This window comes from Pristiophorus japonicus, chromosome 2 (genome assembly GCF_044704955.1).
Source record: "Pristiophorus japonicus isolate sPriJap1 chromosome 2, sPriJap1.hap1, whole genome shotgun sequence".
Taxonomy (NCBI): domain Eukaryota; kingdom Metazoa; phylum Chordata; class Chondrichthyes; family Pristiophoridae; genus Pristiophorus; species Pristiophorus japonicus.
The window spans coordinates 19,536,968-20,041,563 of NC_091978.1; the positions used below are offsets into that span (position 1 = coordinate 19,536,968).

At 51.3% G+C, this 504,596-nt stretch overlaps 1 long non-coding RNA gene across 2 annotated transcripts; it reads right to left on the reverse strand.

Moving 5' to 3' along the window:
- Positions 1-129,360: 129,360 nt before the first annotated feature.
- Positions 129,361-465,782, reverse strand: LOC139229631 (uncharacterized). Of its 2 annotated transcripts, none has more exons than XR_011587765.1 (3): positions 465,590-465,782; positions 353,506-353,575; positions 129,361-129,799 (listed from the first exon to the last, which is right to left on the reverse strand). It is a non-coding gene; the product is annotated as an uncharacterized lncRNA (long non-coding RNA). The 2 variants fall into 2 exon arrangements; XR_011587766.1 differs by having other exon boundaries at positions 465,445-465,782.
- Positions 465,783-504,596: the final 38,814 nt, after the last annotated feature.

A 504,596-nucleotide genomic window follows, 5' to 3' on the forward strand; every position in this document is an offset into this window, starting at 1 on the left:
TCTTTTGCTCTCAGTAGAGAGGGACTGGTACAGTTTGCTGTCTAGAGATAGGAGAAGCATCTTTGCCATTTCTGCATCATCGCACCCATTAATATCCCCTGCCTGTTCCACTTCCACAAAGTGAACCGAGGGGTCTCCCTTTGGAGATAGCTTTTGCAGGTGGCTTATCATAGCCCTAAGCTGGTGGGAGTGTGGGGGACCACAAACTGACTTTCCAGGGGCCCTGGACCCCGGCAAGGGTGGGCGGGCCAAATTTCTGTTGCCGGACCGGGCACATCGGCCCTGGTTCTGGCTCTCCTTGTTCTGGCTCACCTCCCTCTCTTCCCTGCGGCCAGGCCGAGCTGAAACTCGGTGCTACAGGTGGTGGTGGTTCACTATCCCTGTCCGCCCCGCAACTGATTTGCCCTCCTGCTGCTGTACCGGTGTAGTCACCGGTGCCACAGGTAGTGGCCGGGTAGTTTCTTCCTTCTCTTCCAGCTTTACCTGGGGCATACCCGGGCTTATTAGGCATACCATGCCTTTTGCCTTGGACAGAGCAACTCTTAATTTGTTGCTGGCAGGGACCGTGGTCTCCCGATTCAAACCCATTAGTGCTAGCTACTTTATACACTGCCTGCTCATCTTTTAATCTTTCCTGGAGCTCTTTTATTTGTAGGGTGAGGCGAGTGCTTTCCTCCCTCAGTGACTTTTCATTACTTTTGGCCTCGGTAACCTGACACTGAAAATAGTCCTGACTGTTTTTAAACCTTTCATTATTTGGGTCCTTTCCTGCTTTAGTTACGGAGTTCTCCTGATAATCTTCCTTCTGCCATAACCCTTTCCTGGTAGTCCTCTGCGCATTCCCATAACTCTTGCCTGTAATGTTTCATTCATTCTGTCTAGGAGTTGGACCTGAAGCTGCAGACAGACCAACCAAATTGCTTTCTCTGCTGCTTCCTTGTGATCTTTGCTTGCTGTCCACTGGGCTGCAGCGTCAGCTGGATGCTCCGCGCACAATAGACTGAGCACCCATTCTTTAGTTACGTTGACTTTCTTATACACATAGGAGGAAATCCTCTCTTCCATTTTGGTTCTTTGACCCAAACCAGCACTCTCCACATCACACCCCTTGTACCAGAGTCCTGCCGTGGTCGCCATTTTGTAAAGGGGAGTGGTCTTTATGAGGGGGTCATGTTCCCTTCTGACTAACTTGAGCGGTTCAAATCGCTTCCACTCCCTTTGGTTCTGTACTCTGGATTTATTTGGGGGGTGTGACAAAAGTGCAGAGGATACTGGTCTGATGCAAAGAACTTTGTTTTTATTACTCTCAAGTAAATACAGGCTTATTACTCCAGTAAGAAAATACAAGGCCAAACTTACAATCACTCTAATAAGGAACAATACAAGGAAAGGTACAAAGTCAGACTTATAATCACTTTAATAAAGGACAGTACAAGGAAAGGTACAAGGTCAAACTAAAAATCACAAATCACTCTAATAAAGAACCATGCACTACACATTCAAAGGGTGTTACAGTAAAATTATACCTCCCACCTCCCAATACCTAATTCTAGCTAGGTTAGACTCTAGGGCAGGCAGCGATTTATGCTTACCAACCCTTTTGATAGTTAACGGTAGATCGTGGTTGTTTTTCCCTTGATACCACATTGACTGTGGTCGATCGCTCCTGCGATGGTGATGTTCTTCCTTCCTTCAGGACTTCAGGACTTCGATGCTGGAGAAGTTAGTTTACAACTGTCACATTGGTTTCTCTCCTTGTCTTGATGACACAGCGTTGTGTGATACTAGTCTGTCAGTCAAAGTGTCTTCTGGGGTGGTAGCAGCCTTGTAGCTCCCCAGCAACCACCCAACCTCTGTTGAAAACAGGGGTCAGTTACACAATTTCAGTGTTCTAATCTGAGCGCTAAATCGCTCCAAAATCCTTTGTATAATTTTGGCAGGCTTGGTTCTTCTTTGTAATATTTTGTCAGGCTCGTTAAAAGTTGATATGTCTTGCGTGGGTTGATGTTCGAAAACTGTTTCCTGATGGAAATATTAGTTTGGTAATTGCAATGTCCCTTTGTGCATAGTCTTTTGCATACAGGCTGGATTGGGCCTCTTTGTGATCTATATGCTGAACTGGTTGTCCAGACCCATATTGATGGGTAGCTACCTCTCGGTGATTTTATGATGTTAATGTCTCTTGTGGGGGAAGGATTTTTGAATACTCATTCTTCTAGACAGGTTAACTCAGTCCTCATACCCAGGTAGCTTTACACAATTACACTGTCTCTTGCTAGTTCCGTAGGTCCACCCACAGCCTTGAGTTTGTCTTTTAAAATCAAAAATTCTATTGAAGTTTGTAGTTTCTTCCATAAGCACTTAAGAGTTCCAAACTTTTCGGTAATAGTCCCAAACTAAATTTCCTTTCGAATGAGCCCAGACACAGTAAGGGGGGTTTCTTGTGAATGTTGCATTCCTTCCATGTACAACGACCCCGGTATCGTCCCGATCTCAACATTTGTTTTGCGCTGACCCCGTAGCGCCCCGTAGACAATCCGCCTGAGAAAGCGGACGGTCTGAGCTGACCCACCAGCGGTGAGGGAAGGAATGACTGCCTGAGGTAAGCGTGATCGTTTTTTTTTGTTTTCTTTTTGCGATTTGTCTTTATTTGGAGTGAGCGATATATTGGGAATGTTTTTTGTGCCGATTTCTTTTTTTCCAGGGGGGCCTCTCTTAGGGCGCTACAAATCTGGATCCTTAGCAACCGATATTCAGTTGCTCACCCGGCCTAGCGCCCTAAGATAAGTGTGGAACGCCTCCCTTCGCGCTCCGCTCCACCGTCAGGGCCCAGATGCTGAATTTTGTGGCTACCGGCGCAAATCATCTCCCAACGCTAAACTTATCCACCGCGCGACATTAACGCCTCTAAAAACCCTCAACTGAAAATCCAGCCCATGGTGCTCACTTATCCACCTCAGAAGGATAAAAGGCTGAGATAATTCTGCTGGGATTCAAATCCAGTGTTTATTAGGCCTCAATCCAGCATTCAGTCACCTAAGCTACGTGCTGATTATGAAGAAATAGAGTTGAAAAACCGATGGTTTTAATTGTATCAACTTTAATTGTTCATTCAGACTATACTGATTTCAGTCTTAAGATGTACCAGCAGCTCTATGTTGACTATATTTAGCGTTCAGCAGGAACACACATATTAATTCACATGGATAAACCTGAGTATCACCCAAGCGTGATACTCAGGAAGTCTAATCATTATAATCATTGTATCATTTGGCAGAACTGACTGGGAGGAGTCACCAAACCCAACAATGTGAGGGGGCTGAATTAATAGGTACAGCTGAAATGTCACAGTCTCTGAAGCCCTATTGGGTTAATGACTATTTCTGCTTATGTTAATTCAGCTCCATAACATTCACAGGCTCAGTAACTCTGCTCAGCCACTTCATAGAATCACAGAACGACGCAGTGCAGAAGGAAGCCATTCGGCCCATCTTGCCTGTGCCGGCTCTTTGAAAGAGCTGTCTGATTGGTCCCACTTCTCCAGCTCTTTCCCCATAGCCCTGCAAATATTTCCTTCGTTACTTTCCCAGCCAGAGAGAGAGAAATGCTGGTATACAAAACACTCTTTCTCCCCCACCCCCTGAAAACTCTCCTCCTCCCCCACAATAGACTCTTCCTCTCCCCCCGCCATACATTCTTTCTCTCCCCCCCCACTCAAAACTCTCCTCTTTCCGCCCCCCCCCCGCCGCAAAACTCTCCTCCTCCCCCCCGCTGTCCCAATCAAAACTCTCAAGCACACGCAACCACTAAATAAAAAATAAAACGGAAGTCCTTCCTCGCCCGGGAACTCAGCGGGCCGGCCAGCCGGTGCGGGAGGCCATTTGGCCAGGAATAGGGGTTGCGAGCACCGGATCCTGCTCGCAGCTCACAGGACATGCTGGGAGGGCAGGAGCATGTGCGCAGCTCTCACTGAGCATGCATGCAGGTGCCGTCAGTGCTTTCTGCGCTGGCCTGTTGGTCCGCACCCCCCTTCAGACTGCACACCCGCCACGACTATGGAGACTCCGAAGAGCGGTCAGGATGGGGCTCCTTTATTCCGGCGCCCTTTCCAGCGCACAAAGTTGGCGTGCTTCTGGTCAGTGCACCGAAAAAACGGCTTGGGCAATGTTGGGCCCACTGTTTCCAATGGCTGAAGGGTCGATAACCAGAGGTCACAGATCTAAGGTGATTGGCAAAAGAACCAGAGGTGACATGAGTGGTTAGTATTTGGATTCCACTGCCTGATAGGGTGGTGGAGGCAGATTCAATAGTGGCCTTCAAAGGGGCAAAGGATGTTAAAGAGACAAGTCTGAAGGCTCTGTGCCTCAATGCGAGGAGTATTCGGAATAAGGTGGACGAATTAACTGCGCAGATAGCAGTTAATGGTTATGATGTAATTGGCATCATGGAGACATGGCTCCAGGGTGACCAAGGCTGGGAACTCAACATCCAGGGGTATTCAACATTTAGGAAGGATAGACAGAAAGGAAAAGGAGGGGGCATTGCTGGTTAAAGAGGAAATTAATGCAATAGCAAGGAAGGACATTAGCTTGGTTAATGTGGAATCGGTATGGGTGGTGCTACGGAATACCAAAGGGCAGAAAACGCTAGTGGAAGTTGTGTATAGACCACCAAACAGTAGTAGTGAGGTTGGGGACAGCATCAAACAAGAAATTAGGGATGCGTGCAATGAAGGTACAGCAGTTATCATGGACGACTTTAATCTATATATTGATTGGGCTAACCAAACTGGTAGCAATAAGGTGGAGGAGGATTTCCTAGAGTCTATTAGGGATGGCTTTCTAGACCAATATGTCGAGGAGCCAACTAGAGGGCTGGCCATCCTAGACTGGGTGATGTGTAATGAGAAAGGACTAATTAGCAATCTTGTTGTGCGAGGCCCCTTGGGGAAAAGTGACCATAATATGATAGAATTCTTTATTAAGATGGAGAGTGACACAGTTAATTCAGAGACTAGCGTCCTGAACTTAAGGAAAGGTAACTTCGATGGTATGAGACGTGAATTGGCTAGAATAGACTGGCAAGTGATACTTAAAAGGGTTGACGGTGGATAGGCACTGGCAAACATTTAAAGATCACATGGATGAACTTCAGCAATTGTACATCCCTGTCTGGAGTAAAAATAAAATGGGGAAGGTGGCTCAACCGTGGCTAAGAAGAGAAATTAAGGATAGTGTTAAATCCAAGGAAGAGGCAAAAAATTGACCAGAAAAAGCAGCAAACCTGAGGGCTGGGAGCATTTTATAATACAGCAGAGGAGGACAAAGGGTTTAATTTGGAGGAGGAAAATAGAGTATGAGAGGAAGCTTGCTGGGAACATAAAAACTGACTGCAAAAGCTTCTATAGATTTGTGAAGAGAAAAAGATTAGTGAAGACAAACATAGGTCCCTTGCAGACAAACATAGGTCCCTTGCAGTCAGATTCAGGTGCATTTATAATGGGGAACAAAGAAATGGTGGACCAGTTAAACAAATACTTTGGTTCTGTCTTCACGAAAGAAGACACAAATAACCTTCCGGAAATACTAAGGGTATACCGTGGGTCTAGTGAGAAGGAGGAACTGAAGGAAATCCTTATTAGGCGGAAAATTGTGTTGGGAAAATTGATGGGATTGAAGGCCGATAAATCCCCAGGGCCTGATAGTCTGCATCCCAGAGTACTTAAGGAAGTAGCCCTAGAAATAGTGGATGCATTGGTGATCATTTTCCAACAGTTTATCGACTCTGGATCGCTTCCTATGGACTGGAGCGTAGCTAATGTAACAGCACTTTTTAAGAAGGGAGGGAGAGAGAAGGTGGCTAATTATGGACCGGTTAGCCTGATATCAGTAGTGGGGAAAATGTTGGAATCAATCATTAAAGATGAAATAGCCACATATTTGGACAGGATCGGTCCAAGTCAGCATGGATTTATGAAAGGGAAATCCTGCTTGACAAATTTTCTGGAATTCTTTGAGGATGTAACTGGTAGAGTGGACAAGGGAGCACTGGTGGATGTGGTGTATTTGGATTTTCAAAAGGCTTTTGTCAAGGTCCCACACAAGAGATTGGTGTGCAAAATTAAAGCACATGGTATTGGGGGTAATGTACTGACGTGGACAGAGAACTGGTTGGCAGACAGGAAGTAGAGAGTCGGGATAAACGGGTCCTTTTGAGAATGGCAGGCAGTGACTGGTGGGGTGCCGCAGGGCGCAGTGCTGGGACCCCAGCTATTTACAATAAAGATTAATGTTTTGGATGAGGGAATTGAGTGTAATATCTCCAAGTTTGTAGATGACACTAAGCTGGGTGGCGGTGTGAGCTGTGAGGAGGACGCCAGGAAAAGGGGAGGTGCAACGAGACCTGGGTGTCGTGGTACATCAGTCATTGAAAGTTGGCATGTAGGTACAGCAGGCGGTGAAGAAGGCAATTGGTATGTTGATCTTCATAGCTAGGGGATTTGAGTATAGGAGCAGGGAGGTCTTACTGCAGTTGTACAGGGCAAGTGAGGCCTCACCTGGAATATTGTGTTCAGTTTTGGTCTCCTAATCTGAGGAAGGACATTCTTGCTATTGAGGGAGTGCAGCGAAGGTTCACCAGACTGATTTCCAGGAAGGCAGGTCTGACATATGAGGAGAGACTGGATCGACTGGGCCTGTATTCACTGGCGTTTAGAAGGATGAGAGGGGATCTCATAGAAACATATAAAATTCTGACGGGACTGGATAGGTTAGATGCAGGAAGAATTTTTCCGATGTTGGGGAAGTCCAGAACCAGGGGCATAGTCTAAGGATAAGGGGTAAGCCATTTAGGATTGAGATGAGGAGAAACTTCTTCACTCAGAGAGTTGTTGACCTGTGGAATTCCCTACCGCAGTGAGTTGTTGATGCTAGTTCATTGGATGTATTCAAGAGGGAGTTAGATATAGCCCTTACAGCTAAAGGGATCAAGGAGTATGGAGAGAAAGCAGGAAAGGGCTGAATGGCCTAATCCTGCACCTATTTTCTATGTCTATGTTTCAAAAGAGAATTGGATAAGTACTTGAACGAGAACAAATTATAGGGATACGGGGAAAGAGCACCGGAGTGGAACTAACTGGACTACTCTTCCAAAGAGTCGGTGTTGGCTCGATGGGCCAAATGGTCTCCTTCTGTGCTTTTCTAATCTATGATCCTTTAATTACTTCAAACTATCAGAAGGAAAGATCTTACACTGATCACAACTCTCAAGATGTCCCAAAGTCCGAAAATGCAACAAATTACTTCTGAAGGGAAGTGCCTGTTGTTATGTAGGCAAATAAGGCAGGCAATTTTCAGATCCGATACATGTAGCAGGTGTAGCCTTGATAATGTTGGTTGAGGGGAATTGTTGGCCAGGACACAGGTAGAATTGCTTGCTTTTCAGCAAAGAAAAAACCCACAGAAATTCTTACAGTTTAATCAGCCTGTGTAACCTCACATAACGGCTGGACAGTTACTCTTGCTGCTGTAGAATATTTTTCAATTTAAATCTGTGTCCATGGGTATTCACCCAGTAATAATGAAGGAATGGAGATATATTTCCCAGTGAGGACAGAGTGTGACTTGGAGCTGATGGTGTCCCCACAACATTGTTTCTGTTGTTCGTCTCAGAGGTGGAGGCCACAGGGGAAGGAGTAATCTTGGTGAGTTGCTGCAGTGCATCCTGTGGATTGTACATGCTGTAGGCTCAGTGCACAACCGATGAAGGGATGAATTTCAAGGCAAGTGGCAGAGGCACTGATCAAGTGAATTTCTCTGTCCTAGATGGCATCGAGCTTAATGTATGTTGCTGTGGTTATACCTACCCTGGTGATTGAAAACACATTGTATATCACACTTCACGACCCCAGGACTAATTTCTATGGTCTGGAAGAGTCCGTGTTCCATATATATATTGAATGTGCGAGGTTGCAGCCCCTATTCCATTATTTGAAGGGGCTGCTCCTCAAATTCTGGTTGCACTTCAGTCCCATGCTCCTGATCTTTGGGCATCCTGTGCAGAGGGGAGCGGGCAGGTCGGAAGGCCTCCTCGTAGGACTGCTCCTGGGCATGGCCAAGGAGGCCATTAACTGGTCCAGGCAGCAGGCGGTCGAGGGGTCGTTCAGTTCGACTACCTGCCTCTCTTCAGCGGTTATATTCGAGTCAGGGTGTCCCTGGAGATGGAGCACGCGGTGTCCACCGGTACGCTCACGGCCTTCCGTGAGAGATGGCCGTCGGAGGGACTGGAGTGCATCATCACCCCTGGCAACCAAATTCTAATTTGATTAAAGGTTTTTGCTAAAGTTTTAAATTGTTCATTTTTGGGTTCTCGTGCCCTTGCGAAAAGGGGGCATTTGATTTAAGTTTCAGCTAAAATAGTTGTAGAGCTGTTGCATTGTGAGTGGCTTAGCCAGTCACGTGATGTTCACAAGAATCATCCTAAGCCTCTTTACAGCCAATAAAGTACTTTTGAAGTGTGGTCACTGTTGTAATGTAGTGAAACATGGTAGTCAATTTTCATACAACAAACTCCCACAAACAGCAATAAGATGCAATAACAGATAATCTTGTTTAGCGATGTTGCTTGAGGAATAAATATTACCAGGACACTGGCAAGAACTTCCCTATTTTTGTTTGAATAGTGCCATGGTATCTTTTATTCCACCTAAGAGATCAGACGGGGCCTCGGTTTAACGTCTCATCCGAAAGACGGCACCTCCGACAGGGCAGTAATTATTCCATCACGCTTTTGGGGTAGAGGCTTTTAAAGGTCAGAAATGAGCCATTCATCACAGGGAACCCAGACGTAGCCCCCTACTTGTAGCCAGTGTTGATATTTCTGATCCAGTTTAATTTCTGGTCAACTTCCGGCCAGTGGTGACCCTCCCAAGATATTGACATCCAGCTGACCAATGAAGAACAATTGAGCCAAGCTGACGGCTCTGTTATATGAAGAAAAGTGAGTAGATTCTAATTATACTGTGCAGCTGAGAGAATAATATATAAGCCTAGCATTAGAAAAAAGACTTCTATGATGAAGTCACACTATAAGAGTAAAGACGTCTTACTGCAATTACACAGGGACTTGGTGAGACCACACCTGGAGTATTGTGCACAGTTTTGGTCTCCTTACCTAAGGAAGGATTACACTTGCCGTACAGGGAGTGCAACAAAGGTTCACCAGACTAATTCCTGGGATGGGCCGATTGTCTTATGAGGAGAGAATGAGTAGACTGGGCCTCGAGTTTAGAAGAATCAGAGGTGACCGCATTGAAACATACAACATTCTTACAGGGCTTGACAGGGAGAATGCTTCCTCTGGCTGGGGATTCTAGAACCAGGGGTCACAGTCCCAGAATAAGGGGTCGGCCATTTAGGACTGAGATGAGGAGAAACTTCTTCACTCAGAATGTGGTGACTCTTTGGAATTCTCTACCCCAGAGGGCTGTGGAGGCTCAGTCTTTGAGCATATTCAAGGCAGAGATCGATAGACTTTTAGATATTAAGGAAATCAAGGGATATGAGGATAGTGCAGGAAAGTGGAGCTGAGGTAGAAGATCAGCCATGATTGTGTTAAATGGCGGAGAAGGCTCAAGGGGGCGAATGGCCTACTCCTGCTCCTAATTCTTATGATCTTATATTCTTATGTTCACAAGTTTAGCATCGATACTTCTGAGGCTTAACCAGCAAAAACTACCTTGCACCAATGCTAAACTTGGAGTGTAAAGCCAAGGCTTGAACTGACTGTGGAGCAAAGTGGAGAGAGATTATTTCCTCCTTTCTCAAAGGAGTCTCGCTCTGCTTCAGCCTGTTGTCAGGTTGCATTAGCAACATACTCTGCAGTGAAGGGAAAGCATTTCACAATACAGTAATATGTTCATTTACTGACCACAGTTACCTTTTAAAAAAAATTTGTTCATGGGATGGTGGCCGTCACTGGCAAGGTGACCCCAAGGCATATGGGGATCGGGCGGGAAAGTAGAGCTGAGGTCGAAGGTTAGCCATGATCTTATTGAATGGCAGAGTAGATTCAAAGGGCCATATGGCTTACTCCTTCTCAGAATTCTTATGTTCTTGTTGCCCATCCCGAATTGCCCTTGAGAAGATGGTGGGGAGCCGCCTTCTTGAACCACTGCAGTACTTCTTTGTAGTGGTTTGGTATAACTGTGTGGCTTGCTGGGCCGTTTCAGATGGCAGTTAAGAATCAACCACATTGCTGTGGGTCTGGAGCCACATATAGGCCAGACCAGGTAAGGATGGCAAATTTCCTTCCCTAAAGGACATTAGTGAACCAGATGGGTTTTTCCGACAATCCTGTAGTTTCATGGACACCATTGCTGATCATAAGAACATAAGAAATAGGAGCAGGAATAGGCCATTTGGCCCCTTGAGCCTGCTCTGCCATTCAATACGATCATGACTGATCTGATCATGGACTCAGCTCAACTTCCCTGCCCGCTCCCCATAACCCTTTACTCCTTTGTCGCTCAAAAATCTGTCTATCTCCGCCTTAAATATATTCAATGACCCAGCCTCCACAGCTCTCTGGAGCATAGAATTCCACAGATTTACAACCCTCTGAAAGAAGAAATTCCTCCTCATCTCAGTTTTAAAAAATGAGCGGCCCCTTATTCTAAGACTATGTCCCCTAGTTTTAGTTTCCCCTATGAGTGAAAATATCCTCTTTGTTGAACCCTCTCATTATCATACACTTTTCGATAAGATCACCTCTCATTCTTTGAACTCCAATGTGTATAGGCACAATCTATCTTCATAAGTTAACCCCCTCATCTCTGGAATCAATCAAGTGAAACTTCTCTGAACAGCCTCCAATGCAAGTATATCCTTCCTTATATCATGGGCTGCCCCGACCTGTGTGAGAACACCACCGCAGGTCGAGGCTATAAATAGAGCTGGAGCGCCGGGCCCTGGAACATCGTGGGCGAAGGTGCGGCCAATGAGGGTACGGGGCCCAGAAGAGCCGAGGGCCCAGGGGCAGTACGGGCCAGCCCACACTGCGATATGTGTGCGCACTAGGTCCGTGCAGCAGAGCAGGTCTCCAGTCGTCCTGGTTAACCCTTGCTACTGGATAAAGGCCTAGCTCTGTCATGTGGTGGCTGATGTGCAACGGTCACCACACGTTAAAAAAATCCACGCACAGGCATCTTCCACCCTTTCAACTGGAGTTCAGGACTGGAACATCGGGTCCTTCTTTGAAACATCTGTGAACTCTCATCGAAGCAAGTCATCCTCACCTATGATGATGATGATGATGATCCTTCCTTAAATTCGGAGACTAAAATTGTATGCAGTACTCAAGGTATGGCCTCACCAATAACCTGTACAGCTGTAGCAGGACTTCTCTGCTTTTATACTAGTGTTTTTTTAATTCTAGATTTATTTACTTAACGGAATTTAGATTCCAGAGCTGCCGTGGTGGGATTTGAACTCACGTCTCTGGATCATTCGTCCAGGCCTCTGGATTTACTAGTCCAGTAACATAACCACTTTGCTACTATTCCCATAATATTGTAACTCTCTGAGGTGTCGAGTATTGCAGCCACGATGTCCCGTTCAATACAGACACAACATAGCAAAACCAAATCCCTGAGATTGGGAGTGAATTAATTTATCAGCGTAGAATTAAATACTGCGACTCAGTGGGTCCACAGCAAAGATATGATTTTCTTTCATAATATTGCTCCTTTGCCAAATGGCACTCGATGGTGTGCATGAGCATGAAATATGCATTATTAAAGTAAATGGAACTCCTAGATCTCAATGAGGCATTGGTAAACGTCTCACCCTATTGTATAGAAACGTAGAAACATAGAAAATAGATGCAGGAGTAGGCCATTCGGCCCTTCGAGCCTGCACCACCATTCACTATGATCATGGCTGATCATGCAACTTCAGTACCCCATTCCTGCTTTCTCTCCATACCCCTTGATCCCTTTAGCCGTAAGGGCCACATCTAACTCCCTTTTGAATATATCTAACAAACTGGCCTCAACAACTTTCTGTGGGAGAGAATTCCACAGGTTCATTTACATTAATGAGTGGTTAATATACATTTATTGCAACAGATTTTATTTAAGAAAATCAAACATGTCAAAATTAATTTATTTTTGAACTCTGTAGATATTTCTAACACTGTCTATAATAAATCAGATTTCTACTTCCCTTTAAAAACTGGAGCAATATATTCTATTTGAGATAACTCTTTTGAGCAGCAATCAGAGGAAATAAGCATCAAACAGCAAGAAGAATCACTGTAACTCTATCCCCCACAGAACTAGTGAAATCCTCTATAAATATTGCAGCGATGAGGGACTGGCTGGTGCAGTGGGCTAGAAAGTGCCTTTACATCAAGCTTGGATTCCAATCGAGTTGCATCCGATCCAATGACAGCTTCCTCTCTCTGTTGTCCAGGCGTCCGAGTGTGAATTGAATTTGGGCACCCTTGGCCCGGCTCCCAGTGGACATCGGGTTCACAGCATTAAATTGGCTCTAATTTGGTGCTAATGTTACTAAATTGGAATTAATTGGTAACCGCATTCACAGCCAGCTGCAGGGTGACTGGTGCAGGAAACGGAAGTGTCTTACAATGTGTCATTGGGACTGAAGGAGGGGGTAGGATAGAGGGAGCTTTGCTTTACATTAAACACAACCTGTGATTATTTGATGCTGACACATCAGTGCCTGAAATGAATAGTGGGCCATTCTGTAACTCTAACATCCCTCACCATTATGAGGGCAAAAACCTCATAAAAATGGGTAAATAAAAAATATATATACAGACTCACTGGAGAAAGTTATTCAACCAGCCAGCCCCAATTACACAGCACATTATTGTCCATAGTGTAGCACAGAGTGGAACGACACTGAGACACAACTTTAATCCATGACTTGAGGATCAGGGTGAGATTGTGGAACTGTGAGAATGGATTAATATTTTGGACTTTGCTTCCGTAGCCCACGAGACAGCGGATTGCAAACGATCTGTGGAAGGAGCGGGTTTGATGGGCAGAATGGCCTTTACACTTTGCATGCTGCTTTACATCTCCATGCCCAATGTGGCGAGCTCTTGATCTTGGATGTGCGCTGAGGAGCTACAACAACAACTTGCATTTATATAGCGTCTTTCACGTAGCGAACTGTCCCAAGGCTACATATCGGAGGACAAGTGGCACCTCACAGAGAAGGGAGACGTCCACATTTTATTTTACATGCTGTCAGCTCCTCAGAGGAAATTTGAGTTTAAAATGGTTTCAGCCAGCTGTGTGCCTGGGAGGGTGATGACTGCATGCAACTGGCCATACAACCGTGTATTCAATGGGAAATATCTGTTCAAAATGGAATGTCTTTGCTTGTTTCACTTACTTTGGTCAGGAGCTACTTAGATCAAAAAAGTTGCTTGGTAGCTGGGACAGCCTAATTGAAATGTTAACATATACAGATTGACAAACTATGGAACAGACAAATGTAATCTCTTTCATTGCTGACCCATTCAGGGAAATAGCTGGAGAAAGCATTGAGTATATAAGAACATAAGAATTAGGAGCAGGAGTAGACCATACGGTCCCTCGAGCCTACTCCACCATTCAATAAGATCATGGCTGATCATCGACCTCAACTCCACTTTCCCGCCCGATCCCCATATCCCTAGAGTCTAAAAATCTATCGATCTCAGAATTGAATATACTCAAAGACTCACCATTCACAGCCCTCTGGGGCAGAGAGTTCGAAAGATTCATAACACTCTGAGTGAAGAAATTCCTCCTCATCTCAGTCTTAAATGCCCTACCCCTTATCTTGAAATTGTGCCCACTAGTTCTGGACACTCCAGCCAGAGGAAACAACCTCTCATCATCTACCCTGTCAATCCCCTTCAGGGTCTTGTATGTTTCAATTAGGTCACTTTTCATTCTTCTAAACTCCAGAGAGTATAGGCCCATTCTACACAATCTCTCATCATAGGACAGCCCTCTCATCCCAGGAATCTGTCTGGTGAACCTCCGTTGCACCGCCTCTAAGACAAGTATATCTTTCCTTAGATAAGACCAAACTGTGCACAGTACTCCAGGTGTGGTCCTACCAAGGCCCTGTATCATGTTTCTGTTTCATGTTCAGCCATGAACTCATTGAATGGTGGTGCAGGCTAGAAGGGCTGAACGGCCTGCTCCTGCACCTATTTTCTATGTTTCTATAATTGCAGCAAGTCTTCCTTACTTATACTCCAATCTCCTTGCAATAAAGGACAACATGCCATTTGCCTTTGTTATTGCTTGCTGTGCCTGCAGGCTAGCTTTCTGTGTTTCTTGCACAAGGACACCCAAATCTCTCTCAACATCAGCACTTAAAAGTTTCTGAAAGGGAAAGGTTTTATGAAAGGGAAATTGTGTTTGACAAATTTATCATAGTTTTTTGAGGGTGTAACTAGGAGGGTAGATAAAGGGGAACAAGTGGACGTCGTATATTTGGATTTCTAAAAAGCATTCGATAAGATGCCTGCTGGGGTAAAAAGAAGACTTCTCTTCTTCAAGGTTTATCCCCTGAAATAAGGAATCAACACCAGCCCTTATAACGACCAAGGAATCAATCAGACAAAACTTTGGATTCACTTCTCCAATCTTTATTCAAGCATATGCTGGGGAAGCGTTCCAGACCTTTCAGAACAATTTAAAATATATTCTGTTTTTCTATTCTTCCTTCCAAAGTGAATAACCTCACATTTACCTACATTATACTCCAGCTGCCACTTTACTGCCCACTCACTTAGTCTATCTATATCACTTTGCAGCAGCTTTGTGTTCTCCTCACAGCTTACTGTCCCACCTAGACTTATATCATCAGCAAACTTTGATACATTACATTCAGTCCCTTCATCTAGGTCATTAGTATAGATTGTAAAAAGCTGAAGCACAAGCACTGATCCTTGCGGCAATCTACTTGCCTGCCTGCCTGAAAAAGACCCGTTTATCCCTACTTTGTTTTTTGTCCGTTAACCAATCCTCTATCCATGGCAATACATTACCTCCAGTCCCATGAGCCCTTATCTTGTGTAATAACCTTTTATGTGGCTGTAAGGGGGTAAAAGTACACTTGAGTAAGAATCAGCTTAAAGGGAATTAGGTTAAAGGGAATAGCTTTGCTTGTGTGTTTATCTTTAAAAACTGCAGACCAAGCTGGAAAAGCCAGAGCAAGGTTGAGACTGGAAGAACACATTCCAATCGACTGAGATCGGCTCCACATGCTATGTGAGATGGAGAGGTTGCAAAACCACTCAGCAGCCAGTCTGACAAGGGTTGACGAATCAATGTAATCCGTTGATAAGCTGTATGCCAACCGATGGTCATAGAAGGTTTTGCAGGAGGGCCACATACCTCGGAAACTGTATAACTGTGTGTGAAATCATTGTTCGTTGAAGATTCAGTCCTAGACGGCTAGGTCTGGAACGCTTCCCCAGCATATACTTGAATAAAGATTGGAGAAGTGAATCCAAGGTTTTGTCTGATTGATTCCGTGGTCGTTATAAGGGCTGGTGTCAATTCCTTATTTCAGGGAATACACCTTGAAGAAGAGAAGTCTTTTTACCCCAACAGGCACTTTATCGAATGCTTTTTGGAAATCCAAATATACTACATCCACTGGTTCCCTTTTATCTACCCTGCTAGTTACACCCTCAAAAAACTATGATAACTTTGTCAAACACAATTTCCCTTTCATAAAACCATGTTGACTCTGCTATGTAATCATGTCATGGTCTTCTAAGTGCCTTGATACCACTTCCTTAACAATGGATTCCAGCATTTTCCCGATGACTGATTTTAGGCTAACTGGCCTGTAGTTCCATATTTTCTCTCTCCCTCCTTTCTTGATTACATTTGCTACCTTCCAATCCACTGAGACCGTTCCAGAATCGAAGGAATTTTGGAAGATCAAAACCAATGCATCTACTATCTCTGCAGCCCAAGGATGTAGGGCATCAGGTCCAGGAGATTTGTCAGTTTTTAGTTTCTGAAGTACTTTTTCTCAACATATTAATTACGTTAAGTTCCTCACCCTCATGAGATCTTTGGCTTCCCTTTAGTTAGCCACGGACAGATCACTTTTCCCATGGAGTTTTTGTTTCTCAATGGAATGTATTTTTGTTGAGAATGAAGAAATATTTCTTTAAATGCTTATCTCCCATCGCCATACCTTTTAATCTATTTATCCAATCTCCTTTAGCCAACTCACCCCTCATACCTATATAATTGGCTTTAAGTTCGAGGGGCTGAAAATGCCCTGTGCTGGATTTGTAGCGCGTAATTTGAATTAGTGATTTATTTTGTGCTGGCGCGGTAAACATCGGAGCCGCCGTGGATTTTGCCTCTTTTAGGAAAACAAATGGTGGGGGCAGTAATCGTGTGTTCTTGTGGTGCTCCTGGGGCACTCGTGGTACGCGAAGTTCAGCACAGTGCTACTCTCATCAGTTCATCGCTGACGCACCGCGCTCTGCTGCCGCGTCCCAACGTCCCTCCCCTTCTCTTATAATGTCGCCTACTGGCCACCAGGGAGGGTGTCGGCCGAGCCTGTGGCCCATAAGAACATAAGAACATAAGAAATAGGAGCAGGAGTAGGCCATTTAGCCCCTCGAGCCTGCTCCACCATTCAATAAGATCATGGCTGATCTGATCATGAGCTCAGCTTCACTTCCCTGCCCACTCCCCATAATCCTTTATTCCCTTATTGCTCAAAAATCTGTCTATCTCCGACTTAAATATATTCAATGACCCAGCCTCCACAGCTCTCTGGGGCAGAGAATTCCATAGATTTACAACCCTCTGAGAGAAGAAATTTCTCCTCATTTCAGTTTTAAATGGGCGGCCACTTATTCTGAGACTATGCCCCCTAGTTTTAGTTTCTCCCACGAGGGGAAACATCCTCTCTGCATCTACCCTGTCAAACCCCCTCGTTATCTTACATATTTCAATAAGATCACCTCTCATTCTTCTGAACTCCAATGAGTATAGACTCAACCTACCCTCATAAGTCAACCCCCTCAGCTCTGGAATCAACCTAGTGAACCTTCTCTGATCAGCGTCCAATGCAAGTATATCCTTTCTTAAATATGGAGACCAAAACTGTACGCAGTACTCCAGGTGTGGCCTCACCAATACCCTGTACAGTTGTAGCAGGACTTCTCTGCTTTTATACTCTATCCCCCCTTGCAATAAAGGCCAACATTCCATTTGCCTTCCTGATTACTTGCTGTACCTGTATGCTAACTTTTTGTGTTTCATGCACAAGGACCCCCAGGTCCCTGTGTACTGCAAAACTTTGCAATCTTTCCCCATTCAAATTATAATTTTCTTTTTTATTATTTCTGCCTTTAGGGAAGAGAATCTGTCGCCCTTACCTGGTCTGTCCTTTTTGTGACTCCACAGCACTGTGATTGACTTTTAACTGCCCTCGGTTCAAGAAGGCAGCTCATCATCACATTCTCAAGGGCAATCATGGTCAGAAGGGCTAGATAGAATGGTAGGTTAGGCTGAGAGGGGGCAACTGAAATTAAATATTGACAAGTGCAAAGTGATGAGACCAGGAAAGGAGAATAAATATTCATCCTCATCATCATAGGCAGTTCTTTGAAACAAGGATGACTTGCTTCCACGGCAAAAAAAAAGGATGAGTTCACAGGTGTTTCGAATGAAGATCCCGAACTACATCCTGAAGGATGGAAGATGCCTGTGCGTGGATTTTTTTAATGTGTGGTGACCGTTGCACACCAGCCACCACACGGGCTTGACAGAGCTGGGTCTTGGTCCAGTGGCAAGGATTACCCAAGACGACTGGAGACCTGCTCTGCTGCACGGACCTAGTGCACACACATATCACAGTGTGGGCTGATCCGTGCTGCCCCTGGACTCCTGGCCCTGAACTCACGCCTCCCCAAGACTCTCGCTGCTCCTTCGCCCCTCTCCCTGCTCCTGCTGCATTTGCTCATGCTCCAATCACCGACTTGGACCTTGATGACGTCACTCTCCGCTGCCATTGCCCTCCGGCACCAGCTCACGCTGCTCCCTGAAGTGGTATGCCTCCATGCTGCTCCCTGGGCTGCATGCTGCTCCTTTTATGGCCCCGAACTGCTGCTGATGGTTTCTCGCAGGTCAGGGCCTCCACGCTGCTCCCTGGGCCACATATTGGAACTATGTACTCAATCGTGTACAGGATACAGCGCCTTAAAAGGATTTGAGGCTATTGGTGAACAGATCATCGAAACCATTAGGAGAGTGTGTGCCAGCTGTAAATAAGACTCAATAGGATCTTGGGTTGTGTAGAGCATGGAATGGAACACAAATCACAGGGTGTGATACTGGAACCATACAGGGCATTGGTTCATCCCCACCTGCAGTTCTGTGTGTGGTTCTGGTCACCATATTACAGCAAGGTGCATCGCGGCATAGGAAAAGGTGCAACGATAAAATGTATTTGCTTCATGGGTTCTTTGCTTAAAAATACACATTACTATTAAGAACTAGTTGATTTATTAGCAAAGGTTCAACAATCACATAACACATTACCAGATCAGCCACCAGGCTCACAACCACCCGCCTCATCATGGATGCTCTGAACCCAACTGGCTGGGGTTTTATTGAGTCTTGTGACATCACGTGACTGGCTAAGCCACTTCCAACTCAACAGCTCTATAAATCTGTGAGCATACTCACGGGTGCATACATTACAAGCACCTCTAACAAATCTCCTCTCAACCTTCTCTGCTCTAAGGAGAACAACCCCAGCTTCTCCAGTCTATCCACGTAACTGAAGTCCCTCATCCCTGAAACCATTCTTGTAAATCTTTTCTGTACCCTCTCCAAGGCCTTCACATCCTTCCTAAAGTGCGGCGCCCAGAATGGGACACAATACTCTAGTTGAGGTGGAACCAGTGTTTTATACAGGTTCATCATAATTTCCTTGCTTTTGTACTCTATGCCTCTGTTTATAAAGCCAACGATCCCTGTATACTTATTTAATCACTTTCTCAACCTGCCCTGCCACCTTCAATGATTTGTGCACATATACCCCCAGGTCTCTCTGTTCATGCTCCCCCTTTAGAATTATACCCTTTAGTTTATATTGCTTCTCCTCTTTCTTCCGACCAAAATGTATCACCGCACTTTTCTGCGTTACATTTCATCTGCCACTTGTCTGCCCACTTCTCCAGCCTGTCTATGTCCTCTTGAATTCTAGCTCTATCCTCCTCACTGTTCACTCTACTTCCAAGTTTTGTGTCATCTGCAAATTTTGAAATTATGCCCTGTACACCCAAGTCTAAGTCATTAATATGTATCAAGAAAAGCAGTGGTCCCAGTACCGACCTCTGGGGAACACTGCTGTATACCTTCCGCCAGTCCGGAAAATAACCGTTCACCACTACTCTCAGTTTCCTGTCACTGAGCCAGTTTTGTATCCCTGCTGCCACTGTTCCTTTTCAACTTTGCTGGTAAGCCTATTATGTGGCTCACCATGTACACCACATCAACCGCATTGCCCTTATCAACTTACAGGATTGCTGTCAAATTTGCCTGCCTAACCACATCAGTGTACGTCAAAAGCAGTTCATTATGAAAAGTGTTTTCAGAATTTCAATTTGATAAGTGGCTTTTAATGCAAATATCATTATTCAAAGTTACTTATTTCATTGTTCAGAATTCTTGTTCTTACAAAAGCATTTTGAAATATCCTAGTTATCCATTAATTTTCTCTCTGCCATCTACTAAATATTCTAATCCTTGTCTTGACCAGAAAACACATTCTGTTTTTTTTATCTCTAAGGCAATCACTCACAGAGTTCAGCCTTGAAATAGAAGCAAATAACACAATCCACCCATGTCTAAAGAGCTCTCTGAGCCTGCTAAAGGGTAGGGTACAGGACTAGCAATCCTGAGGCGTGAACTAATGATCTGGAGATGTGAGTTCAAATCCCGCCATGGCAGCTGGGGAATTTAATTCAGTTTATTAAATAAATCTGGAAAGAAAGGCTAGTTTCATTGATGGTGATCCTGAAACTACTGGAAAATTGTTAAAAACCCCAGCTGGTTCACTCATGTCCTTTAGGGGAAAGAAACCTGCCATCCTTATTCGGACTGGCCTATATGTGACTCCAGATCCACAGCAATGTGGTTGATTCTTAACGGCCCCTCTGAAATGGCTGAGCAAGCCACTCAAGGACAATCAGGGATGGGTAATAAATGCTGGCCTTGCTAGCGATGCCTACATTCCGTGAACTCACTTTTTTTTAAAGTTAAAGAGATTTGCTAATTTCCCAAAATGGTTTGTACTTCAGCTGTTTTATAAACTACTGTGTCATCAAGAAATCTACGTAAAAAATGGCTTGCTCGATGTGGTACTGAGGCAATCAGCTCAGTCTGACCCAGGCTCACCCAGCCCAAGCTCAATCAACCCAGTCTGACCCAGGTTCACCCAGCCCAGGCTCACCCAGCACAGTCTGACTCAGGCTCAACCAGCCCAAGCTCAACCAGCCCACTCTGACCCAGGCTCAACCAGCCCACTCTGACCCAAGCTCAACCAGCCCAGTCTGACTCAGGCTCAACCAGCCCAAGCTCAACCAGCCCACTCTGACCCAAGCTCAACCAGCCCAGTCTGACTCAGGCTCAACCAGCCCAAGCTCAACCAGCCCAGTCTGACACAGGCTCAACCAGCCCAGGCTCAACCAGCCTACTCTGACCCAGGCTCACCCAGCCCAGTCTGACACAGGCTCAACCAGCCCAGTCTGACACAAGGTCAACCAGCCCAGGCTCAACCAGCCCAGTCTGACACAGGCTCAACCAGCCCAGGCTCAACCAGCCTACTCTGACCCAGGCTCACCCAGCCCAGTCTGACACAGGCTCAACCAGCCCAGTCTGACACAATGTCAACCAGCCCAGGCTCAACCAGCCCAGTTTGACCCAGGCTCAACCAGCCCAGTCTGACCCAAGCTCAACCAGCCCACTCTGACCCAAGCTCAACCAGCCCAGTCTGACACAGGCTCAACCAGCCCAGGCTCAACCAGCCCACTCTGACCCAGGCTCACCCAGCCCAGACTGACACAGGGTTAACCAGCCCAGGCTCATCCAGCCCACTCTGACCCAGGATCAACCAGCCCAGTCTGACACAGGGTCAACCAGGCCAGGCTCAACCAGCCCACTCTGACCCAGGCTCAACCAGCCCAGCCTGACACATAGAAACATAGAAAATAGGTGCAGGAGTAGGCCATTCGGCCCTTCGAGCCTGCACCACCATTCAATAAGATCATGGCTGATCATTCATCTCAGTACCTCTTTCCTGCTTTCTCTTCATGCCCCTTGATCCCAATTATATCATATTTGTTAATAGCTGCCTGCACAGTTGATTCGGCCACCTTATTACGAATACTCCTCGCGTTGAGGCACCTCAGGCTTGTCTTAGAAACATAGAAAGATAGAAAATAGGTGCAGGAGTAGGCCATTCAGCTCTTCGAGCCTGCACCAACATTCAATTTTTAAGATCATAGCTGATCATTCACCTCAGAACTCCTTTCCTGCTTACTCTCCATACCCCTTGATCCCTTTAGTCGTAATGGCCATATCTAACTCCCTCTTGAATATATCCAATGAACTGGCATCAACAACTCTCTGCGGTAAAGAATTCCACTGGTTAACAACTCTCTTAGTGAAGAAGTTTCTCCTCATCTCAGTCCTAAATGGCTTTAGACTATGTCCCCTGGTTCTGGACTTCCCCAACATCGGGAACATTCTTCCTGCATCTAACCTGTCCAGTACCGTGAGAATTTTATATGTTTCTATGAGATCCCCTCTCATCCTTCTAAACTCCAGTGAATACAGGCCCAGTCGATCCAGTCTCTCCTCATATATCAGTCCTGCCATCCCGGGGATCAGTCTGATGAATCTTCGCTGCACTCCCTCAATAGCAAGAACGTTCTTCCTCAGATTAGGAGACTAAAACTCAACACAATATTCCAGGTGAGGCCTCACCAAGGCCCTGTACAACTGCAGTAAGACCTGCCTGTTCCTATACTCAAATCCCCTAGCTATGAAGACCAACATACCATTTGCCTTCTTCACCGCCTGCTGTACCTGCATGCCAACTTTCAATGACTGATGTACCATGACACCCAGGTCTTGTTGCACCTCCCCATTTCCTAATCTGCCGCCATTCAGATAATATTCTGCCTTACTGTTTTTGCCACCAAAGTGGATAACCTCACATTTATTCACATTATACTGCATCTGCTATGCATTTGCCCACTCACCTAACTTGTCCAAGTCACCCTGCAGCCTCTTAGCATCCTTCTGACAGCTCACACTGCCACCCAGTTTAGTGTCATCTGCAAAGTTGGAGCTATTACACTCAATTCCTTCATCCAAATCATTAATATACACACTTTGTGTTGTGTATGGAGAAAGAGTCAGACTGAACACTGTGAGCTCAAAGTAAAGTGTGACCTTAGTCTTTTATTGCAGGTCTCCAGAGTGCCTCTCCAACCTGTGAAGCCTTCTTAAATACCTGTGCTCCCAAGGGATTATGGGATCCCTTGGGACCCCGGGGAATGAGCCCTCTGGTGGCTGTACAGAGTAAATACAAGTCCACCGATATAACAGCATTCCCCCCCGACAAACGTCAATAGTGTAACTATTTACAATGTTAGTCGATCTGGGGCCCTTCTTGCCCTGGTTGATTGTCTCGGTGTGACAGCTTGTGTTGTTGAATCATTTGTTGGGCCCTTGCTGGGCTGCTGTGCAGTTGGCCTTGCTGGGCTGCCTGGTGTGTTGGGCCCTGCAGGGCTGCTGTGAATGATGGGTTCTGCTTCATGGTCAACCGTGGTGCCGGTTGCCACTGGTGTGTGTGTTGGGGGATCAAAAAAGGTAGGATCCAATGTGGGTTGCTCAGAGTAGTCCATGAATCTGAATTTGATTTGGTCCAAGTGTTTCCAGTTCATTTGAAAGTTTGACCTGAAAAACCCTGCTCTCCTCTTTGGCCACGACAGTGCCAGGAAGCCATTGGGACCTTGTCCATAATTTAATACAAATACAGGATCATTGACTTCAATCTCGCGTGACACATTTGCGCTGTCATGGTATGCACTTTGTTGAAGTCGCCTGCTCTCTACCTGCTCATGTAGATCAGGGTGAACTAACGAGAGCCTTGTCTTAAGTGCTCTTTTCATGAGCAGTTCAGCAAGTGGGATTCCAGTGAGTGAGTGTGGTCTCGTGAGGTAACTAAGCAGGACTCGGGATAAGCGAGTCTGCAGTGAGCCTTCAGTCACCCTCTTCAAGCCTTGCTTTATGGTTTGCACTGCTCTATCTGCCTGACCATTGGACGCTGGTTTAAACGGGGCAGATGTGACATGTTTGATCCCGTTATGGGTCATGAATTCTTTGAACTCAGCACTGGTAAAACATGGCTCATTGTCGCTCACCAGGACAATGGGTAAGCCGTGTGTGGCAAACATGGCCCGCAGGCTTTCAGTGGTGGCAGCGGATGTGCTAGCCGACATTATGTTACATTCAATCCACTTGGAGTACGCGTCTACAACCACAAGGAACATTTTACCCAAGAACGGGCCTGCATCGTCGACGTGTACCCTAGACCACGGTTTGGAGGGCCAAGACCATAAACTTAGCGGTGCCTCCCTGGTTACATTGCTTAACTGCGAGCATGTGTTACATCTGTGAACGCAGGACTCTAAGTCTGCATCGATACCGGGCCACCACACGTGGGATCTGGCTATCGCTTTCATCATTACGATGCCTGGGTGGGTACTGTGGAGGTCATTGATGAAGGTGTCTCTGCCCTTCTTGGGTACCACTACTCGATTACCCCACAGAAGGCAGTCTGCCTGTTTAAACATTTCATCTTTGCACCACTGGAACGGCTTTATCTCTTCCTGCATTTCCACTGGGACACTGGACCAGCTCCCGTGAAGCACACCGCTTTTGATTAGAGATAATAAGGGGTTCTGGCTTGTTCAGGTTTTGATCTGTCGGGTGATTGCTCACTCTCAAATGCTTCCATAACATAACCGTGGCTAGTACTGTGGGCTGCGCCATTTCCACCCCAGTGGTGGGCAATGGCAGCCTGCTATGAGCATCGGCACAGTTTTCTGTGCCTGGTCTGTGGCGGATGGCGTCGTTCTATGTGGACAACATGAGCGCCCATCTCTGGGTGTGGGTCGATGTGTTGGTATTTATCCCTTTACTCTCAGAAAACAGGGATATAAGTGGCTTATGGTCAGTTTCCAATTCGAATTTTAGTCCAACAGTTATTGATACATTTTCTTTACTCCATAGGCACACGCTAATGCTTCTTTTTCAATTATGCTGTAGGCTCTTTCGGCCTTAGACAGATTCCTGGATGCATAAGCAACCAGTTGCAGTTTCCCAAAATCATTAGCTTGTTGCAATACACACCCGACGCCGTATGACGACACATCACATGCTAGTACCAAACGCTTACATGGATCATACAACACAAGCAATTGTTTTGAGCATAACAATTTTCTCACTTTTACAAAGGCATTTTCTTGGCTTTTGCCCCAAACCCATTCACCCTCTTTCATAGTAAGACATGTAGTGGTTCTAGCAGTGTGCTGAGACCCGGTAAGAAGTTACCAAAGTAGATCAAGAGTCCCAGAAACGACCGCAGCTCCGTCACGTTCTGTGGCCACAGTGCGTTCTCGATTGCCTCCGTCTTCGCGTTGGTGGGCCTGATGCAGTCCGCTGCAATCCTCCTTCCCAGGAACTCCACTTCAGGCACCAGGAAAACATATTTAGAGCGTTTAAACCTGAGCCTCACGTGGTTAAGTCGACTAAGAATCTCCTCCAGGTTCTGCAGGTGCTCGACTGTGTTCCGACCTGTGACCAAGATGTCGTCCTGGAAGACCACAGTGTGCGGGACCGACTTCAGTCAACTTTCCATGTTTCTCTGGAATATCGCTGCCGCTTATCGGATTCCAAACGGGCATTTGTTATAAACAAAAAGACCTTTGTGCGTGTTGATGCAGGTGAGGGTCTTCGATGATTCCTCCAGTTCCTGCCTCATGTAGGCTGACGTCAGATCCAGGTTCGTGAATGTCTTTCCTCTCGCTAGCATTGCAAAGAGGTTGTCGGCTTTTGGTAGTGGGTATTGGTCCTGCAGGGAGAAACGATTGATAGTTACTTTGTAATCGCCACAGAATCTAACGGTGCCGTCTCCCTTGAGGACTGGGACAATAGAACTGGCCCACTCGCTGGACTCGATCGGTGAAATGCTGCCCTCTCTTTGCAGTCGGTCTAGCTCGATCTCTACCCTTTCTCTCATCATATACGGTACTGCTCTCGCCTTGTGATGGATGGGGCGCACCCCCGAAATTAGGTGGATCTGCAATTTTTCTCCTTGGAATTTCCCGATGCCTGGTTTGAACAGCGAAGGAAATTTGTTTAAGACCTGGGCACATGAAGTGTCGTCAGCGAGTGATAGCGCTTGGACGTCGTCCCAGTTCCAGCGTATCTTTCCCAGCCGGCTCCTGCCGAGCAGCGTGGGACCATTGCTCGGTACCACCCAGAGAGGTAGCTTGTGCACTGCTCCATCGTAGGAGACCTTTACGGTAGCACTGCCGACTACAGAAATCAGTTCTTTTGTGTAAGTTCTTCGTCTCATGTGAACTGGAGTTAAGACTGGCCTTGAGGCCTTGTTGTACCACAACCTTTTGAAAGTCTTTTTGCCCATGATGGACTGGCTCACGCCCGTGTCCAGCTCCATTGACACCGGGAGTCCATTTAGTTCAACATTCAGCATTATCGGGGGACAATTCATGGTGAATGTGTGCACCCCATGTACCTCTGCCTCCTCTATCTGAGGCTCTGGTTTGTAGTGATCCTCCGTGGCTCTGTCCTCCTCTGCAACATGGTGGTTTGCAGGTTTAACAGGCTTAGCAGCTCGCCGGCACACTCGTTGGAGGTGTACCATTGTTCCACAGCCCTTGCAAACGTATCCTTTGAATTGACATGAATGGAAACGATGATCACCCCCGCAGCACCAACAAGCTGTTAATGGCCTTGCATTCATCATCCTTGATGATGGACTCTGAGACATCTGCGGAAGTGTAGCTGCAGGTATGTGTGACCTACCCTGTACGTTACAACTCGAAAACAATATCACTTTGTTCACAGTACTTGTAGCAGCACTTGTGTGCTGAGAGATTTGTTTCGTATTATCACTGGTAGTAATGAACACCTGGGCTATCACTATGGCCTTACTCAAGGTTGGGGTCTCTACAGTCAAAAGTTTGCGAAGTATGGTTTCGTGGCCAATGCCAAGTACGAAAAAGTCTCTGAGTATGTGCTCCAAAGGTCCTTCAAATTCGCAACGTCCTGCAAGGCATCTCAGCTCAGCGACATAACTTGCCACTTCCTGGCCTTCAGAACTTTTGTAGGTGTAGAACCGGTACCTCGCCATCAGAACGCTTTCCTTCGGGTTCAAATGCTCTCGGACCAGTGTGCACAAATCGTCGGACGATTTCTCCGTGGGTTCCGCTGGAGTGAGCAGATTCTTCATGAGGCCATTTATTGGTGCCCCACAGACGGTGAGGAGGATCGCTCTACATTTGGCAGCGCTCTCTTCCCCATATAGCTCGTTGGCCACGAAGTATTGGTCGAGTCGCTCCACAAAAGTTTCCCAATCATCTCCCTCCATAAATTTCTCCAGGATTCCCACTGTTCTCTACATCTTTGGATTCGCTATCTGTATCTCGTCGCCAGTTGTCGCATATGGAGAAAGAGTCAGACTGAACACTGTGAGCTCAAAGTACAGTGTGATCTTAGTCTTTTATTGCAGGTCTCCAGAGTGCTTCTCCAACCTGTGAAGCCTTCTTAAATACCTGTGCTCCCAAGGGATTATGGGATCCCTTGGGACTCTGGGGAATGAGCCCTCTGGTGGATTTACAGAGTAAATACAAGTCTGCATATATAACAACCAGATAGTCTGTTTGTTTGTTATGTTGATTGAGGGATAAATATTGGCCAGGACACCTTAGAAATAGTGCCATAGGATCTTTTACATCCACTTGAGAGAGCAGACAGGACCTTAGTTTAACATCTCATCCGAAAGACAGCACCTCTGACAGTGCAGCACAGCACTGGAGTCTCAGCTTCAATCTTTTTGTGCTCATGTCCCTGGAGTGAGATTTGAACCCACAATCTTTTGACTCAGAGGCAAAAGTGCTACCGACTGAGTCACAGCTGACATTGGCCAGTGATAGAAACATAGGGCTAGACTATCCACTTCACATCGCCCATCTATGGCCCATCTATGGCCCAAACCGGACCCCTATCACCCATTTTGAGCAAAAAGTGGAAACTAGGCCCAAAATATGGCCGGAAAAATAGGTTCCAAAGTTTACACTTTGATCGCCGAGATGATCGCCCAAATGATCGCCCACACAAGGCCCATCCCAAGTTTCAGCTGGGCCGATGCAAGGCCCAAAAGAATGCTCTTAGAGGAGCATTCCTTAGGGCCTTAGAGAGGGAAATGGGCACTACGGACGCCATTTTTAGCCTCTGAGGAAGGGTGGAGAATTGTTCTGAGTTATTTAGAGAGTAAAATTGATGCAAATTGTACTCAGAAATTTGGGACATGGAATATAAATAGGTATTATCACCTTATTTCTGCTAAATAGATCTCATATATTGGAATTATGTATCAAATAGCTTTTACGTAGTGAAGTTATTTAATGATATTCCGTGGGGAAACAGAATAAACAAACAAATCTGCATGAAGAACTACAACGTTGTAAAACTTATGTAAATAAGAGAGAAGGTACAAAAGTTGTCAAAAAAATTTTTTTTATTAACCAACAAAGAACTAATGAACAACACTCTCCCTCCAACCCCCCAACCCCCCGTACCAACCCACCGTTCCCTCAAAATCCCCAAAATGTTAGAAGAAGAAGAAATTGAACATTTTAAAGAACAAGTAGCCATTTAAGTAATGATAACAAGTGACCATTTCAGTCATGATAACAAATGATCATTTCAGAAAGAATGGAAAGTGAACAGTTAAGTAATGATAACAAGTGAACAAGTGAACATTTAACTTTTAAATACAATTGGCCAATTTATAACAATAACAATAACAAGAGTATAATAAATTGGTAATAACAAGTGAACATTTTAAAACAAGTGAACTATAGAGAAGCACTCCCCCCTCCCTACCTGCGGCCAAGTTTCCCTCCAGATCCTGTCCCACCCCGTGTTCGCACCCTGCCCACCCGTTTTGGTCTACGCAGATCGACACCAAGACATCGTGCAGAGTGGGATGTCAAGACTTCCTGCCGTGGTGGAGGTGACGGAGAGGAAGCGGATGCCTGAGGCTCCACTTCCGAGTCCGGAGGAACTGTGTCCTCCGTACTCGCTTGCGTGCTAGGGGTCTCGCTGTGAGCAGACATGACACCTTGACGCCATAGGGCATTGGTTGCGGCTGTCTGCTGCCGAATTGCCTCCAATATCTCCCGAGCAGTCTGTGACTGCTCAGAAGACCAGTTCGAGAAGTTCTGGCAGAACTTGCTCCAGGACGCTGGAAACTGACTCCAATTCGCAGAGAATCCCGCGAACCCCTGGATAAGGTCGTGACCAATCACGACCATCTCCCTGCACAGGGAAATCAAGCTCTCTGTCTGGCCCTTCAAGGCAGGCGATTGCTCGCCACGCTGACTGGACCTCCGTGGGGTCGGTGTTTGCAAGATGTCGCCACCTGCACACCGTTTGGTCCCGGTGCTTCTTCCATCTCAACTGAGATGGCTGCAGGTTGTTCCCCCCCGCCCACAAAAATCTCTTCTTCTTCTTCCGTCTCCTTGTCAATCTCCTCCTCCTCCTGCTGATATACAGCAGCAGGAGTCTGCAGTGGCTCCTCTTCCTCTTCAGCCTCCTGCGATCTTGGAGAAGTTCCAGTGGTCGTGGTGGTGGATTCCACCGACTCAATGATCACTTGACCTTTAATTTGATAAACAAATGATAAACAACATTTAACAATTCAAATCATTACATTACAATTTTTCTCGAACTGAAAACATTGCATTACCCCATATGCACAAGTGATCACAAGGTTTAACATGACCTAACATGATGTCATTCGAAGATCTATAGTACATCACAATTATATATCAGATTATATTATAATTGCATAACATTACACGCGTAACTGCGATATTTTCAGTATTTACTAATGATTCACACATTGCACAATGCACATTTCTCATTACTCACATGTCTCAAGGGTGGGTTCGGCCACACCACGGGATGTGACCGAACGGCTTTCTGGCCCCACCAAGGACACCGCGAGCTCCTCGCAAGCACTTAATGTGTGCATCATGACAGCACCTCAACCCATCCTCCGTTGCTCCCGATTATTGATTTAGATCTTCTTCTGTAAATGATACGATAACATCGCACGGCATAAGCAAATGGATCAGGCAATTTAAAACATTGAAGACATTTAAGACTGACAGATTTAAATGTTCTATTACAAATTAGCATTATGTTGCATATTTTACACGACAACATTTAACTTTATGCTGGGTTGCATAAATGTATTCATAATTTAGTTATGTTTAAATGTAACCCAATAACATTGCAGATTCTAGTTACTATTTAGATCATTAAATAATACATAAATATAAATTTCAACTTACTCTCGCAGCTGCCAGTAGGCTGTTCCATCGTTTGCGGCACTGGTCCGGTGTTCGTGTTTCATTGGAGGCCGACGTGACTACATCGGCAATTTCGGACCAAATCCTGCGATATGAACGGGGTGGAGGTTTCCCATGCCAACCCCGTGTCAGATCCTCCCACCTGGAGCTTACTGCATTCACGAGGGCCTCATTGGTCTCCTCGCTGAAGGGCTTCGCCCTACGCCTCTCAATAGATCCCTCCATGTCGATCAACATCTGATAATCTGATAACTAAGAACAAGTAAAGCTTTCTCCTCTCTCTCTCTCTCTCTCTCCCCGACCCTCACAGAGCTTCTGAGCATTTGTGAAGACCCTTGACCTCTCAAAACGCGGGAAGGAGCATCAACCTGAAAAAAAATCAACCTGCACATGCGCAGTATTGCGTTGCTCGGGAAGCTTTTTTTTTCCATTCACTTCCGTTTTCTTTGAGCGATCGTGAGAACGCCGAGAAATGACATCGTCCATTTGACATCACTGGGCTAAGGCCGAGTGGAAAATCGCAAAAAAAAAAATGGGCCTTGAGCCGGGCGATAGGTCCCGCATCGCTGGAACAAGGCCCATTTTTTTCGGCCTTAGCCAGAAAGAAACATAGAAATTTACAGCGCAGAAGGAGGCCATTTCGGCCCATCGTGTCCGCGCCGGCCGACAAGAGCCACACGGCCCTTCGGCAGCAGCCCTAAAGGTTACATATAAACCTATGAATAATGATGGAAAGGCAAAGAGCACCCAGCCCAACCAGGCCACTTCACACAACTGCGACACCCCTTATACTGAAACATTCTACACTCTATCCCAACCAGAGCCATGTGATCTCCCGGGAGAGACAAAAAACAGATAAAAACCCAGGCCAATTTAGAGAGAAAAAATCTGGGAAAATTCCTCTCCGACCCATCCAGGCGATCAAAACTAGTCCAGAAGATCACCCTAGCCATATTCTATTCCCTGCAGTAGTTACCATTATATCTGCACCTGCCAACAAAAGGTCATCCAGTCTAATCCCAATTACCAGCTAGCTCTAGGTCAGTAACCCTGCAGGTGCCCATCCAACCATCTCTTGAAAGTGGTGAGGGTTTCTGCATCCACCACTCTTCCAAGCAGCGAGTTCCAGATCCCCACAACCCTCTGCACAAAGAAGCCCCACCTCAAATCCCATTTAAAACTTCCACCAACCACCTTAAAACTATGCCTCCTCATAATAGACTCCTCCACCAATGGAAATAGACCCTTACTATCCACTATGTCCAGGCCCCTCAATATTTTGTACACCTCAATTAGGTCTCCTCTCAACTTCCTCTGTTCCAATGAGAACAAACCCAGCCTATCTAATCTGTCCTCATAACTAAGATTCTCCATTCCAGGCAGCATCCTAGTAAATCTCCTCTGCACCCTCTCTAGTGCAATCAAGTCCAGAACTGCATGCAGTACTCCAGCTGTGGCCTAACCAAAGTATTATACAATTTAAGCATAACCTCCCTGCTCTTATATTCTATGCCTCGACCAATAAAGGCAAGCATTCCATATGCCTTCTTAACCACCTTATCCATCTGGCCTGCTACTTTCAGGAATCTGTGGACAAGCACTCCAAGGTCCCTTTGTTCATCTACACTATTAAGTGACCTACTGCTTAATGTGTATACCCTTTCCTTATTAGCCCTCCCAAAGCGCATCACCTCACACTTCTCTGAATTAAATTCCATTTGCCACTGCCCTGCCCACCTGACCAGTAGATTGATATCCTCCTGCAGCCCGTGACTTTCCTCTTCATTATCAACAACACAGCCAATTTTAGTGTCGTCTGCAAACTTCTTATTGGGGGTAATGTATATTGGGGGTAATGTATTGGCATGGATAGAGAACTGGTTGGCAGACAGGAAGCAAAGAGAGGGAATAAACGGGTCCTTTTCAGAATGACAGGCAGTGACTAGTGGGGTGCCACAGAGTTCAGTGCTGGGACCCCAACTATTTACAATATACATTAATGAATTAGATGAAGGAATTGAATTTAATATCTCCAAGTTTTCAGATGACACGAAGCTGGGTGGCAGTGCGAGCTGCGAGAAGGATGCTAAGAGGCTGCAGGGGGACTTGGACAGGTTAGGTGAATGGGCAAATGTATGGCAGATGCAGTATAATGTGGATTTCTATGTTTCTTAATCATACTCTTTATATTCAAATCTAAATCATTGATATATACCACAAAAAGTAAGGGATCCAGTACTGAGTCTTGTGGAACCCCACTGGAAACATCCTTCCAGTCACAAAGACATCCATCAATCATTACCCTTTGCTTCCTACCTCCAAGTTAATTTTGGATCCAACTTGCCACTTTGCCCTGTATGCCATGGGCTTTAACCTTCATAACCAGTTTACCATGTGGAACCTGATCAAAAGCCTTGCAAAAGTCCATGTATACTACATCGTACACACTATCCTCATCGACCCTCTTGGTTACCTCCTCAAAAAATTCCATCAGGTTAGTCAAACACGATCTTCCCTTAACAAATCCGTTTGATAGAGTGGAAGGCAGGAGTGATTAAACAACAAAAGATATGATTGTACAAAGCAAAAGGAGATGGTAATTGAACAAGTAAAGAAACAGATGGATCTGGCAGAGGTGTAAATGGGATTAGCTGAATCATCAACAGGTGCAAAGTTGGAGGAGATCGGACAGCTGGAAGCTGGGAGAGGACAGGCCAAGGCCGAGGGAGTCAGGATTTTGGAACATTTTCCAGTTTCCGGACGACCCTGTCACGGATCGGCCCAGTATCCGGATTCCGTAACTCCGGATTTTATACATCATACTTGTATACTAAATTGAAAGAAGTACAAATAAATCGCTGTTTCACTTATAAGGTGTGTTTGGGGCCCTGGACATTGGGAAGGGAGGGTGTAAAAGGGCAGGTGTTGATATTAAACAAGCTATATTTCTGAAGAAAAGAATTAACTCCTTTTGCTGAGAGTCTTTTCCACATAATCTACTTTGCAGAGGAGAAATGATCCCAAACTGTCATTTCACTTGAGGCTGTTTAATTATTTGCTAATGTATTCTAATCTTGTTCTCTTGTCAAGTAAACAGCTAACGGCCACATCTTTTAAGCTTCTCACTGTTTCAAAATATTAAATGTTCCTTCCCCAATCTTTATTTGTCTAATGAAAGAAAATCTTGCATTTCTATAGCACCTTTCAAGATATCAGCACGCCCCAAAGCGTTTCACAGCCAATGAGGTATATTTCCAATGCGGCAGCCAATTTGATCACAGCAAGCTCCCACAAACAGCAATGTGATAATGGCCAGATAATCTTTTTTTTAGTGAGATTGATTGAGAGATAGATATTGACCAGCCACCGGGAAATGTTCTTTCCGTTGGCAGAGGGGTCAACAACCAGGGGGCATAGATTTAATGGGGCCTCAATTTTAACATCTTGTTGCATATGCAATAACTGTTAGACTGAGTACTGTTTAACTCCAAGAGGTATAACCTTGGCTCTGCTTTATTAAAGCCCAAAGTGACTAATATACAAAATGACTGACTTTTATTCTTGAGCTGCACACACGTGCGTGTAGCCCAATGGCCTCCAACAGTGATACCATCTAATGGCTAGTGATCCCTAAAGTACATACATGACACGTCTCATCCAAAAAAGGCCAGTTCCGACAATCCAGCACTCCCTCAGTACTGCATTGGAGTGTCAGCCTGGATTTTGTGTTAAAGTCCCTGGAGGGGGGCATTGAACTCACAACCTCTGACTCAGAGGCGAGAGTGCTACCCACTGAGCCAGGGCTGACACAAACCTCTGTAACTCTATGCCTGTCACAACATACATTGGGTCCTGAATCCCAGAATTACTCCTGTTGCTTCTTTCTGAGTTATCTGTTCGGATTCAAGCTCACCAGATGCATTTTATTCATGCTCAAAAGAAAGGATGATCTTCAAACACTTACTACATCTGCAAACCACTTTGTAACCAAAAGATTCGTTTTTATATGCAAACAGCAAGATCCCACAAACAGCCAAGGAGACGATTGAACAGCTAATCTGTTTTATATACATGATTGCCTCAGGGAGGCCAGCGCAAGACCATCTTCTTCAAACAGTGCTGCGGAACTTTTCTTACATGCATCTGAATGTCTCATCTGAAAGACAGCGCTTTTGACAATGCAGAATTCCCTGGGGCTGGAATGGCTAGCTACTGGCAATGGGGCACACGCACCCCGTTTTTTGTGGTTTCACTGCCGCGGTGGATGAGGTGGCCTCTTGAGCGAAATTCCGCTCTTTGGCTTTTTTTTCCCGGCGGACCGGAAGTCGCTCATAATGGGGGCGGATATGCGGCGGTGAGCACACTAGAGGGGCGGCAGCTGGGGACGGGGTGTCGTGTCCGCCACTGTCAGTCATCAGCATAGCGCCGTGTCACCACGGCTCGCCCCTTCACTTAAAGGGGAGAGCCTGCGCGGTATTTAAAGTTCGGCCCACTGGGCCACCAGGGAGGGTTTCGGCCGGGCCGGTGGCCTGGCACTCAGGAGGGGGGGGTGCCAGGCTGCCTGTAGGCGACCCGGCCGAAACTGGGAGCGTAACTGTTGGCCTGACATGGCAGTCGGACGACAAAAAAAAAACATGGCGGCAGCGGCAGTGCGTCCTCCCCTTTAATGGGAGCCGCACCGCCGTTTTAGAAGGCCGCAGCCTCGCTGTACCGCCTCAAAAAAGCAGATTTGGGCACTGCCCGGTGGGAGGAAGATTTTCTCGGCGGAATTTCTCGGTCGGGGGGGGGGGGGGGAACATCGGCGGGGTGCACTCTGATGACGTACTGAGCACGGATCAGCAGCAGCAGAGCGGTGGGGAGGTGGGGGTTGTGGGTCACCGCCGGGATAGCGCAGGAGCGGAATTTTGATAATGGCGGCCATTACACGAAAAGTTGGTGGCCATTGCACTCTGCAGCATGGCCGCCGATTTTCGGTTTTAACAGGCCTTAAGAGAAAGGGCAATTTCGACCACCCCTCAATGCACCGAAGTGTCAGCCTAGATAGTGTGGTCAACTGTGCGGTGGTCCTCGAACCTACTCAGCTGTGAGAGTGTTAACGAGCAAAGATGATACAAGAGAGGTGGACATTTCCTATGAACATCAATTTAGCCTTTGTGCTAAGTAGAGTATCTGGTATCGTGGGCCTTGGGCAAAAAGTGAACCTTTTTACCATTAAGGTACACGCTAGAAATAGTGTTGAAACCCCTTGGACTCTGGGGCTAGTCTTGCCTGTGCTTTTATAGTGCAGAAGTTGCATGATGTGGTGGTGGGAGGGGGAGGAGTGTGCGGTGGTGGGGCGGTGGCTAGGGGTGATTTGGGGAAGAACCTGGTTCTTCTGGGTCTCAGGCCTATTTCTGTCCCTAACTCAATAACTCAGGGGAGGAGGTTGGAGCATCTATTTTTTTGCCCGTTCTATTGGCAGTGACACCGAAAGGGACAGGCGGGATGACATCAGAGATCCTAAATCCCATTAGGTTCCCTCATTTCCCAACACCTCTCCCCGCCACCGATGCATACCATGTCGACATGAAGCAGGCCTGGATGTTTGGGGCAGCGTTAAACCCTTGTGGACGTGGGACTCAGAATTTGTTTTAGAGGCGGTTCTGCATCTGGAAATTGAGCACAGAGCAATCAGTTGACGTAATTTGAAATTTGAGGTTGGGGGTGCAAGGAAAGATCCTAAGGGCACTCCAGAAGTGACCACAAGGAGGCAAGAGAGAAGGTCGTTATCATAGGCAGTCCCTCGCATCATAGAAACATAGAAACATAGAAAATAGGTGCAGGAGAAGGCCATTCAGCCCTTCGAGCCTGCACCGCCATTCAATGAGTTCATGGCTGAACATGCAACCTCAGTACCCCATTCCTGCTTTCTCGCCATACCCCTTGATTCCCCCTAGTAGTAAGGACTACATCTAACTCCTTTTTGAATATATTTAGTGAATTGGCCTCAACAACTTTCTGCGGTAGAGAATTCCACAGGTTAACCACTCTCTGGATGAAGAAGTTTCTCCTCATCTCAGTCCTAAATGGCTTACCCCTTATCCTTAGACTGTGACCCCTGGTTCTGGACTTCCCCAACATTGGGAACATTCTTCCTGCATCTAACCTGTCTAATGCTGTGAACAAAGTGATGTTGTTTTCAAATCGTAACGTACAGGGCAGGTCACACATACCTGCAGCTACACATCCACAGATGTCTCAGAGTCCACCATCAAGGGTGATGAATGCAAGGTCATTAACAGCTTGTTGGCGCTGCGGGGGTGATCATCGCTTCCATTCATGCCGATTCAAAGGATACGTTTGCAAGGGCTGTGGAACAATGGGACACCTCCAACGCGTGTGCAGGCTAGCTGGAAAGCCTGTTAAACCTGCAAACCACCATGTTGCAGAAGAGGACAGATCCACGGAAGGTCACTACAAACCAGAGCCTCAGATAGAGGAGGCAGAGGTACATGGGGTGCACACATTCACCACAAATTGTCTCCCGATAATGCTGAATGTTGAACTAAATGGACTCCCGGTGTCAATAGAACTGGACACGGGCGTGAGCCAGTCCATCATGGGGAAAAAGACTTTCGAAAGGTTGAGGTGCAACAAGACTTTAAGGCCAATCTTAACTCCAGTTCGCACTAGACTAAGAATTTACACAAAAGAACTGATTCCTGTAATCGGCAGTGCTACCGTAAATGTCTCGTACAATGGAGCGGTGCACAAGCTACCACTCTGAGTGGTACCGGGCGATGGTCCCACGTTGCTCGGCAGGAGCTGGCTGAGAAAGATACGCTGGAACTGGGACGACGTCCGAGCACTATCACCCGCTGACGACACTTCGTGTGCCCAGATCTTAAACAAATTTCCTTCGCTGTTCGAACCAGGCTTCGGGAAATTCCAAGGAGCAAAAGTGCAGATACATCTAATTCCGGGGGCGCGACCCATCCATCACAAGGCGCGAGCAGTACCGTGCATGATGAGAGAAAGGGTAGAGATCGAGCTAGACCAGCTGCAACGATAGGGCATCATTTCATCGATCGAGTTCAGCGAGTGGGCCAGTCCTATTGTCCCAGTCCTCAAGGGAGACGGCACTGTCAGAATCTGTGGCGATTACAAAGTAACTATCAATTGTTTTTCCCTGCAGGACCAATACCCACTACCAAAGGCCGACGACCTCTTTGCAACGCTGGCGGGAGGAAAGACGTTCACGAAGCTGGATCTGACTTCAGCCTACAGGACGCAGGATGTGGAGGAATCATCGAAGGCCCTCATTTGCATCAACACGCACAAAGATCTTTTTCTTAAGAACAGATGCCCGTTTGAAATCCGATCGGCAGCGGCGACATTCCAGAGAAACATGGAAAGTTTACTGAAGTTGGCCCCTCACACCGTGGTCTTCCAGGATGACATCTTGGTCACAGGTCGGAACACAGTTGAGCACCTGCAGAACCTGGAGGAGGTTCTTCGTCGACTCAACTGCGTGGGGCTCAGGTTAAAACGCTCGAAGTGTGTTTTCCTGGCACCTGAAGTGGAGTTCTTGGGAAGGAGGATTGCTGCGGACGGCATCAGGCGAAGACGGAGGCAATTGAGAACTCACCGAGGCCACAGAACGTGACGGAGCTGCGGTCGTTTCTGGGACTCTTGAACTACTTTGGTAACTTCTTACCAGGTCTCAGCATCCTGCTAGAACCACTACAGGTCTTACTATGAAAAGGCAAGAAAATGCCTTTGTAAAAGCGAGAAAATTGATATGCTCAAACAAATTGCTGGTGTTGTATGATCCATGTAAGCGTTTGGTACTAGCATGTGATGCGTCGTCATATGGCGTCGGTGTGTGTATTTCGGGAAACTGCAACCGGTTGCTTATGCATCCAGGAGTCTGTCTAAGGCCGAGAGAGTACAGCATGATTGAAAAAGAAGTGTCTATGGGGTAAAGAAAATGCATCAATACCTGTTGGGCTAAAATTTGAATTGGAAACTGACCACTTATATCCCTGTTTTCCGAGAGTAAAGGGATAAACAGCAACGCATCCGCCCGCATCCGGAGATCGGCGCTCACGTTGTCCACATACATCTATGCCATCCGTCATTGGCCAGGCACAGAAAACTGCACCGATGCTCTCAGTAGGCTGCCATTGCCCACCACGGGGGTGGAAATGGTGCTGCCTGCAGATCTAGCCATGGTTATAGAAGCATTTGAGAGTGATCAATCACCCATCACTGCCCGGCAGATCAAAACCTGGACAAGCCAGGACCACTTATCATCTCTCGTCAAAAGCTGTGTGCTTCACGGGAGCTGGTCCAGTGTCACAGTGGAAATGCAGGAAGAGATAAAGCCATTCCAGCGGCGCAAAGGTGAAATGTCGATACAGGCAGACTGCCTTCTGTGGAGCAATCGAGTAGTGGTCCCCAAGAAGGGCAGAGACACCTTCATCAATGACCTCCACAGTACCCACCCAGGCATGATAATGATGAAAGCGATAGCCAGATCCCACTTATGGTGGCCCGGTATCGATGCGGACTTCAAGTCCTGCGTTCACAGATCTAATACATGCTCGCAGTTAAGCAATGTACCCTCGTCGACTATGCAGGCCTGTTCTTGGGTAAAATGTTCCTTGTGGTTGTAGATGCATACTCCAAGTGGATTGAATGTGAGATAATATCGACTAGCATGTCTGCTGACACTACTGAAAGCCTGCGGGCCATATTTGCCACTCACGGCTTACCCAATGTCCTGGTGAGCGACAACGGGCCATGTTTTACCAGTGCTGAGTTCAAAGAATTCATGACCCGTAACGGGATCAAACATGTCACATCTGCCTCATTTAAACCAGCGTCCAATGGTCAGGCAGAGAGAGCAGTGCAAACCATCAAGGCTTGAATAGGGTAACTGAAAGCACACTGCAGACTCGCCTATCCCGAGTCCTGCTTAGCTACCGCACGAGACCCCACTCACTCACTGGGATCCCACTTGCTGAACTGCTCATGAAAAGAGCACTTAAGACAAAGCTCTCGTTAGTTTACCCTGATCTACATGAACAGGTAGTAAGCAGGCGGCTTCAACAAAGTGCATACCATGATAGCGCAAATGTGTCACGCGAGATTGAAATCAATGATCCTGTATTTGTATTAAATTATGGACAAGGTCCCAAGTGGCTTCCTGGCACTGTCGTGGCCAAAGAGGGGAGCAGGGTGTTTCGGGTCAAACTTTCAAATGGACTCATTCACCAGAAACACTTGGACCAAATCAAACTCAGATTCACGGACTACCCTGAGCAACCCACCTTGGACCCTACCTTTTTTGATCCCCCAACATACACACTAATGGCAACCGGCACCACAGTTGACCACGAAGCAGAACCCAGCATCCACAGCAACCCTGCAGGGCCCAACACACCAGGCAGCCCAGCAAGGCCAGCTGCACAGCAGCCCAGCGAGGGCCCAACAATTTATTCGACAACAGCAACTTTCACACCGAGACGATCAACCAGGGCAAGAAGGACCCCAGATCGACTCACATTGTAAATAGTTACACTTTGACTTTAGCGGGGAATGTTGTTATATATGTGGACTTGTATTTACTCTGTACAGCCACCAGAGGGCTCATTCCTCGGAGTCCCAAGGGATCCCATAATCCATTGGGAGCACAGGTATTTAAGAAGCCTTCACAGGTTGGAGAAGCACTCTGGAGACCTGCAATAAAAGACTAAAGTCACACTTTACTTTGAGCTCACAGTGTTCAGTCTGACTCTTTCTCCATACACAACACTGTGTGTGTCAGTGTAATATCACTCCCCCTGGTGTGTGTGTGTGTGTGTGTCAGTGTAATATCTCCCCCCTGGTATGTGTGTGTGTGTTTGTGTGTGTCTGTCAGTGTAATAGCTCCCCCCTGGGCTATTGTGTGTCAGTGTAATATCTCCCCCTGGGATGTGTGTGTGTGTGTGTATCAGTGCAATATCTCCCCGCTGGGATGTGTGTGTGTGTGTCAGTGTGATATCACTCCCTCTGGTGTGTGTGTGTGTGTTTTTGTGTGTGTCAGTGTAATATCACTCCTCTGGGGTGTGTGTGTGTGTGTGTGTGTGTGTCAGTGTAATATCACTCCCCCTGGGGTGTGTGTGTGTGTGTGTGTGTGTGTGTCAGTGTAATATCACTCCCCCTGGGGTGTGTGCGTGTGTGTCAGTATAATATCACCCCCCCGCCCCTGGTTTGTGTGTGTCAGTGTAATATTAGCCCCTGCCCCTGGTGTGTGTGTGTGTCAATGCAATATCACCCCTCCCTCCCGGTGTGTGTGTGTGTGTGTGTGTGTGTGTATGGCAGTGTAATATCACTCCCGATGTGATCAGGGCCCAGGAGAGACGAGAGCCCAGGGGCAGCAAGGGCCAGCCCACACTGCGTTATTTGTGCGCATTAGGTCCGTGCGGCAGAGCTGGTCTTCAGTCGTCTTGGTTAACCCTTGCCACTGGACCAAGACATGGCTCTGTCAAGCCTGTGGCTGGTGTGCAACGGCCACCACATGTTAAAAAATCCACGCACAGGCATCTTCCACCCTTCAACATGTAGTTCAGGACCTGGAATATTAGGTCCTTCATTGAAATACCTGTGAACTTATCCCTTTTTGGCATGGAAGCAAGTCATCCTCGATGCTACTGAGGGCGTGAAGTGAAGGCTCACCAGACTGATTCCCGGGATGGTGGGACTGACATATCAAGAAAGACTGGATCAACTGGGCTTGTATTCACTGGAGTTCAGAAGAATGAGAGGGGATCTCATAGAAACATTTAAAATTCTGACGGGTGTAGCAGCACTTGTTTGCTGAGAGATTTACTTCGTATTGTCACTGGTGGCAATGAACGCCTGAGCTATCACTATGGCCTTACTCAAGGTTGGGGTCTCTACAGTCAAAAGCTTGCGAAGTATGGTTTCGTGGCCAATGCCAAGTACGAAAAAATCTCCAAATGTCCTTCAAATTCGCAATGTCCTGCAAGGCGTCTCAGCTCAGCGACATAACTCGCCACTTCCTGGCCTTCAGACCTTTTGTAGGTGTAGAACCGGTACCTCGCCATCAGAACGCTTTCCTCCGGGTTCAAATGCTCTCGGACCAGTGTGCACAAATCGTCATACGATTTCTCCGTGGGTTTCGCTGGAGTGAGCAGATTCTTCATGAGGTCATACGTTGGTGGCCCACAGACGGTGAGGAGGATCGCTCTATGTTTGGCAGCACTCTCTTCCCCATCTAGCTCGTTGGCCACAAAGTATTGGTAGAGTCGCTCCACAAAAGTTTCCCAATCATCTCCCTCCGCAAATTTCTCCAGGATGCCCACCGTTCTCTTCATCTTTGGGTTCGCTATCTGTATCTCATCGCCAGTTGTTGTGTATGGAGAAAGAGTCAGACTGAACACTGTGAGCTCAAAGTAAAGTGTGACCTTAGTCTTTTATTGCAGGTCTCCAGAGTCCCTCTCCAACCTGTGAAGCCTTCTTAAATACCTGTGCTCCCAAGGGATTATGGGATCCCTTGGGACTCTGGGGAATGAGCCCTCTGGTGGCTGTACAGAGTGAATACAATTCCACATATATAACACACACACACCAGGGGAGTGATATTACACCGACACACAACATCCCAGGGAGGAGATATTACACTGACACATATACACACCCCCCAGGGGAGTGATATTACACTGACAAACACACACATACACACATACACCAGAGGGAGTGATATTACACTGACACACATACACATACCAGGGGGGAGATATTACACTGCCACACATACACACACACCGGGGGCGGTGCAGGAGGTGGGGCTGATATTGCACTGACACAAACACACACACACATCAGGGGAGTGATATTACACTGGCACACACTCCAGGGGGACATATAATATCAGAAAGAAGGTATGAATATATTGGCCATGTAAAGATATACAGGAACAGCCACTGTATCATCTTTGTCATTAACACTCTCACAACTGAATCAGTCTGAGGAGCACTGCACGGTTGTGCACACTATATCTTCACACAGAGGGATGTGAAGCTGTGGAATTCTCCACCCCAGAGGGCTGTGGATGCTCAGTCGTTGAGTATATTCAACAGTGACATTGATAGTTTTTTTAGACTAAGGGGAACAAGGGATTATGAGGATAGAAGGGGATGAAAGTTGAATTGAGGTAGAAGATCAGCCATGATCTAACTGAATAGCAGAGCAGGCTCGAGGGGCGAAAGGCCTACTCCTGCTCCTCATAGCATCGTAGAACATTACAGCACAGAAGGAGGCCATTCGGCCATCTCGTCTGTGCCAGCTCTTTCGAAGAGCGATCCATTAGTCACAATTCCCTTTTGAAAGCTGCTATTGAATCTGTATCCACCACCCTATCAGGCAGTGCATTCTGAATCCTAACCACTCGTTGCATAAAAACATTTTTCGTCATGTTACCTCTTGTTCTTTTGTCAATCACCTTAAATCTGTGCCCTCTCGTTACCGACCCTTCAGCCATTGGAAACAATTGCTCCTATTTATTATGTTCTTATATTCTCCTCCACCACCACCTGTGCAACCTCATAGACAAAAGCTTTGACACACCTAAGCTGCAACCTGTGAGAAAAGTGAATCATTCTCCCTCTGGTGAACACGTTCATTTGAGGTGGGAATCTTGTTTATTATTCAATCCTGGGCTGTGGGAGTTGCTGGCAAAGCCAGCATTTATTAAATTAAAACAAATCAGTATATGCAGAATCGATTAAAAACCTCTGCAGAAATATTCATTCATAAAACCGCCCTTGACAGTCTCACATCGTAAATTCAAAGGCAAAATGCTGCGGATGCTGGAATCTGAAATAAAAACAGAAAATGCTGGAAATCTCAGCAGGTCAGGCGACATCTGTGGAGAGAGAAACAGAGTTAACGTTTCGGGTCGATGACTCACCGTCAGAACTGGAAAAGTTCGAGATGTAATAGATTCTTAAGGAAGTGAAGGGTAATGCACCATTACCATCCCATTTTTCCCCCTCATCCCTTTTGTCTCTTAAATCTCTCCTTTCACCCTAACACAGACCTTCCCTTTTGTTCTTTCCTCCCCTCCCCCTTTCAGTGGCCCTACAGTTAGAATCATAGAATCATAGACATTTACAGCACGGAAGGAGGCCATTTAGCCATTCGACCTATCGTGTCCGCGCCGGTCGACCAAGAGCTATCCAAAAGCTTCTAGAATTTTTTGAGGATGTAACTGGTAGAGTGGACAAGGGAGTGGATGTGGTGTATTTGGACTTTCAAAAGGCTTTTGACAAGGTCCCACACAAGAGATTGGTATGCAAAATTAAGGCACATGGTATTGGGGATAATGTACTGACGTGGATAGAGAACTGGTTGGTAGACAGAAAGCAGAGAGTCGGGATAAAAGGGTCTTTTTCAGAATGGCAGGCAGTGACTAGTAGGGTGCCGCAGGGCTCAGTGCTGGGACCCCAGCTATTTACAATATACATCAATGATTTAGCTGAAGGAATTGAGTGTAATATCTCCAAGTTTGCAGATGACACAAAGCTGGGTGGCGGTGTGAGCTGTGAGGAGTATGCTAAGAAGCTGCAGGGTGACTTGGACAAGTTAGGTGAGTGGGCAAATGCATGGCAGATGCAGTATAATGTGGATAAATGTGAGGTTATCCACTTTGGTGGCAAAAACATGAAGGCAGAATATTATCTGAATGGCAACAGATTAGGAAAATGGGAGGTGCAATGAGACCTGGGTGTCATGGTTCATCAGTCATTGAAAGTTGGCATGCAGGTACAGCAGGCGGTGAAGAAGGCACATGGTATGTTGGCCTTCATAGCTCGGGGATTTGAGTATAGGTGCAGGGAGGTCTTACTGCAGTTGTACAGGGCCTTGGTGAGGCCTCATCTGGAATATTGTGTTGAGTTTTAGTCTCCTAATCTGAGGAAGGACGTTCTTGCTATTGAGGGAGTGCAGCAAAGGTTCACCTGACTGATTCCCAGGATGGCGGGACTGACATATGAGGAGAGACTGGATCGACTGGGCCTGTATTCACTGGAGTTTATAAGGATGAGAGGGGATCTCATAGAAACATATAAAATTCTCACGGGACTGGGCAGGTTAGATGCAGGAAGAATGTTCCCGATGTTGGGGAAGTCCAGAACCAGGGGACACAGTCTAAGGATAAGGGGTAAACCATTTAGGACTGAGATGAGGAGAAACTTCTTCACTCAGAGAGTTGTTAACCAGTGGAATTCTCTACCGCAGAGAGTTGTTGATGCCAGTTCGTTAGATATATTCAAGAGGGAGTTAGATATGGCCCTTACGGCTAAAGGGATCAAGCGGTATGGAGAGAGAGCATGGAGGTGATGATCAGCCATGATCTTATTGAATGGTGGTGTAGGCTTGAAGGGCCGAATGGCCTACTCCTGCACCTATTTTCTATGTTTCTATGTTTCTATCCAGCCTAAATGCACGTTCCAGCTCTTGGTCCATAGCCCTGTATGTTACGGCACTTCAAGTGCACATCCAAGTATTCTTTAAGAAGCTGTTACATCTCAAACTTTTCCAGTTTCCAGAGGTGCTGCCGAAGAAGCCTTGACAAGTTGCTGCAGTGCATCTTGTAGATGGTATACACTGCAGACACAGTGCATCGGTGGTGGAGGGAGTGAATGTTTAAGGTGATGGATGGAGTTCCCATCAAGCGGGTTGCTTTGTCCTGGATGCTGTTGAGCTTCTTGAGTGTTGTTGGAGCTGCACTCATCCAGGCATCCTGGGAGAGCATTTTGTTTTTGATCGCACATTGGATAGCCAGGCATCTTCTGGAAGTGGAAGCTGTTGTCAGGAGCACAACACTATGATTTAGAAATAAAGATTACGCCATAGAATAAAAGGCACTATTACCATTGCTTTGTATATAGCTAAGCATTGTGTTATATTTTTTAGTAGGTGGAGGGATATAATGACCTACCCTCACTGACAGATAACTCTCCAATTAGTAAGTTATAATTTTATTCTTCCTTTTAACTCAATTTCATTTCAGTCACATAGAGGTCAATAGATATCTTTTGGGGCATTTATACTGCTTTGTTCACTGAATGCCTATTTTGGGGTACATTAGCAAATTATACTGCCTTGAAGTCGAAGTGAAAATAGATATGATTAATTTTTACGCTTGAAATACAAAGCCGTCTTGACGAGTGGACCTGAAATCAAGCTCTTTAATGAAGCGTAAAATATTTTTTGATGGTTCTGTATTTTTACCCAGACTGACAGCTGCTAACTAAATATATAGCTGCATGTTCTTGCGGCTTGTCACTTTGACGACTATAGGGAGCCCTCATAAATAATTGTGATGAAATGTTGCCTTACTTCCTCTGTGTCTCTAATTAAGTTGATGTGTATACATGAATGATAAATGAATAATGATTTAAACAGGAATGAGTTAGCCTAACATCTGTGGTTTGGAAGATGTTGGAGTCCATTATTAAAGAAGCAGTAGCAGGACTTTGGAAAAGCAAAATTCGGTCAGGCAGAGTCAGCATGGATTTATGAAGGGGAAGTCATGTTTGACAATTTTGCTAAAATTCTTTGAGGATATAATGAACAGGGTGGATAAAGGGGAACCAGTGGATGTGGTGTATTTGGGCTTCCAGAAGGCATTTGACAAGGTGCCACATAAAAGGTTACTGCAGAAAATAAAAGTTCACACGGTTGGGGTTAATAGAAACATAGAAAATAGGTGCAGGAGCAGGCCATTCGGCCTTTCTAGCCTGCACCGCCTTTCAATATGATCATGGCTGGTCATGCAACCTCAGTACCCCACCCCTGGCTTCTCTACATACCCTCTGATCCCTTTAGCCGTAAGGGCCGCATCTAACTCCCTCTTGAATATGTCCAACGAACTGGACTCAACAACCCTCTGTGGCAGACAATTCCACAGGTTCACAACCCTCTGGGTGAAAAAGTTTCTCCTCATCTCAGTCCTATATGGCTTACCCCTTATCTTTAGACTGCGACCCCTGAAATCAAGCTCTTCAATGAAGCGTAAAATATTTTTTGATGGTTCTATATTTTTACCCAGACTGACAGCTTCTTCATTCTTCCTGCGTCTAACCTGTCAGTCCCGTCAGAATGTTATAAGTTTCTATGAGTTCTCCTCTTATTCTTCTAAATTCCAGTCAGTATAAGTCTAGCCGATCCAGTCTTTCCTCATATGTCAGTCCTGCCATCCCAGGAATCAGTCTGGTGAACCTTCGCTGCACTCCCTCAATAGCAAGCGCGTCCTTCCTCAGATTAGGAGACCAAAACTGCACACTATACTCAAGGTGTGGTCTCACCAAAGCCCTGTACACCTGCAGTAAGACCTCCCTGCACCTATACTCAAATCCTCTCGCTATGAAGGCCAACATGCCATTTGCTTTCTTCACCACCTGCTGTACCTGCATGCCTACCTTCAATGACTGATGTACCATGACACCCAGGTCTCGTTGAACCTCCCCTTTTTCTATTCTGTCACCATTCAGATAATAATTTGCCTTCCTGTTTTTGCCACCAAAATGGATAATCTCACATTTATCCAATTTATACTGCATCTGTCATGCATTTGCCCATTCACCAAACCTGTCCAAATTCCCCTGCAGCCTCTTAGCATCCTCCTCACAGCTCGCACTGCCACCCAGCTTAGTGTCATCTGAAAACTTGGGGATATTACATTCAATTCCTTTGTCTAAATCATTAATGTATATTGTAAATGGCTGGAGTCCCAGCACTGAACCCTGTGGCACCCCACTAGTCACTGCCTGCCATTCTGAAAAGGACCCGTTTATTCCTGGTCAGGGGACACTGGTCGGGGAGACTAGAACTAGGGAGCACAGCCTCAAAATACGGGGGTGTCAATTTAAAACCGAGTTGAGAAGGAATTTCTTCTCCCAGAGGGTTGTGAATCTATGGAATTCTCTGCCCAAGGAAGCAGTTGAGGCTAGCTCATTGAATGTATTCAAATCACAGATAGATAGATTTTTAACCAATAAGGGAATTAAAGGTTATGGGGAGCGGGCGGGTAAGTGGAGCTGAGTCCACGGCCAGATCAGCCATAATCTTTTTGAATGGCGGAGCAGGCTCGAGGGGCTAGATGGCCTACTCCTGTTCCTAATTCTTATGTTCTTATGTTCTTATGTTCGTATGTTCCCACTCTTTGCTTCCTGTCTGCCAACCAGTTCTCGATCCACGTCAATACTTTACCCCCAATACCATGTGCTTTAACTTTTTCACACTAATCTGTTGTGTGGGACCTTGTCAAAAGCCTTTTGAAAGTCCAAATACACCATATTCACTGGGTCTCCCTTATCCACTCTACTAGTTACATCCTCAAAAAACTCTAGAAGAATGTCAAGCATGATTTCCCTTTCATAAATCCATGCTGACTTGGACCGATCCTGTCACTGCTTTCCAAATGCGCTGCTATTACATCTTTAATAATTGATTCCAACATTTTTCCCACTACTGATGTCAGGCTAACCGGACTATAATTCCCTGTTTTCTCTCTCCCTCCTTTTTTAAAAAGTGGGGTTACATTGGCTACCCTCCAATCCATAGGAACTGAACCAGAGTCCATGGAATGTTGAAAAATGACCACCAATGCATCCACTATTCCTAGGTCCACTTCGTTAAGTACTCTGGGATGCAGACTATCAGGCCCTAGAGATTTATCAGCCTTCAATTTCAACACACCATTTCTTGACTAATAAGGATTTCCTTCAGTTCTCCCTTCTCGCTAGACCCTCGGTCCCCTAGTATTTTCGGGAGGTTGTTCGTGTCTTCCTTAGTGAAGATAGAACCAAAGTATTTGTTCAATTGGTCTGCCATTTCCTTGTTCCGCATTATGAATTCCCCTGATTTTGCCTGCAAGGGACCTACATTAGTCTTCACTATTCTTTTTCTCTTCACATATCCATAGAAGCTTTTGCAGTCAGTTTTTATGTTCCCTGCAAGCTTACTCTTATACTCTATTTTTCCCCTCCTAATTAAAACCTTAGTCCTCCTCTGCTGAATTCTAAATTTCTCCCAGTCCTCAGGTTTGCTGCTTTTTCTGGCCAATTTATATGCCTCTTCCTTGGATTTAACACTTTCCCTAATTTTCCTTGTTAGCCACGGTTGATACTTTTTTATTCTTACGCCACACAGGGATGTACAATTGTTATAGTTCATCCATGTGAAATTTAAATGTCTGCCATTGTCTATCCACCATCAACCCTTTAAGTATCATTCTCCAGTCTATCCTAGCCAATTCATGTCTCATACCGTCGAAGTTACCGTTCTTTAAGTTCAGGACCCTAGTCTCTGACTGTGTTACTCCCCATCTTAATGAAGAATTCTACCATATTATGGTCACTCTTCCCCGCATGACCAGACTGCTAATTAATCCTCTCTCATTGCACAAGACCCAGCCTAGGATGGCCTGCTCTCTAGCTGGTTCCTCGACATATTGGTCTAGAAAACCAACCCTTATACACGCCAGGAAATCCTCTTCCACAGTGTTGCTACCAGTCTGTTTGGCTCAATCAACATATTAGCATGGATAGAGGATTGGCTAACGTGCAGAAAACAAAGAGTAGGGATAAATGGTTCATTCTCGGGTTGGCAATCAGTAACCAGTGGGGTGCCGCAGGGATCAGTGCTGGGACCCCAACTATTTACAATCTATATTAATGACTTGGAGGAAGGGACTGAGTGTAACGTAGCCAAGTTTGCCGACGATACAAAAATGGGAGGAAAAGCAACGTGTGAGGAGAACACAAAAAATCTGCAAAAGGACATAGACAGGATAAGTGAGTGGGCAAAAATTTGGCAGATGGAGTACAATGTTGTAAAGTGTGAGGTCATGCACTTTGGCAGGAAAAATCAAAGAGCAATTTATTATTTAAATGGAGAAAGATTGCAAAGTGCTGCAGTACAGCAGGACCTGGGGGTACTTGTACATGAAACATAAAAGGTTTGTATGCAGGTACAGCAAGTGATCAAGAAAGCCAATGGAATCTTGGCCTTTATTGCGAAGGGATGGAGTATAAAAGCAGGGAAGTCTTGCTACAGTTGTACAGGGTATTGGTGAGGCTACACCTGGAATACTGCGTGCAGTTTTGCTTACCATATTTACGAAAAGATATACTTGCATTGGAGGCAGTTCAGAGAAGGTTCACTAGGTTGATTCCAGAGATGAGGGGGTTGACTTATGAGGAAAGGTTGAGTAGGTTGGGCCTCTACTCATTGGAGTTCAGAAGAATGAGAGGTGATCTTATCGAAACGTATAAGATTATGAGGGGGCTTGACAAGGTGGATGCAGAGAGGATGTTTCCACTGATAGGGGAGACTAGAACTAGGGGGCATAATCTTAGAATAAGGGGCCGCCCATTTAAAACTGAGATGAGGAGAAATGTCTTCTCTCAGAGGGTTGTGGATCTGTGGAATTCACTGCCTCAGAGAGCTGTGGAAGCTGGGACATTGAATAAATTTAAGACAGAAATAGACAGTTTCTTAAACGGTAAGGGAATAAGAGGTTATGGAGAGCGGGCAGGGAAGTGGACCTGAGTCTATGATCGGATCAGCCATGATCGTATTAAATGGCGGAGCAGGCTCGAGGGGCCGTATGGCCTACTCCTGCTCCTATTTCTTATGTTCTTATGAGTTGCAAAGAAATGTTCAATTTGATGCCAGGATGTAGGTTGACACTGGCAGTTTAGCATCTATTGCCCATCCCTAGTCGCCTTGGCAACTCAGTGGCTTAAATGTCAACCACACAGTTTGAATCTAGTCATCGTAGGCCAGACTTAGGTAAGGGTGGCAGGTTCCTTTCCCTGAAGGTCATCACTGAACCTGTTTTTTAAAAATAATAAAACAGATTTCATTGCTGTTATTTCTGGCTTTGCCCCACAAATGATCACTTCTCATGGTGGGATTTGAACCCATGACCTCAAGGTTGTTTGTCAAGGATCATAACTGTAGAGAAAAGGGTAAATCAGACTTACTTGAGCATGTGCCCAGTATAATACTGCTATTAATATAAGAACATAACATAAGAACTAGGAGCAGGAGTAGGCCATTTGGCCCCTCGAGCCTGCTCTGCCATTCAATAAGATCATGGCTGTATCTTCTACCTCAACTCCACTTTCCTGCACTATCCCCATATCCCTTGATTCGCTTAATATCCAAAAATCTATCGATCTCTGTCTTGAATATACTCAAAGACTGAGCTTCCACAGACATCTGGGATAGAGAATTCCAAAGATTCACCACCCTCTGAGTGAATAAATTTCTCGTCATCTCAGTCCTAAATGGCCGACCTTTTATTTTGAGACTGTGACCCCTGGTTCTAGACTCCTCCCTGACCTATGTCTTTCTACTGTAGTGATGTTAGCCTTTGTTTGTTAAGTAGGGATGTGATTCAGTTCTTTCTAAAGTAGATTGATTGCTGAACTTTCAACTAGATATTAACCCCACAGCACCAGCCGGTGTCGATGTGAAGTTTTAAAAAATGTATTCATTTATTCACAGGATGTGGACTTCACTGGCAAGGCCAGCATTTATTGATCCCTAATTTTTCTTGAGAAGGTGGTGGTCAGCCGCTTTCCTGACAACTGACTGACTTTCTATGCCATTTCAAATGGGCAGTTAAGAGTTGACCACATTGCTGTGGGTCTGGAGTCATAAGAACATAAGAAATAGGAGTAGGAGCAGGCCATTTGGCCTCTCGAGCCTGCTCCGCCATTCAATAAGATCATGGCTGATTTGATCATGGACTCAGCTCCATCATCATCATAGGTAGTCCCTCGAAATCGAGGAAGACTTGCTTCCACTCTAAAAGAGAGTTCTCAGGTGACTGTACAATCCAATATGGGAATTACAGTCTCTGTCACAGGTAGGACAGACAGTGGTTGAAGGAAAGGGTGGGTGGGGAGTCTGGTTTGCCGCACCCTCCTTCCGCTGCCTGCGCTTGATTTCTGCATGCTCTCGGCGACGAGACTCGAGGTGTTCAGCGCCCTCCCTCCACTTAGGGCGATCTTTGGCCAGAGACTCCCATGTGTCGGTGGGGATGTTGCACTTTATCAAGGAGGCTTTGAGGGTGTCCTTGAAATATATCCTCTTCCCACCTTGGGGTGGCTTGCCGTGTAGGAGTTCCGAGTAGAGTGCTTGCATTGTGTCAGGCATGCAAACAATGTGGCCCGCCCAACGGAGCTGGTCGAGTGTGGTCAGTGCTTCGATCGAGGACACTAACGTTGGTGCGGCTGTCCTCTTAGGGGATTTGCAGGATCTTGCAGAGACATCGTTGGTGCCACTTCCCTACCTGCTCCCCATAAGTCTTTAGTCCCTTATCGCTCAAAAATCTGTCCAGCTATGCCTTAAATATATTCAATGACCCAGCCTCCACGCAGAGAATTCCACAGATTTACATCCCTCTGAGATTTGTTTCCCCAAGTGGAAATATCCTCTCTGCATCCACCTTGTCAAAACCCCTCATTATCAATTAAGATCACCTTTCATTCTTCTGAACTCTAATGTGTATAGGCACAATCTACTCAACCTTTCCTCAAAAGTCAATCCCCTCATCTCCGGAATCAACCAAGTGAACCTTCTCTGAACTGCCTCCAATGCAAGTATATCCTTCTTATATACGAAGACCAAAACAGGTTGAGCATCCGAAATCCAGAAACCTCGGGACTGAGACCGTTCCGGATTCTGGCAATTTCAGGATTTTGGAACGTCTTTGCCTGGGCCGTGGTCAGTGGGGTCTGGCAGCCACGATAAGGGGGAGAGGGGGGAGAAGGGGGGGGGAGCCGGGTCCGGGGCGAGGTCGGGCTGCTGAGGTTCAAAGTGAGGTAGGGCCGGGGCGAGGTGGGGCTGCTGAGGTTCAAAGTGAGGTAGGGCCGGGGCGAGGTCGGGCTGCTGAGGTTCAAAGTGAGGTAGGGCCGGGGCGAGGTGGGGCTGGGGCGAGGTAGGGCCGGGGCGAGGTGGGGCTGGGGCGAAGTCGGGCTAGGGCGAGGTGGGGCCGGGGCGAGGTGGGGCCGGGGAGAGGTGGGGCCGCTGAGAGCCGGGGCGAGGTGGAGCCGCTGAGGGCCGGGGCGAGGTGGGGGCCGCTGAGGGCCGGGGCGAGGTGGAGCCGCTGAGGGCCGGGGCGGGGTGGGGCCGCTGAGGGCCGGGGCGAGGTGGGGCCGGGGCGAAGTGGGGCCGCTGAGGGCCGGGGCGAGGTGGAGCCGCTGAGGGCCGGGGCGAGGTGGAGCCGCTGAGGGCCGGGGCGAGGTGGAGCCGCTGAGGGCCGGGGCGGGGTGGGGCCGCTGAGGGCCGGGGCGAGGTGGAGCCGCTGAGGGCCGGGGCGGGGTGGGGCCGCTGAGGGCCGGGGCGAGGTGGGGCCGGGGCGAGGTAGGGCCGCTGAGGGCCGGGGCGAGGTGGGGCCGGGGCGAGGTGGGGCCGGGGCGAGGTAGGGCCGGGGCGAGGTGGGGCCGGGGCGAGGTGGGGCCGGGGCGAGGTGGGGCCGGGGCGAGGTAGGGCCGCTGAGGGCCGGGGCGAGGTGGGGCCGGGGCGAGGTGGGGCCGGGGCGAGGTAGGGCCGGGGCGAGGTGGGGCCGGGGCGAGGTGGGGCCGGGGCGAGGTGGGGCCGGGGCGAGGTAGGGCCGCTGAGGGCCGGGGCGAGGTGGGGCCGGGGCGAGGTGGGGCCGGGGCGAGGTAGGGCCGGGGCGAGGTAGGGCCGCTGAGGGCCGGGGCGAGGTGGGGCCGGGGCGAGGTGGGGCCGGGGCGAGGTAGGGCCGCTGAGGGCCGGGGCAAGGTGGGGCCGGGGCGAGGTGGGGCCGGGGCGAGGTGGGGCCGGGGCGAGGTAGGGCCGCTGAGGGCCGGGGCGAGGTAGGGCCGCTGAGGGCCGGGGCGAGGTGGGGCCGGGGCGAGGTGGGGCCGGGGCGAGGTAGGGCCGCTGAGGGCCGGGGCGAGGTGGGGCCGGGGCGAGGTAGGGCCGCTGAGGGCCGGGGCGAGGTAGGGCTGGGGCGAGGTGGGGCCGGGGCGAGGTAGGGCCGCTGAGGGCCGGGGCAAGGTGGGGCCGGGGCGAGGTGGGGCTGGGGCGAAGTCGGGCTAGGGCGAGGTGGGGCCGGGGCGAGGTAGGGCCGCTGAGGGCCGGGGCAAGGTGGGGCCGGGGCGAGGTGGGGCTGGGGCGAAGTCGGGCTAGGGCGAGGTGGGGCCGGGGCGAGGTGGGGCCGGGGAGAGGTGGGGCCGCTGAGAGCCGGGGCGAGGTGGAGCCGCTGAGGGCCGGGGCGAGGTAGGGCTGGGGCGAGGTGGGGCCGGGGCGAGGTGGGGCCGCTGAGGGCCGGGGCGAGGTAGGGCTGGGGCGAGGTGGGGCCGGGGCGAGGTAGGGCTGGGGCGAGGTGGGGCCGGGGCGAGGTAGGGCCGCTGAGGGCCGGGGCGAGGTGGGGCCGGGGCGAGGTGGGGCCGGGGCGAAGTGGGGCCGCTGAGGGCCGGGGCGAGGTGGGGGCCGCTGAGGGCCGGGGCGAGGTGGGGGCCGCTGAGGGCCGGGGCGAGGTGGAGCCGCTGAGGGCCGGGGCGAGGTAGGGCTGGGGCGAGGTGGGGCCGGGGCGAGGTGGGGCCGCTGAGGGCCGGGGCGAGGTAGGGCTGGGGCGAGGTGGGGCCGGGGCGAGGTAGGGCTGGGGCGAGGTGGGGCCGGGGCGAGGTAGGGCCGCTGAGGGCCGGGGCGAGGTGGGGCCGGGGCGAGGTGGGGCCGGGGCGAAGTGGGGCCGCTGAGGGCCGGGGCGAGGTGGGGGCCGCTGAGGGCCGGGGCGAGGTGGGGGCCGCTGAGGGCCAGGGCGAGGTGGAGCCGCTGAGGGCCGGGGCGGGGTGGGGCCGCTGAGGGCCGGGGCGAGGTCAGACCGCCGAGGGCTGGGGCGAAGTCAGGGTGGGCAAAGTCGGGCCGCCAAGGCGCGGAGAGTACGGGTTTCGGAACATTTTCCGGTTTCCGGATGACCCCGCCACGGATCGGCCCGGTGTCCGTATTCCGGAACATTCCGAATTTTGGAACTCCAGATTTCAGATGCTCAACCTGTACTCCACGTGTGGCCTTACCAATACCCTGTACAGTCGAAGCAGGACTTCTCTGCTTTTATACTCTATCCCCCTTGCAATAAAGGCCAGTATTCCATTTGCCTTCGTGATTACTTGCTGTACTTGCATACTAACATTTTGTATTTCATGCACAAGGACCACCAGGTCCCTTTGTACGGCAGCACTTTGCAATTTTACTACATTTAAATTAGAATTTTCTTTTCTATTTTTTCTGCCAAAGTGGATAACCTCACATTTTCCCACATCTGCCAACTTTTTGCCCACTCACTTAGCCTGTCTGTATCCCTTTGCAGATTTTTTGTGTCCTCCTCACAAATTGCTTTCCCACTCATCTTTGTATCATCAGAAAACTTGGCTACATTACACTCGTTCCCTTCATCCAAGTCATTAACATGGATTGTAAATAGTTGAGGGCCCAGCACCAATCCCTTAGGCACCCCACTAGACACTGTTTGCCAACTGGAAAATGACCCATTTATCCCGACTCTTTGTTTTCTGTTAGTTAGCCAATCCTCTATCTTTGCTAATATATTACCCCCAACACCGTGAGCTTTTATTTTGTGCAGTAACCTATAGGCCAGACCTGGTAAGGATGGCAGATTTCCTTCCCTAAAGGCTGTTAGTGAACCAGCTGGCTATTTACGACGGATGGACACCATTACTGACACTAGCATTAAATTCCAGATTTATTTAATTAATTGAATTTAAATTCCCCAGCTGCCGTGGTGGGATTTAAATGCATGACTCCAGACCATTAGTCCACGTTCTTGATTACTAGTCCAGTAACTATGCTACCATAGCCCTAACCATCTGCTTAATAAGAGAAGTTAATTGACCATTGCTTACTGTTTCCTAAGTATCAGCGAGCTGTAATTAATGATATTCCAACACTCTTTTGGCTGGCCTCCCATCTTCCACCCTCAATACACTTGAGCTAATCCAAAACCCTGCTGTCCGTATCCTAACTCGCACCAAGTCCCGTTCACCGATCCCCCCTGCGCTCGCTGACCTACATTCGCTCTTGGTCCAGCAACGTCTCAGTATTAAAATTCTCATCCTTGTTTTCAAATCCCTCCATGGGCTCACTCCTCCCTATCTCTGTAACCTCCTCCAGCCCTACAACCCTCCAAGATCTCTGCGCTCCTCCAATTCTGGTCTCATGCATATCCGAGATTATAATCACTCCACCAGTAGTGGCCGTGCCTTCAGCTGCCAAGGCGCTAAGCTCTGGCATTCCTTCTCTAAACCTCTCCGCCTCTCTACCTCTCATTCCTCCTTTAAGCCACTCCTTACAACCACCTCTTTGACCAACCTGTCCTAATATGGGGCTCGGTGTCAAATTCTGTTGATTCAACTCCTGTGAAGAGCCTTGAGACGTTTTACTTGTGCAATAGCAATTATTTGTAACAAAAGAGAAATTTGTAAGATAATGAAAAGCTTTTTAGCAAGGTAAGCAGCTTATTAATTGAAGAATTTGACAAGGCCTCATGTTCAATTAGATTCTCCTTCTATGGGGTTGTATTAATGAGAAAGTGGAAAGCAAAATGTTTACATCTTCATCAATAAGGGTATGGTAAAATGACCCATTAGTCCCTAGGAAAAAGTGAGAGAGAGAAACCAGGAAATTATAGACCTGTTAGGCCAGCATCTGTTGTGGGGAAGTTATTGGAACCTATAATTAAGGACAGAGTGTCTGAGCACGTAGAGAAAGTTGAGCTGATTAGAGAGCCAACATGAATTTCCAAAGGGTAGCTCATGTCCAATGAGCCTAACTGAATGGTTTGAGGAAGTAACTAAAGTAGTAGACAGGAGAATGTCTATAGATATTGTATATATGGACTTCCAGAAGGCATTCAATAAGGAGCCATGTAAGAGACGGTGAGCTAAAGTGAAACCTCATGGAATGTAAGGAAAATTATTGACCCGGTTAGGAGATTAGTTTGGCAATAGTAGACAGAGAGTCGGGATAATGGGTCTGTACTCGAATTGGAAGGAAGTGACTAGTGGTGTCCCTCAAGGACCTGTGCTGGGGTCTCAACCAACGATATAGATAACGCAATAGAGAGCCAAGTTTGATGATGACACGATGATTGGTGGTATAGTGAGTAACATAAATGGGAGCATAACAATACAAACAGACATTGATAGATTAAGTGATTGGGCAAAACTGTTGAGATGGATTTCAATGTCGGTAATTGTAAGATCATGTTTGGATTTAAAAGGATAGATCTGAGAATGTTTTAAATGGTGAAAAGCTAGGTATAGTGGCGGCTCAAAGAGATTTAGGAGTTCAAGTCCATGATCACTGAAATGTAAAAGTCAGGTACAAAAACAAATCAAACAGAATGTTAGTCTTTATAACTAGAGGGCAATTATAAAGAGGAGGAAGTTTTGCTATAGCAATACCAAGCCCTAGTTAGACCACATCTGGAGTACTGTGTACAGTTCTGGGCATGTTAGAAAGGATATATTGGCCTTGGAAGGAGTGCAGAGCAGATTCACCAGAATATTACAAGGGTTAGATTATGAGGAGGATTTCATAAATGAGGCCTGCATTCCCTGGCATATAGAGGGTTAATGGGTGATTTGATTGAAGTTTTTAGGATTTTGACTGGAATTGATAGGATATAGGCAATAGTAAGGAAGGACATTAGCTTGGATGATGAGGAATAGCGATGGGTGGAGCTACGGAATACCAAAGGGCAGAAAACGCTAGTGGGAGTTGTGTACAAACCACCAAACAATAGTAGTGAGGTATGGGGACAGCATCAAACAAGAAATTAGAGATGCGTGCAATAAAGGTACAGCAGTTATCATGGGCGATTTAATCTACATATTGATTGGACTAACCAAACTGGTAGCAATGCGTTGGAGGAGGATTTCCTGGAGTGTATTAGGGATGGTTTTCTCGACCAATATGTCAAGGAGCCAACTAGAGGGCTGGCCATCCTAAACTGGGTGATGTGTAATGAGAAAGAACTAATTAGCAATCTTGTGCAAGACCCCATGGGAAAGAGTGACCATAACATGGTAGAATTCTTTATTAACATGGAGAGTGACACAGTTAATTTAGAGACTAGGGTCCTGAACTTAAGGAAAGGTAATTTCGATGGTATGAGAAGTGAATTGGCTAGAATAGACTGGCAAGTGATACTTAAAGCGTTGACGGTGGATAGGCAATGGCAAACATTTAAAGATCACATGGAAGAACTTAAACAATTGTACATCCCTGTCTGGAGTAAAAATAAAATGGGGAAGGTGGCTCAACAAGGGAAATTAAGGACAGCGTTAAATCCAAGGAAGAGGCATATAAATTGGCCAGAAAAAGCAGCAAACCTGAGGACTGGGAGAATTTTATCATACAGCAGAGGAGGGCAAAGGGTTTAATTAGGAGGGGGGGAAATAGAGTATGAGAGGAAGCTTGCTGGGAACATAAAAACTGACTGCAAAAGCATCTATAGATATGTGAAGAGAAAAAGATTAGTGAAGACAAACGTAGGTCCCTTACAGTCAGATTCAGGTGAATTTATAATGGAGAACAAAGAAATGGTGGACCAGTTAAACAATTACTTTGGTTCTGTCTTCACGAAGGAAGACACAAATAATCTTCCGGAAATACTAAGGGACCGAGGGTCTAGTGAGAAGGAGGAACTGAAGGAAATCCTTATTAGGTGGGAAATAGTGTTTGGGAAATTGATGGGATTGAAGGCCGATAAATCCCCGGGGCCTGATAGTCTGCATCTCAGAGTACTTAAGGAAGTAGCCCTAGAAATAATGGATGCATTGGTGATCATTTTCCAACAGTCTATCGACTCTGGATTGGTTCCTATGGACTGGAGGCTTGCTAATGTAACACCACTTTTTAAGAAGGTAGGGAGAGAGAAGGTGTTTAATTATGGACCGGTTAGCCTGACATCAGTAGTGGGGAAAATGTTGGAATCAATTATTAAAGATGAAATAGCAGCACATTTGGAAAGCAGTGACGGGATCGGTCCAAGTTAGCATGGATTTATGAAAGGGAAATCATGCTTGACAAATCTTCTGGAATTTTTTGAGGCTGTAACTGGTAGAGTGGACAAGGGAGAACCAGTGGATCTGGTGTATTTGGACTTTCAAAAGGCTTTTGACAAGGTCTCACACAAGAGATTGGTGTGCAAAATTAAAACACATGGTATTGGGGGTAATGTACTGATGTGAATAGAGAACTGGTTGGCAGACAGGAAGCAGAGAGTTGGGATAAACGGGTCCTTTTCAGAATGGCAGGCAGTGACTAGTGGGGTGCCGCAGGGCTCAATGCTGCGACCCCAGCTATTTACAATTTACATTAATGATTTGGATGAGGGAATTGAGTGTAATATCGCCAAGTTTTCAGATGACACTAAGCTGGGTGGCAGTGTGAGATGTGAGGAGGATGCTAAAAGGCTGCAGGGTGACTTGGACAGGTTCGGTGAGTGGGCAAACGAGTGGCAGATGAAGTATAATGTGGATAAATGTGAGGTTATTCACTTTGGGGGCAAAAACACAAAGGCAGAATATTATCTGAATGGCGGCAGATTAGGAAAAGAGGAGGTGCAACAAGACCTGGGTGTCATGGTACATCAGTCATTGAAAGTTGGCATGCAGGTACAGCAGGCGGTGAAGAAGGCAAATAGTATGTTGGCCTTCATAGCTAGGGGATTTGAGTATCGAAGCATGGAGGTCTTACTGCAGTTGTACAGGGCCTTAGTGAGGCCTCACCTGGAATATTGTGTTCAGTTTTGGTCTCCTAATCTGAGGAAGGACGTTCTTGCTATTGAGGGAGTGCAGCAAAGGTTCACCAGACTGATTCCCGGGATGGCAGGACTGACATATGAGGAGAGACTGGATCGACTGGGCCTGTATTCACTGGAGTTTAGAAGGATGAGAGGGGATCTCATAAAAACATATAAAATTCTGACGGGACTGGACAGGTTAGATGCAGGAAGAGTGTTCCCGATGTTGGGGAAGTCCAGAACCAGGGATATAGTCTAACAATAAGGGGTAAGGCATTTAGGACCGAGATGAGGAGAAACATCTTCACTCAGTTGTTAACCTGTGGAATTCCCTACCGCAGAGAGTTGTTGATGCCAGTTCATTGGATATATTCAAGAGGAAGTTAGATATGGCCCTTGCGGCTAAAGGGATCAAGGGGTATGGAGAGAAAGCAGAAAAGGGGTACTGAGGTGAATGGTCAGCCATGATCTTATTGAATGGTGGTGCAGGCTCGAAGAGCCGAATGGCCTACTCCTAACCTATTTTCTATGTTTCTATGTTTCTCGATAGAGAGAAACTCTTTCCGCTGGTGAGGGGAGTCTAGGACAAGGTGATGTAGCCTTAAAATCAGAGTCGGGAGAAAAGTTCGGAAACCCTTCTTCATGCAAAGGGTGGTAGAAGTGTGGAACTCTCTCCCACAAAAAGCAATAGATGCTTGGTCAATGAATCATTTTAAATCTGGGGTTGATAGAGTCTTTGCTAGCCAAGGGTACAAAAGGATATGTGGAGCCAAAGGAGGTTGACGGTGGCAGCCATGATCTCACTGAATGGCGGTACAGGCTCGAGGGACTGAATGGCTGACTCCTGTTCCTAAATTGCTTCTCTGCAGGTTAAAGACGTAGGATAAGATTTTCCACATTTTTTGCATGCTTAACGCCCACTTAATATCCATTTTGCCGCTGAAATGACAAACAAAGCCCAGATATCGCCTGTTTAGCCACAAAATGGAAACTGACGCCCATTTTACAGACACTTATCACCGAGCGTTACTTTCCCCATGTGCGTAACGCCGGGAAAAAATAATACCGCCTCCCGCTTTTTTGGGGCGGAATCATCAGAATGGGCGAAATCAACGCCCATAATATCGGCTAGCGTTAATTTCCGTACAGAATTAAGGCCGAGATTCAATACCAACCGCCCACTTTTTTTTGTCGTAAAGATCACATTTGCCGAAACCAATGCCCAGGAGATTGCCCAGTGTCACTTTCACCACCTCGCACACATATCGGCCACAATATCGCTCGCCCAAAAAAACGCACGGAAAAAGTGGACCTGTTCTGAACGAATCACAGCGGTGTGGCTGCCATTTTTAAAATCGCAGGTCGCTTTATTCAAAAAACTGCTTCAACTTCAGGGGAGTTTGCATTGACTCTGGAATTCTTCTCAGGTGAAGTGACCATCTCAACAGACATATTTTCAGACTCTGGACTATTGGGGATTTACTGTAGGTGTATTTTAGTGAGGACATTATTGCTTCTGATCAATCGCTATTGCACTTTCATTGCAATGGGGCCAACCATTTCTCAGCCTGCGTCGATTAATACGCAAATGCTGTAGAGTGCAGATGGCTCAATGTGTGATGCACATTATTTTGTGCCCAATGTAAGACATGCAAGAAGAGGAGGAGGGCCAGACCATACACACCCCGCACGTACAGGGAAAAGAGGTCTTACCTTGACGTGTCCGAGCACACCTGGCTTCGGAGACTGCGCTTCCATAAGGTGGTGTACAATGAAATATGTGAGCTCATCAGGCCACATATGCAGCCTGCCATCAGGACATCAGTGTCGGTTGAGGTCAAGCTCACCACGGCACTGTCTTTCTACACGTCCGGTTCCTTTCGGGCCTCCGCAGTCGAGATTTGCCCTCTGTCTCACCATGCCACCCATTCCTGCATTAGACAGGTCACGGAGGCCCTGTACGCGAGAAAGATGGACTTTATCAGTTTCCCCATGACCACGGAGGCTCAGACTGACAGGGCTGGAGCATTCTACTGCATTGCTCAGTTCCCCAGGGTGCAGGGAGCTATACAGTGCACTCACATCACCATGTGGGCACCTTCTCAGGACCCGGAGCGTTTTCGTAACAGAAAAGGATTTCACTCCCTGAAGGTCCAACAATTGTCGACCACAACCAGATCATAATGGCAGTGAATGCCAAATGTCCGGGCAGCTTCCATGAGAGCGCTGTCTGTGACATCTTTAAGAATCAGCCACAAGGACAATGCTGGATGCTTGATAATAACCGATATGGCCTAGCCACCTAGCTGATGACCCCCCTGTGTGACACCCACACCGAGGCCGAGAAGCGATATGACCAGAGCCACAGAGACACACGCAATGTGGTCCAGAAAACAATAACTGCTTAAGCAGCACTTCAGATGTGTGGACCACTCAGGAGGGGAGCTACAATACAACCCTGAGCAAGTAGGTAAATTCATGGTCGTGTGCTCTATGCTGCACAATCTGGCTATCATGAGGGGCCAAGAATTGCCAGAAGGGACTGATACTCCACCTCAGGAGAGAGAGGAAGAGGAGGACGATGAGGGGCTGGATGCTGACCTCGGGACAGACAATCAGGCTGGCTATGCAACCATGCCCAGGACCCCCACCAGACAGCAGGAAAGGACCCGTGGTGGCTACATAGCTGCAAGACTCTTACGTGAGGAATTGATATCTGAACAATTTGCCTAAAAGAACGTTGCTGTGAGTGACAACACTGACACACTGCTGTGTGTGTGCAGCTCAGCCATCACCTTGGTGCCAGTTAACGTTTACGTTGATTGAACTTAAGTTCTATTTAACCCTTTCATGTTAAGGGATCACCAGTGTGTAACGGTCCAGCTATCTGAGACAATGCACAACAAGGTTATGTTCAATAAAAAATGTTTTATACCAACATTGGTCTGAAATCATAAGTATCACAGGCAAAAACACCCAACACCCGCCCACACTCCACTTTTTCCACCATTGACATCAATCAAATGTTCAACATGTCCAGCAACACACAATACAAATGCAAACCATGAGAGTGGTCCCCAGCCCCCATACATTACAACAAATTGCATGCACCCAGATGGAGATATAACACAGCCATCACTTGCGGACATGCACCTCACTCTCTTTCCCCACTCTCCTTCTTCTCCCCACCTCTACCCCTTCCCCATCTTGCTCTACGCCGCCTGGCCGAAGAGCTTCTCAGGCGGTGTCTCATTGTGGGGGATGAAGGCAGAGGCGGTGGTTGGACGGGTACGGATCTTGGTCCTGCCTCTCATCTATCGTTTGCAGTGGTGGTGTGTAGGGGAGGATGAAAACCCCCTCATTTTACCCAGAAGGAAAAGGGCTGTGGGATCAGTCTGTGCTGTGAATTGAAACCGATACGGTTTGACCTTGGCAGAGCAGTGACTGAACGGGGGAGGACACCGGAGGACCAATGGTGGGACAGAGTCAGCCCGAAGCATGGGGCTTTCAAGCCAATGGGAGAGCACTTGCTTGAAAACTGTGGGACTGACTCACAGTCATTATCGGACTATTGTCTTCCCCATGTTTACACTATGGAAGGAAATTATGCAGACCTTCAGAAAACTAGGGAACCCAAAACAAACCAAGGGCCTACACAAAGGCTACAGGAGGCCAGCCCAATTAACACCTACTCAAACCTTGAGTAGGTTAGAAAAACTGAATTGGAGGGAAATTATGCAGACCTTCAGAAACCAGGGAACCCAAAACAACCCAAGGGTCTACACAATGGCTACAGGAGGCCAACACAATCAACACCCATTCAAACCTTGAGTAGGTTAACATCAGTGGAAAAAAACCCGCAATAATTTAAAACTGCTGCATTTTTCAAAATCACAAAGCCCACCAATGGGAAGAATCAATTTCAGCGAGAGGCGGACTGGATAATCTGGCTATAAAAAGGGGTTTCTGACGTAGTGTGTGTAGTTCTCTGCCCTCGTGATTCAACAACCAGCAAGCCTCTTGACACTGAAGGAAAACCAGTGTCCGAAGACACCGAAGATAGAAGAAACAAACCACCAAACTGCAGAAGGCGCAGTAGTGAGTATAACCTCTGGTCCCCGGAACTCCCAACTCAGTTAGGCCAGGAAAGGTGGGAGGTTGGGCATTGTACTGCTAAACTTGTGTAAAGATTTTCATTGTGTCCGTTTAGTGGGATTTAGGGGGATTGTTTCGTTGGTGTATTGCTGTTTGTTGAGATACACCTTGTCAAATAAATTGGAAGCCTAAAGTTCCTCTTGGAATCACCTTGTCTCAGTTCTATTGTATTACATCTCCTGATCGTGAGCCTTATGTCAGAACAGTGTAAGGGAAGCTAGGAGCGCCTCGAAAATGCTCAACTGTGTGTCACAGGCTAGGGAAGAAGGGGTTAGGAGTGTTTGACACTCACAGGTGCCTCACAGGCTAGGCATAAGCTGTGGGGACGCACGAGTCTCAAAACCCCCTTCATAAGCTGTGGACACAATCTCTCCAGGGGTGCTCTTGCAGCACTCAGGGTACCTCACAGGCCAGGCATAAGCTGTGAGGGCAGAAGCCCAGAGAGAGACACCCAAGGCACAACAACACTCCCTGAGAAACCCTTACAGGTGCGGAAGCTAGGGGTGGAATGCTCCGCTCCGGGACCACTGGGAGGCCTGTGCCAGCAGTGTTCCTGGCTATTTCCTCCAGGGCCTCAGCCATCCACAGAACATACTCAGTCATGTAGCCAGCTGTCGGGATATGCCCTCCAATGTTTCAAGGAGCTGGTCACCAATGTCTACAGTCCTCCTGGACAACTGTACCATCTCTCCGCTCTCAATGTCACGCTCGTGGACCAGACCTGCCACGACAAAAGCACCACCTCTATCAAGATCATCACAGACATCACATTTCATGACCATCAACACATGGTGCATTGCAATGATTTTCATTAGTCCAGCATTATTTCTAGGACAATTTTAGAAATCATTTATCATCTATGATTGTTCGGATATGAGTGGGTGTGGCATCTAATGACTTTACATCATGCAATGGTGTAAGCTTTACTCACGTGGCATCACTTCAGGGTCTGCTGATGCGTCCGTGGCTGTCCGGGGGTGCTTCCCCACGAGTGCGAGCACCCGCTCCTCCATCTCAGTGATGTCGCTGGGGACTGGTGGCCCCCCACCCGTTCGCCTCTGCACGGACCTCATCGTCGATAGCTTCTTCTGTAAAAGGTGACAGGATGACATGGCATGAGATCATTGCATGATATCATTGCTAGGTACTGTCACAGAGACTGATAACACGTAACTGACAGATGTAATCGTGATTATTGTGATAATTATCATTCTTTACCTAAAGACGTGCACCATGACCGTAGGCTTTGAGTACAACATTCCCGGTAAAAGTGAAAGACCTCACATCTGCTGATAGTCATTCATGACTGTTAAAAATCAAATTATATAAATACATAAGTACATGTAAATAAATGTAATACTTACTCTTGCAGATGCCATAAGGCTGTTCCATCGTTTGCGGCATTGGTTGCCCTCATGCACCTTGTTGGTCGCCGACGAGACCACCTCTGCTATCTCAGCCCATATCTTCTAGTAGGCCTTTGGGGTGGGCTCCCACGCCCTCCCTGAGTCAAATCACCCCACCGTAACTCGACCTCCTGCAGGAGGGAGGCATTTGCCTCGTCCGAGAACCTCCTTGGCTCTTTTGCGCCCTCCAATGTGCTCCTCTCCCATCTCACTGCTCTCTCCAGCGTCAGTCTCCACAGTGTGTTGTGTCGCCTCCTCCTCTCCCTCCATTATAGGCTAAATTCGGTCAAATACGTGGCTGGTAACAGCTAATTTTTGTTTTGCTATTTGCTCTAAAGCTCTAAACTCTCCCTTCCTCCTCCCAAAGCAGCCACACCACACCCAAACACGCCTTCAGTCCCTCTCAGCTCCCTCTCTCTCTGTCTCCTCTTCTGCACATGTCATGATGACCCTTGACCTCCTGAAACGCGGGAATCGAGCATTGCCATGCCATTGCTAAGGACGGCGACACATTTTCAGCAGAAGGTCAGAGAGATCTAACATGACTGCCCATTTCATATCGCTCGCGGTAACGCCCAATTTAAAAAATGGAGACGAGGTGCTTTGAGAATGGGCGAGAAGCCGGCGATCTGAAAACCCATTTTTACCGCCCATGCTGGAATTAACGCCCATTTTTGGGTGATCTGCAAAAAGTGTAAAATCTAGTCCGTAAAGCTATGCATATGAACAAGATGTGATCAGGTAAGTGTTGCTTGCCATATGGTTATTTTGATAAGAAATTTGTATCTTAGAAAGGTATGAAAAAAGGCAGGCTGTAATGAGCATGTAGATTCACAGGGTTTGATTAAGCTGAATAGTTAGCTCAGAAATGTAATGATTTGAGTCCTCACCCATCAGATATGGTTGTTGTCATGTATGTAACCTTTATGTAACAACACTGCAACACTGTATATACGTAAGAACTGCACACGTTGACTACAGGGGGTGAACTTGTGGGAGACACTCCTCACCTGGTCATCCAGGTATATAACGGGATGTCCCACGCAAGGTCAGGTGCTGTTTTGTCTTGTTTTTCCTACCAGTGCTGACACTAGAGCAGCTGATAAGGAGTGCGAGAGTAGGAGACGGAGGCCCAGAGACCAGCCCGACCAGCTGCAGACAAAGATAGAGGGGTGAGAAATCCAGAGGTGATGTCACAGCCAAGCTGGTAATTGGTTGGCTGTTCGACTGGTAAGTATAACTCTCTTTTAGACTGACTTTTAGATTGGTTTAATTGGCAGCGAAATACTAAGTAGCTGTTTGGTGTTTAAGTAAATTTTAGTAAGTAAATTAATTTAAGAGTTAAGTGATGGCAGGAGAGCTCGGACCCGTGTCATGCTCCTCGTGTGCTATGTGGGAAGTCAGGGACGCTTCCAGTGTCCCTGACTACTATGTGTGTGGGAAGTGTGTCCAGTGCACCACAAAGCCAGAGCTGTGCCATATGTGATGCAGGAGAAAATTGAGAGCGAGTTGGACCGTTTGCTGAGAGAGGGCATCATCTCACCCGTTGAATTCAGTGACTGGGCGAGCCCCATCGTTCCCGTCCTAAAAGCGGATGGCTCGGTCAGGATCTGTGGCGACTACAAGTCCACTATCAACCGGGTGTCCCTACAAGACCAATACCCGCTCCCGAGAGCAGAGGACCTTTTTGCCATGCTGTTCACCAAGTTGGACCTCACTTCAGCCTATATGACCCAGGAACTGGCCGAAGAATCCAAACTACTGACCACCATCACCACACACAAGGGACTGTTTGTTTATGTTAGCGTTAGTGTTTTCTCTGAAGAATCACTCAACACTCAGAGTCGGTTCCAACGCCTGGCGGCATTTAATAACGCTCAGCGGGAAGGAAAAACTCAGGACCGTATCCAGGTTTCTCTCCACAGAACAAAGGGTTACATGTACCTTTATATGTTTCACAACAGTTACAAAACAGTTTACTACAGTTACACAGCCCATCACGGCTGGACACAAGCCAATCACAACGATTATAGATTACATATAGGTTCTTTTAACCCAATAGAATTCTCCTAGTATCCAGGGAACCATATGTTCGGTTATTGTCAGCTTGGGCTGATCGATGACTTTATAGGTTCTCTCCCTAGTTCTTTCATCTGGGAGAAATAATTGGTTTATAGCCTTGTTTACAGCAAATGGTTTCCCTTTTATCTTTCTTCCTGGGGAATTAATTGGTTTATGACCTTGTTCACAGGAGATGGTTTCCTTCTTATCTCTGTCTTCCCGCATCCCAGGCATTCCTACAGTGGGCCTCACAGGGTTATTGCTTGGTCATTGAACGTTCAACAGTTCACAGCTTGACTACCTGATTTCCCATCATGCCTGGGCAGCCATTTTATGTGTGTGTCCATTTTAAGCTTATGTGAGTTTTGATATATCTAGCAGGTGCCTAATGCCTAGTATTCTGGTATATTCTAAAGGTGCCTACCTCCTACAACAGTTTACAACAGGTGTCTGTTTGGCATTCGATCAGCGGCCGCGATTTTTCAACGAAACATGGAAAGCCTGCTCAAATCCATTCCCGGAACAATCGCATTTCAGGACGACATCCTCATCACCAGTCGTGACACCGAGGAACACCTCCACAACCTGGAGGAGGTGCTACGCCGACTGGACCGGGTAGGCCTGCGACTCAAGAAGTCTAAGTGTGTGTTTTTGGCTCCCGAGGTCGAGTTTCTGGGCAGGAGGATTGCTGCAGATGGGATTCGGTCCACTGAATCCAAAACAGACGTGATTCGACGAGCGCCCAGGCCCTGCAACACATCGGAGTTGTGTTCATTTCTGGAACTCTTGAACTATTTCGGGAACTTTCTGCCGAACTTAAGCACATTGTTGGAGCCGCTACACGTATAAGGGTTGCGATTGGTTTTGGGGGGACTGTCAGGAACGGGCTTTCAATCAGGTGTGGAATCTACTTTGTTCAAATAAGTTGTTGACCCTGTACGACCCCGTAAGAAATTGATTCTGACATGTGATGCATCGTCCTATGGGGTTGGGTGCGTGTTGCAGCAGGGTAACGCTGAGGGCCAACTCCAACCTGTGGCTTATGCCTCCAGGTCGCTCTCTCAAGCTGAACGGGGATATGGGATGGTTGAGAAGGAAGCACTCGCATGTGAAACAGATGCACCAGTACCTTTTTGGCAGGAGGTTCGAATTAGAAACGGACCACAAGCTGTTAACATCCCTGCTGTCAGACAGCAAGGCTGTCAATGCCAATGCGTCAGCTCATATACAGCGATGGGCTCTCACGCTCGCTTCGTATGACTACACCATCCGGCACCGGCCGGGCACTGAAAATTGCACTGACGCGCTCAGCAGGCTTCCACTGGCCACCACTGAGGGGGCAGCGGAGCAAAGTGCTGAGATGGTCATGGCTGTTGATGCCTTTGACAGCGCAGGGTCCCCCATCACAGCCCACCAGATCAAAATCTGGACCAACAGAGATCCCCTCCTATCCTTGATTAAGAAATGCGTCCTGACTGGGGATTGGGCGCCTACACACGGAGCATGCCCTGAGGAGGTCAGACCGTTTCACAGACAATTGGGTGAGCTCTCCATCCAAGCCGACTGCCTACTTTGGGGCAGCCGGGTAGTCATGCCCCAGAGGGGCAGGGAAGCATTCATCAGGGAACTCCACAGAGAGCACCCAGGCAACGTACTGATGAAGGCCATTGCCTGGTCACATGTGTGGTGGCCGGGAATTGATTCAGACCTGGAACACTGTGTTCACAGGTGCATGATGTGTGCCCAGCTAGGTAATGCCCCCAAGGAGGCCCCGCTCAGCCCGTGGCCCTGGCCCACCAGGCCATGGTCATTATTCCTCGAGTCTCATCGTCGAGAGCATGCAGAAATCAAGCGCAGGCAGCGGAAAGAGCGTGCAGCAAACCTGTCCCACCTACCCCTTCCCTCAATGATTATCTGTCCCACCTGTGGTTCTCGTATTGGACACCTAAGGACTCATTTTTAAGAGTGGAAGCAAGACTTCCTCGATTCTGAGGGACTGCCTATGATGATGACATTGCCAACACTTCTATTTTAAAATGCTCATCAATGTTTTCAAATCCCAACCCCTCCCTATCTCTGTAATCTTTTCCAGCCCTATAATTCCTCCTAGACCTCGGGGGCTCCACCTATTCTGGCCTTGTAAACACTCCCCTGATTTTAAATGCTCCACCATTGGCAATCGTGCCTTCAGCTGCCTTGGTCCTAGCTCTGGAATTCCCGCCCTAAATCACTCCGCCTCTCTAACTCTCTTTCCTCCTTTAAGACACTCCTTAAAACTTACCTCTTTAACCAATCGTTTGATCATCTGCCCTGACAACTTCTCATTTGGCTCGGTGTCAAATGTTGTTATTTTTTAATAATGCTCCGGTGAAGAACCTTGGGAGGTGTTATTATGTTAAAGACGCTATACCTGTATAAAGCTAAGTTGTTGTTGCGGCTAGCACCCAGACAAAACTCTGGCTCAACACGGTGGTGTGTGCAACCAGGTCGGAGGTATATGTAGAAGCAGTTGCTTTTAAGAACACTGCCGGAAAGGGTGAACATAAGAACATAAGAAAAAGGAGCAGGAGTAGACCATCTGGCCCCTCGAGCCTGCTCCGCCATTCAATAAGAGCATGGCTGATCTGATCTTGGCCTCAGCTCCACTTCCCTGCCCGCTCCGCATAAACCTTGACTCCCTTATCGTTCAGAAGTCTATCTATCTCTACCATAAATATATTCAATGACCCAGCCTCCACAGCTCTCTGGGGTAGAGAATTCCAAAGATTCACGACCCTTTGAGAGAAGAAATTCTTCCTCACTTCATTTTAAATGGGCGACCCCTTATTCTGAAACTATGCCCCCTAGTTCTAGATTCCCCCACGAGGGGAAACATCCTCTCTGCATCTACCTTGTCGAGCCCCCTCAGCAGCTTATATGTTTCGATAAGATCACCTTTGTTAAATAGGAGGAAGAATTAGAATGTAACGCATCATAAAAACAGGAGGAACTCTGTGAACAGAAACATGAAACTCAAAAGGTTAGAATGCAGGTACAGCAAGTGATCAGGAAGGCCAATGGTATCTTGGCCTTTATTGCAAAGGGGATGGAGTATAAAAGCAGGGAAGTCTTCCTACAGCTATATAGGGTATTGGTGAGGACACACCTGGAATACTGCGTGCAGTTTTGGTTTCCATATTTATGAAAGGACATACTTGCTTTGGAGGCAGTTCAGAGAAGGTTCACTAGGTTGATTCCGGGGATGAGGGAGTTGACTTATGAAGAAAGGTTGAGTAGGTTGGGCCTCTACTCATTGGAATTCAGAAGAATGAGAGGTGATCTTATCAAAATGTATAAGATTATGAGGGGGCTTGACAAGGTGGATGCAGAGAGGATGTTTCTACTGATGGAGGAGACTAGAACTAGGGGGCATAATCTTAGAATAAGGGGCCGCCCATTTAAAACAGAAATGAGGAGAAATATCTTCTCTCAGAAGGTTGTAAATCTGTGGAATTCGCTGCGTCAGAAAGCTGTGGAAGCTGGGACATTGAATAAATTTAAGACAGAAATAGACAGTTTCTTAAATGATAAGGGGATAAGGGGTTATGGGGAGTGGGCGGGGAAGTGGAGCTGAGTCCATGATCAGATCAGCCATGATCTTATTGAATGGCGGAGCAGGCTCAAGGGGCCGTGTGGCCTGCTCCTGTTCCTATTTCTTATGTTCTTATGAAAGAGAAAGAGGGACGCATGGAGGATTTGGTATCAATTCGCATTTATTATGATTTTCTAAATTTGGAATGTGGCACCAAGCCATATTATGATAAACATTCTCAAACAGTCAACAAAGGCAGCAGACAAGCAAAATTATTCCATTGTCCACACAGCACAGTTTCCAGGGGAGATATGCACACGTATGTAGAGATTTCTTCATTTTACTGACTACTGTGGACACAGTGCCACAACGTAAGCTCTTTAGAAGCCTTTAAAAAGTAATGCTAAACTAATGTATTTTGAATGAGAAGTGCTTCACTCTCACTAGCTGATGCAGTGGAAGCTATTTGTAAAGCGACTGAGGTCTTGTAAAGAGTCTTGTGTCCGTTGTCACTAAAAGGGGGTGGGGGTTGTACCAGTCCCAACCAACATAAATAAATTGCAGCAATGAATCTGGTGTCCACTGAGGAGAGGCATTGCCAGGCTAGAGAACTAGCAAAAGCTGACACAGGCACAAGATAGACTCAAAAGCAGCTCTGAGCCTATGACAAGAGGGCTTATGCTACACACTCTGCTCACAGGAGCGCATGCCAAGAAATTCCTGACATGAACTCCACAATTTTACCTCAACTAAAATGAACAGATGGATAATTGTGGGCTGTGCTCCTGCTATTTCCTAACAGGCACTCCCAGACGGCCAGGTTCCATACCAGGAGTGCACATTCATAAAATCAACCTGAGAGAGTGTGTCTGAACAATGACTTGCATTTATATATAGCCCCTTTAATGTAGTAACACATCCAAAGGCACTTCACAAGAGCATTATCAGCCAAATTTGATCCCGAGCCTCAAAAGGAGATGTTAGGACACGACCAAAAGTTTGGTCAAAGCTTGGTTTAAAGGAGCATCTTAAAGGAGAGAGAGGTGGAGAGGTTTAGGGAGAGTATTGCAAAGCTTAGGGCCTAGCCAACTGCAGTGTGTACCAAATACAAGATGCGCTGCAGCAACTCGCCAAGGCCCCTTCGGCAACATCTCTCAAACCCGCAACCTCTACGACCTAGAAGGACAAGGGCAGTAGGCACATGGGGACACCACCATCTCCAAGTTCCCCTCCAAGTCACACACCAACCTGACTGGGAAGTATATCGCCGTTCCTTCATCGTCGCTGGGTCAAAATCCTGGAACTTGCTCCCGAACAGCACTGTCCTCATAAGTCAACTCCCTCATCTCCAGAATCAACCTAGTGAACCTTCTCTGAACAGCCTCCAATGCAAGTATATCCATCCTTAAATACAGAGACCAAAACTGCATGAAGTACTCCAGGTGTGGCCTCACCAATACCCTGTACAGTTGTAGCAGGACTTCTCTGCTTTTATACTACATCCTCCTTGCAATAAAGGCCAACATTCCATTTGCCTTCCTGAATAGTTGCTGTGCCTGCATACTAACTTTTTGTGTTTCATGCACAAGGACCCCCAGGTCCCTCTGTACTGCAGCACTTTGCAATCTTTCTCCATTTAAATTATAATTTGCTTTTCTATTATTTCTGCCAAAGTGGACAACCTCACATTTTCCCACATTATACTTCATCTGCCAAATGTTTGCCCACTCACTTAGCCTTTGTAGATTTTTTGTGTCCACCTCACAATTTGCTTTCCCACCCTTCTTTGTGTCTTCAGAAACTTGGCTACATTACACTCGGTCCCTTCATCCAATTCATTAATATAGATTGTAAATAGTTGAGGTCCCAGCACCGATCCCTGCAGCACCCCACCAGTTACGGTTTGCCAACCGGAAAATGACCCATTTATCCCAACTGTCTGTTTTCTGTTCGTTAGCCAATCCTCTATCCATGCTAATATATTACCCCAAGCTCTGTCAGCTCTTATCTTGTGCAGTAACCTTTTATGTGGCATGTTATCGAATGCCTTCTGGAAATCCAAATACACCACAGCCACAGGTTGCCCCTTATCCACCCTGCTCGTTATATCCTCGAAGAACTCCAGCAAATTAAGTTGCAAATGATCAACAATAAGTCTTCTTCCAGCTTGAAGCCGTATGGAAATATTTAGCAGGAATACTGGATCCGACCAAGCATGGCCCCCATCTTTTAAAATGTCCTTAAATGTCCTTTATAAAACAGACTCGAAACTCACATAAACTTCACAATTAAAAGTATACAGTAATGCAGAGTTCTTCTCCCAAACCTTTTGATCACTCACAACTGTGGCTTTCTCCTCCGCTTTCAACATGGAGCTGTTGGTGCCTGGTGCGCCCTGGGTCCCTCTGTTTTTTCTGGGCGGGTTCTCGGGCTGACAGTAAATTGGGCAAAATGCTTGAATGTTCCGCCCGGGTCGCTAGCGCAACGTTATCCAAACAGTTAAACCAGCGGTGGGGGCGGTAAGTTTTAGCGGCATCGCAAAACCATTGGCGAAAGTTCCGCCTGGGCGCAAAATGTTGTGCGTCTCATTTTATGCCCCCCAAAAAATCGTTTTTGCACCCCATTGAGGCGCTAAATGGGGTGCAAATCAGCCGAAAATCCAGTCCTTTATGTTTAATATTTTCTTGAGTTTTGGGTTATTGATTGTTAGTTTAACAACACACCATCAAGCATATTGGATCATTCTGTTGATTCAGTTCTGATTGGTTAAGGACCAGCTTGTTGACTCTCTCTTAATTTATATCAATTTTATTTCGAACATTGGCCCCGAACGTCAATTCACCCTTGGCTGCCCATGTCCTAACTCGCACCAAGTCCGTCTCATCCATCACCTCTGTGCTCACTGACCTACATTGGCTTCCTGTTAAGCAATGCCTTGATTTCAAAATTCTCATTTTCAAATCCCTCCATGGCCTCACCCTTTCCTATCTCTGTAATCTCCTCCAGCCCCACAACCCCCCGAGATGTCTGCGCTTCTCTAATTCTGCCCTCTTGAGCATCGCTGATTATAATAGCTCAACCATTGGTGGCCGTGCTTTCTTTTGCCTGGGCCCCAAGCTCTGGAACTCCCTGCCTTATCCTCTCTGCCTCTCCACCTCTCTCTCCTCCTTCAAGAAGCTCCTTAAAACATACCTCTCTGACCAAGCTTTTGGTCACCTGCGCTAATTTCTATTTATGTGGCTTGGTGTCAAATTATTTATCTCATAATACTCCTGTGAAGCGCCTTGGAATGTTTCACTACTTTAAAGGCGCTATATAAATACAAGTTGTTGTTGTTGTTAAGTGCCAAAATCGCCCACCAGTTGCCTCCAGTGATGACCCTGCTGGAAGATGTAGGATCGGGGGAAGGCCACCAGGAGTTAGAGAAGGGAGACCAGTGGGGTACCAGCTCTGAACCTTTCGAGCCCTCTCGCCCCAGAAAGATGATCCTAGTGTGTCCACCAAAAATATATATTTTTAAGTATCTTTGGCCATGACCCAGGCCTGGACCTCTCGGGTAGGTCTTGAATATGTCGATTGGCAGGTTAGTATGCCTTCTTTCACCATGGTACCAGCCTATCAGTGGATTCCCAAGCTGCAGACCTGGAAATTATACAAACCCTTTGTAAATAATTGGTCAGGCCTCACCCAAGATTCTGGGCACCACATTTTAGGAAGGATGTCAAGGCCTTGGAAAGGGTGCAGAAGAAATTTAACAGAATGGTGCCAGGGACGAGGGACTTCAGTTATGTGAAGAGACTGGAGAAGCTAGGGTTGTTCTCCTTTGAGCAGAGATGGTTAAGGGAAGATTTAATAGAAGTGTTTCAAATTAGGAGGGGTTTTGATAGAGTACATAGGGAGAAACTATTTTTACTGGCAGGGGGTCCGGCAACCAAGAGGACACAGATTTAAGCTAATCAGCAAAAGAAGGGAGATGAGGAGAAACGTATTTACACAGCGAGTTGTTATGATCTGGAATTTACTGCCTGAAAGGATGATGGAAGCAGATTCAATAATCGGATTTGGATATATAATTGAAAAGGAAAATTTGCAGGGCTATGGGGAAAGAGCATGGGGGAGTGGGACTAATTGGATCACTCTTTCAAAGAGCCAGCACAGGCACAATTGGCCTAATGACCTCCTTCTGTGCTGTATGAGCTGTGATAGTTATTTCCAGCCTGGGAATTCACTTCTCTGTCCATGTCCCCTCGAGCGTAGCAGACCAGGGTTGGGGCGGATGGAGGCCCGGTAGAAATTGCCAGGGAAGGTGAGGACCCAATGTATCTGGGTCCTGGCTAATTTATGGCCCTTCCACAATACCCCTGCTGAACTTCTGGTCGGACTGCACCAACAGGGCCGGAGGTTGTTCGTTTCAATATATTTTGTACCACTAAATTTATAGGAAGCATGAAAATGATTTCAAGGCAGATCATTTCATATCTCTGCCTATTTTCAATTCATCTGTTTGATGTTTATAGTGTGATCAACTCAATGACTTAAGTTGGCAATCAAAGCTGATTTAAACACATTTACTTCACTGTGCAGAAAGATAAAGAGAGACAGAGAGGAACAGAGCTATTCATAGAGAACGGAAGATAATATATCACAACACAGAAAATCTATTAGAACTAGCATGACTGGTAATTGAAAGCCCAAGTGCCTAAACTCCCTGTGACACTTGCTACAACCTACTAGAATGTAAGTTAATTACCCGGTTAGGTGCGAAAAGGGGAGCACACTATGTTTAGTCCGGTCCTGAGCTTAATAATTAGTCAGGGGAGGATGAAATGAAGTTGTGAGGAGGACGCAAAGAATCTGCAAAGGGATATAGATCGACTAAGTGAGTGGGCAAAAATTTGGCAGCTGGAGTATAATGTGAGAAAATGTGAGGTTATCCACTTTGGTAGGAAAAATTAAAAAGCAAATTATTCTTTAAATGGGGAGAGATTTCAAAATGCTGAGGTCCAGATGAATCTGGGGATCATTGTACAGGAAACACTAAAAGTTAGCATATAGGTGCAGCAAGTAATTAGGAAGCTAATGGAATGTTGGCCTTTATTGCAAGGGGGATGGAGTCTAAAGTAGAGTATTGGTGAGACCACACCTGGAGTACTACATAAAGTTTGGTCTCTTTATTTAAGGAGGGATACTACTACCACTAGGCAGTTCCTCGTAGCAAGGATAACGGTCTTCACAGCAAAAAAAAGATGGGCTCACAGGTGTTACATTGAGTTGCATCTTAAAGCGTGGAAGATGCCTGTGCGTGGATTTTTTTTTAACGTGTGGTGACTGTTGCATGTCAGCCACCATACGGGCTTGACAGAGTTAGGTCTTGGTCCAGAGGATTGACCAAGACGACTGGAGACCAGCTCTGTTGCACCTCCTCTGGGCCCCGACCCAGCTGTTGTTAAATGCTGTGCTGCCCCTCGCTGGGCTCAACCTCCGCCCCTCGCTGGGCTCAACCTCCGCCCCTCGCTGGGCTCAACCTCCGCCCCTCGCTGGGCTCAACCTCTGCCCCTCGCTGGGCTCAACCTCTGCCCCTCGCTGGGCTCGAACACCGTCCCTCGCTGGGCTGAACCTCTGCCCCTCGCTGGGCTCAACCTCCGCCCCTCGCTGGGCTCAAACCCCGCCCCTCGCTGGGCTCAACCTCTGCCCCTCGCTGGGCTCGAACACCGTCCCTCGCTGGGCTGAACCTCTGCCCCTCGCTGGGCTGAACCTCTGCCCCTCGCTGGGCTCAAACGCTGCCCCTCGCTGGGCTCAACCTCCGCCCCTCGCTGGGCTCAACCTCCGCCCCTCGCTGGGCTCAACCTCCGCCCCTCGCTGGGCTCAACCTCTGCCCCTCGCTGGGCTCAACCTCTGCCCCTCGCTGGGCTCGAACACCGTCCCTCGCTGGGCTGAACCTCTGCCCCTCGCTGGGCTCAACCTCCGCCCCTCGCTGGGCTCAAACGCCGCCCCTCGCTGGGCTCAACCTCTGCCCCTCGCTGGGCTCGAACACCGTCCCTCGCTGGGCTGAACCTCTGCCCCTCGCTGGGCTGAACCTCTGCCCCTCGCTGGGCTCAAACGCTGCCCCTCGCTGGGCGCAACCTCCGCCCCTCGCTGGGCTCAACCTCTGCCCCTCGCTGGGCTCAACCTCTGCCCCTCGCTGGGCTCAAACGCCGCCCCTCGCTGGGCTCAACCTCCACCCCTCACTGGGCTCGAACACCGCCCCTCGCTGGGCGCAACCTCCGCCCCTCGCTGGGCTCAACCTCCGCCCCTCGCTGGGCTCAACCTCCGCCCCTCCCTGGGCTCAACCTCCGCCCCTCCCTGGGCTCAAACACCGCCCCTCGCTGGGCTCAACCTTTTCCCCTCACTGGGCTCGAACACCACCCCTCGCTGGGCTCAACCTCCGCCCCTCGCTGGGCTCAACCTCCGCCCCTCCCTGGGCTCGAACACCGCCCCTCGCTGGGCTCAACCTCCGCCCCTCGCTGGGCTCAACCTCCGCCCCTCACTGGGCTAAACCTCCGCCCCTCGCTGGGCTCAACCTCCGCCCCTCCCTGGGCTCAACCTCCGCCCCTCGCTGGGCTCAACCTCCGCCCCTCCCTGGGCTCGAACACCGCCCCTCACTGGGCTCAACCTCCGCCCCTCGCTGGGCTCAACCTCCGCCCCTCGCTGGGCTCAACCTCTGCCCTCGCTGGGCTCGACTTCGACCCCTCGCTGGGCTCAACCTCCGCCCCTCGCTGGGCTCAACCTCCGCCCCTCGCTGGGCTCAACCTCTGCCCCTCGCTGGGCTCAACTTCCACCCCTCGCTGGGCTCAACCTCCGCCCCTCGCTGGGCTCAACCTCTGCCCCTCGCTGGGCTCAACCTCTGCCCTCGCTGGGCTCGACTTCGACCCCTCGCTGGGCTCAACCTCTGCCCCTTGCTGGGCTCAAACGCTGCCCCTCGCTGGGCGCAACCTCCGCCCCTCGCTGGGCTCAACCTCTGCCCCTCGCTGGGCTCAACCTCTGCCCCTCGCTGGGCTCAAACGCCGCCCCTCGCTGGGCTCAACCTCCACCCCTCACTGGGCTCGAACACCGCCCCTCGCTGGGCGCAACCTCCGCCCCTCGCTGGGCTCAACCTCCGCCCCTCGCTGGGCTCAACCTCTGCCCCTCCCTGGGCTCAACCTCCGCCCCTCCCTGGGCTCAAACACCGCCCCTCGCTGGGCTCAACCTTTTCCCCTCACTGGGCTCGAACACCACCCCTCGCTGGGCTCAACCTCCGCCCCTCGCTGGGTTCTACCTCCGACCCTCCCTGGGCTCGAACACCGCCCCTCACTGGGCTCAACCTCCGCCCCTCGCTGGGCTCAACCTCCGCCCCTCGCTGGGCTCAACCTCCGCCCCTCCCTGGGCTCAACCTCTGCCCCTCGCTGGGCTCAACCTCCGCCCCTCCCTGGGCTCGAACACCGCCCCTCACTGGGCTCAACCTCCGCCCCTCGCTGGGCTCAACCTCCGCCCCTCGCTGGGCTCAACCTCCGCCCCTCCTTGGGCTCGAACACCGCCCCTCACTGGGCTCAACCTCCGCCCCTCGCTGGGCTCAACCTCCGCCCCTCGCTGGGCTCAACCTCCGCCCCTCGCTGGGCTCAACCTCTGCCCTCGCTGGGCTCGACTTCGACCCCTCGCTGGGCTCAACCTCCGCCCCTCGCTGGGCTCAACCTCTGCCCCTCGCTGGGCTCAACCTCTGCCCTCGCTGGGCTCGACTTCGACCCCTCGCTGGGCTCAACCTCCGCCCCTCGCTGGGCTCAACCTCTGCCCCTCGCTGGGCTCAACCTCTGCCCTCGCTGGGCTCGACTTCGACCCCTCGCTGGGCTCAACCTCCGCCCCTCGCTGGGCTCAACCTCTGCCCCTCGCTGGGCTCAACCTCTGCCCTCGCTGGGCTCGACTTCGACCCCTCGCTGGGCTCAACCTCCGCCCCTCGCTGGGCTCAACCTCTGCCCCTCGCTGGGCTCAACCTCTGCCCCTCGCTGGGCTCAAACGCCGCCCCTCGCTGGGCTCAACCTCCACCCCTCACTGGGCTCGAACACCGCCCCTCGCTGGGCGCAACCTCCGCCCCTCGCTGGGCTCAACCTCCGCCCCTCGCTGGGCTCAACCTCTGCCCCTCCCTGGGCTCAACCTCCGCCCCTCCCTGGGCTCAAACACCGCCCCTCGCTGGGCTCAACCTTTTCCCCTCACTGGGCTCGAACACCACCCCTCGCTGGGCTCAACCTCCGCCCCTCGCTGGGTTCTACCTCCGACCCTCCCTGGGCTCGAACACCGCCCCTCACTGGGCTCAACCTCCGCCCCTCGCTGGGCTCAACCTCCGCCCCTCGCTGGGCTCAACCTCCGCCCCTCCCTGGGCTCAACCTCCGCCCCTCGCTGGGCTCAACCTCCGCCCCTCCCTGGGCTCGAACACCGCCCCTCACTGGGCTCAACCTCCGCCCCTCGCTGGGCTCAACCTCCGCCCCTCGCTGGGCTCAACCTCCGCCCCTCCTTGGGCTCGAACACCGCCCCTCACTGGGCTCAACCTCCGCCCCTCGCTGGGCTCAACCTCCGCCCCTCGCTGGGCTCAACCTCCGCCCCTCGCTGGGCTCAACCTCTGCCCTCGCTGGGCTCGACTTCGACCCCTCGCTGGGCTCAACCTCCGCCCCTCGCTGGGCTCAACCTCTGCCCCTCGCTGGGCTCAACCTCTGCCCTCGCTGGGCTCGACTTCGACCCCTCGCTGGGCTCAACCTCCGCCCCTCGCTGGGCTCAACCTCTGCCCCTCGCTGGGCTCAACCTCTGCCCCTCGCTGGGCTCGAACACCGCCCCTCGCTGGGCTCAACCTCTGCCCCTCGCTGGGCTCAACCTCTGCCCCTCGCTGGGCTCAACCTCTGCCCCTCGCTGGGCTCAACTTCCGCCCCTCGCTGGGCTCAACCTCTGCCCCTCGCTGGGCTCGACCTCCACCCCTCGCTGGGTTCAACCTCTGCCCCTCGCTGGGCTCAACTTCCGCCCCTCGCTGGGCTCAACCTCTGCCCCTCGCTGGGCTCGAACACCGCCCCTCGCTGGGCTCAACCTCCGCCCCTCGCTGGGCTCAACCTCCGCCCCTCACTGGGCTCGACCTCCGCCCCTCGCTGGGCTCAATCTCTGCCCCTCGCTGGGCTCGACCTCCGCCCCTCGCTGGGCTCAACCTCTGCCCCTTGCTGGGCTCAACTTCCGCCCCTCGCTGGGCTCACCCTCCGCCCCTCGCTGGGCTCAACTTCCGCCCCTCGCTGGGCTCAACTTCCGCCCCTCGCTGGGCTCAACCTCCGCCCCTCGCTGGGCTCAACCTCCGCCCCTCGCTGGGCTCAATCTCTGCCCCTCGCTGGGCTCGACCTCCGCCCCTCGCTGAGCTCAACCTCTGCCCCTCGCTGGGCTCAACCTCCGCCCCTCGCTGGGCTCAACCTCCGCCCCTCGCTGGGCTCAATCTCTGCCCCTCGCTGGGCTCGACCTCCGCCCCTCGCTGGGCTCAACCTCTGCCCTCGCTGGGCTCGACTTCGACCCCTCGCTGGGCTCAACCTCCGCCCCTCGCTGGGCTCAACCTCTGCCCCTCGCTGGGCTCAACCTCTGCCCTCGCTGGGCTCGACTTCGACCCCTCGCTGGGCTCAACCTCCGCCCCTCGCTGGGCTCAACCTCTGCCCCTCGCTGGGCTCAACCTCTGCCCTCGCTGGGCTCGACTTCGACCCCTCGCTGGGCTCAACCTCTGCCCCTCGCTGGGCTCAACCTCCGCCCCTCGCTGGGCTCAACCTCTGCCCCTCGCTGGGCTCGAACACCGCCCCTCGCTGGGCTCAACCTCTGCCCCTCGCTGGGCTCAACCTCTGCCCCTCGCTGGGCTCAACCTCTGCCCCTCGCTGGGCTCAACTTCCGCCCCTCGCTGGGCTCAACCTCTGCCCCTCGCTGGGCTCGACCTCCACCCCTCGCTGGGTTCAACCTCTGCCCCTCGCTGGGCTCAACTTCCGCCCCTCGCTGGGCTCAACCTCTGCCCCTCGCTGGGCTCGAACACCGCCCCTCGCTGGGCTCGACCTCCGCCCCTCGCTGGGCTCAACCTCTGCCCCTCGCTGGGCTCAACTTCCGCCCCTCGCTGGGCTCACCCTCCGCCCCTCGCTGGGCTCAACTTCCGCCCCTCGCTGGGCTCAACTTCCGCCCCTCGCTGGGCTCAACCTCCGCCCCTCGCTGGGCTCAACCTCCGCCCCTCGCTGGGCTCAATCTCCGCCCCTCGCTGGGCTCGACCTCCGCCCCTCGCTGGGCTCAACCTCTGCCCCTCGCTGGGCTCAACCTCCGCCCCTCGCTGGGCTCAACCTCCGCCCCTCGCTGGGCTCAATCTCTGCCCCTCGCTGGGCTCGACCTCCGCCCCTCGCTGGGCTCAACCTCTGCCCCTTGCTGGGCTCAACTTCCGCCCCTCGCTGGGCTCAACCTCTGCCCCTCGCTGGATTCGACCTCCACCCTTCGCTGGGCTCAACCTCTGCCCCTCGCTGGGCTCGAACACCGCCCCTCGCTGGGCTCAACCTCCGCCCCTCGCTGGGCTCAACCTCCGCCCCTCACTGGGCTCGAACACCACCCCTCGCTGGGCTCAACCTCCACCCCTCACTGGGCTCGAACACCGCCCTCACTGGGCTCAACCTCCGCCCCTCGCTGGGCTCAACCTCCGCCCCTCACTGGGCTCGAACACCGCCCTTCGCTGGGCTCAACCTCCACCCCTCACTGGGCTCGAACACCGCCCCTCGCTGGGCTCAACCTCCGCCCCTCGCTGGGCTCAACCTCCACCCCTCACTTGGCTCAAACGCTGCCCCTCACTGGGATCGAACGCCAACCCTCACTGGGCCTGACTCTCAGGCCCCCGCTGGGCCCGACTCTCAGACCCTCACTGGGCCCGCCTCTCAGGCTCTCGCTGGGCCCGACTCTCAGGCTCCCGATGGGCCCGACTCTCAGCACCCCGCTAGGCCCGATCCTCAGCCCCCCGCTGGGCTCGGACACTGCTCCAATGAGCTGCCTGGACTCCAATGACGTTAGTCCAATCGCCCTTCAAGAAGTGGTCGCACTCCTGGGTCAGTTCGCGCTGCTCGCTGCAGTGGCTAGCTCTTCTACTTATACCCCTGCCTGCCATGCTGTTCTCTTGCAGGTTGTTCAGAGAAGGTTCACGAGGTTGATTCCTGAGATGAAGTGGTTATCTCATGGAGAAAGGTTGAGCAGGTTTGGCCTATACTCATTGGAGTTTAGAAGAATGAGAGGTGATGTTGAAACGTATACGATTCTGAGCGGGCTTGACAGGTTAGATGCAGAGAGGATGTTTCCCCTCGTGGGGGAATCTAGAACTAAGGGCATAGTCTTAGGATAAGAGGTCGGCCTTTTAAGCCTGATTTAAAATGGAACTGAGGAGGAATTTCTTTTCTTGTGAATCTTTGGCATTCTCTACCCCAGAGAGCTGTGGAGGTTGGGTCATGAAATATATTTAAGGTGGAGAGGGACAGATTTTTGAATGATAAGGGAGTAAAGGGTTATGGGGAACGGGCAGGGAAGTGGAGCTGAGTCCATGATCAGATCAGCCATGATCTTATTGAATGGCGGAGCAGGCTCGAGGGGTAAATGGTCTACTCCTGCTCCTATTTCTTATGTTCTTATATTGTTATCCTGAAACTGTGACCCCTGGTTCTAGATTCCCCAGCCAGAAGAAACATCCTCCCTTCATCTATCCTGTCAAGCCCTGTAAGAATTTTGTATGTTTCAATGAGATCACCTCTCATTCTTCTAAACTCTAGAGAATATAGGCCTAGTCTGCTCAATCACTCCTCATTGGACAATCCCCCCCATCCCAGGAATCAGTCTGGTGAACCTTCATTGAACACCCTCTATGTCAAGTATCTCCTCCCTTCGGTAAGGAGACCAAAACTGTACACAATACTCCAGGTGCGGTCTCACCAGGGCCCTATACAATTACAGTAAGATGTCTTTACTCTTACTCAAATACAATCTGAGGTCCAGCAGAATGGTGGTGCAAGCTCGAGGGACCAGGTGGCCTACTCCTGATCCTATTTCTTATGTTCTTATGTTCTTATGGGATATGGGCGTCGCTGGCAAGATAACATTTATTGCCCAACCCTAATTGCCCCTTGAGAAGGTGGTGATGAGCCGCCTTCTTGAACCGCTGCAGTCCGTGTGGTGAAGGTACTCCCACAGTGCTGTTAGGAAGGGAGTTCCAGGATTTTGACCCAGTGACGATGAAGGAACGGCGATATATTTCCAAGTCAGGATGGTGTGTGACTTGGAGAGGAACGTGAAGGTGATGGTGTTCCCATGCGCCTGCTGCCCTTGCAGGTGGTAGAAGTCACGGGTTTGGGAGGCGCTGCCGAAGAAGCCTTGGTGAGTTGCTGCAGTGCATCTTGTAGATGGTACACACTGCAGCCACGGTGCGCCGGTGGTGGAGGGAGTGAATGTTTAAGGTGGATGGGGTGTTAATCAAGCGGGCTGCTTTGTCCTGGATGGTGTTGAGCTTCTTGAGTTACACTCATCCGGGCAAGTGGAGAGTATTCCATCACACTCCTGACTTGTGCCTTGTAGATGGTGGAAAGGCTTTGGGGAGTCAGGAGGTGAGACACTGGCCGCAGAATACCCAGCCTCTGACCTGCTCTTGTAGCGACATTTATGTGGCTGGTCCAGTTAAGTTTCTGGTGGGGGATTCAGCGATGGTAATGCCGTTGATTATCAAGGGAAGGTGGCTTGACTCTCTCTTGTTGGAAATGGTCATTGCCTGGCACTTGTGTGACACAAATGTAACTTGCCACTTATCAGCCCAAGCCTGAATGTTGTTCAGGTCTTGCATGCGGACACGGACTGCTCCAATATCTGAGGAGTTGCGAATGGAACTGAACACTGTTCAATCATCAGCGAACATCCCACATCTGCTCTTATGATAGAGGGAAGCCCATTGATAAAGGAGTTAAAATTGGTTGGGTGTCCTGACACTGTCCTGAGGAAATCATGCAGCGATGTCCTGGGGCTGAGATGATTGGCTTCCAACAAACACAACCATCTTCCTTTGTGCTCGGTATGATTCCAGCTAGTGGAGACTTTTCCCCCTAATTCCCATTGCCTTCAATTTTACTAGGGCTCCTTGATACCACACTTCGTCAAATGCTGTCTTGATGTCAAGAGCAGTCACTCTCACCTCATCTCTGGAATTCAGCTCTTTTGTCCACGTTTGGACCAAGATGAGGTCTGGAGTCGAGTGGTCCTGGCGGAACCCAAACTGGGCATCGGTGAGCAGGTTATTGCCGAGTAAGTGTCGTTTGATAGCACTATCGACGCCACCTTCCATCACTTTGCTGATGGTTGAGAGTAGACTGATGGGGCGGTAATTGGCCGGATTTGATTTGTCCTGCTTTTGTGGACAGGCCATACCTGGACAGTTTTACACATTGACAGGTCGATGCCAGTGTTTTAGCTGTACTGGAACAGTTTGGCTAGAGATGTGGCTAGTTCTGGAGCACAATTCTTCAGCACGACAGCCAGGATGTTGTCAGGGCCCATAGCCTTTGGTGTATCCATGTGACTGAATATCGAGATCACATGCCCTATTGTGGTGTCTATTACATATTTTTTATTCACATCAGAATTGCAATTAGCCACTATGGATTCCCAGACATGTGGTTAAAGTATTGAACAACACTGTCCTGGACAGGGAGTGCTGGCAGGCTCTTTCATTGTCGGCAGCCAAGCCTATGCCCAGCTGCACTCTCCAGCAGAGATTACTGTCAGTCAATGAGAAGAAGGAGGTATGTTTTCCACTTTAGTCTGCAGACAAGGACGCCATCCACAGTGCCTCTGCAGCTGTTTTCGAAAACTCAGCACTGATGAGGGATTAAACCTGGGAGGTTCCTACTCTCCATGTCTCATCATAATGCTATTTACCCTTTGGTCATTCTCAGGATGTGGCCGTCGCTGGCAAGGTCGGTATTAATCGGCCATCCCTAGTTGTCTTGAGCAGGTGGTGGTGTCTCCTCTTCCTGAACTGCGGAGTGGCTCGCTGGACCACTTCAGAGAGCAGTTAACAGTTGTTGTGGCCACGTAGGCCACAACGGTTTCCTTCCCCGAAGGACATTAAAGGTCACTTAGTTTTTAAAAAGAACAGAAAGACTTGCGTTTATACAACGCCTTTCATGACCATGGGACATCCCAAAGTGCTTTGCAGCCATGGACGTTATTTTGGAGTGTAGTCACTGTTATAAAGTAGGAAACACAGCAGCCAATTTATGCACAGCAAGCTGATGATGACCAGATAACCTGTTTTACTGATGTTGATTGAAGGATAAATATTGGCCAGGATACCAGGGAGGACGCCCCTATTCTTCTTCAAAATAGTGCCATAGAATCCTTTACATCCACCCGAGAGAGCAGCCAGGGCCTCGGTTTAATGTGCTATCTGAAAGACAGCATCTCCGACAGTGCAGTGCTCCCTCAACACTACACTGGAGTGTCAGCCTAGAATTCTGTGCTCAAGTTTCATGGAGTGGGACTTGAACCCACAACCTTCTGACTCACTGGTGAGAATGCTACCCACTAAGCCACAGCTGACACACAATTTTAAGATAATTTGACACCTTTATGATCACTTTTACTCATACCAGTTTTTTATTTTCAGCCATTTAAAAAAAAAAATTAAATTCTCAAACAGCTTTGGTGGGATTTGAACTCATGAGCTCTAGGATTATTAGTCCAGTAAGATAACCACTACGCTAACATAAGAACATAAGAAATAGGAGGAGGAGTAGGCCATTTGGCCCACAAAGCCTGCTCCGCCATTTAATAAGCTCGTGGCTGATCTAATCATGGACTCAGCTCCACTTCCCTGCCCGTTCCCCAGAACCCTTTATTCCCTTATCGCTCAAACATCTGTCTATCTCCACATTAAATATGTTCAATGACCCAGCCTCCACAGCTCTCTGGGGCAGAGAGTTCCATAGATTTACAACCCACTGAGAAGAAATTTCTCCTCATCTCAGTTTTAAATGGGCGGCCCTTTATTCTAAGACTATGTCCCATATAGCTATGCATTTATCTGTTTAGGCACCTCTTAGATTGCTCTTCCGTATCGCTTGAGTGGGTGAGTGCATTGCTGGGAGGAGATCCTGTGGTCCAGCCCGCCCCCCCATGGGAAGCAACATCGGCAGGGAGCGTGACCACGAAAACAGCACTCCAACTGAATCACTCCATGTACTAAGCATTTCATAATTGTACTTCTTACAGCTGTGCCCTGCACTCCATTTGAACCTGAGTGAAGGAAAGCATCTCATCAGCGACCCTTCTTCCAGAGGCAGTTTATATTAGTTTAATTTAGCATGCCAAAACAAAGACACAAAAAAATCTCATTAAGATTCCTTTCTTTTCATCTGAATATTTACTAAAAGAACTAAAAATAGAATATATCATTACAAGCAGCTGTATGATAATGATGAGAATCTCTACCCATGAGGCCAACCCGTGACTCACTGGAGTCTTGTTGCTCCTGAGGCGCCATTTACCATATCGTGCTCCTGACCTTGAGCTGTCCTCCATAAAGTTTGCATGAGCAGTTTACACTAACAGGGGTAGTAATTGTTGTGTATCTGGAAAGCATGTACTCCCATGTTCCGCCACCGGGGAGCTCATCCCCTGAAGTCCAAAGGGAACCCAGCATCCCTTGGGAGCACTGTATATAAGCCGGCCCCTAAGGCCTGTTCCTCACTCTGGAGTGTCTTATTAAAGACTGAGGTCTTTAGCAGAGAATCGGGATAAATGGGATCTTTTCGGGTTGGAAATCGGTGGTTAGTGGTGTGTCACAGAGATCTGTGCTAAGACCACAACTGTTTACAATATACATAGATGGCCTGGAAGAGGGGACAGAGTGTAGTGTAACAAAATTTGCAGATGACACAAAGATTAGTGGGAAAGCGGGTTGTGTAGAGGACACAGAAAGGCTGCAAAGAGATTTACATAGGTTAAGCGTATGGGCAGATGGAATACAATGTCGGAAAGTGTGAGGTCATCCACCTTAGAAAAAAAAACAGTAAAAGGGAATATTATTTGAATGGGGAGAAATTACAACATGCTGAGGTGCAGAGGGTCCTTGTGCATGAAACTCCAAAAAGTTAGTTTGCAGGTGCATCAGGTAATCAGGAAGGCGAATGGAATGTTGGCCTTCATTGCGAGAGGGATGGAGTACAAAAGCAGGGAGGTCCTGCTGCAATTGTATAGGGTATTGGTAAGGCCGCACCTGGAGTACTGCGTGCAGTTTTGGTCACCTTGCTTAAGGAAGGATATACTGGCTTTGGAGGGGGTACAGAGATGATTCGCTGGGCTGATTCCGGAGATAAGGGGGTTACCTTATGATGATAGATTGAGTACACTGGGTCTTTACTCGTTGGAGTTCAGAAGGATGAGGGGTGATCTTATAGAAATATTTAAAATAATGAAAGGGATAGACAAGATAGAGGCAGAGAAGTTGTTTCCACTGGTCGGGGAGACTAGAACTAGGGGGCACAGCCTCAAAATACGGGGGAGCCAATTTAAAACCAAGTTGAGAAGGAATTTCTTCTCCCAGAGGGTTGTGAATCTGTGGAATTCTCTGCCCAAGGAAGCAGTTGAGGCTAGCTCATTGAATGTATTCAAGTCACAGATAGATAGATTTTTAACCAATAAGGGAATTAAGAGTTACAGGGAGCGGGCGGGTAAGTGGAGCTGAGTCCACGGCCAGATCAGCCATGATCTTGTTGAATGGTGGAGCAGGCTCGAGGGGCTAGATGGCCTACTCCTGTTCCTAATTCTTATGTTCTTATGTTCTTATGTTCTTATGAGATCACTGTTACTTTAACCTTCCTGTGTGCAGCCTCATCTGTGTTAGGAACACAATAACTGGTGGCGAGAATACGAATCCAACGCAAAGATGCAGCAAACTGTGGGCATCCTGGAGAAGTTCTCGGCGGGAACTGGGAAGCCTATGCCGAATGACTAGACCAAATCTTTGTAGCCAACAAGCTGGACGGAGAAGAAAGCGCTGCAAAAAGGAGAGCGGTCCTCCTCACAGTCTGCGGGGCACCGACTTACAGCCTCATGAAGAATCTTCTGGCTCCAGTGAAACCCACAGATAAGTCATATGAGGAGCTGTGTACACTGGTTCAGGAGCATCTTAAGCCGAAGGAGGTATCGGTTCTATACGTGCCAGCGATCTGAAGGCCAAGATGTGGTGAGCTACATCGCCGAGCTAAGGCGACTTGCAGGACAATGTGAGTTTGATGGCTACCTGGAGCAAATGCTCAGAGACTTTTTTGTACTGGGCATTGGCCACGAGACCATCCTACGAAAACTTTTGACTGTAGAGACACCGACCCTCAGTAAGGCCATTGCGATAGCACAGGCGTTTATGTCCACCAGTGATAACACCAAACAAATCTCTCAGCACACAAGTGCTAGCAATGTTCATAAATTGTGTTTGTGAGCAGAAATGTATGGGGCAGAACCAGCTGACTCAGAATCCGCAACAAAGGATGAATGCAAGGCAATTCACACCTTGTTGGCGTTGTGGAGGCTTCCATTCAGCCTATTCATGCCGCTTCAAAGGGTATGTTTGCAAGAGCTGTGGACCAATGGGGCACCTCCAACAAGCTTGCAAGCTCTGCAAAACCTGCTAACCACCACGTGGCAGAGGACGATCAGTCCAAAGCAATTTTGAGCCTCAGAGAGAGGAGGCAGATGCTGAAGTACACGGGGTGCACACATTTTCGACGAAATGTCCACCTATAATGCTAAACATAAAATTGAATGGCTTACCCGTAGCCATGGAACTGGACACTGGCGCTAGCCAATCCATCATGAGTAAAAAGATGTTTGAGAGACTGTGGTGCAACAAAGCATTCAGACCAGCCCTGAGCCCCATCCACATGAAACTGAGAATGTACACCAAAGAGCTTATCACTGTCCTGGGCAGCGCCATGGTCAAGGTCACCTACGAGGGCACGGTGCACGAACTGCCACTCTGGATTGTCCCGGGCGATGGCCCCACACTGCTTGGAAGGAGCTGGCTGGGCAAAATCCGCTGGAACTGGGATGACATCCGAGCACTATCACATGTCGATGAGGCCTCATGTAGCCAGGTTCTCAACAAATTTCCTTCCCTTTTTGAGCCAGGCATTGGAAACTTTTCCGGGGCAAAAGTGCGGATCCACTTGGTCCCAGAGGCACGACCTTTTCACCACAAGTCGCGAGCGGTATCTCACATGATGATGGAGAGATCGAGCTGGACAGGCTGCAATGCGAGGGCATCATCTCCCCAGTGGAATTCAGCGGGTGGTCAGCCCGATTGTTCCAGTACTCAAAAGTGATGGCACGGTCAGGATTTGTGGCGATTATAAAGTAACTATTAATCGTTTCTCGCTACCAAAGGCAGACGACCTATTTGCGACGCTGGCAGGAGGCAAGACGTTCACCAAGCTCGACCTGACTTCGGCCTACATGATGCAGGAGCTGGAGGAGTCTTCGAAGGGCCTCGCCTGCATCAACACGCACAAGGGACTGTTCATCTACAACAGATGCCCGTTTGGAATTCGGTCGGCTGCAGCGATCTTCCAGAGAAACATGGAGAGCCTACTCAAGTTGGTACCACACATGGTGGTCTTTCAGGACGACATATTGGTCACGGGTCGGGACATGGCCGAGCACCTACAAAACCTGGAGAGGTCCTCCAGCGACTGGATCACGTAGGGCTGCGGCTGAAGAGGTCAAAATACGTCTTCATGGCAACAGAAGTGGAGTTTTTGGGGCGAAAGATCGTGGCGGACGGCATTCGGCCCACAGACACCAAGACAGAGGCTATCAGGAACAAGCCCAGGCCACAGAATATCACGGAGCTGTGGTCGTTCCTGTGACTCCTCAACTATTTTGGTGACTTCCTACCGGAGTTAAGCACCCTTTTAGAGCCCCTACATGTGTTATTGCGTAAAGGTGAGAATTGGGTATGGGGAAAAAAACAAGTAATTGCTTTTGTGAAAGCCAGAAACATTTTATGCTCCAACAAGCTGCTTGTATTGTATAACCCGTGTGAAAGACTTGTGCTAGCATGTGACGCATCGTCGTATGGAGTCGGGTGTGTATTACAAAAAGCTAACGTTGCGGGGAAGTTGCAACCTGTCGCCTATGCTTCCAGGAGCTTGTCTAAGGACGAGAGGGCCTACAGCATTATTGAGAAAGAGGCATCAGCGTGTGTGTTCAGGGTAAAGAAAATGCATCAGTACCTGTTTGGCCTCAAATTTGAGCTGGAAACCGATCACAAGCCCCTCACATCCCTGTTCACTGAAAACAAGGGGACAAATACTAATGCCTCAGCCTGCATACAAAGGTGGGCACTCTCGCTATCAGCGTATAACTATACCATCTGCCACAGGCCAAGCACCGAGAACTGTGCGGATGCTCTCAATTGGCTACCATTGCCCACCACGGGGGTGGAAATGGCGCAACCTGCAAACTTGTTGATGGTGGCGCAGCCCGCAAACTTGTTGATGGTCATGGAAGCATTTGAAAATGATAAATCACCTGTCACAGCCCATCAGATTAGGACCAGCCAAGATCCTAGTAAAAAACTGTGTACTGCATGGGAGCTGGGCCAGCATCCCCGTTGAAATGCAAGAGCCAATCAAGCCGTTCCAGCGGCAAAAGGACGAGCTGTCCATTCAGGCAGACTGCCTGTTGTGGGGTAACCACGTAGTGTTACCAAAAAAGGGCAGGGAGACGTTCATCTCGGATCTCCACAGCACACACCCGGGTATAGTAATGATGAAAGCGATAGCCAGATCCCACGGTGTGGTGGCCCGGTATCGACTCTGACTTAGAGTCCTGTGTACGGCAATGCAGCGTATGTGCTCAGTTGAGCAACACGCCCAGAGAGGCACCACTAAGTTTGTGGTCCTGGCCCTCCAGACCATGGTCGAGGATCCATGTCGGCTATGCGGGCCCGTTTCTCGGTAAAATGTTCCTGGTGGTGGTGGATGCTTTTTCAAAATGGATTGAATGTGAAATAATGTCGGGAAGCACCACCACTGTCACCACTGAAAGCCTGAGGGCCATGTTTGCCACCCACGGCCTGCCTGACATACCGGTCAGTGACAACGGGCCATGTTTCACCAGTGCCGAAGTTAAAGAATTCATGTCCTGCAATGGGATCAAACATGTCACCTCGGCCCCGGTTAAACCAGCCTCCAATGGGCAGGCAGAGCGGGCAGTACAAACCATCAAACAGAGCTTTAAACGAGTCACAGAAGGCTCACTCCAAACCCGCCTGTCCTGAGTACTGCTCAACTACCGCACGAGACCCCACTCGCTCACAGGTGTGTTCCCGGCTGAGCTACTCATGAAAAGGACACTTAAAACCAGACTCTCGCTGGTTCACCCCAACCTGCATGATCAGGTAGAGAGCAGGCGGCAGCAACAAAATGTAAACGATGGTCGCGCCACTGTGTCACGGGAAATTGATCTGAATGACCCTGTGTATGTGCTAAACTATGGACATGGTCCCAAGTGGATCGCGGGCACGGTGATAGCTAAAGAAGGGAATAGAGTGTTTGTAGTCAAACTAGACAATGGACAAATTTGCAGAAAAGACCTGGACCAAACGAGGCTGCGGTTCACAGACTGCCCTGAACAACCCACAGCAGACACCACCTTTTTCGAGCCCACAACACACACCCAAAGAATCAACGACACCACGCCGGACCAGGAAATCGAACCCATCACGCCCAACAGCCCAGCAAGGCCAGGCTCACCTAGCAACCCTGCAGGGCCAACAACACGCCAGCCCAGCGAGGGCACAGCCAACACACCAGAACAGACATTTGTACCGAGGCGGTCCACCAGGGAAAGAAAGGCTCCCGACCGCCTCACCTTGTCAATAGTTTTCACTTTGACTTTGGGGGTGGGGAGTGATGTTGTGTATTTGTAAAGCATGCACTCCCATGTTCCGCCACCAGGGAGCTCATCCTCTGAAGTTCCAAGGGATCCCAGCATCCCTTGGGAGCATTGTATATAAGCCAACCCCGAAGGCCTGTTCCTCACTCTGGAGTGTCTTATTAAAGACTGAGGTCACTATTACTTTAACCTCCCTGTGTGCAGCCTCATCTGTGTTCGGAACACAATAGTAATGACCTCTATAAAATGGCAGGGGAAATGACTCGGGAATCAAGAGAGGTTCTGGAATGGGGAGAAGCTCTGGAATAGGGAGGGTCTCCAAATGGGAGGGGCTCTGGAATGGGAGAGACTCCGGAATGTGGTGGGGCTCTGGCCTGGGATGAGGCTGCGGAACGGGGAGGAGCTCTGAAATTGGGAGAGGCTGTGGAATTGGAGGGACTCTGGGATCGGGGGCCCCGGAATTGGAGTGGGAGCTCAGGAATTGGGGCTCAGGAATCCGCCGGGGGAGCTCGGGAATTGAGGGGCTCGGGAATTGAGCTCAGGAATCTGGGGGCTCGAGAATCTGGGGGCTCGGGAATTGAGGCGTATCGGGAATTGAGGCTCAGGAATTGAGGGCTTGGGAATTGAGGCTCGGGAATCGAGGGCTCGTGAATCTGGGGGCTCGGGAATCGAGGCTTGGGAATTGTGAGGCTCGGGAATTGATGCTCGGGAATCGTGGGGCTCGGGAATCGAGGCTCGGGAATTGAGGCTTGGGAATCTGGGGGCTTCGGAATCGTGGGGCGCAGGAATCGGTGGGGCTCGGGAATCGGCGGGCTCGGGAATCGTGGCTCGGGATTCGAGGCTCGGGAATGTAGGGGCTCGGGAATTGAGGGGTTTGGGAATCGAGGCTCAGGAATTGGGGGGCCTCGGGAATCGAGGCTTGGGAATCGAGGCTCGAGAATCGAGGGGCTTGGGAATCGAGGCTCGGGAATTGCAGCGCTCGGGAATCAAGGCTCGGGAAAAAGGGGCTTGAGAATCGAGGCTCGGGAATTGAGGCTCAGGAATCGAGGCTCGGGAATCGTGGGCCTCGGGCATCGAGGATCGGGAATCAGCAGGCTCGGGCAGCAAGGGTCTCGTGAATCGGGGGGCTCAGGAATTGAGGAGCTCGGAATCTGGGGGCTTGGGAATCAAGGGGCTCGGGAATCGTGGGGCTCGGGAATTGAGGACTCGGAAATGGGGGGCTCAGGAATCGAGGCTCGGGAATTGGGGGCCTCGAGAATCTGGGGACTCAGGAATCGAGGCTCGGGAATCTGGGGGCTCGGGAATCGAGGGGCGCGGGAATCGGGAGAATCGGGAATCAAGGGGCTCTGGAATCGGGGGGCTCGGGAATCGGAGGCTGAGGAATCGGTGAGGACAAGTGCCTACACTGCTATGAAACTCCTAGTCGGCACCTCTAATTGTTCAAAAAAGGATTAGCCTGCGAGAGAGCAGAAAACCCTGTTGGTGTAAGCTAGCTATTTGGATAACAGCAACAATACAGTGACTTGCATATAACGCCTTTAATGTAGTGAAACATCTCAGGGCGCTTCACAAAAGTTGACACCAAGCCATATAAGGAGATATTAGGGGAAGCTTGGTTGTACAGGTATGTATTAAGAAGCGTCTTAAAGGAGGAGAGGTTGAGAGATTAGGGAGGAATTCCAGAGCTTACGACCTAGACAGCGGAAAGCACGGCTGCCAATGATGGAGCAATTAAAATAGGAAAGGGGCCAGAATTGGAGGAGCGCAGATATCTTGGATGCTAGTAGGGCTGGAGGAGGTTACAGAGATAGGGAGGCTCAAGGCAGTGGAGGGATATGGAAACAAGGATGAGTATTTTAAAATGGAGTCTTTGCGGGACTGGGAGCCGATATAGGTCAGTGAGTACAGGGGTGATGGGTGAATTGGGCTTGTTGCAAGTTAGGACACAGGATTAGGATTGCCTGTACTTCATAACTGGGACCAGAGCCGGTCAAGAAAGAGTTCATGATTGTCCACCTGGAAGCCAGCAGTGCATGAAGTAACACCCCTGAGAGGCTTTTGGTTAGCAGAAGTTGTTAGGCACTCAAGCTGCAATAGACAGTTCTCATGCAAAGATTTGTACAACTCCATTGGAAAGTCACAGTTCTGAGTTGGATCTGTACTCTAGAGTTGTGATGTATGCACCTGTTAGTATGCTCACAGCTTTGTAGAGCTGTTAAACCTGGAAAGTCTCCACCAAGCACAGCTCTCCACCGGCTGGAGTGGCGGCTGTGCAGGAGCCGCTGCTCGGGAATCCGTACCTCCACGACCGAGGTTTTAGGTGGCAGTCGGATGAGAGGGCTGTGGCTCGTGAGGTGACCAGGGTCAGGGACCTGCTCGATGGCGGCGGAGCGGGCTGGATGGCGCCAGACATGCTGGCACGGCGCCTAAATTCGGCCGACGTCCGCCGCGCGGCCGAAGCCATCGAGTCGCTAAAAACAGCTCTGGGCCCTGACTCCGTTAGGTGTGTTGAGGAGGCTCAAGCACGTGAGGAGATCCCGTCCGAACTGACCCCCGTCCGGACGGAATTCCTCATCGGCGCCAAACCCCGGAACCTCCCTCGGGAGCCGGCGCCTCACAACTTGAGCCGCCTCGGGGAAATCCCCTCCGTGCCTTTCAGTTCTGCGCGGAAGGGTTTCCTGTACGGGCTGCTCCTGCACACTTTCAACCTTGCCATCCTCGTCTGCCGTCCGGACACGCCATGGCGTACCATCTTGCCGTCCGGAGGAGGTGGGGGTCCCCGATGGAGTGCACTCTACGCGGGAGTCCTCCCACTATTTATCGGGGACTTGACCTGGAGGGTGGTGCACGGATCGGTGCCATGCAATAAATTTTTAAGCCGGTTCACGGGCTCCCAGGACACCTGCAATTTCTGCGGTCTGGAAGAGTCCGTGTTCCATGTTTTTATTGAATGCACGAGGTTGCAGCCCCTGTTTTGTTATTTAAAGGGGCTGCTCCTCAATCTCTGGCTGCACTTCAGTCCCACACTCCTGATCTTTGGGCACCCTGTGTGGAGGGGAGCGGGTAGGTCCGAAGGCCTCCTCGTAGGACTGCTCCTGGGCACGGCCAAGGGTGCCATCAGCCGGTCCAGGCAGCGGGCGGTCGAGGGGGTCGTTCAGCCCGACTGCCTGCCTCTCTTCCGCGCCTACATCCGGTCCAGGGTGTCCCTGGAGATGGAGCACGCGGTGTCCACCGGTACGCTCGCGGCCTTCCGCGAGAGGTTCGCACCGGAGGGACTGGAGTGCATCATCACCCCCGGCAACCAAATTTTTATTTGATTTTACATGTTTTAAAGTTTAATTTGATTTAATTGCTGGGTTCAAGTATCCCCCTCCCTTTTTATAGGGGGCACTTGTAAAATTTATGGTTTTACTGCAAAAAAAAGGCAAAAAAACACAAAAAAAAACAAAACGAAAAAAGGGCAGTTGGAAAGTGTCTGGAGTGTCCCCCAGACCGGGGGGTGGGGGGCACTTGATTTAATGTTTATTTTTGGTTTCCCCAAAAAGAGTTGTAGAGCTGTTAAACCTGGGGGGCGTCAGGACCGCCGTCCAGGAGCTACCTGTCTTTTACCAGGAACTCACCAGGGTCTGGAACAAAGTCTCCACCAAGCGCAGCTCTCCACCGGCTGGAGTGGCGGCTGTCCTGCAGGAGCCGCTGCTCGGGAATCCATACCTCCACGACCGAGGTTTTAGGTGGCGGTCGGACGAGAGGGCTGTGGCTGGTGAGGTGACCAGGGTCAGGGACTTGCTCGATGGCGGAGGAGCGGGCTGGATGACGCCAGACACGCTGGCACGGCGCCTAAATTCGGCCGACGTCCGCCACGCGGCCGATGCCATCGAGTCGCTAAAAACAGCTCTGGGCCCTGACTCCGTTAGGTGTGTCGAGGAGGCTCAAGCACGTGGGGAGATCCCGTCCGAACTGACCCCCGTCCGGATGGAATTCCTCATCGGCGCCAAACCCCGGAACCTCCCTCGGGAGCCGACACCTCACAACTTGAGCCGCCTCGGGGAAATCCCCTCCGTGCCTTTCAGTTCTGCGCGGAGGGGTTTCCTGTACGGGCTGCTCCTGCACACTCTCCACATTGCCATCCTCGCCTGCCATCCGGACACGCCATGGCGTAACATCTTGCCGTCCGGAGGAGGCGGGGGTCCCCGATGGAGTGCACTCTATGCCGGAGTCCTCCCACTGTTTATCGAGGACTTGGCCTGGAGGGTGGTGCACGGAGCAGTCCCATGCAATACATTTTTAAGTCGGTTCACGGGCTCCCAGGCCGCCTGCAATTTCTGCGGTCTGGAGGAGTCCATGTTCCATGTTTTTATGGAATGTGCGAGGTTGCAGCCCCTGTTCCATTATTTAAAGGGGCTGCTCCTCAATTTCTGCTTGCATTTCAGTCCCACACTCCTGATCTTTGGGCACCTTGTGCGGAGGGGAGCAGGTAGGTCCGAGGGCCTCCTCGTAGGACTGCTCCTGGGCATGGCCAAGGGGGCCATCAGCCGGTCCAGGCAACGGGCGGTCGAGGGGGTCGTTCAGCCCGACTGCCTGCCTCTCTTCCGCGCCTACATCCGGGCCAGGGTGTCCCTGGAGATGGAGCACGCGGTGCCCACCAGTACGCTCGCGGCCTTCCGTGAGAGGTGGGTGCCGGAGGGACTGGAGTGTATCCTCACCCCCGGCAACCAAATTTTAATCTGATTTTATATGTTTTAAAGTTTAATTTGTTTTATTGCCGGGTTTTAATGTCCCCTTCCTCTTTTAGCCAGGGGGCACTTGTATAATTTATGGTTTTAGTGCCCCAAAATAAACACTAAAAAACACAAAACCCTCCCCCCAAAAACAAAAAAAAAACAAAAAAGGACACTTGAAAACTGTTTGGAGTGACCCCCTCTTTAATCAGGAGGAATTTGATTTAATTGATTTATTGTTTTGCAGCCAAGAAGAGTTGTAGAGCTGTTGAACCTGGGGGGTGTCAGGCCCGCTATGCGGGGGCTGCCTGTCTTTTACCAGGAACTCACCAGGGTCTGGAATAAGGTCGCCTGCAAGTGCAGCTCTCCACCGGCTGGAGTGGCGGCTGTCCTTCGGGAGCCACTGCTCGGGAATCCTTACCACCACGACCGAGGTTTTAGGTGGCAGGCGGACGAGAGGGCTGTGTCTGGCAAGGTGACCAGGGTCAGGGACCTGCTCGATGGCGGAGGAGCGGGCTGGATGGCGACAGACTTTGCTGGCACAGTGCCTATCCTGGGCCGACATCCGGTGCACGGCCAATGCCATCGAGTCACTAAAAACAGCACTCGGCCCTGACTCCGCTCGATGTGTCGAGGAGCTTCAAGCACGTGGGGCAATCCCGTCCGAACTGACCTCTGTCTGGCCGGAATTCCAAATCGGCGCCAAGCCCCGGAACCTCCCTCGGGAGCCGGTGACTCACAACTTGAGCCTCCTCCAGGAAATCCCCTCCGTGCCTTTCAGTTCTGCGCGGAGGGGTTTCCAGTACAGGCTGCTCTTGCACACGCTCCACCTTGCCATCCTCGTCTGCCATCCGGACCAAGCCATGGCGTACCATCTTTCCGTCCGGAGGAGATGGGGGTCCCCAATGGAGGGCTCGCTACGCGGGAGTCCTCCCACTATTTATCGGGGACTTGGCCTGGAGGGTGGTGCACAGAGCAGTCCCGTGCAATAAATTTATAAGTCGGTTCACAGGCTCCCAGGCCGCCTGCAATTTCTGCGGTCTGGAAGAGTCCGTGTTCCATGTTTTTATGGAATGTGCGAGGTTGCAGCCTCTGTTTTATTATTTAAAGGGGCTGCTCCTCAATTTCTGGTTGCATTTCAGTCCCACACTCCTGATCTTTGAGCACCCTGTGCGGAGGGGAGCGGGCAGGTCGGAAGGTCTCCTCATAGGACAACCCAATGAGGCCATCAGCCGGTCCAGGCAGCGGGCGGTCGAGGGGGTTGTTCAGCCCGACTGCCTGCCTCTCTTCCGCGGTTACATTCGAGCCAGGGTGTCCCTGGAGTGAGCACGCGGTGTCAACCGGTACGCTCGCGGCCTTCCGCGAGAGGTGAGCGCTGGAGGGACTGGAGTGCATCATCACCCCCGGCAACCAAATTTTAATTTGAACCACATGTCTAATGTTTAATTTGTTTAAGTTTGTCGGTTTTGGAACCCCCCTCCCGCCACCCCTTTTAGCCAGGGAGCACTTGTATAATGTGTGTTTTTGGTGCCCTCAAAGAAAAAAACAAGGGGGCACTTGATTGAAAGTTTATGGCGTGTGACCCCCCCCCCCCTTTAACCAGGGCGCACTTGATTATTGTTTGCAACAAAATAGTTGTAGAGCTGTTGAACCTGGGAGGCGTCCGGGCTGCTATGCTGGTGCTGCCTGTCTTTTACCAGGAGCTCATCAGGGTCTGGAACAGAGTCGCCACCAAGCGCAGCTCTCCCCCGTCTGGAGTGGCGGCTGTCCTTCAGGAGCTGCTGCTCAGGAATCCGTACCTCCACGATCGCCATTTTAGGTGGCAGGCGGATGAGAGGGCTGTGGCTGGCGAGGTGACCAGGGTCAGGGACCTGCTCGATGGCGGAGGAGTGGGCTGGATGGCGCCAGACATGCTGGCATGGTGCCTAGCCTGGGCCAACGTCTGGCGCACGGCCAATGCCATCGAGTCTCTAAAAACAGCGCTGGGTCCTGCCTCAGATAGGTGTGTCAATGAGGCTCAAGCACGTTGGGTGATCCTGTCCGAACTGACCCCTGTCCGAATGGAATTCCTCATCAGCGCCAAGCCCCGAAACCTCCCTCAGGAGCTGGCGCCTCATAACTCGAGCCTCCTCCGGGAAATCCCCTCCATGCCTTTCAGTTTTGTGCAGAGGGGTTTCCTGTACGGGCTGCTCCTACACACTCTCCATGTTGCCATCCTCGTCTGCCGTACGGAGGAGGTGGGGGTCCCCAATGGAGTGCACTCCAGCGGGAGTCTTCCCTCTATTTAATGGGGACTTGGCCTGGAGGATGTTGCATGGAGTATTCCCGTGCAATAAATTTTTAAGTCGTTTCACCAGCTCTCAGGCCGCCTGCTATTACTGCGGTCCAGAGAAGTCCGTGTTCCATGTGTAACATAGAAACACAGAAAATAGATGCAGGAGCAGGCCATTCAGCCCTTCAAGCCTGCATCACCATTCAATATGATCATGCAACTTCAGTACCCCACTCCAGCCTTCTCTCCATACCCACTGATCCCTTTAGCCGTAAAGGCCACATCGAACTCCCTTTTGAATATATCCAATGAACTGTACTCAACGACTTTTTGTGGTAGAGAATTCCACAGGTTCACAATTATCTGGGTGAAAAAGTTTCTCCTCATCTCGGTCCGAGATGGCTTACCCCTTATCCTTAGACTGTGATGTTCCAGGGCACGGCTCTCCAGCTCTATTTATAGTCCCGACCTGCGGTGGTGTTCTCACACAGGTCGGGGCAGCCTACGATGTTCCAGAACCCACCGCAGGTCGGGGCTATAAATAGAGCTGGAGCGCCAGGCCCTGGAACATCGTGGGCGAAGGTGCGGCGAATGAGGGTACAAGGCCCAGAAGAGGCGAGGGCCCAGGGGCAGCACGGGCCAGCCCACACTGCAATATGTGCACGCACTAGGCCCGTGCAGCAGAGCTGGTCTCCAGTCGTCCTGGTTAACCCTTGCCACTGGACCAAGACCTAGCTCTGTCAAGCCCGTGTGGTGGTTGGTGTGCAACGGCCACCACACATTAAAAATTTCCAGGCACAGGCATCTTCCACCCTCTCAACTGGAGTTCAGGACTGGAACATCGTGTCCTTCATTGAAACATCAGTGAACTCACGTGGTAGCAAATTATCCTCATTTGAGGGACCGCCTATGATGATGAGACTGTGATCCCTGGTTCTGGACTTTCCCAACATCAGGAACATTCTTCCTCCATCTAACCTGTCCAATCCCGTCAGAATTTTATATGCTTTTATGAGATCCCCTCTCATTCTTCTAAATTCCAGTGAATATAAACCTAGTCGATCCAATCTTTCTTCGTATCTCAGTCCTGCCATCCCGGGAATCAGTCTGGTAAACCTTCGCTGCACTCCCTCAATAGCAAGAACTGCACACAATACTCAAGTTGTGGTCTCACCAAGGTCCTGTACAACTACAGTAAGACCTCCCTGCTCCGATACCCAAATCCTCTTGCTATGGAGGCCAACATGCCATTTGCTTTATTTACTGCCTGCTGTACCTGCATGCCTAATTTCAATGACTGATGTACCATTATACCCAGTTTTCGTTGCACCTCCCCTTTTCCTAATCTGTCACCATTCAGATGATAATCTACCTTCCTCTTTTTGCCACCAAAGTGGTAACCTCTCATTTGTCCACATTATACTGCATCGACCATGTATTTGCCCACGCACTTAACTGTCCAAGTCACTCTGCAGTCTCTTAGCATCCTCCTCACAACTCACATTGCCACCCAGCTTAGTGTCATCTGCAAACTTGGAGATATTACATTCAAATCCCTTGTCTAAATCATTAATATATATTGTAAATAGCTGGGGACCAACACTGAACCTTGCGGTACCCCACTAGTCACTGCCTGCCATTCTGAAAAGGACCCATTTATTCCCACTCTTTACTTCCTGTCTGCCAACCAGTTCTCTATCCACATCAATACATTATCCCCAATACCATGTGCTTTAAGGTTGCACACTAATATCTTTTGAAAGTCCAAATACACCGCATCCACTGGTTCTCACTCATCCACTCTACTAGTTATATCCTCAAAAAATTCTAGAAGATTTGTCAAGCATGATTTCCCTATGGGAACCTATGCAGGGAGACAGGAGGAAGTAGAATGGGGGCAGAAGCAAAAGATAGAAAGAAGAAAGGTAAAAGTGGAGGCCAGAGAAACAAAAGGCAAAAAGCAAAAAGGGCCGCATTACAGCAAAATTCTAAAGGGGCAAAGGTTGTTAAAAAGACAAGCCTGAAGGCTCTATGCCTCAATGCGAGGAGTATTCGGAATAAGGTGGACGAATTAACTGCGTAGATAGCAGTTAACGGATATGATGTAATTGGCATCACGGAAACATGGCTCCAGGGTGACCAAGGCTGGGAACTCAACATCCAGGGGTATTCAACATTTAGGAAGGATAGACAGAAAGGAGAAGGAGGTGGGGTGGCATTGCTGGTTAAAGAGGAAATTAATGCAATAGTAAGAAAGGAGATTAGCTTGGATGATGCGGAATCGATATGGGTGGAGCTACGGAATACCAAAGGGTAGAAAACGCTAGTGGGAGTTGTGTACAGACCACCGAACAGTAGTAGTGAGGTTGGGGACAGCATCAATCAAGAAATTAGGGATACGTGCAATAAAGGTATCATGGGCGACTTTAATCTAAGTATTGATTGGGCTAACCAAACTGGTAGCAATGCGGTGGAGGAGGATTTCCTGGAATGTAATAGGGATAGTTTTCTAGACCAATATGTCGAGGAACTAACGAGAGGGCTGGCCATCCTAGACTGGGTGATGTGTAATGAGAAAGGACTAATTAGCAATCTTGTTGTGCGAGGCTCCTTGGGGAAGAGTGACCATAATATGGTAGAATTCTTTATTAAGATGGAGAGTGACACAGTTAATTCAGAGACTAGGGTCCTGAACTTAAGGAAAGATAACTTCGATGGTATGAGACATGAATTGGCTAGAATAGACTGGCAAGTGATACTTAAAGGGTTGACGGTGGATAGGCAATGGCAAACATTTAAAGATCACATGGATGAACTTCAATAATTGTACATCCCTGTCTGGTGTGAAAATAAAACAGGGAAGGTGGCTCAAGCGTGGCTAACAAGGGAAATTAAGGATAGTGTTAAATCCAAGGAAGGGGCATATAAATTGGCCAGAAAAAGCAGCAAAACTGAGGACTGGGAGAATTTTATAATACAGCAGAGGAGGACAAAGGGTTTAATTAGGAGGGGGGAAATTGAGTATGAGAGGAAGCTTGCTGGGATCATAAAAACTGACTGCAAAAGCTTCTATAGATATGTGAAGAGAAAAAGATTAGTGAAGACAAATGTAGGTCTCTTGCAGTCAGATTCAGGAGAATTTATGATGGGGAACAAAGAAATGGAGGACCAGTTAAACAAATACTGTAGTTCTGTCTTCACAAAGGACGACACAAATAACCTTCTGGAAATACTAACGCACCGAGGGTCTAGTGAGAAGTAGGTCTAGCAAGAAGGAGGAACTGAAGGAAATCCTTATTAGGCAGGAACTTGTGTTGGGGAAATTGATGGGATCGAAGGCCGATAAATCCCCGGGGCCTGATAGTCTGCATCCCAGAGTAATTAAGGAAGTGGAGCTAGAAATATTGGATGCATCGGTGGTCATTTTCCAACATTCCATGGATTCTGGATCAGTTCCTATGGATTGGAGCGTAGCTAATGTAATACCACTTTTTAAGAAAGGAGGGAGAGAAAAGGCAGGTAAACGAGACCTGGGTGTCATGGTACATCAATCATTGAAAGTTGGCATGGAGGTACAGCAGGCCCTGGGGAATTATTGGACTTCAATCCCATCAATTTCCCTAACACCATTTCCTGACTAATAAGGATTTCTCTCATTTCCCTCAGTTCCTCCTTGTGCATGTTGAGTGTGTGAGGTTGCAGCCCTTCTTCCAATATTCTGGTTGCACTTCAGTCCCACACTCCTGATCCTTGGGCACCCTGTGCGGAGGGGAGCGGGCAGGTCGGAAGGCCTCCTCGTAGGGCTGCTCCTGGGCTTGGCCAAGGGGGCCATCAGCCAGTCCAGGCAGCGGGCAGTCAAGGGGGTCGTTGAGCTCGACTGCCTGCCTCTCTTCTGCGGTTACATCCGAACCAGGGTGCCTCTGGAGATGGAGCACACGGTGTCCAACTGTACGCCCGCGGCCTTATTACAAATTCAAGGAGCATTCGTAACAAGGTGGATGAATTAACTGTGCAGATAGCTATTAACGGATATGATGTAATTGGGATTATGGAGACATGGTTCCAAGGTGACCAAAATCCAAGGGTATTCAATATTCAGGAAAGATAGACTGAAAGGAAAAGGAGGTGGGATAGCATTGCTGGTTAAAGAGGAGATTAACAAAATACTAAGGAAGGACATTAGCGTGGATAAGGTGGAATCTGTATGGGTAGAGCTGCGGAACACCAAAGGGCAGAAAACGCTAGTGGGAGCTGTGTACAGACCACCAAACAGTCATAGTGAGGTTGGAGATGGCATCAAACACAAATTTAGCGATGTGTGCAATAAAGGTACAGCAGTCATCATGGGTGACTTTAGTCTACATATAGATTGGGCTCAACAAACTGCTAACAATATGGTGAAGGAGGATTTCCTGGCGTGTATAAGGGACGGTTTTATAGACCAATATGTCGAGGAACCAACTAGACTGGGTGTTGTGTAATGAGAGAGGATTAATTAGCAATCTTGTTGTGCGAGGCCCCTTGGGGAAGAGTGACCATAATATGGTAGAATTCTGCATTAAGATGGAGAGTGACACAGTTAATTCAGAGTTCAGAGTCCTGGACTTAAAGAAAGGTATTTTCGATAGTATGAGACGTGATTTGGCTCGTATAGACTATCGAATGATACTTAAAGGGTTGACGGTGGATAGGCAATAGCAGACATTTAAAGATCACATGGATGAACTTCAACAATTGTACATCCCTGTCTGGTGTAAAAATAAAACAGAGAAGTTGGCTCAACCGTGGCTAACAAGGGAAATTAAGGATCGTATTAAATTCAAGGAAGAAGCATATAAATTGATCAAAAAAAAATAGCAAACCTGAGGACTGGGAGAAATTTAGAATTCAGCAGAGGAGACCAAAGGGTTTAATTAGGAGGGGGAAAATAGAGTATGAGAGTAAGCTTGTAGGGAACATAAAAACTGACTGCAAAAGCTTCTACAGATACATGAAGAGAAAAAGATTAGTGAAGACAAATGTAGGTCCCTTACAGTCATAATCAGGTGAATTTATAATGGGGAACGAAGGAAGACACAAATAACCTTTTGAAAATACTAGGGGACCGAGCGTCTAGTGAGAAGGAGAAACGAAAGGAAATCCTTATTAGTCAGCAAATTGTGTTAGGAAAATTGATAGGATTGAAGACGAAAAATCCCCGGAGCCTCATAGTCTGCATCCCAGAGCACTTAAGGAAGTGGCCCTAGAAAAGTGGATGCATTGGTGGTCATTTTCCAATATTCTATAGACTCTGGATCAGTTCCTATGGACTGGAGTGTAGCTAATGTAACCTCACTCTTTAAAAAAGGAGGGAGAGAGGAAGCAGAGAATTATAGACCGGTCAGCCTGACATCGGTGGTGGGGAATGTTATGTATGCAACACCTTGTAACCAGCATTCCACCGCCACCAGAGGATGCATCTGTTAGAGTCCCAAGGGATCCCAGCATCCTTTGGGAGCACTGCATATAAGCAGGTCTCCCATGCTGTGCCAGCACTCTAGAGTTAGAATAAAGAGACTAAGGTCACACTTACTCAAGTCTACAGTGCTCAGTCACATTGCTTCATTTGAGTCATAACACTGGCGATGAGTAATGGATATCCTTCCTTAAGTAAGGTGACCAAAACTGTACGCAGTACTCCAGGTGCGGCCTCACCAATACCCTATACAGTTGCAGCAGGACCTCCCTGCTTTTGTACTCCATCCCTCTCACAATGAAGGCCAACATTCCATTCGCCTTCCTGATTACCTGCTGCACCTGCAAACTAACTTTTTGGGATTCATGCACAAGGACCCCCAGGACCCTCTGCACCTCAGCATGTTGTAATTTCTCCCCATTCAAATATTCCCTTTTACTGTTTTTTTTCCCAAGGTGGATGACCTCACACTTTCCAACATTGTATTCCATCTGCCAAACATTCGCCCATTCGCTTAACCTATCCAAATCTATTTGCAGCCTCTCTGTGTCCTCTACACAACCCGCTTTCCCACTAATCTTATTGTCATCTGCAAATTTTGTTACACTACACTCTGTCCCCTCTTCCAGGTCATCTATGTATATTGTAAACATTTGTGGTCCCAGCACTGATCCCTGTGGCACACCACTAACCACCGATTTCCAACTGAAAAAAGGACCCATTTATCCCGACTCTCTGCTTTCTGTTCGCCAACCAATTCTCTATCCATGCTAATACATTTCCTCTGACTCCGCGTACCTCTATCTTCTGCAGTAACCTTTTGTGTGGCACCTTATCAAATGCCTTTTGGAAATCTAAATACACCATATCCATCGGTACACCTCTATCCACCATGCTCGTTATATCCTCAAAGAATTCTAGTAAATTAGTTAAACATGATTTCCCCTTCATGAATCCATGCTTGAAACTATCATTAAGGAAGAAATAGCAGGACATCTAGATAGGAATAGCTTGATTGAACTATTCCTATCGAGATGTCCCGCTACTTCTTCCTTAATGATAGTTTCAAGCATTTTCCCCACTATAGATGTTAAACTAACTGGCCTATTGTTACCTGCCTTTTGTCTGCCCCCTTTTTTTAAACAGAGGCGTTACATTAGCTGCTTTCCAATCCGCTGGTACCTCCCCAGAGTCCAGAGAATTTTGGTCGATTATAACGAATGCATCTGCTATAACTTCCGCCATCTCTTTTAATACCCTGGGATGCATTTCATCAGGACTAGGGGACTTGTCTACCTTGAGTCCCATTAGCCTATCCAGCACTACCCCGCTAGTGATAGTAATTGTCTCAAGGTCCTCCCTTCCCACATTCCCGTGACCTGCAATTTTTGGCATGGTTTTTGTGTCTTCCACTGTGAAGACCGAAGCAAAATAATTGTTTAAGGTCTCAGCCATTTCCACATTTCCCATTATTAAATCCCCCTTCTCATCTTCTAAGGGACCAACATTTACTTTAGTCACTCTTTTCCATTTTATATTTCTGTAAAAGCTTTTACTATCTGTTTTTATGTTTTGCGCAAGTTTACCTTCGTAATCTATCTTTCCTTTCTTTATTGCTTTTTTAGTCATTCTTTGCTGTTGTTTAAAATTTTCCCAATCCTCTAGTTTCCCACTAACCTTGGCCACCTTATACGCATTGGTCTTTGATTTGATACTCTCCTTTATTTCCTTGGTTATCCACGGCTGATTATCCCTTCTCTTACCGCCCTTCTTTTTCACTGGAATATATTTTAGTTGCGCACTTTGAAAGAGCTCCTTAAAAGTCCTCCACTGTTCCTCAATTGTGCCACCATTTAGTCTGTGTTTCCAGTCTACTTTAGCCAACTCTGCCCTCATCCCACTGTAGCCCCCTTTGTTTAAGCATAGTATGCTTGTTTCTGACACAACTTCCTTACCCTCAATCTGTATTACAATTTCAACCATACTGTGATCACTCATTCCGAGAGGCTCTTTTACTAGGAGATCGTTTATTTTTCCTGTCTCATTACACAGGTCCAGATCTAAGATAGCTTGCTCCCTTGTAGGTTCTGTTACATACTGTTCTAAGAAACAATCCCGTATGCATTCTATGAATTCCTCCTCCAGGCTACCCCATGCAATTTGAGTTGACCAATCGATATGTAGGTTAAAATCCCCCATGACTACTGCCGTTTCTTTTTCACATGCTTCCATTATTCCCTTGATTATTGCCCACCCCACCGTGAAGTTATTATTTGGGGGCCTATAAACTACGCCCACCAGTGACTTTTTCCCCTTACTATCTCTAATCTCCACCCACAATGATTCAACATTTTGTTCAATAGAGCCAATATCGTCTCTCACAACTGCCCTGATATCATCCTTTATTAACAGAGCTACCCCACCTCCTTTTCCTTCTGTCTATCTTTCCGAATTGTCAGATACCCTTGTATATTTAATTCCCATTCTTGGCCACCCTCCAACCATGTTTCTGTAATGGCCACCAAATCATACCCATTTGTAATGATTTGTGCCGTCAACTCATTTACTTTATTTCGAATGCTGCGTGCATTTAGGTAGAGTGTTTTAATCCAAGTTTTTAAACCATGATTTTTAGTTTTGACCCCTCCTGCAGCCCCTTTATATTCAGTGGCCCTTTTTGTTTTTTGCCTTGGGTTTCTCTGCCCTCCACTTTTACTCATCTCCTTTCTGTCTTTTGCTTTTGTCTCCATTTTGTTTCCCTCTGTCTCCCTGCATTGGTTCCCATCCCCCTGCCATATTAGTTTAACTCCTCCCCAACAGCACTTGCAAACACTCCCCCTCGGACATTGGTTCTGGTCCTGCCCGGGTGCAGACCGTCCGGTTTGTATTGGTTCCACCTCCCCCAGAACCTGTTCCAATGCCCCAGGAATTTGAATCCCTCCCTGCTGCACCACTGCTCAAGCCACGTATTCATCTGCGCTATCCTGCAATTTCTACTCTGACTAGCACATGGCACTGGTAGCAATCCCGAGATTACTACTTTTGAGGTCCTACTTTTTAATTTAGCTCCTAGCTCCTTAAATTTGTCTCGTAGGACCTCATCCCTTTTTTTACCTATGTCATTGGTACCAATGTGCACTACAACAACTGGCTGTTCTCCCTCCCTTTTTAGAATGTCCTGCACCCGCTCCGAGACATCCTTGACCCTTGCACCAGGGAGGCAACATACCATCCTGGAGTCTCGGTTGCGGCCGGAGAAACGCCTATCTATTCCCCTTACAATTGAATCCCCTATCACTATCGCTCTCCCACTCTTTTTCCTGCCCTCCTGTGCAACAGAGCCAGCCACGGTGCTATGAACTTGGCTGCTGCAGCCCTCCCCTGATGAGTCATCCCCCTCAACAGTACTCAAAGCAGTGTATTTGTTTTGCAGGGGGATGACCACAGGGGACCGCTGCACTACCTTCCTTGCACTACTCATCCTGCTGGTCTTCCATTCACTAGCTGGCTGTGGACCCTTCACCTGCGGTAAGACCAACTCGCTACACGTGCTATTCACGTCATTCTCAGCATTGTGGATGCTCCAGAGTGAATCCACCCTCAGCTCCAATTTCGCAACGCGGTCCGTCAGGAGCTGGAGGCGGATACACTTCCCGCACGCGTATTCGTCAGGGACACCGGAAGTGTCCCTGAGTTCCCACATAGTACAGGAGGAGCATATCACGTGATCGAGCTCTCCTGCCATGACTTAACCCTTAGATTCCCTTAAATTGGCAACAACAATGTTAACAGGTTACTTACTGATACAAAAAATAAAAAGAAAAGCTACTCACCAATCACCAGCCAATCACTTACCCCCTTGGCTGTAACGTCACCTTTTGATTTCTTTCTACATCTTTTTTGCCTTCTCTCCCCGCTGCAGCTGCACCGGCTGGGCCTTTATAGGCCGCTCCGACACCAAGCACTCCCGCCTCTCGGACTGCCGCCGCCTCTCCTCTGCCGCTGGGCCTTTACAGGCCTCACCAACGCAACGCACTCCCGCCTCTCGGACTTCCCCGTCCCATCCATCACCTTACCATAAGTGTAGTGTATGTAGGCACCTTTAGTAATGACTCCACGAGGCAGGGTGTGATACTTAAACTGTGTAGACCTGTCGTCCTTTATTTGCAGCTCCTGAGTGAGGACAACAAGTGAGTTCCTTTTTATACTGGGTTACCTGCAGTGTGCAGGTAACCCTTAGGTCTCCAGCCGCAGCACCCCCTGGTGTACAGTATAAGGGTACATTCAGTGTGGCATAACAGTATTACAGACATCACACAGTAAACAGGCATGCATACACAACAATAAGAACATAAGAACATAAGAAATAGGAGCAGGAGTAGGTCATACAGCCCCTCGAGCTTGCTCCACCATTTAATGTAATCATGGCTGATCTGATCATGGACTCAGGTCCACTTCCCTGCCTGCTCCCCATAACCCATTATTCCCTTATCGGTTAAGAAACTGTCTATCTCTGTCTGAAATTTATTCAATGTCCCAGCTTCCACAGCTCTCTGGGGCAGCGAATTCCACAGATTTACAACCCTCTGAGAGAAGAAATTTTCTCCTCATCTCAGTTTTAAGTGAGTGGCCCCTTATTCTAAGATTACGCCCCCTAGTTCTAGTCTCCCCTATCAGTGGAAACATCCTCTCTGCATCCACCTTGTCAAGCTCGCTCATTATCTTATATATTTCGATAAGATCACCTCTCATTCTTCTGAATTCCAATGAGTGGAGGCCCAACCTACTCAACCTTTCCTCATAAGTCAACTCTCTCATCCCCGGAATCAACCGAGTGAATCTTCTCTGAACTGCCTCCAAAGCAAGTATATACTTTCTTAAATATGGAAACCAAAACTATACACAGTATTCCAGGTGTGGCCTCACCAATACCCTGTATAACTTAAAACATTCACTCCCTCTACTGTGTCTGCAGTGTGTACCATCTACAAGATGCACTGCAGCAGCTCGCCAAGGCTTCTTCGGCAGCACCTCCCAAACCCGCGACCTCTACCACTTAGGAGGACAAGGGCAGCAGGCGCATGTGAACACCATCACCTCCACCTTCCCCTCCAAGTCACACACCATCCTGACTTGGAAATATATCGCCGTTCCTTCATCGTAGCTGGGTCAAAATCTTGGAACTCCCTCCCCAACAGCACTGTGGGAGCACCTTCACAACACGGACTGCAGTGGTTCAAGAAGGCGGCTCACCACCACCTTCTCAAGGGCAATTAGGGATGGGCAATAAATGCTGGCCTTGCCAGCGACGCCCAAATCCCATGAATGAAAAAAAACCTACATAAAAACAGTAGCTGCACTTCAAAGTACTAGTTGTGAACTGTTTTGGCTGTCGTGAGGACATCATATCGTGCTATATAAATGCTCCAGCTTGGTAATTCTGCACGGGGTCCTCCCAGTCTCCCGCTGTCTCTCTGGGGGTGAGGGGTTGGGGAGGGTGCGCTGATTTGCTGAAGCAACAGCAAGACATTGGGAGAAACCTCACAGAATTTCAGGACCTTGCTATTTATCCCATTAAGTGTTCATCTACCTCTTATTAAGTCTGTAATGCACTTATGAATGACTCCGCGTGGCAATGTATTGTACTCAAACTGTATTGACCTTGGTCCTTTATTCGAAACTCCAAAGTGAGGCACAAGCCTAGTGTGCAGCCTTTTATACTGGGCCCTGCAAACCTATGCAGGTGACCCTCAGATCTCCCATCGCAGTGCCCTCTGGTGGACAGCCTCCTGTCACAGGGGCAGGAAACCCCGGTCCTCACCAGTTGCACCCTCTAATGGTGCCAGCATAGTATATACACAGTGTAAACCTTAGTGATAGTACATCAGGTAACATGTCTCCATCTTATGCAACTATATAGTGACTACACAGAGAGTATATCTATAGTTTGCACATATAATATCACTCTCCCCCAAGTCCTTTGTGCCAATTACCTTTGCAACCTTTGCACTATGTGCTCTGACTTAGCTCTCCCCAGACTTAAGTGGCAATAGCTCTTGCACCTTGGCTGTGCTTTGGCTTGGCTCTCTCCCTATTAACCCCCAAGTCCTTTTGCCACAACGTTGGATAGTGGTTATCAGTTTGGATGGTTCGATGATGCAGTGGAGGTTCCAATAGGTTCTGGGTGTGATCCATGTGTCTGTCCATGGCTACATACATACATTTTCTCCCCCCACCCCCCCGCCCCCCACAACGAGATCATGCAGCAGGCCCTTTACATTAACATACCGGATCAGACACAGTGCAAGTACAAAGAAAGGAAGTTACAGTTTGAATCGTGACACCGTGGTTCAGTGACTTACATTTGTTACGTTTTGCGGTCGTGCGCCAGGATTGGGTAGATTGCATTCATGGTTCATTCATGGTAAGCAGTACAGGTATGCAAGGACGTAGGTTCCAGAGCAATCGGATGGGGTCCTAGTCGTCTGATAGCGGCGCTGTGCCCCCTGCTAGTGGGGTGGGCTTGGTTTGCTCACCGAGTAAGGACTCAGGGCCTTTGCCGTTGCCTAGTGATGGGCAGAGCCACAGATGTGTGTGGCCTCCCTGTCCTTCTTTGAGGGCTGCAGAATCTTCTGCCTACTGCCTAATGGTGTTGGGAACCTGGCAGTTCCAAGTCCCGTTTGGGGAACTCGTTGGTTCTGACCTTGCGCTCCCAGACATGGCCGAGTTAGCGACTGAGTCTGGGGGCTGCGCTGTCTCCACCCGGGTGGTAGGTAACGACGGCCAATTGCGCGTATTGGTGCCGTTTTTGTTTCCAGGTCCATGGCAAATAGTGTCATCGGGTGCCTGCAGCGTGGGATAGACCTGGGGCAGGGTATCAGGATCAGTGTCTTCACCCTCCTGAGGTTGCTCGCCTATAACTTGTGGGGACACCTGGGGCAGGGTATCAGGATCAGTGTCTTCACCCTCCTGAGGTCGCTGGCCTATAACTTGTGGGGACACCTGGGGCAGGGCATCAGGATCAGTGTCTTCACCCTCCTGAGGTCGCTGGCCTATAACTTGTGGGGACACCTGGGGCAGGGTATCAGGATCAGTGTCTTCACCCTCCTGAGGTCGCTGGCCTATAACTTGTGGGGACACCTGGGGCAGGGCATCAGGATCAGCGCCTTTACCCTCCCGAATTCGCTCGCTTGCTACTTTTGGGGAAACTCTACTCCCGACATCTTGCAACAACATTTTGTTCTTTACATTAGGACTTGTACCAACATCTCGCAACAATATTTTTTTCACCACCTTAATCGGTTCGTTACATTGATTGCCATGCATACAATGTCTCTTTAAGTTCAGTTGGTTGCAGGTCTCCTTTAAGAGAACCATGCTGGCTTTACCCCAATCAAATCCATTGTTAGACACCATGTGTTGGTCCCTCAGCGTTGCACCTCGTGATATGGCCGCAGCCATCTTTTTTTTCAGCCACGCTGCACCTCCCTGTAGCAGGGACTCCATCTTGCCTCTATTCTCGAGGTCAACTGCCTTGATCCTTCTCTTCCACGATTCTATCACAAAAGCTGGAAGAGTGTCTGTGAATTCGATCTTCCTCCCCAGGAGTCCTGCCACTGGAGCTGGGAAGGTACTTTTAGGTCGTTCCGGTTGTATCATTGCCACGCAGTTGTGATGGACGGCCTGTGCCTCAGGTGCTGCGCTGGTCTGTTCTCTGGTGCCTGGCCCAAGTGATGATGAGGTTTTGCTCTGCCTCTGAGCACGGGGGACATCGATTGCTGGAGTGGAGAGGTCTTCCCATTTCCACTGGATCTTCCCCATCCACCTTCTTCTGAGTAGCGTTGGACCATCACCTGCAACAATCCACTTGTGCACCACGCCATTATGGATTACACTTACATCCGCACTACCAAGGACTGGGATCAGCTCCTTGGTGTAGGTGCGCAACTTTTCCTGTACTGGAACCAGCTCAGGTCGTTTTCGTTCCATAGCCTCTCAAAGGCATCCTGGCTCATCACTGACTGGCTCGCTCCCGTGTCCACTTCCATGAAGACTAGAACGCCATTTATCTCGACTTCCATCTTCACTGGAGGACAATCGGTGGTGCAGGTATACACTCCATACACTTCTTCTTGGGGCTGAGCTACCACTCTGGCCAAATCATCATACTCCCCGCTGGATTCAAAGTCATCCAGTGACTACTCTACTAGAAGGTGAGTCATATTTCTTTTACACATACACTGGAGGTGGCCCTTCGTGTTACAGGCTTTGCATATGTACTCAGCAAATCGACACTGGTGAGCCCTATGATTTCCTCTGCAATGCCATCATGGTGCTACTCGGTTAGCACCCCTCGGCAGACTCTGAGTTCTGGAACTCTGAGGTCTGTGCTCTCTGCACTGGGCAGAACCACGTTCTATAGTCTTGCCTGTGAAAGGCACCATTCTGTGTACAGTATTTGCCGGGTTTGAGTCCACAGGATGAATAATTTGCTTGGTGCTGCAGGTCGAGGTCATGAACGCCTGACTGATGCTGATGGCCTTCTGCAGGTTGACTGTGGTGTCGGCAGATAATAGCTTGTGAAGGAGGCCCTGGTGGCCAATTCCCATAATGAAGATGTCTCGCAATGCTTCATTGAGGTGCGTGCCGAAATCACACGGTGCTGCATGTCTCCTGAGGTCAGCAGCATATTTTGCAATCTCCTGGCAAGTGAGTGTAGAATCTGTGCCTGGCCGTGAGGATGCTCTGTTTTGGTTTTAGTTGGTCGCGAATTAGTTCAGTCAGCTCATCGTATGTCTTATTCTTGGCCTTCGTGGGTGCTAGAAAGTCTCTGACGAGGCGGTAGACCTTGGGCCCACAACTGGTCAGCAGCATAGCCTTGTGCTTCTCCGCCAATGTGTACATCTTCCCTGCCAGGCGTTTGCCACGAAATATTGCTCGAGCCTTTCTGTGAAGGCATCCCAATCATGATCCTCTGCGAAGTCTTTTAGTGTGCCAAAGCTAGCCATAATTGCGTGAAAGTCCTATTCTCGTCGCCAGTTGTTATGTCTGTAATGCACTTATGAATGATTCCACAAGGCAATGTGTTGTACTCAAACTGTAGTGACCTTGGTCCTTTATTTGTAATTCCAGAGTGAGGCACAAGCATGGTGAGCAGCCTTTAATACTGGGCCCTGCACACCTATGCAGGTGACCCTCAGGTCTCCCACCGCAGTGCCCTCTGGTGAACAGCCTCTGCCACAGGTCTCCACCAGTTGCACCCTCGAGTGGTGCCAGCATAGTATATACACAGTGTAAACCTTATTGAAAGTATATCAGGGAACATGTCTCCTTCTTATGCAACTATATAGTGACTAGACAGAAAGTATTATCTATAGTCTACATATATAACACCTCTATAAGCTCTGAGATCTTGTTCTTCAAGCTGAGCAGCTTTATCTTATCTATTGTCTCCTCTTAGCCCATCCTGGTAGCCTCAGGATCTACCTCGTGGTGACCAGAACTATAGGCAATACTGCAGAGGCGGCCTGTCAAAGGCACAGCCCGGCACCAGAATTTCACCCTCTTTAGTGAGAACAGCTGAACCACAGGTAGTGGTATTATTGAGTGGTTTGAGCTACATTGACACCTTGCTGAATTTCACCGCCTCATACAGTGGAATCAAACCTTCTATTTATTATAACATCCCACAGTCACACCACTCAAAAAAGTAAGGTGTGTGAAGCGCTTTGACGTGTTCCTGACAGACATGATAAGGTGCTCAGTAATTTCAAGCTATTATTTCTTTCATTAACAAAGTTGCTGAGGTGTAGAAGTCATCTTGCTTATTGCAGAAAACCAGTGCAATTGACAGTAATGCTTGCCACAAAACTATTCATTTGTAGGAGAAAATACTTATGAAAGGAACTTCTTGTTCCCAGCGATGTCATTCAAGTGAGGGCACTTTGGAGCAGGTTTAGCACGCACACAGACTATTCATAATGACTGATCTTTAGCTACTCATGGACATGCTGAGTCAGGCCCCATAATGTTATCTGCCTCATTTTAAATGGACCTTAAATTTTAATTTGGTTTTCAATTTTGACTGGCAAATATAAATATTAATATAACAATACATTTTTAAAATGTGTTTTTATGCAGGCTGCACTGCTTGTATGTGAGCTGTATCTAGCTGTCAGGACTCTGTGGAATTTACACTGACAGAGGACCTGAAATTTGTATGCTGTAACAGCCTGTAAGTTACATAGGATTACAAAGGCACAGAAACAGGCCGTTCGGCCCAACCAGTCCATCCTGGCGTGTGTGCTCCACTCGAGCCTCCCGCTGTCTTTCCTTATCTAACTCTCTCAGTGTAACCCTCTATTCCCTGCTCCCTCATATGCCCGTCCAGCCTCCACTTAAATGCATCTATACTATTCGCTTCAACCACTCTCTGTGGTAGCGAGTTGCACATTCTCACCAGGCTTTGGGTAAAAACGTTTCTTCTGAATTCTCTATTGGAGTTCTTGGTGACTGTCTTTTATTAATGGCCTCTAGTTATGCTCTTCCCCACAAGTGGAAACATTCTCTCTGTATCCACTCTATCAAAATCTTCATTAGGTCATCCTTCAGCCTTTTTTCAAGAGAACAGAGACCCGGCCTTTTCATCCTTTCCTGATATGTATACCATCACATTTCTGGTATCCTTGTAAATCTTCTCTGCACCCTCTTCAGTGCCTCCATTTCCTTTTATAATATGGCGACCAGAACTGCATGCATTGCTCTAAGTGTGGTCTAACCAAGGTTCGATACAAGTTTAGCATAACTTCCCTATTTTTCAATTCCATTCCTCTAGAAATAAACCCCAGTGTTTGGTTTGCTTTTTTTATGGCCTTGATAACCTGTGTCGTTACTTTTAGCAATTTGTGTATTTGTGCTCCGAGATCCCTTTGTTCCTCTCTCTCACCTAGATTTTCACCCTCCAAGAAATAAGTGACCTCCCTATTCTTCCTACCAAAGTAAAACACAATAAAGTTGGTCCAGATTTTTTTGGAGCAGGGGCCTTTGTGGCGTGCCCCACTGATCAACCATGATCATATTGAATGGTGGTGCAGGCTCGAAGGGCCAAACGGCCGACTTCTGCACCTATTTTCTATGTCTCTTTGTTTCTATGTTAGTTAGACTTGTTTATGCAGGTTTAGGTTTTAAAGGTTTTTGCCCACAAAGTTGCTCGAATTGCGAGTTGGTAACTGCGCAGCGAGGGCACCTGGGTGAATGACTGGTGAATTCAAAGTCAAATCAGGTACAGAAAGAGAAATAAAGAGAGAGAGACAAACAAAAGAGACAGAAAGGAAAAGTAAGAAAGAAAAATTAAAAGTTTAATTTTGACATTTTTAAAATCTCCTGAAACAATTCATAACCTGAAGGACTGAGATGCCACGCTTATAATTGTTTACTTTCTGGGCAAGAGAGATTGTTTGGAGTCATTAACAATTGTCGATTTGTTAAAAGGGTATTACACTATTAATTACTTGACTTAACTTTCTCTGGTGAGTTTAATTGGCAATTAATTTGCAAGCGCAGCAACTTCGTGAAACTCACGGGGAGGTTAAGGGTGAGATGCTGTTTTCACGAAGTTACAAATGTGATATATTCACAGAGCACAGCACACACAGCCTCCTAACATGGCAGGCAGCTCTCTTGGAAGTCTCCGGAATTACCTGGTTCTGTTTATTATTAACTATGCAATTGCAGTACACAATACGTCCACATCCACAGTGTGGAGCTACAAACATTACAAGCTTACAGACATTACACTTCTCCCTCCTTAATGAAGAAGCCATCATAACAAACATCATACATAACTTTCATGTTTATACATAACACAGGATATAAACTTATATTTTTTTCCATATTTACAAATTTAACTTTACCACTTGTTTTCTGTTTCGAAGAGGATAACTTTGCTCTCGAACAGAACCTTCCAAACATGGTGTCGATTTCACATTCATTCGAGGCTCATCCTGAGGAATGTTTTCCTCCACGGAATTTCCTTGATTTTCATTTGAACTCACTCTAACTTCAGGCTCTTTCTTTTCCTGACTCGAACTCAGACTTTCATTCTGATTCTCTCCTGGATTTGTTTCCAGGACATTGGATTTACTGCTACTGGTCTATCAAAACTATCTGATGAGTCAGAAATAATTGAATCATTCCCACCTTCAACTCCTTCCATGTCTGTAGGTAAAATATGATCAATATGAACAAACCTAACCTGTCCATTATCAAACATCTTTACCAAATATGTGCAAGGACCACTCTTCCTGGTAACCGCTTTAACCATTTATGGTGATGGTTCTTCACTCTCACCTTCTGATTTAATTTCACTCTTCTCTCTTTTACTTTACCTCTATCAAGATTCTCTTTCTGTCTTAATTGTGTCTCTTCTATGGACTGTGCCAAATTTGGTTTTAACAACGAGAATCTGGTTCGTGGCTGTCGTTTGAGAAACAACTCTGCTGATGTTCTACCAGTAGTTGTATGAGGAGTATTTCGATATGTAATCAAAAAATTAGCCAATTTGTGATCCAATGACAACTGTTGTTCCTTGGATTTGGATCTAACATTTGTTTTATGAGGGCACGTTTTTCAATTTGTACAGTGCGCTCTGCTGCACCATTCGAAGCAGGGTGGTATGGTGGAACCTTGGTATGTTTCACACCATTTTTGCTCGTGAATTGTGCAAATTCTTCTGAACGAAATTGTGGTCCATTATCCGAAACAATCTCTTCAGGGAGGTCAAATGAAGAAAATAATTTTCGTAAAATGTCCAATGTTTTACTTCTTGTTATTTTCCACATTGGAAACACCTCAGCCCACTTCGAATGGCTATCAATCACAATGAACAATTGTTGTCCTTCTAACTCAGCAAAATCAATATGTAGCCTTTGCCACAGCCTGGGAGGCCATTTCCATGGCTGTAATGGTACTGGTGGTGGTTGCTTGCTTACCGATTGACATGTCGTACACTGACTCACGATGTACTCAAGACCTGGCCACCATAAATAACTGCGTGCAAAATTCTTGGTCAAGCACATTCCCAGGTGCTGGTCATGGAGGTCTCCTAATAATTTGGACCTGAATTTATTTGGTATAACCACTCTTGCACCCCACATGATACAATCTTTATCGACTGATAATTCATTCCTATGAATGAGGAATGGGTGTGTATCTTTGTCTGTTACCTGGTTTGGCCATCCATTTGCAATATAATCATACACCTTTGACATCACTGGGTCACGTTTGGTTGCTCTACCAATCTCTTCAGCTGTGACTGGCAGTTCATCAATGTATGAAAAATAAAACACTTCTTTCCTATCGGGTGTAACTTGTGATGGGGAAGGCAATCTAGACATTGCATCAGCATTACTGTGATCATCTATAATCAATATCATACGTATATGCTGACAAAATCAAAGCCCATTTGGGCTGCAGCTAATGTTGGAACTGGGGACTTTGGATGGAGGATTGCTGTTAGGGGCTTATGGTCCGCAACAATGGTAAACTTACGACCATACAAGTATTTGTGAAACTTCTTGACCCCAAAAATTAATGCCAAGCTTCCCTTTCAATTTGCGCATAATTACTCTCACTGGCACTGAGAGAGCGTGAAGCAAAAGCAATTGGTCTCTCCTCCCCACTACTTAATACATGAGAGGTTACTGTCCCAACTCCATATGGAGAGGCATCACATGCTAGCTTAATCTCCTTAGATATATCATAGTGAACTATTAATTTGCTTTTACATTCCTTGAATGCTGTATCGCATTCTTTTGACCACTTCCAATGGACCTGTTTTTTCAAAAGTTCATTCAGTGGATGTAATACTGTAGCCAAGTTTGGTAGTAACTTCCCATAATAGTTCAAAAGACCCAAGAATGAACGAAATTCAGTGACATTCCTAGGAGTGGGTGCATTTCTAATTGCATCCAATTTTTCCATGGTTGGATGTAAACCATCTTTGTCTACTCTGTACCCTAAGTACTCCACTGAGTTTTTAAATAACTCACACTTACGAGCAGACACTCATACTCTATGCTTCTCTAGCTGTTTGAGGACTTCATTCAAAGCGTTATTATGAATTTGCCTATTTGGTGCTGAAATTAGTATGTCATCCAAATAACATACTACCCCTTCAATACCTTGCAAAATCTGGTTCATCACCCCTTGGAATATGGCAGGGGCAGAAGACACTCCAAACGATAGCCTATTAAATTGATATAGGCCGAGATGAGTATTTATAGTCAAACATGACTTGGACTCCTCATCTAGTTTAAGCTGTGAGTAGGCATTCGTAAGATTCAGTTTTGAGAAGATCTGACCACCTGCCAGTGTTGTGAACAAATCTTCTATATTCGACAATGTATTGGGGACATTACCCTCGAGAACCTGGTTTACGGTTACCTTATAATCACTACACAATCTTACTTTACCATCAGACTTAGGTACAACAACAATGGGTGTAGCCCAATTACATCGATCTATCTTATAAATAATGTTCTCAGTCTCTAGTCTTTTGAGTTCTTGCTCAATTTTCTCCTTGAGTGCATATGGTACGGAACATGGCTTGTAGTAAACCCATCTCGCGTCGTTCTGTACCCTGACACTCGCCTTGAAGCCTTGGATCGGACTTCCCGTTTCGCAGAACACCGTCGGCTACTGCTTGATAACATCATCCGTTGATGAAAATCTCGCTTCCACACAGAAAATCTTACTCCAATCCAGCTTCAGTGAGCTCAACCAATTTCTCCCTAGTAAGTCAGGCTTGTCTCCTTTCACTACTATTAGAGGCAAGTTCTGAAATTGATCTTTATATTTCACCGGTACGGTGATGTGACCTCCCACAGGAATTTTCTCTCCCGAGTAGCCTCGCAGCTCTATCTTGGATTTCTCCAGTTGGAAATCATGCAATTTGTCGCGGTATAGTGACTCCGGTACTACACTCACGGATGCACCCGTGTCAATTTCCATTGGTATCTTGAATCCCACAACATCTATGTGGATTTTGATGCTTTCCGAATCTCTGTCCGTTAACCTCATGCTCCTGATGACGTGTAACTCTAACATCTCCTCGTCCTGTTGTTGTTCTTCCATTCTATGTAGTCTCTTTGGATTTCTATTCATAGCTTTGAACGCTGGACTCATAGCTTTAAAAGCTGGTTTACCCTTCAGTCGGCATGCCTTCGCAAGATGCCCAGTCTTCCTGCAGAAGAAACACTCTGCCTTCACATATGGCCAACTTTGAGCAATGTGTTGTCCCAGGCACCTATAGCACGACTTCGATGCTCTGTTAGATTTTCTAGTTTCTGAGATTTTCGGCCATGCCCGTCTTTTACTTTGAACCTGCAGGTGATTTACCTCGGTTGACTGATGACCGTAATTATTATTTAATTCTCGGGAATATTGTTCTGCCATGTCCATCGACCTCGCTGTCTGACAAGCAATCTCAAAAGTCAAGTCATCCGTCGTCAATAACTTCCTTCTGATCGCATCATTTTTCACCCCACAAACAAAATGATCCTGTAATGCTCGGTTTTGAAAGTTTCCAAAATTACAGAGCATCGATAGCTTTTTTAATACTATGATGTAATCACTGATACTTTCATCAGCCTTTTGATTCCGAATCCAGAAACAATAGCTTTCAGCAATTTCTAATGGTTTGGGGTTATAGTGCAACTCCAGCTTCGTTAAAATCTCTGTGAGCATTGTGTCCTTTGGCTCGCTACAAGTTTCTGGTCGATTTGAGCATTAATAACACCGACGCCGTTATTTTTACAGCAAATTCTGGTCTAATAAGCCTTCAGGTAAAATGTATTGTTTCACTCAGTAATTCTATCTCTATTACTAATTTTATGCAGCTTTGGCCATTGGTGTCAATGGGCCTATTCTCAGCAGCCTTAGTCTGCTTTCCCGAGCTGTCTCTCTCATGTGCAGTTCCATTCTTGATTTCAAGCACTTTCATTGAGACATGGGAAAGTGTACCAGAAAAGGTCATTTGGCCCATCAAGCCCATTCCATCTGCACCGTGCCAATGGTTTGCTCTTTCATGAATTTCATGCAGCATTTTTTTTTTGTTGGCAGAATGGTTTGCAACATCTTTCCCTTAAAATGCTTGCTTTTACACAGCACCTTATCATGCTGTCAAAATGTCTCACAATTACGGCAGGCCATGAAATAATTTCTTCAGAAATGCAGTGACTGCTGTGTCAGAAAGTTTTCAATTTTTTCTTGGTGGCATTAAAGGAGGCAAGTGAGACTCCGGGAGAACAGTTCTGCTCTTTGAGTACTGCCATGGGATTTTTAATATCCCCAAAAGGAAGAGGTGACCTCGGTTCAATGTCTCATTTTAAGGATGTTAGAATCATAGAATGATGCCGCACAGAAGGAGGCCATTTGGCCCATCGTGCCTGTGCAGACTCTTCGAAAAAACTATCCAATTAGTCCCACTTTCCTGCTCTTTCACCACAGTCCAGCAAATATTACCTTTTCAAAGTATTGAAACATTCTTTTTGAGAGTTATTATTGAATCTGCTTCCACCATCCTTTCGGGCAGTGCATTCCCTATGTTGTTGACCATCTCCATTACGGCAGCACTCCCTCAGTACTGTAATAGTGACCCAGAATTTGCTGATGTTCAGTGGACCCAATTGGTGGTGGGCCAGCTGTGCAATTTAAAATGATTGACAGTGGGTCGGAAACCGTTGTCAAAGCGCGCAGACCTGCATTTCCCGATGTCGGATCTGCCAGCGCTGAGCAGACCCAACAGGCAGCGGCGGGGGACTCAATTTAAATCATTACTGGCTTGTTGACAGCCACTTAACAATGCTTTTTTCCCCAGATTTTTAACTTTCACAGGTCTCCCACCTGTTTCCTGCTGTGCCTAGAAACTTCGGCAGGAGGTCAGTGGCCATTGAATCAGCTGATGAGTTGACAGCTTCAAATGTCAACTCAACATCTCCCAGCTGATTCAGAAATCTTCCCCTAAGCACTTTACACAAGTCTCCATGCAGTTGACCTCATTACCTCTCGCACCATTTATGGATTGCTTCTGTCACCTCTACTTTACCTGCCATCTATTCCATCAGCATGGCTACACTTTATACTCTCTCACCATGGTCCTCAGAATCTGACCACGATCAGCCCCAACACCAGCATCACCAGGCACACCAGCAGCACCATCAAGCACGTCAACTTTCTCTGCAATTACCTGATGCTGCACAGGACAGAGGGCATCAGCACCCAACCACATTGCTGCCCGGGACGCCAGGGATGGCCTCACCATGGTCACATTTAGTTCATAAGAACATAACAACATAAGAAATAGGAGCCAGAGTAGGCCATTTGAACCCTTGAGCCTGCTCCGCCATTTAATAAGATCATGGCTGACCTGATCCTGGACTCAGCTCCACTTCCCTGCCTGCTCCCCATAACCCTTTATTCCCTTATCGCTCAAAATTCTGTCTATCTCCACCTTAAATATATTCAATAACCCAACCTCCACAACTCACTGTGGCAGAGAATTCCATAGATTTACATCCTCAGAGAGAAGAAATTCCTCCTCATCTCAGTTTTAAAAGGGAAGCCCCTTAATCTGAGACTATGCACCCTGGTTTTAGTTTTCCTATGAGTGGAAATATCTTCTCTGCATCCACCTCGTCGAGCCCCCTCATTATCTCATATGTTTCGATACGATCACCTCTCATTCTTCTGAACTTCAGTGAATATAGGCCCAAGCTATTCAACCTATCTTCATACGTCAACCCCCTCATCTCCAGAATCAACCTCGTGAACCTTCTCTGAACTGCCTCCAATGCAAATATATCCTTCCTTAAATGCGGAGACCAAAACTATATGCAGAACTCCAGGTGTGGCCTCACCAATACCCTGTACATTTGTAGCAGGACTTCTCTGCTTTTATACTCTATCCCCCTTGCAATAAAGGCCAACGCTCCATTTGCTTTCCTGATTAGTTGCTGTACCTGCATACTAACTTTTTGTGTTTCATGCAATAGGACTCCCAGGTCTCTCTGAACTGCAGCACTTTGCAATTTTTCTCCATTTAAATTATAATTTTCTTTTCTATTTTTTCTGCCAAAGTGGATAACCTCATATTTTCCCACATTGTACTCCATCTGCCAAATTTTTGCCCACTCACTTAGCCTGTCTATACCCCTTTGCAGAGTTTTTGTGTCTTCCTCACAATTTGCTTTCCCACCCATCTTTGTTTCATCAGCAAACTTGGCTACATTACACTCGGGCCCTTCTTCCAAGTCATTAATATAGATTGCAAATAGTTGAGGGCCCAGCACCAATCCCGCGGCACCCCACTAGTTACTGTTTGCCAACCTGAAAATGATCCGTTTATCCCGACTCTCTGTTTTGTGTTAGTTAGCCAATCCTGGTCCATGCTAATATAGTACCCCCAACCCTGTGAACTTTTGTCTTGTGCAGTAACCTTTTATGTGGCACCTTATCGAAAGCCTTCTGGAAATCCAAATATACCACATCCATTGGTTCACTTAATGCAGCATACCATGGCTGCCACATGATGCACCATGTTGGCACCAACCCACACCAATAACAGAAAGCATCCTTAGAATGTTCATACCATTCCTTTCTCACTCATCACCATTGCAGGGGGTACCATTATATTTCAGCAACTCACTACATCACTTCCAAAGGTGCATGCAAGTCTGTCCAAGAAAGCAAAGTGTTGAAAATAAAGATTTCAATGTTTGACAACACATTAACAGAAATATTACTTGAACATTGGCTAAAACACACAAGTGTCTACCCTTGTGTGTTGTTAGTTGGTATGATTGCACCAGGAAGAGGGTTAGTATGAGGGGTGGCTCATGAGATGGGGAAATGATAATGTAGATAGAGAGGGATGGGTGGAGGTGCAAGGTAAGTTGGTGTGGTGGGATGTACAGGAGTAGGGTAGGGAATGCGGAGTGATGGGGATGTGATGAATGGCACAGCAGGATGAGGTTGAGTGTGGCTTTGCAGTAATGTTTCATGATCAACTGAGATCATTGAAAGATTTGTGTCACTGCAGCCTGGACTTCCAAATGACATCTCTACTTGTGCCTTCCTGTGCTATGTACAACTAGACTGCGTTGGTGTCCTGGGAATTTCTCTTCCACCCATTGGAAGGGAATAGAACCTCCCTCTGTGCTGTGACTCTCTCCATAAGCTTATGGAGGGAGTCATGGGAGAGCCTGGGTTCAACTGTGCACCTTTGTGCAGTGTTTGTCAGTGTTTGCAGCATCTCAGTGCTGTAGAGCACTGACAGCACAACTGTCAAAATTAATTTGCCCCTGGTCCCTTTAAGGAAATCGGTTGATGACTCGTCATAAATTACGTCATCAGACCCACTTCTTTCAACTGGCCGGGAAACTCGCTGGGCGGGCATAACAAGCCCAATCTGGGGAAAGTCATGTCGAAGGCCGAGATGGAGCCAGCAAGGATTTTAAAAATAAGATGTGTTTTTATAATTTAATTTAATTATATTTTTGTATGTTTTCAAACTCTTAGGCCTGTAAAAGTAGGCTATACGCCTGCTTTTATCAGCCGCAAGAACTTTGAGGACATTTGCTTGGCAAGATATGGGTAAATCCCGTAATCTTGCCCATGCAAATGTCCTCGCACCCGATATGCGTTGGATCTGTTAAACTCCAGCTTGACAGATCGGAAAAGCCGGTTTTCACCGTATGCACATTGTGCGCTGAAAATTGGCTTTTGCGATGCCTTCCTGGGTCTGTCGACACGGGGAGGCCGGGATTTCCACGCCGATACTTCCAATGGAACACCACAGGTTATTCCTAATAGTCCCATTCAGTTGGAGCATGTCCTACATAACTTAGCCTGGAGAACTTGGATACGGGTTGGCAAGAGCCAAATAATGAACTGCAAGTATATCTATGAGTTCTGTTGGAGCTTAACCAGATGCAGCTTATCAGCATAGGGTGAGTTTCCTGCTGCTTGTCCAGCTAAGACTATCTTGTTTGTTAGGGTTAGCTGGGACTGAGAGGAAAGAATCGTAACTTCCCCCAGTTGCAAGTCTAATAGACAGACTGATCAAACCTCAATACTGCCCAGGAGTAATGCACAACACAAGGGGGGAGAAATCGGTTGGATAGCGCCCCTCGCGAGGTGCGCTACAGGGAAGCTAAAGCGGGGTTTGCAGCCGCGAATAGCGGCTTTAGCGCCACTCGACAAATTCAGTCTGCCGGTACCGACGGTGCTGAGGGGTATCAATCGGGAGTGTAGCGCCGGTGTGCAATGCCCCCGGTATCAACACAGATGCAAAATTTGGTTTGCACTGCACCCGTAGCGCCCTGTAGTGACACCGCCAGTGAAAGCTGCTGTGCAGACCTGTCCCGGGGTGCTAAGGGAAGGAATGATTGCATGAGGGAAGTGTGATTGATACATTTTTTTTTCGATTCAACTTTACTTGGCGTGAGTAATGCACAGGGAATGTTTTTGTGTTTTTGGTTCCAATTCTTGTAGGGAGGCCTCTCTTAGGGGGCTACGAAGCCAGCTCTTTAGCTCGGATATTCAGTTGCTCACCCGGCCTAGAGCCCTAAGAGAAGTGTGAAAGGCTTCCCTTAGTGCCCCACTTCGCTGTCAGGGCGCAACCACTGAATTTTGTGGCTCCTGTCGCAAACCATTTTCCAGCGCTAAATTTAGCGCCCGCCTGACATTAGCGCCTTAAGGACCCTCTAACCGAATTTCCAGTCCAAGCGGTTCGACTTCTTTCCATTTAACTATTATCAGGAGCTAAATGAATTCCAAGGAAAGCTCTCTGCATCACCCCTACCCCTACTTCAAGGAGGATGGTCCAGCCTGAATTTGTCCTGAAGCAAAACAGATTTGGTAACTAATATGTCAAATCACTGTGGAGTAGCAATAAACAAAGCAAATGGAATACTTAATAATATTGCCACATTGGTTGAGTTTAAATTGGAAAATCAACTCTACAATGCACCAGTCAGAGTGGACCTTGAGTACAGTGATCAGGTTTGGTTTCCAAGAAATAAGGGACCCAGTTTAGATGGGCTAAATTTGGGCACAGTAGTGTAATGGCTCTGTTGCTGGACTGGGCCGGATTAATAATCCAAAGAACGTGAGTTTTGAGAATGGCAGTTTGAGAATTTGAATTCAGTTTTTTTTTAAATCAAAAGTGTCCGTGAGGCTGTCGGATTGTTGTAAAAACCAAGTGGTTCACTAATGCCCCTTGGGGAAGGAAATCTGCCACTCTACCTGCTCTGGCCTATATGTGATTCCAGGCCCACATCAACACGGTTGACTCTTAATTACAACAGTGACTACATTCCAAAAAGTATTTCATTAGCTGTAAAGTGCTATGAGATGTCAGGTAATCGTGAAAGGCGTTATATAAATGCAAGTCTTTCTTTCTTTCTTTTAATTGCCCTCTGAAGTGGCCTAGCAAACCACTGAGTTGTATCAAACCACTATAGGGAGTGGTTCAAGAAGACCACCACTCAGGGATGGCCGATAAATACAGCCTTGCTTGCTCGTGATGGCCCCATGGGTTCCCCCTCGCCCGTATCTATCTTGTGAACTTATAAAGCTCGGTTTGCCATAGTGTTCAAATGTTTGGGAGCAACACTGCTCAGATGGATTAACAACATTTACAGAAATGTTAAGTGACTTTTTAAGCCCAGTGATGATAAAATTGTATCTTCAACTGCCCGCCTTTATTGAGGTGTTACCAGTTCTGGCTTCTGTTAGCTTAGAGTTTGCAGTTTTCCAGTTGGACTGACAGTGACATTTTAAGTTGTTTCATTAAACTTTGAGCTGCCAACATAGGCACATCACAAACTCAGGATGGGTACAGCCATAGGCACAATGGGCTGAACGGCTTCCTTCTGTGCTGTTCAAAATCCAGAATCACTCAACGTGACACAAAATCCTAAAGGCCAATATGTTTGTCAAAATTTCAATCTTTATCCCTTGCTGACATTCACAGGGATTGAGTATGTGCTAAGTATAGCACTTTATTGGAGATTCATAAAAAATTGAAGATTATAGATGTCAGGAATTGCTCAGGCGGATTTAGACCATCGATTTCATTTTTAAAAGAGAAGGGGGACAAAATTAACGCAGAACCTAGATCTGAGTGGGGTGAGGGGGTGTGGTGAAAAACAAGATTTTTCACTAGATTGATTCCTATGAGAAGAGATTGAGTAGATTGTGCCTCTAGAAGAATGAGAGGTGATCTCATTGAAACATATAAGATTCTGAGAGGGATTGACAGGGTAGATGCTGAGAGGCTATTTCCCCTGACTGGAGAGTCTAGAATTGGGGGCATAGTCTCAGGATAAGGGGAAGGCCATTTAAGACTGAGATGAGGAGGAAATTCTTCACTCAAAGGGTTGTGAATCTCTGGAATTTTCTACTCCAGAGGGTTGTGGGTGCTGAATCGTTGAGTATATTCAAGGTGGGGATAGATAAGATTTTTGGACTCTGGGAGAATCAAGGGATATGGGGATCGGGTGGAAAAGTGAAGCTGAGATCGAAGATCAGCCATAATCTTATTGGTTGGTGGAGCAGGCTCGAGGGTCCTTATGGCCTGCTCCTGCTCCTAATTCTTATGTTGTTACTAAAAAGTAGAGGATCATGGGATACTTTGGAATGCCCAATTTCAACTGGAATGCTCCAGTATAATTTTACTTCCAGGTTTTGGGTTTCCATGTGAGGGGGCGCACCTCAGCTATTTAAAGGCCTATTGCCCAATGGAATTTAAAGAAGTTGGGTGAATTGTACGTGGCACTTAGAAGTCAAAGTGGAATCAATGAGGGCAAAGGATGAACTCGATTTCATGCGACGTTCCTTGACATACTGCGGGCGAGGAGGGGGATTCTATTTTCCAATAATGGGAAAAGAAAAGCGGCTGCCATAATGAAGAAGGCATGGCTGGAGATGGCAGAAGAGGTGAACAGCAGGAATGTTGTGATGAGGACATGGATCCAGTGCAAGAAATGTTTTAATAGCCTCTTCTTATGTGCTGTCGCAAACTTCCTCTGTATTAACTATGCTCCCCAATTTGGTGTCTTCGAAATTCTACTCCCGATTTACGAATCCAAATCATTAATGTAACGACTACTGTGGGCTGCCTGTTGCCGCAAGGGTGGCAATGGCGGCGGTGAGCTCTTCCGGGCGGGTGGTCAGCTACCAGCGTTCCGCCAGGGTTTTCGGGACCGGTTTCGGCGGGGCGCGGAGCATACCGCCCGGAAGAGGCGAGCTGGTGTGCAACGCCCCTGGTTGCGACACCAGCTCGATGTTTGGCTCCCGCCCGCTCCATAGCGCTCCATAGAGCGCCGTGCTGGGACCGCCTGTGAAAGCTGGCGGCCCCAGCCGTAGCGGCTACAGTGAAGGAAGTAATGTCCAGCTCAGGTAAATGTGATTGGTTTTTATTTTAATTTTTTTGCGATTTATGTTGCAGTGGCGTGAGTTATTTATTGGGAATGTTTTTGGTGGGTTTTTTTCATGTTTTTTATTTCTCCCCAGGCCTCTCTTACAGCGCACCGAGGCCGGCTGTTTAGCTCGGGATTTTCGCATGCTCAGCTGGCCTAGTGCCCGAAGAGATGTGTGCAACGCCTCCTTTAGCGCTCTGCCTCACACTCAGAGCCAAGCTACTGAATTTTGCTGACTGAGATGCAAACTGTTCCCAGGCGCAAATCTTACCGCCCCGCCGATATTACCGCCCCGAAATGAGCAGAACCGAAAATCCAGCTCAAGATGTTTTAATAACTAAACAGCAAGGCAAGGAATGTTAAGTGATTCTCAAAATGTTGCAGTCAACGGTGAATGAAATTTTTTATTGAATTTTGTTTTCTCACAGCAATTCTCACATTTCTTGCCAATTCTTTATTCTTCAATTGAAATAGTGACTTTTGACTTCAGCTTCATAAATCTCAAGTTGCCTCCTGTTCAAGTAGTTGCAAGCAAGCAAGCAAAGTCCAGTTTATTTTGTGGGAAATAGCAATGATGCTGCAGCACTAGAAGAGACGTCACTGGAATTAAAGGAGCAGAAACGGTTGGAAGACTGATGGGCTGATGGCCTTGGCAGAGACTGAATCCGACACAGGTAAGTCATTGGGGGCCAGGCAATGTCCTACTGCCATCTTCCCCATGGAAGTCCCAGGGAGCAGTGGGAACACAAGCAGACAGGAGGGAAATCCACTGACAACGTGCACCACTCTGCTGCTACTTGCATGGGATAAGTGGGAAAAGAGCACCAGCAGCAGTCCTAGCAGGGGTGAGGGAGGCAAATTGATGCTGAGGTGGTGAGACGGGAGTAGACCTCACTGTCCGAATTTTCCAACATTCTCCATTCCAGACAATCCATCCTTAGTTTTCCAATGGCCTTCTTGCCGATCTCCCATCATCCACTGTACAGAAACTTCAATACCACAGAAAAGTTCCGATGAAAGGTCATTGGCCTGAAACGTTAACTCTGTTTCTCTTTCCACAGATGCTGGCTGACCCACTGAGTATTTCCAGCTTTTTCTGTTTTTATTACATAAACTCCAACTTGTTCAAAAGGGGTAGATAGAGAGAAACTGTTCCCATTGGCGGAAAGGTCGAGAACCAGTGCTTTTAAGATGATTGACAGAAGATCTAAAAGCGACATGAGGAAAAACCTTTTTTACGCAGCGAGTGCTTATGATCTAGAATGCAGTGCCTGAGAGGGTGCTGGAGACAATTTCAACCTTGGCTTTCAAAAGGGAATTAGGTAAGTACCTGAAGGAAAACATTTGCAGTACTACGGGGAAAGGGCGGGGGATTGGGACCTAGTTGAAGTGCTCTTGCAGAGAGCCGGCACGGACTCGACAGACCGGATGGCCTCCTGCTGGTCTGTGATAATTCTATGGTTCTAACACATCAAATTTAAAATCCTCATTCTCAAGTCTCTCCGTAGTCTCACTCCATCCTATCACTGCCGCTTCCTCCAGCCTTCCATCCCCTTCTGCAACCTTGCGTCCTCTGAATCTGGTCCTTTTGTCTCACCATCAGAGGCGGTGCCTTTAACTGCCTCAGCCTCAATTGCCATTTTACTGGCTATTTTAAAGGTTAAATCATGGCAGGAGAGCCCAGACTCGTATTATGCTCCTCCTGTGTCATGTGGGAAATCAGGGACGCTTCTAGTGTCCCTGACGACTATGTGTGCAGGAAGTGTATCCAGCTGCAGCTCCTGTTAGACAGTATGACGGCACTGGAGCTGTGAATGGATTCACTCTGGAGCATGCGCGATGCTGAGGATGTCGTGAATAGCATGTTCAGTGAGTTGGTCACACCGCAGGTAAAGGTTAAAAAGGCAGATAGGGAAAGGGTGACCATCAGGCAGAGCAGGAGTAGGAAAGTAGTGCAGGACTCCCCTGCAGTCATCTCCCTCCAAAACAGATATACCGCTTTGGATATTGTTGGGGGAGATGGCTCACCAGAGGAAGTCAGCAGCAGCCAAGTTCATGGCACCATGGGTGGCTCTGCTGCACAGGAGAGCAGGAAAAAGAGTGGGAAAGCTATAGTGGCAGGGGATTCTATTTTAAGGGGGATAGATAGGTGTTTCTGTGGTCAAAACCGAGACTCCAGGATGGTACGTTGCCTCCCTGGTGCAAGGGTCAAGGATGGCTCGGAGCAGCTGCAGGACATTCTGGAGGGGAGGGTGAACAGCCAATTGTCGTGGTGCATATAGGTACCAACGATATAGGAAAAAAGCGGGATGAGGTCCTACAAGCTCAATTTAGGGAGCTAGGAGTTAAATTAAAAAGTAGGACCTCAAAAGTAGTAATCTCAAGATTGCCACCAGTGCCACATGCTAGTCATAGTACAAATAGCAGCAGAGCTAAGATGAATATGTGGCTTGAGGAGTGGTGCAAGAGGGAGAGATTCAAATTCCTGGGACATTGGAACCGGTTCTGGGGGAGGTGGGACCAGTACAAACCGGTCTGATCTGGGCAGGACCGGAACCAATGTCCTCGGGGGAGTGTTGGCTAGTGCTGTTGGGAAGTGTTAGTGCGAATGTTTTCCTGGAAGAATCACTCGACACTCTGGGTCGGTTCCAACGCCAAAACGGCCTTTATTACGTCGGCGGGTAGAGAGCCTCTGGTCCAACTCCAGGCACTTCACTCCACCGAACAAAGAAATTCATCGATATTTATATGTTTTACAATAGTTCATTACAATTACTCAGCCCATGTCGGCTGGACACAATCCAATCATAACGATTACAAATCGATTCCACTGGGCCAATGGAATTGGCCCCCAGGCACCAGGGGACTGCGTGATCATCTCATATTTTAGCTGGGGCTTATTCATGGCCTCGTGATATTCTCCAGACCCCCTTATCTCTACTGTCCTTGGGTTCTGCTTGCGCCTAACCTCCTTATCCTTACACAGTCACAGGAATTTCTTTGTTCAGTATTCTGCTAGGACATCTTGTCTGTGGTTTGTTGATTAAGGACGTTCTGCTGAGCTCACCCTTTCCAGTGTTCCTGTACACAGAATTGCAGTGTCATCAGCTACCCAAAAATGTAGTCAAGTTAACTGTTAGCTGAATTCCCCTAGTGCTTTGCGGAATCCCTGGCAGCCATTTTATATTTGGCTACCATTTTACACATACATACATGCATACATATATTCAGCAGGTGCCTTTGCCTTTGAAAGTGCCCTACAACAGGAAGGGTTTAAACTAATATGGTAGGGGAATGAGAACCTATGCAGGGAGACGGAGGAAAATAAAATGGAGGCAGAAGCAAAAGATAGAAAGGAGAATAATAACAGTGAAACAGAGAAACCCAAGACAAAAATCAAAAATGGCCACATTACAGCAAAATTCTAAAGGGACAAAGAGTGTTAAAAAGACAAGCCTGAAGGCTCTGTGCCTCAATGGGAGGAGTATTCGCAATAAGGTGGATGAATTAACAGCACAGGCAGCTATTAATGAGTATGATATAATTGGGATTATGGAGACATGGCTCCAGGGTGACCACGGCTGGGAACTCAACATCCAGGGTTATTCAACATTCAGGAAGGATAGACAGAAAGGAAAAGGAGGTGGGGCAGCATTGCTGGTTAAAGAGAAAATTAACGCAATCGTAAGAAAGGACATTAGCTTGGATGATATAGAATCTGTATGGGTAGAGCTGCGGAATACCAAAGGACAGAAAACGCTAGTGGGAGTTGTGCACAGACCACAAAACAGTAGTAGTGAGGTTGGGGATGGCATCAAACAAGAAATTAGGGATGCATGCTATTGTGTTCCTCACACAGATGAGATTGCACACAGAGAGGTTAAAGTAACGGTGACCTCAGTCTTTATTAAGACACTCCAGAGTGAGGAACAGGCCTTAGGAGCCGGCTTACATACAGTGCTCCCACGGGATGCTGGGATCCCTTCGGACATCAGGAGATATGCTCCATGGTGGCGGAACATGGGAGTGCATGCTTTACAGAAACACAACATCACTCCCCGCCAAAGTCAAAGTGAAAACGATTTACAAGGTGAGGCGGTCGGGAGCCTTTCTTTCCCTGGTGGACCGCCTTGGTACAAATATCTGTTCTGGTGTGTTGGCAGTGCCCTCGCTGGGCTGGCGTGTTGTTGGCCCTGCAGGGCTGCTGGGTGAGCGTGGCCTTGCTGGGCTGTTTGGCGGGACGGGTTCAATTTCCTGGTCCGGCGTGGTGTCGTTGATCCTTTGGGTATGTGTTGTCAGCTCGAAAAAGGTGCTTTCTGCTGTGGGTTCTTCAGGGTAATCTGTGAACTGCAGCCTCGTTTGGTCCAGGTGCTTTCTGCAAATTTGTCCATTGTCTAGTTTGACTACAAACACCCTACTCCCTTCTTTAGCTATCACCGTGCCCACGATCCACTTGGGACCATGTCCATAGTTTAGCACATACACAGGGTCATTCAGATCAATTTCCCATGACACAGTGGTGCGATCATCGTTTACATTTTGTTGCTGCCGCCTGCTCTCTATCTGATCATGCAGGTTGGGGTGAACCAGCGAGAGTCTGGTTTTAAGTGTCCTTTTCATGAGTAGCTCAGCCGGGGACACCCTTGTGAGCGAGTGGGGTCTCGTGCGGTAACTGAGCAGTACTATGGACAGGCGGGTTTGGAGTGAACCTTCTGTGACTCGTTTAAGGCACTGTTTGATTGTTTGTACTGCCCGCTCTGCCTGCCCATTGGAGGCTGGTTTAAACGGGGCCGAGGTGACATGTTTGATCCCATTGCGGGTCATGAATTCTTTAACTTCGGCACTGGTGAAACATGGCCCGTTGTCACTGACCAGTATGTCAGGCAGGCTGTGGGTGGCAAACATGGCCCTCAGGCTTTCAATGGTGGCAGTGGCGGTGCTTCCTGACATTATTTCACATTCAATCCATTTTGAAAAAGCATCCACCACCACCAGGAACATTTTACCGAGAAACGGGCCCGCATAGTCGACATGGATCCTCAACCATGGTCTGGAGGGCCAGGACCACAAACTTAGTGGTGCCTCTCTGGGCGCGTTGCTCAACTGAGCACACACACTGCATTGCCGTACACAGGACTCTAAGTCAGAGTCGATACCGGGCCACCACATGTGGGATCTAGCTATCGCTTTCATCATTACTATACCCGGGTGTATGCTGTGGAGATCCGAGATGAATGTCTCCCTGCCCTTTTTGGGTAGCACTACACGGTTACCCCACAACAGGCAGTCTGCCTGAATGTACAGCTCATACTTTCGTCGCTGGAATGGCTTGATTAGCTCTTGCATTTCAACGGGGATGCTGGCCCAGCTCCCATGCAGTACACAGTTTTTTACTAGGGACAGCAGAGGATCTTGGTTGGTCCAAGTCCTAATCTGGCGGGCCGTGACAGGTGATTTATCATTTTCAAATGCTTCCATGACCATCAACAAGTCTGCGGGCTGCGCCACCATCAACAAGTTTGCAGGCTATGCCATTTCCACCCCCATAGTGGGAAATGGTAGCCAACTGAGAGCATCCGCACAGTTCTTGGTGTCTGGCCTGTGGCGGATGGTATAGTTATACGCTGATAGCGCAAGTGCCCACCTTTGTATCCGGGCTGAGGCATGAGTATTTATCCCCTTGTTTTCAGCGAGGGGCTTGTGATTGGTTTCCAGCTCAAATTTGAGGCCAAACATGTACTGATGCATTTTCTTTACCCCGAACACACATGCTAATGCCTCTTTCTCAATCATGCTGTAGGCCCTCTCGGCCTTAGACAAGCTCCTGGAGGCATAGGCGACAGGTTGCAACAGTCTTTTACACGGGTTATACAATACAAGCAGCTTGTTGGAGCATAAAATGTTTCTGGCTTTCTCAAAAGCAACTACTTGTTTTTTACCCCATATCCAGTTCTCACCTTTACGCAATAACACATGTAGGGGTTCTAAGAGGGTGCATAACCCCGGTAGGTAGTTACCAAAATAGTTGAGGAGTCCCAGGAACGACCGCAGCTCCGTGACGTTCTGTGGCCTGGGCACATTCCTGATAGCCTCTGTCTTGTCATCTGTGGGCCGAATGCTATCCGCCACGATTCTTCTCCCCAAAAACTCCACTTCTGTTGTCATGAAAACGCATTTCGACCTCTACTGCCACAGCCCTACGCGATCCGTCGCTGGAGGACCTCCTCCAGGTATTGTAGGTGCTCAACGGTGTCCAGACCCGTGACCAATATGTCGTCCTGAAAAACCATCACGCGAGGTACCGACTTGAGTAGGCTGCAGCCGACCGAATTCCAAACGGGCATCTGTTGTAGATGAACAGTCCCTTGTGCGTATTGATGCAGGTGAGGCCCTTCGAAGACTCCTCCAGCTCCTGCGCCATGTAGGCCGAAGTCAGGTCAAGCTTGGTGAACGTCTTGCCTCCTGCCAGCGTCGCAAATAGGTCGTCTGCCTTTGGTTACGGGTTTTGGTCCTGCAGCGAGAAACGATTAATAGTTACTTTATAATCGCCGCAAATCCTGACCGTGCCATCACTTTTGAGTACTGAAAAAATTGGGCTGGTCCACTCGCTGAATTCCACTGGAGAGATGATGTCCTCGCGTTGCAACCTGTCCAGCTCGATTTCCACTCTCTCCCTCATCATGTGAGGTACCGCTCGTGCCTTTTGGTGAATGGGTCGTGCCTCTGGGACCAAGTGGATCTGCACCTTTGCTCCGGAAAAGTTTCCAATGCCTGGCTCAAAAAGGGAAGGTAATTTGTTAAGAACCTGGGTACATGAGGCCTCATCGACATGTGATAGCGCTCGGGTGTCATCCCAGTTCCAGCGGATTTTGCCCAGCCAGCTCCTTCCAAGCAGTGTGGGGCCATCGCCCGGGACAATCCTGAGAGACTTGTTTGCTGTTATCACTGGTAGACATAAACGCCTGTGCTATTGCAATGGCCTTACTGAGGGTCGGTGTCTCTACAGTCAAAAGTTTTCGTAGGATGGTCTCATGGCCAATGCCCAGTACAAAAGTCTCTGAGCATTTGCTCCAGGTAGCCATCAAAGTCACATTGTCCTGCAAGTCGCTTTAGCTCGGCGACATAGCTCGCCACTTCCTTACCTTCAGATCGCTGGCACGTGTAGAACTGATACCTCGCCATCAGCACGCTCTCCCTCAGGTTAAGATGATCCCAAACCAGTATACACAGCTCCTCATATGACATCTGTGGGTTTCACCGGAGCCAGAAGATTCTTCATGAGGCTGTAGGTCGGTGCTCCGCAGACCGTGAGGAGGACCGCTTTCTTTTTTGCAGCGCTTCCTTCTCCGTCCAGCTCGTTGGCTACAAAGTACTGGTCTAGCCGTTCGACATAGGCTTCCCAGTCCTCACCCTCCGAGAACTTCTCCAGGAGGCCCACAGTTTGCTGCATCTTTGCGTTGGATTCGTATACTTGTTGCCAGTTATTGTGTTCCGAACACAGATGAGACTGCACACAAAGTAATGGTGACCTCAGTCTTTATTAAGACACTCCAGAGTGAGGAACAGGCCTTAGGGCCAGCTTATATACAGTGCTCCCACTGGATGCGGGGAAACCTTGGGACTTCAGGGGATGCGCTCCCTGGTGGCGGAACATGGGAGTGCATGCTTTACAGATACACAACACATGCAATAAAGGTACAGCAGTTATCATGGACGACTTTAATCTACATATAGATTGGGCTTACCAAGCTGATAGCAATGCGGTAGAGGAGGATTTCCTGGAGTGAAGTAGGGATCGCTTTCTAGACCAATATTTTGAGGAACCAACTAGAGAGCTGGCCATCCTGGACTGGGTGATGTGTAATGAGAGAGGACTAATTAGCAATCTTGTTGTGTGAGGCCCCCTGGGGAAGAGTGACCATAATATGGTAGAATTCTTTATTAAGATGGAGAGTGACGGTGTTAATTCAGAGACTAGGGTCCTGAACTTAAGGAAAGGTAACTTCGATGGTTTGAGACGTGAATTGGCTAAGATAGACTGGCAAATGATATTTAAAGGGTTGACAGTGGATAGGCAATGGCAGACATTTATAGATCACATGGATGAACTTCAACAATTGTACATCCCTGTCTGGAGTAAAAATAAAATGGGGAATGTAGCTCAACCGTGGCTAACAAGGGAAATTAGGAATAGTATTAAATCCAAGGAAGAGGCATATAAATTGGCCAGAAAAGGCAGAAAACCTGAGGACTGAGAGAAATTTAGAATTCAGCAGAGGAGGACAAAGGGTCTAATTAGGAGGGGGGAAATAGAGTATGAGAGGAAGCTTGCAGGGAACATAAAAACTAACTGCAAAAGCTTCTATAAATATGTGAAGAGAAAAAGATTAGTGAAGACCAATGTGGGTCCTTTGCAGTCAGAATCAGGTGAATTTATAATGCGGAACAAAAAAATGGCAGACCAATTGAACAAATACTTTGGATATGTCTTCAATAAGGAAGACATAGATAACCTTCCGTAAATACTAGGGGTTCGAGGGTCTAGTGAAAAAGAGGAACTGAAGGAAATCCTTATTAGACAGGAAATTGTGTTCAAAAAACTGATGGGATTGAAGGCCGATAAATTCCCATGGCCTGGTAGTGGCCCTACAAATAGTGGATGCATTGGTCATCATTTTCCAACATTCTTTTGACTCTGGATCAGTTCCTATGGACTGGAGGTTAGCTAATGTAACAGCACTTTTTAAAAAAGGATGGAGAGAGAAAACAGGTAATTATAGACTGGTTAGCCTCACATCGGTGGTGGGGAAAATGTTAGAATCAATTGTTAAAGATGCAATAGCAGCGCATTTGGAAAGCAGTGACAGGATCGGTCCAAGTCGGCATGGATTTATGAAAGGGAAATCATGCTTGACAAATCTTCTAGAATTTTTTGAGGATGTAACTGGTAGAGTGGACAAGGGAGAACCAGTGGATGTGGTGTATTTGGAGTTTCAAAAGGCTTTTGACAAGGTCCCACACAAGAGATTAGTGTGCAGAAATTAAAGCACATGGTATTGGGGGTAATGTATTGATGTGGACAGAAAACTGGTTGGTTGAGAGGAAGCAGAGAGTCGGGATAAATGGGTCCTTTTCACAATGGCAAGCAGTGACCAGTGGGGTGCCGCAGGGTTCAGTGCTGGGACCCCAGCTATTTACAATATACATCAATGAAGGAATTGCATGTAATATCTCCACGTTTACAGATGACACTAAGCTGGGTGGCAGTGTGAGCTGTGAGGAGGACACTAAGAGGCTGCAGGGTGACTTGGACAAGTTAAGTGAGTGGACAAATGCATGGCAGATGCAGTATAATGTGGATAAATGTGAGGTTATCCATTTTGGTGGCAAAAACAGGAAGACAGAATATTATCTGAATGGTGACAGAGTAGCAAAAGGGGCGATGCAACGAGACCTGGGTGTCATGGTACATCAGTCATTGAAAGTTAACATGCAGGTACAGCAGGCGGTGAAGAAGGCAAATGGTATGTTGGCCTTCATAGCTAGAGGATTTAAGTATAGGAGCAGGAAGGTCTTACTGCAGTTGTACGGAGCCTTGGTGAGGCCACACCTAGAATATTGTGTTCAGTTTTGTCTCCTAATCTGAGGAAGGACGTTCTTGCTATTGAGGAAGTACAGCGAAGGTTCATCAGATTGATTCCTGGGATGGCAGGACTGACATATGTGGAGAGACTGGATCAACTGGGCTTGTATCCACTAGAGTTTAGAAGAATGAGACGGGATCTCATAGAAACATATAAAGTTCTGGGATTGGACAGTTTAGAGGCAGGAAGAATGTTCCCGTTGCTGGGGAGTTCCAGAACCAGGGGTCACAGTCTAAGAATAAGGGGTAAGCCATTAAGGACCGAGATGAGGAGAAACTTCTTCACCCAGAGAGTGGTGAACCTGTGGAATTTTCTACCCCAGAAAGTTGTTAAGGCCAGTTCGTTAGATATATTCAAAAGGGAATTAGATATGGCCCTTACAGCCAAAGGGATCAAGGGGTATGGAGAGAAAGCAGGAAGGGGTACTGAGGTTGAATGATCAGCCATGATCTTACTGAATGGCGGTGCGGCTCAAATGGCCTGCTTCTGTACCTAATTTCTATGTTTCTATGTTTCTCGAATTCCCTTCCGAAGCCTCTCCGATTCTTTCTCCACCTTTAGCTACCATTCTGAAAGCTCATCTCTCTGACCAAGCCTCCAGTCCCCTTTCCTAGCCCTCCAACCAAGACTCCTTATCGTTCCTTAATTCCTTGAACGTTCTCCATATTAAAGGCATTATTTCAATGCAAGTTGTCGTAGTAATATTCTCCATATAACACATGTATTATATGTACACCAATGTTTTCACTGGTAGTCTCATCTGCACATCATGAAATCACAGAGGAATCCAATTATGCCAATGAAATAAATTGCTGAGATGGTCGATGCAATATGCCATTGCTATCTCCCCTACTGGAGCAATCTGCTCTGATCCCATCTTCCTCCTGATTCTCTATACCCTTTAATATTTTTAATTTAAAAGTATTCATCGAATTACCCTATTGTGTGGAGGAAAAATTAATCCTTCTAATCTCCAGTCATACTTGACCCTAGTTAATTTTGTAACTGTTTTCCTTAGTTCTCTGCTCGCATCATCATCATCATAGGCAGTCCCTCGAAATGAGGATGACTTGCTTCCACGCCAAAAAGGGATGAGTTCACATGTGTTTCAATGAAGGACTTAATATTCCTGGTCCCGAACTACATGTTGAAGGTTGGAAGATGCCTGTGCATGGATTGTTTTAACGTGAGGTGGCCGTTGCACCAGTCACCACACGGGCTTGACAGAGCTAGGTCTTGGTCCAGTGGCAAGGATTGACCAAGACGACTGGAGACCAGCTCTGCTGCACGCTCACAGTCCAATGTTAACAGCCTGCTTACCTCCATCCTGCAGTAAATGTTACAATGTTGTTGTTCTACCTGCTAGCCCCTCCAATGCTTACCTTCCTTACCATAGTCATATAGCTGTGTCAGCAGTGGGTAGCACACTCGCTTCTGAGTCAGAAGGTTGTGGGTTCAAATCCCAGTCCAGCAACTTGAGCGCATAAATCTAGGCTGACACTTCAGTGCAGTGCTGATGGAGTGCTGCACTGTCGGAGGTGCCGTCTTTCAGATGAGACGTTAAACTGACGCCCTATCTGCTCTCTCAGGTGGATGCAAAAGATCCCATGGCACTATTTTGAAGAGCAGTGGAGTTATCACCGGTGTCCTGGCCAATGTTTATCCCTCAATCAACATAACACAAACAGATGATCTGGTCATTATCACATTTCTGTTTGTGGGAGCTTGCTGTGCGCAAATTGGCTGCCACATTTCCCACATTGCAACAGTGACTACACTCCGGTGGTCGTGAAAGGCGCTATATAAATGTAAGTATTCAATACTTTTCGGACCTCCAAAGCATTGTCATCACTTTGTATGGCACTATTTAAATGGTAGCAGGAGCCAAGAATTAGGAAAAAAATATTGCCCCATGCTTGTCGATACTGGTGTCTCAATTACAAGCCCAAAATCGGGCCTCAGACAATCACTCACACCGTGAATCAGGCGCCTTTTTTTGACTTGTGTCTGCTGTCAGCGAAACCCCTGGCCTTGAGTAGAACCTGGTAAAATGGTTGTAACATTATTTTCAGAAAGTTTAACAATGTCAGGAAATATCGTGTTCAATGAAGCACATGCAGAGATTAAGGAGTGCCGCTGAGCATTTTATTATTCATTCGCCGGATGTGGGCATCGCTGGCAAGGCAGGCATTTATTGCCATCCCTAATTGCCCTTGAGAGGGTGGTGATAGTGGGCTGCCTTCTTGAATCGCGGCAGTCCGTGAGGTAACATAGCGTACACCAACATACCATATACCAACAGTGCTGCACTAATATTGATAACAAACCCGATAAACTCAAAATGTGCCACCTTGCCTATTCACCGCACAACTGAATTCAGTGGAGCTGAGAGGTAAGTTATGGGCTCTGACGTGAAAAATCATACAATAATACAGCACTTCATATATCAGCAGTGAAAAGATAGATAAACCTTCAGTGTTTTCTCAGCCCTCAGGAGGAGCCTTACATCAAAAAGTTCAAACCTCTTTTATTTTCTCATTCTGCTGACGGCCCTCCTATATTTTCTGTTTTTCTTTCAAATTTCCAGTTTATTTCCCCCATTTCAGGGATTAATCAGGAACTGCAACAGCGCATGTAGTTTGCGGTATGAATTTCCACCATTGTTCATAGGCTTATATGTAACCTTCAGGGCTGCTGACCGAGGGCCATGCGGTTCTTTGTCGACCGACGCGGACACAATGGACTGAAATGGCCTCCTTCTGCGCTGTAAATTTCCATGTTTATATGTTTCCATGAATTAGTATAGCAGAAGGCACTTACCCAGCGAGGCATCGCTGAAGGGACCAGGAGCTCATTTTTAATTGAAAAATTGTATCAGTCAGAATTGGTTTAGGATTTAAAAAAAAATCATACAGCACAGAAGGAAATCATTCAACCTATAGTGTCTGTGCCGATTCACTGAAAGACCTATCTAGTTAACTCCAATCCTCTGCTCCTTTCACATCATGCTGAAAATGTTTCCTTTTTCAAGTATATAAAACAAATTCCCTTTTGAAAGTTACTATCGAATCTGTTTCCACCATTCTTTCAGGCAGTGCGTTCCAGGTCACAATAAACTCGCTGCCCAAAAAAATCTCCTCCTCTTCCCCCGCTGGGTTCTTTGATTAATTACCTTAAACCTGTACAAAAGCAAAAAACTGCGGATGCTGAAATCTGAATTAAAAACAGAAAATGCTGGATATAGTCACCGGCTCAGGCAGTATCTGTGGAGAGAGAAACAGTTAATATTTCAGGTCGATGACCACTCGTCAGAACTGGTTAGAGATGCAACAGGGTTTTAAGCAAGTGTTGGAGCAAGGAAAGGGAGGGGTGGAGGAAAGAACAAAAGGGAAGGTCTGTGATAGGGTGGAAAAGAGACAAAAGGGATGATGGTGCAAGGCAGGAGAAGGTAATGGGACAAGTTAACAATAGATGAGTCAAGATAGGCTGTAAATGGAGATGGCAGAATTGCTTAAAATTGCACTTGCTTAAAACCCTGTTACATCTCTAACTTTTTCCAGTTCTGATGAAGGGTCATCAACCTGAAACATTACCTCTGATTCTCACTCCACAGATGCTGCCTGACCTGCTAAGTATTTCCAGCATTTTCTGTTTTTATACCTTAAACCTGTGGCCTTTGGTTACCGACCCTCTTACTGGTAGAAACAATGTCTTCCTATTTATTCTATCAAAACCCTTCATAATTTTGAGCACATCTATGAAATCTCCCCTTTACCTTATCTTCTCTAAGAACAGTCTCAGTTTCTCCAGTCTCTCCACAGAACTGAAGTCCCTCATCCCTGGTTTAATTCGAGTAAATCTCCTCTGCACGCTCTCCAAGGTCTTGACATGCTTCCTAATGTGTGATGCCTCGAATTGGACACAATGGTTCAGCAAAGCCCAAACCAGTGTTTTATAAAGGTTTGCTACAAGTGTCACGTGCTAGTCAGAGTAGGAATCGCAGGATAGCTCAGATCAATACGTGGCTTGAGGAGTGGCGCAGAAGGGAGGGATTCAAATTCCTGGAACATTGGAACCGGTTCTGGGGGAGGTAGGACCAATACAAGCTGGACGGTCTGCACCTGGGCAGGACCGGAACCAATGTCCTAGGGGGAGTGTTTGCTAGTGCTGTTGGGGAGGGGTTAAACTAATATGGCAGGGGGATGGGAACATATGCAGAGAGAAGTACAATGGGGACAGAAGCAAAAGATAGAAAGAAGAAAAGTAAAAGTGGAGAGCAGAGATACTTAAGGCAAAAAGCAAAAAGGGCCACATTATAGCAAAATTCTAAAGGGGCAAAGTGTGTTAAAAAGACAAGCCTGAAGGCTCTGTGCCTCAATGTGAGGAGTATTCGTAATAAAGTGGACAAATTAACTGCGCAGGCAGCAAGTAACGAATTTGATTTAATTGGCATCACGGAGACATGGCTTCAGGGTGACCAAGGCTGGGAACTCAACATTCTGGGGTATTCAACATTCAGGAAGGATAGACAGAAAGAAAAAGGAGGTGGGGTGGCATTGCTGGTTAAAGAGGAAATTAATGCAATCGTAAGGAATGACATTAGCTTGGATGATGTGGAATTGGTATGGGTGGAGCTACGGAATACCAAAGGGCAGAAAATGCTAGTGGGAGTTGTGTACAGACCAGCAAACAGTAGTAGTGAGGTTGGGGACAGCACCAAACAAGAAATTAGGGATGCGTGCAATAAAGGTACAGCAGTTATCATGGGCGACTTTAATCTACATAGAGATTGGGCTAACCAAACTGGAAGCAATACGGTGGAGGAGGATTTCCTGGAGTGTATTAGGGATGGCTTTCTAGACCAATATGTCGAGGAGCCAACTAGAGGGCTGGCCATCCTAGACTGCGTGATGTGTAATGAGAAAGTACTAATTAGAAATCTTGTTGTGCGAGGCTCCTTGGGGAAGAGTAATCATAATATGGTAGGATTCTTTATTAAGGTGGAGAGTGACACAGTTAATTCAGAGACTAGGGTCCTGAACTTAAGGAAAGGTAACTTCGATGGTATGAGACGTGAATTGGCGAGAATAGACTGGTGAATGATACTTAAAGAGTTGACGGTGGGTAGGCAATGGCAAACATTTAAAGATCACATGGATGAACTTCAACAATTATACATCTCTGTCTGGTGTAAAAATAAAACTGGGAAGGTGGCTCAACTGTGGATAACAAGGGAAATTAAGGATAGTGTTAAATCCAAGGAAGAGGCATATAAATTGGCCAGAAAAAGCAGCAAATCTGAGGACTGGGAGAATGTTATAATTCAGCAGAGGAGGACAAAGGGTTTAATTAGGAGAGGGAAAATAGTGTATGAGAGGAAACTTGCTGGGAACATAAAAACTGACTGAAAAAGCTTCTATAGATATGTGAAGAGAAAAAGATTAGTGAAGACAAACGTAGGTTCCTTGCAGTCAGATTCTGGTGAACTTATAAAGGGGAACAAAGAAATGGCAGACCAGTTGAACAAATACGTTGGTTCTGCCTTCACGAAGGAAGACACAAATAACCTTCCGGAAATACTAGGGGACCAAGGGTCTAGTGAGAAGGAGGAACTGAAGAAAATCCTACTTCGGCAGGAAATTGTTTTAGGCATATTGATAGGATTGAAGGCTGATAAATCTCCGGGGCCTGATAGTCTGCATACCAGAGTACTTAAGGAAGTGGCCCTAGAAATAGTAGATGCATTGGTGATCATTTTCCAACAGTCTATCGACTCTGGAGCAGTTCCTATGGACTGGAGGGTAGCTAATGTAACATCACTTTTTAAAAAAGGAGGGAGAGAGAAAACGGGGAATTATAGACCTGACATCAGGAGTGGGGAAAATGTTGAAATTAATTATTAAAATTGAAATAGCAGCACATTTGAAAAGCAGTGACAGGATCAGTCGAAGTCAGCATAGATTTATGAAAGGGAAATCATGCTTGACAAATCTTCTAGAATTTTTTGACGATGTAACTGGTAGAGTGGACAAGGGAGAACCAGTTGCTGTGGTGTATTTGGACTTTCATAAGGCTTTTGACAAGGCCCCACACAAGAGATTGGTGTGCAAAATTAAAGCACATGGTATTGGGGGTAATGTACTGACGTAGATAGAGAACTGGTTGGCAAACAGGAAGCAGAGAGTCGGGATAAATGGGTCCTTTTCAGAATGGCAGGCAGTGACTAGTGGGGTGCCGCAGGGCTCAGTGCGGGACCCCAGCTATTTACAATATACATTATTGATTTAGTTGAAGGAATTGAATGTAATATCTCCAAGTTTGCAGATAACACTAAGCTGGGTGGCAGTGTGAGCTGTGAGGAGGACACTAAGAGGCTGCAGGGTGACTTGGACAGGTCAGGTGAGTGGGCAAACACATGGCAGATGCAGTGTAATGTGGATAAATGTGAGGTTATCCACTTTGGGAGCAAAAACACAAAGGCAGAATATTATGTGAATGGCTGCAGATTAGGAAAGGGAGAGGTGCAATGAGACCTGAATGTCATGGTACATCAGTCATTGAAAGTTGACATGCAGGTTCAGCAGGCGGTGAAGAAGGCAAATGCTTTATTGGCTTTCATAGCTAGGGGATTTGAGTATAGGAGCAGCTAGGTCTTACTGCAGTTGTACAGTGCCTCGGTGAGGCCTCACCTGGAATATTGAGTTCAGTTTTGGTCTCCTAATCTGAGGAAGGCACTCTTGCTATTGAGGGAGTGCAGCGAAGGTTCACGAGGCTGATTCACTGGATGGCAGGACTGACATATGAGGAGAGACTGGATCGACTGGGCCTGTATTCACTGGAGTTTAGAAGGATGAGAGGGGATCTCATAGAAATATATAAAATTCTGACGGGACTGGACAAATATGATGCAGGAAGAATGTTCCCGATGTTGGGGAAGTCCAGAACCAGGGTACAGAGTCTAAGGATAAGGGGTAGGCCAGTTAGGACTGAGATGAGGAGAAACTTCTTCACTCAGAGAGTTGTTAACCTGTGGCATTCCTTACCGCAGAGAATTGTTGATGCCGTTCATTGGATATATTCAAGAGAGAGTTAGATATGGCCCTTACGGCTAAAGGGATCAAGGGGTATGGAGAGAAAGCAGGAAAGGTGTACTGAGGTGAACGTTCAGCCATGATCTTATTGAATGGTGGTGCAGGCTTGAAGAGCCGAATGGCCTCCTCCTGCACCTATTTTCTATGTTTTTATGTTTCTATGTTTAGTATAACATTTTTGCTTTTGTACTCGATGCTTGTATTTATAAAAAGCGAATCCATAAGACAGAGGAAACAGTGCTTAGTATGCAGTAAACAAGGAGGTTTTCCTGTGTTGAATGGTATATACTTTAATGCAAGGAGTATAGCGAATAAGGTGGATGAGCGAAGAGCACAGGTAGACACTTGGGAGTATGACATTATAACTAATACAAAAACATGGCTGAAAGCGGGGCAGGTTTGGCAGATCAATATTCCTGGCTACAGGATTTTTAGACAAGATAGAGAGGGGGGTAAAATGGTGGGGGTGTGGGGGGGGGGGGCGTTGCGGTACTGATTAAAGAAAATATTACAGCGGTGAGGAGGGATGAAATGTTAGAGGGATCATCAAATGAGGCCATATGGGTCGAATTGAAAAATAAAAAAGGGGTGATCACAATGGGCATGTATTATAGACCCCCAAACAGTGGGAGGGAGAGAGAGGAGCAAATATGTAGGCAAATTGCTGTGCAGTCCAAAAACCATAGGGTAGTAATAGTAGGGGATTTAAACTATCCAAATATTGATTGGGACAAATTTAGTGCGAAGGGTAGAGGGCGCAGAATTCTTGAAATGCATTCAAAAGAACTTTTTTAGTCAGTATGTAGCAAGCCCAACACGACAGGATTGGGGATTTAGTTTTGGGGAATGAAGCTGGGCAGGTTGAAGGGTATCAGTGGGAGAGTACTTGGGTCCCAGTGACCATAATTCAGTCAGATTCAAGTTGGTTATGGATAAGGACAAGAATAGGACTGGAATAAAAGTTCCAAATTGAAGAAAAGCTAATTTTGCTAAGTTAAGGATTGATTTGGCCATGGTGGACTGGAAACAACTACTTGTGGGTAAATCAGTGTCGGAACAGCGGGAGGCATATAAGGAGGAGATCCGGAAGGCTCAGGCCAAACATGTGTCCTTAAAGAAAAAGGTTGGGAAAAATAATTCTAGAGTCCCCTGGATGTCTAAGGACTTAGAAGGAAGGATTAAGAAAAAAAGGGACGCTTATGCCATATATCAACGGCTAAATACTATAGAATCTTTAGAGGAATATAGAAGGTTAAAAGGCAAAATTAAAAAAGATATCAGGAATGATAAGAGAGAGCATAAGAAATTCTTGGCCAGTAAAATTAAGGAAAACCCTAAGATGTTCTGTAAATATATTAAGAATAAGCGGGTAACTAAAGAAAGGGTAGGGCCTATTAGAGACCATAAGGGTAATCTTTGTGTGGAGGCAGAAGATGTTGGGAGGGTTCTTAACGAATACTTTGCATCTGTCTTCACAAAGGAAAGGAGCATTGCATATACTGTTATTGAGGAGGAGTGTGATATTCTGGAAGAAATAGATATAGTGAGAGAAGAAGTATTAAGGGGTTTAGCAACTTTGAAAGGAGATAAGTCCCCAGGCCCAGATGAAATGCATCCCAGGCTGTTGAGCGAAGTAAAAGAGGATATAGCAGAGGCCTTGACCATCATTTTCCACTCCTCTTTGGATCTGGGCATGGAGCCAGAGGATTGGAGGACTGCTAATGTAGTGCCCTTGTTTAAGAAGAGAGAAAGGGATAGGCCGAGTAATTACAGTCCTGTCAGCCTAACCTCAGTGGTGGGAAAATCATTGGAAAAAATCCTTACAGACAGAATAAATCTGCATTTGGAAAGGCAAGGATTAATTAGGGACAGTCAGCACGGATTTGTTAAGGTAAGATCATGTCTGACTAACCTGATTGAATTTTTTGAGGAGGTAACCAAGAGGGTTGATGAGGGTAGTGGTATGATGTAGTGTATATGGACTTTAGCAAAACTTTTGATAAGGTCCTACATCGTATATTGGTCATGAAGGTTAAAGCCCATTGGATACAGGGCAAAGTGGCAAGTTGGATCCAAAATTGGCTTGGAGGTAGGAAGCAAAGGGTTAATGATTGATGGATGTTTTTGTGACTGGAAGGATGTTTCCAGTTGGGTTCCGCAGGGCTCAGTACTGGGACCCTTGCTTTTTGTGGTGTATATCAACGATTTAGATTTGAATATAGGGAGTATGATTAAAAAGTTTGCAGACAACACGAAAATTCGCTGTGTGGTTGAGAATGAAGAGGAAGTTCATGGGCTGCAGGAGGATATCAATCTACTGATCTGGTGGGCAGAGCAGTGGCAAATGGAATTTAATTCAGAGAAGTGTGAGGTGATGCACTTTGGGAAGGCTAATAAGGAAAGGGTATACACATTAAGCGGTAGGCCACTTAATAGTGTAGATGAACAAAGGGACCTTACATAAGAACATAAGAACATAAGAATTAGGAACAGGAGCAGGCCATCTAGCCCCTCGAGCCTGATCCGCCATTCAACAAGATCATGGCTGATCTGGGCGTGGACTCAGCTCCACTTACCCGCCCACTCCCCATAACCCTTAATTCCCTTATTGGTTAAAAATCTATCTATCTGTGATTTGAATACATTCAATGAGCTAGCCTCAACTGCTTCCTTGGGCAGAGAATTCCACAGATTCACAACCCTCTGGGAGAAGAAATTCCTTCTCAACTCGGTTTTAAATTGGCTCCCCCGTATTTTGAGGCTGTGCCTACTAGTTCTAGTCTCCCCGACCAGTGGAAACAACCTCTCTGCCTCTATCTTGTCTATCCCTTTCATTATTTTAAATATTTCTATAAGATCACCCCTCATCCTTCTGAACTCCAAGGAGTAAAGACCCAGTCTACTCAATCTATCATCATAAGGTAACCCTCTCATCTCCAGAATCAGCCTAGTGAATCGTCTCTGTACCCCTTCCAAAACTAGTATATCCTTCCTTAAGTAAGGTGACCAAAACTGCATGCAGCACTCCAGGTGCGGCCTCACCAATACCCTATACAGTTGCAGCAGGACCTCCCTGCTTTTGTACTCCATCCCTCTCGCAATGAAGGCCAACATTCCATTCGCCTTCCTGATTACCTGCTGCACCTGCAAACTAACTTTTTGGGATTCATGCACAAGGACCCCCAGGTCCCTCTGCACCGCAGCATATTGTAATTTCTCCCCATTCAAATAATATTCCCTTTTACTGTTTTTTTTCCAAGGTGGATGACCTCACATTTTCCGACATTGTATTCCATCTGCCAAACCTTAGCCCATTCACTTAACCTATCTAAATCTCTTTGCAGCCTCTCTGTGTCCTCTACACAACCCGCTTTCCCACTAATCTTTGTGTCATCTGCAAATTTTGTTATACTACACTCTGTCCCCTCTTCCAGGTCATCTATGTATATTGTAAACAGTTGTGGTCCCAGCACCGATCCCTGTGGCACACCACTAACCACCGATTTCCAACCCAAAAAGGACCCATTTATCCCGACTCTCTGCTTTCTGTTCGTCAGCCAATTCTCGCTCCATGCTAATACATTTCCTCTGACTCCGCGTACCTTTATCTTCTGCAGTAACCTTTTGTGTGGCACCTTATCGAATGCCTTTTGGAAATCTAAATACACCACATCCATCGGTACACCTCTATCCACCATGCTCGTTATATCCTCAAAGAATTCCAGTAAATTAGTTAAACATGATTTCCCCTTCATGAATCCATGTTGCGTCTGCTTGATTGCACTATTCCTATCTAGATGTCCCGCTATTTCTTCCTTAATGATAGCTTCAAGCATTTTCCCCACTACAGATGTGAAACTAACTGGCCTATAGTTACCTGCCTTTTGTCTGCCCACCTTTTTTAAACAGAGGCGTTACATTAGCAGCTTTCCAATCTGCTGGTACCTCCCCTGAGTCCAGAGAATTTTGGTAGATTATAACGAATGCATCTGCTATAACTTCCGTCATCTCTTTTAATACCCTGGGATGCATTTCATCAGGACCAGGGGACTTGACGACCTTGAGTACCATTAGCCTGTCCAGCACTACCCCCCTAGTGATAGTGATTGTGTCAAGGTCCTCCCTTCGCACATTCCTGTGACCAGCAATTTTAGGCATGGTTTGTGTCTTCCACTGTGAAGACCGAAGCAAAATAATTGTTTAAGGTCTCAGCCATTTCAACATTTCCCATTATTAAATTCCCCTTCTCATCTTCTAAGGGACCAACATTTACTTTAGTCACTCTTTTCCGTTTTATATATCGGTAAAAGCTTTTACTATGTTTTGCGCAAGTTTACTTTCGTAATCTATCTTTCCTTTCTTTATTGCTTTCGAAGTCATTCTTTGCTGTCGTTTGAAATTTTCCCCATCTTCTAGTTTCCCACTAACCTTGGCCACCTTATACGCATTGGTTTTTAATTTGATACTCTCCTTTATTTCCTTGGTTATCCACGGCTGGTTATCCCTTCTCTTACCGCCCTTCTTTTTCACTGGAATATATTTTTGTTGAGCACTATGAAAGAGCTCCTTAAAAGTCCTCCACTGTTCCTCAATTGTGTCACTGTTTAGTCTGTGTTTCCAGTCTACTTTCGCCAACTCTGCCCTCATCCCACTGTAGTCCCCTTTGTTTAAGCATAGTATGCTCGTTTGAGACACTACTTCCTCACCCTCAATCTGTATTACAAATTCAACCATACTGTGATCACTCATTCCGAGAGGATCTTTTACTTGGAGATCGTTTATTATTCCTGTCTCATTACACAGGACCAGATCTAAGATAGCTTGCTCCCTTGTAGGTTCTGTAACATACTGTTCTAAGAAACAATCCCGTATGCATTTTATGAATTCCTCTTCAAGGCTACCCCGTGCGATTTGATTTGACCAATCGATATGTAGGTTAAAATCCCCCATGATTACTGCCATTCCTTTTTCACATGCCTCCATTATTCCCTTGATTATTGCCTGCCCCACCGTGAGGTTATTATTTGGGGGCCTATAAACTACGCCCACCAGTGACTTTTTCCCCTTACTATCTCTAATCTCCACCCACAATGATTCAACATTTTGTTCATTCGAGCCAATATCGTCTCTCACAACTGCTCTGATATCATCCTTTATTAACAGAGCTACCCCATCTCCTTTCCATTGTTGTCTATCGTTCCGTATTGTCTGATACCCCTGTATGTTTAATTCCTAGTCTTGGCCCCCCTGCAACCACGTTTCTGTAATGGCCACCAAATCATACCCATTTGTAATGATTTGTGCCGTCAACTCATTTACTTTATTTTGAATGCTGCGTGCGTTTAGGTAGAGTGTTTTAATTCTAGTTTTTAAACCATGATTTTTAGTTTTGACCCCTCCTGCAGCCCCTTTATATTCATACATATTGTCCCTTCCTATCACTTTGTGGTCTATACTTACCCCAGTGCTACTCTGCTCTGTTGCCTCCTGCCTTTTGCATTCTTTCTTGGGGTCCTGTTCATCTGAGCTCTCACCCACTCTAACTAGCTCAGAGCCCTCTCCTGGGTTCCGAATACTCCTCGCATTGAGGCATCGAGCTTTCATGCTTGCCTTTTTATTACACTTTGACCATTTAGAATTTTGCTGTACAGTGGCCCTTTTTGTTTTTTGCCTTGGGTTTCTCTGCCCTCCACTTTTACTCATCTCCTTTCTGTCTTTTGCTTTTGTCTCCATTTTGTTTCCCTTTGTCTCCCTGCATTGGTTCCCATCCTCCTGCCATATTAGTTTAACTCCTCCACAACAGCATGAGCAAACACTCCCCCTAGGACATTGGTTCTGGTCCTGCCCAGGTGCAGACCGTCCGGTTTATACTGGTCCCACCTCCCCCAGAACCGGTTCCAATGCCCCAGGAATTTGAATCCCTCCCTGCTGCACCACTCCTCAAGCCACGTATTCATCTGAGCTATCCTGCGATTCCTACTCTGACTAGCACTGGTAGCAATCCTGAGATTACTACTTTTGAGGTCCTCCATTTTAATTTAGCTCCTAGCTCCTTAAATTCGCCTCGTAGGACATCATCCCTTTTTTACCTATATCGTTGGTACCAATGTGCACCACGACAACTGGCTGTTCACCCTCCCTTTTCAGAAAGTCCTGCACCCGCTCCGAGACATCCTTGACCCTTGCAGCAGGGAGGCAACATACCATCCTGGAGTCTCGGTTGCTGCCGCAGAAATGCCTATCTATTCCCCTTACAATTGAATCCCCTATTACTATCGCTCTCCCACTCTTTTTCCTGCCCTCCTGTGCAGCAGAGCCAGCCATGGTGCCATGAACTTGGCTGCTGCTGCCCTCCCCTGATGAGTCATCCCCCTCAACAGTACTCAAAGCAGTGTATCTGTTTTGCAGGGAGATGACCGCAGGGGACCCCTGCACTACCTTCCTTGCACTGCTCTTCCTGTTGGTCTTCCATTCCCTAGCTGGCTATGGACCCTTCACCTGTGGTAAGACCAACTCGCTACACATGCTACTCACGTCATTCTCAGCATCGTGAATGCTCCAGAGTGAATCCGCCCTCAGCTCCAATTCCGCAATGCGGACCGTCAGGAGCTGGAGGCGGATACACTTTCCGCACACGTAGTCGTCAGGGACACCGGAAGTGTCCCTGAGTTCCCACATGGTACAGGAGGAGCATATCACGTGACCGAGCTCTCCTGCCATGACTTAACCCTTACACTTAATTTGGCAACAATAATGCTGAAGTTTACTCGCTATTATAGAAGAGAAAAAAGAAAAATTACTCACCAATCACCAACCAATCACTTACCCCCTTGGCTGTGACGTCACCTTTCTATTTCTTTCTACTTTTTTTTTGCCTTCTCCCTGTAGCTGCACAAGCTGGGCCTTTATAGGCCTCTCGCCGACCCCGGACTCACGCCTCAGCGACGCACCTTGGAGTGCTTGTCCACAGATCCCTGAAATTAGCAGGCCAGGTGGATAACGTGGTTAAGAAGGCATACGGAATGCTTGCCTTTATTGGCCGAGGGGCAGAATAAAAGAGCAGGAATGTTATGCTTAAATTGTATAATACTTTGGTTCGGCCACACCTGGAGTATTGCACGCAGTTCTGGTCGCCATATTATAGGAAGGACGTGATTGCACTAGAGAGGGTGCAGAGGAGATTTACTAGGATGCTGCCTGGAATGGAGAATCTTAGTTATGAGGATAGATTGGATTGGCTAGGTTTGTTCTCATTGGAACAGAGGAGGTTAAGAGGAGGCCTCATTGAGGTGTACAAAATATTGAGGGTTTGTGGCAGAAAACAATGGCTTCGGTCTTCCCAATATTCAATTGGAGAAAATTTCTGCTCATCCAGAACTGGATGCCTGACAAGCAGTCTGACAATTTAGAGACCATGGAGGGGTCAAGAGAAGTGGTGGTGAGGTAGAGCAGGGTGTCATCAGTGTACATGTGGAAACTGACGCCGTGTTTTTGGATGATCTCGCCAAGGGGCAGTATGTAGATGAGAAATAGGAGGGGGCCAATGATAGATCCTTGCGGGACACCAGAGGTAATGATGCAGGAGCGGGAAGCGAAGCCGTTGCAGGTGACACTCTGGCTATGATTAGACAGATAAGAATGAAACCGGGCAAGTGGTGCCCCGACCAGCTGGACGACGGGGGAGAGACGTTGGAGAAGGATAGAGTGGTCAACCGTGTCAAAGGCTGCAGACAAGTGAAGAAGGACAAGGAGGGATAGTTTGCCTTTGTCAGTCACAAAGGATGTTATTTCTGACTTTGATGAGAGCCGTATCGTTACTGTGGCATGCACGGAAACCGGATTGGAGGGATTCAAACATGGAGTTGCGGGAAAGGTAGGCACGGATTTGGGAGTCGAACCACATTCAAGGACTTTAGCGAGAAAAGGGAAGTTAAGATGGGGCAGTAGTTTGCAATGACAGAGGGATCGAGGGTTGGTTAACAATGTGAGCTAACATGGGAGCTAGAAAAGGAAGGTGGGGAGTCAGCAGTTTGGTGCCAATAGGTTCAAAGGAGCAGGAAGTGGGTCTCATGGACAGAATGAGCTCGGAAAGGTCATAGAAACATAGAAACATAGAAAATAGGTGCAGGAGCAGGCTATTCGGCCCTTCGAGCTTGCACCGCCATTGGCTGATCATGCAACCTCAGTACCCCAACCATGCCTTCATACCTCCTGATCTTTTTAGCCATAAGGGCCACATCTAACTCCCTTTTGAATATGTCCGACGAACTGGACTCAACAACTTTCTGTGACATAGAATTCCAAAGGTTCACAACTCTCTGGGTGAAAAGGTTTCTCCTCATCTCAGTCCTATATTGCTTACCCCTTTTCTTTAGACTGTGACACCTGGTTCTGGACTTTCCGAACATCGAGAACATTCTACCTGCATCTTACCTGTCTAGTCCCATCATAATTTTATGAGTTTCTATGAGATCCCCTCTCATTCTTCTAAATTCAAGTGAGTGTAAGCCTAGCCGATCCAATCTTTCCTCATGTGTCAGTCCTGCCATCCTGGGAATCAGTTTGGTGAACCTTCGCTGCACTCCCTCAATAGCAAGCACATCCTTCCTCAGATTAGGAGACCAAAACTGCACACAATACTCAAGTTGTGGTCTCCACCAAGCCCTGTACAACTGTAGTAAGACCTTTCTGCTCCTATACTCAAATTGCCTCGCTATGAAGGCCAGCATGCCATTTGCTTTCTTTACTGCCTGCTGTACCTGCATGCCTACCTTCAATGACTGATGTACCATGACACCCAGGTCCCTTTCCACCTCCCCTTTTACTAATCTGTCACCATTCAGATAATAATCTGCCTTCCTGTTTTTGCCACCAAAGAGGATAACCTCACATTTATCCACATTATACTGCATCTGCCATGTGTTTGCCCACTCACCTAACCTGTCCAAGTCACCCTGCAGCCTCTTATCATCCTTCTTGCAGCTCGCATTGCCACCCAGCTTAGTGTCATCTGCAAACTTGGAGATATTACATTCAATTCCTTTGTCTAAATCATTGATGTATATTGTAAATAGCTGGATTCCCAGCACTGAGCCCTGCAGCACCACACTAGTCACTGCCTGCCATTCTGAAAAGGACCCGTTTATTCCTACTCTTTGCGTCCTGTCTGCCAATCAGTTCTCTATCCACGTCAATACATTACCCTCAATACCATGTGGCTTAATTTTGCACACCAACCTCTTGTGTGGGATCTTGTCAAAAGCCTTTTGAAAGTCCAAATAAACCACATCCACTGGTTCTCCCTTATCCACTCTACTAGTTACATCCTCAAAAAACTCTAGAAGATTTGTCAAGCATGATTTCCCTTTCATAAATCCATGCTGAGTTGGACCGATCTTGTCACTGCTTTCCAGATGTGCTGCTATTACATCTTTAATCATTGTTTCCAGCATTTTCCCCACCACCGATGTCAGGGTAACTGGTCTATAATTCCCTGTTTTCTCTCTCCCTCCTTTTTTTTTAAAGTGGGGTTACATTAGCTACTCTCCAATCCATAGGAACTGATCCAGAGTCCATGGAATGTTGGAAAATGACCACCAATGCATCCACTATTTCTAGGGCCACTTCCTTAAGTACTCTGGGATGCAGATATCAGGCCCTGGGGATTTAGTGGCCTTCAGTCCCTTCAATTTCCCTAACACCATTTCCTGATTGATAAGGATTTCCCTCAGTTCCCCCATCTCGCTAGACCCTTGATCCCCTAGTATTTTCAGGAGGTTATTCGTGTCTTCCTTTGTGAAGACAGAACCAAAGTATTTGTTAATTTGTCTGCCATTTTCTTGTTCCCCCTTATGAATTCACCTGATTCTGATGACAAGGGACCTACATTAGTCTTCACTAATCTTTTTCTCTTCACATATCTATAGAAGCTTTTGCAGTCAGTTTTTATGTTCCCTGTAAGCTTATAATCTATTTCCCTCTCCTAATTAAACCCTTAGTCCTCCTCTGCTGAATTCTAAATTTCTCCCAGTCCTCCAGTTTGCTTCTTTTTCTGGCAATTTATATGCCTCTTCCTTGGATTTAACACTTTCCCTAATTTCCCTTGTTAGCCATGGTTGAGCCACCTTCCCTTTTTTATTCTTACGCCAGACAGGGATGTACAATTGTTGCATTTCATCCATGTGATCTTTAAATGTCTGCCATTGCCTATCCACCGTCAACCCTTTCATTCTCCAGTCTATCCTAGCCAGTTCACGTCTCATACTGTCGAAGTTTCCTTTCTTTAAGTTCAGGACCATAGTCTCCAAATTAATTGTGTCACTCTCTATCTTAATTGAAGAATTTTGCCATATTATGGTCACTCTTCCCCAAGGGGGACCAGATTCTTTTACACTCCAGGAAATCCTCCTCCACGGTTTTGCTACCAGTTTGGTTAGCCCAATCTATATGTAGATTAAAGTCACCCATGATAACTGCTGTACCCTTATTGCACGCATCCCTAATTTCCTGTTTGATGCCATCCTCAACCTCCCTACTACTGTTTGGTGTCTGTACATGAGGGGAGACCAGAGAGAAACTAGAGAAAGATGTCAAGTCAGGGCTAGGGCGGGAAGATCATTGGAGGAAGTTTGGCCTGGAGGGCTAGGGGAAGGAAGGGAAGATGCAGAGGTGGACGGATGGATGGTCTCAATCTTAGAGACAAAGAAGTCCATGAGTTCCTCACACTTACTGTCGGAAGTGAGGGTGGAGACTGGACAGAGGGGTTTAAAAAGACAGTTAGCAGTGGAGAATCGAAGCCGGGGTTTACCTTTGCATTCCAGAATGGTTCTAGAATAGTGAGCGATTTTGGCAGACAAGAGCAGGAACCCAGATCTGATGGTGCATGGCTAAACCAGTTGTCCACCTTATCCGTTCAAAGTCTACGTCCCTTGAACTTAAGGGAGCGAAGATCAGGGCTGTACCAGGGGCAACGGACAGGGTAAGAGAGAGTAATTATTTTAACAGGGACTAGGGCATCAAAGGTGGTGGTGAAGGTGTGATTGAGCAATATGGTAGCTGCAGAAATGTCATGGTGAATGGAGGGCCAAAGGTGGAGAGTTGGGAATTGTTAAGTGCAGTTGGAAGAGAGTCGGGAGAGAGTCTTTTCCTGGGTGGACACAGAAGGAGGTAGGGTTGAGGGGTGGAGGGAGGGGGGGTTGATGGAAGGGGGATGTGGGTGTAGAGCGATACGAGGAAGTGGTCAGAGATGGCTTTATCTGCGAATGACACGATGGGAATAGTGAGACTCCCAAGAAATATCCTGAGATTTTGCAATTTACAATGTATTTCTGGATTAAAAAGGTGAAAGATGCCCTATTCTGACATGGGAGCAAAAATGTTGCTGTTAATTTTTTTTAGCATGCGTGGCTCCATTGAAAAGTCGGCAAGAATTGGTGAGGGCCTATTTTATGCTATGGGTTGACAAAGACATTAAAAGGACTAACTGCAATCTAGAATCATAGGGCCCAAGTTTCCACATGATTTACGCCTGATTTTTAGGAGCAACTGGTGGAGAACGGACTATTTTAGAAATCGCAATTCTCCACATTTTTTTTTCTGCAGTTCTCGACAGGTAGAACAGTTCTAGTTCAGAACAGAATTTTTTCTTCAAAAGGGGGCGTGTCCGGCCACTGCCGCCTGATTTGAAAGTTTCCACAGTGAAAATGTACTCCAAACTAAAGTAGAATGGCGCCAGTGAAGATTTTTGCAGAACTGAAAAAACCTGTTCTACACATTAAAAAATCAGGCGCAGTTTACAAATTAGGCATCCAGAACGAGGTGGGGGGGAAGGGAACTCATTAAATTCGACAATAAATCCTTATTTATACTTCTACAAATATTATACAAATAAATCCAACCTGAATAAACATTTATAAGCCAAGAAAAGATGAAATAAACCATCTTCCTACCTGTGTGAAAGTGCTTCAGCCAGGAAGTATTCTGCAGCTGTTTGTGCCGCTGAGCGAGAGAGAGGGAGAGAGAGAAGGGGAGAGAGGAGAGGGGAGGGAGGGGAGAGAGGAGAGGGGAGGGAGGGGAGAGAGGAGAGGGGAGGAGAGGGAGGGGAGGGGAGGGAGAAGAGAGAGGGGGGGGAAAGAGGGGGGGAAAGAGGGGGGAAGAGGGGGGGGAAGAGGGGGGGGAAGAGGGGGGGAGGAAAGAGGGGGGGGTCGGGGAGCAGGAGCGGGTGTCGGGTCGGGGGGGGAGCAGGTGTCGGCTCAGGGAGGGTCGGGTGTCGGGTCGGGGGGAGAGCCGGTGTCGGGTCCGGGGGGGGGAGCCGGTGTTGGGTCGGCGGGGGGAAGCGGGTGTCGGGTCGGGGGGGGGAGCGGGTGTCGGGTCGGGTCGGGTCGGGGCGGGGGAGCGGGTGTCGGATCGGGTCGGGTCGGGGGGGAGTGGGCCTCGGGTCGGAGCGGGTGTCGGGTCTCGGTCGGGGCATTGGGGAGCGGGGAGGGGAGCGGGTCTCGGGTGTCGGGTCTCGGTCGGGGTGGGGTGGGGGGGGGGGGAGCGGGAGCGGGTGTCGGGTCGGGTCTGGTCGGTGGGGGGGGAGCAAGTGTCGGGTCTGGTCGGGCGGGGAGCAGGAGCTGGCCGTGGGAAGAGTCTCATTCACGCAGCCCCAGTGAGGCCATTGGGCCAGGGCTAGGGGCTGCGTGCTTCGGGCCCCTCCCACACAGTTTGGCGCCTGGAGCTATTGCACTTGCGTGCCGACTGTGGCGCGCATGTGCAGAGGTCCCGGCACTGTTTTCAGCGGCGGGACCTGGCTCCGCCACCCCACAGCTCGTGCTGGCTGCGCCGAGTGCCACAGGACCTGTAAGTCGGTGGAGAATACCGAGGATTTTTTTAGGCGCCGTTTTAGGCGTTTCTTGTGGAAACTTGGGCCCATAGAATCTTCCAGCAGAGAAATGGGCCATCCCATCCATCAAGACTGTGCTAGTGTTTTTCAGTTCTGACAAAACGTCATCGACTTGAAACTTTAACATTGTTTCTCTCTCCACAGATGCTGCCCGACCTGCTGAATATTTCCAGCATTTTCTGTTTTTATTGCTGTGTTTTTTATTTGTTCTTGAGACCTGGTCAACACCAGCAAGGCAGCACTTATTGCCCATCCCTAGTTGCCCTGAGGACTTTAAGAATCAACCACCTAGTATGGGATTGAAGTCACATGTAAGCTGGTTTTGGTAGGGGTGGCAGGTTCTCTTCCCGAAGGACATTAGAAAACAAATAGTTTTTTTCTAACACTATCTATCAGCTGTTGTGATCATTTGCTGCACTGCCGGAAGAGACGCTAAACAGAGGCCCACTCTCTCCTCGCAGACATGAAAGATCTCATGGCACTGTTTTGAAGAAAAGTAGGGGAGTTCTCTCCAGTGTCTTGGCCAATAATTACTCCTCAACCAACATCCTAAAACAGATTATCTGGTCATTATCTGAGTGATAAGGTTATGCTCCAGAGATTTCAGAACAAAATCTGGGCTGACACTCCAGTGTAATATTGAGGGAGGGACTGCTGCACTGTCAGAGGTGTCCTCATCTTTTGAATGAGATGTTAAACCAAGGCTTTTCTGCCCTCTAGGGTGGGCGTAAAAGATCCCATTGCCACTATTTCGAAGAAGAGCAGAGGAGTTCTGTCTGGTGTCCTGGCAAATAATTAGCCCTCAACCAACATCACTAAAAGAGATTATCTGGTTATTATTATATTATAAGAACATAGAATTAGGAACAGGAGTAGGCCATCTAGCCCCTCGAGCCTGCTCCGCCATTCAACAAGATCATGGCTGATCGGGCCGTTGACTCAGGTCCACTTACCCGCCCGCTCCCCGTAACCCTTAATTCCCTTATTGGTTAAAAATCTATCGATCTGTGATTTGAATACATTCAATGAGCTAGCCTCAACTGCTTCCTTGGGCAGAGAATTCCACAGATTCACAACTCTCTGGGAGAAGAAATTCCTTCTCAACTCGGTTTTAAATTGGCTCCCCCATATTTTGAGGCTGTGCCCCCTAGTTCTAGTCTCCCTGACCAGTGGAAACAACCTCGCTGTCTCTATCTTGTCTATCCCTTTCATTAGTTTAAATGTTTCTATAAGATCACCCCTCATCCTTCTGAACTCCAATGAGTAAAGACCCAGTCTACTCAATCTATCATCATAAGGTAACCCCCTCATCTCCGGAATCAGCCTAGTGAATCGTCTCTGTACCCCCTCCAAAGTTAGTATATCCTTCCTTAAGTAAGGTGACCAAAACTGCATGCAGTACTCCAGGTGCGGCCTCACCAATACCCAAACAGTTGCAGCAGGACCTCCCTGCTTTTGTACTCCAACCCTCTCGCAATGAAGGCCAACATTCAATTCGCCTTCCTGATTGCCTGCTACACCTGCAAACTATCCTTCTGTCATGGAGTGCATCATCACGCCCGGCAACCAAATTTTAATTTGATTTTACGTTTTTTAAGTTTAATTTGTTTTAATTGCCGGTGCTTTTAGTGTCCCCCTTCCCTTTTATAGGGGGCACTGGGGAAAATTGTGAATTTAGTGCCCAAAAAAAAAAACCAAAAAAGAAAAACACAAAAAAAAGGGGGGGAAAAAAGGGCCTTGTAAATGTCTGGAGTGTCACCCAGGTCGGGTGGCACCGTTTAATGTTTTTATGTTTTGCAGGTAAACTTAAAAGAGTTTCATGCACAAGGACCAATGGTAGAGCAGTGGAGGCGTGTCCTGCTCAGTTGGAGCTGTGAGCAGTGAGGGAAGCAGCTAGCAACTTGAGCTCCTGCCTGGGGAGCCCTGAGACCAGCCCAGGAACAGAAGGAAGGAAGGGGCTTCACCACCAACTTTACCCAGAGGGAGAGGAGGAGAACAGAAAACTTTGCAACAACTTCATCATTCTGCAAGGAGTTGGAGAGAGGGGGAAAGGACCAATAACAACCAGTGTGGAAGGAGGGAGACTCTACATTCTACAGGTGGGTGTGGGTGCATTTCCCCAAACAGACTTTGTTGTATCGGTGGGGGGAGGAAAGAAGACCACTGAGGGCCGGAACATCGCGGGGGGTGTGTGTGTGTGTGGTAGTGTGCGTGGGGGCCGTGCTTACAACTAGGCCCCCCCCCACAATTGGAACCCCCCCCACCCCCCACATTTGCCTAGCCTGGGATAGCTGGAGCTACCAGGCTGAAGATTGTTATTAATCACCCAATTAAAGATCGTTAGGAGTGCCTGGTGGCTCCAGCTACCCCAGGTGAAGACATCTTCTCCCCCCACCTGAAGACCACCTCAAAGACTTTTGTGTTTTGCCATCTGGGGAGTGCACCCACCCACAGCTGCGAGGAGAGACCTGCCCTCGCAGCCCCCCCCCCTTCCCACCCCCCTCTCTCTTTTCTCTGCTACTCTGTTTCTCCCCTCTCTCTCTGAGAACCCTTTCCTTCCAAATTTAAAAAAAAAAAAAAAAAAACAATTAAGACAACTGAGCAGAGGGAGCAAGGCCTCTCCCCAATTGTCAACGAGGGGAGAGGTGCCTCGTTAAGGGCTCCTCTGCTCAGTTAACATACGAGGCCATTAAAGACCATTAAGGCCTGTGACTTTGGGGTGGGTGTAGCCCTTAAAGGGACCCCGTGATGGCGACCCCATCCACGCCGGTGGCAGGGCCAGCAAGGACATATGCGCAGGTGGCAACCGCTTCCACAGCACCTCCTGCGCCACCCGCTGCCCTGCCACCATTTACACTTATAACAAAAAAACACGGGGTCAAGAGCTACACTCACCCCACAATGAGCATCGAGGAGTGCGTGCGGGCGATGGCTGGGGTAGTCGGCCCCTCGGCCATTGTCGCAGCCTCCAAGATGTCTGGGAAGGCTGTTTTCTTCCTGGGGTCGGAGCGGGCGGTGTCCCTGGCCCTCGAAAAGGGGCTCACGGTGGGCGGGACGTTCCTGCCGGTGGATCCTCTCGAGGCCACCGCGCAGAGGGTCATCGTGTCGAACGTCCCGCCCTTTGTTCCCGCTGAGCTCCTCCTCCCTCACCTACAACAACTGGGGGAGGTAAGGTCAGGGATCAACCCCATACCGCTCGGCCTCAGGGAGAGCAGCCTGCGCCACGTGTTCTCCTTCCGCCGCCAGCTCTTTGTCCGGCTGGCGCGGGAGGAGACGACGGAAGGCCATTTTAATGTGGTGCACGAGGGGACTGCCTACCGCGTCTTCTGGACGTCGGACGGCGTGCGGTGCCATGCCTGCAGGGAGGTGGGGCATGTTCGCAAGAACTGCCCCGCCTCCAAGGCCGCCAAACCACCGAAGGCGGCCAAGGCTGGCGCCGCCGCCACCCCTCCCCCTAGTTGCGTCCGCGTGCCGGGAGCCATGGGTGCGCGGGCATCGTCGGAGGCCTTTGTTTTCAGGGCCTCCGGCGGGGGGGAGGGAGAGCGTCCGACCGGAAAGAAGGCGCGGAAGAAGACAAAACATCAAGAGGCGGGTCCCCTCAGTGCGCCGGATAATTTGACCACCGCGCTCAGCCCAACCCCGTCACCGGCGAGCGCGGGGTGCCCCGAGCCCGTGCCCGAGCCCTTGAACAACACCACAGAGGGGCCCGGGCGCGGGCAAGAAAAGGAAAAGGGGGGGGCGGAGCGGGAGGCCTCGGCAGACATGGAGGTCTCCCTGACTCCGCGCGCCCCCAGGAACAAAAAGAGGCACCGCCCCAATGACGCGGAGGGGGAACAATATCCCTCCGCGGAGGAGTCGGTGCCCGCCGCGTGTCCCGCGTCCCCCACCAGCGCCCCCAAATTGCGCTGCAGGCGCGAGGAGTCTTTCCCCGGGGAGGGTGAGACAGTTGAGGCTGCCCAGCCTCTGCCTCCCGGGGATGGAGTGGAAGATCTGCCTGTCGTGGGGGGCCTGGGGACCGCGGAGGAATGCGTAGCCGCCGGGCCGGGCGTCCCGGGGACTGAGGCGGGCGAGGCCGAAAAGGCCGAACCTGAGCCCGCCCAGCTATTACCCAACTTCCCCCGGGAGTTGCTCGACCCGGCAGAAACAAAATATATTGATTTTAATGAAACTGTAGACGCTGGGCCGGGGGGTGGCAGCGGGGAGGGGGAGGAACACCCACCCTCGCCCCTTACTTTGGAGCTGGAGCACTTGGAGGGCCTGGGGATTTCCTATGGCCGGGTCTCTCCTTGTTCTCCGGTTCCTGGGGCGGAGGGGGAACCCCTTCCGCTGTCATTTCCCGACCCAGCACCATTTTTAAAAGAGCCCAGTGGGGACTCCTCTGCCGACGATCCTGGGGGTGGGATCGGGGCAGTGCCAGGGCCGGTTGGAGCGGCCGGTTCATTTGCCGTACCTTGTGCGGTCGATGGGCTGGCTGCTGGCGGCCACCTCCCGGAGGAGGACGGGGACTCGGTGGGGGACGCGGGTGAAGACCTAGAGACCACCGCCAGTGAGGCGGTGGATCTGCTCGCGGCCGCCGCTGAGGCCCTCCTCATTCCTGCAAAGGAACTCCGGGACTTTTTGGCCCAGAGCCGGGGTCGCCGCGACCAAGCCCGACTGGCCCTGGAAAAATGGTCCGAGCCAGAGCTGATCAAGGGGTCCGTCCGCGCCGCCGTTAAAACCTTGGCCGCGGGCGGGCCCTTGACAAAGGAGCAGCACCTTGAGCTGCGCGAGCTCGAGGGACTCCTCGCTGGGCTGCGGAGGGAGCGGAGTTCAACAAAAGACTCCGCTCCCTCCCCCACAATAGGTTAAGGTAGAGGTTGCACTATGCTTTTGCCATGAAGATAACCATAGCCAGCCTCAACATCAACGGCGGCAGAGGGGCACGCCGTAGATTTGACAATTTTTCGCTCCTGCGGGAGGGGAAATATGCGGTGTGCTTCCTGCAAGAAACCCACACCGTTCCGGGAGACGAAGCCACGTGGCTCCTGGAATGGCAAGGAGAGGTCCGCATGAGCCACCTCACCGCCATTTCTAGTGGGGTGGCCATCTTGCTGGGCCCGCATTTTCAGCCGGAGATCTTGGGGGTCGAGGAGCCCGTGCCAGGCCGCTTGCTGCACGTAACGGTTCGCCTGGGGGACGTGCCGCTCCATCTCGTGAACGTGTACGCCCCTCATCCCGGCCCGCAGCAGACGCGCTTCTTTGAAGAGGTGTCCGCTCTTCTTGGCTCCGTCGACGTCGGCGACTGCATTGTCCTCGGGGGGGATTTTAACTGCACCCTCGAGGCGAGGGACCGCTCCGGTGCCCCGCAGTGCATGACGGCGATGGAGAAGTTGAGGGACCTGGTCGGGTCCTTCGACTTGGTGGACGTCTGGCGAAATCTCCACCCCGACTCCAGCGCCTTTACTTGGGTGAGGCCTGGAGTTGGATGGTCTAGAGTCGACCGCCTTTACGTGTCTCGGGCGTACGTTTCCTGCGTCCCGGCGGCCTCCATGCGGCCGGTGCCGTGTTCGGACCACCACCTGGTGTGGGCGGAGCTCGCTTCGCTCCGCGCGAGGACGGGGTCCGCGTACTGGCACTTTAACAACCGGCTGCTGGAGGACGTGCGGTTCCAGGACTCGTTCCGTCGATTCTGGTCCGACTGGAGAAGGAAGCAGGGGGGCTTCCCCTCCTTGAGGCTATGGTGGGACGTGGGCAAGGCTCACGTCCGCGTCTTCTGTCAAGAGTACGCGAGGGGGTCGACCAAGAGGCGGGCGGCCAGAGTCGGGCGCCTAGAAAAAGAGGTGCTCGACCTGGAAGCCCGTCTCGGTCAAGTCGTCCAGGACCCGGCCCTGCGGACGGTGTACGAAGCGAAGAAGGCCGCGCTGAAGGACCTGCAGCTCGTCGGGTCCCGAGGCGCGTTCGTGAGGTCGCGGATCCGGTTCCTGCGGGATCTGGACCGCGGCTCCCCCTTCTTCTACTCGCTGGAAAAAAGGCAGAGTGTCCGTAAGCAGCTCTTGACGCTGCTGGCCGACGACGGCTCTCTCGTCTCGGATCCGGAGGGCGTCAACAACAGGGTCCGTGAATATTACGGGGCTCTGTTCTCTCCGGATCCGTCCAGCGAGGAAGCGCGTAGAGTTTTGTGGGAGGACCTGCCGAAGGTCGGCCCGGAGGGCGCCGAAAATCTGGAAGCTCCGCTAAGCCTGGCGGAGCTGACCGGTGCCCTCGCCCGGCTCTCGAGGGGAAAATCCCCGGGGCTGGACGGGCTGACCGTGGAGTTCCACAGGGCGTTCTGGGACGTCCTGGGGAGCGACTACGCGCGGGTCCTGGGGGAAAGTCTGGCGACCGGGGAGATGCCCCTCTCTTGGCGCAGGGCAGTCATCGTCCTGCTGCCTAAGAAGGGCGATCTCCGCCTCCTTAAGAACTGGCGCCCGGTCTCCCTCCTCAGCACGGACTACAAAATCTTCGCCAGGGCGATGTCTGCTCGCCTTGGTGCCGTGCTGGACCACATGATCCACCCCGACCAGTCATACACGGTCCCGGGCCGGACAATCCACGATAACATCCATCTGGTCCGGGACCTCATCCATTGTTCCCAGGAGGCTGGTCTGTCGGTCGCCTTCCTATCCCTCGACCAAGAGAAGGCGTTCGACAGGGTGGATCACGACTATCTGCTCGGAACTCTGCGCGCTTTCGGGTTCGGGACGCATTTCGTCGCCCGGATCCGACTTTTGTACGCCGCCGCGGAGTGTCTGATTAAGGTTAACGGGTCCTTGACGGCGCCCCTTCGCTTTAGGAGAGGGGTGCGCCAGGGATGCCCCATGTCCGGCCAGTTATACGCCGTTTGCGTGGAGCCTTTCCTGCGCCTCTTGCGGACGAGGTTGACGAGCCTGGCTCTGCAAGGGCCGGGCGTGGAGGTCGTCCTCTCGGCTTACGCCGATGACGTGCTCCTCGCGATAGAGGATCCCGCTGACCTGCGGAGGATGCGTGAGTGCCAGGAGATTTACTCGGCCGCGTCCTCCGCCAGGATCAACTGGGAGAAATGTTCCGGACTCCTGGTGGGTCAGTGGCGGGTGGACTCCCTGCCGGAGGAGCTCAGGCCTTTTGCCTGGAGCACAACCCATCTCCTCTATCTGGGAGTCTACCTTAGCCCCGACGAGGGAGCCTGGCCGGCGAACTGGCAGGAGCTGGAGGCCAAGGTCGCCGCTCGCCTAGGGCGCTGGACAGGACTGCTCCGAGTGCTGTCCTACAGGGGTCGAGCGCTAGTCATAAACCAGCTGGTGGCCGCAATGCTGTGGTACCGGCTGGTCACTTTGACCCCTCCCCCTGCGTTTGTCGCCAAGATACAGAAGAAGCTGGTGGACTTCTTCTGGAACAACAGGAAGCACTGGGTCTCTGCCGCGGTCTTGAGTCTCCCGCTTGAGGAGGGCGGTCAGTCGTTGGTGTGCGTCAGCGCCCAGCTCGCGACTTTCCGCCTTCAGACCCTGCAGAGATACCTTTACGTCGAGCCCCCTCCTAGGTGGTGCGCTCTGGCGAGGTATTTCTTCCGCCAGCAGCTCGACCTCAATTATGACACGCAGCTCCTGTTTGTGAACTTGGGGGGTGCCAGGACCGCCCTCCGGGAGCTGCCTGTCTTTTACAGGGAACTCATCAGGGTCTGGAACAAAGTCTCCACCAAGCGCAGCTCTCCGCCGGCTGGAGTGGCGGCCGTCCTGCAGGAGCCGCTGCTCGGGAATCCGTACCTCCACGGCCGAGGCTTTATGTGGCGGTCGGAAGAGAGGGCTGTGGCTGGTGAGGTGACCAGGGTCAGGGACCTGCTCGATGGCGGAGGAGCGGGCTGGATGGCGCCAGACACGCTGGCGCGGCGCCTAAATTCTGCCAACGTCCGCCACGCGGCCGATGCCATCGAGTCGCTAAAAACAGCTCTGGGCTCTGACTCCGTTAGGTGCATCGAGGAGGCTCAAGCACGTGGGGAGATCCCTTCCGAACTGACCCCCGTCCGGACGGAATTCCTCATCGGCGCCAAACCCCGGAACCTCCCTCGGGGGCCGGCGCCTCACAACTTGAGCCGCCTCCGGGAAATCCCCTCCGTGCCTTTCAGTTCCGCGCGGAGGGGTTTCCTGTACGGGCTGCTCCTGCACACCCTCAACTTTGCCATCCTCGCCGGCCGTCCGGACACGCCATGGCGTACCATCTTGCCGTCCGGAGGAGGCGGGGGTCCTCGATGGAGGGCACTCTACGCAGGGGTCCTCCCACTATTCATCGGGGACTTGGCCTGGGGGGTGGTGCACGGAGCAGTGCCGTGCAACAAATTTTTAAGCCGGTTCACGGACTCCCAGGCCGCCTGCAATTTCTGCGGTCTGGAGGAGTCCGTGTTCCATGTTTTTATTGAATGCACGAGGTTGCAGCCCCTGTTCCACTATTTGAAGGGGCTGCTCCTGAAATTCTGGCTGCACTTCAGTCCCACTCTCCTGATCTTTGGGCACCCTGTGCGGAGGGGAGCGGGTAGGTCCGAAGGCCTCCTCGTAGGACTGCTCCTGGGCATGGCCAAGGGTGCCATCAGCCGGTCCAGGCAGCGGGCGGTCGAGGGGGTCGTTCAACCTGACTGCCTGCCTCTCTTCCGCTCTTACATCCGGTCCAGGGTGTCCTTGGAGATGGAGCACGCGGTGTCCACCGGTACGCTCGCGGCCTTCCGCGAGAGGTGGGCACCGGAGGGACTGGAGTGCATCATCACGCCCGGCAACCAAATTTTAATTTGATTTTACGTTTTAAAGTTAATTTGTTTTAATTGCCGGTGCTTTTAGTGTCCCCTTCCCTTTTATAGGGGGCACTGGGGAAAAATTGTGATTTTAGTGCCCAAAAAAAAAAACCAAAAAAAAGAAAAACACAAAAAAAAAAGGGGGGAAAAAAAAAAAAGGGCCTTGTAAATGTCTGGAGTGTCACCCAGGTCGGGTGGCACTCTTTAATGTTTTATGTTTTCGCAGATAAACTCAAAAGAGTTTCATGCACAAGGACCAATGGTAGAGCAGTGGAGGCGTGTCCTGCTCAGTTGGAGCTGTGAGCAGTGAGGGAAGCAGCTAGCAACTTGAGCTCCTGCCTGGGGAGCCCTGAGACCAGCCCAGGAACAGAAGGAAGGAAGGGGCTTCACCACCAACTTTACCCAGAGGGAGAGGAGGAGAACAGAAAACTTTGCAACAACTTCATCATTCTGCAAGGAGTTGGAGAGAGGGGGAAAGGACCAATAACAACCAGTGTGGAAGGAGGGAGACTCTACATTCTACAGGTGGGTGTGGGTGCATTTCCCCAAACAGACTTTGTTGTATCGGTGGGGGGAGGAAAGAAGACCACTGAGGGCCGGAACATCGCGGGGGGTGTGTGTGTGTGTGGTAGTGTGCGTGGGGGCCGTGCTTACAACTAGGCCCCCCCCCACAATTGGAACCCCCCCCACCCCCCACATTTGCCTAGCCTGGGATAGCTGGAGCTACCAGGCTGAAGATTGTTATTAATCACCCAATTAAAGATCGTTAGGAGTGCCTGGTGGCTCCAGCTACCCCAGGTGAAGACATCTTCTCCCCCCACCTGAAGACCACCTCAAAGACTTTTGTGTTTTGCCATCTGGGGAGTGCACCCACCCACAGCTGCGAGGAGAGACCTGCCCTCGCAGCCCCCCCCCCTTCCCACCCCCCTCTCTCTTTTCTCTGCTACTCTGTTTCTCCCCTCTCTCTCTGAGAACCCTTTCCTTCCAAATTTAAAAAAAAAAAAACAATTAAGACAACTGAGCAGAGGGAGCAAGGCCTCTCCCCAATTGTCAACGAGGGGAGAGGTGCCTCGTTAAGGGCTCCTCTGCTCAGTTAAATACACGAGGCCATTAAAGACCATTAAGGCCTGTGACTTTGGGGTGGGTGTAGCCCTTAAAGGGACCCCGTGATGGCGACCCCATCCACGCCGGTGGCAGGGCCAGCAAGGACGTATGCGCAGGTGGCAACCGCTTCCACAGCACCTCCTGCGCCACCCGCTGCCCTGCCACCATTTACACTTATAACAAAAAAACACGGGGTCAAGAGCTACACTCACCCCACAATGAGCATCGAGGAGTGCGTGCGGGCGATGGCTGGGGTAGTCGGCCCCTCGGCCATTGTCGCAGCCTCCAAGATGTCTGGGAAGGCTGTTTTCTTCCTGGGGTCGGAGCGGGCGGTGTCCCTGGCCCTCGAAAAGGGGCTCACGGTGGGCGGGACGTTCCTGCCGGTGGATCCTCTCGAGGCCACCGCGCAGAGGGTCATCGTGTCGAACGTCCCGCCCTTTGTTCCCGCTGGGCTCCTCCTCCCTCACCTACAACAACTGGGGGAGGTAAGGTCAGGGATCAACCCCATACCGCTCGGCCTCAGGGAGAACAGCCTGCGCCACGTGTTCTCCTTCCGCCGCCAGCTCTTTGTCCGGCTGGCGCGGGAGGACATGACAGAAGGGCACTTTAATGTGGTGCACGAGGGGACTGCCTACCGCGTCTTCTGGACGTCGGACGGCGTGCGGTGCCATGCCTGCAGGGAGGTGGGGCATGTTCGCAAGAACTGCCCCGCCTCCAAGGCCGCCAAACCACCGAAGGCGGCCAAGGCTGGCGCTGCCGCCACCCCTCCCCCTAGTTGCGTCCGCGTGCCGGGAGCCATGGGTGCGCGGGCATCGTCGGAGGCCTTTGTTTTCAGGGCCTCCGGCGGGGGGGAGGGAGAGCGTCCGACCGGAAAGAAGGCGCGGAAGAAGACAAAACATCAAGAGGCGGGTCCCCTCGGTGCGCCGGATAATTTGACCACCGCGCTCAGCCCAACCCAGTCACCGGCGAGCGCGGGGTGCCCCGAGCCCGTGCCCGAGCCCTTGAACAACACCACAGAGGGGCCCGGGCGCGGGCAAGAAAAGGAAAAGGGGGGGGCGGAGCGGGAGGCCTCGGCAGACATGGAGGTCTCCCTGACTCCGCGCGCCCCCAGGAACAAAAAGAGGCACCGCCCCAATGACGCGGAGGGGGAACAATATCCCTCCGCGGAGGAGTCGGTGCCCGCCGCGTGTCCCGCGTCCCCCACCAGCGCCCCCAAATTGCGCTGCAGGCGCGAGGAGTCTTTCCCCGGGGAGGGTGAGACAGTTGAGGCTGCCCAGCCTCTGCCTCCCGGGGATGGAGTGGAAGATCTGCCTGTCGTGGGGGGCGTGGGGACCGCGGAGGAATGCGTAGCCGCCGGGCCGGGCGTCCCGGGGACTGAGGCGGGCGAGGCCGAAAAGGCCGAACCTGAGCCCGCCCAGCTATTACCCAACTTCCCCCGGGAGTTGCTCGACCCGGCAGAAACAAAATATATTGATTTTAATGAAACTGTAGATGCTGGGCCGGGGGGTGGCAGCGGGGAGGGGGAGGAACACCCACCCTCGCCCCTTACTTTGGAGCTGGAGCACTTGGAGGGCCTGGGGATTTCCTATGGCCGGGTCTCTCCTTGTTCTCCGGTTCCTGGGGCGGAGGGGGAACCCCTTCCGCTGTCATTTCCCGACCCAGCACCATTTTTAAAAGAGCCCAGTGGGGACTCCTCTGCCGACGATCCTGGGGGTGGGATCGGGGCAGTGCCAGGGCCGGTTGGAGCGGCCGGTTCATTTGCCGTACCTTGTGCGGTCGATGGGCCGGCTGCTGGCGGCCACCTCCCGGAGGAGGACGGGGACTCGGTGGGGGACGCGGGTGAAGACCTAGAGACCACCGCCAGTGAGGCGGTGGATCTGCTCGCGGCCGCCGCTGAGGCCCTCCTCGTTCCTGCAAAGGAACTCCGGGACTTTTTGGCCCAGAGCCGGGGTCGCCGCGACCAAGCCCGACTGGCCCTGGAAAAATGGTCCGAGCCGGAGCTGATCAAGGGGTCCGTCCGCGCCGCCGTTAAAACCTTGGCCGCGGGCGGGCCCTTGACAAAGGAGCAGCACCTTGAGCTGCGCGAGCTCGAGGGACTCCTCGCTGGGCTGCGGAGGGAGCGGAGTTCAACAAAAGACTCCGCTCCCTCCCCCACAATAGGTTAAGGTAGAGGTTGCACTATGCTTTTGCCATGAAGATAACCATAGCCAGCCTCAACATCAACGGCGGCAGAGGGGCACGCCGTAGATTTGACAATTTTTCGCTCCTGCGGGAGGGGAAATATGCGGTGTGCTTCCTGCAAGAAACCCACACCGTTCCGGGAGACGAAGCCACGTGGCTCCTGGAATGGCAAGGAGAGGTCCGCATGAGCCACCTCACCGCCATTTCTAGTGGGGTGGCCATCTTGCTGGGCCCGCATTTTCAGCCGGAGATCTTGGGGGTCGAGGAGCCCGTGCCAGGCCGCTTGCTGCACGTAACGGTTCGCCTGGGGGACGTGCCGCTCCATCTCGTGAACGTGTACGCCCCTCATCCCGGCCCGCAGCAAACGCGCTTCTTTGAAGAGGTGTCCGCTCTTCTTGGCTCCGTCGACGTCGGCGACTGCATTGTCCTCGGGGGGGATTTTAACTGCACCCTCGAGGCGAGGGACCGCTCCGGTGCCCCGCAGTGCATGACGGCGATGGAGAAGTTGAGGGACCTGGTCGGGTCCTTCGACTTGGTGGACGTCTGGCGAAATCTCCACCCCGACTCCAGCGCCTTTACTTGGGTGAGGCCTGGAGTTGGATGGTCCAGAGTCGACCGCCTTTACGTGTCTCGGGCGTACGTTTCCTGCGTCCCGGCGGCCTCCATGCGGCCGGTGCCGTGTTCGGACCACCACCTGGTGTGGGCGGAGCTCGCTTCGCTCCGCGCGAGGACGGGGTCCGCGTACTGGCACTTTAACAACCGGCTGCTGGAGGACGTGCGGTTCCAGGACTCGTTCCGTCGATTCTGGTCCGACTGGAGAAGGAAGCAGGGGGGCTTCCCCTCCTTGAGGCTATGGTGGGACGTGGGCAAGGCTCACGTCCGCGTCTTCTGTCAAGAGTACGCGAGGGGGTCGACCAAGAGGCGGGCGGCCAGAGTCGGGCGCCTAGAAAAAGAGGTGCTCGACCTGGAAGGCCGTCTCGGTCAAGTCGTCCAGGACCCGGCCCTGCGGACGGTGTACGAAGCGAAGAAGGCCGCGCTGAAGGACCTGCAGCTCGTCGGGTCCCGAGGCGCGTTCGTGAGGTCGCGGATCCGGTTCCTGCGGGATCTGGACCGCGGCTCCCCCTTCTTCTACTCGCTGGAAAAAAGGCAGAGTGTCCGTAAGCAGCTCTTGACGCTGCTGGCCGACGACGGCTCTCTCGTCTCGGATCCGGAGGGCGTCAACAACAGGGTCCGTGAATATTACGGGGCTCTGTTCTCTCCGGATCCGTCCAGCGAGGAAGCGCGTAGAGTTTTGTGGGAGGACCTGCCGAAGGTCGGCCCGGAGGGCGCCGAAAATCTGGAAGCTCCGCTAAGCCTGGCGGAGCTGACCGGTGCCCTCGCCCGGCTCTCGAGGGGAAAATCCCCGGGGCTGGACGGGCTGACCGTGGAGTTCCACAGGGCGTTCTGGGACGTCCTGGGGGGCGACTACGCGCGGGTCCTGGGGGAAAGTCTGGCGACCGGGGAGATGCCCCTCTCTTGGCGCAGGGCAGTCATCGTCCTGCTGCCTAAGAAGGGCGATCTCCGCCTCCTTAAGAACTGGCGCCCGGTCTCCCTCCTCAGCACGGACTACAAAATCTTCGCCAGGGCGATGTCTGCTCGCCTTGGTGCCGTGCTGGACCACATGATCCACCCCGACCAGTCATACACGGTCCCGGGCCGGACAATCCACGATAACATCCATCTGGTCCGGGACCTCATCCATTGTTCCCAGGAGGCTGGTCTGTCGGTCGCCTTCCTATCCCTCGACCAAGAGAAGGCGTTCGACAGGGTGGATCACGACTATCTGCTCGGAACTCTGCGCGCTTTCGGGTTCGGGACGCATTTCGTCGCCCGGATCCGACTTTTGTACGCCGCCGCGGAGTGTCTGATTAAGGTTAACGGGTCCTTGATGGCGCCCCTTCGCTTTAGGAGAGGGGTGCGCCAGGGATGCCCCATGTCCGGCCAGTTATACGCCGTTTGCGTGGAGCCTTTCCTGCGCCTCTTGCGGACGAGGTTGACGGGACTGGCTCTGTAAGGGCCGGGCGTGGAGGTCGTCCTCTCGGCTTACGCCGATGACGTGCTCCTCGCGATAGAGGATCCCGCTGACCTGCGGAGGATGCGTGAGTGCCAGGAGATTTACTCGGCCGCGTCCTCCGCCAGGATCAACTGGGAGAAATGTTCCGGACTCCTGGTGGGTCAGTGGCGGGTGGACTCCCTGCCGGAGGAGCTCAGGCCTTTTGCCTGGAGCACGACCCATCTCCTCTATCTGGGAGTCTACCTTAGCCCCGACGAGGGAGCCTGGCCGGCGAACTGGCAGGAGCTGGAGGCCAAGGTCGCCGCTCGCCTAGGGCGCTGGACAGGACTGCTCCGAGTGCTGTCCTACAGGGGTCGAGCGCTAGTCATAAACCAGCTGGTGGCCGCAATGCTGTGGTACCGGCTGGTCACTTTGACCCCTCCCCCTGCGTTTGTCGCCAAGATACAGAAGAAGCTGGTGGACTTCTTCTGGAACAACAGGAAGCACTGGGTCTCTGCCGCGGTCTTGAGTCTCCCGCTTGAGGAGGGCGGTCAGTCGTTGGTGTGCGTCAGCGCCCAGCTCGCGACTTTCCGTCTTCAGACCCTGCAGAGATACCTTTACGTCGAGCCCCCTCCTAGGTGGTGTGCTCTGGCGAGGTATTTCTTCCGCCAGCAGCTCGACCTCAATTATGACACGCAGCTCCTGTTTGTGAACTTGGGGGGTGCCAGGACCGCCCTCCGGGAGCTGCCTGTCTTTTACAGGGAACTCATCAGGGTCTGGAACAAAGTCTCCACCAAGCGCAGCTCTCCACCGGCTGGAGTGGCGGCCGTCCTGCAGGAGCCGCTGCTCGGGAATCCGTACCTCCACGGCCGAGGTTTTATGTGGCGGTCGGAAGAGAGGGCTGTGGCTGGTGAGGTGACCAGGGTCAGGGACCTGCTCGATGGCGGAGGAGCGGGCTGGATGGCGCCAGTCACGCTGGCGCGGCGCCTAAATTCTGCCAACGTCCGCCGCGCGGCCGATGCCATCGAGTCGCTAAAAACAGCTCTGGGCCCTGACTCCGTTAGGTGTATCGAGGAGGCTCAAGCACGTGGGGAGATCCTGTCCGAACTGACCCCCGTCCGGACGGAATTCCTCATCGGCGCCAAACCCCGGAACCTCCCTCGGGGGCCGGCGCCTCACAACTTGAGCCGCCTCGGGGAAATCCCCTCCGTGCCTTTCAGTTCCGCGCGGAGGGGTTTCCTGTACGGGCTGTTCCTGCACACCCTCAACTTTGCCATCCTCGCCGGCCGTCCGGACACGCCATGGCGTACCATCTTGCCGTCCGGAGGAGGCGGGGGTCCCCGATGGAGGGCACTCTACGCAGGGGTCCTCCCACTATTCATCGGGGACTTGGCCTGGAGGGTGGTGCACGGAGCAGTGCCGTGCAATAAATTTTTAAGCCGGTTCACGGACTCCCAGGCCGCCTGCAATTTCTGCGGTCTGGAGGAGTCCGTGTTCCATGTTTTTATTGAATGCACAAGGTTGCAGCCCCTGTTCCACTATTTGAAGGGGCTGCTCCTGAAATTCTGGCTGCACTTCAGTCCCACTCTCCTGATCTTTGGGCACCCTGTGCGGAGGGGAGCGGGTAGGTCCGAAGGCCTCCTCGTAGGACTGCTCCTGGGCACGGCCAAGGGTGCCATCAGCCGGTCCAGGCAGCGGGCGGTCGAGGGGGTCGTTCAACCTGACTGCCTGCCTCTCTTCCGCTCTTACATCCGGTCCAGGGTGTCCTTGGAGATGGAGCACGCGGTGTCCACCGGTACGCTCGCGGCCTTCCGCGAGAGGTGGGCACCGGAGGGACTGGAGTGCATCATCACGCCCGGCAACCAAATTTTAATTTGATTTTACGTTTTAAAGTTAATTTGTTTTAATTGCCGGTGCTTTTAGTGTCCCCTTCCCTTTTATAGGGGGCACTGGGGAAAAATTGTGATTTTAGTGCCCAAAAAAAAACAAAAAAAAAAAAACAAAAAACACAAAAAAAAAACCAAAAAAAGGAAAAAGGGCCTTGTAAATGTCTGGTGTGTCACCCAGGTCGGGTGGCACAGTTTAATGTTTATGTTTTGCAGGTAGACTCTAAAAGAGTTTCATGCACAAGGAACCAATCGTGAAGCAGTAGAGGCGTGTCCTGCTCAGTTGGAGCTGTGAGCAGTGAGTGGAGCAGCTAGCAACTTGAGCTCCTGCCTGGAGAGCCCTGAGACCAGCCCAGGAAGAGGAGGAAGGAAGGGGCTTCAACACCAACTTTTATCCAGAGGGAGAGGAGGAGAAAAGAAAACTTTTAAACAACTTTACCATTCTGCAAGGAGTTGGAGAGAGGGGGAAAAGACAACAACATCCAGTGTGGAAGGAGGGAGACTCTACTATCTCTACAGGTGGGTGTGGGTGCATTTCCCCAAACAGACTTTGTTGTATCGGTGGGGGGAGGAAAGAAGACCACTGAGGGCCGGAACATCGCGGGGGGTGTGTGTGTGTGTGGTAGTGTGCGTGGGGGCCGTGCTTACAACTAGGCCCCCCCCCACAATTGGAACCCCCCCCCACCCCCCACATTTGCCTAGCCTGGGATAGCTGGAGCTACCAGGCTGAAGATTGTTATTAATCACCCAATTAAAGATCGTTAGGAGTGCCTGGTGGCTCCAGCTACCCCAGGTGAAGACATCTTCTCCCCCCACCTGAAGACCACCCCAAAGACTTTTGTGTTTTGCCATCTGGGGAGTGCACCCACCCACAGCTGCGAGGGGAGACCTGCCCTCGCAGCCACCCCCCCTTCCCACCCCCCTCTCTCTTTCTCTGCTACTCTGTTTCTCCCCTCTCTCTCTGAGAACCCTTTCCTTCCAAATTTAAAAAAAAACAATTAAGACAACTGAGCAGAGGGAGCAAGGCCTCTCCCCAATTGTCAACGAGGGGAGAGGTGCCTCGTTAAGGGCTCCTCTGCTCAGTTAAATACACGAGGCCATTAAAGACCATTAAGGCCTGTGACTTTGGGGTGGGTGTAGCCCTTAAAGGGACCCCGTGATGGCGACCCCATCCACGCCGGTGGCAGGGCCAGCAAGGACGTATGCGCAGGTGGCAACCGCTTCCACAGCACCTCCTGCGCCACCCGCTGCCCTGCCACCATTTACACTTATAACAAAAAAACACGGGGTCAAGAGCTACACTCACCCCACAATGAGCATCGAGGAGTGCGTGCGGGCGATGGCTGGGGTAGTCGGCCCCTCGGCCATTGTCGCAGCCTCCAAGATGTCTGGGAAGGCTGTTTTCTTCCTGGGGTCGGAGCGGGCGGTGTCCCTGGCCCTCGAAAAGGGGCTCACGGTGGGCGGGACGTTCCTGCCGGTGGATCCTCTCGAAGCCACCGCGCAGAGGGTCATCGTGTCGAACGTCCCGCCCTTTGTTCCCGCTGGGCTCCTCCTCCCTCACCTACAACAACTGGGGGAGGTAAGGTCAGGGATCAACCCCATACCGCTCGGCCTCAGGGAGAACAGCCTGCGCCACGTGTTCTCCTTCCGCCGCCAGCTCTTTGTCCGGCTGGCGCGAGAGGACATGACAGAAGGGCACTTTAATGTGGTGCACGAGGGGACTGCCTACCGCGTCTTCTGGACGTCGGACGGCGTGCGGTGCCATGCCTGCAGGGAGGTGGGGCATGTTCGCAAGAACTGCCCCGCCTCCAAGGCCGCCAAACCACCGAAGGCGGCCAAGGCTGGCGCTGCCGCCACCCCTCCCCCTAGTTGCGTCCGCGTGCCGGGAGCCATGGGTGCGCGGGCATCGTCGGAGGCCTTTGTTTTCAGGGCCTCCGGCGGGGGGGAGGGAGAGCGTCCGAGCGGAAAGAAGGCGCGGAAGAAGGAGAAACATCTAGAGGCGGGTCCCCTCGGTGCGCCGGAAAGTCTGACCACCGCGCTCAGCCCAACCCAGTCACCGGCGAGCGCGGGGTGCCCCGAGCCCGTGCCCGGGCCCTTGAATACCACCACAGAGGGGCCCAGGCGCGGGCAAGAAAAGGAAAAGGGGGGGGCGGAGCGGGAGGCCTCGGCAGACATGGAGGTCTCCCTGACTCCGCGCGCCCCCAGGAACAAAAAGAGGCACCGCCCCAATGAGGCGGAGGGGGAACAACATCCCTCCGCGGAGGAGGCGGTGCCCGCCGCGTGTCCCGCGTCCCCCACCAGCGCCCCCAAATTGCGCTGCAGGCGCGAGGAGTCTTTCCCCGGGGAGGGTGAGACAGTTGAGGCTGCCCAGCCTCTGCCTCCCGGGGATGGAGTGGAAGATCTGCCTGTCGTGGGGGGCGTGGGGACCGCGGAGGAATGCGTAGCCGCCGGGCCGGGCGTCCCGGGGACTGAGGCGGGCGAGGCCGAAAAGGCCGAACCTGAGCCCGCCCAGCTATTACCCAACTTCCCCCGGGAGTTGCTCGACCCGGCAGAAACAAAATATATTGATTTTAATGAAACTGTAGACGCTGGGCCGGGGGGTGGCAGCGGGGAGGGGGAGGAACACCCACCCTCGCCCCTTACTTTGGAGCTGGAGCACTTGGAGGGCCTGGGGATTTCCTATGGCCGGGTCTCTCCTTGTTCTCCGGTTCCTGGGGCGGAGGGGGAACCCCTTCCGCTGTCATTTCCCGACCCAGCACCATTTTTAAAAGAGCCCAGTGGGGACTCCTCTGCCGACGATCCTGGGGGTGGGATCGGGGCAGTGCCAGGGCCGGTTGGAGCGGCCGGTTCATTTGCCGTACCTTGTGCGGTCGATGGGCCGGCTGCTGGCGGCCACCTCCCGGAGGAGGACGGGGACTCGGTGGGGGACGCGGGTGAAGACCTAGAGACCACCGCCAGTGAGGCGGTGGATCTGCTCGCGGCCGCCGCTGAGGCCCTCCTCGTTCCTGCAAAGGAACTCCGGGACTTTTTGGCCCAGAGCCGGGGTCGCCGCGACCAAGCCCGACTGGCCCTGGATAAATGGTCCGAGCCGGAGCTGATCAAGGGGTCCGTCCGCGCCGCCGTTAAAACCTTGGCCGCGGGCGGGCCCTTGACAAAGGAGCAGCACGTTGAGCTGCGCGAGCTCGAGGGACTCCTCGCTGGGCTGCGGAGGGAGCGGAGTTCAACAAAAGACTCCGCTCCCTCCCCCACAATAGGTTAAGGTAGAGGTTGCACTATGCTTTTGCCATGAAGATAACCATAGCCAGCCTCAACATCAACGGCGGCAGAGGGGCACGCCGTAGATTTGACAATTTTTCGCTCCTGCGGGAGGGGAAATATGCGGTGTGCTTCCTGCAAGAAACCCACACCGTTCCGGGAGACGAAGCCACGTGGCTCCTGGAATGGCAAGGAGAGGTCCGCATGAGCCACCTCACCGCCATTTCTAGTGGGGTGGCCATCTTGCTGGGCCCGCATTTTCAGCCGGAGATCTTGGGGGTCGAGGAGCCCGTGCCAGGCCGCTTGCTGCACGTAACGGTTCGCCTGGGGGACGTGCCGCTCCATCTCGTGAACGTGTACGCCCCTCATCCCGGCCCGCAGCAAACGCGCTTCTTTGAAGAGGTGTCCGCTCTTCTTGGCTCCGTCGACGTCGGCGACTGCATTGTCCTCGGGGGGGATTTTAACTGCACCCTCGAGGCGAGGGACCGCTCCGGTGCCCCGCAGTGCATGACGGCGATGGAGAAGTTGAGGGACCTGGTCGGGTCCTTCGACTTGGTGGACGTCTGGCGAAATCTCCACCCCGACTCCAGCGCCTTTACTTGGGTGAGGCCTGGAGTTGGATGGTCTAGAGTCGACCGCCTTTACGTGTCTCGGGCGTACGTTTCCTGCGTCCCGGCGGCCTCCATGCGGCCGGTGCCGTGTTCGGACCACCACCTGGTGTGGGCGGAGCTCGCTTCGCTCCGCGCGAGGACGGGGTCCGCGTACTGGCACTTTAACAACCGGCTGCTGGAGGACGTGCGGTTCCAGGACTCGTTCCGTCGATTCTGGTCCGACTGGAGAAGGAAGCAGGGGGGCTTCCCCTCCTTGAGGCTATGGTGGGACGTGGGCAAGGCTCACGTCCGCGTCTTCTGTCAAGAGTACGCGAGGGGGTCGACCAAGAGGCGGGCGGCCAGAGTCGGGCGCCTAGAAAAAGAGGTGCTCGACCTGGAAGCCCGTCTCGGTCAAGTCGTCCAGGACCCGGCCCTGCGGACGGTGTACGAAGCGAAGAAGGCCGCGCTGAAGGACCTGCAGCTCGTCGGGTCCCGAGGCGCGTTCGTGAGGTCGCGGATCCGGTTCCTGCGGGATCTGGACCGCGGCTCCCCCTTCTTCTACTCGCTGGAAAAAAGGCAGAGTGTCCGTAAGCAGCTCTTGACGCTGCTGGCCGACGACGGCTCTCTTGTCTCGGATCCGGAGGGCGTCAACAACAGGGTCCGTGAATATTACGGGGCTCTGTTCTCTCCGGATCCGTCCAGCGAGGAAGCGCGTAGAGTTTTGTGGGAGGACCTGCCGAAGGTCGGCCCGGAGGGCGCCGAAAATCTGGAAGCTCCGCTAAGCCTGGCGGAGCTGACCGGTGCCCTCGCCCGGCTCTCGAGGGGAAAATCCCCGGGGCTGGACGGGCTGACCGTGGAGTTCCACAGGGCGTTCTGGGACGTCCTGGGGAGCGACTACGCGCGGGTCCTGGGGGAAAGTCTGGCGACCGGGGAGATGCCCCTCTCTTGGCGCAGGGCAGTCATCGTCCTGCTGCCTAAGAAGGGCGATCTCCGCCTCCTTAAGAACTGGCGCCCGGTCTCCCTCCTCAGCACGGACTACAAAGTTTTCGCCAGGGCGATGTCTGCTCGCCTTGGTGCCGTGCTGGACCACATGATCCACCCCGACCAGTCATACACGGTCCCGGGCCGGACGATCCACGACAACATCCATCTGGTCCGGGACCTCATCCATTGCTCCCAGGAGGCTGGTCTGTCGGTCGCCTTCCTATCCCTCGACCAAGAGAAGGCGTTCGACAGGGTGGATCACGACTATCTGCTCGGAACTCTGCGCGCTTTCGGGTTCGGGACGCATTTCGTCGCCCGGATCCGACTTTTGTACGCCGCCGCGGAGTGTCTGATTAAGGTTAACGGGTCCTTGACGGCGCCCCTTCGCTTTAGGAGAGGGGTGCGCCAGGGATGCCCCATGTCCGGCCAGTTATACGCCGTTTGCGTGGAGCCTTTCCTGCGCCTCTTGCGGACGAGGTTGACGGGACTGGCTCTGCAAGGGCCGGGCGTGGAGGTCGTCCTCTCGGCTTACGCCGATGACGTGCTCCTCGCGGTAGAGGATCCCGCTGACCTGCGGAGGATGCGTGAGTGCCAGGAGATTTACTCGGCCGCGTCCTCCGCCAGGATCAACTGGGAGAAATGTTCCGGACTCCTGGTGGGTCAGTGGCGGGTGGACTCCCTGCCGGAGGAGCTCAGGCCTTTTGCCTGGAGCACGACCCATCTCCTCTATCTGGGAGTCTACCTTAGCCCCGACGAGGGAGCCTGGCCGGCGAACTGGCAGGAGCTGGAGGCCAAGGTCGCCGCTCGCCTAGGGCGCTGGACAGGACTGCTCCGAGTGCTGTCCTACAGGGGTCGAGCGCTAGTTATAAACCAGCTGGTGGCCGCAATGCTGTGGTACCGGCTGGTCACTTTGACCCCTCCCCCTGCGTTTGTCGCCAAGATACAGAAGAAGCTGGTGGACTTCTTCTGGAACAACAGGAAGCACTGGGTCTCTGCCGCGGTCTTGAGTCTCCCGCTTGAGGAGGGCGGTCAGTCGTTGGTGTGCGTCAGCGCCCAGCTCGCGACTTTCCGTCTTCAGACCCTGCAGAGATACCTTTACGTCGAGCCCCCTCCTAGGTGGTGTGCTCTGGCGAGGTATTTCTTCCGCCAGCAGCTCGACCTCAATTATGACACGCAGCTCCTGTTTGTGAACTTGGGGGGTGCCAGGACCGCCCTCCGGGAGCTGCCTGTCTTTTACAGGGAACTCATCAGGGTCTGGAACAAAGTCTCCACCAAGCGCAGCTCTCCACCGGCTGGAGTGGCGGCCGTCCTGCAGGAGCCGCTGCTCGGGAATCCGTACCTCCACGGCCGAGGTTTTATGTGGCGGTCGGAAGAGAGGGCTGTGGCTGGTGAGGTGACCAGGGTCAGGGACCTGCTCGATGGCGGAGGAGCGGGCTGGATGGCGCCAGTCACGCTGGCGCGGCGCCTAAATTCTGCCAACGTCCGCCGCGCGGCCGATGCCATCGAGTCGCTAAAAACAGCTCTGGGCCCTGACTCCGTTAGGTGTATCGAGGAGGCTCAAGCACGTGGGGAGATCCCGTCCGAACTGACCCCCGTCCGGACGGAATTCCTCATCGGCGCCAAACCCCGGAACCTCCCTCGGGGGCCGGCGCCTCACAACTTGAGCCGCCTCGGGGAAATCCCCGCCGTGCCTTTCAGTTCCGCGCGGAGGGGTTTCCTGTACGGGCTGCTCCTGCACACCCTCAACTTTGCCATCCTCGCCGGCCGTCCGGACACGCCATGGCGTACCATCTTGCCGTCCGGAGGAGGCGGGGGTCCCCGATGGAGGGCACTCTACGCAGGGGTCCTCCCACTATTCATCGGGGACTTGGCCTGGAGGGTGGTGCACGGAGCAGTGCCGTGCAATAAATTTTTAAGCCGGTTCACGGACTCCCAGGCCGCCTGCAATTTCTGCGGTCTGGAGGAGTCCGTGTTCCATGTTTTTATTGAATGCACGAGGTTGCAGCCCCTGTTCCACTATTTGAAGGGGCTGCTCCTGAAATTCTGGCTGCACTTCTGTCCCACTCTCCTGATCTTTGGGCACCCTGTGCGGAGGGGAGCGGGTAGGTCCGAGGGCCTCCTCGTAGGACTGCTCCTGGGCACGGCCAAGGGTGCCATCAGCCGGTCCAGGCAGCGGGCGGTCGAGGGGGTCGTTCAACCTGACTGCCTGCCTCTCTTCCGCTCTTACATCCGGTCCAGGGTGTCCTTGGAGATGGAGCACGCGGTGTCCACCGGTACGCTCGCGGCCTTCCGCGAGAGGTGGGCACCGGAGGGACTGGAGTGCATCATCACGCCCGGCAACCAAATTTTAATTTGATTTTACGTTTTAAAGTTAATTTGTTTTAATTGCCGGTGCTTTTAGTGTCCCCTTCCCTTTTATAGGGGGCACTGGGGAAAAATTGTGATTTTAGTGCCCAAAAAAAAACCAAAAAAAGAAAAACACAAAAAAAAAAAAAAAAAAAGGGGGGAAAAAAAGGGCCTTGTAAATGTCTGGAGTGTCACCCAGGTCGGGTGGCACTCTTTAATGTTTTATGTTTTCGCAGGTAAACTCAAAAGAGTTTCATGCACAAGGAACCAATCGTGAAGCAGTAGAGGCGTGTCCTGCTCAGTTGGAGCTGTGAGCAGTGAGTGGAGCAGCTAGCAACTTGAGCTCCTGCCTGGAGAGCCCTGAGACCAGCCCAGGAAGAGGAGGAAGGAAGGGGCTTCAATACCAACTTTTATCCAGAGGGAGAGGAGGAGAAAAGAAAACTTTTAAACAACTTTACCATTCTGCAAGGAGTTGGAGAGAGGGGGAAAAGACAACAACATCCAGTGTGGAAGGAGGGAGACTCTACTATCTCTACAGGTGGGTGTGGGTGCATTTCCCTAAACAGACTTTGTTGTATCGGTGGGGGGAGGAAAGAAGACCACTGAGGGCCGGAACATCGCGGGGGGTGTGTGTGTGTGTGGTAGTGTGCGTGGGGGCCGTGCTTACAACTAGGCCCCCCCCCCACAATTGGAACCCCCCCCACCCCCCCACATTTGCCTAGCCTGGGATAGCTGGAGCTACCAGGCTGAAGATTGTTATTAATCACCCAATTAAAGATCGTTAGGAGTGCCTGGTGGCTCCAGCTACCCCAGGTGAAGACATCTTCTCCCCCCACCTGAAGACCACCTCAAAGACTTTTGTGTTTTGCCATCTGGGGAGTGCACCCACCCACAGCTGCGAGGAGAGACCTGCCCTCGCAGCCCCCCCCCCTTCCCACCCCCCTCTCTCTTTTCTCTGCTACTCTGTTTCTCCCCTCTCTCTCTGAGAACCCTTTCCTTCCAAATTTAAAAAAAAAAAACAATTAAGACAACTGAGCAGAGGGAGCAAGGCCTCTCCCCAATTGTCAACGAGGGGAGAGGTGCCTCGTTAAGGGCTCCTCTGCTCAGTTAAATACACGAGGCCATTAAAGACCATTAAGGCCTGTGACTTTGGGGTGGGTGTAGCCCTTAAAGGGACCCCGTGATGGCGACCCCATCCACGCCGGTGGCAGGGCCAGCAAGGACGTATGCGCAGGTGGCAACCGCTTCCACAGCACCTCCTGCGCCACCCGCTGCCCTGCCACCATTTACACTTATAACAAAAAAACACGGGGTCAAGAGCTACACTCACCCCACAATGAGCATCGAGGAGTGCGTGCGGGCGATGGCTGGGGTAGTCGGCCCCTCGGCCATTGTCGCAGCCTCCAAGATGTCTGGGAAGGCTGTTTTCTTCCTGGGGTCGGAGCGGGCGGTGTCCCTGGCCCTCGAAAAGGGGCTCACGGTGGGCGGGACGTTCCTGCCGGTGGATCCTCTCGAGGCCACCGCGCAGAGGGTCATCGTGTCGAACGTCCCGCCCTTTGTTCCCGCTGGGCTCCTCCTCCCTCACCTACAACAACTGGGGGAGGTAAGGTCAGGGATCAACCCCATACCGCTCGGCCTCAGGGAGAACAGCCTGCGCCACGTGTTCTCCTTCCGCCGCCAGCTCTTTGTCCGGCTGGCGCGGGAGGACATGACAGAAGGGCACTTTAATGTGGTGCACGAGGGGACTGCCTACCGCGTCTTCTGGACGTCGGACGGCGTGCGGTGCCATGCCTGCAGGGAGGTGGGGCATGTTCGCAAGAACTGCCCCGCCTCCAAGGCCGCCAAACCACCGAAGGCGGCCAAGGCTGGCGCTGCCGTCACCCCTCCCCCTAGTTGCGTCCGCGTGCCGGGAACCATGGGTGCGCGGGCATCGTCGGAGGCCTTTGTTTTCAGGGCCTCCGGCGGGGGGGAGGGAGAGCGTCCGACCGGAAAGAAGGCGCGGAAGAAGACAAAACATCAAGAGGCGGGTCCCCTCGGTGCGCCGGATAATTTGACCACCGCGCTCAGCCCAACCCCGTCACCGGCGAGCGCGGGGTGCCCCGAGCCCGTGCCCGAGCCCTTGAACAACACCACAGAGGGGCCCGGGCGCGGGCAAGAAAAGGAAAAGGGGGGGGCGGAGCGGGAGGCCTCGGCAGACATGGAGGTCTCCCTGACTCCGCGCGCCCCCAGGAACAAAAAGAGGCACCGCCCCAATGACGCGGAGGGGGAACAATATCCCTCCGCGGAGGAGTCGGTGCCCGCCGCGTGTCCCGCGTCCCCCACCAGCGCCCCCAAATTGCGCTGCAGGCGCGAGGAGTCTTTCCCCGGGGAGGGTGAGACAGTTGAGGCTGCCCAGCCTCTGCCTCCCGGGGATGGAGTGGAAGATCTGCCTGTCGTGGGGGGCGTGGGGACCGCGGAGGAATGCGTAGCCGCCGGGCCGGGCGTCCCGGGGACTGAGGCGGGCGAGGCCGAAAAGGCCGAACCTGAGCCCGCCCAGCTATTACCCAACTTCCCCCGGGAGTTGCTCGACCCGGCAGAAACAAAATATATTGATTTTAATGAAACTGTAGATGCTGGGCCGGGGGGTGGCAGCGGGGAGGGGGAGGAACACCCACCCTCGCCCCTTACTTTGGAGCTGGAGCACTTGGAGGGCCTGGGGATTTCCTATGGCCGGGTCTCTCCTTGTTCTCCGGTTCCTGGGGCGGAGGGGGAACCCCTTCCGCTGTCATTTCCCGACCCAGCACCATTTTTAAAAGAGCCCAGTGGGGACTCCTCTGCCGACGATCCTGGGGGTGGGATCGGGGCAGTGCCAGGGCCGGTTGGAGCGGCCGGTTCATTTGCCGTACCTTGTGCGGTCGATGGGCCGGCTGCTGGCGGCCACCTCCCGGAGGAGGACGGGGACTCGGTGGGGGACGCGGGTGAAGACCTAGAGACCACCGCCAGTGAGGCGGTGGATCTGCTCGCGGCCGCCGCTGAGGCCCTCCTCGTTCCTGCAAAGGAACTCCGGGACTTTTTGGCCCAGAGCCGGGGTCGCCGCGACCAAGCCCGACTGGCCCTGGATAAATGGTCCGAGCCGGAGCTGATCAAGGGGTCCGTCCGCGCCGCCGTTAAAACCTTGGCCGCGGGCGGGCCCTTGACAAAGGAGCAGCACCTTGAGCTGCGCGAGCTCGAGGGACTCCTCGCTGGGCTGCGGGGGGAGCGGAGTTCAACAAAAGACTCCGCTCTCTCCCCCACAATAGGTTAAGGTAGAGGTTGCACTATGCTTTTGCCATGAAGATAACCATAGCCAGCCTCAACATCAACGGCGGCAGAGGGGCACGCCGTAGATTTGACAATTTTTCGCTCCTGCGGGAGGGGAAATATGCGGTGTGCTTCCTGCAAGAAACCCACACCGTTCCGGGAGACGAAGCCACGTGGCTCCTGGAATGGCAAGGAGAGGTCCGCATGAGCCACCTCACCGCCATTTCTAGTGGGGTGGCCATCTTGCTGGGCCCGCATTTTCAGCCGGAGATCTTGGGGGTCGAGGAGCCCGTGCCAGGCCGCTTGCTGCACGTAACGGTTCGCCTGGGGGACGTGCCGCTCCATCTCGTGAACGTGTACGCCCCTCATCCCGGCCCGCAGCAAACGCGCTTCTTTGAAGAGGTGTCCGCTCTTCTTGGCTCCGTCGACGTCGGCGACTGCATTGTCCTCGGGGGGGATTTTAACTGCACCCTCGAGGCGAGGGACCGCTCCGGTGCCCCGCAGTGCATGACGGCGATGGAGAAGTTGAGGGACCTGGTCGGGTCCTTCGACTTGGTGGACGTCTGGCGAAATCTCCACCCCGACTCCAGCGCCTTTACTTGGGTGAGGCCTGGAGTTGGATGGTCTAGAGTCGACCGCCTTTACGTGTCTCGGGCGTACGTTTCCTGCGTCCCGGCGGCCTCCATGCGGCCGGTGCCGTGTTCGGACCACCACCTGGTGTGGGCGGAGCTCGCTTCGCTCCGCGCGAGGACGGGGTCCGCGTACTGGCACTTTAACAACCGGCTGCTGGAGGACGTGCGGTTCCAGGACTCGTTCCGTCGATTCTGGTCCGACTGGAGAAGGAAGCAGGGGGGCTTCCCCTCCTTGAGGCTATGGTGGGACGTGGGCAAGGCTCACGTCCGCGTCTTCTGTCAAGAGTACGCGAGGGGGTCGACCAAGAGGCGGGCGGCCAGAGTCGGGCGCCTAGAAAAAGAGGTGCTCGACCTGGAAGCCCGTCTCGGTCAAGTCGTCCGGGACCCGGCCCTGCGGACGGTGTACGAAGCGAAGAAGGCCGCGCTGAAGGACCTGCAGCTCGTCGGGTCCCGAGGCGCGTTCGTGAGGTCGCGGATCCGGTTCCTGCGGGATCTGGACCGCGGCTCCCCCTTCTTCTACTCGCTGGAAAAAAGGCAGAGTGTCCGTAAGCAGCTCTTGACGCTGCTGGCCGACGACGGCTCTCTCGTCTCGGATCCGGAGGGCGTCAACAACAGGGTCCGTGAATATTACGGGGCTCTGTTCTCTCCGGATCCGTCCAGCGAGGAAGCGCGTAGAGTTTTGTGGGAGGACCTGCCGAAGGTCGGCCCGGAGGGCGCCGAAAATCTGGAAGCTCCGCTAAGCCTGGCGGAGCTGACCGGTGCCCTCGCCCGGCTCTCGAGGGGAAAATCCCCGGGGCTGGACGGGCTGACCGTGGAGTTCCACAGGGCGTTCTGGGACGTCCTGGGGAGCGACTACGCGCGGGTCCTGGGGGAAAGTCTGGCGACCGGGGAGATGCCCCTCTCTTGGCGCAGGGCAGTCATCGTCCTGCTGCCTAAGAAGGGCGATCTCCGCCTCCTTAAGAACTGGCGCCCGGTCTCCCTCCTCAGCACGGACTACAAAATCTTCGCCAGGGCGATGTCTGCTCGCCTTGGTGCCGTGCTGGACCACATGATCCACCCCGACCAGTCCTACACGGTCCCGGGCCGGACAATCCACGATAACATCCATCTGGTCCGGGACCTCATCCATTGTTCCCAGGAGGCTGGTCTGTCGGTCGCCTTCCTATCCCTCGACCAAGAGAAGGCGTTCGACAGGGTGGATCACGACTATCTGCTCGGAACTCTGCGCGCTTTCGGGTTCGGGACGCATTTCGTCGCCCGGATCCGACTTTTGTACGCCGCCGCGGAGTGTCTGATTAAGGTTAACGGGTCCTTGACGGCGCCCCTTCGCTTTAGGAGAGGGGTGCGCCAGGGATGCCCCATGTCCGGCCAGTTATACGCCGTTTGCGTGGAGCCTTTCCTGCGCCTCTTGCGGACGAGGTTGACGGGACTGGCTCTGCAAGGGCCGGGCGTGGAGGTCGTCCTCTCGGCTTACGCTGATGACGTGCTCCTCGCGGTAGAGGATCCCGCTGACCTGCGGAGGATGCGTGAGTGCCAGGAGATTTACTCGGCCGCGTCCTCCGCCAGGATCAACTGGGAGAAATGTTCCGGACTCCTGGTGGGTCAGTGGCGGGTGGACTCCCTGCCGGAGGAGCTCAGGCCTTTTGCCTGGAGCACGACCCATCTCCTCTATCTGGGAGTCTACCTTAGCCCCGACGAGGGAGCCTGGCCGGCGAACTGGCAGGAGCTGGAGGCCAAGGTCGCCGCTCGCCTAGGGCGCTGGACAGGACTGCTCCGAGTGCTGTCCTACAGGGGTCGAGCGCTAGTTATAAACCAGCTGGTGGCCGCAATGCTGTGGTACCGGCTGGTCACTTTGACCCCTCCCCCTGCGTTTGTCGCCAAGATACAGAAGAAGCTGGTGGACTTCTTCTGGAACAACAGGAAGCACTGGGTCTCTGCCGCGGTCTTGAGTCTCCCGCTTGAGGAGGGCGGTCAGTCGTTGGTGTGCGTCAGCGCCCAGCTCGCGACTTTCCGTCTTCAGACCCTGCAGAGATACCTTTACGTCGAGCCCCCTCCTAGGTGGTGTGCTCTGGCGAGGTATTTCTTCCGCCAGCAGCTCGACCTCAATTATGACACGCAGCTCCTGTTTGTGAACTTGGGGGGTGCCAGGACCGCCCTCCGGGAGCTGCCTGTCTTTTACAGGGAACTCATCAGGGTCTGGAACAAAGTCTCCACCAAGCGCAGCTCTCCACCGGCTGGAGTGGCGGCCGTCCTGCAGGAGCCGCTGCTCGGGAATCCGTACCTCCACGGCCGAGGTTTTATGTGGCGGTCGGAAGAGAGGGCTGTGGCTGGTGAGGTGACCAGGGTCAGGGACCTGCTCGATGGCGGAGGAGCGGGCTGGATGGCGCCAGTCACGCTGGCGCGGCGCCTAAATTCTGCCAACGTCCGCCGCGCGGCCGATGCCATCGAGTCGCTAAAAACAGCTCTGGGCCCTGACTCCGTTAGGTGCATCGAGGAGGCTCAAGCACGTGGGGAGATCCCGTCCGAACTGACCCCCGTCCGGACGGAATTCCTCATCGGCGCCAAACCCCGGAACCTCCCTCGGGGACCGGCGCCTCACAACTTGAGCCGCCTCGGGGAAATCCCCTCCGTGCCTTTCAGTTCCGCGCGGAGGGGTTTCCTGTACGGGCTGCTCCTGCACACCCTCAACTTTGCCATCCTCGCCGGCCGTCCGGACACGCCATGGCGTACCATCTTGCCGTCCGGAGGAGGCGGGGGTCCCCGATGGAGGGCACTCTACGCAGGGGTCCTCCCACTATTCATCGGGGACTTGGCCTGGAGGGTGGTGCACGGAGCAGTGCCGTGCAACAAATTTTTAAGCCGGTTCACGGACTCCCAGGCCGCCTGCAATTTCTGCGGTCTGGAGGAGTCCGTGTTCCATGTTTTTATTGAATGCACAAGGTTGCAGCCCCTGTTCCACTATTTGAAGGGGCTGCTCCTGAAATTCTGGCTGCACTTCAGTCCCACTCTCCTGATCTTTGGGCACCCTGTGCGGAGGGGAGCGGGTAGGTCCGAGGGCCTCCTCGTAGGACTGCTCCTGGGCACGGCCAAGGGTGCCATCAGCCGGTCCAGGCAGCGGGCGGTCGAGAGGGTCGTTCAACCTGACTGCCTGCCTCTCTTCCGCTCTTACATCCGATCCAGGGTGTCCTTGGAGATGGAGCACGCGGTGTCCACCGGTACGCTCGCGGCCTTCCGCGAGAGGTGGGCACCGGAGGGACTGGAGTGCATCATCACGCCCGGCAACCAAATTTTAATTTGATTTTACGTTTTAAAGTTTAATTTGTTTTAATTGCCGGTGCTTTTAGTGTCCCCTTCCATTTTATAGGGGGCACCGGAGAAAATGTGATTTTAGTGCCAAAAAAAAAAAAAAAAAAAAAAAAAAAAAAAAAAAAAAAAACCCAAAAAAAGGAAAAAAGGGCCTTGTAAATGTCTGGAGTGTCACCCAGGTCGGGTGGCACAGTTTAATGTTTATGTTTTGCAGGTAGACTCTAAAAGAGTTTCATGCACAAGGAACCAATCGTGCAGCAGTGGAGGCGTGTCCTGCTCAGTTGGAGCTGTGAGCAGTGAGAGAGGCAGCTAGCAACTTTAGCTCCTGCCTGGAGAGCCCTGAGACCAGCCCAGGAGGAGAAGGAAGGAAGGGGCTTCACCTTCAACTTTAACCCAGAGGGAGAGGAGGAAAAAAGAAAACTTTAAACATCTTTACCATTTCTGCAAGGAGTTGGAGAGAGGGGGAAAAGACCAACAACATCCAGTGTGGAAGGAGGGAGACCCAACATTCTACAGGTGGGTGTGGGTGCATTTCCCCAAACAGACTTTGTTGTATCGGTGGGGGGAGGAAAGAAGACCACTGAGGGCCGGAACATCGCGGGGGGTGTGTGTGTGTGTGGAAGTGTGCGTGGGGGCCGTGCTTACAACTAGGCCCCCCCCACAATTGGAACCCCCCCCACCCCCCCCCACATTTGCCTAGCCTGGGATAGCTGGAGCTACCAGGCTGAAGATTGTTGTTTTTCTCAATCACCCAATTAAAGATCGTTGGGAGTGCCTGGTGGCTCCAGCTACCCCAGGTGAAGACATCTTCTCCCCCCACCTGAAGACCACCCCAAAGACTTTTGTGTTTTGCCATCTGGGGAGTGCACCCACCCACAGCTGCGAGGGGAGACCTGCCCTCGCAGCCCCCCCCCTTCCCACCCCCCTCTCTCTTTCTCTGCTACTCTGTTTCTCCCCTCTCTCTCTGAGAACCCTTTCCTTCCAAATTTAAAAAAAAAAAACAATTAAGACAACTGAGTAGAGGGAGCAAGGCCTCTCCCCAATTGTCAACGAGGGGAGAGGTGCCTCGTTAAGGGCTCCTCTGCTCAGTTAAATACACGAGGCCATTAAAGACCATTAAGGCCTGTGACTTTGGGGTGGGTGTAGCCCTTAAAGGGACCCCGTGATGGCGACCCCATCCACGCCGGTGGCAGGGCCAGCAAGGACGTATGCGCAGGTGGCAACCGCTTCCACAGCACCTCCTGCGCCACCCGCTGCCCTGCCACCATTTACACTTATAACAAAAAAACACGGGGTCAAGAGCTACACTCACCCCACAATGAGCATCGAGGAGTGCGTGCGGGCGATGGCTGGGGTAGTCGGCCCCTCGGCCATTGTCGCAGCCTCCAAGATGTCTGGGAAGGCTGTTTTCTTCCTGGGGTCGGAGCGGGCGGTGTCCCTGGCCCTCGAAAAGGGGCTCACGGTGGGCGGGACGTTCCTGCCGGTGGATCCTCTCGAGGCCACCGCGCAGAGGGTCATCGTGTCGAACGTCCCGCCCTTTGTTCCCGCTGGGCTCCTCCTCCCTCACCTACAACAACTGGGGGAGGTAAGGTCAGGGATCAACCCCATACCGCTCGGCCTCAGGGAGAACAGCCTGCGCCACGTGTTCTCCTTCCGCCGCCAGCTCTTTGTCCGGCTGGCGCGGGAGGACATGACAGAAGGGCACTTTAATGTGGTGCACGAGGGGACTGCCTACCGCGTCTTCTGGACGTCGGACGGCGTGCGGTGCCATGCCTGCAGGGAGGTGGGGCATGTTCGCAAGAACTGCCCCGCCTCCAAGGCCGCCAAACCACCGAAGGCGGCCAAGGCTGGCGCTGCCGCCACCCCTCCCCCTAGTTGCGTCCGCGTGCCGGGAGCCATGGGTGCGCGGGCATCGTCGGAGGCCTTTGTTTTCAGGGCCTCCGGCGGGGGGGAGGGAGAGCGTCCGACCGGAAAGAAGGCGCGGAAGAAGACAAAACATCAAGAGGCGGGTCCCCTCGGTGCGCCGGATAATTTGACCACCGCGCTCAGCCCAACCCCGTCACCGGCGAGCGCGGGGTGCCCCGAGCCCGTGCCCGAGCCCTTGAACAACACCACAGAGGGGCCCGGGCGCGGGCAAGAAAAGGAAAAGGGGGGGGCGGAGCGGGAGGCCTCGGCAGACATGGAGGTCTCCCTGACTCCGCGCGCCCCCAGGAACAAAAAGAGGCACCGCCCCAATGACGCGGAGGGGGAACAATATCCCTCCGCGGAGGAGTCGGTGCCCGCCGCGTGTCCCGCGTCCCCCACCAGCGCCCCCAAATTGCGCTGCAGGCGCGAGGAGTCTTTCCCCGGGGAGGGTGAGACAGTTGAGGCTGCCCAGCCTCTGCCTCCCGGGGATGGAGTGGAAGATCTGCCTGTCGTGGGGGGCGTGGGGACCGCGGAGGAATGCGTAGCCGCCGGGCCGGGCGTCCCGGGGACTGAGGCGGGCGAGGCCGAAAAGGCCGAACCTGAGCCCGCCCAGCTATTACCCAACTTCCCCCGGGAGTTGCTCGACCCGGCAGAAACAAAATATATTGATTTTAATGAAACTGTAGACGCTGGGCCGGGGGGTGGCAGCGGGGAGGGGGAGGAACACCCACCCTCGCCCCTTACTTTGGAGCTGGAGCACTTGGAGGGCCTGGGGATTTCCTATGGCCGGGTCTCTCCTTGTTCTCCGGTTCCTGGGGCGGAGGGGGAACCCCTTCCGCTGTCATTTCCCGACCCAGCACCATTTTTAAAAGAGCCCAGTGGGGACTCCTCTGCCGACGATCCTGGGGGTGGGATCGGGGCAGTGCCAGGGCCGATTGGAGCGGCCGGTTCATTTGCCGTACCTTGTGCGGTCGATGGGCCGGCTGCTGGCGGCCACCTCCCGGAGGAGGACGGGGACTCGGTGGGGGACGCGGGTGAAGACCTAGAGACCACCGCCAGTGAGGCGGTGGATCTGCTCGCGGCCGCCGCTGAGGCCCTCCTCGTTCCTGCAAAGGAACTCCGGGACTTTTTGGCCCAGAGCCGGGGTCGCCGCGACCAAGCCCGACTGGCCCTGGATAAATGGTCCGAGCCGGAGCTGATCAAGGGGTCCGTCCGCGCCGCCGTTAAAACCTTGGCCGCGGGCGGGCCCTTGACAAAGGAGCAGCACCTTGAGCTGCGCGAGCTCGAGGGACTCCTCGCTGGGCTGCGGAGGGAGCGGAGTTCAACAAAAGACTCCGCTCCCTCCCCCACAATAGGTTAAGGTAGAGGTTGCACTATGCTTTTGCCATGAAGATAACCATAGCCAGCCTCAACATCAACGGCGGCAGAGGGGCACGCCGTAGATTTGACAATTTTTCGCTCCTGCGGGAGGGGAAATATGCGGTGTGCTTCCTGCAAGAAACCCACACCGTTCCGGGAGACGAAGCCACGTGGCTCCTGGAATGGCAAGGAGAGGTCCGCATGAGCCACCTCACCGCCATTTCTAGTGGGGTGGCCATCTTGCTGGGCCCGCATTTTCAGCCGGAGATCTTGGGGGTCGAGGAGCCCGTGCCAGGCCGCTTGCTGCACGTAACGGTTCGCCTGGGGGACGTGCCGCTCCATCTCGTGAACGTGTACGCCCCTCATCCCGGCCCGCAGCAAACGCGCTTCTTTGAAGAGGTGTCCGCTCTTCTTGGCTCCGTCGACGTCGGCGACTGCATTGTCCTCGGGGGGGATTTTAACTGCACCCTCGAGGCGAGGGACCGCTCCGGTGCCCCGCAGTGCATGACGGCGATGGAGAAGTTGAGGGACCTGGTCGGGTCCTTCGACTTGGTGGACGTCTGGCGAAATCTCCACCCCGACTCCAGCGCCTTTACTTGGGTGAGGCCTGGAGTTGGATGGTCTAGAGTCGACCGCCTTTACGTGTCTCGGGCGTACGTTTCCTGCGTCCCGGCGGCCTCCATGCGGCCGGTGCCGTGTTCGGACCACCACCTGGTGTGGGCGGAGCTCGCTTCGCTCCGCGCGAGGGCGGGGTCCGCGTACTGGCACTTTAACAACCGGCTGCTGGAGGACGTGCGTTTCCAGGACTCGTTCCGTCGATTCTGGTCCGACTGGAGAAGGAAGCAGGGGGGCTTCCCCTCCTTGAGGCTATGGTGGGACGTGGGCAAGGCTCACGTCCGCGTCTTCTGTCAAGAGTACGCGAGGGGGTCGACCAAGAGGCGGGCGGCCAGAGTCGGGCGCCTAGAAAAAGAGGTGCTCGACCTGGAGTCCCGTCTCGGTCAAGTCGTCCGGGACCCGGCCCTGCGGACGGTGTACGAAGCGAAGAAGGCCGCGCTGAAGGACCTGCAGCTCGTCGGGTCCCGAGGCGCGTTCGTGAGGTCGCGGATCCGGTTCCTGCGGGATCTGGACCGCGGCTCCCCCTTCTTCTACTCGCTGGAAAAAAGGCAGAGTGTCCGTAAGCAGCTCTTGACGCTGCTGGCCGACGACGGCTCTCTCGTCTCGGATCCGGAGGGCGTCAACAACAGGGTCCGTGAATATTACGGGGCTCTGTTCTCTCCGGATCCGTCCAGCGAGGAAGCGCGTAGAGTTTTGTGGGAGGACCTGCCGAAGGTCGGCCCGGAGGGCGCCGAAAATCTGGAAGCTCCGCTAAGCCTGGCGGAGCTGACCGGTGCCCTCGCCCGGCTCTCGAGGGGAAAATCCCCGGGGCTGGACGGGCTGACCGTGGAGTTCCACAGGGCGTTCTGGGACGTCCTGGGGAGCGACTACGCGCGGGTCCTGGGGGAAAGTCTGGCGACCGGGGAGATGCCCCTCTCTTGGCGCAGGGCAGTCATCGTCCTGCTGCCTAAGAAGGGCGATCTCCGCCTCCTTAAGAACTGGCGCCCGGTCTCCCTCCTCAGCACGGACTACAAAGTTTTCGCCAGGGCGATGTCTGCTCGCCTTGGTGCCGTGCTGGACCACATGATCCACCCCGACCAGTCATACACGGTCCCGGGCCGGACGATCCACGACAACATCCATCTGGTCCGGGACCTCATCCATTGCTCCCAGGAGGCTGGTCTGTCGGTCGCCTTCCTATCCCTCGACCAAGAGAAGGCGTTCGACAGGGTGGATCACGACTATCTGCTCGGAACTCTGCGCGCTTTCGGGTTCGGGACGCATTTCGTCGCCCGGATCCGACTTTTGTACGCCGCCGCGGAGTGTCTGATTAAGGTTAACGGGTCCTTGACGGCGCCCCTTCGCTTTAGGAGAGGGGTGCGCCAGGGATGCCCCATGTCCGGCCAGTTATACGCCGTTTGCGTGGAGCCTTTCCTGCGCCTCTTGCGGACGAGGTTGACGGGACTGGCTCTGCAAGGGCCGGGCGTGGAGGTCGTCCTCTCGGCTTACGCCGATGACGTGCTCCTCGCGGTAGAGGATCCCGCTGACCTGCGGAGGATGCGTGAGTGCCAGGAGATTTACTCGGCCGCGTCCTCCGCCAGGATCAACTGGGAGAAATGTTCCGGACTCCTGGTGGGTCAGTGGCGGGTGGACTCCCTGCCGGAGGAGCTCAGGCCTTTTGCCTGGAGCACGACCCATCTCCTCTATCTGGGAGTCTACCTTAGCCCCGACGAGGGAGCCTGGCCGGCGAACTGGCAGGAGCTGGAGGCCAAGGTCGCCGCTCGCCTAGGGCGCTGGACAGGACTGCTCCGAGTGCTGTCCTACAGGGGTCGAGCGCTAGTTATAAACCAGCTGGTGGCCGCAATGCTGTGGTACCGGCTGGTCACTTTGACCCCTCCCCCTGCGTTTGTCGCCAAGATACAGAAGAAGCTGGTGGACTTCTTCTGGAACAACAGGAAGCACTGGGTCTCTGCCGCGGTCTTGAGTCTCCCGCTTGAGGAGGGCGGTCAGTCGTTGGTGTGCGTCAGCGCCCAGCTCGCGACTTTCCGTCTTCAGACCCTGCAGAGATACCTTTACGTCGAGCCCCCTCCTAGGTGGTGTGCTCTGGCGAGGTATTTCTTCCGCCAGCAGCTCGACCTCAATTATGACACGCAGCTCCTGTTTGTGAACTTGGGGGGTGCCAGGACCGCCCTCCGGGAGCTGCCTGTCTTTTACAGGGAACTCATCAGGGTCTGGAACAAAGTCTCCACCAAGCGCAGCTCTCCACCGGCTGGAGTGGCGGCCGTCCTGCAGGAGCCGCTGCTCGGGAATCCGTACCTCCACGGCCGAGGTTTTATGTGGCGGTCGGAAGAGAGGGCTGTGGCTGGTGAGGTGACCAGGGTCAGGGACCTGCTCGATGGCGGAGGAGCGGGCTGGATGGCGCCAGTCACGCTGGCGCGGCGCCTAAATTCTGCCAACGTCCGCCGCGCGGCCGATGCCATCGAGTCGCTAAAAACAGCTCTGGGCCCTGACTCCGTTAGGTGTATCGAGGAGGCTCAAGCACGTGGGGAGATCCCGTCCGAACTGACCCCCGTCCGGACGGAATTCCTCATCGGCGCCAAACCCCGGAACCTCCCTCGGGGGCCGGCGCCTCACAACTTGAGCCGCCTCGGGGAAATCCCCGCCGTGCCTTTCAGTTCCGCGCGGAGGGGTTTCCTGTACGGGCTGCTCCTGCACACCCTCAACTTTGCCATCCTCGCCGGCCGTCCGGACACGCCATGGCGTACCATCTTGCCGTCCGGAGGAGGCGGGGGTCCCCGATGGAGGGCACTCTACGCAGGGGTCCTCCCACTATTCATCGGGGACTTGGCCTGGAGGGTGGTGCACGGAGCAGTGCCGTGCAATAAATTTTTAAGCCGGTTCACGGACTCCCAGGCCGCCTGCAATTTCTGCGGTCTGGAGGAGTCCGTGTTCCATGTTTTTATTGAATGCACGAGGTTGCAGCCCCTGTTCCACTATTTGAAGGGGCTGCTCCTGAAATTCTGGCTGCACTTCTGTCCCACTCTCCTGATCTTTGGGCACCCTGTGCGGAGGGGAGCGGGTAGGTCCGAAGGCCTCCTCGTAGGACTGCTCCTGGGCACGGCCAAGGGTGCCATCAGCCGGTCCAGGCAGCGGGCGGTCGAGGGGGTCGTTCAACCTGACTGCCTGCCTCTCTTCCGCTCTTACATCCGGTCCAGGGTGTCCTTGGAGATGGAGCACGCGGTGTCCACCGGTACGCTCGCGGCCTTCCGCGAGAGGTGGGCACCGGAGGGACTGGAGTGCATCATCACGCCCGGCAACCAAATTTTAATTTGATTTTACGTTTTAAAGTTAATTTGTTTTAATTGCCGGTGCTTTTAGTGTCCCCTTCCCTTTTATAGGGGGCACTGGGGAAAAATTGTGATTTTAGTGCCCAAAAAAAAACCAAAAAAAGAAAAACACAAAAAAAAAAAAAAAAGGGGGGAAAAAAAGGGCCTTGTAAATGTCTGGAGTGTCACCCAGGTCGGGTGGCACTCTTTAATGTTTTATGTTTTCGCAGGTAAACTCAAAAGAGTTTCATGCACAAGGAACCAATCGTGAAGCAGTAGAGGCGTGTCCTGCTCAGTTGGAGCTGTGAGCAGTGAGTGGAGCAGCTAGCAACTTGAGCTCCTGCCTGGAGAGCCCTGAGACCAGCCCAGGAAGAGGAGGAAGGAAGGGGCTTCAATACCAACTTTTATCCAGAGGGAGAGGAGGAGAAAAGAAAACTTTTAAACAACTTTACCATTCTGCAAGGAGTTGGAGAGAGGGGGAAAAGACAACAACATCCAGTGTGGAAGGAGGGAGACTCTACTATCTCTACAGGTGGGTGTGGGTGCATTTCCCCAAACAGACTTTGTTGTATCGGTGGGGGGAGGAAAGAAGACCACTGAGGGCCGGAACATCGCGGGGGGTGTGTGTGTGTGTGGTAGTGTGCGTGGGGGCCGTGCTTACAACTAGGCCCCCCCCCCACAATTGGAACCCCCCCCACCCCCCCACATTTGCCTAGCCTGGGATAGCTGGAGCTACCAGGCTGAAGATTGTTATTAATCACCCAATTAAAGATCGTTGGGAGTGCCTGGTGGCTCCAGCTACCCCAGGTGAAGACATCTTCTCCCCCCACCTGAAGACCACCTCAAAGACTTTTGTGTTTTGCCATCTGGGGAGTGCACCCACCCACAGCTGCGAGGAGAGACCTGCCCTCGCAGCCCCCCCCCCTTCCCACCCCCCTCTCTCTTTTCTCTGCTACTCTGTTTCTCCCCTCTCTCTCTGAGAACCCTTTCCTTCCAAATTTAAAAAAAAACAATTAAGACAACTGAGCAGAGGGAGCAAGGCCTCTCCCCAATTGTCAACGAGGGGAGAGGTGCCTCGTTAAGGGCTTCTCTGCTCAGTTAAATACACGAGGCCATTAAAGACCATTAAGGTCTGTGACTTTGGGGTGGGTGTAGCCCTTAAAGGGACCCCGTGATGGCGACCCCATCCACGCCGGTGGCAGGGCCAGCAAGGACGTATGCGCAGGTGGCAACCGCTTCCACAGCACCTCCTGCGCCACCCGCTGCCCTGCCACCATTTACACTTATAACAAAAAAACACGGGGTCAAGAGCTACACTCACCCCACAATGAGCATCGAGGAGTGCGTGCGGGCGATGGCTGGGGTAGTCGGCCCCTCGGCCATTGTCGCAGCCTCCAAGATGTCTGGGAAGGCTGTTTTCTTCCTGGGGTCGGAGCGGGCGGTGTCCCTGGCCCTCGAAAAGGGGCTCACGGTGGGCGGGACGTTCCTGCCGGTGGATCCTCTCGAGGCCACCGCGCAGAGGGTCATCGTGTCGAACGTCCCGCCCTTTGTTCCCGCTGGGCTCCTCCTCCCTCACCTACAACAACTGGGGGAGGTAAGGTCAGGGATCAACCCCATACCGCTCGGCCTCAGGGAGAACAGCCTGCGCCACGTGTTCTCCTTCCGCCGCCAGCTCTTTGTCCGGCTGGCGCGGGAGGACATGACAGAAGGGCACTTTAATGTGGTGCACGAGGGGACTGCCTACCGCGTCTTCTGGACGTCGGACGGCGTGCGGTGCCATGCCTGCAGGGAGGTGGGGCATGTTCGCAAGAACTGCCCCGCCTCCAAGGCCGCCAAACCACCGAAGGCGGCCAAGGCTGGCGCTGCCGCCACCCCTCCCCCTAGTTGCGTCCGCGTGCCGGGAGCCATGGGTGCGCGGGCATCGTCGGAGGCCTTTGTTTTCAGGGCCTCCGGCGGGGGGGAGGGAGAGCGTCCGACCGGAAAGAAGGCGCGGAAGAAGACAAAACATCAAGAGGCGGGTCCCCTCGGTGCGCCGGATAATTTGACCACCGCGCTCAGCCCAACCCCGTCACCGGCGAGCGCGGGGTGCCCCGAGCCCGTGCCCGAGCCCTTGAACAACACCACAGAGGGGCCCGGGCGCGGGCAAGAAAAGGAAAAGGGGGGGGCGGAGCGGGAGGCCTCGGCAGACATGGAGGTCTCCCTGACTCCGCGCGCCCCCAGGAACAAAAAGAGGCACCGCCCCAATGACGCGGAGGGGGAACAATATCCCTCCGCGGAGGAGTCGGTGCCCGCCGCGTGTCCCGCGTCCCCCACCAGCGCCCCCAAATTGCGCTGCAGGCGCGAGGAGTCTTTCCCCGGGGAGGGTGAGACAGTTGAGGCTGCCCAGCCTCTGCCTCCCGGGGATGGAGTGGAAGATCTGCCTGTCGTGGGGGGCGTGGGGACCGCGGAGGAATGCGTAGCCGCCGGGCCGGGCGTCCCGGGGACTGAGGCGGGCGAGGCCGAAAAGGCCGAACCTGAGCCCGCCCAGCTATTACCCAACTTCCCCCGGGAGTTGCTCGACCCGGCAGAAACAAAATATATTGATTTTAATGAAACTGTAGACGCTGGGCCGGGGGGTGGCAGCGGGGTGGGGGAGGAACACCCACCCTCGCCCCTTACTTTGGAGCTGGAGCACTTGGAGGGCCTGGGGATTTCCTATGGCCGGGTCTCTCCTTGTTCTCCGGTTCCTGGGGCGGAGGGGGAACCCCTTCCGCTGTCATTTCCCGACCCAGCACCATTTTTAAAAGAGCCCAGTGGGGACTCCTCTGCCGACGATCCTGGGGGTGGGATCGGGGCAGTGCCAGGGCCGATTGGAGCGGCCGGTTCATTTGCCGTACCTTGTGCGGTCGATGGGCCGGCTGCTGGCGGCCACCTCCCGGAGGAGGACGGGGACTCGGTGGGGGACGCGGGTGAAGACCTAGAGACCACCGCCAGTGAGGCGGTGGATCTGCTCGCGGCCGCCGCTGAGGCCCTCCTCGTTCCTGCAAAGGAACTCCGGGACTTTTTGGCCCAGAGCCGGGGTCGCCGCGACCAAGCCCGACTGGCCCTGGATAAATGGTCCGAGCCGGAGCTGATCAAGGGGTCCGTCCGCGCCGCCGTTAAAACCTTGGCCGCGGGCGGGCCCTTGACAAAGGAGCAGCACCTTGAGCTGCGCGAGCTCGAGGGACTCCTCGCTGGGCTGCGGAGGGAGCGGAGTTCAACAAAAGACTCCGCTCCCTCCCCCACAATAGGTTAAGGTAGAGGTTGCACTATGCTTTTGCCATGAAGATAACCATAGCCAGCCTCAACATCAACGGCGGCAGAGGGGCACGCCGTAGATTTGACAATTTTTCGCTCCTGCGGGAGGGGAAATATGCGGTGTGCTTCCTGCAAGAAACCCACACCGTTCCGGGAGACGAAGCCACGTGGCTCCTGGAATGGCAAGGAGAGGTCCGCATGAGCCACCTCACCGCCATTTCTAGTGGGGTGGCCATCTTGCTGGGCCCGCATTTTCAGCCGGAGATCTTGGGGGTCGAGGAGCCCGTGCCAGGCCGCTTGCTGCACGTAACGGTTCGCCTGGGGGACGTGCCGCTCCATCTCGTGAACGTGTACGCCCCTCATCCCGGCCCGCAGCAAACGCGCTTCTTTGAAGAGGTGTCCGCTCTTCTTGGCTCCGTCGACGTCGGCGACTGCATTGTCCTCGGGGGGGATTTTAACTGCACCCTCGAGGCGAGGGACCGCTCCGGTGCCCCGCAGTGCATGACGGCGATGGAGAAGTTGAGGGACCTGGTCGGGTCCTTCGACTTGGTGGACGTCTGGCGAAATCTCCACCCCGACTCCAGCGCCTTTACTTGGGTGAGGCCTGGAGTTGGATGGTCTAGAGTCGACCGCCTTTACGTGTCTCGGGCGTACGTTTCCTGCGTCCCGGCGGCCTCCATGCGGCCGGTGCCGTGTTCGGACCACCACCTGGTGTGGGCGGAGCTCGCTTCGCTCCGCGCGAGGGCGGGGTCCGCGTACTGGCACTTTAACAACCGGCTGCTGGAGGACGTGCGTTTCCAGGACTCGTTCCGTCGATTCTGGTCCGACTGGAGAAGGAAGCAGGGGGGCTTCCCCTCCTTGAGGCTATGGTGGGACGTGGGCAAGGCTCACGTCCGCGTCTTCTGTCAAGAGTACGCGAGGGGGTCGACCAAGAGGCGGGCGGCCAGAGTCGGGCGCCTAGAAAAAGAGGTGCTCGACCTGGAGTCCCGTCTCGGTCAAGTCGTCCGGGACCCGGCCCTGCGGACGGTGTACGAAGCGAAGAAGGCCGCGCTGAAGGACCTGCAGCTCGTCGGGTCCCGAGGCGCGTTCGTGAGGTCGCGGATCCGGTTCCTGCGGGATCTGGACCGCGGCTCCCCCTTCTTCTACTCGCTGGAAAAAAGGCAGAGTGTCCGTAAGCAGCTCTTGACGCTGCTGGCCGACGACGGCTCTCTCGTCTCGGATCCGGAGAGCGTCAACAACAGGGTCCGTGAATATTACGGGGCTCTGTTCTCTCCGGATCCGTCCAGCGAGGAAGCGCGTAGAGTTTTGTGGGAGGACCTGCCGAAGGTCGGCCCGGAGGGCGCCGAAAATCTGGAAGCTCCGCTAAGCCTGGCGGAGCTGACCGGTGCCCTCGCCCGGCTCTCGAGGGGAAAATCCCCGGGGCTGGACGGGCTGACCGTGGAGTTCCACAGGGCGTTCTGGGACGTCCTGGGGAGCGACTACGCGCGGGTCCTGGGGGAAAGTCTGGCGACCGGGGAGATGCCCCTCTCTTGGCGCAGGGCAGTCATCGTCCTGCTGCCTAAGAAGGGCGATCTCCGCCTCCTTAAGAACTGGCGCCCGGTCTCCCTCCTCAGCACGGACTACAAAATTTTCGCCAGGGCGATGTCTGCTCGCCTTGGTGCCGTGCTGGACCACATGATCCACCCCGACCAGTCATACACGGTCCCGGGCCGGACGATCCACGACAACATCCATCTGGTCCGGGACCTCATCCATTGCTCCCAGGAGGCTGGTCTGTCGGTCGCCTTCCTATCCCTCGACCAAGAGAAGGCGTTCGACAGGGTGGATCACGACTATCTGCTCGGAACTCTGCGCGCTTTCGGGTTCGGGACGCATTTCGTCGCCCGGATCCGACTTTTGTACGCCGCCGCGGAGTGTCTGATTAAGGTTAACGGGTCCTTGACGGCGCCCCTTCGCTTTAGGAGAGGGGTGCGCCAGGGATGCCCCATGTCCGGCCAGTTATACGCCGTTTGCGTGGAGCCTTTCCTGCGCCTCTTGCGGACGAGGTTGACGGGACTGGCTCTGCAAGGGCCGGGCGTGGAGGTCGTCCTCTCGGCTTACGCCGATGACGTGCTCCTCGCGGTAGAGGATCCCGCTGACCTGCGGAGGATGCGTGAGTGCCAGGAGATTTACTCGGCCGCGTCCTCCGCCAGGATCAACTGGGAGAAATGTTCCGGACTCCTGGTGGGTCAGTGGCGGGTGGACTCCCTGCCGGAGGAGCTCAGGCCTTTTGCCTGGAGCACGACCCATCTCCTCTATCTGGGAGTCTACCTTAGCCCCGACGAGGGAGCCTGGCCGGCGAACTGGCAGGAGCTGGAGGCCAAGGTCGCCGCTCGCCTAGGGCGCTGGACAGGACTGCTCCGAGTGCTGTCCTACAGGGGTCGAGCGCTAGTCATAAACCAGCTGGTGGCCGCAATGCTGTGGTACCGGCTGGTCACTTTGACCCCTCCCCCTGCGTTTGTCGCCAAGATACAGAAGAAGCTGGTGGACTTCTTCTGGAACAACAGGAAGCACTGGGTCTCTGCCGCGGTCTTGAGTCTCCCGCTTGAGGAGGGCGGTCAGTCGTTGGTGTGCGTCAGCGCCCAGCTCGCGACTTTCCGTCTTCAGACCCTGCAGAGATACCTTTACGTCGAGCCCCCTCCTAGGTGGTGCGCTCTGGCGAGGTATTTCTTCCGCCAGCAGCTCGACCTCAATTATGACACGCAGCTCCTGTTTGTGAACTTGGGGGGTGCCAGGACCGCCCTCCGGGAGCTGCCTGTCTTTTACAGGGAACTCATCAGGGTCTGGAACAAAGTCTCCACCAAGCGCAGCTCTCCGCCGGCTGGAGTGGCGGCCGTCCTGCAGGAGCCGCTGCTCGGGAATCCGTACCTCCACGGCCGAGGCTTCATGTGGCGGTCGGAAGAGAGGGCTGTGGCTGGTGAGGTGACCAGGGTCAGGGACCTGCTCGATGGCGGAGGAGCGGGCTGGATGGCGCCAGTCAAGCTGGCGCGGCGCCTAAATTCTGCCAACGTCCGCCACGCGGCCGATGCCATCGAGTCGCTAAAAACAGCTCTGGGCCCTGACTCCGTTAGGTGTATCGAGGAGGCTCAAGCACGTGGGGAGATCCCGTCCGAACTGACCCCCGTCCGGACGGAATTCCTCATCGGCGCCAAACCCCGGAACCTCCCTCGGGGGCCGGCGCCTCACAACTTGAGCCGCCTCGGGGAAATCCCCTCCGTGCCTTTCAGTTCCGCGCGGAGGGGTTTCCTGTACGGGCTGCTCCTGCACACCCTCAACTTTGCCATCCTCGCCGGCCGTCCGGACACGCCATGGCGCACCATCTTGCCGTCCGGAGGAGGCGGGGGTCCCCGATGGAGGGCACTCTACGCAGGGGTCCTCCCACTATTCATCGGGGACTTGGCCTGGAGGGTGGTGCACGGAGCAGTGCCGTGCAACAAATTTTTAAGCCGGTTCACGGACTCCCAGGCCGCCTGCAATTTCTGCGGTCTGGAGGAGTCCGTGTTCCATGTTTTTATTGAGTGCACAAGGTTGCAGCCCCTGTTCCATTATTTGAAGGGGCTGCTCCTGAAATTCTGGCTGCACTTCAGTCCCACTCTCCTGATCTTTGGGCACCCTGTGCGGAGGGGAGCGGGTAGGTCCGAAGGCCTCCTCGTAGGACTGCTCCTGGGCACGGCCAAGGGTGCCATCAGCCGGTCCAGGCAGCGGGCGGTCGAGGGGGTCGTTCAACCTGACTGCCTGCCTCTCTTCCGCTCTTACATCCGGTCCAGGGTGTCCTTGGAGATGGAGCACGCGGTGTCCACCGGTACGCTCGCGGCCTTCCGCGAGAGGTGGGCACCGGAGGGACTGGAGTGCATCATCACGCCCGGCAACCAAATTTTAATTTGATTTTACGTTTTAAAGTTAATTTGTTTTAATTGCCGGTGCTTTTAGTGTCCCCTTCCCTTTTATAGGGGGCACTGGGGAAAAATTGTGATTTTAGTGCCCAAAAAAAAAAACCAAAAAAAAAAAGAAAAACACAAAAAAAAAAACCCCCAAAAAAAAGGGGGGAAAAAAAGGGCCTTGAAAATGTCTGGAGTGTCACCCAGGTCGGGTGGCACCGTTTATTGTTTTTATGTTTTCACAGGTGAACTCAAAAGAGTTTCATGCACAAGGACCAATTGTGCAGCAGTGGAGGCGTGTCCTGCTCAGTTGGAGCTGTGAGCAGTGAGAGGAGCAGCAAGCAACTTGAGCTCCTGCCTGGAGAGCCCTGAGACCAGCCCAGGAGGAGAAGGAAGGAAGGGGCTTCACCATCACTCTAACCAGAGGGAGAGGAGGAGAACAGAAAACATTAACAACTTTTACCATTCTGCAAGGAGTTGGAGAGAGGGGGAAAAGACAACAACATCCAGTGTGGAAGGAGGGAGACTCTACTATCTCTACAGGTGGGTGTGGGTGCATTTCCCCAAACAGACTTTGTTGTATCGGTGGGGGGAGGAAAGAAGACCACTGAGGGCCGGAACATCGCGGGGGGTGTGTGTGTGTGTGGTAGTGTGCGTGGGGGCCGTGCTTACAACTAGGCCCCCCCCCCCACAATTGGAACCCCCCCCACCCCCCCCCACATTTGCCTAGCCTGGGATAGCTGGAGCTACCAGGCTGAAGATTGTTATTAATCACCCAATTAAAGATCGTTAGGAGTGCCTGGTGGCTCCAGCTACCCCAGGTGAAGACATCTTCTCCCCCCACCTGAAGACCACCCCAAGGACTTTTGTGTTTTTGCCATCTGGGGAGTGCACCCACCCACAGCTGCGAGGGGAGACCTGCCCTCGCAGTCCCCCCCCCCCTTCCCACCCCCCTCTCTCTTTCTCTGCTACTCTGTTTCTCCCCTCTCTCTCTGAGAGCCCTTCCTTCCAAATTTAATTAAAAAAAAAACAATTTAAGACAACTGAGCAGAGGGAGCAAGGCCCCTCCCCAATTGCCAACTAGGGGAGAGGTGTGCCTCATTAAGGGCTCCTCTGCTCAGTCATTATACAAGAGGCCATTAAAGACCATTAAGGCCTGTGACTTTGGGGTGGGTGTAGCCCTTAAAGGGACCCCGTGATGGCGACCCCATCCACGCCGGTGGCAGGGCCAGCAAGGACGTATGCGCAGGTGGCAACCGCTTCCACAGCACCTCCTGCGCCACCCGCTGCCCTGCCACCATTTACACTTATAACAAAAAAACACGGGGTCAAGAGCTACACTCACCCCACAATGAGCATCGAGGAGTGCGTGCGGGCGATGGCTGGGGTAGTCGGCCCCTCGGCCATTGTCGCAGCCTCCAAGATGTCTGGGAAGGCTGTTTTCTTCCTGGGGTCGGAGCGGGCGGTGTCCCTGGCCCTCGAAAAGGGGCTCACGGTGGGCGGGACGTTCCTGCCGGTGGATCCTCTCGAAGCCACCGCGCAGAGGGTCATCGTGTCGAACGTCCCGCCCTTTGTTCCCGCTGGGCTCCTCCTCCCTCACCTACAACAACTGGGGGAGGTAAGGTCAGGGATCAACCCCATACCGCTCGGCCTCAGGGAGAACAGCCTGCGCCACGTGTTCTCCTTCCGCCGCCAGCTCTTTGTCCGGCTGGCGCGGGAGGACATGACAGAAGGGCACTTTAATGTGGTGCACGAGGGGACTGCCTACCGCGTCTTCTGGACGTCGGACGGCGTGCGGTGCCATGCCTGCAGGGAGGTGGGGCATGTTCGCAAGAACTGCCCCGCCTCCAAGGCCGCCAAACCACCGAAGGCGGCCAAGGCTGGCGCTGCCGCCACCCCTCCCCCTAGTTGCGTCCGCGTGCCGGGAGCCATGGGTGCGCGGGCATCGTCGGAGGCCTTTGTTTTCAGGGCCTCCGGCGGGGGGGAGGGAGAGCGTCCGACCGGAAAGAAGGCGCGGAAGAAGACAAAACATCAAGAGGCGGGTCCCCTCGGTGCGCCGGATAATTTGACCACCGCGCTCAGCCCAACCCCGTCACCGGCGAGCGCGGGGTGCCCCGAGCCCGTGCCCGAGCCCTTGAACAACACCACAGAGGGGCCCGGGCGCGGGCAAGAAAAGGAAAAGGGGGGGGCGGAGCGGGAGGCCTCGGCAGACATGGAGGTCTCCCTGACTCCGCGCGCCCCCAGGAACAAAAAGAGGCACCGCCCCAATGACGCGGAGGGGGAACAATATCCCTCCGCGGAGGAGTCGGTGCCCGCCGCGTGTCCCGCGTCCCCCACCAGCGCCCCCAAATTGCGCTGCAGGCGCGAGGAGTCTTTCCCCGGGGAGGGTGAGACAGTTGAGGCTGCCCAGCCTCTGCCTCCCGGGGATGGAGTGGAAGATCTGCCTGTCGTGGGGGGCGTGGGGACCGCGGAGGAATGCGTAGCCGCCGGGCCGGGCGTCCCGGGGACTGAGGCGGGCGAGGCCGAAAAGGCCGAACCTGAGCCCGCCCAGCTATTACCCAACTTCCCCCGGGAGTTGCTCGACCCGGCAGAAACAAAATATATTGATTTTAATGAAACTGTAGATGCTGGGCCGGGGGGTGGCAGCGGGGAGGGGGAGGAACACCCACCCTCGCCCCTTACTTTGGAGCTGGAGCACTTGGAGGGCCTGGGGATTTCCTATGGCCGGGTCTCTCCTTGTTCTCCGGTTCCTGGGGCGGAGGGGGAACCCCTTCCGCTGTCATTTCCCGACCCAGCACCATTTTTAAAAGAGCCCAGTGGGGACTCCTCTGCCGACGATCCTGGGGGTGGGATCGGGGCAGTGCCAGGGCCGGTTGGAGCGGCCGGTTCATTTGCCGTACCTTGTGCGGTCGATGGGCCGGCTGCTGGCGGCCACCTCCCGGAGGAGGACGGGGACTCGGTGGGGGACGCGGGTGAAGACCTAGAGACCACCGCCAGTGAGGCGGTGGATCTGCTCGCGGCCGCCGCTGAGGCCCTCCTCGTTCCTGCAAAGGAACTCCGGGACTTTTTGGCCCAGAGCCGGGGTCGCCGCGACCAAGCCCGACTGGCCCTGGATAAATGGTCCGAGCCGGAGCTGATCAAGGGGTCCGTCCGCGCCGCCGTTAAAACCTTGGCCGCGGGCGGGCCCTTGACAAAGGAGCAGCACCTTGAGCTGCGCGAGCTCGAGGGACTCCTCGCTGGGCTGCGGGGGGAGCGGAGTTCAACAAAAGACTCCGCTCCCTCCCCCACAATAGGTTAAGGTAGAGGTTGCACTATGCTTTTGCCATGAAGATAACCATAGCCAGCCTCAACATCAACGGCGGCAGAGGGGCACGCCGTAGATTTGACAATTTTTCGCTCCTGCGGGAGGGGAAATATGCGGTGTGCTTCCTGCAAGAAACCCACACCGTTCCGGGAGACGAAGCCACGTGGCTCCTGGAATGGCAAGGAGAGGTCCGCATGAGCCACCTCACCGCCATTTCTAGTGGGGTGGCCATCTTGCTGGGCCCGCATTTTCAGCCGGAGATCTTGGGGGTCGAGGAGCCCGTGCCAGGCCGCTTGCTGCACGTAACGGTTCGCCTGGGGGACGTGCCGCTCCATCTCGTGAACGTGTACGCCCCTCATCCCGGCCCGCAGCAAACGCGCTTCTTTGAAGAGGTGTCCGCTCTTCTTGGCTCCGTCGACGTCGGCGACTGCATTGTCCTCGGGGGGGATTTTAACTGCACCCTCGAGGCGAGGGACCGCTCCGGTGCCCCGCAGTGCATGACGGCGATGGAGAAGTTGAGGGACCTGGTCGGGTCCTTCGACTTGGTGGACGTCTGGCGAAATCTCCACCCCGACTCCAGCGCCTTTACTTGGGTGAGGCCTGGAGTTGGATGGTCTAGAGTCGACCGCCTTTACGTGTCTCGGGCGTACGTTTCCTGCGTCCCGGCGGCCTCCATGCGGCCGGTGCCGTGTTCGGACCACCACCTGGTGTGGGCGGAGCTCGCTTCGCTCCGCGCGAGGACGGGGACCGCGTACTGGCACTTTAACAACCGGCTGCTGGAGGACGTGCGGTTCCAGGACTCGTTCCGTCGATTCTGGTCCGACTGGAGAAGGAAGCGGGGGGCTTCCCCTCCTTGAGGCTATGGTGGGACGTGGGCAAGGGTCACGTCCGCGTCTTCTGTCAAGAGTACGCGAGGGGGTCGACCAAGAGGCGGGCGGCCAGAGTCGGGCGCCTAGAAAAAGAGGTGCTCGACCTGGAAGCCCGTCTCGGTCAAGTCGTCCAGGACCCGGCCCTGCGGACGGTGTACGAAGCGAAGAAGGCCGCGCTGAAGGACCTGCAGCTCGTCGGGTCCCGAGGCGCGTTCGTGAGGTCGCGGATCCGGTTCCTGCGGGATCTGGACCGCGGCTGCCCCTTCTTCTACTCGCTGGAAAAAAGGCAGAGTGTCCGTAAGCAGCTCTTGACGCTGCTGGCCGACGACGGCTCTCTCGTCTCGGATCCGGAGGGCGTCAACAACAGGGTCCGTGAATATTACGGGGCTCTGTTCTCTCCGGATCCGTCCAGCGAGGAAGCGCGTAGAGTTTTGTGGGAGGACCTGCCGAAGGTCGGCCCGGAGGGCGCCGAAAATCTGGAAGCTCCGCTAAGCCTGGCGGAGCTGACCGGTGCCCTCGCCCGGCTCTCGAGGGGAAAATCCCCGGGGCTGGACGGGCTGACCGTGGAGTTCCACAGGGCGTTCTGGGACGTCCTGGGGGGCGACTACGCGCGGGTCCTGGGGGAAAGTCTGGCGACCGGGGAGATGCCCCTCTCTTGGCGCAGGGCAGTCATCGTCCTGCTGCCTAAGAAGGGCGATCTCCGCCTCCTTAAGAACTGGCGCCCGGTCTCCCTCCTCAGCACGGACTACAAAATCTTCGCCAGGGCGATGTCTGCTCGCCTTGGTGCCGTGCTGGACCACATGATCCACCCCGACCAGTCATACACGGTCCCGGGCCGGACAATCCACGACAACATCCATCTGGTCCGGGACCTCATCCATTGTTCCCAGGAGGCTGGTCTGTCGGTCGCCTTCCTATCCCTCGACCAAGAGAAGGCGTTCGACAGGGTGGATCACGACTATCTGCTCGGAACTCTGCGCGCTTTCGGGTTCGGGACGCATTTCGTCGCCCGGATCCGACTTTTGTACGCCGCCGCGGAGTGTCTGATTAAGGTTAACGGGTCCTTGACGGCGCCCCTTCGCTTTAGGAGAGGGGTGCGCCAGGGATGCCCCATGTCCGGCCAGTTATATGCTGTTTGCGTGGAGCCTTTCCTGCGCCTCTTGCGGACGAGGTTGACGGGACTGGCTCTGCAAGGGCCGGGCGTGGAGGTCGTCCTCTCGGCTTACGCCGATGACGTGCTCCTCGCGGTAGAGGATCCCGCTGACCTGCGGAGGATGCGTGAGTGCCAGGAGATTTACTCGGCCGCGTCCTCCGCCAGGATCAACTGGGAGAAATGTTCCGGACTCCTGGTGGGTCAGTGGCGGGTGGACTCCCTGCCGGAGGAGCTCAGGCCTTTTGCCTGGAGCACGACCCATCTCCTCTATCTGGGAGTCTACCTTAGCCCCGACGAGGGAGCCTGGCCGGCGAACTGGCAGGAGCTGGAGGCCAAGGTCGCCGCTCGCCTAGGGCGCTGGACAGGACTGCTCCGAGTGCTGTCCTACAGCGGTCGAGCGCTAGTCATAAACCAGCTGGTGGCCGCAATGCTGTGGTACCGGCTGGTCACTTTGACCCCTCCCCCTGCGTTTGTCGCCAAGATACAGAAGAAGCTGGTGGACTTCTTCTGGAACAACAGGAAGCACTGGGTCTCTGCCGCGGTCTTGAGTCTCCCGCTTGAGGAGGGCGGTCAGTCGTTGGTGTGCGTCAGCGCCCAGCTCGCGACTTTCCGTCTTCAGACCCTGCAGAGATACCTTTACGTCGAGCCCCCTCCTAGGTGGTGCGCTCTGGCGAGGTATTTCTTCCGCCAGCAGCTCGACCTCAATTATGACACGCAGCTCCTGTTTGTGAACTTGGGGGGTGCCAGGACCGCCCTCCGGGAGCTGCCTGTCTTTTACAGGGAACTCATCAGGGTCTGGAACAAAGTCTCCACCAAGCGCAGCTCTCCGCCGGCTGGAGTGGCGGCCGTCCTGCAGGAGCCGCTGCTCGGGAATCCGTACCTCCACGGCCGAGGCTTCATGTGGCGGTCGGAAGAGAGGGCTGTGGCTGGTGAGGTGACCAGGGTCAGGGACCTGCTCGATGGCGGAGGAGCGGGCTGGATGGCGCCAGACACGCTGGCGCGGCGCCTAAACTCTGCTAACGTCCGCCACGCGGCCGATGCCATCAAGTCGCTAAAAACAGCTCTGGGCCCTGACTCCGTTAGGTGCATCGAGGAGGCTCAAGCACGTGGGGAGATCCCGTCCGAACTGACCCCCGTCCGGACGGAATTCCTCATCGGCGCCAAACCCCGGAACCTCCCTCGGGGGCCGGCGCCTCACAACTTGAGCCGCCTCGGGGAAATCCCCTCCGTGCCTTTCAGTTCCGCGCGGAGGGGTTTCCTGTACGGGCTGCTCCTGCACACCCTCAACTTTGCCATCCTCGCCGGCCGTCCGGACACGCCATGGCGTACCATCTTGCCGTCCGGAGGAGGCGGGGGTCCCCGATGGAGGGCACTCTACGCAGGGGTCCTCCCACTATTCATCGGGGACTTGGCCTGGAGGGTGGTGCACGGAGCAGTGCCGTGCAACAAATTTTTAAGCCGGTTCACGGACTCCCAGGCCGCCTGCAATTTCTGCGGTCTGGAGGAGTCCGTGTTCCATGTTTTTATGGAGTGCACAAGGTTGCAGCCCCTGTTCCATTATTTGAAGGGGCTGCTCCTGAAATTCTGGCTGCACTTCAGTCCCACTCTCCTGATCTTTGGGCACCCTGTGCGGAGGGGAGCGGGTAGGTCCGAAGGCCTCCTCGTAGGACTGCTCCTGGGCACGGCCAAGGGTGCCATCAGCCGGTCCAGGCAGCGGGCGGTCGAGGGGGTCGTTCAACCTGACTGCCTGCCTCTCTTCCGCTCTTACATCCGGTCCAGGGTGTCCTTGGAGATGGAGCACGCGGTGTCCACCGGTACGCTCGCGGCCTTCCGCGAGAGGTGGGCACCGGAGGGACTGGAGTGCATCATCACGCCCGGCAACCAAATTTTAATTTGATTTTACGTTTTAAAGTTAATTTGTTTTAATTGCCGGTGCTTTTAGTGTCCCCTTCCCTTTTATAGGGGGCACTGGGGAAAAATTGTGATTTTAGTGCCCAAAAAAAAAACAAAAAAAAAAGAAAAAAACACAAAAAAAAACACAAAAAAGGGGGAAAAAAAAAATGGGCCTTGTAAATGTCTGGAGTGTCACCCAGGTCGGGTGGCACCGTTTAATGTTTTATGTTTTCACAGATAAACTCAAAAGAGTTTCATGCACAAGGACCAATTGTGCAGCAGTGGAGGCGTGTCCTGCTCAGTTGGAGCTGTGAGCAGTGAGAGGAGCAGCAAGCAACTTGAGCTCCTGCCTGGAGAGCCCTGAGACCAGCCCAGGAGGAGAAGGAAGGAAGGGGCTTCACCATCACTCTAACCAGAGGGAGAGGAGGAGAACAGAAAACATTAACAACTTTTACCATTTCTGCAAAGAGTTGGAGAGAGGGGGAAAAGACAACAACATCCAGTGTGGAAGGAGGGAGACTCTACTATCTCTACAGGTGGGTGTGGGTGCATTTCCCCAAACAGACTTTGTTGTATCGGTGGGGGGAGGAAAGAAGACCACTGAGGGCCGGAACATCGCGGGGGGTGTGTGTGTGTGTGGTAGTGTGCGTGGGGGCCGTGCTTACAACTAGGCCCCCCCCCCACAATTGGAACCCCCCCCACCCCCCCCACACATTTGCCTAGCCTGGGATAGCTGGAGCTACCAGGCTGAAGATTGTTATTAATCACCCAATTAAAGATCGTTAGGAGTGCCTGGTGGCTCCAGCTACCCCAGGTGAAGACATCTTCTCCCCCCACCTGAAGACCACCCCAAGGACTTTTGTGTTTTTGCCATCTGGGGAGTGCACCCACCCACAGCTGCGAGGGGAGACCTGCCCTCGCAGTCCCCCCCCCCCTTCCCACCCCCCTCTCTCTTTCTCTGCTACTCTGTTTCTCCCCTCTCTCTCTGAGGCCTCTTCCTTCCAAATTTGCAAAAAAAAAAACAATTAAGACAACTGAGCAGAGGGAGCAAGGCCTCTCCCCAATTGTCAACGAGGGGAGAAGTGCCTCGTTAAGGGCTCCTCTGCTCAGTTAACATACGAGGCCATTAAAGACCATTAAGGCCTGTGACTCTGGGGTGGGTGTAGCCCTTAAAGGGACCCCGTGATGGCGACCCCATCCACGCCGGTGGCAGGGCCAGCAAGGACGTATGCGCAGGTGGCAACCGCTTCCACAGCACCTCCTGCGCCACCCGCTGCCCTGCCACCATTTACACTTATAACAAAAAAACACGGGGTCAAGAGCTACACTCACCCCACAATGAGCATCGAGGAGTGCGTGCGGGCGATGGCTGGGGTAGTCGGCCCCTCGGCCATTGTCGCAGCCTCCAAGATGTCTGGGAAGGCTGTTTTCTTCCTGGGGTCGGAGCGGGCGGTGTCCCTGGCCCTCGAAAAGGGGCTCACGGTGGGCGGGACGTTCCTGCCGGTGGATCCTCTCGAAGCCACCGCGCAGAGGGTCATCGTGTCGAACGTCCCGCCCTTTGTTCCCGCTGGGCTCCTCCTCCCTCACCTACAACAACTGGGGGAGGTAAGGTCAGGGATCAACCCCATACCGCTCGGCCTCAGGGAGAACAGCCTGCGCCACGTGTTCTCCTTCCGCCGCCAGCTCTTTGTCCGGCTGGCGCGGGAGGACATGACAGAAGGGCACTTTAATGTGGTGCACGAGGGGACTGCCTACCGCGTCTTCTGGACGTCGGACGGCGTGCGGTGCCATGCCTGCAGGGAGGTGGGGCATGTTCGCAAGAACTGCCCCGCCTCCAAGGCCGCCAAACCACCGAAGGCGGCCAAGGCTGGCGCTGCCGCCACCCCTCCCCCTAGTTGCGTCCGCGTGCCGGGAGCCATGGGTGCGCGGGCATCGTCGGAGGCCTTTGTTTTCAGGGCCTCCGGCGGGGGGGAGGGAGAGCGTCCGACCGGAAAGAAGGCGCGGAAGAAGACAAAACATCAAGAGGCGGGTCCCCTCGGTGCGCCGGATAATTTGACCACCGCGCTCAGCCCAACCCCGTCACCGGCGAGCGAGGGGTGCCCCGAGCCCGTGCCCGAGCCCTTGAACAACACCACAGAGGGGCCCGGGCGCGGGCAAGAAAAGGAAAAGGGGGGGGCGGAGCGGGAGGCCTCGGCAGACATGGAGGTCTCCCTGACTCCGCGCGCCCCCAGGAACAAAAAGAGGCACCGCCCCAATGACGCGGAGGGGGAACAATATCCCTCCGCGGAGGAGTCGGTGCCCGCCGCGTTTCCCGCGTCCCCCACCAGCGCCCCCAAATTGCGCTGCAGGCGCGAGGAGTCTTTCCCCGGGGAGGGTGAGACAGTTGAGGCTGCCCAGCCTCTGCCTCCCGGGGATGGAGTGGAAGATCTGCCTGTCGTGGGGGGCGTGGGGACCGCGGAGGAATGCGTAGCCGCCGGGCCGGGCGTCCCGGGGACTGAGGCGGGCGAGGCCGAAAAGGCCGAACCTGAGCCCGCCCAGCTATTACCCAACTTCCCCCGGGAGTTGCTCGACCCGGCAGAAACAAAATATATTGATTTTAATGAAACTGTAGATGCTGGGCCGGGGGGTGGCAGCGGGGAGGGGGAGGAACACCCACCCTCGCCCCTTACTTTGGAGCTGGAGCACTTGGAGGGCCTGGGGATTTCCTATGGCCGGGTCTCTCCTTGTTCTCCGGTTCCTGGGGCGGAGGGGGAACCCCTTCCGCTGTCATTTCCCGACCCAGCACCATTTTTAAAAGAGCCCAGTGGGGACTCCTCTGCCGACGATCCTGGGGGTGGGATCGGGGCAGTGCCAGGGCCGGTTGGAGCGGCCGGTTCATTTGCCGTACCTTGTGCGGTCGATGGGCCGGCTGCTGGCGGCCACCTCCCGGAGGAGGACGGGGACTCGGTGGGGGACGCGGGTGAAGACCTAGAGACCACCGCCAGTGAGGCGGTGGATCTGCTCGCGGCCGCCGCTGAGGCCCTCCTCGTTCCTGCAAAGGAACTCCGGGACTTTTTGGCCCAGAGCCGGGGTCGCCGCGACCAAGCCCGACTGGCCCTGGAAAAATGGTCCGAGCCGGAGCTGATCAAGGGGTCCGTCCGCGCCGCCGTTAAAACCTTGGCCGCGGGCGGGCCCTTGACAAAGGAGCAGCACCTTGAGCTGCGCGAGCTCGAGGGACTCCTCGCTGGGCTGCGGAGGGAGCGGAGTTCAACAAAAGACTCCGCTCCCTCCCCCACAATAGGTTAAGGTAGAGGTTGCACTATGCTTTTGCCATGAAGATAACCATAGCCAGCCTCAACATCAACGGCGGCAGAGGGGCACGCCGTAGATTTGACAATTTTTCGCTCCTGCGGGAGGGGAAATATGCGGTGTGCTTCCTGCAAGAAACCCACACCGTTCCGGGAGACGAAGCCACGTGGCTCCTGGAATGGCAAGGAGAGGTCCGCATGAGCCACCTCACCGCCATTTCTAGTGGGGTGGCCATCTTGCTGGGCCCGCATTTTCAGCCGGAGATCTTGGGGGTCGAGGAGCCCGTGCCAGGCCGCTTGCTGCACGTAACGGTTCGCCTGGGGGACGTGCCGCTCCATCTCGTGAACGTGTACGCCCCTCATCCCGGCCCGCAGCAAACGCGCTTCTTTGAAGAGGTGTCCGCTCTTCTTGGCTCCGTCGACGTCGGCGACTGCATTGTCCTCGGGGGGGATTTTAACTGCACCCTCGAGGCGAGGGACCGCTCCGGTGCCCCGCAGTGCATGACGGCGATGGAGAAGTTGAGGGACCTGGTCGGGTCCTTCGACTTGGTGGACGTCTGGCGAAATCTCCACCCCGACTCCAGCGCCTTTACTTGGGTGAGGCCTGGAGTTGGATGGTCTAGAGTCGACCGCCTTTACGTGTCTCGGGCGTACGTTTCCTGCGTCCCGGCGGCCTCCATGCGGCCGGTGCCGTGTTCGGACCACCACCTGGTGTGGGCGGAGCTCGCTTCGCTCCGCGCGAGGACGGGGTCCGCGTACTGGCACTTTAACAACCGGCTGCTGGAGGACGTGCGGTTCCAGGACTCGTTCCGTCGATTCTGGTCCGACTGGAGAAGGAAGCAGGGGGGCTTCCCCTCCTTGAGGCTATGGTGGGACGTGGGCAAGGCTCACGTCCGCGTCTTCTGTCAAGAGTACGCGAGGGGGTCGACCAAGAGGCGGGCGGCCAGAGTCGGGCGCCTAGAAAAAGAGGTGCTCGACCTGGAAGCCCGTCTCGGTCAAGTCGTCCAGGACCCGGCCCTGCGGACGGTGTACGAAGCGAAGAAGGCCGCGCTGAAGGACCTGCAGCTCGTCGGGTCCCGAGGCGCGTTCGTGAGGTCGCGGATCCGGTTCCTGCGGGATCTGGACCGCGGCTCCCCCTTCTTCTACTCGCTGGAAAAAAGGCAGAGTGTCCGTAAGCAGCTCTTGACGCTGCTGGCCGACGACGGCTCTCTCGTCTCGGATCCGGAGGGCGTCAACAACAGGGTCCGTGAATATTACGGGGCTCTGTTCTCTCCGGATCCGTCCAGCGAGGAAGCGCGTAGAGTTTTGTGGGAGGACCTGCCGAAGGTCGGCCCGGAGGGCGCCGAAAATCTGGAAGCTCCGCTAAGCCTGGCGGAGCTGACCGGTGCCCTCGCCCGGCTCTCGAGGGGAAAATCCCCGGGGCTGGACGGGCTGACCGTGGAGTTCCACAGGGCGTTCTGGGACGTCCTGGGGAGCGACTACGCGCGGGTCCTGGGGGAAAGTCTGGCGACCGGGGAGATGCCCCTCTCTTGGCGCAGGGCAGTCATCGTCCTGCTGCCTAAGAAGGGCGATCTCCGCCTCCTTAAGAACTGGCGCCCGGTCTCCCTCCTCAGCACGGACTACAAAATCTTCGCCAGGGCGATGTCTGCTCGCCTTGGTGCCGTGCTGGACCACATGATCCACCCCGACCAGTCATACACGGTCCCGGGCCGGACGATCCACGACAACATCCATCTGGTCCGGGACCTCATCCATTGCTCCCAGGAGGCTGGTCTGTCGGTCGCCTTCCTATCCCTCGACCAAGAGAAGGCGTTCGACAGGGTGGATCACGACTATCTGCTCGGAACTCTGCGCGCTTTCGGGTTCGGGACGCATTTCGTCGCCCGGATCCGACTTTTGTACGCCGCCGCGGAGTGTCTGATTAAGGTTAACGGGTCCTTGACGGCGCCCCTTCGCTTTAGGAGAGGGGTGCGCCAGGGATGCCCCATGTCCGGCCAGTTATACGCCGTTTGCGTGGAGCCTTTCCTGCGCCTCTTGCGGACGAGGTTGACGGGACTGGCTCTGCAAGGGCCGGGCGTGGAGGTCGTCCTCTCGGCTTACGCCGATGACGTGCTCCTCGCGGTAGAGGATCCCGCTGACCTGCGGAGGATGCGTGAGTGCCAGGAGATTTACTCGGCCGCGTCCTCCGCCAGGATCAACTGGGAGAAATGTTCCGGACTCCTGGTGGGTCAGTGGCGGGTGGACTCCCTGCCGGAGGAGCTCAGGCCTTTTGCCTGGAGCACGACCCATCTCCTCTATCTGGGAGTCTACCTTAGCCCCGACGAGGGAGCCTGGCCGGCGAACTGGCAGGAGCTGGAGGCCAAGGTCGCCGCTCGCCTAGGGCGCTGGACAGGACTGCTCCGAGTGCTGTCCTACAGGGGTCGAGCGCTAGTCATAAACCAGCTGGTGGCCGCAATGCTGTGGTACCGGCTGGTCACTTTGACCCCTCCCCCTGCGTTTGTCGCCAAGATACAGAAGAAGCTGGTGGACTTCTTCTGGAACAACAGGAAGCACTGGGTCTCTGCCGCGGTCTTGAGTCTCCCGCTTGAGGAGGGCGGTCAGTCGTTGGTGTGCGTCAGCGCCCAGCTCGCGACTTTCCGTCTTCAGACCCTGCAGAGATACCTTTACGTCGAGCCCCCTCCTCGGTGGTGCGCTCTGGCGAGGTATTTCTTCCGCCAGCAGCTCGACCTCAATTATGACACGCAGCTCCTGTTTGTGAACTTGGGGGGTGCCAGGACCGCCCTCCGGGAGCTGCCTGTCTTTTACAGGGAACTCATCAGGGTCTGGAACAAAGTCTCCACCAAGCGCAGCTCTCCGCCGGCTGGAGTGGCGGCCGTCCTGCAGGAGCCGCTGCTCGGGAATCCGTACCTCCACGGCCGAGGCTTCATGTGGCGGTCGGAAGAGAGGGCTGTGGCTGGTGAGGTGACCAGGGTCAGGGACCTGCTCGATGGCGGAGGAGCGGGCTGGATGGCGCCAGTCACGCTGGCGCGGCGCCTAAATTCTGCCAACGTCCGCCACGCGGCCGATGCCATCGAGTCGCTAAAAACAGCTCTGGGCCCTGACTCCGTTAGGTGTATCGAGGAGGCTCAAGCACGTGGGGAGATCCCGTCCGAACTGACCCCCGTCCGGGCGGAATTCCTCATCGGCGCCAAACCCCGGAACCTCCCTCGGGGGCCGGCGCCTCACAACTTGAGCCGCCTCGGGGAAATCCCCTCCGTGCCTTTCAGTTCCGCGCGGAGGGGTTTCCTGTACGGGCTGCTCCTGCACACCCTCAACTTTGCCATCCTCGCCGGCCGTCCGGACACGCCATGGCGCACCATCTTGCCGTCCGGAGGAGGCGGGGGTCCCCGATGGAGGGCACTCTACGCAGGGGTCCTCCCACTATTCATCGGGGACTTGGCCTGGAGGGTGGTGCACGGAGCAGTGCCGTGCAACAAATTTTTAAGCCGGTTCACGGACTCCCAGGCCGCCTGCAATTTCTGCGGTCTGGAGGAGTCCGTGTTCCATGTTTTTATTGAGTGCACAAGGTTGCAGCCCCTGTTCCATTATTTGAAGGGGTTGCTCCTGAAATTCTGGCTGCACTTCAGTCCCACTCTCCTGATCTTTGGGCACCCTGTGCGGAGGGGAGCGGGTAGGTCCGAAGGCCTCCTCGTAGGACTGCTCCTGGGCACGGCCAAGGGTGCCATCAGCCGGTCCAGGCAGCGGGCGGTCGAGGGGGTCGTTCAACCTGACTGCCTGCCTCTCTTCCGCTCTTACATCCGGTCCAGGGTGTCCTTGGAGATGGAGCACGCGGTGTCCACCGGTACGCTCGTGGCCTTCCGCGAGAGGTGGGCACCGGAGGGACTGGAGTGCATCATCACGCCCGGCAACCAAATTTTAATTTGATTTTACGTTTTAAAGTTAATTTGTTTTAATTGCCGGTGCTTTTAGTGTCCCCTTCCCTTTTATAGGGGGCACTGGGGAAAAATTGTGATTTTAGTGCCCAAAAAAAAAAAAAAAAAAAAGAAAAAACACAAAAAAAAACACAAAAAAGGGGGAAAAAAAAAAAAATGGGCCTTGTAAATGTCTGGAGTGTCACCCAGGTCGGGTGGCACCGTTTGATGTTTTATGTTTTCACAGATAAACTCAAAAGAGTTTCATGCACAAGGACCAATTGTGCAGCAGTGGAGGCGTGTCCTGCTCAGTTGGAGCTGTGAGCAGTGAGTGGAGCTGCTAGCAACTTGAGCTCCTGCCTGGAGAGCCCTGAGACCAGCCCAGGAACAGAAGGAAGGAAGGGGCTTCACCATCAACTTTCACCCAGAGGGAGAGGAGGAAAAAGCAGAAAACTTTAACAACTTTTATCATTTCTGCAAGGAGTTGGAGAGAGGGGGAAAAGACCAACAACATCCAGTGTGGAAGGAGGGAGACTCAACATTCTACAGGTGGGTGTGGGTGCATTTCCCCAAAACAGACTTTGTTGTATCGGTGGGGGGAGGAAAGAAGACCACTGAGGGCCGGAACATCGCGGGGGGTGTGTGTGTGTGTGGAAGTGTGCGTGGGGGCCGTGCTTACAACTAGGCCCCCCCCACAATTGGAACCCCCCCCACCCCCCCCCACATTTGCCTAGCCTGGGATAGCTGGAGCTACCAGGCTGAAGATTGTTGTTTTTCTCAATCACCCAATTAAAGATCGTTAGGAGTGCCTGGTGGCTCCAGCTACCCCAGGTGAAGACATCTTCTCCCCCCACCTGAAGACCACCTCAAAGACTTTTGTGTTTTGCCATCTGGGGAGTGCACCCACCCACAGCTGCGAGGAGAGACCTGCCCTCGCAGCCCCCCCCCCTTCCCACCCCCCTCTCTCTTTCTCTGCTACTCTGTTTCTCCCCTCTCTCTCTGAGAACCCTTTCCTTCCAAATTTTAAAAAAAAACAATTAAGACAACTGAGCAGAGGGAGCAAGGCCTCTCCCCAATTGTCAACGAGGGGAGAGGTGCCTCGTTAAGGGCTCCTCTGCTCAGTTAAATACACGAGGCCATTAAAGACCATTAAGGCCTGTGACTTTGGGGTGGGTGTAGCCCTTAAAGGGACCCCGTGATGGCGGCCCCATCCACGCCGGTGGCAGGGCCAGCAAGGACGTATGCGCAGGTGGCAACCGCTTCCACAGCACCTCCTGCGCCACCCGCTGCCCTGCCACCATTTACACTTATAACAAAAAAACACGGGGTCAAGAGCTACACTCACCCCACAATGAGCATCGAGGAGTGCGTGCGGGCGATGGCTGGGGTAGTCGGCCCCTCGGCCATTGTCGCAGCCTCCAAGATGTCTGGGAAGGCTGTTTTCTTCCTGGGGTCGGAGCGGGCGGTGTCCCTGGCCCTCGAAAAGGGGCTCACGGTGGGCGGGACGTTCCTGCCGGTGGATCCTCTCGAGGCCACCGCGCAGAGGGTCATCGTGTCGAACGTCCCGCCCTTTGTTCCCGCTGGGCTCCTCCTCCCTCACCTACAACAACTGGGGGAGGTAAGGTCAGGGATCAACCCCATACCGCTCGGCCTCAGGGAGAACAGCCTGCGCCACGTGTTCTCCTTCCGCCGCCAGCTCTTTGTCCGGCTGGCGCGGGAGGACATGACAGAAGGGCACTTTAATGTGGTGCACGAGGGGACTGCCTACCGCGTCTTCTGGACGTCGGACGGCGTGCGGTGCCATGCCTGCAGGGAGGTGGGGCATGTTCGCAAGAACTGCCCCGCCTCCAAGGCCGCCAAACCACCGAAGGCGGCCAAGGCTGGCGCTGCCGCCACCCCTCCCCCTAGTTGCGTCCGCGTGCCGGGAGCCATGGGTGCGCGGGCATCGTCGGAGGCCTTTGTTTTCAGGGCCTCCGGCGGGGGGGAGGGAGAGCGTCCGACCGGAAAGAAGGCGCGGAAGAAGACAAAACATCAAGAGGCGGGTCCCCTCGGTGCGCCGGATAATTTGACCACCGCGCTCAGCCCAACCCCGTCACCGGCGAGCGCGGGGTGCCCCGAGCCCGTGCCCGAGCCCTTGAACAACACCACAGAGGGGCCCGGGCGCGGGCAAGAAAAGGAAAAGGGGGGGGCGGAGCGGGAGGCCTCGGCAGACATGGAGGTCTCCCTGACTCCGCGCGCCCCCAGGAACAAAAAGAGGCACCGCCCCAATGACGCGGAGGGGGAACAATATCCCTCCGCGGAGGAGTCGGTGCCCGCCGCGTGTCCCGCGTCCCCCACCAGCGCCCCCAAATTGCGCTGCAGGCGCGAGGAGTCTTTCCCCGGAGAGGGTGAGACAGTTGAGGCTGCCCAGCCTCTGCCTCCCGGGGATGGAGTGGAAGATCTGCCTGTCGTGGGGGGCGTGGGGACCGCGGAGGAATGCGTAGCCGCCGGGCCGGGCGTCCCGGGGACTGAGGCGGGCGAGGCCGAAAAGACCGAACCTGAGCCCGCCCAGCTATTACCCAACTTCCCCCGGGAGTTGCTCGACCCGGCAGAAACAAAATATATTGATTTTAATGAAACTGTAGATGCTGGGCCGGGGGGTGGCAGCGGGGAGGGGGAGGAACACCCACCCTCGCCCCTTACTTTGGAGCTGGAGCACTTGGAGGGCCTGGGGATTTCCTATGGCCGGGTCTCTCCTTGTTCTCCGGTTCCTGGGGCGGAGGGGGAACCCCTTCCGCTGTCATTTCCCGACCCAGCACCATTTTTAAAAGAGCCCAGTGGGGACTCCTCTGCCGACGATCCTGGGGGTGGGATCGGGGCAGTGCCAGGGCCGGTTGGAGCGGCCGGTTCATTTGCCGTACCTTGTGCGGTCGATGGGCCGGCTGCTGGCGGCCACCTCCCGGAGGAGGACGGGGACTCGGTGGGGGACGCGGGTGAAGACCTAGAGACCACCGCCAGTGAGGCGGTGGATCTGCTCGCGGCCGCCGCTGAGGCCCTCCTCGTTCCTGCAAAGGAACTCTGGGACTTTTTGGCCCAGAGCCGGGGTCGCCGCGACCAAGCCCGACTGGCCCTGGAAAAATGGTCCGAGCCGGAGCTGATCAAGGGGTCCGTCCGCGCCGCCGTTAAAACCTTGGCCGCGGGCGGGCCCTTGACAAAGGAGCAGCACCTTGAGCTGCGCGAGCTCGAGGGACTCCTCGCTGGGCTGCGGAGGGAGCGGAGTTCAACAAAAGACTCCGCTCCCTCCCCCACAATAGGTTAAGGTAGAGGTTGCACTATGCTTTTGCCATGAAGATAACCATAGCCAGCCTCAACATCAACGGCGGCAGAGGGGCACGCCGTAGATTTGACAATTTTTCGCTCCTGCGGGAGGGGAAATATGCGGTGTGCTTCCTGCAAGAAACCCACACCGTTCCGGGAGACGAAGCCACGTGGCTCCTGGAATGGCAAGGAGAGGTCCGCATGAGCCACCTCACCGCCATTTCTAGTGGGGTGGCCATCTTGCTGGGCCCGCATTTTCAGCCGGAGATCTTGGGGGTCGAGGAGCCCGTGCCAGGCCGCTTGCTGCACGTAACGGTTCGCCTGGGGGACGTGCCGCTCCATCTCGTGAACGTGTACGCCCCTCATCCCGGCCCGCAGCAAACGCGCTTCTTTGAAGAGGTGTCCGCTCTTCTTGGCTCCGTCGACGTCGGCGACTGCATTGTCCTCGGGGGGGATTTTAACTGCACCCTCAAGGCGAGGGACCGCTCCGGTGCCCCGCAGTGCATGACGGCGATGGAGAAGTTGAGGGACCTGGTCGGGTCCTTCGACTTGGTGGACGTCTGGCGAAATCTCCACCCCGACTCCAGCGCCTTTACTTGGGTGAGGCCTGGAGTTGGATGGTCTAGAGTCGACCGCCTTTACGTGTCTCGGGCGTACGTTTCCTGCGTCCCGGCGGCCTCCATGCGGCCGGTGCCGTGTTCGGACCACCACCTGGTGTGGGCGGAGCTCGCTTCGCTCCGCGCGAGGACGGGGTCCGCGTACTGGCACTTTAACAACCGGCTGCTGGAGGACGTGCGGTTCCAGGACTCGTTCCGTCGATTCTGGTCCGACTGGAGAAGGAAGCAGGGGGGCTTCCCCTCCTTGAGGCTATGGTGGGACGTGGGCAAGGCTCACGTCCGCGTCTTCTGTCAAGAGTACGCGAGGGGGTCGACCAAGAGGCGGGCGGCCAGAGTCGGGCGCCTAGAAAAAGAGGTGCTCGACCTGGAAGGCCGTCTCGGTCAAGTCGTCCAGGACCCGGCCCTGCGGACGGTGTACGAAGCGAAGAAGGCCGCGCTGAAGGACCTGCAGCTCGTCGGGTCCCGAGGCGCGTTCGTGAGGTCGCGGATCCGGTTCCTGCGGGATCTGGACCGCGGCTCCCCCTTCTTCTACTCGCTGGAAAAAAGGCAGAGTGTCCGTAAGCAGCTCTTGACGCTGCTGGCCGACGACGGCTCTCTCGTCTCGGATCCGGAGGGCGTCAACAACAGGGTCCGTGAATATTACGGGGCTCTGTTCTCTCCGGATCCGTCCAGCGAGGAAGCGCGTAGAGTTTTGTGGGAGGACCTGCCGAAGGTCGGCCCGGAGGGCGCCGAAAATCTGGAAGCTCCGCTAAGCCTGGCGGAGCTGACCGGTGCCCTCGCCCGGCTCTCGAGGGGAAAATCCCCGGGGCTGGACGGGCTGACCGTGGAGTTCCACAGGGCGTTCTGGGACGTCCTGGGGAGCGACTACGCGCGGATCCTGGGGGAAAGTCTGGCGACCGGGGAGATGCCCCTCTCTTGGCGCAGGGCAGTCATCGTCCTGCTGCCTAAGAAGGGCGATCTCCGCCTTCTTAAGAACTGGCGCCCGGTCTCCCTCCTCAGCACGGACTACAAAATCTTCGCCAGGGCGATGTCTGCTCGCCTTGGTGCCGTGCTGGACCACATGATCCACCCCGACCAGTCCTACACGGTCCCGGGCCGGACAATCCACGATAACATCCATCTGGTCCGGGACCTCATCCATTGTTCCCAGGAGGCTGGTCTGTCGGTCGCCTTCCTATCCCTCGACCAAGAGAAGGCGTTCGACAGGGTGGATCACGACTATCTGCTCGGAACTCTGCGCGCTTTCGGGTTCGGGACGCATTTCGTCGCCCGGATCCGACTTTTGTACGCCGCCGCGGAGTGTCTGATTAAGGTTAACGGGTCCTTGACGGCGCCCCTTCGCTTTAGGAGAGGGGTGCGCCAGGGATGCCCCATGTCCGGCCAGTTATACGCCGTTTGCGTGGAGCCTTTCCTGCGCCTCTTGCGGACGAGGTTGACGGGACTGGCTCTGCAAGGGCCGGGCGTGGAGGTCGTCCTCTCGGCTTACGCCGATGACGTGCTCCTCGCGATAGAGGATCCCGCTGACCTGCGGAGGATGCGTGAGTGCCAGGAGATTTACTCGGCCGCGTCCTCCGCCAGGATCAACTGGGAGAAATGTTCCGGACTCCTGGTGGGTCAGTGGCGGGTGGACTCCCTGCCGGAGGAGCTCAGGCCTTTTGCCTGGAGCACGACCCATCTCCTCTATCTGGGAGTCTACCTTAGCCCCGACGAGGGAGCCTGGCCGGCGAACTGGCAGGAGCTGGAGGCCAAGGTCGCCGCTCGCCTAGGGCGCTGGACAGGACTGCTCCGAGTGCTGTCCTACAGGGGTCGAGCGCTAGTCATAAACCAGCTGGTGGCCGCAATGCTGTGGTACCGGCTGGTCACTTTGACCCCTCCCCCTGCGTTTGTCGCCAAGATACAGAAGAAGCTGGTGGACTTCTTCTGGAACAACAGGAAGCACTGGGTCTCTGCCGCGGTCTTGAGTCTCCCGCTTGAGGAGGGCGGTCAGTCGTTGGTGTGCGTCAGCGCCCAGCTCGCGACTTTCCGTCTTCAGACCCTGCAGAGATACCTTTACGTCGAGCCCCCTCCTAGGTGGTGCGCTCTGGCGAGGTATTTCTTCCGCCAGCAGCTCGACCTCAATTATGACACGCAGCTCCTGTTTGTGAACTTGGGGGGTGCCAGGACCGCCCTCCGGGAGCTGCCTGTCTTTTACAGGGAACTCATCAGGGTCTGGAACAAAGTCTCCACCAAGCGCAGCTCTCCGCCGGCTGGAGTGGCGGCCGTCCTGCAGGAGCCGCTGCTCGGGAATCCGTACCTCCACGGCCGAGGTTTTACGTGGCGGTCGGAAGAGAGGGCTGTGGCTGGTGAGGTGACCAGGGTCAGGGACCTGCTCGATGGCGGAGGAGCGGGCTGGATGGCGCCAGTCACGCTGGCGCGGCGCCTAAATTCTGCCAACGTCCGCCATGCGGCCGATGCCATCGAGTTGCTAAAAACAGCTCTGGGCCCTGACTCCGTTAGGTGTATCGAGGAGGCTCAGGCACGTGGGGAGATCCCGTCCGAACTGACCCCCGTCCGGACGGAATTCCTCATCGGCGCCAAACCCCGGAACCTCCCTCGGGGGCCGGCGCCTCACAACTTGAGCCGCCTCGGGGAAATCCCCTCCGTGCCTTTCAGTTCCGCGCGGAGGGGTTTCCTGTACGGGCTGCTCCTGCACACCCTCAACTTTGCCATCCTCGCCGGCCGTTCGGACACGCCATGGCGTACCATCTTGCCGTCCGGAGGAGGCGGGGGTCCCCGATGGAGGGCACTCTACGCAGGGGTCCTCCCACTATTCATCGGGGACTTGGCCTGGAGGGTGGTGCACGGAGCAGTGCCGTGCAACAAATTTTTAAGCCGGTTCACGGACTCCCAGGCCGCCTGCAATTTCTGCGGTCTGGAGGAGTCCGTGTTCCATGTTTTTATTGAATGCACAAGGTTGCAGCCCCTGTTCCACTATTTGAAGGGGCTGCTCCTGAAATTCTGGCTGCACTTCAGTCCCACTCTCCTGATCTTTGGGCACCCTGTGCGGAGGGGAGCGGGTAGGTCCGAAGGCCTCCTCGTAGGACTGCTCCTGGGCACGGCCAAGGGTGCCATCAGCCGGTCCAGGCAGCGGGCGGTCGAGGGGGTCGTTCAACCTGACTGCCTGCCTCTCTTCCGCTCTTACATCCGATCCAGGGTGTCCTTGGAGATGGAGCACGCGGTGTCCACCGGTACGCTCGCGGCCTTCCGCGAGAGGTGGGCACCGGAGGGACTGGAGTGCATCATCACGCCCGGCAACCAAATTTTAATTTGATTTTACGTTTTAAAGTTAATTTGTTTTAATTGCCGGTGCTTTTAGTGTCCCCTTCCCTTTTATAGGGGGCACTGGGGAAAAATTGTGATTTTAGTGCCCAAAAAAAAACAAAAAAAAAAGAAAAAACACAAAAAAAAAACAAAAAAGGGGGGAAAAAAAGGGCCTTGTAAATGTCTGGAGTGTCACCCAGGTCGGGTGGCACCGTTTAATGTCTTTATGTTTTGCAGATAAACTCAAAAGAGTTTCATGCACAGGGACCAATTGTGCAGCAGTGGAGGCGTGTCCTGCTCAGTTGGAGCTGTGAGCAGTGAGTGGAGCTGCTAGCAACTTGAGCTCCTGCCTGGAGAGCCCTGAGACCAGCCCAGGATGAGAGGGAAGGAAGGGGCTTCACTACAACTTTTACCCAGGGGGAGAGGAGGAAAACAGAAAACATTTCAACAACTTTACCATTTCTGCAAGGAGTTGGAGAGAGGGGGAAAAACAAACAACATCCAGTGTGGAAGGAGGGAGACTCTACAATTCTACAGGTGGGTGTTGGTGCATTTCCCAAAAAGACTTTGTTATATCGGTGGGGGGAGGAAAGAAGACCACTGAGGGCCGGAACATCGCGGGGGGTGTGTGTGTGTGTGGTAGTGTGCGTGGGGGCCGTGCTTACAACTGGGCCCCCCCCCACAATTGGAACCCCCCCCACCCCCCCCACATTTGCCTAGCCTGGGATAGCTGGAGCTACCAGGCTGAAGATTGTTATTAATCACCCAATTAAAGATCGTTAGGAGTGCCTGGTGGCTCCAGCTACCCCAGGTGAAGACATCTTCTCCCCCCACCTGAAGACCACCCCAAGGACTTTTGTGTTTTTGCCATCTGGGGAGTGCACCCACCCACAGCTGCGAGGGGAGACCTGCCCTCGCAGCCCCCCCCCCCTTCCCACCCCCCTCTCTCTTTTCTCTGCTACTCTGTTTCTCCCCTCTCTCTCTGAGAACCCTTTCCTTCCAAATTTTAAAAAAAAAAACAATTAAGACAACTGAGCAGAGGGAGCAAGGCCTCTCCCCAATTGTCAACGAGGGGAGAGGTGCCTCGTTAAGGGCTCCTCTGCTCAGTTAAATACACGAGGCCATTAAAGACCATTAAGGCCTGTGACTTTGGGGTGGGTGTAGCCCTTAAAGGGACCCCGTGATGGCGACCCCATCCACGCCGGTGGCAGGGCCAGCAAGGACGTATGCGCAGGTGGCAACCGCTTCCACAGCACCTCCTGCGCCACCCGCTGCCCTGCCACCATTTACACTTATAACAAAAAAACACGGGGTCAAGAGCTACACTCACCCCACAATGAGCATCGAGGAGTGCGTGCGGGCGATGGCTGGGGTAGTCGGCCCCTCGGCCATTGTCGCAGCCTCCAAGATGTCTGGGAAGGCTGTTTTCTTCCTGGGGTCGGAGCGGGCGGTGTCCCTGGCCCTCGAAAAGGGGCTCACGGTGGGCGGGACGTTCCTGCCGGTGGATCCTCTCGAAGCCACCGCGCAGAGGGTCATCGTGTCGAACGTCCCGCCCTTTGTTCCCGCTGGGCTCCTCCTCCCTCACCTACAACAACTGGGGGAGGTAAGGTCAGGGATCAACCCCATACCGCTCGGCCTCAGGGAGAACAGCCTGCGCCACGTGTTCTCCTTCCGCCGCCAGCTCTTTGTCCGGCTGGCGCGAGAGGACATGACAGAAGGGCACTTTAATGTGGTGCACGAGGGGACTGCCTACCGCGTCTTCTGGACGTCGGACGGCGTGCGGTGCCATGCCTGCAGGGAGGTGGGGCATGTTCGCAAGAACTGCCCCGCCTCCAAGGCCGCCAAACCACCGAAGGCGGCCAAGGCTGGCGCTGCCGCCACCCCTCCCCCTAGTTGCGTCCGCGTGCCGGGAGCCATGGGTGCGCGGGCATCGTCGGAGGCCTTTGTTTTCAGGGCCTCCGGCGGGGGGGAGGGAGAGCGTCCGAGCGGAAAGAAGGCGCGGAAGAAGGAGAAACATCGAGAGGCGGGTCCCCTCGGTGCGCCGGAAAGTCTGACCACCGCGCTCAGCCCAACCCAGTCACCGGCGAGCGCGGGGTGCCCCGAGCCCGTGCCCGGGCCCTTGAATACCACCACAGAGGGGCCCAGGCGCGGGCAAGAAAAGGAAAAGGGGGGGGCGGAGCGGGAGGCCTCGGCAGACATGGAGGTCTCCCTGACTCCGCGCGCCCCCAGGAACAAAAAGAGGCACCGCCCCAATGACGCGGAGGGGGAACAATATCCCTCCGCGGAGGAGTCGGTGCCCGCCGCGTGTCCCGCGTCCCCCACCAGCGCCCCCAATTGCGCTGCAGGCGCGAGGAGTCTTTCCCCGGAGAGGGTGAGACAGTTGAGGCTGCCCAGCCTCTGCCTCCCGGGGATGGAGTGGAAGATCTGCCTGTCGTGGGGGGCGTGGGGACCGCGGAGGAATGCGTAGCCGCCGGGCCGGGCGTCCCGGGGACTGAGGCGGGCGAGGCCGAAAAGGCCGAACCTGAGCCCGCCCAGCTATTACCCAACTTCCCCCGGGAGTTGCTCGACCCGGCAGAAACAAAATATATTGATTTTAATGAAACTGTAGATGCTGGGCCGGGGGGTGGCAGCGGGGAGGGGGAGGAACACCCACCCTCGCCCCTTACTTTGGAGCTGGAGCACTTGGAGGGCCTGGGGATTTCCTATGGCCGGGTCTCTCCTTGTTCTCCGGTTCCTGGGGCGGAGGGGGAACCCCTTCCGCTGTCATTTCCCGACCCAGCACCATTTTTAAAAGAGCCCAGTGGGGACTCCTCTGCCGACGATCCTGGGGGTGGGATCGGGGCAGTGCCAGGGCCGGTTGGAGCGGCCGGTTCATTTGCCGTACCTTGTGCGGTCGATGGGCCGGCTGCTGGCGGCCACCTCCCGGAGGAGGACGGGGACTCGGTGGGGGACGCGGGTGAAGACCTAGAGACCACCGCCAGTGAGGCGGTGGATCTGCTCGCGGCCGCCGCTGAGGCCCTCCTCGTTCCTGCAAAGGAACTCCGGGACTTTTTGGCCCAGAGCCGGGGTCGCCGCGACCAAGCCCGACTGGCCCTGGAAAAATGGTCCGAGCCGGAGCTGATCAAGGGGTCCGTCCGCGCCGCCGTTAAAACCTTGGCCGCGGGCGGGCCCTTGACAAAGGAGCAGCACCTTGAGCTGCGCGAGCTCGAGGGACTCCTCGCTGGGCTGCGGAGGGAGCGGAGTTCAACAAAAGACTCCGCTCCCTCCCCCACAATAGGTTAAGGTAGAGGTTGCACTATGCTTTTGCCATGAAGATAACCATAGCCAGCCTCAACATCAACGGCGGCAGAGGGGCACGCCGTAGATTTGACAATTTTTCGCTCCTGCGGGAGGGGAAATATGCGGTGTGCTTCCTGCAAGAAACCCACACCGTTCCGGGAGACGAAGCCACGTGGCTCCTGGAATGGCAAGGAGAGGTCCGCATGAGCCACCTCACCGCCATTTCTAGTGGGGTGGCCATCTTGCTGGGCCCGCATTTTCAGCCGGAGATCTTGGGGGTCGAGGAGCCCGTGCCAGGCCGCTTGCTGCACGTAACGGTTCGCCTGGGGGACGTGCCGCTCCATCTCGTGAACGTGTACGCCCCTCATCCCGGCCCGCAGCAAACGCGCTTCTTTGAAGAGGTGTCCGCTCTTCTTGGCTCCGTCGACGTCGGCGACTGCATTGTCCTCGGGGGGGATTTTAACTGCACCCTCAAGGCGAGGGACCGCTCCGGTGCCCCGCAGTGCATGACGGCGATGGAGAAGTTGAGGGACCTGGTCGGGTCCTTCGACTTGGTGGACGTCTGGCGAAATCTCCACCCCGACTCCAGCGCCTTTACTTGGGTGAGGCCTGGAGTTGGATGGTCTAGAGTCGACCGCCTTTACGTGTCTCGGGCGTACGTTTCCTGCGTCCCGGCGGCCTCCATGCGGCCGGTGCCGTGTTCGGACCACCACCTGGTGTGGGCGGAGCTCGCTTCGCTCCGCGCGAGGACGGGGTCCGCGTACTGGCACTTTAACAACCGGCTGCTGGAGGACGTGCGGTTCCAGGACTCGTTCCGTCGATTCTGGTCCGACTGGAGAAGGAAGCAGGGGGGCTTCCCCTCCTTGAGGCTATGGTGGGACGTGGGCAAGGCTCACGTCCGCGTCTTCTGTCAAGAGTACGCGAGGGGGTCGACCAAGAGGCGGGCGGCCAGAGTCGGGCGCCTAGAAAAAGAGGTGCTCGACCTGGAAGGCCGTCTCGGTCAAGTCGTCCAGGACCCGGCCCTGCGGACGGTGTACGAAGCGAAGAAGGCCGCGCTGAAGGACCTGCAGCTCGTCGGGTCCCGAGGCGCGTTCGTGAGGTCGCGGATCCGGTTCCTGCGGGATCTGGACCGCGGCTCCCCCTTCTTCTACTCGCTGGAAAAAAGGCAGAGTGTCCGTAAGCAGCTCTTGACGCTGCTGGCCGACGACGGCTCTCTCGTCTCGGATCCGGAGGGCGTCAACAACAGGGTCCGTGAATATTACGGGGCTCTGTTCTCTCCGGATCCGTCCAGCGAGGAAGCGCGTAGAGTTTTGTGGGAGGACCTGCCGAAGGTCGGCCCGGAGGGCGCCGAAAATCTGGAAGCTCCGCTAAGCCTGGCGGAGCTGACCGGTGCCCTCGCCCGGCTCTCGAGGGGAAAATCCCCGGGGCTGGACGGGCTGACCGTGGAGTTCCACAGGGCGTTCTGGGACGTCCTGGGGAGCGACTACGCGCGGGTCCTGGGGGAAAGTCTGGCGACCGGGGAGATGCCCCTCTCTTGGCGCAGGGCAGTCATCGTCCTGCTGCCTAAGAAGGGCGATCTCCGCCTTCTTAAGAACTGGCGCCCGGTCTCCCTCCTCAGCACGGACTACAAAATCTTCGCCAGGGCGATGTCTGCTCGCCTTGGTGCCGTGCTGGACCACATGATCCACCCCGACCAGTCCTACACGGTCCCGGGCCGGACAATCCACGATAACATCCATCTGGTCCGGGACCTCATCCATTGTTCCCAGGAGGCTGGTCTGTCGGTCGCCTTCCTATCCCTCGACCAAGAGAAGGCGTTCGACAGGGTGGATCACGACTATCTGCTCGGAACTCTGCGCGCTTTCGGGTTCGGGACGCATTTCGTCGCCCGGATCCGACTTTTGTACGCCGCCGCGGAGTGTCTGATTAAGGTTAACGGGTCCTTGACGGCGCCCCTTCGCTTTAGGAGAGGGGTGCGCCAGGGATGCCCCATGTCCGGCCAGTTATACGCCGTTTGCGTGGAGCCTTTCCTGCGCCTCTTGCGGACGAGGTTGACGGGACTGGCTCTGCAAGGGCCGGGCGTGGAGGTCGTCCTCTCGGCTTACGCCGATGACGTGCTCCTCGCGATAGAGGATCCCGCTGACCTGCGGAGGATGCGTGAGTGCCAGGAGATTTACTCGGCCGCGTCCTCCGCCAGGATCAACTGGGAGAAATGTTCCGGACTCCTGGTGGGTCAGTGGCGGGTGGACTCCCTGCCGGAGGAGCTCAGGCCTTTTGCCTGGAGCACGACCCATCTCCTCTATCTGGGAGTCTACCTTAGCCCCGACGAGGGAGCCTGGCCGGCGAACTGGCAGGAGCTGGAGGCCAAGGTCGCCGCTCGCCTAGGGCGCTGGACAGGACTGCTCCGAGTGCTGTCCTACAGGGGTCGAGCGCTAGTCATAAACCAGCTGGTGGCCGCAATGCTGTGGTACCGGCTGGTCACTTTGACCCCTCCCCCTGCGTTTGTCGCCAAGATACAGAAGAAGCTGGTGGACTTCTTCTGGAACAACAGGAAGCACTGGGTCTCTGCCGCGGTCTTGAGTCTCCCGCTTGAGGAGGGCGGTCAGTCGTTGGTGTGCGTCAGCGCCCAGCTCGCGACTTTCCGTCTTCAGACCCTGCAGAGATACCTTTACGTCGAGCCCCCTCCTAGGTGGTGCGCTCTGGCGAGGTATTTCTTCCGCCAGCAGCTCGACCTCAATTATGACACGCAGCTCCTGTTTGTGAACTTGGGGGGTGCCAGGACCGCCCTCCGGGAGCTGCCTGTCTTTTACAGGGAACTCATCAGGGTCTGGAACAAAGTCTCCACCAAGCGCAGCTCTCCGCCGGCTGGAGTGGCGGCCGTCCTGCAGGAGCCGCTGCTCGGGAATCCGTACCTCCACGGCCGAGGTTTTACGTGGCGGTCGGAAGAGAGGGCTGTGGCTGGTGAGGTGACCAGGGTCAGGGACCTGCTCGATGGCGGAGGAGCGGGCTGGATGGCGCCAGTCACGCTGGCGCGGCGCCTAAATTCTGCCAACGTCCGCCATGCGGCCGATGCCATCGAGTTGCTAAAAACAGCTCTGGGCCCTGACTCCGTTAGGTGTATCGAGGAGGCTCAGGCACGTGGGGAGATCCCGTCCGAACTGACCCCCGTCCGGACGGAATTCCTCATCGGTGCCAAACCCCGGAACCTCCCTCGGGGGCCGGCGCCTCACAACTTGAGCCGCCTCGGGGAAATCCCCTCCGTGCCTTTCAGTTCCGCGCGGAGGGGTTTCCTGTACGGGCTGCTCCTGCACACCCTCAACTTTGCCATCCTCGCCGGCCGTTCGGACACGCCATGGCGTACCATCTTGCCGTCCGGAGGAGGCGGGGGTCCCCGATGGAGGGCACTCTACGCAGGGGTCCTCCCACTATTCATCGGGGACTTGGCCTGGAGGGTGGTGCACGGAGCAGTGCCGTGCAACAAATTTTTAAGCCGGTTCACGGACTCCCAGGCCGCCTGCAATTTCTGCGGTCTGGAGGAGTCCGTGTTCCATGTTTTTATTGAATGCACAAGGTTGCAGCCCCTGTTCCACTATTTGAAGGGGCTGCTCCTGAAATTCTGGCTGCACTTCAGTCCCACTCTCCTGATCTTTGGGCACCCTGTGCGGAGGGGAGCGGGTAGGTCCGAAGGCCTCCTCGTAGGACTGCTCCTGGGCACGGCCAAGGGTGCCATCAGCCGGTCCAGGCAGCGGGCGGTCGAGGGGGTCGTTCAACCTGACTGCCTGCCTCTCTTCCGCTCTTACATCCGATCCAGGGTGTCCTTGGAGATGGAGCACGCGGTGTCCACCGGTACGCTCGCGGCCTTCCGCGAGAGGTGGGCACCGGAGGGACTGGAGTGCATCATCACGCCCGGCAACCAAATTTTAATTTGATTTTACGTTTTAAAGTTAATTTGTTTTAATTGCCGGTGCTTTTAGTGTCCCCTTCCCTTTTATAGGGGGCACTGGGGAAAAATTGTGATTTTAGTGCCCAAAAAAAAACAAAAAAAAAAGAAAAAACACAAAAAAAAAACAAAAAAGGGGGGAAAAAAAGGGCCTTGTAAATGTCTGGAGTGTCACCCAGGTCGGGTGGCACCGTTTAATGTCTTTATGTTTTGCAGATAAACTCAAAAGAGTTTCATGCACAAGGACCAATTGTGCAGCAGTGGAGGCGTGTCCTGCTCAGTTGGAGCTGTGAGCAGTGAGTGGAGCTGCTAGCAACTTGAGCTCCTGCCTGGAGAGCCCTGAGACCAGCCCAGGAAGAGAGGGAAGGAAGGGGCTTCACTACAACTTTTACCCAGGGGGAGAGGAGGAAAACAGAAAACATTTCAACAACTTTACCATTTCTGCAAGGAGTTGGAGAGAGGGGGAAAAACAAACAACATCCAGTGTGGAAGGAGGGAGACTCTACAATTCTACAGGTGGGTGTTGGTGCATTTCCCAAAAAGACTTTGTTATATCGGTGGGGGGAGGAAAGAAGACCACTGAGGGCCGGAACATCGCGGGGGGTGTGTGTGTGTGTGGTAGTGTGCGTGGGGGCCGTGCTTACAACTGGGCCCCCCCCCACAATTGGAACCCCCCCCACCCCCCCCACATTTGCCTAGCCTGGGATAGCTGGAGCTACCAGGCTGAAGATTGTTATTAATCACCCAATTAAAGATCGTTAGGAGTGCCTGGTGGCTCCAGCTACCCCAGGTGAAGACATCTTCTCCCCCCACCTGAAGACCACCCCAAGGACTTTTGTGTTTTTGCCATCTGGGGAGTGCACCCACCCACAGCTGCGAGGGGAGACCTGCCCTCGCAGCCCCCCCCCCCTTCCCACCCCCCTCTCTCTTTTCTCTGCTACTCTGTTTCTCCCCTCTCTCTCTGAGAACCCTTTCCTTCCAAATTTTAAAAAAAAACAATTAAGACAACTGAGCAGAGGGAGCAAGGCCTCTCCCCAATTGTCAACGAGGGGAGAGGTGCCTCGTTAAGGGCTCCTCTGCTCAGTTAAATACACGAGGCCATTAAAGACCATTAAGGCCTGTGACTTTGGGGTGGGTGTAGCCCTTAAAGGGACCCCGTGATGGCGACCCCATCCACGCCGGTGGCAGGGCCAGCAAGGACGTATGCGCAGGTGGCAACCGCTTCCACAGCACCTCCTGCGCCACCCGCTGCCCTGCCACCATTTACACTTATAACAAAAAAACACGGGGTCAAGAGCTACACTCACCCCACAATGAGCATCGAGGAGTGCGTGCGGGCGATGGCTGGGGTAGTCGGCCCCTCGGCCATTGTCGCAGCCTCCAAGATGTCTGGGAAGGCTGTTTTCTTCCTGGGGTCGGAGCGGGCGGTGTCCCTGGCCCTCGAAAAGGGGCTCACGGTGGGCGGGACGTTCCTGCCGGTGGATCCTCTCGAAGCCACCGCGCAGAGGGTCATCGTGTCGAACGTCCCGCCCTTTGTTCCCGCTGGGCTCCTCCTCCCTCACCTACAACAACTGGGGGAGGTAAGGTCAGGGATCAACCCCATACCGCTCGGCCTCAGGGAGAACAGCCTGCGCCACGTGTTCTCCTTCCGCCGCCAGCTCTTTGTCCGGCTGGCGCGGGAGGACATGACAGAAGGGCACTTTAATGTGGTGCACGAGGGGACTGCCTACCGCGTCTTCTGGACGTCGGACGGCGTGCGGTGCCATGCCTGCAGGGAGGTGGGGCATGTTCGCAAGAACTGCCCCGCCTCCAAGGCCGCCAAACCACCGAAGGCGGCCAAGGCTGGCGCTGCCGCCACCCCTCCCCCTAGTTGCGTCCGCGTGCCGGGAGCCATGGGTGCGCGGGCATCGTCGGAGGCCTTTGTTTTCAGGGCCTCCGGCGGGGGGGAGGGAGAGCGTCCGACCGGAAAGAAGGCGCGGAAGAAGACAAAACATCAAGAGGCGGGTCCCCTCGGTGCGCCGGATAATTTGACCACCGCGCTCAGCCCAACCCCGTCACCGGCGAGCGCGGGGTGCCCCGAGCCCGTGCCCGAGCCCTTGAACAACACCACAGAGGGGCCCGGGCGCGGGCAAGAAAAGGAAAAGGGGGGGGCGGAGCGGGAGGCCTCGGCAGACATGGAGGTCTCCCTGACTCCGCGCGCCCCCAGGAACAAAAAGAGGCACCGCCCCAATGACGCGGAGGGGGAACAATATCCCACCGTGTCCCGCGTCCCCCACCAGCGCCCCCAAATTGCGCTGCAGGCGCGAGGAGTCTTTCCCCGGGGAGGGTGAGACAGTTGAGGCTGCCCAGCCTCTGCCTCCCGGGGATGGAGTGGAAGATCTGCCTGTCGTGGGGGGCGTGGGGACCGCGGAGGAATGCGTAGCCGCCGGGCCGGGCGTCCCGGGGACTGAGGCGGGCGAGGCCGAAAAGGCCGAACCTGAGCCCGCCCAGCTATTACCCAACTTCCCCCGGGAGTTGCTCGACCCGGCAGAAACAAAATATATTGATTTTAATGAAACTGTAGATGCTGGGCCGGGGGGTGGCAGCGGGGAGGGGGAGGAACACCCACCCTCGCCCCTTACTTTGGAGCTGGAGCACTTGGAGGGCCTGGGGATTTCCTATGGCCGGGTCTCTCCTTGTTCTCCGGTTCCTGGGGCGGAGGGGGAACCCCTTCCGCTGTCATTTCCCGACCCAGCACCATTTTTAAAAGAGCCCAGTGGGGACTCCTCTGCCGACGAACCTGGGGGTGGGATCGGGGCAGTGCCAGGGCCGGTTGGAGCGGCCGGTTCATTTGCCGTACCTTGTGCGGTCGATGGGCCGGCTGCTGGCGGCCACCTCCCGGAGGAGGACGGGGCTCGGTGGGGGACGCGGGTGAAGACCTAGAGACCACCGCCAGGGAGGCGGTGGATCTGCTCGCGGCCGCCGCTGAGGCCCTCCTCGTTCCTGCAAAGGAACTCCGGGACTTTTTGGCCCAGAGCCGGGGTCGCCGCGACCAAGCCCGACTGGCCCTGGAAAAATGGTCCGAGCCGGAGCTGATCAAGGGGTCCGTCCGCGCCGCCGTTAAAACCTTGGCCGCGGGCGGGCCCTTGACAAAGGAGCAGCACCTTGAGCTGCGCGAGCTCGAGGGACTCCTCGCTGGGCTGCGGAGGGAGCGGAGTTCAACAAAAGACTCCGCTCCCTCCCCCACAATAGGTTAAGGTAGAGGTTGCACTATGCTTTTGCCATGAAGATAACCATAGCCAGCCTCAACATCAACGGCGGCAGAGGGGCACGCCGTAGATTTGACAATTTTTCGCTCCTGCGGGAGGGGAAATATGCGGTGTGCTTCCTGCAAGAAACCCACACCGTTCCGGGAGACGAAGCCACGTGGCTCCTGGAATGGCAAGGAGAGGTCCGCATGAGCCACCTCACCGCCATTTCTAGTGGGGTGGCCATCTTGCTGGGCCCGCATTTTCAGCCGGAGATCTTGGGGGTCGAGGAGCCCGTGCCAGGCCGCTTGCTGCACGTAACGGTTCGCCTGGGGGACGTGCCGCTCCATCTCGTGAACGTGTACGCCCCTCATCCCGGCCCGCAGCAGACGCGCTTCTTTGGAGAGGTGTCCGCTCTTCTTGGCTCCGTCGACGTCGGCGACTGCATTGTCCTCGGGGGGGATTTTAACTGCACCCTCGAGGCGAGGGACCGCTCCGGTGCCCCGCAGTGCATGACGGCGATGGAGAAGTTGAGGGACCTGGTCGGGTCCTTCGACTTGGTGGACGTCTGGCGAAATCTCCACCCCGACTCCAGCGCCTTTACTTGGGTGAGGCCTGGAGTTGGATGGTCTAGAGTCGACCGCCTTTACGTGTCTCGGGCGTACGTTTCCTGCGTCCCGGCGGCCTCCATGCGGCCGGTGCCGTGTTCGGACCACCACCTGGTGTGGGCGGAGCTCGCTTCGCTCCGCGCGAGGACGGGGTCCGCGTACTGGCACTTTAACAACCGGCTGCTGGAGGACGTGCGGTTCCAGGACTCGTTCCGTCGATTCTGGTCCGACTGGAGAAGGAAGCAGGGGGGCTTCCCCTCCTTGAGGCTATGGTGGGACGTGGGCAAGGCTCACGTCCGCGTCTTCTGTCAAGAGTACGCGAGGGGGTCGACCAAGAGGCGGGCGGCCAGAGTCGGGCGCCTAGAAAAAGAGGTGCTCGACCTGGAAGCCCGTCTCGGTCAAGTCGTCCAGGACCCGGCCCTGCGGACGGTGTACGAAGCGAAGAAGGCCGCGCTGAAGGACCTGCAGCTCGTCGGGTCCCGAGGCGCGTTCGTGAGGTCGCGGATCCGGTTCCTGCGGGATCTGGACCGCGGCTCCCCCTTCTTCTACTCGCTGGAAAAAAGGCAGAGTGTCCGTAAGCAGCTCTTGACGCTGCTGGCCGACGACGGCTCTCTCGTCTCGGATCCGGAGGGCGTCAACAACAGGGTCCGTGAATATTACGGGGCTCTGTTCTCTCCGGATCCGTCCAGCGAGGAAGCGCGTAGAGTTTTGTGGGAGGACCTGCCGAAGGTCAGCCCGGAGGGCGCCGAAAATCTGGAAGCTCCGCTAAGCCTGGCGGAGCTGACCGGTGCCCTCGCCCGGCTCTCGAGGGGAAAATCCCCGGGGCTGGACGGGCTGACCGTGGAGTTCCACAGGGCGTTCTGGGACGTCCTGGGGAGCGACTACGCGCGGGTCCTGGGGGAAAGTCTGGCGACCGGGGAGATGCCCCTCTCTTGGCGCAGGGCAGTTATCGTCCTGCTGCCTAAGAAGGGCGATCTCCGCCTCCTTAAGAACTGGCGCCCGGTCTCCCTCCTCAGCACGGACTACAAAATCTTCGCCAGGGCGATGTCTGCTCGCCTTGGTGCCGTGCTGGACCACATGATCCACCCCGACCAGTCATACACGGTCCCGGGCCGGACGATCCACGACAACATCCATCTGGTCCGGGACCTCATCCATTGCTCCCAGGAGGCTGGTCTGTCGGTCGCCTTCCTATCCCTCGACCAAGAGAAGGCGTTCGACAGGGTGGATCACGACTATCTGCTCGGAACTCTGCGCGCTTTCGGGTTCGGGACGCATTTCGTCGCCCGGATCCGACTTTTGTACGCCGCCGCGGAGTGTCTGATTAAGGTTAACGGGTCCTTGACGGCGCCCCTTCGCTTTAGGAGAGGGGTGCGCCAGGGATGCCCCATGTCCGGCCAGTTATACGCCGTTTGCGTGGAGCCTTTCCTGCGCCTCTTGCGGACGAGGTTGACGGGACTGGCTCTGCAAGGGCCGGGCGTGGAGGTCGTCCTCTCGGCTTACGCCGATGACGTGCTCCTCGCGGTAGAGGATCCCGCTGACCTGCGGAGGATGCGTGAGTGCCAGGAGATTTACTCGGCCGCGTCCTCCGCCAGGATCAACTGGGAGAAATGTTCCGGACTCCTGGTGGGTCAGTGGCGGGTGGACTCCCTGCCGGAGGAGCTCAGGCCTTTTGCCTGGAGCACGACCCATCTCCTCTATCTGGGAGTCTACCTTAGCCCCGACGAGGGAGCCTGGCCGGCGAACTGGCAGGAGCTGGAGGCCAAGGTCGCCGCTCGCCTAGGGCGCTGGACAGGACTGCTCCGAGTGCTGTCCTACAGGGGTCGAGCGCTAGTTATAAACCAGCTGGTGGCCGCAATGCTGTGGTACCGGCTGGTCACTTTGACCCCTCCCCCTGCGTTTGTCGCCAAGATACAGAAGAAGCTGGTGGACTTCTTCTGGAACAACAGGAAGCACTGGGTCTCTGCCGCGGTCTTGAGTCTCCCGCTTGAGGAGGGCGGTCAGTCGTTGGTGTGCGTCAGCGCCCAGCTCGCGACTTTCCGTCTTCAGACCCTGCAGAGATACCTTTACGTCGAGCCCCCTCCTAGGTGGTGTGCTCTGGCGAGGTATTTCTTCCGCCAGCAGCTCGACCTCAATTATGACACGCAGCTCCTGTTTGTGAACTTGGGGGGTGCCAGGACCGCCCTCCGGGAGCTGCCTGTCTTTTACAGGGAACTCATCAGGGTCTGGAACAAAGTCTCCACCAAACGCAGCTCTCCACCGGCTGGAGTGGCGGCCGTCCTGCAGGAGCCGCTGCTCGGGAATCCGTACCTCCACGGCCGAGGTTTTATGTGGCGGTCGGAAGAGAGGGCTGTGGCTGGTGAGGTGACCAGGGTCAGGGACCTGCTCGATGGCGGAGGAGCGGGCTGGATGGCGCCAGTCACGCTGGCGCGGCGCCTAAATTCTGCCAACATCCGCCGCGCGGCCGATGCCATCGATTCGCTAAAAACAGCTCTGGGCCCTGACTCCGTTAGGTGTATCGAGGAGGCTCAAGCACGTGGGGAGATCCCGTCCGAACTGACCCCCGTCCGGACGGAATTCCTCATCGGCGCCAAACCCCGGAACCTCCCTCGGGGGCCGGCGCCTCACAACTTGAGCCGCCTCGGGGAAATCCCCTCCGTGCCTTTCAGTTCCGCGCGGAGGGTTTTCCTGTACGGGCTGCTCCTGCACACCCTCAACTTTGCCATCCTCGCCGGCCGTCCGGACACGCCATGGCGTACCATCTTGCCGTCCGGAGGAGGCGGGGGTCCCCGATGGAGGGCACTCTACGCAGGGGTCCTCCCACTATTCATCGGGGACTTGGCCTGGAGGGTGGTGCACGGAGCAGTGCCGTGCAATAAATTTTTAAGCCGGTTCACGGACTCCCAGGCCGCCTGCAATTTCTGCGGTCTGGAGGAGTCCGTGTTCCATGTTTTTATTGAATGCACGAGGTTGCAGCCCCTGTTCCACTATTTGAAGGGGCTGCTCCTGAAATTCTGGCTGCACTTCAGTCCCACTCTCCTGATCTTTGGGCACCCTGTGCGGAGGGGAGCGGGTAGGTCCGAAGGCCTCCTCGTAGGACTGCTCCTGGGCACGGCCAAGGGTGCCATCAGCCGGTCCAGGCAGCGGGCGGTCGAGGGGGTCGTTCAACCTGACTGCCTGCCTCTCTTCCGCTCTTACATCCGGTCCAGGGTGTCCTTGGAGATGGAGCACGCGGTGTCCACCGGTACGCTCGCGGCCTTCCGCGAGAGGTGGGCACCGGAGGGACTGGAGTGCATCATCACGCCCGGCAACCAAATTTTAATTTGATTTTACGTTTTAAAGTTTAATTTGTTTTAATTTCCGGTGCTTTTAGTGTCCCCCTTCCCTTTTATAGGGGGCACTGGGGAAAATTGTGATTTTAGTGCCCAAAAAAAACCCAAAAAAATGAAAAACACAAAAAAAAAAACCAAAAAAAAAAAAAAAAAAGGGGGGAAAAAAGGGCCTTGAAAATGTCTGGAGTGTCACCCAGGTCGGGTGGCACCGTTTATTGTTTTTATGTTTTCACAGGTGAACTCAAAAGAGTTTCATGCACAAGGACCAATTGTGCAGCAGTGGAGGCGTGTCCTGCTCAGTTGGAGCTGTGAGCAGTGAGTGGAGCTGCTAGCAACTTGAGCTCCTGCCTGGAGAGCCCTGAGACCAGCCCAGGAGGAGAAGGAAGGAAGGGGCTTCACCTTCAACTGTTATCCAGAGGGAGAGGAGGAGAAAAGCAGAAAACTTTGAACATCTTTACCATTTCTGCAAGGAGTTGGAGAGAGGGGGAAAAACCAACAACATCCAGTGTGGAAGGAGGGAGACTCTACAACTCTACAGGTGGGTGTGGGTGCATTTCCCCAAACAGACTTTGTTGTATCGGTGGGGGGAGGAAAGAAGACCACTGAGGGCCGGAACATCGCGGGGGGTGTGTGTGTGTGTGGAAGTGTGCGTGGGGGCCGTGCTTACAACTAGGCCCCCCCCACAATTGGAACCCCCCCCACCCCCCCACATTTGCCTAGCCTGGGATAGCTGGAGCTACCAGGCTGAAGATTGTTGTTTTTCTCAATCACCCAATTAAAGATCGTTGGGAGTGCCTGGTGGCTCCAGCTACCCCAGGTGAAGACATCTTCTCCCCCCACCTGAAGACCACCCCAAAGACTTTTGTGTTTTGCCATCTGGGGAGTGCACCCACCCACAGCTGCGAGGGGAGACCTGCCCTCGCAGCCACCCCCCCTTCCCACCCCCCTCTCTCTTTCTCTGCTACTCTGTTTCTCCCCTCTCTCTCTGAGAACCCTTTCCTTCCAAATTTAAAAAAAAAAACAATTAAGACAACTGAGCAGAGGGAGCAAGGCCTCTCCCCAATTGTCAACGAGGGGAGAGGTGCCTCGTTAAGGGCTCCTCTGCTCAGTTAAATACACGAGGCCATTAAAGACCATTAAGGCCTGTGACTTTGGGGTGGGTGTAGCCCTTAAAGGGACCCCGTGATGGCGACCCCATCCACGCCGGTGGCAGGGCCAGCAAGGACGTATGCGCAGGTGGCAACCGCTTCCACAGCACCTCCTGCGCCACCCGCTGCCCTGCCACCATTTACACTTATAACAAAAAAACACGGGGTCAAGAGCTACACTCACCCCACAATGAGCATCGAGGAGTGCGTGCGGGCGATGGCTGGGGTAGTCGGCCCCTCGGCCATTGTCGCAGCCTCCAAGATGTCTGGGAAGGCTGTTTTCTTCCTGGGGTCGGAGCGGGCGGTGTCCCTGGCCCTCGAAAAGGGGCTCACGGTGGGCGGGACGTTCCTGCCGGTGGATCCTCTCGAAGCCACCGCGCAGAGGGTCATCGTGTCGAACGTCCCGCCCTTTGTTCCCGCTGGGCTCCTCCTCCCTCACCTACAACAACTGGGGGAGGTAAGGTCAGGGATCAACCCCATACCGCTCGGCCTCAGGGAGAACAGCCTGCGCCACGTGTTCTCCTTCCGCCGCCAGCTCTTTGTCCGGCTGGCGCGGGAGGACATGACAGAAGGGCACTTTAATGTGGTGCACGAGGGGACTGCCTACCGCGTCTTTTGGACGTCGGACGGCGTGCGGTGCCATGCCTGCAGGGAGGTGGGGCATGTTCGCAAGAACTGCCCCGCCTCCAAGGCCGCCAAACCACCGAAGGCGGCCAAGGCTGGCGCTGCCGCCACCCCTCCCCCTAGTTGCGTCCGCGTGCCGGGAGCCATGGGTGCGCGGGCATCGTCGGAGGCCTTTGTTTTCAGGGCCTCCGGCGGGGGGGAGGGAGAGCGTCCGACCGGAAAGAAGGCGCGGAAGAAGACAAAACATCAAGAGGCGGGTCCCCTCGGTGCGCCGGATAATTTGACCACCGCGCTCAGCCCAACCCCGTCACCGGCGAGCGCGGGGTGCCCCGAGCCCGTGCCCGAGCCCTTGAACAACACCACAGAGGGGCCCGGGCGCGGGCAAGAAAAGGAAAAGGGGGGGGCGGAGCGGGAGGCCTCGGCAGACATGGAGGTCTCCCTGACTCCGCGCGCCCCCAGGAACAAAAAGAGGCACCGCCCCAATGACGCGGAGGGGGAACAATATCCCACCGCGGAGGAGTCGGTGCCCGCCGCGTGTCCCGCGTCCCCCACCAGCGCCCCCAAATTGCGCTGCAGGCGCGAGGAGTCTTTCCCCGGGGAGGGTGAGACAGTTGAGGCTGCCCAGCCTCTGCCTCCCGGGGATGGAGTGGAAGATCTGCCTGTCGTGGGGGGCGTGGGGACCGCGGAGGAATGCGTAGCCGCCGGGCCGGGCGTCCCGGGGACTGAGGCGGGCGAGGCCGAAAAGGCCGAACCTGAGCCCGCCCAGCTATTACCCAACTTCCCCCGGGAGTTGCTCGACCCGGCAGAAACAAAATATATTGATTTTAATGAAACTGTAGATGCTGGGCCGGGGGGTGGCAGCGGGGAGGGGGAGGAACACCCACCCTCGCCCCTTACTTTGGAGCTGGAGCACTTGGAGGGCCTGGGGATTTCCTATGGCCGGGTCTCTCCTTGTTCTCCGGTTCCTGGGGCGGAGGGGGAACCCCTTCCGCTGTCATTTCCCGACCCGGCACCATTTTTAAAAGAGCCCAGTGGGGACTCCTCTGCCGACGATCCTGGGGGTGGGATCGGGGCAGTGCCAGGGCCGGTTGGAGCGGCCGGTTCATTTGCCGTACCTTGTGCGGTCGATGGGCCGGCTGCTGGCGGCCACCTCCCGGAGGAGGACGGGGACTCGGTGGGGGACGCGGGTGAAGACCTAGAGACCACCGCCAGTGAGGCGGTGGATCTGCTCGCGGCCGCCGCTGAGGCCCTCCTCGTTCCTGCAAAGGAACTCCGGGACTTTTTGGCCCAGAGCCGGGGTCGCCGCGACCAAGCCCGACTGGCCCTGGAAAAATGGTCCGAGCCGGAGCTGATCAAGGGGTCTGTCCGCGCCGCCGTTAAAACCTTGGCCGCGGGCGGGCCCTTGACAAAGGAGCAGCACCTTGAGCTGCGCGAGCTCGAGGGACTCCTCGCTGGGCTGCGGAGGGAGCGGAGTTCAACAAAAGACTCCGCTCCCTCCCCCACAATAGGTTAAGGTAGAGGTTGCACTATGCTTTTGCCATGAAGATAACCATAGCCAGCCTCAACATCAACGGCGGCAGAGGGGCACGCCGTAGATTTGACAATTTTTCGCTCCTGCGGGAGGGGAAATATGCGGTGTGCTTCCTGCAAGAAACCCACACCGTTCCGGGAGACGAAGCCACGTGGCTCCTGGAATGGCAAGGAGAGGTCCGCATGAGCCACCTCACCGCCATTTCTAGTGGGGTGGCCATCTTGCTGGGCCCGCATTTTCAGCCGGAGATCTTGGGGGTCGAGGAGCCCGTGCCAGGCCGCTTGCTGCACGTAACGGTTCGCCTGGGGGACGTGCCGCTCCATCTCGTGAACGTGTACGCCCCTCATCCCGGCCCGCAGCAAACGCGCTTCTTTGAAGAGGTGTCCGCTCTTCTTGGCTCCGTCGACGTCGGCGACTGCATTGTCCTCGGGGGGGATTTTAACTGCACCCTCGAGGCGAGGGACCGCTCCGGTGCCCCGCAGTGCATGACGGCGATGGAGAAGTTGAGGGACCTGGTCGGGTCCTTCGACTTGGTGGACGTCTGGCGAAATCTCCACCCCGACTCCAGCGCCTTTACTTGGGTGAGGCCTGGAGTTGGATGGTCTAGAGTCGACCGCCTTTACGTGTCTCGGGCGTACGTTTCCTGCGTCCCGGCGGCCTCCATGCGGCCGGTGCCGTGTTCGGACCACCACCTGGTGTGGGCGGAGCTCGCTTCGCTCCGCGCGAGGACGGGGTCCGCGTACTGGCACTTTAACAACCGGCTGCTGGAGGACGTGCGGTTCCAGGACTCGTTCCGTCGATTCTGGTCCGACTGGAGAAGGAAGCAGGGGGGCTTCCCCTCCTTGAGGCTATGGTGGGACGTGGGCAAGGCTCACGTCCGCGTCTTCTGTCAAGAGTACGCGAGGGGGTCGACCAAGAGGCGGGCGGCCAGAGTCGGGCGCCTAGAAAAAGAGGTGCTCGACCTGGAAGCCCGTCTCGGTCAAGTCGTCCAGGACCCGGCCCTGCGGACGGTGTACGAAGCGAAGAAGGCCGCGCTGAAGGACCTGCAGCTCGTCGGGTCCCGAGGCGCGTTCATGAGGTCGCGGATCCGGTTCCTGCGGGATCTGGACCGCGGCTCCCCCTTCTTCTACTCGCTGGAAAAAAGGCAGAGTGTCCGTAAGCAGCTCTTGACGCTGCTGGCCGACGACGGCTCTCTCGTCTCGGATCCGGAGGGCGTCAACAACAGGGTCCGTGAATATTACGGGGCTCTGTTCTCTCCGGATCCGTCCAGCGAGGAAGCGCGTAGAGTTTTGTGGGAGGACCTGCCGAAGGTCGGCCCGGATGGCGCCGAAAATCTGGAAGCTCCGCTAAGCCTGGCGGAGCTGACCGGTGCCCTCGCCCGGCTCTCGAGGGGAAAATCCCCGGGGCTGGACGGGCTGACCGTGGAGTTCCACAGGGCGTTCTGGGACGTCCTGGGGGGCGACTACGCGCGGGTCCTGGGGGAAAGTCTGGCGACCGGGGAGATGCCCCTCTCTTGGCGCAGGGCAGTCATCGTCCTGCTGCCTAAGAAGGGCGATCTCCGCCTCCTTAAGAACTGGCGCCCGGTCTCCCTCCTCAGCACGGACTACAAAATCTTCGCCAGGGCGATGTCTGCTCGCCTTGGTGCCGTGCTGGACCACATGATCCACCCCGACCAGTCATACACGGTCCCGGGCCGGACAATCCACGATAACATCCATCTGGTCCGGGACCTCATCCATTGTTCCCAGGAGGCTGGTCTGTCGGTCGCCTTCCTATCCCTCGACCAAGAGAAGGCGTTCGACAGGGTGGATCACGACTATCTGCTCGGAACTCTGCGCGCTTTCGGGTTCGGGACGCATTTCGTCGCCCGGATCCGACTTTTGTACGCCGCCGCGGAGTGTCTGATTAAGGTTAACGGGTCCTTGACGGCGCCCCTTCGCTTTAGGAGAGGGGTGCGCCAGGGATGCCCCATGTCCGGCCAGTTATACGCCGTTTGCGTGGAGCCTTTCCTGCGCCTCTTGCGGACGAGGTTGATGGGACTGGCTCTGCAAGGGCCGGGCGTGGAGGTCGTCCTCTCGGCTTACGCCGATGACGTGCTCCTCGCGATAGAGGATCCCGCTGACCTGCGGAGGATGCGTGAGTGCCAGGAGATTTACTCGGCCGCGTCCTCCGCCAGGATCAACTGGGAGAAATGTTCCGGACTCCTGGTGGGTCAGTGGCGGGTGGACTCCCTGCCGGAGGAGCTCAGGCCTTTTGCCTGGAGCACGACCCATCTCCTCTATCTGGGAGTCTACCTTAGCCCCGACGAGGGAGCCTGGCCGGCGAACTGGCAGGAGCTGGAGGCCAAGGTCGCCGCTCGCCTAGGGCGCTGGACAGGACTGCTCCGAGTGCTGTCCTACAGGGGTCGAGCGCTAGTCATAAACCAGCTGGTGGCCGCAATGCTGTGGTACCGGCTGGTCACTTTGACCCCTCCCCCTGCGTTTGTCGCCAAGATACAGAAGAAGCTGGTGGACTTCTTCTGGAACAACAGGAAGCACTGGGTCTCTGCCGCGGTCTTGAGTCTCCCGCTTGAGGAGGGCGGTCAGTCGTTGGTGTGCGTCAGCGCCCAGCTCGCGACTTTCCGTCTTCAGACCCTGCAGAGATACCTTTACGTCGAGCCCCCTCCTAGGTGGTGCGCTCTGGCGAGGTATTTCTTCCGCCAGCAGCTCGACCTCAATTATGACACGCAGCTCCTGTTTGTGAACTTGGGGGGTGCCAGGACCGCCCTCCGGGAGCTGCCTGTCTTTTACAGGGAACTCATCAGGGTCTGGAACAAAGTCTCCACCAAGCGCAGCTCTCCGCCGGCTGGAGTGGCGGCCGTCCTGCAGGAGCCGCTGCTCGGGAATCCGTACCTCCACGGCCGAGGCTTCATGTGGCGGTCGGAAGAGAGGGCTGTGGCTGGTGAGGTGACCAGGGTCAGGGACCTGCTCGATGGCGGAGGAGCGGGCTGGATGGCGCCAGACACGCTGGCGCGGCGCCTAAACTCTGCCAACGTCCGCCACGCGGCCGATGCCATCGAGTCGCTAAAAACAGCTCTGGGCCCTGACTCCGTTAGGTGCATCGAGGAGGCTCAAGCACGTGGGGAGATCCCGTCCGAACTGACCCCCGTCCGGACGGAATTCCTCATCGGCGCCAAACCCCGGAACCTCCCTCGGGGGCCGGCGCCTCACAACTTGAGCCGCCTCGGGGAAATCCCCTCCGTGCCTTTCAGTTCCGCGCGGAGGGGTTTCCTGTACGGGCTGCTCCTGCACACCCTCAACTTTGCCATCCTCGCCGGCCGTCCGGACACGCCATGGCGTACCATCTTGCCGTCCGGAGGAGGCGGGGTCCCCGATGGAGGGCACTCTACGCAGGGGTCCTCCCACTATTCATCGGGGACTTGGCCTGGAGGGTGGTGCACGGAGCAGTGCCGTGCAACAATTTTTTAAGCCGGTTCACGGACTCCCAGGCCGCCTGCAATTTCTGCGGTCTGGAGGAGTCCGTGTTCCATGTTTTTATGGAGTGCACGAGGTTGCAGCCCCTGTTCCATTATTTGAAGGGGCTGCTCCTGAAATTCTGGCTGCACTTCAGTCCCACTCTCCTGATCTTTGGGCACCCTGTGCGGAGGGGAGCGGGTAGGTCCGAAGGCCTCCTCGTAGGACTGCTCCTGGGCACGGCCAAGGGTGCCATCAGCCGGTCCAGGCAGCGGGCGGTCGAGGGGGTCGTTCAACCTGACTGCCTGCCTCTCTTCCGCTCTTACATCCGGTCCAGGGTGTCCTTGGAGATGGAGCACGCGGTGTCCACCGGTACGCTCGCGGCCTTCCGCGAGAGGTGGGCACCGGAGGGACTGGAGTGCATCATCACGCCCGGCAACCAAATTTTAATTTGATTTTACGTTTTTTAAGTTTAATTTGTTTTAATTGCCGGTGCTTTTAGTGTCCCCCTTCCCTTTTATAGGGGGCACTGGGGAAAATTGTGAATTTAGTGCCCAAAAAAAAAAACCAAAAAAGAAAAACACAAAAAAAAAAAAAAGGGGGGGAAAAAGGGCCTTGTAAATGTCTGGAGTGTCACCCAGGTCGGGTGGCACCGTTTAATGTTTTTATGTTTTGCAGGTAAACTTAAAAGAGTTTCATGCACAAGGACCAATTGTGCAGCAGTGGAGGCGTGTCCTGCTCAGTTGGAGCTGTGAGCAGTGAGTGGAGCTGCTAGCAACTTGAGCTCCTGCCTGGAGAGCCCTGAGACCAGCCCAGGAGGAGAAGGAAGGAAGGGGCTTCACCTTCAACTGTTATCCAGAGGGAGAGGAGGAGAAAAGCAGAAAACTTTGAACATCTTTACCATTTCTGCAAGGAGTTGGAGAGAGGGGGAAAAACCAACAACATCCAGTGTGGAAGGAGGGAGACTCTACAACTCTACAGGTGGGTGTGGGTGCATTTCCCCAAACAGACTTTGTTGTATCGGTGGGGGGAGGAAAGAAGACCACTGAGGGCCGGAACATCGCGGGGGGTGTGTGTGTGTGTGGAAGTGTGCGTGGGGGCCGTGCTTACAACTAGGCCCCCCCCACAATTGGAACCCCCCCCACCCCCCCACATTTGCCTAGCCTGGGATAGCTGGAGCTACCAGGCTGAAGATTGTTGTTTTTCTCAATCACCCAATTAAAGATCGTTGGGAGTGCCTGGTGGCTCCAGCTACCCCAGGTGAAGACATCTTCTCCCCCCACCTGAAGACCACCCCAAAGACTTTTGTGTTTTGCCATCTGGGGAGTGCACCCACCCACAGCTGCGAGGGGAGACCTGCCCTCGCAGCCACCCCCCCTTCCCACCCCCCTCTCTCTTTCTCTGCTACTCTGTTTCTCCCCTCTCTCTCTGAGAACCCTTTCCTTCCAAATTTAAAAAAAAAACAATTAAGACAACTGAGCAGAGGGAGCAAGGCCTCTCCCCAATTGTCAACGAGGGGAGAGGTGCCTCGTTAAGGGCTCCTCTGCTCAGTTAAATACACGAGGCCATTAAAGACCATTAAGGCCTGTGACTTTGGGGTGGGTGTAGCCCTTAAAGGGACCCCGTGATGGCGACCCCATCCACGCCGGTGGCAGGGCCAGCAAGGACGTATGCGCAGGTGGCAACCGCTTCCACAGCACCTCCTGCGCCACCCGCTGCCCTGCCACCATTTACACTTATAACAAAAAAACACGGGGTCAAGAGCTACACTCACCCCACAATGAGCATCGAGGAGTGCGTGCGGGCGATGGCTGGGGTAGTCGGCCCCTCGGCCATTGTCGCAGCCTCCAAGATGTCTGGGAAGGCTGTTTTCTTCCTGGGGTCGGAGCGGGCGGTGTCCCTGGCCCTCGAAAAGGGGCTCACGGTGGGCGGGACGTTCCTGCCGGTGGATCCTCTCGAAGCCACCGCGCAGAGGGTCATCGTGTCGAACGTCCCGCCCTTTGTTCCCGCTGGGCTCCTCCTCCCTCACCTACAACAACTGGGGGAGGTAAGGTCAGGGATCAACCCCATACCGCTCGGCCTCAGGGAGAACAGCCTGCGCCACGTGTTCTCCTTCCGCCGCCAGCTCTTTGTCCGGCTGGCGCGGGAGGACATGACAGAAGGGCACTTTAATGTGGTGCACGAGGGGACTGCCTACCGCGTCTTCTGGACGTCGGACGGCGTGCGGTGCCATGCCTGCAGGGAGGTGGGGCATGTTCGCAAGAACTGCCCCGCCTCCAAGGCCGCCAAACCACCGAAGGCGGCCAAGGCTGGCGCTGCCGCCACCCCTCCCCCTAGTTGCGTCCACGTGCCGGGAGCCATGGGTGCGCGGGCATCGTCGGAGGCGTTTGTTTTCAGGGCCTCCGGCGGGGGGGAGGGAGAGCGTCCGACCGGAAAGAAGGCGCGGAAGAAGACAAAACATCAAGAGGCGGGTCCCCTCGGTGCGCCGGATAATTTGACCACCGTGCTCAGCCCAACCCCGTCACCGGCGAGCGCGGGGTGCCCCGAGCCCGTGCCCGAGCCCTTGAACAACACCACAGAGGGGCCCGGGCGCGGGCAAGAAAAGGAAAAGGGGGGGGCGGAGCGGGAGGCCTCGGCAGACATGGAGGTCTCCCTGACTCCGCGCGCCCCCAGGAACAAAAAGAGGCACCGCCCCAATGACGCGGAGGGGGAACAACATCCCTCCGCGGAGGAGTCGGTGCCCGCCGCGTGTCCCGCGTCCCCCACCAGCGCCCCCAAATTGCGCTGCAGGCGCGAGGAGTCTTTCCCCGGGGAGGGTGAGACAGTTGAGGCTGCCCAGCCTCTGCCTCCCGGGGATGGAGTGGAAGATCTGCCTGTCGTGGGGGGCGTGGGGACCGCGGAGGAATGCGTAGCCGCCGGGCCGGGCGTCCCGGGGACTGAGGCGGGCGAGGCCGAAAAGGCCGAACCTGAGCCCGCCCAGCTATTACCCAACTTCCCCCGGGAGTTGCTCGACCCGGCAGAAACAAAATATATTGATTTTAATGAAACTGTAGATGCTGGGCCGGGGGGTGGCAGCGGGGAGGGGGAGGAACACCCACCCTCGCCCCTTACTTTGGAGCTGGAGCACTTGGAGGGCCTGGGGATTTCCTATGGCCGGGTCTCTCCTTGTTCTCTGGTTCCTGGGGCGGAGGGGGAACCCCTTCCGCTGTCATTTCCCTACCCGGCACCATTTTTAAAAGAGCCCAGTGGGGACTCCTCTGCCGACGATCCTGGGGGTGGGATCGGGGCAGTGCCAGGGCCGGTTGGAGCGGCCGGTTCATTTGCCGTACCTTGTGCGGTCGATGGGCCGGCTGCTGGCGGCCACCTCCCGGAGGAGGACGGGGACTCGGTGGGGGACGCGGGTGAAAACCTAGAGACCACCGCCAGGGAGGCGGTGGATCTGCTCGCGGCCGCCGCTGAGGCCCTCCTCGTTCCTGCAAAGGAACTCCGGGACTTTTTGGCCCAGAGCCGGGGTCGCCGCGACCAAGCCCGACTGGCCCTGGATAAATGGTCCGAGCCGGAGCTGATCAAGGGGTCCGTCCGCGCCGCCGTTAAAACCTTGGCCGCGGGCGGGCCCTTGACAAAGGAGCAGCACCTTGAGCTGCGCGAGCTCGAGGGACTCCTCGCTGGGCTGCGGAGGGAGCGGAGTTCAACAAAAGACTCCGCTCCCTCCCCCACAATAGGTTAAGGTAGAGGTTGCACTATGCTTTTGCCATGAAGATAACCATAGCCAGCCTCAACATCAACGGCGGCAGAGGGGCACGCCGTAGATTTGACAATTTTTCGCTCCTGCGGGAGGGGAAATATGCGGTGTGCTTCCTGCAAGAAACCCACACCGTTCCGGGAGACGAAGCCACGTGGCTCCTGGAATGGCAAGGAGAGGTCCGCATGAGCCACCTCACCGCCATTTCTAGTGGGGTGGCCATCTTGCTGGGCCCGCATTTTCAGCCGGAGATCTTGGGGGTCGAGGAGCCCGTGCCAGGCCGCTTGCTGCACGTAACGGTTCGCCTGGGGGACGTGCCGCTCCATCTCGTGAACGTGTACGCCCCTCATCCCGGCCCGCAGCAAACGCGCTTCTTTGAAGAGGTGTCCGCTCTTCTTGGCTCCGTCGACGTCGGCGACTGCATTGTCCTCGGGGGGGATTTTAACTGCACCCTCGAGGCGAGGGACCGCTCCGGTGCCCCGCAGTGCATGACGGCGATGGAGAAGTTGAGGGACCTGGTCGGGTCCTTCGACTTGGTGGACGTCTGGCGAAATCTCCACCCCGACTCCAGCGCCTTTACTTGGGTGAGGCCTGGAGTTGGATGGTCTAGAGTCGACCGCCTTTACGTGTCTCGGGCGTACGTTTCCTGCGTCCCGGCGGCCTCCATGCGGCCGGTGCCGTGTTCGGACCACCACCTGGTGTGGGCGGAGCTCGCTTCGCTCCGCGCGAGGGCGGGGTCCGCGTACTGGCACTTTAACAACCGGCTGCTGGAGGACGTGCGTTTCCAGGACTCGTTCCGTCGATTCTGGTCCGACTGGAGAAGGAAGCAGGGGGGCTTCCCCTCCTTGAGGCTATGGTGGGACGTGGGCAAGGCTCACGTCCGCGTCTTCTGTCAAGAGTACGCGAGGGGGTCGACCAAGAGGCGGGCGGCCAGAGTCGGGCGCCTAGAAAAAGAGGTGCTCGACCTGGAAGCCCGTCTCGGTCAAGTCGTCCAGGACCCGGCCCTGCGGACGGTGTACGAAGCGAAGAAGGCCGCGCTGAAGGACCTGCAGCTCGTCGGGTCCCGAGGCGCGTTCGTGAGGTCGCGGATCCGGTTCCTGCGGGATCTGGACCGCGGCTCCCCCTTCTTCTACTCGCTGGAAAAAAGGCAGAGTGTCCGTAAGCAGCTCTTGACGCTGCTGGCCGACGACGGCTCTCTCGTCTCGGATCCGGAGGGCGTCAACAACAGGGTCCGTGAATATTACGGGGCTCTGTTCTCTCCGGATCTGTCCAGCGAGGAAGCGCGTAGAGTTTTGTGGGAGGACCTGCCGAAGGTCAGCCCGGAGGGCGCCGAAAATCTGGAAGCTCCGCTAAGCCTGGCGGAGCTGACCGGTGCCCTCGCCCGGCTCTCGAGGGGAAAATCCCCGGGGCTGGACGGGCTGACCGTGGAGTTCCACAGGGCGTTCTGGGACGTCCTGGGGGGCGACTACGCGCGGGTCCTGGGGGAAAGTCTGGCGACCGGGGAGATGCCCCTCTCTTGGCGCAGGGCAGTCATCGTCCTGCTGCCTAAGAAGGGCGATCTCCGCCTCCTTAAGAACTGGCGCCCGGTCTCCCTCCTCAGCACGGACTACAAAATCTTCGCCAGGGCGATGTCTGCTCGCCTTGGTGCCGTGCTGGACCACATGATCCACCCCGACCAGTCATACACGGTCCCGGGCCGGACAATCCACGACAACATCCATCTGGTCCGGGACCTCATCCATTGCTCCCAGGAGGCTGGTCTGTCGGTCGCCTTCCTATCCCTCGACCAAGAGAAGGCGTTCGACAGGGTGGATCACGACTATCTGCTCGGAACTCTGCGCGCTTTCGGGTTCGGGACGCATTTCGTCGCCCGGATCCGACTTTTGTACGCCGCCGCGGAGTGTCTGATTAAGGTTAACGGGTCCTTGACGGCGCCCCTTCGCTTTAGGAGAGGGGTGCGCCAGGGATGCCCCATGTCCGGCCAGTTATACGCCGTTTGCGTGGAGCCTTTCCTGCGCCTCTTGCGGACGAGGTTGACGGGACTGGCTCTGCAAGGGCCGGGCGTGGAGGTCGTCCTCTCGGCTTACGCCGATGACGTGCTCCTCGCGGTAGAGGATCCCGCTGACCTGCGGAGGATGCGTGAGTGCCAGGAGATTTACTCGGCCGCGTCCTCCGCCAGGATCAACTGGGAGAAATGTTCCGGACTCCTGGTGGGTCAGTGGCGGGTGGACTCCCTGCCGGAGGAGCTCAGGCCTTTTGCCTGGAGCACGACCCATCTCCTCTATCTGGGAGTCTACCTTAGCCCCGACGAGGAAGCCTGGCCGGCGAACTGGCAGGAGCTGGAGGCCAAGGTCGCCGCTCGCCTAGGGCGCTGGACAGGACTGCTCCGAGTGCTGTCCTACAGGGGTCGAGCGCTAGTCATAAACCAGCTGGTGGCCGCAATGCTGTGGTACCGGCTGGTCACTTTGACCCCTCCCCCTGCGTTTGTCGCCAAGATACAGAAGAAGCTGGTGGACTTCTTCTGGAACAACAGGAAGCACTGGGTCTCTGTCGCGGTCTTGAGTCTCCCGCTTGAGGAGGGCGGTCAGTCGTTGGTGTGCGTCAGCGCCCAGCTCGCGACTTTCCGTCTTCAGACCCTGCAGAGATACCTTTACGTCGAGCCCCCTCCTAGGTGGTGTGCTCTGGCGAGGTATTTCTTCCGCCAGCAGCTCGACCTCAATTATGACACGCAGCTCCTGTTTGTGAACTTGGGGGGTGCCAGGACTGCCCTCCGGGAGCTGCCTGTCTTTTACAGGGAACTCATCAGGGTCTGGAACAAAGTCTCCACCAAGCGCAGCTCTCCGCCGGCTGGAGTGGCGGCCGTCCTGCAGGAACCGCTGCTCGGGAATCCGTACCTCCACGGCCGAGGCTTCATGTGGCGGTCGGAAGAGAGGGCTGTGGCTGGTGAGGTGACCAGGGTCAGGGACCTGCTCGATGGCGGAGGAGCGGGCTGGATGGCGCCAGTCACGCTGGCGCGGCGCCTAAATTCTGCCAACGTCCGCCGCGCGGCCGATGCCATCGAGTCGCTAAAAACAGCTCTGGGCCCTGACTCCGTTAGGTGTATCGAGGAGGCTCAAGCACGTGGGGAGATCCCGTCCGAACTGACCCCCGTCCGGACGGAATTCCTCATCGGCGCCAAACCCCGGAACCTCCCTCGGGGGCCGGCGCCTCACAACTTGAGCCGCCTCGGGGAAATCCCCTCCGTGCCTTTCAGTTCCGCGCGGAGGGGTTTCCTGTACGGGCTGCTCCTGCACACCCTCAACTTTGCCATCCTCGCCGGCCGTCCGGACACGCCATGGCGTACCATCTTGCCGTCCGGAGGAGGCGGGGGTCCCCGATGGAGGGCACTCTACGCAGGGGTCCTCCCACTATTCATCGGGGACTTGGCCTGGAGGGTGGTGCACGGAGCAGTGCCGTGCAATAAATTTTTAAGCCGGTTCACGGACTCCCAGGCCGCCTGCAATTTCTGCGGTCTGGAGGAGTCCGTGTTCCATGTTTTTATTGAGTGTACGAGGTTGCAGCCCCTGTTCCATTATTTGAAGGGGCTGCTCCTGAAATTCTGGCTGCACTTCAGTCCCACACTCCTGATCTTTGGGCACCCTGAGCGGAGGGGAGCGGGTAGGTCCGAGGGCCTCCTCGTAGGACTGCTCCTGGGCACGGCCAAGGGTGCCATCAGCCGGTCCAGGCAGCGGGCGGTCGAGGGGGTCGTTCAACCTGACTGCCTGCCTCTCTTCCGCTCTTACATCCGGTCCAGGGTGTCCTTGGAGATGGAGCACGCGGTGTCCACCGGTACGCTCGCGGCCTTCCGCGAGAGGTGGGCACCGGAGGGACTGGAGTGCATCATCACGCCCGGCAACCAAATTTTAATTTGATTTTACGTTTTTTTTTTAAGTTTAATTTGTTTTAATTGCCGGTGATTTTAGTGTCCCCCTTCCCTTTTATAGGGGGCACTAGGGAAAATTGTGATTTCAGTGCCCAAAAAAAAAAAACCAAAAAAAAAGTAAAACACAAAAAAAAACAAAAAAAAGGGGGGGAAAAAAAGGGCCTTGTAAATGTCTGGAGTGTCACCCAGGTTGGGTGGCACCGTTATTGTTTTATGTTTTCACAGGTAGACTCTAAAAGAGTTTCATGCACAAGGACCAATTGTGCAGCAGTGGAGGCGTGTCCTGCTCAGTTGGAGCTGTGAGCAGTGAGTGGAGCTGCTAGCAACTTGAGCTCCTGCCTGGAGAGCCCTGAGACCAGCCCAGGAGGAGAAGGAAGGAAGGGGCTTCACCTTCAACTTTAATCCAGAGGGAGAGGAGGAAAAAGCAGAAAACTTTCAACATCTTTACCATCCTGCAAGGAGTTGGAGAGAGGGGGAAAAGACAAACAACATCCAGTGAGGAAGGAGGGAGACTCAACATTCTACAGGTGGGTGTGGGTGCATTTCCCCAAAACAGACTTTGTTGTATCGGTGGGGGGAGGAAAGAAGACCACTGAGGGCCGGAACATCGCGGGGGGTGTGTGTGTGTGTGTGGTAGTGTGTGTGGGGGCCTTGCTTACAACTAGGCCCCCCCCACAATTGGAACCCCCCCCACCCCCCCCACATTTGCCTAGCCTGGGATAGCTGGAGCTACCAGGCTGAAGATTGTTGTTTTTCTCAATCACCCAATTAAAGATCGTTAGGAGTGCCTGGTGGCTCCAGCTACCCCAGGTGAAGACATCTTCTCCCCCCACCTGAAGACCACCCCAAAGACTTTTGTGTTTTGCCATCTGGGGAGTGCACCCACCCACAGCTGCGAGGGGAGACCTGCCCTCGCAGCCCCTCCCCCCTTCCCACCCCCCTCTCTCTTTCTCCGTTACTCTCTGTTTCTCCCCTCTCTCTCTGAGAGCCCTTTTCTTCCGAAATTTTTTTTTAAAAAAAACCCAATTAAGACAACTGAGCAGAGGGAGCAAGGCCTCGCCCCAATTGTCAACGAGGGGAGAGGTGCCTCGTTAAGGGCTCCTCTGCTCAGTTAACATACGAGGCCATTAAAGACCATTAAGGCCTGTGACTCTGGGGTGGGTGTAGCCCTTAAAGGGACCCCGTGATGGCGACCCCATCCACGCCGGTGGCAGGGCCAGCAAGGACGTATGCGCAGGCGGTGTCCACATCCACGGCACCTCCTGCGCCACCCGCTGCCCTGCCACCGTTCAGACTTATAACCAGGAAACACGGGGTCAAGAGCTACACTCACCCCACAATGAGCATTGAGGAGTGCGTGCGGGCGATGGCTGGGGTAGTCGGCCCCTCGGCCATTGTCGCAGCCTCCAAGATGTCTGGGAAGGCCGTGTTCTTCCTGGGGTCGGAGCGGGCGGTGTCCCTGGCCCTTGAAAAGGGGCTCACGGTGGGCGGGACGTTCCTGCCGGTGGACCCTCTCGAGGCCACCGCGCAGAGGGTCATCATTTCAAACGTCCCGCCCTTTGTTTCCGCTGAGCTCCTCCTCCCTCACCTACAACAACTGGGGGAGGTAAGGTCAGGGATCAACCCCATACCGCTCGGCCTCAGGGAGAACAGCCTGCGCCACGTGTTCTCCTTCCGCCGCCAGCTCTTTGTCCGGCTGGCGCGGGAGGACGTGACAGAAGGGCACTTTAATGTGGTGCACGAGGGGACTGCCTACCGCGTCTTCTGGACGTCGGACGGCGTGCGGTGCCATGCCTGCAGGGAGGTGGGGCACGTTCGCAAGAACTGCCCCGCCTCCAAGGCCGCCAAACCATCGAAGGCGGCCATAGCTGGCGCCGCCGCCACCCCCCCCCCTAGTTGCGTCCGCGTGCCGGGAGCCATGGGTGCGCGGGCATCGTCGGAGGCCTTTGTTTTCAGGGCCTCCGGCGGGGGGGAGGGAGAGCGTCCGAGCGGAAAGAAGGCGCGGAAGAAGGAGAAACATCTAGAGGCGGGTCCCCTCGGTGCGCCGGAAAGTCTGACCACCGCGCTCAGCCCAACCCAGTCACCGGCGAGCGCGGGGTGCCCCGAGCCCGTGCCCGGGCCCTTGAATAACACCACAGAGGGGCCCAGGCGCGGGCAAGAAAAGGAAAAGGGGGGGGCGGAGCGGGAGGCCTCGGCAGACATGGAGGTCTCCCTGACTCCGCGCGCCCCCAGGAACAAAAAGAGGCACCGCCCCAATGAGGCGGAGGGGGAACAACATCCCTCCGCGGAGGAGGCGGTGCCCGCCGCGTGTCCCGCGTCCCCCACCAGCGCCCCCAAATTGCGCTGCAGGCGCGAGGAGTCTTTCCCCGGGGAGGGTGAGGCAGTCGAGGCTGCCCAGCCGCTGCCTCCTGGGGAGGGCGTGGAAGATCTGCCTGTCGTGGGGGGCGTGGGGCCAGTGGAAGAATGCGTAGCCGCCGGGTCGAGCGTCCCGGGGACTGAGGCGGGCGGGGCCGAAAAGGCCGAACCTGAGCCCGCCCAGCTATTATCCAACTTCCCCCAGGAGTCGCTCGACCCGGCAGAAATACAAACAAATAATTATGACACTGTAGATGCTGGGCCGGGGGGTGGCAGCGGGGAGGGGGAGGAACACCCACCCTCGCCCCTTACTTTGGAGCTGGAGCACTTGGAGGGCCTGGGGATTTCCTATGGCCGGGTCTCTCCTTGTTCTCCGGTTCCTGGGGCGGAGGGGGAACCCCTTCCGCTGTCATTTCCCGACCCGGCACCATTTTTAAAAGAGCCCAGTGGGGACTCCTCTGCCGACGATCCTGGGGGTGGGATCGGGGCAGTGCCAGGGCCGGTTGGAGCGGCCGGTTCATTTGCCGTACCTTGTGCGGTCGATGGGCTGGCTGCTGGCGGCCACCTCCCGGAGGAGGACGGGGACTCGGTGGGGGACGCGGGTGAAGACCTAGAGACCACTGCCAGTGAGGCGGTGGATCTGCTCGCGGCCGCCGCTGAGGCCCTCCTCGTTCCTGCAAAGGAACTCCGGGACTTTTTGGCCCAGAGCCGGGGTCGCCGCGACCAAGCCCGACTGGCCCTGGAAAAATGGTCCGAGCCGGAGCTGATCAAGGGGTCCGTCCGCGCCGCCGTTAAAACCTTGGCCGCGGGCGGGCCCTTGACAAAGGAGCAGCACCTTGAGCTGCGCGAGCTCGAGGGACTCCTCGCTGGGCTGCGGAGGGAGCGGAGTTCAACAAAAGACTCCGCTCCCTCCCCCACAATAGGTTAAGGTAAAGGTTGCACTGTGCTTTTGCCATGAAGATAACCATAGCCAGCCTCAACATCAACGGCGGCAGAGGGGCACGCCGTAGATTTGACAATTTTTCGCTCCTGCGGGAGGGGAAATATGCGGTGTGCTTCCTGCAAGAAACCCACACCGTTCCGGGAGACGAAGCCACGTGGCTCCTGGAATGGCAAGGAGAGGTCCGCATGAGCCACCTCACCGCCATTTCTAGTGGGGTGGCCATCTTGCTGGGCCCGCATTTTCAGCCGGAGATCTTGGGGGTCGAGGAGCCCGTGCCAGGCCGCTTGCTGCACGTAACGGTTCGCCTGGGGGACGTGCCGCTCCATCTCGTGAACGTGTACGCCCCTCATCCCGGCCCGCAGCAAACGCGCTTCTTTGAAGAGGTGTCCGCTCTTCTTGGCTCCGTCGACGTCGGCGACTGCATTGTCCTCGGGGGGGATTTTAACTGCACCCTCGAGGCGAGGGACCGCTCCGGTGCCCCGCAGTGCATGACGGCGATGGAGAAGTTGAGGGACCTGGTCGGGTCCTTCGACTTGGTGGACGTCTGGCGAAATCTCCACCCCGACTCCAGCGCCTTTACTTGGGTGAGGCCTGGAGTTGGATGGTCTAGAGTCGACCGCCTTTACGTGTCTCGGGCGTACGTTTCCTGCGTCCCGGCGGCCTCCATGCGGCCGGTGCCGTGTTCGGACCACCACCTGGTGTGGGCGGAGCTCGCTTCGCTCCGCGCGAGGACGGGGTCCGCGTACTGGCACTTTAACAACCGGCTGCTGGAGGATGTGCGGTTCCAGGACTCGTTCCGTCGATTCTGGTCCGACTGGAGAAGGAAGCAGGGGGGCTTCCCCTCCTTGAGGCTATGGTGGGACGTGGGCAAGGCTCACGTCCGCGTCTTCTGTCAAGAGTACGCGAGGGGGTCGACCAAGAGGCGGGCGGCCAGAGTCGGGCGCCTAGAAAAAGAGGTGCTCGACCTGGAAGGCCGTCTCGGTCAAGTCGTCCGGGACCCGGCCCTGCGGACGGTGTACGAAGCGAAGAAGGCCGCGCTGAAGGACCTGCAGCTCGTCGGGTCCCGAGGCGCGTTCGTGAGGTCGCGGATCCGGTTCCTGCGGGATCTGGACCGCGGCTCCCCCTTCTTCTACTCGCTGGAAAAAAGGCAGAGTGTCCGTAAGCAGCTCTTGACGCTGCTGGCCGACGACGGCTCTCTCGTCTCGGATCCGGAGGGCGTCAACAACAGGGTCCGTGAATATTACGGGGCTCTGTTCTCTCCGGATCCGTCCAGCGAGGAAGCGCGTAGAGTTTTGTGGGAGGACCTGCCGAAGGTCAGCCCGGAGGGCGCCGAAAATCTGGAAGCTCCGCTAAGCCTGGCGGAGCTGACCGGTGCCCTCGCCCGGCTCTCGAGGGGAAAATCCCCGGGGCTGGACGGGCTGACCGTGGAGTTCCACAGGGCGTTCTGGGACGTCCTGGGGAGCGACTACGCGCGGGTCCTGGGGGAAAGTCTGGCGACCGGGGAGATGCCCCTCTCTTGGCGCAGGGCAGTCATCGTCCTGCTGCCTAAGAAGGGCGATCTCCGCCTGCTTAAGAACTGGCGCCCGGTCTCCCTCCTCAGCACGGACTACAAAATCTTCGCCAGGGCGATGTCTGCTCGCCTTGGTGCCGTGCTGGACCACATGATCCACCCCGACCAGTCATACACGGTCCCGGGCCGGACGATCCACGACAACATCCATCTGGTCCGGGACCTCATCCATTGCTCCCAGGAGGCTGGTCTGTCGGTCGCCTTCCTATCCCTCGACCAAGAGAAGGCGTTCGACAGGGTGGATCACGACTATCTGCTCGGAACTCTGCGCGCTTTCGGGTTCGGGACGCATTTCGTCGCCCGGATCCGACTTTTGTACGCCGCCGCGGAGTGTCTGATTAAGGTTAACGGGTCCTTGACGGCGCCCCTTCGCTTTAGGAGAGGGGTGCGCCAGGGATGCCCCATGTCCGGCCAGTTATACGCCGTTTGCGTGGAGCCTTTCCTGCGCCTCTTGCGGACGAGGTTGACGGGACTGGCTCTGCAAGGGCCGGGCGTGGAGGTCGTCCTCTCGGCTTACGCCGATGACGTGCTCCTCACGATAGAGGATCCCGCTGACCTGCGGAGGATGCGTGAGTGCCAGGAGATTTACTCGGCCGCGTCCTCCGCCAGGATCAACTGGGAGAAATGTTCCGGACTCCTGGTGGGTCAGTGGCGGGTGGACTCCCTGCCGGAGGAGCTCAGGCCTTTTGCCTGGAGCACGACCCATCTCCTCTATCTGGGAGTCTACCTTAGCCCCGACGAGGGAGCCTAGCCGGCGAACTGGCAGGAGCTGGAGGCCAAGGTCGCCGCTCGCCTAGGGCGCTGGACAGGACTGCTCCGAGTGCTGTCCTACAGGGGTCGAGCGCTAGTCATAAACCAGCTGGTGGCCGCAATGCTGTGGTACCGGCTGGTCACTTTGACCCCTCCCCCTGCGTTTGTCGCCAAGATACAGAAGAAGCTGGTGGACTTCTTCTGGAACAACAGGAAGCACTGGGTCTCTGCCGCGGTCTTGAGTCTCCCGCTTGAGGAGGGCGGTCAGTCGTTGGTGTGCGTCAGCGCCCAGCTCGCGACTTTCCGTCTTCAGACCCTGCAGAGATACCTTTACGTCGAGCCCCCTCCTAGGTGGTGCGCTCTGGCGAGGTATTTCTTCCGCCAGCAGCTCGACCTCAATTATGACACGCAGCTCCTGTTTGTGAACTTGGGGGGTGCCAGGACCGCCCTCCGGGAGCTGCCTGTCTTTTACAGGGAACTCATCAGGGTCTGGAACAAAGTCTCCACCAAGCGCAGCTCTCCGCCGGCTGGAGTGGCGGCCGTCCTGCAGGAACCGCTGCTCGGGAATCCGTACCTCCACGGCCGAGGCTTTATGTGGCGGTCGGAAGAGAGGGCTGTGGCTGGTGAGGTGACCAGGGTCAGGGACCTGCTCGATGGCGGAGGAGCGGGCTGGATGGCGTCAGACACGCTGGCGCGGCGCCTAAATTCTGCCAACGTCCGCCACGCGGCCGATGCCATCGAGTCGCTAAAAACAGCTCTGGGCCCTGACTCCGTTAGGTGCATCGAGGAGGCTCAAGCACGTGGGGAGATCCCGTCCGAACTGACCCCCGTCCGGACGGAATTCCTCATCGGCGCCAAACCCCGGAACCTCCCTCGGGGGCCGGCGCCTCACAACTTGAGCCGCCTCGGGGAAATCCCCTCCGTGCCTTTCAGTTCCGCGCGGAGGGGTTTCCTGTACGGGCTGCTCCTGCACACCCTCAACTTTGCCATCCTCGCCGGCCGTCCGGACACGCCATGGCGTACCATCTTGCCGTCCGGAGGAGGCGGGGGTCCCCGATGGAGGGCACTCTACGCAGGGGTCCTCCCACTATTCATCGGGGACTTGGCCTGGAGGGTGGTGCACGGAGCAGTGCCGTGCAACAAATTTTTAAGCCGGTTCACGGACTCCCAGGCCGCCTGCAATTTCTGCGGTCTGGAGGAGTCCGTGTTCCATGTTTTTATTGAATGCACGAGGTTGCAGCCCCTGTTCCACTATTTGAAGGGGCTGCTCCTGAAATTCTGGCTGCACTTCAGTCCCACTCTCCTGATCTTTGGGCACCCTGTGCGGAGGGGAGCGGGTAGGTCCGAAGGCCTCCTCGTAGGACTGCTCCTGGGCACGGCCAAGGGTGCCATCAGCCGGTCCAGGCAGCGGGCGGTCGAGGGGGTCGTTCAACCTGACTGCCTGCCTCTCTTCCGCTCTTACATCCGGTCCAGGGTGTCCTTGGAGATGGAGCACGCGGTGTCCACCGGTACGCTCGCGGCCTTCCGCGAGAGGTGGGCACCGGAGGGACTGGAGTGCATCATCACGCCCGGCAACCAAATTTTAATTTGATTTTACGTTTTAAAGTTTAATTTGTTTTGAATTGCCGGTGCTTTTAGTGTCCCCTTCCCTTTTATAGGGGGCACCGGAGAAATTGTGATTTTAGTGCCCAAAAAAAAACCAAAAAAAAAAACCCAAAAAAAACACAAAAAAAAACCAAAAAAAAGGAAAAAAGGGCCTTGTAAATGTCTGGTGTGTCACCCAGGTCGGGTGGCACAGTTTAATGTTTATGTTTTGCAGGTAGACTCTAAAAGAGTTTCATGCACAAGGACCAATTGTGCAGCAGTGGAGGCGTGTCCTGCTCAGTTGGAGCTGTGAGCAGTGAGTGGAGCTGCTAGCAACTTGAGCTCCTGCCTGGAGAGCCCTGAGACCAGCCCAGGAGGAGAAGGAAGGAAGGGGCTTCACCTTCAACTTTAATCCAGAGGGAGAGGAGGAAAAAGCAGAAAACTTTCAACATCTTTTTCACCATTCTGCAAAGAGTTGGAGAGAGGGGGAAAAACCACAACAACCATCCAGTGTGGAAGGAGGGAGACTCTACATTCTACAGGTGGGTGTGGGTGCATTTCCCCAAACAGACTTTGTTGTATCGGTGGGGGGAGGAAAGAAGACCACTGAGGGCCGGAACATCGCGGGGGGTGTGTGTGTGTGTGGTAGTGTGCGTGGGGGCCGTGCTTACAACTAGGCCCCCCCCCACAATTGGAAGCCCCCCCACCCCCCACATTTGCCTAGCCTGGGATAGCTGGAGCTACCAGGCTGAAGATTGTTGTTTTTCTCAATCACCCAATTAAAGATCGTTAGGAGTGCCTGGTGGCTCCAGCTACCCCAGGTGAAGACATCTTCTCCCCCCACCTGAAGACCACCCCAAAGACTTTTGTGTTTTGCCATCTGGGGAGTGCACCCACCCACAGCTGCGAGGGGAGACCTGCCCTCGCAGCCCCCCCCCCCTTCCCACCCCCCTCTCTCTTTCTCTGCTACTCTGTTTCTCCCCTCTCTCTCTGAGAACCCTTTCCTTCCAAATTTAAAAAAAAACAATTAAGACAACTGAGCAGAGGGAGCAAGGCCTCTCCCCAATTGTCAACGAGGGGAGAGGTGCCTCGTTAAGGGCTCCTCTGCTCAGTTAAATACACGAGGCCATTAAAGACCATTAAGGCCTGTGACTTTGGGGTGGGTGTAGCCCTTAAAGGGACCCCGTGATGGCGACCCCATCCACGCCGGTGGCAGGGCCAGCAAGGACGTATGCGCAGGTGGCAACCGCTTCCACAGCACCTCCTGCGCCACCCGCTGCCCTGCCACCATTTACACTTATAACAAAAAAACACGGGGTCAAGAGCTACACTCACCCCACAATGAGCATCGAGGAGTGCGTGCGGGCGATGGCTGGGGTAGTCGGCCCCTCGGCCATTGTCGCAGCCTCCAAGATGTCTGGGAAGGCTGTTTTCTTCCTGGGGTCGGAGCGGGCGGTGTCCCTGGCCCTCGAAAAGGGGCTCACGGTGGGCGGGACGTTCCTGCCGGTGGATCCTCTCGAGGCCACCGCGCAGAGGGTCATCGTGTCGAACGTCCCGCCCTTTGTTCCCGCTGGGCTCCTCCTCCCTCACCTACAACAACTGGGGGAGGTAAGGTCAGGGATCAACCCCATACCGCTCGGCCTCAGGGAGAACAGCCTGCGCCACGTGTTCTCCTTCCGCCGCCAGCTCTTTGTCCGGCTGGCGCGGGAGGACATGACAGAAGGGCACTTTAATGTGGTGCACGAGGGGACTGCCTACCGCGTCTTCTGGACGTCGGACGGCGTGCGGTGCCATGCCTGCAGGGAGGTGGGGCATGTTCGCAAGAACTGCCCCGCCTCCAAGGCCGCCAAACCACCGAAGGCGGCCAAGGCTGGCGCTGCCGCCACCCCTCCCCCTAGTTGCGTCCGCGTGCCGGGAGCCATGGGTGCGCGGGCATCGTCGGAGGCCTTTGTTTTCAGGGCCTCCGGCGGGGGGGAGGGGGAGCGTCCGACCGGAAAGAAGGCGCGGAAGAAGACAAAACATCAAGAGGCGGGTCCCCTCGGTGCGCCGGATAATTTGACCACCGCGCTCAGCCCAACCCCGTCACCGGCGAGCGCGGGGTGCCCCGAGCCCGTGCCCGAGCCCTTGAACAACACCACAGAGGGGCCCGGGCGCGGGCAAGAAAAGGAAAAGGGGGGGGCGGAGCGGGAGGCCTCGGCAGACATGGAGGTCTCCCTGACTCCGCGCGCCCCCAGGAACAAAAAGAGGCACCGCCCCAATGACGCGGAGGGGGAACAATATCCCTCCGCGGAGGAGTCGGTGCCCGCCGCGTGTCCCGCGTCCCCCACCAGCGCCCCCAAATTGCGCTGCAGGCGCGAGGAGTCTTTCCCCGGGGAGGGTGAGACAGTTGAGGCTGCCCAGCCTCTGCCTCCCGGGGATGGAGTGGAAGATCTGCCTGTCGTGGGGGGCGTGGGGACCGCGGAGGAATGCGTAGCCGCCGGGCCGGGCGTCCCGGGGACTGAGGCGGGCGAGGCCGAAAAGGCCGAACCTGAGCCCGCCCAGCTATTACCCAACTTCCCCCGGGAGTTGCTCGACCCGGCAGAAACAAAATATATTGATTTTAATGAAACTGTAGACGCTGGGCCGGGGGGTGGCAGCGGGGAGGGGGAGGAACACCCACCCTCGCCCCTTACTTTGGAGCTGGAGCACTTGGAGGGCCTGGGGATTTCCTATGGCCGGGTCTCTCCTTGTTCTCCGGTTCCTGGGGCGGAGGGGGAACCCCTTCCGCTGTCATTTCCCGACCCAGCACCATTTTTAAAAGAGCCCAGTGGGGACTCCTCTGCCGATGATCCTGGGGGTGGGATCGGGGCAGTGCCAGGGCCGGTTGGAGCGGCCGGTTCATTTGCCGTACCTTGTGCGGTCGATGGGCCGGCTGCTGGCGGCCACCTCCCGGAGGAGGACGGGGACTCGGTGGGGGACGCGGGTGAAGACCTAGAGACCACCGCCAGTGAGGCGGTGGATCTGCTCGCGGCCGCCGCTGAGGCCCTCCTCGTTCCTGCAAAGGAACTCCGGGACTTTTTGGCCCAGAGCCGGGGTCGCCGCGACCAAGCCCGACTGGCCCTGGATAAATGGTCCGAGCCGGAGCTGATCAAGGGGTCCGTCCGCGCCGCCGTTAAAACCTTGGCCGCGGGCGGGCCCTTGACAAAGGAGCAGCACCTTGAGCTGCGCGAGCTCGAGGGACTCCTCGCTGGGCTGCGGAGGGAGCGGAGTTCAACAAAAGACTCCGCTCCCTCCCCCACAATAGGTTAAGGTAGAGGTTGCACTATGCTTTTGCCATGAAGATAACCATAGCCAGCCTCAACATCAACGGCGGCAGAGGGGCACGCCGTAGATTTGACAATTTTTCGCTCCTGCGGGAGGGGAAATATGCGGTGTGCTTCCTGCAAGAAACCCACACCGTTCCGGGAGACGAAGCCACGTGGCTCCTGGAATGGCAAGGAGAGGTCCGCATGAGCCACCTCACCGCCATTTCTAGTGGGGTGGCCATCTTGCTGGGCCCGCATTTTCAGCCGGAGATCTTGGGGGTCGAGGAGCCCGTGCCAGGCCGCTTGCTGCACGTAATGGTTCGCCTGGGGGACGTGCCGCTCCATCTCGTGAACGTGTACGCCCCTCATCCCGGCCCGCAGCAAACGCGCTTCTTTGAAGAGGTGTCCGCTCTTCTTGGCTCCGTCGACGTCGGCGACTGCATTGTCCTCGGGGGGGATTTTAACTGCACCCTCGAGGCGAGGGACCGCTCCGGTGCCCCGCAGTGCATGACGGCGATGGAGAAGTTGAGGGACCTGGTCGGGTCCTTCGACTTGGTGGACGTCTGGCGAAATCTCCACCCCGACTCCAGCGCCTTTACTTGGGTGAGGCCTGGAGTTGGATGGTCTAGAGTCGACCGCCTTTACGTGTCTCGGGCGTACGTTTCCTGCGTCCCGGCGGCCTCCATGCGGCCGGTGCCGTGTTCGGACCACCACCTGGTGTGGGCGGAGCTCGCTTCGCTCCGCGCGAGGGCGGGGTCCGCGTACTGGCACTTTAACAACCGGCTGCTGGAGGACGTGCGTTTCCAGGACTCGTTCCGTCGATTCTGGTCCGACTGGAGAAGGAAGCAGGGGGGCTTCCCCTCCTTGAGGCTATGGTGGGACGTGGGCAAGGCTCACGTCCGCGTCTTCTGTCAAGAGTACGCGAGGGGGTCGACCAAGAGGCGGGCGGCCAGAGTCGGGCGCCTAGAAAAAGAGGTGCTCGACCTGGAAGCCCGTCTCGGTCAAGTCGTCCAGGACCCGGCCCTGCGGACGGTGTACGAAGCGAAGAAGGCCGCGCTGAAGGACCTGCAGCTCGTCGGGTCCCGAGGCGCGTTCGTGAGGTCGCGGATCCGGTTCCTGCGGGATCTGGACCGCGGCTCCCCCTTCTTCTACTCGCTGGAAAAAAGGCAGAGTGTCCGTAAGCAGCTCTTGACGCTGCTGGCCGACGACGGCTCTCTCGTCTCGGATCCGGAGGGCGTCAACAACAGGGTCCGTGAATATTACGGGGCTCTGTTCTCTCCGGATCTGTCCAGCGAGGAAGCGCGTAGAGTTTTGTGGGAGGACCTGCCGAAGGTCAGCCCGGAGGGCGCCGAAAATCTGGAAGCTCCGCTAAGCCTGGCGGAGCTGACCGGTGCCCTCGCCCGGCTCTCGAGGGGAAAATCCCCGGGGCTGGACGGGCTGACCGTGGAGTTCCACAGGGCGTTCTGGGACGTCCTGGGGGGCGACTACGCGCGGGTCCTGGGGGAAAGTCTGGCGACCGAGGAGATGCCCCTCTCTTGGCGCAGGGCAGTCATCGTCCTGCTGCCTAAGAAGGGCGATCTCCGCCTCCTTAAGAACTGGCGCCCGGTCTCCCTCCTCAGCACGGACTACAAAATCTTCGCCAGGGCGATGTCTGCTCGCCTTGGTGCCGTGCTGGACCACATGATCCACCCCGACCAGTCATACATGGTCCCGGGCCGGACAATCCACGACAACATCCATCTGGTCCGGGACCTCATCCATTGCTCCCAGGAGGCTGGTCTGTCGGTCGCCTTCCTATCCCTCGACCAAGAGAAGGCGTTCGACAGGGTGGATCACGACTATCTGCTCGGAACTCTGCGCGCTTTCGGGTTCGGGACGCTTTTCGTCGCCCGGATCCGACTTTTGTACGCCGCCGCGGAGTGTCTGATTAAGGTTAACGGGTCCTTGACGGCGCCCCTTCGCTTTAGGAGAGGGGTGCGCCAGGGATGCCCCATGTCCGGCCAGTTATACGCCGTTTGCGTGGAGCCTTTCCTGCGCCTCTTGCGGACGAGGTTGACGGGACTGGCTCTGCAAGGGCCGGGCGTGGAGGTCGTCCTCTCGGCTTACGCCGATGACGTGCTCCTCGCGGTAGAGGATCCCGCTGACCTGCGGAGGATGCGTGAGTGCCAGGAGATTTACTCGGCCGCGTCCTCCGCCAGGATCAACTGGGAGAAATGTTCCGGACTCCTGGTGGGTCAGTGGCGGGTGGACTCCCTGCCGGAGGAGCTCAGGCCTTTTGCCTGGAGCACGACCCATCTCCTCTATCTGGGAGTCTACCTTAGCCCCGACGAGGAAGCCTGGCCGGCGAACTGGCAGGAGCTGGAGGCCAAGGTCGCCGCTCGCCTAGGGCGCTGGACAGGACTGCTCCGAGTGCTGTCCTACAGGGGTCGAGCGCTAGTCATAAACCAGCTGGTGGCCGCAATGCTGTGGTACCGGCTGGTCACTTTGACCCCTCCCCCTGCGTTTGTCGCCAAGATACAGAAGAAGCTGGTGGACTTCTTCTGGAACAACAGGAAGCACTGGGTCTCTGTCGCGGTCTTGAGTCTCCCGCTTGAGGAGGGCGGTCAGTCGTTGGTGTGCGTCAGCGCCCAGCTCGCGACTTTCCGTCTTCAGACCCTGCAGAGATACCTTTACGTCGAGCCCCCTCCTAGGTGGTGTGCTCTGGCGAGGTATTTCTTCCGCCAGCAGCTCGACCTCAATTATGACACGCAGCTCCTGTTTGTGAACTTGGGGGGTGCCAGGACCGCCCTCCGGGAGCTGCCTGTCTTTTACAGGGAACTCATCAGGGTCTGGAACAAAGTCTCCACCAAGCGCAGCTCTCCGCCGGCTGGAGTGGCGGCCGTCCTGCAGGAACCGCTGCTCGGGAATCCGTACCTCCACGGCCGAGGCTTCATGTGGCGGTCGGAAGAGAGGGCTGTGGCTGGTGAGGTGACCAGGGTCAGGGACCTGCTCGATGGCGGAGGAGCGGGCTGGATGGCGCCAGTCACGCTGGCGCGGCGCCTAAATTCTGCCAACGTCCGCCGCGCGGCCGATGCCATCGAGTCGCTAAAAACAGCTCTGGGCCCTGACTCCGTTAGGTGTATCGAGGAGGCTCAAGCACGTGGGGAGATCCCGTCCGAACTGACCCCCGTCCGGACGGAATTCCTCATCGGCGCCAAACCCCGGAACCTCCCTCGGGGGCCGGCGCCTCACAACTTGAGCCGCCTCGGGGAAATCCCCTCCGTGCCTTTCAGTTCCGCGCGGAGGGGTTTCCTGTACGGGCTGCTCCTGCACACCCTCAACTTTGCCATCCTCGCCGGCCATCCGGACACGCCATGGCGTACCATCTTGCCGTCCGGAGGAGGCGGGGGTCCCCGATGGAGGGCACTCTATGCAGGGGTCCTCCCACTATTCATCGGGGACTTGGCCTGGAGGGTGGTGCACGGAGCAGTGCCGTGCAACAAATTTTTAAGCCGGTTCACGGACTCCCAGGCCGCCTGCAATTTCTGCGGTCTGGAGGAGTCCGTGTTCCATGTTTTTATTGAATGCACAAGGTTGCAGCCCCTGTTCCACTATTTGAAGGGGCTGCTCCTGAAATTCTGGCTGCACTTCAGTCCCACTCTCCTGATCTTTGGGCACCCTGTGCGGAGGGGAGCGGGTAGGTCCGAGGGCCTCCTCGTAGGACTGCTCCTGGGCACGGCCAAGGGTGCCATCAGCCGGTCCAGGCAGCGGGCGGTCGAGGGGGTCGTTCAACCTGACTGCCTGCCTCTCTTCCGCTCTTACATCCGATCCAGGGTGTCCTTGGAGATGGAGCACGCGGTGTCCACCGGTACGCTCGCGGCCTTCCGCGAGAGGTGGGCACCGGAGGGACTGGAGTGCATCATCACGCCCGGCAACCAAATTTTAATTTGATTTTACGTTTTAAAGTTTAATTTGTTTTAATTGCCGGTGCTTTTAGTGTCCCCCTCTCCTTTTATAGGGGGCACTGGAAAAAGGAAAAATTTGATTTTAGTGCCCCAAAAAAAAAACACAAAAAAATAAATAAAAAAGGGGCCTTGTAAATGTCTTGTGTGTGTCATCCAGGTCGGGTGGCACGGATACATGTTTTATGTTTTTGCAGGTGAACTCCAAAAAGAGTTTCATGCACAAGGACCAATTGTGCAGCAGTGGAGGCGTGTCCTGCTCAGTTGGAGCTGTGAGCAGTGAGTGGAGCTGCTAGCAACTTGAGCTCCTGCCTGGAGAGCCCTGAGACCAGCCCAGGAAAAGAAGGAAGAAAGGGGCTTCACTTTCAACTTTAACCCAGAGGGAGAGGAGGAAAAAGCAGAAAACTTTCAACATCTTTTTCACCATTCTGCAAAGAGTTGGAGAGAGGGGGAAAAACCACAACAACCATCCAGTGTGGAAGGAGGGAGACTCTACATTCTACAGGTGGGTGTGGGTGCATTTCCCCAAACAGACTTTGTTGTATCGGTGGGGGGAGGAAAGAAGACCACTGAGGGCCGGAACATCGCGGGGGGTGTGTGTGTGTGTGGTAGTGTGCGTGGGGGCCGTGCTTACAACTAGGCCCCCCCCCACAATTGGAACCCCCCCCACCCCCCACATTTGCCTAGCCTGGGATAGCTGGAGCTACCAGGCTGAAGATTGTTATTAATCACCCAATTAAAGATCGTTAGGAGTGCCTGGTGGCTCCAGCTACCCCAGGTGAAGACATCTTCTCCCCCCACCTGAAGACCACCTCAAAGACTTTTGTGTTTTGCCATCTGGGGAGTGCACCCACCCACAGCTGCGAGGAGAGACCTGCCCTCGCAGCCCCCCCCCTTCCCACCCCCCTCTCTCTTTTCTCTGCTACTCTGTTTCTCCCCTCTCTCTCTGAGAACCCTTTCCTTCCAAATTTAAAAAAAAAACAATTAAGACAACTGAGCAGAGGGAGCAAGGCCTCTCCCCAATTGTCAACGAGGGGAGAGGTGCCTCGTTAAGGGCTCCTCTGCTCAGTTAAATACACGAGGCCATTAAAGACCATTAAGGCCTGTGACTTTGGGGTGGGTGTAGCCCTTAAAGGGACCCCGTGATGGCGACCCCATCCACGCCGGTGGCAGGGCCAGCAAGGACGTATGCGCAGGTGGCAACCGCTTCCACAGCACCTCCTGCGCCACCCGCTGCCCTGCCACCATTTACACTTATAACAAAAAAACACGGGGTCAAGAGCTACACTCACCCCACAATGAGCATCGAGGAGTGCGTGCGGGCGATGGCTGGGGTAGTCGGCCCCTCGGCCATTGTCGCAGCCTCCAAGATGTCTGGGAAGGCTGTTTTCTTCCTGGGGTCGGAGCGGGCGGTGTCCCTGGCCCTCGAAAAGGGGCTCACGGTGGGCGGGACGTTCCTGCCGGTGGATCCTCTCGAAGCCACCGCGCAGAGGGTCATCGTGTCGAACGTCCCGCCCTTTGTTCCCGCTGGGCTCCTCCTCCCTCACCTACAACAACTGGGGGAGGTAAGGTCAGGGATCAACCCCATACCGCTCGGCCTCAGGGAGAACAGCCTGCGCCACGTGTTCTCCTTCCGCCGCCAGCTCTTTGTCCGGCTGGCGCGGGAGGACATGACAGAAGGGCACTTTAATGTGGTGCACGAGGGGACTGCCTACCGCGTCTTCTGGACGTCGGACGGCGTGCGGTGCCATGCCTGCAGGGAGGTGGGGCATGTTCGCAAGAACTGCCCCGCCTCCAAGGCCGCCAAACCACCGAAGGCGGCCAAGGCTGGCGCTGCCGCCACCCCTCCCCCTAGTTGCGTCCGCGTGCCGGGAGCCATGGGTGCGCGGGCATCGTCGGAGGCCTTTGTTTTCAGGGCCTCCGGCGGGGGGGAGGGAGAGCGTCCGACCGGAAAGAAGGCGCGGAAGAAGACAAAACATCAAGAGGCGGGTCCCCTCGGTGCGCCGGATAATTTGACCACCGCGCTCAGCCCAACCCCGTCACCGGCGAGCGCGGGGTGCCCCGAGCCCGTGCCCGAGCCCTTGAACAACACCACAGAGAGGCCCGGGCGCGGGCAAGAAAAGGAAAAGGGGGGGGCGGAGCGGGAGGCCTCGGCAGACATGGAGGTCTCCCTGACTCCGCGCGCCCCCAGGAACAAAAAGAGGCACCGCCCCAATGACGCGGAGGGGGAACAATATCCCTCCGCGGAGGAGTCGGTGCCCGCCGCGTGTCCCGCGTCCCCCACCAGCGCCCCCAAATTGCGCTGCAGGCGCGAGGAGTCTTTCCCCGGGGAGGGTGAGACAGTTGAGGCTGCCCAGCCTCTGCCTCCCGGGGATGGAGTGGAAGATCTGCCTGTCGTGGGGGGCGTGGGGACCGCGGAGGAATGCGTAGCCGCCGGGCCGGGCGTCCCGGGGACTGAGGCGGGCGAGGCCGAAAAGGCCGAACCTGAGCCCGCCCAGCTATTACCCAACTTCCCCCGGGAGTTGCTCGACCCGGCAGAAACAAAATATATTGATTTTAATGAAACTGTAGATGCTGGGCCGGGGGGTGGCAGCGGGGAGGGGGAGGAACACCCACCCTCGCCCCTTACTTTGGAGCTGGAGCACTTGGAGGGCCTGGGGATTTCCTATGGCCGGGTCTCTCCTTGTTCTCCGGTTCCTGGGGCGGAGGGGGAACCCCTTCCGCTGTCATTTCCCGACCCAGCACCATTTTTAAAAGAGCCCAGTGGGGACTCCTCTGCCGACGATCCTGGGGGTGGGATCGGGGCAGTGCCAGGGCCGGTTGGAGCGGCCGGTTCATTTGCCGTACCTTGTGCGGTCGATGGGCCGGCTGCTGGCGGCCACCTCCCGGAGGAGGACGGGGACTCGGTGGGGGACGCGGGTGAAGACCTAGAGACCACCGCCAGGGAGGCGGTGGATCTGCTCGCGGCCGCCGCTGAGGCCCTCCTCGTTCCTGCAAAGGAACTCCGGGACTTTTTGGCCCAGAGCCGGGGTCGCCGCGACCAAGCCCGACTGGCCCTGGAAAAATGGTCCGAGCCGGAGCTGATCAAGGGGTCCGTCCGCGCCGCCGTTAAAACCTTGGCCGCGGGCGGGCCCTTGACAAAGGAGCAGCACCTTGAGCTGCGCGAGCTCGAGGGACTCCTCGCTGGGCTGCGGAGGGAGCGGAGTTCAACAAAAGACTCCGCTCCCTCCCCCACAATAGGTTAAGGTAGAGGTTGCACTATGCTTTTGCCATGAAGATAACCATAGCCAGCCTCAACATCAACGGCGGCAGAGGGGCACGCCGTAGATTTGACAATTTTTCGCTCCTGCGGGAGGGGAAATATGCGGTGTGCTTCCTGCAAGAAACCCACACCGTTCCGGGAGACGAAGCCACGTGGCTCCTGGAATGGCAAGGAGAGGTCCGCATGAGCCACCTCACCGCCATTTCTAGTGGGGTGGCCATCTTGCTGGGCCCGCATTTTCAGCCGGAGATCTTGGGGGTCGAGGAGCCCGTGCCAGGCCGCTTGCTGCACGTAACGGTTCGCCTGGGGGACGTGCCGCTCCATCTCGTGAACGTGTACGCCCCTCATCCCGGCCCGCAGCAAACGCGCTTCTTTGAAGAGGTGTCCGCTCTTCTTGGCTCCGTCGACGTCGGCGACTGCATTGTCCTCGGGGGGGATTTTAACTGCACCCTCGAGGCGAGGGACCGCTCCGGTGCCCCGCAGTGCATGACGGCGATGGAGAAGTTGAGGGACCTGGTCGGGTCCTTCGACTTGGTGGACGTCTGGCGAAATCTCCACCCCGACTCCAGCGCCTTTACTTGGGTGAGGCCTGGAGTTGGATGGTCTAGAGTCGACCGCCTTTACGTGTCTCGGGCGTACGTTTCCTGCGTCCCGGCGGCCTCCATGCGGCCGGTGCCGTGTTCGGACCACCACCTGGTGTGGGCGGAGCTCGCTTCGCTCCGCGCGAGGACGGGGTCCGCGTACTGGCACTTTAACAACCGGCTGCTGGAGGACGTGCGGTTCCAGGACTCGTTCCGTCGATTCTGGTCCGACTGGAGAAGGAAGCAGGGGGGCTTCCCCTCCTTGAGGCTATGGTGGGACGTGGGCAAGGCTCACGTCCGCGTCTTCTGTCAAGAGTACGCGAGGGGGTCGACCAAGAGGCAGGCGGCCAGAGTCGGGCGCCTAGAAAAAGAGGTGCTCGACCTGGAAGGCCGTCTCGGTCAAGTCGTCCAGGACCCGGCCCTGCAGACGGTGTACGAAGCGAAGAAGGCCGCGCTGAAGGACCTGCAGCTCGTCGGGTCCCGAGGCGCGTTCGTGAGGTCGCGGATCCGGTTCCTGCGGGATCTGGACCGCGGCTCCCCCTTCTTCTACTCGCTGGAAAAAAGGCAGAGTGTCCGTAAGCAGCTCTTGACGCTGCTGGCCGACGACGGCTCTCTCGTCTCGGATCCGGAGGGCGTCAACAACAGGGTCCGTGAATATTACGGGGCTCTGTTCTCTCCGGATCCGTCCAGCGAGGAAGCGCGTAGAGTTTTGTGGGAGGACCTGCCGAAGGTCGGCCCGGAGGGCGCCGAAAATCTGGAAGCTCCGCTAAGCCTGGCGGAGCTGACCGGTGCCCTCGCCCGGCTCTCGAGGGGAAAATCCCCGGGGCTGGACGGGCTGACCGTGGAGTTCCACAGGGCGTTCTGGGACGTCCTGGGGGGCGACTACGCGCGGGTCCTGGGGGAAAGTCTGGCGACCGGGGAGATGCCCCTCTCTTGGCGCAGGGCAGTCATCGTCCTGCTGCCTAAGAAGGGCGATCTCCGCCTCCTTAAGAACTGGCGCCCGGTCTCCCTCCTCAGCACGGACTACAAAATCTTCGCCAGGGCGATGTCTGCTCGCCTTGGTGCCGTGCTGGACCACATGATCCACCCCGACCAGTCATACACGGTCCCGGGCCGGACAATCCACGACAACATCCATCTGGTCCGGGACCTCATCCATTGTTCCCAGGAGGCTGGTCTGTCGGTCGCCTTCCTATCCCTCGACCAAGAGAAGGCGTTCGACAGGGTGGATCACGACTATCTGCTCGGAACTCTGCGCGCTTTCGGGTTCGGGACGCATTTCGTCGCCCGGATCCGACTTTTGTACGCCGCCGCGGAGTGTCTGATTAAGGTTAACGGGTCCTTGACGGCGCCCCTTCGCTTTAGGAGAGGGGTGCGCCAGGGATGCCCCATGTCCGGCCAGTTATATGCTGTTTGCGTGGAGCCTTTCCTGCGCCTCTTGCGGACGAGGTTGACGGGACTGGCTCTGCAAGGGCCGGGCGTGGAGGTCGTCCTCTCGGCTTACGCCGATGACGTGCTCCTCGCGGTAGAGGATCCCGCTGACCTGCGGAGGATGCGTGAGTGCCAGGAGATTTACTCGGCCGCGTCCTCCGCCAGGATCAACTGGGAGAAATGTTCCGGACTCCTGGTGGGTCAGTGGCGGGTGGACTCCCTGCCGGAGGAGCTCAGGCCTTTTGCCTGGAGCACGACCCATCTCCTCTATCTGGGAGTCTACCTTAGCCCCGACGAGGGAGCCTGGCCGGCGAACTGGCAGGAGCTGGAGGCCAAGGTCGCCGCTCGCCTAGGGCGCTGGACAGGACTGCTCCGAGTGCTGTCCTACAGGGGTCGAGCGCTAGTCATAAACCAGCTGGTGGCCGCAATGCTGTGGTACCGGCTGGTCACTTTGACCCCTCCCCCTGCGTTTGTCGCCAAGATACAGAAGAAGCTGGTGGACTTCTTCTGGAACAACAGGAAGCACTGGGTCTCTGCCGCGGTCTTGAGTCTCCCGCTTGAGGAGGGCGGTCAGTCGTTGGTGTGCGTCAGCGCCCAGCTCGCGACTTTCCGTCTTCAGACCCTGCAGAGATACCTTTACGTCGAGCCCCCTCCTAGGTGGTGCGCTCTGGCGAGGTATTTCTTCCGCCAGCAGCTCGACCTCAATTATGACACGCAGCTCCTGTTTGTGAACTTGGGGGGTGCCAGGACCGCCCTCCGGGAGCTGCCTGTCTTTTACAGGGAACTCATCAGGGTCTGGAACAAAGTCTCCACCAAGCGCAGCTCTCCGCCGGCTGGAGTGGCGGCCGTCCTGCAGGAGCCGCTGCTCGGGAATCCGTACCTCCACGGCCGAGGCTTCATGTGGCGGTCGGAAGAGAGGGCTGTGGCTGGTGAGGTGACCAGGGTCAGGGACCTGCTCGATGGCGGAGGAGCGGGCTGGATGGCGCCAGACACGCTGGCGCGGCGCCTAAACTCTGCCAACGTCCGCCACGCGGCCGATGCCGTCGAGTCGCTAAAAACAGCTCTGGGCCCTGACTCCGTTAGGTGCATCGAGGAGGCTCAAGCACGTGGGGAGATCCCGTCCGAACTGACCCCCGTCCGGACGGAATTCCTCATCGGCGCCAAACTCCGGAACCTCCCTCGGGGGCCGGCGCCTCACAACTTGAGCCGCCTCGGGGAAATCCCCTCCGTGCCTTTCAGTTCCGCACGGAGGGGTTTCCTGTACGGGCTGCTCCTGCACACCCTCAACTTTGCCATCCTCGCCGGCCGTCCGGACACGCCATGGCGTACCATCTTGCCGTCCGCAGGAGGCGGGGGTCCCCGATGGAGGGCACTCTACGCAGGGGTCCTCCCACTATTCATCGGGGACTTGGCCTGGAGGGTGGTGCACGGAGCAGTGCCGTGCAACAAATTTTTAAGCCGGTTCACGGACTCCCAGGCCGCCTGCAATTTCTGCGGTCTGGAGGAGTCCGTGTTCCATGTTTTTATGGAATGCACAAGGTTGCAGCCCCTGTTCCATTATTTGAAGGGGCTGCTCCTGAAATTCTGGCTGCACTTCAGTCCCACTCTCCTGATCTTTGGGCACCCTGTGCGGAGGGGAGCGGGTAGGTCCGAAGGCCTCCTCGTAGGACTGCTCCTGGGCACGGCCAAGGGTGCCATCAGCCGGTCCAGGCAGCGGGCGGTCGAGGGGGTCGTTCAACCTGACTGCCTGCCTCTCTTCCGCTCTTACATCCGGTCCAGGGTGTCCTTGGAGATGGAGCACGCGGTGTCCACCGGTACGCTCGCGGCCTTCCGCGAGAGGTGGGCACCGGAGGGACTGGAGTGCATCATCACGCCCGGCAACCAAATTTTAATTTGATTTTACGTTTTAAAGTTAATTTGTTTTAATTGCCGGTGCTTTTAGTGTCCCCTTCCCTTTTATAGGGGGCACTGGGGAAAAATTGTGATTTTAGTGCCCAAAAAAAAAAACCAAAAAAAGAAAAACACAAAAAAAAACAAAAAAAAGGGGGGGAAAAAAAGGGCCTTGTAAATGTCTGGAGTGTCACCCAGGTCGGGTGGCACTCTTTAATGTTTATGTTTTCGCAGGTAAACTCAAAAGAGTTTCATGCACAAGGACCAATTGTGGAGCAGTAGAGGCGTGTCCTGCTCAGTAGAAGCTGTGAGCAGTGAGAGAAGGAGCTATCAACCTGTGCTCCTGCCTGGAGAGCCCTGAAACCAGCCCAGGAAAAGAAGGAAGGAAGGGGCTTCACCACCAACTTTCATCCAGAGGGAGAGGAGGAAAAAGCAGAAAACTTTCAAACATTTTTACCATTTCTGCAAGGAGTTGGAGAGAGGGGGAAAAGACCAACAACATCTAGTGTGGAAGGAGGGAGACTCTACATTTCTACAGGTGGGTGTGGGTGCATTTCCCCAAACAGACTTTGTTGTATCGGTGGGGGGAGGAAAGAAGACCACTGAGGGCCGGAACATCGCGGGGGGTGTGTGTGTGTGTGTGGTAGTGTGCGTGGGGGCCGTGCTTACAACTAGGCCCCCCCCACAATTGGAACCCCCCCCACCCCCCACATTTGCCTAGCCTGGGATAGCTGGAGCTACCAGGCTGAAGATTCTTTAAATCACCCTATTAAAGATCGTTTGGGATTGTGTGCCTGGTGGCTCTAGCTACCCCAGGTGAAGACGTCTTCTCCCCCCACCTGAAGACCAACCCAAAGACTGTGTTTTTTGTGTGTTTTGCCATCTGGGGAGTGCACCCACCCACAGCTGCGAGGGGAGACCTGCCCTCGCAGCCCCCCCCCCTTCCCACCCCCCTCTCTCTTTCTCCGTTACTCTCTGTTTCTCCCCTCTCTCTCTGAGAGCCCTTTTCTTCCGAAATTTTTTTTTTTTTTTTTTTTTTAAACCCAATTAAGACAACTGAGCAGAGGGAGCAAGGCCTCTCCCCAATTGTCAACGAGGGGAGAGGTGCCTCGTTAAGGGCTCCTCTGCTCAGTTAACATACGAGGCCATTAAAGACCATTAAGGCCTGTGACTCTGGGGTGGGTGTAGCCCTTAAAGGGACCCCGTGATGGCGACCCCATCCACGCCGGTGGCAGGGCCAGCAAGGACGTATGCGCAGGCGGTGTCCACATCCACGGCACCTCCTGCGCCACCCGCTGCCCTGCCACCGTTCAGACTTATAACCAGGAAACACGGGGTCAAGAGCTACACTCACCCCACAATGAGCATTGAGGAGTGCGTGCGGGCGATGGCTGGGGTAGTCGGCCCCTCGGCCATTGTCGCAGCCTCCAAGATGTCTGGGAAGGCCGTGTTCTTCCTGGGGTCGGAGCGGGCGGTGTCCCTGGCCCTTGAAAAGGGGCTCACGGTGGGCGGGACGTTCCTGCCGGTGGACCCTCTCGAGGCCACCGCGCAGAGGGTCATCATTTCAAACGTCCCGCCCTTTGTTTCCGCTGAGCTCCTCCTCCCTCACCTACAACAACTGGGGGAGGTAAGGTCAGGGATCAACCCCATACCGCTCGGCCTCAGGGAGAACAGCCTGCGCCACGTGTTCTCCTTCCGCCGCCAGCTCTTTGTCCGGCTGGCGCGGGAGGAGACGACGGAGGGATCTTTTAATGTGGTGCACGAGGGGACTGCCTACCGCGTCTTCTGGACGTCGGACGGCGTGCGGTGCCATGCCTGCAGGGAGGTGGGGCACGTTCGCAAGAACTGCCCCGCCTCCAAGGCCGCCAAACCACCGAAGGCGGCCAAGGCTGGCGCCGCCGCCACCCCTCCCCCTAGTTGCGTCCGCGTGCCGGGAGCCATGGGTGCGCGGGCATCGTCGGAGGCCTTTGTTTTCAGGGCCTCCGGCGGGGGGGAGGGAGAGCGTCCGACCGGAAAGAAGGCGCGGAAGAAGACAAAACATCAAGAGGCGGGTCCCCTCAGTGCGCCGGATAATTTGACCACCGCGCTCAGCCCAACCCCGTCACCGGCGAGCGCGGGGTGCCCCGAGCCCATGCCCGAGCCCTTGAACAACACCACAGAGGGGCCCGGGCGCGGGCAAGAAAAGGAAAAGGGGGGGGGCGGAGCGGGAGGCCTCGGCAGACATGGAGGTCTCCCTGACTCCGCGCGCCCCCAGGAACAAAAAGAGGCACCGCCCCAATGACGCGGAGGGGGAACAACATCCCTCCGCGGAGGAGTCGGTGCCCGCCGCGTGTCCCGCGTCCCCCACCAGCGCCCCCAAATTGCGCTGCAGGCGCGAGGAGTCTTTCCCCGGGGAGGGTGAGACAGTTGAGGCTGCCCAGCCTCTGCCTCCCGGGGATGGAGTGGAAGATCTGCCTGTCGTGGGGGGCGTGGGGACCGCGGAGGAATGCGTAGCCGCCGGGCCGGGCGTCCCGGGGACTGAGGCGGGCAAGGCCGAAAAGGCCGAACCTGAGCCCGCCCAGCTATTACCCAACTTCCCCCGGGAGTTGCTCGACCCGGCAGAAACACAATATATTGATTTTAATGAAACTGTAGATGCTGGGCCGGGGGGTGGCAGCGGGGAGGGGGAGGAACACCCACCCTCGCCCCTTACTTTGGAGCTGGTGCACTTGGAGGGCCTGGGGATTTCCTATGGCCGGGTCTCTCCTTGTTCCCCGGTTCCTGGGGCGGAGGGGGAACCCCTTCCGCTGTCATTTCCCGACCCAGCACCAATTTTAAAAGAGCCCAGTGGGGACTCCTCTGCCGACGATCCTGGGGGTGGGATCGGGGCAGAGCCAGGGCCGGTTGGAGCGGCCGGTTCATTTGCCGTACCTTGTGCGGTCGATGGGCCGGCTGCTGGCGGCCACCTCCCGGAGGAGGACGGGGACTCGGTGGGGGACGCGGGAGAAGAACTAGAGACCACCGCCAGGGAGGCGGTGGATCTGCTCGCGGCCGCCGCTGAGGCCCTCCTCATTCCTGCAAAGGAACTCCGGGACTTTTTGGCCCAGAGCCGGGGTCGCCGCGACCAAGCCCGACTGGCCCTGGAAAAATGGTCCGAGCCGGAGCTGATCAAGGGGTCCGTCCGCGCCGCCGTTAAAACCTTGGCCGCGGGCGGGCCCTTGACAAAGGAGCAGCACCTTGAGCTGCGCGAGCTCGAGGGACTCCTCGCTGGGCTGCGGAGGGAGCGGAGTTCAACAAAAGACTCCGCTCCCTCCCCCACAATAGGTTAAGGTAGAGGTTGCACTATGCTTTTGCCATGAAGATAACCATAGCCAGCCTCAACATCAACGGCGGCAGAGGGGCACGCCGTAGATTTGACAATTTTTCGCTCCTGCGGGAGGGGAAATACGCGGTGTGCTTCCTGCAAGAAACCCACACCGTTCCGGGAGACGAAGCCACGTGGCTCCTGGAATGGCAAGTAGAGGTCCGCATGAGCCACCTCACCGCCATTTCTAGTGGGGTGGCCATCTTGCTGGGCCCGCATTTTCAGCCGGAGATCTTGGGGGTCGAGGAGCCCGTGCCAGGCCGCTTGCTGCACGTAACGGTTCGCCTGGGGGACGTGCCGCTCCATCTCGTGAACGTGTACGCCCCTCATCCCGGCCCGCAGCAAACGCGCTTCTTTGAAGAGGTGTCCGCTCTTCTTGGCTCCGTCGACGTCGGCGACTGCATTGTCCTCGGGGGGGATTTTAACTGCACCCTCGAGGCGAGGGACCGCTCCGGTGCCCCGCAGTGCATGACGGCGATGGAGAAGTTGAGGGACCTGGTCGGGTCCTTCGACTTGGTGGACGTCTGGCGAAATCTCCACCCCGACTCCAGCGCCTTTACTTGGGTGAGGCCTGGAGTTGGATGGTCTAGAGTCGACCGCCTTTACGTGTCTCGGGCGTACGTTTCCTGCGTCCCGGCGGCCTCCATGCGGCCGGTGCCGTGTTCGGACCACCACCTGGTGTGGGCGGAGCTCGCTTCGCTCCGCGCGAGGACGGGGTCCGCGTACTGGCACTTTAACAACCGGCTGCTGGAGGACGTGCGGTTCCAGGACTCGTTCCGTCGATTCTGGTCCGACTGGAGAAGGAAGCAGGGGGGCTTCCCCTCCTTGAGGCTATGGTGGGACGTGGGCAAGGCTCACGTCCGCGTCTTCTGTCAAGAGTACGCGAGGGGGTCGACCAAGAGGCGGGCGGCCAGAGTCGGGCGCCTAGAAAAAGAGGTGCTCGACCTGGAAGGCCGTCTCGGTCAAGTCGTCCAGGACCCGGCCCTGCGGACGGTGTACGAAGCGAAGAAGGCCGCGCTGAAGGACCTGCAGCTCGTCGGGTCCCGAGGCGCGTACGTGAGGTCGCGGATCCTGTTCCTGCGGGATCTGGACCGCGGCTCCCCCTTCTTCTACTCGCTGGAAAAAAGGCAGAGTGTCCGTAAGCAGCTCTTGGCGCTGCTGGCCGACGACGGCTCTCTCGTCTCGGATCCGGAGGGCGTCAACAACAGGGTCCGTGAATATTACGGGGCTCTGTTCTCTCCGGATCCGTCCAGCGAGGAAGCGCGTAGAGTTTTGTGGGAGGACCTGCCGAAGGTCCGCCTAAGGGCGCCGAAAATCTGGAAGCTCCGCTAAGCTTGGCGGAGCTGACCGGTGCCCTCGCCCGGCTCTCGAGGGGAAAATCCCCGGGGCTGGACGGGCTGACCGTGGAGTTCCACAGGGCGTTCTGGGACGTCCTGGGGAGCGACTACGCGCGGGTCCTGGGGGAAAGTCTGGCGACCGGGGAGATGCCCCTCTCTTGGCGCAGGGCAGTCATCCTCCTGCTGCCTAAGAAGGGCGATCTCCGCCTCCTTAAGAACTGGCGCCCGGTCTCCCTCCTCAGCACGGACTACAAAATCTTCGCCAGGGCGATGTCTGCTCGCCTTGGTGCCGTGCTGGACCACATGATCCACCCCGACCAGTCATACACGGTCCCGGGCCGCACGATCCACGACAACATCCATCTGGTCCGGAACCTCATCCATTGCTCCCAGGAGGCTGGTCTGTCGGTCGCCTTCCTATCCCTCGACCAAGAGAAGGCGTTCGACAGGGTGGATCACGACTATCTGCTCGGAACTCTGCGCGCTTTCGGGTTCGGGACGCATTTCGTCGCCCGGATCCGACTTTTGTACGCCGCCGCGGAGTGTCTGATTAAGGTTAACGGGTCCATGACGGCGCCCCTTCGCTTTAGGAGAGGGGTGCGCCAGGGATGCCCCATGTCCGGCCAGTTATACGCCGTTTGCGTGGAGCCTTTCCTGCGCCTCTTGCGGACGAGGTTGACGGGACTGGCTCTGCAAGGGCCGGGCGTGGAGGTCGTCCTCTCGGCTTATGCCGATGACGTGCTCCTCGCGATAGAGGATCCCGCTGACCTGCGGAGGATGCGTGAGTGCCAGGAGATTTACTCGGCCGCGTCCTCCGCCAGGATCAACTGGGAGAAATGTTCCGGACTCCTGGTGGGTCAGTGGCGGGTGGACTCCCTGCCGGAGGAGCTCAGGCCTTTTGCCTGGAGCACGACCCATCTCCTCTATCTGGGAGTCTACCTTAGCCCCGACGAGGGAGCCTGGCCGGCGAACTGGCAGGAGCTGGAGGCCAAGGTCGCCGCTCGCCTAGGGCGCTGGACAGGACTGCTCCGAGTGCTGTCCTACAGGGGTCGAGCGCTAGTCATAAACCAGCTGGTGGCCGCAATGCTGTGGTACCGGCTGGTCACTTTGACCCCTCCCCCTGCGTTTGTCGCCAAGATACAGAAGAAGCTGGTGGACTTCTTCTGGAACAACAGGAAGCACTGGGTCTCTGCCGCGGTCTTGAGTCTCCCGCTTGAGGAGGGCGGTCAGTCGTTGGTGTGCGTCAGCGCCCAGCTCGCGACTTTCCGTCTTCAGACCCTGCAGAGATACCTTTACGTCGAGCCCCCTCCTAGGTGGTGTGCTCTGGCGAGGTATTTCTTCCGCCAGCAGCTCGACCTCAATTATGACACGCAGCTCCTGTTTGTGAACTTGGGGGGTGCCAGGACCGCCCTCCGGGAGCTGCCTGTCTTTTACAGGGAACTCATCAGGGTCTGGAACAAAGTCTCCACCAAGCGCAGCTCTCCACCGGCTGGAGTGGCGGCCGTCCTGCAGGAGCCGCTGCTCGGGAATCCGTACCTCCACGGCCGAGGTTTTATGTGGCGGTCGGAAGAGAGGGCTGTGGCTGGTGAGGTGACCAGGGTCAGGGACCTGCTCGATGGCGGAGGAGCGGGCTGGATGGCGCCAGTCACGCTGGCGCGGCGCCTAAATTCTGCCAACGTCCGCCGCGCGGCCGATGCCATCGAGTCGCTAAAAACAGCTCTGGGCCCTGACTCCGTTAGGTGTATCGAGGAGGCTCAAGCACGTGGGGAGATCCCGTCCGAACTGACCCCCGTCCGGACGGAATTCCTCATCGGCGCCAAACCCCGGAACCTCCCTCGGGGGCCGGCGCCTCACAACTTGAGCCGCCTCGGGGAAATCCCCTCCGTGCCTTTCAGTTCCGCGCGGAGGGGTTTCCTGTACGGGCTGCTCCTGCACACCCTCAACTTTGCCATCCTCGCCGGCCGTCCGGACACGCCATGGCGTACCATCTTGCCGTCCGGAGGAGGCGGGGGTCCCCGATGGAGGGCACTCTACGCAGGGGTCCTCCCACTATTCATCGGGGACTTGGCCTGGAGGGTGGTGCACGGAGCAGTGCCGTGCAATAAATTTTTAAGCCGGTTCACGGACTCCCAGGCCGCCTGCAATTTCTGCGGTCTGGAGGAGTCCGTGTTCCATGTTTTTATTGAATGCACGAGGTTGCAGCCCCTGTTCCACTATTTGAAGGGGCTGCTCCTGAAATTCTGGCTGCACTTCAGTCCCACTCTCCTGATCTTTGGGCACCCTGTGCGGAGGGGAGCGGGTAGGTCCGAAGGCCTCCTCGTAGGACTGCTCCTGGGCACGGCCAAGGGTGCCATCAGCCGGTCCAGGCAGCGGGCGGTCGAGGGGGTCGTTCAACCTGACTGCCTGCCTCTCTTCCGCTCTTACATCCGGTCCAGGGTGTCCTTGGAGATGGAGCACGCGGTGTCCACCGGTACGCTCGCGGCCTTCCGCGAGAGGTGGGCACCGGAGGGACTGGAGTGCATCATCACGCCCGGCAACCAAATTTTAATTTGATTTTACGTTTTAAAGTTTAATTTGTTTTAATTGCCGGTGCTTTTAGTGTCCCCTTCCCTTTTATAGGGGGCACTGGGGAAAAATTGTCATTTTAGTGCCCAAAAAAAAACAAACAAAAAAAGAAAAACACAAAAAAAAAGGCGGGAAAAAAAGGGCCTTGTAAATGTCTGGAGTGTCACCCAGGTCGGGTGGCACTCTTTAATGTTTTTATGTTTTGCAGGTAAACTCAAAAGAGTTTCATGCACAAGGACCAATTGTGGAGCAGTAGAGGCGTGTCCTGCTCAGTAGAAGCTGTGAGCAGTGAGAGAAGGAGCTATCAACCTGTGCTCCTGCCTGGAGAGCCCTGAAACCAGCCCAGGAAAAGAAGGAAGGAAGGGGCTTCACCACCAACTTTCATCCAGAGGGAGAGGAGGAAAAAGCAGAAAACTTTCAAACATTTTTACCATTTCTGCAAGGAGTTGGAGAGAGGGGGAAAAGACCAACAACATCCAGTGTGGAAGGAGGGAGACTCTACATTTCTACAGGTGGGTGTGGGTGCATTTCCCCAAACAGACTTTGTTGTATCGGTGGGGGGAGGAAAGAAGACCACTGAGGGCCGGAACATCGCGGGGGGTGTGTGTGTGTGTGTGGTAGTGTGCGTGGGGGCCGTGCTTACAACTAGGCCCCCCCCACAATTGGAACCCCCCCCACCCCGCCACATTTGCCTAGCCTGGGATAGCTGGAGCTACCAGGCTGAAGATTGTCATTAATCACCCTATTAAAGATCGTTAGGAGTGCCTGATGGCTCCAGCTACCCCAGGTGAAGACATCTTCTCCCCCCACCTGAAGACCACCCCAAAGACTGTGTTTTTTTTTTGTGTTTTGCCATCTGGGGAGTGCACCCACCCACAGCTGCGAGGGGAGACCTGCCCTCGCAGTCCCCCCCCCTTCCCACCCCCCTCTCTCTTTCTCTGCTACTCTGTTTCTCCCCTCTCTCTCTGAGGCCTCTTCCTTCCAAATTTACAAAAAACAAAACCAATTAAGACAACTGAGCAGAGGGAGCAAGGCCTCTCCCCAATTGTCAACGAGGGGAGAGGTGCCTCGTTAAGGGCTCCTCTGCTCAGTTAATATACGAGGCCATTAAAGACCATTAAGGCCTGTGACTTTGGGGTGGGTGTAGCCCTTAAAGGGACCCCGTGATGGCGACCCCATCCACGCCGGTGGCAGGGCCAGCAAGGACGTATGCGCAGGTGGCAACCGCTTCCACGGCACCTCCTGCGCCACCCGCTGCCCTGCCACCATTTAGGTTAATTACTAAAAAACACGGGGTCAAGAGCTACACTCACCCCACAATGACCATCGAGGAGTGCGTGCGGGCGATGGCTGGGGTAGTCGGCCCCTCGGCCATTGTCGCAGCCTCCAAGATGTCTGGGAAGGCCGTGTTCTTCCTGGGGTCGGAGCGGGCGGTGTCCCTGGCCCTTGAAAAGGGGCTCACGGTGGGCGGGACGTTCCTGCCGGTGGACCCTCTCGAGGCCACCGCGCAGAGGGTCATCGTGTCAAACGTCCCGCCCTTTGTTTCCGCTGAGCTCCTCCTCCCTCACCTACACCAACTGGGGGAGGTAAGGTCGGGGATCAACCCCATACCGCTCGGCCTCAGAGAGAACAGCCTGCGCCACGTGTTCTCCTTCCGCCGCCAGCTCTTTGTCCGGCTGGCGCGGGAGGACATGACAGAAGGGCACTTTAATGTGGTGCACGAGGGGACTGCCTACCGCGTCTTCTGGACGTCGGACGGCGTGCGGTGCCATGCCTGCAGGGAGGTGGGGCACGTTCGTAAGAACTGCCCCGCCTCCAAGGCCGCCAAACCACCGAAGGCGGCCATAGCTGGCGCCGCCGCCACCCCTCCCCCTAGTTGCGTCCGCGTGCCGGGAGCCATGGGTGCGCGGGCATCGTCGGAGGCCTTTGTTTTCAGGGCCTCCGGCGGGGGGGAGGGAGAGCGTCCGAGCGGAAAGAAGGCGCGGAAGAAGGAGAAACATCTAGAGGCGGGTCCCCTCGGTGCGCCGGAAAGTTTGACCACCGCGCTCAGCCCAACCCAGTCACCGGCGAGCGCGGGGTGCCCCGAGCCCGTGCCCGGGCCCTTGAATAACACCACAGAGGGGCCCAGGCGCGGGCAAGAAAAGAAAAAGGGGGGGGCGGAGCGGGAGGCCTCGGCAGACATGGGGGTCTCCCTGCCTCCGCGCGCCCCCAGGAACAAAAGGAGGCGCGGCTCCGATGAGACGGAGGGGGAACAACATCCCTCCGTGGAGGAGTCGGTGCCCGCCGCGTGTCCCGCATCCCCCACCAGCGCTCCCAAATTGCGCTGCAGGCGCGAGGAGTCTGTCCCCGGGGAGGGTGAGGCAGTCGAGGCTGCCCAGCCGCTGCCTCCTGGGGAGGGCATGGAAGATCTGCCTGTCGTGGGGGGCGTGGGGCCAGTGGAAGAATGCGTAGCCGCCGGGTCGAGCGTCCCGGGGACTGAGGCGGGCGGGGCCGAAAAGGCCGAACCTGAGCTAGCCCAGCTATTATCCAACTTCCCCCGGGAGTCGCTCGACCCGGCAGAAAAACAATTTACTGTTTTTAATGAAACTGTAGATGCTGGGCCGGGGGGTGGCAGCGGGGAGGGGGAGGAACACCCACCCTCGCCTCTTACTTTGGAGCTGGAGCACTTGGGGAGCCTGGGGATCTCCTATGGCCGGGTCTCTCCTTGTTCTCCGGTTCCTGGGGCGGAGGGGGAACCCCTTCCGCTGTCATTTCCCGACCCAGCACCATTTTTAAAAGAGCCCAGTGGGGACTCCTCTGCCGACGATCCTGGGGGTGGGATCGGGGCAGTGCCAGGGCCGGTTGGAGCGGCCGGTTCATTTGCCGTACCTTGTGCGGTCGATGGGCTGGCTGCTGGCGGCCACCTCCCGGAGGAGGACGGGGACTCGGTGGGGGACGCGGGTGAAGACCTAGAGACCACCGCCAGTGAGGCGGTGGATCTGCTCGCGGCCGCCGCTGAGGCCCTCCTCATTCCTGCAAAGGAACTCCGGGACTTTTTGGCCCAGAGCCGGGGTCGCCGCGACCAAGCCCGACTGGCCCTGGAAAAATGGTCCGAGCCGGAGCTGATCAAGGGGTCCGTCCGCGCCGCCGTTAAAACCTTGGCCGCGGGCGGGCCCTTGACAAAGGAGCAGCACCTTGAGCTGCGCGAGCTCGAGGGACTCCTCGCTGGGCTGCGGAGGGAGCGGAATTCAACAAAAGACTCCGCTCCCTCCCCCACAATAGGTTAAGGTAGAGGTTGCACTATGCTTTTGCCATGAAGATAACCATAGCCAGCCTCAACATCAACGGCGGCAGAGGGGCACGCCGTAGATTTGACAATTTTTCGCTCCTGCGGGAGGGGAAATATGCGGTGTGCTTCCTGCAAGAAACCCACACCGTTCCGGGAGACGAAGCCACGTGGCTCCTGGAATGGCAAGGAGAGGTCCGCATGAGCCACCTCACCGCCATTTCTAGTGGGGTGGCCATCTTGCTGGGCCCGCATTTTCAGCCGGAGATCTTGGGGGTCGAGGAGCCCGTGTCAGGCCGCTTGCTGCACGTAACGGTTCGCCTGGGGGACGTGCCGCTCCATCTCGTGAACGTGTACGCCCCTCATCCCGGCCCGCAGCAAACGCGCTTCTTTGAAGAGGTGTCCGCTCTTCTTGGCTCCGTCGACGTCGGCGACTGCATTGTCCTCGGGGGGGATTTTAACTGCACCCTCGAGGCGAGGGACCGCTCCGGTGCCCCGCAGTGCATGACGGCGATGGAGAAGTTGAGGGACCTGGTCGGGTCCTTCGACTTGGTGGACGTCTGGCGAAATCTCCACCCCGACTCCAGCGCCTTTACTTGGGTGAGGCCTGGAGTTGGATGGTCTAGAGTCGACCGCCTTTACGTGTCTCGGGCGTACGTTTCCTGCGTCCCGGCGGCCTCCATGCGGCCGGTGCCGTGTTCGGACCACCACCTGGTGTGGGCGGAGCTCGCTTCGCTCCGCGCGAGGACGGGGTCCGCGTACTGGCACTTTAACAACCGGCTGCTGGAGGACGTGCGTTTCCAGGACTCGTTCCGTCGATTCTGGTCCGACTGGAGAAGGAAGCAGGGGGGCTTCCCCTCCTTGAGGCTATGGTGGGACGTGGGCAAGGCTCACGTCCACGTCTTCTGTCAAGAGTACGCGAGGGGGTCGACCAAGAGGCGGGCGGCCAGAGTCGGGCGCCTAGAAAAAGAGGTGCTCGACCTGGAAGCCCGTCTCGGTCAAGTCGTCCAGGACCCGGCCCTGCGGACGGTGTACGAAGCGAAGAAGGCCGCGCTGAAGGACCTGCAGCTCGTCGGGTCCCGAGGCGCGTTCGTGAGGTCGCGGATCCGGTTCCTGCGGGATCTGGACCGCGGCTCCCCCTTCTTCTACTCGCTGGAAAAAAGGCAGAGTGTCCGTAAGCAGCTCTTGACGCTGCTGGCCGACGACGGCTCTCTCGTCTCGGATCCGGAGGGCGTCAACAACAGGGTCCGTGAATATTACGGGGCTCTGTTCTCTCCGGATCCGTCCAGCGAGGAAGCGCGTAGAGTTTTGTGGGAGGACCTGCCGAAGGTCAGCCCGGAGGGCGCCGAAAATCTGGAAGCTCCGCTAAGCCTGGCGGAGCTGACCGGTGCCCTCGCCCGGCTCTCGAGGGGAAAATCCCCGGGGCTGGACGGGCTGACCGTGGAGTTCCACAGGGCGTTCTGGGACGTCCTGGGGAGCGACTACGCGCGGGTCCTGGGGGAAAGTCTGGCGACCGGGGAGATGCCCCTCTCTTGGCGCAGGGCAGTCATCGTCCTGCTGCCTAAGAAGGGCGATCTCCGCCTCCTTAAGAACTGGCGCCCGGTCTCCCTCCTCAGCACGGACTACAAAATCTTCGCCAGGGCGATGTCTGCTCGCCTTGGTGCCGTGCTGGACCACATGATCCACCCCGACCAGTCATACACGGTCCCGGGCCGGAGGATTCACGACAACATCCATCTGGTCCGGGACCTCATCCATTGCTCCCAGGAGGCTGGTCTGTCGGTCGCCTTCCTATCCCTCGACCAAGAGAAGGCGTTCGACAGGGTGGATCACGACTATCTGCTCGGAACTCTGCGCGCTTTCGGGTTCGGGACGCATTTCGTCGCCCGGATCCGACTTTTGTACGCCGCCGCGGAGTGTCTGATTAAGGTTAATGGGTCCTTGACGGCGCCCCTTCGCTTTAGGAGAGGGGTGCGCCAGGGATGCCCCATGTCCGGCCAGTTATACGCCGTTTGCGTGGAGCCTTTCCTGCGCCTCTTGCGGACGAGGTTGACGGGACTGGCTCTGCAAGGGCCGGGCGTGGAGGTCGTCCTCTCGGCTTACGCCGATGACGTGCTCCTCGCGGTAGAGGATCCCGCTGACCTGCGGAGGATGCGTGAGTGCCAGGAGATTTACTCGGCCGCGTCCTCCGCCAGGATCAACTGGGAGAAATGTTCCGGACTCCTGGTGGGTCAGTGGCGGGTGGACTCCCTGCCGGAGGAGCTCAGGCCTTTTGCCTGGAGCACGACCCATCTCCTCTATCTGGGAGTCTACCTTAGCCCCGACGAGGGAGCCTGGCCGGCGAACTGGCAGGAGCTGGAGGCCAAGGTCGCCGCTCGCCTAGGGCGCTGGACAGGACTGCTCCGAGTGCTGTCCTACAGGGGTCGAGCGCTAGTTATAAACCAGCTGGTGGCCGCAATGCTGTGGTACCGGCTGGTCACTTTGACCCCTCCCCCTGCGTTTGTCGCCAAGATACAGAAGAAGCTGGTGGACTTCTTCTGGAACAACAGGAAGCACTGGGTCTCTGCCGCGGTCTTGAGTCTCCCGCTTGAGGAGGGCGGTCAGTCGTTGGTGTGCGTCAGCGCCCAGCTCGCGACTTTCCGTCTTCAGACCCTGCAGAGATACCTTTACGTCGAGCCCCCTCCTAGGTGGTGTGCTCTGGCGAGGTATTTCTTCCGCCAGCAGCTCGACCTCAATTATGACACGCAGCTCCTGTTTGTGAACTTGGGGGGTGCCAGGACCGCCCTCCGGGAGCTGCCTGTCTTTTACAGGGAACTCATCAGGGTCTGGAACAAAGTCTCCACCAAGCGCAGCTCTCCGCCGGCTGGAGTGGCGGCCGTCCTGCAGGAGCCGCTGCTCGGGAATCCGTACCTCCACGGCCGAGGCTTTATGTGGCGGTCGGAAGAGAGGGCTGTGGCTGGTGAGGTGACCAGGGTCAGGGACCTGCTCGATGGCGGAGGAGCGGGCTGGATGGCGCCAGACACGCTGGCGCGGCGCCTAAATTCTGCCAACGTCCGCCACGCGGCCGATGCCATCGAGTCGCTAAAAACAGCTCTGGGCCCTGACTCCGTTAGGTGCATCGAGGAGGCTCAAGCACGGGGGGAGATCCCGTCCGAACTGACCCCCGTCCGGACGGAATTCCTCATCGGCGCCAAACCCCGGAACCTCCCTCGGGGGCCGGCGCCTCACAACTTGAGCCGCCTCGGGGAAATCCCCTCCGTGCCTTTCAGTTCCGCGCGGAGGGGTTTCCTGTACGGGCTGCTCCTGCACACCCTCAACTTTGCCATCCTCGCCGGCCGTCCGGACACGCCATGGCGTACCATCTTGCCGTCCGGAGGAGGCGGGGGTCCCCGATGGAGGGCACTCTACGCAGGGGTCCTCCCACTATTCATCGGGGACTTGGCCTGGAGGGTGGTGCACGGAGCAGTGCCGTGCAATAAATTTTTAAGCCGGTTCACGGACTCCCAGGCCGCCTGCAATTTCTGCGGTCTGGAGGAGTCCGTGTTCCATGTTTTTATTGAATGCACGAGGTTGCAGCCCCTGTTCCACTATTTGAAGGGGCTGCTCCTGAAATTCTGGCTGCACTTCAGTCCCACTCTCCTGATCTTTGGGCACCCTGTGCGGAGGGGAGCGGGTAGGTCCGAGGGCCTCCTCGTAGGACTGCTCCTGGGCACAGCCAAGGGTGCCATCAGCCGGTCCAGGCAGCGGGCGGTCGAGGGGGTCGTTCAACCTGACTGCCTGCCTCTCTTCCGCTCTTACATCCGGTCCAGGGTGTCCTTGGAGATGGAGCACGCGGTGTCCACCGGTACGCTCGCGGCCTTCCGCGAGAGGTGGGCACCGGAGGGACTGGAGTGCATCATCACGCCCGGCAACCAAATTTTAATTTGATTTTACGTTTTAAAGGTAATTTGTTTTAATTGCCGGTGCTTTTAGTGTCCCCTTCCCTTTTATAGGGGGCACTGGGGAAAAATTGTGATTTTAGTGCCCAAAAAAAAAACAAAAAAAAAAGAAAAAACACAAAAAAAAAACACAAAAAAGGGGGGAAAAAAAAAAGGGCCTTGTAAATGTCTGGAGTGTCACCCAGGTCGGGTGGCACCGTTTAATGTTTTATGTTTTCACAGATAAACTCAAAAGAGTTTCATGCACAAGGATTAGCGCCCCAAAAAAAAAAAAACCAAAAAACAAAAAAAAAAAAAGGGGCCTTGAAAATGTCTGGAGTGTCACCCAGGTCGGGTGGCACCGTTTAATGTTTTTATGTTTTACAGGTAAACTCAAAAGAGTTTCATGCACAAGGATCGGGTTCGGGGAGCATTTCGTCGCCCGGATCCGACTTTTGTACGCCGCCTCGGAGTATCTGATTAAGGTTAACGGGTCCTTGACGGCGCCCCTTCGCTATAGGAGAGGGGTGCGCCAGGGATGCCCCATGTCCGGCCAGTTATACGCCGTCTGCATGGAGCCTTTCCTGCGCCTCCTGCGGACGAGGTTGACGGGACTGGCTCTGCAAGGGCCGGGCGTGGAGGTTGTCCTCTCGGCTTACGCCGATGACGTGCTCCTCGCGGTAGAGGATCTGGCTGACCTGCGGAGGATGCGTGAGTGCCAGGAGATTTACTCGGCCGCGTCCTCCGCCAGAATCAACTGGGAAAAATGTTCCGGACTCCTGGTGGGTCAGTGGCGGGTGGACTCCCTGCCGGAGGAGCTCAGGCCTTTTGCCTGGAGCACGACCCATCTCCTCTATCTGGGAGTCTACCTTAGCCCCGACGAGGAAGCCTGGCCGGCGAACTGGCAGGAGCTGGAGGCCAAGGTCGCCGCTCGCCTAGGGCGCTGGACAGGACTGCTCCGAGTGCTGTCCTACAGGGGTCGAGCGCTACTCATAAACCAACTGGTGGCTGCTATGTTGTGGTACCGACTGGTCACTTTGACCCCTCCCCCTGCGTTTGTCACCAAGATGCAGAAGAAGCTGGTGGACTTCTTCTGGAATAACAGGAAGCACTGGGTCTCTGCGGCGGTCTTGAGACTCCCGCTTGGGGAGGGCGGTCAGTCGTTGGTGTGTGTCAGCACCCAGCTCGCGACTTTCCGTCCTCAGACCTTGCAGAGATACCTTTACGTCGAGCCCCCTCCTAGGTGGCGTGCTCTGGCGACATATTTCTTCCGCCAGCAGCACGGCCTCAATTACGACACGCAGCTCCTGTTTGTGAGTGTGGGGGGCGTCAGGACCGCCCTCCGGGAGCTGCCTGTCTTTTACAAGGAACTCATCAGGGTCTGGAACAAAGTCTCCACCAAGCGCAGCTCTCCACCGGCTGGAGTGGCGATCGTCCTGCAGGAGCCGCTGCTCGGGAATCCGTACCTCCACGACCAAGGTTTCAGGTGGCGGTCGGACGAGAGGGCTTTGGCTGGTGAGGTGACCAGGGTCAGGGACCTGCTCGATGGCGGAGGAGCGGGCTGGATGGCGCCAGACACGCTGGCGCGGCGCCTAAATTCTGCCAACGTCCGCCACGCGGCCGAAGCCATCGAGTCGCTAAAAACAGCTTTGGGCCCTGACTCTGTTAGGTGCATCGAGGAGGCTCAAGCACGTGGGGAGATCCCGTCCGAACTGACCCCCGTCTGGACGGAATTCCTCATCGGCGCCAAACCCCGGAACCTCCCTCGGGGGCCGGCGCCTCACAACTTGAGCCGCCTCGGGAAAATCCCCTCCGTGCCTTTCAGTTCCGCGCGGAGGGGTTTCCTGTACAGGCTGCTCCTGCCACTCACAACTTTGCCATCCTCGCCTGCCGTCCGGACACGCCATGGCGTACCATCTTGCCGTCCGGAGGAGGCGGGGGTCCCCGATGGAGGGCACTCTACGCAGTGGTCCTCCCACTATTTGTCGGGGACTTGGCCTGGAGGGTGGTGCACGGAGTAGTGCCGTGCAATAAATTTTTAAGCCGGTTCACGGGCTCCCAGGCCGCCTGCAATTTCTGCGGTCTGGAAGAGTCCGTGTTCCATGTTTTTATTGAGTGCACGAGGTTGCAGCCCCTGTTTTGTTATCTAAAGGGGCTGCTCCTGAAATTCTGGCTGCACTTCAGTCCCACACTCCTGATCTTCGGGCACCCTGTGCGGAGGGGAGCGGGTAGGTCCGAGGGCCTCCTCGTAGGACTGCTCCTGGGCACGGCCAAGGGTGCCATCAGCCGGTCCAGGCAGCGGGCGGTCGAGGGGGTCGTTCAGCCAGACTGCCTGCCTCTCTTCCGCGCATACATCCGGTCCAGGGTGTCCCTGGAAATGGAGCATGCGGTGTCCACCGGTACGCTCGCGGCCTTCCGCGAGAGGTGGGCACCGGAGGGACTGGAGTGCATCATCACGCCCGGCAACCAAATTTTAATTTGATTTTATGTTTTTAAGTTAATTTGTTTTAATTGCCGGTGCTTTTAGTGTCCCCCTCCCCTTTTATAGGGGGCACTTGGAGAAAAAATATCTTTTTGTGCCCAAACAAAAAACCCCCCTCAAAAAAAACCACAAAAAAAAATAAAACGGCCTGTAAATGTTTGGGGTTTCCCCCAGATCGGGGGGGCACGGTTTAATGTTTTTTGTTTACTCCCAAAAAAAGAGTTTCATGCACAAAGACTGCACGAGGTTGCAGGCCCTGTTTCATTATTTAAAGGGGCTGCTCCTGAAATTCTGGCTGCACTTCAGTCCCACTCTCCTGATCTTTGGGCACCCTGTGCGGAGAGGAGCGGGTAGGTCCAAGGGCCTCCTCGTAGGACTGCTCCTGGGCACGGCCAAGGGTGCCATCAGCCAGTCCAGGCAGCGGGCAGTCGAGGGGGACGTTCAACCTGACTGCCTGCCTCTCTTCCGCTCTTACATCCGGTCCAGGGTGTCTTGGAGATGGAGCACACGGTGTCCACCGGTACACTCGCGGCCTTCCGCGAGAGGTGGGCACCGGAGGGACTGGAGTGCATCATCACGCCCGGCAACCAAATTTTAATTTGATTTTATGTTTTTAAGTTAATTTGTTTTAATTGCCGGTGCTTTTAGTGTCCCCCTCCCCTTTTATAGGGGGCACTTGGAGAAAAATATGTTTTGTGCCCAAAAAAAAACCCAAAAAATACCACAAAAAAATAAAAGGGCCTGTAAATGTTTGGTGTTTCCCCCAGATCGGTGGGGGGGCACGGTTTAATGTTTTTTGTTCACTCCCAAAAAGAGTTTCATGCACAAGGACCAATCGTGGAGCTTTGGAGGCGTGTCCTGCTCAGTTGGCTGAGTGAGCAGTGAGAGAAGGAGCTACCAACTTTGCTCCTGCCTTGGAAGGTCTTGAGAGCCCTGAGAACAGCCCAGGAATAGGAGGAAAGGGCTAGCTTGCTACCCATTCAACATCCGGAGGGAGAGGAGGAGCACAGAAACATTTACCAACTTTACTACAACTACAGAGGGTTGGAGAGAGGGGGAAAAAACAACAACCTGTGTGGAAGGAGAGATTCTACAACATTCTACAGGTGGGTGTTGGTGCATTTCCCCGAAAGACATTGTTTTATTGGTGGGGGGAGGAAAGAAGACTTTTCAAGGACCGGAACATCGCGGGGGGTGTGTGTGTGTGGAAGTGTGTGTGGGGGCCTTGCTTACAACTAGGCCCCACACACAATTGAAGCACCCCTCCTCCATTGCCTAGCCTGGGATAGCTGGAGCTTCCTGGCTGAACATTCATTAATCACCCTATTGAACATCGTTGGGAGTGTGTGCCTGTGTGGCTCCAGCTGCCCCAGGTGAAGACATCTTCTCCCCCCACCCGAAGACCACCCCAAAGACTGTGCTTTTGTTTTTGCCATCTGGGGAGTGCACCCACCCATTGCTGTCAGGGGAGACCTGCCCTCGCAGCCTCCCTCTTTCCCACACCCCCTTTACTCTATCTCTCTCTCTCTGTCTCTCCCCTCTCTCTCTGAGAGCCCTTCCTCCTAATTTTTTAAAACAATTAAAACAACTGAGCAGAGGGAGCAAGGCCCCTCCCCAATTGACAACTAGGGGAGAGGTGTGCCTCGTTAAGAGCTCCTCTGCTCAGTCTTATTAAACGAGGCCAATTAAGACCATTAAGGCCTGTGACTTTGGGGTGGGTGTAGCCCTCAAAGGGACCCCGTGATGGCGACCCCATTCACGCCGGTGGCAGGGCCAGCAAGGACATATGCGCAGGTGGCATCCACATCCACGGCACCTCCTGCGCCACCTGATGCCCTGCCACCTTTCAGACTTATCACCAAGAAACACGGGGTCAAGAGCTACACTCACCCCACAATGAGCATCGAGGAGTGCGTGCGGGCGATGGCTGGGGTAGTCGGCCCCTCGGCCATTGTCACGGCCTCCAAGATGTCTGGGAAGGCTGTGTTCTTCCTGGGGTCGGAGCGGGCGACGTCCCTGGCCCTTGAAAAGGGGCTCACGGTGGGCGGGACGTTCCTGCCGGTGGACCCTCTCGAGGCCACCGCGCAGAGGATCATCATTTCAAACGTCCCGCCCTTTGTTCCCGCTGAGCTCCTCCTCCCTCACCTACACCAACTGGGGGAGGTAAGGTCGGGGATCAACCCCATACCGCTCGGCCTCAGGGAGAACAGCCTGCGCCACGTGTTCTCCTTCCGCCGCCAGCTCTTTGTCCGGCTGGCGCGGGAGGACACGACGGAAGGGCATTTTAATCTGGTGCACGAGGGCACTGCCTACCGCGTCTTCTGGACGTCGGACGGCGTGCGGTGCCATGCCTGCAGGGAGGTGGAGCACGTTCGCAAGAACTGCCCCACCTCCAAAGCCGCCAAACCACCAAGGGCGGCCAAGGCTGGCGCCGCCGCCACCCCTCCCCCTAATAGCGTCCGCATGCCGGGAGCCGTAGGTGCGCGGGCATCGTCGGGGGCCTTTGTTTTCACGGCCTCTGGCGAGGGGGAGGGAGAGAGTCCGATCGGAAGGAGGGCGCGGGAGAGGGCAAAACATCTCGAGGCGGGTCCCCTCGGTGCGCCAGACAGCTTGAACACCGCGCTCGGCCCAACCCAGTCACCGGCGAGCGCGGGGTGCCCTGAGCCCGTGCCCGAGCCCTTGACCAATACCGCAGAGGGGCTCGGGCGCGGGCAAGAAAAGAAAAAAGGGGGGGTGGAGCGGGAGGCCTCGGCAGACATGGAGGTCTCCCTGCCTCCGCGCACCCCCAGGAACAAAAGGAGGCGCCGCTCCGATGAGGCGGAGGGGGAACAACATCCCTCCGCGGAGGATTCGGTGCCCGCCGCGTGTCCCGCGTCCCCCACCAGCGCCCCCAAGCTGCGCTGTAGGCGAGAGGAGTCTGTCCCCGGGGAGGGTGAGACAGTCGAGGCTGCCCAGCCTCTGCCTCCCGGGGATGGCGTGGAGGATCTGCCTGTCGTGGGGGGCGTGGGGCCAGCGGAGGAATGCATTGCCGCCGGGCCGAGCGTCCCGGGGACTGAGGCAGGCGGGGCCAAAAAGGCCGAACCTGAGGCCGCCCAGCTATTAATCAACTTCCCCCGGGACTCGCTCGACCCGGCAGAAACTGGAATTAAGAATTTTAATGACACTGCACATGCTGGGCCGGAGGGTGGCAGCGGGGAGAGGGAGGAACACCCACCCTCGCCCCCTACTTTGGAGCTGGAGCACTTGGAGGGCCTGTGGATATCCTATGGCCGAGTCTCTCCTTGTTCCCCGGTTCCTGGGGCGGAGGGGGAACCCCTTCCGCTGTCGTTTCCCGACCCAGCACCATTTTTAAAAGAGCCCAGTGGGGACTCCTCTGCCGATGATCCTGGGGGTGGGATCGGGGCAGAGCCAGGGCCGGTTGGAGCAGCCGGGTCGTTTGCCGTACCTTGTGCGGTCGATGGGCCGGCTGCTGGCGGCCACCTCCTGGAGGAGGACGGAGACTCGGTGGGGGACGCGGGAGAAGATCTAGAGACCACCGCCAGTGAGGCGGTGGATCTGCTCGCGGCCGCCGCTGAGACCCTCCTCATTCCTGCAAAGGAACTCCGGGACTTTTTGGCCCAGAGCCAGGGTCGCTGCAACCAAGCCCGACTGGCCCTGGAAAAATGGTTCGAGCCAGAGCTGATCAAGGGGACCGTCCGCGCCGCCGCTAAAACCTTGGCCGCGGGCGGGCCATTGACAAAGGCGCAACACCTTGAGCAGCGCGAGCTCGAGGGACTCCTCGCTGGGCTGCAGAGGGAGTGGAGGTCAACAAAAGACTCCGCTCCCTCCCCCACAATAGGTTAAGGTAGAGGTTGCACTATGCTTTTGCCATGAAGATAACCATAGCCAGCCTCAACATCAACGGCGGCAGAGGGGCACGCCGTAGATTTGACAATTTTTCGCTCCTGTGGGAGGGGAAATATGCGGTGTGCTTCCTGCAAGAAACCCACACCGTTCCGGGAGACGAAGCCACGTGGCTCCTGGAATGGCAAAGAGAGGTCTGCATGAGCCACCTCTCTGCCACTTCTAGTGGGGTGGCCATCTTGCTGGGCCCGCATTTTCAGCCGTAGATCTTGGGGGTCGAGGAGCCCATGCCAGGCCGCTTGCTGCACGTAACGGTTCGCCTGGGGGACGTGCCGCTCCATCTCGTGAACGTGTATGCCCCTCAGCCCGGCCCGCAGCAAGCGCGCTTCTTCGAAGAAGTGTCCGCTCCTCAGCACGGACTACAAAATGTTCGCCAGGGCGATGTCTGCTCGCCTTGGTGCCGTGCTGGACCACATGATCCACCCCGACCAGTCCTACACGGTCCCGGGCCGGACAATCCACGACAACATCCATCTGGTCCGGGACCTCCTCCATCATTCCCAGGAGGCTGGTCTGTCGGTCGCCTTCCTATCTCTCGACCAAAAGAAGGCGTTCGACAGGGTGGATCACGACTATCTGCTCGGAACTCTGCGCGCTTTCTGGTTCGGGACGCATTTCGTCGCCCGGATCCGATTTTTGTACGCCGCCGCGGAGTGTCTGATTAAGGTTAACGGGTCCTTGACGGCGCCCCTTTGCTTTAGGAGAGGGGTGCGCCAGGGATGCCCCATGTCCGGCCAGTTATATGCCATCTGCGTGGAGCCTTTCCTGCGCCTCCTGCGGACGAGGTTGACGGGACTGGCTCTGCAAGGGCCGGGCGTGGAGGTCGTCCTCTCGGCATACGCCGATGACGTGCTCCTCGCGGTAGAGGATCCAGCTGACCTGCGGAGGATGCGTGAGTGCCAGCAGATTTAGTCGGCCGCATCCTCCGCCAGGATCAACTGGGAGAAATGTTCCGGACTCCTGGTGGGTCAGTGGCGGGTGGACTCCCTGCCGGAGGAGCTCAGGCCTTTTGCCTAGAGCACGACCCATCTCCTCTATCTGGGAGTCTACCTTAGCCCCGACGAGGAAGCCTGGCCGGCGAACTGGCAGGAGCTGGAAGCCAAGGTCGCCGCTCGCCTAGGGCGCTGGACAGGACTGCTCCGAGTGCTGTCCTACAGGGGTCGAGCGCTAGTCATAAAGCAGCTGGTGGCCGCAATGTTGTGGTACCGGCTGGTCACTTTGACCCCTCCCCCTGCGTTTGTCGCCAAGATACAGAAGAAGCTGGTGGACTTCTTCTGGAACAACAGGAAGCACTGGGTCTCTGCCGCGGTCTTGAGTCTCCCGCTTGAGGAGGGTGGTTAGTCGTTGGTGTGCGTCAGCGCCCAGCTCGCGACTTTCCGTCTTCAGACCCTGCAGAGATACCTTTACGTCGAGCCCCCTCCTAGGTGGTGTGCTCTGGCGACGTATTTCTTCCGCCAGCAGCATGACCTCAATTACGACACGCAGCTCCTGTTTGTGAACTTGGGGGGTGTCAGGACCGCCCTCCAGGAGCTGCCTGTCTTTTACAAGGAACTCATCAGGGTCTGGAACAAAGTCTCCACCAAGCGCAGCTCTCCGCCGGCTGGAGTGGCGGCCGTCCTGCAGGAGCCGCTGCTCGGGAATCCGTACCTCCACGACCGAGGTTTTATGTGGCGGTCGGAAGAGAGGGCTGTGGCTGGTGAGGTGACCAGGGTCAGGGACCTGCTCGATGGCAGAGGAGCGGGCTGGATGGCGCCAGGCACGCTGGCGCGGCGCCTAAATTCTGCCAATGTCCGACGCGCGGTCGAAGCCATCGAGTCGCTAAAAACAGCTTTGGGCCCTGACTCTGTTAGGTGTATCGAGGAGCCTCAAGCTCGTGGGGAGATCCCGTCAGAACTGACCCCCGTCTGGACGGAATTCCTCATTGGCGCCAAACCCCGGAACCTCCCTCGGGGGCCGGCGCCTCACAACTTGAGCCGCCTCGCGGAAATCCCCTCCGTGCATTTCATTTCCGCGCGGAGGGGTTTCCTGTACAGGCTGCTCCTGCACACTCTCAACTTTGCCATCCTTGCCGGCCGTCCGGACATGCCATGGCGTACCATTTTGCCGTTGGAGGAGGCGGGGGTCCCCGATGGAGGGCACTCTATGCGGGAGTCCTCCCACTATTTATCGGGGACTTGGCCTGGAGGGTGGTGCACGGAGCAGTGCCGTGCAACAAATTTTTAAGCCGGTTCACGGACTCCCAGGCCGCCTGCAATTTCTGCGGTCTGGAGGAGTCCGTGTTCCATGTTTTTATTGAGTGCACGAGGTTGCAGCCCCTGTTCCATTATTTGAAGGGGCTGCTCCTGAAATTCTGGCTGCACTTCAGTCCCACTCTCCTGATCTTTGGGCACCCTGTGCGGAGGGGAGCGGGTAGGTCCGAGGGCCTCCTCGTAGGACTGCTCCTGGGCACGGCCAAGGGTGCCATCAGCCGGTCCAGGCAGCGGGCGGTCGAGGGGGTCGTTCAACCTGACTGCCTGCCTCTCTTCCGCTCTTACATCCGGTCCAGGGTGTCCTTGGAGATGGAGCACGCGGTGTCCACCGGTACGCTCGCGGCCTTCCGCGAGAGGTGGGCACCGGAGGGACTGGAGTGCATCATCACGCCCGGCAACCAAATTTTAATTTGATTTTACGTTTTAAAGTTTAATTTGTTTTAATTGCCGGTGCTTTTAGTGTCCCCCTCCCCTTTTATAGGGGGCACTGGAGGAAAAAATTTGATTTTAGTGCCCAAAAAAAAACTTTAAAAAAAAGAAAAACACAAAAAAAAAACACAAAAAAGAAAAAAAAAAGGGGCCTTGTAAATGTCTGGTGTGTCATCCAGGTCGGGTGGCACCGATTAATGTTTATGTTTTCCAGATAAACTCCAAAAAGAGTTTCATGCACCAGGACCAATCGTGCAGCTTTGGAGGCGTGTCCTGGTCAGTTGGCTGAGTGAGCAGTGAGAGAAGGAGCTACCAACTTTGCTCCTGCCTTGGAAGGTCTTGAGAGCCCTGAGAACAGCCCAGGAATAGGAGGAAAGGGCTATCTTGCTACCCATTCAACATCCGGAGGGAGAGGAGGAGCACAGAAACATTTACCAACTTTACTACAACTACAGAGGGTTGGAGAGAGGGGGAAAAAACAACAACCTGTGTGGAAGGAGGGAGATTCTACAACATTCTACAGGTGGGTGTTGGTGCATTTCCCCGAAAGACATTGTTTTATTGGTGGGGGGAGGAAAGAAAACTTTTCGAGGGCCGGAACATCGCCGAGGGTGTGTGTGTGTGGAAGTGTGTGTAGGGGCCTTGCTTACAACTAGGCCCCACACACAATTGAAGCACCCCTCCTCCATTGCCTAGCCTGGGATAGCTGGAGCTACCTGTCTGAACATTCATTAATCACCGTATTGAACATCGTTGTGAGTGTGTGCCTGTGTGGCTCCAGCTTCAGCAGGTGAAGACATCTTTTTCCCCCACCCGAAGACCACCCCAAAGACTGTGCTTTTGTTTTTGCCATCTGGGGAGTGCACCCACCCATTGCTGTCAGGGGAGACCTGCCCTCGCAGCCTCTCTCTTTCCCACACCCCCTTTTCTCTATCTCTCTCTCTCTGTCTCTCCCCTCTCTCTCTGAGAGCCCTTCCTCCTAATTTTTTAAAACAATTAAAACAACTGAGCAAAGGGAGCAAGGCCCCTCCCCAATTGCCAACTAGGGGAGAGGTGTGCCTCATTAAGAGCTCCTCTGCTCAGTCTTATTAAACGAGGCCAATTAAGACCATTAAGGCCTGTGACTTTGGGGTGGGTGTAGCCCTTAAAGGGACCCCGTGATGGCGACCCCATCCACGCCGGTGGCAGGGCCAGCAAGGACATATGCTCAGGTGGCATCCACATTCACGGCACCTCCTGCGCCACCTGCTGCCCTGCCACCTTTCAGACTTATCACCAAGAAACACGGGGTCAAGAGCTACACTCACCCCACAATGAGCATCGAGGAGTGCGTGCGGGCGATGGCTGGGGTAGTCGGCCCCTCGGCCATTGTCGCGGCCTCCAAGATGTCTGGGAAGGCTGTGTTCTTCCTGGGGTCGGAGCGGGCGGTGTCCCTGGCCCTTGAAAAGGGGCTCACGGTGGGCGGGACGTTCCTGCCGGTGGACCCTCTCGAGGCCACCGCGCAGAGGGTCATCATTTCAAACGTCCCGCCCTATGTTCCCGCTGAGCTCCTCCTCCCTCACCTACACCAACTGGGGGAGGTAAGGTCGGGGATCAACCCCATACCGCTCGGCCTCAGGGAGAACAGCCTGTGCCACGTGTTCTCCTTCCGCCGCCAGCTCTTTGTCCGGCTGGCGCGGGAAGAGACGACAGAGAGCAATTTTAAAGTGGTGCACGAGGGGACTGCCTACCGCGTCTTTTGGACGTCAGACGGCGTGCGGTGCCATGCCTGTAGGGAGGTGGAGCACGTTCGCAAGAACTGCCCCACCTCCAAAGCCGCCAAACCACCGAGGGCGGCCAAGGCTGGCGCCGACGCCACCCCTCCCCCTAATAGTGTCCGCGTGCCGGGAGCCGTAGGTGCGCGGGCATCGCCGGGGGCCTTTGCTTTCACGGCCTCTGTCGGGGGGGAGGGAGAGAGTCCGATCGGAAGGAGGGTGCGGAGGAAGGCGGAACATCTCGAGGCGGGTCCCCTCGGTGCGCCAGACAGCTTGAACACCGCGCTCAGCCCAACCCAGTCACCGGCGAGCGCGGGGTGCCCTGAGCCCGTGCCCGAGCCCTTGACCAATACCGCAGAGGGGCTCGGGCGCGGGCAAGAAAAGAAAAAAAGGGGGGTGGAGCGGGAGGCCTTGGCAGACATGGAGGTCTCCCTGCCTCCGCGCACCCCCAGGAACAAAAGGAGGCGCCGCTCCGATGAGGCGGAGGGGGAACAACATCCCTCCGCGGAGGAGACGGTGCCCGCCACGTGTCCCGCGTCCCCCACCAGCGCCCCCAAGCTGCGCTGTAGGCGAGAGGTGTCTGTCCCCAGGGAGGGTGAGACAGTCGAGGTTGCCCAGCCTCTGCCTCCCGGGGATGGCGTGGAGGATCTGCCTGTCGTGGGGGGCGTGGAGCCAGCGGAGGAATGCATTGCCGCCGGGCCGAGTGTCCCGGGGACTGAGGCGGGCGGGGCCGAAAAGGCCGAACCTGAGCCCGCCCAGCTATTTATCAACTTCCCCCGGGACTCGCTCGACCCGGCAGAAACTGGAATTAAGAATTTTAATGACACTGTACATGCTGGGCCGGAGGGTGGCAGCGGGGAAGGGGAGGAACACCCACCCTCGCCCCCTACTTTGGAGCTGGAGCACTTGGGGAGCCTGGGGATTTCCTATGGCCGGGTCTCTCCTTGTTCCCCGGTTCCTGGGGCAGAGTAGGAACCCCTTCCGCTGTCGTTTCCCGACCCAGCACCATTTTTAAAAGAGCCCAGTGGGGACTCCTCTGCCGACGATCCTGGGGGTGGAATCGGGGCAGAGCCAGGGTCGGTTGGAGCAGCCGGGTCATTTGCCGTACCTTGTGCGGTCGATGGGCCGGCTGCTGGCGGCCACCTCCCGGAGGAGGACGGAGACTCGGTGGGGGACGCGGGAGAAGATCTAGAGACCACCGCCAGTGAAGCGGTGGATCTGCTCGCGACCGCCACTGAGACCCTCCTCATTCCTGCAAAGGAACTCCGGGACTTTTTGGCCCAGAGCCGGGGTCGCTGCAATCAAGCCCGACTGGCCCTGGAAAATGGTCCGAGCCAGAGCTGATCAAGGGGTCCGTCCGCGCCGCCGCTAAAACCTTGGCCGCGGGCGGGCCTTTGACAAAGACGCAACACCTTGAGCAGCGCAAGCTCGAGGGACTCCTCGCTGGGCTGCAGAGGGAGTGGAGGTCAACAAAAGACTCCGCTCCCTCCCCCACAAGAGGTTAAGGTAGAGGTTGCACTATGCTTTTGCCATGAAGATAACCATAACCAGCCTCAACATCAACGGCGGCAGAGGGGCACGCCGTAGATTTTACAATTTTTCGCTCCTGCGGGAGGGGAAATATGCGGTGTGCTTCCTGCAAGAAACCCACACCGTTCCGGGAGACGAAGCCACGTGGCTCCTGGAATGGCAAAGAGAGGTCCGCATGAGCCACCTCACCGCCACTAGTGGGGTGGCCATATTGCTGGGCCCACATTTTCAGCCGGAGATCTTGGGGGTCAAGGAGACCGTGCCAGGCCGCTTGCTGCACGTCACGGTTCGCCTGGGGGACATGCCGCTCCATCTCGTGAACGTGTACGCCCCTCAGCCCGGCCCGCAGCAAGCGCTTCTTCGAAGAAGTGTCCACTCTTCTTGGCTCCATTGACGTCGGCAACTGCATTGTCCTCGGGGGGGATTTTAACTGCACCCTCGAGGCGAGGGACCACTCCGGTGCCCCGCAGAGCATGACGGCGATCGAGAAGTTGAGGGACCTGGTCGGGTCCTTCGACTTGGTGGACGTCTGGCGAAATCTCCATCCCGACTCCAGCGCCTTTACTTGGGTGAGGCCTGGAGTAGGATTGTCCAGAGTCGACCGCCTTTACGTGTCTCGGGCGTACGTTTCCTGCGTCCCGGCGGCCTCCATACGGCCGGTGCCGTGTTCGGACCACCACCTGGTGTGGGCGGAGCTTGCTCCGGTCCGCGCGAGGACGGGGTCCGCGTTCTGGCATTTTAACAACCAGCTGCTAGAGGACGTGCGGTTCCAGGATTCGTTCCGTCGATTCTGGGTCGACTGGAGAAGGAAGCAGGGGGGCTTCCCCTCCTTGAGGCTATGGTGGGACGTGGGCAAGGCTCACGTCCGCGTCTTCTGTCAAGAGTACGCGAGGGGGTCGACCAAGAGGCGGGTGGCCAGGGTCGGGCGCCTAGAAAAAGAGGTGCTCGACCTGGAAGCCCGTCTCGGTCAAGTCGTCGAGGACCCGGCCCTGCGGACGGTGTACGAAGCTGAGAAGGCCGCGCTGAAGGACCTGCAGCTCGTCGGGTCCCGAGGCGTGTTCGTGAGGTCGCGGATCCGGTTCCTGCGGGATCTGGACTGCGGCTCCCCCTTCTTCTACTCGCTGGAAAAAAGGCAGAGTGTCCGTAAGCAGCTCTTGACGCTGCTGGCCGACGACGGCTCTCTCGTCTCGGATCCGGAGGGCGTCAACAACAGGGCCCGTGAATATTACTGGGCTCTGTTCTCTCCGGATCCGTCCAGCGAGGAAGCGCGTAGAGTTTTGTGGGAGGACCTGCCGAAAGTCAGCCCGGAGGGCGGTGAAAATTTGGAAGCTCCGCTAAGCCTGGCGGAGCGGACCGGTGCCCTCGACCGGCTCTCGAGGGGAAAAACCCCGGGGCTGGACGGGCTGACCGTGGAGTTCCACAGGGCGTTCTGGGACGTCCTGGGGAGCGACTACGCGCGGGTCTTGGGGGAAAGTCTGGCGACTGGGGAGATGCCCCTCTCTTGGCGCAGGGCAGTCATCGTCCTGCTGTCTAAGAAGGGCGATCTCCGCCTCCTTAAGAACTGGCACCCGGTCTCCCTCCTCAGCACGGACTACAAAATCTTCGCCAGAGCGATGTCTGCTCGACTTGGTGCCGTGCTGGACCACATGATCCAGCCCGACCAGTCCTACACGGTCCCGGGCCGGACAATCCACGACAACATCAATCTGGTCCGGGACCTCATCCATCATTCCCAGGAAGCTGGTCTGTCGATCGCCTTCCTAAGCTGGTCTGTCGATCGCCTTCCTATCTCTCGACCAAGAGAAGGCGTTCGACAGGGTGGATCACAACAATCTGCTCGGAACTCTGCGCGCTTTCGGGTTCGGGACGCATTTCGTCGCCCGGATCCGACTTTTGTACGCCGCCGCGGAGTGTCAGATTAAGGTTAACGGGTCCTTGACGGCGCCCCTTCGCTTTAGGAGAGGGGTGCGCCAGGGATGCCCCATGTCCGGCCAGTTATATGCCATCTGCGTGGAGCCTTTCCTGCGCCTCCTGCGGACGAGGTTGACGGGACTGGCTCTGCAAGGGCCGGGCGTCGAGGTTGTCCTCTCGGCTTACGCCGATGACGTGCTCCTCGCGGTAGAGGATCCCGCTGACCTGCGGAGGATGCGTGAGTGCCAGGAGATTTACTCGGCCGCATCCTCTGCCAGGATCAACTGGGAGAAATGTTCCGGACTCCTGGTGGGTCAGTGGCGGGTGGACTCCCTGCCAGAGGAGCTCAGGCCTTTTGCCTGGAGCACGACCCATCTCCTCTATCTGGGAGTCTACCTTAGCCCCGACGAGGAAGCCTGGCCGGCGAACTGGCAGGAGCTGGAGGCCAAGGTCGCCGCTCGCCTAGGGCGCTGGACAGGACTGCTCCGAGTGCTGTCCTACAGGGGTCGAGCGCCAGTCATAAAGCAGCTGGTGGCCGCAATGTTGTGGTACCGGCTGGTCACTTTGACCCCTCCCCCTGCGTTTGTCGCCAAGATACAGAAGAAGCTGGTGGACTTCTTCTGGAACAACAGGAAGCACTGGGTCTCTGCCGCGGTCTTGAGTCTCCCGCTTGAGGAGGGCGGTCAGTCGTTGGTGTGCGTCAGCGCCCAGCTCGCGACTTTCGGTCTTCAGACCCTGCAGAGATACCTTTACGTCGAGCCCCCTCCTAGGTGGTGTGCTCTGGCGACGTATTTCTTCCGCCAGCAGCGCGACCTCAATTATGACACGCAGCTCCTGTTTGTGAACTTGGGGGGTGTCAGGACCGCCCTCCAGGAGCTGCCTGTCTTTTACAAGGAACTCATCAGGGTCTGGAACAAAGTCTCCACCAAGCGCAGCTCTCCGCCGGCTGGAGTGGCGGCCGTCCTGCAGGAGCCGCTGCTCGGGAATCCGTACCTCCACGACCGAGGTTTTATGTGGCGGTCGGACGAGAGGGCTGTGGCTGGTGAGGTGACCAGGGTCAGGGACCTGCTCGATGGCGGAGGAGCGGGCTGGATGGCGCCAGGCATGCTGGCGCGGCGCCTAAATTCAGCCAACGTCCGCCGCGCGGCCGAAGCCATCGAGTCGCTAAAAACAGCTTTGGGCCCTGACTCTGTTAGGTGCATCGAGGAGGCTCAAGCATGTGGGGAGATCCTGTCCGAACTGACCCCCGTCCGGACGGAATTCCTCATTGGCGCCAAACCCCGGAACCTCCCTCGGGGGCCGGCGCCTCACAACTTGAGCCGCCTCGCGGAAATCCCCTCCGTGCATTTCATTTCCGCATGGAGGGGTTTCCTGTACGGGCTGCTCCTGCACACTCTCAACTTTGCCATCCTCGCCGGCCGTCCGGACACGCCATGGCGTACCATCTTGCCGTCCGGAGGAGGCGAGGGTCCCCGATGGAGGGCACTCTATGCGGGAGACCTCCCACTATTCATCGGGGACTTGGCCTGGAGGGTGGTGCACGGAGCAGTGCCGTGCAACAAATTTTTAAGCCAGTTCACGGAATCCCAGGCCGCCTGCAATTTCTGCGTTCTGGAGGAGTCCGTGTTCCATGTTTTTATTGAGTGCACGAGGTTGCAGCCCCTGTTCCATTATTTGAAGGGGCTGCTCCTGAAATTCTGGCTGCACTTCAGTCCCACTCTCCTGATCTTTGGGCACCCTGTGCGGAGGGGAGCGGGTAGGTCCGAGGGCCTCCTCGTAGGACTGCTCCTGGGCACGGCCAAGGGTGCCATCAGCTGGTCCAGGCAGCGGGCGGTCGAGGGGGTCGTTCAACCTGACTGCCTGCCTCTCTTCCGCTCTTACATCCGGTCCAGGGTGTCCTTGGAGATGGAGCACGCGGTGTCCACCGGTACGCTCGCGGCCTTCCGCGAGAGGTGCGCACCGGAGGGACTGGAGTGCATCATCACGCCCGGCAACCAAATTTTTATTTGATTTTACATTTTAAAGTTTAATTTGTTTTAATTGCCGGTGCTTTTAGTGTCCCCCTCCCCTTTTATAGGGGGCACTGGAGGAAAAAATTTGATTTTAGTGCCCAAAAAAAAAAACAAAAAAAAAGGGGCCTTGTAAATGTCTGGTGTGTCATCCAGGTCGGGTGGCACCGATTAATGTTTTATGTTTTCCAGATAAACTCCAAAAAGAGTTTCATGCACAAGGTCCCTCTGCACCGCAGCATGTTGTAATTTCTCCCCATTCAAATAATATTCCCTTTTACTGTTTTCTTTTCCAAAGTGAATGAACTCACATTTTCTGACATTGTATTCCATCTGTCAAACCTTAGCCCATTCGCTTAACTGATCTAAATCTCTTTGCAGCCTCTCTGTGTCCTCTACGCTTTCCCACTAATCTTTGTGTCATCTGCAAATTTTGTTACACTACACTCTGTCCCCTCTTCCAGGTCATCTATGTATATTGTAAACAGTTGTGGTCCCAGCACCGATCCCTGTGGCACACCACTAACCACTGATTTCCAACCCGAAAAGGACCCATTTATCCTGACTCTCTGCTTTCTGTTAGCTAGCCAATTCTCAATCCATGCTGATACATTTTCTCTGACTCCGCGTACCTTTATCTTCTGCAGTAACCTTTTGTGTGGCACCTTATTGAATGCCTTTTGGAAATCTAAATACACGACATCCATCGGTACACCTCTATCCACCATGCTCGTTATATCCTCAAAGAATTCCAGTAAATTAGTTAAACATGATTTCCCCTTCATGAATCCATGTTGTGTCTGCTTGATTGCATTATTCCTATCTAGATATTCTGCTATTTCTTCCTTAATGCTAGCTTCAAGCATTTTCCCCACTACAGATGTTAAACTAACCGGCCTATAGTTACCTGCCTTTTGTCTGCCCCCTTTTTTGAACAGAGGCGTTATATTAGCTGCTTTCCAATCCGCTGGTACCTCCCCAGCGTCCAGAGAATTTGGTAGATTATAACGAATACATCTGCTATAACTTCCGCCATCTCTTTTAATACCCTGGGATGCATTTCATCAAGACCAGAGGACTTGTCTACCTTGAGTCCCATTAGCCTGTCAGCACTACTCCCCTAGTGATAGTGATTGTCTCAAGGTCCTCCCTTCCCACATTACCGTGACCAGCAATTTTTGGCATGGTTTTTGTGTCTTCCACTGTGAAGACCGAAGCAAAATAATTGTTTAAGGTCTCAGCCATTTCCACATTTCCCATTATTAAATCCCCCTTCTCATCTTCTAAGGGACCAACATTTACTTTAGTCACTCTCTTCCGTTTTATATATTGGTAAAAGCTTTTACTATCTGTTTTTATGTTTTGCGCAATTTTACTTTCGTAATCTATCTTTCCTTTCTTTATCGCTTTCTTAGACATTCTTTGCTGTCGTTTAAAATTTTCCCAATCTTCTAGTTTCCCACTAACCTTGGCCACCTTATTCGCATTGGTTTTTAATTTGATATCCTCCTTTATTTCCTTGGTTATCCACGGCTGGTTATCCCTTCTCTTACCGTCCTTCTTTTTCACGGGAATATATTTTTGTTGAGCACTATGAAAGAGCTCCTTAAAAGTCCTCCACTGTTCCTCAATTGTGCCACCGTTTAGTCTGTGTTCCCAGTCTACTTTAGCCAATTCTGCCCTCATCCCACTGTAGTTTAAGCATAGTATGCTCGTTTGAGACACTACTTCCTCACCCTCAATCTGAATTACAAATTCAACCATACTGTGATCACTCATTCCGAGAGGATCTTTTGCAAGGAGATCGTTTATTATTTCTGTCTCATTACACAGGACCCATCCTTGACCCTTGCACCAGGGAGGCAACATACCATCCTGGAGTCTCGGTTGCGGCCGCAGAAACGCCTATCTATTCCCGTTACAATTGAATCCCCTATCACTATCACTCTCCCAGACCTTGCTGTGCGCAAATTGCTTACTGTGTTCCCTACATTACAACAATCACCACACTTCAAATGTACTTCATTGGCTGTAAAGCACTTTGGGACATTTTAAGGTTGTGAAAAGCTCTGTAGAAATGAAAGTTCTTTTTTTTGTATTATACATTTACAGTGGAGGGGGGAAAGTCCAAAACTGTGGAATTTTACATGAAGTCCTCTAATTAATCTGTCAAAATAAGACACAACTGTCTAAACAGAACTTGCCCTGTGACTGTGCATACCTGAAAATAAACAAACACTTTGGGAAACCTGAACTAGAGCAGGTTGTCCACTTAGAGTGTAAAGTGTTCCAAGATGTCCTGAGGTCATGAAAACCTCTCTATAAAAACAAGCAGAGCTGTCTGGGAAAAGAAAGTATCATGCAGCCTCAACAATTCTATCTATTCCTTTCTTTGTTTTCGTCCCTTCCTCCCTGGAGTATGTGTGGTGGTGTATCGGGCTTAGTCAGCTGAATGGCCATCTCTGCGAGGGGTTGCATCTTTTGTGTCAGTCAGTGTTCCCAAATAGGAGCTTTCATGGTGTCAATGTTGCTTCTGTTCAAATACATATTATTTTAGTAACAAGGTACCTGCCTTTCCTTAGACCATTAGCTTAATTGGTTCAAATTACTTTGAGTGCTGTGTGATCTCCCTTATATACATATCGCTTGGCCAAATAGCTTGGCATCATCAACAAATTTTACATTATTACTACACAAGGACTCTTGCAAAACATTTCTGATCAGTACAAGCAGCTGAGGAGGCAGATCAGTTTGAGACAGATCTCTGACAGTCACTGCCTCCAGAGCTTTTTCCAGTGATGATCTTCTCCTATTCTCTATTGGCAAGATGTTTTCAGACCAGCTAGTTAATTTATCATGGAGCTTGCTCCACTTACACCCCACCCTCGTATCATCATCATAGGCAATCCCTCGGAATCGAGGAGGACCTGCTTCCACTCCCAAAATAAGTTATTTGATGGCTGAACAGTCCGATACAAGAGCCACAGACCCTTTTACAGGTGGGACAGACATTCATCGGGAGAAGGGTCGGCAGAACTGGTTTGTTGCATGCTCCTTCACTGCCTGCAACTGGCCTCTTCATGCTCCTTGCGTCGAGACTCAAAGAGCCTCGTATCTATACTGTTGGTATGGCCAGAAATGTGGCAGGACCACTAGCTGCCCGTATGTTCCTCCCATGACCCCATCCCAGATTCCAGGGGACAGTGTCATTTGAATATTAGGGGGTTGAACATAAGAAATAGGAGCAGGAGTAGGCCATTCGGTCCATCGAGCCTGCTCCACCATTCAATAAGATCATGAATGATCTGATATTGGCCTCAACTCCACTTCCCTGCCCACTCCCCATAACCCTTGACTCCCTTATTCTTCAAAAATCTGTCTATCCACCTTGAATATATTCAATGACCCAGCCTCCACAGCTCTTTAAGGCAGAGAATTCCACAGATTAACGACCCTCTGAGAAAATAAATTTCTCCTCATCTCCGTTTTAATTGGGCGAACCCTTATTCTGAAACTAGACCCCCTAGTTCTAGATACCCCCAAGAGGGGTAACATCATTTCTGCATCTACCCTGTCAAGCCCCCTCATAATCGTATATGTTTCAATAAGATCACCTCTCAGTCTTCTAAACTCCAATGAGAATAGGCCCAACCTGCTCAATCTTTCTTCAAAGTCAACCCCTTCATCTCAGGAATCAACCTAGTAACCTTTCTCTGAACTGCCTCCAAAGCAAGTATTTCCCTCCTTAAATAAGGAGACCAAACTGTACGCAGTACTCCAGGTTTGGTCTCACCAACGGCCTGTACAATTGTAGCAGGACTTCCCGACTTTTATACTCCACCCCCTTGCAATAAAGGCCAACATTCCATTTGCCTGCAACAGTACCGTGTGTTACAGAGGCGCACAAAACATGGAGCCTGAGCGATTTTGGAGCAGGCACATGCCTAGTTTTTTTGGAACCCCATCTGAATGTCCTTTACTTATACTAGGGGCACTTGATATCAACTGTAGTGTTTCTACTGCTACCCCAGCTAACACCAGCGAACTCAGCACAGATAAGGAAATCAAACGTGGGACTTTTACGGCTCAGTACTCGCTGGATAAGCTCACTAAAGCCATGGAGGGAGCTTTAGCTGTGTTATGTCCTTACACTCTACTGTAAATCAACACAAGGCACATACTGGAGACAAGGTCACTTTGTGACCTGTACCTTTATTCACAGGACCAATGAGTGATGACCCTACGTGGGACCTCCCTTTAAATACCTGGATGATCAGGTGAGGAGTGTCTCCCACAAGTTCACCCCCTGTGGTCAAGGTGTGCATTTCTTAGGTGTATACAGTGTACAGTGTTGTTACATGAAGGTTACAGTTACATGAAGATTACATACATGACATCACCTCCCCCCCAACATCTTTGGGTCAAAGATTGAGTCTTTCAGGCGGTCGACGCTCTCTCGTGGAGCGCCGCAGTTGGGGCTCTGGTTGTTGAGCCTTGGCATGCGTCTTTGTCACCTGTGGTGATTCCGGCTCGTCCGGGCTGGCTGCAGGGACTGTGCATACTGCTGAAGGTTCTTGTTGCTCGTTCACTGGCGGTGGTGTGGGCAGCATCTCATGATCTTCCTCAGGTTCCTCAGTGTCCATGCTGAATCTTTTTTTTCTTGGTCCAGATGCTTGCGGCATATCTGTCCATTGTTAAATCTGACCACTATGATCCTATTCCCCTCTTTACCAATTACAGTACCCTCAAGCCACTTGGGCCCCAAAGCGTGATTAAGAACAAATACAAGTTACGGTCATGGCACTCATTTTGGGATTGGCGCTTGCCTTAACAATGTCTGACAGGACTGGATTAATGAAGGACAGCCGAGTTTTAAGTGTACGTTTCATAAGTAGTTCCGCGAGCGAGTGCAGTCGGGACCTGTAGGCCAGCAGGAGGCGTGATAGGCGGCATTGAAGGGAGGGTCCTTGAATCCGGAGCATGCCTTGTTTTATGCTTTGGACCGCACGTTCCGCCTGGCCATTGGAATCCGGCTTGAACGGTGCTGTCCTGACATGTTTGATGCCATTACCCGACATGAACTCCTGAGATTCATTGCTAGTGAAGCATGGGCCGTTGTCGCTAACCAAGATGTCCGGCAAGCCATGGGTCGAAAGATCGCACGCAGACTCTCCACTGTGGTGGATGTTGTGCACGAATTCAATATGATGCACTCGATCCATTTCGAGTACGCATCAACAGCAATGAGAAACATTTTCTCCATGACCGGGCCCGCGAAGTCTACGTGAATACATGACCATGGCTTGGTGGGCCAGGGCCAAGGGCTGAGTGGGGCCTCCCTGGGGGCATTGCCCAGCTGGGCACACGTCGTGCACCTGTGAACACAGTGTTCTAGGTCTGCATCAATTCCCGGCCACCATACATGTGACCGGGCAATGGCCTTCATTAGCACAATGCCTGGGTGCTCGCTGTGGAGTTCCCTGATGAATGCTTCCCTTCCCTTCTGGGGCATGACTACCCGGCTGCCCCATAGTAGACAGTTGGCTTGGATCCATCCGTCTGTGAAACAGTCTGACCTCTTCAAGGCATGCTCCGTGTGCAGGCGCTCAATCCCCAGTAAGGACACATTTCTTAATCAAGGATAGGAGGGGATCTCTGTTTGTCCAGGTTTTGATCTGGTGGGCTGTGATGGGGGAGCCTGCGCTGTTGAAATCATCGACAGCCATGACCATCTCAGCACTTTGCTCCGCTGCCCCCTCAGTGGTGGTCAGTGGATGCCTGCTGAACGCGTCAGCGCAATTTTCGGTGCCTGGCCGGTGCCGTATGGTGTAGTCATATGCAGCCAGCATGAGAGCCCATTGCTGTATGCGAGCTGACACATTGGCATTGACAGCTTTGCTGTCTGACAACAGGGATGTTAACGGCTTGTTGTCTGTTTCTAACTCGAACCTTCTGCCAAAAAGGTGCATCTTTTTCACCCTGTAGACACATGCGAGTGCTTCCTTTTCAACCATCCCATCCTCGTCGCCAAATGTTATGTTCTTACACTCTACTGTAAATCAACATGAGGCACATACTGGAGACAAGGTCACTCTGTGACCTGTTCCTTTATTCACAGGACCAAGAAGTGATGACCCTGCATGGGACCTCCCTTTAAATACCTGGATGACCAGGTGAGGAGTGTCTCCCACAGGTTCACCTCCTGTGGTCAAGGTGTGCATTTCTTAAGTGTACAGTCTTGTTACATGAAGGTTACAGTTACATGAAGATTACATGCATGAGAAGATGAATACTGATAGCAAGCCATTAAATGCTCTTAAGCATTTCTCCAACTGCATGAAACTGAGTGGGCTAATTTCAAGGTTGGCATTTCATTTGTTTTGTGACTAGCCAGATAACATTTACTAACAGGTTTCTGAAATCCTTCATAACGCAGCAGCGGTCCAGCCATATTTTAGAATATTGTGTGCAATTTGGGGATAGTTTACCTTTAAAAGAACATTGATGCAGTATTATGGGCTCGGGGGAATGCGAAAATGGATAAGTCAAAGGCTTAAAATCATAAGTGACTAGAATTGAAGTAAAGAAGATTGAAAAGGCTACATCTTCCAGGTCTTTAAAATTCCAAAGGGCAGAGCAATAGGTTATTCATTTTAAAATTATAGTTGCCAAAACTCAAAGACATGAATACAAATGGACTAACCTCAAGAGAAAAAAGCAATTACTTTTACTCTTTAACACAATTTCATGCAACCCTGTACTTAAGATTGGCTCCTGCTGGCTCTTGGATATGCCGCTGTCTCCTTTAGTCTTGATTCCTTTCAAAATATACTTTGATTGCTGTAGAATGTCTGCAACTCTCTCTGTGCTGCCCTTTTTTTGTTGATAGAGTTTTGTGAACTATTTTCCTTCTTTGTTAACGTGGCTGATTTGAGCGTGAAGGTTATCTACAAGCGTGGAGTCAGATCCCGAAGAACACATAGGCCCGGCAGTTCCAATTGGCCCAGCCTCCCACCAGAAGAGTGGCGAGTGGGCCCTAAGTCTGCCCTCGCGCCTTGGAACATTTTTTTTTCTGAATTAAATGCAGTATATAAATGCAAGTTGGCAAGTTTTTGTTGTTGGAGACCCAGACTCCGTCCTAAATTATGGGGATGGGATCATTTTCACACTTGGGCCATTTGTACCAGTCAAGTAAGAGTGAATCTGAGACTCAAGCCCCAATCTGTTGGCAACAAGTTGGAAGGGCCCCAACTAAAGGGTATGTTTCTTAAATCTTCAGCTCTCCCGTGGAACCATTCTTTGAGTTAATCAATCCCAGAAGGGGATTCATTACATAAGAAACATAACAAACATAAGAAATAGGAGCAGGAATAGGCCATTTAGCCTCTCGAGCCTGCTCCGCCATTCAATAAGATCATGGCTGATCTGATCATGGACTCAGCTTCACGTCCCTGCCCACTCCCCATAACCCTTTACTCCCTTATCGCTCAAAAATCTGTCTATCGCCACCTTAAATATATTCAATGAACCAGCCTCCACAGCTCTCTGGGGCAGAGAATTCCACAGATTTACAACCATCTGAGAGAAGAAATTTCTCCTCATCTCAGCTTTAAATGGGTGGCCCCTTATCTTAAGACTATGTCCCCTAGTTTTAGTTTCCCCTATGAGTGGAACTACCCTGTCCGCATCCACCTTGTCGAGCCACTTTGTTTTTAGACTCTATTCCCCTTGCAATAAAGGCCAATATTCCATTTGCCTTCCTGATTACTTGCTGTAATAACCTGATGCTGCCCAGGACAGAGGGCATCAGCACCCAACCACATTGCCGCCCGGGACACCAGGGATGGCCTCACCATGCTCACATTTAGTTCAAAGGAACATAACAACATAAGAAATAGGAGCAGGAGTAGGCCATTTGAACCCTTGAGCCTGCTCAGCAATTTAATAAGATCATGGCTGACCTGATCCTGGACTCAGCTCCACGTCCCTGCCCGCTCCCCATAACCCTTTACTCCCTTATCGCTCAAAAATCTGTCTATCTCCGCCTTAAATATATTTAATGACCCAGCCGCCACAGCCCTCTGGGACAGAGAATTCCACAGATTTACAACCCTCTGAGAGAAGAAATTCTTCCTCATCTCAGTTTTCAAAGGGAAGCCCCTTAATCTGAGACTATATTGTACAGGGTATTGGTGAGGCCACACCTAGTGTACTGCATACAGTTTTGGTCTCCATATTTAAGGAAGAATATACTTGCATTGGAGGCTGTTTAGAGAAGGTTCACTAGGTTGATTCCGGAGATGAGGGGGTTGACATATGAAGATAGCTTGAATAGGTTGGGCCTATACTAATTGGAGTTCAGAAGAATGAGAGGTGATCTTATTGAAACATATAAGATAATGAAGGGGCTCGACAAGGTGGATGCAGAGAGGATATTTCCATATAGGAAAACTAAAACTAGGGGGCATATTGGCGTTGGCAGGGGTGTATTGCAAATTCCCCAGATTGTTACCATGACATAAACTAGGCTCATGTGCCCTGGAATATAGAAGGTTAAGCAGTTATTTGATTGAAGTTCTTTGCACTTTGAAAGGAATTGATAGGGTAGATGGAGAGAAACCTTTTCTCCTGGTGGGAAGTCTAGGCCAAGGGGCCACAACCTTAAAACCAGAGCCAGGCCATTCAGGAGAGAAGTTCGGAAGCACTTTTTCAGGCAAAGGATGGTAGAAGTGTGGAACTCTCTCCCACAAAAAGCGGTAGACGTTCGCTCAATTAATAATTTAAAATCTAAGATATATTGGAGGAAAAATGTGGGTAGTTTTCGCTTCCTCTTAGCACCCCCACCTGGTGCAGGAAGTCCCGCCTCACCAACGTAGGGACACCACTAATCACTTCCTTCCAATTCGAGTACATACCGATTATCCTTACCCTCTGTCTACTATTAACCAATCTACTAGCCTTCAATTCCATGGGGTGTAAATTTGGTCCTCTGCCCCCCTGTTACAGGCGCTACACAATTTCACCCCGTTAGATTTTTGCTAGCCAAGGGTACAAAAGAATATGGAGCCAAGTGAGGTGGATGGAGTTCAGAGGATATTTCCCCTGGTTGGGATGTCTAGAACAATGGGTCACAGTCTCAGGATATGGGATAGGACATTTCGGACCGAGGTGAGGAGAAATTTCTACACTCAGAGGTGAACCTGTGGAATTCACTATCACAGAAGGCTGTAGAGGCCAAGTCACTGAATATATTTAAGAAGGAGGTAGATAGATTTCTAGACCCAAAAGGCATCAAGGTGTATGGGGAGAAAGCGGGAATATGGTATTGAGATAGAGGATCAGCCATGATCACATTGAATGGCGGTGCAGGCTCGAAGGGCCGACTGGCCTATTACTGCTCCTATTTTCTATGTTTCTATGTTTCTAAATACAGATCAGTTATGAACTCACTGAATGGTGGCACAAGATCGAGGGACTGAATGGCCTACTCCTGTTCCTATCTTCCTGTGAAAAGCATAAGGTGTAACCAGCTCTTTGAGTTCTGCTCCAATATATTGGACATCTCTCACACTCCTTGATACCATCACAAGAAAAAGCTTGTAGTTTAATGGGGGAACTGTCCCTCAGCAATTGCTAATTGTTTTGATGAAACACCATTGTTGTGTAGGCATGCCTGTTCACTGTGTGATGTCTGTAACACTGTCATGCAACATTGAATGTACCCTTGTACTGTACACACCTGACCGGTACACTAGAGGGTGCTGTTGCTGGAGACCCAGGGGTTGCCTGCACATGGCAGGTAACCCAGTATAAAAAGGAACACACAACTTGTTGTCAGCACTTAGGAGCTGCTAATAAAGGACTGCAGGTCTGCACAGTTTAAGTACCACACCCTGCCTCGTGGAGTCATTACTAAAGGTGCCGACATACACTACAACTGCCGACGGGAATACGGGATCACGAACTACACGCTCAACATATTTAACCTCAGCAACTTTCAGCATTTTACAGAGGGGGAAGATTGGGATGCCTTTGTGGAAAGATTGGAACACTTGGATAGCCAACGACCTCGACGGGGACACACCGGCCACACTACCGAACAAACGCAGGGCCATCCTGCTTAGCAGTTGTGGGCCCACCATCTACGGTCTCGTCAGGGACTTACTAGCCCCGGAGAAGACAACCACCAAAAGCTATAAGGAACTTGTAACAATCACACAGGAACAAATGAAGCCGAAAGAAAGCATCCTCACAGCCAGGCACCGGTTCTACACTTACCGGCAACCTGAGGGCCAAGAAATTGCCAAGTATGCTGCACACCTAAGAAGACTAGCTGCACCGTGTGAGTTTGGTGACCACCTTAATGAAGCACTAAGGGACATATTTGTCATCGGAATCAGCCAAGAAGGCCTCTTACACAAATTGCTCACGGCTGACATCACGGTCACCCTGTAGAAAGCAATTCAAGTGAGCCAGGCCTACATGGTTTCGGCCAGTGACTCCAGGCGAATACTGACCCAGGACTCTAAACCGGCGAGCGCAGTGCACCGTATAGACACTTCAAAAGGCAGAAATGCTGCCCCAAGTCCCGCAACCCTGAGTCCGCCACATGGGGCAAACCGGATGGCCCCCATACTGGCGCTGTGGAGGAAACCACAGGGCCCACCAGTGCCGCTACAAAGACTATGCATGCAAAGAGAAAGGGCACTTTCAGAGAATGTGCAGAAAAGGCTGTACTCACTGTGTCTCTGATGAGTTGGCTAATCACCGGGGCTCCGACACAGATGAAGATGAAGCTGCTCTAACCCTGGGAGAGAAGTATGGAATTTTTACCTGCTCCACCGCAAGTTCTCCGAGGATGATGGACGTGGACATCAGCGGGGTCCCAGTCTCCATGGAGATCGACACAGGGGCGAGCCAGTCTGTGATGAACCAAAGGGCCTTTGAAAAAATTTGGAGGAATCCTGCCACTCGACCAAAACTGTCTCCTGTCCAGGCAAAGCTGCTCACCTATACCAAAGGTAAAATCCAAATCGTTGGCAGTATAGACGTCCAGGTCTCCCAGGGCGGCGTGTTGCACAAACTCCCCCTGTGGATTGTAGCCAGTGACAGTCCCACACTGCTGGGCAGGAAATGGATGAACCGGGTCCACATCAGGCGAAGTGGTGCTGTGGAAGAAAAGAGCACCACAGCCTGCCTGCAGCAAGACCACAGAATGGCTGCAGCATCACAAGCATGTGGAAGAAAAGAGCACCACAGCCTGCCTGCAACAAGACCACAAAATGACTGCAGCACCACAAGAACATGGAAGAAAAGAGCACCACAAAATGGCTACAGCACACCAAGCAGCAGACCTGCATTCAAATGGCCTCCTCCATGCCATGAGTCAACATGGAGGAGCATCATGTGACATCGAGCGGCCAATCGGATTTGAAAGCTCCCTTAAAGGAGACCGGTAACCAAAAAAATTTAAAGGGGAAGTTCCAACTATTTGAGTACACGGACTTTAAAGCTAAAGATGCAATTAAAGGGTGCAAGTATGAAAATGTATGCAATGTAACCATGGATTGTGATGCTGGTTTAACTAATGTGACTAATGAGATGAATGCAGATGTCAGTAAGGTTAAGAACAAGTTTATTATGCTTAACAATAATGATAGAGATTGTGAAATCCCAAATGTAACCATGTCTGTTGAAACCAGACACCCAAAGGTGATGCAAGTGCTAGAATGTATAATGCAGGCTCGACTATGTGTGATCAGAGCCAAGGTGTCAGGTATACCGGTAGGATACTGCCAAAGGAGGCTGGGTCCTACAGGGACCATGCTAATGCCAATGGAATCCCTCTGTGGGAGACCCCCAGGTTCAGCAGGCTACCTGACCATGTAGCCTGGACCTTTGGAATGAATGTGACGCCCCTTGCAGGACACACACACATGCAGTGGGAGTAGACCCACTACAGGGACAGTGGTCATTGGGCAGCCCAGCCACCACCAATGGCAACCTGCTCCAGACCAGCCCTACAACCCCTGTCCACCAGGGCCAACACCAGAAGCATGAGGCCAAACCCCTCCAGCTTCCCTGGCAAACCCTGGGATGACCTGACCCTCATCCTCATTGGTGGACAAGGAGCCCACCTAGTCTTGTGGCCCTGCCCACCACCCCACAACTACCCACATCACAGTGTATAAACACCACCCACTGTTGCCATGGCTACCTCCCCGAGGGATCCCACAACAGTGACACCCACTTGGTTTGTGTGTGAGGGAGGGGAAACGTACGAGATCAGCCTCACACCTGGCAACCACACAACACTCACCACAACCTCCCATAGCCCACCACTGATCACCTCCCCTAGTCATGACAACTAGGATATGAAAAATGCTCAGGGGGGAGTATTGTTGTGTAGGCATGCCTGTTCACTGTGTAATGTCTGTAACACTGTCATGCAACATTGAATGTACCCTTGTACTGTACACACCTTACCGGTACACTAGAGGGTGCTGTTGCTGGAGAGGGTGCGGTTGCCTGCATACGGCAGGTAACCCAGTATAAAAAGGAACACACAAGTTGTTGTCAGCACTCAGAAGCTGCTAATAAAGGACTGCAGGTCTGCACAGTTTAAGTACCATACCCTGCCTCGTGGAGTCATTACTAAAGGTGCCTACATACACTACAGTCATCGGCTTGAATTATTATCTTTGGCCTTGATTTTAACCCCCTTTTACCCAGTAAGAATGGTGGGAGAGGTTAAAATTAGAATGAATCCACTTGCTGGCCTGAAGTCGTCTGTTCTCATCTGCGCCATTTCACGTTGCCAAATTTTAAGTCGGCCGAGGCTCCCACCAAATTCAAAAGATTTCATCTTAACAAAGTCAGGGTTCTATCTGGAGCCCGACAACAGACACACAGCACGAGGTGCCGACTGGCCAGAAGGGGCCAATGTCAGGTTTAAAAATTACTTTCAGCAGAGCTCCTTGTGGGTCAGGAGCAGGAATGCTCTCTTCAGGCCCCACAAGGAATCATTGGGACTCCCCCAGCCCCGGTCTCCCCCTGATCGCGGTGAAAGCCCCTCCTCCAATCGCCTCTGCACCACCCCGATTCCCGATCATCTCTGTACCACTCCTCCAGACCCGACCCTCTCCTGCCCGCTGGCCAGGTAGTTGATCTGGCCAGGGTTGAGAGGGACTCCGGGAACTTTGATTTAAATGAGGACCTGCCGTTAAGAACGGCCAGGCCTCTACATTCCCCGTATTCTCCGGGTGTGCCTCTGCTACTGGGCCCGAGCACACCATTCCAGCTCCCCTTTCAAATCGGGGCCTGTTTCCCTCCGCACAGGTGCAGCCTCACCTACTTTTTCCAGCATTTTTCTGTCATTATATCACGTCCTTCTTACTCTCATTTTCCAATGCACCCTTCTTTATTTTGTCATTATAACAGTCTGTGCTTCTCTGACCTTATGCTTTCTTACTTATAAAATAGTGCACCGACTCTTTGGCCATTCATTTGTTTGTTGTTTGTCAGACCTTGCACTAATTGGCTGTCACAGTTGCCTCCATGACAGTCGAGGCTGTGCTTCTAATGAAATGCATTGATTGTCAAGTGCTTGCTAGGATCCTGACAATGGGATAAGGAGCTACATAAATGCAATTATTTTCTTCTTCTTTCTTTCCTCCTCTGCATGCTTCTTGTGTTGAAATCAATGCCATGAATTAGACACTTCAAATATATCTGAGCACTGTTCAGGTATGTATGAAATTCCTTTGTCTGCTGTTTTGAACAGAGCCACCATTGTATTGGAAATAAACAACTCTGCTAAGATAGTGGACAAAAGAAGTCCATTAACAACACCAATACCTACAACAACACCCATTACAACAACACCAACACCTATAACAACAACAACACCAACACATACTACAACAACATCATAGAAACACAGAAACATAGAAAATAGGTGCAGGAGTAGGACATTCGGCCCTTCGAGCCTGCACCACCATTCAGTATGATCATGGCTCATCATGCAACTTCAGTACCCCATTTCTGCTTTCTCGCCATACTCTTTGATCCCTTTAGCCGTAAGGGCCACATCTAACTCCCTTTTGAATATATCTAACGAATTGGCCTCAAGAACTTTCTGTGGTAGAGAATTCCACAGGTTCACAATTCTCTGAGTGAAGAAGTTTCTCCTCATCTCGGTCCTAAATGGCTTACCCCTTATCCTTAGACTGTGACCTCTGGTTCTGGACTTCCCCAACATCAGGAACATTCTTCCTGCATCTAACCTGTCCAATCCCATCAAAAATGTACATGTTTCTATGAGATCCCCTCTCATTCTTCTCAATTCCAGTGAATATAAGCCTAGGCGATCTAGTCTTTCTTCATGTGTTGGCCATCCCGGGAATCAGTCTGGTGAACCTTCGCTGCACTCCTCAATAGCAAGAATGTCCTTCCTCAGATTAGGAGATCAAAACTTTACACAATATTCAAGGTGTGGCCTCATCAAGGCCCTGTATAACTGCAGTAAGACCTCTCTGCTCCTATACTCAAATCCTCTCGCTATGAAGGCCAACATGCCATTTACCTTCTTCACTGCCTGCTGTACCTGAATGCCAACTTTTAATGACTGATGTACCATGACACCCAGGTCTCGTTGCACCTCCCCTTTTCCTAATCTGTCACCATTCAAATAATATTTTACCTCCCTGTTTTTGCCACCAAAGTGGATAACCTCACATTTATCTACATTATTCTGCATTTGCCATGCATTTGCCCACTCACCAAACTTGTCCCAGTCACCCTGCAGCCTCTTAGCATCCTCCTCACAGCTCACACTGCCATCCAGCTTAGTGTAATCTGCAAACTTGGAGATATTACATTCAATTTCTTCATCTAAATCATTAATGTATATTGTAAATAGCTGGGGGCGCAGCACTGAACCTTGTGGTACCCCACGAGTCACTGCCTGCCATTCTGAAAAGGACCCGTTCATTCCTACTCTTTGCTTCCTGTCTGCCAACCAGTTCTCTATCCACCTCAATACATTACCCCCAATACCATGTGCTTTGATTTTGCACACCAATCTCTTGTGTGGGCCCTTTCAAAAGCCTTTTGAAAGTCAAAATACACCACATCCACTGGTTCTCCCTTGTCCACTCTACTAGTTACATCCTCAAAAAATGCTAGAAGATTTGTCAAGCATGATTTCCCTTTCATAAATCCATGCTGACTTTGACCAATCCTGTCACTGCTTTCCAAATGCGCTGCTATTACATCTTTAATAATTGATTCCATCATATTCTCCACTACCGATGTCAGGCTAACTGGTCTATAATTCCCTGTTTTCTTTCTCCCTCCTTTTTTAAAAAGTGGTGTTAAATTAGCTACTCTCCAATCCAAAGGAACTGATCCAGAGTCTATAGAATGTTGGAAAATGACCACCAATGCATCCACTATTTCTCAGGCCACTTCCTTAAGTACTCTGGGATGCAGACTATCAGGCCCTGGGCATTTATCGGCCTTCAACCTCATCAATTTCCCTAACACAATTTCCTGACTAATAAGGATTTCCTTCAGTTCCTCCTTCTTGCTAGACCCTCGGTCCCCTAGTATTTCCGGAAGGTTATTTGTATCTTCCTTAGTGAAGACAGAACCAAAGTATTGTTCAATTGGTCTGCCATTTCTTTGTTCCCCATTATAAATTCACCTGATTCTGACTGCATTTGTCTTCACTCGTCGTTTTCTCTTCACATACCTATAGATGTTTTTGCAGTCAGTTTTTATGTTCCAAGCAAGCTTCCTCTCATACTCTATTTTCTCCCTCCTAATTAAACCCTTTGTCCTCCTCTGCTGAATCCTAAATTTCTCCCAGTCCTCAGGTTTGTTGGTTTTTCTGGCTAATTTATTTACCTCTTCCTTTGATTTAACACTACCCCTAATTTCCCTTGTTAGCCACGGTTGAGCCACCTTCCCTGTTTTATTTTTACAGGGATGTACAATTGTTGAAGTTCATCCATGTGATCTTTAAATGTCTGCCATTGCCTATCCACCGTGAACCCTTTTAGTATTATTTGCCAGTCTATACTAGCCAACTCATGTTTCATACCATCGAAGTTACCTTTCTTTGAGTTCAGGACCCTAGTCATCATCATAGGCAGTCCCTCGAAACAAGAATGACCTGCTTCTACGCCAAAAAAGGATGAGTGCACAGGTGTTTCGAATGAAGGACCCGAACTACATGCTCAAGAGTGGAAGATGTCTGTGCATGGATTTTTTTAACGTGTGGTGGCCGTTGCACACCAGCCACCACACGACCTTGACAGAGCTAGGTCTTGGTCCAGTGGCAAGGAATAACCAAGACGACTGGAGCTCTGCTGCACAGACCTAATGCACACACATATCTCAGTGTGGGCTGGCCCGTGCTGCCCCTGGGCCCCTGAACTCACACCTCCCCTGGCCCCCGATCACATCCCTCCACAGTCTCTCGCCGCTCCTTCGCCCCAACCTCGCCGCTCCTGCTGTATCTACCCACACTCCTGGACCTTGATGACATCACTCTTCGCTGCCGTCACCCTCCTGCACCAGCTAGCCCTGCTCCCTGAAGTAGTATGCCTCCACACTGCTGCTAAGCCACTCGCTGCTCCTTTTATGACCCCGAACACCGCTGGTGTCCTCACGCAGGTTGGGGTCTCCACGCTTCATCATCAGAATAACATCATCATCAACAACAACATCTACTAAAACATCAACAACATCAACACCTACAACAAAGTAACGACAACAGCACCTACTACAACAACAACATATACTACAACAACAACAACAAATTCACTACAACAACAACACCAACACCTACTACAACAACAACAGCAACACCTACAACAACACCTACTACAACAACAATAACACCTACTACAACAACAAACATCATCATTATCATCATCATAGGCAGTCCCTCGGAATCGAGGAAGACTTGCTTCCACTCCCAAAGTGAGTTCTTTGATGGCTGAACAGTCCGATAAGAGAGCCACAGACCCTGTTACAGGTGGGACAGACATTCGTCGAGGGAAGTGATTGGTTGGGCTGGTTTTCCGCGCGCTCCTTCCGCTGCCTGCGTTTGGCCTCTTCATGCTCTTTGCGTTGAGACGCGAAGAGCTCGACGCCCTCCCGGATGTACATTCTCCATCTTGGGCAGTTTTCGGCCAGTGTCTCTCAGGTGTCAGTGGTGATGTTGCACTTTACCAGGGAAGCTTTGAGGGTGTCCTTATAACATTTCCACTGTCCTTCTTTGGCTTGTTTACCATGAAGGAGCTCCGCATAAAGCATTTGCTTAGGGAGTCTCGTATCTGGCATGTGAACTATGTGGCCTGCCCAGCGAAGCTGATCAAGTGTAATCAGTGCTTCAATACTGGGGATGTTAGCCTGGTCAAGGACACTGATGTTGGTGCGCCTGTCTTCCCAGGGGATTTACAGGATCTTGCGGAGACATCGTTGTGATATATCTCCAGCGACTTCAAGTGCCCCCTATACATTGTCCATGCCTCAGATCCATACAGGAGGCCGGGTATTACTACAGCCCTTGTGCATGAGCTTGGTGGTAGATTGAGGGCCTGGTCTTCAAACACTCTTTTCCTCAGACGGCCAAAGGCGATGGTGCACTGAAGGCGATGTTCAATCTCCGCATCAATGTCTGTCTTTGTTGATAAGAGGCTCCCTTGATATGGGAAATGGTCCACGTTGTCCAGGGCCGCGCTGTAGATCTTGATGATAGGAGGGCAGTGCTGTGCAGCGGTGACAGGCTGGTGGAGGATCTTTGTCTTACGGATGTTAAGCGTAAGGCTCATACTTTCATGTGCCTCAGTGAATACTTTGATTATATCCTGGAGTTCAGCCTCTGAATGTGCGCAGACGCAAGCATCATCCGCATACTACAGCTCAACAACAGAGGTTGGGGTGATCTTGGACCTTGCCTGGAGGGTGCGTAGGTTAAACAGCTTCCCACTGGTTCTGTAGTTTAGTTCCACTCCAGTATGAAGTTCGGGACCTGTAACGTCAGGACCCTCATGGATAATCCCAACAGCAACAGGCCGGAACGCCGCACCGTCATAGTTGCCCGGGAACTCAAGATGTTTTGACATTGACATCGCCGCCCTAAGCCAGATCCAGCGGGCAGGGGAAGGCCAGTTGAAGGAACGTGGTGGAGGTTACACCTTCTTCTGGAAAGGGAAACCAGAAGCAGAACGCCACCTTCATGGAGTCGGCTTTGCCGTCAAGATTGAGCTGGTCGACCGCCTCAAAGACTCCCCCTGTAGGGTTAATGAACGCCTCATGACTCTTCATATTAACCTATCCCGGAACCAATGCACCACAGTCATCAGTGCATTCACCCCTACATTCGATGCAACAGATTAGGCTAAAGAGGGTTTTTATTCCAACCTCGAGACATCCTTGTCCCGCGTCCCCACGGGCGACAAATTGATCCTCCTGAGTGATTTTAATGCCAGGGTCAGCAAAGACACAGCCCTCTGGGGAAGCGTGATTGGCAGAGAGGGGGTAGAGAAAGCCAACTCCAGCGGTACCCTACTCCTGACAAAATGTCTGGAACATGAACTCCTCATCAACAACACCCTGTTCCACCAGAGGGACAAATACAAGGCATCGTGGCAACACCCCCACTCCAAACACTGGTACCTGCTTGACTATGTCATTGTCCAAGCCAGGGATCGCAAGGATGTGCACATCACCCACACCATTTCAGGAGCTGACGACTGCTGGACGGACCACCCCCTAATCCGATTCATCATCAACATTAACAACAACAACATCTACTATAGCAACATCAATATCAACAGCAATAACATCATCATCATCATAGGCAGTCCCTCGAAATCGAGGAAGACTTGCCCCCACTCTAAAAGTGAGTTCTCAGGTGACTGAACAGTCCAATACGGGAATTACAGTCTTTGTCACAGGTGGGACAGACAGTGGTTGAAGGAAAGAGTGGGTGGGACTGGTTTGCCACACGCTCCTTCCGCTGCCTGCGCTTGCTTTCTGCATGCTCTCGGCGACGAGACTCGAGGTGCTCAACACCCTCCCGGATGCTCTTCCTCCACTAAGGGACTCCCAGATGTCAGTAGGAATGTTGCATTTTATCAAGGAGGCTTTGAGGATGACCTTGAAACGCTTCCTCTGCCCACCTGGGGCTCACTTGCTGTGTAGGAGTTCCGAATAGAGCGCTTGCTTTGGGAGTCTTGTGTCAGGCATGCAAACAATGTGGCTTGCCCAATGGAGCTGGTCGAGTGTGGTCAGTGCTTCGGGTGCTGGGGATGTTGGCCTGATCGAGGATGCTAACGTTGGTGCATCTGTCCTCCCAGGGGATTTGCAGGTGTCTACTATATATGGTCCATGTCTCTGAGCCACACAGGAGAGCAGGTATCACTACAGCCCTGTCGACCATAAACTTTGTGCCAGATTTGAGGGCCTGATCGTCGAACACTCTCTTCCTCAGGCGGTCAAAGGCTATGCTGGCGCACTGGAGGTGGTGCTGAACATCATCGTCGATGTCTGCCCTTGCTGATAATAGGCTCCCGAGGTATGGAAAGTGGTGTACGTTGTCCAGGGCCCCTTCTAGATGAGAGAGATGAGGTCATGCATTTGTACTCAGAGTGCCTCTCCGCCATATTTTAGTGCCTCAGCAGGGATTCCATCTGCTCCCGATGCCTTGTTGTTCTTGAGCTGATTGCTGGCCTATTCTATCTCGTGCAGGGCTGGGGTATTGCAGATGTGGTGGCGAGTAGCATGCTGTGGGATGGAGTCGAGGATACTCGTGTCAAAGGCAGAGTCTCAGTTGAGGAGATCTTCGAAGTGCTCCTTCCAGTGGGCCCAGATTGCCTCGGTGTCCTTGATGAGTGTCTCCCTGTTCTTGGCCAAGCGGTGGATGGTGCCTTGGGTATTTGGACCGTAGGTGGCCTTGACTGCAATGAAGAATCCTCGCACATCATGGCTGTCGGCCAGCTGCTGAATCTCCTGTGCTTTCTCCACCCACCATCTAATCTTTAGGTCACGGGTTTTTTGCTGGACCTCGGCCTTAAGCCGTCTGTAAAGCTGGTTTTCTGCTCCCGAGTTGGGTTGTTGTTTTAGGTTCAGAAATGCCCTGTGCTTGCGATTTATCAGCTCTTGGATCTCCTGGTCATTCTCATCAAACCAGTGCTGTTGCTTCCTGGTTGAGTGACCAAGCATCTCTTCGCAGGCACTGGTTATGGTGGCCTGGAGGGCGGACCAAGCGCTGTGGACACTCTGCGTCTTGGGGTCATCAAGGGTCGCCAGATTAGCAGTGAAGCGTTGGCTGTATAGGGCTCTCTTAGCTGTATCTTTGAGTGCCCCTGCGTTGATTTTTCTACGGCACTGCTTCTGCTGCCATTGCCGCTTTGGGGCTATGTTGATGTTGATGACAGAACGGATTAGGCAGTGGTCCATCCAGCAGTCATTGGCTCCTGTCATGGCGCGGGTGATGCGCATGTCCTTACGATCCCTGGCTCGAACGATGATGTCGTCGAGCGGGTGCCAGTGTTTGGAGCGAAGGTGCTGCCACGATGCCTTGCACTTGTCCCTCTGGCGGAACAAGATGTTGGTGATGACAAGGTCGTGTTTTAGTCATTTTGTCAGGAGCAGGAGTTGGTTTTCAGTAACCTCTCTCGGCCGATCACGCCTCCCCAGAGGCCTGTGTTCTTACAGACCCTGGCGTTGAAGTTGCCAAGGAGGATCAGTTTATTGGGACAGGGATTGTTCGAGGCTGGAGTAAAATCCCTCCTTGGCCTCCTCATTTTACGTCGAGTGTTGGAGCATATGCACTGATAACTGTGGTGCACTGGTTCCGGGATAGGGTGAGTCAGAGAGTTATGAGATGTTCGCTAATCCCACAGAGGGAGTCTCTGAGGCGGTCGACCAGCTCGTTCTTGATGGCGAAACTGACTCTGTGGAGACGCCGTTCTTCCTCTGGTTTGACTTTCCAGAAGAAGGTGTAACCTCCACCTTGTTCTTTGAGCTGGCCTTCCCCTGCCCGCTGGGTCTCGCTTAGGGTGGCGATGTCGACATCTAAGTTCCCGGGCACAATGGCGGTGCGACGTTCCGGTCTGTCGCTGTTGGTGTTGTCCATGTGGGTCCTGACGTTCCAGGTCCCGAACTTCATTTTGAGGGGTGTAAGATGACTGTGCATAAGTTCTTTTAACGTGGGGTGGCCGTTGCACACCGGCTACCATACGGGCTTAGCTGAGCAAGGTCTTGGCCCACTGGCAAGGGGGACTAAGATGACTGGAGATCTATGAGCCTAGATGCCTACAGTGGGATGTGAGCTGTAAGCTCGGCACTGAGCAGAGCCTTTAGGAGAGATGGTGAGAAATCTGAGGTGTGGAGAGTGAGAGTAAGAGACTTGAGGCAATGCTTCACTCTCCCACGTATTGGTCCCTGGCTGAGGGCAGACACTGGGGCCCCGCTCGCGCTTTTTAGCAAAGCCCACTCCATCTTTGCTTTTCGGTGGGTCGTAGGATAAGATATAATGGCCGCCACCATTACATGCACCACGTACCCGCCGCGATTCCCCCGGCTGCTTTCGCCTCCGCATTTGAGCGGGACCGGCGGCCGAAGGGAGACCGAGACACCAACGGGATCGAATCGGCTCAATGAAAAGCTAGTCCTGGGACAGCTTAGAGGAAACGGATGGTAGGTATGTACTCGGTCGGGTCCAAACCTGTGAGTTGGTCGGGAGCTCCCTGGATGCCGATGGTGTCTGTGAGGAGTAGCGGAGTCGGCCACAACTGGTGGGGGAGCAAAGTCTTGGCAGCAGGAAAGTCCGGTAGGTTGAAGATCGATTTGAGTGGAGATCCGGCGCTCACTACAACAACACCACCAACAACAAGAACAACAACACCAACAACACCTACTAATACAACAACACCAGCAACACCAACAACAGGGCAGATTGAGAAAGCAGTTAAAAAGGCTTACGGGACCTTGAGCTTCATAAATAGAGATATAGAGTACAAAAGGATAAGGGGTAAGCCATTTAGGACCGAGATGAGGAGAAACTTCTTCACTCAGAGAATTGTGAACCTGTGGAATTCTCTACCACAGAAAGTTGTTGAGGCCAGTTCATTAGATATATTCAAAAGGGAGTTAGATGTGGCCGTTACGGCTAAAGGGATCAGGGAGTATGGAAAGAAAGCAGGAATGAGGTACTGAAGTTGCATGATCAGCCATGATCTTATTGAATGGTGGTGCAGGCTCAAAGGATCGAATGGCCTACTCCTGCACCTATTTTCTATGTTTCTATGTTTCTATGATGAACCTGTATAAAACACTGGCTCGGCCCCAACTGGAGTACCAGGTTAAAATTCTGGGCATCACACTTTAGGAAGGATGTAAAGGCCTTAGAGAGGGTGCAGAAAAGATTTATGAGAATGTTTCCAGGGATGAGGGACTTCAGTTGGATTGATAAACTGGAGAAGTTGGGGTTGTTCTTCTTGGGGTAGAGAAGATTGAGAAGAGATTTATTGAGGTATTCAAAGGGGTCTGGACAGATAGAAACTGTTCCCATTGGCAGAAGGGTCGAGGCCCAGAGGACACAGATTTATGAATGAGAAACAGTCCCCAAAACACTAATATGCAATAATAAAAGATAGAAAAAAATGCACAACATATTTTTATTAATTTAAATTAAAGTTATTTATTTATTTAAAAATATATATATTTTTCTGATTTTTAAAAAAGTTTTTTAAATTTTGGTTTAAAATAAACTTACTGGAATGGGGAGGGTTTTTTAACAATAACATGTGTATTTAAAATTTTATTTTACAATGTTTTTGTGTGTTAGGGAAATTCAGTCTAAGCTATCAATATAAAATAGTCACCAAAAAAATCTAATTGGGAATTCAGTAGAAACTTCTTTATCCCGAGAGAGGTGAGAATGTGGAACTCGTTACAACAGAGAGTGGCTGAAGTGTACAGATGCATTTAAGGGGAGGCTAGACAAGCATATGAGGGAGAAAGGGAATAGAGGGTTATGCTGATAGAGTTAGATGAGGAAAGACGGGAGGAGACTCGAATGGAGCATAAACGCCATCATGGACTGGTTGGGCCAAATGGCCTGTTTCTGTGCCGTATATACTATGTAATATTCCTGCCAGTTCCCCCTTCTAAATTCTATTCCACAGTCATACAGCAGTGAGATAATTTGTTAAATTCTTCCTGCGAGACCTATTGTCCCATAAGCCTGGAACTATAATGAGTCAGTTCTTGTTCGTACATAATGGCCTGGGAGGCGAAATTGATGAAGGCCTCCGCCCGCCCAAAGGACTGCCAATGGCCGCTGAGGTCCCTTACGGTTCTTTGGGCAGGATATTCATGAGGAAGATCCCTCGAAGGTCGGCGGCGGCAGCAAATGAGCAACTTATGCCGCCAATCTGGGTGGCAGCCAGCAGGAGCTCACAAACTCGCCGGCAAAGGCACTTGCCCCCCAAGTGCCGTGGAGGATGAAGTCGGGCCCACGGAGGATCGAAGAGCTGGAAAGAAAAACCATCAACAAAGAAAAACTATCTGAAGACCTTCAAGGGACCCCATCCAGGTAAGTCCCTATAAAGAAATCAATTACAAAAAGTTCACTACCCTTTTTTTCAGCATCTTCCTACTTACCGTCGGGGACAGACCAACCACCAGTCAGCAGTCCACCCCTGTTCTGCCGCCGAGTCCCGCCGACCCCTGCCCACATGAATATCGCATCTTGGCAGGCGGGAGCTCAGTTGCGCGATTCGGCCGTCCGCTGACATCAGCTGGCGCTTCCCAGCGGCTCTCCCCTCCCGCCTACTCCAGGCCATGTCGAAAGTGGCACTGGGCAGTTCGGCCAGAGGAATGTCGGTGGCAGTGGGTGTAAGGCCATCAATTTCGGCCCTCAGGATTTTACGGGGCTAATGATAGTGTACACAGTCGTAAGTGCCCTGCAAATTCGGGGTCTCTGCATGCGATACGCACGCATGGAAACCCAGAACTTGCGATCTATCAAGTTTCTTCTTGACAAATTGTACCCATTCGCTGGAAATTGACATTCGCTGGCGCAGACTTGGGCTATTTGCCATCTCCGAGCACAGCCCAAGGACATGGTGCCCCCTCCCTTTACACTCCTATCATTGCCGAGCTCACTAGCGGTCCTGATTCCCCCCCCCACCCCCTCCCCCCCGCCGTGGGACCTCCATCGATTCAAATAAATTGCCTCCCTCCCCTCAGGCGCCGAATAGCACAGCCTGAGGATGGGGCATTTCCTGGAGATTGTACGTGTTTGGTGTCAAGCGTTAGTTCCTAAACATGATCTTATTAAATATTCTCTCTGTACGTAGATGTTATAACCATGCATCCATTGTGGATACAAACCATATTAGCATATAATGTTAAAGTTACGGATGAATAGAATGTGGGCTGACTAATTGTGGATGACAATGCGCTCGACTTTCCACTTAATCGATAGGGCCCAAAAAATGGACGATGTTTCAGCCTTAGCGATGTTTCAGCTCTCAGGATCGCTGGAAGATCGCCCATTTTTCGGATTGCAACTTTCGTCATTTTTTTTCCGGCGATAAACTCAGCGATAGCTCAGCGATATGGATTGGGCCTTAGCGATACGAAATGGGCCCCAGCGATGTGGAAGGCAAGGCATCCCGAGCAATGGCCTTTCTGTGCATGCGGTTTTTTTTGCAAAGAAGGTTTCCCGTGACTCGGGAGGTCAGAGGTCATCCAGGCATGCGCAGAAGGCAAAGGGAGGGAGAGAGAACGAGAGAGAAAGCAGTTAGAGGGAGACAAAATCAAAACTAAAAGATGAGAGAATCCTGCCACCATCACCCCCGCCCCCCCCCCCCCCCCCCACAGCAGCATACCTTGAGGTCGTCTACTGCAAGTCGTGCAGGCATGTGTATTATGGGATTAAAACAGGGGCCTAGGACATGGGGGCAGTGTCAGACCTGGAGGGAAGCATGGCCGCAGGTAGGGAGGGGGAATTGTTATTGTTGTTATTATTATTAAAAATGTGTTGAATGTTGGGGGTGTTGGGAGGCTGGTAGGGTGTTTGTTGAATGTTATTGTTGGGTGACTGTTGGGGTGGAGGGTTGTGTTATTAAAAAAAATATACAATTTTGTAAATTATTAAAACATTTTATTTGAAATTTTACAATTGTCGTGTACTGTATTCTAATAACGTAAGTTATAACATGAATAAAATTCTTGGAAAGCAATGGCCAGGCCAGGCAAGGATGAAACATAACGCAATTGCAACTGTCACTGTAACTGTCACCAATGTAAGTTCATGCAAAGCGTTCATTTATGAGCTGTTGATGCAAGAGTTTTGCAGCTGCGTAACTATCTCAGGGCTTTTCCAGTGTTGGGTGGGGGCGTGGGGGCATGGGTTCATCGCCAGGCTGATTGTCCTCCCTGAGGTCCTCGTCCTCCTCCTCCTCATCCTCCTCTTCCGCTTCCCCTCCCACCTGAGGAGGACCGGCGGTCCCATCTGTCAATTGTTGTTCTCTCCTGATAGCTAGGTTATGGAACATGCAGCACACCACAATGAGCTCAGCGAACTGCTCATGGTGGTATTGTAGGTGGTCCAGAAGCATTGCTTAAGCACTCCAATTGTATTTTCGATGATATTGTGTGTTGCTATATGGCTTTCGTTGTAGCGCTTCTCGGCTTCCAACTGGGGCTTAAGCAGTGGGGTCATGAGCCAGCTAGCAAGGCCATATCCTTTATCCCCTCGCATCCAACCGTGACCTTGTGGCTGACTTTTAAACAGGTCAGTCACAGTGCTCTCACACAAGATGTGCGCATTATGGATGCTAGCTGGAAAATTTGCATTTACTGCCATGATTATTTGCTTGTGGTCGACAACGAGCTGCACGTTCAGGGAGTGGAATCCCTTTCAGTTCTGAAGCACCTCTGTATCCTGTAAAGGTGCTCGCAGGGCAATGTGTGTACAGTCTATTGCTCCCTGCATCTTGGGGAAGTTTGCTATTCGCGAGAAACCCAAAGCCCTCTCAGTCTGTGCTTCCCTGGTCATAGGGAAGCTTATAAAGTCCATCCTGCGTGTGTAAAGGGCTTCAGTCACCTGTCAAATGGAGCAATGTGTGGCGTGCTGAGAGCTACCACAAATGTTGCCAGCTGAGGCCTGAAAGGAGCCCGATGTGTAGGAGGAAAGTGCCGCAGTAACCGTAACCTCAATGGGCATTGCGATCCTGATGGTGCTGGTAGGCTGCAGATCTCCCTTAATTAGTTGGCATATCTCACTGATTACCTCCTGTCAGAAGCGCAGCCTTCTAACGCACATCCAGGGTATGATCGCTTATCCCTGTAAATGCATTGGGTGTAATGTCGCCTCCTCTGCAGCAGTCTGCCATCTCTTTGATTGGGCACATTCATCTAAGAGTGTTGGAGGTATTAAGCTACACTTTACATGTGCCTCTTGGCAGGAATAAAAGATAAACTGCAGGAAATGGTGGCTCAGCCCATTTTAATCAATCACTCATCACCTAATTAGTAGTTTAATTGGCGATTCAGATTCAGATATTCCATGCTAATCTTTTACAACTGGTTGCAGTAAATGTGTGCTCGCAGTAATTTGACCCAAATTAGATCTCCATCAAAATAATCCTACTTTAGTAAGTGTTAATTAGGCTTGAATTTTATGCCCAAGAGAGCAGTCTGAAGAGATTTCAACAACGGCGGCAGAAACGGCAGAGCGCAGAGCAGACCTGAGCAGCAGCGACTCAACAGAGGCAGAATTTGAAAGAGTGATGTCAGCACAAGGGAAGGAGCTGATTGGTGAGTGTCTTTTTTTTTCGCTTTAAGTTTATTTCTGTTAAGTAAGTTCATCGTCTATTAAATAGAGGCATGGGCAGGGCAGCTCAGTCCCATGGAATGCACATCCTGTGCTATGTGGGGAGTCCTGGATGGTTCTTGTGGCCTGGACGACCAAGTGTGCAGGAAGTGTCGCCAGCTATGGCAGCTCGAGATCCGTGTTTCGGACCTTGAACGGACCTTGGAGTCACTGCGGTGCATCCGCGAGGCTGAGAACTTCGTGGCTAGCACGTTTCTGGGGGTGGTCACCCCGCAGCTTAAGAGTGTGCAGGCAGAGAGGGAATGGGTGACCGCCAGACAGACAAGGAGGACCAGGCACGTAGGGCAGTAGTCCCCAGAATGCATCTTGCTCTCCAACCAGTATTCTGTTCTGAATACTGGTGGGGGCAATGGTTCTTCTGGGGAGTGCAGCCAGAAGCAAGTTCACGGCACCACGGCTCGGCTGCACGGGGGGGGAAGGAAGAACAGTGGTATAGCAATAGTGATAGGGGATTCAATAGTTAGGGGAGCAGACAGGCGTTTCTGCGGCCACAGACGTGACTTCAGGATGGTATGTTGCCTCCCTGGTGCCAGGGTCAAGGATATCACCAAGCGGCTGCAGAGGTCATGGTCCATATTGGTACCAATGACATAGGTAGGAAGAGGGATGAGGTCCTGCAGACAGATTTTAGGGAGCTGGGAGAGTGATTAAAAAGGACCTCAAATATAGTAATCTCCAGATTACTCCCAGTGCCACGTGCTAGTGAGTACAGAACCAGGAGGATAGAGCAGATGAATGTGTGGCTGGAGAGATGGTGCAGGAGGAAGGGCTTTAGATTCCTGAGGCATTGGGGCCATTTCTGGGGGAGGTGGGATCTGAACAAGCTGGATGGGTTGCACCTCAACAGAGCCTGGACCAATATCCTCACAGGGCGGGGGGTTGCTAGTGCTCTCGGGGAGGGTTTAAACTAGCTTGGCAGGGGGATGGGAACCTGAGAGTAGACTCAGAAGGGAGAGATGCAAAGTTGGAATTGGAAAGCAGAAAATTAGAAATTGAATTTGGGAAGTCAGAGGAAACAAAGGCTAGAAAATGGATAAGGGAGTTTGGCAGTGCTAAATGGTATATACTTCAATGCAAGGAGTGTAGGGAATAAGGCGGATGAGCCGAGAGCACAGAGAGCACAGATAGACACTTGGGCGTATGATATTGTAGCTATTACTGAGACATGGCTGAAAGAAGGGCAGGTATGGCAGCTCAACATTCTTATTACAGGGTTTTCAGATGGGATAGAGAGGGGGATAAAAAAGGAGGGGTGGGGGTCGCAGTATTGATTAAAGAAAAATTACAGCTGTGAGGAGGGATGATATGTTCGAAGGATCATTGAATGAGGCCATATGGGTTGAATTGAAGAACAAAAAAGGGGTGATCACACTACTGGGAGTGTACTTAGACCCCCAAACAGTCAGAGGGAGATAGAAGAGCAAATATGTAGCCAAATTTCTGAGAAGTGCAAAAACTATAGGGCAGTAATAGTAGGGGATTTCAACTACCCTAATATTAACTGGGATAAAAGTAATCTGAAAGGTACAGAGAGTGCAGAATTTCTCAAATGCATTCAGGCTTTTTTAGCCAGTATGCAGCAAGCCCAACAAGGGAGAGGACAGTTCTGGACTTGGTTTTAGGGGAGTGAAGAGGGGCAGGTGGAGGGGGGGGATCAGTGAGAAAGCATTTTGGTGCTAGTGATTATAATTCAGTTAGATTTAGGGTAGTTATGGAAAGGAGAAAGATAGACCAGGAATAAAAGTTCACAATTGGGGGAAAGCCAATTTTACTAAGCTGAGATGTGATTTAGCCAAAGTATACCGGAAACAGCTACTTGAAGGTAAATCAGTGTCAGAGCAGTGGGAGGCATTCAAGAAGGAGATCCTAAGGGTTCAGGGAAAGTATGTTCCCTCAAAGAAAAAGGGTGGGGCTAACAAATCTAGAGCCCTCTGGATGTCAAGGGGCATACAGGGTGGGATAAATAAATAAAAGGGAGACTTATGACAGATACCGAGGGCTCAATATTGCAGAAACACTAGAGGAGTATAGAAAGTCCATTAAAAAGGAAATTAGGAAAGCAAAGAGAGAGTATGAAAAAATGATGGCAAGTAAAATCAAGGAAAACCCAAAGATGTTTTTTAAATACATTAAGAGCAAGAGGATAACTAAAGAAACAGTGGGGCCTATTAGAGACCATAAAGGTAATCTGTGTCTGGAGGAGGAAGATGTGGATAGGATTCTTAATGAATACTTTGCGTCTGTTTTCAAAAAAGAGAAGGGCGATGCAGACATTGCAATCAGGGAGGACGACTGTTAAATATTAGATGAAATAAACATAATGAGAGAGGAAGTATTAAGGGGAAAATGGATAAATCCCCAGGCCCTGAGGTAACAAGGAGGGTCGATGAGGGTAGTGCATTTATGTAGGGTACATGGATTTTAGTAAGGCTTTTGATAAGGTCATATGGCAGACTGGTCACAAAAGTAAATACCCATGAGATCCAAGGCAAAGTAGCAAGTTGGATCCAAAATTGACTCAGAGGCAAGAAGCAAAGAGTGATGGTTGATAGATGTTTTTGTGACTGGAAGGCTGTTTCCAGTGGGATTCCGCAGGGCTCAGTATGAGATCCCTTGCTTTTTGTGGTATATATCAATGATTTAGATTTTACTGTAGGGGGTATGATTAAGAAGTTTGCAGATGATTCAAAAATTGGCTATGTGGTTGATAATGAAGAAGAAACTGTAAACTGCAGGAAGATATCAATGAACTGGTCAGGTGGGCAGAACACTGGCAAATGGAATTCAACCTGGAGAAGTGTGAGATAATGCATTTGGGGAGGGCTAACAAGGCAAGGAAATATACATTAAATAGTAGGACACAGACTCAATCAGGCAGAGTCAGCATGGATTTATGAAGGGGAAGTCATGTTTGACAAATTTGCTAGAATTCTTTTATGATGTAACAAACAGCGTGGATAAAGGGGAACCAGTGGATGTGGTGTATTTGGACTTCCAGAAGGCATTTGACAAAGTGCCACATAAAAGGTTGCTGCACAAGATAAAAGTTCATGGGGTTGGGGGTAATATATTAGCATGGATAGAGGATTGGCTAACTAACAGAAAACAGAGAGTCGGGATAAAGGGATCATTCTCGGGTTGGCAATCAGTAACTAGTGGGGTGCCGCAGGGATCAGTGCTGGGACCCCAACTATTTACAATCTATATTAACGACTTGGATGAAGGGACCTCTTGTAACATAGCCAAGTTTGCTGATGATACAAAGATGGGAGGAAAAGCAATGTGTGAGGACACAAAAAACCTGCAAAAAGACATAGACAGGTTAAGTGAGTGGGCAAAAATTTGGCAGATGGAGTATAATGTTGGAAAGTGTGAGGTTATGCACTTTGGCAGAAAAAGTTGAAGAGCAAGTTATTGCAAAGTGCTGCAGTACAGCAGGACCTGGGGGTCCTGGTACATGAAACACAAAAAGTTAGTATGCAGGTACAGCAAATGATCAGGAAGGCCAATGGAATCTTGGCCTTTATTGCAAAGGGGATGGAGTATAAAAACAGGGAAGTCTTGCTACAGTTATACAGGGTATTGGTGAGGCCACACCTGGAATACTGCGTGTAGTTTTGGTTTCCATATTTAAGAAAGGACATACTTGCTTTGGAGACAGTTCAGAGAAGGTTCACTAGGTTGATTCCGGAGATGGGGGGGTTGACTTATGAGGAAAGGTTGAGTAGGTTGGGACTCTACTCATTGGAATTCAGAAGAATGAGAGGTGACCTTATCGAAACATATAAGATTATGAGGAGGCTTGATAAGGTGGATGCAGAGAAGATGTTTCCACTGATAGTGGAGACTAGAACTAGGGGGCATAATCTTAGAATAAGGGGCCGCCCATTTAAAACTGAGATGAGGAGGAATTTCTTCTCTCAGAGGGTTGTAAATCTGTGGAATTCGCTGCCTGAGAGAGCTGTGGAAGCGAGGTCATTGAATACATTTAAGACAGAGATAGGCAGTTTCTTAACCGATAAGGGAATAAGGGGTTATGGGGAGCGGGCAGGGAAGTGGACCTGCGTCCATGATTGGATCAGCCATGATCGTATTAAATGGCGGAGCAGGCTCGAGGGGCCGTATGGCCAACTCCTGCTCTTATTTCTTATGTTCTTATATATCAGAAGGCGAAACTCATCCTTTCTTTTTTCTTTAAAAGTAAAAGGTACTTTCTCCCCTTCCACTCAGGCTGGATTTTCCACTGATGACTGCCTCTGTTTTTGCCCCGAAGGGGCAGAAAATGCGGCGGTGAGCTCTTCTAGGCAGGTGGTCATCTTCCAGCACCCCGCCGGGTTTTCGGGGCCAGTTTTGCAGCGGCGCGGAGCAGTACCGCCCAGAAGAGACGAGCCAGTGTTCAACGCCCCTCGTTGTGACACCGGCTCACTTTTTGACTCCCGCCTGACCCGTACACCCCACAGCGCATCCTTCTGGGACCGTCCTTGAAAACAAACATTCCAACCTACACCGACTGCAGTGAGGTAAGTAATAGTCCATCTCAGGTAAGGGTGATTGTTTTTTTTGTGAATTATGTTGTGGTGGCGTGAGCTATGAATTGGGAATGTTTTTGGTGATTTTTTTCAGTTTTTCTTTTCTCCCCAAGCCTCTCTCAGAGCGCTCCCAGGCCGGCTGTTTAGCTCGGGATTTTCCCTTGCTCACCAGGCCTAGCAGCCTAAAAGAGGTGTACAATGCCTCCCTTAGCGCTCCGCCCTACAGTCAGCGCCCACCTGCCCAATTTTGCTGACTGAGGCGCAACCTGTTCCCGGGTGCAAACGTTACCACCCTGCCGCCATTACCGTCCCGAAATCAGCAAAGACAAAAATCCAGCCCAAGCTCTTCATGGTTGTTATGTATTAATGCTTGGGGGTCACCAGACACCAGAGGGCGCCGCGGTCAGAGGTCATCGGGCTGTACACATATGACATGTGTGCTTGGTCACCTGTATATAAGCTGGGTGTCTTTGTCACGCAGGCACTCTTGGGCTGGAATAAGGATGGATCAGGTTGCAGCTGAGTGAGTTTACAGTAACCAGACTCTTGAGTCATTACAATTAACGACGAGGTAATTTAAGAACCTTCATATGCACATTCGGCACTGTTGGCATCCTGGAGAGATTTGTGGAGGGCGAGGATTGGGCGGATTTTGTTGACCGCCTGGATCAGTATTTTGTGGCCAACGGCATGGAGGCAGAGGCCTACGCATTTAAGAACAGGGCAGTTCTCCTCAACGTTTGTGGTCCGAAAATTTACGGCCTCATGAAGAATCTTCTCTCACCTATACGTCCGGCGGAAAAAGGGTACGAGGAATTGTGTATGTTGGTGGGTAACCATCTGAAGCCAAAAGAGGGGATCATCATATCACACAACCGTTTCTATATGCATGTTCGGGCTGAGGGCCAGGATGTGTCAGGATTTGTCGCCGACCTGCGACATCTTGCTGAGCTGGAAAACATGCTGTGTGGTGTCTTCCTGATAGGCATCAGCCATGATGCGATCCTCAGGAAGCTGTTGGCTGCAGAGACGCTGGATTTGAAAAAGGCCATTGCGACTGGCCAGGCATGCATGATGACTGATGATTACTTGAGGCAGATATCATCGACGAGATGAATTTCCACGGTGTAATGTCTGTGAGCTTGTAATGTTTGTAGCTTCACACTGTGGATGTGGACGTATTGTGTACAGCAACTACATAGTTAATAATTAAACAGAACCAGGCATGTTCTGGTGGCTTCCGACTGAGCTGCCTGCCATGTTAGAAAGCTGTGTGTGCTGTGCTCTGTGAATATATTACATTTGGCGGTGAGATGGGATTTTTTGGATGATTTAAAGCTGAAATTTTGTTGGTGAAGGATTCAGCCAGCCGATGGAGAGACTTTGGAAGCTTCTGTCTTTGAAAAAAAGCTATAAAATCCGAGGTAAAATACAGCACACTGTGTGAACAGCTAGAAATTAAAATGGCAGCACCCACAGGTGTAATGGGGCATTTGGGTGAATATAGACACGACCGGGAACGTTTTAAAGCATCTGTGGATCGGCTAGAAATGTATTTCACTGCAAATAACATAATCGAAGTTCCAGGGAATGCAGTCCAGAACCGGGCTGTGTTGGAACGTAAGAAAGCGATCTTTTTATTGGAGGCAGGTCCGGCATTGTATGAAACGCTGGTAAATCTGCTTGTGCCTAACAAGCCAAAGGATACAATGCTTAAAGAGATTTTAATGAAGCTGGAATAGCACTAAACCCCAAACTGTTAGAAATTGCTGAAAGCTATCATTTCTGGATTCAGAATAAAAAGTCTGATGAAAGTATCAGTGATTACAATGTCGCATTAAAATAGCTATCGATTCACTGTAATTTCGGAAACTTTCAAAACCGAGCATTACGGGATCGTTTGTTTGTGGGGTGAAAAATGATGCAATCAGAAGAAAGTTATTGACGACGGATGCCTTGACTTTTGAGCTTGCTTGTCGATGGACATGGCCGATCAATATTCCCGAGAATTAAATAATAATTACGGTCATCAGTCAACCAAGGTAAATCGCGTGCAGGTTCAAAGTAAAAGACGGTGGGGGCCCAAAGTTTCAGAAACTGGAAATTGTAACAGAGCATTGAAGTCATGCTATAGCTGCCTGGGACAACACGTTGCTCAAAGTTGTCCATGTGTGAAGGCAGAGTGTTTCTTCAGCAGAAAGACTGGGCATCTTGCGAAGGCATGCCGACTGAAGGGTAAACCAGTTTTTAAAGCCATGAGTCCAGCATTCAAAGCTATGAGTAGAAATCCCCAGAGACTACATAGCATGGAAGAACAACAACAGGACGTGGAGATGTTAGAGTTACATGTCATCAGGAGCACGAGGTTAATGGACAACGATTCGGAAAGTATCAAAATCCACATTGATGTTGTGGGATTCAAGATACCAATGGAAAACGACACGGGTGCACCCGTGAGTGTAGTATGGGAGTCTGTATATCTCGAAAAATTGCGTGATTTCCCACTGGAAAAAGCCAAGATGGAGCTGCGAGGCTGCTCGGGAGAGAAAATTCCTGTGGTCGTATCACCGAACTGGTGAAATACAAGGATCAATTCCAGAGCTTGCCTCTAATTGTAATGAAAGGAGACAAGCCTGCCTTACAAGGAAGAAATTGGTTAAGATTACTGAAGCTGGATTGGAGTGAGATTTTCTGTGTGGAATCTAGATTTGCATCAATGGATGATGTTATCAAGAAGTATCCGAAGGTGTTCTCAGAAAAAGGCAGTCCGATTCAAGGCTTCAAGGCGAGTGTTAGGATACAGAAGGATGCTAGATCGGTTTACTACAAGCCATGTTCCATACCATATGCACTCAAGGAGAAAGTTAAGCAAGAACTCAAAAGACTAGAGCCTGAGAACATTATTTGTAAGATAGATCGATGTAATTGGGCTACACCCATTGTTGTTGTACCTAAGTCCGATGGCAAGGTAAGATTGTGTGGTGATTATAAAGTAACCGTAAATCAGGTTTTAGAGGGTAATGTTCCAAATACATTGCCGAATATAGAAGATTTGTTCACAACACTGACAGGTGGTCAGATTTTCTCAAAACTGGATCTTACGAATGCCTACTTACAGCTTGAACTAGTTGAGGAGTCCAAGTCATGCTTGATTATAAATACTCATCTGGGCCTGTATCAATTTAATAGGCTACCGTTTGGAGTGTCTTCCACCCCTGCCATATTCCAAGGGGTGGTGAACCAGATTTTGCAAGGTATTGAAGGGGTAGTATGTTATTTGGATGAAATACTAATTTTAGCACCAAATAGGCAAATTCATAATAACATTTTGAATGAAGTCCTCAAACAGCTAGAGAAGCACAGAGTACGAGTGTCTGCTCGTAAGTGTGAGTTATTTAAAAACTCAGTGGAGTACTTAGGGTACAGAGTAGACAAAGATGGTTTACATCCAAACATGGGAAAACTGGATGCAATTAGAAATGCACCCATTCCCAGGAATGTCACTGAACTTCATTCATTCTTGGGTCTTTTGAACTATTATGGGAAGTTCCTACCAAATTTGGCTACAGTATTACATCCACTGAATGAACTACTGAAAAACACAGGTTCATTGGAAGTGGTCAAAAGAATGTGATACAGCATTCAAGGAGTGTAAAAGCAAATTGGTAGAGTGCACCATGTTAGTTCACTATGACATATCTAAGGAGATTAAGCTAGCATATGATGCCTCTCCATACGGAGTTGGGGCAGTAATCTCTCATGTATCATGTAGTGAGGTGGAGAGACCAATTGCTTTTGCTTCACGCACTCTCGGTGCCAGTGAGAGTAATTATGCGCAAATCGAAAGGGGAGTTTTGACATTAATTTTGGGGGTCAAGAAGTTGCACAAATACTTGTATGGTTGTAAGTTTACCATCGTTACAGACCATAAGCTCCTAACAGCAATCCTCCATTCAAAATCCCCAGTTCCAACATTAGCTGAAGCCCGAATGCAGAAATGCGCTTTGATTTTGTCAGCATATACATATGATATTGAATACAGACGATAAGCTGATTACAGTAATGCTGATGCAATGTGCAGATTGCCTTCCCCATCACAAGCTACATCCGATAGGGAAGAAGTGTTTTATTTTTCATACATTGATGAACTGCCAGTCACTGCTGAAGAGATTGGTAGAGCAATCAAACATGACCCAGTGATGTCAAAGGTGTATGATTATATTGCAAATGGTTGGCCAAACCAGGAAACAGACAAAGATATTTGTCCATTCTTCATTCGAAGGAATGAATTATCAGTTGATAAAGATTGTATCATGTGGGTGCAAGAGAGGTTATACCAAATAAATTCAGGTCCAAATTATTAGGAGATCTCCATGACCAGCACCTGGGAATGTGCTTGACCAAGAGCTTTGCACGCAGTTATTTATGGTGGCCAGGTCTTGATAAAGATATAGAGTACATCGTGTGTCAGTGTACGACATGTCAATCGGTAAGCAAGCAACCACCATTACATTGTACAATGGTACACCATCAGTACCATTACAGCCATGGAAATGGCCTCCCAGGGTGTGGCAAAGGCTACATATTGATTTTGCTGAGTTAGAAGGACAACCATTGTTCATTGTGATTGATAGCCATTCGAAGTGGATTGAGGTGTTTCCAATGTGGAAAATAACAACAAATAAAACATTGGACATTTTGCAAAGTTTATTTTCTTCATTTGGTCTCCCAGAAGAAATTGTTTCGGATAATGGGCCACAATTTCGTTCTGAAGAATTTGCACAGTTCACGAGCAAAATTGGTGTGAAACATACCAAGGTACACCATACCAACCTGCTTCGAATGGTGTAGCAGAGCGCACTGTACAAATTGTAAAACGTGCCCTCATAAAACAAATGTTAGATCCAAATCCAAGGAAACGACAGTTGTCATTAGCCAATTTGTGATCCAATTTTCTAATTACATATCGTAATACTCCACACACAACTACTGGTAGAACACCAGCAGAGTTGTTTCTCAAACGACAACCACGATTCTCGTTTTAAAACCAAATTTGGCACAGTCCATAGAAGAGACACAATTAAGACAGAAAGAGAATCATGATAGAGATAGAGTAAAAGAGAAAAGTGTGAAATTAAACCAGAAGCTAAGAGTGAAGAACCATCACCATAAATGGTTAAAATGATTACTAGGAAGATTAGTGAAGATATATGGTCCTCGCACATATTTGGTCAAGATGTTTGATAATGGACAGGTTAGGTTTGTTCATATTGATCATTGAAACATAGAAACATAGAAAATAGGTGCAGGAGTAGGCCATTAGGCCCATCGAGCCTGCACCGCCATTCAATGAGTTCATGGCTGAACATGCAACTTCAGTACCCCATTCCTGCTTTCTCGCCATACCCCTTGATCCCCCTAGTAGTAAGGACTACATCTAACTGATTTTTGAATATATTTAGTGAATTGGCCTCAACAACTTTCTGTGGTAGAGAATTCCACAGGTTCACCAGTCTCTGGGTGAAGAAGTTTCTCCTCATCTCGGTCCTAAATGGCTTACCCCTTATCCTTAGACTGTGACCCCCTGGTTCTGGACTTCCCCAACATTGGGAACATTCTTCCTGCATCTAACCTAGGGGTATTCAACATTCAGGAAGGATAGAATAAAAGGAAAAGGAGGTGGGGTAGCATTGCTGGTTAAAGAGGAGATTAATGCAATAGTTAGGAAAGACATTAGCTTGGATGATGTGGAATCTATATGGGTAGAGCTGCAGAACACCAAAGGGCAAAAAACGTTAGTAGGAGTTGTGTACAGACCTCCAAACAGTAGTAGGGATGTTGGGGAGGGCATCAAACAGGAAATTAGGGGTGCATGCAATAAAGGTGTAGCAGTTATAATGGGTGACTTTAATATGCACATAGATTGGGCTAGCCAAACTGGAAGCAATACGGTGGAGGAGGATTTCCTGGAGTGCATAAGGGATGGTTTTCTAGACCAATATGTTGAGGAACCAACTAGGGGGGAGGCCATCTTAGACTGGGTGTTGTGTAATGAGAGAGGATTAATTAGCAATCTCATTGTGCGAGGCCCCTTGGGGAAGAGTGACCATAATATGGTGGAATTCTGCATTAGGATGGAGAATGAAACAGTAATTTCAGAGACCATGGTCCAGAACTTAAAGAAGGGTAACTTTGAAGGTATGAGGCGTGAATTGGCTAGGATAGATTGGCGAATGATACTTAGGGGGTTGACTGTGGATGGGCAATGGCAGACATTTAGAGACCGCATGGATGAAGTACAACAATTGTACATTCCTGTCTGGCGTAAAAATAAAAAGGGGAAGGTGGCTCAACCGTGGCTATCTAGGGAAATCAGGGATAGTATTAAAGCCAAGGAAGTGGCATACAAATTGGCCAGAAATAGCAGCGAACCTGGGGACTGGGAGAAATTTAGAACTCAGCAGAGGAGGACAAAGGGTTTGATTAGGACAGGGAAAATGGAGTACGAGAAGAAGCTTGCAGGGAACATTAAGGCGGATTGCAAAAGTTTCTATAGGTATGTAAAGAGAAAAAGGTTGGTGAAGACAAACGTAGGTCCCCTGCAGTCAGAATCAGGGGAAGTCATAACGGGGAACAAAGAAATGGCGGATCAATTGAACAAGTACTTTGGTTCGTTATTCACTAAGGAGGATACAAACAACCTTCCGGATATAAAAGGGGTCAGAGGGTCTAGTAAGGAAGAGGAACTGAGGGAAATCTTTATTAGTCGGGAAATTGTGTTGGGGAAATTGATGGGATTGAAGGCCGATAAATCCCCAGGGCCTGATGGCCTGCATCCTAGAGTACTTAAGGAGGTGGCCTTGGAAATAGCGGATGCATTGACAGTCATTTTCCAACATTCCATTGACTCTGGATCAGTTCCTATGGAGTGGAGGGTAGCCAATGTAACCCCACTTTTTAAAAAAGGAGGGAGAGAGAAAACAGGGAATTATAGACCGGTCAGCCTGACCTCAGTAGTGGGTAAAATGATGGAATCAATTATTAAGGATGTCATAGCAGTGCATCTGGAAAATGGTGACATGATAGGTCGAAGTCAGCATGGATTTGTGAAAGGGAAATCATGCTTGACAAATCTTCTGGAATTTTTTGAGGATGTTTCCAGTAAAGTGGACAAAGGAGAACCAGTTGATGTGGTATATTTGGACTTTCAGAAGGCTTTCGACAAGGTCCCACACAAGAGATTAATGTGCAAAGTTAAAGCACATGGGATTGGGGGTAGTGTGCTGACGTGGATTGAGAACTGGTTGTCAGACAGGAAGCAAAGAGTAGGAGTAAACGGGTACTTTTCAGAATGGCAGGCAGTGACTAGTGGAGTGCCGCAAGGTTCTGTGCTGGGGCCCCAGCTGTTTACATTGTACATTAATGATTTAGACGAGGGGATTAAATGCAGTATCTCCAAATTTGCGGATGATACTAAGTTGGGTGGCAGTGTGAGCTGCGAGGAGGATGCTATTAGGCTGCAGAGTGACTTGGATAGGTTAGGTGAGTGGGCAAATGCATGGCAGATGAAGTATAATGTGGATAAATGTGAGGTTATCCACTTTGGTGGTAAAAACAGAGAGACAGACTATTATCTGAATGGTGACAGATTAGGAAAAGGGAAGGTGCAACGAGACCTGGGTGTCATGGTACATCAGTCATTGAAGGTTGGCATGCAGGTACAGCAGGCGGTTAAGAAAGCAAATGGCATGTTGGCCTTCATAGCGAGGGGATTTGAATACAGGGGCAGGGAGGTGTTGCTACAGTTGTACAGGGCCTTGGTGAGGCCACACCTGGAGTATTGTGTACAGTTTTGGTCTCCTAACTTGAGGAAGGACATTCTTGCTATTGAGGGAGTGCAGCGAAGGTTCACCAGACTGATTCCCGGGATGGCGGGACTGACCTATCAAGAAAGATTGGATCAATTGGGCTTGTATTCACTGGAGTTCAGAAGAATGAGAGGGGACCTCATAGAAACGTTTAAAATTCTGACGGGTTTAGACAGGTTAGATGCAGAAAGAATGTTCCCAATGTTGGGGAGGTCCAGAACCAGGGGTCACAGTCTGAGGATAAGGGGTAAGCCATTTAGGACCGAGATGAGGAGAAACTTCTTCACCCAGAGAGTGGTGAACCTGTGGAATTCTCTACCACAGAAAGTAGTTGAGGCCAATTCACTAAATATATTCAAAAGGGAGTTAGATGAAGTCCTTACTACTCGGGGGATCAAGGGTTATGGCGAGAAAGCAGGAAGGGGGTACTGAAGTTTCATGTTCAGCCATGAACTCATTGAATGGCGGTGCAGGCTAGAAGGGCTGAATGGCCTGCTCCTGCACCTATTTTCTATGTTTCTATGTTAACCTGTCTAAACCCATCAGAATTTTAAACGTTTCTATGAGATCCCCTCACATTCTTCTGAACTCCAGTGAATACAAGCCCAGATGATCCAGTCTTTCTTGATATGTCAGTCCCGCCATCCCGGGAATCAGTCTGGTGAACCTTCACTGCACTCCCTCATATTTTACCGACAGACATGGAAGGAATTGAAGGTGGGAATGATTCAATTATTTCTGACTCATCAGATAGTTTTGATATACCTCTAGCATATCCTGCACCCAATGTACTGGACACAAATCCAAGAGAAAATCAGAATGTAAATCTGAGTCCAAGTCAGGAAAACAAACAGCCTGAAGTTAGAGTAAGTTCAAATGAAAATCAAAAAATTCCGAGGAGGAAAACGTTCCTCAGGATGAGCCTCGAATGAGTTTAAATTCGACACCATGTTTGGAAGGTTCTGTTCGAGAGTGAAGGTATCCTCTTCGAAACAGAAAACAAGTGGTTATGTTAAATTTGAAAATATGGCAAAAAAAAAGTCTATATCCTGTGTTAGGTATAAACATGCAAGTTATGTATGAGGTTTGTTATAATAAATTCTTCATTAAGGAGGGAGAATTGTAATGTCTGTGAGCGTTTAATGTTTGTAGCTCCACACTGTGGATGTAGACGTATTGTATACTGCAACTACAGAGTTAATAATTAAACAGAACCAGGCATGTTCCTGTGGCTTCCGACAGAGCTGCCTGCCATGTTAGAAAGTTATGTGTGCTGTGCTCTGTGAATATATCACACACGCGGCAAGTACTGTAAACAAGATGACGTCATCTTTGGGCAGAGCTGCTTATGTGAAACCTATCGCTGCTCAGAGCATGCCAACTGATTCGATCCAGATTTCACCCTGCTGGCATTATGGGGGCAATCATTGGCCTCATCAGTGTCGGTTTAGACAATACTCATGCAATGGATGTTCGAAAGTGGGGCACCTTCACAGAATGTGTCCACAATGGAGCAAGCGTGGTACGGCTCACCACGTGGTTGATGAGGACCAATTCGGTGATGGCCCGGATACGCAACTCGAGGAGGAAGTGAATGGACTGTATTCGTTCCTGAGCAAGAGCCAGCCGATAGTCGTTAATGTGAAGCTGAATGGAGCTGGACACTGGTGCGAGCCAGTCGATAATGAGCCAAAGAACATTCAACAAGCTGTGGGACACTAAGGCTGCGAAACCGAAGCTGAGTCCAGTCAATGCCAGGTTGCGTACTTACACTAAGGAACTCATACTGGTGCTCTGCAGTGCTGCAATCGAGGTGTCATATGATGGTGTGGTTCATGTGCTACCATTATGGATCGTCCCAGGTAATGGCCCAATGTTGTTTGGCAGGAATTGACTCGAGAAAATCAAGCTGAACTGGAATGATGTCAAGTTGTTGTCCTTGGTGGATGCTACTTTGTGTGCTCAAGTATTGAAAAAGTTTCCTTCTTTGTTTGAAACTGGCATTGGTAATTTTACATGAGCCAAGGTGGACTCCAATGCAAGGCCTGTTAATCACAAAAGCTCGGTCTATTCCATACATGATGAGAGAGATGGTTGAAATTGAGCTCGACAGACTCCAGCGTGAAGAAATCATATCACCGGTCGAGTGTAACGAGTGGGCTAGTCCCATTGTTCCTGTGTTGAAGAGTGATGGCACTGTCAGGATTTATGGAGACGACAAGGTTGCGATTAAACGATTTTCAAAACAGGATCAGTATCTATTACCGAGGGATAATGACCTGTTCGCCATTCTAGCTGGTGGAAAGTCTTTCACCTATATGATCCAGGAGCTTGTCGACACTTCGAAGAAACTCACCTGCATCAACACCCATAAAGGACCATTCGTCTACAACAGGTGTCCTTTTGGGGTTCGTTCGGCTGCAGCCATATTTCAGAGGAATATGGAGAGTTTACTGAAGTCCGTTCCTAGAACTGTCGTGTTTCAAGATGACATTCTGGTCACGTGTCATGACCCTGCTGAACATCTGAACAATCTTGAAGAAGTCCTACAGTGCCTGGACAAAGTGGGACTAAGGCTGAAAATGCTCAAAGTGTATATTCATGGCACCTGACATCAGGCCCACTGATTCGAAAACCAATGCCATCAAAAATGCACCCAGGCCTCGGAATGTGACGGAGCTGTGTTCGTTCCTTGGGCTACTCAACTACTTTGGTAATTTTTTACCCAGATTGAGCACTTTACTAGAGCCACTGTATGTGTTACTAAGAAAAGGCGACAACTGGATCTGGGGTGCTTCTCAAGATACAGCCTTTGAGAAAGCCAAGAATATGCTATGTTCAAACAAGTTGCTTGTTCATTATGATCCGTGTAAACATCTTGTATTGGTCTGTGATGCTTCAGCATATGGGATTGGCTGCGTACTCCAACAAGCAAATGAATCGGCCAAGCTACAACCTTCAAGAAATCTGTCTAAAGCGGAAAGAGCTTACAGTATGGTAGAGAAAGAGGCTTTGGCCTGTGTGTATGGGGTAAAAAAAAATGGATCACAAGCCACTCATTTCATTTTTTGCGGAAAACAAAGTTATTAATACCAATGCATCGTCCTGCATTCAAAGATGGGCGCTGACATTGTCTGCCTAAGATTACATCATCCGTCATAGACCTAGCACTGAGAATTGTGCCGATGCACTGAGTCGTCGGCCCTTACCCACAACTGAGATGGAGACGCCTCAACCTGCAGATCTATTGTTAGTGATGGATGCTTTTGAGAGTGAAGGAACCCCTGTCACTGCTCAACAAGTTAGGATCTGGACCAGCCATGACCCTATTTTATCGGTTGTGAAACGGTGTGTACCAATGGTGATTGGTCTGCCATACCTAGTGAGATGCATGAGGAGACCAAACCTTACAACCGTTGCAAGGATGAGCTGTCCATTCAGTCAGACTGTTTACTGTGGGGTAATCGTGTATTCATGCCTAAGAAAGGTAGAGAAAAATTTGTACATGAACTTCATAGCACTCATCCTGGTATTGTCATGATGAAGTCCATTGTTAGGTGTCATGTATGGTGGCCTGGAATTGACTCTGAGCTGGAATCATGCGTGCATCAGTGCAATACTTGCATGCAGCTAAGTACCGTACCAGTGGAATCTCCGTTGAGTCTTTTGTCGTGGCCATCCAAACCATGGTCGAGGATCCACATTGATTTTGCCAGCCCGTTCCTAGAAAAGATGTATTTTGTCATCGTAGATGCATATTCTAAGTGGATAGGGTGTGTTATTATGTCATCCAGCATGTCTACAACTACCATTGAGAGCCTTTGTATCATGTTTGCTACTCATGGTTTGCCTGACATTGTTGTGAGCGACAACGGACCTTGCTTCACAAGACTTGAGTTCCAGGAGTTCATGAAACTCACCGGCATCAGACATGTGAGATCAGCTCCATTCAAGCCTGCTTCTAATGGTCAGGCAGAGCGTGCTGTTCAAATCATCAAACAAAGTATGAAACGTGTAACTCAGGGCTCACTGCAGAGACGGTTGTCATGTATATTGCTCAGTTACAGATCAAGACGTCATACGCTTACTGGGGATCCTCCTGCTGAACTACTGATGAAGAGAAATCGCAAGACCAGGCTTTCTCTTGTTCATCCTGATTTGAATGATCGTGTTGAAAATAGACGTCAAAGTCAGCAAAGTCACGTGACATCTCGGTCAACGATCCGGTTTATGTACTGAACTATGGTCAAAGTCCAAAGTGGATTGCCGGCATTGTTACAGCCAAGGAGGGTAACAGAGTGCTTATTGTCATGCTCAAGAATGGGCAAACATGCAGGAAACACCTGACCAGGTTAAACTGCGGCACACAGATGAACTGGAATCGAGTGAGGAAGATGCAGTCAGTGACCAACCAACCATTGTTCACTCATCAGAAGACTTTGCTGACATTACTGACTCTGAACCTTCACTCTCTGATGTGGTCATGACCACTCCCATCAGATCGGCGACTCAGCCCTCAGTCTCAACAGACTCAGAACGCTCGCCCAGAGCCAAAATTGAACAGAGACGATCAACTCGTGAGAGGAAAGCTCCAGAACATCTTAATTTGTAAAAAGACTGTTAAGATTTTAAAGGGGGATGTTGTTATGTATTAATGCTTGGGGATCACCAGACACCAGAGGGCGCCGTGGTCAGAGGTCATTGGGCTGTACGCATCTGGCATGTGTGCTTGGTCACCTGTATATAAGCTGGGTGTCTTTGTCACGCAGGCACTCTCGGGCTGGAATAAAGATGGATCAGGTTGCACCTGAGTGAGTTTACAGTAACCAGACTCTTCAGTCATTACAGTGGCCTATACGATATGTTCAAATTATAAAGCAAAGTACTCACCAATAATCCACCTATGCATCAGAAAGAGCAATGCTTCCTCATCAAACTTTGCTGATATGGTGACTTGGTCATGAAGAGCGCAGATTGACGTTTAATGAGGTCAAATTAAGAGCCTGTTTATATGATAAATAAACCCATCCCCTTAAGCTAACACTGCTCTACAGTTGATCTTGTCCCTGTTTGAACCCTCCTTCCCAAAAACAAATACGCACACTCATTCTCTCTCTTTTTCACTTTCACTCCAGCACAAGGGTTGGCAATTATTTGGGCTGGAGGGCCACTTAATAAGTTCTGTTGAGCAGTTGAGGGCCGCCCACCAATGTTCCCCCTGAGGCACGTGGCTGCACGGTCGTGCAACAATCGCGCGGTCCTGTGCAGGCTGCTCCCCAGCTCCTACTGCTGGAAGAGATACTGCGCGGCTGAATAGTGGCCAGCCGCACAACAAATTTAAAGTGACCACACACACAAAAAACAATTAGAGGGAGCATTGTATAAACATAAACATTTCAGAAACATAAATTCAGATAATAGCCAGATGCTATCTTACATACACAACATGTATTCGATAATGGTTAGAAATTAATCAAAGATAAAAGTTGAAAATATTGTGGTGTCTTCTGGTTTCTGTAAATCAGTGCTGTGAAATAGAACTGTACCCTCTTCAGAGCCTGTGTCAGCATCAATTTCCCACCTCAGTCATCCTTACGCCCCTCTGCAAAGATTAATAATGCTGTCCCAATTGGTGCCAGATGAGAATTCTCCAGCCATCGTACCCTGGATACTGGGAGAGGAAAGGTGCAGCACCGGTCACTCTCTAAGGTACAAGAGTTGTGGAGAGGAGCAGCCATGATTCTAAAATGGATAGGGCATATTCGAGTACACAGTGCATTCTGGGCATGGACGTCCGCCATTGGGACCCAGAATCACAGAATGGATCAGGGAGAAGTTAGGGCCAGGGAGAATCGCTTCTGCGAATTATTAATTTGAATTAAGTATTACTATGATTTTTCCTTGGCTGCAGTTCGAATCTGTCTCTGACCCATAAGAAGTAAAAGTTCTATTTCTGTCCCATCCAGCGGGATGGATAGAATCGCTTGGCGGGCTGGAAATGGCCCGCGAGACGTATTTTGCCCACTATGGCTCTCATCATCATAAGCAATCGCTCGGAATCGAGGAAGACTTGTTTCCACTCTTAAAGTGAGCTCTTTGGTGGCTGAGCAGTTCAATACTAGAGCCACAGACTCTGTCGCAGGTGGGACAGATAATCATTGAAGGAAGGGGTGGGCTGGACTGGTTTCCCGCATGCTCTTTCCGCTGCCTGCGCTTGATTACTGCACGCTCCCGGCGATGAGACTCGAGGTGCTCAGCGCCCTCCCGGATGCACTTCCTCCACTTAGGGCAGTCTTTGGCCAGGGACTCCAGGTGTCAGTGAGGATGTTGCATATTATCAGGGAGGCTTTGAGGGTGTCCTTGCAACGTTTCCGCTGCCCACATTTGGCTCATTTGCCGTGAAGGAGTTCCGAGTAAAGCACTTGCTTTAGGAGTCTCGTGTCTGGCATATGAACTATGTGGCCTTCCCAGTAGAGCTGATCAAGTGTGGTCAGTGCTTCAATGCTGGGGATATTGGCCTGAGCGAAGACACTAATGTTGGTGCGCCTGTCCTCCCGGGATCTTGCGGAGACATCGTTGGTGGTATTTCTCCAGCGACTTGTCTACTGTACATGGTCTATGTCGCTGAACCATACAGGAGGGCAGGTATTACTACAGTCCTGTAGACCATGTGCTTGGTGGCAGTTTGAGGGTCTGGTCTTGAAACACTCTTTTCCTCAGGCGGCCGAAGGCTGCACTGGTGCACTGGAGGCAGTGTCGGATCTCGTCGTCAATGCTTGCTCTTGTTGATAGGAGGCTCCCGAGATAAGGGAAGTGGTCCACATTGTCCAGGGCCGTGCCGTGGATCTTGATGACTGGGAGGCAGTGCTGTGCGGTGAGGACAAGCTGGTGGAGGACCTTTGTCTTACGGATGTTTAGCGTAAGGCCCATGCTTTCGTATGCCTCAGTAAATACGTCGACTATGTCCTGGAGTTCAGCCTCTGTATGTGCGCAGACGCAGGCGTCATCCGCGTACTGTAGCTCGACGTTAGAGGTTGGGGTGGTCTTGGACCTGGCTGGAGACGGCGAAGGTTGAACAGCTTCCTACTGGTTCTGTAGTTTAGTTCTACTTCAGCGAGGAGCTTGTTGACTGTGAGGTGGAGCATGGCGGCGAGGAAGATTGAGAAGAGAGTTGGGGTGATGACGCAGTCCTGTTTGACCCTGGTCTGGATGCGGATTGGGTCTGTGATGGATCCATTGGCAAGGATCATGGCCTGCAGGTCGTCGTGGAGCAGTTGGAGGATGGTGACGAACTTTTGGGAGTATCCAAAACGGAGGAGGATGCTCCATAGACCCTCGTGGTTGACAGTGTCAAAGGCCTTTCTAAGGTCGAAGAAGGCCATGTGTAAGGGCTGCCGCTGTTCCCTGCATTTTTCCTGTAGTTGTCGCACTGCAAAAATCATGTCCATTGTGCCCCATAGGGGACGAAATCCGCACTGTCACTCTGGGAGGAGTTGCTTGGCTCAAGGCTGAGCTCCAACAAAAACCCTGGGATCTAAAGAACTGGTGGTGGATGGAGAAAGCTCAGGAGTTACAGCAGCTGGCTGACAGTCATGATGTGCGAGGATTCTTCATTGCAGTCAAGGTACAAACACCCAAGGCCCCAACCCCACTGCTGGCCAAGAACGGGGAAACACTCATCAAGGACACCGAGGCAGTCACGGCCTGCTGGAAGGTGCACTGCAAAGATCTCCTCAATCGAGACTCTGCCTTTGATTCAAGTGTTCTCAACTCCATCTCGCTGCATGCTACCCGCCACCACCTCAGTAAGACCCCAAAACTGCACGAGGTAGAAAAAGCCATAAGACAACTTAAAAACAACAAGGTATGGGAGCGAATGGAATCCCTGCTGAGGCATTGAGGCGGAGAGGCACTGTTGGCGCAAATACATGAACTCATCTCTCTCATCTGGATGGAGGAGAGCATGCTGGGAGATCTCAGAGATGCTGTGATCGTGACCATCTTTAAAAAAGATGACAAATCCAACTGCGGCTACTACAGAGGAATCTCACTGCTATCAGCCACTGGGAAAGTCGCCGCTAGTGTCCTCCTCAATTACTGCTCTAGCACATAAGGAGAAGCCCAACTTCTTCAAGTTAGGTTTCTGATGGGTTTTTTATAGCTCTGAGAGAAGTGTTGATAAAGTTAGCTCATGCAATCAAGGAGAAAAATTGCAAAAAGGAGAGAATTTTTAAAAAATGACATGCTCTGAGAAAATTTACGCCAAGGGGCCGAAATTGCCACTTCCCAAAAGGCCCGTTACCGCCGGAAAGCGGCAGCCAAGCACTGGAGTGGAATGGTCGGCAATTTTTCGTCGAATTTTTTGAAAATAGCCCTCCTGTGGTATCCCGGCGGTGACCCGCTCTGCTCCGCTGTTGCCGATTTGTCCGAAGTGCGTCATCAGAGCGCGCACCGCCGATGTGCCCCCGCTAAACGCGAAATTTCACACCGAAAATCTTGCTCCTGCCGCTCGGTGCCACCGACAGCTTTTTCTGCCGGTGCATTGTGCTTGCAGTGCTTGTAAAATGGTGATGCGGCTGCCATTAAAGGAGAGGTCCTACTGCGGCGGCCGCCATCTTATTTTTTTTGTCAGCCGACTGCCATGTCGGGCCGACAATTATGCCCCCTGGCCCGGCCGAAATCCATCCCGATGGCCCAGTGGACCTAACTTAAAGAATCACATAGCTTGCAGCGGCTCTCCTCTTTAAGTGAAGGGGAGAGACATGGTGACGCACCAGTGTGATGATGTCATCAGCGTAGTGACAGCGATGGACACTCCGTCCGCCCACCACTTCCGTCCCTCTACTTACCGAACTTCTGCTCACTGACGCACTTCCGCCCCCATTATGACCAACTTCCGGGCCGCTTAAAAAAAAGCCATAGAGCGGAATTTCGTGCAAAAGGCCACCACATCTGCTGCTGTGGTAAAAAACGTCAAAACGCGGTAGGTGCGCCGAGTTTTCAGCGGGGGGCAATTTCGGCCCCCAAATGTTTGGCAATGATAGCAGGAACTTAAAAAAAAGTGAATAAGTAAAGTTTTAAATGGGATCATGTACTCCAGATAAACCTAGTTTTGCCACTTGGTAACTGGTTGGTACTATTGCTAAACTTCAAACTAGGAATCGAGGGCAATCTGCAAATGATTTGGGAAAGCAAACATCTCTTCCAAAGTCAACAGCTGCTGAGTGGCCTGTTCGGGACCTCGTGATTGGTGCATGGCCACGCACCTTAAATATTGGTAGGGGGCCTTCAACAGCTCGATAAAACTTGTTAAGTGGTCCTCCAGCCCAACTAATTGTCCACTCCTGTTCTAAGTAGTGGAGGTTGCAGAGTTGGGAGGTGCTTTTGAAGAAGCAGGATGGTGTGTGACTTGGAGGGGAAATTGGAGGTGATGATGTTCCCATGTGCTTGCTGTCCTTGTACATCTAGGTGGTATTGATCGCGGGTTTGGCAGGTGCTGTCAAAGAAGCCTTGGCGAGTTGCAGCAGTGCATCTTGCAGATGGTCCACACTGCTACTACAGTGCGTCGGCGGTGGAAGGAGTGAATGTTTAATGAGGTGGCTGGGGTGCCAATCAAGCTGGCTACTTTGTCCTGGATGGTGTCGAACTTCTTGAGTGTTGTTGGAGCTACGCTCATCCAGACAATTGGAGAGTATTCAATCACATATCCTGATTTGTGCCTTGTAGATGGTGGAATGGCATTGGGGAGTCAGGAGGTGAGTCACTTGCCGAAGAATATCCAGTCTCTTATCTCCTCTTGTAGCCATAGTATTTATGTGGCTGGTCCAGTTAAGTTTCTGGAAGATGGTGACCCCCAGGATGTTGATGGTGGGGGATTCGACGATGGCAATCCCGTTGAATGTAACGGGCAGGTGGCTACTGTTTTTATGCACTAAAGGTTCAAACTGAGTACTGTTTAACTAACTAACTAACTGACTGTACAATCTTGCTTCTGCTTTATTTTGGTCCAAAGTGTCTCACTCACAAAATGGCTAGCCTTTTATACCAGAGCAGCACCATGTGCGTGCTGCTCAGTGGCCTCCAGCAATGACACCATCTGGTGGCTACAAACAGCATGTACATACATGACAACTACACTTTCTCTTGGTGAAGATTGTCATTGCCTGGCACTTGTGTGGCACGAGTTTTACTTGCCAGTTATCAGCCCATGCCTGGATGTTGTCCAGGTCTTGCTGCATGCGGGCACAGACTGCTTCATTTTTTGAGGAGTTGCGAATGGAACTGAACACTGTACAATCATCAGCGGACATCCCCACTTCTGACCTTATTGATGAAGCAATGCTCCTCTCCACTTACAAGCAGTGCTGTATAGGCACTTACCTTTTCCATGAAGCAGTCTTCACCTCCCTTTAGCTATCGGCCCGGGAAATGTGGCTGGCCAGGGTTAAACCTGCAAGACAAGTTAAATATGAGGGCATGCAGCCTCATTATAATTAAATGGCCAATCTGCCTCCTGGGAGGGATTGGTTGTCTGCCCTCATCCCATCTCCATTAAAACCAACCCACCTCCTGGGAGGGGATTGGTTGCCTGCCGTCGTCCCTACGTTAAAACCAACCCACCTCCTGGGAGGGGATTATTTGCTTGCCCTCGTCCCGTCTTTGTTAAAACCAGAAGTGGGTGGGTTGGAGACGGGTTGAGATTTTAAAAATGTTAACATCCCATCCGACCCCGACCTATCGTTGTTCATGGTTAAAATTAACCATGGTCTGTGATGATAGTTTTCAGTAACTTACCTACAATTGGCTGGTCTGTAGCTGACTCGTTTCTCTATCCTTCTCTCCCTGCTTAAATAACGGAGTGACGTTTGCATTTCTGAATCTAGACAGCTATGAAAAATTTGATGCAATTACCTCACTACCTCTTGTAACAGCCTGGGAAGGAAACCATTAGGTTTGGGGGATTTGTTATGTATTGATGTGTGTATCGTCCTGGTCCCTTAAATGTAATATAAGCACAATGGTACACCACAGAGGGCACTGTGGTGGGAAACCTGGAAGTACCTGCAACAGGCACTGTAAAAGGCTGACCACCACACCTGAGAGGCACTCTGGAGCTGAACAATAAAGGATGAAGGACAGCAGTTAGATTTACACCAGACCGTGTGGAGTCAGTGATTTGTGTGCTACATACACTACAGGATTTGTCTTAAGTCCTGTCATTTTCTTCGTTATCATTTTATTACCATCAAGTTCCTCCTTTGACATATTTTTAGGTACTCCTGTATCCCTGGGATTTCAGTGAAAACTCATTTAATAAAACTCATTTTCTTATTATCCATTATAGTCTCACCTGCATCCTTTTGCCACTTTCCTTCCCTTAATATATTAATTTTTAAAAGTTTGTTATTAGCTTTGATATCCTTTTCAAGTTGTTTTTTTGCTTTTTGCACCCCTTATTACTTTCTTTGTATCCCTTTGCTGCTTTTTATAGCTCTTCTTAGTCCACTGGATTTCCACATTCTCTGCATTTGTGTAAGCCTTTTCTTTTAGCTTATTAATGGGGGTTATTCAGAGGGTGCTACATCAATGCTGTGCTAGTGGGAGTCACCTGTTTAAAAGACTGGTTATAGCACACAATTTTAGACCTAATTGGTGAATACCAAGATTTAACCTGCATGTTTAGCACTCAAGCGCTGATTAGGAGCAATTTTTGTGGAAGGCTATATGCAGCCTCCATGCACGTCCATTGAAGGTGTGGAGTGCACTGGGTGAGAGACAATGGCATGTATCAGGATGGCTCAGAGACCGAGGGAGAGAGCTCAAAGGTTCTCGACCGTGGCACTGGAGGTCCTGGTGGAGGAGGTACAGAGATGGAGGGATGTCTTGTACCCGCAGCGGGGAAGGAAGATACTGAGACAAATAATGCGGCAGTCGTGGCAGCAGATCACTAAGGAGGTCACAGCCAGGAGCCCTGCCCCCATGTCATGGCTCCGGTGCCGCAAGAAATCTATCAATTTGACACGAGAGTTCAAGGTAAGATCCAATGTCATAAACACATTTCTCAATAACTGCACCACTACCAGCATCACAACCTCAACACACTTTCGCCACCATCGACCTACATTCATCCACCCCACACTCTTACATCCTTCACAGGCACTACTCACACCTCAGACACATCACACAGCACTTCAACCATATCTCACACAAACTCACCTACCAATACACTCATTCACAATCACCACTCTTGTTTCTCTTCCAGGACAAGATAACACATGCCAGGCAGCAGCAGGACATGGCCAGGGGTATGGGGAGGGGGGTGGGGGGCGGGGGGTTAGGGGGAGCATGACGGCATATGGAGAAATGTGAAGTTATCCACTTTGGTAGGAAAAATAGAAAAGCAGAGTATTTTTTAAATGGTGAGAGATAGAATTATAGAAAATTACAACATGGAAGGAGGCCATTCGGCCCATGTGTCTGTTGGTCAAAAAAGAGTTACCCAGCCTAATCCCACCTTCCAGCACTAGGTCCGTAGCCCTGTAGGTTACGGCTCTTCAAGTGCACATCCAAGTACTTTTTAAATGTGATGAGGGTTTCTGCCTCTACTACCCTTTCAGGCAGTGAGTTCCAGACCCCCACCATCCTCTGGGTGACATTTCTTTTTCCCTCATCTCCCCTCTAATCTTTCTGCTAACTACTTCAAATCTATGCTTCCTGGTTATTGATCTCTCTGCTAAGAGAACTAGGTCTTTCCTATCCATTATATCTAGGTCCCTCATAATTTTATACATCTCAATTCAATCTCCCCTCAGCTTCTTTTGTTCCAAGAAAAACAACCCCAGCCTGTCCAATCTTTCCTCATAGCTAAAATTCTCCAGACCTGGCCACATCCTTGTCAATCTCCTCTATACCTTCACTAGTGCAATCACATCCTTCCTGTAATGTGGTGACCAGAACTGCACGCAGTACTCCAGCTGTGGCCTAACTAGTATTGTGTGCAGTTCTAGCATAACTTCTCTGCTCTTATATTCTATGCCTAATAAAAGAAAGAATTCCATATGAATTTTTAACGACCTTATCATCCTGTCCTGCTATCTTTAACTCCAAGACATACACTCCAAGCTCCCTCTGTTCCTCTACACCTCTCAGTATCCTCCCATTTATTGTGTATTCCGTTGTCTTGTTGCTCCTCCCCAAATGCGTTACCTCACACTTTTCTGGATTGAATTCAATTTTCCACTTTTCTGCCCAATTGACCAGTTCATCAAAATCTTCCTGAGTCTAAAGCTTTGCTCCTCACTGTCAGCCACATGGCCTATTTTAGTATCATCTGCAAATGTCTTAATCTTGCCCCCTACATTTAAGTCTAAATCATTAATATTTACTACAAAAACCAAGGGACCGAGTATTGAACCCTGTGGAAACCCACTGGAAACAGGCTTCCAGTGACAAAAGCTCCCCTCAACCATTACCCTTTGCTTCCTGCCACTGAGCCAATTTTCGATCCAATTTGTCACTCTCCCTTGGATCCCATGGACTTTTACTTTTTTGATCATATGGGCTTGCTAAAATCCATGTAGACTACATCAAACACTCTGCCCTCATCGACCATTCTCAAAAAAATTCAATCAAGTTAGTCAGACACGACCTTCCCTTAACAAATCCATGCTGACTGTCCTTGATTAATCTGTGTCTTTCCATATGAAGGTTAAGAAAGATAAGGGAGAAAACATTCCAGTGGCTGGAGTCATACCTGGCATAGAGGAAGATGGTTGTGGTTAGTGAAGACCAATCAGCTCAGACCCTGGACGTTGCTTCAGGAGTTCCTCAGGGCAGATTTCTAAGCCCAACTATCTTCAGCTGTTTCATCAATGACCTTCTCATTACTGTAAGGTCAGAAGTGAGACTGTTCACTGATGATTGCACAGTGTTCAGCATTATTCACAATTTCTCAGATAATGAAACAGTTCATACCTGCATGTAGCAAGACCTGGACAACATTAGGCTTAGGTTGATAAGTGATAAGGGTCAAAGTGTGTTAAAAAGACAAGCCTGAAGTCTCCATGCCTCAATGCGAGGAGTATTAGGAATAAGGTGGATGAAATAACTGCGCAGATAGCAGTTAACAGATATGATGTGATTGGCATCACGGAGACATGGCTCCAGGGTGACCAAGGCTGGGAACTCAACATACAAGGGTATTCAGCATTTAGGAAGGACAGACAGAAAGGAAAAGCAGGCAGGGTAGCGTTGCTGGTTAACGAGGAAATTAATGCAATTGTAAGGAAGGACATTAGCTTGGATGATGTGGAATCGGTATGGGTGGAGCTACGGAATACCAAAGGGCAGAAAACGCTAGTGGGAGTTGTGTACAGGCCACCAAATAGGAGTCATGAGGTTGGGGACAGCATCAAACAAGAAGTAAGGGATGTGTGCAATAAAGGTACAGCAGTAATCATGGGCGACATTAATCTACATATTGATTGGGCTAATCTAACTGGTAGCAATGCGGTGGAGGAGGATTTCCTGGAGTGTATTAGGGATGGTTTTCTATACCAATATGTCGAGGAACTAACCAGAGAGCTGGCAATCCTAGACTGGGTGATGTGTAATGAGAAGGGACTAATTAGCAATCTTGTTGTGTGAGGCCCCTTGGGGAAGCGTGACCATAATATGGTAGAATTCCGTATTAAGATGGAGAGTGAAAAAGTTAATTCAGAAACTAGGATCCTGAACTTAAAGAAAGGTAACTTTGATGGTATGAGGCGCGAATTGGCTAGATTGGACTGGCAAATGATATGTAAAGGGTTGACGGTGGATAGGCAATGGCAAACCTTTAAAGATCATATGGACGAACTTCAGCAATTGTACATCCCTGTCTGGAGTAAAAATAAAATGGGGAAGGTGGCTCAACCGTGGCTAACAAAGGAAATTAAGGATAGTATTAATTCCAAGGAAAAGGCATAAAAATTAGCTAGAAAGAGCAGCAACCTGGAGGACTGGGAGAATGATAGAATTCAGCAGAGGAGGACAAAGTGTTTAATTAAGAAGGGGAAACTAGAGTATGAGAGCAAGCTTGCCGGAAACATAAAAACTGACTGCAAAAGCTTCTATAGATATGTGAAGAGAAAAAGATTAGTGAAGACAAATGTAGGTCCCTTGCAGTCGGATTCGGGTGACTTTATAATAGGGAACAAAGAAATGGCAGACCAAGTGAACAAATACTTTGGTTCTGTCTTCACAAAGGAAGACACAAATAACCTTCTGGATGTACTAGGGGACCGAGAGTCTAGTGAGAAAGAGGAACTGAAGGATACCCTTATTAGGCGGGAAATTGTGTTGGGGAAATTGACGGGATTGAAAGCCAATAAATCCCCAGGACCTGATAGTCTACATCCCAGAGTACTTAAGGAAGTGGCTCTAGAAATAGTGGATGCATTGGTAATCATTTTCCAACAGTCTATCGACTCGGGATCAGTTCCTATGGACTGGAGGGTAGCTAATGTAACACCACTTTTTAAAAAAGGAGGGAGAGAGAAAACGGGTAATTATAGACCGGTTAGCCTGACATCAGTGGTGGGGAAAATGTTGGAATCAATCATTAAGGATGAAATAGCAGCGCATTTGGAGAGCAGTGATAGGATTGGTCCAAGTCAGCATGGATTTATGAAAGGGAAATCATGCTTGACAAATCTTCTGGAATTTTTTGAGGATGTAACTAGTAGAGTGGACAAGGGAGAACCAGTGGATGTAGTGTATTTGGACTTTCAAAAGGCTTTTGACAAGGTCCCACACAGGAGATTGGTGTGCAAAATCAAAGCACATGGTATTGGGGGCAATGTACTGACATGAATAGAGAACTGGTTGGCAGACAGGAGGCAGAGAGTTGGGATTAACGGATCCTTTTCAGAATGGCAGGCAGTGACTAGTGGAGTGCCGCAGGGCTCAGTGCTGGGACCTCAGCTCTTTACAATATATATTAATGATTTAGATGATGGAATTGAGTGTAATATCTCCAAGTTTGCAGATGACACTAAACTTGGTGGTGGTGTGAGCTGTGAGGAGGACACTAAGAGGCTGCAGGGTCACTTGGACAGGTTAGGCGAGTGGGCAAATGCATGGCAGATGCAGTATAATGTGGATAAATGTGAGGTTATCCACTTTGGGGGCAAAAACACGAAGGCAGAATATTATCTGAATGGTGGCAGATTAGGAAAAGGGGAGGTGCAGCGAGACCTGGGTGTCATGGTTCATCAGTCATTGAAAGTTGGCATGCAGGAACAGCAGGCGGTGAAGAAGGCAAATGGCATGTTGGCTTTTATAGCTCGGGGATTTGAGTACAGGAGCAGGGAGGTCTTACTGCAGTTGTACAGGGCCTTAGTGAGGCCTCACCTGGAATATTGTGTACAGTTTTGGTCTCTTAATCTGAGGAAGGATGTTCTTGCTATTGAGGGATTGCTGCGAAGGTTCACCAGACTGATTCCAGGAATGGCTGTACTGTCATATGAGGAGAGACTGGATCAACTGGGCATTTATTCACTGGAGTTTAGAAGGATGAGAGGGGACCTCATAGAAACGTATAAGATTCTGACGGGACTGGACAGGTTAGATGCGGGAAGAATGTTTCCGATGTTGGGGAAGTCCAAAACCAGGGGACACAGTCTTAGGATAAGGGGTAGGCTGTTTAGGACTGGGATATCTGCGCTCCTCTAATTCCCTCTTGAGAATCCCTGATTACCATTGGTTGCCGATGAGGAGAAACTTCTTCACTCAGAGAGTTGTTAACCTATGGAATTCCCTACCGCAGAGAGTTGTTGATGCCAGTTCATTGGATATATTCAAGAGGGAGTTAGATATGGAGAGAAAGCAGGAAAGGGGTACTGAGGGAATGATCAGCCATGCTCTACCTCTCTTAAGATCCCCTTCATTGTTTTCTGTTGCTCCTGAAGAATACTTTCCAATTTAAAAAAATTAAACTTTAGGTTCTTTTCCCCTTTTAACTGCAGTTCCCATCATCATAGCAGTGGGTTTTCTCTTGGTGGTGTTGATCCCAAAGGGAGCATGTCCTTCATATTTTATGTAGAAATTGGGCTGGAGCCATAGTATGGTTGGGGTGCTGGGTTAAAGTCCTGCTACAGTTCTCTCCCTGTACGAGTTGAGCAAAACCCAGTCTGGGATTTTTATTTTTCACATCTCATGGAGGTGACAGTGGGAAATAGAGATTGTAAGCTCAATTTTCCCCAAAGCTGTTTTTTGGCGTATTTGTTTTTTGGAGGCCCAAGTACGCCAAAATCAAATCTTCCAAGTTTCCCCGTTTGATTTCTTCATTTTGGCACCGCCTAGCCTGTCGTTTAGTTTTGGGGGTGGAGCCTTGATCTGTGCCAAAAAGATTGGGTTGCCACGGTAACCAGGGACACAATGCAGGCTGAGGCTGCAAAGTGACGTTTACAGCTAGCTCACAGCAACCAAGCACAAGCACATTACAGCAACTTACCAAGCACAAGAACATTAAACACTGCAGCAACTTACCTCCATTAAATTATTAAAAGTCCAGAACCAGGGGACATAGTCTTAGGATAAAGGGGTAGGCCATTTAGGACTGAGATGAGGAGAACCATCTTCACTCAGAGAGTTGTTAACCTATGGAATTCCCTACCGCAGAGAGTTGTTGATGCCATTTCATTGGATATATTCAAGAGGGAGTTAGATATGGCCCTTACGGCTAAGGGGATCAAGGGGTATGGAGAGAAAGCAGGAAAGGGGTACTGAGGGAATGATCAGCCATGATCTTATTGAATGGCGGTGCAGTCTTGAAGGGCCGAATGGCCTACTCCTGCACCTATTTTCTATGTTTCTATGTTTCTGTAAAATAAATCCACAATCTCCACATTAATATGGCTATCTCATTTTCATACGTTCAAAATTCTGAACGAATATGAAATTCCAGATAAAATCATAGTAGCAATCTCAGTGATGTATGAAAATTACACTGCAATGGTAATACAGAGAGCCTTTTCAGATTAAAGTAGGAGATCTTCAAGGAGATACACTGCCATCTTATCATTGTACCAGACTATGTAATGAGGAAAGCAGCAGACTTCGAGGAAAGCAAACATGGTTTTAACGTCCCTACTAAATGGAGTCGAGAAGTTCAGCAAAAAACATCTTAGATTTTGATTTTACAGGCGACATTGCTCTCTGAATTGACACAGCTGATGGAAACAAGGGCTGGTTTTCGGATGGGAAGCCCGGAAGGATTGGTTTCACGGATGTCCTCCAGAAACGAACTGCCAGATGTTTCTTTTAAATCTTTTCAGCCCGACAGCCATCCTGGGAGGTGGAGGGGAGTTGGAGATCGTGGCATGTGGGGGGTGGATTTAATCGTTTATGGAGTGTAAAAAGAAGAAAGCTGATGGGCCTGGAGTAAGCACTTCTGCTCCTCCTGACCCACAAGCAGTGCTGCAAAGGCATTTATCTCGTGGATCGGGCCCTTCTCACCTCCTTTTACCTGTCTGAATTCCAGAGCCTCAGGAAACCTAGCTTCAAATATTAAAATCCTGTTAAAATGGAGGCACGCAGCCTCCTTAAAAGATTTTGCTGACCAACCCGCCTCCTGAGACTGGCGCCCCAACCGAACTCTGTAAGAACCGAAGGTGGGTTAGGATCAGTTTGAGATTTTAACAATTGCCCCAAGGTATGAAACAAAGTGAAAATGAAGCAGCGATGCAAAATTAAGTATTAGACGCGGTTAAAGACTTTTAAAATACTTGCAATCATGGATTAGAACAGAAAAGATTATGAACAACAGAATAGGTGAGGTTTGTTCAGCTTTCAGTCAAATGAATTGAGTCTGGAAGTGCAAAGAGCTGGGCAGGAAAGATATGATCAAGATATTCAGAAGCACAGTGAAGTCAGAGTTGATATATAATGCTGATAATTGCACAATTATGAAGAAACTGGATTAGAAAAATGAGCTGGCACCTACATAAGACTGTTGGGAAAAGCTTCTGATGTCAGCCGGAGACCCAGCGATGAAATTGGTCTTCGTTGAAAGCGTGAAATGGGTGATAGTGCATCAATAGCCTTTGTTACACCACACAATTTAAAAAATATTATTGAAGGCAGTGCCAATGGGCAGTCGATTTTAAAGATTCTAGAGAAGGTGAACAGGCAGTTGTCGTGGTGCATATAGGTACCAACGATATAGGTAAAAAGCGGAATGAGGTCCGACAAGCTCAATTTAGGGAGCTAGGAGTTAAATTAAAAAGTAGGACCTCAAAGGTAGTAATCTCAGGATTGCCACCAGTGCCACGTGCTAGTCAGAGTAGAAATAGCAGGATAGTTAAGATGAATACGTGGCTTGAGGAGTGGTGCAAGAGGAGGGATTCAAATTCCTGGGACATTGGAACTGGTTCTGGGGGAGGTGGAACCAGTACAAACCAAACAGTCTGCACCTGGGCAGGACCGGAACCAAAGTCCGAGGGGGAGTGTTTGCTCGTGCTGTTGGGGAGGAGTTAAACTAATATGGCAGGGAGATGGAAACCTATGCAGGGAGACAGAGGGAAATAAAATGGGGGCAGAAGCAAAAGATAGAAAGGAGAATAGTAAAAGTGGAGGGCAGAGAAATACAAGGCAAAAATCAAAAAGGCCACATTACAGCAAAATTCTAAAAGGGCAAAGAGTGCTAAAAAGACAAGCCTGAAGGCTCTGTGCCTCAATGCGAGGAGTATTCGTAATAAGGTGGTTGAATTAACTGCACAGGCAGCTATTAACGATTGTGATATGATTGGGATTACGGTGACATGGCTCCTGGCTGATCAAGGCTGGGAACTCAACATCCAGGGGTATTCGACATTCAGGAAGGATAGACAGAAAGGAAAAGGAGGTGGGGCAGCATTGCTGGTTAGAGAGGAAATGAATGTAATAGTAAGAAAGGACATGAGCTTGGATGATGTGGAATCTGTATGGGTAGAGCTGCAGAATACCAAAGGGCATAAATCACTAGTGGGAGTTGTGTACAGACCACCAAACAGTAGTAATGAGGTGGGGGATGGCATCAAACAAGAAATTAGGGATGCGTGCAAGAAAGGTACAGCAGTTATCATGGGTGACTTTAATCTACATATAGATTGGGCTAATCAAGCTGGTAGCAATGCAGTGGAGGAGGATTTCCTGGAGTGTATTAGGGATGGCTTTCTAGACCAATATGTTGAGGAACCAATTAGGGAGCTGGCCATCCTAGACTGGATGTTGTGTAATGGGAGAGGACTAATTAGCAATCTTGTTGTGCGAGGCCCCCTGGGGAAGAGTGACCATAATATGGTTGAATTTTTTATTAAGATGGAGAGTGACAGTGTTAATTCAGAGACTAGGGTCCTGAACTTAAGGAAAGTGAACTTCGATGGTATGAGACGTGAATTGGCTAGGATAGACTGGCAAATGATTCTTAAAGGGTTGACAGTGGATAGGCAATGGCAGACATTTATAGATTATATGGATGAACTTCAACAATTGTACATCCCTGTCTGAAGTAAAAATGAAAAGGGGAACATAGCTCAACCGTAGCTAACAAGGGAAATTAGGGATAATGTTAAATCCAAGGAAGAGGCATATAAATTGGCCAGAAAAAGCAGCAAACCTGGGAGAAATTTAGAATTCAGCAGAGGAGGACAAAGGGTCCAATTAAGACGGGGAAAATAAAGTATGAGAGGAAGCTTGCAGGGAACATAAAAACTGACTGCAAAAGCTTCCATAGATATGTGAAGAGAAAAAGATAGTTAAGACCAACATAGGTCCCTTGCAGTCGGAATAAGGTGGGGAACAAAGTAATGACAGACCAATTGAACAAATACTTTGGATTTATCTTCACTAAATAAGACACAAATAACCTTCCGGAAATACTAGGGGTTCAAGGGTCTAGCGAAAAGGAGGAAATGAAGGAAATCCTTATTAGTCAGGAAATTGTGTCAGGGAAATTGATGGGATTGAAGGCCGATAAATCCCCAGGGCATGATAGGCTTCATCCTAGACTACTTAAGAAAATGGCCCTATAAATAGTGGATGCATTGGTGATCATTTTCCAACATTCTATTGACTCTGGATCGGTTCCTATGGACTGGAGGGTAGCTAATGTAACACCACTTTTTAAAAAAGGAGGGAGAGAGAAAGCAGGGAATTAGCCTGACATCGGTAGTGGGGAAAATGTTGCAATCAATTATTAAAGATGAAATAGCAGCGCATTTGGAAAGCAGTGACAAGATCGGTCCAAGCCAGCATGGATTTATGAAAGGGAAATCATGCTTGACAAATCTTCTAGAATTTTTTGAGGATGTAACTAGTAGAGTGGACAAGGGAGAACAAGTGGATGTGTTGTATTTGGACTTTCAAAAGGCTTTTGACAAGGTCCCACACAAGAGATTAGTGTGGAAAATTAAAGCACATGGTATTAGGGGTAATGTATTGATGTGGATAGAGAACTGGTTGGCAGACAGGAAGCAGAGAGTTGGAATAAACGGGTCCTTTTCAGTATGGCAGGCAGTGAATGTGAATGTTTAAAATGTATAGAGACATTGAAGTTGAGAACGTGGGAATTGTATAGGGACAGTATAAGCTAACAAAGAATTCATGGAGGAATAGCCATGACATCTCGCACTCGAGACTGCGAAATGTTACAACACTAACACATATTGAAACAAAACCCACAGCTTGCAGAAAAACCTCAAGGTCTTATTAAATCATGTTATTAACCTGAAACATTAACAGAAGGTCTTTGTTTAAAATCAGACCATACTTAGGTCGGCTTATGAGTGGACAAAGGGAAAGAGGGACCAAAAGAGATAGGTTGAACTAGGATGTCACTCTAGCCCTATCTTGTTATCTTTTGCCGAGAATGTATAACTGTTGTCGCTTTACGATGTAACTTCACTTATCCGTAGGGAGTGTGTACGCTCGATCGAGAATGTATATCCTCTGTCTGATAAGTCTTGCCGGCCGGTAAAATAAAGATTGCTTTGTTCAAAGCACAAGAGGTATTCGACTCAGTAATTTTACTGAACCAGATTGAGAGAAAAGAATCTACATTTACATTTGGTGTCAGAAGTGGGATCTCAACGGATGACTGCCGAAAACTTGCGAATTAAGAGCCAGACTAGCCTTGGACGAGACGAGGGGAAAGTGGCCACTGGAGTGAGTATGATTTCAATACTGCTCCAGTTTCCCCCGGTTTCAAAAGTCTGAGGAAAGTTTAGCCACTCGCTGGTTCTCAGGTAGTGTCTGAACGAGATCCAGGACAATCTGGTGAATACCTTTCAAACTTAGAATAGGGATAGAGATAGGGAAATTGCGCGATGACGCAAACCAAGCGGCGACTTGGAAAGATAGGTTATAGTTAGAGCTAGATAGGGATAGATGATCAATCATGGATCCAAAAATTAATAGGAAAGAAAAGAGCCTCTTGTGAACGTCTGTTTAAATGAGAAATGCTTCTGTGATTTTTACTGTAAAAAAAAGCCGGGGAGTTGTGGTTTGTTTTAGCTCCACCTACTTTTTCAAACAGAATGAAAGTTTGTTTTAACCCTTTGTAGTGTTGTCCTGTATGTGGGAAGTTTAAGAGTGTGAACCTTATTGAATTACGTATATTCGGATGATAAGTTACGGAGCTAGGAAATGCACAAAGGATAGGTTTGTTAAAAAAAAAGAAAAACTTGTTGAAAGAAAACATTCAGAGATGGCACAGCAAAACAACTGAGATGGATTCAAAAGGAAAAAAAATATTATATTAAATAACACGACCTTGAGGCTGGAACAATTGAGATAACGAAAAGCAGTCCACAGCCTACGTGCCAGACTTCTCTCTAGTTATGGAAAATACAAAAAAAAAAGTAACGTACTAAATAGGTGATGAAAAAAATTTTTCTGAGATTTTAAATTATGAGAAAAATTCCACTGCAGTAAAAAAAAAATCACTCCTGTCCAGTAGGCAGAAACACTCCATTAAATTAGGGCTTTCATTGACTGATTGGATTTAAACTGCGCAGTGACGCGAAAGGATAGGGAAATTTGGAGACTAAAAGAAATTAAATAAGGCTCATAAGAAATCAAATTTAGAAAATTAGGCTCACAGGGAATAAAATAAGGCTTATGGGGAATTAAATAGAGGATAGGTGTTCAATTCAGGAATGACGTCGACCTTGTATATCACTTGGCCCGTCTAGGCACTGATTGAATTTAAATCCCGCAACAACTCGGAAGATAGGGCCGACACGAACGCGCAGCGGCGCTGACGCGCAACGATGCGAGACGCGCAGCGGCGCGAGCGTGCGGCCGAGTGGAGGAAGGCAGACGCAGATGCACAGCAACGTAAACACGTGGTGACGCGAGACGTGCGGCGGCGCGAGCGCGAGTAAACGTGGGCCGACGCAAACGCGCAGCAACGCGAACCGCGAAAGTCAGTGCTGATTTTTGTAAGTCCGTTTATTGTTAAGTTTGTTAAGCTTGTTTAGGTGGAATCGCGTGGAGACGCAAGCCGCGGGGCGACGCGGCTTTGTGTTAAGTTTGTTAAGCTTGTTTAGGTGGAATCGCGTGGAGACACGAGCCGCGGGGCGACGCGGCTTTGTGTTAAGTTTGTTAAGCTTGTTTTGGTGGAATCGCGTGGAGACGCGAGCCGCGGGGCGACGCGGCTTTGTGTTAAGTTTGTTAAGCTTGTTTAGGTGGAATCGCGTGGAGACGTGAGCCGCGGGGCGACGCGGCTTTGTGTTAAGTTTGTTAAGCTTGTTTAGGTGGAATCGCGTGGAGACGCGAGCCGCGGGGCGACGCGGCTTTGTGTTAAGTTTGTTAAGCTTGTTTAGGTGGAATCGCGTGGTGACGCGAGCCACGGGGCGACGCGGCTTTGTGTTAGATTAGTAAGTTTGTTAAGTCTGTTTTTCAGTAGTCTGTTCGTTTTAAGTTTGTTTAAATCGCACGACTACGTGAACGCGTAACGACACGGTAATGGGTAATCAGTTGGATAAAACAATGGATGCGGGTAGTCCGCTACAAAAGTTATGTGAAGAATTCCCTGAAAGAGCTGAAGACTTTAGAAAATTATCAGGAGCCCTGAACAAATTATTAGGAGATGTTCAATGGCCTCTAGGTGGCACTAGAAGCGTAGAGGTAGTTAAAAAAAAAAGCACAGGGATTGTCAAAAAAAAATTAAAAGATGCATCACTTCTGTCAAGTTGGCAAACAAATGCTATTAAATTAGGACTTTCATTGACAGAGGGAACACATGTTAAAACTTTAGACGTCTTTAAAAAAAAAGAATGTGCGCATGAGAAACTTACTAAGAGATCCTCTGGGACCTCTGAGAAAGGTATTGACTGACTACGTAGTAAAATGGCTGGCTTTGTGTTAACCGAGGCTGGTGATGAAATTGATGAGTGGTCACTGACTCAGCGCCCAACGGCGCCTCCTGCACCCCCTGGCCCCTTGCTCCAGTCCTCTTCCCAACACCCTCCACCTTACACTCCGGCGAGAGGAGTTAAAAATAACCCCATACCACCAAAGCAACAAACCCAAACTGACTCCTCATCCTCTGATAGCGATTCGGATCCCCAGTTCACAAGCAATATAGCCGAAAGGACCAGATCTCGCACTCGAAAGGGCAGAACTATATTTCACTCACAGACAGTCCCATAAATCTTCTAGTCAATCTACCAGTCCAAGTTATGAAAGACATAGCAAACACCCCCGCCGATCAAGACGCAGAACTGTCAAGCAGTCAGACAGCTCCGAAACATCCTCCGACCTAGAAATGATTTCCAAGATCCCAAAGTCCCGACACCAATTCCCTGTCAGACCAATGCCAAACCCTGATGCACAACAAGCTGCAGACCACCCCACTATAGATGTCTATGTGATCTTCGAACAACTATTTGATTGCTCACGCTATCCGGACAAATGGAAAGGGCAGTTAGATATTATTGGCAGGAAAAGAAAGGGGAGGGGGGAGGTGCACCCCCAACCCGGGTCAAGACTGAATACGTGACTAGAAAGGAAGAGCCATCTCGGGAGGAAGGATCAATAGAACCGCAGTGTTGCATACAGGATTGGATGGATAAGCAAGGATACGGTTATACTAAACAACCAAACGGCCCGAGCCCTGCTAATAAACCTCCCTATTGTCCCCGGCATGGTATGGGAAGAGGCCGGGACTGGGTAAGAGGAATTGACTGTTTTAATTGTGGGCAGGAAGGACATTGGAATAAAAATTGCCCCTACCATCAGCATGGAAAAGGAAGAGGAGGAAGAGGAGGGGGACAAGAGGGGAGAGGAGGATCTTACACTAACTTCTCCCAGAACAACCCCTTTGGTCAATTGTCCCCCGATTGACTACGCAGCTTGATTGTGCAGGGATCCTCCCCGGACGACGAACCCATTCTGAATGAGTGGCAACCCTTTTTGATAGATACGGGAGCCTTCATGTCTTCTGTACAATCAAAGCTTAAACTCCCTGCCTCTACTGAAACACAGGAACTTTCAGGATTCCTGGGACAAATCTCGACATTCCCAGTGTCAGAACTGGTTAAAATGGGTTACCAGGAAGAATCGGTGGAACATCGAGTTGTTATCACAACCAATCTGGACTGTAACTTGATGGCTAGAGACCTCCTCTGCAAATTCCAGTTGCATTTGGAGTGTGGAGATGATGGGATTATTGTAAAACAGGAAACCCTTAAGCGGCAGTATTATACCACTAGAACCCCTCAGTGGTGGTCTCTGGATCTGCCGCAGGCACCCTATCACGTGACCCTAGCATACGATACCAGTGGAAAGAATCAGGACCTGCAGAACTTTTATCAGGATCATGAAGGGGAAGTGAAGGGAATTCTATTAAGGGCTAGAGTGACTGGACTGGAAAGAGAGGCAGATTTTGTGGAAGTGGATAAGAATCTGTGGAAACAGCCCCTAACAATGGCACCGCATATTGCTCGTGAAGTATTAGCCCCTCACCATGCTAAAGATTTGGGAGTTATGGTATGCAAGGCCATAGATGAGGCTGATCCTACCAGCCGGGATGTGCAAATCGTAAAAGATGGCCGAACAGTCCAATTTCATGGGGACCCCGAGAAGGTCTTAACGACTCTACAGCATCATACTGGCTCGGACATACCTGACTATGTGGATCCTCATGTGTGGGCAGAGGACCCCTCCCAAGTGGGTTATACTCCCATTGATCCAATTGAGATCCCAGTGCAGGGCAATGTGGACTGGCCCTCTATCCGACAGAACCCACTGAAATCACAGGCAATCCTAAACTGACCTTTCGGCACTGTACTGCAATTAATCCGGCCTGTTTTCTTACTGAGCCACCCCAAGATGAGGAAGAACCCAGTCATGATTGTTTATCTTTAATTTAAGAGGCCACATCAGTCAGGGAAGATTTTGTTGATGTACCAATCGAAGATCCAGACTGTATTATGTATGTTGACGGAATTAATCCAGAAGGTATACGAATCTCAAGATACGCCATAGTAAACCAGGAGAATCAGGTCTTGGAATCTGCCGCTTTTGAAACTGCCTATTCTGCTCAACAAGCTGAACTATTCGCCCTCACCCGAGCCTGTATCTTGGCCAAAGATCTCAAAGTCAATATCTATACCGACTCTAGGTATGCCTTTGGGGTGGCCCATGATTTCGGACAATTATGGAAAAATAGGGGATTCCTAACCTCACAGGGGAATGAGATATCTCATAAACAGCTAGTATCTGATTTGTTGCAAGCCCTCATGTTCCCCAAACGCATTGCCATTGTCAAATGTACCGCCCACACTACCGGAAATTCTCTGGTTGATATAGGGAATCGTTGTCCTGACCAAGAGGCCAAACAGGCCTCTCGTGACCAACAGATGGTAGTGCCCAAAATTATGAGTCAGACTAAAAATCCTGCGAAGGATAAGTTAGCCTCGGAAAAACCAATGCCAACCATCCAAGATGTTATAAAAGCACAGGAGGACGCTCCTGAAAAAGATAAACTGTTGTGGAAATATTATGCATGTACTTATGACAATGTTTCTAAACTCTGGACCACTCCCGCGGAACAGACTTGCATGTCTGACAAGTTGGCTCTATGGGTTATTGAATGTATGCATTTTGCTACTCATTGTGGAGCAAGGACCATGAGTGACACACTTTTGGCTACTTGGTGGCACCCTAGACTCCAGGCGCTCACCCAGAACATCAGTAGTCGTTGCCTGGTTTGCCAGCAACATAATCCAGGGAGGGGAGTCCCCTGTGATTGGGGTAAAATGCCCCTACCCGAAGGTCCCTTTGAGACATTTCAGTTGGACTACATTGAGTTGCAAAAAGTTCAGTGTTACAAATATGTGTTAGTAATAGTAGATGTGTTTAGCAGATGGATTGAAGCCTACCCTAACCTGGACAATAAGGCTCAAACTGTTGTTAAGGTGTTAATGAGGGAAATTGTTCCTAGATATGAGATCTCAGCTCGACTGATGACCACCTATGTTCTTTTTCTGACTCAGGCTCTGCGACTAGTTCACAACCAGGTTCAAGATGCTCACCTCGACCTCCCAGTTTTACCCGAATTGTCCCTCGTGGCACCAGGGAAGTATGGATTCGGAAGGGATTAGAGCCAAAATGGGAGGGGCCTTTTCAGGTGTTACTCACTACACCCACTGCAGCCAAGGTTGAGGGGAAAAGTGCCTGGGTTCACCTGCACCACTGCAAGCTCACCACCCTCTAACGAACCTATTTTACTGGTTATTCTAACTCCTGTTTCTGTTCCAGACTTCCTCTTCTCCAGAGCTGAATAAGGCCATTGGCATCCTAATTGGAACGTGGACCAGTTTGAACTTTTGCCCGTAGTGATAGACAGCCAGCTACACCGACGGTGACCTGAGAAGAGAGACGGGAAAACTGAACTCTTTTAATCAGCAAAATAATTGGACTATTTATCTGAATCCTGAGCCATAAGATGAAACTGTCTATATGCCACAGTCTGGATAATAGTGTTGATATATGACAGTTTCGGCGCATGGGAGGGGAGACAGAGACGAGAGCTACATGTCTTATGTTTATGCGCAAAATGGGAACTTTTCTGGATATTAGGTGTGTTCACATTCCCTATACATTTTACTCCTAGAATGATCCTAAGTGTTATCATGGAATGATAAAAGGGGGGAATGTGAATGTTTAAAATGTATAGAGACATTGAAGTTGAGAACGTGGAAATTGTATAGGGACAGTATAAGCTAACAAAGAATTCATGGAGGAATAGCCATGACATCTCGGACTCGAGACTGCGAAATGTTACAACACTAACACATATTGAAACAAAACCCACAGCTTGCAGAAAAACCTCAAGGTCTTATTAAATCATGTTATTAACCTGAAACATTAACAGAAGGTCTTTGTTTAAAATCAGACCATACTTAGGTCGGCTTATGAGTGGACAAAGGGAAAGAGGGACCAAAAGAGATAGGTTGAACTAGGATGTCACTCTAGCCCTATCTTGTTATCTTTTGCCGAGAATGTATAACTGTTGTCGCTTTACGATGTAACTTCACTTATCCGTAGGGAGTGTGTATGCTCGATCGAGAATGTATATCCTCTGTCTGATAAGTCTTGCCGGCCGGTAAAATAAAGACTGCTTTGTTCAAAGCACAAGAGGTATTCGACTCAGTAATTTTACTGAACCAGATTGAGAGAAAAGAATCTACAGTTACATGACCAGTGGGGTGCCGCATGGTTCAGTGCTGGGACCCCAGCGAATTACAATATCCATCAATGATTTAGATGAAGGAATTGAATGTAATATCTCCAAGTTTGCAGATGACACTAAGCTGGGTGGTGGTGTGAACTGTGAGGAGGATGCTGAGAGGCTGCAGGGTGACTTGGACAGGTTAGGTGAGTGGGCAAATGCATGGCAGATGCAGTATAATGTGGATAAATGTGAGATTATCCACTTTGGTGGCAAAAACAGGAAGGCAGCATATTATCTGAATGGTGACAGATTAGGAAAACGGGAGGTGCAACGAGACCTGGGTGTCATGGTACATCAGTCACTGAAGTTTGGTATGCAGGTACAGCAGGCGGTGAAGAAGGCAAATGGCATGTTGGCCTTCATAGGATTGGAGTATAGGAACAGGGAGGTCTTACTGCAGTTGTACAGGGCCTTGGTGAGGCCACACTTGGAATATTGTGTCATGTTTTGGTCTCCTAATCTGAGGAAGGCTGTTCTTGCTATTGAGGGATTACAGCGAAAGTTCACTCGATTGATTCCCAGGATGGCAGGATTGACATATGAGGAGAGACTGGATCAACTGGCCTTGTATTCACTGGAGTTTAGAAGAATGAGAGAGAATCTAAGCTAAACATACAAAATTGTGACGGGATTGGACATGTTAGAGGCAGGAAGAATGTTCCCGATTTTGGGGAAGTCCAGAACCAGGGGTCACAGTCTCACAATAAGGGATAAGCCATTTAGGACCAAGATGAGGAGAAACATCTTCACTCAGAGAGTGGTTAACCTGCGGAATTCTCTATCACAGAAAGTTGTTGAGGCCAGTTCGTTAGATATATTCAAAAGCGAGTTAGATATGGCCCTTACGGCCAAAGGGATCAAAGGGTATGGAGAGAAAGCATGAAAGGGGTACTGAGGTTGGATGATCAGCCATGATCTTATTGAATTGCGGTGTCTGTTCGAAGGGCTGAATGGCCTACTCCTGCACCTAATTTCTATATTTCTAAGAGATAGCAGAGCCACTATTACCCATATTTAATAATTCGTTGGAAAAAGGTCGAGTGCCAGATGACTGGCAGATAGCGAACATTATACCTATATTTAAGAAGGGAACTATATAATGAGGAGGTCGGAATGGGCGAGGAGCGGAGGGAGGGACGGGCGATTTTTGCAGGTCGGGACGGGCGAGATCCAGAGGTCGGGACGGGCAAGGTTTTCAGGTCGGGACGGGCGATGTTTGCAGGTCAGAGGGGGCGAGGTCTGGAGGTCGGGACGGGCGAGGTCCGGAGGTCGGGATGGGCAAGGTTTGCAGGTCGGGACGGGCGAGGTCCACAGGTCGGATGGCACGAGGTCTGGAGGTCGGGACGGGCAAGGTCCGGAGGTCGGGATGCACGAGGTTTGCAGATTGGGACGGGTGAAATCCGGAGGTTGGGACGGGACGGGCGAGGTTTGCAGATCGGGACGGGTGAGGTCCAGAGGTCAGCACGGGAGAGATCTGGAGGTCGGGATGGGCGAGGTTTGCAGATCGGGACGAGCGAGATCCGGAGGTCGGGACGAGCGAGGTTTGCAAATCGGGATGGGTGAGGTCCGGAGGTCGGGACGGGCAAGGTCTGGACGGGCAAGATCCAGAAGCCGGGACGCGTGAGGTTTGCAGGTCGAGATGGGCGAGGTTTGCAGATCAGGACTGGCGAGATCCAGAGGTCGGGATGGGCAAAATCCAGAGGTCGGGACGGGCGAGGTTTGTAGGTTGGGACCGGCGAAGTCTGGAGGTCGGGACGGGCACGGTCCGGAGGTCGGGACGAGCGAGGTCCGGAGGTCGGGACGAGCGAGGTCCGGAGGCCGGGACGGGCAAGGTCCGGACGGGCGAGGTCCGGAGGCTGGGACGGGCGAGGTCCGGAGGTCGGGACGGGCAACGTCCGGAGGCCGGGTGAGGTCAGGAGGCCAGGACGGGTGAGGTCCGGAGGACGGGACGGGTGAGGTCCGGAGGTCGGGACCGGCGAGAGGACGGACGAGGCATGGAGAGGTCGGAGCCCAGAGGTAGAACAGCGTGGACAAGACCAAGGGAAGCCACAGCATGGGTCAATAGCGAGGCTGTGAGGTCATGAGGCTCATATTGCGTACGTAGAGGTCCTAAGGGAAGGAGGAAGGAAGGAAGACAATAGGAGTATGTTTGCGTTTATGTGTAGGTATTGGCACAGGCAGCGGAGCCTGGTCTCCAGTCCTCTTGAATCCCCTTGCCACTGGACCAAGACCTTGCTCCGTCATCAGTCGCCTGATACTCATTTTTAGTGTGGAAGCAAGTCATCCTCGATCCCGAGGGATTGTCTATGATGTTGATGACAATAGCATAAGAACATAAGAAATAGGAACAGGTGTAAGTCATACAGCTCCACGAGCCTGCTCCACCATTCAATAAGATCATGGCTGATCTGATCATGGATTCAGCTCCACTTCCCCGCCCAGTCCCCATAATCCCTTATCCCCTTATCGTTTAAAAATCTGTCGATTTCTGTCTTAAATTTATTCAATGTCCCAGATTCCACAGCTCTCTGAGGCAGCGAATTCCACAGATTTACAACCCTCTGAGAGAAGAAATTTCTCCTCAGCTATTTTAAATGGGCGGCCCCTTATTCTAAGATCATGTCCTCTAGTTCTAGTCTCCCCCATCAGTGGAATCATCCTCTTTGCATCCACCTTGTCAAGCCCCCTCATAACCTTATATGTTTCGATAAGATCACCTCTCATTCTTCTGAACTCCAATGAGTAGAGGCCCAACCTACTCAACCTTTCCTCATAAGTCAACCCCCTCATCCCCGGAATCAACCTAGTGAACCTTCTCTGAACTGCCACCAAAGCAAGTATATCCTTGCTTAAATATGGAAACCAAAACTGCACGCAGTATTCCAGGTATGGCCTCACCAATACCTTATATATCTGTAGGAAGATTTCCCTGCTTTTATACTCCATCCCCTTTGCAATAAAAGGCCAAGATTCCACTGGCCTTCCTGATCACTTGCTGTACCTGCATACTATCCTTTTGTGTTTCATGTACAACTACCCCCAGGTCTCACTGAACTGCGGTAGTTTGCAAAACTTTCTCCATTTAAATAATAACTTGCTCTTTGATTTTTTTCTGTCAACGTTTTACTCCATCTGCCAAATTTTTGCCCACTCACTTAGCCTGTCTATGTCCTTTTGCAGATTTTTTGTGTCCTCCTCACACTTTGCTTTTCCTCCCACCTTTGTATTGTCAGCAAACTTGGCTACATTACACTCAGTCCCTTCTTCCAAGTTGTTAATATAGACTGTAAATAGTTGGGGTCCCAGCACTGATCCCTGTGGCAGCCCACTAGAGAATGAGCCATTTATCCCAACTCTCTGTTCTCTGTTAGTGAGCCAATCCTCTATCCATGCAAATATATTACTCCCAACCCGTGAACTTTTATCTTGTGCAGTAACCTTTTATGTGGCACCTTGTCAAATGCCTTCTGGAAGCCCAAATACACCACATCCACTGGTTCCCCTTTATCCACCCTGTTTGTTACATCCTCAAAGAACTCCAGCAAATTTGTCAAACATGACTTCCCTTTCATAAATCCATGCTGACTCTGCCCTACCGAATTTTGCTTTTCCAAATGTCCTGCTACTGCTTCTTTAATAATGGACGCCATCATTTTCCCAACCACAGGCTAACTGGTCTATAGTTTCCTGCTTTTTGTATGCCTCCTTTTTAAAATAGGGGCGTTACATTTGCAGTTTCCCAATCTGCTGAGAGCGACCCAGAATTCAGGGAATTTTGGTAAATTACAAACAATGCATCCACAATCCCTGCCGTTACTTCTCTTAAGACCCTGGGATGCAAGCCATCAGGTCCAGGAGATTTATCTGCCTTTAGTCCCATTATCTTACTGAGTACCACCTCCGAAGTGCCTCAATGCCTCAGCAGGGATTCCATCCGCTCCCATACCTTGTTGTTTTTAAGTTGTCTCATGGTTTTTTCTACCACGTGCAGTGTTGGGGTCTTACTGAGGTGGTGGCGGGTAGCATGCTGCAGGACGGAGTTGAGAACACTAGTCAAAGGCAGAGTCTCGATTGAGGAGATCTTTGAAGTGCACCTTCGAGCAGGCCGTGACTGCCTCGGTGTCCTTGATGAGTGTTTCCCCGTTGTTGGCCAGCAGTGGGGTTGGGGCCTTGGGTGTTTAGAAACATAGAAATATAGAAACATAGAAAATAGGTGCAGGAGTAGGCCATTCGGCCCTTCTAGCCTGCACCGCCATTCAATGAGTTCATGGCTGAACATGCAACTTCAGTACCCCATTCCTGCTTTCTCACCATACCCCTTGATCCCCCTAGTAGTAAGGACTACATCGAACTCCTTTTTGAATATATTTAGTGAATTGGCCTCAACAACTTTCTGTGGTAGAGAATTCCACAGGTTCACCACTCTCTGGGTGAAGAAGTTTCTCCTCATCTCGGTCCTAAATGGCTTACCCCTTATCCTTAGACTGTGACCCCTGGTTCTGGACTTCCCCAACATTGGGAACATTCTTCCTGCATCTAACCCGTTTAAACCCGTCAGAATTTTAAACGTTTCTATGAGATCCCCTCTCATTCTTCTGAACTCCAGTGAATACAAGCCCAGTTGATCCAGTCTTTCTTGATAGGTCAGTCCCGCCATTCCGGGAATCAGTCTGGTGAACCTTCGCTGCACTCCCTCAATAGCAAGAATGTCCTTCCTCAAGTTAGGAGACCAAAACTGTACACAATACTCCAGGTGTGGCCTCACCAAGGCCCTGTACAACTGTAGCAACACCTCCCTGCCCCTGTACTCAAATCCCCTCGCTATGAAGGCCAATATGCCATTTGCTTTCTTAACCACCTGTACCTGCATGCCAACCTTCAATGACTGATGTACCATGGTCTCGTTGCACCTCCCTTTTTCCTAATCTATCACCATTCAGATAATAGTCTGTCTCTCTGTTTTTACCACCAAAGTGGATAACCTCACATTTAACCACATTATACTTCATCTGCCATGCATTTGCCCACTCACCTAACCTATCCAAGTCACTCTGCAGCCTCATAGCATCCTCCTCGCAGATCACACTGCCACCCAACTTAGTGTCATCCGCAAATTTGGAGATACTACATTTAATCCCCTCGTCCAAATCATTAATGTACAATGTAAACAGCTGGGGCCCAGCACAGAACCTTGCGGTACCCCACTAGTCACTGCCTGCCATTCTGAAAAGTACCCATTTACTCCTACTCTTTGCTTCCTGTCTGACAACCAGTTCTCTATCCATGTCAGCACACTACCCCCAATCCCATGTGGACCGTGTTTGGACCGTGGTGGCCTTGACTGCGATGAAGAATCCTCGCACATCATGACTGTCAGCCAGCTGCTGTATCTCCTGAGCTTTCTCCATCCACCACCAGTTCTTTAGATCCCAGGGTTTTTGTTGGACCTCAGCCTTGAGCCAAGCAGCTCCTCCCATAGTGACAGTGCGGATTTCGTCCCCGATGGGGCACAATGGACATGATTTTTGCAGCGCGACAACTACAGGAAAAATGCAGGGAACAGCGGCAGCCCTTACACATGGCCTTCTTCGACCTTAGAAAGGCCTTTGACACTGTCAACCACGAGGGTCTATGGATCATCCTCCTCCGTTTCGGATACCCCCAAAAGTTCGTCACCATCCTCCAACTGCTCCACGACGACCTGCAGGCCGTGATCCTTGCCAATCGATCCATCACAGACCCAATCCACATCCACACCGGGGTCAAACAGGACTGCATCATCACCGCAACTCTCTTCTCAATCTTCCTCGCCGCCATGCTCCACCTCACAGTCAACAAGCTCCTCGCTGAAGTGGAACTAAACTACAGAACCAGTGGGAAGCTGTTCAACCTTCGCCGTCTCCAGCCAGGTCCAAGACCACCCCAACCTCTAACGTCGAGCTACAGTACGCGGATGACGCCTGCGTCTGCACACGTACAGAGGCTGAACTTCAGGACATAGTCGACGTATTTACTGAGGCGTACGAAAACATGGGCCTTACGCTAAACATCCGTAAGACAAAGGTCCTCCACCAGCCTGTCCTCACCGCACAGCACTGCCTCCAAGTCATCAAGATCCACAGCACGGCACTGGACAATGTGGACCACTTCCCTTACCTCGGGAGCCTCCTATCAACAAGAGCAAGCATTGACGATGAGGTCCAACACTGCCTCCAGTGCACCAGTGCAGCCTTTGGCCGCCTGAGGAAAAGAGTGTTTAAAGACCAGGCCCTCAAACTGCCACCAAGCTCATGGTCTACAGGGCTGTAGTAATACCTGCCCTCCTGTATGGTTCAGCGACATGGACCATGTAAAGTAGACACCTCAAGTCGCTGGAGAAATACCACTAACGATGTCTCCACAAGATCCCGGGAGGACAGGCGCACCAACATTAGTGTCTTCGCTCAGGCCAATTATCCCCAGCATTGAAGCACTGACCACACTTGATCAGCTCTGCTGGGAAGGCCACATAATTCATATGCCAGACACGAGACTCCCAAAGCAAGTGCTTTACTCGGAACTCTTTCACGGCAAACGAGCCAAATGTGGGCAGCGGAAACATTGCAAGGACACCCTCAAAGCCTCCCTGATAATGTGCAACATTCCCACTGACACCCGGAGTCCCTGGCCAAAGACCGCCCTAAGTGGAGCAAGTGCATCCGGGAGCACCTCGAGTCTCATCGCCGGGAGCGTGCAGAAATCAAGCGCAGGCAGCGGAAAGAGCATGCGGGAAACCAGTCCCACCCACCCCTTCCCTCAATGATTATCTGTCCCACCTGCGACAGGGTCTGTGACTCTCGTATTGGACTGCTCAGCCACCAAACAACTCACTTTAAGGGTGGAAACAAGTCTTCCTCGATTCCGAGTGATTGCCTATGATGATGAGAGCCATAGTGGGCAAAATACGTCTCGCGGGCCATTTCCGACCCGCCAAGCGATTCTATCCATCCCACTGGATGGGACAGAAATAGAACTTTCACTTCTTATGGCTCAAAGACAGATCCGAACTGCAGCCAAGGAAAAATCATAGTAATACTTAATTCAAATTAATAATTCGCAGAAGCGATTCTCCCTGGTCCTTACTTAAACGGATCCATTCCATGATTCTGGGTCCCAATGGCGGACGTCCATGCCCAGAATGCACTGTGTACTCGAATATGCCCTATCCATTTTAGAATCATGGCTGCTCCTCTCCACAACTCTTGTACCATAGAGTGTGGCCGGTGCTGCACCTTTCTTCTCCCAGTATCCAAGGTACGATGGCTGGAGAATTCTCATCTGGCACCAATTGGGACAGCATTAGTAATCTTTGCAGAGGGGCATAAGGATGACTGAGGTGGGAAATTGATGCTGACACAGGCTCTGAAGAGGGTACAGTTCTATTTCACAGCACTGATTTACAGAAACCAGAAGACACCACAATATTTTCAACTTTTATCTTTGATTAATTTCTAACCATTATCGAATACATGTTGTGTATGTAAGATAGCATCTGACTATTATCTGAATTTTTGTTCTGAAATGTTTATGTTTATACAATGTTCCCTCTAATTGTTTCTTCGTGTGTGTGGTCGCTTTAAATTTGTTGCGCGGCTGGCCACTATTCATCCGCGCAGTATCTCTTCCAGCAGTAGGAGCTGGGGAGCGGCCTGCACAGGACCACGCGATTGTTGCGCGACTGTGCAGCCACGTGCCTCAGGGGGAACATTGGTGGGCGGCCCTCAACTGCTCAACAGAACTTATTAAGTGGCCCTCCAGCCAAATAATTGCCCACCCCTGTGCTGGAGTGAAAGTGAAAAAGAGAGAGAATGAGTGTGCGTGTTTGTTTTTGGGAAGGAGGATTCAAACAGGGACAAGATCAACTGTCGAACAGTGTTAGCTTAAGGGGATGGGTTTATTTATCATATAAACAGGCTCTTAATTTGACCTAATTAAACGTCAATCTGCACTCTTCATGACCAAGTCACCATATCAGCAAAGTTTGATGAGGAATCATTGCTCTTTCTGATGCATAGGTGGATTATTGGTCAGTACTTTGCTTTATAATTTGAACAAATCGTATAGGCCACTGTAATGACTGAAGAGTCTGGTTACTGTAAACTCACTCAGGTGCAACCTGATCTATCTTTATTCCAGCCCGAGAGTGCCTGCGTGACAAAGACACTCAGCTTATATACAGGTGACCAAGCACACATGCCAGATGCGTACAGCCCAATGACCTCTGACCACGGCGCCCTCAGGTGTCTGGTGATCCCCAAGCATTAATACATAACAACATCCCCCTTTAAAATCTTAACAACAGTCTTTTTACAAATTAAGATGGTCTGGGGCTTTCCTCTCACGAGTTGATCGTCTCAGTTCTACTTTGGCTTTGGGCGAGCGTTCTGAGTCCGTTGAGACAGTGGACTGAGTAGCCGATCTGATGGGAGTGGTCATGACCACATCAGAGAGTGAAGGTTCAGAGTCAGTAATGTCAGCAAAGTCTTCTGATGAGTGAACAATGGTTGGATGGTCACTGACTGCATCTTCCTCACTCGATTCCAGTTCATCTGTGTGCCGCAGTTTAACCTAGTCAAGGTGTTTCCTGCATGTTTCCATTCTTGAGCATGACAATAAGCACTCTGTTACCCTCCTTGGCTGTAACAATGCCGGCAATCCACTTTGGACTTTGACCATAGTTCAGTACATAAACCGGATCGTTGACCGAGATGTCACGTGACTTTGCTGACTTTGACGTCTATTTTCAACACGGTCATTCAAATCAGGATGAACAAGAGAAAGCCTGGTCTTGCGATTTCTCTTCATCAGTAGTTCAGCAGGAGGATCCCCAGTAAGCGTATGAGGTCTTGAACTGTAACTGAGCAATATACATGACAACCGTCTCTGCAGCGAGCCCTGAGTTGTTTGATCATTTGAACAGCACACTCTGCTTGACCATTAGAAGCAGGCTTTAATGGAGCTGATCTCACATGTCTGATGCCATTGAGTTTCATGAACTCCTGGAACTCAAGACTTGTGAAGCAAGGTCCGTTGTCGCTCACAACAATGTCAGGCAAACCATGAGTAGCAAACATGATACGAAGGCTCTCAATGGTAGCTGTAGACGTGCTGGATGACATAATAACACACTCTATCCACTTAGAATATGCATCTACAATGACAAAATACATCTTTCCTCGGAACGGGCCGGCAAAATCAATGTGGATCCTCGACCATGGTTTGGATGGCCAAAGACTCAGCGGAGATTCCACTGGTACGGTACTTAGCTGCATGAAAGTATTGCACTGATGCACGCTTGATTCCAGCGCAGAGTCAATTCCAGGCCACCATACATGACACCTAACAATGGACTTCATCATGACAATACCAGGATGAGTGCTATGAAGTTCATGTACAAATTTTTCTCTCCCTTTCTTAGGCATGATTACCCCACAGTAAACAGTCTGACTGAATGGACAGCTCATCCTTGCAACGATTGTAAGGTTTGGTCTCCTCACGCATCTCTAAAGGTATGGCAGACCAATCACCACTGAGTACACACCGTTTCACAACCGATAAAATAGGGTCATGGCTTCTCCATTCCTAACTTGTTGAGCAGTGACAGGGGTTCCTTCACTCTCAAAAGCATCCATCACTAACAATAGATCTGCAGGTTGAGGCGTCTCCATCTCAGTTGTGGGTAAGGGCCGACGACTCAGTGCATCGCACAATTCTCAGTGCTAGGTCTATGACGGATGATGTAATCATAGGCAGACAATATCAGCGCCCATCTTTGAATGCAGGACGATGTATTGGTATTAATACCTTTGTTTTCCGCAAACAATGAAATGAGTGGCTTGTGACCCGTTTCTAGTTCAAAACAAAGACCAAACAGGTACTGGTGCATTTTTTTTTACCCCATACACACAGGCCAAAGCCTCTTTCTATACCATACTGTAAGCTCTTTCCGCTTTAGACAGATTTCTCGAAGCATACACAACAGGTTGTAGCTTGGCCGATTCATTTGCTTGTTGGAGTATGCAGCCAATCCCATATGCTGAAGCAGCACAGACCAATACAAGATGCTTACACTGATCATAATGAACAAGCAGCTTGTTTAAACATAGCATATTCTTGGCTTTCTCAAAGGCTGTATCTTGAGAAGCACCCCAGATCCAGTTGTCGCCTTTTCTTAGTAACACATACAGTGGCTCTAGTAAAGTGCTCAATCTGGGTAAAAAATTACCAAAGTAGTTGAGTAGCCCAAGGAACGAACGCAGCTCCGTCACATTCCGAGGCCTGGGTGCATTTTTGATGGCATTGGTTTTCGGACCTGATGTCATCAGCAGCATTCTTCCTCCCGAGGAATTCGACTTCAGGTGCCATGAATACACACTTCGAGCGTTTTCAGCCTTAGTCCCACTTTGTCTAGGCACTGTAGGACTTCTTCAAGATTGTTCAGATGTTCAGCAGGGTCATGACACGTGACCAGAATGTCATCTTGAAACACGACAGTTCTAGGAACGGACTTCAGTAAACTCTCCATATTCCTCTGAAATATGGCTGCAGCCGAACGAACCCCAAAAGGACACCTGTTGTAGACGAATGGTCCTTTATGGGTGTTGATGCAGGTGAGTTCCTTCGAAGTGTCGACAAGCTCCTGGATCATATAGGTGAAAGACTTTCCACCTGCTAGAATGGCGAACAGGTCATCATCCCTCGGTAATAGATACTGATCCTGTTTTGAAAATCGTTTAATCGCAACCTTGTAGTCTCCATAAATCCTGACAGTGCCATCACTCTTCAACACAGGAACAATGGGACTAACCCACTCATTAAACTCGACCGGTGATATGATCTCTTCACGCTGGAGTCTGTCGAGCTCAATTTCAACCATCTCTCTCATCATGTATGGAATAGACCGAGCTTTGTGATTGACAGGCCTTGCATTGGAGTCCACCTTGGCTCACGTAAAATTACCAATGCCAGATTCAAACAAAGAAGGAAACTTTTTCAATACTTGAGCACACGAAGTAGCATCCACCAAGGACAACAACTTGACATCATTCCAGTTCAGCTTGATTTTCTCGAGTCAATTCCTGCCAAACAACATTGGGCCATTACCTGGGACGATCCATAATGGTAGCACGTGAACCACACCATCATATGACACCTCGATTGCAGCACTGCAGAGCACCAGTATGAGTTCCTTAGTGTAAGTACGCAACCTGGCATTGACTGGACTCAGCTTCGGTTTCGCAGCCTTAGTGTCCCACAGCTTGTTGAATGTCCTTTGGCTCATTATTGACTGGCTCGCACCCGTGTCCAGCTCCATTCAGCTTCACATTAATGACTATCGGCTGGCTCTTGCTCAGGAACTAATAGAGTCCATTCACTTCCTCCTCGGGTTGCGTATCCAGGCCATCACTGAACTGGTCCTCATCAACCACGTGGTGAGCCGCACCACGCTTGCTCCATTGTTGACACATCTTCTGAAGGTGCCCCACTTTTGAACATCCATTGCATGAATATTGTCTAAACCAACACTGATGAGGCTGATGATTGCCCCCATAATACCAACAGGTTGAAATCTGGATCGAACCAGTTGGCAGGCTCTGAGCAGTGGCAGGTTTCGCGTAAGCTGCTCTGCCCGAAGATGACGTCATCTTGTTTACAGTACTTGCCGTGTGTGATATATTCACAGCGCATAGCACACATGGCAGGCAGCTCTGTCGGAAGCCACCGGAACATGCCTGGCTCTGTTTAATTATTAACTCTGTAGTTGCAGTATACAATACATCTACATCCACAGTGCGGAGCTACAAACATTATAAGCTCACAGACATTACAATTCTCCCTCCTTAATGAAGAAGTTATTATAACAAACCTCATACATAACTTGCATGTTTATACCTAACACAGGATATAGACTTTTTTTTTCCATATTTACAAATTTAACTTCACCACTTGTTTTCTGTTTCGAAAAGGATACCTTCGCTCTCGAACAGAACCTTCCAAACATGGTGTTGAATTTAAACTCATTTTGAGGAACGTTTTCCTCCATGGAATTTCTTTGGTTTTCATTTGAACTTACTCTAACTTCAGGCTGTTTGTTTTCCTGACTTGGACTCAGATTTACATTCTGATTTTCTCTTGGATTTGTGTCCAGTACATTGGGTGCAGGATATGCTAGAGGTATATCAATACTATCTGATGAGTCAGAAATAATTGAATCATTCTCACCTTCAATTCCTTCCATGTTTGTCGGTAAAATATGAGGGAGTGCAGCGAAGGTTCACCAGAATGATTCCCGGGATGGCGGGACTGACATATCAAGAAAGACTGGATCAACTGGGCTTGTATTCACTGGTGTTCAGAAGAATGAGAGGGGATCAGATAGAAACGTTTAAAATTCTGACAGGTTTAGACAGGTTAGATGCAGGAAGAATGTTCCCAATGTTGGGGATGTCCAGAACCAGGGGTTAGAGTCTAAGGATAAGGGGTAAGCCATTTAGGACCGAGATGAGGAGAAACTTCTTCACCCAGAGAGTGGTGAACCTGTGGAATTCTCTACCACAGAAAGTTGTTGAGGCCAATTCACTAAATATCTTCAAAAAGGAGTTAGATGTAGTCCTTACTACTAGGGGGATCAAGGGGTATGGCGAGAAAGCAGGAATGGGGTACTGAAGTTGCATGTTCAGCCATGAACTCATTGAATGGCAGTGCAGGCTCGAAGGGCTGAATGGCCTACTCCTGCACCTATTTTCTATGTTTCTATGTTTCTATGATTGTGATTGTGTTAAGTTCCTCCCCCGCTATAGCCCTTAGACTATCCACTGACTGAAGAATGTTAATGTCCTCTACCGTAAAGACAGATAAAAAATATTTTGTATCTATGTTCCCCATTACTAATTCCCCGGTCTCGTCCTCTAAGGGACCAACATTTACTTTCGCCACCCTTTTCCTTTTTATATACCTATAGAAATTATTGCTATCTGTTTTTACATTATCAAAATAGAAAATAGGTGCAAGAGTAGGTCTTTCGGCACTTCGAGCCTGCACCACCATTCAATATGATCATGGCTGATCATGCAACTTCAGTACCCCATTCCTGCTTTCTCTCCATACCCCTTCATCCCTTTAACCGTAAGGGTTACATCTAACTCCCTCTTAAATATATCTAACGAACTGGCCTCAACAACTTTCTGTGGCAGAGAATTCCACAGGTTCACAATTTTCTGAGTGAGGAAGTTTCTCCTCATCTCGGTCCTAAATGGCTTACCCCTAATCCTTAGACTTTGACTCCTGGTTCTGGGCTTCCCCAAAATCTGGAACATTCTTCCTGCATCTAACCTGTCCAATCCTGTCAGAATTTTATATTTTTCTATGAGGTTGCCTCTCATTCTTCTAAATTCCAGTGAATATAAGCCTAGTCTATCCCGTCTTCCTTCATATGTCAGTCCTGCCATCCCGGGAATCAGTCTGGTGAACCTTCGCTGCACTCCCTCAATAGCAAGTATGTCCTTCCTCAGATTAAGAGACCAAAACTGTACACAATATTAAATGTGTGGCCTCACCAAGGCCCTGTACAACTACAATTAAGACCTCCCTGACCCTATACTCAAATCCTCTCGCTATGAAGGCCATTTGCCTTCTTCACTGCCTGCTGTACCTGCATGCCAACTTTCAATGACTGGTGTACCATTACACCCAGGTCACTTTTCCTATTCAGATAATATTCTGCCTTCGTATTTTTGCCACCAAAGTGGATAAGCTCACATTTATCCACATTATACTGCATCTGCTATGTATTTGCTCACTCACCTAACCTGTCCAAATCACCCTGCAGCCTCTTAGCATCCTCCTCACAGCTCACACTTAGTGTCATCTGCAAACCAGGAGATATTACATTTAATTCCTTCGTCTAAATCATTAATGTATATTGTAAATAGCTGGGGTCCCAGCACTGAACCTTGCGGTACCCCACCAGTCACAGCCTGCCATTCTAAAAAGGACCCATTTATTCCTACTCTTTGCTTCCTGTCTGCCAACCAGTTCTCTATTCACGTCAATACATTACTTCCAATACCATGTGCTTTAATTTTGCACACTAATCTCTTGTGTGGGACCTTGTCAAAAGCCTTTTGAAAGTCCAAATACACCACATCCACTGGTTCTCCCTAGTTACATCCTCAAAAAATTCTAGAAGATTTGTCAAGCATGATTTCCCTTTCATAAATCTATGCTGACTTGGACCGATCCTGTCACTGCTTTCCAGATGCGCTGCTATTTCATCTTTAATAATGACTCCAGCATTTTCCCCACCACCGATGTCAGGCTGACCGGTCTATAATTCCCTGTTTTCTCTCTCCCTTCTTTTTTAAAAAGTGGGGTTACATTAGTCTATAATCTATAAGAACTGATCCAGAGTCTATAGAATGTTGGAAAATAACCAACAATGCATCCACTATTTCTAGGGCCACTTCCTTAAGTACTCTGGGATGCAGACTATCAGGCCCCAGGGATTTATCGGCCTTCAATCCCATCAATTTCCCTAACACAATTTCCTGAATCATAAAGATTTCCTTCAGTTCCTCCTTCTCGCTCGACCCTCGGTCCCCTAGTATTTCCGGAAGGTTATTTGTGCCTTTCTTAGTGAAGACTGAACCAAAGTATTTGTTCAATTGGTCTGCCATTTGTTTGTTCCCCATTACAAATTCACCTGATTCTGACTGCAAGGGACCTACATTTGTCTTCACTTATCTTTTTTTCTTCACATAACTATCGAAGCTTTTGCAGTCAGTTTTCATGTTCCTTGCAAGCTTACTCTCATATTCTATTTTCCCCCTCCTAACTAAACCCTTTGTCCTCTGCTGAATTCTAAATTTCTCCCAGTCCTCAGGTTTGCTGCTTTTTCTGGCCACTTTATATGCCTCTTCCTTGGATTTAACACGATCCTTAATTTCCCTTGTTAGCCACAGTTGAGCCAACTTCCCCGTTTTATTTTTACACCAGACAGGGATGTAAAATTCTTGAAGTTCATCCATGTGATCTTTAAATGTCTGCCATTGCCTATCTACCGTCAACCCTTCAAGTATAATTCGCCAGTCTACCCTCATACCATCGAAGTTACCTTTCTTTAAGTTCAGGACCCTAGTCTCTGAATTAACTGTGTCACTCTCCATCTTAATGAAAAAATCTCCTATATTGTGGTCACTGTTTCCCAAGGGACCTCGCTCAGTAAGATTGATAATTAATCCTCTCTCATTACAACACCCAGTCTAAGATGGCCAGCTCTCTAGTTGGTTCCTCAACATATTGGTCTAGAAAGCCATCCCTTATACACTCCAGGAAATCCTCCTCCACCTTATTGCTACCAGTTTGGTTAGCCCAATTTATATGTAGTTTAAAGTCACCCATGATAACTGCTGTACCTTTATTGCACGCATCCCTAATTTCCTGTTTGATGCCATCCCCAACCTCACTACTACTGTTTAGTGTCTGTACATAACTCCCACTAGCATTTTCTGCCCTTTGGTGTTCTGCAGCTCTACCCATCATCCACATCATCCAAGCTAATGTCCTTCCTTACTATTGCGTTAATCTTCTCTTTAACCAGCAACGCTACTCCGCCTCCTTTTCCTTTCTCTCTATCCTTCCTGAATGTTGAATACTCCTGGATGTTGAGTTCCCATCTTTGGTCACCCTGGAGCCATGTCTCCGTAATTCCAATTACATCATATCTGTTCATAGCTATCTGCGCAGTCAATTCATCCACCTTATTACGAATGCTCCTCGCATTGAGACACAGAGCCTTCAGGCTTGTTTTTTTAACACTCTTTGTCCTTTTAGAATGATGTTGTAATATGGCCCTTTTTGATTTTTGCCTTGGATTTCTCTGGCCTCCATTTTTGCTTATCTCCTTTCTAGCTTTTGCTTCTGCCATTTTACTTCCCTCTGTCTCCCTGCATAAATTCCCATCCCCCTGCCATATTAGTTTAAACCCTCCCCAATAGCACTAGTAAATACTCCTCCTAGGTCATTGGTTCTGGTCCTGCCCAGGTGCAGACCGTCTGGTTTGTACTGGTCCCACCTCCCCAGAATCGGTTCTAATGTCCCAGGAATTTGAATCCCTCCCTCTTGCACTATTTCTCAAGCCACATATTCATCTGAACTATCCTGCTATTCCTACTCTGACTAGCACGTGGCACTGGTAGCAATCCTGAGATTACTACTTTTGAGGTCCTACTTTTTAATTTAACTCCTAGCTCCCTAAATTCAGCTTGTAGGAATTCATCCCATTTTTTACCTATATCGTTGGTACCTATATGCACCATGACAACTGGCTGTTCACCCTCCCCCTCCAGAATGTCCTGCAGCAGCTCCGAAACATTCTTGACCCTTGCACCAGGGAGGCAACATACCATCCTGGAGTCTCGGTTGCGGCCGCAGAGACGCCTATCTATCCCCTTACAATAGAATCACTTACCACTATAGCTCTCCCACTCTTTTTCCTGCCCTCCTGTGCAGCAGAGCCACCCATGGTGCCATGAACTTGGCTGCTGCTGCCTTCCCCTGATGAGCCATCTCCCCCAACAGTATTCAAAAGGGTATATCTGTTTTGGAGCAAGATGACCGCAGGGGACTCCTGCATTACCTTCCCACTCCTGTTCTGCCTGATGCTCACCCAATCTCTATCTGCCTATGTAACCTTTACCTGCGGTGTCACCAACTAAGCGTGCTATTCACGATATCCTCAGCATCGCGGATGCTCCAGAGTGAATCCATGCACAGCTCCAGTGCCGCAATGTGGTCTGACAGGAGCTGCAGCTGGATACACTTCCCGCACACATAGTAGTCAGGGACACTAGAAGTGCCACTGATTTCCCACATAGCACAGGAGGAGTATGACACAGGCCTGGGCTCTCCTGCCATGACTTAACCTTTAAATTAACTTCATTTGGCAACAATGCCAAAGGTTTCCTACTGATAAGATTTTGAGCTAGTTTACTTTCATAGTCTATCTTTTCTTTCTTAATCATTTGTTTAGTCATTCTTCACTGGCTTTTAAAAGCTTCCAAGTCTTCTGTCCCCACACTAATTTTGGCCACTTTGACCAGTCAGCTTAACATCGGTGTTAGGAAAAATACTGGAATCCCTACGAAAGGAGAAAACAGTAAAACACATAGAAACAAAAAATATAATAGTGAATATTCAGCATGAATTTCAAAAGGGAAAGTCTTCCTTGACCAACCTCATTGAATTTTTGAAGATGTAATGGAGAGAGTAAACCAGGGTAATGCAGCAGATGTAATTTATCTAGATTTCCAAAAGGTCTTCAATAAGGTCCCGCATAATAGACTAACGAATAAGGTCAAAGCATGGGGACAGGTAGTAGAATGGTTAGGTAGCTAGCTGTCTGTAAGATAGAAAGCAGAGAGCAGGGGTAAAGAGTAGCTATTCAGAGTGGCAGAAGATGGAAGGAGGGATACCACAAGGATTAGTGCTAGGACCACTTTTGTTCACAATTTATTTTAATGATTTAGAATTTGGAATCAAAAACATCATTTCTAAATGTAAAGATTACACCAAATTGGAAAGATAGTCAATACTGAGGATGACTGTAACAAATTATAAGAAGACATTAATAAACTTGCTGAATGAGCATATAATTGGCAAATAAATTTCAACACAGATAAATGTGAGGTATTACATTTTGGCAAGAAAAATAGGCAGGTCACATATTACTTGAAAAATAAGAATCTAAATGAAGTAGAGGAGCAACGAGATCTGGGAGTACAAATACATAAATCACTAAAAGTGACACAGGTTAATAATACCATAGAAAAAGTAAACCAAGTACTAGGGTTTATTTCTAGAGGGACAGAATTGAAAAGTAGAGAAGTTATGATAAACTTGTATTGAACCTTGGTTAGGCTACACTTGGAGTGCTGCGTACAGTTCTGATCACTATATTACAAAAAGGATACAGAGGCATTGGAGAGGGCGTAAATAGGATTTAAAAGGATAATACCAGAAATGAGAGGTTATATCTATCAGGAAAGGATGAACAGGTTGGGTTTCTTTTCTCTTCAAAAGAGAAAACTGTGAGGTAGCCTAATAGGGGTCTTTAAAATTCTGAAAGGTTTTAATAGAGTAGACACAGAGAGAATGTTTCCACTTGTGGGCAAGAGCAAAACTAGAGGCCATCAATACAAGATACTTACCAAGAAATCAAATAGGAATTCAGAAGAAACCTCTTTACCCAGAGAGTGGTGAGAATGTGGAACTTGCTACCACAGAGGATAGTTGAGGCGAATAATATAGATGCATTTAGGGGGAGGCTCGGCGAGCATACGAGGGAGAAGGGAACAGAGGGTTATGCTGATAGGGTTAGATAAGAAAGAGTATGAGGAAGCTCGAGTGGAGCATAAATGCCAGCATCTACTGGTCGGGCCGAATGGTCTGTTTCTGTTTCGATTATCCTATGTAATTCTATGATTTGTTATTGCCCATTTCGTCTTTGCCCAAAGACCAATTTCATACCTCACATTCCCAATGAGATATTATATGGAGACTTAGACAGAATAACAACAGTAATAAAGTATAGAAGGCTGAATCTTGCTGGCCATTCCTTCAGAGCAAAAGAGGAACCAGTCAGAACTATTATTCTGGGAACCATGACATGGAAACCAGGAGAGAGGTCGGTGTAGAATTAAGTACAATGCTCAACTTGTACAATGGCAATACAGAATTCCCAGTGAAGAAATACTAGCATGGAAAATTAATAAAGTAAGTGTGGGGGGTAGTCCTAGGAGCCCCGATGATAGTCATCTGATGATGATGTATGGTTATATCTCCTCTGAGCCTCACTAAAGATGTCTCAGGTGTCAACTGTGGCTCAGTGGGTAGCAATCTCACGTCTGAGTCAGAAGTTTGTGGGTTGATGTCCCAGACCAGGAACACAAAATCTAGGCTGACATTCCAATACAGTACGGAGGGAGTGCTGCACTGCCAGACATGCTGTCTTTCGGATAAGACATTAAGCCGAGGCCTAGTCAGCCCTCTGGGGTGGACCTTAATGATCCGATAGCACTACTTTGAAGAAGACCAGGGTGTTCCTCCAGGTGTCCTGACCAATATCTATCCCTCAATCAACATCAGCAAAACAGAATAGCTCATTGCTGTGTGTGCGACCTTGCTGTGCGCAAATTGGCTGCCGCATTATATTTTGAACGATAAGGGAGTCAAGGGTTATGGGGAGTGGGCGGGGAAGTGGAGTTGATCAGCCAGGAACAGATCAGCCATGATCTTAGTGAATGGCGAAGCAGGCTCGAGAAGCCAAATGGTCTACTCCTGCTCCTATTTCTTATGTTTCCTGTATTACAACAATGATTACTTCGTTGGCTGAAAAGTGCTTTGTGATGTCCTGAGTTGTGAAAGGCACTATATAAATGCAAGTGTTTCTTTCTTTCTATAGAGGCTCTGAGGAGAACCTTTCCAGGAAATGGAAATATCTCACTGCTTTTCTGTGGGTTGGGTGAATGTAGAACGAGGGTAAAAGCAGAGGACTTGCATTTATATAGTGCTTTATCACATCTCCCAAATGTTTTGCATAGAATAAAATACATTAAGTCCACAGGTGACTACAGCAGCCATTTTTAATATCCTTCTGAACCAATCAACCAGGAAAGCAGGATTTGAGCTTAGCATCTCCTCTATGGATGTGCATCCTGACAATGTGTAGTACCCCTGCAGTACTCAGCAGCAGTGTCGGCCTAAATGATATGCCCGAGTCCCGGCATGGAGCTTAAACCCACAATAAATCAGCTCACCCTTATCACAACTTTCACCTCAGTCATGAACCCCCCAAAACTAAGGGGAAAATTTAAATACTGATGATTGGGGATGAAGGAACCAAGCACATAGGGGAAAATGTCATCATCATAGGCAGTCCCTTGGAATTGAGGAAGACATGCTTCCACTCTTAACATGAGTTCTTAGGTGGCTGTACAGTCCAATATGAGAAGCACAGTCTCTGCCACAGGTGGGACAGATAGTCGTTGAGGGAAGGGGTGGGTGGGACTGGTTTGCCGCACGATCTTTCCACTGCCTGCGCTAAATTTCTGCATGCTCTCGGCGACGAGACTGGAAGTGCTCAGCATCCTCCCGGATGTACTTCCTCTACTTAGGGCGGTCTTTGGCCAGGGACTCCCAAGTGTCAGTGGGGATGTTGCATTTTTATCAGGGAGGCTTTGAGGGTGTCCTTGTATCGTTTCCGCTGCCCACCTTTGGCTCGTTTGCCATGAAGGAGTTCCGAATAGAGCACTTGCTTTGGGAGCCTCGTGTCTGGCAAACTATTTGGCCTGCCCAGCAGAGCTGATCAAGTGTGGTCAGTACTTCAATGCTGGGGATGTTGGCCTGGTCAAGAACGCTAATGTTGATGCGTCTGTCCGTCCAGGGGATTTGTAGGATCTTGCGGAGACATTGTTGGTGGTATTTCTCCAGCAACTTGAGGTGTCTGCTGTACATGGTCCATGTTTCTGAGCCATACAGGAGGGCAGGTATTACTACAGTCCTGTAGACCATGAGCTTGGTGACAGTTTTGAGGGCCTGGTCTTCAAACATTCTTTTCCTCAGGCGGCCGAAGTCTGCACTGCCGCACTGGCAGTGGCGTTGGATCTCATCGTCAATGCCTGCTCTTGTTGATAGGAGGCTCCCGAGATAAGGGAAGTGGTCCACGTTGTCCAGGGCCGCGCCGTGGATCTTGATGACTGGGGGGCAGTGCTGTGCAACGAGGACTGGTTGGTGGAGGACCTCTGTCTTACTGATGTTTAGCATAAGGCCCATGCCATACATGACCTGGGTGTCATGGTACATCAGTCATTGAAAATTGGCATGCATGTATAGCAGGCGGTGAAGGCGGCAAATGGCATGTTGGCCTTCATAGCTAGGGGATTTGAGTATAGGAGCAGGGAGGGCTTACTGCAGTTGTACAGGGCCTTGGTGAGGACTCACCTGGAATATTGTGTTCAGTTTTGGTCTCCTAATCTGAGGAAGGACGTTCTTGCTATTGAGGGAGTGCAGCGAAGGTTCACCAGACTGATTCCCGGAATGGCACGACTGACATATTAGGAGAGACTGGATCAACTGGACCTGTATTCACTGGAGTTTAGAAGGATGAGAGGGGATCTCATAGAAACATATAAAATTCTGACGGGACTGGACAGGTTAGATGCAGGAAGAATGTTCCCAATGTTGGGCAAGTCCAGAACCAGGGGACACATAGAAACATAGAAACATAGAAAATAGGTGCAGGAGTAGGCCATTCAGCCCTTCTAGCCTGCACCGCCATTCAATGAGTTCATGGCTGAACATTCAACTTCAGTACCCCATTCCTGCTTTCTCGCCATACCCCTTGATCCCCCTAGTAGTAAGGACTACATCTAACTCCTTTTTGAATATATTTAGTGAATTGGCCTCAACAACTTTCTGTGGTAGAGAATTCCACAGGTTCACCACTCTCTGGGTGAAGAAGTCCCTCCGCATCTCGGTCCTAAATGGCTTACCCCTTATCCTTAGACTGTGACCTCTGGTTCTGGACTTCCCCAACATTGGGAACATTCTTCCTGCATCTAACCTGTCTAACCCCGTCAGAATTTTAAATATTTCTATGAGGTCCCCTCTCATTCTTCTGAACTCCAGTGAATACAAGCCCAGTTGATCCAGTCTTTCTTGATAGGTCAGTCCCGCCATCCCGGGAATCAGTCTGGTGAACCTTCACTGCACTCCCTCAATAGCAAGAATGTCCTTCCTCAGGTTAGGAGACCAAAACTGTACACAATACTCCAGGTGTGGCCTCACCAATGCCCTGTACAACTGTAGCAACACCTCCCTGCCCCTGTACTCAAATCCCCTTGCTATGAAGGCCAACATGCCATTTGCTTTCTTAACTGCCTGCTGCACCTGCATGCCAACCTTCAATGACTGATGTACCATGACACCCAGGTCTCTTTGCACCTCCCCTTTTCCTAATCTGTCACCATTCAGATAATAGTCTGTCTCTCTGTTTTTACCACCAAAGTGGATAACCTCACATTTATCCACATTATACTTCATCTGCCATGCATTTGCCCACTCACCTAACCTATCCAAGTCGCTCTGCAGCCTCACAGCATCCTCCTCGCAGCTCACACTGCCACCCAACTTAGTGTCATCCGCAAATTTGGAGATACTACATTTAATCCCCTCATCTAAATCATTAATGTACACAGTCAAAGGATAAGGTGTAAGCCATTTAGGAGTGAGATGAGGAGAAACTTCTTCACTCAGAGAGTTGTTAGCCTGTGGAATTCTCCACCGCAGAGAGTTGTTGATGCCAGTTCGTTGGATATATTCAAGAGGGAGTTAGATATGGCCCTTTAGGCTAAGGGGATCAAGGGGTATGGAGAGAAAGGAGGAAAGGGGTACTGAGGTGAATGATCAGCCATGATCTTATTGAATGGTGGTGCAAGCTCGAAGGGCCGAATGGCCTACTCCTGCATCTATTTTCTATATTTATTTGCTTGTCGTGGAGTTCAGCCTCTGTATGTGCGCAGATGCAGGCGTTGTCCGCATACTTTAGCTCAACGACAGAGGTCAGGGTGGTCTTGGACCTGGCCTGGAGATGGCAAAGGTTGAACAGGTTCCCACTGGAAAATGTATAAAATGTATCTCAAACGGCAAATAAATGTAAGTTTTCATATGGCCAGTATTACTGGTTTTATTTCCTCTGAGCCATACGTTTATCCAGAGCAACTGGCAGCTAAAGCATTCAGTCACCTATCATGCTTTGTCTTGCTGAGCACGTAGGCACTAGAAAATAGCACTGATGCATATCCTTTTGCAACATTCTCCTGAAGGATCCCATCAGATTTCAGGTTAAACTTCTTGCATAATAGTGGTCACATCATTCAGATCCTATTAAAGTGTAATTTAAGTCTCAGAGATCTGATAGAGCTGCTACTCAATTGTCATTCCATTTTCAGGCTTCAGACTGCTTTTAATGAACTGTGAATAAAGGAGTACTCTGAAGTCATGTTTCGAGCAGCTGTTGACTTTTCTACTGAAATGACAATATCCTTGTTATTCTTTCCACACAGTTCTGGATTTCCAAACAACCCCAAGAAAGGAATAACAGACCATGTTATCTGGGTTAAACTTTAGGCCCTGAGAGTTATTTTGTCATTGTAAATGAGATAAAGATCTCGTCAAAGCCATTAAATGTAAGACCCACTAGTGGAACATCCTGACAAACAACATATGAGACATGCAGAAATACAGAACAGAAATACAGTGTGGACTTTACAATGCCAGCTAAGGTTATGGGGCTGAAATTCCGCCTCCCGGTAAGGCCTGTTACCGCCGGAAAGCGGCGGCCATGCGGTGGTGTTGTATGGCCCCCGATTTATTGTCAAATGGCCAGCGCTCGCGAAATTCACCTCGGTGGATTTTCCGGCAGTCTCTACTTGCGCCCCGCTGCTGCCGAACCCTCCTAAGCGCTTCATCAAGGTGCTCACCGCCGATCTCCCGCCCTGTACTGTAAAGGCACTTACCCTAGGAATCCGGTCCTTCAGGCCTCCCTTCAGCTGCAAAGTTTCCCGTGACCTCGGAAACCTGGCCTGCAGGCTTTAAAGCTAAAAGTTAAGTTAAATTGGAGGCATGCAGCTTCTGTAGAATATGTTAGTGACTGACCCACCTGCTGAGAGCAGGTTGACCGCCTGCCTCCTGTAAACCAGAAGTGGGCAGGTTGGAGTCGGTTGCGCATTTAAAAAAATGTTTCCCTCCCACTCCCCTCCCATGGAGGTGGTATGAAGAACTAGTTGGTTTATGAACAAAGGTTTAACAATCGCACTACACGTTACTAGTTCATCCACTAGGCTCACAACTGCATACCTCATCGTGGATGACCAAGATCCAACTGACCGGGGTTTATTGAGTTTTATGAACATCACGTGACTGGCTAAGCCACTCACAATGCAACAGCTCTAAAAACTTGTGAGCATACTCACAGCTGCATATGTTACATACATGGATTTCCAAAAGGCGTTCCACAAAGTGTCACGTAATAGGCTTGCCAACAAAGTTGAAGCCCATGGAATAAAAGCGACAGTGGCAGCATGATACAAAGTTGGCTAAGTGACAGGAAACAGAGTAGTGGTGAATGGTTGTTTTTCGGACTGGAGGAAGGCATATACAGTGATGTTCCCCAGGGAGTCAGTTCTAAAACCACTTCTTTCCTATAGATATATATATATAAACGGCTTGGACTTGCGAATAAAGGGCACAATTTCAAAATTTACAGAAGACACAAAACTAGGGGATTCTATTGTAAGGGGAATAGATAGACGTTGCTGTGGCCGCAATCTAGACTCCCGGAAGGTATGTTGCCTCCCTGGTGCAACGGTCAAGGATGTCTCGGAGCGGCTGCAGGACATTTTGGAGGGGGAGGGTGAACAGTCAGTTGTCGTGGTGCATATAGGTACAACGATATAGGTAAAAAGCGGGATGAGGTCCTACAAGCTGAATTTAGGGAGCTAGGAGTTAAATTAAAAAGTAGGACCTCAAAGATAGTACTCTCAGGATTGCTATCAGTGCCACGTGCTAGTCAGAGTAGGAATTGCAGGATAGCCAAGATGAATATGTGTCTTGAGGAGTGGTGCAGAAGGGAGGGATTCAAAGTCCTGGGACATTGGAACCGGTTCTGGGGGAGGTGGGACCAGTACAAACCAGACGATCTGCACCTGGGCAGGACCAGAACCAATGTCCTAGGGGTGTGTTTGCTAGTGCTGTTGGGGAGGGGTTAAACTAATATGGCAGGGGGATGGGAACCTATGCAGGGAGACAGAGGGAAGTAAAATGGGGGCAGATGCAAAAGATAGAAAGAAGAAAAGTAAAAGTGGAGGACAGAGAAACCAAAGGCAAAAATCAAAAAGGCCACATTGCAGCAAAATTCTAAAGGGGCAACATGTGTTAAAAAGACAAGCCTGAAGGCTCTGTGCCTCAATGCGAGGATTATTCTTAATAAGGTGGACGAATTAACTGCACAGGCAGCAATTAATGAATATGATATAATTGGCATCACGGAGACATGGCTCCAGGGTGACAAAGACTGGGAACTCAACATCCAGGGATATTCAACATTCAGGAAGGATAGACAGAAAGAAAAAAGAGGTGGGGTAGCGTTGCTGAGTAAAGAGGAAATTAATGCAATAGTAAGGAAGGACATTAGCTTGGAAGATGTGGAATCTGTATCGGTGGAGCTGCAGAATATCAAAGGGCAGAAAACACGAGTGGGAGTTGTGTACAGACCACCAAACAAGTAGTAGTGATGTTGGGGACAGCATCAAACAAGAAATTAGGGATGCGTGCAAAAAAGGTACAGCAGTTATCATGGGCGACTTTAATCTACATATAAATTGGGCTAACCAAACTGGTAGCAACATGGTGGAGGAGGATTTCCTGGAGTGTATTAGGGATGGTTTTTTAGAGCAATATGTCGAGGAACCAACTAGAGGGCTGGCCATCCTAGACTGGGTGATGTGTAATGAGAAAGGAGTAATTAGCAATCTTGTTGTGCGAGGCTCCTTGGGGAAGAGTGACCATAATATGGTAGAAGTCTTTATTAAGATGGAGAGTGACACAGTTAATTCAGAGACTAGGGTCCTGAACTTAAAGAAAGGTAATTTCGATGGTATGAGAAGTGAAATGGCTAGAATAGACTGGCGGATGATACTTAAAGGCTTGACGGTGGATAGACAATGGCAAACATTTAAAGATCACATGGATGAACTTCAACAATTGTACATCCCTGTCTGGAGTAAAAATAAAATGGGGAAGGTGGCTCAACCGTGGCTAACAAGGGAAATTAGGTAATTTCTAAGTGTTAAATCCAAGGAAGAGGCATATAAATTGGCAAGAAAAAGCAGCAAACCCGAGGACTGGGAGAAATTTAGAATTCAGCATGGGAGGACAAAGGATTTAATTTTCACCCATCCCTAATTTCTTTCTGGATGCTGTCCCCAACCTCACTACTACTGTTTGGTGGTCTGTACGCAACTCCCACTAGCATTATCTGCCCTTCGGTATTCCGCAGCTCCACCCATTAAGGAAAAATAGAGCATGAGAAGAAGCTTGAAGGGAACATAAAAGCTGACTGCAAAGATATGTGAAGAGAAAAAGATTAGTGAACACAAACATAGGTCCCTTGCAGTCAGATTCAGGTGAATTTATAGTGGGGAAACAAAGAAATGGCAGACCAATTGAACAAACATTTTGGTTCTGTCTTTACGAAGGAAGACACAAATAACCTTCTGGAAGTACTAGGGGACCGAGGGTTTAGTGAGAAGGGGAGCTGAAGAAAATCCTTATTAGTCGGAAATTGTGTTAGGGAAATTGATGGGATTGAAGGCCGATAAATCCCCAGGGCCTGATCGTCTGCATCCCAGAGTACTTAAAGAAGTGGCCCTTGAAATAGTGGATGCATTGGTGATCATTTTCCAATAGTCTATCGACTCTGGATCAGTTCCTATGGACTGGAGGGTAGCTAATGTAACATCACTTTTTAAAAAAGGAAGGAGAGAGAAAATGGGTAATTATAGACCGGTTAGCCTGACATCACTCGTGGGGAAAATGTTGAATCAATTGTTAAAGATGAAATAGCAGCGCATTTGGAAAACAGTGACAGGATCAGTCTAAGTCAGCATGGGTTTATGAAAGGGAAATCATGCTTGACAAATCTTCTGGAATTTTTTGAGCATGTAAGTAGTAGAGTGGACAGGGGAGAACCAGTGGATGTGGTGTATTTGGACTTTCAAAAGCCTTTTGAAAAGGTCTCACACAAGAGATTGTTGTGCAAAATTAAAGCACATGGTATTGGGGATAATGTACTAACGTGGATAGAGAACTGGTTGGCAGACAGGAAGCAGAGAGTCGGGATAAATGGGTCCTTTTCAGAATGGCAGGCAGTGACTAGTGGAGTGCCGCAGGGCTCAGTGCTGGAACCCCAGCTATTTACAATATACATCAATGATTTAGATGAAGGAATTGAGTGTAATATCTCCAAGTTTGCAGATGACACTAAGCTGGGTGACGGTGTGAGCTGTGAGGAGGATGCTAAGAGACTGCAGGATGACTTGGACAGGTTAGGTGAGTGGGAAAATGCATGGCAGATGCCTTATAATGTGGATAAATGTGAGGTTATCCACTTTGGTGGCAAAAACAGGAAGACAGAATATTATCTGAATGGTGACAGATTAGGAAAAAGGGAGATGCAACAAGACCTGGGTGTCATGGTACATCAGTCATTGAAAGTTGATATGCAGGTACAGCACGTGGTAAAGAAAGCAAATGGTATGTTGGCCTTTATCCCTACTTCTGTTAGTGGGCTGGGAATCTCTACCCAGTGGTGGGATAGCCTTACTGGAGCAGTGAACCATCCCCGGCTGTAGAGCTTCGGGGCCCACTGCCTCCTCCGGAGCCTCCAAATTCATCGGGGCCTGTTCTTCCCACAGTGCCTGATTCCCTTCCCTTGCTCATCCCCTCTGTTTTTTACCTCTTTTGGGGTCAAACAATTTACACTGATTAATGTGATACCACTTCACCCGGTGAGGCAATTGAACCGCATAAACCATAGGGCTAGCCCTGTCGACTATGCTGTATGGTCCCATATACAGTGGTTCAAATACCCCGACCCGGGCGAAGCTTCTCACCATCACCTGGTCGCCCACCTCCCAATCATGGTGACTGCGGGGTTCCAGCAGCAGCCGATTGGCACGGTGCAGTTTACCCATGTTGTTGGCCGCCTGCCAGTGAATCTGTTGAAGCTGTTCAAACAGATTCCTGACGAAGCAGTCCCGGTTCACCTCTCGAAGCTGCCCTTCGGTGAGAAATGGCGCCAACACATGCACTGGGATTCTCATGATCCGGCCCGTCATCAGCTCATGGGGTGAGTATCCTGTGCTCTTTGACTGACTGGCCCGGATTCCCATGAGGACCAACGATAAGACCTCCACCCACTTGTTCGGTGAGTCTCCCATCTCCTTGCGCAGCCTTTCCTTTAGGGTCCGGTTCAGGCATTCTATGGGACCTGTGGACTGAGGGTTGTAGGCGACATGCCATTTGGCTCTTATCCCCAGCACCTTTCGGGTGGCCTGCATCACCTGGCCAGTGAAGTGGCTTCCCCGGTCGGACTCCCCGATTTGAGGTAGACCCCATCGCGAGAACACCTCCCTCACCAGGATTTTTGCAGTCCCCACTGCGGTAGCTGTTTGGCAAGGGAAGGCTTCCACCCACTTAGCAAACACATCCACCAGGACGAGGCAGTATTTATAACCTCCCTGGGCAGCCGGTAGGGGTCCGATGTAGTCGATCTGGATCGACTGCCATGGTCCTTGTACCCGCCTGACGTGTCCCATAGACACCTTCCTTTTCTGAGGGTCTGGGTTGTTTGCAGCGCCAACCAGACAGCCTGCACAGAAGTTGCGGACGACTTCCCAGAGGCCTGGCCACCACCCTGCCTTTTCTAGCCGTTGCCAGGTAGATTCCGACCCGGGATGTCCCGCACCTGGGCCCTCATGGGCCAGCTGAAGGAATTCCCTGCGGTATTGTGGCGGCACTACCCATTTGTCCCCTTTAAACAACATGCCTTCCCGTACAGCAATATCTGCAGCACTGTACGGGCCCTCCGCCTTTTCCCCCTTTTGGATAGCAGCCAAGGCAGCCTTCAGGACCAGATCCTGCATCTGGACTACTTTAAGGTCCGGGGCCGCAGACGCCCCTACTCTCCCTTGTGTCCCTGGCTTGCTTCTTGCTGCTGCTATCCTGCCTGCCTCGTATGGGAGTTTAAGAGTCAAGGCAATCCCTGCCTTGGGATCCCAAACTCCACAGCCCGTGAGTCTTGTACCCGCAGATACTGAACTGGAGCCATCAACGTAGATCTTGCCGCCTGTGGGGTGTATCCCTGCCCGAAATCCAAAGTTGATGTCCCATACCCCCTCCACAGAGGATCTGTGCGGCTGCCCTGGATAGATTAAATTTGCTGCGAGCCTGGGCTCGCAGAGGCCCTTGACCTTTAAAGTCATTTGGGAACGGAGGAGGGTCCAGCGAGTGATTCTAGCACTGCTCACTGTCCCGTCCTTAATCCTCCCGTCCAACAGCATCTGCTTCTGCGTATAATGGGTGAGGAGTGTAATGGGGGATACTCCAGTAAAGATCTGAACTCTCTTTACTGCCCAGTGGGTGGCAAGCAAGTGCCTCTCACAATTGGAGTATCCCTTTTCTACCTCCGTGAGGGCCCTGGAGGAGTACACCACTGGTCTCAGCTGACCGTTTCGCTCCTGGAGCAACACTGCACTTAAGCTGTCGCCACTGGCTGCCACCTCCAGGAAGAATTCCTCCCCCCCCATCAAAAGCCCCTAGGGCTGGTGCTACCTGCAGGTCTCTCTTAAGACGGACAAATGCTGCCTCACAGCCCTCGTCCCATTCCCACTCGACCCCCTTATGTAGGAGTCTGAGCAGAGAGGCGGCAGTGGCTGCATAGTCCTCGATGAAGTCCCTACAGTAGCCAGTGATTCCCAGGAAAAACCTTACCCCCGACACATCCCGAGGGACAGGGAGTTCCTGCACTGCCTTTCTTCTAGCCTCATCAATGGCCCTTTCTCCTGCCCTTACCGTCAGGCTCAGGAATTTTACTTCTCCAAGACCTATCTGGGCTTTCTTGGGGTTAACTTTAAAACCCCCTTCCTTCAGTAAGACCAGCAGTTCGGTCAGCAGTGAACCGTGTTCCTCACTGCTGTCTGTGAACAACAACAGGTCATCCACATACTGGACCAGCTGCTGTGGTTTGCTGAAGCCTTTTCAGCAGTTCGCCATGCATTGGTGAAAGATGCTGGGACTATTATGAAAGCCCTGTGGGAGGCAGCTCCATGTATACTGCTGTTCCCGGAAGGTGATGGCAAACTTGTACTGGTCTTCACTCCGTACAGGGATAGACCAGAACCCGTTGGATATGTCCAACACTGTGAACATGGTTGCGGATGCAGGGATTTCCCCAATCAGATCCGCAACCGCCGCTACTGTGGTGGCAGAAGCTGGGATGTTTTTATTGAGCACCCTATAATCCACCGTAGTCCTCCAAGAATTGTCTGGTTTCCTAACCAGCCAAAGCGGGGAGTTGACATGGGTGGCTATGGGTCTCAAAACACCCTGCTCGACAAGCGAGTTTAAAGCTGTCTCCAAGTCTGCTTCTCCCTCTGCGGGCTGGACATGGGATCCCCATCTATTCTAACCTCCACTCCTGTGACTCTCCCACAATCGTGTTTATGGGTGGCAAATGCTGCAAGATCTGGCCGGGGTGTTACCGACCAGAACCTCCAGGTCGTAACCCCCTTTTGGATTCATTGTACACAGAATCCCTTTTCCCTGTTTCTTATCAATAACTATGACTTCTCCCTCTGCTCCCGCGCCCACTGTGCCCCATAGACAGTGATTCCTCAAGTCTACTAGGATCTGGCGATCGATGATGAAATCAGCCCCCAAGATCCCTTTTCCCACCTGCTCCCAGTTCATCAGCACACACTTCCATTGTGTTTGGAGTGCTCCTAAACGAACTGCGAGCAGGACTGAGAAAAACACAGCCTTTTCATTTCCTGTGAACCCAACTAGTTGATACGGCACCCCGTTTGATAGAGATGAGGTTTCGGGGTCCTCCGAATGGACTATCGTGCTGGAAGCACCAGTGTCCAAAAGGTAAGTACCCAATACACCCTCAACCTCCATTTTGACCCAGGGTCGTCCCCAGGGGTCGTATTCTAGTGGGCACAGGTATACAGGCTGGGTCTGGGCTAGTCACGCCCTCTGTACTGGCAGGGTTGCTGGTGCTTCCCTGCCTGTTGCCATGGCTACCTTCCCAGTCCCCTCCAGCGCTGTCCTCACTGCAGCTACTATCTCGTCAAGGGATGGTGAGGAGCTCCCTCCACTTCCCCCACTCTGGGCGGCTTCTGAAGGACTTCTCCCCCCATATCTCTTTACAGGGCTCCTGCAATCCCTTTTAAAATGCCCAGCTTTCCCGCACCCGTAGCACACTCCCTCCTTATCAGACGAGCGGCCACCCTCCTGGTGCCATTCCCTTTTGGGAATCGAGTTGGGTTTTACTTAATTTACCCGACCTTTCGAGGTTTTCTCCTCCTCCCCTCCTCCATTCCGTTGGACCAGTACCAGTTGCCTGACCACTGCTTCCTCGGTGAGGTTGGGGTCCCGGGGATCGAACCACAGTTCTGCTCTGGCCTTGAACCGGGGGAAGCAGTTTGCCACCAGCATCCTCAGCCAGCGGCCAATCTGTACCGCGGAAAAATTTGCCCGATCGAGGAGCTCCCCACAGGCTGCGTGGTATACCACCCACAGCCTGTCCGCAAACGCCTGCGGGGTTTCCCCTGCGAGCTGCCTTGTCCTTTCGACCCGTTCGAAAGGACTGCCATCATCAAATCCCATAGCCTCAAAGACGGCCCTCTGGACCTCAGTAAATGTACGCTGCCCCCTCCGGCATTCTGCCGGTAGGGCCTGGTACAATTTGCTGTCCAGAGAGAAGAGCAGCAGCTTGGCTGTCTCGCCCTCGTCGCACCCATTAATTTCCCCTGCCTGCATCACCTCCATGAAGTGGATAGACGGGTCCCCGCTACGAGTGAGTTCGGCCAAATGGGCCACCATGGCCCTGAGTGATTGAACTCCATGGGGAATAATAAAGTCGCTCTCCAGCGCTCCCTGACCTTGGCCACCTCCCTGTGGAGGACCGTACTTGCGCTGCCTAACCGGGCACATCCGCCCTGGTCCCTCTACCTCCGGCTGTCCCACCATACCCGGTGCAGCAGACAGTGCCTGGTCGCCTGAATCCAGCCCTTAACTGACCCTCGGCGGGAGCCTCACATCCCTGCTGCCGAGCAGGACACAGCGGTTGTGGTCCTTCCCTGCTGTCCACTGGACAGCAGCATCCACTGGGCGCTCTGCCCGAGTGAGGGCTTGCACCCAAGGTTTGGTGAGGTTCACCTTGCCAAAAATGTATGAGGAAATTCTCTCCTCCATTTTAGTTTCCTCTCTTATCACCTCATCTGTTATATTAACATCTCCTGTTTGCTTATGTCCTGCCACGGTCACCATGTTCTGTAAGGGGTTCTCAGGAGTGTTGTTGTGCCTTGGGTGTCTCTCTCTGGGCTTCTGCCCTCACAGCTTATGCCTGGCCTGTGAGGTACCCTGAGTGCTGCAAGAGCACCCCTGGAGAGACTGTGTCCACAGCTTATGAAGGGGTTTTTGAGACTCGTACGTCCCCACAGATTATGCCTAGCCTGTGAGGCACCTGTGAGTGTCAAACACTCCTAACCCTTTCTTCCCTAGCCTGTGACACACAGTTGAGCGTTTTTGAGGCGCTCCTAGCTTCCCTTACACGGTTCTGACATAAGACTCACGATCAGGAGATGTAATACAATAGAACTGAGACAAGGTGATTCCAAGAGGAACTTAGGCTTCCAATTTATTTGACAAGATGTATCTCAACAAACAGCAATACACTAACAAAACAATCCCCCTAAATCCCACTAAACGGACACAACGAAAATCTTTACACAAGTTCAGCAGTACAATGCCCAACCTCCCACCTTTCTTGGCCTAACAGAGTTGGGAGTTCCGGGGACCAGAGGTTATACTCACTACTGTGCCTTCTGCAGTCTGGTGGTTTGTTTCTTCTATCTTCGGTGTCTTCGGACACTGGTTTTCCTTCAATGTCAAGAGGCTTGCTGGTTGTTGGATCACGAGGGCAGGGAACCACACACAATGCGTCAGAAACCCCTTTTTATAGCCAGATTATCCAGTCCGCCTCTTCTGCTGAAATCGTTCCTTCCATTTGGTGGGCTTTGTGATTTTGAAAAATGCAGCAGTTTTAGATTATTGCGGGTTTTTTCCACTGATGTTAACCTACTCAAGGTTTGAGTGGGTGTTGATTGCGTTGGCCTCCTGTAGCCATTGTGTAGGCCCTTGGGTTCTTTTGGGTTCCCTAGTTTTCTGAAGGTCTGCATAATTTCCTTCCATAGTGTAAACATGGGGAAGACAATAGCCCGATAATGGCGATGAGTCAGTCCCACAGTTTTCAAGCAAGTGCTCTCCCATTGGCTTGAAAGCCCCATTCTTCGGGCTGACTCTGTCCCACCATTGGCCCTCCGGTGTCCTCCCCCGTCCAATCACTGCTCTGCCAAGGTCAAACCGTCTCAGTTTCAATTCACATCGCAGCACAGACAGATCCCACAGCCCTTTTCCTTCTGGGTAAAATGAAGGGGTTTTCATCCTCCCCTACAGTTACGTGGATAGAGTGGAGAAGCTGGGGTTGTTCTCCTCAGAGCAGAGAAGGTTGAGAGGAGATTTGATAGAGGTGTTCAAAATCATGAGGGGTCTGGACAGAGCAGATAGAGAGAAACTGTGCCCATTGGCGGAAAGGTCGAGAACCAGTGGAAACAGATTTAAGGTGATTGGTAAAAAAAACCAAAAGCGACATAAGAAAAAACTTTTTTACCCAGCGAGTGGTTAGTCTCTACCTGAAAGGGTGGTGCAGGCAGACTCCAGCACGACTTTCAAAAGGGAGTTGGAATAGTACCTGCAAGAAAAGGGCTTGCAGGGCTACGGGAAAAGGGCGGGGGGAGTGGGACTAACTAAGGTGCTGTTGCAGAGAGCCAGCATGGGCTCAATGGGCCGAATGAACTTCTTCTGTGCTTCAGCCAGTCTATGATTCTAGGATTCTATGATGCTGGGTCAATTGAAATTTTCAAGATTGAGAACGTTAGATTTTTGTTAGGTAAGCGTATCAAGAAATATTGAGCAAGGTAGGTAAATGGAGTTGAGGTAACATAGAAACATAGAAAATAGGTGGAGGGGTAGGCCATTCGGCCCTTCGAGCCTGAATCGCCATTCAATGAGTTCATGGCTGAACATGCAACCTCAGTACCCCTTTCCTGCTTTCTCGCCATACCCCTTGATCCCCCTAGTAGTAAGGACTATATCTAACTCCTTTTTGAATATATTTAGTGAATTGGCCTCAACAACTTTCTGTGGTAGAGAATTTCACAGGTTCACCACTCTCTGGGTGAAGAAGTTTCTCCTCATCTCAGTCCTAAATGGCTTACCCCTTATCCTTAGACAGTGACCCCTGGTTCTGGACTTCCCCAACATTGGGAACATTCTTCCTGCATCTAACCTGTCTAAACCCGTCAGAATTTTCAACGTTTCTATGAGATCCCTTCTCATTCTTCTGAACTCCAGTGAATACAAGCCCAGTTGATCCAATCTTTCTTGATATGTCAGTCCCGCCATCCCGGGAATCAGTCTGGTGAACCTTCGCTGCACGCCCTCAATATCAAGAATGTCCTTCCTCAAGTTAGGAGACCAAAACTGTACATAATACTCCAGGTGTGGCCTCACCAAGGCCCTGTACAACTGTAGCAACACCTCCCTGCCCCTGTACTCAAATCCCCTCGCTATGAAGGCCAACATGCCATTTGCTTTCTTAACCGCCTGCTGTACCTGCATGCCAACATCAATGACTGATGTACCATGACACCCAGGTCTCGTTGCACCTCCCCTTTTCCTAATCTGTCACCATTCAGATAATAGTCTGTCTCTCTGTTTTTACCACCAAAGTGGATAACCTTACATTTATCCACATTATACTTCATCTGCCATGCATTTGCCCACTCACCTAACCTATCCAAGTCACTCTGCAGCCTCATAGCATCCTCCTCGCAGATCACACTGCCACCCAACTTAGTGTCATCTGCAAATTTGGAGATACTACATTTAATCCCCTCGTCCAAATCATTAATGTACAATGTAAACAGCTGGGGCCCCAGCATAGAACCTTGCGGTACCCCACTAGTCACTGCCTGCCATTCTGAAAAGTACCCATTTATTCCTACTCTTTGCTTCCTGTCTGATAACCAGTTCTCAATCCATGTCAGCACACTACCCCCAATCCCATGTGCTTTAACTTTGCACATTAATCTCTTGTGTGGGACCTTATCGAAAGCCTTCTGAAAGTCCAAATATACCACATCAACTGGTTCTCCCTTGTCCACTCTACTGGAAACATCCTCAAAAAATTCCAGAAGATTTGTCAAGCATGATTTCCCTTTCATGAATCCATGCTGACTTGGACCTATCATGTCACCTCTTTCCAAATGCGCTGCTATGACATCCTTAATAATTGATTCCATCATTTTACCCACTACTGATGTCAGGCTGACCGGTCGATAATTCCCTGTTTTCTCTCTCCCTCCTTTTTTAAAAAGTGGGGTTACATTGGCTACCCTCCACTCGATAGGAACTGATCCAGAGTCAATGGAATGTTGGAAAATGACTGTCAATGCATCCGCTATTTCCAAGGCCACCTCCTTAAGTACTCTGGGATGCAGTCCATCAGGCCCTGGGGATTTATTGGCCTTCAATCCCATCAATTTCCCCAACACAATTTCCTGACTAATAAGAATTTCCCTCAGTTCCTCCTTTTATATCCGGAAGGTTGTTTGTGTCCTCCTTAGTGAATACCGAACCAAAGTACTTGTTCAATTGGTCTGCCATTTCTTTGTTCCCCATTTTGACTTCCCCTGATTCTGACTGCAGGGGACCTATTAGCCATTATCTAATTGAATGGCAGAACAGGCATGATGGCCTACTCCTGTTACTACGCTCTTATGATTCGATATTTTACGAAAAACCACCACTTTCTCTAGTCCATAGTAAAAATGGCCCCTGGGATGCATGTGTTCTTACTTTATCAATGTTATATCTTAAGGCTTTAGGCTGAACATATGGAGCAATTAAATGTCAACTGATGTTGTAGAGACAACTGAAGGTGTGGTTGAAATTGCTGCCACATTGCCTGTGCACCTGAATAGAACTGGGAGTTGACAGTTGAAGAGTACTATATTTAGGGTGATTTTACAAGTTAAAACAGAGATTTCTGTACCATTATTGATCTTTCTGCTTCCGAGTTTCAGGACGACTCAACTCTGCATTCAAATGGAGCAATGTGAACATTCATCATTTTTAGGTAAACACCTCAAAATCTATGGAGATACTTTGACTCAAAACCATTCATTTTTACAAAATATTGAAAGCAGAGATAAGACAGTCTGAATACACTGTAGTATTCTTCTCCATCTGTTATTGATTTAGAATTAAAAGACTTACATTTCTATCGCACATTTTATGACCATCGGATGTCCCAAAGTGCTATAGAAATGTAAATATTTTTTTAATTATAAATCAATAACAGGTGGTGAAGAATGAAGTAATTTTTAAGTGCAGTCATTGTTGTAATGTGGGAAATGCGGCAGCCAATCTATGCAGATCAAGTTCCCACAAACAACAATGTGATAATGGCAGATAATCTGTTTTTGTTATCTTGATTGATAATCCTTCTAATTGCACCATGAATAACCACAGGGTTACAACTAAAGGATCCTGAGAACTTCTTCGTTATCTTCTCCCTCCTTACAATTCTCTCTCTTCATCTCCCAAAGATTTTAACTCCCAGCTTGGCAGACAGGCCATTGTCCTCTACATTGCCCAACTGCCTACAGCACAGCACAAAAAACAGGCCATTCAGCCCAACAGGTCCATTCTGGTGTTTCTGCTCCACAGAAGCCTAAAGGATAGCACATCCGACAATGCACCACTCCATCAATACTTCCCCAAAAGTTTTGTGCTGAAGTATCTGGAGTGGGGCTTGAATACATCACCTACTGACTCAGAGGCAAGAGTGCTACCCACTGAGCCAGGTTAACATTTATTGATGCTTGAGCCTAGACAAACGTTCCAACTATAGTGGGGGAGGAGGGTGGGGGGCAAGAATTACCCAATCCCATTCTCTCCTGATGCCCACACATGTGCATATTCCAACAGAAATTAATGAATAACATTGAATAGAAATTGGCGAAGCTTTGAAAAGGGAAGGTGCAAAATGTAATTATTTTGCACAGAGATTGGTGATTGTGCAGAACAGATATTTTGCAGGGAAGGAGTGAAGGTATGAAAAGATTTAAGGGAAATTGGATAGATATTTGGAAAATGGATGATTGAAAGGCAATATTTTTTGAAACTGGTTCGATGGATTGAAGAATCTTTTTTAGTATTGCACTTCCCTATATTCCTTGCGGGAGAGTTTTCTAGTGCTGTTGGGGAGGGTTGAAACTAGCTTGGCAGGGGGATGGGTGTAAAGTCCTGACCCTGCAGTACAGACTTACACGAGGCACATGCTGAAGTCAAGGTCACTCTGGACCTGCACCTTTATTTCACAGCTCTCGAGTGCCACACTTGCCTGAGGCCTCCCTTTATATACCTGTGTGGGACAGGTATTCAGTGTCTACTGCAAGTGCACCCCTGGTGGTAAAGTATGCTTGTGGTTACAGGTCACATCTAGTTATGGTCATGTATAGCATGGTAAGATACAGTTATATACAGTAGTGTGAGATACATGACATCACCCTCCCCCAAGGTCTTATTGTCTTTATAGATTCAGTCTCTCACGTGGTCTACGCTCTCACGTGGAGCGTCTTAGTTGTGGTTCAGTTGTTTGCCTTGGTGCCTGTTTTTCTTTCGGTGTGATTGCTGGTATCTCGCCTGCGCTATCTGTTTTGTTCAGTATGATTGCTGGTATCCTCGCCTGGGCTGTCTGTAGAGACTGCCCTTTCCTCAGGTTGTTCCCTCTGTCTGTCCATCAGGTGTGGTGTGAGTTCCACATTATAGTCTGCCTCTGGTTCTTCAGTGTTGTTGGTGAATCTACTTTTTACTTGGTCTACATGCCTCCGGCAGGTTTGGCCATTGTCCATTTGTACAACCAGTAGCCTGTTTCCTTCCTTGCCTGTTACTGTCCCTGCAAGCCATTTGGGACCCCTGCCATAGTTTAGCACAAACACTTTGTCCCCTATCTCATTCCACCTCGCCCTCGAATTTCGGTCATGGTACTCAGTTAGCTTCCAGCGTTTTGCCTCAACAATTTCATGCATGTCTGGGAGGATTAACGAGAGCCTAGTCTTTAAGGTCAAGAGTTGCGCGGGGGGATCCCCAGTCAACGAATGCGGACGAGATCTTGTATGCCAGCAGCAGTCGCGACAGGTGGCTCTGCAGCGTGGAACCTTCGATTTTTAGCATGCCTTGTTTAATGATCTGCACTGCTCGATCTGCCTGGCCATTGGAGGCCGGCTTGAACGGTGCCGTCTTAACGTGATTTATGCCGTGGTCAACTATAAAATCTTGAAATTCTGTGCTTGTGAAGCACGGACCATTATCACTGACCAATATGTCAGGAATTCCGTGCTTTGCAAACATGGTTCTAAGGTTCTCCACAGTGGTGGAGGTGGTGCTCGAGTTTAAAATGGTGCACTCGATCCACTTTGAAAATGCATCGACGACTACGAGGAACATTTTGCCCATGATTGGGCCCGCATAGTCTACATACACCTACGACCATGGTTTGCTGGGCCAGGACCAGGGGCTTAGGGGGGCCTCCCTGGGGGCATTACTGAGTTGGACACAAATGGTGCACCGCCGGACGCAGAGCTCCAAGTCCGCGTCAATGCCAGGCCACCAGACGTGGGATCTGGCTATGGCCTTCATAAGGACGATCCCCGGGTGCTCGCGGTGGAGCTCCCGGACAAACGCCTCTCTGCCTCGCAAGGGCATAACTACTCGGCTGCCCCACATCAGGCAGTCTGCCTGTAGTGATAGTTCATGCATGCGCCTATGGAAAGGTTTGATCTCCTCGGGGCAGGCATTGCGAGCCTCTGCCCAGTCACCAGTTAAAACACATCTTTTGACCAAGGATAACGTGGGGTCGCTGGTCGTCCAGGCTCTGATTTGGCGAGCCGTCATGGGCGAACCTGTGGATTCAAAGGCATTGATTGCCATGACCATCTCACAGTCCTGTTCGTCGGACCCTTCCGTGGTCGCCAGGGGTAGCCTGCTAAGGGCGTCGGCACACTTGTCTGTGCCTGGTCTGTGCCTTATTGTGTAGTCGTAAGACGCCAGCATGAGTGCCCACCGCTGAATAAGTGCCGAGACGTTTGCGTTTATTGCCTTGCACTCGGATAGCAGGGAACTGAGGGGTTTGTGGTCGGTTTCTAATGCAAACTTGGCCCCGAAAAGGTATTGGTGCATCTTTTTGACACCGTACACGCACGCGAGCGCCTCATCAACCATACCGTACCCGCGCTCCGCCCGCAAAAGTGACCTGGAGGCATAAGCAATGGATTGTAATTTACCCGCATCATTGACATGCTGTAAAACGCACCCGACCCCATACGCTGATGCATCACATGTAAGAACTAGCTTTTTACCTGGGTCAAAAAAGGCTAAAACACTGTTGGAACATAGAAGGTTGCGAGCCTTATTGAAGGTGCGTTGTTGGGCTTCCCCCCAAAACCAATCGCACCTCTTTCTGAGTAGCACGTGGAGAGGCTCCAGCAGCGTGCTCAAATTATGCATAAAGTTCCCAAAGTAATTGAGTAGCCCGAGAAAGGCGCGCAGTTCCAAGACATTCCGGGGCCTGGGTGCCAGAAAAAATTGCTTCGGTTTTGGATTCTGTTAGGCGGATTCCATCAGCGGCAATCCTTCTGCCCAAAAATTCAACCTCGGGCGCGAGAAACAGACACTTGGATTTCTTAACTCTTAGACCTACCCGATCCAATCGAGTTAGTACTTCCTCCAAATTGCAGAGATGGGAGTCGGTGTCCCTGCCCTTGATGAGTATGTCATCTTGAAACACAACTGTCCCCGGGATGGACTTCAGCAGACTCTCCATGTTGTGCTGAAATATAGCAGCTGCCATCCTGATGCCGAATGGGCATCGATTGTACATAAAAAGGCCTTGATGTTTGTTGATGGTGGTGAGTAGCTTAGACTCTTCGGTCAGTTCTTGCATCATATACGCAGATGTGAGATCTAATTTCGAGAAAAGTTTTCCTCCAGCCAATGTGGCAAATAGGTTCTCCGCTCTGGGCAGCGGGTATTGGTCCTGTAGGGAGACTCTGTTTATGGTAGACTTGTAATCCCCACAGATTCGTACGGATCCATCAGGCTTCATGACGGGGACGATGGGACTTGCCCAGGCGCTAAATTCCACGGGTGAGATAATGCCTTCCCGCAGAAGCCAGTCCAGTTCGTGTTCAATCTTTTCCCTCATCACATAAGGCACAGCCTGTGTGATGTAGATTTTAACCTTCGCCCCTTTGAAGGTGCCTACACCTGGCTGAAAGAGATGTTCAAAACGACTTAGAACTGTTGAGCAGGAGGTCCGTTCCTCTGACGACATGGCGTGAACATCATCCCATTTCCGATTTAGTTTTGCCAGCCAGCTTCTCCTCAACAGTGCTGGGAGATCTCTGGGGACAATCTACAGGGGAAGTCGGTTCACCGTCCCTTTGTGTGTGACTGAGAGCATGGCGCTGCCAAGGACTGGGACGATTTCTTTGGTATAGGTCCTTGTGAGTTTTGGTCTGTTGCTTTTGTGCGGCCACAGCTATTCAAATTGTTGGACGCTCATGAGAGATTGACTTGCTCCCGTGTCCAGTTCCATGTTGACGGGTATCCCATTGAGTACGACCCTCATCATTATTGGAGGCGTCTTGTTGTAAGAACAGTGGACATTGATTGAGTTGACCCACTGTACCTCGGCATCCCGGGCACTGTCCCCCCTGTCTTCTGGTCCGCTTTCCGGCCCTTCCGATTCGTAAACCAGCCGAGCTGCTGTTTTTCTGCACATGCGAGCCAGATGCCCTGTATAGTTGCAGTTTTTTGCAAACAGCATGCTGAAATCGACACCCCCTTGTTGAGTGCCTTCCCCCACATCTCCAGCACAGACCGTTCCATTGTTTCCGAAGGATGAGCTGGGTCTGGCTGATCTCTCTTGCGCTTCTCTCAGTCTGTAGTTGATTGCTCGCATTGTGGGTTGATGAGGTGTGAACGGCCGTTCATGTGGCCCTTGATGGCTTCTGGCGCCACTGCCTGCTGTTGAAGGCCTGCTCTCCTGCCTTTGTCTGTGTGTGGGGGTAACAGCTTGTTTCACACTGTGAACCCCTTGTTCCAATGTTTCGTTAGTTGTCGTACCCGCAGTATTGATCAACCTCGTTTCTTCTTCTCCTGCCAAGAATGTCTGTGCGACCAGTGCTGCTGCCTCTAGGGTCAAGTTCTTGGTTTCTATAAGCTTTCGGAATATGCCTGCATGGCCTATTCCTTCAATAAAAAAGTCTCTCAGTACTTCTCTCCTTAGTTCATCGGAGAACTCACATAAATTAGCCAACCTCCGAAGTTCCGCCACAAAGTCGGGTATGCTCTGGCCAACACAGCGTCTGTAGTTGTAGAACCTGTGTCTAGCCATGTGTAGGCTGCTCACTGGCTTCAGGTGGTCTCTCACCAGTGTGCTCAACTCCTCAAACGACTTGCTTGCTGGTTTCTCGGGTGCCAGCAGGTCCTTCATTAAGGCGTATGTTTTCGAGCCACAGCTGGTCAAGAATTAGGCTCTTCTCTTGTCTGCCTTATCGTCGCCCAACCAGTCTTTGGTTACAAAGTTTTGCTGGAGCCTTTCTATAAAGTCCTCCCAATTGTTTCCAGCATTGTATTTCTCATGTGAGCCGTTGGTAGCCATTCTGTGGATACTGTGATCCCGTAACTCGTCGTCACTGTAAAGTCCTGATCCTGCAGTACAGACTTACACGAGGCATATGCTGAAGTCAAGGTCACTCTGGACCTGCACCATTATTTCACAGCTCTCGAGTGCCACACTTGCCTGAGACCTGCCTTTATATACCTGTGTGGGACAGGTATGCAGTGTCTCCTGCAAGTGCACTGCTGGTGGTAAAGTATGCTTGTGGTTACAGGTCATATCTAGTTACAGTCATGTATAGCATGGTAATATACAGTTATATACAGTAGTGTGAGATACATGACAATGGGAATTGGAGAATAGATTCAGTGGAGAGAGAAGCAAAGCTGGAATTGAGCAATAGAAAAGTAGAAAGTGAATTTGGAAGACAGAGGAAACAAGGGTTGGAAATTGACAACAAGGGAGTTTGGCACCACAAACTTTTATATACATCAAAGCAGGGAGTGTAGGGAATAAGGCAGATGAGCCGAGAGCACAGATAGACACTTGGGAGTACGATATTATAGCTATTACTAAGACATGGCTGAAAGAAGGGCAGGTATGGCAGCTCAACATTCCTGGTTACAGGGTTTTAGGATGGGATAGAGAGGGGAGTAAAAAAAAGAGGGAGGCTTGTAGTATTTATTAAATAAACAATTACAGCTGTGAGAAGGGATGATATGTTAGAAGGGTCATCAAACAAGGCCATATGGGTTGAATTGAAGAACAAAAAAGGGGCGATCACACTTCTGGGAGTGTGCTATAGATTCCCAAACAGTCAGAGGGAGATAGAAGAAATATATGGGCAAATTGCTGCGAAGTGCTAAAACTATACAGCTGTAATAGTGGAGGATTTCAACTCCCCTAATATTAACTGGGAAAAAAACAGTGCAAATTGTACAGAGGATGCAGACTTCCTAAAATGCATTCAGGAGAACTTCTTCAGCCAGTATGTAACAAGTCCAACAACGGAGGGGGCAGTTCTAGACTTGGTTTGGTGGAATGAAGTGGGGCAGGTGGAAGGGGTATCAGCGGGAGAGCATTTTGGTGCTAGTGATCATAATTCAGTAAGAATGGGGTAGTTATTAGTGATGTTTAGGGATGGTTTATAAATACATTAAGAGCAAGAGGATAACTAGAAAAAGAGTGGGGGCTTATTAGAGACCATAAAGGAAATCTATGTGTGGAGGTAGAAGATGTGGGCATGATTCTTAATGAATACTTTGCATCTGTTTTCACAAAAGAGAGGGGGCAATGCAGACTTTGTAATGAGGGAGGAGGAGTGTGAAATATTAGACGAGATAAACATCGTAAGAGAGGAATTATTAAGGGGCTTAGCAGCTTTGAAATTCTCAGGCTGGATGAAATGTATCCCAGGCTGTTAAGAAAAGTAAAGAGGAAATAGCAGAGGCTCTGACCATCATTGTCTAGTCCTCTCTAGCTACAGGTGTGGTGCCAAAGGACTGCTAATATTGTATCTTTGTTTAAAAAGGGAGAAAGGGATAGACTGAGTAATTATAGGCCAGTCAGCCTAATCTCAGTGGTGGGAAAATTATCAGAAAAATCCTGAGGGACAGGATAAATCTTCATTTGGAAAGACATGGATTAATCAAGGACAGTCAGCATGGATTTGTTAAGGGAAGGTCGTGTCTGACTAATCTGATTGAATTTTGAGAGGAGGTAGCCAGGAGAATCGTTGAGGGCAGTGCGTATGATGTAATGTATAGGGATTTTAGCAAAGCTTTTGATAAGATCCCACATGGCAGACTGGTCATGAAAGTAAAAGCCCATGGGATCCAGGTCAAAGTGGCAAGTTGGATCCAAAATTGGCTCAGAGGCAGGAAGTAAATGGTAACGGTTGATGGGTGTTTTTGTGACTGGAAGGCTGTATCCAGTGGGGTTCCGCAGGGCTCAGTACTGGGTCCCTTGCTTTTTGTGGTATATATCAATGAGTTGGACGTGAATGTTGGGCGTATGTTCTCTATCACAGGACTCTATCACAGGCGTGAATTGGCTAGGATAGATTGGCGAATGATACTTAAGGGGTTGACAGTGGATGGGCAATGGCAGACATTTAGAGACCGCATGGATGAACTACAACAATTGTACATTCCTGTCGGGCGTAAAAATAAAAAAGGGAAGGTGGCTCAACCGTGGCTATCAAGGGAAATCAGGGATAGTATTAAAGCCAAGGACGTGGCATACAAATTGGCCAGAAATAGCAGCGAACCCGGGGACTGGGAGAAATTTAGAACTCAGCAGAGGAGGACAAAGGGTTTGATTAGGGCAGGGAAAATGGAGTACGAGAAGAAGCTTGCAGGGAACATTAAGGCGGATTGCAAAAGTTTCTATAGATATGTAAAGAGAAAAAGGTTAGTAAAGACAAACATAGGTCCTCTGCAGTCAGAATCAGGAGAAGTCATAACGGGGAACAAAGAAATGGCAGACCAATTGAACAAGTACTTTGGTTCGGTATTCACTAAGGAGGACACCAACAACCTTCCGGATATAAAAGGGGTCAGAGGGTCTAGTAAGGAGGAGGAACAGAGGGAAATCATTATTAGTCAGGAAATTGTGTTGGGGAAATTGATGGGATTGAAGGCCGATAAATCACCAGGGCCTGATGGACTGCATCCCAGAGTACTTAAGGAGGTGGCCTTGGAAATAGTGGATGCATTGACAGTCATTTTCCAACATTCCATTGACTCTGGATCAGTTCCTATCAAGTGGAGGGTAGCCAATGTAACCCCACTTTTTAAAAAAGGAGGGAGAGAGAAAACAGGGAATTATAGACCGGTCAGCCTGACCTCAGTAGTGGGTAAAATGATGGAATCAATTATTAAGGATGTCATAGCAGTGCATTTGGAAAATGGTGACATGATAGGTCCAAGTAAGCATGGATTTGTGAAAGGGAAATCATGCTTGACAAGTCTTCTGGAATTTTTTGAGGATGTTTCCAGTAAAGTGGACAAGGGAGAACCAGTTGATGTGGTATATTTGGACTTTCAGAAGGCTTTCGACAAGGTCCCACACAAGAGATTAATGTGCAAAGTTAAAGCACATGGGATTGGGGGTAGTGTGCTGACGTGGATTGAGAACTGGTTGTCAGACAGGAAGCAAAGAGTAGGAGTAAACGGGTACTTTTCAGAATGGCAGGCAGTGACGAGTGGAGTGCCGCAAGGTTCTGTGCTGGGGCCCCAGCTGTTTACATTGTACATTAATGATTTAGACGAGGGGATTAAATGCAGTATCTCCAAATTTGCGGATGATACTAAGTTGGGTGGCAGTGTGAGCTGCGAGGAGGATGCTATTAGGCTGCAGAGTGACTTGGATAGGTTAGGTGAGTGGGCAAATGCATGGCAGATGAAGTATAATGTGGATAAATGTGAGGTTATCCACTTTGGTGGTAAAAACAGAGAGAGAGACAGACTATTATCTGAATGGTGACAGATTAGGAAAAGGGAAGGTGCAACGAGACCTGGGTGTCATGGTACATCAGTCATTGAAGGTTAGCATGCAGGTACAGCAGGCGGTTAAGAAAGCAAATGGCATGTTGGCCTTCATAGCGAGGGGATTTGAATACAGGGGCAGGGAGGTGTTGCTACAGCTGTACAGGGCCTTGTTGAGGCCACACCTGGAGTATTGTGTACAGTTTTGGTCTCCTAACTTGAGGAAGGACATTCTTGCTATTGAGGGAGTGCAGCGAAGGTTCACCAGACTGATTCCCGGGATGGCGGGACTGACCTATCAAGAAAGATTGGATCAACTGGGCTTGTATTCATTGGAGTTCAGAAGAATGAGAGGGGACCTCATAGAAACGTTTAAAATTCTGATGGGTTTAGACAGGTTAGATGCAGAAAGAATGTTCCCAATGTTGGGGAAGTCCAGAACCAGTGGTCACAGTCTAAGGATAAGGGGTAAGCCATTTAGGACCGAGATGAGGAGAAACTTCTTCACCCAGAGAGTGGTGAACCTGTGGAATTCTCTACCACAGAAAGTTGTTGAGGCCAATTCACTAAATATATTCAAAAAGGAGTTAGATGTAGTCCTTACTACTAGGGGGATCAAGTGGTATGGCGAGAAAGCAGGAATGGGGTCCTGAAGTTGCATGTTCAGCCATGAACTCATTGAATGGCGGTGCAGGCTAGATTTTCTATGTTTCTATCACAGATCTCTATAAAAAGACTGTATCACAGGACTGTACCAGGCTATGTTACAGTCTGCTACAGGTCTATCACAGGGCTTATTGTATCACAAGGGTTGTATTACAGATCTCTATCACCGGCATACCATGGCTGCACTGTACACAATGTATTAGATGCTCTGCAGCAACTCACCAAGGCTTCTTCAACAGCACCCCACAAACCCGCAACCTAGAAGGACAAAGGCAGTGGGTACATGGGAACACCATCACCTCCACGTTCCCCTCCAAGTCACACACCATTCTGCCTTGGACATATATCACCATTTCTTCACGGTCATTGGGTCAAAATCTTGGAACTCCCTCCCTAACAGTATTGTGAGAGCACTTCACCGCATAGTCTACAGCGATTCAAGAAGGAATCTCACTGCCACCTTCTCAAGGGCAACTCAGGATGTGTAGTAAATGCTGGCCTTGTCAGTGGCACCCATATCCCGAGAATGAATAATAAAAATTACTGTTTATGATTTTACTTTAGGTTGACTGTACTTTAATTTTTATATTTGGTGCCTGCGTACATGCCAACATTTTTTGGTGCAGCCAGAACTGGTGAACTTACACGATAAAATACCATGATGTTCCTCTTCTATGCTGAAACTCCACACGTGTGAAGAATGGTAAATCGTGGTGCATCCTTGGGCAAGGCGGCTAATTTTCCAGAGCTAATTTAAACAGCGTGAATGGGGGTTGAAAACGCTGCGTGTCCACACAAAACTTAGATAGTTGGCCACCAAGAGCGATGAGGAATCGTGGCTGAGATTTGGTGGGTGATCGTGGTGGAGGTGCAGCGAGTGTTTTTGGCAGAAGAGCGGCGAGAGATCGTGGCGGAGGTGCGGCAAATGAGGGTATGGGGCCCAGAGGAGCCGAGGGCCCAAGGGCAGCACGGGCCTGCCCATACTGCGATATGTGTGCGCACTAGGTCCGTGCAGCAGAGCAGGTCTCCAGTCGTCCTGGTTAACCCTTGCCACTGGATTAATACTTGCTCTGCCAAGCCCGTGTGGTGGCTGATGTGCAATGGTCACCACACATTCAAAAAATCCACGCACAGGCAACTTCTACCTCCTCAATTGGAGTTCAGGACTGGAACATCGGGTCCTTCATTGAAACATCTGTGAACTCATGTGGAAGCAAGTCATCCTCATTCGAGGGACCGCCTATGATGATGATGTACTTCTCTTGAGGGGCTCGCCGTTGGGAACATAGAATTACAAAATTACCACTTTATAAGGTAGGAAATAAGTTACCATGGCTTTGTGACCCTAATATCCAGACCTCGTGCTCCATATATGATGTGTGGGCCTTGATGTCGACGTTTCAGACCTGCACCCTTGGCACTTCTATTAAACTTTTTGGGATCTACGTGAATTTTTAAAATTAAAATTAAACTCCAAGGTGATTCTCAGTAGCTCAGTGCTGTAGAACTCCTTAACTCCCTCTTAATACTATAATCTGCAGGTTTTAAGGCTCAGGTTTGGCATCACTACTTTCTCATTTACCTCATTGTAATATATGTACCTGTGAGCATACTCACAAAATTGTGGAGCTGTTGCACTGGTATGCTCGCGGCCTTCTGTCAGAGATGGGCACCAGAGGGACTGGAGTGCATCATCACCACCGGCAGCCAAATTTTAATTTGATTTAAGTTTCCTTTAAAGTTTTATTTGGAAATTTGTGGGTTGTAGTGCCCTTACTAAAAGGGGGCACTTGATTGAATGTTACTTTAAAATAGTTGTGGAGCTGTGAGTGGCTTAGCCAATCATGTGATGTTCACAAGACTCAATAAAACCCCAGTGAATTGAGTTCAGGTTCCCCACGATGAGGTGTGCAGTTGTGAGCCTGGTGGATGAACTGGTAGTGTTCGGTCTGATGGTTAAACCTTTGTTAATAAACCAGCTAGTTCTTTACAGAAAATGTGTAGCGATGAATTCTTAAGCAAAGAATCCATGAAGCAAATACACTACACTCATCTTATATCTTATTCTTTTCAATCTTGGTGTTCCTTTGAACTGTGGGCCTTGTCCCTTCAACTACATGTTTTAATACTAAATAAAACAGACTATCACATAACACATAATCAAATTATTGTTGGCAGACAGATTTGGCCTTTCGTTTGGATTGGATGAGAATTGAATGAGGAAATCTGTAACCAGGTCAGTTTAGCTGCTGACATTTTGCTCGCTATGTGTCAGCATTACATTGACACTAACTAATGGACTCGATCAGTAACCAACAGCATGGTTGACTTGGTTACTTTTCCAACTGAAGCCAAAGCACAAGAATTCCAGTGCATGCTGTTTGTTCCTGCAATTTGGTCCAATTAGATTTTCCTTCTATAAAGAAAATGCCTGCATTCATACCACACTTCATCAGGATGTCCCAAAATGCTTTACAACCAATTAACTTGTGAAGTGCACTCACTGGTGTTATGTAGGCAAATGTAGCAGTCAGTTTGCATACAACAAGGTCCCAGCAAGAGAGAGGAAAGACTAATTGATCTCTTTTTGGAGGTGTTACCCGAGAGAGAAATGCTGGCTAGGACACGAGAAGAACTCCCTTCTTCTTCGAATAGTCACATGGGTGGAGATCAATTCTCAACTGCTGGCCACCTGTTTCTTGCCTAAAAAACAGGCAGCTGGTGTTTGAAAATTGGGGATAAATATTGGCTAGGATATTGGGGATAACTCCCCTGCTCTTCTTCGAAATAGTGCCATAGGATCTTTTACATCCACCTGAGAGGGCAGACGGGACCTCGGTTTAATGTCTCATCCGAAAGACGGCACCTCCGATAGTGCAGCACTGCACTAGATTTATGTGCTCAAGTTCCTGGAATAGGACTTACATCCACAAGCTTCAGACTCAGAGGCGAGTGTGCCACTGAGCCACAGGCCGACACCCAGCTCGTTCACTAATGACCTTTCTTCAAGTGAAGACGACCTGCCAGTCCTACATGCAACTCCAGTTACACACTAAGTGCTTGACATAATACCCTCTGGAGTGGCCAAGCAAGCCGCTCACTTATAAAAGCAATCACTATGAAGCTAGAAGAAGTCACACAGGAATGTTATACAAGGGCATCAAGTGTTCTTAAGTGAACTTTGCTGATCAGAGCTTTGCCACCTCTCAAGCATAAACTGAACAGGTCAATGAGATTCTCTGAACTCTAGCATTGCTTATCTCTTTCATTCTACAATCAGCCATTTTTCTGTTATTATATTAAAAGTATTAGAGGTGATTCTTGGGAAATCACAGGCTGTTCCCGCAGGATTTCCTGAGTTTCCTGTGAGTCCCCCTCTGCACGTACTCCCCGTACATATACATAATAAACTTGACAGCTCTGACATCTTACAGCACTTTGTAAAAATATTTGGGTTTAAATTGTGCTATGTGGCAACAGTAACAAACTCATGTTTACATGAAATGTCTTTGATTTCTCAACATGAATTGACTGTACAATCATCTGGCACTCTATAAAATGAATGATATGTGTCTCCTTGGGAATCTAATGCTAATGCTGCTGGGCCTTCTCATGAACTCATGATCCAACAAAACTCCTTGGGAATACAGGACCAGTAATCCAGAGGCCTGGACTAATGATCCAGAGACGCAAGTTCCAATCCCACTACTGCAGCTGTGGGATTTAAATTCAGTTACTTAAATAAAAACCTGGAATTTAAAAAAAATGCTAATATCAGCAATGGTGTCCATGAAACTAACGGATTGTGGTAAAACCCCATCTGGTTTACTATGTCCTTTAGGGAAGGAAATCTGCCATTCTTACCTGGTCTGGCCGATGTGTGACTCCAGCCCTACAGCAATGTGGTTGACATGTGCCCTCTGAAATAGCCTAGCATGCAATTCAGTTGTAAAAGAAAAGCTACAAGGAAGAATTTGAAGAATGAAACCGGACGGACCACTAGGCACCAGCTACGGACACGACAACGGCACACCCAACCCAGTTGGCCCTGCAAAACCTCTTCACCAACATCTGGGAACTTGTGCCAAAAGTGGGAGAGCTGGCCCACAGACTAGTCAAGCAAAATAGTCATACTCACAGAATCACCTTTCAACCAATGTCCCAAACTCCTCCATCACCATCCTGGTTATGTCCAGTCTGAACGTCAGGACAGACCCACCAAGGTTGGCAGCGCAGTGGTATACAGTCGAAAGGGAGTGGCCCTGGGAGTCCTCAACATTGACTCCGGTCCCCATGAAGTCTCATGGCTTCAGGTCAAGCAAGGGCAAGGAAATCTCCTGCTGTTTACCACCTACCGCCCTCCCTCAGCTGATGAATCACTACTCCTCCATGTTGAACACAATTTGGAAAACGAATTGAGAGTAGCAAGGGCACAGGATGTACTTCAGGACTGGTGGGAGAGGGGGAACTTCAATGTCCATCACCAAGAGTAGCAGCACTACTGATCAAGCTGGCCGAGTCCAGAAGGACGTAACTGCCAGACTGGGCTTGCGACAGATGGTGAAAGAAAAAACAGGAGGGAAAAACCTACCTGACCTCGTTCTCACCAATCCCCCACCGTCGCAGATGCATCTGTCCATGACAGCATTGGTAGCGGTGATCACCGCACAATCACTGTGGAGACGAAATCCCGTCTTCACACTGAAGACACCCTCCATTGTATTGTGTGGCACTACCACCATGCTAAAAGGGATAGGTTCAGAACAGATCTAGTACCTCAAAACTGGGCATCCATTAGGTGCCATGGGCCATCAGCAGCAGTAGATTTGCATTCCACCACAATCTGTAACCTCATGGCCTGGCATATCCCTCACTCTACCATTATCATCAAGCCAGGGGACCAACCCGGTTCAATGAGGAATGCATAAGAGCACACCAGCAGCAGCATCAGGTGTATCTAAAAATGAGGCACCAACCTGGGGAAGCTGCAACACAGGACTACATGCATTCTAAAAAGCGGAAGCCGCATGCTATAGACAGGGCTAAGTGATCCCACAATCAACAGATTAGATCAAAGCTCTGCCGTCCTGCCACATCCAGTCGTGAATGGTGGTGGACCATCAAACAACTAACAGGAGGAGGAGGCTCCATGAATATCCCCATCCTCAATGATAGTTGTCCAGCATGGGAGTGCAAAAGAAAAGGCTGAAGCATTTGCAACCATCTTCAGCCAGTGCCGAGTGGATGATCCATATCGGCCTCCTTCTGAGATCCCCATCATCACAGATGCCAGTCTTCAGCCAATTCGATTCACTCTACGTGATATCAAGAAACAGTTGAGCGCACTGGATACAGCAAAGGCTAGGGGGCCTGACAACATCCCGGCTGTTGTGCTGAAGAATTGCGCACCAGTCTCTAGCCAAACTGTCCCAGTACAGCTACAACACTGACATCTATCCGACAATGTCGAAAACTGCCCAGGTATGTCCTATCCACAAAAAGCAAGACAAAGCTAATCCGTCAATGACTGCCCCATCAGTCTACTCTCAATCATCAGCAGAGTGGTGGAAGGTGTCGTAAACAATGCTATCAAGCAGCACTTACTCACTAATAACCTACTCACTGATGCCCAGTTTGCGATCCGCCAGGACCACTCGGCTCCAGACCTCATTACAGTCTTGGTCCAAACATTGACAAAAGAGCTGAATTCCAGAAATGAGGTGAGACTAACTGTACTTGACATCAAGGCAGCATTTGACCAAGTGTGGCATCAAGAAGCCCTAGTAAAAGTGAAGTCAATGGGAATCTGAGGAAAAGTCTCCTCTGGTTGGAGTCATACCTAGCACAAAGGAAGATGGTTGTGGTTGTTGGAGGTCAATCAACACAGCCCCAGGACATTGGTGCAGTAGTTTCTCAGGGCAGTGACCTAGGCCCAACCATCTTCAGCTGCTTCTTCAATGACATTCTCTCAATCATAAGGTCAGACATGGGGATGTGCACTGACGACTGCAGTGTTCAATGCCATTCGCAACTCCTCAGATAATGAAGTAGTCCATGCCCACATGCAGCAAGACCTGGATGACATTCAGACTTGGGCTGATATGTGGCAAGTAACATTTGTGACAGACAAGTGCCAGGCAATGACTATCTCCAACAAGCGAGAGTCTAACTGTCACCCCTTGTCATTCAGTGGCATTACCACCACTGAATCCCCCAACATCAACATCCTGGGGGTCAGGAACATAACTGGACCAGCCACGTAAATACTGTGGCAACAAGAGCAGATCAGAGGCTGGGTATTCTGCAGCAAGTGTCTCACCTCCTGACTCCCCAAAGCCTTTCCACCATTGAGAACTGGTTGTTAGACAGGAAGCAAAGAGTAGGAGTAAATGGGGACTTTTCAGAATGGCAGGCAGTGACTAGTGGGGTACCGCAAGGTTCTGTGCTGGGGCCCCATCTGTTTACACTGTACATTAATGATTTAGACGAGAGGATTAAATGTAGTATCTCCAAATTTGCAGATGACACTAAGTTGGGTGGCAGTGTGAGCTGCGAGGAGGATGCTATGAGGCTGCAGAGTGACTTGGATAGGTTAGGTGAGTGGGAAAATGCATGGCAGATGAAGTATAATGTGGATAAATGTGAGGTTATCCACTTTGGTGGTAAAAACAGAGAGACAGACTATTATCTGAATGGTGACAGATTAGGAAAAGGGGAGGTGCAACGAGACCTCGGTGTCATGGTACATCAGTCATTGAAGGTTGGCATGCAGGTACAGCAGGTGGTTAAGAAAGCAAATGGCATGTTGGCCTTCTTAGTGAGGGGAATTGAGTACAGGGGCAGGGAGGTGCTGCTACAGTTGTACAGGGCCTTGGTGAGGCCAGACCTGGAGTATTGTGTACAGTTTTGGTCTCCTAACCTGAGGAAGGACATTCTTGCTATTGAGGGCGTGCAGCGAAGGTTCACCAGACTGATTCCCGGGATGGCGGGACTGACCTATCAAGGAAGACTGGATCAACTGGGCTTGTATTCACTGGAGTTCAGAAGAATGAGAAGGGACCTCATAGAAAGGTTTAAAATTCTGATGAGTTTAGACAGGTTAGATGCAGGAAGAATGTTCCCAATGTTGGGGAAGTCCAGAACCAGGGGACACAGTCTAAGGATAAGGGGTAAGCCATTTAGGACCGAGATGAGGAGAAACTTCTTCACCCAGAGAGTGGTGAACCTGTGGAATTCTCTACCACAGAAAGTTGTTGAGGCCAATTCACTAAATATATTCAAAAAGGAGTTAGATTAAGTCCTTACTACTAGGGGGATCAAGGGGTATGGCGAGAAAGCAGGAATGGGGTACTGAAGTTGCATGTTCAGCCATGAACTCATTGAATGGTGGTGCAGGCTAGAAGGGCCGAATGGCCTACTCCTGCACCTATTTTCTATGTTTCTATGTTTCTATCTACAAGGCACAAGTCAGGAGTATGATGGATGAGTGCAGCTCCAACAACATTCAAGAATCTCGACACCATCCAGGACAAAGCAGGCCGCTTGATTGGCATCCCATCCACCACCTTAAACATTCACTCCCTCCACCACTGGAATACTGTGGCTATATCCTGGAGTTCAGCCTCAGAATGTGTGCAGACATATGAAAGCATGGGCCTTACGCCTTACAAAGGTCCTCCAGCAGCCTGTCTTCGCCACACAGCACTATCCCCCAATCATCAAGATTCACGGCATTGCCCTCGACAAAGTGGTCTACTTCCCATCGGGGATCAACAAAAGCAGACATTGATGTGGAGATTCAACACTGCGCCAGTGCAGCCTTCGGCCGCCTGAGGAAAAGAGTGTTTGAAGACCAGGCCCTCAAATCTACTACCAAGCTCATGGTCTAAAGGGCTGTGGTAATACCCGCCCTCCTGTATGGCTCAGAGGCATAGACGATGTACAGAAGACGTCTCAAGTCGCTGGAGATAGATCACCAACAATATCTTCGCAAGATCCTGCAAATCCCCTGGGAGGACAGGCGCACTAACGTCAGTGTTCTCGTCCAGGCTAACATTCCCAGCATTGAAGCACTGACCACACTCGATCATCTTCGCTAGGCAGGCTACATAGTTCACATGCCAAACACGAGACTCCCAAAGCAAGTGCTCTCTGCGGAGCTCCTTCACGGCAAACGAGCCAAAGGTGGGCCAAGGAAATGTTACAAGGACATCCTCAAAGCCTCCCTGATAAAGTGCGACATCACCACTGACACCTGGGAGTCCCTGGCCGAAGAGTGCCCTGGGTGGAGAAAGTGCATCCGGGAGGGAGTTAAGCCCTTCGAATCTCAACGCCGAGAGCGTGAAGAGGTCAAGTGCAGACAGCGGAAGGAGCGCGCGGCAAACCAGTCCCACCCACCCCTTCCCTCGGCGACTGTCTGTCCCACCTGTGACAGAGTCTATAGCTCTCATATTGGACTGTTCAGCCACCAAAGAACTCACTTCAGGAGTGGAAGCAAGTCTTCCTTGATTCCGAGGGACTGACTATGATGATGATGATGACTGTGGTTGCAGTGTGTATCATCCAAAAGATGCACTGCAGCGACTCACCAAGGCTTCTTCGGCAACACCTCCCAAACCCGCGACCTCTACAACCTAGAAGGACCTGGGCAGCAGGCGCATGTGAACACCACCACCTCCAAGTTCCTCTCCAAGACACACACTATCCTGACTTGGAAGTATATCGCTGTTCCTTCAGCATCACTGGGTCAGAGTCCTGGAACTGTTTCCCTAACAGTGCTGTGGAAGTACATTCACCAAAAGGATTGCTGCAGTTCAAGAAGGCGGCTCACTACAACCTTCTCAAGGACAATGGGGGATGGGCAAAAATGCTGGCCTTGCCAGCAATGCCCAGATTCCATGAATGAATTTAAAAAAAATTCCTTGTGGTACACTTTCTCTTTATTGGATATTTCCAGAGGCAGGTCTTGAATCGGGATCATAGGGCACATATTGATTGTTGAACCCAACTATATTGTAATGACATAAGAACATAATAAATAGGAGCAGGAGTAGGCCATTAGGCCTGTGGAGCCTGCTTTGTTATTCAATAAGATCATGGCTCCCCCTTAGGGGAGTCCAGACAGCAAAGGGCGGGGGGGGGGGGGGGGGGGAATATTGGCTCAACAAGCTTCTGCTGATGGTGAAATGAAGGAATAAGTCAGTGTCAGAAGAGCAGAGTGTGCATATAGATTCCCAAGGCTGAAGGAAATAATGGAGTATAAATCAAGAAATAATGGAGGTTTGTAAAAAAGGAACAATAATAATCATTGGGCGATTTTAATCTTCATATTGATTAGACAAATCAAATTGGCCAAGGTAGCCTTGAGGAAGAGTTCATAGAGTGTATCCGGGATGGTTTCCTTGAACAGTACGTTGTAGAACCAAGCAGGGAGCAGGCTATCTTAGATCTGTTACTGTGAAATGAGACAGGATTAATAAATTATATTCTAGTAAAGGATCCTCTAGGAAATAGTGATCATAGCATGGTTGAATTTAAAATTCAGTTAAAGGGTGAGAAAATTGGATCTCAAACCAGTGTTATGATGATGATGATGTCCTAAGCTTAAATAAAGGAGACTACAAAGGTATGAAGGCAGAGTTGGCTAAAGTGGACTGGGAAAACAGATTTAAGTGTAAGATGGTTGATGAGCAGTGACAAACATTTAAGGAGATATTTTATAACTCTCAACAAAAATATATTCCAGTGAGAAGGAAAGACTTTCAGAGAAGGGATAACCATCAGTGGCTAACTAAAGAAATAAAGGATGGTATCAAATTGAAAACAAGGGCACACAAAGTGACCAAGACTAGTGGGAAGCCAGAGGATTGGGAAACTTTTAAAGAACAGCAAAGGACAAATATAAAAATAATCAAGAGAGGGAAGATAGATTGTGAGATAAAACTAGCAAAAAATATAAAAACAGATAATAAGAGTTTCTACAGATATATAAAAAGGAAGAGAGTGGCTAAAGTAAATATTGGTCCCTTAGAGAATGAGACTTGGGAATTAATAATGGGGAACAGGGAAATGGCAGAGACTTTGAACAAATATTTTGTATCGGTCTTCAAAGTTGAAGACATTAAAAGCATCCCAATAGTGAATAATCAAGGGGCAATAGAGAGAGAGGAACTTAATACAATCACTATCACAAAATAAAAAGTACTTGGTAAAATAATGGGACTAAAGGTGGACAAGTCCTCTGGACCTGATGGCTTGCATCCTCGGGTCTTAAAAGTGGCTGCAGAGATAGTGGATCTGTTGGATGTAATCTACCAAAATTCCCTGGATTCTAGGGAAATCCCAGCGGATTGGAAAACCACAAATGAACACCCCTATTTAAAAAAGGAGGCAGACAGAAAGCAGAAAAGCGTAGACCAGTTAGCCTAACATTAATCATTGCGAAAATGCTGGAGTACATTATTAAGGAAGCAGTAGCAGGACATTTGGAAAAGTGTAATTCAATCAAGCAGAGTCAGCATGGTTTTACGAAAGGGAAATCATGTTTGACAAGTTTGCTGGAGTTCTTAGAGGATGTGACGAAAAGGGTGGATAAGGGGGAACCAGTGAATGTGGTGTACTTGGATTGCCAAAAGGCATTCGATAAGGTGCCACATAAAGGTTACTACACAAAACTGAAGTACACAGGGTTGGGGGTAATATATTAGCTTGGCGAGTGGATTGGCTAACTAACAGAAAACAGAGAGAAAGAATAAAAGGGTCATTTTCCGGTTGGCACACAGTAACTAGTGGGGTGCCGCAGGGATCAGTGCTGGGTCCTCAACTATTTACAATCTATATTAATGACTCGAAGAAAGGGACCAAGTGTAATGTAGCCAAGTTTACTGATGAAACAAAGATGTGTAGGAAAGCAAATTGTGAGGATGTAAAGGGATATAGACAGGCTAAGTGAATGGGCAAACATTTGTCAGATGGAGTATAATATGGGAAAGTGTGAGGTTATCCACTTTGGCAGGACAAGTAAAAAAGCAAATTATTATTTAAATGGAGATAAATTATAAAAGGCTGCAGTACAGAGGGACCTGGATGTCCTTGTGCATGAAACACAAAAAGTTAGTATGCAGGTACAGCAAGTAATCAAGAAGACAAATGGTCTTTATTGCAAAGGGGCTGGAGTATAAAAGCAGAGAAATCCTGCTACAACTGTACAGACTATTAGTGAGGCCACACCAAGAGTACTGTGTACAATTTTGGTCTCCTTATTTAAGGACGGATATATTTGCATTGGAGGCAGTTCAGAGAAGGTTCACTAGTTTGATTCCTGAGATGAAGGGGTTGACTTATGAGGAAAGGTTGTGTAGGTTGAGCCTATACTCATTGGAGTTTAGTAGAATGAGAGGTGATCTTATTGAAGCATGTAAGATACTGAGGGGGCTCAACAATGTAGATGCAGAGAGGATGCTTTCCCTCATGAGGAAAACTAGAACTAGGGGGCATCATTTCAAAATAAGGGGACACCCATTTAAAACTGAGACGGGGAGGAATTTGTTCTCTCAGAGGGTCGTAAATCTGTGGAATTCTCGGCCCAAGAGAGCTGTGGAAGCTGGGTTATTGAATATATTTAAGGTGGAGATCGACAGATTTTTGAACAATAAGGGAGTGAAGAGTTATGGGGAGCAGGCAGGGAAGTGGAGCTGAGCCCAAGGTTAAATCAGCCATGATCTTATTAAATGGCACAGCAGGCTCGAGGGGCCAAATGGCCAACTCCTGCTCCTATTTCTTATGTTCTTATTGGTCATATGGCCGGGACAGCAAATCAACTCAAGAGAAGGGGAGGGAAGCCCGGGGCGGGAGAGGCTCAAAGTTTTGTTGTAGGGCAGGATAAAACACTTGCGCTCCTCCTGGTCCTCAGAAGAATAAAATAAAAGTCCCGATTTTAACTTGGACCACTTTCGGGCTGGAAGGGTCGCAGGGTGGGCGAAAACTCATGCAGACAGCTTACTGAGGCCCGGGCAATTTTAACTCCTGGCCTGCATTTACGTCTCTTTGACTTGTCTCCTACCAGAAGCTAGTGGGAATGATGCAAGAGCAAATGGGTGAGAGCGCAAAATCGGAATGCTGATTTGGGGCACAATAAGTGAAGATGGGTGGTTCGAGCCGATTGTAGCCGGAGAACAAGAAAGGAATGCTCTGTGTAGAGAAGGCCTAAAGTTCCTTCGCTGGGCCAAGAGGAATACTCCTGCTCCTCCTGGGCCACGAGGAACCTGAAAAATATTTGAAACAGCACTTGTGACCCAATGCTGCCAGATTTTGCTGGTGCGTTCGGTGTCACCTGGGACAACTTCTGCATCTTGTGGGCTCCCGCGGCAGGTGGCAACACGTCTCGAAGACACCGTGAACCTGCCAACCGCCATTTTAATGAGGTGCCCAACCATCCACGCCAGTCAGGCTGGGTTAAAATCCAGGCTAGAAAAGCTTGAGTATAGCGTGGAGGCCATGATAGCCACACTACTGAGTTTAACTTATTTCAAATTCCAGCATCTTTTGAACTACTTATTTTGCTTTTGTACTACTTATTTTAACGGTGGCGTTAGTCCATTTAAACTCAATGGAGTTGTTGTGTATCTGTAAAGCATGCACTCCCATGTTCCGCCACCAGGGAGCGCATCCCCTGAAGTCCCAAGAGATCCCAGCATCCCTTGGGAGCACTGTATATAAGCCGGCCCCTAAGGCCTGTTCCTCACTCTGGAGTGTCTTATTAAAGACTGAGATGACTGTTACTTTAACCTCCCTACGTGCAGTCTCATCTGTGTTAGGAACACAATAACTGGCGACGAGAATACTAATCCAACGCAAAGATGCAGCAAACTGTAGGCATCCTGGAGAAGTTCTCGGAGGGTGAGGACTGGGAGCCTATGTCGAACGGCTAGGCGAGTACTTTATAGCTAACGAGCTGGACGGAGAAGGAAGCGCTGCAAAAAGGAGATTGGTCCTCCTCACAGTCTGTGGGGCACCGACCTACTGCCTCATGAAGAATCTTCTCGCTCCAGTGAAACCCACAGATAAGTCATATGAGGAGCTGTGTACAGTGGTTCAGGAGCATCTTAACCCGAGGGAGAGTGTGCTGATGGCGAGCTATCGGTTCTACATGTGCCAGCGATCTGAAGGTCAGGAAGTGGCGAGCTATATCGCCGAGCTAAGGCGACTTGCAGGACAATGTGGGTTTGATGGCTACCTGGAGCAGATGCCCAGAGACTTTTTTATACTAGGCATTGGCCACGAGACCATCCTACGAAAACTTTTGCCTGTAGAGTCACCGACCCTCAGTAAGGCCATTGCAATAGCACAGGCGTTTATGTCCACCAGTGATAACACCAAACAAATCTCTCAGCACACAAGTGCTAGCAATGTTCATAAATTAACTGGAACTATGTTTGCGAGCAGAAATGTACAGGGCAGAAACCACAAGTCTGCAACTGCCAGCAGGCCTCAGGTGACCCAGATGACTCAGAGTCTGCAATAAAGGATGAATGCAAGGCAATTCACACGTTGTTGGCGTTGTGGAGACTCCCATTCAGCCTATTCATGCCGCTTCAAAGGGTATGTTTGCAAGAACTGTGGAACATTGGGGCACCTCCAATGAGCTTGCAAACGAGCTGCAAGCTCTGCAAAACCTGCTAACCACCACGTGGCAGAGGAAGATCGGTCCATGGTAGATCAAAGCAATTTCGAGCCTCAGCGAGAGGAGGCAGATGCTGAAGTACACGAGGTGCACACATTTTCGACGAAATGTCCACCTTTTCTTGCTAAATGTAAAATTGAATGGCTTACCCGTAGCCATGGAACTGGACACTGGTGCTAGCCAATCTATCATGAGTAAAAAGATGTTTGAGAGGCTGTGGTGTAACAAGGCACTCAGACCAGCCCTGAGCTCCATCCACACGAAACTGAGAACGTACACCAAAGAGCTCATCACTGTCCTGGGCAGCACCATGGTCAAGGTCACCGACAAGGGCATGGTGCGCGAACTGCCACTCTGGATTGCCCCAAGCAATGGCCCCACACTGCTTGGAAGGAGCGGGCTGGGCAAAATCTGCTGGAACTGGGATGACATCCGATTGCTATCACATGTCGATGAGGCCTCATGTACCCAGGTTCTAAACAAATTTCCTTCCCTTTTTGAGCCAGGCATTGGAAACTTTTCCGGAGCGAAGGTGCGGATCCACTTGGTCCCAGAGGCATGACCCATTCACCACAAGGTGCGAGCGGTACCTCACATGATGAGAGAAGAGAGTGGAAATCGAGCTGGACAGTTTGCAACGCGAGGGCATCATCTCCCCAGTGGAATTCAGCGAGTGGGCCAGCCTGATTGTTCCAGTACTCAAAAGTAATGGCACGGTCAGGATTTGCGGCGATTATAAAGTAACTATTAATTGTTTCTCGCTACAGGACCAATACCCGCTACCTAAGGCAGACAACCTATTTGCGACGCTGGCAGGAGGCAAGATGTTCACCAAGTTCGACCTGACTTCGGCCTACATGACGCAGGAGCTGGAGGAGTCTTCGAAGAGCTTCACCTGCATCAACACACACAAGGGACTGTTCATCTACAACAGATGCCCGTTTGGAATTCGGTCAGCTGCAGCGATCTTCCAGAGAAACATGGAGAGCCTACTCAAGTCGGTACCACGCACGGTGGTTTATCAGGCATATTGGTCATGAGTAGGGACACCGTCGAACACCTACAAAACCTGGAGGAGGTCCTTCAGCGACTGGATCACGTAGGATTGCAGCTGAAGAGCTCGAAATGCGTCTTCATGGCAACAGAAGTGGAGTTTTGGGAGAGAAAGATCACAGCGGATGGCATTCGGCCCACAGACGCCAAGACAGAGGCTATCAGGAATGCGCCCAGGCCACAGAATGTCACGGAGCTGCGGTCGTTCCTGGGACTCAACTATTTTGGTAACTTTCTACCGTGGTTAAGCACCCACTTAGAGCCCCTACATGTGTTGTTGCGTAAAGGTGAGAATGGGTATGGGAAAAAAAAACAAGTAATTGCTTTTGAGAAAGCCAGAATCATTTCATGCTCCAACAAGCTGCTTGTATTGTATAGCCCGTGTAAAAGAGTTGTGCTAGCATGTGATGCGTCGTCGTACAGAGTCGGGTATGTATTACAACAAGCTAACGTTGCAGGGAAGTTGCAACCTGTCGCATATGCCTCCAGGAGCTTGTCTAAGGCCAAGAGGGCCTACAGCATGATTGAGAAAGAGGCATTAGCGTGTGTGTTCGGGGTAAAGAAAATGTATCAGTACCTCTTTGGCCTCAAATTTGAGTTGGAAACCGATCACAAGCCCCTCATATCCCTGTTCACTGAAAACATGGGGATAAATACTAATGCCTCAGCCCGAATACAAAGGTGGGCACTCGCACTATCAGCATATAACTATACCATCTGCCACAGGCTAGGCACCGAGAACTGTGCGGATGCTCTCAGTCGGCTACCATTGCCCACCACGGGGGTGGAAATGGTGCAGCCCGCAGACTTGTTGATGGTCATGGAAGCTTTTGAAAATGATAAATCACCTGTCAGATTAGGACTTCGACCATCTGCTGTCCCTAGTAAAAAAAAACTGTGTACTGCATGGGAGCTGGGCCAGCATCCCCTTTGAAATGCAAGAGCTAATCAAGCCATTCCAGCGGTGAAAGGACGAGCTGTCCATTTAGGCAGACTGCCTGTTGTGGGGTAACCGTATAGTGCTACCCAAAGGGAGACATTCATCTCGGATCTCCACAGCACACACCCGGGTATAGTAATGATGAAAGCTATAGCCAGATCCCACATGTGGTGGCCCGGTATCGACTCTGACTTAGAGTCCTGTGTATGGCAATGCTGCGTGTGTGCTCAGTTGAGCAACGCGCCCAGAAAGGCACCACTAAGTTTGTGATCCTGGCCTTCCAGGCCATGGTCAAGGATGCATGTTGACTATGTGGGCCCGTTTCTCGCTAAAATGTTCCTGGTGTTGTTGGATGCTTTTTCAACATGGATTGAATGTGAAATAATATCGGGAAGCACCGCCACCGCCAACATTGAAAGCCCGAGGGCCATGTTTGCCACCCACAGCCTGCCTGACATACTGGTCAGTGACAACGAGCCATGTTTCACCAGTGCCGAATTTAAAGAATTCATGACCCGCAATGGGATCAAACATATCGCCTCGGCCCCGTTTAAACCAGCCTTCAATGGGCAGGCAGAGCTGGCATTACAAAAAATCAAACAAAGCGTTAAACGAGTCACAGAAACCTCACTCCAAACCCGCCTGTCCCAAGTACTGCTCAGTTACAGCATGAGACCCCACTTGCTCACAGGGATGCCCCCAGCTGAGCTACTCATGAAAAGGACACTTAAAACCAGACCCTCGCTGGTTCACCCCAACCTGCATGATCAGGTAGAGAGCAGGCGGCAGCAACAAAATGTAAACGATGGTCGCACCTCTGTGTCACGGGAAATTAATCTGAATGACCCTGTGTATGTTCTAAACTATGGACATGGTCCCAAGTGGATCGCGGGCACCGTGATAGCCAAAGAAGGGAGTAGGGTGTTTGTAGTCAAACTAGACAATGGACAAATTTGCAGAAAGCACCTGGGCCAAACGAGGCTGCGATTCACAGACTGTCCTGAACAAACCACAGCAGACACCACCTTTTTCGAGCCCACAATACACACCCAAAGGATCAATGACACCATCCCGGACCAGGAAATTGAACCCATCATGCCCAACAGCTTGGCAAGGCCAGGCTCACCCAGCAGCCCTGCAGGGCCAACAACACACCAGCCCAGCGAGGGCTCAGCCAACACACCAGAACAGACATTTGTACTGAGGTGGTTCACCAGGGAAAGAAAGGCTCCCGACCACGTCACCTTGTAAATAGCTTTCACTTTGACTTGGGGGGGCGGGGGGGGGGAGTGATGTTGTGCATCTGTAAAGCATGAACTCCCATGTTCCGCCATCAGGGAGTGCAACCCCTGGAGTTCCAAGGGATCCCAGCATCCCTTGGGAGCACTGTATATAAGCCGGCCCCTAAGGCCTGTTCCTCACTCTGGAGTGTCTTAATAAAGACTTAGGTTACTGTTACTTTAATCTCGCTGTGTGCAGTCTGAACTGTGTTAGGAACACAAAAGGAGTAATGGCAGTATTCAAGTAAAATCAAAGCTAGGGTCTCCAACTGATACATTACCCCTCTTTTCAGCCTCTATGCCCTCAATTTGAATCCCCTAATATTGCCCTCCGCCCTCCCCACAACAGGAGGGTTAAAATCTCAGAACCGGGAAATCAAACCCCATTCACACCCAGTTAAAATTTAAGTGCAGAATTCAGGCCATGGATGAGGCGCCTGAAAAAGGCTAGCAGGGGCCGAATTACCATACCAAAAAGTCATGGCCTGATAACATTATCTGAGCCGTGAATTACATTCAAAAGAAAGTGAGTAGGTGGGATTCCCGACAGTTGAACCGTGGCCCGAGTGCTGCCGGCTTCCTGAAGGCAAGTGGTTCTTTGAGCTCCTTGTGGGCCAGGAGGAGCAAAACTTTCCCTCAGGACCCTCAAGGAAGCCTTCGGCCTCTCCCCACCCCCAACCGCTTGTCGGATTTGTCGGTTCATTTCAGCCTCCCCCTCCCCATCAATATTGGGACCAATGTATTTCTAACGCTTCTAACTTTAGATTCCCAGAATTCAAAGTTTATTCTTTTTGTGTGTATGAACTTATATCCTACCACTGTGGCATAGCACACTGAGCCTTTTAATGCATTGAACCACCACACGATCCTGGGAATCCCCAGCTGGTTAATCTTGGAATCGGGGATCTCAGGCTAATTAAAGCACTTGACTTTCACCTATTGCTTTAATGAGCTCTATCCCATAGTCTGCAGGTTCATTGACTGTAGCCTCAGTAAGTGCATCTGTCAATGCATGACCAGCAGAGAAACAATCTTGTGTTTTTTCTGTGACTGTAGTTGATATTAATTATTAAGCATAATGCAAACAGAAGGGTCCCTGTGGAGGTGGCTATTCATGAATGTACTTTAGCTGTGACACTATTATAGATTAGGCTTTGAAGAGTACACAAAAAATACATTCCTTCTCTCTAAATTGATGTGCATCTAACATCTTTCTTTCTTGCGAACTTTCTATCCTTTGCAGAAGCTGTTAACCCCCCCTAGAGTACAGTTCCATGGCTGTTGGACGATCTCCAGTACTTTGCCCAAGTAACTGTTATTCACGTCTGAGCCGAAACATTAGGTTCAATTTTAACTCGGAGAGGGAAAACAGCGGGTGGGGAGGACGGGGCATTGCCAACGAGAGAACTAGACAATTTTAACTCCAGGGCATGATTAACATTTGACGGACAAGCTGCCACCCGATCGCCTGCAGAATCGAGCAGCCCGCCCACATGACCTGCACAATTTCCAATGTGTTTCCTAACTGTAAAAGCAGGGATGCAAGGTTACAATCCCCACTTTCATAGGACCATACAGTATAGCAGGTAGCCATTTGGCCCATCGTGCCTGTGCCTACTCTTTGAAAGAGCTATCCAATTAGTCCCATTCCCCTACTTTTCCCCCTTCAAGTATTTATCCAATATCATTTTCAATCTGAGAAATATGGTCCATTAAAGACAGATAGGGACTTGTTAAATTAATACTTTGGGGGAGAAATTCGGGTACTTTGCGCCCTTATCGCCTCTGGGAGGCGCTAATGGGACGCAAGTAACTTTTTGCCTGGGCACGGCGAAAATAGCGCCCCCCGTTAAATTAACTGGTAACTTTGCGGCGCCGCTAAAATGTAGCGCCCCGCTCGGTGGTGATGATGATGTTATTGCCTTTCGCGGCACCCTGTTACCGCCCCGGAAACTAAATTCTGTCGCACCCCGTGTTTCGCCTAGCAATGACAATGCCAGCTTCAGCTATCGCGTTTGAGTCGGTAATCGGCTGGAAGAGCACTATTTAAAGGCGACATCTATGGGAAGAATTTTAGTTGACCATTACTGTTTGCTAATTACTTTCATATAGCGAGACAGACTTTTTCCACAGATTTCATTAGATTTTCTGTTGAAATAGTGTTCTGGATTTTAAAATGTCATTACTTTCATTCAGGACAGATTTGAAAAGACGTCTATTTAATTTCATGGGGGCTGTGATGGTAATCGACCACCTGTTCCAATGTCACCATTGAAGGCAACTTAGGCAGAGAGAAAGACAGCAAAATGTGGCCAGAGGAAGGAGGTAGATCAGGGCTGTCAACAGGAGACCTTACCTTCGCATGGTATTCTGGCAGCAATTCTCCTACATCAATTTGTGTTCGAAGGCTGCACTTCACTATGGATATGGTCACTGAGTTCTGCCACTTCCTACAACCAGACCTCGAGCCCCAGACCATAGTGATAGTGGCAGTCAAGGTCACCGTAGCGCTCAATTTCAACGCCAGTGGATCCATCCAGTCTCCACCATCTCCCAGTTTGCCATCCATTGCTCCATCCGACAGGTGACAGATGCTCTTTACAGAAGAAGGGAATACATTTCCTTCCCCATGACGAGAGAGTCAGCTGAAGTGTGCATGTGGCTTTGCCAGGATAGCGGGCTTCCCCATGGTGCAGGGCGCCATTGACTACACCCACATCGCTTTGGGGGCACAGTATAACAATCCTGAAGTATTCTGTAACCGCAAAGGCTACCACTCAGTGAATGTGCAGTTGGTGTGCCACATCCTCATCATCATAGACAGTCCCTTGGAATCGAGGAAGACTTGCTTCCACTCCTAAAGTGAGTCCTTTGGTACTTGAACAGTCCAACACGAGAGCCACAGATCCTGTCACAGGTGGGACAGACATTCATCGGGGGAAGTGGCGGTGGGACTGATTTCACGCACGTTCCTTCCGCTGCCTGCACTTGACCTCTTCACGCTCGCGGCGTTGAGATTTGAAGAGCTCAACGCCCTCCCGGATGCACTTTCTCCAACTAGGGCGGTCTTTGGCCAAGGATTTCCAGGTGTCAGTGGTGATGTCGCACTTTACCAGGGAGGCTTTGAGGGTGGCCTTGTAACATTTCTGCTGCCCACCTTTGGCTCGTTTGCTGTGAAGGAACTCCGCATAGAGCAATTGTTTAGGGAATCTCGTGTCTGGCATATGAACTATGTGGCCTGCCCAATGAAGTTGATCGAGTATGGTCAATGCTTCAATGCTGGGGATGTTAGCCTGTCCTTCCAGGGGATTTGCAGGATCTTGCGTAGACATCGTTGGTGATATATCTCCAGCGACTTGAGGTGTCTTCTGTACATTGTCCATGCCTCTGATCCATACGGGAGGGCAGATATTACTACAGCCCTGTAGACCATGAGCTTGGTGGTAGATTTGAGGGCCTGGTCTTCGAATATTCATTTCCTCAGGCGGCCAAAGGCTGCACTGGTGCACTGGAGGCGATGTTGAATCTCCGCATCAATGTCTGCTTTTGTTGATAAGAGGCTCCCGAGGAATGGAAAGTGGTCCACGTTCTCGAGGGCCGCGCCGTGCATCTTGATGACTGTGGGGCAGTGCTGTGCAGTAGAGGATCTTTGTCTTATGGATGTTAAGCGTAAGGCCCATGCTTTCATATGCCTCGGTGAATACATCAACTATATCCTGGAGTTCAGCCTCAGGATATGTGCAGACGCAGGGGTCGTCTGCGTACTGCAGCTCAACGAGACGTTGGGGTGATCTTTATCCTGGCCTGGAGGTGGCGTAGATTAAACAGCTTCCCACTGGTGCTGTAGTTTAGTTCCACTCCAGTGGGGAGCTTGTTGACTGTGGGGTGGAGCATGGCAGTGAGGAAGATTGAGAAGAGAGTTGGAACGATGACGCAGCCCTGTTTGACCCCGGTCCGGACGTGGATTGGGTCTGTAATGGAACCACTGGTGAGGATCACAGCCTGCATGTCGTCGTGGAGCAGGCGAAGGATGTTAACAAACTTTTGGCGGCATCCAAAATGGAGGAGGATGCTCCATAAGCGCTCACAGTTGACAGTGTCAAAGGTCTTTGTAAGATCAAAAAAGGCCATGTGTAAGGGCTAGCACTGCTCCCTGCATTTTTCCTGCAGCTGTCGCGCTGCAAAGATCATGTCCGTTGTGCCCCTTCGGGGACGAAATCCGCATTGTGATTCCGGGAGGAGCTCCTCGGCCACAGGGAGAAGACAGTTGAGGAAAACTCTAGCGACAACCTTCCCAGTGGCTGATAGCAGGGAGATTCCCCTGTAGTTGCCGCAGTCGGACTTGTCCCTCTTTTTAAAGATGGTCGCGATCACTGCATCTCCGAGATCTCCCGGCATGCTCTCCTCCCTCCAAATGAGAGATGAGATCATGTATCCGCGCCAACAGTGCCTCTCTGCCTTACTTTAGCGCCTCAGCAGGAATTCCATCCGCACCCGTATCCTTGTTATTGTTGAGCTGTTTTATGGCTTTGCCTATCTCGTGCAGCTTTGGGGCTTCACTAAGGTGGTGGTGGGTCGCATAGATAGAGTTGAGAACACTTGAGTCAAAGGCAGAGTCTCGATTGGGGAGATCTTCAAAGTGTTCCTTCCAGCGGGCCCAGACAGCCTCGGTGTCCTTGATGAGTGTTTCCCCATTCTTGGCCAAGAGTGGGGTGGGGCCTTGAGAGTTTGGACCGTAGGTGGCCTTGACTGCAATGAAGAATCCTCGCATATCATGGCTGTCGGCCAGTTGGTGTATCTCTTGTGCTTTCTCCATCCACCACCTGTTCTTTAGGTCCCGGGTTTTTTGTTGGACCTCAGCCTCGAGCCATCTGTACAGTTGCTTGAGGCTCAAAAATGCTCTGCACTTACGATCCATTAGTTCTTGAATCTCCTGATCATTTTCATCAAACCAGTTTTGGTGTTTTCTGGTTGAGTAACCAAGTGACTCTTCACAGGCACTGGTTATGGAGACCTGTGTCATGTATTTCACCATCTTGAAATGACAATAGTTACGTAACTGTAACTCATGCACACTGTACCTGTACCCTTGAAATGCACACCCTGACCACCACAGGGGGTGAGCTTGCGGAAGACACTCCTCACCTGGGTTTCCAGGTATAAAAGGGGAGGTCCCACCCTGGGTCAGCACTTTTTGGTCCTGGGAATAAAGTGCAGGTCACAGAGTGACCGTGTCTGATATATACATGCCTTGTGTGAGTTTGTAACAAGGTGCAGAGACACTACATCTGGCGACGAGAAACTGGAATCACCGAACCACGAGGATGGCCACCGGTGGCACAGAGGAACGCTACTGTGTGGGTGAGGACTGGGATGACTTTGTGGAAAGACTACAGCAGAGCTTTATCACAAAGGACTGGCTGGAAGAGACATCTACTGACCTGCTGTGGTCCACAGACGTATGCGCTGATAAAAGACCTGCTCGCACCCCAAAAGCCAGCGGACAAGTCCTTCGAAGAGCTCAGCCAGCTGATCAGTGAGCATCTCAAGCCGGCAAGTAGCATACACATGGCCCGGCACTGGTTCTACTCTCACCGGTGTCGGGAGGGTCAAAATATCTCGGACTTCATGACGGAACTGCGGTGTTTGGCCAGTCTCTGTAAGTTCTTTGATGCCTGCAGGGGGGAGATTTTAAGGGACTTTTTCATCGAGGGCATTAATCATGCCGGCATTTTCAGGAAGCTTATAAAGACCAAGGACCTGACTTTAGAAGGGGCGGCGTTGATAGCTCAGACCTTTGTGGCAGGGGAAGAGGAGACCAAGCTAATTTACGCACACAGCCCTGGTTTTAACGTTGCGATGAACCAGGGAGTTAATGTAAAAGTGATACAGAACCCCGCAGGCAGGCAAGGGCAATTCAACACCGCCCAGGCAGGCAGGCAAGGGCAATTTGATACTGCCCAGGTAGCAACAAGCTCCAGGTTGGGCCCGCAACAGGGACAATGGAAAGGGGATCGGCAATTCACGCCATCACGAGGAACAATGCATCCCGTGATGGGACCATTCAGAGTGCTTAGAAACAGCCAAACGGGCCATCAGAGAGGAATGCCTGGCAATAGTCCTTTTGTTAACAGCAATCTCAGCTCATGCTGGAGATGTGGGGGTAGACACACTGCCAAAAGCTGCAGGTTCCAGCTTTATACCTGTAGGATTTGTAATGTCAGTGGACACTTGGCCAGGATGTGCAAAAAGGCAGTAGCGAGGCTAGTCTGCAAGACAGAAGAACCAGATGAGGGGTCTGCAATGCAGGATGAGGCCTGGGGAACAACCATGGATGCTGAAGTTCAGAGAGTTCATGTGGCTGACGTCCACAGCTCATACACTAAAACGCCACCCATGATGATGAAAGTCTTACTGAATGGCATCCCAGTGCACATGGAGCTGGATACGGGAGCTAGCCAGTCACTCATGAGTGCCCAACAATTTGAGAGACTATGGCCACACAGAGCTAGCAGGCCCAAACTGGAACGCATTGTGACGCAGCTATGTACGTACACCAAAGAGATCATCCCAGTGCTGGGCAGTGCAAACTTGGTGTTAACGCATAATGGATTACAGAACCGGCTGCCACTCTGGATTGTTCCGGGAAATGGCCCCGCGCTTCTGAGGAGTTGGCTAGCTGAGATGAATTGGAAATGGGGGGGGGATGTGCACGCTATTTCATCCGTGGAGCGAAGTTCATGCTCGCAGGTATTGCAAAAATTCGAGTCACTCTTTCAACCCGGTGTCGGAACATTCAAGGGCACTAAAGTAGTGATACACATCACTCCGGACACCAGACCAGTGCACCACAAAGCCAGAGCGGTGCCGTACATGATGTGTGAGAAAATTGAAAGTGAATTGGACAGGCTGCTCAGAAAGGGCATAATTTCGGCCGCTGAATTCAGCGACTGGGCAAGTCCCATCTTTACAGTCCTCAAAGCAGATGGCTCGGTTAGGATTTGTGGCAACTACAAAGCCACCATTAACCGGGTGTCACTACAAGACCAATGCCCGCTTCCGAGAGCGAAGGACCTCTTTGCCACACTGGCAGGTGGAAAGGTGTTCATGAAGCTGGACCTCACTTCGGCCTACATGACTCAGGAACTGGCGGGAGATTCGAAGCTTCTGACCACCATCACGATGCACAAAGGACTATTTGTCTACAACAGCAGTCCGATTGGCATTCGTTTGGCAGCGGCTATCTTTCAGCGAAACATGGAAAGCTTGCTCAAGTCCATCCCTGGAACGGTCGTATTCCAAGAAGACATCCTTATAACGGGTCGAGACACCGAGGAACACCTCCGCAACCTGGTGGAGATGCTACACTGATTGGACCGGGTAGGCTTGCGGCTGAAAAAGGCCAAGTGCGTGTTTTTGGCCCCAGAGGTCGAGTTCCTGGGCAGGAGGGTTGCCGCAGACGGGATCCGGCCCACTGAATCAAAAACTGAGGTGATTCACTGGGCGCACAGGCCTGGCAACACGTCAGAGTTACGATCATTCCTGGGACTTCTGAACTATTTTGGAAACTTTCTGCCGAACTTAAGCACATTGTTGGAGCCGCTACACATGCTCCTCCATAACGGTTGTGAATGGTTTTGGGAGGATTGTCAAGAACGGGCTTTCAATAAGGCGAGGAACCTGCTGTGTTCCAGCAAACTGTTGACTTTGTATGACCCTTGTAAAAAACTGGTTTTAACATGCGATGCGTCATCCTACGGGGTTGATGTGTATTGCAGCAGGGTAATGATGACGGCCTCCAGGTTGCTCTCCCAGGCAGAGCGTGGATACGGTATGGTCGAGAAGGAGGCACTCGCGTGTGTGTACGGTGCGAAAAAGATGCACCAGTACCTTTTTGGTAGACAGTTCGAGCTAGAGATGTACCACAAGCCGTTAACATCCTTGTTGTCCAACAGCAAAGCTGTCAACGCTAACACGCCAGCTCGCATACAGCGATGGGCCCTCATGCTGGCTGCGTATGACTACATCATACGGCAATGGCCAGGCACCAAAAATTGCGCTGATGCACTCAGCAGGCTCCCACTGGCCACCACCGAGGGGGCGTCGGAGCAGTGTGCTGAGATGGTCATGGCCGTTGAGGCTTTTGACACTGCGGGCTTCCCCATCACAGTCCAACAGATCAAACTCTGAACCAATAGGGACCCCCTCCTATCCATGATAAAGAAATGTGTCCTGACTCGGAATTGGGCGCCCACACACAGTGCGTGCCCTGAGGAAGACATGCCGTTTCAGAGACGGATGGACAAACTCTCCATCCAAGCTAACTGCCTGTTGTGGGGCAGCCGGATAGTCATGCCCCAGAAAGGAAGGGAAGCGTTCATCAGCGAACTCCACAGCGAGCAGTCTGGCATCGTGTAAATGAAGGCCATTGATCGGTCACATGTATGGTGGCTGGGGATTGACTCAGACCTGGAACACGACGTGTGCCCAGCTGGGCAATGCCCCCAGGGAGGCTTCACTCAGCCTTTGGCCCTGGACCACCAGGCCATGACCACGCATTCACGTAGACTATGCGGGCCCGTTCATAGGGAAAATGTTCCTGATTGTTGTCGATGCATACTCGAAGTGGATCAAGTGCACCATATTGAACTCGTGCATGACATCCATCACAGTGGAGAGTCTGCATACGGTTTTCGTGACTCACGGCTTGCCGGACATCCTGGTCAGCGACAATGGCCCGTGTTTTACTAGCCATGAATTCCAGGAGTTTATGTCGGGCAATGGGATCAAGCATGTCCGGACAGCGTCGTTCAAGCCGGCTTCAATGGCAAGGCGGAACAGGCGGTCCAAGTCATAAAGCAGGGCATGCTACGCATCCAAGGACCCTCCTTTCAGTACCGCCTATCGCGCCTCCTGCTGGCCTACAGGTCCCGGCCGCACTCGCTCACGGGAGTCCCGCCAATGGAATTACTCATGAAACGCACGCTCAAGACGCGGCTGTCCCTCATTCACCCAGCCCTGGCAGACATTGTTGAGGGCAAGCGCCAGTCCCAAACCGAGCTCCATGATCAAGGCTCAAGGGGGAGGTGTATAGAAATAGATGACCCGGTATTTGTTCTTAACCATGCTTTGGAAGCCAAATGGCTTGAGGGCACCATAATTGGCAAAGAAGGAACTAGAGTCATGGTGGTCAGACTAAACAATGGGCAGATATGCAGCAAACACTTGGACCAAGTAAAGACAAGATTCAGCATAGACACGGAGAAACCGGAAGAGCATGATGAGATAGCACCCACACCACTGCCAGTGTACGAGCAACAAAGACAGTCCTCAGCATGCACAGTCCCTGCGGCAGCCCGGAATCACCTCAGGTGACAGAGACGCATGCTGAGGCTCAGCCACCAGAGCCACAACTGCGGCGCTCCACGAGAGAGCGTCGACCACCTGATAGACTTACCCTCTGAAACTAAAAGACTTAAGGGGGGAGGTGATGTCATGTATTGCACCATCTTACAATGACAATAGTTATGTAACTGTAACTCATGCACACTGTACCTGTACCCTTGAAATGCACACCCTGACCTCAGGGGGTGGGCTTGCGGAAGACACTCCTCACCTGGGTTTCCAGGTACAAAAGGGAAGGTCCCACCCAGGGTCAGCACTCTTTGGTCCTGGGAATAAAGTGCAGTCACAGAGTGACTGTGTCTGATATATACATGCCTCGTGTGAGTTTGTAACAAGGTGCAGAGACACTACAACCTGGAGGGCGGACCAAGCGCTGTGGGCATTCAACATCTCAGGGTCATCAAGGCATGCCAGGTTAGCTGTGAGGCACTGGCTGTATAGGGCTCTCTTAGCTGGGTCTTTAAGTGCCCCGGCATTAACTTTTTTGCGGCACTGCTTCTGCTGTCCCCTCTGCTTTGGGACTATGTTTATATCGATGATGGATGCGATGGTCTGTTCAGCAGTTGTCAGCTCCTGTCATGGCGCGAGTGATGCGCACATCCTTGCGATTCCTTGCTTGGACAATGATATAGTCGAGCAGGTGCCAGTGTTTGGAGTGGAGGTGCTGCCATGATGCCTTGTATTTGTCCCTCTGGTGGAACAGGGTGTTGGTGATGAGGAATTCATGTTCTAGACATTTTGTCAGGAGTAGGGTGCCACTGATGTTAGCTTTCCCTACCTCTTCTCTACCAATCACACCTCCCCAGAGGGCTGTGTCTTTGCCGACCCTGACATTAAAGTCACTAAGGAGGATCAATTTGTTGCCCGTGGGGACGCGGGACAGAGATGTCTCGAGGTTGGAATAAAAACCCTCTTTAGCCTCAACCGTTGCATCGAGTGTTGGGGTGTATGCACTGATGACTGTGGCGCTTTGGTTCCAGGATAGGGTAAGGTGAAGAGTCATGAGGTTCATTAACCACACAGGGGGAATCTTTGAGGCAGTCGACCAGTTCATTTTTGAAGGCAAAGCCAAATCCATGAAGGCGGCGTTCTTCCTCTGGTATTCCTTTCCAGAAAAAGGTTAGCCTCCATCATGTTCCTTGAGTTGGCCTTTCCCTGCCCGCCGGGTCTCACTTAAGGCGGCGATGTCAATGTCAAAACATCTAAGTTCCCAGGCAACTATGTCAGTGCAGCGTTCCGGCCTGTTGCTATTGGATTTGTCCATGAGGGTCCTGACGTTTCAGGTCCCGAACTTCATTTTAGCGAAATGGAAGATGCCTGTGCAGGAGTTCTTTTAACGTGGGGTGGCCGCTGCACTCCAGCAACCACACAGGCTTAGCTGAGCAAGGTCTTGGTCTAGTGGCAAGGGGGTCCAAGACGACTGGAGACCAGGCTCTGCTGTATAAGCCTAATTGCCTACAGCGAGGTGTTGGCCGCAAGCTCGGTGTCGAGTAGCACCATTGATGGTAGATGGCCCGAAGCTTGATTCGGGGCAGGCATTAGGAAGGTCAGCTGTCCGCTAGGGTTCCGAGGGATGTTTTGGAAAGTTTCTTCCAAGGTTAAAAATTTCCCCAAAGGTTTCCAAGTTGTTTTAAAAGTTTAAGAGTTTAAAAGTATTTCCGAATTAATAAAAAGAAGTTACACAGGTTGATTGAAGGTTTAATAAATAGATAAAATTGATAAAGTAGATTTAAAAAAGTCTAAAATGTAAATCAAGTTGTTTAAAAGTTAGAAAAAAAAGAAACAAGTTCTCCAAGTTGATTAAACATTTAAGAGTTTTCCCGAATTGTTTAAGAAGCTTAAAAGTTGATTAAAAGTTTCAAAAATTGAGTCCCTTCAGCCGGTTCGATACCAGCCCTGGGCAGAATGTTTCAGTCACTGCAGGAGGTCCAGCCGGGAGGCCCAAATCGCGAGACTGCAGTACAGGGCAGAACATAGGGGCTGGAATCAACACACCTGCTCTCTCCTCTGCTCCCGGACGGGGTCTGTCCTCCGCTCTCAAACCCACAACCTCCGACTCATCCTCAGCGTCAATGCCCGCTATACTAGCAGCAGCCACAATGCATTCACCCTGCGGGGTGCCAGCTCTCTTTCAACCACCACATGAAGCTCACGGCTGGTTGCTTGGAGACAAGGGATATCCCCACCTGGCTCATGATTCCCCTACATAACCCCAGAGCTCCTGCCCAGCACTATAATGAGAGCCATGATGCCACCAGGAATATCATTGAGCAGACCATTGGAGTGCTCCGCTGCCATGACCCGCTTGATCGAGTGTGTTGTATATGCATGCCTGTTTACTGTGTGATGTTTGTAACACTGAATGTACCCTTACAAAGTACACACCTTACCTGTACACCAGAGGGTGCTACTGTTGGAGACCTAAGGGTTACCTGCATACTGCAGGTAATCCAGTATATAAAGGAGCTCACAGCTTGGTGTCCTCACTCGAGGAGCTGCAAATAAAGGACTACAGGTCTACACAGTTTAAGTATCATACCCTGCCTCATGGAGTCATTACTAAAGGTGCCTACATACATTACAACTGGCGACGAGAATACGAGGTCACGAACCACATGCTCAGCATGTCGAATCTCAGCATCTTTCAGCAATTTACCGATGGGGAAGATTGGGACGCTCTTGTAGAAAGATTGGAACACTGAAGGAGACTGGCTGCACCGTGCGACTTTGGTGACCACCTAAATGAAGCACTAAGGGACTCTAAACTGACAAGAGCAGTGCACCGCATGGATACGTCTTAGGGCAGAAATACTGCCCCGAGTCCCACAACCCCGAGTCCACCACATGGGGCAAACCGGATGGCCCCATGCTGATGCTATGGAGGAAATCACAGGGCCCACCAATGCCGCTACAAAGACTATGCATGCAAAGAGAAAAGGCACCTTCAAAGAATGTGCAGAAAAAGTTGTACTCATCGCATCTCTGATGAGTTGGCTGATCACCGGGGCTCCGACATAGATGAAGGTGACGTTGCTCAACTCCTGGAAGAAGAGTATGAAACTCATACCTGATCCACTGAAAGTTCTCTGTGGGTGATGAAAGCAGACATCGATGGGGTCCCAGTTTCTATGGAGAGCAACACAAGGGCGAGCCAGTCTGTGATGAGCTAAGCGACCTTTGAAGAACTTTGGATGAATCTCGCCAATCGACCACAACGGCATTCTGTCCAAGCAAAGCTGCACCCAGGCCTCTGGGCTCCGGCAATCGACCTTGAACATAGATTCATTGCTGCATCCGGAGGTTTCACTGTTCAGCTCGACGGTGCGACGACGTCTCCACAGCACCCCGGCGAAATCTCCAGGACCGAGGATCAAAACTCCACTTTCCGGGCCAAGGCAGCACTCCAAAAGAGGAACATCGAAGAAAGAAATGGATTCCCGACATCCAGGGTCGAACCTGTGGAGAGCTAGAAGATCACTGCCGCACCTTGAGGAGTAAAATCTGTAATCAAAATGGCCATACCACAAGGAGCAGCATTGGAGGAGCGTCACGTGGCACCAAGCGGCCAATCAGATGGGAAGGCTCCCTTAAAGGAGACCGGTAACCAAAGAAATTTAAAGGGACAGTTTCAACTATTTGAGTACAAGGACTTTAAAGCTAAAAATGCAATTAAAGGGTGCAAGTATGAAAATGTATGCAATGTAACCATGAATTGTGATGCTGGTTTAACTAACGTGACTAATGAGATGAATGTAGGTGTCAGTAAAGTTAAGAGCAAGTTTATTATGCTTAACAGTAATGATAGAGAATGTGAAATACCCAATGTAACGATGTCCATTGAGACCAGGACACCCAAAAAGTGATGCAAATGCTGTAATGTATAATGCAGGCTCGACTATGTATGATCAAAGCCAAGGCGTCATGTATACTGGTAGGACACTGCCAAAGGACATTGTATCCTACAGGGACCATGCTGATGCCAATGGAATCCCCCTGATGCCTGACCATGTAGCCTGGACCTTTGGAACAAATATGATGCCCCTTGTAGGACACACACACACCCCGTGGGAGCAGACCCATTACAGGGACAGTGGTCAATGGGCAGCTCAGCCACCACCAATGGCAACCTGCACGAGACCAGCCCTACAACCCCTGGCTACCAGGGCCAAAACCAGGAGTATAATGCCAATGCCCTGCAGCTTCCCTGGCAAACCCTGGGATGACCTGACCCACATCCCAATCGGTGGACAAGGAGCCCACCCAGTCCTCTAGCTCTGCCTACCACCCCACAACTACCCACATCACAGGCTATACACCACACTCACTGCTGCTGTGGCTACCCCCCAGAGGGATCCCACAAGTGACATCCACTAGATCTGTGTGTGAGGGAGTGGAAACGTATGAGGCCAGCCTCAATCACGGGGATCACACCTGGCACCCACACAACCCTCAACACAACCTCCCATCGTACACCACTGATCACCTTCCCAGGTCATGACAATAAGGATATAAAAAAATGCTTCGGGGGGAGTGTTGTTGTATATGCATGCCTGTTTACTGTGTGATGTCTGTAACACTGTTATGCAACACTGAATGTACCCTTACATTGTACACACCTTACCTGTACACCAGAGGGTGCTGCTGTTGGAGACCTGAGGGTTACCTGCACCAGTATATAAAGGAGCTCACTGCTTGGTGTCCTCACTTGAGGAGCTGCAAATAAAGGACTGCAGGTCTACACAATTTAAATATCATACCCTGCCTCGTGGAGTCATTACTAAAGGTGCCTACATACACCAGAGTGCCTCTTTTCTTCATCGTCTGCTGCATGCTGCACAACTTGGCCATCATGAGGGCACAGCCATTGTCACCAGGCATAGCTCCACTACCTCAGGAGGACGAGAACGAGGAGGAGCAGGAGCAGGAGCAGGAGCAGGATGAGCAGCAAGAGGACGAGGAGAAGGATGAGGAAGAGCAGGAGCAGCAACACGAGCGACGGAGGAGGCAGCCACTCAATCGTGATGTGATTCTGCAAGGTATAAGTGGTTTTGCCCTTGGTGGTTTCGAATCACCCCCCTTACAACAGTTCTAGACACCAGAATTATAGTGGTGAACGGAAATACAGTTACAGCCGGATCTTTCGGTCTCAACCGTCACAACGCTTTTATTCAAGTTAAAGCACACACCCTGATGGTGTAAAATAATCACAGTACAACACACAATCCTGGCCCATCTGAACAGGCCCCTAATGCAAAGTACCTACGTCTAAAACATCCCTGCTCGGATTCAAAAGTACAGCTCCGAATCTGTCCAACAGAATTGTGCGTACGCTTACGATCCGTGCTAAAACCTCCCCACTCAAATCCCTAAGGCTTGGTTGGGACACACGACACACTTTCACCCTATGCGGTGGTCTTAAAGATGCGTCGGCTTGGATAAATGCTCACCAATTAACCCTCTGGCTTATTCGCTGCTTCTTCCAATGAGGCGTATCTTCTGGTTCTGTACCAATCTGTGGTATTCAAAGCCAGTCTCAAGGTCAGCTTCTCAGTTGAAGTAGCAAGGCTCTCTTTGCTCATACATGGTGTTTCTTCTCTCCGTCCCAGATGGAGTGCTCAGTCCTTGCGAGTTGAACGAAGCGTGTAAGCGTAGAAGAGGAGAGAGCGAGCGAGATGGCTGTAAACTGCCACCCGTATAACTGCAAAATGCTTCTTCTCGTCCCAAAGTTCAACTGTTCTTCCCCTGAGGCAGTGAGTATATTTAAGGTAGAGATAGACAGATTTTTGAGTGATTAGGGAATAAAGGGTTATGGGGAGCGGGCAGGGAAGTGGAGCTGAGTCCATGATCACATCAGCCATGATCTTATTAAATGGCGGAGCAGGCTCGAGGGGCCAAATGGCCTACTCCTGCTCCTATTTCTTGTATTATAAAAAGGGGGGGGTGGGTGATGGTGGTTATACACAGCGTAAGTGTAAAAAGCTAATAGCATTCTGCAACTGAAGCTGCAACACCATCTTGAATGCCAAAAACCAAAGTTAAACATTTTCTTGATTGCCATGGCTTAATGGGTAGCACACTTGCCTCTGAGTCAGAAGGTTGTGGGTTCAACTCCCACTCCAGGGACTTGAACACAAGAAAATCTAGGCTGACACTCCAGTGTAATGCTGAGGGAGTGCTGCACTGTCGGAGGTGAGACAGATGAGACGTTAAACCGAGGCCCCGTCTGCTATCTCAAAAAGGATATAAAGATCCCATGGCACTATTTTGAAAAAGTGCAGGGGGGTTATCCCGGTGTCCTGGACAATATTTATCCCTCAATCAAAATAACGAAAAAAAAATGATTATCTGGTCATTATCACATTGCTGTTTATGGGAGCTTGCTGTGCGCAAATTGGATGCCGTGTTTCCCACATTACAACAGTGACTACTCTTCAAAAGTACTTCATTGGATGTAAAGCACTTTGAGATGTCCAGTGGTTGTGAAAGGCGCTATATAAATGCAAGGCTTTCTTACTGAGGGAATACTGCACAGACGATGGTGCCATCTGTCAGATGAGACAATATACCGAGGTCCCGTCAACTCTCTAGGCTCGAGGAGCCAAATGGCCTACTCCTGCTCCTATTTCTTGTGTTCTTATATTTTAAAAAAGGGGGGATGGGGGATGGTGAGTCTAAGTGTAAAAATCTAATAGCATTCTGCAACTGAAGCTGCAACACCATCTTGAGTGCCAAAAACCAAAGTAAAAGATCCCATGGCACTATTTTAAAGAACAGCAGGGAGTTATTCCCCTGTGTCCCACCAATATATATCCCTCAATCACCACCACTAACAGATTATCTAGTCATTATTTCAGTGCTGTTATTGGGACCTTGCAGTGTGCAAATTGGCTGCCACATTTCCTCTATTACAATAGTGACTACACTTCAGAATTTCTTCATTGGTTGTAAAACTTTGGAATAGCTTGAGATCGTGGAAGGCGCTATTTTAAAGCAAGTCTTATGAACGTGTGGATATCTGAATGGAATATATGGAATTAAGGACAGTAAAGTAAACGGGATATATGAAAATGTATAAGTCATGGAAGAATAGCTGGGAGAATGTCAGATTGCAAATAGTGCAACATCAGCATAGCTAACAGTCTTTCTCAAGGTTTCAAATCACTAATCCTGCCAATAACATCTAATTGTAACATGAATAGTCACACCACTAGATTGGAACATTTAGAGGCAATGCTTGAGCTTTCAAGAAAAACATCTCATATAGATTGACTAATGAGTGGCTGAGTTAGACTGTCAATCCATTTGTATTTTGTTATCTGATTTCAAAACTGTATAACTGTTAACGCTTTACGATGTAACTTCACCTATCCGTAGGGAGTGTGTACGCTCTATCCAGAGAGTATATCTTCTGTCTGATAGGTCTTACTGGCCGGTAATAAAGACTGCTTTGTTCAAAGCACAAGAGGTATTCGACTCAGTAATTTTACTGAACCAGATTGAGGTAAAAGAATCCAGGAATTAACATTTGGTGTCAGAAGTGGGATCTCAACGGACAACTGCCGAAAACTTGCGAACTAAGAGCCAGACTAATCTTGGACGAGACAGGGGGAAAGTGGCCACTGGAGTGAGTATGATTTCAATACTGTTCCAGTTTCCCCCAGTTTCATAAGTCTGAGAAAAGTTTAGCCACTCGCTGGTTCTCGGGTAGTGTCTGAACGAGATTCATAACAATTTGGCGAATACCTTCTAAAATTAGAAATAGGTGTTCATCTGATTGAATTAGAAATAGGTGTTCATCTGATTGAATTTAAACTGCGCAGTAACGTGAAAGGATAGGGAAATTTGGAAACTGAAAGAAATAAATTAAGGCTCATAAGAAATCAAAATTAGAAAATTAGGCTCACAGGGAATAAAATGGGGATTTAAATAGAGGATAGGTGTTCAACTCAGGTACAACGTCGACCTTGTATATCACTTGGCCCGTCTAGGCTCTGATTGAATTAAAAAAAAACCCCCGCAGCAACTCGGAAGGTAGGGCCGACGCGAGACGCGCAGCGGCGCGAGCGTGCGGCCGAGAGAAGGGCCGAAGCGAACGCGCAGTGACGTAAACGCGCAGTGACGTCAACGCGCAGTGACGTCGACGCGCAGTGACGTAGACGCGCAGTGACGTAGACGCGCAGTGACGTAGACGCGCAGTGACATAAACGCGCAGTGACGTAAACGCGCAGTGACGTAGAGGCGCAGCAACGCGAATCGCAAAAGTCAGTGCTAATGTCAGTAAGTCTTTGTAAGTCTTAAGTGTTTAGAGTTTTAAGTAAAGTTTTAAGTATTGAAATCGCGCGGCGACGTGGGTAAGTGTTAGAAGGCTTTGTCTATTTTGTATTGAAATCGCGCGGCGACACGAACCTCGTGGCGACGCGGGTAAGTGTTAGAAGTCCTTGTTTATCTTTTAAAGTTTTAAGTATCTTAACTCGCGCGGCGATGCGAGCCACGGGTCGACGCGGATTGCGCGGCGACGTGAACTGCGAGGCAACGCGGATTGCGCGGCGACGTGAACTGCGAGGCGACGTGGTAATTTTAATATCCTAAATCGCGCGGCGACGCGAACCGCGCGGCAACGCGGGTAAGTGTTAGCATTAGTAAAGTTTGGTTATTTTGAGTTAGTTAAAGTCAGTGTTAGTTTCTGTAAAGTCTGTGTCTATTTTTAAGTTTGTTTAAATTGCACGACGACACGAACGCGTAGCGACACAGTAATACGAGGGGCAGCGTGAAAATGGGTAATCAGTTAGATAAAACCACGGATGCGGATAGTCCGCTACAAAAGTTATGTGAGGAATTCCCTGAAAGAGCTGAAGACTTTAGAAAATTATCAGGAGCCCTGAATAAATTATTAGGGGATGACCAGTGGCCTCTAGGTGGCACTAGAAGCGTAGAGGTAGCAAAAAAAGCACAGGGATTAATTTGGAGAAGGGGACGAGGAAAAGGGGATAAAAATGTAATTGCAACCTGGCGACATTATTGTCAGAAATTAAAAGATGCATCACTTCTGTCAAGTTGGCAAACAAATGCTATTAAATTAGGACTTTCATTGACAGAGGGAACACATGTTAAAACTGTAGACGTCTTAAAGAAAGAATGTGTGCACGAGAAACTTGCTAAGAGATCCTCTGGGACCTCTGAGAAAGGTATTGATCAACTACGAGTTAAAATGGCTGGCATTGTGTTAGCTGAGACTGATGATGAAATTGATGAGTGGCCACTGACTCAGCGCCCAACGGCGCCTCCCGCACCCCCTGGCCTCTTGCTCCAGTCCTCTTCCCAACACCCTCCACCTAACACTCCGGTAAAAAGAGGAGTTAACAATAACCCCATACCACCAAAGCAACAAACCCGAACTGACTCCTCATCCTCTGATAGCGATTCGGATCCCCAGTTTACAAGCAATATAGCCGAAAGGACCAGATCTCACACTCGAAAGGGCAGAACTGAATCTCAACATCACAAACAGTCCCGTAAATCTTCTAGTCGATCTACTAGTCCAAGTTGTGAAAGACATAGTAAACCCCACCCCCCCCGCCGATTAAGACGCAAAACTGTCAAGCAGTCAGACAGCTCTGAAACATCCTCCGACCTAGAAATTTCCAAGATCCCAAAGTCCCGGCACCAATTCCCTGTCAGACCAATGCCAAACCCTGATGCACAACAAGCTGCAGATCACCCCACTATAGATGTCTATGTGCCCTGGAAACCGAACGAAATTATGGCCCTTATGGCCAACATACCTGATCGAAAAAAGGAACCTATCAAGTTTATAGATTATCTTCGAACAACTATTTCAGTTTATAATGCAGAATCAAGGGACCTGTGGTCCTTAGTAAAGCAAACCTTGAGCCCAACTGAACACACCCGATTTCTAACTCACCTAGGACGTGCTACTCATGATGCATTATTGATTGCTCACCCTAACGATGTCCAGGATCGCCTAAACGATATCTTTAATGCTCTCACCACAACCCTTCAGAAGCCCATCAATATGGCCACAGTTTTAGAAACTAAACCCAAGCGTGAAGAAACTCCCGATGAATTTATGGAAAGATTCATTGAAATATACGGGAGTCAATCCGGAGATAATGCCTTCAGGGCAGGAGAGGATTCTCCTCAATTCTGCGCTATCCTACTTCAGTGCTTGCCCTATTCGATTGCTCATGCTATTCGGACAAATAATATGAATTCGGCAGATAACAGTAAAGCCCAGATGGAGAGGGCAGTTAGATATTATTGGCAGGAAAAGGGGAGGGGGGAGGTGCGCCCCCAACCCGAGTCAAGACTGAATACGTGACTAGAAGGGAAGAGCCGCCTCAGGTGGAAGGACCAAAACCCGACCCAAGGGGATACCAGATGGAACCGCAGTATTGCGTGCCTGGTTGGGTGAATAAGCAGGGATACGGTTATATCGAACACCCAAATGGCCCGGGCCCTGCTAATTACGGACCACCCTACTGTCCCCGGCCTGGTATGGGAAAAGGTCGGGGCTGGGAAAGGAGAGATGGATGTTTTAACTGTGGGCAGGAAGGACACTGGATTAAAAATTGCCCCTACTATCAGCGTGGAAGAGGAAGAGGAGGGAAAGGAGGGGGGCAAGAGGAGGATTTTACACTAACTTCTCCCAGAACAACCCCTTTGGTCACTTGTCCCCCAATTGACTACACAGCTTGATTGTACAGGGATCCTCCCCGGACGACGAACCAATGATATCGTTAAAAATTCTGAATGAATGGCAACCCTTTTTGATAGATACGGGAGCCTTCATGTCTTCTGTACAATCAAAGCTTAAACTCCCTGCCTCCACTGAAACACAGGAACTTTCGGGATTCTTGGGACAAATCTCGACATTCCCGGTGTCAGAACTAGTTAAAGTGGGTTACCAAGAAGAATTGGTAGAACATCGATTTGTCATCACTACCAATCTGGACTGTAACTTGATGGCTAGAGACCTCCTCTGCAAATTCCAGTTGCATTTGGAGTGTGGAGATGATGGGATTATTGTAAAACAGGAAACCCTTAAGCGGCAGTATTATACCACTAGAACCCCTCAGTGGTGGTCTCTGGACCTGCCGCAGGCACCCTATCACGTGACCCTAGCATACGATCCTAGTGGAAAGAATCAGGACCTACAGAACTTTTATCAGGATCACGAAGGGGAAGTGAAGGGAATTCTATTAAGGGCTAGAGTGACTGGACCGGAAGGAGAGGCAGATTTTGTGGAAGTGGATAAGAATCTGTGGAAACAGCCCCTAACAGTGGCACCGCATATTGCTCGTGAAGTATTAGCCCCTCACCATGCTAAAGATTTGGGAGTTATGGTACGCAAGGTCATAGATGAGGCTGACCCTACCAGCCGGGATGTGCAAATCGTAAAATATGGCCGAACCGTCCAATTTCATGGGGACCCCGAGAAAGTATTAACAACTCTACGGCATCATACTGGCTCGGACATACCTGATTATGTGGATCCTCATGTGTGGGCAGAGGACCCCTCCCAAGTGGGTTATACTCCCATTGATCCGATTGAAATTCCAGTGAAGGGCAATGTGGACTGGCCCTCTATCCGACAGTACCCACTGAAATCACAGGCAATACCAAGTATCCACCGATTGATTAAGGGGCTAATGAAACAGGGGATTTTGGTCCGATGTCAGTCCCCATGTAATACTCCTATACTGGCAATACCTAAGCCAGGCAGACCAAACGAATACCGTTTGGTCCAAGACCTCGTTCAGCCCCTGCATGCTCTAGTTCCTAACCCAGCACAGATACTGTCTTTAATCCCAGCAGACGCCAAGATCTTCACAATAATAGACCTCCAAAACGCTTTCTTCGCTTTACCGCTAGCCCAGGCGAGTCAGTACCTATTTGCCTTCACTTACCAGGGACAGCAATATACCTGGACAAGACTTTCCCAAGGGTTCATCCACTCCCCAACCTTATTCTCAAGGTGCCTGCAGAAACAGTTACAGTCTCTCACGCTGACTAAGGGATCTACTTTAATTCAGTATGTGGACGATTTACTGGTATCCAGCGTAGATGAACCAAGTAATAGAGAGGATGCTAATCAGTTACTGAATCACTTGTCCTCCCTGAGATACATAGTATCCCCGTCAAAGGTCAAAATTGGCCAGTCACAAGTAAAATTTCTTGGGATCATTTTAACAGGCACCCACCGAGCCTTGGAGGCATGTCGAATCAAACCTATCTGCCAGTTTTCAGTCCCTGGCACGGCTAGACAAATGCGGCAGTGGTTGGGGATGATAAATTACTGTAGATCCTGGATTCCTAATGCTGCCCTGATGACCAAACAGCTCACACCGTACACTACGAAGGAAGGCAACTTTAAATTAGAAACTACAGACATCCAAGCCTTTAAGGAACTAAAAACAGCCTTGCTGCAAGCTCCGGCTTTGGGACGGCCCCTCTACGACCGTCCCTTTCAATTGTATTGCACAATCATGGAAGATTGTGCTACTGCTGTTTTAACTCAGAAACACGGGGATAAACACAGGCCTGTTGCTTACTACTCTTCTAAGATAGATCCCGTTGCCTTGGGACACCCCGTATGTACTCAAATATTAACTGCTATATACAATAGCCTACAATCTGCCGCCAACCTTACCCTTCAGCAAGATATTGTTGTATATACTTCTCACTCCGTAGCTGCCCTTTTGGGCCAACTGCAAACTCAACATCTTACCATGGCTAGGCAAAGTAGATATGAGATCTACCTACTAAATAATCCAAGGCTGACCTTTCGGTACTGTACTGCTATCAATCCGGCTTGTTTTCTTATCAAACCACCCCAAGATGAGGAAGAACCCTGTCATGATTGTTTATCCTTAATTCAGGAGACCACATCGGTCAGGGAGGATTTAGTTGATGTACCAATGAAGGATCCAGACTGTATTATGTATGTAGACGGAAGTTCTTCCATTGACCCAGAAGGTAGACGAAATTCTGGATACGCCATAGTAAACCAGGAGAATCAGATCGTGGAATCTGCCGCCTTTGAGACCGCTTATTCTGCCCAACAAGCTGAACTATTTGCCCTTACCAGAGCCTGTATCCTGGCTAAAGACCTCAAGGTTAATATCTATACCGACTCTGGGTATGCCTTTGGGGTAGCCCATGATTTCGGACAATTATGGAAAAATAGGGGATTCCTAACCTCACAGGGGAGTGGGATATCTCATAAACAGTTAGTATCTGATTTGTTGCAAGCCCTCATGTTCCCCAAACGCATTGCCATTGTCAAATGTACTGCCCACACTACCGGAAAATCTCTGGTTGATAGAGGGAATCGTTGTGCTGACCAAGAGGCCAAACAGGCCTCTCGGGAACAACGGATGGTAGTGCCCAGAATGATGAGTCAGACTAAAAATCCTGAAAAGGATAAGTTAGCCTCGGAAAAACCAATGCCAACCATCCAAGATGTTATACAAGCACAGGAGGACGCTCCTGAAAAAGATAAACTGTTGTGGAAAGATTATGGATGTACCTATGACCATGTCTCTAAACTCTGGACCACTCACGCGGAACAGACTTGCATGTCTGACAAGTTGGCTCTATGGGTTATTGAATGTATACATTTTGCTACTCATTGTGGAGCAAGGACCACGAGTGACACACTTTTGGCTACTTGGGGGCACCCTAGACTCCAGGCGCTCACCCACAACATTAGTAGTCGTTGCCTGGTTAGCCAGCAACATAAACCAGGGAAGGGAGTCCCCTGTGATTGGGGTAAACAGCCCCTACCCGAAGGTCCCTTTGAGACATTTCAGTTGGACTACATTGAGTTGCAAAAAGTTCAGTGTTACAAATATGTGTTAGTAATAGTAGATGTGTTTAGCAGATGGATTGAAGCCTACCCTAACCTGGACAATAAAACTCAGACTGTTGTTAAGGTGTTAATGAGGGAAATTGTTCCTAGATATGAGATCTCAGCTAGACTGATGACCACCTATGTTCTTTCTCTGACTCAGGCTCTGCGACTAGTTCACAACCAGGTTCAAGATGCTCACCTCGACCTCCCAGTTTTACCCGAATTGTCCCTCGTGGCACCAGGGAAGTATGGATTCGGAAGGGATTAGAGCCACAATGGGAGGGGCCTTTTTAGGTGTCACTCACTACCCCCACTGCAGCCAAGGTTGAGGGGAAAAGTGCCTGGGTTCACCTGCACCACTGCAAGCTCATCACCATTTAAACAAATTTTGCTGGTTAGTCTAATTCCTGTTTCTGTTCCAGATCTCCTCTTCCCCATAGCTGAACAAGGCAGTTGAAGGAGGATCAGTTTGAACGTTTACCCGTAAGACAGCCAAATACACTGACGGAGACCTGAAGAAGGGAAACGGGAAAACAGAACTCTTTTTATCAGCTAAATAATTGGACTATTTATAAGATGAGACTGTGTCTGTATGCCACTGTCTGCATAATAGTGTTGATATGACAGTTTAGGCGCACGGGAAGGAAGACACAGGCGAGAGCTCCATGTAAACACCTTTTTGTATATGTCTTACGTTTATGCGGAAAAAGGGCACTTCACTAGATGCTGGGTGTGTTCACATATCCCTATACATTCCAAAGGGGGAATTCCTTTGCGCACCGTTCCCCTGACCCTAACTGAGACTGTTAGATGGATTCAAAGAAACGATATTGGAACAGGTAGCTAACCGCACTGCTGAGGCTCTGGAGGGCATCACAGCTGAAATGGTAGCGATAAGGACCGTAGCATTACAAAACCGAATGGCCCTCGATTACCTGTTAGCTGAGAAAGGGGGAACGTGTGCCCTGATAGGATCTGAATGTTGCACTTACATTCCTGATAGTTCAGAAAACATAACCCACCTTGCCGATCACATAAGGAGGGAGGTGAAAAAGTTATCCACACCAGCAAAAGAACTTAGCAGGTTTGATTGGTTTCTGGGTGGATCTTGGAGATCCTATCTAATACATGGGGCAATTGTTCTCATCGTAATTACCTGCTGTTTGATTGTTGGTTGCCTTAACCTCTGCTGTAAAGTAATGACAAGGTTAGCAGACCCTCTTGTGGTCAAGGGTTCCCGGGTTATGATCCAACAAACTAGAGAACTACTCAACAATGCAATACTCATAGAATGATCCTAAATGTTATCATAGAATGATAAAAGGGGGGATGTGGATATCTGAACGGAATATATGGAATTAAGGACAGTAAAGTAAACGGGATATATGAAAATGTATAAGCCATGGAAGAATAGCTGGGAGAATGTCAGATTGCAAATAGTGCAACATCAGCATAGCTAACAGTCTTTCTCAAGGTTTCAAGTCACTAATCAGCCAATAACAGCTAATTGTAACATGAATAGTCACACCACTAGATTGGAACATTTAGAGGCAATGCTTGAGCTTTCAAGAAAAACATCTCATATAGATTGACTAATGAGTGGCTGAGTTAGACTGTCAATCCATTTGTATTTTGTTATCTGATTTCAAAACTGTATAACTGTTAACGCTTTACGATGTAACTTCACCTATCCGTAGGGAGTGTGTACGCTCTATCTTCTGTCTGATAGGACTTACTGGCCGGTAATAAAGACTGCTTTGTTCAAAGCACAAGAGGTATTCGACTCAGTAATTTTACTGAACCAGATTGAGGTAAAAGAATCCAGGAATTTACAAACGGTAAAACCTAAACTGCAACTGTGGAAGGAGTAGCATCAGGCTTTGAAATAAATAATTATACTTGTGTTGCAGTGAGACACAGGTGGCAAGATAATCTGTAGGTACTCAACATTCTTTCACTTTAAGTACATAAAAAAATCTGATGCAGCATCCAAGTGTCAAAGGCATTAGATTTAAGGTGGGATTATATTATTTTTATTCTTGGGCACAATGCACATAGAGAAGCCAAGCAGTAGGAACACAGAAACAGGTCTAGTCCATTCAGGTCCTCGAGCCAATCGTTAAAGTAAATTATAAATAATAGCGGTCCCAGCACTGACCCTTGTGGACCAGCGCTTTCTACCTTCCTCCGATCTTCACGCCTACTCTTGCTATTTGTTGGCCAATTTGCTATCCATTCAGCTATTTGTCCCCTGACCCCACTTGCCCTAACCTTTGTCACGAGCCTATCATGTGGTAACTTATCGAAGACCTTTTGAAAATCGAAGTATATGACATCTACTATATTACCCTTGTCTACTTTCTGTTATGTCTTCAAAGAATCCTATCAGGTTAGTTAAGTCTAGCTTCGCCTTTCAGAATCCATGCTGCCTTTTTTTAAAATTATATTTTCTTTCTCTAGATGCTCTTCTATCACTTCTTTTAGTAGAGATTCCAGTATCTTTCCTATCACTGATGTTAAGCTGACTGGTATATAGTTCCCAGTATAAGATGAGCTCCAGTTCTTTGTGCGACCTATTTCAAACTATTTATTTTATTTCTGGTAAATAATCAGAACAGAAGAATTTTTTTTTTAAACTCTTGCAGAGTAAACATATTTATTTGCTCCATTGAAATTTAAACAGGTTTCCGTGAATTTTCATAGATTTAATCAAGTAGGCCAAGTAGGATGTCTTTGCAGGAGCCGTTGTAATGTCCCAAACAAATATCATCAATCTGTCTTCAGAGGGGGTCAAGTGGTGAAGCAGGAGTCTGGTTATAACAACATTGTGAATTGCAGAAATATTGCTTCCTGCTGTTACAAATTATTGCGAAAAATAGTTCATATAGTAGGAAAAAAATCACTCACAAATGACTTGTTTTTAAATTGCCTACGCTGTGAGACCCAATTCCGATTAAAACATATACAATGAATGCCAGTCAGGCGCTTCACTGGGGAAATATGGGAATGACTCAAGACATCAGTTCTTTCTCATCTTTTCTAAAGAAGCTATTGTGTGGAAGTGCTTTTAACGGACTACGGAAAGCACTTTGATGGAGATGAGATGTAGCATGGGATATGATAAACAGTGTATGAGGCTGATGTCCCTTCAACAGGGACGAAGGGACAGAAGCAGAGGCTGGAAGGATTTTTAAGATTGGAACTGTCAGCTTGGCCCAAGAGGTAGCACTCTAGTTTCTGGGTTAAAAGGACAAGGCCTGAAATTCCTGGAACGAAGAGTGCATCTTCCACTGTCAAGTCGCTATTTGGAGCGGACCCAGTGTCAGCCGTGGCTCAGTGGGTAGCACCCTTGCCTCTGAGTCAGACAGTTGTGTGAATTCAAGTCCCACTCCAGAGTCTTGAGCACAAATATCTAGACTGACACTCCAGTGCAGTGCTGAGGGAGCGCTGCATTGTCGGAGGTGCCGTCTTTCGGATGAGATGTCTGCTCTCTCGGGTGAAAGCAAAAGATCCCATGGCACCATTTCAAAGAAGAGCAGAGAAGTTTTCTCTGGTGTCCTGGCCAACATTTATCTCTCAATCAACATCACTAAAACAGATTATCTGGTCATTATGATATTACTGTTTGTGGGAGCTTGCTGTGCATAAATTCCTACATTGCGACAGTGACTACACTTCAAAACTACTTCATTGGCTGTGAAGTGCTTTGGGTGGTCCAGTGGTCGTGAAAGGCGCTATATAAATGCAAGTCTTTCTTTATTTTTGCCAGGTTTTTAAACTTATTTAAGTTGCACTCTTAATTCCAGAATGTTGTGGGGGAGCGGGGCTGGCGGGGGAGCCTGTGAATTATAGGGATGCGCTTTGGTGTTCCCTGGCTACCTGGGAGTTCCACCCATTACACCCAACAGAGCTGAAAGCTGGTATGAATTCTGCTGAGGCCCCTCAAAGGGCATTAGGAAGACGTAATCATATTCCAAACATGGATCAATTAATTCCCCCCTTTTAATTCCTCTGGGGCTAAAAAGGACATAAACTTACATTTATCTTTCGCCATACAAATGACTCTTGCTCTATCAGTGGCATGCTGCTGCTTCAATTTCCCGCACTGATGTTGAGGGCTGGGGTTGGGAAGGAGGGGTACCTGTGAGGTGCCCCTACAGGCATGGGCCAATGCCACAAGTATGGAAATGACTCCTTCCCTACAATATGGGGCGGGATCTGCGTCACTGGATGATGGCGGAGGCGAGTTCCAATCTGCTGCATTTCTGCTGGCCGAATGAAACTTTCAATTTGGCACTTTATAGCCTTCCATAGTCAACCTTAAGTTCAACAATTTCAAATCGTAACCACTGCCCCCAATTTTGGACAGCAGCTGCTGGTAATGATTCTGCTTTTGTCACTTATAATTTCCTCTTGACGCATCTTGTTTCTTTACTTGTCCCATCACCATCTCCTTTTGCCTTGCATTATCATCTCTCTCCTGTCTTCCACCCTATCACAGATCTTCCCTTTTGTTCTTTCCCCATTTCCCTGCCACTGTACGTCCTTAAAACCTGTTACATCTCTAACTTTTTCCAAATCTGACAAAAGGTCATCGACTTGAAACGTTAACTTTGTTTCTCCCTCCCACAGATGCTGCCTGCCCGGCTGAGTGCTTCCAGAATTTTCAGTTTTTAATAGCAGATCTCCAGCATCCGCAGTATCTTGCTTTTGTACTTCGCCCTGTCTAATGGCCCTGAAATTGTGGCCTCCCCGGGTCTGTACGGAGTGTATACACACGCGGGAAGGCATTGCAAAAGCCGGTTTTCAGCGCATAATGCGCATGCGCCGAAAACTGTCTTTTCCGACCTGTCAAGTTTCTGGCTCGACAGATCGCTCGCATCTCAGCAGCCAGGACATTCACATAGGCAAGATTGCGGTATTTGCCCATCTCTTGCCCTGCGAATGTCCTTAAAACTCTTGCGTCTGGTAAAAGAGTTTTAAAACATATCAAAAACATATAAAAAATAAAATTTAAAAACACGTATTTATATTAAAAACCATGCCCACTCAGGTAATTTTATTTTAAACCATAATTAAAATTTCTTTAAAAATCAGCAACTATTTTTTTTTCAAAAACATTTCTATCAACTTTATTTTCTATAATGCACTTATGTGAGGTGTTGTTTTATTTTTTATGTAGTGTTTGGGTGTGTTTCTCATTCACAGGCCCAGAAATCTCGGCCTCCCCAGGTCCGTATGGAGTGTGTACAGACCCGGGAAGGCATCGCAAAAGCCGGTTTTCAGTGCACAATGCGCATGCGCTGAAAACCGGCTTTTCCGATCTGTCAAGCTCCAGCTCAACAGATCCTCCATATCTCCACATCCAGGACATTCGCATGGGCAAGATTGCGGTATTTACCCATATATTGCCCAGTGGATAGAAACATAGAAAATAGGTGCAGGAGTACGCCATTCAGCCCTTCTAGCCTGCACCGCCATTCAATGAGTTCATGGCTGAACATGCAACTTCAGTACCCCATTCCTGCGTTCTCGCCATACCCCTTGATCCCCCGAGTAGTAAGGACTTCATCTAACTCCCTTTTGAATATATTTCGTGAATTGGCCTCAACTACTTTCTGTGGTAGAGAATTCCACAGGTTCACCACTCTCTGGGTGAAGAAGTTTCTCCTCATCTCGGTCCTAAATGGCTTACCCTTTATCCTTAGACTGTGACCCCTGGTTCTGGACTTCCCCAACATTGGAAACATTCTTCCTGCATCTAACCTGTCTCAACCCGTCAGAATTTTAAACGTTTCTATGAGGTCCCCTCTCATTCTTCTGAACTCCAGTGAATACAAGCCCAGTTGATCCAGTCTTTCTTGATAGGTCAGTCCCACCATCCCGGGAATCAGTTTGGTGAAACTTCGCTGCACGCCCTCAATAGCAAGAATGTCCTTCCTCAGGTTAGGAGACCAAAACTGTACACAATACTCCAGGTGTGGCCTCACCAAGGCCCTGAACAACTGTAGTAACACCTCCCTGCCCCTCTACTCAAATCCCCTCGCTATGAAGGCCAACATGCCATTTGCTTTCTTAACCGCCTGCTGTACCTGCATGCCAACCTTCAATGACTGATGTACCATGACACCCAGGTCTCATTGCACCTCTCCTTTTCTTAATCTGTCACCATTCAGATAATAGTCTGTCTCTCTGTTTTTACCACCAAAGTGGATAACCTCACATTTATCCACATTATACTTCATCTGCCATGCATTTTCCCACTCACCTAACCTATCCAAGTCACTCTGCAGTCTCATTGCATCCTCCTCGCAGCTCACACTGCCACCCAACTTAGTGTCATCCGCAAATTTGGAGATACTACATTTAATCCTCTCGTCTAAATCATTAATGTACAATGTAAACAGCTGGGGCCCCAGCACAGAACCTTGCGGTACCCCACTAGTCACTGCCTGCCATTCTGAAAAGTACCCATTTACTTCTACTCTTTGCTTCCTGTCTGACAACCAGTTCTCAATCCACGTCAGCACACTACCCCCAATCCCATGTGCTTTAACTTTGCACATTAATCTCCTGTGTGGGACCTTGTCGAAAGCCTTCTGAAAGTCCAAATATACCACATTAACTGGTTCTCCCTTGTCCACTTTACTGGAAACATCCTCAAAAAATTCCAGGTTTGTCAAGCATGATTTCCCTTTCACAAATCCATGCTGACTTGGACCTATCATGTCACCATTTTCCAAATGCGCTGCTATGACATCCTTAATAATTGTCCTGAGAAATAATGTCCCTGATAAAGACAAGCGCATAGCCTACTTTTACAGGTGTAAGAGTTTTAAAATACACAAAAACAATAAATAAAATTTAAAAAACACATTTTATTGTTAAAAAAAACTACCCACTACGGTAAGTTTATTTTAAACCATAATTAAAAAAGCATTTTTTTAAAATCAGAAAAATGCATTTTTTATAATACATAAATAACTGTAATTTAAATTAATAAACATATGTGGTGTATTTTTTCTACTTTTTAAATTTGTGTTTTAGGTGTTTGGGGGGGGATGGGGTTTCTCAATCATAATAATGGGAACTCCAACTTACAGACATCCCAATATTATGAATGACTATATATTTTACCTGGAGTAGCTGCCCAGAGCCATGTGACTCCAGCCCTGCGCGTGTCCTGACGTGAACGCGCTCCGACGCGCAGTCAGTGGAGGCCTCAGGACCGGGATCTCGCGTGGGCGCAGCAATTTCAGGTAAGTGCACATCTTTTTTAACTTTATTACCCGATCGCCCGCGGGAAGCAGCCGACCGGGATTTCTGGGCCTAAAGTGATCGGAGTTTCGGGTTTACGAATGAGAAAATACTTTACCGTGATTGGGTGTTCAGGCCCACGTGACTCCTATGGATGTCCCAACGTGAACCCGCTCCGTGGCGCAAGAAGAGGAGGCATCAGGACCGAGATTTCAGGGCCATTACCTGCAATCTGATGCATGAGGATGGTGCAGGTCATCAGCAGCATCTTGCACTGTGTGGAGTGCCTGGAGATTTTGAGGGTGTGGGGCACTTTAAGAGGATGGGGGGCGGTTAGATGGTTCCCGGTGAATATCCCGAGTTAACTGACCTGCATGGTCACTGTTGTCTCCACAACTGGGAGATCCACAGAGAGACTGAATCGGACTGAGGTTGGACGGGGACCGGTTTCTGCGGCTCCAGTGTCGGCCAGGCGGTTGATGCTCTCCGGCGCCTGCCGGGCGGTTGATGCGCGCGCGTGTCTTTGAAATTCCCGCCTCTTCGCTCATGGTCCTGGTCGGCCACGCGTCTGATCTGGCGCACGCGCGGCGGCTCGGGGCGGTTGATCCGCTCTGGCGCACGCGCGGCGGCTCGGGGCGGTTGATCCGCTCTGGCGCACGCGCGGCGGCTCGGGGCGGTTGATCCGCTCTGGCGCACGCGCGGCGGCTCGGGGCGGTTGATCCGCTCTGGCGCACGCGCGGTTGTATTGGCCGCGCGCAGCTGGAGGCGGTTGCGGCCCGTCGGGTGACTGAGCGTGATTTGTTGGACTAGCTGAATATTCGGTGCTGCACGTTGAAGGGTTGGAAAGTGCATCCTTTTTTTTATCCTTTACAATAACCTAATCGTCCATTCAGGGGGTGGGAGAGAAAACTAACTGACAGAGATACGGGGGATAGATTTTAGCGAGAATACCATTGACTTCAAGGGGTTGATGGCTGACTCTGTTGTTCAACTGAATGATGGAGAGGCAGCGTCTCAGGAATTGAAGTCACAACAGAAAATGTTGGAAATGCTCAGCAGGTTAAGGCAGCATCTGTGGAGAGGGAACCCGAGCTAACATTTCAGGTCCACGATCTTTCATTAGAACTGTGTCAGCGTTTGCCTCAGGATCTGTCCAGCTCTTCCACCATCAGTACCACCAGTGAAGAACCAGAGGATTCAGGGACCTGCTACCCGCTTGGACACAGAGTAAAAAGTGACGATGACAACAATAACAACTGGCATTTATACAGCGCCTTAACGAAGCAAAATGTCCCAAGGCACTTCAAAGGAGCATTATCAAACAAAATTTGACACTGAGCCACATGAGGAGATATTCAGGTGACTGAAAGCGGGGTCAAAGAGGTAGTAGCTTTTAAGGAGCAACATAAAGGAGGAGAGACAATTAAAGAGGTGGGGAGATTTAGGGAGAGATTTTCAGAGTATCGGGCCCAGACAGATGAAGGCACAGCTGACAATGGTTAAGCGATTTTAATCAGGAATGTGCAAGAGAACAGAATTGGAGGAGTGCAGACATCTTGGGGGGGCGGGGGTTGTGGGGCTGGAGGAGATTAGAGATAGGGAGGGGCGAGGCCTTGGAGGGATTTGAAAACAAGGATGAGAATTTTTAAATGAAGGCATTGTCAGACCAGGAGCCAATGTAGGTCAGCAAGCACCGGGGTGGTGGGTGAATGGGACTTGTTGCGAGTTTTGATACGGGCAGCAAAGTTTTAGATGGGTTCATGTATATGGAGGGTGGCCAGGAGTGTGTTGGAATTGTCAAGTCCAGAGGATAAAAAGACATGGATGAGAGGTTCAGCACCAGATGTGCTCAGGCAGCGACGGAGACCAGCAACAGACTTGGTGATGGAGCTGATATATGATCAGAAACTCATCTCGGGGTCAGATAGGACGCCAAGGTTGTGAATGGTCTGGTTCATCCTTAGACAGTGACCAGGAAGAGGGATAGAGGCTATGGCTAAATAACCAGAGCTTATGGCAACGATCATCCAGGATTGGCTGTTGAACAAGCAGCATAGAGGTGAGGTAGAGCTGGGTGTTGTCAGCTTACATATGGAACCTGAAGATTTATTTTCTGAATGTTGTCGCCGAGAGGCAGTATGCAGATGAGAACTAGGAGGGGGTCAAGTATATTTTCTTGGGGGACTCCAGAGGTAACTGTGGGAGTGGGAAGAAAAGCCATTGCAAGTGATTCTCTAGCTACTACTGGATAGACAGGCAATGGCAATCCCACCCAACTGGATGACAGAGGAGAGGCGTTGGAGGAGGATGGTTTGGTCAACATGCCAATGGCTGTAGGCAGACCGAGAAGGCTGAGGAGAGATAGTTTACCATGGTCACAGTCACATAGGATGGCATTTGTGACTTTGACAAGGGGTGTTTCAGTGGGATGATGGGGTGTAAATCTAATTTTAAGGATTCAAACATGGAGTTGCAGGAAAGATTGTCATGGAATTAGGAGGCAACAGATAACACATTCAAGATCTTTGGAGAAGAAAGGGGGGTTGGAGAAGGCCAGTATTTTGTAAGGTCAGGGTGATGACGGCAGATTTGAAGGAGAGGGGGACAGTACGTGAGGCGAGGGAACCATTAACACTATCAGTCAACGTGGGGGCCTGCAAGGGAAGTTGGGTGGTCAGCATTTTAGTGGGAATAAGGTCGAGGAGGCAGGAGGTGATTCTCACGGACAAGATGCTCGGAGAGGATATGAGGGGAGATAGGAAAGAAACTAGAGGAAGATGCAAGTTCAGGGAGCAGAGGGGAACCCGAGAGGAAGTTTGACTTGGTAGGCCAGGGCAGTCTTTCTTAGACTTCGGTCTGTTGACCCCTGTGGGTTTGTAAATACTTTCCACGGAGTCCATGACTACAGGCAGCCGGAGATAATTTTAAGCCTGCTCCTCTTTATAAAACCGACGCTGATTCAGTTCTTGCGAATTATTCGCTACTGGGCCTGCCTCCTCACAGAGGCCCACAGCTCTCACTCACTTTGCAATGAGTACTCCCTGCCCAGTCGAGCCGATTCCTCGCCCTGGCGCCTGGACCCTGCGCCATCCTCCCGACACATGACCAGAGTGTCCACGGGGCCCTTCAAACACGCGCCTGGACGCGTTAACGTACAATCCCACAGTGCAGCTGTTACAGACCAAGCCAGTGGGACAGGAAGGCGGTGAGACATGTTCCCAGCAGCATCCCAGCATGTGCACGGGTGCTCGGCCCTCACTCACCTTGGCTAGCCGGCGGACAGCGTTAAACATTGACACTAAGTGGCTAATAGTGGCCATCGGTTACTGCAGAGTGCCCAGAATTGATGTGAGAAGCAGGCACACCCATCTCACTGATATCTATAAGTAAATAACTTTTCTTAAAAGCATCGTTAAAACACTCTTTACATGCAGCAGTTTCATATAAGTATTATATAATATTTTAATTTAGATGGGGGTCCGTGATTACTAATTGAGTTGAAAAAGGATCTTTCAACCAAAAAAGTTTGAGAACCCCGAGGGGATGGGAGGGCAGCTTAACAGATGGCCTCAACCTTAGTGACAAAGAAGTCCATGAGCTCCTTGCACTTGAGGGTAGAGGAGGCAGTGGGGAGGGGTTTAAGAAGATGGTTTGTAGTGGAGAAGGGAAGCCAGGGGTCATCTTCGCATCCCAGAATGATCCTAGTATAATGAACACTTTTGGCAGAAGAGATCAGGACCAAATAGTATTAGATCTGGCAATGCACGGCTGAGCCAGTTGTCTACCATAAACTTTCAAGTATGCTTGCCTTGGACTTAAGGGGGCAGTGATGATGGCAGTAGCAGAAGAAGGACCAGGGTGAAAGAGAGTAAGGAGGAGAAATTCGGTTGGATAGCGCTCCTTGCAGCCACGAGCACCGGCATTCGTGCCATTCGGCAAGTTGAGTGTGCCGGTACTGGCGGTGCTGAGGACTATCGCCCGGGAACGTAGCGCCGGTGTACGACGCCCCAGATATCGACACGGAAGCAAAATTTGGTTTGCGCTGAACCCATAGCGCCTTGTAGTGACACCAGCAGAGAAAGCTGGTGTGCAGAGCTGCCCCGGGTGCTAAGGGAAGAAATGATTGCATGAGGTAAGTGTGATTAGCATCCTCGACCAGGCCAACATTCCAGCACTGAAGCACTGACCACACTTGATCAGCTCCGCTGGGCAGGCCACGCCGTTTGCATGCCAGACATGACACTCCCAAAGCAAGTGCTCGACTTGGAGCTCCTTCACGGCAATCAAGCCAAAGGTGGGCAGAGGAAACATTACAAGGACACCCTCAAAGCCTTCCTGATAAAGTGCAACATCCCCACCTAGGAGTCCCTGGCCAAAGACCACCCTAAGTGGAGGAAGTGCATCCGGGAGGGTGCTGAGCATCTTGAGTCTCATCGCTGAGAGAATGCAGAAATCAAGCGCAGGTAGTGGAAAGAGCGTGCGGCAAACCTATCCCACCCTCCTTTACCCTCAACGTCTACCTGTCCCATCTGTGACAGAGACTGTGGTTCTTGTATTGGACTGTTCAGCCACCTAAGGACTCATTTTAAGAGTGGAAGCAAGTCTTCCTTGATTACCAGGGACTGCCTATGATGATGATGTGTATATATATATATATTTTGCGATTTAACTTTATTTGAGGGGATTAGTGTATTGAGAATGTTTTTTGATCCGACTTTGTTTTGCAAGGAGGCCTCTCTTAGGGTGCTACGAAGCCGGCTCTTCAGCATGGGAAATTCAGTTGTGCACCTGGCCTAGCGCCCTAAGGGAAATGTGGAACGCTTCCCTTAGTGCTCCACTCCACTGTCAGGGTACAAAAACTGAATTTTGCCGTTCACATCGCAAAAAAATGTCCTGCTTTGAATTTAGCGTCCGCCTGACATTAGTGCCTTAGGAACTTTCCAACCAACGTTCTAGCCGAGTGGGGATAAGAGCAACCAATGTTGGAGGTGAGGGCATGATTGAGCAGATCAGCAGCTTCACAATTGTCATGGTGAATACTGGGTCAAAGTTGGAAATTTGAAAGTACTGTTGTCAGTGGCTCCCGAGGTATGGAAAATGGTGCATGTTGTCCAGGGCCGCGCCGTAGATCTTGATGACTGGGGGGCGGGGGGGAGTGCAGTGCACCAGCGCAGCCTTCGGCCGCTTGAGGAAAAGAGTGTTTGAAGGCCCTCAAATCCACCACCAAGCTCATGGTCTACAGGGTAGTAGTAATACCCGCCCTTCTGTATAGCTCATACATGGACCACGTACAGTAGGCACCTCAAGTCGCTGGAGAAACACCGTCCAATAGATAGGCGTTTCTGCAGTCGCAATCGAGACTCCAGGATGGTATGTTGCCTCTCTGTTGCAAGGGTCAAGGATGTCTCCGAGCGGCTGCAGGGCATTCTGGAGGGGGAGGTTGTCGTACATATAGGTACCAATGATATAGGTAAAAAACGGGATGAGGTCCTACAGGCTAAATTTAGTGAGCTCGGAGTTAAAGATAGTAATTTCAGGATTGCTACCAGAGCCACGTGCTAGTCAGAGTAGAAATAGCAAGATAGTTAAGATGAATATGTGGCTTGAGGAATGGTGCAAGAGGGAGGGATTCAAATTCCTGGGACATTGGAACCGGTTCTGCGGGAGGTAGGACCAATACAAACTGGACGGTCTGCACCTAGGCAGGACCGGAACCGATGTCCGAGGGGAAGTTTTTGCTAGTGCTGTTGGGGAGGGTTTAAACTAATCTGGCAGGGGGATGGAAATCTATGCAGGTAGACAGAGGGAAGTAAAATGGGGGCAGAAGCAAAAGGTAGAAAGGAGGGGCCCAAGTTAACGGCGCCGGAAAAAAAACTCGCGATTCTGGAGAGCCCTGCAGCTCCTTGTCTGTTTGGCGTGGCGCCCAGGGGGGCGGAGCCTACACACGCGCCGATTTTGTAAGTGGGAGGGGGCGGGTACTATTTAAATTAGTTCTTTTTTCCTGCCTGCAACCCTGCGCGTGCGCGTTGGAGCGTTCGCGCATGCTCAGTGTGAAAAAAACATTGGCACTCGGCCATTTTTGTTGTTCTTTGTAGCTGTTTAATTTTTGAACATTTTTTAATAAAAGCACATTGCCATCAGCACATCAGCACTGAGGCTTCCTGCAGCCTTCTCACTGTCTCCTTCCCGCCCGCCGTCTGGAGCGGTTTCCTCCCCCCCACCCCCGCTGCGTTCGGTCGATCGGGCCCGCACTCCCTCCCTCCCGCCGTCTGGAACGTCTTCCTCCATCCTTCCCCCCCCCCCCCCCCCCCCCCGCTGCGTTCGGGCTTCCTCCCTCCCGCTGTCGGGAACGGCTTCCTCCTTACCCCCCCCCCGCCGTCGGGAACGAACGAACAAACTTGTGAGGCTGGCTGAAGCACTTTCACACAGGTAGGAAGATGGTTTATTTAATCTTTTCTTTGCTTATAAATGTTTATTCAGGTTGGATTTATTTGTATAATATTTGTATAAGTATAAATAAGGATTTATTGTAGAATTTAATGACTTCCCTCCCCCCCCCACCCCCCCCCCCCAACTCGTTCTGGACGCCTAATTTGTAACCTGCGCCTGATTTTTTAATGTGTAGAACAGGTTTTTTCAGTTCTGCAAAAATCTTCACTTGCTCCATTCTAAGTTAGTTTGGAGTACATTTTCACTGTGGAAACTTTGAAATCAGGCGTCAGTGGCCGGACACGCCCCCTTTTGAAGAAAAAATTCTGTTCCAAAGTAGAACTGTTCTACCTGACTAGAACTGCAGAAAAAAAAATGGTGGAGAATTGCGATTTCTAAGATAGTCCGTTCTCCACCAGTTGCTCCTAAAAATCAGGCGCAAATCATGTGGAAACTTGGGCCCGAGATATGTAAAAGTGGAGGGCAGAAAAATCAAAGGCAAAATTCAAAAAGGGCCACATTACAACATAATTCTAAAAGGACAAAGAGTGTTACAAAAACAAGCCTGAAGGCTTTGTGTTTCATTGCGAGGAGCTTTGTAATATGGTGGATGAATTAACTGCGCAGACAATTGTTAACTGATATGATGCAATTGGGATTACGGAGACATGGCTCCAGGGTGACTGTATTGTATAGGGTTCATCACATAGGGTTAATTATGATATTTAGTAATTCACAGTGTGTCTCTGCTCCATGCTTCGTGGATTGTTGTTGATATATAGAAAGAGAGAGAAAGCGACCTTGGGACGCACACCAGCTTGTTATGAGATGGTCCGCGGCTCGCGATATCATGCTTTGTGGACGAGCACCTGGGGCCTTACAGATTAGGAGTTGGCCATAAGCCACATGCACCCATGTTTGTTTGATAGTATAAAGAAGCGGCACTGTCCCGTAGCTCTTCGAACTTCACCTTGATTCGTGAGCGGTGCCGGGACCCCCAATGCTCCAGACCAGCCGTTGCTTGTGGAGTTCCCGACGGGCGGAAGGCCGTGAACGTTGTTGCATCTTTATCATACTTCTCGTTTCTTCGTAAACTGTATTATTAATGTTTCTTTTCACTCAGTAAATGGTGTTTTATTCTTTACTTCATTTGTCTTGTCTCTTATTTACATTCATCCAGATCCCGAACCTGGGTCTATTATTATTGATCCAAAACAGTGACCAAGGCTGAGAACTCAACATCCAGCGGTATTCAATATTCAAGAAGGATAGACAGAAAGGAAACGGAGGTGGAGTAGCGATGCTGGTTAAAGAGATTAACACAATAGTAAGGAAGGACATTAGCTTGGATGATGTGGAATCTGTATGGGTAGAGCTGAGGAACTCCAAAGGGCAGAAAATGCTAGTGGGAGTTGTGTACAGACCACCAAACAGTAGAAGTGAGGTTGGGGATGATATCAACCAGAAAATTAGGGATGCGTGCAATAAAAGTACAGCAGTTATCATGGGTGACTTTAATCTACATAGAGATTGGGCTAACCAAACTGGTAGCAATACGGTGGAGAAGGATTTCCTCGATAGTATAAGGGATAGTTTTCTAGACCAATATGTCGAGGAAACAACTAGAGAGCTGGCCATGCTAGACTGGTTGTTGTGTAATGAGAGAGGATTAATTAGCAATCTTAGCAGATTAGGAAAAGGGGAGGTGCAACGAGACCTGGGTGTCATGGTACATCAGTCATTGAAGGTTGGCATGCAGGTACAGCAGGCGGTTAAGAAAACAAATGGCATGTTGGCCTTCATAGCGAGGGGATTTGAGTACAGGGGCAGGGAGGTGTTGCTACAGTTGTACAGGGCCTTGGTGAGGCCACACCTGGAGTATTGTGTACAATTTTGGTCTCCTAACTTGAGGAAGGACATTCTTGCTATTGAGGGAGTGCAGCGAAGGTTCACCAGACTGATTCCCGGGATGGCGGGACTGACCTATCAAGAAAGACTGGATCAACTGGGCTTGTATTCACTGGAGTTCAGAAGAATGAGAGGGGACCTCATAGAAACGTTTAAAATTCTGATGGGTTCAGACAGGTTAGATGCAGGAAGAATGTTCCCAATGTTGGGGAAGTCCAAAACCAGGGGTTATAGTCAAAGGATAAGGGGTAAGCCATTTAGGACCGAGATGAGGAGAAACTTCTTCACCCAGAGAGTGGTGAACCTGTGGAATTCTCTATCACAGAAAGTTGTTGAGGCCAATTCACTAAATATATTCAAAAAGGAGTTCGATGAAGTCCTTACTACTAGGGGGCTCAAGGGGTGTGGCGAGAAAGCAGGAATGGGGTACTGAAGTTGCATGTTCAGCCATGAACTCATTGAATGGCGGTGCAGGCTAGAAGGGCCGAATGGCCTACTCCTGCACCTATTTTCTATGCTTCTAATCTTGTTGTGCGAGGCCCCTTGGGGAAGAGTAACCATAATAAGATAGAATTCTTCATTAAAAAGGTGAGTGACACAGTTAATTCAGAGACTAGGGTCCTGAACATAAAGAAAGGTAACTTCGATGGTATGAGACGTGAATTAGCTAGGATAGACTGGCGAATGATACTTAAAGGGTTGATGGTGTATAGGCAATGGCAAACATTTAAAGATTACATGGATGAACTTCAACAATTGTACATCCCTGTCTGGCATAAAAATAAAACGGGGAAGGTGGCTCAACCGTGGCTAACAAGGGAAATTAGGGATAGTGTTAAATCCTAGGAAGAGGCATATAAATTGGCCAGAAAAACCTGAGGACTGGGAGACATTTAGAATTCAGCAAAGGAGGACAAAGAGTTTAATTAGGAGGGTGAAAATAGAGTATGAGAGTAAGCTTGCAGGGAACATAAAAACTGACTGCAAAAGCTTCTACAGATATGTGAAAAGAAAAAGATTAGTGAAGACAAATGTCGGTCCCTTGCAGTCAGAATCAGGTGAATTTATAATGGGGAACAAAGAAATGGCAGACCAATTGAACAACTACTTTGGTTCTGTCTTCACTAAGGAAGACACAAATAACCTTCCGGAAATAATAGGGGACCGAGGGTCTAGCGAGAAGGAGGAACTGAAGGAAATCCTTATTAGTCATGAAATTATGTTAGGGAAATTGATGGGATTGAAGGCCGATAAATCCTTGGGGCCTGATAGTTTGCATCCCAGAGTCCTTAAGGAAGTGGCCCTAGAAATAGTGGATGCATTGGTGGTCATTTTCCAACATTCTATAGACACTAGATCATTTCCTATGGTTTGGAGGGTAGCTAGTAACCCCACTTTTTAAAAAAGGAGGCAGCGAAACAATGGAATTATAGACCAGTTAGCCTGACATCGGTAGTGGGGAAAATGTTGGAATCAATTATTAAAGATGTAATAGCAGCGCATTTGGAAAGCAGTGACAGGATCGGTCCAAGTCAGCATGGATTTATGAAAGGGAAATCATGCTTGACAAATCTAGATTTTTTTGAGGATGTAACTAGTAGAGTGGACAAGGGAGAACCAGTGCATGTGGTGTATTTGGACTTTCAAAAGGCTTTGACAAGGTCAACACAAGAGATTAGTGTGCAAAATTAAAGCACATGGTATTGGGGGTAATGTATTGACGTGGATAGAGAACTGATTGGCAGACAGGAAGAAAAGAGTAGGAATAAATGTGTCCTTTTCAGAATGGCAGGCAGTGATTAGTGGGGTACCGCAAGGTTCAGTGCTGGGACCCCAGCTATTTACAATATACATTAACGATTTAGACGAAGGAATTGAATGTAATATCTCCAAGTTTGCAGATCACACTAAGCTGGGTGGCAGTGTGAACTGTGAGGAGGATGCTAAAAGGCTGCATGGTGACTTGGACAGGTTAGGTGAGTGGGCAAATGCATGGCAGATGCAGTATAATGTGGATAAATGTGAGGTTATCCACTTTGGTGGCAAAAAACAGGAAAGCAGCATATTATCTGAATGGTGACAGATTAGGAAAAGGGGAGGTGCAATGAGACCTGGGTGTCATGGTACATCAGTCATTGAAAGTTGGCATGCAGGTACAGCAGGTGGTGAAGAAGGCAAATGGCATGTTGACCTTCTTAGCGAGAGGAATTGAGTATAGGAGCAAGGTGGTCTCACTGCAGTTGTACAAGGCCTTGGTGAGACCACACCTTGAATATTGTGTGCAGTATGGTGTCCTCATCTGAGGAAGGACATTCTTGCTATTGAGGGAGTGCAGAGAAGGTTCACCAGACTGATTCCCGGGATGGCAGGACTGACATATGAAGAAAGACTGGATCGACTTGGCTTATATTACTGGAATTTAGAAGAGTAAGAGGGGATCTCATTGAAACATAAAATTCTGATGGGATTGGACAGGTTAGATGCAGAAGAATGTTCCCGATGTTGGGGAAGTCCAGAACCAGGGGTCACAGTCTAAGGTTAAGGGCTAAGCCATTTAGGACCAAGATGAGAAAAAACTTCTTCACTCAGAGAATTGTGAATCTGTGGCATTCTCTACCACAGAAAGTGGTTGAGGCCAGTTCGTTAGATATATTCAAAAGGGAGTTAGATGTGGTGTTTACGGCTAAAGAAATCAAGGGGTTTGGAGAGAAAACAGGAATCAAGTTGCATGATCAGCCATGATCATATTGAATGATGGTGCAGGCTCGAAGGGCCGAATGGCCTACTCCTGCACCTATTTTCTATGTTCCTGTGATGTCTCCGCAAGATCCTACAAATCCTCTGGGAGGTCGCACCATCGTTAACATCCTCGACCAGGCCAACACCCACAGCATTGAAGCACTGACCGCACTTGATCAGCTCGTTTGCATGCCAGACACGAGGCTCCCAAAGCAATCCTTCACAGCAAGCGAGCCAAAGGTGGGCAGAGAAAACATAACAAGGACACCCTAAAAGCCTCCCTGATAAAGTGCAACATCCCCACAGACACCTGGGAGTCCCTGGCCAAAGACCGCCCTAAGTGGACGAAGTGCATCTGGGAGGGCGCTGAGCACCTCGCGTCTCATCGCCGAGAGCACGCAGAAATCAAGCACAGGCAGCGGAAAGAGTGTGCGGCAAACCAGTCCCACCCACATTTCCCTCAATGACTATCTGTCCCACCTGTGACAGGGACTGTGGTTGTCGTAGTGGACTGTTCAGCCACCGAAGAACTCAATTTTAGAGTGGAAGCAAGTCTTCCTCGATTCCGAGGGACTGCCTATGATGATCATCGATACTTTGCATGGACTCAAAGAAACTCCTGCTGATCTCCTGGTTTGTGTACAGTAATTCATGACATCGTTTGTATGTTAATTATTTGAAAGTACGATTGTTACTATGCGAGGAAACGACCTGGTTTGTGTATAGTAATTCATGGAGCAGTTAGACGTGATTTCAGGACAATGCCATTTAAATCTACGTCGTCTGCATGTTAATTAGGCCACACTGTTCGTGTGCCAGACACGAGACTCCCAAAGCAAGCGCTCTACTCGGAACTCCTTCACGGCAAATGAGCCAAAGGTTCGCAGAGGAAACATTACAAGGTCACCCTCAAACCCTCCCTGATAAAGTGCAACATCCCCGCTGACACCTGGGAGTCCCTGGCCAAAGATTGTCCTAAGTGGAGGAAGTGCATCCGGTAGGGCGCTGAGCACCTCGAGTCTCTTCACCGAGGGCATGCAGAAATCAAACGCAGGCAGCGGAAATAGCTTGCGGCAAACCTGTCCCACACCCCTTTCTCCTTCAACGATAGTCTGTCCCACCTGTGACGGACTGTGGTTCTCGTATTGGACTGTTCAGCCACCTAAGGACTCATTTTTAGAATGGAAGCAAGTCTTCCTCGATTCCTAGGGACTGCCTATGATGATGATGAGGAGAGAGATTTTTCTATGGGCGTACACAGAAGAAAGTGAAGTTGGGAGGCGGGAGAGCGGTGGAAGTGGATAGGAATACGTGGAACTGATCAGCGATTGCATTATCTGTGATTGACATAATTAGAATAGAGGACACTGGAGATAGCAAGGTTGAGGGAGTGGCTGTGAATATGGGTAGGGAAGTTTATACGGAGGGTAGAAGGACAGTGAACTCAGTGGAGAGAAGGCCTGATGAGTTGAGTTGGAGGATGAAATCACTGAGGATGGGAAATTGCTCAATACAGAGGCTAAATGTTAAGTCCTGACTCTAATTTACTGACTTACACGAGACATATGCTGAAGTCGGGGTCACTTAGGACCTGCACCTTTAATTCCAGCTCTCCAGTGCTCAACTTGCCTGAAACCTCCCTTTATATACCTCAGTGGGACAGGTATGGAGTGTCTCCTGCAAGTGCACCCCTGGTGGTAAGGTATGCTTATTGTTACAGGTCATATCCAGTTACAGTCATGTACAGCATGGTAAGATAGAGTTATATACAGTAGTGTGAGATACATGCCATCACCCTCCCCCCAAGGTCTTATTGCCTTTATAGATTCCGTCTCTCAGGTGGTCTGCACTCTTGCGTGGAGCGTCTTAGTTGTGATTCAGTTGTTTGCCTTGGTGCCTGTTTTTCGTTTGGTGTGATTGCTGGTATCTCGCCTGGGCTGTCTGTTTCGTTCGGTGTGATTGCTGGTATCTCGCCTGGACTGTCTGTTGAGACTGCCCTTTCCTCAGCTTGTTCCACCTGTCTGTCCACCAGGTATGGTGTGAGTTCCACATTGTAGTGTGCCTCTGGTTCTTCAGTGTTATCAGTGAATCTACCTTTTACTTGGTCTACATGCCTCCGACAGGTTTGGCCATTGTCCATTTGTACAACCAGCAGCCTGTTTCCTCCTTTGTCCGTTACTGTCCCTGCAAGCCATTTGGGACCCCGGCCATAGTTTAGCACAAACACTTTGTCCCCTATCTTATTCCACCTCCCCCTCGAATTTCGGTCATGGTACTCAGTTAGCTTTTGATGCTTAGCCTCAACAATTTCATGCATGTCTGGGAGGATTAACGAGAGCCTGGTCTTTAAGGTTCGTTTCATCAATAGTTGCGCGGGGGGAACCTCAGTCAATGAATGCGGACGAGATCTGTATGCCAGCAGCAGTCGTGACAGGCGGCTCTGCAGTGTGGGACCTTGGATTCTGAGCATGCCTTGTTTAATGATCTGCACTGCTCGCTCCGCCTGGCCATTGGAGAGTGCCGTCTTAACGTGATTTATATTGTGGTCAACTATAAAATTGTGAAATTCTGCACTGGTGAAGCAATATGTCAGGAATGCCATGCGTTGCAAACATGGTTCGAAGGCTCTCCATTGTGGTGGAAGTGGTGCTCGAGTTTAAAATGGTGCACTCGATCCATTTTGAAAATGCATCAACGACTACGAGGAACATTTTGCCCATGAACGGGCCCGCATAATCTACATGCACCCGCGACCACGGTTTGGTGGGCCAGGGGCTTAGGGGGGCCTCCCTGGGGGCATTACTGAGTTGGGCACAAATGGTGCACCGACGGACGCAGAGCTCCAATTCCGCGTCAATGCCAGGCCACCAGACATGAGATCTGGCTATGGCCTTCATAAGGACGATCCCCGGGTGCTCGCGATGGAGCTCCCGGACAAACGCCTCCCTGCCTCGTAAAGGCATAACTACTTGGCTGCCCCACATCAGGCAGTCTGCCTGTCGTGAGAGTTCATGCATGCGCCTATGGAAGGGCTCGACCTCCTCGGGGCAGGCATCGCGAGCCTCTGCCCAGTCACCGGTTAAAATGCATCTTTTAACTCGAGATAATGTGGGGTCACTGGTCGTCCAGGCTCGGATTTGGCGAACCATCATGGGCGAACTTGTGGATTCAAAGGCATTGATTGCCATAACCATCTCACAGTCCTGTTCGTCTGACCCTTCTGTGGTTGCCAGGGGTAGCCTGCTAAGCGTGTCGGCACAATTGTCTGTGCCTGGTCTGTGCCTTATCGTGTAGTTGTAAGCCACCAGCATGTGTGCCCACCGCTGAATGCGCGCCGAGGCGTTGCCGTTGATTGCCTTACACTCGGATAGTAGGGACGTGAGGTGTTTGTGGTCGGTTTCTAATGCAAACTTGGCCCCGAAAAGGTATTGGTGCATCTTTTTGACACCGTACACGCATGCGAGCGCCTCCTTCTCAACCATACCGTGCCCACGAAAGTGACCTGGAGGCATAAGCAACAGGCTGCAATTTACCTGCATCATTGATGTGCTGTAAAATGCACCCAACGACTTAGTACTTCCTCAAGATTGCAGAGATCAGAGTCGGTGTCCCTACCCGTGATGAGTATGTCATCTTGAAACACAACCGTCCCCGGGATGGACTTCAGCAGACTCTCCATGTTCCGCTGGAATATAGCAGCTGCCGACCTGATGCCGAATGGGCATCGATTTTACACAAAAAGGCCTCGATGTGTGTTGATAGTGGTGAGTAGCTTAGACTCTTCAGTCAGTTCTTGCGTCATATACGCAGATGTGAGGTCAAGTTTCGAGAAAAGTTTTCCTCCAGCCAACGTGGCAAATAGGTCCTCCGCTCTGGGTATTGGTCCTGTAGGGAGACTCTATTTATGGTCGACTTGTAATCCTCACAGATTCGCACGAATCCATCAGGCTTAATGACGGGGACGATGGGGCTTGCCCAGTCACTGAATTCCATGGGGGAAATTATGCCTTCCCGCAGAAGCCGGTCCAGTTCGTTTTCAATCTTTTCCCTCATCACATAAGGCACAGCTCTAGCCTTACGATGGACTGGTCTGGCATTGTGTGTGATGTAGGTTCTAATTTTAGCCCCTTTGAAGGTGCCCACACCTGGCTGAAAGAGATGTTCAAAACGGCTTAGAACTGTTGAGCAGGAGGTCCGTTCCTCTGACGACATGGCGTGAACATCATCCCATTTCCAATTAAGTTCTGCTAGCCAGCTTCTCCCCATCAGGGCTGGGAGATCCCCGGGGACAATCCACAGGGAAAGTCGGTGCACCATCCCTTTGTGTGTGACTGAGAGCATGGCTGGGACGATTTCTTTAGTATAGGTCCTTTATAGTTTGGTGTCGATCTTTGTGAGTTTTAGTCTGTTGTTTTTGTGCGGCCACAGCTGTTCAAATTGTTGAACACTCATGAGGGATTGACTGGCCCCCGTGTCCAGTTCCATGTTGACGGGTATTCTGTTGAGTAGAACCCTCATCATAATTGGAGGCGTCTTGGTGTAAGAACAGTGGACATTGATTGGGTTAACCCGCTGTACCTCGGCATCCCGTGCACTGTTCCAACTGTCTTCTGGTCCGCTTTCCGACCCTTCCGATTCGTGTACCAGCCGAGCTGCTGTTTTTCTGCATATTCGAGCCAGATGCCCTGTGTAGTTGCAGTTTCTGCAAACGGCATGCTGAAATCAACACACCCTGGTTGAGTGCCTTCCCCCAATCTCCAACACAGACCGTTTCCATTGTTTCCGAAGGATGAGCTGCGACTTGCTGATCTCCCTTGAGCTTCTCTCAATCTGTTGTTGATTGCTTGCAGTGTGGGTTGATGAGGTGTGATTGGCCGTTCATGTGGCCCTTGATTTTGATGGCTTCTGGCGCCACTGTCTGCTGTTGAAGGCCTACTCTCCTGACTTTGTCTGTGTGTGGGGGTAGCGGTTTGTTTCACAGTGTGAACCCCTTGTTCCGATGCCTCGTTGGTTGTCGTACCCGAAGTATAGATCAGCCTTGTTTCTTCTTCGCCTGCCAAGAACGTCTGTGCGACCAGTGCTGCTGCCTCTAGAGTCAAGTTCTTAGTCTCTATAAGCTTTCAGAATATGCCTGCATGGCCTATTCCTTCAATAAAAAAGTCTCTCAGTACTTCTCTCTTAGTTCATCGGGGAACTCACATGAACTAGCCAGCCTCCGAAGTTCCGCCACAAAGTCGGGTATGCTTTGGCCCACACAGCATCTGTTGTTGTAGAACCTGTGTCTGGCCATATGTAGGCTGCTCGCTGGCTTCAGGTGGTCTCTCACCAGTGTGTTCAACTCCTCAAACGGCTTGCTTGCTGCTTTCTCGGGTGCCAGCAGGTCTTTCATTAAAGCGTATATTTTCGAGCCACAGCTGGTCAAGGGATGGGCTCTTCTCTTGTCTGCCATATCATCGCCCAGCCAGTCTTTGGTCACAAAGCTTTGCTGGAGCCTTTCTATAAAGTCATCCCAATTGTCTCCAGCATTGTATTTCTCATCTGAGCTGTTGGTAGCCATTCTGTGGATTCTGTGATCCCGTAACTCGTCGCCGCTGTTAAGTCCTGACTCTAATTTACTGACTTACACGAGACACATGCTGAAGTCGAGGTCACTCTGGACCTGCACCTTTAATTCCAGCTCTCTAGTGCTGCACTTGCCGAAGACCTCTCTTTATATACCTCAGTGGGACAGGTATGGAGTGTCTCCTGCAAGTGCACCCCTGGTGGTAAGGTATGCTTATTGTTACAGGTCATATCCAGTTACAGTCATGTATAGCATGGTAAGATACAGTTATACACAGTAATGTGAGATACATGACACTAAGGGAGGAAAGTAGTGAATATATCTTGGTCAGAAACTTGGCATGGTAATTTGGTGAGCGGTAGAGAATGAGGATGTTAAACAGAGTGGTTGTGTTGCTGGGCTAGTAATCCAAGGAATGTGAGTTCATATCCCACCATAGCAGTTTGAGAATTTGAATTCAGTTGAAGAAAATCTGAAAATACAAGTCTGGTATCAGTAAAAGTGACATTAAGCTGTTGATTGACATAAAAACCTAGCTGGTTCACTAATGTCCTTCAGGGAAGAACTCAGCTGTCATTATCCAATCTGGCCGATATATGCCACCAGTGTCACACCAACGTGGTTGACTCTTAGAGGCCACTTCAGAGGACAGTTCAGTCATATCAAACCACTACAAAGAAAAGCAAGAATCAAATCAGATGAACCACTTGGTTGCGACCTAGGCATCAATAAATTTGATGCTGCAAAAATCGGAGGATTCTGGAGTGAAATTTTTCTTCTTGTTCCAGGTCGCATGGAGTAGGTGTGGTCATGGAGAGGGAGGACTGCCCCTCTTTGCTGGTGAGGTCAACCTTTGTCTCTTTCTTTCTCTGAGGTGGTCTTGAGCAATTTAAGATTGGAACGGTCAGATTGTGACACAGAGGCCTCACTTTCTAAGATTAGTGCCAGTTAGTATTAACACTGCTAACAAGTGAGTGAAAGTAGCCCATAACAAGAGAGATGTAAAATGGCTTGCCGATTCGTATCGCCCACATTATACGAACAAACAAGTCAAAATCAACCCTATTGACTTCAATGGAAATAAAATTCGGGAGAGATGTGAAACAGGCTGATAACTCTCTATCACCTGCTTTACACTATTGCTTAAAGTCATAGTCTACCAAAAAGAGTCTGGCGATTTTGAACACAGATTTCCGCAGCGAGGAACGATTTTGAAGTTTTTTTTGCCATTCTGCCGACAGACACCTGGATTAGCTTCTGACTGCTTCTCACAGGGTCAGATTAATAGCAGAATTCTAGACTTTCCCACCCTCTACCCACAGGAATGGCATTGCCTATGGGCATAAATTTGCACGGCATTATCATGGTCCCTTGTGGCGGCCACCACACGTTAAAAAAATCTGCACACAGGCATCTTCCATCCTTGAGGATGTAGTTCAGGTTCTTCATTCAAAACACCTGTGAACTCATCCTTTTTTTTGGCGTGGAAGCAAATCATCCTCATGTCGAGGAACCACCTATGATGATGATTATCAAGGAGGAAGAAGTGCAATTGCTACTTCATCAAGTGAAATGTAAGCAAAAGACAGAAAGGAGATGAGGAAAAGTGGAGGGCAGAGAAACCCAAGGCAAAGAACAAAAAGGGCCACTGTACAGCAAAATTCTAAAAGGACAAAGGGTGTTAAAAAAGCAAGCCTGAAGGCTTTGTGTCTTAATGCAAGGAGTATCCGCAATAAGGTGGATGAATTAATTGTGCAAATAGATGTTAACAAATATGATGTGATTGGGATTACGGAGACGTGGCTCCAGGATGATCAGGGCTGGGAACTCAACATCCAGGGGTATTCAACATTCAGGAAGGATAGAATAAAAGGAAAAGGAGGTGGGGTAGCATTGCTGGTTAAAGAGGAGATTAATGCAATAGTTAGGAAAGACATTAGCTTGGATGATGTGGAATCTATATGGGTAGAGCTGCAGAACACTAAAGGGCAAAATCGTTAGTGGGAGTTGTGTACAGACCTCCAAACAGTAGTAGTGATGTTGGGGAGGGCATCAAACAGGAAATTAGGAGTGCATGCAATAAAGGTGCAGCAGTTATAATGGGTGACTTTAATATGCACATAGATTGGGCTAGCCAAACTGGAAGCAATACGGTGGAGGAGGATTTCCTGGAATGCATAAGGGATGGTTTTCTAGACCAATATGTCGAGGAACCAACTAGGGGGGAGGCCATCTTAGACTGGGTGTTGTGTAATGAGAGAGGATTAATTAGCAATCTCATTGTGCGAGGCCCCTTGGGGAAGAGTGACCATAATATGGTGGAATTCTGCATTAGGATGGAGAATGAAACAGTTAATTCAGAGACCATGGTCCAGAACTTAAAGAAGGGTAACTTTGAAGGTATGAGGCATGAATTGGCTAAGATAGATTGGCTAATGATACTTAAGGGGTTGACTGTGGATGGGCAATGGCAGACTTTTAGAGAACGCATGGATGAATTACAACAATTGTACATTCCTGTCTGGCGTAAAAATAAAAAAGGGAAGGTGGCTCAACCGTGGCTATCTAGGGAAATCAGGGATAGTATTAAAGCCAAGGAAATGGCATACAAATTGGCCAGAAATAGCAGCGAACCTGGGGACTGGGAGAAATTTAGAACTCAGCAGAGGAGGACAAAGGGTTTGATTAGGGCAGGGAAAATGGAGTACGAGAAGAAGCTTGCAGGGAACATTAAGGCGGATTGCAAAAGTTTCTATAGGTATGTAAAGAGAAAAAGGTTAGTAAAGACAAACGTAGGTCCCCTGCAGTCAGAATCAGGGGAAGTCATAACGGGGAACAAAGAAATGGCAGACCAATTGAACAAGTACTTTGGTTCAGTATTCACTAAGGAGCACACAAACAACCTTCCGGATATAAAAGTGGTCAGAGGGTTTATTAAGGAGGAGGAACTGAGGGAAATCTTTATTAGTCGGGAAATTGTGTTGGGGAAATTGATGGGATTGAAGGCTGATAAATCCCCAGGGCCTGATGGACTGCATCCCAGAGTACTTAAGGAGGTGGCCTTGGAAATAGCGGATGCATTGACAGTCATTTTCCAACATTCCATTGACTCTGGATCAGTTCCTATCGAGTGGAGGGTAGCCAATGTAACCCCACTTTTTAAAAAAGGAGGGAGAGAGAAAGCAGGGAATTATAGACCGGTCATCCTGACCTCAGTAGTGGGTAAAATGATGGAATCAATTATTAAGGATGTCATAGCAGCGCATTTGGAAAATGGTGACATGATAGGTCCAAGTCAGCATGGATTTGTGAAAGGGAGATCATGCTTGACAAATCTTCTGGAATTTTTTGAGGCTGTTTCCAATAAAGTGGACAAAGGAGTACCAGTTGATGTGGTATATTTGGACTTTCAGAAGGCTTTCGACAAGGTCCCACACAGGAGATTAATGTGCAAAGTTAAAGCACATGGGATTGAGAACTGGTTGTCAGACAGGAAGCAAAGAGTAGGAGTAAATGGGTACTTTTCGGAATGGCAGGCAGTGACTAGTGGGGTACCGCAGGGTTCTGTGCTGGGGCCCCAGCTGTTTACATTGTACATTAATGATTTAGACGAGGGGATTAAATGTAGTATCTCCAAATTTGCGGATGACACTAAGTTGGGTGGCAGTGTGAGCTGCGAGGAGGATGCTATGAGGCTACAGAGTGACTTGGATAGGTTAGGTGAGTGGGCAAATGCGTGGCAGATGAAGTATAATGTGGATAAATGTGAGGTTATCCACTTTGGTGGTAAAAACAGAGAGACAGACTATTATCTGAATGGTGACAGATTAGGAAAAGGGAAGGTGCAACGAGACCTGGGTGTCATGGTACATCAGTCATTGAAGGTTGGCATGCAGGTACAGCAGGCGGTTAAGAAAGCAAATGGCATGTTGGCCTTCATAGCGAGGGGATTTGAGTACAGGGGCAGGGAGGTGTTGCTACAGTTGTACAGGGCCTTGGTGAGGCCACACCTGGAGTATTGTGTACAGTTTTGGTCTCCTAACTTGAGGAAGGACATACTTGCTATTGAGGGAGTGCAGCGAAGATTCACCAGACTGATTCCCGGGATGGTGGGACTGACCTATCAAGAAAGACTGGATCAACTGGGCTTGTATTCACTGGAGTTCAGAAGAGTGAGAGGGGACCTCATAGAAACGTTTAAAATTCTGACGGGTTTGGACAGGTTGGATGCAGGAAGAATGTTCCCAATGTTGGGGAAGTCCAGAACCAGGGGTCACAGTCTAAGGATAAGGGGTAAGCCATTTCGGACCGAGATAAGGAGAAACTTCTTCACCCAGAGAGTGGTGAACCTGTGGAATTCTCTACCACAGGAAGTAGTTGAGGCCAATTCACTAAATATATTCAAAAGGGAGTTAGATGAAGTCCTTACTACTCGGGGGATCAAGGCGTATGGCGTGAAAGCAGGAAGTGGGTACTGAAGTTTCATGTTCAGCCATGAACTCGTTGAATAGCGGTGCAGGCTAGAAGGGCTGAATGGCCTGCTCCTGCACCTATTTTCTATGTTTCTATGTTTCTATGTCTTGTACGATTTTGTATAAGTCGGTTCAGATGTTTTTCTTTGTCAAACAAACTTCTTTTCCTGCACTTTAACAACTGATTAAAGTTATCTGAAATACATGAATCAATTTGCACTGGCATGTACGAGTAATTCTTAGCTCAGATCATAAGAACATAATAATATAAAAATTAGGAGCAGGAGCCTGCTGCACCATTCAATAAGATCATGGCTGATCTTCGACCTCAACTCCACTTTCCTGCCCGATTCCATATCCCTTGATTCCCTTAGAGTCCAAAAATCTACCTCAAAATATACTCAAAGATTCAGCATTCACAGCCCTATGGAGTAGAGAATTCCAAAGATTCACAACTGTCTGAGTGAACAAATTCTTCCTCATCTCAGTTTTAAATGGCTGACACCTTATCATGCCAAATCTATGCCCTCTAGATTTAGACTCTCTAGCCAGGGGAAACAACCTCTCAGCATCTACCCTGTCAATCTAGCTCAGAATTTTATATATTTCAATGAGATCACCTCATATTCTTCTAATCTCCATCTACTCAATCGTTCCTCATCGGACAACGCTTCACCCCAGGGATCAATCTAGTGAACCTTCAGTACACACCTCTATGCATATATATCCTTCCTCAGGTACGGAGACCAAAACTGCACAGTACATAAGAATATAAGAAATAGAAGCAGGAGTAGGTCATTCGGATCCTCAAGCCTGCTTCACCATTCAGTAAGATCATGGCTGATCTTCTACCTCAACTCCACTTTCCTGTACTATCCCCATATCCCTTGATTCCCTTAATATCCAAAAATCTATCAATCTCTGTCTTGAATATACTCAATGACTATCCCAGAGGCTGTGGAGGTTCAGAGAATTTCAAAGATTTACCACGCTCTGAGTGAATACATTTCTCGTCATCTCAGTCCTAAATGGCTGACCCCTTATTCTGAGACTGTTACCCCTGGTTCTAGATTCCCCAGCTAGGGGAAACATCCTCCCTGCATCGACCCGGTCAAGCCTGTCAGAATTTTCTATGTTTCAATCAGATCACATCTCATTCTTCTAAACTCTAGAGAATATACGGCCTATAGAGAAAATATAAACCTACTCTACTCAATCTCTCCTCAGAGGACAATCCCCCATTCCAGGAATCAGTCTGGTGAAGCTTCACTGTACTCCCTCTATGACGACTATATCCTTCTTTAGGTAAGGAGAGCAAAACTGTACACAATACTCCAGGTGCGGTCTCACCAGGGCCCTATACAATTGCAGTAAGATATCTTTATTCTTATACTTAAATCCTCTTCTACTAAAGGCCATCATACCATTTGCTTTCCTAATTGCTTGTTGTACCTGCACTTAAGCTTTCAGTGATTTGTGCACAAGAACACCCAGGTCCCTCTGAACACCAACATTTCCCAATCTCTCACCATTTAAAAAATACTCTGCTTTTCTATTTTTGCTGCTAAAGTGGATAACTTCTCATTTCTCTTATTCCATTTGCCGTGTGTTCTCACAATCTGTGTACAATTGTAGCAAGACTTCCGTACTCCAACTCCCTTGCAATAAAGGCCAACATGCCGTTTGCTTTCTTAATTGCTTGCTGTACCTGCATGCTAACTCTATGTTTCCTGTATGAGAACACCGAAATCTCTCTGAACACCAACATTTAATAATTTCTCACCATTTAAATATATTCTGTTTTTCTAAAAGTGAATAACCTCACATTTCTCCACATATTCAATTTTTCAACACATTCCTCCATCACCATCCCTGGGTATGTCCTGTCCCACAGACGGACAGACCCACTAGATGTGGCGGCACAGCGGTATACAGTCAGGAGAGTGTGACCCTGGGAGTCCTCAACTTTGACTCTGGACCCCACAAAGTCTCATGGCTTCAGGTCAAGCATGGGTAAGGAAACTTCCTACTGATTACCAACAGCTGATGAATCAGTACTCCTCCATGTTGAACATCACTTGGAAGAAGCACTGATGGTAACTAGGGCACAGAATGTACTCTGGCTGGAGTACTTCAATGTCCATCATTCAGTTCGGGTTCCGCCAGGACCACACGGCTCCAAACCTCATTACAGCGTTGGTCCAAACATGGACAAAAAAGCTGAATTACGGAGGTGGGTGAGAGTGACATCGAGGCAGCAATTGACCGAGTGTGGTATCATGGAGCCCAAGTAAAATTGAAGTTAATGGGAATCAGGGGGAAAAGTCTCCATTGGCTGGAATCATACCGAGCACAAAGGAAGATGGTTGTGGTTGCTGGAAGCCATTCATCTCAACCCCAGGACATCGTTGCAGGAGTTCCTCAGGGCAGTGTCCTAGGCCCAAACATCTTCAGCTGCTTCATCAATGACCTTCCCTCCATTGTAAGGTCAGGAGTGGGGATGTTCGCTGATGATTGCACAATATTCAGTTCTTTTGCAACTACTCAGAGAATGAAGCAGTCCGTGCCCGCAGTCCTGGACGACATTCAGGCTAGGCTGATAATTGGCAAGTATCATTCACGCCACACAAGTGCAAGGCTATGACTATCTCCAACAAGAGAGTCTAACCGTTCAATGGAATTACCATCACCGTTTCCACTACCCCCCTGCCCCCGGCTGCCCAATCAACATCCTGGGGATCACCATTGACCAGAAACTTAACTGGACCAGCCACATAAATACTGTGGCTCCAAGAACAGGTCAGAGGCTGCATATTCTGCAGCGAGTGTCTCACATCTTGACTCCACAAAGCCTTTCCACCATCTACAAGTCACAAGTCAGGAATGTGATGAAGTACTCTCCACTTGCCTAGATGAGTGCAGCTCCAATAACACTCAAGAAGCTCGACACCATCTTGAACAAAGCATTCCGCTTGATTGGTACCCCATCCACCACCTTTAACATCCACTGCCTCCACCATCAGTGCAGCGTGGCTGCTGTGTTTACCATCTACAAGATGCACTGCAGCAACTCGCCAAGGCTTCTTCGACTTCAACTCCAAGACCCACAACCTGTACCACCTAGAAGGACAAGGGCAGCAGGCACATGCAAACACATTCACCTGCAAGTTCCCTTCAAGTCACATACCATCCTGACTTGGAAATATATCGCTATTCCTTCATCATTGCTGGGTCAAAATCCTGGAACTCCCTCCCTACCGTCACCATACTTGTTATATAGGTAAACTTGTATTTACTCTGTACAGCCACCTGAGGGCTCATTCCCTGGAGTCCCAAGGGATCCCATAATCCCTTGGGATAATAGGTATTTAAGGGGGCTTCATAGGTTGGAGAGGCACTCTGCAGATCTGCAATAAAAGACGAAGGTCACACTTTTCTTTGAGCTCACAGTGTTCAGTCTGACTCTTTCTCCATACACAACAACTGGCGACGAGATACAGATAGCGAACCCAAAGATGCAGAGAACAGTGGGCATCCTGGAGAAATTCTCGGAGGGAAACTTTTGTGGAGCAACTCGACCTATACTTCGTGGCCAACGAGCTAGGTGGGGAAGAGAGCGCTGCCAAATGAAGGGCGATCCTCCCCACTGTCTGTGGGGCACCAACGTATGGCCTCATGAGGAATCTGCTCACTCCAGTGAAACCCACGGAGAAATCGTACGACGATTTGTGCACACTGGTCCAAGTGCATTTGAACCCAAAGGAAAGCATTCTGATGGCGAGGTACCGGTTCTACACCTACAAAAGGTCTGAAGGCCAGGAAGTGGTGAGTTATGTCGCCGAGCTAAGACGCCTTACAGGACATTGCGAATTTGAAGGACATTTGGAGCACACGCTCAGAGACTTTTTCGTACTTGGCATTGACCACGAAACCATACTTTGCAAACCTTTGACTGTAGAGACCCCAACCTTGAGTAAGGCCATAGCGATAGCCCAGGCGTTCATTACTACCAGTGATAATACGAAGCAAATCCCTCAGCACACAAGTGCTGCTACAAGTACTGTGAACAAAGTGATGTTGTTTTCGAATCGTAACGTACAGGGCAGGTCACGCATACCTGCAGCTACACGTCCACAGATGTCTGAGTCCACCATCAGAATGGCAGGCAGTGACTAGTGGGGTGCCGCAAGGTTCTGTGCTGGGGCCCCAGCTGTTTACATTGTACATTAATGATTTAGACGAGGGGATTAAATGCAGTATCTCCAAATTTGCGGATGATACTAAGTTGGGTGGCAGTGTGAGCTGCGAGGAGGATGCTATTAGGCTGCAGAGTGACTTGGATAGGTTAGGTGAGTGGGCAAATGCATGGCAGATGAAGTATAATGTGGATAAATGTGAGGTTATCCACTTTGGTGGTAAAAACAGAGAGACAGACTATTATCTGAATGGTGACAGATTAGGAAAAGGGAAGGTGCAACGAGACCTGGGTGTCATGGTACATCAGTCATTGAAGGTTGGCATGCAGGTACAGCAGGCGGTTAAGAAAGCAAATGGCATGTTGGCCTTCATAGCAAGGGGATTTGAGTACAGGGGCAGGGAGGTGTTGCTACAGTTGTACAGGGCCTTGGTGAGGCCACACCTGGAGTATTGTGTACAGTTTTGGTCTCCTAACTTGAAGAAGGACATTGAGGGAGTGCAGCGAAGGTTCACCAGACTGATTCCCGGGATGGCGGGACTGACCTATCAAGAAAGACTGGATCAACTGGGCTTGTATTCACTGGAGTTCAGAAGAATGAGAGGGGACCTCATGGAAACGTTTAAAATTCTGACGGGTTTAGACAGGTTAGATGCAGGAAGAATGTTCCCAATGTTGGGGAAGTCCAGAACCAGGGGTCACAGTCTGAGGATAATGGGTAAGCCATTTAGGACCGAGATGAGGAGAAACTTCTTCACCCAGAGAGTGGTGAACCTGTGGAATTCTCTACCACAGAAAGTAGTTGAGGCCAATTCACTAAATATATTCAAAAGGGAGTTAGATGAAGTCCTTACTACTCGGGGGATCAAGGGTTATGGCGAGAAAGCAGGAAGGGGGTACTGAAGTTTCATGTTCAGCCATGAACTCATTGAATGGCGGTGCAGGCTAGAAGGGCTGAATGGCCTGCTCCTGCACCTATTTTCTATGTTTCTATGTTTCTATCAAGGATGATGAATGCAAGGCCATTAACACCTTTTTGGCACTGCGTGGGTCATCATTGTTTCCATCCATGCCGATTCAAAGAGTACGTTTGCAAGGGCTGTGGAACAATGGGACACCTCCAACGAGTGTGCAGGCGAGCTGCAAAGCCTGTTAAACCTGCAAACCACTATGTTGCAGAGGAGGACAAATCCACGGAGGATCATGACGAATCAGAGCCTCAGATCGAGGAGGCAGAAGTACATGGGGGTGCACACATTCACCACGAATTGTCTCCCGATAATGCTGAATGTTGAACTAAATGGACTCCTGGTGTCAAGGGAGCTGGACACAGGTGCGAGCCAGTCCATCATGAGCAAAAAGACTTTCAAAAGGTTGTGGTGCAACAAGGCCTCAAGGCCAGTCTTAACTCCAGTTCGCACGAAACTAAGAACTTACACGAAAGAACTGATACCTGTAATTAGCAGTGCTACCGTAAAGGTCTCCTACGATGGAGCGGTGCACAAGCTACCACTCTGGGTGGTACCGAGTGATGGTCCCATGCTGCTCGCAGGAGCGGGCTGGGAAAGATACACTGGAACTGGGACGACATCCGAACGCTATCGCCCGCTGATGACACTTTGCATGCCCAGATCTTAAACAAATTTCTTTCGCTGCTCGAACCAGCCATCGGGAAATTCCAAGGAGCAAAAGTGCAGATCTACCTAATTCCGGAGGCGAGATCGAGCTGGACCGGCTGCAAAGAGAGGGCATCATTTTCCTGACTGAGTTCAACTAGTGGGCCAGTCCTATCGTCCCAGTCCTCAAGGGAGATAGCACCGTCAGAATCTGTGGTGATTACAAAGTAATTATCAATCGTTTCTCCCTGCAGGACCAATACCCACTACCAAAGGCCAACGACCTCTTTGCAATACTGACGGGAGGAAAGACGATCATGAAGCTGGATCTGACTTCAGCCTACTTGGCGCAGGAACTGGAGGAATCGTCGAAGGCCCACACCTGCATCAACATGCACAAAGGTCTTTTTGTTTATAACAGATGCCCATTTGGAATCTGATCAGCGGCGGTGATATTCCAGAGAAACATGGAAAGCTTACTAAAGTCGGTCCCACATTACCGTGGTCTTCCAGGACAACATCTTGGACACAGGTCAGAACACAGTCGAGTATCTGCAGTACCTGGAGGAGGTTCTTAGTCGACTCAACTGCGTGGGGCTCAGGTTAAAATGCTCGAAGTACATTTTCCTGGTGCCTGAAGTGGAGTTCCTGTGAAGGAGGATTGCGGCGGACGGCATCAGGCCCACCAACGTGAAGACGGAGGCAATCAAGAACACACCGAGACCACAGAAAGTGACGGAGCTGCAGTCGTTTCTGGACTCCTGAACTACTATGGTAACTTCTTACCGGGTCTCAGCACACTGTTAAAACCACTGCATGTCTTATTACGAAAAGGGGCCGAATGGGTTTGGGGCAAAAGCCAAGAAAATGCCTTTGTAAAAGCCGAGAAAATTGTTATGCTCAAACAAATTGCTTGTGTTGTATGATCCATGCAAGCGTTTGGTACTAGTATGTGATGCGCCGTCATATGGCATCGGGTGTGTATTGCAACAAGCTCATGATTTCGGGAAACTGCAACTGGTTGCTTATGCATCCAGGAGTCTGTCTAAGGCCGAGAGAGTCAACAGCATGATTGAAAAAGAAGCGTTAGCGTGTGTTTATGGTGTAAAGAAAATGCATCAATACCTTTTTGGGCTAAAATTCGAATTGGAAACCGACCATAAGCAACTTATATCCCTGTTCTCTGAGAGTAAAGGGATAAATACCAGTGCATCGGCCCGTATCCAGAGATGGGCGCTCACGTTGTCCGCATACAACTACGCCATCAGGCACAGAAAACTGCGCCGATGCTCTCAGTCGGCTCCCATTGCCCACCACCGGGGTGGAAATGGTGCAGCCCGCAGATCTAGCCATGGTTATGGAAGCATTTGAGAGTGAGCAATCACCCGTCACTGCCCGGCAGATCAAAACCTGGACAATCCAGGTCTCCTTATTATCCCTAGTCAAAAGCTGTGTGCTTCACAGGAGCTGGCCCAGTGGAAATGCAGGGAGATAAAGCTGTTCCAGCAGTGCAAAGGTGAAATGTCTTTACAGGCAGACTGCCTTCTGTGGGGCAATCGAGTAGTGGTCCCCAAGAAGGGCAGAGACACCTTCATCAATGACCTCCACAGTACCCACCCAGGCATCGTAATGATGAAAGCGATAGCCAGATTCCACGGGTGGTGGCCCGGTATCGATGCGGACTTAGAGTCCTGCGTTCACAGATGTAATACATGCTCGCAGTTAAGCAATGTACCCAGAGAGGCGCCGCTAAGTTTATGGTCTTGGCCCTCCAAACTGTGGTCTAGGGTACACGGCGACTATGCAGGCCCGTTCTTGGGTAAAAAGTTCCTCGTGGTTGTAGACGTCGATTCCAACTGGATTAAATGTGAGATAATGTCGACTAGCACGTCCGCTGCCACAACTGAAAGCCTGCGGGTCATGTTTGCCACACACGGCCTACCCGATGTCCTTGTGAACGACAACAGGCCATGTTTTACCAGTGCTCAATTCAAAGAATTCATGACCCGTAACAGGATATAAACATAGAAACATAGAAAATAGGTGCAGGAGTAGGCCATTCGGCCCTTTGAGCCTGCACCGCCATTCAATAAGATCATGACTGATCATTCCCTCAGTACTCCTTTCCTGCTTCCTCTCCATACCCCTTGATCCCCTTAGCCGTAATGGCCATATCTAACTCCCTCTTGAATATTTCCAATGAACTGGCATCAACAACTCTCTGCGGCAGGGAATTCCATTGGTTAACAACTCTCTGAGTGAAGACATTTCTCCTTATCTCAGTCCTAAATGGCCTACCCCTTATCCTAAGACTATGTCCCCTGGTTCTGGACTTACCCAACATCGGGATCATTCCTCCCGCATCTAACCTGTCCCGTCCCGTCATAATCTTATACGTTTCGATGAGATCCCCTCACATCCTTCTAAACTCCAGTGAATAAAGCCCTAGTTGATCCAGTTTCTCCTCATATGACAGTCCAGCCATCCCTGGAATCAGTCTGGTGAACCTTCGCTGCACTCCATCAATAGCAAGAACGTCCTTTCTCAGATTAGGAGACCAAAACTGATCACACTATTCCAGGTGAGGCCTCACTAAGGCCCTGTACAACTGCAGTAAGACCTCCATGCTCCGATACTCAAATCCCCTAGCTATGAAGGCCAACATACCATTTGCCTTCTTCAAATCCTACTGTACCTGCATGCCCACTTTCAGTGACTGATGAACCATGACCCCCAGGTCTCGTTGCACTTCCCCTTTTCCTAATCTGCCGCCATCCAGATAATATTCTGCCTTTGTGTTTTTGCCCCCAAAATGGATAACCTCACATTTATCCACATTGCACTGCATCTGCCATGCATTTGCCCACTCACCTAATCTGTCCAAGTTACCCTGCAGCCTCTTAGCATCTCACACCGCCACCCAGTTTAGTGTCATCCGCAAACTTGGAGATATTACACTCAATTCCTTCATCTAAATTGTAAATGTATATTGTAAAGAGCTGGGGTCCCAGCACTGAGCCCTGCGGCACTCCACTAGTCACTGCCTGCCATTCTGAAAAGGACCCGTTTATCCCGACTCTCTGCTTCCTGTCTGTCAACCAGTTCTCTATCCACGTCAGTACATTACCCTGCAATACCATGCGCTTTGATTTTGAACACCAATTTCTTGTCAAAAGCCTTTTGAAAGTCCAAATACACCACATCCACTGGTTCTCCGTTGTCCACTCTGCTAGTTACATCCTCAAAAATTCCAGAAGATTCGTTAAGCATGATTTCCCTTTCATAAATCCATGCTGACTTGGACCGATCCTGTCACTACTTTCCAATTGTGCTGCTATTTCATCCTTAATGATTGATTCCAACATTTTCCCCACTACTGATGTCAGGCTAACCTTCTAGAATTACCCGTTTTCTCTCTCCCTCCTTTTTTAAAAAGTGGTGTTACATTAGCTACCCTCCAGTCCATAGGAACTGATCCAGAGTCGATAGACTGTTGGAAAATGATCACCAATGCATCCAATATTTCGATGGGCACTTCCTTAAGTCCTCTGGGATGCAGACTATCAGAGCCCGGGGATTTATTCGCCTTCAATCCCATCAATTTCCCTAACACAATTTCCCACCTAATAAGGATATCCTTCAGTTCCTCCTTCTCACGAGACCCACTGTCCCCTAGTACATTCGGAAGGTTATTTATGTCTTCCTTCGTGAAGACAGAATCGAAATATTTGTTCAATTAGTCTGCCATTTCTTTGTTCCCCATTATAAATTCACCTGAATCCAACTGCAAGGGAGCTAGGTTTGTCTTCACTAATCTTTTTCTCTTCACATATTTATAGAAGCTTTTGCAGTCAGTTTTATGTTATCTGCAAGCTTCCTCTTGTACTCTATTTTTCCCCCTCTTAATTAAACCCTTAAGTCTTCCTCTGTTGAATTCTAATTTCTCCCAGTCCTCAGGTTTGTTGCTTTTCCTTAATTTCCCTTGTAAGCCATGGTTGAGCCACCTTCCCCATTTTACTTTTACTCCAGACAGGGATGTACAATTGCTGAAGTTCATCCATGTGATCTTTAAATGTTTGCCATTGCTTATCCACCGTCAACCCTTTAAGTATCCTTTGCCAGTCTATTCTAGCTAATTCACGCCTCATACCGTCGAAGTTACCTTTCCTTAAGTTCAGGGCTCTAGTTTCTGAATTAACTGTGTCACTCTCCATCTTAATAAAGAATTCTACCATATTATGGTCACTCTTCCCCAAGAGGCCTCGCACAACAAGATTGCTAATTAGTCCCTTCTCATTACACATCACCCAGTCTCGGATGGCCAGCTGTCTAGTTGGTTACTCAACATATTGGTCGAGAAAACCATCCCTAATACACCCCAGGAAATCCTCCTGCACCGCATTGCTACCAGTTTGGTTAGCCCAATCTATATGTAGATTCGAGTCGCCCATGATAATTGCTGTACCTTTATTGCACACATCTCTTATTTCTTGTTTGATGTATCCCCAACCTCACTATTACTGTTTGGTGGTCTGTGCACAACTCCCACTAGCGTTTTCTGCCCTTTGGAATTCCGCAGCTCCACCCATACCGATTCCACATCATCCAAGCTAATGTCCCTCCTTACTATTGCATTAATTTCCTCTTTAACCAGCAACGCTACACCGCCTCCTTTTCCTCTCTGCCTATCCTTCCTAAATGTTGAATGTAAGAGAAATTTGTCATTAGGGGTACCAGCGGGACAAGGGTTAAAGTGCTGGTTCCTGCAATGGCCCATAAGGAGGTAAAAGGCCTCTCTTCGGCCTTGTGCCAAGGCTCCAGAAGTTATCAATTCAATAATATTCCGACAGGATACGATGTGAGAACCTAAATAGACATTGATAAGAGCTTGCGAAGAGGCTCGAGGCGACTCACAGACACCAAGGAAATGTATAATAAATTCCGACCTAATGAAGTCATTCTAGTCACGGCCTAAAGCGGTCACGAGGGTCTTGGCCTGTCAATCCAAAGTAGCACTAGTAAGGTAGTCCAATTAGAGAAGTAGCACTGATAAGGTAGTTCAATTAGAAATCTAGGGAGGTCTTGTCCGGGAACAGAGGGGTTTTGAAATGTATAAAAGTTGTATGATTGTGCTGGTCGGCGAGCATCTCCACTCACTCACGTTCGTAATAAAGATCATTATACTTTGCCATCCGTCTCTGTCTGCTAACTTCGAGAATTGCTACGTGGGCTGGGGCGAGCGTCGACCCTCTATATCAGTGGGCCCGCTCATGGGAGTGGAAGCCTTCCCATCTCCCCCTTACATTGAATACCACTGGATGTTGAGTTCCCAGCCTTGGTCACCCTGGAGCCATGTCTCCATGATGCCAATTACATCATATCCGTTAACTGCTATCTGCGCAGTTAATTTGTCCACCTTATTCCGAATACTCCTCGCATTGAGGCACAGAGCCTTCAGGTTTGTCTTTTTAACACACTTTGCTCCTTTAGAATTTTTCTGTAATGTGGCCCTTTTTGTTTTTTGCCGTGGGTTTGTCTGCCTTCCACTTTTACTATTCTCCTTTCTATCTTTTGCTTCTGCCTCCATTTTGTTTCCCTCTGTCTCCCTGCATAGGTTCCCATCCCCCTGCCATATTAGTTTAACTCCTCCCCAACAGCACTAGCAAACACTCCCCCTCGGACATTGGTTCCGGTCCTGCCCAGGTGCAGATCTTCCGGTTTGTACTGGTCTCACCTCACCGAGAACCATTCCAATGTCCCAGGAATTTAAGTCCCTCCCTTTTGCACCACTGCTCAAGCCATGTATTCATCTGAGCTATCCTGCGATTTATACTCTGACTAGCATGTGGCACTGGTAGCAATCCTGAGATTACTACTTTTGAGGTCCTACTTTTTAAATTTAGCTCCTAGCTCCCTAAATTCGTCTTGTAGGACCTCATCCTGTTTTTTACCTATATCGTTGGTACCTATATGCACCACGACAACTGGCTGTTCACCCTCCCTTTTCAGAATGTCCTGCACCCGCTCCGAGACATCCTTGAGGCTTGCAGCAGGGAGGCAACATACCATCCTGGAGTCTCGGTTGCGGCCACAGAAATGCCTGTCTATTCCCCTTACAATCGAATCCCCTATCACTGTAGCTCTCCCACTCTTTTTCCTGCCCTCCTGTGCAGCAGAGCCACCCATGGTGCCATGAACTTGGCTGCTGCTGCTCCCCCCTGATGAGTCATCCCCCCCCAACTGTACCCAAAGCGGTGTATCTGTTTTGCAGGGGGATGACCGCAGGGGACCACTGCACTACCTTCTTTGCATTGCTCTTCCTGCTGGTCACCCATTTACTACCTGGCTGTGTACCCTTTTCCTACGGTAAGACCAACTTGCTAAACGTGGTATTCACGTCATTCTCCGCATCGTGGATGCTCCAGAGTTCATCCACCTGCAGCTCCAGTGCCGCAATATGGTCCGTCAGGAGCTGGAGGCGGATACACTTCCCGCACTTGTCGTCGTCGGAGACACTGGAAGCGTCTCTGACTTCCCACATCGTACAGGAGGAGCATAACACGTTTCCGAGCTGTCCTGCTGTGACTTAATCCTGAGATGAACTTAATTTGGCAACAACAATGCTAAATGTTACTTACTGATAAAGAAAAGAAAAAAGAAAAGCTACTCACCAATCACCAGCCAATAACTTACCCCCTTGGCTGTGACCTTTCGATTTCTTTCTACTTCTTTTTTGCCTTCTCACCCCACTGCAGCTGCAGTGGCTGGCTTCACCAACGTCCCGAACTCCTCCTCGACCGCCGCCGCCTCCGACACACCCGCTGGGCCTTTTGTAGGCCTCCCCAACGTCCCAAACTCCTCCTCGACTGCCGCCGCCTCCGACACACCCGGGATCAAACATGTCACATCTGCCCCGTTTAAACCAGCATCCAATGGTCAGGCAGAGAGAGCAGTGCAAACCATCAAGCAGGGCTTGAAGAGGGTAACTGAAGGCTCACTGCAGATTCGCCTATCTCGAGTCCTGCTTAGCTACTGCACGAGACCCCACTCACTCACTGGGATCCCACCTTCTGAACTGCTCATGAAAAGAGCACTTAAGACAAGGCTCTCGTTAGTTCACCCTGATCTACATGTACAGGTAGAGAGCAGGCGGTTTCAACAAAGTGCATAACATGATTGCGCAAATGTGTCACGCGAGATTAAAATCAAATTTGTATTAAATTATGGACAAGGTCCCAAGTAGCTTCCCGGCGCTGTTGTGGCCAAAGAGGGGAGCAGGGTGTTTCGGGTCAAACTTTCAAATGGACTCATTCACCGGAAACACTTGGACCAAATCAAACTCAGATTCACGGACTACCCTGAGCAATCCACCTTGGACCCTACCTTTTTTGATCCCCCAACATACACACCAGTGGCAACTGGCACCACGGTTGACCATAAAGCAGAACCCATCATCCACAGCAGCCCAGCAGGGCCCAACACACCAGGCAGCCCAGCGAGGGTCCAACAAATGATTCAACAACCCCAGCTTTCACACCGAGACGATCAACCAGGGCAAGAAGGGTCCCAGATCTACTAACATTGTAAATAGTTACACTAATGACTTTGGGTGGGGAGGGAGTGTTGTTATATATGTAAACTTGTATTTACCCTGTACAGCCACCAGAGGGCTCATCCCCTGTGCTCCCAAGGGATCCCATAATCCCTTGGGAGCACAGATATTTAAGCAGGGTTCACAGGTTGGAGAGGCACTCTGGAGACCTACAATAAAAGACTACGGTCACACTTTACTTTGAGCTCACAGTGTTCAGTCTGACTCTTTCGCCATACACAGCAGTTCAAGAAGGCGGCTCACCATCACCTTTGCAAGGGCAATTAGGGATAGGAAATAAATGCTGGCCTTGCCAGCGACGCCCACATCCTAGGAACAAGGTGAAAAAAATGCAACCTTATTGCCCACTCACTAAACCTGTCTGTATCCCTTTGTGGGCTCTTTGTGTATTCCTCACAACTAATTTTCCACCTAGCTTTCTATCACCTAACTTGGATACATTACACTCAGTCCCTTCATCTTAGTCAGTAATATGGATTATAAATAGCTGAGACAGAAGCACTGATCCTTGCAGCACCCCAGAAGTTACAGCCTGCCAATGTTAAAATGATCCATTTATCCTGACTCTCTGTTCTCTGACCGTTAACCAATTCTCTATCCATGCCAATCAATATATTAGCCCCAACCCCATGAGCCCTTATCTTGTGTAATAACCTTTTATGTGGTACCTTATCAAATGCCTTTTGGAAATTCAAATATACTACATCCAATAGTTCCCCTTTAACTGTCTTGCTTGTTACATCCTCAAAAACCTCTAATAAATTTGTCAAATATGATTTCCCTTTCATAAAACCATGTTGATTCTGCCTAATCATATTCTGATTTTCTAAATACCCTATTACGTTAATAATGGATTCCAGTATTTTCCAGAAGACTGATGTCAGAAGTTTAGAGATATTGAGGACTGAATTCAGTACACTGTTACAATCTGTTTTATTCAATTTCATCTTTGTTAGTAACATATCACTTTTAATTAAACAGACATGTTAGGAACCTTGTAAAGAAAAATATATAATCATTCAGGTATGAGTTACATACATACTTTTGTCATTAATGAAGTTCTCATTTTGATAAGAATTCTGATAATAACATAACTTTTAATTAAGTAAACATATTAGGAATATGGGCTAACCAAACTGGTAGCAATACTGTGGAGGAGGATTTCCTGGGATGGTTTTCTAGACCAATATGTCGAGGAACCAACTACAGAGCAGGCCATCCTAGACTGGGTCTTGTGTAATGAGAGAGGATTAATTAGCAATCTTGTCGCGCGAGACCCCTTGGGGAAGAGTGACCATAATATGGTAGCATTCTTCATTAAGATGGAGAGTGACACAGTTAATTCAGAGAGTAGGGTCCTGAACTTAAGGAAAGGTAACTTCGATGGTATGAGACGTGAATTGGCTAGGATAGACTGGTGAATGATACTTAAAGGATTGACGGTGGATAGGCAATGGCAGATATTTAAAGATCACCTGGATGAACAACAACAATTGTACAACCCTGTCGGCGTGAAAATAAAATGGGGAAGGTGGCTCAGCCGTGGCTAACCAGGGAAATTAAGGATAGTGTTAAATCCAATGAAGGGACATATAAATTGGCCAGAAAAAGCAGCAAACCTGAGGACTGGGAGAAATTTAGAATTCAGCAGAGGAGGACTAAGGGTTTCATTAGGAGGGGGAAAATAGAGTGTGAGAGTAAGCTTGCAGGGAATATAAAAACTGACTGCAAAAGCTTCTATAGATATGTGAAGAGAAAAAGATAAGTGAAGATCATGCATTGTGCAAAATTGAGGCACATGTGATTGGGGCTAATGTATTGACGTGGATAGAGAACTAGTTGGCAGACAGGAAGCAAAGAGAATAAACGGGTCCTTTTCAGAATAGCAGGCAGTGACTAGTGAGGTACTGCAAGGTTCATTGCTGGGACCCCAGCTATTTACAATATATATTAATGACTTAGATGAAGGAATTGAATGTAATATCTCCAAGTTTGCAGATGACACTAAGCTGGGAAGCAGTGTGAGCTGTGAGGAGGATGCTAAGAGGCTGCAGGGTGACTTGGACAGGTTAGATGAGTGGGAAAATGCATGGAAAATGCAGTATAATGTTGATAAATGTGAGGTTATCCACTTTGGTGGCAAAAACAGGAAGGCAGATTATTATCTGAATAGTGACAGATTAGTAAAAGGGGAGGTGCAACGAAACCTGGGTGTCATGGTACATCAGTCACTGAAAGTAAGCATGCAGGTACAGCAGGCGGTGAAGAAAGCAAATGGCATGTTGGCCTTCATAGCGAGAGGAATTGAGTATAGGAGCAGAGAGATCTTGCTGCAGTTGTTCAGGGCCTTGCTGAGACCACACCTTGAATATTGTGTGCAGTTTTGGTCTCCTAATCTGAGGAAGGACATTCTTGCTATTGAAGGAGTGCAGCGAAGGTTCACCAGACTGATTCCCGGGATGGCAGGACTGACATATGAAGAAAGACTGGATCGACTAGGCTTATATTTACTGGAATTTTGAAGAATGCGAGGGGATCTCATCGAAGCATATAAAATTCTGACGGGATTGGACAGGTTAGATGCAGGAAGAATGTTCCTGATGTTGGGGAAGTCCAGAACCAGGGGTCACAGTCTAAGGATAAGGTGTCAGCTATCTAGGACCGAGATGAGTAGAAACTTTTTCACCCAGAGAATTGTGAACTTATGGAATTCTCTACCACAGAAAGTTGTTGAGTCCAGTTCGTTGAATATATTCAAAAGGGAGTTAGATGTGGCCCTTACGGCTAAAAAGATAAGGGGGTATGGAGAGAAAGCAAGAGTGGGATACTGAAGTTGCATGATCAGCCCTGATCATATTGAATGGTGGTGCAGGCTCGAAGGGCCGAATGGCCTGCTCCTGTACCTATTTTTTATGTCTCTATGTTTCTATGAACCTGGTAGTGACAAAAAAATAAGCTTTCTGCTAAAATTTACAGGGATATTTTTGTAGTACATGAAGTTCTAATTTTGATAAGAAATTATTGAGTAGTCAGATTACCTAAAAAGAAAAGCTGTCATTCAGCGCAGGGACCTAGCTCCACCCCCTACAGCTCGTGCTGCACCACACCCGGCTCCAGAGGACCAGCATGGAGCCGGAGAATCTGTAAGTTTTTTTTAGGCGCACTTTGTGGTGCGATAAACCAGCGTCCAGGTCGGGGCTACGCCGTTCTAGGCGCGGCCCGAAACTTGGGCCCATAATCTTATACATTTCGATAAGAACACCTCTCATTCTTCTGAATTCCAATGAGTAGAGACTCAACCTACTCAACCTTTCCTATTAAGTCCAACTACTCATCTCCAGAATCAACCTAGTGAACCTTCTCTGAACTGCCTCCATAGCAAGTATATCCTTTCGTAAATACGGAATCCAAAACTGCACGCAGTATTCCAGGTGTGGCCTCACCAATACCATGTATAACTGAAGCAAGACTTCCCTGCTTTTATACTCCATCCCCTTTGCAATAAAAGCCAAGCTTCCATTGCCCTTCCTGATCACTTGCTGTACCTGCATACTAACCTTTTGTGTTTCATGCATAAGTACCCCCAGGTCCCGCTCTACTGCAGCACTTTGCAATCTTTCTCCATTTAAATAATAACTTGCTCTTTGATTTTTTCTGCCAAAGTGCATGACCTCACACTTTCCAACATTATATTCCATCTGCCAAATTTTTGCCCACTCACTTAGCCTGTCTATGTTCTTTTGCAGATATTTTGGGCCCAAGTTTCCACAGGATAAAAAACGGGCGCCCCTCCGAGCTGGGCGCCATTTTTTCACGCATAAAACGGCGCCAGAAAAAAAACGCGCTATTCTCGAGCGCTTTGCAGCTCCTTGTCTGTTTGGCGTGGCGCCCAGGGAGGGCGGAGCCTACACTCGCGCCGATTTTGTAAGTGGGAGGGGGCGGGTACTATTTAAATTAGTTTTTTTCCTGCCGGCAACGCTGCGCGTGCGCGTTGGAGCGTTCGCGCACGCGCAGTCTGAAGGAAACATTGGCACTCGCCCATTTTTGTTGTTCTTTGTAGCTGTTTAATTTTTGAACATTTTTTAATAAAAGCACATTGCCATCAGCACTGAGGCTACCCTTCTCACTGTCTCCTTCCCCTCTCCACCCTCCACGGCAACAAACGGCGGTTTCCTCCCTCTCCCTCCCCTCCGCGGCGGCAACAAACCGCTGTCTCCTTCCCCTCCCTCCCCTCCACGGCAACAAACCGCTGTCTCCTTCCCCTCCCTCCCCTCCACAACAACAAACGGCTGTCTCCTTCCCCTCCCTCCCCTCTACGGCAACAAACCGCTGTCTCCTTCCCCTCCCTCCCCTCCACAACAACAAACGGCTGTCTCCTTCCCCTCCCTCCCCTCCGCGGCGGCAACAAACCGCTGTCTCCTTCCCCTCCCTCCCCTCCGCGGCAACAAACGGTGGTTTCCTTCCCCTCCCCCCGCGGGAACGAACGATGGCTGAAGCACTTTCACACAGGTAGGAAGATGGTTTATTTAATCTTTTCTTTGCTTATAAATGTTTATTCAGGTTGGATTTATTTGTATAATATTTGTAGAAGTATAAATAAGGATTTATTGTAGAATTTAATGGCTTCCCTTCCCCCCACCTCGTTCTGGACGCCTAATTTGTAACCTGCGCCTGATTTTTTAATGTGTAGAACAGGTTTTTTTCAGTTCTACAAAAATCTTCACTTGCTCCATTCTACTTTAATTTGGAGTACGTTTTCACTGTGGAAACTTTGAAATCAGGCGTCAGTGACCAGACACGCCCCCTTTTGAAGAAAAAATTCTGTTCCAAAGTAGAACTGTTC